This window comes from Mustela erminea, chromosome 8 (genome assembly GCF_009829155.1).
Source record: "Mustela erminea isolate mMusErm1 chromosome 8, mMusErm1.Pri, whole genome shotgun sequence".
NCBI lineage: Eukaryota > Metazoa > Chordata > Mammalia > Carnivora > Mustelidae > Mustela > Mustela erminea.
Genome location: NC_045621.1, coordinates 104,253,904 through 104,830,619, shown reverse-complemented (window position 1 = coordinate 104,830,619; position 576,716 = coordinate 104,253,904). Strand labels below are relative to the sequence as shown.

The 576,716-nt window shown below is 44.2% G+C and overlaps 4 protein-coding genes, 1 long non-coding RNA gene and 2 other non-coding genes across 25 annotated transcripts; 4 read left to right on the top strand and 3 right to left on the bottom strand.

The window, feature by feature from the left end:
• Positions 1–89,695: 89,695 nt before the first annotated feature.
• On the bottom strand, positions 89,696–98,404 carry TSN (translin). Of its 2 annotated transcripts, XM_032353923.1 has the most exons (6): positions 98,165–98,382; positions 96,877–96,970; positions 95,852–95,948; positions 93,540–93,655; positions 92,803–92,882; positions 89,696–91,881 (listed from the first exon to the last, which is right to left on the bottom strand). In XM_032353923.1, the coding sequence occupies exons 1-6, from the start codon at positions 98,228–98,230 to the stop codon at positions 91,648–91,650; spliced, it is 687 nt and encodes a 228-aa protein (XP_032209814.1). In that variant the 5' UTR covers positions 98,231–98,382; the 3' UTR covers positions 89,696–91,647. The 2 variants fall into 2 exon arrangements, with proteins under 2 accessions (XP_032209814.1, XP_032209815.1); XM_032353924.1 differs by lacking the exon at positions 92,803–92,882 and having other exon boundaries at positions 91,808–91,881; positions 98,165–98,404.
• Positions 98,405–107,582: 9,178 nt separating this feature from the next.
• Positions 107,583–118,620, top strand: NIFK (nucleolar protein interacting with the FHA domain of MKI67). Its single transcript, XM_032353922.1, has 7 exons — positions 107,583–107,765; positions 108,867–109,004; positions 113,429–113,537; positions 115,477–115,688; positions 116,576–116,641; positions 116,768–116,851; positions 117,847–118,620. The coding sequence occupies exons 1-7, from the start codon at positions 107,661–107,663 to the stop codon at positions 118,033–118,035; spliced, it is 903 nt and encodes a 300-aa protein (XP_032209813.1). The 5' UTR covers positions 107,583–107,660; the 3' UTR covers positions 118,036–118,620.
• A 42,426-nt stretch (positions 118,621–161,046) lies between these two features.
• On the bottom strand, positions 161,047–161,148 carry LOC116597986. Its single transcript, XR_004288899.1, has one exon. It is a non-coding gene; the product is annotated as a U6 spliceosomal RNA (small nuclear RNA).
• An 18,715-nt stretch (positions 161,149–179,863) lies between these two features.
• CLASP1 (cytoplasmic linker associated protein 1) lies at positions 179,864–448,206 on the top strand. Of its 15 annotated transcripts, XM_032353905.1 has the most exons (43): positions 215,135–215,245; positions 215,714–216,193; positions 273,924–274,002; positions 275,736–275,839; positions 277,025–277,116; positions 279,001–279,076; positions 283,871–283,968; positions 295,646–295,713; positions 326,222–326,374; positions 329,073–329,146; positions 330,271–330,363; positions 331,304–331,449; positions 332,330–332,465; positions 333,477–333,547; positions 337,404–337,463; positions 344,973–345,050; positions 346,040–346,207; positions 346,836–346,885; positions 347,732–347,902; positions 349,710–349,757; positions 362,504–362,608; positions 364,746–364,772; positions 366,559–366,726; positions 372,728–372,835; positions 380,549–380,652; positions 382,556–382,579; positions 383,878–384,122; positions 386,539–386,602; positions 388,139–388,207; positions 388,987–388,989; positions 389,131–389,294; positions 393,673–393,751; positions 394,770–394,913; positions 403,267–403,410; positions 404,217–404,323; positions 408,207–408,323; positions 412,820–412,970; positions 417,047–417,293; positions 419,842–420,032; positions 421,788–421,916; positions 434,905–435,111; positions 436,619–436,735; positions 445,070–448,206. In XM_032353905.1, exons 2-43 carry the CDS (start codon positions 215,999–216,001, stop codon positions 445,154–445,156), a joined length of 4,761 nt encoding a protein of 1,586 aa, XP_032209796.1. In that variant the 5' UTR covers positions 215,135–215,245; positions 215,714–215,998; the 3' UTR covers positions 445,157–448,206. The 15 variants fall into 15 exon arrangements, with proteins under 15 accessions (XP_032209798.1, XP_032209800.1, XP_032209799.1 ...); XM_032353907.1 differs by lacking the exons at positions 215,135–215,245; positions 388,139–388,207 and adding an exon at positions 179,864–179,964; XM_032353909.1 differs by lacking the exons at positions 215,135–215,245; positions 382,556–382,579; positions 388,139–388,207 and adding an exon at positions 179,864–179,964.
• On the top strand, positions 237,893–238,037 carry LOC116596785. The gene is made up of 2 exons (XR_004288311.1): positions 237,893–237,940; positions 237,989–238,037. It is a non-coding gene; the product is annotated as an uncharacterized LOC116596785 (long non-coding RNA).
• On the bottom strand, positions 273,249–273,374 carry LOC116598017. Its single transcript, XR_004288927.1, has one exon. It is a non-coding gene; the product is annotated as a U4atac minor spliceosomal RNA (small nuclear RNA).
• A 46,589-nt stretch (positions 448,207–494,795) lies between the features above and the next one.
• On the top strand, positions 494,796–552,440 carry TFCP2L1 (transcription factor CP2 like 1). 4 transcript variants are annotated; one of them, XM_032353903.1, is made up of 16 exons: positions 494,796–494,980; positions 495,576–495,605; positions 498,718–498,869; positions 529,570–529,646; positions 530,208–530,313; positions 530,977–531,083; positions 532,159–532,311; positions 535,582–535,692; positions 538,408–538,499; positions 540,177–540,225; positions 540,318–540,411; positions 542,353–542,443; positions 543,462–543,565; positions 546,693–546,835; positions 550,993–551,044; positions 551,970–552,440. In XM_032353903.1, exons 1-16 carry the CDS (start codon positions 494,919–494,921, stop codon positions 552,014–552,016), a joined length of 1,470 nt encoding a protein of 489 aa, XP_032209794.1. In that variant the 5' UTR covers positions 494,796–494,918; the 3' UTR covers positions 552,017–552,440. The 4 variants fall into 4 exon arrangements, with proteins under 4 accessions (XP_032209794.1, XP_032209795.1, XP_032209792.1 ...); XM_032353904.1 differs by lacking the exon at positions 495,576–495,605; XM_032353901.1 differs by lacking the exons at positions 542,353–542,443; positions 543,462–543,565; positions 546,693–546,835; positions 550,993–551,044; positions 551,970–552,440 and having other exon boundaries at positions 540,318–542,238.
• Positions 552,441–576,716: the final 24,276 nt, after the last annotated feature.

Genomic DNA, 576,716 nt, shown 5'->3' with positions numbered 1-576,716 from the left:
TTTTAAAAGTCAAATGATTTCAAACTTCCAAAAGGTAGACAATAAGTAAAGTTTTCAAAATTATGAAAGAAAGCTATTACCAACTTAAAGTTCTGTACTCAGCTAAGCTATAATACACATTTGCAAAGTCCCCCCAAAAGCTATCTCCCTTGTATCACTTCTTTGGAAGCCAATGGAGGCTTTGTTCCTCCAAATTATGATAGTATACATAGAGAAAATGTTTGGGACTCAGCACAGGAAAGAGGTAAGGGTCACCCCTTGAATGATAGTACATGATGATGCTGGGCACCAGATGCCTCAAGCAACCAGTGCCCATAGGAGCAGGTGGACAGTCCCCAGGAGATATTCCTTCCAGAAAATGAAACTTACAGGATGGCTAATGTATCTGAACCTCAAGAAAAAATTTAGGTAATTGGCAGAGTTTTGAGACTGAATAAACAGTAAATAGAAACCTGGGCAAGTAAACCAAAAACAAGACCATCCTTAACTCCAAAAGAAAACAAAAGTATTGGGACTCAGGGAAGCCTGGCCCAGTGAGGCATATTGATTATTTTGAATTAAAGTTACTTTTTTAAAAAGTCAGAACAAGAACATTCTGACCCTTCTTTGTCTCCAGATAGAAGGAAATATATCCCCCATATAAAAGGTAACTTCCCGGGGCACCTGGGTGGCTCAGTGGGTTAAGCCGCTGCCTTCAGCTCAGGTCAGGATCTCAGAGTCCTGGGATGGAGCCCCGCATCGGGCTCTCTGCTCAGCAGGGAGCCTGCTTCCTCCTCTCTCTCTGCCTGCCTCTGCCTGCTTGTGATCTCCGTCTGTCAAATAAATAAATAAATAATCTTAAATAAATAAATAAATAAATAAAAATAAAAGGTACCTTCCCTGCACAAGAAGGTAGGGAGACATCCTTATTATCAGACAGGGAATTCAGGGCCTGTATAGGGAAGAAGCCAATACAAACGAATCTTGTTACTTTTATTCATTTACTACTCCAGCCCATAATTCTCTTTAGAATTCCTTATTAACTGATGCTCTGAAACATAAGTTTTCTCATCTTGTCAATTCCTCACAGATTTATGTTTCTTTGTCTAAATGTGTTAAAGCTGTATGCCTTTGTGATTTCTTTGGGTCTCAATTTTATTATCAGACTTCCATGAACACATTATTAAACTTTTTTTTTCTTCTGTTAATCTGCTTCATATCAATTTAATTCTTAGACCAGTCAGAAGAATCTGGAGTGTAGAGGAAATTTTTTCTCCCCAACAAAGGCAACATAGGAAAGTAAATGTAATCTTAGTTGAATGACTTAACCAGCTGTAGATCTCTGTATACATTCATAAGAATGGAAATACTGAATAATGAGGTAAGTAACATTCTAATATAATTATACTGGGAAAATAGAGGACTTGAAAAGGGTCTGTCTATGTGTTTAAGTGGTGGTATTAAAGAGTCAAACACTTATCTTCTGCAAGGAAGAGTCAATAGAAACTCTGAAATTATTTTAAGAAACAGCATATGAAGCATGTTATTTGGTCATATGGAAATAATACAAAAAGAATTAGCTAAAAGAGATTATAGTGCTTACATTATGCAGAGGGTAAAATGGAAGGCACTCAGGGTGTCATAGGAGAGTGCTAATTTCTTTTTTAAGATTTTATTTATTTGAGAGAGAGAGCATGAACGGGGGGAAGGACAGAGGGAGATGGACAGAGAGAACCTCAAGTGGACTCAAGCTATGGGGGCCTCAATCCCAGGACCCCGAGATCATGATCTGAGCTGAAGTCAGATGCTTAACCAACTAAACCACCCAGGCACCCTGAGAGTGCTATTTTTCTAATAGATCTCTTTTTCTCTTTAAGTTATGTGCATGTAAAACTTTGGCAAACATAATTTTTTACGAAGAATACATTTACAGGGCACCTGAATGACTCAGTAGGTTAAGTGTCTGCCTTCAGCTAACGTCATGATCTCAGGGTCCTGGGATCAAACCCCGAATTAGACTCCCTGCTCAGCGGGGAGTCTGCTTCTCCCTCTCCCTCTGCCCCTCCCACTACTCATGCTTTCTAGCTCTCACTCTCTCTCACTCTCAAATAAATAAATAAAATCTTTCTTTAAAAAAAGCATACATTGACAAAGCTGTTATTACAAGTTTTTCATGACAGGCAAAGTAGAATTTCCTTTTCTTGGTTCCAAACATCCATCCACCAAGTTTCCAAGGGCACTCAATCTTAATATCCCAGAGTTATCTCCAAGCCATAGCTGGTCAAGCTGTCATGTTCCAAACAGAGGCAAAGTAACCCATCTCTGAATTTTCACCTTTAATAATACAAGACGCAAGCCCCTCTGGGTGGGAAGAGGCCTGATGTGAGACTCAAAACATCAATATTTTACTTCCCATTCATCAATCATTCACCACCTGCCGGCAAACATCACCTTCCAGGGCGTGTCTCCTGGTCTCTGTCCAGCACCAGTACTATCAATATTTTATGGTTGGGAGATGAAGTTGCTACCCAGGCACATTATCTCTGCCTAAGAAGTACACACAAAAAAGCTCATCCTTCCTCTAGGCAACTACTGAAGCACATGACAGACAACACCTCAAGTGACTCCAGCTCGCCCTGCAAGCCCCAGAACCTGAACACCATGTGGCAGAAGCAGCAACACACTTGCACAGATGTACTTCCACGGAGGGAGACTGGGGCAACGTTTCAAGTGCCCTTAGCACCTTCCCTCAGCTAGCCACACTGCTCTTCAACCATCCTCTCTCTGACCTTGGGCCCCATCCAAGGTGTAAATTGAGATATTGGCTGATGTGAAAATCTCTTCCTTTCATCAAAAAGCATTTACTGAAGGGGCACCTGGGTGGCTCAGTTGCTGGATGTCTGCCTTTGGCTTGGGTCGTGATCTCAGGGTCCTGGGATCAGGCCCCACATCGGGCTCCTTGCTCGGCGGGAGGCCTGCTTCTCCCTCTCCCACTCCCACTGCTTGTGTTCTCTCTCTCACTGTGTCTGTCTCTGTCAAATAAGTAAATAAAATCTTTAATTTAAAAAAAAAAGCATTTACTGGAGAAAAACAATGAGCCAGATCCCCAGAGAAGTTCTGGAATATGTGTAGATATATGACATGTTTGCGGACATCCACACCTAGCTTCACGACAATAGCAGAGAGATGGAGATCTCTCCATCTCTGACCGTTTGTCGTGGACCAGCCACTGTCTAGAGCATTTTATATATGCCTACTTCCGTTTCCCTATCAAGTGAAAAGGCAGTTAAACTAGATTTCAAGGGTAGATAAATAGTCACTCTAAGATACTTCAGTAAGGATTTTACTTATTTTTTCCTTATCAAGTGTACTGAGAAATAATTGCCATGCAGTAAACTGCATCCATCCACAGAGCACAATTCTATGGGTTTTACAGTTGTACTCACCCCTGAAGCCCCCACCACGATCAAGATGCAGGGCATTTCTGCCCCCTCCAGAAGGTTCCTTCTGTATTCCACCCCCCACCCTTCATGTCTAAGCTATCACTGATCTCCTTTTTGTCGCTATAAACTAGGTTGTATTTTATATAAATGGATGCATCCAAAAGAAACTCCTTTGTTTCTGGCATCCTTCATTCAGCATAATGATTCTGAGATGTGTCCATGTTGTTGCGTGTATCACGAGTTCATTCTTATTTACTGCTGAGTGGATTTCCATTATACGGGGAGACCACGGTTTGTATACCCCTTCCTCTACTGATGGACGTTTGGACTGTTTCCAGTCTTTAGCTATTGCAAACCAAACTGCTGTGAACATTCAAGTCCAAGTCTTTATGTGGAAACATGTTTTCATTTCTTTTTGGTAAATATCTAGAAGTAGAATGACTGGATTGTATAGGAGATACATGAAGTCTTTCCTTTTTCATATGATTTGATTATCAGATACACGGCTCTTTTCAATGACACTCCAAGAATAGATGGGCTCCAAAGATGCCCACTTTTATTTGCATTACATGGTCAACAGGAAACTAATAGGCACCAAAAGTAAATAAATGATTATGTGGCTCCGAATGTCATAAAGTTGTTATATCATGTTTACTTGCATCATCAGGGAATAAGGGAATCCATGTAAGTAGATTTTCTAAAAGCTAAAACTTACAGTTTCAATATTCTACCTTTAAATTCTTTTACATATTACCTATTTCTGACTATATCAGAAATCTAGTAGCATTGCTAATCCTCTCTAGAAATCATTTTGAAAGTTTTTTTTTTAATTTGTTTATTTTTTATTTTTTATAAACATATAATATATATTTATCCCCGGGGTACAGGTCTGTGAATCGCCAAGTTTACACACTGCACAGCGCTCACCATAGCACAAACCCTCCCCAATGTCCATAACCCCACCCCCCTTTTCCCAACCCCCCTTCTCCCAGGAACCCTCAGTTTGTTCTGTGATATTAAGAGTCACTTATGGTTTGTCTCCCTCCCAATCCCATCTTGTTTAATTTATTCTTCTCCTATCCCCTTAAACCTCTACAACATATTAAAAGATTAACAGAGAAAATACGTATATAGTTATTAAAAGTCTTAGCAAATGAGGAATAAAAGGAAACCTTCTTAACATGAAGAAGTTAATGTCATTTACAAATAATTTACAGCTAAATCACAGTCCATTATGAATTACAAATTCCTAAAGACATTATCTTGAGACTGGAACAATTTAGAGAATGCTGCCATCACTACTTCCCCGCGCCCCCCAACACTGTACTAGGTTCCTGGGCTGAACATTGACATGATAGCAGGAAATAAAAATTTAAATAATTGGAAAGGAAGAATGAAAACTGTCATTGCTTGTGGATGATGGAAGACTTCGTGGTTGCTCTGAATCTCCCTCTCTGTTTTAAGACTTGACACTGTCACTCCATGTTCCCACATCTACCTGTCCTTTTATAGTTTTATAACTACCTCACTTTGGAAGTGCCCAAACTCTATCCTTTATATTCTTTGTTACATATTTATAAAACCTGCTACTTGACAGTCAGTTATTATTCAGTTATTATTATTTTTTTTAACATATGTTTTTATCCCCAGGGGTACAGGTCTGTGAATCACCAGGTTTACACACTTCACAGCACTCACCAAAGCACATACCCTCCCCAATGTCCATAATCCCACCCCCTTCTCCCAACCCCCCTCCCCCCAGCAACCGTCAGTTTGTTTTGTAAGATTAAGAGTCACTTATGGTTTGTCTCCCTCCCAATCCCATCTTGTTTCATTGATTCTTCTCCTACCCCCTTAAGCCCCTATGTTGCATCACCACTTCCTCATATCAGGGAGATCATATGATAGTTGTCTTTCTCTGCTTGACTTATTTCGCTAAGCATGATACGCTCTAGTTCCATCCATGTTGTCGCAAATGGCAAGATTTCATTTCTTTTGATGGCTGCATAGTATTCCATTGTGTATATATACCACATCTTCTTGATCCATTCATCTGTTGATGGACATCTAGGTTCTTTCCATAGTTTGGCTCATTTTGAAAGTTTAATCGCCTTGTTAAAGTGTGCCTTGTCTCATTGTCCTGTGTCTACTGGCCGTTCAGAAACATCATGCTGGCTGCCCAGCGTGTTCCACTTAGCCTGGCCAGGCTAATGGCTAGTGGGAAGCTGTTCACCCCTACACTGAGGTGCACTGGTGTGGCTCTGTAGGTTCATCTGCTACTTGGAGATGTCCTACTTCTGTCCCTCCAGATCCTTGGTTCTCAGAACCTGCCCAGTCTGCACATACATACACACACACACATGCATTTCTGCTAAGCTCTTCCTAAATCTCCAAGTGAGGTAGGCAAGCAAATGACCAAGCTGTGTAATTCAGTCAAAAGAAACGTCTGCACTTGTGCACCAAGATATTTTTTTAAGGATATTCACGGCAATGGTATTTTTATATCAAGATAGTTTGGGGGTGGAAGGAAACAACCAAAATGTTTATTAATAGAAAAATGGACTCATGTGATCAATACTAAAGGAGGAGTTTTGACTGCAATGCTGAAAGACAATGGATCTCACATATCGAGGTTTCCAGAGGAATCATTAAAGCAGGTATCTGAACACCGATCACAAGACCATTGGATCCCTCCCCAAACCTTGAGAGTGTATAAAGGGGAAATGAATTTTATGAGGAGGACTTTTGCAGTAGACCACTGAAATCATGAGGCTGACCGTACACCGAGGGAGGAGAGTCCCACCTCACAACCCCAGACTTATCCAGACAGAGGAAGTTCAGAATAAATGTACCTGATACATGTCCCCAGAGTTTGAGAAGCACATTCTGATCCAGCCCAAGAAATCAAGGGGGTAAGAGAGGCAGGCTAACCACTTACTTAAGAACTGAGGCTCAAGGGAGGTGGCTGCTTTGAGCTGGCTAGTGCTCCCAGAACGTGGCAGGTAAGAGATACACAAGGGCTTCATGTGGACCAGATGTGGGCCATCTGGGAGACAAAGCCAGCCTGGAGATCACATGAAAGGGTGCGGATGTTCAACAACCAAGGTGGAGGGGTCTGCTGGAAACTGGGGGTCTCAGGGGAGAGCAGCAGCCGGAGCAACACAACACCCTGCCCATCGGGAGTTGTAGTCACACGAGTGAGTTCAGAGCCATCTTGAGACAATACCAGGCAGTGTAGAACTTTCCGCTCTTCCTATCCTCTGTGCAACCCTGGATGAGAGGATTAAAAAGGAAAGAAAAAAGTGGTCACTTCCCCCACACACTCCCTTCTTCACAGGCTGGGGGACCCCTACACCCAATGCCAGAGCCTAGAGGAGTCAGGAGTCAGAAAGCATCAAACGGGTAACACATCAGACCACGCATTCTCATTTCTGCATAGAGACTGCTTTACTGATTCAAGTGACATATAAAGGATCAGACTAGGGTGGCTCAGTGGTTAAGCCTCTGCCTCAGGGTCCTGGGATAGAGTCCCACATCGAGCTCTCTGCCTGGCAGGGAGCCTACTTCCTCCTGTCTCTCTCTCTGCCTACTTGTGATCTCTCTCTGTCAAATAAATAAATAAAATCTTAAAAAAAAGATCAGACTAGTCACAGGATCATCTGAGTTTGTACCTAAGACACAGAGAGAAACTCTCCACTGAGAATGTGGTAAGAGGGACACTGGGTGGCTCAGTTGGGTAAGCGGCTACCTTCGGCTCAGGTCATGATCCCAGTGTCCTGGGTTCAAGTCCCACATCAGGCTCCTTGCTCCACGGGGAGCCTGCTTCTCCTTCTGCCTCTGCCTGCCATTCTGCATGCCTGTGCTCTCTTTCTCTCTCACGCTAACAAATAAATAAATAAAATCTTAAAAGAAAAAAAAAAGAATGTGGTAAGAGACAGTGTAAAATAAAATCTGATTTCATCCCTCTGGTCATACCTGTTCTACACACCACCCCCCATATTATGGATGACTAAACAGTACTTAAAAAGAATAAGTACTAACTGGAAAGATGTCCAACACATATTACTGTACATGGGAAAAGCTAGTTGCAAAATAATTCTTAAAGCATTATTATGTTTATGTTAAAAAAAAAAAAAAACCATACAATGTGTGTGTGCACGTGTTTCCTTGTGTGGTATATGTGTGAGAGGAAACCGGGTCCTCCATTCACTTAGTTCAATCCGTCCTTACTCCAAATGGGAAAGGGGTCCTTTGGTTTAACAACACACCAGAGTTGTGTGTGAAAAGCAATCCGCAAAGTAGGAGAGGTTTGCGGGGCACGTAGGTGCTTGTCCCTGAAGGATGTTGATGAAACCCACTCCATTATCACCCAAGGACAAAGGCAGGAATGGGCTCCCAGTCTTGGTCATAGAGTTGGTAACATATGGAGTGTCCTGACTGAAGAGTAGGAAAGAAAGGAGAGCGAGTGAAGGGACATTCGGACGGTCCTCCTAGCTGGCTGGACTGTGAGTCATCCCAGTGAGAAGGGCAAGGAAATATTTTACATGACCCTCTGGGCCTGGATGTTAGGGTGCAGGTAACATCCCTCCGGGCACTGAGTATACAAAATGAGCTTCAGATGGTGTTCAGGAAGGGGTAAGGCAGGACGGCACTCCCTTGCCAACAGGGAGCACAGTAGGGCCACAAGGTGTGGAATTTAAGAATGAAACCTGTTGTTTTAAGATTTACAGCAAACAAACAAACAACAAAGATTTACAGCAAACAGGAAGTGTCACAATCCCCGATTTCAAGATTGACTACAATGCTGTAATAATCAAAACAGTATGAATCTAACACGAAAACTGACATATAGATCAACGGAACAGAATAGAGAGCCCAGAAATTAATCCATTTTTACACGGCCAACTTATCTTTGACAAAGGAGACAAAAATATGTAATGGGGAAAAGACAGTCCCTTCAACAAATGATGTTGGGAAAGCTGGACAGCCACGTGCAAAAGAGTGCAACTGGACCACTTCTTACACCATACACAAAAATAAACCCAAAATGGATTAAAGGCCCAAAGGTGAAATCTGAAACCATAAGACTCCTAGAAGAAAACAGAGGCAGCAATACCCTTGACATAGCCACAGAAACATTTTTCTTTTTTAAAAAAGATTTTATTTATTTATTTGAGAGAGAGAGAGAGAGGGAAAGCATGAACAGGAGGTTGAGGGGGTGGGGAGAAACAGGCTCCCTGATAAGGACCTCAATCCCAGGACCCTGGGATTATGACCTGAGCCGAAGGCAGACCCTTAACTGACTGAGCCACCCAGGTGCCCTGGAAACATTTGTCTAAATATGTCTCCTCAGGCAAGGGAAGCAAAAGCAAAATTAAACTACTGGGACTACACAAAATAAAAAGCTTCTGCACAGCAAAGGAAACCATCAACCAACAAAAAGTCAAGATACTGAACTGAAGAAGATATTTGTAAATGATATAACCAACAAGGGGTTAATATTCAAAATATATGAAGAACTTACACAACTTACCATCAAAAATCAAATAGTCCAATTTAAAAATGGGCAGAGGATCTGAATAGATATTTTTCCAAAGAAGATATACAGATGGCCAACAGACACATGAATCATATCACTAATCATCAGAGAAATGCAAATTAAAACCATAATGAGATACCACTTTACACCTGTCAGAATGGCCTGAATCTAAAACACGGTAACAAGTGTCGGGATGGGGAGAAAAGGGAACCTTCGTGCACTGCTGGTGGGACTGCAAATTGAGGCAGCCACTGTGGAAAATAGTATGGAGGTTCCTCAAAAAATTAAAAATAGAATCACTGTATGGTCCAGTAGTCCCACTACTAGATATCTACCCAAAGAAAATGAAAACGCTAACTCAAAAAGGTATAGGTACTCCTAAGTGTTTTGCTGTGATATTTAGAATAGCCAAATATAGAAGCAGCCCAGTGTCTATCAAGAGATGAATGGATACAGAAGATGTGGTACATATATATATATGACAGAATATTACTCAGCCCTAAAACATGAAATCTTGCCATTTACAACACTACAGATGGACCCAGAGCAGTCTGGAATAAGGCTAAGTAAAATAAGTCAGACAGAGAAAGACAAATACCTTAGGATTCACTCAAATGGGGAATTTAAGAAACAAAACAAACAGAGGAAAAGAAAGAGAGAGAGACATACCCACAGACTCTTAGTATAGAGAGCAAACTGATGGTTACCAGAGAGAAGGTGGGTGAGGGATGGGAGAAACAGGTGATGGGGATTAAGGGTACACTCACTGGGATGAGCACCAAGGAATTCCTTAGTGGGCTTGAGACATCCAGCTGCTGAATTAATTCCACAGCACAAAGCACCGGCACTGAAAGGCAGGCCATTCAATCTTTGATTAAATTCCATTCAGAAAGTCCTGTATCCCAGAGGGACGATCCAGACTGCTCTACTGGTATATTAATCTTAGAAAATCGTGTGCTTAGGAAAGGGTAGAATTTAAAGACTATTCAAGTCATAAGAGATCATTAGAACAGTGCAGTCCCTTTGGGAAAGAGTCTGACAGTCTCACTGACAGTCAAATGTACTGTTACCACGTGACCTACAACTCCCTACGAGGCTATGGACGTGAAGGAAGTTGAAACATAGATCCACACGAAAATGTATAACTGAGTGCTCACAGCAACATTATTCATGTTAGCCAAAAAGTGAAAACAGCCGAAATGCCCAACAAATGTTGAATGGATAAACACAATGTAGCAGATACACACGTGGAATATTACTCAGCCGTTGAAGGGGCTGGCATCCTGATGCATGCTACACATGGCTAAACCCTGAAAGCATGCTAAGTGAGGGGCACCTGGCTGGTTCAGTCCATGTAGCATACAACGTTTGATCTTAGGGTCGTGAGTTCGAGCCCCACATTGGAGGTAAAGAGTACTTTAAATAGATAAATAAATAGGTAGATAGATAAATAAATGACATTGTGTTGAATGAACAAAGCCATGCACAAAAGGCCATATATCATGATTCCATGTACATGAAGTGCTCATATGGCCAAATTCAAGGGCACAGAAACACTGTGGTTGCCAGGGAGTGCAGAGGGAGGTGGACCGGGAGTGATGGCTGAAGCCTAAGGAGTTTCTTTTTGGGGTGTTCTAAAATTGGGGTGCCTGGTAGCTCAGTCTGTTAAGCATCTGACTCTTGATTTCGGTTCAGGTCATGATCTCAGGGTCATGATGTCAGGCCCCGAGCTCATCGTGGAGTCTGCTCGAGATTCTTTCTCCCTTTTCCTCTACTCTTCCCCATCCCCCCACCTGCTCATTCTCTCTCTCTCTCAAATACATGAAATCTTTAAAAAAAATGTTCTAAAACTGGCTGTAATCATGGTTGCACAACTCTGGAAACATACTAAAAAACTCTGAACTGTACATTTTAAATGGGTGAATGGTATTGTACGTGAATTTTATCTCCAAAAAGAAAAAGAAAAAAAAACTGTCTTTAAAAGAGAGAGGGAGAGAAAGAGCTTTAGGTCAGATCCAGCTCACGGCCCTGCACTCTGGTCTCAGGATAATTTGTCTTGGATATCAGCTGGGATGAAACCCTGGCGTTCTGTCATTCCTTTGTTCATTCAGTAATTCTGCAGGAGGTCCCCACCTACACGACAGGCACTGCTCTGTCCTGAGGACTCGGCAGTGAACGGGACAGACAGAATGACCACCGTGGGGAGCTTCCATCCTGGAAGGGGAAGCAGACGTCATGAACAAGAAAGGTGACTGACAGACGGTGAAAAATCGCATAAAGAAAAAGAAATCAGGCCAAACGAGGAGGGACAAAAGAGGCGTGGCCTTGCTAGTTCTCAGTGGTCAGGGGCTGTTCTCAGACAAGATCGCGGTGGAGCAGAGGCCTGAGGGGAGCACCTGAGCCGGAGGTTAAGGGAAGAGACACAGCCGCAGAGGGAACAGCAAGTGGGAGGGTGCCGCTGTCCTCTTCATGTCCGGGTCGTGGGTGTCCAGACTACGTTAGGAATTCTAGCACGAGCAAACCAACAGATGACTGAAATTGTTTAAAGATCTCCTTGTTTCGCAGAACTGATTTGTGGCAATAGATTGTTTCATAAAAGTTTCCCCTAGAATTTATTTTACCACAAACAAATCAGTTTTCATGAAACTTCTCCAGGGGCAAGTCTGGAAACTTATGAAAAACCGGAGTGTCCCAGGCTGTGAAAAGTTTCATTTCCAAGCCCTGTATGTCGATAAGAGGCAGGCTGGAACTAAATTCCTCTCCAGCTCCAATATTTTCAAGCTGTGAGTCTTCCAGGTCCCAGTTTTCCTCCTCTATAAAGTGAGGAGTCCATTCCCATCCACAGCACTCTTGGGAAGGTGTAGAGGAATAGCTAAGACTTGGGGAAGGGAGTCCCTTTATGGAGAGGCTGCTGTGAGCCGGAAAGCATTTGACCTTGATTGATTCACGCAGTCCCTTCACCAGCCCTCTCAGACACCCCACCTTAATGGTTGGGGACTCCTCTCCTGATGGCTTAGCAGACTCCATATTATGGGGTCCGGAGGAAAGGGATGCGAGCAGCCACGTTTCCATGCTGGTAGTTCCTGGAGAAGCACAGCAGAGCAAGGGTGTCTCCTCCTACCTCTAAAGTTTGTGTACGAAGAAAAGGCAAATCTGTGCAGACAGAATGTAGATTAGTGGTTGCCTGAAGCTGAGAACAAGGATTAACTGTGAACAGGCACAAGGGATCTCATTGGAAGGAATGAAAAAGTTCTGAAACTGGATTATAGTCATGGTTGCACGACTCAGTAGATTTATTTTTTAAAAATGAGTGAGTTTTAAGATATGTAAATTATTTTTCAAAAAGGTTGCATGAGATGAAAAAGCAAGATTAGAGGGGGAAAGGGAGGGAGTTTTGAAACACGGCCGAAAATTCTTTGACACTTCTCCCATGGAGAGGTGAGGCCTATGTCCCTTCCCTCTGAAGATTTTATTGATTGATTTATTTCAGAGAGAGCACCCGAGCAGGGGGAGGAACAGAGGGAGAGGGAGAACCTCAGGCAGACTCCCCACTGAGCACTGAGCCCAACGTAGGGCTCAATCTCAGGACCCTGAGATCATGACCTGAGCTGAAATCAAGAGTTGGACACTTAACTGCCTAAGCCACCCAGGAACCCCTTCCCTTCCCTTTGAATCTGAGCAGGTTTACCACTACATGGACCAGGAAATGATAAGTGGAAGGGACACCACGGTGTGGAGTTTCATGACTTGCTCTTTGTTCACTGGGATGCTCCCCGCCAGGCTGCGAGGGGGTCCCTGAGTGGAGAGTCTGGGAATAATCCCAGCTGAGCCTGCCTTCAGGTCATTCCCCAGCCCCCTTCCACCTGGAAGTGAAGAAGCCTCCAGAAGATTCCAGATGCCAGTCATTTGAGTCTTCCTAGCTGAAGTCCAAAACATCAAGCTGTGGAGACGGTATGTCCTTGGAGTGTCCCCTTGGAATTCCTGACCTGTGGTTTGTAGGCTCTTGTTTGTGGCTTGTGGCTGTTTATAGAGTAGTAACAGCAGGGTGCAGGGAGGGTTGACTGGAGCCCTTGAAGCTGTTGCTGATTCAGGATGTCTGCATCTATCAAGGACAGCCTCAGGCAAAACTGCTCAGCAGCCAGCGCTGCAGGTGCCCCAGCCTCCTCTCCGAGGAGTTCTTTGTGTACCTGCCTCCCGCTCTTTATAAACCCTCGAAGACATCAGCCACCCCTGCAAGCCAATGAACACCTCCACTTCTTTCCCTATGTAGGTCTTCTTTGGCTGCAGCCACAATAGAAGTGTCAACCCCACAATAAGGGACCTCTAGGTCATCCTTGCCTAGCAGCTGCTACTACACACTGGGGGCTGGGACAGACAGATGTGTAAGTGGTGATCCTCACCTTTGGCAAGCTCAGAGTCTACTGGGAAGGATGAACAAATCATCTCATTATTTACCTAATTCTTATCATTATTTTAATGTCCATTCTTCCCAGTCACGTGGGTGGCTCAGTGGGTTGAGCATAAGCCTTCGGCTCGGGTCATTATCCCAGGGTCTTGGGATTGAGTCTCACATTGCGCTCTCTGCTCAGCGGGGCACCTGCTTCTCCCTCTGCCTCTGCCTGACACTCTGCCTGCTTGTGCACTCTCTTTCTGACAAATAAGTAAATTTAAGAAAGAAAAGAAAAGAAATTGGGTCTCCTCTGTTCACTTAGTTATTCCCAGAAGGCACTTGATATAAATGTAATGAGTGATTGAATCGAATTGCCAAGTGATAAACCTCTTCAACACAGGTCCAACCAAGATTCCGAGCAAACTACGGATTATGTCACTGCTAAAAGAGACCTAGGCCAGTGGAAAGGTGCTCAGAGGAGAAATTAAGCATCTAGAATGGGTGATCCCTCCCAGGACCAACGTGTTACTCACCTGCTCGGAGCTCACTGTCACTGACCTGCTGCAAGTTAACCCCTGAGCCCTCTACTTCATCCTCTCCTGGTCTTAGGGACCTGGAGTGATACATCAGACCTACCTGGACGTAGGTAGTACTAAAATGAACTGGTGTTTGCTTACACCAAGTTCGGAGAACAGAGCTACAAAATCATGAATTTATCTCCTATTTATGTTTTTGGATATAACAAATCCATACATGTCTTACCAATTGTGTAAAGAAGTTTTTTCTTAAATATTTATGTATTTATTTTAGAGCAAGAGAAAATGGGTTGGGGGGGTCAGGGGAGAGAGAGTCTTAAGCAGACTTGGTGCTTAGCTCCAAGCCAGACACGGGGCTCGATCTCAAGACCCTGAGATCACAACCTGAGTCACATAACCCACTGCACCTCCTGGCACCCCCCAATTGTATAAAAAAGTTTTTTGCTCCCATTCTAAAATTCCAACAGCTTCAAACTTCAAAGGGATCCACTCTGTATAGTTTTGCCCAGCTCTGGTGAAGACAACTCACATTTCAGAATTTGGGATCCCAGTCCTTTTCCACATCAGCCCCAAACTCCTGAAACCAAAGTGGTTCCCTGCTTGCAGCCCGAACTTAGATCAAAGGCTTTGGGCTCTCTCTTCTCCCCGGGACCATTTTCATTTTTGTGCTGAATGCGATAGGCCTCCGATGAATGCAGAAGCCAGACACGCATTCTAGTCTTGCGAGCCCCACTCAGCCGAGAAATCTCCTGGGGCGGCTGAGGGGAGCCGGGTCCCTGCCACAGAAAGAGACTGGACTCAATCCTAACCAAGTCCTCTGCAGACCCCAGCGCCCACAGTAACGAGGCTGCCACGCTGCCTTTGGTCTCCAAGTCAGTACATCTTCCCGCTATAATTAGATCACTGGAGACTTAGCCCATGAAAAAGAATTATTCTAGCCCGCACTCCCTCCCCAGCTGCACCTCTCCGGCTCTTGTTTGCTTTCCTGATCCCTGAATCAGGCCTCCCCTCTGGGCTCCCAGGGAGAAAGAAAGTCGGGAGTAGGCGGTATGTCCTCCAAGGGAGCATTCGCTTCTACTCCTGGTTCGGAGGGGAAAGGCTTCCTTTTCTATTTTGCTGAAGTTTGGGATTTTTTCCCCCTATTCAAGTAATTCTTTAATGTCTCTCCTTAAAGAATTTTTAAATGGAAAATTGGGGAAGTTCAAGAAAAGTTCAAGGGCTTACGAATTCTATACAGCCACGCCTCAGAGATACTGCAAGTTTGGTTCCAGACCATGGCAGTAAAGCGAGCGTCACAAAATGGCAAGTCAAATGAATTTTTTGGTTTCCCAGTGCGTGTAAATATTATGTTTACGCTATACTGTAGTCTATTAAGTGTGCGCTAGCATTCTAAGAACATGAAGTACATACCTTAATTTAAAAATAGTTTATTACAGGGGTGCCTGGGTGGCTCGGTGGGTTAAGCATCTGCCTTGGGCTCAGGTCATGATCTGAGGATCCTGGGATCGAGCCCCCACATCGGGTTCTCTGCTGGGTGGGGAGCCTGCTTCCCCCTCCCTCTCTGCCTGCTCTGCCTACTTGTGATCTCTCTGTGTGTCAAATGAATAAAATCTTTTAAAAATAAAAAAACTTTATTACCAAAAAATGCTAACCATCATCTGAGCTCTCGTCAAGTCCTAATCACCGATCACAGATCATCACAAATATAATAATGAAAGAGTTTGGAATATTCCTTGAGTTACCAAAATGTGAAACAAAGACACAAAATGAGCAAATACTGTTGGGAAAAATTGTGCTACCAGAACTTGCTCAAAGCAGAGTTGACACAAACCTTTAATTTATTTAAAAAGAAAAAGAAAGAAAGAAAGAAACCCAGAGTATCTACAAAGCACAATAAAGCAAAATGCAAAAAACAGGGTAGGCCTATAATCAGTATTATCAGTATTAGACTTCTTTTTCTCTTCTTTTTCATTTGTAGACAGAGTCGTTGATTGGCTTTGTTCTCCCTGGGAAATGGTATTCACTCTTCCCTCTGACTGACCTTCTCCCCGTCAACCCAAACTGGAGATGGGGCCACCCCCTTGGGGCTGGGGTCTGCGAGGGCCTCAGGACAGGCCTGGATTCACTAGACCAGCCGGCCTGCTCAAACTCTCTGGGCCTCAGTTTCCTCATCAGGAAGTGAGGTAAACCTCACAGGGCTTGGAATGGCGTGAACAAGATAAGTGCCTAACACACGTGCAATTCAAGTTACCTTCCTCACCCTCTCACACCCCTCCACCCCGCCCACACTAGGAAGACCTCAACTATGAAGCTAAAACCACAAAACAGAGGCAGAAGCATTAAGGGTGCAGAAATGTCTATTTGAGCAGGTGACTGTCACCCCAAAGCTGTCTCTGCCCCTGCTACAATCCCCACCCTCCATCCCTGACCCACCCTGCTGCTTGGCTGCAGAGGTCCTGACCCCCAAGAGGCCACACGGAGGACCCCCAGCTGCCATTCATCATGAAAGAGGGGCCGGGACAGGGGAGGCTGGGAGGGAACAGGTGTGTTTGTGCGAAGGATGCCTGGCAGTGAGCGAGTCTTGTAGTGCAAAAGGGGAAACTGTGGGACCTGGGTAAGCTGGAAACATTCTCACACGCTGCGGTGTGTTGTAACAGTGAAGGCTTAAAAGTCACAGCCAAGGGGCGCCTCGGTGGTTCAGTTGAACGTCTGCCTTCGTTTCAGATCATGATCCCAGAGTCCTGGGATTGAGCCCCGCATCAGGCTCATCAGAAGCAGAAGTCTGCTTCCTCCTCTCCTCCTACTTGTGTTCCCTCTGTCTTTCTCTCTCAAATCAATGAATAAAACCTTAAAAAAAAAAAGTCACAGAAGATAAGGCAGCCCAAGGCGCTCAGGGACGCCTTCATGAAGAGGAGGAGCCTGGAGAGGCACTCTCTCCAGATACGATTTCAAAATTCAGCTTTAAAAAAAAAAAAAAGTGAACATAGGAGCTTAATGATACATAATTTATGAAGCGCAATTTTGCAGGATGTAGCAAAATCCTTTAAAATATGTATATACTTTGACCCAGCAATTTCACTTCCAAGAATTTATCCCAAAGATTTAGTGATACTGAATGTGATGTGCAGACCTTGTTTGACTTCTGCTCCAAACAGACTAACTAAAAAGATATTTGTGAGACAATGGAGAGTCTGAATTCTGGCTGGATCTGAGTAGAAATCGTGATTAATTTTTTATTGACAGAAGTCTATGCTTTAGTCAGATTGCCTTTTTTTTTTAGTTATTATTTTTATGGCATTGTTAATTGTGGTAAAATATACACACTATAAAATTTGCTATCTTAACCATTGTTAAGCATGGCGTTCAGGGGCAACAAACAAGTTCACGCTGTGTGCAACCAGAACCACCGTCCTCTTCCAGAACTTTTTCCTTGCAAAACTGAAACTCTGTCCCCATTAAACACTAACTTCCCATTGCCCCAGCCCCTAGCAACCACCCTCCTACTTTCTGTCTCAATAAATTGGACTATTCTAGGTATTATTTTCCTTCCTCTTTAAGACTGGAATATTATTATTCTCTTTAGGGTTCCTGGGCCCAATTCCAGTGTGTGGGAGAAGACACTCCTCCCACGCCAACGAAAGGCAATAACCCAGATGCCAGCTGAGTGTCCTATAGTTCAACTCAATTCACACACCATCAACCAGGCGATAGCACCAGACTCCACAGGCTCCAGGGCTCAGTCCTCCAAGACTGTCCCCGCACCCCACCCACCTCAGATGCCACTCACAAGCCCAGGTTGTCACCTGGGCTTCTGACCAACCGGCTACAAATCACAGGTTTCCATAACCTCCTCCTCCTTTGGATGCTATTAATTTGCTAGAGCAGAAAAAGATATTAAAAGGTATAGCTCAGGAAGAGCAGATGGAAGAGAAGCACAGGACGAGGTGTGGGGAGAAGGTGCGGAGTTTCCAAGCCCACTCCCAGCCCTCCACCCTCCCCACATCTCCACGGATTCACCATCCCGGAAGCTCTCCTACTCTGTCCTTTTGGGGCCTAATGGAGGCTTCATTTCACAGACGTGATTTTTTTTTTTTTTAAAGATTTTATTTATTTGTCAGAGAGAGAGGGAGAGAGAGCGAGCACAGGCAGACAGAATGGCAGGCAGAGGCAGAGGGAGAAGCAGGCTCCCCGCCGAGCAAGGAGCCCGATGTGGGACTCGATCCCAGGACGCTGGGATCATGACCTGAGCCGAAGGCAGCTGCTTAACCAACTGAGCCACCCAGGAGTCCCAACACAGACGTGATTATTAAATCAAACCATTGACCTTTGGTGATAGGTTCAACCTCCAATCCCTCTCCCCTCCCCAGAGGGCGAGCAAGGTAGGGAACTTCCAACAGAGGGGTTCCACCTGACATCCCCTTGCTAGACGTGTCTTGCCTGAGAGCCCCTTAGGTGAGCCAGACTGGAGCAGAGGTCCTGCGCAGAAACCCTCTGAGCTGACCTGAAGTTAACCTTTAGTTCATCATAATACTAAGATCTCCTCCTATGGGCGGAGCTTTCCACCACTTTATGATGTGTGAGCCAGCAAGTTGACATGCTACCCATGTGCAATGGAACCATAAATGCCCAGGCGAACTCCCTGCCCCCACTCCCTAGGACACTGAATAGAAGCTTCTGGTGACACAGGAGACAGTGTTTTGAGAGCTATCTCCATGTCTCCTTAACAAGTAATCAAAAGTTCTTTGCTTTCAACACTTCTTTGGGGTGTGTTCATTTGGCACACCCAAAATCTGGGAACCCCTTGAGTTCAGTTACAAAATAATATGAAAGCTTAGATTTGCATTAAATCCAGCAGGAGTGGGAGAGGGGAGAGCTGAAATGAAATAGAGCATTTTGATAATTATTGAAATTGGCTGATGGGTAAGTGGGAGTTTGCCACCCTACTCTCTATTTTTGTGTTAGCTGGTAATTTTTCATTTTAAAAAAAGTTTAAAAACAAATATGGGAATGGATGTAGAGAGATATGTTCATAGCAAAATAAAACACGAACTAAATGTACGATAATAGAGGTTTGTTAAATAAGTTATGATACATTTATATTACAGAATACACAAAGCAGCCTTTTAAAATAATTTTGTTGAGTATATGTTACTTACAGGGATAGATATTTATAATGTGTTGTAAAATATTAAAAAAGCAAGCCTATTAAAATTATGTACAGTGTGTTTCTATTTTTGTTTAAAAAAAAACAAACATATCTGTACAGAAGGCTGTCGCCAAGAACATTACCAGATTACCTTTACGTAGTGGGATAAAGGGTAATCTTTCCTTGTCTACTGGCACTTCCTAATTGTTCTACCATGAGCATGAATCACTTGTTTGGTGAAAAGTACTGTTGTTTTTCTTGTTGTTGTTGTCATCTAAAGACTTGTTTAAAGATTTATTTATTCATTTTAGAGAGAGAGAGAACAGAGGGAGGGGCAAGAGGAGAGAGACAGAGACAGAGAAGCAGACTCCCCGCTTTGCAGGGAGCCTGACCCCAGGACCCCGAGGTCATGACCTGAGCCGAAATCAAGAGTCGGGCACCCAACCAACGGAGCCACCCAGGTGCCCCTAGTGAAAAATATTTTTACAAGAAGACATTACACCTGCATTCATTGTAACCTTGACAATTTCATCAGCTTCTATGTATGATTGTGTGTGAGTGTGTATGTGTGTATGGTTGTGAGTGTGTCTGAGTGTGTGTGTGTCTTTTCAGACTCCTTAAGTATCTACTAAATAAAATCAATAGATGGTGTTTGGGTGACAAGTACACTGCTAACCTGATGGATTACTCAATTGTTCATAAATAATCTCTTTAGGAACCGTGAACAAATCAAAGCCATATTCCTAAAACTAAGATCAATCCCTGTCTTAGTCAAGGCCCTTTGGTCTGTCCCAAACTCAGAAGAACCTGAGTCTGGCCAAAATGTGTTCCACAGACCACTGAGGGGCTGTGAGGACAAAAACACTCTCATCATAACATTAAAACGCCATTTGCCTTCTCACGCACATTCTGTCAGAGCATACAGTGGAGGTTTCCAGAGGCTGCGGGAACATGACCTCACAACAGGCTGACTGTAGAAGCAGGGGTAAGAATCCCGCTGACCTGTAGGAAGTCTGACATTAGAGATTTGCAAATGGGTTATTGTTGGCATTCTTCAGTGAATTGATACTTTGAACAGCTCAGTTTTAAGTTCTGATTTCAGTTAATATTCACAAATATATCCAGAAACAAAATCTCTTAGGAGTCCTCAACAATTTTTTAAAGTGTAAAGGAGTTCTGAAACCAAAACCTTTTGAGAGCCACTGTCCTTAATGAAGCACACAAGAGGAGTTCTTAATAAGGACACAAGTCTCTGTCACAGGGCACAGTAACAGTGGCCCCTGGAGGCGCGGAACCTGGACTTTGGAACAGAGAAGTGCTGGGGACCTGGCAGTCTGGTCTCGGGTTTCTCCCTCTCAGGGGTCAGAGGCTCTGATCTCTAATTCTCTTTGCAACTTAACCTCCCCTCCTTTCTCCACGCAGCCACTCCATCTCTACTCCTCCTCGCTGTACAAGACAGGAAAAGCTGCCCGGAGAACCATCCCACTGGCCCACCTTGGTTTGGGCCCAGGAGGGTAAAGAAAGTACTTCTCAGAGACGGAGGAGGCCCTGTAATCTGTAGACACCCTGAAACACGCAAAGTATTTTAATTATTCTGCTCTCTGAGACTCACAGGGCCTTCTGCTCCAGCTTCCCCACGGCCCCTCCGGGCCCCACCAGCCTTGGACCACCCCATCTGGCACTGAGCCATGTGAGAGCTAGCAGAGCCACATACTCCCTCATCGAACACCTGAATGGCCACCGCTCAATACCAAAGTCCTAACAGTCAAGACCGACCACAGTCCGACCCCAACAGATACCCCTAATATCAATCCCCTTGTTGCTCTTTCCAGACCCCAAGCTCCAGGCACAGAGAGCGGGTCTGGGGCTATTGCCAGGACACCTGCTCTTCCTTCCTCCCTTACTGGCCACCTCCACCAGGAAGCATTTCCATCCTCCTTCCCCACTAGCCATGAATAGCGTGACCCTCTCCCATGCCCTCTTGGGACACTTATTTCAGCTCTGCCTTATTGTCCTTATTAGGTCACAGCTCCCTTGAAGGCCTGTCGTTTAACAAAAAATGAATACGTGATCTCTGTGCCCACTTCCTGGCACAGAAGCCCCTAAATCCTTTGGGTTTTACTGTCTTTTGTAGGCTCATGAGACGGATCTAGGAGGCTGGTGGGGCTAGACAGCTTCAGGATGGGACCAGTGGCCAGAACAGCCAACCAGTGATTAGAGGGTTGGAACCACCAGCTCCAACCCAATTTCTGGGGAAAAGAAGGGAGCTGGAGATTGAGTTCAGTCACCAACAGCCCATGATTTGCTCAGTCATGCCTGCCTAAGGAAACTTAGATAAATCCCCCAAACAATGGGGTGCAACAGCTTGTAGGTTGGGGAACTCAGGGAAGTGCTGGGCGGGGACATCCTTGGAGAAGGCATGGAAGCTCTGCATAACCACCACTCCTTGCCTTTAGTACCTCTTCCATTTGGTTGTTCCCGGGGTGGTTGCTCTTTTATAATAAACCAGTGTGAAATGAAGTGTTTTCCTAAGTTCTGTGAGTCATTCTAGCAAATCATCAAACCTGGGGGGGCAGGGTGGTAAGAACCCCCAAATTACAGGCAGTCAGAAAGAAAGACAGTGGCCCCTGGGTCTGGCAAATGGCATCTGAAATGGGGACAGTCTTACTGGACTTGAACCCCTACCCAGTGGAGTCTGGGCCAACTCTGGGAGTTGGTGTCAGGATTGAATCGAATTGTTAGACACCCGCTTGGTACTGGAAGAAAACATATCTGGTGTCAGAAGTGCTGTCACCCGATGGCTTGTCCTCAGGAACGATCCCAAGGCCTGGCTTCCAGCAAAGGAAGTCACATGGGAGAGAAGGAGAAGCCATGCCCGGGCACCCAGCCGGGCCTGGCCCTAGTGGCGCTGTAACTCCAGACGAGGATCCTCGCCTCTCTGGGCTTCCCCCGTGCAATGAAGAACTGACACCCATAATCTCCGAGGCCCCTTCGTATCTAAACCAGTTTAGTGCCAGTCTACGATTTGATAAAGCCTCGGAACCCAGGTCATTGTTAATAACACTTGATCAGTTGTTGGCAAAAATCAATTTTGGGGGAAAAAAAAAAAAATGCCAGTAACAGTCTTTAACACCGCACAAACTTTTTAAAGAACTGAATTCAGCAAGGGCACTTTTTTTTTCTTCTAAATAAGCACAGACTCAGTTAAATCCCTACTGGGTTTTCTTTTTTCCAGGGCAAGTTCCCTTCTTTGCTGCCCATCTATAAATTCAGCCTTCTAATTTGGGTATTAATTTGTCATTCCTCCCCACTGTGGTTCCCAAGGCTTCCGAGCCCAGAATCATTTGTGACTTTAACGAAGGAACCGCTGGTCCCTCTCTCCTGGATCATTAATAAAGAGGCTCCAGCAAGCGGGGATCCGCGGCTGCCCCTCCCCCACGTGAAGGATGACTGCTGATCCTCACCCTTTGCGGCCGCCCCCCTAAATTTCTCACCCACGCGAGCATACTCCTACCGGAGCCAGCCAAGCCATCATTTTCAGACAGCTTCGAGGAGAGGCTGGCCTTCCCAGCCGCAGGTTTTCTCCGCATCTGTGCTCAGAGAGCGTCCGTCGTTCACCTCCTCCCACCCCCGCACCCCCGCCCCACATCCCTCTGTTCTTCCCTCTAACTCCTGATGATGTAAATGCAGGTGGTAACTGGCCGGTTTGGAGAAATCCGTGCGCCATTTTGCGCTGATAACCTGTTGTATTCTCTCCCTCCTTCGTCTGTTGGTAAAACCGGCACTCAGGAGCCCCCCCGCCCCGCCCCGGAGGACGAGGTCTCCCAGCCTTTCAAGGTGTCTCCTGCGCCAGCAAGAACCAGAGGCAGCAGCTCCTGGGTCCCCACAGGTGGGGAGAGATACAGGATTAAGTGTGAGGCCCGGCAGGTAATAACCAGCACACGAGACTCAAACCTGTCAGGTTTTCATGCCACAGCTCAAAGAGCAGTACGGGAGAGGTCAGCAGAGGATAACCAGGCTGCGGTGTTCAGAGAGGACTTCTAGGGTCCGCCTGGTTTCCCCCACGGGAGGCGCATGCGCAGATAGTGACCAAGGCACTCACCTGCCCAAAGTGAGCGTCTGCCCACTTGCCAGAAGCCCAAGGTTTGGGGGACTCTTACAACCTAATATTGTCATCCTGAAACTCTAGCATGTTCACCTTCGGTGGCTTCCAACAGGGAGGCAAGTCCCCTGATCTAAGATCTAGCTTTTGGGAGCCACCCCCTGTGTCCCCCAACCGACCTGATCGGGCTCCCTGATGAGCTACAGGCAGAGACTACACCAGATGGAGTTGTCACACAAAGGAAACTTTATTTGAAACATATAAGGAAATGAAGGGGAATAACTTCCAAATCTGTGACAGGGAGCAGCGTCTTTATTTAGGGTTTAGGGTGAATATTCAGAAAGGGGAGCTTTGCCACTCTGCATATAAAGAGGGACAAACAGTTGGGTGGACCGACTTAGACTGCCTTGTTATGTTAACGCCTCTTGTACTTCTCGGAGAAAGGAGACTTTAACACTACAATAAAGCAGAGGTAACTGTCAAGGTAACTGACAAGGGGAAGGGGCTATGGGCTTGCTCCCCCTATAAACTAGATGGGGTCTTGGGCTTGCCAAAACCAATGCAGGGTCTTGTTTACTTTTGAAACAAACACCCAGAGTTTTTACCATTGATTTTTTTTCTCTGATGTGGTTTAGGCTATTTTCCCTGCTGGTAGAGACTGTTAGTTTTTGCACTCCCTATGTTCTCTTAAAATCCTTAACTACTGAGGTTTTTTTTGCATTTCTTTGTAATTCTGACACCTCTTGGGAAGTTCTGCAAGAAGTGTGTGTGTAGGGAAGTAGAACCGTAGGGCACAGATCGTGGAAAACAGCTGTGGCCTGAAGTGACTTCTCTTGTGTCACAAAAGCTATGTCTTGTCTTGTTTTTTCTGGAGGCCCCCTCCCCCACCGCTTCTGCTTAGACCTGCTCACCACCAGCTCCACTGGAGGTACAAATTATAAGGCAATGGCTAGGTATCACGCATGCCCAGCCACACAGCAACTTGGGTTTGCACAGTCCATAATCTCCTGAATCTGAGGGACTAGGGGAGTCTGAGCACAACAGACCTACTCGTTCCAGAGGACAGGAGAGGGAACAACCCTGTGTTCAAGGACTGGACCTTCAGGAACCCAGGTACACACATACTCCTACACACACACACACACACACACACACACACACACACACTGGCTGGATTAGGAGCCTGCGTCAGCACTCCCATGGTATTAATTGTCCGTTTGATGTGGGAAACAGGCAGAAGAAAAATTACTAAATTTCCTTACCTACTGACAAGCCCTTGAAACAGGCAGAGTGACATTCCTCTAGGGACTCAACTACCTCCACCTTAAGGCTTTGCTGGGGGCAAAGGGCAATCCTAGCCTGACTGCCCCCAACCCCCAACCAGCATCCTGTAAATCTACTTAACCTGAAAGTCTCTTACTTCCTTTGGAAACTTCCTTTATCTCTAAACCCCCCAAGATAGTGTTGACTAGCATTCCCAAGCATATGGCCCAAGGATATATAGCTAAAGGGTCTCACCACAAAGGTTTTATTACCAATAATGAATAACCTTTTTCTGACAACAGCTAGCCCTTCATGGTCCTGGAAACCTGGCTTCAAAAATTCCTTAGAGACTCATGCTATCCCTGACCCCCTCCCAACTTACAAGTATAGAATGGACCACTCCTCACAGCCCTGGGTCCTGTCCCCGTGCTTTAATAAACCACCATTCTGCACCAAAGATGTCTCAGGAATTCTTCCTTGGTCATCGGCTCCAGGCTTCACCCCACCGAACCTCACTTGTATTCTAAAACTTAATCATGTTCACTTGTCCAACACCCCTCCTCACCCCCACAGTCCTCACCCCAGCTGCTGTCAGCCGCTGGAGGGCAGAGATGCGTAACATTCACACCTGGATCCCAGCCTTCCACAGCCTGGATCACAGCAGGGTTCCAAAAGGGAGTCCAAAAGCCGCCGGTCTGGAGGCATGGAGTGTGGGGGGCATGGGGGCATGCAGTGCCTCTCAGCCCTGTGAATGTCTTCTCCCCACAGAAACACAACATGTGTGCCCTGGCTGGGCTCCCCGCAGACAGCACAAAGCTGGGCACTCCTTCCTCTGAGGATCCAGCAGCAGGGGCAGAGCGCCGCACTCTGGCAAAGGCAGCACAGGCTCTAAGAACAGACTGCGCTGGTTCATTCCGGAGATGAGCTGCTGACCCTTTGAGCCTCCACTTTCTTAGTGGTGAAGTAGAGGTAATATGATGGCTGCCAGCATTCTTCATGCTTCCACAGGAGGTGAGAACACCAAGCCCGGTGCCTGTCAGGTGGTAAATTGTCAATGAGGGGCATTTGTCTTTGTCACTTTACTTCCAACCTGGAACACACAGCCTGCAAAGTCCTAGTCCATTATCCAACGTACGCTATACAATTCCATCCTCAACCCTCTGACCAGTTACTTGAGGGACAAATTGGACCTTTTCAGATGCTCTGGGGGGACATGAAGCATAGAGTTGCCAGATTCATCAAATAAGAACACAGGATACCCAGTTACCTTTAATGTCAGATAAATGGTGAATACATTTTTAGTATTAGTACATCCCAATGTTGCATGGAACATACTTACGCACAGAAGTTTTTCTTGTTTATCTGATACTCAGAGCTAACTGGGCCCTATATTTTATCTATCAATCCTGGTGAAGCTCTTATTTGAGGGGATAAGATCTTTGTCAGGCCAATTGTACCTTATTTTGAAGGCTCTGACCCATTCTCCATGACAAAGCTACATGGTGAGAGATTACCCACCTTTCTGTAACTGGCACAGGGAGGAATCAAAGTGTATTAGAGAATAAGCAAGGAGCTTTCATTTTCCTGGTACGTGCCACTTGCTGGGCTCACTTACAACCTCACCCACATTCCCACTGGGGAGCAGCTCCCATAATGACATCACAGTTGGACTCCATAATTCTGTGGTCATTTTCAGTTAATTAAAGCAATCTCATTCTGACTGTGAAGGCTCAGTCCTATTCATTTTAGAATTCGAGTCTCATTTTCAATTCAGAACACTCCCACCCCATCAGCACAGGCCAAGTTCATGGGCCTTGCAAATGGGGAGCAGAGGGGCAGGGAGGAGGTGCTGACCTCACCCCCTGCTTTCCGCTGTTTGCCCCTCTGGGTTTGGGATAAGAGGAAAAAGGGAAGCAGGTATTCCCTGCAGGGCTGCCCCGGGAGGCTGCAGTCCTCTCCCAGAGACTATGCTGCTCCAGTTAGAAGGCATGGAGCCCCTTGTGAACTGAACCCCAACTATGGGCTTCCCTTCACATTCCCCACTGACAATGCTTCCAGCTTGTGCTGCAGAGGTCCTGGCCAGCCAAGACCTTTCCATCTGCTCTCTGTGGGACCTGTGGACACAGCTCCTGTTTGTCCCAGGCACTGGAAGGGGGTGATCTTGGCCCCCCACGCCCACAGGCGGCCCTCACCAAGCTCCATCTCAGTATTCTGCAGCATCAGACACTACCGCAAATCAGGTTCCCCAGAAGCAGACTCTGAAATGAGCATTTGTGAATGAGTGAATTATTAAGAAATGCTCCTAGGAGGAACGTGTTACAGAGCAGTGGGGAAGACAGATAGCGAAGTGGAACAGCCAAGAAAGGGTCTGATTTCCTCTTGTAGAAGAAACTCTAGGGCCAGCAAATCATGGCTATGACAGCCAAGGCGGGCCCACCACCCTTATTATGTGGTCTCTGAACTAAGAATTGGTTTTTTTTTTTTATGTAAAATGCAAAAATCTTCAGCCTTAATAGATTTTGTCCCTTGACCTGTAAAGCATAAAATAGCTACTATCTAGCCCTTTATGGAAAAAGTTTGCTGATTCCTGGATAGCGTGCAGTGTTTGATTGGATCCTGGTTTGACAGACTGTCTGTGAAATGCTTTTAGGGGATAATTAGGAAATTTTTATTACAAACTGGTGTTAAGTGATATTAGAAAATTTGTTAGAGATGTATGCTTAATTATTTAGGGTTGAAATATTGTGATGATTGTAATTTGCTTTAAATACTTCAGTAAAGCAAATGAGTCACATATGGTAAAATGTTAATGATTGTTATTAAGTCCAGGTGATGGATGTCATTACTCTGTTCTCATTACTATAGGCTTGAAATTTTTATAATTGAAATTTATGAGGGGGCGCCTGGGTGGCTCAGTGGGTTAAGCCTCCTGCCTTCAGCTCAGGTCATGGTCTCAGGGTCCTAGGATCGAGCCCCATGTCGGGCTCTCTGCTCAGTGGGGAGTCTGCTCCCGCCCCCCGCCCCACCTGCTTGTGATCTCTCTGTTAAATAAAACTTTTAAAAAAAAACTTACAAAATTAATATACACCTTACTCTTTTTCACCTACCATATCTAAGCCATTGACCCAGTCCTGGCTGTTTTACACTTGACATGGCTCCCAAATGTGTCCCTCTCCTTCATCTCAGCTGCCAGACTTGCAGCCTGAGCCTTCATCAAAGACCACACAGTGGAGATGTCTGGCGGATCAGTCGGTTAAGCGTCTGCCTTCGGCTTAGGTCATGATCCCAGGGTGCTGGGATCAAGTCCCACATCAGACTCCTTGCTCAGCAGGGAGCGAGAGAGCCTGCTTTTCCCTCTGCCTGCTGCTCCCCCTGCTTGTACTCACTTGCGCTCTCTCCCTCTCTCTCTCAATCTCTCTCTGACAAATAAATAAATAAAATCTTTAAAAAAAAAAAAAAAAAAAGAGGACCACATAGCAGTGCAGAATCATTGTGTGTGGAAATTGTTAGGTCCCCCAATAATGGGTCCGTGATTGAAGAAGCAAGACTGATACAAAGCGAAGGTCAAGCAAAGCTTTATTTCGCGCCAAGCATCAAGAATCAAACCAAACGTTCAGGGCTGCACCTCTTACAGAGAGGGCGAACTTTCTCTGCTTCACAGACTAGCTTTTAAGGGCAAAGGCCATGTGGTTGGGCCTGGCCACGCACAGGTGGCCAATGAAATTGTAACACACAGAAAAAGCTGCACAGTCATGTTAGGTCACACGTAAGTGACCAATTGAATTATAATTTACCCTAGTAGATATTTGAACCAGCCTATCACCTTGCTCAGAATTGGCGCCCAAAAGGTGCCCCAAGAGGTGGGGCCCATACTCCTTGGTAACTAGGGAGACAGTATGCGCCCCCCTACTGATCGGATGTCTCCACCTGGCCTGACCTACCCTTGTATTTGGGCTTTGTTACCTGGGACTGGTTTCCGGGACTTGTTTTTAAGTCAGTCCCCTGGGGGAAGGGAAGCAGGGACAGTTTAAGGGTTAAACAACAAGGTTATTGTTTAATGGAGGGAAGCGCTCTGGCTAAATAGGTCCTTACAGGAATAAAACAACAAACAGACCCAAACAAAATGCCTTCTTTCAACAAACACAGTTGATCCTTGAACAGTGCAGGGGTTGGGGCACTGACCCCCTGACCCCGTTCAGTCAAAAATCTGTGTATAACTTTTAATTCCCCAAAACCTAAAGACTAGTAAGCTTACTGTTGATGGAACCTTTGGTGATAACAGAAAGAGTCGATTAATAGATATTGCATACGTGTATGTACTCTATCCTATATTCTTACAATAAAGTAAGCTAAAGAAAAGAGAATGTTATTAAGAAAATCATAAGGAAGAGAAAATACATTTACAGCACTGTGCTGTATTTACCAAATAATATCCCCGTATAAGTAGGCCCATACTATTCAAACCATGTTGTTCAAGGGCCAACTGTATTCATTCAGGGCCTGCTACGTGTCAGGCACTGTGCTAGGCCCTGGGGATGCAGCAGTGACTGCCCAAGGCTATGCCCTCCCAGACAGTCTGCAGGCCTCAGAAAACTCCCACTGATCACCACTCACCACACCCCAGGTATTCTTTTTTTTTTTTTTTTAAAGATTTTATTTATTTATTTGACAGAGAGAGATGACAAGTAGACAGAGAGGCAGGCAGAGAGAGAGGCAAGCAGGCTCCCCGCTGAGCAGAGAGCCCGATGCGGGACTCGATCCCAGGACCCCGAGATCACGACCTGGGTGGCTCAGTGGGTTGAGCCGCTGCCTTCGGCTCAGGACACCCCAGGTATTCTTGATGATGTTGCCAAGCCATCAAGAAAGGGTTTAGGAGCATCTGGGCAGCCCAGCTGGGTAAGAGCCCAACTCCTGATTTTGGCTCAGGTCATGATCTCAGGTTGTGGGATCAAGCCCCACCTCAGACTCCACGGTCAGTGAGGGGTCGTGTTGGGATTCTCTCTCTCTCTCTCCCTCATCCTCTGCCCCTACCCCTGCTCATGCTCACTCACTCTCCCCCTCTCTCTCCCTAAATAAATAAATCTTTAAAAAAAAAAAAAGTGGGGGGAGGTTTAGTTATACCTGGAATAAAAAGACAAGAGCTTGTATGACCCACTCCAGAAAGATATCCATGACATAATTTTTCATTTCTTTTTTTTTAACTTCAGCTACTGTGAGTGGGGTCATTCTGCCAGGGCTGAGCCCTCAGGCTTCCCTCCATGTCCTCCCCTCCCCAGCATACCCCATGGTTCTGCCCAGTAGGGTGCTGGAAAAGTTTGAGAAACCAGCTTTCTAGAAAGGAAAGAAAAAGCTCTGATGTGTACATTTGCTGGTCTCCGTGGTGTAAATACTGCCCCCCCTTCCCACCAGGGACCAACGTGAGTCTCCAAACCCAAAACTGGGGGCCAGGTGCAGAGCAGCCCATTAGCCAGAATCTGCCACACATTTACGACAGGTGGAAATCATCTCAACAGCAGACTAATAGCAAAATGTAGTAAAATAATTAGAAAGCGATGAGTTTTAAGTATGTTTTGCCTTTTAAAAATATAGTGTATGTCATTAACGTTTCCGCGATATAATTTTTAACACCAGCTGAATTTAACAACAGCTTGCCTGCCACATTCCTGGAAAGGTAACAATCAGCTCTCAAGGTACAAATCTGCTCCAGCCCCCTCTGCTCCAGCCCAGGGTACAGACTGAACGCTTGGCCGCAGAATTGGCCGGAGCCAAGTTCATTTGAACGAAAAGTCATCCAAATTCAGTACCTTGGCCTTCCCCAGCAGAGCCAGCCTGAGGAGTAGCCCCGGCAGACGCTACCTGCCAGCTGAGCACCTGGGTGACTTCCCTACCGTGTGAAGAAGCAGCCCGAGTTAACACACGGGAGCGAGGCAGAGACCAGCACTCCGGCTATAATGCATTCCTAAAAAATCATGGGTTCTTCAAAACTGCACACTAAAATGTCTTTTTTAAAATGCAGTTTATGAGAAAAATAGGATTCAGAGCAGACAGACCACTCCTAACCTAGGAGTCATTATAATTGGAGCACTAATAAAAACAATAACAGCCTAATAAAAATACCCCCAGAGTTAAATCCCCAGCTGTGGGAGCACCCAGCATCCGTGCTCATGGAACGCCTGAGTCCTGGGGCTTGAGATTTGCCCCTGGAGAAACGGGTCCTTGCCAGCATTGGCTTCCAGTCAAAACTGTCTGCATCAGAATTAAAAGTCTGATCCAGGCTGTAGGGTGTTTTGCCCATCGTTTTATAACATGTGGGAAATGTCTTTCCAGTCTTGCATGGCACTCCCAGCTCCTCGGGCAGCTTCACTTCGTGGACAGGGTAGGTTCTTCAAGCCACCAGACCCGCCGTTCCTTGAACTCAAGGAAGCCTTCCGTGGGATTTTCAGTTTTTCTTCTGAAGGTCTCTCGCCGGGTGGAGGCTCTCTTTCATCGCCAGAAAGCTTGCCCCAGCCACCTCCACGCATCTTCAACCCGCCACGTACCAAAAAAGATCAAGTACGAGCCCACACATTTTACTGACATCATTCCCCTATTTACCAAGATCCTGTGAAAACTAACTCATATCCCAGAAATAGCTGCTGAAGCAGAGCTTGTTTCCCTGATGGCTTAGAAATAATTAGGGCTACCTGGCTGGCTCAGATGGCGAAGCATGTGACTCTTCATCTCAGGGTCATGAGGTCAAGCCCCACACTGGGCATGGAGCCTATTTTAAAAAGAAGGGAGGGAGGAATGGAGAGAAGGAAGGACGGAGGGAAGGAAAGAAGGAAAGGAAGGGAAAGGAATGGAAGAAGAAGAAAACGAGGAAGGAAGGAAGGTAGGGGAGTTCCTCAGAATAAAAACCATTCCCCTCCTCAAAAGCCCATAATGCCTACAGAGCCCCCCAGTAGAGGAGGGCTGGCGCTTCAGAATTGTGGGATCTACCAGCTAGCCTTCTTCACTTAGCAAGATTCACCCCTCATTAAGCAAACCTATATTTAGGATTGCACATTTCTTCAGGGTAAACACTTTCTCTGCACCTGCTTGGCATAAAGAAAGAGGAATGAGTCATTCGTTTCCAAGAGGCCACTCAGCACCATTTACCATTTCAGACCCCCCACACACAGACTTACACAACCCTTCCAAAGCTACCGTTCTTCACCTGACCGAGAAAAGTCATAAAATCAGAACAAAAAGACCCAAACGTCAAATCCTTAAGAAGTAATAAAAATCCTCAATGCTCTTTGGGGTTTTTTCCAGCTGTTGACCATTTCCATTTTGTAAAACCCTCTCTCCTCATTACCAATTCAATTTAACAAATATTGGTTGAATAATTACTGTTTCCAGCCCTGTGCAAGAAGCCAGAAATCCAGGGAAGAGATTCTGTTTAGAGAGATGGGAGTTTGTAAAATTCAATTAAGAAAGATTTTCATTAACTTTGGTTTTTTTGGTTTTTTTTTAACTTTGGCTACTGAATGTGGTGAGCAACCTGGACCATTCTCCCAAGGTCTTGGAACCAAGATTTCCTCTTTTCAAAGACAGGAAGGGAGACAGACACAGAAATGAATCACTGTGCTAATGAAAAGCAGCAACATCCAAAAATATTTGCAAGTAGAGAAATGGGACAGAGAAGGGAGGAATTTACCCTCATGGTCAGGTTCCTGATAGGCCAGGGATGCCTTCCTAGAAAAAGTGATACTTGAGAGGGGTTTTGAAGGATGTGTAGGAGTTTTCCAGTTGAGATTGACAGGCCATTACAAGTAAAGAAAATAACAAGCACTAGAGAGATGACTCAGAAGGCCACTGAAAAAACATTCAACAAGCCTCCACAGAGTAGGGATCCCCAGGTGCTTCAAAGAAGAGACTCTCGACCTTAGCACAGTTAACATTTTAGGCTAGATAAGTCTGGGTTGGGGGGGGTTGCTGTGCATTGCAGGATATTTAGCAGCATCTCTGGACTCTACTCACTAGATGCCAATCACACTGACCCACAAATTATAACCACCACAAATGTCCCCAGACATGGCCAAATGTCCCCTAGAGGACAAAATCATCCCAGATTGAGAATCACTGCTCCAGACATTATTCCTACTGACACTGGATTGAAATTTGGGCAGAGGGGATGCTGTGGAAAAGTAGAACTGATATCCCCTTCAATGACCACCCATCCGGGGCCTTCCCTGCAGGTCCAGCCCAGGTGAGGAGCAGTATCCACCACCCCAGGTGTATTTACCGGGTCAGGGAAATTGACCAAGTTGTACATATCAAGGACAGGCACAAAAGCCAAGACAAGCCAAGGTACAGGACTCCCGGACCACGGCTTCCTCTCTGTCCTCCTCCCACCACATCAACACGCTGAGAACCTGCAAACGGCTCCATTTCAGAAAAAGAGCTGTTCTTGTTTGCAGTGCGGGGACCAGAGCCGAAGTGAAAGGTGCCGTCCAGGTGCCCCCAGCAGCTCTGTGCTCTCTGAGTAACGATGGTGACAGTGCTGGGCAGTGGCACAGCCTTCAGAAACAGCCTCATTCTTTCAGGGCCTCATCTCCATCTCTCCTGGGGCCACTAGGGGTCCTTTGGCATTCTCTAGCAGGGCACAGCTGTCAGCCAAGCACTGGGAAAGAAGTGAGTGGCCCCGTGCTGGCAGTGGGGAGGGGACAGAGCCCTCCCGATGAGCCAGTTAATCTTGATTCTGCAGAGTCCTGAATCAAGCTGCAAGAGTTCCAGGGCCATGAGACCCGACGGATCTGGTGTGAATCCCGGGGCTGCGACTCCAGGGCCCCCGGAGCTCCAGCCCTGCCTGTCCTCTCAACCCGTCACACCCAGACCTCCCCCCAGCTGCAAATACCACAAACAGCTCCCAGAGCGACCCACATTGCCATACCTTTGCCAACACTGTTCCTCCACCTGGCCACCCTTCCCGCTGGCCTCTCTACCTGTCTGGCAAACATTGCATGGCCTGAAGACTCCATCCAGAGGCCCAGCCTCTCTTGGCCCTTCCCCTCAGGTAAAATGTCCCTTCCCACCAGTCCCTGAGAAGTCCCTCTTTGTTTACCATCTTCTCCCACACACACTGCAAGCCCTCTGAGAGTGGGGCCAGGTCTTCCTCCTCCTCCTGAAGGCAGGACCAAGCATTGTGCCGGCTACAGAACAGGTGCTCCCGTGTTTGCTGAATGGCTGAAATCACCTCACCTCACTGTACCTCCCTGACTCCACAAGGAAACAGGATGGGCCAGGCCCATCTCAGCCAGAGCTGGGCCTATGTGTGTGTGTGTCTTCTCCCAGCTTCTCCTGCATCCAGATTTCCTACAGTTTGGGGGTGGTTCCCCTCCAGGGCCAAGGTAAGTGACTCTTTCTGCCTGAGATGTGAATGGCTAACAGCGTACGGGTTCTCACCCCAGAGCGGTGAGAGGCATCCTCCCGAGTCTCCTGAGCACCTTCTCCCAGAGGCCCCAAAGGTGTCCGTGAAACGTGGAGCTCTCTGGACTGAAAGCAAAGGCTGGCTGACTGCCATTTACTATTTCTTGCCCTGTTACAGGGAATGAACAGGCTGCTTCCGGCAGCAGACAGGATCTGGGCATATGCTAATAGCCTTGGGAAGAAAAGCACAGGTGTTTTTTTCTGAGAACTTGGAGTATTTGGGGACTAAGTCAGCAACAGGCAAATGATGAATGTTGCATGCTCCTTCTAGGAGCCTATGGAAGATTCCAGAAAATGTGACAGGTACCCTTGAGTGACAGGTTGAAATGGCAGGACGTGTTTGAAGGATGTTCTGTGAGAAGTGAGTCCAGATGGTGAACAATCTATATAGGTAGTGGTTTATATTTTGTTGTTGTTGTTGTTGTTGTTGTTTTCTAAATAATTGACCCCCCTCTCTCTACTCTCATTACAAGAAATTATGGCTGAGAAGTATAGAGCTTCCTGGTAGGGCTGATATCCCTGGGAAGGAGACAATGGAAATAAGACAAAAGGCCTAGTAACAAGCCCAGGACCTAGTATCAGAGCATAAGTGATGAAAGCTATGGCAGGCATTTCAAGGTGGTGCCGGGACTCAGACTTCTACTGTATATTCCATTGGCTCATACTTCCATGAGGTCAGAGACGCCATTTGTCTTACTCGTCACCAGCATAGTGCCTCCTTATATCTATTAGTTAAGGTAATTCCTCAATGCTATGTGAGTGTCTACTGTTTCATCTGTAACTGAAGCCATCCCGGGCTGTGGGTTATGAGACAAGGGAGGGTGACTGGCACAGTGAGTAACCAGCAAGTGGTGGCCCAACTTATCATGAATTGTCCTTGGCTAGCTAGGCCACACCTAGTGACTACAGATGTGGACCCATCTAAAAGAGTTTGTTAGGGTTGCCTGCCCCATGCCCCACCCCTCAAGGTCAGAACCAAGAACAAATTTCTGAGAGGCAAAGAAAAGGGAAAAGAATATTCCAAACTGAGAAAGTGGACCATATCCATGCTTACATTAGGACTACTCAAAAGCAACAACACCCTTTCTAAAATTTTGATCAAAGAACAGTATTTCCTAGTGTAAAACATGCAAAAAGGCTGAATAAATATAATAAGCAACCTTCTAAACCATGACAAAGCCCCTAAAGAAGGACTGGAACTTCTGAGAGGCCAAAAAAGACTTGAGCTTCTGCTGTGAAACCTGGTCAAGAGGATAGGGCAGGGAGGAGGTGGGGAGGGGGAGAGGACGGGGATTGGGGTCTGGTGTCTGTATGGAGGGGAGATGAGGGAAAAAAAAAAAAAAGAGCAAGAAAGTACAAACTAGAGGGGTGCCTGGGTGGCTCAGTTGGTTGAGCAACTGCCTTCAGCTCAGGTCATGATCCTGGAGGTCCGGGGATCGAGCCCTACATCGGGCTCCCTGCTCAGCAGGGTGTCTGCTTCTCCCTCTGCCCTTCCCCCTCTCATGCTCTCTCTCTTTTTCTCTCATTCTCTTTCTCAAATAAATAAATAAAATCTTGAAAAAAAGAAAATACAAACTAGAAAAAATTTGTCACCTACTACCTTAACAATAGAGAACTTAGCTGAATGGATGGATGAACAGATAGATAAGTAAAATATTTCCCTGGGAATTCATAATCATAAACTAGCTTTCACACAGATGTGAGGCTTAAATTTATACAACCTAAGGTGTCCCAGGAACCCCCAAGGTTAAAAAAAAAAAAAAAACCACAAAGTTGGTTCTAAGCTAATGATATCCTGGGGGACTTGGAAAAGGCAAATGCTCTGGAGTTGGGTCTATTATTGAAAAATCTAGTATTATAAACATATCCATTCTCTCCAAGTGAATTCATAGATACAAGGCAATACTAATCAAAATTCTAGGAAGTGTTTTTGTGAAAATTGGTAAACTGATTCTAAAAGTCACATGGAGATAAACCATGAGAGACTCTTAACTGTAAGAAAAAGAATTTAGGGTTGCTGGAGGGGAGGGGAAGGGGGTATCTGGAGGGGGTGATGAGAATTAAGGAGGGCACGTGATGTGATGAGCACTGGATGCAATATGCAACTAATGAATTACTGAACTCCACATCTGAAACTAAAGATGTACTATATGTTGGCTAATTGAATTTAAATAAATTTTAAAAATTCACATGGAATGCAAAGAATCAAAACACTTTTAAAAAAGAAGAGCAGAGCTGGAGGTCTTACACTATAGCTATCAAGACACTTTATAAAACCACAGCACTTAAGACAGTGCTGTATTGGCACAAGCATGGGTCAATACGGAAGAATAGAAGGCCCAGAAATAGACCTCCACATACACAGTCACACATTTTATGGCAAAGATGGCACAGCAGCACAGAAGTAAAGCTTGACCCCTACCTCACACCATAACAAAAAAGCAATTCAAATGGATTGTAGATCTTCTTTGCAAAAGGTCAAACAACATTTCTAGTTAATACAGGAGAATGGCTTCATGACTTTGGGGTAGGCAAAGACTTTATAATCAGGACACAAAAAGCCGTAACAACCATTAAGGGGGAAATTAATAAATTGGACTGCATTACATTAGGAATTTCTGTTAGAGTATAAGTAAGCCATAGAGTAGAACATATTTGTAATACATTTATCTCTCAAAGTATTCATGTCCAGAATACATAACACGTCAACAACCACTTCTCAAAAGAGGATATTTAAATGCCAATAAACTCATGAAAAACTGCTAAGGTCATCAGTACTGGGGGAAATACAAATCAAAACCACAGTGTGATGCCACTAATCACCCATGAGAATGGCTAGAATGAGAAAGACAATACCACATGTTGGTAGGATGGGGAGCAGATGGAACTCCTATGAGTCATTAGTGGGAGTGTGAAATGGTGCAGCGACTTTGGAAGGTTGACCGTGTCTGCTAAGGTTGAACATATGTACCCCCATCCCCCAGGAATGCCACTCTCAGGTCTATGCCCAGCAGAAGTGCTTCATCTGCGTCACAAGGATACATACAAAACATACACCGCGGTACTACTGTGGCAGCCAAAACCAAAAGCACAAAGCAAAGGGGCACCTTGGTGGCTCAGTTGCTTAAGCCTCTGCCTTCAGCTCAGGTCATGATCCTAGGGTCCTGAGATCGAGCCCCGTATCAGGCTCCCTGCTCAGTGGGGAGTCTGCTCCTCCTTCTCCCTCTGCCCCTCCCCCAGCCCCACTCATGTTCGCTCTTTCTTGCTCTCTCTCTCTGTCTCAAATAAATGAATAAAATCTTTAAAAAAAAAAAAAACCCACAAAGCTTGTCCACAAAACATGTTCATAGAACAGAGAGATCCACTGTGATCTAGTCCTACAATGGAATTCTCCCGAGCAGTGACAATGAGCTCCATCACTACATGAAGCGGCCTAGATGAATCTCACAAGATAACACTGAGTGAAAAAGCCAGGCACCAAGGGTACCCACTGTTTGAGTCTGTGTGTCTGAAGTTCAAAAACAAGCAAAATTAATCTATGCCGTTAGAAGTCAGAATATCGCTCACCTTTGGGAGGTAGTGTCTCCCAGAGGGTATAGAGGGGATTCTGGAAAGCCGATAATGATTTTATTTCTTGATTTATGTGGTGATTACACACAGATCAAGAGTTTATTGGTTGGAAGTTTATTAAGCTGTATACTTACAACATATGTACTTTTTGTTATAATGTTACACTTCCACAAAAAGTTTACTTAACAAAATTGTTTTAATCTTTTCAGAGAGGGGCGCCTTGGTGGCTCAGTGGGTTAAAGCCTCTGCCTTCAGCTCGGGTCATGATCCCAGGGTCCTGGGATCAATCCCCGAATCAAGCTCTCTGCTCAGCGGGGAGCCTGCTTCCCCCTCTCTCTCTCTGCCTGCCTCTCTGCCTACTTGTGATCTCTCTCTCTGTGTCAAATAAATAAATAAAATCTTCAAAAATAAATAAATAAATCTTTTTGGAGAGATTTGCTCTTGACCCATCCCACACTGGATTGCCAAAAACAGAACTCTAGTAAAGACCGTTTGAGAATCCATAGTTCCAAACACACAAGGAAAGGATTTGCCATGAGTAGGTGTCAGAAAACGCCAAAGAAATCCCCCAAGAAAGCAGGATTTGACTTCTAAGATCGTCAGATGACAGATCGAGATTATGAAATGCGAGGCCTGGTTCCTAAACCACGTTCTCAACCCAGCAACGTCAGCATTACCTGAGACCTTGTCAGAGACGTGGTCTTCCATCTGCCTCTCCCACTCTCACAGTGGGTTATCCAGTAGCTTAGCTTGTTTTCCTGCTTTATGAGTGAGTCTCGCCTCCCAAAAAAGCCTGTAAGTTTCTAGGCAGCAAGGTCTGAGTCAGCACTGATAGAGCCGACTGAGCCACCCAGGAGCCCTCCGAAATTTATTTTAAAAGCACCTAGCACAATGCCTGGTCTGTAGCAAACACTCAGTAAATGTTAAAAATTATTAATAGGAGTTATCAGGAGTTCAATACATGTTTGTTACTGTTGCTGCTGCTACTGGATAGGAGCAAATTACAGAATATATCTGAAGAAGCAAACTTCCGCAGGAATCAATAAAGATCACACTTGAAGAAATATTTGAGCAGCTCCAGCACTATACCAAATGGGACTTGATACAAATTAGGAATAAGTGTCCCCCAAGACACGTCATGGCCGTCCGCCAAAAGATTGTTATAGAAACTCCCCAGACCTGCAATTCTTGGATTTCCAACAGCAGATGTCCTTCACTCTGCCCACTGGAGGTGGCCGCTCCAGGGGGGTGACAGGAGACAGAGGTCAGAGTCTCTGGGGGTGGTACTCCACAGAGTGAGAGAGAGAGAGAGAAACCAGGGAGTACCTTAACAGGGACGCCTGGGTATCTCAGTCAGTTAAGCATCTACCTTCCGCTTAGGCTGTGATCCTTGGGTCCTGGGATCGAGTGCCGCATCGGGCTCCCTGCTCAGTAGGGAGTCTGCTTCTCCCTCTCCTCTGCTGCCACTCCCCCTGCGTGTGCTTGCTCACTCTCTCACTCTGACAAATAAATAAATAAAATCTTAGAAAAAATAAAAGAAGAAAAGATAAGAAGGACCTCAACAAAGAATCAATCCGCCTCTCTGTAGAAGATTTCTGCATTGTTCTATTTGAATTACGTAACTTCAAGGGAGGGGGAAAAAAAGGAAACACAGGTGTCACTCTGTGTACACAGCGTTTTCTTACCTGATATTTTATACATTTCAAATCTCCTTAGGCAAGTGGAAGCAGAGAATTTCTGGTTCTGGAAAAATGGTGAAATAAGGGAACACAAAAACCCTTCTGCCACAAATACACAGAGATTCTGGATAAACTAATACTCAAAATACATCTTTAATCAACTCTTTTTTAGTTTTTTTCCTATAAGCCGGATAAAACGGTAATCAGGAAGCGTCATTCCCCATAGCACTGGGGAGGAAATACATGGGTGAGAGAGAAGTAACCACCCCAGAGCACGGGACAGGAAAGCTATGCCCCGAGCTGATGAGCATCATGGGAAAAACATGCAGCACATGGGCAGAGGTAGGTGGCTGGCACCTGTTTCCTTCCTGTCCACTACACCCACATAACGAAGCCTCTTTCTCTTTTCTCCGTGGCCAGGTTATAAACAGAACTCGATGTGGGTGAGCAGGGAGAATGGATCAACACAGGTTATCTGCATAGGTCCAAGCTGGTCCCCCTGTCATTCTGCAACCAACCCACCTCCCCCAGCCATGGAATGGGGCTTTAACAAGCATTATCTCTACCCAGAGCAAAATAGGCAGCCACATACAGAGCGAAGCTTAAAGACCTTCCTGTCCCACCCCCACCCCCCAAAATTGTCTCTACCACTAGCCCAGAACAGCGTGAAATTTCACAGAAAAAGATTCATTGTTTGGAGTTAAGCATTTCAAAGGCAGATGAAGATCAGGAAGCAGGGTGGGGAGGTCCTCACAGCCTCTGGGTCCTATAGGAGGGGCAGAGGGGAGGGTAGCAAGAGGGCCAGACAGGGAGCCACTGGGGGACAATTTTTCAGGCTTGACCGCTTGACTGGGGCCAGCGGCTGCGGACGCACTCTGGAAACCCTTGAGGCTGGGAGCCAGGGAGAGGCGTGTGAAGTCAAAGCCCAGAGTAAATCAGCAAAGAGAAAATTAAGAGAATCAATAAAAGAGTTTAATGAAACATAAACAGGTTCAGGGAGGGCTTAAATAAATTCGCGGTCAATCCATAGCGGGTTGTTACGGAGCATCCCTGCCTCTTGAAGTTTGATGTTGCGGAAAACACCCGCATCCTCCTTGCGGGCTCTCTGGAGCCCTGCCAGGGCCCGAATTCCTGGCCTGAGCTGCAGATACAAGAAGGGGGGGGTGGTTCTCGTTAATTCATAATTGGGGTGAGAGATGTCCCAAAAATTCTTGCAAAGCCAGCAACACTTGCTGTGGCTGGAGGACGCAGGGCGCTGAAATGATGGGAGCAAAGTCAGGACACCTGTCCTCTCACACTTGTGATCTGCAAGGGACCACAGCCCAGGAGGCAGAGGGCAGGCTGCACAGATGGGACAGACTTACTGCCGCTCACCTGTCCCAGGCACTTCCGCTGCTCCCAGCTCAGCTTCCCCACCCAGAGGGATGCAGGAGAGGTCAGCGCTGTGCCACGACCTGGGAATACCAGCTCAGTGCCTCTCCCTACCCCCACACCACTCATCCTCTGATTCAGGCACCCGTATTGGTAGGGGGACAGGGTGCCCCACAAGTAGGTCTATGCTGAGGAGAAGGGTAAAGCCCCCCTGCTTTCGCACTTCCTCAAACTACCAAACCCTTGAGCTCTCCTGTTCTCCAGCATCAATCACCAGGGTCCCCAAGACTCTGTTCAGAGGGGAGAAACCAGGCCCCAATCTGACAGCTTGCCTGTCCGCCTCTGACTCTCCTGACATCGCCACTCTTCTCCCAGGTGAGAGGAAGAGGCTGTCCATGTCTCCCTGCCTGGCCGAAGCCCTTCTAGCAAATCCTCCACCGTCACAGGGCAGTAAGCCTCAGCACAACTGTGCTAGATGGCAAAGACATTCTCTCTTCACCAAAGACAAAACGCTTTGATCTGAGACCACAGCACCGGGCTCTAAATATGAAGCCGTAGAAAAGAAACCACTGGATAAAACCCCGTCACATTTTCCACTGGTAAACTGTGTAGCCCACAAAGGACACTTACATTTTCCTAAATGCCTTTGGCTTCCAAGAAAATGAGAGTGGAGCCTGCCCACCTCTTAACACCAGAGGTTCATTCCCCACAACCTTGGTTTCTGCCCATTGGTTTCGGTCAACACCACCCAGCCCCAACCAGGAAGCTTGGCCACATGGCCAGGCAAAATGTCCCCAGCCCTAGGGAACAGCCCCTGACAGGTCCTGCATCACAAGGCAGGAAGGCAGGTGGAAAGCAGGTGTTTTCCGCTTAAAGGAAGTGGGACCCACCTTCAACCTCCCATTCACTAGAATCATATTCTCGACTGTTCTCGGCTGACCATGTCAGGAGACAGCATGACCCTTCTCCACACCCATTCCACGGGGCCTTGGCTTCCACACTAATATCCTCTTTCCAGCACAATCTGGAGATGCAGCCGTTCCTCCAAACTTGCTCTCTCTGGTTCAGGTCACCATGTATGTAGCCTGGCTTTCCTCTCTTGAGAAGAAATCCCGACCTTACAATACAGCAAGCCTTAATAGGGCCCTTTGATAACTCTGATTGTCCCCACTTCCCTCCCTCTGGTGACTCCCCAGTATCTGCCCCAGCACCTTTTCCCTCCCAGGCCCCTGCTCTGGCGTCACAATGGCCGGAACTTCCAGTTGCCGTCTGGGGCAGCAAGCAGCCCACAGAGTACGTAACAACTTCCCTAGCTTTTAAGGGATTCCTGACAAGACTCCCAAATAAAGTGGAGACATGATGAACGCCTCAGTTCAGCTCTGTGCAATCCTGAAGCTTTTCTGTTTCTACTCTCTGGTACAAATTTTTGCTTTCTAAGGACCCAGCGCCTCCATTGTCATAGAAGGGTTAGCTGTGGGAAGAATACAGAGGAGGGAAGAGAGCTTGGTCTTCCCGAATAGATGTGACTTTGGCCTTTCTCATCATTTCTCAGCCACTTCTGGCTACAGTAGTGCAACCTCAGATAAACCCGATCACAGATCGATACGATTATGCTCAGTGATAATGAGTTCAAAGTCTGCATCTCAGAGCTCAGCCAGAGGGCTACAACCAGGCCCTAGAAGCTCACCCTCAGCGAGGGGCTGCCGTGTGTCTCCTGGGCCTCTGCTAGAATGTGCGCTCCTGCACGTCCTTTGAGCAAGGACTTCTCTCTCCCAGGGCAGCCTACTGGCTCCTCTTTTAACTAACTTCCAGATACTTTCTGGTGGGAGCACAGCACCTCCCAGATCCCTTCATGGTCCTCTCAGAACCAAGAGAGGCTGGCGGAAGGCTGCCCCCACTCCCCCCACCCCCACCCCCCCACCACCAGGAGGGCAAACTCCAGTACAGGTCTCCAAGTCCACACTTCCAGGACTCCTGCAGTTGGCACCAGCTATTTGAAACAGACACCTGGCCCATGACCCCGAGTCACCCTAAAATCTCACAGGTAATTCTACTGAACCTGTCTCTCTACACACACGTGCACACATACACACACAGCATGGCTGGAATTAGAAAAGGGGAGAGATAAACAGTCCTTGCTTACAAGGAACGGAGGAGAAAGGGATGGTCACTGCCACTCTAATTCTTCCCTCCCATGTTCTCCTGGACTCACTGACAGGACCCCCACCTACAAAATCTCAAGGAACTTGGCAACTCCTACAGAAGCGCAGGAACCTGCTGTCCACACCGACTGGGCACCAGGGACACTGGGCCAGGTCTGAGCCTTGGTTTCGTCATCTGTTAAGACAGAGACAACAGGAGAGGATGGTTGTAAGGACAGACGCTATCTGTCCTCAGAGAGAGGCCATCAGAAGCCAAACCATGATGAGGTCACCCACAAAATCCTTGTGGGGGCAGGGCAGCGACTGACGTGGGGTCCACAATAATAATAATAATACATGCCCTTGGCACTCTAAGACCCTATTAAAGTTTCATAAATTGCCTTAATACGGCAAATATTTAGGTTGATTTTATGAGACTTTCAGACATTTAAGTTTGAGAAAGTTAGTGGTTTTCAGAATTTGCACACATGATGACAATCAAAACAGTAAAAGAAAACAAAGAATGAGACTTTCTTAAAGCCCTAATAATACAGTAAGTTGCGTGGGGTCCAGGGACCAGCTGCATCTGCATCTCCCCCCAAGGCTCCAGTCCTGTGGGTGGGCGGGGCCTGCCCCGGGGGCGTGGCCTGGGCGGTGAGCCCTGGTTGGATGGTGCCTGTGGCCGGCCGGTGCTCTCCTGGAGGGAACAACGGGCACTTACAGAGCCATCCCTCCAGGTTTCCACTTGCTTCCCAGGTTTTTCTTCTCATCTCATCTCTCCACCAGCTGGCCTCAGTCTGGGCTTCTCTTCCCGCCTAACTTCAAGAGCTACGTGACCCTCATGGCCACCAAAGCTCTGTTGAGGCTATGACATCTCTCACAGACACCTGACAACCTCTCGCTCCATTTTTTAATTCAAGTTCAAGTTGAGAGAGTGCCCTGGATTGGTCCGGCCCAGCCCGTGGTGTCCCCGGTCACCAGGCCACCACGGCCTTGGCCAGCAAGGTATTCAGCGGAATGTTCCCTGGGTGGTGACAGAGTTGTTCCTAGGTTCAAACGAGATGGGGAAGGTGGGGCTCCTGGCTTCAAACCCAGGGCTCGGCGGGGGCTCCCTGCACCTCTGGCACCTCCACCCTTCCTGGCAGTGGCACAGCCTTACTAGTGGTCCTCATCCTCCCTGAACAGTATCCCTAACGCCCCCACTACTTCCCACCTTCCCCCAGGCCTCCTCACACCTCCACTGCTCAGCAGCACTTGCTACCCCGAGTAGAGCCACTTAGTGGCAAAGCTGGTCAGGTGTGGACAGCCACAGCCTCTCACCAGGGAAGGACGGATGGAGGCTTTTAGAGAAGAACGGAGGCGAACAGAAGGAGGATACAGCTGCCAGACACTACCAGCTTTGCAACTTGCCCAGTGCCGAGCACTGAAAAACCAAGCCTCCCCCAGCTGCAGAGAGGGCGAAGGGGGCTAATGTTGCCTCTTTCTGTTCCCCATCTCTCCCCCAAATCTCTCTCATGCCAGAGAATTTTTTGAGCAAAATGAAATGTTCACCCCGTCTCTGGATGGTGGCCAGGTGGCCAAGGAGGGCCAAATGACAGCAGAAAGATCAGAGGGATACTGAAGGGACCTGGTGGGGACAGGGAGTGGAGGCAGTCCTTACTTACCCCAAATTTAAGAGCTTGGTTTTCCCTAGACCCAGACACCTTGGATTTGGGCTCAAGTAACAAGATACCACCTCACTCATAATGAGAGCAGTACTGTGTCAAGCTTCTGCAACTAAATCCTGGCCTCTATTCAGACCCACATCCCAGTGTGGAATGCTCTGGCAAGTTACACAGCTGTGGAACCTCCATGTCCTCATCTGTAAAATGGGAATAAGTAGAACCTAGCTCATAGAGTTGAGGCAATCTCTAAATGAAGAGCTGCATGTACAAACCTTAGCACAGAAACCGGCATTTACTGGGGCATCTGGGTGGCTCAGTCATTGGGCAGCTGCCTTCAGCTCAGGTCATGATCCTGCTCAGCGGGGAGCCTGCTTCTCCCTCTCCCTCTGCTCCTCTCCCTGCTCATGCTCATGCTCTGTGTGTATATATGTATGTGTGTGTCTCTCTCAAATAGAAATAAAATCTTTTTTAAAAATAAAGGAAAAAAAGAAACTGGCATTTACTAAGTGGACAGTAAGCGACGCCCATCATCCACTTTGTCAGAGAGAGGACAAAAGCTCCATCATGTTCCCTGCCTCTTCACAAACCTCCCCCATGCCTGAACTGCCCTGTGGTGTTACAGGAATGGGGCTGGACAGATGGGAGAGGCTGTGTGGACCGTTTTCTCATCCCTTTGGTTAATATTCCACTCGTCTGCAAGAAGTAAGAAAAGGAAAGCTTTATACCACAGCACTGCCCTTTTCTGCCCCTTCCTTTGCCCCCAGGAAACTTCTGGCCTTTGAAAGCCAGGCTTTGTGTCATTCTCCAATTCATTTCCTTAGTGCTTCGCCCAGTTCTGGGGAGTAGTCTCACCAAGCATCTGAAGATTTCCATTTCCTTTATTGCTTTGCTCCTTCTTCCTCTGTTTTTCATATTCCTCTCCTCTTCTCGTGTCTAGCTAAAGTGAAGATTTGAGTCTTATTAACATTGCTGGCCCTCCACCTCCACAGAGCACCTGGGTGTCAGAATATCATAACCTGGGTGTCACTCAAACCTTCTCCCTACATCAGGTGTCACTCACACAGCTCCACAGCCATAATCACACAGCTCACACAGCTCCTGAGCCATAATCAGTGACAGTGACCGTGAACCAGTGATTTGCAAGGTGAGGAGGGCCGGTCTTAGAGAGGTGGAGAGGGCAACTGCCACCAGCCAGTTCCACCAGCCGCAGCCTTGGTCCAGACCCAGATGTCTCCATAAGCACCCCCTTCCTTGGGGAAGGGAAGCTTTCACTCTCTGTGGAGCTAATGCAATACCTACAAGGAGAGGACAGCGTCTACCATGGGCAGCATTTTCAGACTGAGCCAGTGCCCTCGGTCCTTTCTGTTTAACCAGGAGGCATTCCCTACCACCCACCACCACCCCTCAGGGCTCTGTAAAGGCAGCTGTCAGGCTCACAGGTCCCAAGGAGACCCGTCCAGATGCAGCCCTGCCTAACGCATACACTTAGGAGGAGAAGGAAGATCTGTGTCCAGCAGTGATGGTCTTTCCAGCCTCTGCAAGGCCACGGAGACCCACTCAGGAGAGAGGAAGGGAGGAGTCGGAGGAAAGGAAGCAAAGAGAGAACTGAAGAGAGGCACCTGGCAGCTGAGAGTCAAAATCTGCGGGAATGCATTTCCGGGGGATTCTCTACAAGCCCCAGTGATCAGGTAGGAAGGCAGGTGGCTTACCTTGGCTTCTACTCACACATGCGGCCCTCCAGAGGGCCTTATGCAACCCCCATGCCCCATCAGGAGCCCCATGGGTGTTTGGTCTATTCCACAGACATTTTTGAGGTACCAGCACCGTGACAGTCCCATCCCACCACCCCAGCACCATCCTCTTTGTGCCAGTGGTGGAATTCAGCACACTGGAGGCTTCCCCAGCTCTGCTCCTTGTCAGCCACAACCCAAGAATGGCCAGACAGGTCTAGAGCACAGATGTAGCCAGGTGGATGGAGGCCCTCCAGGAAGACAGCAGAGGACGCGGGGCCTGAGTCTGAGGGCCGCTAACAGCTGGGCACACGGGGATGCGGGGCTGGAATCCGAAGGCCAGGTCCTGGGCAGACCCACAGAAGGTGTGGGGAAGGAGGGTCCCAAGAAAGATGCCTCCAGGGCAGGATGCTGGGCAGTCTTGGTTAGGAGACCCAGAATGAAACTGTGGGCCACCACCACCTCCCCCTCTGCCCACGACCCCTGAAATAAGAACCTTCTGGACTGAGCTGGGGGCAGGGGAGCGAGCTGGTGCCAGCTCATTGGGCAGTGCAGCCAGCCAGCCCTCTGACGTGCTAGCTCAATCATTTTATTTCTTTGCTCAGTGTTATCTCGTTCGTTTGGCTTGCTTTCATTCTGTTTCCTTTCGCGTTTTTGGCTTTCTCATTAACATCATGTTCTACTAAGGATTATGTGCTTCAGAAGCTTAGGGAGAGGCCAGGAAGCTCGCGTAGGAATAGGGGATTTTACCGGGCTCTGAAAGCGCCTTGCCTTTTCAGCTGGGTGGAATCATTTGTGTCTGGCGCCATCTTTCGGCAATTACTTAGAACTGCAACTGACCGTGTATGGGGCCTACCGGCCTTCAAAGCTTGAAAAGCCTATTTCTTTACTGCTAGTTTAGGGAAAAGGCCAGTCTAACTTAGCAAAAAGTCTGAGCTGGAGATAATTTCTTTCTTTCTTTTTTTTTTTTTCTTTCAGTAGGCTTCATGCCCAAAGTGGGGTTGAACTTGCAACCCTGAGATCAAAAGTTGTGTGCTCTACCAACTGAACCAGCCAGGCCACCCTGGAGATGATCTCTGAGTGAAACAATATTTTAAAATTTTCAAGAGGTTAGAGTAACAGTTACTGGGCCAGAGAACGGGGCAAGGACGTGGTCTAGTCTTCTATGAAACCAGAAGTTCTTGACGGATAAGATTCAGCAAGTAGGTCAATTGTCTTTTTTTTTTTTTAAGATTCTATTCATTTTATTTATTTTATTTATTTATTAAGTAGGGAGGAGCAGAGACAGAGGGAGAAGCAGACTCCATGTTGAGCAGGGAGCCTAACAAGGGGCTTGATCCTGGGATTCCAGGATCATGACCTGAACCAAAGGCAGCGGCCTAACTCATTAGGACACCCAGGTGCCCCTCCATCTTCATTTTAGTGAACACCTCGATGAAATCATTTTTACACATGAAGTCAACTCTGGGTTTTGCCCTTAAGGAGAGCACAACGAGTCCACCTTTCCCGGCCAGCACCCTGCACAGCCCTTCACCATCCAGCACTTCCTGCCTTGTACTGTCAGAGCAAAAATCATTTCTCCTCATGGCTGTGCTCTCCTTATGAGTCTAATCCCACTGTGGCAGCAGGCATGCCTGTGTGGCAGTGTTGGTTCTGGACACACAGTGGGTTTCTCCTGTAAAACCTCTACCTTCCTTGGAAATCATGAACTCAGATGGCCAGACCCAACACTTGTCATTTCCAGGAATATACCCTCTAGAGAAACACACAAGTGTGAAACACCTTTGGAATACAGTTAATCATGGTGGTGTTTTTAATAGCAAAACATCGAGAATAACCTAAATGCTTCTCAAAAGAGAATAGAAAATGAACTGTGGTACAGGACCCATGCAGTCTCCCCACCTTCAAGATCCTCAAGTGGGCAAGCCCTTGCTCTTCCAGGCTACGCCCAGGGGTGGGCACGCCTGCTGGAAATCAATGAGAACTTGCTCACCAGGAGCAAGAGAAAGGGGGAAAAGGACAGTTAACTACCTCTCAGAGAAAGCAGAGGGTCTCCGAGATCGCACAACAAAAGCAGAAGGCAGCTAGCTACACATCTGTTAGATCCTTAAGAAGTTATTTTAAACTTCACGTCTCAGCCTGACATAACATGATGTTTCAGAGCCATTCTTCCAAGAATGAAACGCTCACCACTAACCACAGAACATGAGCTGTGGTATAAATACAATGGAATACTAGGTAGCCAGAAAAAAAGAGAATGATGTGGAAAGATCTCCAAGATACAGTGTTACACAAAAAAGATACACATAGTGTGCTAACATAACACCAGCTTCAGCCTGTGTGTGTCTGTATGATACCCAAGAAACGAATCACGTTGGAGCCTTTGGGAGAGGATCTGAGTGGCTGGGCACAGGATGGAGAGGGAAACTTTTGTACCTTTCAACTTAAAACCAATTATTCTTTACTTTTTTAAAGATTTACTTATTTGTTTATTTTATTTGAGAGACAGCGCACAAGCAGGAGGGGCAGAAGGAGAGATGATTTCAAACAGTCTCTGTGCTGAGCACGGAGCCCGGCAGCATAGGGCTCAATCTCGTGACCTGAGATCATGACCACTGGATCAGGACTTGAGCCTAAGTAAGTCAAGAGTCAGATGCTTAAGCAGCTGTGCCACCCAGGTATCCCATAAACCAATTTGTTTAAAATAAGTGTATTTACTTTTTCAAAAGTATTTAAAGAAATGGCCTCTGTCACACGGAGGCTGGCCAGGAGCTGGAAAGGAAGCATGCAGAGGTGAGCTATATGCAAAAAATAAAAATACATTTTGTAGATAGATTAGCAAATTTCATGCATTTCCCTGTACTTGCTTCTTTTGCTATTCTAGGGCACTTGGTAATATACTGTTGGCACATTCCAGACTTGCGTCAGTCATGCTGCAAGATTCTGCTAACAATACCAAAAATGCTAAAGTGTAGTCCTGCCTTCAAAGAGTTCCCAGGTTCCTGAGGCCAAGAAATACATGTAACACCTTGCAATTTATTTATTTATTTTCTTAAGATTTTATTTATTTATTTGACAGAGAGAGAACACAAGTAAGCAGAGCAGCAGGCAGAGAGAAAGAGGAAAGCAGGCTCTCTGCTAAGCAGGGAGCCTGATGTGGGGCTCGATCCCAGCACCCTGGAATCACGACCCGAGCTGAAGGCAGCTGCTTAACCAACTGAGCCACCCAGGCGCCCCAACACCTTGCAATTTAAAAAATTCAGGTTATCAGGGTGTCCGGGTGGCTCAGGTTAAGTGTCTGCCTCTGGCTCAGGTCATGATCCCAGGTGCTAGGCCCTGTGTCAGACTCCCCTGCTCAGCGGGAAGACTGCCCTTCCCTATGCCCCTTTCCTTCCTCGTGCTCTTTCTCTCTCAAATAAATAAAATTTTTTTTAATTCCAATTTATCTCCTGCTATGCAATAAACTACCATCAAACTTAATGGCTCTGAACAATAATTTATTGTTATCCTCTCTGTTCCAAGGGCTACCTGGGATCATCTGGTGGTTGCAGTGTGGGGCGGGCCAGACTGGAGCCATTCAAAGCTTCCCTTGGGCTGGACATTGAAGATGATGTCTTCACCAGCATGTCTGACTCCGCAGCTGGGTGCTGGCCCAACACCTGTCTCCATGTAGCCCCTCTGAAGGGCTAGTTTGGCTTCCTCATAGCACGGCTAGTAAATGGCTTCACCCAGAACCTGCGGGACTTCTTAGAATTCAGAAGTCACGCAGAACTTTCTGCTGCCTTGGTCAAAAGTAAGTCACAGGGCCAGACCAGATTCAAAAGGAGGGGACTATATGAGGCATGAATAAGGGGAGACCTGGTTCCCAAGGGGGTCATCTTTGGAAAATGGCCACCACAAAATGAGATAAAGACAAGTCCAGGGCACAATGGGAGTGCAGAGCTTGACCCTGACTGACTGTCTCAGAACTTACTCCGAACTAAAGCTTTTCACACTTTGAGGAAAAAGGTGCTTTTTGGAGGGTTATTATTCAGGACTTCAAATTTTATGCCTAGAAAAAGAAGGAAACCAATCAGAAAGATTGTAAACCCTGTTTCTCAGTTACCATATTAGAAAGACACCTGGTGGGGTGGGGGGAACACATCTCAGAACCAAATTTATCCAGGTCAAAAGTGAGGAGCTTCTGGAATATTAAAGAGGAATCAGAAAGCCCCTGGACCTATGTTGGAGGGAGCTTCTAGGTAGCAAAGCCGCCCCCTCTTCGCGCCACGAAGCACAGACACACATACATACATCATCCGGAAGAATGGTTTTCTAAGCCTGCTCCCCACCCCAGCTGCCCTAAAACAACACCATCAATTCCCTTGGGGTTCTTGCTCTACCCAGAAATGGAGCCAAATAATCAACAAGGAAGTTGTAAAAAATCTTTAAAATACTAGTGGGCTTCATCCTTGGACTTCATCCAGATATATATGGTATAAAGAGACTAGACTATAAATAGAATAACATCTTAGGGTACTAATTAAAATAACATCTTTCAAACAAGATTTAATGATATGAGTGGGTGATCACAATATGTTCTTAACTGAAGAAAGAAGACACACAAAACTATCCACATTATTTATAAACACAGGTGGAAAAGATTAGTGGAAAAATACCCTGGAAATATGAATGGTGATTCTCTTTAGTGGTAAGATAATAGGAGACTTCATTTTTTTTTTTTAAGATTTTATTTTTAAGTAATCTCTACACCCAACATGGGGCTCAGACTCACAACCCTGAGATCAAGAGTCACGTGTTCTACTGACTGAGCCAGCCAGACACCCCAGGAGACTTTTATTCCTTACATATTTCTGTATTTTGTAAAATGTACAGTCTTTTTATAATTAGGACAAAATTCCACATATGCATCTTATCTACTTTGATCTCTCCTCTCAAAATCCCCTATGTCAATTCTCACATTAGAATTTCCCCACGGACTCTAGTTTGAACTGACACCTTGACCAGGAGCTGCTAAGACAGTGTTCTGAAGGCCTCTCCAGGTTGACAACTGTCTCCTATTTTGGTTTCTGCTCTGGTTCTTTGTATTGGTATAAAGGGGGTTTAAAAATGTGAATTGCTCATGAACCTGTGGGAGCAGCCAGGGTGAAGATGGCATGGTGAGGAGAGCTGTTAAGGTGAAAATTTGAACAAAAGACATTTGCCTGCTAAGAACAAGGCCAAAGGAAAAACAGAAGACAACAACAAAAACAGCAGAAGCATCCTTTAGGAAGCTTTGTGGATCGTTCCACTCCACAGTCTCCCTCTCAAACTTTTTGCACTGCTGACCTCCTGCACTGCACAATGACATATGTTATTGTCATCATCATCATCATCATATCACCATCATCATCACCATCATCACTATCACCACCACCATCATCATCACCATCAACACCAGCACCATCATCATCACCACCATCATCACCACCAGCACCGTCATCATCACCATCATCATCATCACCACCATCACCAGCACCATCATCACCATCATCACCACCAGCACCATCATCACCATCATCACTATCACCACCACCATCATCATCACCACCAGCACCATCATCACTACCACCACATCTAGAATGTCATGCATTATCATTTAATTCCCCTAACAAGCAACTGTATATGAATTATTAGTTCTATTTTAGAGATGAGAAAACTGAGGTTCATGGAAGTAAAGGTCAAATAGCATAGTCATCTAACACACAGTCTCCAGAGCCAGAGAGACAGCTGCCTCTCAAGTCTGCTGCTTTCTGATTGTGTGACCTTGGGCAAAGAACTTAATCTCTCTGTGTTTTAGTCTCTTAATGTGTAAAACAGAGACAATAATAGTACCTACCCATATAAGTTTCCTACTGCTTCTGGTAACAAATTACCAGATGGATTTAAGGCAACCCATTTTTTTCTTTTATAGTCCTGAAGATCAGAAGCCCAAAAGGAATACTATCAGGCTAAGATCAAGGTTTCTACAGGGCTGTTTCCTTCTGGAAGCTCCAGGGGAGAAACTAAGCCTCGCCTCTTTGATCTACTAGAACCTACATCTGGCTCCATCCTCCACCTTCAAAGCCAACTGTGTAGCCTCTTCTCTTCTCCCTGCTCTCCTGCCTCCATCTCATAAAGGACTTTGGTGGTTACTTTGAGCCCACACAGATAACCCAGATAATCTTCCCATAGCAAGGTCCTGAACTTAATCACATCTGTGAATCTTCTCTGCCACGCGAGGTCACACGATCCCAGGTTCCAGAGATTAGTATGTGGACATCTCTGAGTGGCCATCATTCAGCCTAAGAAGGCTGTTGTCATCGTAAGTGAGTTAATACCCAAGGGATGCTAGAGAACACCGTCTGACACCGCTGGTATTAATCAGTCACTGATATTAATCGTAGTCACACTCTAAGCGATGTGCCTGAGACTGGATCCCATGCCAAAGAAAAAGCCTGGGGTGTCATAGGAACCACAAAATCCCAAAGTGGAGTGGAAAAATCTCACATAAGGAAAAGTCTTTTTTGATTCTGTTTAAAGAATCCCCAGCGCCTGCTGGGGTACTTAGTCAGGAAGTGCCTAGAATGTAGAAGTCCATTGGTTTTGGCTTCAACCAAGAAGATAACGCAAGATGCTGAACATATCCTTGTATTACGGAGGAAACTGGGCTCCTCAGCTTTTATCAGGGTCCAGCTATTTCCTCAAGGCATAAAAGAAATTGAACTGTAAACATAAACAGAATCACAAATCATGTCCTCAAGCTTTAATAGCAAATGGGGGAGGTTCTCCCATCTTTGAAAGGGTAAATATGCTCCCATTAATTTCTCTCCATCACTTAGCATTTCTGATGGTCTCAACATTCTAAAAAAAAAAAGAAGAAGAAGAAGAAGAAGAAAGAAAGAAAGAGAGAGAGAGAATTGGTGCTTTAAAATTCATACTATTTGGAAGTCAGCCTAGTGAAATAGGAGAGGAGAATGGGTTGGAAGCCACCAGGCCTGGACTCCTGCCCGTGCTCTGAAGCAATACTTTCCCCAACCAAGAGCGGGTCCCAGGATCTCACCAACAAAATGAGGGACGTGAGGTACCCCCCAAGTTCTGACGTGAGATCTTTGTGGAGTCGTTTCTTCTGAAAGATCTTTCCCTTTCCCTGGCTCCCTCTCTCTTTCTAGCAGAGCATAAACAGTTCATCTTCTTTCCTCCAAGGAAAGGCTCTTTGTTTTGAAAAGACTCATTGTTTCTAATTTCCACAGGGAGTTAGCTGGCTTGAATAGATAGCGAAAGAAACATGGATTCAAGTTCTAGCTCTGTCATTTACTACCTGTGTGATCTTGAGCAAATTACTTAACCTCTCTGTTTCCCCAACTGCAACATATACGTAACTCCGGCTCCTTAGAATGTTATGAGACTTAAATAAAATACATGCAAGGAACTTAGAATAATTCCTCCCACATAGCAAGTGCTTAATAAAAACTGCTATTAACCATTATAATTATTATGATTATAATCTTGTTAACATTCCTTTTCTTTTGGTAGATCTCCTAGATACTATCTTTTGATGACTTTTAGAAGGCATTTTGAAAAGGCCATTATCAGGGGTCCCTGGGTGCCTCGGTCTTTTGAGTGTCCGTCTCTTGAATTTGGCTTATGTCATGATCTTAGAGTCTTGAGATCAGCCCCTCCTCGGGCTCTGCCCTGAGCATGAAGCCTCCTTAAGATTCTCTCTCTTCCTCTCCCCTCTGTGATGCTGCTGTTTCTTTCTAAAAGGAAGGAAGGGAGGGAGGGAGGAAGGTCCATTTCAGAACACAGAGACTCCCAACCTATTGCCCCTCTTCCAGGAGAAACAGAAGGAAAGCAAGAAGGAAGAGAAGGAGGGACAGAGGGAGGAAAAATAATCAAACACTGCCACCAAATAACCCAAGATCAAAGGGATTTAATCACAAGGGAAGAAAAACACCATTAAAAGCTATAATTTTTGGCTTTCAAGAAATTACATCCATTTGAAAAGGAGCATTGAACTTATGTCTGCTTAGAGAAAAATAAACAGTTTTCTGGAGCGTTAGGAGATAATTTTACATGAAAATTGAGTTTGTTAAATGTCAGAAAAAGTAATTAGAATATTTGACTTCATCCTGCAAATATGTCTGCAACAGACCTAGAAGATTTTCACTCAATGTGCTGATGGTGAATTTGGCTTCAATTGAAATGGGCAGAAAAAAGTCCCTAATGACATCCAGCTGGCAGCCAAGGTAGCAGAGTGATGTCACGGAGCTCAGGGTGACCTGTCTCAGCACTCCCGCACACCCAGCACAGCACCCCCACAGCACCCCCATCCGTGCCTTCCCACTCTCCCTCTCCCCACACACAGGGATTCTCATGTGGCACCTCCCTTCCTCACAGAGAAAGCCCACACTGAACATGTTCTCTCTCTGGGCAGATTCGTATTTGATGGGTTTTGTTTCCTTTTAAAGTTAATACATGTTTATTACAATACACGTTTGATAATATGAGACTAAGAAGAGGCCTGTTGCTGACATATTTGCAGGATGAAATTTTATTTGAATCACTTCTCTCCTCCAACCCCATCCCATGAGCAAAGGGAAATGAAGTAAATATTTCAGGACTAGGAAGAGAGTTCTTTAGCATTACAAAGAATAATTATTCCAACCCAGCTGTTCAAAGCATCCATTACAGTGAAATTCTAAAGCAGCACTTACCCAAACAAGGGTGCCCCTAGACCACCAGTGCAGGAGAGGCTCTGTCGAAAGGGAAAAGGGGGGACGCCTGGGTGGCTCAGTCAGTTAAGCATCTGCCTTCGGTTCAGGTCATGATCCCAGAATCCTGGGATCGAGTCCCGCATCAGGCTCCTTGCTCAACGGGATAGCTACTGCTCACCCTGCTTGTGCGCTCTCTCTCTCTGACAAATAAGTAAATAAAACCTTTAAAAGAAAGGAAGGGAGGGAGGAAGGGAGGGAGGAATGAAAAAAGAAAGAGAGAAAGAAAGAGGGAAGGATAGCAAGGGAGTCCTTGGCTGCTACACCCACTTTCTGGAGATGTAGAGTGAGCACTGTCATATCTAAAACCCAGAAGCTATGCAGTTAAAAAACAGAACAATGTTTTTATTTTATTTAACCATACATTACCCAAAACATCTTGGAAACCCAGAATCCTGTGGAACTCATTTTAGGAAACACTACATTCTAGATAAAACAGCAGGCTAAACAAGACTAATTCCTAGTCTTGTTTACTTTTTCCACATTCTTTTTTTTTTTTTTTAATTTGAGAGAGAGATAGTGAGAGAGAGCATGAGCGAGGAGAAGATCAGAGACAGAAGCAGACTCCCCATGAAGCTGGGAGCCCCATGCGGGACTCGATCCCGGGAATCCAGGATCATGACCTGAGCCAAAGGCAGTCGTCCAACCAACTGAGCCACCCAGGCGTCCCTCCACATTCCTTTTTTAGCCGATACTATACCACATGATATAGAAATAAAAACTGGTACTTTTAGAATGATAGAGAGAAAAATCACAGTGTTGGCAGTTGTTTGTCTACAAGATATAAAAGAATAAGCTCTAAAACTATTAGAATTAGTAAGAATTCAGCGAAGTAGCTAAGAATTCAGTAAGTAGCTAAGATTCAAAATAATGGATTTTCCATAGCTCTACAACAACTAATTAGAAAAAGTCAGATATTTAATTACAATAATAACTTTAAAAAATTATCTGGACATACTTTTAATTTAAAAAATTAACATTTCCATTAGGAAGTTGAGGCTGCATTTTATGAGTAATGCTCAAGAAAGGATTGCTTAAATAAAGGAAATAATGTGGGGGCGCCTGGGTGGCTCAGTGGGTTAAGCCTCTGCCTTCAGCTCAGGACATGATCTCAGGGTCTTGGGATCAAGTCCCGCATCAGGCTCTCTGCTTGGTAGGGAGCCTGCTTCCTCCTCTCTCTCTCTCTCTGCCTGCCTCTCTGCCTACTTGTGATCTCTCTCTCTGTCAAATAAATAAGTAAAATCTTAAAAAAAAAAAAAAAAGGAAAACGGAAATAATAATGTGAATTTAAGGCAGGCCCAAAAGAAATTTTGGAGTTAGTTGGCCTTTCCCATGAAAAATATTGTACTATTTCTTGTGGCCTCCAGGATTTATTCTGAGAAACTGTCGGTCATTCTAATCATTTCTTGCCTCACCTCCCTAGTTGCTTTCAGGATTTTCCATTTTTGTCTTTTTCTGAATAGTTTTCCATTATGATGTGTCAGCATAGATTTCCTTAGATTGTGCTATCTGGGCTACATTAGTTTCTAGAATCTGTAGGTTTCTGCCTTTTGCCAAATTTGGCAAGTTTTCAGTCATTATTTTTCCAAATCTCTTTCAGCCCCCCCCCCACTTTCTCCCTCTCCTTATAGGTTCCCCCCATGGTAAAAATATTGGATTTTATGTTATTCTCCCAATGGTCCCTGGGACTCTTTTCTTTTCTTCTCAGTCTGTTTTCTCTCTAGTGTTGAGATCAGGCAATGTCTACTGTTCTGTCATCAAGCTTATTGATTCTTTCCCCTGTCATGTTTGTTCTGCTAGTGAGCACATCCAGTGAGTTTTTTTTAATTCTGATTATTATATTTTTCAGCTTTAATGTTTGTTGATTCTTCCTTGTATCTATTTCCCTTTCTATTTTTTTCATTTGTTTTGAACATGTTTATAATTGCTTGCTGAAGCATTTTAATAGTGCCTGCTTTAAAAATCTAAATTCTCTATCATTTCTGCGATGGTGTCTGTTGATTGCCTTTTCTTATTCAAATGAAATTTTCCTGGTTCTTGATTTGAGGATTCTAATCCTCAATACCTTGGACACTTGGGGTGTTACCTCTGAGACTCTGGATTCTACTTATCCTTCTTTTCGTGGGCAGTCACCCTGTTTAGATGTTGCATACAGGTGCAAGTGTAGGAGAAGTTCCCTGCTGGGCCCCCCTCATACCATCCCAGCAAAAGGACAACACAGACTCACCAGCTCCTCACCACCAGGTCTGGGGGGAAACACACTGTCTCCAGGTAAGCACAGAAGCCCACCAGCACTGCTAGGTAGGGCTGAGGAAATTTGGAGTTCTTCCCTCGGTGTTTGGCTGGAATGAGGTGGACATTATCTGCTGTTCTGCCCTTTTATTGGTCCTTTGACTAGATTGAGCAGACTTTCACTGGGGCTTTTTCTATTCATACCTGTGGATGGCTGTAGGTTACTGACTTCTCCAGCTCCTAAACTGGGGTACTTGAGAAGCAAAATGCAAACCCTAGTATCCACTGCCAAGTTATTCCTCAAGCCCCAAGTTCCCTAACCAGCCCACCTAGCCAGCCCAAGGAAGAAAACACTTATGTTAACAGACAGCAGAGCACTCTGAACACCACAAGAAAGGGAAGCTAGCACCCTGTGGATGAGAGGGGGCCTCCCCCCACACAGTCAGAAGTACAAATTCGAACACTAACATGTCCCAGGTACCCTCAAAGACCTCCCTAAGAAGGGCTGTGGAACCTCAAAGTGAAGTCAATCTTTCCTGAGGAAAGCACAGACTCTTTACTAACACTTTTATCTTTTTTAACAGATTTATTGAAATATCACTCACATGTCATTCAATTTATTCATTTAAAGTGTAAAATTTGGGGCACCTGTGTAGCTCAGTCAGTAAGCGTCTAACTCTTGGTTTCAGCTCAGATCATGATCTCATGGGTTGTGGGATCAAACCCTGTGACAGGCTCCTTGCTCTGCCAGGAGTCTGCTTGAAAGATTATTTCCCTCTGCTCCTCCCCCTGCTCGTGTTTTCTCTCTAAAAATGGATAAATAAATTCTAAATAAATAAATAAATAAATAGCGTAAAATTCAATGGTTTTTCATATATTCATAGAGTTGTGCATCCCATCAATTTTAGAATATTTTTGTTACCCCACAAAGAAATCTCATACTCCTTAGTTATCAACCCCCAACTATTCCCCCCACTCCCAACCCAGGAAACCACTAAGCTACTTTCTGTCTCTATTTTCTGATTTTCTCATTCTGGACACTTCGCATAAATGGAATCCTACAGGGGCGCCTGGGTGGCTCAGTCGGTTGGACGTCTTCCTTCAACTCAGGTCATGATCCCGGGTCCTGGGATTGAGCCCCACATCAGGATCTCCACTCAGTGGTGGGTCTACTTCTCCTTCTCCCTCTGTGATCTCACTCACTGTCGTGCTTTCTCAAAAAAATAAAAGCTTTTAAAATAAATAAACAGGGGCGCCTGGGTGGCTCAGTGGGTTAATCTGCTGCCTTCGGCTCAGGTCATGATCCCAGGGTCCTGGGATCGAGCCCCGCATCGGCCTCTGTGCTCGGCGGGGAGCCTGCTCCCTCCTCTCTCTGCCTGCCTCTCTGCCTACTTGTGATCTCTCTCTGTCAAATAAATAAATAAAATCTTTATAAATAAATAAATAATAAAATAAAAATAAATAAACAAATGGAATCATACAACATACCACCTTTTATGGCTGCTTTCACTTAGTATATAATGTTTTCAAAATCCATCCAGGGGCGCCTGGGTGGCTCAGTGGGTTAAAGCCTCTGCCTTCGGCTCAGGTCATGATCTCAGGGTCCTGGGATCAAGCCCCGCATCGGGCTCTCTGCTCATTGGGGAGCCTGCCTCCTCCTTTCTCTCTGCCTGCCTCTCTGCCTACATGTGATCTCTGTCTGTCAAATAAATAAATAAAATCTTTAAAAAAAAAAATCCATCCATGTTGTACCATGAGTCCATACTTCATTCCTTGTTATGGCAGAACCATATTTCATTGTATGAATATACTACATTGTGTTTATCCATTCATCAACTGATGGATGGATATCCAACTCTACGTTTAATCATGTGAGAAACTGCTAGACTATATTACAAAATAGCTACACTATTTTGCATTCCTGCCAGCAGTGAATGAGGGCTCCAATTTCTCCATGTCCTTGGCAACACTTGTTATCATCTGTCTTTTTTATTATATCCATCCTAGTGGGTATGAAGTGGTATCCCATTGTGGTTCCAATTTGCATTTCCCTGATGGCTAACGATATTGAGCATCTTTTTATGTACTTATTGGCCATTTGTATATCTCCTTTGAAGGAATGTCTATTCAGATATTTTGCCCATTTTTAATTGGATTGTCTTTTTATTACTGAGTGGTAAGAGGCTTTTTTATATATCCTGGATACAAGACCCTTTCAGATATATGATCTACAAATATTTTCTCCCATTCCATGGGTTGTCTTCACTTTCCTTCTTTTTTTTTTTAAAGATTTTATTTTTATTTATTTGACAGACAGAGATCACAAGTAGGCAGAGAGGCAGGCAGACAGAGAGAGAGGAGGAAGCAGGCTCCCCGCTGAACAGAGAGCCTGATATGGGGCTTGATCCCAGGACTCTGGGATCATAACCTGAGCCAAAGGCAGAGGCTTTAACCCACTGAGCCACCCAGGTGCCCTGTGTCTTCACTTTCTTGACGCTGTCCTTTGATGCATAAAACTCTTCCATTTTGGTGGTGTTCAGTTTATTTCTTCTTTTGTTGCTTATGCTTTTGTATCATATCTAAGAAACCACAGCCTTACCCAAAGTCACAGATATTTACTCCTATGTTTTTCTTCTAACAATTTTATAGTTTTAGTTCTTACATTCAGATCTTTGATCCATTTGAGTTGAATTCCCTATATGGTGTGAGGTAAAGATCCAACTTCGTTATTTTGCTTTGTGGCTATCCAGATATCTCAGCACCATTTGTAAAAAAAAACATTATTCTTTCCCCAAATAATTATCTGTGCACACTTGTCAGAAATCCATTGACCATTTACCCACAATGTCAAGTGACTTTTTTCCTAGTTTGAGTGAAAAATCCAAACCAGGAATAGAGAATAGAAAGACTTCCTAGAGAAAAAGATGTTTGACGTGTGTCTTAAAAGATGAACAACAGGGTGGCTCAGTCAGTTAAGCATCTGCCTTCAGCTTGGATCATGATCCTGGGGTCCTGGGATTGAGTTCCACATTGGGATCCCTGGTCCATGGGGAGTCTTCTTCTCCCTCTGCCCCTCCTCCCATTAGTTCTCTTAATCAATCTCTCTCTCTCTCTCAAATAAATAAATAAATAATCTTAAAAAGAAAAAAAAAAAGACAAACAAGAGATTAACTGAAGAGACAGCAGGGAGAGCTCAAATGGGAGCATCAAAAATAGTGAAGTCTCGGGCTGAGATCAAAAGCTGTGCTTTAGTATGTGAAACATCAGAAGGCCCTTGTTCTCCCCAAAGGCTTCACCCCCAGTTTGAAGGCAGCAGAAAAGTGATCCTCACAGAGTATAGAAGAATAGGAGGACAGAGAAGGAAAAGGACAGAGCCCTAGCCATTTTAGAACTCCTGAGGTTATCAGATGAAAGCAAATCATCAGTCTTACCATATCTTCCCTCATCTTCCCTTCTTCTCTTTCAGCAGAAGCATCTTAATCATACTAAACAGAACTATCCCCCTGTGAAGTAAATATCCTCACCTTCTAGACTGGGAACTTCCTTCATCATCTCAACTTAAGAAGGGGTTCTAGCCCTGCAAAAATTAGTTTGCAGACTTGCTACAAGGCCCTTCACATTTGGAGAAGTCCCCTTGGGGGGGTCCAGATCTAGTCTAGTGGCTTGGTCACTTGTCATACAAGCAAATACCCTCTGAGAGGGGCAGAGCCTGCTCACAGGTTTAAGTTGTGTACAACCCAGCAGCCCTGTGGCCAGATTCAAACAACATCACTGTCTGAGAAATACCAGTTTAACTAAATATTTTTTTTTAATGAATAACTTTCCCAAAGATTTTCTTGTGAGGCAGCAATGGGATTTTACAAAGAGGACAAACAACGGACCCTTGTTACAGCCCCATTGGGCACGGCACCCTCTCTCAAGGGCTCTCACCACCACACAACTCCACCTTCCACAGACCCATAACCCTTCATGCAACCTCCTCCTTCCTGAAGTCCATGATCCCAACATATGACCCACCCTGCCACTTGGCAATGGAGCAAGTGTCCATGTTCTTCTTACTATAGGCAGCACCCAGGGTGCTTGTGAGTAAAATCTACCATTTCATTAGATGGACAAATCTCACCATTGTCTCTAAAACCTAAGATCAGCTGGAGCTTGGCATGACTTTCCAACCCACAGAAAAGCAAGCTATGAGAGCTGAAACTGTCTCCGAAGTCCCTTCTCCAAACCTAGAACCATTTCTAATAGGAACCTTACCTCTCATGAAAATAGGCATGTATTATGGGGTTGGTCCAAAAGGCCCTTCAGCCCGAATTTCTCCAGCCTCAGGCTGAAAATTCTTGTCCCTGGAGTCACTAATGGTTGGACACAAAGGCTAAAGACTTGGCTCATGAAAGGCCACTTAAATGCATGAACAATGAAATGCTATATGTTGATTATACCACAATTTTTTTCCAAAAAATTGCATGGCCGGTGGAAAATGATAGTATAATGTAACAAAAGAACAAAAGTCAAATTTACAATAATCCTACATTGTGAATATATTTAATGTCCCTGAACTGTACACTTAAAAATGGTTAAAATGGCCAATTTTAGATTATGTACATTTCACCACAATTTTTTAAAACTCCATAAAGAGGGACGACTGGGTGGCTCAGTTGGTCAAGCATGTGCCTTCAGCTCAGGTCATGATCTCAGAGTCCTAGGATTGAGTCCCAAAATGGGCTCCCTGCTCAGTGGGAAGTCTGCTTCTCCCTCTCCCTCTGTGTGCTCTCTCTCTCTAATAAACAAATAAATAAATCCTTAAAAAAATAATAAAATAAAACTCCATGAAGAGATTACATATAGTTTTGTCCCTTTTCTTTCTTTTTTATGTTTTCTATGGCAACTATATACATATGTCCTCTGTCTGCATCTACATCTATATATCAATATATACACACATATATTCTATATATAATACATAAATATATATAGAATATACATATATATAAGTTATATACATATATTTTAATAAGCACGTATTATTTTACAGGCAGCAACATAGTGTATTCAACACACTATATTACATATTGTGGAATAAGCAGGCCCTTCAGAATCAGACAGACCTGCATTTAAATTCTTGTTTCATCATTTACTATTTTTGTTCCTTTGGGTTCTAAATTTCATCTTCCTCATCTATAAAACTGTTATAATACCTATCTTGCAAATCTCTTGTGAGGACAAACAATAACAAATGCAAAGCACATATCACAGTGTCTAGCACATAGAAGACCAGATATTCTTAGTTTTTATAATGAGAAAAAAATAAGCCTTATTTTCAAATGATGAATAAACAAATGTATGGTAAATGTGTATATGTTACCTGGTAATAGTTCCCATAGTCATTTCCTATTCATTAATTCAGTTAATGTCTATTTATTGAATGTTAACTATATGCCAGGCACTGTGCTTGCCACATTAGCTGAGACCAGTTACTGAATGAATGTTTTGACACTCTTAGATGCTGAAAAGAGAACATTCAATGCCAGCAAGATTCACAGGAGCAGGTGCATTGCAACCACAAGCTCTGGGGAAGGGAGAAAGAAAAGAAAAGTACCTGACCAGGAAGACAGGACATCTGAGTCAGGCACCTAAGATCCTGGAGCCATTCTCAAGTGGATACTTGACACAGAACCTAATTGCAGAACATTCCTTATGGCCTCTTTAGCTGATCCTTGCCCTGCTGAACCCAGATAGCCAGATTAAAAGTCGAGGTCTTTTAGTCAGGGCTGCATTTGGCTGAAAGTCACTGTGTTTGTTTACTAGGGCTGCCATTATATCACAGACAGGGTGGTGTACACAACAATCATATACTTTCCAGGTGCCTGAATGACTCAGTCAGTTGAGCATCCAACCTTTTTTTTTTTTTTAAGATTTTATTTAGTTATTTGACAGAGATAGAGAGATCACAAGTAGCCAGATAGGCAGGCAGAGGGGGAGGGGGAAACAGGGTCCCCATTGAGCAGAGAGCCCAATGCAGGGCTCAATCCCAGGACCCTGAGATCATCACTTGAGCGGAAGGCAGCGGCTCAACCCACTGAGCCACCCAAGCACCCCAGCATCCAACTCTTGATTTCAGCTCAGGGCATGATCTTGGGGTCCTGAGATCGAGCCCCACCTCAGGCTCTGGGCTCAGTGCAGAGTCTCCTAGAGATGCTCTCTCTCCCTCTTCTTCTGCACCCCCATGCTTGTGCTCTATAAATAAATAGTCTTTTTTGTATTTATTTATTTTCCTTAGGGCACCTGGATGGCTCTGTCAGTTAAGCATCTGCCTTCAGGTCAAGTCCTGATCTCACAGTCCAGGGATAGAGCCCCACATCGGGCTCCCTGCTCAGCTTCTCCCCCTCCCTCTCCCTCTGCCTTTCCCCCTGCTTGTGTCTCCCCCTTTCTCATTCACTCTCTCTCAAACAAATAAATGAAATCTTTAAAAATAAATAACAAATAAATTTTTAAAATAAAAATTTATTTTCTCACAGTTCTGTAGGCTGGAAGTCCAATATCAGCGTGTCATCAGGTTTCATTTCTTCTGAGGCCCCTCTCCTTAGCCTATAGACTCCTGTCTTCTCTGTGTGCACTCATATACATATTTCCTATGTGTAACAGCCCCTGGCATCTGTGTGTCCAAAGTTCCCCTTCTTGTAAGAACACTGCCAAAATAGGCTTAGGGCCCCCGTCCGACCTCATTTAACCTTAATTACATCACTAAAGGTCTTATCTCCAAATATAGTCACATTTTGAGATACTGGGGTTTAGAATTTCAACATATGAATTTGAGGGGACAGAGTTCAGCCCTTAACAGCCACCAAAACTCTACCTTAAATAAGGAGTCCTGGGCACCTGGGTGGCTCAGCGGGTTAAGCCGCTGCCTTCGGCTCAGGTCACGATCTCAGGGTCCTGGAATCGAGTCCCGCATCAGGCTCTCTGCTCAGCAGAGAGCCTGCTTCCTCCTCTCTCTCTGCCTACTTGTGATCTCTCTCTGTCAAATAAATAAATAAAATCTTAAAAAAAGAAAAAAAAAAGGAGTCCTGTGTCATATGTAACAAGAAATCTGGAAGTAGTTGTTCAGGGCTACTACTCAAAGATATGATCAGGGACCCTGCTTCTTCTGTTTTCCTGACTTCCATCCCTAATGTGGTTTTCAACCTCAAGGTCACAAGATGGTCACTGCACTTTTACTCCAAGCAGATGGCAAAGGGCCTAAAGTTACACTAATTAGAACGTGTCTCTTCTCATTATTTTCCCAGAAGCACCACAAGGTGACTTCCACTACCACCTTATTGGCCAGAATGTCACACAGCGACCCCTAGCTGCAAAGGAGTCAAGGAAAATGAGCATTGTGCCCTGCAGTCATGCTTTCCCTGACAAGATCAGGTTTTCACTGCCAAAGGACAAAAGGAGAATGGCACTTGTGTTAGAATTAGCAGTGCCTCAGGGCACCTGACTGGCACAGTTGGTTAACCGTCCCACTCTTGGATTGGGCTCAAGTAGTGATCTCGGGATCATGAGATCGCGCCCCATGTCCAGCTCCATGCTCAGCACGAACTCTACTTAGGTTTCTCTCTCTCCCATTCCCTCTACCCCTCCCCACCCCAAGTAAATGAATAAATAAATCTTTATAAAAAGGTAGAATTAGCAGTGCCTTCCCCAGTAAGGTGGTGAAGGTTCTACTGCTCTAATGGTGGGCACAGGAAATCCTGGAGGAAAAGTGCTGTATTGCTGGGGAAATACTGTGATTACCATTCAGGGGGGAAGCCCACTAGCCCTCATAATCAGGAGGAGATACTTGGAGTTTCCCTAGGCTAGAAGAGAGGGAGCAGATGCAGCCAGAAATAGACTTTAGGGAGCAAAAGAGAAGGAGAAGGAAGTTAAGGATAACTGGGGGCAAAGATGGGCAAATGAAATTCTATTTTTTTTTGTTATGTTTAAAGATTTCTTTTTAAAGATTTTATTTATTTATTTGAGAGAGAGCAGAGCAAGAAAGTGCAAGTGAGCGGGAGTAGGGTTAGTGGCAGAAGCAGGCTCCCCACTGAGCAGGGAGACTGAGTCAGGGCTCAATCCCAGGACCCTGGGGTCATGACCTGAGCCAAAGACAGATGCCTAACCTACTGAGCCACCCAAGCATCCCATTATTTTTATTTTTAAGTAACCCCTGCATGCTCCATGAACTGAGCCATCCAAGTGCCCTGGGCTACTGAAAATTTTAAAAGGAAGAGCTTGGGGGCACCTGGATGGCACAGTCAACTGAAAAACTGACTTTTGGTTTGGATTTAAGTCCTGACCTTGGCGTCATGAGAATGAGCCCTGTGTTTGGCTCTGTGCTTCGTACGGAGCCTGCTTAAGATTCTGCCCCCCCCCCACCTCGATCACTCTCCAAAATAAATAAATAAATCTTTTTAAAAATAAAATAAAAAAGGAGAAGCCTGGTGGTGGAATGGCCAAGATGGGATTTGGAGCAAACAAAACATCCAGAGAGTAAGGCAGTACAGTAGAGAGTGCAAAGTAAAGCCCTCCTCCCACTCAGGGAACTTCTGCAAAATCCACATTGTTCATTAATGTTTTATTGGTTGGGGGAGGGGCACTCTGAAGGGACACTGAGTTTCAAGTCAAAATTGGTGGTGGCTACACAGATACTGCTCACAGTCAATCCCGGGAGCTTGGAAAGGGAGCCTCTGAATCCCTAGGAGTCCACAGACATGAGGGACATGTCCTTGGCTTTCACAGACTGAGAGCTGATGAAGGGCTGAGTCAAGGGGTTTGGGGGCCCCCAACAATCATCCAAGCTTCATAAGGGAAGGACAGTGCCTAGAAAAGACGTGATTTCTTTCTGAAATGTCTCTTCCACTGCTACCTGACCTGGGTAAGAGGAAACCACCTTATATTAAAAGATGGCTCCAAATCTGTCCTCTCCAGGTCACCTCTGTTCAATGAGAGAATTTTCCAAGGATCTGCTCTCAGTCAACAGCCAGCTGCACCCTCCCCATATCCCTTCCTTGCTCTATATTTTACATACTACATATCACCATCTGGCATACTATACTTTTGACATATGTATTTGCTTATTGTTTATCTCCCTCAACTCCAATAGAAGCCCCACGAAGGCAGGGATTTTGTTTGTTTTCTTCATGCCGTATTCCCAGCTCCTGGCACACAGTAGATGCTCAGTAAACATGTGTGAATCAGAGACATGATCTCCCAACACAGTATTAGCTGAAAACTGATGAGGTCTGTCTGGGTCATTAAGGTGTTTGCCTTTTAGTATAGAAATCCAGGAGTTTTTGTAACATGAAGACTCTAATTAAGTCTCCAAGTCAATCATGCATTAAGTCTCCAAATCAAGCATCTCAGACCAACTGACAGACTCATGTGGGAGACACTTGAAGGCAGACAAAACTTCCTGACCCACTTCCACTCATCCCTTGGAACCAGCTGTTTGCTTCCGAGGGATAAATCCCACAGGAGAGGTGAGTGGGGTGCTGAGTGAGCAGGGAGAGTGGGGTCAGGACCTGGGTCTAGCCTCCCTGGGCCGCTTTTCCTTCCAGGGCTCTTGCACCAGCCCACTGTCCTGCGTCAGCGCCTCTACCTCATGAGGAACCGCAGTGTCGTTCCGAGGGAGTTTATGGCGTGATTAATATGGAAATATGCAACGGTGCTGCCGCTAGCTGCTCACCCTTTATTAATAACAGTTATTCACAGCCCAGGAGTCAAAGGCATTTCTGCTTGGGTGTTCATTAAACCTGGCCCCATAAAGAGTAGGAGAAAGGCAATAAATCAGCACTGGATCCAACCACGTCCTGTCCCTGGGGGTAGAGGTCTGTACCATCAGAAAGTCCGTGACAACCAGAGAAGCTAAGCTCTGTGAGAGCCTGCTCACCAAGCAGTAAACTGGACAGACGAGCCCACGGTGATCAGCTCTGGGCCGCCCTGATCCCCCACCCGCTCCTGGGGAGGGAGGTCTAGGACCAGGTCCCGTCATATTCAGATACCCTCCAGCAATGGAGAGGTGAGGAAAGAAAGACAGAGGGAAAATGAGGCACTGCAGCAACCCCCTGGACTCCCACAGGTTCCAGTGACCCTGGAATGAGAGGTTCCGGGTTATGACAGGAAAGGGAGGGAGAACACTGATCCAATGCACATATGCTTCCTAAGGAAAACTGGGGGACCAGAGCTGAGGAAATGAATAACGTCCATGTGGGGTTTATAGTTGACAAAACTGTTGTTCTTGTCATTTATTTTTGTAATTTTCACCACATTTCACACTCCACGTGTGTTCAGTCTTAACACAGTGATTTGTTATTTCTCATGATTCTGTGGGTTGCCTAAGCTCAGCTTCCTAATGTGCAACTCGATCTTAAGATGACCCCCACACAGAAGCTACAAGGCCTCCAAACGTCTGGGCCAAGGAGTCACACTATGTTGTTCCTACCACACTCCACTGGTCAAAGTCACAGGGCCAGGCTGGGAGAGGGGCAGAGGGGCAGAGGGAGAGGGGCAGAGGGAGAGGGAGAGGGAGAAGCAGACTCCCTCCTGAGCAGAGAGCCCCACTTGGGGCATGAACCCAGGATCCTGGGATCGTGATCAGAGCCAGAGGCCGACATTTAACCAACTGAGCCAGCCTTCTAAAATTCCCTTCCAACAGGGAATTTTAGAAGGTTCTCCTACCCAGACACTCTTCGGTCAGACCAGACACTGGATCTCCATCTTCCTATGAAGGCCCTTGTAGGCTAGATGGTGAACACATGGTCATCCAGGGAGAAAGTAGGCCTGCTTTGTTGAAATGTATGTGTTGTGGCTGATGGACAGTAAGCTGTACACATGCCACCTCTCCCATCAAGAGGGGCGTTGGCTTCCTCTCCCATTGAACCCAGCCTGGCCCTTTGACTTTGACCAGTGGAGTGTGGTAGGAACGACGTAGTGTGACTCCTTGGCCCTTCCCCATCCCTCCACCCCAGCTTGTGCTCTTTCTCTTTCAAATAAATAAATACATACATAAATAAAATCTTTTTAAAAAATGAAATAAAATAAAATTCCCTTGTGAGTGTGTGCCTTTCTCTACATCACAAAGGCTTTCAATTAAAAATGACTTAATTTGGGACGCCTGGGTGGCTCATTTGGTTAAGTGTCTGCCTTCAGCTCAGGTCATGATCGCAGGGTCTGGGGTTGAGTCCTGCATGGAATGGGGCTCCTTGCTCAGCAGGGAGCCTGCTTCCCCCTCTGCCTGCCACTCCCCCTGCTGGTGCACACTCTCTCTCTCTCTCTCTCTGACTAATAAATAAATAAATAAACAAACAAACAAACAAACAAACAAAATCTTCTTTTTTAAAAGTTCTGAATTTTTTTAAAAAAAACTTTAATTTATTCTTTGAACTTCAAGGCATTAAAAAAAGGTGAAAACCTATCTTCCTTCAGCCATCAAGCCTTAAATCTTAAACTACGTTTACTGATCTTTTACTTCCACCAGTGAGGTCAGAACCAATAGGCTCAGCTGAATTTTTTCCTCAAATTTCTGTTGGCCTGCATTTTTCTATCATAAAGGAGAGAGGACAATTTGGATCCAGGGTCAAAAAGAATATCCTTTCTCAGCGTTTCTGTGGGAGAGCATGAGGGGAAATTGCATCAGACTGTAGGAAAAGAGGTATCAGTACAGGATTTTTGAACCAAACAAACAAGAGTTACGTGAGATGGTAGAGGAATTACTCGCTCAAACAATAATAAGTTTCTTCCTTGAAAAGTGTACAACACAAAAATCTTCCTTTTTAAAAAAAAGAAAAAAATTTAAAGTATCAGAAACATAAGTTCTTTTATACAAAATTCCAAGTATTATTGAATAAATTTCTTCTTGAAACTGATCCAAAGTCCCTGAAAATTCCAAAACTTGCTCACATAGATCACTAGCCTCATGCTTCTCTGTACTATTGCTTGAGGGGTTATTGGTTTGGTTGGTTGGTTTTTGGAGAGTTTTTGCTTTTGCTTTATTTTCACATAAAATGTCATCAAAGCACCACATAAATTTGATTTGCAAGTACAACATCTCTCACACCCTTAAACGCTGCCACCTGCATACCAGCATCTGACCTGCTGCTCTGTGGACATTTCTAGAACACCTGGAAGAACCCTTTGGGCAGGATCCCATGCAGGAAACTAAAGAATGAGTCATGACCAGCCAGACTCTCACTGCAAACTGCATGACTCTGAGCATCTTTTACTGATACTAAATACATAGCAGGATCCTGATAGTAACTTTCAGTCCTCCACATAAGAAACCAGTAAAAACCCCATCCTGTTCTTTTTTTTTTTTTTTAAGATTTATTTATGTATTTGTCAGAGAGAGCACGCACACTCACGCACAAGCAGGGGGAAGGGGCAGCGGGAGAGGGAGAGAGAGAATTTCTTCAGACTCCAAGCTGAGGGGGCAGCCCAACACGGGGCTCCATCTCACCATGCTGAGATAGTGACCCAAACGGAAACCGTGAGTCAGACACTTAACGGACTGAGCCACCCAGGTGCCCTGCCCAACCCTGTTCTTTCCCCACATCTTCTACATGAAGATGCCTCTTCCCTTAAGCCAGGACCCATATTGTTACTTGCAGGAAATCTCTGCCAAAGCTGTAATATAAGAAGTCACCTTACATACCAAGTATTTTATGCACTTATAATAATGTTAAGGGCTGCTTCCCCCAGTGCGACCTGCTATCAGCTTCTATGTTTCCCTGGGAACAATCGCCTTGTGTTCAGCCCACATTCCAGAGAAGGAAGGGAGAGCTTTGTTGTTCTTGCTAGCTTGTCAAAGGTGACCCCCACCTCAGGCTCTCTCTCACCCACTCTCACCGTCTGCTCGGGTCCCTCATTCACACATTCATAGCCACTGTCACATGGGCCACACAAGTCTCAAAGTCCAGATCACAACTGTCCTAGAGCTGCCAGCCACTCGAGATCACCAACTCCATCCCTCTCGTTGTAGAGATGAGGAAACCGAGACCCACAGAAGAGAAGTCATTGACTGGTGTTTGCACAGAGGGAAAAGACTAGAACTTGAGGCTCCTAACTTCTGAACAATTCAAATGGGGCTGACTTTGGCTTCCAGACCGACCACAGAGACTTGGCAGAGAGTGGGGATCTCTCAAGTCTCTGGGTCACCTCCCAAGCCCCTGCTTCCAGCTGCCCCTGCCTTCTAAGTTCCTCTGCCCCCCCCCTTCCCTGGCCATGGCTCACGTGTATCTAATGGAAGTGCCCACAAGCAGGGCCAGCTTCATGGGTGTGGGACCTGTGTGGTCACTTGGGGCGCAGCTGGGTTTAAAGTTCTGCTGCCGCCATCTTGAAATTTTGGGCAGTGTTCGGACGCGCCCCACACACTTCGCACTGGGCCCTGAAAGTGACATAGCCAGTCCCACGCAGAGTACATACCAAAGAAACAGTCAGCCCTGACTACCAGCAGGAGACGCAGAGATCAAAACTCTCCTTCACGCACTGAGTGTGGGCAGAACACGTTACAAAGCCACAGTGACCTCCCCCATATTTCTCTTCCTAGGAGGATGAGCAAGGAGATCAATAAGAATCATCATTAAGAGTCTCCCCTCCCTGTGCTGTGGGCGCAGGGAGGCAACCCCTGCCCTGATCCCCGGGGCAAGTGCAACCTTGGGCCAATTAACAGACCTCTCTGAGGCCTTGTTCTTTCTTCTCTCCAATTATAAAAGCAATAAGCGCTCATTATAGAAAAACTGAAAAGCACAGGAAAACAGAAGGAAAGGCACCTATAACCTCATTATCTAAGTAGCTCCATTGTGAACACTTCGGGCTTTTCTCCAGCCTTCTCTCTGTGTCTGAGTTTCGCATTTTCACATAGGCAAGGAAAGCCCGCCTCCTCCCCCCTCCGGAAAGAGGATTGGTGCTCTCTGGGGGCTTCTGCTGCGGGTGGCCTTGGCAGCCGATGGGTCGAAGGGAGAACTGCTTGCAGACTTCAGGGACGGTGACAGAATGTGGGCCTTGCCCCATTCCTAGGCCTCTCAGACCTGGCCTGAGGCTTTCACGTTCCCAGAAAACAAGAGTCCATGCTCAGTCCCCTTTGCAAACTGGAAGCCCATTAGCTCCTCAGAGGCTATATACCCTGTCTTCATAAAGGCCCAGAGCAGCTGGGGAATTGCTCTTGGGGACAGAGCCCACAGGGAAGCTGGGCGCGGGGCACCGGGTCTCTGTAACGAAGGGGGCATCTGGAAGGACCTGGGCCTGCTGATCTACAGGTTCGGTCTGATGGCGCACACAGGGGCTGTCTGTCACGGGGTTCATTAGCAGAGCATTTTAATCTGAGTTGGGTGCCAATATTTAAAACTTGGCAGCAGCTGCTCTTGGAAATCAGGAGACCTGGCAGCTCTGGGCACACAGGTCCACACAGTGACAGCTATCCAGAGATGGAGACCCTGTGTGGCCGCGGCCTCCAGGCCCCTCCATTTCTCCCCTAACCTGCTCCTCAGCCCCAGGCCTGCTTGCCGTGGGGCGTGCTGGGGTTCAGTGGCATGCAGGCCCAGGGGAGATGTGAAACAAGGTTCCTATCCTCTGTCCTTACACTTTTTATAGTCTACTTTTTTTCACGGCCCATCATCACAGAAGCAATTAGTAATGAAGGGAAAGCAACCAAAAAGCAATCAGCATTATCCCGATGGGGAATTTCACCATGACCATGGGCTGAAATGCTGTGAAGCCAAACTTTGTTCGGTACATCTTCTTTCCTAACAGGAACAAAGAGAGGTTACCATGGCAACAGGGGCTTGGAGCTTGGTTGCTGACGCTGGTGCTGACCACTCGGCAATCAGAAAGCGGGTGGGCAGTGGGGTGGGGGCATGGAGCAAAGCGGAGGAGCAAACACTGGCTGCAAATGTGAAAACCTTTAGTTTGGTTGTTAGCTCTCTTCTGTGTTTGGCTTTATGTCTGGCAAGCGTGGACAGTTGCTTCTACGGGCTGACCTCTGGATTTGGCGGGTAAGAAAGACTCATTGACCCAATTTCTTTCTTTTCCTCCATCGTGTGTGGGAGCAGTGTCCCCTATACTGGTTTTGAGGAGCTCCTGGCATCTGTGTACGATTCATTCCTTCAGTAAGCACTTACCAAGCCCCTACCGTGGGAACAAAACAGACACGGTCCCTTGCAGAGGTAAAATCACAGACAGATGATCAGACTGAAACGGGGTTGGCTCCTCTGCAGGGAAAATGCAGGTAACTATAAAAATTACTAAAGACCTTTTTGTTTTATTGCGTTAACACCTGCTGTTCTGGGGGGGCAGATATCAGGATCAGGGGGCATCTGGGTGGCTCAGTCGGTTAAGCACACGATTCCTGATTTCAGTTCAGGGCATGATCTCAAGGTCTTGAGATGGAGCCCCAAGTCCAGCTCTGCACTCAGCAGGGAGCCTGCTGGAGATTCTCTCTCCTTCCCTCTGCTCCTCCCCCAACTTGTGCATGTGCATGCGCATGCGCTTTTTCTCTCTCTCTCTCTCTCAAATAAATACAGACATCTTAATAAAAAAGATGCTCTCACCCTCTCCCTCTGATCCACCTCCCCTTTTCTAGAAAAAAAAAAAAAAGAGTATAAGGGTAAGCCTAATTTACAATGGAAGGGCCTAGAAGTTCTCAGAAAGGCCATTTCCCTAAAACTAGAGGATGAACATGAAGAAATCAGGCAATGGGTATTCACAGCAGAAGAGCAAACACAGGGGTGCCTGGGTGGCTCAGTGGGTTAAGCCGCTGCCTTCGGCTCAGGTCATGATCTCAGGATCCTGGGATCGAGTCCCGCATCGGGCTCTCTGCTCAGCAGGGAGCCTGCTTCCTCCTCCTCTCTCTCTTCTCTCTCTCTGCCTGCCTCTCTGCCTACTTGTGATCTCTCTCTGTCAAATAAACAAATAAAATCTTTAAAAAAAAAAAAAAAGAAGAGCAAACACAAAGGCTCCAAGGTGTGCAAAACATGAGCACATTCTAGGAACAGAAGAGCTGCTGTGATGCACAGTAAACAAGGGGACAGCAGCCCATGATGAAGCTGGAGAGAGAGGTAGGGGCCAACTTGCAAGTAGCTTTATAGTCTATGGGGATAATTTTTTCCCAAGAGCAGTTGGGCTTTGAAACAAAGTGGCTGTATGGAGAAGAGGTGAGAAAAGAGATTATGACAGGTTGAATTAAGTAGTGGCAGGCAGGGTGAAGAGAAGGGAATGATTTGAGATCACTTTTTAGAAAGAATTGACAAGCCTCTGTGGTGGGGGTAAAAGGGCTAGGGGAAAGTGTATTCAAGGCTGACAATAAAGGAAATTCAAGGCTCACACACAATAAAGGAAATAGAAGTTAAAACCACACAGAGATACCAACTCTCCCCCTATCAAATAAACAAAAACCTAGAAACTTCACAAAACATGGTGACGATAAAGCTATGGAGAAACAGAAATTCTCTTACATTGCTGATAGGAATGCAAAATGGCACAATCCCTGTGAAAGGGAATTTGGCAACGTCTAGCAAAACTAAATCTGCGTTTGCCTTTTGTACCAGATATCCTACTTCTATCCCAAAGAAACACCAACAAAAATAAAGGAAAAAAAGTATCTTGCACAGAACTATTCATCACAACACTATTTATAATAGCAAAAGCCTGAGAAACCCAAATATCCATCAATAATAGAAGATACACGTTCACATCACTCAGCAATTCCATTCCCAGACATTTGCCAACGAGAAATAGAAGTCCATCCCCAAAAAGATCCACATGGGAATGTTTATTGCAGCCCTAATCATACCTTCCAAAAACTGGAAACAACCAAAATATCCCTCCCCTGGTGAAGGGATAAATGACAGTATCCATTGTATGGGTATACAATGGAATCCACTCAGCAATCAAAAAGAACAAGCACACAAAACATAGATCTCAAAGGCATTGTGCTAAGAGTGAGAAGCCAGACACAAAGGCTACCTACTGTAGGCCTCCACTTACATGAAATTCTGGAAAAGGCAAGACTACAGCGACAAAGCAGACCAGTGGCTGCCAGGAGCCGGGGTTGAGGGAGAAGGCCCGACAACAAAGGACACAAAGGAATTTGGGGAGTTGGTAGAAATGGTCTACATCTTATTAGTCGTGGTGGTTACATGATTAAATTCAAAATTCATTGAAATTGTATGCTTAAATTTTGTGACTTTCATTTTACTTAAATTATACCTCAATAAAGGCCAATTTTGGGGACCCGCTGGGTGGCTCAGTTGGTTAAGCATCTGCCTTCAGCTCAGGCCATGATCTCAGCCCCAAGTCAGGCTCCCTGTTCATCGTGGAGTCTGCTTCTCCTTCTCTCTCTGCCCATCCCCCCGATCATGCGCGCTCTCTCTCCCTCGCTCTATCTCAAATAAATAAATAAAATCTTAAAAAAATAATAATAAAGGCCAATTTTATTTCAGAGTAAGGAGAAGGGAGGAAGGGTATTCTAACTGGTGACTTTGTAAGGTTGCTAGGGTACGAGTTCACTATGCTAAAAAATGATAATTAAAGGGAAAGAATCAAGTAGTTCAGTACCTGTACAGACTACATTTCAGGATGCAGCCTCTACCCTGGTCCTTTTAGATTCTGCTAAACAGGGGCGCCTGGGTGGCTCAGTGGGTTAAGCCGCTGCCTTCGGCTCAGGTCATGATCTCAGGGTCCTGGGATCGAGTCCCGCATCGGGCTCTCTGCTCAGCAGGGAGCCTGTTTCCCTCTCTCTCTCTCTCTCTGCCTGCCTCTCCGTCTACTTGTGATTTCTCTCTGTCAAATAAATAAATAAAATCTTAAAAAAAAAAAAAAAAAGATTCTGCTAAACATCAGACTCACGAGCCAACAACAGGCCTCTGGGGGGCCATAGTGCAGGAACACAAATGGCCAGTGGCCGCTTCCAGTCGGCGACGCGAGAAGAATTAGGCACAAACAAGTCAGCTGCGAAAGACTAGAAGCAGGGGACAACAGTGGAAAAGGACTGCTGCCACGAGCAACTCCACAGTCTCCCTTTTATTGGATAGAAAACAATAGCCAACAGAAGGACTGATGAAGGTCAAACGTTAATCCCGTCTTGCAGACAAGCAAGAAGGAGGATCAAGTTTATAGTTAAACAAGCACATTCGAAGGACTCATCTAACTAACAACGGGCGCTTCGGGGAAGAGAAAGGAGCGATAACGGATAAGGGAAGCAGGCGGTTTTCCTTCCACCCTGAGCTGACCGGGCCGTTCCCGGGTGCTTGGCTTCCCTGAAGTAGGCGGCGCTCCGCCCTGGGCAGGCCGGGCATCCGGCTGCACGGCTTCATGGTCGCACATCGTCCTTCTCCCCAAAGACCTGTTGTCAGTATCAGTATTTTTTTTTAAAGATTTTATTTATTTATTTGACAGAGAGAAATCACAAGTAGATGGAGAGGCAGGCAGAGAGAGAGAGAGGGAAGCAGGCTCTCCGCTGAGCAGAGAGCCCGATGCGGGCCTCGATCCCAGGACCCTGAGATCATGACCTGAGCCGAAGGCAGCAGCTTAACCCACTGAGCCACCCAGGCGCCCAGTATCAGTATTTTTTAAGGCCATGTCTAAATGTGCTTGGCAACGAGTAAAATCCTCCAGGGGTTACAGTTTAAGTAACAAATTGTTCCGAGGGGCAGCAGCAGCCAGCAGGGCAGCACCAGGCACCCCTCCTCCACGGACATGTCCTAGTCCATGCAGCAGCCCAAGAGCCACCCCAGGAGCTGTCCTCTCCCCAGGGAACAGCTCAGTGCTGGGGAAGGAGAACTCCCTAGGACCGGTGCAGGAGACATGCTGGGGTAGAAGCCTCATGCCCCTACAGGAAGCAGTATCTCTGCAACGGTCAATAGGCAAGAGCTTCTGCACTCAGGGAATCCATGGTTGATCTTCCAAGGCATTTCCAAAGAGGGATGTGACAGTCTTCTGAGTTGACCTGTCCCTCCTTCCGCACCTCCATGGTTGATTCAGACTAGCGTGGACTCCTGGCCCAAGGCCAGCCATTCTGCCAGCTGACCAGCAACCAGCCCACTCACAATTTAATTAACCTTACTTCACACCATACACATACAAAAATTAATTCTACAAGGACTGAAGACCTATAGTGAAAAGCTTCTAGATATATAAATAATATATATAGATATATAGATATATATAATATATAGATATATATTATAGATATAGATATATAGATATATATAGATATATATCTATTTATCTTCTAGATATATAAATACATAAATAAAGCTTCTAGGAAAAAAAGCATAGGTGAATCTATCATGAATCTCTAAGTGTGTGCAAATACATTTTGAACAGACAACAAAAGGCATTAGCCACAAAAGGAAAGATTAAGAACTCTGATTACAGTATAATTAAGGATTTCTGTTAAGAGTCACCATTAAGGGAGTAAAAATTCAAGTCACAGATTAGAAAAAGATATCTGTGACACATTTATCTCTGAAAGGCTCCTATTGAAAATATACAAAGAACCCTTACAAATTACTAAGAAAAAGACAACCCAATTTTAAAAAGGAAAAACATGGTGACAATTTCACAAAAGAGGATATCCAAATAGCCAATACATGTATGAAAAAGTGCTCAACATTACTACATAGGAATGGATACAAAGTGGGGGGAAACCCCAATAAGATACTGTGACATACCCACCAGGATGGCCACCAGCAACAAGAGATGGTGAGGGCATGGGGCTCCTCGGACTCTAGGTCCTATCAGAGGCATAGTAAAATTATACGACCACTTCATAAAACAATATGGCAGCATCTATTCAAACCAAACAGGCCTTTAGCTGTGACCCAGAAACCCCCCTCATAGGCCCAGAATCCTCAAAAAATATACAAGAATATACACAGTAGCTTTGTTCATTGTAACCAAAACTGGAAACTCAAATGCCCACACAAAGGAAAATGGATTTTTTTTTTAGATTTTATTTACTTATTTGATAGAAAGCAAAGCAAGAGAGAGAGAGAGAAATAGAGAGTGCACACGAACAGGGGTGAAGGGCAGAGAGAGAGGGACAAGCAGACCCCTCGCTGAGTGGGGAGCCTGACATGGGGCTTAATCGCAGGACCACAGGATCGTGACCCAAAGCGGAGGCGGATGCTTAGCTGATTGAGCCACCCAGGAACCCCAAGGAGAATGGATTTTAAATTCAATTTATTCATGCTGTGAACAAGGACAGAGCAAAAAAGAGAGAGAAGACAGAGAGGATTGCTGCCCCACACAAAGTCATGGCTGAATCCTGAAAACATGATGGAAAGAAGCCAGACATATAAGAATATACATTGTTTGTCTGTGGTGATGGAACTCAGAACGCCCGTTGCCTTTAGGGAAAGGGTGTGGAGGGGGATGGGACACAAGAGGTTTCTGGAAAGCTGGAAGCATTCTCTGATATTTCTTAATATCAGCATCATCAGGTGTTGAAATTCATCTGTAACACTCTACTGTGTTAAATTTAATATCTATGTCAAGTCTAATCTAATCTCTGTCAAATACATGTGTATTAAATCTTTTTAAAAAATTAATCATCTAACTAAGAGACCGTGTGTGAATCTGGGACGCATGCAGGGTAAGCTCCAGAGTGAGCCCCTGGCAGCCCCAGGCTACAGAAAGAAGACAAGGGGCTATGGCGGGGAAGCCAGCTCCAGAGCAGAGAATGGGACAGGAGGGATTAGAAGCCTCAGGAAGGTGGTGGGAAGACCCTGAGAGTCAGGGGACAGGGTCGCTACTGAGTCTCTGGCCCCAGCTCTAAGTCCTGACTTCTTTCAGCAAAGCCTCAGCATTCCAACCATAAACCCCGTCATTACTTGAGGTGACCCGTGTGGAACCAAACCTTGTGATTTGCTCTCTAGTCAGTTGTTTCCAAATGTAAAACTCAAAAATGGAGAATCTGGGCAAGCAGCTGATAGGAGTAGAAACTGGTATATTTTCTAGAAGACAGTTTTTGTAATATAAAGCAAAAGACTTAAAAATGAATACACCCTAGGAATCTTTAGGTCAATATTTAGATATTCCAGAGATTTGTTTAAAAAGCAAAAAACAGGGGCACCTGGCTGGTTCAGTTGTAAGAGCATGCAATTCTTGATCTTGGGGCTATAAGTTCGAGCCCCACTTACATAGAGATTGTGTAAATTTTTTTAAAAAGCAAGAAAGGAAAATAACCAATTTGTCTAACAATAGCGTTAAACTCTTCATCCGTCCTATGATTTCTTTTTGATTTTTTTAAGATTTTATTTTTAAATAATCTCTACACCCAACATCGGGCTTGAACTCACAACTCAAGATCAAGATCTGTGTGTTCCACACATAAACCAGTGGAACAGAGTAGAGAGCCCAGATATGGACCCTCAACTCTATGGTCAAATAATCTTCAGCAAAGCAGGAAAAAACATATGGTGGAAAAAAGACAGTCTCTTCAATAATTGGTTCTGGGAAAATTGGACAGCTATATGTAGAAGAATGAAACTTGACCATTCTCTTACACCATACACAAAGATAAACTCGAAACGTGAGGAACGAAAGACCTCAACGTGAGGCAGGAATCCATGAGAATCGTAGAGGAGAACATAGGCAGTAACATCTTCGATATTGGCCACAGCAACTTCTTTCAAGATATGTCTCCAAAGTCAAAGGAAACAAAAGCAAAAATGAATTTTTGGGACTTCATCAAGATCAAAAGCTTCTGCACAGCAAAGGAAACGCTCAACAAAACAAAGAGGCAACCCACAGAATGGGAGAAGATATTTGCAAATGACAGTACAGACAAAAGGCTGATATCCAGGATCTATAAAGAACTCCTCAAACTCAACACACACAAAACAGATAATCATGTCAAAAAATGGGCGAAGACATGAACAGAGACTTCTCCAATGAAGACATACAAATGGCTAACAGACACATGAAAACATGTTCATCATCACTAGCCATCAGGGAGATTCTAATTAAAACCACATTGAGATACCACCTTACACCAGTTAGAATGGCCAAAATCAACAAGACAGTAAACAACATGTGTTGGAGAGGATGTGGAGAAAGGGGAACCCTCTTACACTGTTGGTGGGAATGCAAGTTGGTGCAGCCACTTTGGAGAACAGTATGGAGATTCCTTAAGAAATTAAAAATAGAGCTTCCCTGTGACCCTGCAGTTGCACTCCTGGGTATTTACCCCAAAGATACAGATGTAGTGAAAAGAAGGCCCATCTGTACCCCAATGTTATAGCAGCAATGGCCACAGTCACCAAACTGTGGAAAGAACCAAGATACCCTCCAACAGACAAATGGATAAGGAAGATGTGGTCCATATACGCTACAGAGTATTATGCCTCCATCAGAAAGGATGAATACCCAACTTTTGTAGCCACATGGACGGGACTGGAAGAGATTATGCTGAGTGACATAAGTCAAGCAGAGAGTCAATTATCATATGGTTTCACTTATTTGTGGAGCCTAAGGAATAACATGCGGGACATGGGGAGATAGAGAGAAGGGAGTTGGGAGAAATTGGAGCGGGGGAGAACCATGAGAGACTATGGACACTGAAAAACAACCTGAGGATTTTGAAGGGGTGGGGAGTGGGAGGTTGTGTAAGCCTGGTGGTGGGTATTATGGAGGGCACGTATTGCACGGAGCACTGGGTGTGGTACATAAACAATGAATTCTGACACACTAAAAAGAAATTTTAAAAATTTAATTTAATTTAAAAAAGAGCTGCATGTTCCACCTACTCAGCCACCCAGGAGCCTCTTTTTTTGTTTGTTTTTTTAATATATTATAGGATATCATTAAACCATTCTTTATAACAGAAAAAAAAAAAAACTGGGGCGCCCAGGGGGCTCAGTGTGTTAAGCCTCTGCCTTCAGCTCAGGTCATGATCTCAGGGTCCTGGGATCGAGCCCCGCATCGGGCTCTCTGCTCAGCGGGGAGCCTGCTTCTTCCTCTCTCTCTGCCTGCCTCTCTGCCTACTTATGATCTCTCTCTCTGTGAAATAAATAAATAAAATCTTAAAAAAAAAAAAGAAAAAGAAAAAGAAAAAAAACTTAAGACATCTTAAAGTCTATGAAAGGGATAATGATTAAATTGCATAGCCACACTCTGAATAATTATGCAATTAAAAAACAAAGAAGAAGAAGAAGAAGAAGAAGAAGAAGAAGAAGAGGAAGGATGCCTGGGTGGCTCAGTCAGTTAAGTGGCCAAGTCAGATTTCGGTTCAGGTCATGATCTCAGGGTCCTGGGATCGAGCCCGCATCAGGCTTCCTGTTCAGCGGGGAATCTGCTTGAGGATCCTCCTTCTCTCTCCCTCTGCCACTCTGCCACAGAGCGCACTCACGTGCTCTACTCTAAAATAAATAGACCTTTCTAAAAAAGAAAAAAAAATGAGATAAATCCATATGTCCTGACATGTTGACTGAAAAAGTGTTGATACAAAAAGCAAATTGCAAATAAAACGAATGCTATGAATAGATGTTGTTGATAAATTAACAAATATGATGCTTATATATTTACATTTGCATTTAAAATGTTATTAAAGTTTAATTATTTTTTAATTTTCCTACCCATGAATTTTTTTAGTTTTTATAATGAGTGTACTATTGATGTAATTTTTTGAACTAAGGAAAATTTTTAAATAATAATGTTGATACAAAGAAAATATACTGGCATGCCTGGGTGGCTCAGTTCGTTGGGTATCTGCCTTTGGCTCAGGTCATGATCCCAGAGTCTTGGGATTGAGCCCCACATTGGGCTCCCTGCTGGGTGGGAAGCCTGTTCTCCCTCTCCCACTCCCCCTGCTTATGTTTGCTCTCAAAGAAAATATACTGAAACCAAGATTCATGCTATATTTCTAAATTGAAAAGAAGCAATTTACAAAGAGAATGTAGAATATGAGACTGTTTTCTGTAAACTTTCAAACCACACAAATATTAAAAGTGGATATTTTAGATATTGGTATTAAGGAAAAGATAAAATGGTAACAAGTTAAAGTGGTAAAAGTAGGCAAAATTTTTTAAATATTTATTTATTTATTTATTTGAGCGAGAGAGGGAGAGTGAGCATGAGATAGAGAGAGTGGGCACCAGCAGGAGGAGAGGCAGAGGGAGAGGGAGAAGCCGATTCCTCGCTGAGCAGGGAGCCCGATGCAGGGATTCCAGGACCCTGAGATCATGACCTGAGCTGAAGGCAGATGTTAAGCCAACTGAGCCACGCAGACACCCCTAAGCAAAATTTTTAAACAAAAAATAAGACAACATGGGGAGACAGCCATTTTCACAGTCACTGGGACAGCATACACTGGGACATAGCTGGAAAACAATGTGAAATTATGTTTTTATCAGTCTTAAAACTACTTATAATTTTTGTCCAAAAATATCATCTAGAACTCTATTCTCAAGAAATAATCCCAGAGATGCAGTCAAAGATTGTACACCAAGATATTCCTAACAGTATAATTTGTAACAACAGAAAACTGGAAACTGTGTGGAGTTCCAATATAACTGTTTTCAAAGATGCAGAACAAAATCAGAAAACCATAAACTAAAATTATAACAATGCTTTCTTCATTGGTTGAAATAGATTTTTATTTTATTTATTACTGTCCCATATTTTTTAAACTTACTAGTGCCCCTTTACTGTTTTTTACCGTTGGGAAGAGAAAGGATTTTTCTAAAAACAACAATAAGCCAATAATAATTGTTTTTTCTATGATTTCTCTCATATGAGGGACCTAGAGCAATCAGATCCATAGAGACATAAGTAGAATGGTTTGGGCCAGAAGTGGGGGGAGGGAGAATAGGGGAGTTAATGGATACAGAGTTTCAGCTGGGGAAGACGGCAAAATTCTGGAAATGTATGATGGCTATGGATAACAATATAAATGCATTTAATCCCACAGACCTGTACACTTAAAAATGGTTAAAATGGTAAATTTTGTTATATACCTTTTAACCACAATTTTTTAAAAAGTACAGTCCGTAAGTTTTTGAGTAGTTTCTATGGACTATTCCATTTATAATTCTTCCAAGTAAGGGTTTCTTTTTTTTTTTTAAAGATTTTATTTATTTATTTGACAGAGAGAGATCACAAGTAGGCAGAGAGGCAGGCAGAGAGAGAGAGAGGGAAGCAGGCTCCCCGCTGAGCAGAGAGCCCGACGCAGGACTCGATCCCAGGACCCTGAGATCATGACCTGAGCAGAAGGCAGCGCCTTAACCCACTGAGCCACCCAGGTGTCCCCAAGCAAAGGTTTCTAACTAACCGTAAGGAGTGACAGATCATTAGGAATCCTCAGGAGTGATTAGATAGAGGACAAACCCAGGAAGAAAGCCACCTCAGTGTGCCAAAGGATAGCAATAATCTGCATTACAGAATTTATGTGGATCTTTCCTATCAGTTCCCCAATTGGTGGGAACAAAGACAGCTCCAAGCTGTTCAGTATATATAAAAAGTCCGACATGTATACATATATAAGTAAACATATATAAATACACAAAAGCTGAACATTGATCCTCACCCCAATTCTTGTCTCCAAAACTCTCCCCGGTACGTACAGTACGTCTTTCCCAAAGTCTCCAGTGTGCGGCCATGGTTGACCCCGATGTAGACACTGAAAAGGCCACCTCCCCTGATTTGAACCTGCCACCGCTGTTCCTGAGGGTACTGGATCCTTCAGGCCTTCCTAGGGTCTCCTCTGCAGCCCTTCCTACCCATATCCCTCTGGAGGCAACAGCCCACTATAACTGCAGCATGAAATGTGAGGCTCGGAGAAGAGAGGCGAGATAGCAGACTGCTGTGTACTCTGCGTCCTGTGCGTACAGACAGGCTAACAGAAAGGTGTTGGACATCTGAGGGGTTAGCATTCTGTTTTACCTATTCTCCAAAGGTTAAGAAAAGTCCACAAACGTAACACTTAATCCCTATGTTGAGATACAATTTGAATTATGTCCTTCATCTATTCCCTTCAACCTCACAATACCTGTTGAGCTTTTTTTTTTTTTTTCACATGCCAGACACTAGCGGAAGAGCCTGGGATTCAATGATAAACTAGACGGCAAGCCTGCCACTAAAGAACTCAGACCTAGCGGAGAGTGTGGACGAGCAGACAGGCGAGTATGATGCAACCATAACCCAGTGCACTGCGGGCTATGAGGCAGTGAAGCGCCGGGCCCCACGGCGCTAGGGAAGTGAGCATCACTCACTTGTGGCCTTCCTGTGTTGCACTTCCCAATATGTAAGAATTTTTATTACACATCTTAGCATTTTCATTTATTTTTTACTGCATTTCAAGAGTAAGAATTTCTTGCCTTGGTTCACTAGTTTCTCAACCTTGGCACTACTGACATGTAGGACTTGATCATTCTTTGCTGTGGGCTGTCCTGTGTGTGACGGGATAGGTAGCAGCATCTCTGGTTTCTACCCACTAGATGCCAGCAGTCCTTTCCCCAAGTTGTGTGAATTTAAAAATAAATAAATAAATAAATAATGTGTCCAGACATTGCAGAAGTCCCCTAGGGGACAAAACTGCCCCCAGCTGAAAATCACTGCTCTTCTGTTCCTCACACAGGCTGAGGAAACCTAAACGCCTCTGAATGTTGCCCCTTTGAGTTGTCAAGGTACGCTCCTCTCCTGAGCGGTACAGCCTGTGAATTCCAACCCGCTGTGGCTGTGCTCCCGGAAGCACAGTGAGCAGTGTTCCGTTATGTGCAGGGAGGAGTGGGCGAGCAGGCGGGCAACACCACTGTCAAAAGCCTGGGATGCCTGCCTAAGCAACGTGCCCTCCATCCACCAGGCAGCCATCATTAGAGCTGGCGAGCGATCATACTTGAAGAATCAGACTTCACAATATGGTGGCAGCAGGGCACGGGGAAGACAGGAGACTAATGGGCTCTTGGAAAGGCCTGGCTACGAGTGATGGCATTCTGATCTAGGAACGTGGTGTAAACAGTAGAAAAAGGCACAAGCGGCACAGAAGTCAACTCTCCTCAGGAGCAGGTGGAGAGACAAGGGAGAAGAGCCAAGGCTGGCTCCCACGGCCAGGGCCTCAGCGGCCCAGAGGCGGAACGTACATATGAGAAGGGCTTGGGGTCGGTCCAGCTTGAGCGGGGCGGGAGCCACAGACGGGCTGGAGGACAGCAAGCAGCCCTCCTGTGCTCCAAACCGGTTTCTTCCTCTGTAAGTGGAGACAAATGGCCAACACCCACACTGCTGGGCAGATGAAATGAAATATTTCATGTGAGCCCTGCGCACAACGCCCAGCATTGGTGCTCCCCCGACAGGGCCACTGACTGAAACCACAAGGAGCAATTTGTGAAGATAAATGGCAAGATGAGCATTCTGGCTTTTTATTAAGATATAATTTGCATACTACAAACCTCATCCATTTATGAGTACAGTTCACTGCTGTTTAGTATATTCATGAGGTCATACAACCATCACCTCCAACTGCTTCTAGCACGTATTCACCCCCGCAGAGAGGAACACCATACCCATTAGCAGTCCCTTCCCGCTCTCCCCTCCATCCCACAGCAACCGCTAATCTACTTTCTGTCACCATAGACGTCCCTAGTCTGGACTTTACTTAAGTGGAATCACAGAGCATGTGGTCTTTTATGACTGGCTTCTTTCACTTTACATGTTTTTGCGGTTTATCCCTATGTCACATACATATCTTATTGCCAGTAGCATTCCACTGGGGGGAAACGGCTCATTTTGTCATCCATTCACTAGTTGATAGACAGTTGAATGGTCTCCACTCGTAGGCCATTACGAACAATGCTGCCATGAGTATTAGTGTGCAGGTCTTTGTATAGACTTGTATGCAGAGTTTTCAGCTCTCAAGTACATATCTAGTCATGAAGATGCCCAGTCATAGGTACCTCTGGGTTTAATTTTTTGAGGAACTGCCAGATTGTTTTCCAAAGCAGCACCAAGTGGTGACTGGAATTCAAGGCTAGAGCACAAGCACATCAGCTTGAGTGGCTGGCAGCCCCAAGAAGACAGGCTAAGGAAGAAAAGGAAAACCCTGGGAACACCACCTCCTCCATTTATCCGAGCCCCCTAAGTTGTCAAATACAATGTGTCAGGACAGCTCTGAAAGTCAGAGGTAAAAACACTCTGACAAGGTAGGTGACAAAAATTCTTAGGAAATTGTAAGATCCAATTATAAAATTACAAAATCCAATTATAGTATGTTTGTTCTGATGCCAGCAATGGAAAAGGCACTGCTAAAGGACAGAAACAGCTGGACCGTGGAACCTGAGTCTCCACGGAGCCTGGGGAGAAGATATCCATCGGAACCTCTGTGAAAGGAGCTCAAGACAATGAACAGACATTCACACAGCGGTTAGCTAAGTGACAGTACTTCTGAAAGTTAATGCAGAATCCGCAAATACCTCAAAAAAAAGTTCTGAAAGTCAGTAGTATATTCAGGATAAACTACAATGTAGAAAATACATAGGCACCTTTAAGAGTTTTTTGTCATTTCCCAATTTACTACCATGTTTATTTCTTTCGTAATCACAAAAGTAACGCAAGTCCACAAAGACAAAACTGTACAATATGGGTCATAAAGCAACGGTATGCATGTTTACATATTCCTCAAGGTGTCCCCACCACCATCATACCTTTGACTAAACACTAAGCATCACCTATTCCTTCCCTCCTTCCAATGCGTATAAAATACACGAAGATCAAAGTTCTTCTGCAGTCAGCTCCAATTTCCTTTTGTTCTCCTCACTGAGGGTATTTTGGAAGTATTCCTATTTCCAGGCTGTTTTCAGTTTAAGGAAAGGCTGAGCTGTTTGATGACACAAGGCCAACACAGTCCAACAACCCAGGTGCCCATTGGGCCAGTTTTGTTAGATAAGATGAAGTCATAGGTGTCTGGGTGGTTCAGTCAATATAGGGACTTTTGATTTTGGCTCATGATCTCAGGGCTGTGAGATCAAACCCCACATAGCACTTCACACTGGGCACGGGCCTGCTTAAGATTCTGTCTCCCTCACCCTCTGCCCCTACCCACCCACCCCCAAAACACAAAAACAGAAAAACAAGATGAAGTTCTGCCCCTGACCTGTGACAGGTGGGATAGCAGGTGAAGAATGGAAAGGCTCACTAAACTACCAGACCCGATTGGACTCATGTTGTTCCCTACTAATGCCCACCCCCCAGACTAGCCCCCGAAAGACTGATAGCCAAGTTTTGCTAGCCACAACTACAGAAGAGAACCTAGAGCCATCCTTCTGCTCCTTTGTTCTCCCTCTAGGGGATTTAAAAGTTAACTCCTGGGTGCAAAGAAAATAAGCCTTAAAGTTCACTGATGTTGGTCTTTTTTAACACCAATTATGAGTCCTTGTCTTAGTTGCATCAGTTCTGGGTCTAATGAACTAGAGTCTTATCAAAGTAGAAGGGCCAATCCACGGACTCTGCTCCCCAAACAACCCCTTACTGATTAAAATGATATCGCAATCCTCCCCCAGAAAGCAAAAACAAGCACCCTGCCCTTGTATCTACCAACTGAGAAAAATGCTCTGGCTTCTCTTCAGTTGCCAGGGTGAGCAAAAAGTTCATCCGTGGAAGGCTGGACAACAAGGACATGGCAAAGGAAGTTAAGTCCCCTCCTGACTTCTGAACTGGTCTCACTGGCCGGTCCAGCTGGTGGATCCAGACAGCAAGGCCAGCATTCTGTCACTGAAACACACAGCTGAAGTGGATGAATGCAGAACTCCAGCCAGAGCAGATGGCTGTGGGTAAATGTTAATTAATATTAAATGACACCAGATGATCACAAGTAACTGATTTAAGAAACAGGGTAAATAAGGGGAAAAAAACAAAATCACAAAGTAACAAGCCCAACTTCCTTCTCTGGGGGTTCCACATATTTTCATAGGTTTATTTTCCTTTAGTCAAAAGCCTTTAAGTTTTTATGGTGAGTAAAGGATTTCTGTGGCAATGGGAGAGAGCAGTGTACATATATCACTTTTCAAGATTTTATTTATTTATTTGACAGACAGAGATTACACGTAGGCAGAGAGGCAGGCAGAGAGATAGAGAGAGGAGAGAGGAGGAAGCAGGCTCCCTGCTGAGCAGAGAGCCCGATGTGGGACTCGATCCCAGGACCCTGAGATCATGACCTGAGCCGAAGGCAGCGGCTTAACCCACTGAGCCACCCAGGCGCCCCCATATATCACTTTTCCGTTGGTCCTGGCTCCAGCTCAGGACAGACCTGACCGAGAGAGAATGACAAGAGTCTCTGACTCACTCCTCTTCCATCTTCTCCTTGTTGTCTTCAACTGCCTCCAGGGACTCCCTGACCTGATAATCATCCAGACCTCTCCCTGCCCCCAGAGATTCCTCTGCAACAAGAGCCAGAGATCCACTCCACCCAGTCTCAAGGACTCCCTGAGCTCCACTTAGGGCCCTACATTCTACCCCAAAAAGTACAGCCACCTGTGCAACATCTCCCCATCACAGTGAACCAACACTTGCCAAACTGACCTTCTCATCTTCCCACAGAAACTAGCTCCCACTTTCCTACCGTATTTTTTCGGCTCAGATATCTGATTCTCCTCAAATATTCTTCCCTTGTCTTAGTCCATTCACGCTGCTCTAACAAAACCACCACTGACTGGGTGGCTTCAACAACTGGTCCGTGATCAAGTCAATCAAGGGGTCAGCTGATTCAGTGTCTGGTGAGGGCCCATTTCTTTTTTTTTCCTATTTATTATTATTATAAGCAGGGGGAGTGGGAGAGGGAGAAGCAGGCTTCCTGCCAAGCAGGGAACCTGATGCAGGGTTCAATCCCACCACCTCAGGATTATGACCGGAGCTGAAGGCAGACCCTTAAGGAATGAGCAACCCAGACACCCCAGAGGGCCCACTTCTTGGCTCACAGACCACTTCTCTGGGTTCTGTCCTCCTATGATGGAAGCAGGAAGAATCTCTGAGTCCCTTTCATTCGGGCACTAATCCCATTCATGAGGACTCCACCCTCATGACCTAATTTAACTGCCTTCCCCAGGCCCCACAACCAGTACCATCCAATTAGGGATTAGGCTTCATTGTATGGATGTGAAGGGACTCACACATTCAGTCCACAGCAACCCCCTGCTCCTCCTCCCCTGACCCCAAATTGACTCCTTCTTCCTTTTCAGTGCACTGCACCTGCATCTGATCAGGCCCACCACCAGCCACCCAAGCTGACCTTTACAACCTCAGAGACAGCAAGCACCTCCTCACAGGTCTCCCTGCCTTTGGTCTTTTCTATTAGTCAACATGACAGCCAGGATTCAAAACTGCGGGTGTCCGACTCCAAAGCTGCTCCCTCCCCACTTCAAAAGAAAAAAAAAAGGAAGAAACCATACAGGCCCCCTGTGTCTATCATTCAAAATCCAAATTCCTTAACCTCTCAATTCAGGCTTTTCTAAACCTAACAGTCCGACATTACCAGACTGTCTTCTGCAATCAAGTGTGCAACATCCCCGTCCCTATTCAATTAACACAGGCATACCTCGTCTTAACTGCGCAGATACTGCATTCTTTACAGACTGAAGGTCTGTGGCAACCCTATGTCGAGCCATTCTGTTGACCCATTCTGTCTACCCTATTTTCCCAATAGCATTTACTCACTTCCTCTCTGTCACATTTCAGTAATTCTCACAATATACCAAACTTTTTCATATTTGTTACAGTCATCTGTGATCAAGGATCACAATTCACCAATAGCTCAGATGACAGCATTTTTAGCAAGAGAATATTTTTTACAATTAAGGTATGTATTTTTTTAGACATTATACTATTAACAGACTACAGTACAGCATAAACATAACTTCTATAGGCACTGGGAAAAAATTCGCTTGACTTGCTTTATTGCAATATCCGCTTTATTGCAGTGGTCTGGAACTGAATCCACAATATTTCCAAGGTATGCCTCTACCATTTCTGCTCTGGTTTCAATTCTGTGCCCCTAAGAAATGATTTCCTCCTAGTTTCATGCTTATCTAAATCCTACCTCTTTCATGAACTGGCTCAAATTATACCTAAATTCCTACAGCAACTGTTCACAAATTATTTAGCAATGACATTGTCTATAACACCTTGTCTAGTACTTGTCTTACTCATAGTAAGGAGCCCCTGGACTGCTGAAGGGAAAACAGGTTGAGGGTCTCTTCAAAGGCTAAACATAAAATCATCATTATTACCATAGACTCTTAGGTATCTATACAAAAGAAATGGAAAAGTCCACCCATGCACAAGACTTGCACAGGATGCTCAAAGCAACATGATGAAACTTAAACCTTCCTCATCTGATGACTGGTTAAATGCGGAATACCCATACAAAGAACTACCACTCAGGAAGAAGGAACAAACTACCAATACATGCTGTGGCATGGATAGACTTAAAAACACTGCTAAGTGTTAAGACACAAAAGACCACATATTATATGATTTCATGATAGGACATATCCTCAGGTTTGGAGTCAGGCATGCGATGACACCCCACCTGGCGAGTGCAGTTCAGTCCAGACCAAGAACCAAGAAAGCCGTGATCTTGGAGTACACGATACAAACTGTGCCCGCGGCATCCAGCAGGTCCACCTCATCTCTTCAGCTGTGTATTTAAGTAAAGGACTCAAAACACTGCCAAAGAAGCTTTCGTTCTTTATTAAATTCTCTTAAGCGTTACCAATATTATTATTCAAGTTTAAGACAGGGCAAATCTTATGAAGTATTTATGGGTTCTCTTCTTATAAATAAATTTATAAAGAAAACATCCACTAATTCATCTCTACTCTCTCTAAGCTGCTCAGTTCTCTAAAACTGAAAAGAATAATTCTGGTGTACTAAAAAACCAGAGCTGAGGCTTTTCAATACGTTCAATTACAATACTTTTAATTTAACTCTGAGTGGTTGGTATCTTTTGATAATTTTAACTATTACACAGCAGTATGTGCTTATCACCCCTGGTCTTCTTCAGCCTCAAAACACCTTTAGAATTTATTCTCCACATAGAAGAAAACTATTACCAAACTTACTGCAAATGTTTGACCATGTAGATAAGCCTTTTATGCTCAACCCAGGCAGTGCTACTACTGCACATTTTAGATGACCGCCCTAGGCACTTCAAACATCTGAACACCTTTCTTCTTTCTACAAACTCTCCTACAGAAAGAGCAGTCAAGAAAATTGTTCTAAAACCCAAAAATGCAAAGCAATTTATGCTCCATTTCTACTTCTTTCCTCAGGATGGAAAATTTGGTCAGTTCTTAACTTGGCCTGACCATGGCTCTAAGAGGGAATGCCAAATATTCTACTGCACAAACAGAAAGCTTAACCTGGTATCAGGCTTGAGAGGATACTTCCAAATACTTCCTTTTTTTCTGGAAACACTAGCACCTTCCTTTTGGTGAACTCCAAAAAACTATGGGTTAAGTCACCATTTTAAACCATTTCAATTCAACAGCAAAAATTACATGGCAAGTATTCTTAGCACTACCTGAAAACAAGGAGGGGGAGGTAGGTGCCAACAAGGTTCGTGTGACTTGCCCAAAACTTTAAATCTAAAACCTGACTGTTGGGATAGCTGCCAACAACTTGAAATTGCTTACTCTAAAAAACATTAACAAATCAGCAGATCTTCTTTTTTAATCCAAGTTTTCTCTTTTTTCCAGACAAAGCACAGCAGTTTTGCTCTGAACATACCAGTCGGGGTATTGCTAATTTACTTGACTGGGTGGCTTTATAGTCTCAGACCAGACAGTCTAGCTGGCTGCTAGGAAAAAGGTTTCATAGCTTAAAAATATATTTATATGAAGTGTTACTTCAAGATGTGTGTGAAAACGATTTTTAAGTTGCTGCAAGAGCAGAATGTTAAGGCAACATCAGAAAACAGAGGTGTTGTAAAACACTAAGCCCTACTCTACACCTGGTAAACAGAGCTAAATGAGAAGATGTTACTCAATCCCCTAATACAAAAACATCCCAAAATAATCTGTTGAACTTGACTTTGCAATTTCATCTTTTACATTTTGATGGCAGTGAGAGAGACCCTGGGGCTGTAACTCCCTTGCAAAAAAAAAAAATCCAACATGTGACTTACTTATGAGGCTTAAAATAAGGGAAATATAAAATAAGTTGTCCTTTGCTTGGCAACCATCCTTTTAAATTACCTATGTTTATACTGTATCCAGGCTACACCTGGGAGTGGATGGCTAATTTAGATATAGAAAACACCAAGGATCACTTCTGGAAGGAACACAAGACAATAAACTCCTCAGTCAGTACATCGACAGCATCAGGGTAAGCAAGAAAAGGACTTTACCAAGAGACTGACATTTACACTTTTTGACAGAACTGAAATACACAGAATTACAGAGCATATTCACTGAAACAACAAAGAAAATCTGTCCTTGTAAAGGCTATCTTTTTTACTCCCCAAAATGTGTTTCAATTTTGATACTTACACCACACACTGGTTAAGAAAATTAAGCGCGGTGTTTAGCAACGGGGCAATCCTAACTACCTTGAGAGGCACTGGGCTCACCCTCACTGGCAACCACTGAAGTCAGCAGGGCCAGGCACAAGGAGGGCCTCCTATTTCTCTGCACAAGCCGCCGCTGTCTCCTTATTGAAGCCCCGGATGGAGAGATCATAGACCACCTCCTCTACTTTCTTCACATCATACTTCAAGCCATCATAGCGCTTCCTCAGGGAGTCGTTTTTCAGGTTGAGCAGGCGGAAGCCAGAATCCAGCTCATTGATGAAGGTGGAGATGTGGAGGGGCCGGGAGTAGTCTCCCGCAGTCACACTGTTGACAGACAGCCTGGACTACAGGAGGGAAGGCAAAGAGGGATACATTACAACAGGCCTCTTTTAGCACATCTCCCTCCCAATCACAACTAAAAGACCCTCAAGGACACACAACTTTTCCACAAGGTCTTTTGTAATTACATTTTGACAGTTGTTTAATATTACAGTTACTTCACGACTTAAGAAATCATTCCCCTTCTGTTGGAGTTTCTCTGGTCAAGTTTTCATCATTATGAACAAAGGCTACGGAGGACACCTTCATAACAGCTTTTGTTCTTTAGAATTATTTCCATAGGACAATTTCTCCAGTGACATAAAGGGAATACGGGCAAAAAACATATACTTATACAGTTAAAACTGAAAGGAAGAGGTATTACCATCTTCTAAGAATTCACACATTGGTAAGTATGCACAGCTAGCACACTGTTTGAACTGGCCTTTCTCTGATGACTAGCAAAACATAATACACACAGTGCACAATGACGAACCGGTGGTCAAGAGCAGGCTTAGAAAAGACTCCCTGAATTTTTGTGCCCATTTTAAAAACTGACAGTGAAGTGGGAAGAATCAAAAAAGCAAATGGCAGGGGCACCTGGGTGGCTCAGTGGGTTAAAGCCTCTGCCTTCAGCTTGGGTCATGATCCCAGAGTCCTGGGATCGAGCCCTGCCATTGGGCTCTCTGCTCGGCAGGGAGTCTGCTTCCTCCTCTCTCTCTGCCTGCCTCTCTGCCTACTTGTGATCTCTGTCAAATAAATAAATAAAATCTTTAAAAAAAAAAAAGCAAATGGCAGGGGCACCTGGCTGGCTCAGTTGGTGGAGCATGTGACTCTTGGTCTTGGGATAGTGAGTTCAAGCCCCATGGCAAGCATGGAGCCCACTTAAAAATAAAATAAAATATTAAAAAAAGAAAAAGAAAATGGCAAATCACTAAGCTACTTACCAATTCACTGGCAAGAATTAGAACTCCTGAGAGATAATCTTCTACATCCAGATGAAATCCTTTCTCCCGATCTGGCTCAACTAAAAAATACACCAAAGTAAAAATAAGGTCATGATGTGAACAAAACCTGAACCTAAAAGTATAAATTACTATATATATAAATATATATGCACACATATAATTTGTCTCAACGGAAAGATAAGAAAAATAATCCTTTACAATTGGGTTCATACTGTTGGCAACTAGTCCTCATTGTGGACTTTTGAGCTCTTTAGCCTGCAATTTTCCTTTATGTTACCGAGTCGTATCAGAGAGTACCTTTGTTTTTGGACAATGCATGCCGCAACACTTAAAGCATAAGCTGCGATACTACAAGTGGCTTTCACATGATCCACACATGCACACAAATACACATGCACACAGAGCAAGAGGACTGAAAGACATGGCAAAATAACAGCAAGCAGGAAATCTAAGTGCAGTGCATACAGGTATTCACTATGCTGTTCTTTCAACTTTCTGTGGGCCTGGATTTTTTAAAAACTAAATTTTACAAACTAAACGAAACAGTTGAGTGCAAAAAGCAAGCCACCACACGTTTTTACTTTTTGTTTCCAAATCATGAGTTTTCCATTTAGTTCCCATTTAACAAACAGAAAGTACAAGCAAGAGCTACCCTCCCCACCAAAATTAAGCTAACATGCCTGATCCTGCAGACCAATGCTAATGAAGATACTTACTGCCAAGAATTTCTGTAACTGCTTCTCGAGTCACTAGTGTTTCTGATTCCAAGTACACAACAAATGCCGCCAAGAAGACCAAACGCTGCAACACAAACCTCCAGTGCTCATGAAATCTGCATGGATATAAGCTCATTAGGTTGAGGGATTAACAAAGATAAATTCAGTATAGGGCGCCTGGGTGGCTCAGTGGGTTAAGCCGCTGCCTTCGGCTCAGGTCGTGATCTCAGGGTCCTGGAATCGAGTCCCGCATTGGGTTCTCTGCTCCGCGGGGAGCCTGCTTCCTCCTTTCTCTCTCTCTGCCTGCCTCTCTGCCTACTGGTGATCTCTCTGTGTCAAATGAATAAATAAAATCTTTAAAAAAAAAAAAAAAGATAAATTCAGTACAATCACAGTCAAACATTTTAGAAATAGACTATTTTTTCAAGTCAAATCTATGTGAAGCCCCAATGTATAAAATGTGTGAGAACAATATGACACTTGAATATATCAGATGAAATCAGTAGAAGTTTTACAAGTTCAAATTTGTAACAATTTTTTTTTTTAAGATTTTATTTATTTCTGTGACAGACAGATCACAAGTAAGCAGAGAGGCAGGCAAAGAGAGAGGAGGAAGCAGGCTCCCTACGGAGCATAGAGCCTGATGCAGGGCTTGAACCCAGGACCCTGAGACCATGACCTGAGCCAAAAGCAGAGGCTTTAACCCACTGAGCCACCCAGGTGCCCTGTAACAATTATTATTTATAAAATTTACAATAATTAACATCAAAAGTTTAATAAATGGGAAACATGATCCAACTTCAATGAAAATAATATTTATAATTTAAGATTAGGTATGACAAGAACAACTGTATTTTAGAAGTTTAATCAGTAAGACCAAGGATACTGCTCTGAGAAAAATTAAAATTGGAAACACAGATAGATGAGAACTGCAACTGTATGTACATCAACTTCAACACCTAACTTATTGTCACACTTTGATTTGCATGTAGCATATCAAGAAAATCCTGGCTCACACATATAAGAAATAACTACCACTGCAATCACTAAACCAACAAATTTAAACTTTCAGGATATCGCAGTTAAACTTAGCTAGAAGCCCAAAAAAAGCATACATAATTTTACAACCCCAGATATGAACTTCAGATATTAACACTATGCCTCCTAAATTTCAAAGATGGCAAATTCAAAAAAAATTTCAGTACAATTCAAGTCAAACAAAATCTTCTACGGGCCAAATCACCCAGAGGTCAGCCTCTGTGTGACCTCCAAACTGTATTATCTCTCAAGATCCCATCAATTCTCTTGTTCAACGTCTCTATACAGCCATTATTACCTTACAGCAGGGGTCGCCAAACTTTTTCTGTGAAAGGTCAGATGGTAATATTTTAGGCTTTGTGAACCATATCCAGTCTCCATCACACATTCTTATTTGGGTGTTTTTAGTTTGGGTTTTTGTTGTTGTTGTTGTTGTTGTTTTTAACAACCCTCTAAAATATAAGCAGTTCTTAGCCCCGAGAGGCAGCGGGCCACAGGTAGTTTGCCAACCCCTGTCTTAAATTATCTTGTGAAGTTGTATTATCTACTTCCCATATACACGTGTTTTTTGCCCACATATGTCTTAACAGAACATCTTTTTCACTAGGGAACATGTTTTCCACTAGGAAAACAAGTAAAGACTCTAAGTTCTTATTCATCATATTTCATCAATACCCAGATGCAGCTTTTTCCAGTTTAACATCTGTGAAATTAGGATGCATTTTACAATCTGTAAATTTCACAATTATGATTGGCTACAAATTTTCTTCCCTAGTGGTACATAAAATAATGGTGACTCCTAAAATTAATGGTGTTACAGATTCAACACAGCATAAAATATTAACTAAACATGCTACTCAGCAGTAAAACTCAAACTCTGAGGTAATACTCAGTTCATGTATATACTGCCATCTAATCCCACAACTTTAACAGCATAAACGTGATTCACCCAATTTCACATGTAACTTACATATACTAAAAAAAACTTTAATTGATCTTCATATAATGAATATTTTCTTCATTTTCATTCCCTTTTCATTGCAAAAATTATACATGTTCCTTGGGAAAATTCTCAAAGGGAGGAAAAAAATAAAGTCACCAAATCTGTCACCATTAAAATACCACCACTATTAATAGTTTGACCCTTTTTCATTGCTTCTTTTACATAGAGAAGTCTTCACCTAGTTCTAAGCAAATAACTCAGTACATACAATTTTTCTCCTGCCTTTACTTTTACTTCACATTACAAAATAATTCTATTTTTTCTTACAAACCTGTAATACTGTTCAGCAGGGAACTTGGTCTTCAAAGATGTTAGATGTGTTTTTACTGTACCAAAATGTTCTCGAGCTTTCAAACACCTCTTTGGAACTGATCACAAAAAGATAATCAAGCATAACAATAATGAAAGGTTTACCAAATTTCAAATACAGTTCTTCCTTAATAATCTACACAATCTATTTGGAAATAAATCAACTTAAAAAAAAATAATCTCATGACCCAATGCAGGGTATGCATCTCTACTTTCCAACCTGGCTCTCAAAATCTCACCTTTCATTTTCTGATTGATTTACCAACACTGAAAAATAGACAAAAATTTGCTGAAAGGGAATACCTTAGTAGACAAATCAGTAAGCTGTCCTAAATAATGTCATCCTCAAAGGCCAAGTAGCAGCTGCTATTCCTAGTCAGTCCTTAAAGGACTCCTAAAATTGGACGGCTTATAGCTCCTGTATTTGGTCAAAAAGAAACTTTATCTCCATCTCACTGACCAACTCCATACCACTGAGAAAAATGACTTGCCTCTGACACTCATACATTATAATATAATACCATTCTCTGACTGAAAATATATTCTAGCTCTTTCAGTTATGCTGGCTACATCTTACAATAAAGGTTCCATGTTTAAACTTATCCGATCTCCATTTAAGGGGCTGACTGTAAATACATTAGGAACATTTTACACTGGCCATTTCTTAACTAAAATGCCTATTAAGCCATATTCAATGAATGAAAAACTGGGTTTAAAAGAGAGCTACGAAACTACTACAATTACCACATTGCAATTATATTATCACATCGTAACACACAGAATTCTGTAAACACATAAAATGCTAAACTCACCTACTTACCCAATTTTTACTTGCCATAGAACATGACGGGCATTGTTCTTAATAAAATGACAGACTGGGAATGTTTTCTAAACGAAAATTAACTCTTTAAATTAATTATTCAAATAACTCTTTGAATAACGGACAAATTCGATTTTTAAAAACCCTTCAAAATCAAAAGAACTTACTGTCCTGAAAACCAGCACCCTGATGGACCCCTTGCAGTAGAGTTAAGATCTCTCGAGCTGTTTGTTCTAAACTCTGTACAACTTTTCGGATTTCCTAAAGAAAGCAAAAATCAAAGTAACAGACAAACTCAACATAGTTATTATCAGAACCCCAAACCAAATATACTAGAGAGTATAGACTGAATAACTATGACACCTTCAAACACATTCAAAACACCCGACAATCTTTACAAGGACTGAAGCTGTGCAGAAAATATCCAGGTTTGAATCCTGACTTTGCCACTTCCTTCCTCTTTGAGAGTTTCAGGAGGTTACTAAAAAGCCTGAGATTTCTCATGCAGCCTTCAAAGGATAATCGCGACCTAACAGAAACAACCCACTGGAACACTATAAATGTTAAAAGAGATAAAAGTATCTGAATGCAATTTGTAAAAAGAAGAATGCAATGCAATACAAAGAGTGTGTGTTTTTCAATCACTTTACAAATATTCACTGAGCATACTTATGTGCAAAGCATTGTGTAAATACTGGGTACCCAACTGGACAGTCCTTTCCATCCCGCAGTTTAAAGCATAAAGGGGAAAGACAGGCGTTTAAAAAATACGGATCGCACAATTTTTTTTTTAAATGTAAATGCGCTACTAAAAAACACGGCAAGAAAAGAATCTTTCAGACTCTGAGATCAAGGATATAAATACGTGATAACCAGGACGAGAAAGAAAAGATACGAATGCCAGGGAAAGCAGAGAGTACATGCAGAAGTCCTGAGGCAAGAAACTATCGGCGGAACTAGAGGAATTTAAAGGAAGTAAACTGAACATAACACACACGGAAGATGGCGTAAAATGAGATAGGGTGAGGGGAGGAGACACACCTGTGGGCCACAGTAGGGTCTGGATTACTATTCTATGCGGAATAATAAACTACAGGAGAGCTCTAAAGAGAAGAGGCCCCACGTGCTTTTAAGCCAGCACAATAACCCCGCGAGACGCGTGTGGTCTTGAGTCCCAGGGGCTAACTGAGCCTTGGACAGAAATAAGCGCCGAAAAGGAGGAAGACTGACACTCAAACGAGGTTGGCGATGCTGAGCCGAGACTCGAACACAGAGAATCAGGACCAGGTAGGAGAATCGCGGGAAGGGGAGGAACATTCCCTAAGCTGAAGCAAGTGGGGAAGCAACCCACCCCCGGAGGCTTCCCCACCGCTCGAGACAGGGCAAGAGTAAGGCCGAGCTACACGGCCCAGCAAGCAAGTAAAGGGAAAGGGGAGGGGAAGAGAGGGGCCTCGCCTCTCGGATGTCCTGCTCGGCAGCCAAAAAGCCCTGCAGCTCCACGAAGATCTCGCTCACAGACATGGCGCCAGCTGCACAACAGGAAGCCAGTGCGGCGAGTGTGGCCGCAGAAAAGCGTTTCAGAGACCACCAGCGAAGTCAGTCGCAACGCCCGCCGCCGCCGCCGCGTCCACTGGGCCCTACGCTACGGACGTCGCTGGGGTCCTCCGAGGTCCGCGGCGCGCAGCATGCCGGGCTGTTCGCCGTACTGCCTGATGTGTCGCCCGCCGCATCCGGAGCCGACGCGTGCGCCCAAGGGGCGGGACGGAAAGAAGTGGGCGGGGCTTCCATCTGGGGCTATTTCGGACAGGCCTCGCTGGAAACAGCCGCAGGAGTGGGGAGGAGGGTCCCACGGGGCACGTGGGCCTGAGAAGGCGGGGCCGGCTTGGAGGGGTGAGAGCGAGCGTGGCTCTTAGTTTACGTATTTGATTTGCGCTGAGTAGGGAGCGGGGGAGACGTGTTTCAGTGCTGAAGAGCATGCATAAAAAGCCAGGTGCGGAAAAATGCGGAGAGGTTGTAGTCTTCGTGAGGAAACAGGAAAACAGTGCATTCCTATTTGCAAAAAGTACACGGGAAATTAAAGTGTGTGGGACCGTGAGCGTAGGGGATGGATTGCGGGCGCAATTTCAGCGTTTTCCCTGTAGACTATATAAAACCTGATTTAAATTGCATGACTTTTTAAAGCGTGTGTGGTGGGAAGTTTCTCTTACGCTCAACGAACACCTCCTTATCCCAGTTCCTCTTGAGGCAAGCGCCGTAATGATTTCTTGTCCTTGCAGAGACATTATTGCGTACATCTACCGTACAAATAGAAATGTGTGTGTGCGCGTTGTGTCAGCCTGAAAATAGACACCACGAGAGCCAAATGAGTGAGATCAAAGGATTGCAGTTCGGTGAGAACAGACTTCAGCAATAGACTCCAGAAAAGTGTTCCTACTGCAAAGGCGAAAGGAAGGGATTGTTTTCTGGAGGGGGAAGAACTACATGACTTTGGTTTAAAAAAAAAAAAAAAAAAAAATGTAAATTTAATCTAACAGGCTAAGGGTTAGGCCGCTTTTTTGGTTACACACTGATGTCTATTTCTATTATTCTTGACAAACGATGCTATTCTTGGTTTGCATTATTAACTGTTGTGTCTAAAGAAAATCTACAGCCAAGGGTCTGATGATTGGGAAGCCCATGGTTCCGTTGATTTGGGGAGCAATGGATTGTGAAACGATTTCTTCTGGACCAGTCCGGGTTCTTGGTTTGTTTGTTTGTTTGTTTGTTTTAGATTTGTTTGTTTATTTTAAGGAGACAGAGCAGGAGGGAGAAAGGGGAGGGGGCAAAAGGAGAAGGAAAGAAATCCTCAGGCAGAGTCCCGTATCCGGAAACCATGCCCCCAAGGGAAATCAAGAGTCCGAGGCTCAACCGACTGAGCCACCCATGAGTCCCTGGACTGGTCCTTTTTTTCCAATTCAAGAGTTCATTAGCTATTTTTGTAGAAAAGAAAATGGAGCTTTTCTCGAAATTGAGTCTCTCATGGCTAGAAATTGTATACAATTCCACAGTAGGCTGCATTCTCCAAATGAATTAAAATTATTATTTCAACTAGGTGAAATTTGTTTGCCTTGTTTGAGAGGTTGCTCTAAAACTTTACCTGAAGGACATTGTATCTTCGTTCTACTTCTGTGAAGTGCATATTAATGCTACCTTATAAATAGTTTGCCAAATCACTTTTTCTGAACGTTCTAAATGGTCTTAAGCATTTAAGAGTGTATTTTCTCATTTGTCATATTAGAATTAATAACACCTATCTCTAAAAGTTTGTAGAATTATAAATGTGTGCAAAAGAGTACTTTCTGTCCCTATGAATTTGACTCTTTTAGGTACCTCATAGAAGGGGAATTGTATGGTATTTCTCTATTAGTAACTGGCTTATTGCACTTAACGATAATGATTTCAAAGCTCATCAGTTCTGGAGTGCCTGGGTGTCTCAGTCGGTTAACTGGCTGTCTTCAGCTCATGATTCCCAGCATCCTGGAATTGAGACCTTCACAGGGCTCTTTGCTCAGCAGGAGTCTGCTTCTCCCACTCCCTCTGCTGCTCTCCCTGCTTCTGCTCTTATTCACACACGCTCTCTCTCTCAAATAAATAAATAAAATATTTAAACAACAACAAAAATTTGCTAGTTCATCTATGTTGTACCATGCATGTGTCAGAATTTCATTCCTTCTTAAAGCTGAATAATACTCTGCTTTATGTATATACCACATTTTGTTTATCCATTCATTCTTCAATGGAAATTTGGGTTGTTTCCTCCTTTTGGCTATTATGAATGATGCTGCTATGAACATAGCTGTGCAAATATTTCTTCAGGTTCCTGCTTTCAATGCTTTTAACCTTAAAAATGTTTTTTGATGTTAACCTTAAAAATAAAACTGCCAATTATTTTACCAGCAAAATACGGGTTTGTTCAGGAATGACAGAGAATTGCAATTCAGGGCAAATAAGCTGTGGCAAAACTATAGGCAAGTCTGCAGAACAAAGGGGAGGAATGCTCTTGTAGAGGAAAGTGAGAAGTTGGGATGGGAGGAAAATCTTTCTTCCTCCTGCTCGGGTAGTAAAGTAGTGTCCCCATGCAAGGTCAGTCTCTTCCTGTTGGACTTAAAATTGACTACAGTGATAGGGCAGGAGAGCTCTCCCTGCCAAACCTCCCAACTCCACTTCAGTGAGGATTCCCTTTATGAATTTTCACAATAACCTAAAGTGGGGTAATTTTCTTAAACAGTTTATTTATTTTAGAAAGAGTATGTGTGTGCGCGCAAGTGCGAGTGATGGGAGGGGCAGACGGGGAAGGAAAGGGAGAGAATTCCAAGCAGACTCCACGCTGAGTACAGAGCCTGACTCAGGGCTCAGTCTCACCACCCATGAGATCATGACCTGAACAAAACCAGCAGTCAGATGCTTAACTCACTGAGCCACCCAGGTGCCCCTAAAATGTATAAATTATTCATGGGATTTTATCTGCGGAATGAAGGTGCCATATTCATTAACCCAGTTAGTCTCTTATCAAAGGCTATTTTGTTTGGTTTCAATTCTTTCTGTTATCAATAGCATTGTGATAAACGTCTTTGTAAGCTTCCTGTTCAAGATTTGAAATAATTTCTTTTTTTTTTTTAAAGATTTTATTTATTTATTAGACAGAGAGAGATCACAAGTAGGCAGAGAGGCAGGCAGAGAGAGAGAGAGGAGGAAACAGGCTCCCCGCTGAGCAGAGAGCCTGATGCGGGACTCGATCCCAGGACCCTGAGATCATGACCTGAGCCGAAGGCAGCGGCTTAACCCACTGAGCCACCCAGGCGCCCGATTTGAAATAATTTCTAATAGGTCCTATTTTTAAAGTTCTTGATATATTTTGCCAAATCACTACCCAAAGAGATTAAACTGATTTCCACTCCCCTGCCCACCAGAGCCTGAAGGAGCCGACTTCACTGCGCTCTTCCCAGTGTGAATATTAACACTGCAAACATTCTAGGCTAATCTCAGGGGAAAATTATACCTCCTCTAATAGCATGGAAAATTATGTAAGGAGTGGTGCACTCTGGCAAGGTTTTTTGAAGGGCCAAAAGGGGTGGAAACCAAAGAGTGGTTGGGTGTCCTTGCCACAGTCCAAGAGCAGGGAAAATGGGTTTGAGTAATCAGATAAAGATGGAGAATAGGAGATGGGCCTCAGGCTCTATCTTATTGTACCCACGGGATTTTTTTTTACGATTTTATTTTATTTATTTATTTGACAGATCACAAGGAGGCAGAGAGGCAGGCAGAGAAAGGAGGGAGAGACTCCCTTGCTGAGCAGAGAGCCTGATGCGGGGCTTGATCCCAGGACCCTGGAATCATGACCTGAGCCGAAGGCAGAGGCTTTTAACCCACTGAGCCACCCAGGCGCCCTATACCCATGGGATTTTATAAGAGATGACAGCGATAACATGGAGAGATCAATGTCATTGAAAGAATTTATCACTTAAATTTCCCAAAAGTAAAAGGCACACCATGCCCTGAAGAGGACCACATGGGGAAGCACTAAGTTTAGCCAGGAAGCAGAAGCAGGACTGAGGGAAAGCCTGATCCAGAGCCTTTATTGAGGTTTCTGCAGGAAAGGCAAGGCAGGGCAGGGGAACTAGTTCAGGACTGGCCAGCTTGATTAATTCTAATGGGCTTTATTTAGGCTGGTACCTGGCTGTGGCATGATTTAGGGTCAGGCTAAAATCTTGACTTAACATATGAGGTGAATAAGGGAGCAGTATAAGAAAGACATATTCCAGGCTGAGCTTTCTGCAATCTCTAAGAATTGGCTAGTTCTGGAGACACTGTCTCTCCACAGCCAGCAAGCTTTTTAAAATGTCAAAACAACCAGGGATACCTGGATGGCTTGGTCAGCTAAGCGTCTGTGTTTGAATCAGGTCATGATCCCAGAGTCCTCGGATCAAGTCCTGCATCGGGCTCCTTGCTCAGTGGGGAGCCTCCTTCTCCCTCTCCCTCTGCCCCTCACCTCCTGCTTGCTCGCTTGCTCTTTCTGGCAAATAAATAAAAAATTTCTAAAAAGAGGTCAAAATGCAAAACACAGAAAATACATCACAAAATACAGAATATAAGAAACATGACACATATAAGCTGGAAAGAGGGCGTCAAGATGGGGACTGCAGGCCCTGTAGGACCCAGGACACCATGACTCTTGCCACATACTGAACGGGCAAGAAAGGATCCTGGGATGGAGGAGGGGATTTGTGAGTTGGCTCAGGGACATTCACAGGGAGCCCGGACCTTCTGGCCACACCCACGACCCACTTTTCCCACCCCTAATCCCCAGGTGTGCACCCAGCTTCACTCAGGCCATCGCCACACCCAAGGTCTGAATTTGGAGGTGTGCATGACGTTAAATCTGGCACAGGACAGGATGTGACAGATGTGACAACCACTCACAAGGACAGAGGAAGAACCTTTCCCTCATAGCTTCAGGTCACATGGTCCTGAAGGGCGTGCAGACTGACTTTGTAGTTTGTTGGGTGACATTTCTTGAGGCTGCATTATTGAGGCCAGTGATACAGATAAGAGTTTCTCCCCCTCCTTCCCCTGCGATTGTCCCTTTCGCCCCAATCCCACAGCCCTGTGACGGAGGAAGGGGCAGCTGGGCAGGGCTGTAGAGACTGACTCCAACAGCTGGAAGAAGCCCCCAGGCAGAGTGGTGTGCCGGGAGGAGAACAAAGGGAAGAGGAGGCAGGGCTGAGCAGGCACCTCCTAGTACTCCCTCCCGGCGCGCACCTGTGTCCCTTCTCCTGCAGCCCTCGGCATCTCCCTGCAGACCCTCTCCTCCTCCCTGGACACTCAGCACAGCCTGTCTCGGCCTGCAGCTTGCCCAGCTCTGCCACCTGCCCCACCTCATATCCCAACCTCCAGCCCTCACCATGCTGGGCTCTGGCCCATAGGTGGGGACAGTGGCACCCTGGGAATGACACGCCACCATTCCATCCCAGCGGAAAAGTGGCACGGGAGGTCAGTGGGGGGAAAGGAAGGGACAGACACATAGTGAGCACACTCTCAGTAGTCCACGCAGGGGTGTGTGAAAGTGCCTGGAGACATTTTGGTTGCTACCAAGACTAGGGGTGCCCACTGGCATTGAATGCTGGGGGTCGGGCACCAAGGAAGCATATACAGGACAGCAGAACTCAGGGAAGAACCGCCCCACCCAAAGTGTCAGTAACCTCTGCCCACTCCCACAATCCCCTACCCCCATCTACACACACAAGAAAGAAAGACAGACAGACAGACGTAGGTAGGAAGAAGGGAAGGAAGGCAGGAAATAAAAAAAGCAGGAAGAGGAAAAGGAAGGAAGGACAAGCACGTAGGGCCCCAGCCTGTCACCTGGGCATGAGGCAGGCCAGCTGCTAGTCTGATCATGAGTAGTGTCCTTGGTGCATTAGAAGATACAGACTTCCCCCAGGAGACCTAAACAATCCTGTCACCCAAACTCTTCTTCTGAATGAGAAAGCTGAGAATTTCCCCCCAGACACACCGCTGGTGGGTGAGAAGCTTCCTCCTGGGCTCCCTGAATAGGATGCCACATCAACTCCTGGGCCCAGAGTGACTCTTGGGCCCTGGGGAGTAGAGGCACAGCCGAATGAGATATTACCCAACAGGGCTGGGGGGAGCCTCACCGACAGGCACTGTTAACTGAGAGTGACTGACAAAGCCTTGAGAGGGAAAAAAAGAAAAGCAGGTCTGATCTGGGCTATGGTGAGAATCTGGGGGCTGAGACTCGGTTCCTAGTTGAGAGACCATCTATGGTCTGGGTGGCCTGCTATCTTATGAACCTCCAGGAGCTCCCCCAGCACCTGCCAAGACAGGCCCAGGCCTCGCATTTTCCTCAGAAAACCATTTTGGGCTGTACCCATTGTGTGAACTGTATTCATTTCCTATGGCTGCCATTACACAATGGCTACCAACTAGGGGTCTTAAAACAACAGAAATCTACTCTCTCACAGTTCTAGAGACTTTAGAGATCTAAATTTGAGATGTTGGCAGGACCATTGTCTCTCTGAAGGCTGTGGAAAGAGCCCTTTTCAACCTTTTCTAGTTCCCGGTGGTTGCCAACAATCCTCAGTCTTCCTCAGGTTGCGCCTACATCACTCCAGCCCTCGCTCTGTCGTCAGCAGGCATCCTGTGTTGTGTGTGTCTGTGTGTGTGTGTATGTGTCCAAATTTCTTTCTTTTTTAAAAACACAAGTTACTCGATTAGGGAGCGTCTGACTGGAGCATGACCTCCTCTAGTTAATTACACCTGCAAAGCCTCCGTTTCCATCACATGCACTAGGGGGTAATGACTTAAATTTATCTGGGGCGGGGGCGGGGGGACACAATTCAACCCAGCACAGTGATCAGTCTCCAGTCTTCTACTCCTGTCACGCAAAGTGGGATCTACAGGGCATGTGAATTGCCCCGGGGGTTTTCTTACAAGGCAGATTCTGATTTGTAGATCTGGGATGGGGCCCCAGATTCTGTGTTTCTACCAGATTTACCTTCTACCATTCCCACTTGGGCACCACCCAAACTCAGCCCTCGCTGATCCCAAAATACCCACACCGTGATCTCCCAGACCAGCTCTGTCTGGACTACTGCAATAGTTTCCTGTCCCTGCTTTCTCTGTGTTAAAAAACAAAACAAAATAACAGGGGTGCCTGGTTAGTCCAGTTGGTAAAGCATGCAACTCTTGATCTTGAGGTTATAAGTTCGAGCCCCAAGTTGGGGGTAGGTTACTTAAAAAAAAAAAAAAATCTTTAAAAACAAACCAAATCCAACCAAGTAAGTTTGAAGTTTTACTGGCTTTATTAAATGGTGCGGGAATGTGATGAACATAGTGCTGACTGAGCCTCCTAGGTGCCCCTGAATTTTTCTTTTTAACATCTCCAGTCCACCCTCTACCCTTACTAGAGTAGTATTGTTACCAACAACATGAGCCTACTCCTCAGTGAGCTACAAACAGAAACTGTACCACGTGGTTGCCTCACGAGGTTACTTTATTTGTACAAACAAGGACATTGTGGGGAATGACTCCCCCAAGAAGGAGAAGCGGGACCCTTTTACTAGGCTTTGGCATGCATATTCAGAGGGGACTTGACCATTATAATGAGGCTAAAGCGCTTTCTGAATCATCTGTGCAGGCCTTCATCCTCAAATGTTTCTTTTTCTGTTCCAACAGCTTGTTAGTTTCTCTCTAAAAAGTCTCACAGGCAGAAGCTTCTAGGAGTTTCCTGGTTCAGGAGGTCAGTCCTAAATTCAGAGGGTCAGGCCAGTGACAGTATTTTAAAAGTATAAACAGCTACAACTTTGCTTAAAACCCTCACATCGGGGGCGCCGGGGTGGCTCAGTGGATTAAGCATCTGTCTTCAGCTCAGGTCATAATCCCAGGGTCCTGGGATCAAGTCCCACATTGGGCTCCCCACCCAGCAGGGAGTCTACTACTCCTTCTCCCTCTCCCTCTGCTCCTCCCCCTGCATGTGTGCATGCTTTCTCTCTCTTTCTCTCAGAACTACACACAAACCCTCTCACATCACCTTGTGTTTATAATAAAACCCAAACTTTAAACCTTGACAGGCAGAGACCTGAAGCTCCAGCCTGGCCCTCGCCCCTCACCCCTCATGGCTGAGCTCCAACCACACTGGCTGGTTCTTTCTTTCCAGCTCTAGGGGCAGTGCACCCAGGGTACCCCCACCTGCATGGGAAGCTTCCAGGTCTTCACATGTGGCTCCTCACAGCCTTCAGGTTTCAACTCAAATGCCACCCACTCTGAGGGGCCTCCTTGGTCACCCAGCGTGCCTTTATCCCACGGGGATCTTATGTCTCCCATTGCACCAAGCCCACCCCAAACATTATTTTCCACCTCCACCCCCAATCCTAAGTTCCCTAAGGGCCACGACACGAGGACACAGTAAGGGCTCAAAAAATGAGTGTGTGAAAGAAAGAGAATAAAAAAGAATTAAAGAGTGATTGGCAAAGGGGGATAGGGTGGCTGGGTGATGGACATTGGGGAGGATATGTGTTGTGGTGAGTGTTGCGTGTTGTGTAAGACTGATGAATCACAGACCTGCACCCCTGAACAAATAATAGATTGTAAGTTAATAATAAAATGTTTTCTACAAAAGAATGATTGGCAAAACCTCAAGGGCACGCACGTTGTTTGGGTCTTTATTTTTATTTATTTATTTTTAGAGATTATTTATTTATTTATTTGACAGAGATCACAAGAAGGCAGAGAGGCAGGCAGAGAAAGAGAGAGGGAAGCAGGCTCCCCACCAAGCAGAGAGCCCAATGTGGGGCTTGATCCCAGGATCCTGGGGTGATGACCTGAGCAGAAGGCAGAGGGCTTAACCTACTGAGCCACCCAGGCGCCCCTGGGTCTTTATTTTTAAACCTCTCCTTGAAAGTGGCTGGCCTCAGTGTAGGCATGAGCAAGTTATCATTCGCCAGTTTAAACAGGTGGTGGAGGGCGCCTGGGTGGCTCAGTGGGTTAAGCTGCTGCCTTCGGCTCAGGTCATGATCTCGGGATCCTGGAATCGAGTCCCGCATCGGGCTCTCTGCTCAGCAGGGAGCCTGCTTCTCTCTCTCTCTCTCTCTCTCTGCCTGCCTCTCTGCCTACTTGTGATCTCTCTGTCAAATAAATAAATAAATAAATCTTTTTAAAAAATAATAAAAAAATAAACAGGTGATGGAAATGAGGGCAAGGCCAAGGGGCGCCCAGCCAGCAGGGGGCGCCCGAGCTCTCGCTGGCCCCTCCCGAGCTCCGCCCCGCCCCCGGCGCCCTATGTCCCGCCTCTGCGCGTCACCAAGCATGTCTCCTCCCCCACATCCGCTTTGGTGAGCTGAGCGCTTGGTGCTTCCGGTGGCGCCGCGTGGGGCTCTTTGGCCTGGAAGCCGTCGCCATGGCGGTCTTTGCTGGCCCGGCCAAGCCGTTCCTGTCGCTAAACCCGCAGGAAGAGGCCAAGTTTCAGAAGGAGGTGGCGCAGGCTCGTCGGCGCGCAACCCAGGTTAGCAGCCACCGCGGGTCGGACTGAGAGAGGAGGGGACAGACAGGTCCGCTACCTCCAGCGACTCCCGGGGTGGGCCGCAGACCTCATGAGCTTGAAGGCCAAGATCTCTGAGACCGAGAGGGTTATGCTGATAGGGAGATGGGATTTAGCCGTGTAGGCCTTAGGGTCCTCCTGTGGAAATACGGGGGACGTAATTGGGATAATGCAAGAGGAGGGCCAGCTGTAGGGAATGGACTCTGATCCCGCAAATCCTCCGGTTAGAGATGCCACTGCTCTGCTTTGCACCCGAATTTGGGAGGGTTGTTTGCCTGGTTGGTGATTTTGGGGGTCTTAAAAGACAAACTTTGCAGAGTTCCATTTACTGACTAGGGCCTCTGGCATCAGGTTTTATTCGCCTTGGTTTTTTTTTAAGCAAAAACATGTTTGGGGTAGCCTGGGTGGCTCAGTGGGTTAAGCCTCTGCCTTGGGCTCAGGTCATGATCCCAGGGTCCTGGGATCGAGTCCCGCATCGGGCTCTCTGCTCAGTGGGGAGCCTGCTTCCCTTCCTCTCTCTCTGCCTGCCTCTCTGCCTACTTGTGATCTCTCTCTGTCAAGTAAATAAATAAAATCTTAAAAGAAAAAAAAAAACACATGTTTGGAAAAGTTAAAAGTGCTTGTTATGGAAGTGCATGATGACTGAGGTGCTGACAGGTTGGTGGACACTGAAATTGTCTCGAAATTGTTCGGTTAGGTGGTTGTGACCCGTGGTGATGTGCAGGCAAAGTTGAAGGGTACGTTTATGTGGAGTTTGACCAGAAGATTCGAAATGATGTGTTAAAAGATTTACTTGCCTATCCGTTGGTTCATCATGTAGTTGATTGAGCATTTCCAGGGTTCCGGGTGCTGCAGTACAGGCTAAGACAATCCACCCCTTGACCATTGTCCTCCTGAAAAGGTAGACACCTAATTTTTCAGTTACTATTCTGTAAGTGAAAAAACAGGGAAGGTTTTTGATCTTTTGTCTTGGACTGAGAGAGAGGGTTTTTGCAGGTTGTGTTGCAATGTGATTTTTTTTTTTTTAAATTAACATTCGCATGTACCTGGTCTATATGTCTTCAGCGACAGGAGAAAGAAAAACTGACTCCTGGAGTAATCTACGTGGGCCACTTACCTCCAGCACTCTACGAAACCCAGATCCGGGCATATTTCTCCCAGTTTGGCACTGTTACAAAATTCAGACTGTCCAGAAGTAAACGGGTGAGATTAAATTAGATTGTTTTGCTTCTTACAAGTATATGAGATTTGACAGTTTATAGAGTGATCATATATTGTTTGTCACAGTTCATTTCAGAAAAGGGGGTGGGTAAGATTTCAAACCTGAAACTGAAAAGAGCAAAATCAGTGTTACTGTATATGTTTGTTTTACTATTAAAATTGCCCCAGATCTTCAAATTAAATTGTTAATCCTGGTAAATGAGTCATACTTATTCTGTGGCTACTAAGCCAGGAATAGATGAACTTCTGTTTGAGAAGCCATTACGAACATCTTGTATTAGCCTCTGGCACATGCATCTCTATAATACCAAAGGTTTGTATAGTGCGTAGTTAAGAACAAGGCTATTGAAGCCAGACCATGTAGCTTTGAGCCCTGGCTGTACAGGTAACTAGTTATGTGACCTTAGACAAACTATGTAATTTCTCTATGTTTCAGTTTTCTAGTCTGTAAAATACGAATAAAATACTATCCACCTCGTAGGAGAACATAATCAAAGATTAAACAAGGTAAAAAACGCAGAGTTCTTAGAACAATACCTGATAACAGTAAACCCTTTATAAACGTTACTATTATACTGAACCTACCTCCTAATGAAGAAAACATTTGTATGGTTGGTTTCCGAAGTAGAAGAATGGCCACTTTATTTTCTTCCCTGCATGCATCCAGTTTTGGTTGTGACCATAGACCTCTCACTGTTGGAATCTGTTTTTTCTTGATTCAGTTTTCCCACATTTTATCAAAGTTGAATTTTATATTTGATTTGGTATGTGAGGAGATAGGGTATGCATCCATCATACGCTAGTTATCATAAAATCACAGATATTAATGTTGTCAAAGCAACATGTTAGCATTAAAGAAAATTTTAGATTTAAAATGCCCTAGTATCTCTTCCATCCTAACCAAAATAACATTTTGTCTGTATTCCTTCCCTTATTTTTCCATTTCCCTATTTATAATGGTTGCGTATTATGTGGGTGAGGTATTTTAAACATCCTAAAGTCTGATAGAGCATTTAGTGTTTGTTTGGTAATCTGCCATTCACTTTTATCACATATCAACTTGATCTCACACTTGTTTCAGATATTTGTTCTTTAAGAAATAAATTATAGGTAGACTTGAGGTCCCTTTTTTACCCTTCCCAATCCTCTTCATTTTCTGCCCATGTCCAGGGACTTAGTATTCGTGAATCCAGTGCTCTTCATTACTCTGTGCTTTTAAATTTTTACGATGTGTTCGTGTATGAATGAATATATGTTATGTATTTAAATCAACATTTTATCATTCTTTAACTGAATTTTTTCATTAACAATCTATTTAGAATTTTATCCATGGAACATTTATTGTCGTTGCTGTGTTCCTTTGCTTGATTTATTAAAGCTTATCCATCTTCTTATTGATTATTAGGGTTTTAGTTTTGTTTGGGGGGGAGTTGTTTGTTTACAATTTTTCTGTGTTATCGGTGAATCTACTAGGAACATTCTTTGTGCGGGTATAGGCATACTCTTCTGGAATAGTAAATTCTGGGGGTGCCTGGATGGCTCAGTTGGTTAAGCATCTGCCTTTGGCTCAGGTCATGATCCCAGGGTCATGGGATCAAGCCCCATGCCTGGCTCCTTGCTCAGCAGGAAGCCTGCTTTTCCCTTTCCCCTGTGCTCCTGCTATGTCTCTCTCAAATGAAGTCTTTTTAAAAAATAAATGAATAAAATTCTCTGGACTTTGGACCCACTATAAGAAATAAGTTTTATGACACAAGCCTGCACACACATACATGTATGTAAAGATAATTGAAATAACTCATAAGGCAGTACCTAACCTTTCTATTTAGATTTTTTTAATGCTTTTCTGACCCACTGAATTGATTTTGTTGCCTTCTTAAAGGTCACATTCAGAGTTTGAAAACTACTGCTTTACAGAATATCCTCATCCTCAGAGTCACTGAGTATAGAAGGCTCATGGTTTCTGTATCTGCCTTACTCTGTGACACTTGTAACATTATGTGTGTGTTGGCCATTAGAACTCCCATCTTCTATGAATTGCCTGTTCACATGTTTTCCCTTTCTTATTGTTGTCTTTCTGAAAACTTTTTTTCTGCATTTTCTGGGACGTTATTTTGTAAATGTTTTCCCAGATTACAATATAGCCATTGTTTTCCTCAGTTTTATATTTGGAAAATGTTTCAAGGCTACAGGCAGGTAGAAAGAACATTACGAACATCTCTGCGTCTCGCCTGGATTCACGTGTTACTAACATCCTGACACATTATCTTCATCTCTTTACTTGTCCTCTAAACACTTCATTGTTTTGCTGAGCCTTTTGAAGAAAGTGATAGTCATAATACTTTAAATACTTCATCATAAATTTAAGAATAGAACCTTGTCTACGTAACAACAGTATAGTAGTTTATAATGTACTGTCCCTCTGCATACATCCTCAGTAGTCCCAAAATGTCTTTAGTTATTCTCTACCCATTCTGGAATCCAATCGAGGTTTCATGCATTGTATTTGGTTTTAGCTTTTCAGCCTATCTGTAACAATCTTCTTGCCCATTTTTGCTTAATTGTTTTGCTTTTCTTGACTTTGGCTTTTTTGAAGAGTTCAGGTCAGTTGTCTTATAGAAAGCTTGCTGCTTAAGGAGATGCACTAAAATTTACCACATCCAGCATTGCTGTTGCGTAATAAAGGTGCCATTTCCCCCTCTCACCCCAGTTTTGACGGTTAGCTCAGTACTTTCAGCATTCTGGGATTACTAGGTAAAATAGGTAAACGTGTTTGGAATTTTTTTTTTTTTTTTTTTTTTTTTAATCTCTATACCCAACATGGGGCTTAAATTTAACAAGCTCTGAGATTAAGAGTCACATGCTCTATCAGCTGAGCCAGCCAGGTGCTCCTGGCTTTTGGTTTTGGTTTTGGTTTTTTGTTTGTTTAGTCACTTGACTGTATTTTTAAATCCCTTCTCAGAAGGTTTATATCAGTTAATTATGTGGCACAGTAAGTTTAGTATCATAATGTGTCTCTTCTACTCCACCATCTTTCCCCTCCCTATTAAGAGAGAGGAGTATAAAGAATTTTCGGGCATACAAATTTTTACCAAAATCTTGTTGTAGATAATTAAACAGTGGGCGTGTCCACGTTGCTAGTTAGTGGCACTGTTGGTGCTAGAAATGAGCCTTCTGATCATTGGATGTTTTCTGTTTCCATAATTTTTATTACCAGTTTTGATCCATTTCCAAAGATATGCTTAAATGTAAAATTGTGAAAGTTTCCCATTATTACTAATAATTAGAACCACAGGGTGGAAATATTTGTTTTTCCAACCCTCCTAGGTTTTCTGGCTGGGACCCTGTAAACTTAATGTCCTGCTTTTAGGCAAATAGAGGAGGGCAAAGGACTTTTTGTTGTTTACTACTTCCAGTTGCTTTCAGCTTAAAGTAATCCTTATGCCAACATGGAATATTTGGGGATGGCATATTCTGCCACCCTACAGGAACATTTGTGCTCTTGACAGACTTTTTGTAGAGCATTTATGAATTATTTCTTCATAGCAACCCTATGAGAGTGATTATTTTTTCCCCATTTAATAGAATGAAAAACTGAGGTTTATTGTTACTTACCTAATTGTCACAGCTGCACTCCAAACTTGGGCATTTGGATGCTAGAATCCATACTCTTATTACTAAGGTGATGAGGGCAGGAGTGCTGAGGGCAGGAATCGAGGACATGTATTTCAGAAGATGTTGACAGCGTCCCTTTGCCATCCGTTATGAAGATGATCAGTCATTAGTAAACATGAAAATGAACACGTTATTTTATTGATTAGCTTGGCAACACTGAGGACTTAGTTTCTTTCCAGTTCTTATATACAAAGTGAGAATTAGATGACCTGGATTGTTTGCAAAACATCACACTATCTGCTAGGCATTGTGAATACATGAATAAAATGACTATCAGTGAAATTGGTAATGAGTAAAGGACTGTGGGCCTTACCAGATGTGATAAATTACCTTACCAGATGTGGGCCTTACCTTCATGTGGTAAATTCCAGCTGCATTGGTAATGTATTTATCATGTAATCAAAATTCTAGGAATACCTCAAAATCAAGGCATGTCCTGCCTATTTTGGATCTTTTCTTTCTAATATATTTCATTTTCACATAATCTTTACACCCAGTGTGAGCTCAAACTCAGAATCCCAAGATCAAGAGTTGCATGCTGTACTGACTGAGCCAGCCAGGCGCCCCAGATCTTATCTTTTCCCATAACAGCCCCTGCACGGTGCATTGAAGTTAGAATAATGTTACTCAGTAATGGGCCTAATGTACATTATTTAAATTAACGACATTTTAGGACTTTCCAGACCCATTAGAGTTTAATCATTCTACTTTTTGTGGTGCGTTTTCCATTGCAGACTGGAAATAGTAAAGGCTATGCCTTTGTGGAGTTTGCATCTGAAGATGTTGCCAAGATAGTTGCTGACACGATGAACAACTACCTTTTTGGTGAAAGACTCTTAAAATGTAAGTGCTTTTCTCTTACCTGTGGGATTGTGTGGTTGCCTCCTGCTGGTGCATGGCTCTGCTGAGAAGGACAGATTGCTTAGCTCCTTGGATGTCCCACTTCGTCTCTGGGATGATTCTCCTAAGTATTTAAGTGCAAGGATATGAGCGCATTTTCTAGAATTGTAAAACCTTCCAGAGTGAGAGCCATTTTAACGCTAAGATGGAATTGGGACAAGTTACTACATTGGCAACTGACCTATCTCTAATGGGATATGGAAGGCTTCCCTGAGGAGGTATCATTTCGGTTGAAACCTGAAGATTAGATAGGAGTGAGCCAGGGGAAGGGAATTATCATCTCTGGCTTAATGGGACAGCTAAAAAACCAGAGGTGACTAACCGTACTTAGTTGCCTGTGAAGGAATGTGAGGAGAATAGGAGATAGAGGAGGTCAGGTTACTGAAGGCCTTAAAAATCTGGGAGTTGACAGGGACACCTCGGTGGCTCAGTCATTGAATGTCTGCCTGAGATCGAGCCCCACATCTGTCTCTCTGCTCAGCAGGATGTCTCCTTCTCCCTCTCCCACTCCCCCTGCTTGTGTTCCCTCTCTCACTGTCTTTCTCTTTCAAATAAATAAAGTCTTTAAAAAATCTGGGAGATGAGAATATATCCTGAGGGCAGTGGAAAGTCACCAATAGATTCTAGATAGGATAACATCAAAGGCAAGAAATCACATTTGAGAGTCCATCTAAACAACATTGGCTGCAGCTCTTTCACAGGAGAAACTATGAGGAGTAGAGGGGAGACAACACCAGCTTAGTTTATCCTACAGAAAGTGGAGCTGCCCACTTTGCATTCCCAGAGCTTCCCTGTCTATAGCTCGGTGCCTCTGGAGGCAGAGTTAACTTTTGGCTTCTCTGTGCTGATGGTGGAGTGTGTGACCATACCAGGTGTCCAAACCACAGACATCTGTTCACGTAGCTGATGAGCTGCCCACATAGCATCTCTCTCTCTCTCTCTCTCTCTCTCTGTTCCTGTTGGCCTGACAGAATCCTAGTGGCCTCATGAGGTCATGGGTTCATTTCACACATAGAAAGCGTGGCTCTTGCCAGGAGGAAATGAGCCAAATAGGTGGCCTAAGATGTGTCAGGGGACCACATTGGTAGGATCAGTGCTATGCTATATCTGACTTGGAAAGATCACAAAAAAGGTTCTGAACCCTGGTATGAGTTCAGATGGAAGATTAGCCTCATTGTCTTTTTTTTTTCCCTGAATGGAAGTAGTGTATTTTGGAGGTGAGCCCAGGAGAATACAGGTAGGGAGTAGAGAAGTAAGAGGAGCAGGAAGTTGTTGAGGGTGTGTTAGCGAGCACATTACCTCTCAGGTAGCTGGGCTCCATCCTGCCGGGTAACACAGGGAGACAGAATAATTCTATCTGACAGGCAACGGAACTAGGGTTTTTATCTATCGACTCCCCATCCGCCATTGGTTGAGGGTTGATGCAAGTGTTCTGGCCTGCCTTGCACATGGTCGCAGTATTCTTTCATAGCCTGAAAAGGGCCCTTAAGTAGAGAGCTAGAGATAACCAGTAAGCTAGCTGAGTCCTAGAGAGGTATGCAGAGATGAGGTGGAAAGTGATTCCTTGTGGTACAGCAGGTCACACAGCCTGAGATCCTGCTAGCTAGCTTCTCAGTGTCTTGACACCAACAAGACATTCCTTTATACAACTCCTCTTGTGCATTTACATGTTTCTAGCTCCTGGAACAGTTCTTGGCATTTTTTAAGTAGATACTTAATAATAATTGTTGGCTGAATGCCTTTCTTTTAGGTCCCTAATTTATTGTTTCAGTCTTCTCCATGTAAACGAGAGACATCATCTTGATGATTTGATACTGGTGAAAACTTCAAAATCTTCTCTTTGCCACTTGGTTGAAAACTTCTTTCTTTCTTTTAAATGTAGGTCATTTTATACCACCTGAAAAAGTACACGAAGAACTTTTTAGAGAGTGGCATGTTCCATTTAAAAAGCCATCATATCCAGCAGTGAAACGGTATAATCAGAATCGGACCCTTCTTCAAAAGCTACAGATGGAGGAGCGATTTAAAAAGAAGGAAAAATTACTCAGGAAGAAATTAGCTAAAAAAGGAATTGATTATGATTTTCCTTCACTGGTAAATACTGCTTCCCAAAATGTTTTTTGTGTTTTTTTTCTTGGGGTGGGCTTTGTACCTCATTAGCTATAAAACATATTTACGGTTTTATACATAATAAAGTGTCTAGCCCAGTATTCATCATGTGCTAGGCCTTGCCTAAATTTTTGAAACACTGCATTGTAGGTTCTTTTTTCCCCCACTAAAGATTTTACTTACTTATTTTAGAGAGAGTGCACACAAGTTGCGGGGTGGAGGGGGTGAGAAGCAGATGCCCTGCTGAGTAGGGAGCTCAGTTTCAGGACCCCAAGATCGTGACCTGAGCTGAAGGCAAATGCTTATTAACCAGCTGCGTTCCCATTATGCACCTGCACTGTAGGCCCTTTCTAAAAGTTAGAGCAGATCCTATGATCTCCATTATACAGAAGAGGAAGCTCTTGAAAGGAATTAGCTTAGAGTGCCTGGGTGGCTCAGTTGGTTATCCACCAACAACCCATGGGAACCATTTGGGAGCTGGGATGATAAAGCTGGAAAACAGGCATTCGAGAAAGCTTCTCAGTAGCCCATTTGCTGCTTTGTGTGAAAGCCCTGCTTCATGATCTAATCCTGAACTTGCCCAGATTGGGGCCTGCCTTTTCACATTCTTCTGGTACACATTTCTGATTCAGCTTTCTGTGTGGCCAGCTCCAGGTTTTGGACCCACTTCAACCTCTGCAGCCTGTGCCCATTCCTTAGTTAGGCCCCCCTTCCAGTTTTGCCCTTAAGATCATGCGTTCTGCTTTTTAAATTGAAATGCTATGTCATTTGAGGATAATTTACTGATAATATATGTGAGGCTCTAATGGTAAGTTAAAAATGTAAATTTTTTTTTGTTCATTTGTTCAAAACTTTTTTTATGTTCTTTTAAGATTTTACATAAAAAGGAGAAAAGAAATGCTTCAAACACTGGTCTTCAGAAATCTACAAATAGCCAGGTAAAATTTTGTTTATTTGTCGTATTACATGCCAGATATTAGGAAAAGACAAATGGGGAAATATATTCAGGACTACTATTGCTGATAAACATGCAGGTTGATGAAGTCCCTTAAAATTTATTTAAGGTCTTATCAAAGAAGAAGAAGAAGAAAAAGGTTTCAAAGGTTTCACATACTCCTACCACTCCTGAGAAGACTGTGGATAGCCAGGTAAAATTGTTCTCAGTATTCTGGAAATGAGATGTTCTAAAAGTGATTTGAAAGAGGAAAAGCAGGGGCACCTAGCTGGCTTGGTCAGTGGATTTTGCAACTCTTAATCTCACGACTGTGAGTATACCACATAGGGTGTAGAGATTACTTTTAAAATAAATGATTTTTTTAAAAAAAGATTTATTTGAGAGAATACAAGTTGTGGTAGGGGCAGAGCGAGAGGGAAAGCAAACACACACACACACACACACACACACACACACACACACACACCACACACACACGCACACACACACACACACACACACCCCACACACAAACAACCATGTTGGACTCAGTCGAGAACCCTGGGGCAAAGGCAGACGCGTAACTGACTAAGCCACCCAGGCGACCCAGTAGATACTTTTTTTTTTTTTTTAAGATTTTATTTATTTTTTTGACAGACAGAGATCACAAGTAGGCAGAGAGAGAGAGGAAGGGAGGCAGGCTCCCCGCTGAGCAGAGAGCCCGATGCGGGGCTCAATCCCAGGATCCTGAGACCATGACCTGAGCCGAAGGCAGAGGCTTAACCACTGAGCCACCCAGGCGCCCCGACCCAGTAGATACTTTTTTTTAAAAAAAAAAAAAAAAAAAAGGAGAACCAGTTTGTGCTCCTGGCACTTTAGTAAAATTGCAGATTTTACCTTGTGATTGCTTTGGTAAATAATTGGTGATTTAGCAGATATAGTGAAGTTAGCAAACACTATCGTGAGTTTACTGCATTGTTTGCCTTTCAGCAAAGTGACTGAGTCAGTAGGGAGAACTGAGGCTGCTATCTATAAATGTAGCAAGTCTAGTTTTCTATCTAATAGCCTATAATGGAGTATATTGTGTGCAGCTGTATCACCAAAAGGGGTAAACAAGCCTAAAATAACAGGGCAGTTGGGGTGGGGGTAAACTCATTCCTAATACCTTTCTATATTCCTGTATTACAACCTTTTACTTGTTGAATCCAGGGCCCCACGCCAGTTTGTACGCCAACATTTTTGGAGAAACGAAAATCTGAAGTGGCTAAGATGAACGTTGATGATAAAGATAATGAAATAGTTTTCAAACAGCCCATACGCAGTGTAAAAGAAGAAACACAAGAGACTCAGACACCTACACGTTCAAGAAAAAAAAGACGAAGGAAAAGCAGTCAGTGATTCTGAATGTATTCTATTTCTTCTGAAAAATGTGGTTTTAGTGTGAGGGCTAATTCTGTGTATTTAACTAGATGCAGTGGAGTGCAACCATTGACAAGATTCTTAAGAGGGAAAACTGTCAGTTCAAGGCCGTACGGAAAGCAGTCAGTAGCTGCTTACCTGCCCTTGCTGAGATGCGCGGGTGTCTAGCTTGCCAGAGCTGGGCTCGTGCTGCCTCTTTGTCTAGTTTTCTTTGCAGATTTCATAGCTGTCTTTAATTACTCTGCCTGGATAGAAAAGTCACCATTTACTGCAGCTTTCCTTGTTACCATCAAATAAAAAAAATAAAATCTTGACCATCTACATGGTTCTCTGTTGGGCGTGCACGTTTAACCCATAAGGGCATTTCAACGTGTGCTTCAAATTGAAAGTTAAATTACATGGAGAGAGAAGTACATGTGTGTGATTATTTTTACCATGTTAAGTTAGTTTTTGATGGGTTAGCAAGATTTAATAACCCATCATTTTGTCTGTATCATGGATGTGGGATTGTATTTCAACAATCAGTGATCAGCAAATAAACTTTCTACAATTCATTTGTATGCAGATGGGGCTTCGATTTTTTTTTTTTTTAATTTCTAGTGTGATTAACATACAGTGTTACGTTAGTTTCAAGTGTACAATACAGCGATTCAGCACTTCATACATCACCCAGTGCTTCTCACGGCAAGTGCCCTCTTTAATCCCCATCACCTGGTATTCTTCCCATCTGCTCACCTCCTTCCCTCTGGTAACCTCTGGTTTGTTCTCTATTGTTGAGAGTCTCTTTCGTGGTTTGCCTCTTTTTTTTCCTCTCTCTTTGCTTATTTGTATTGTGTCTTAAATTCCACATATGAGTGAAATCATGTGGAATTTGTCTTTCTCTTGACTGACCTTTCTTTTAGCATAATACTCTTCTCTTCACCCATGCTGCAGGTGGCCAGATTTTGTTCTTTTTTTATGGCTCAGTAATATTCTGTTGTAAAGCCTTGGGTGTCTTGAAGTAAAATAGTAGGTTTTTGCCTCCTCAACTATTTTAACGTTTCTTTTTTCTTTTTTTTTTTTAAAGATTTATTTATTTATTTGACAGAGATCACAATAGGCAGAGAGGCAGGCAGAGAGAGGAAGGGAAGCAGGCTCCCCGCTGAGCAGAGAGCCTGATGTGGGGCTCGATCCTAGGACCCTGAGATGATGACCTGAGCCAAAGGCAGAGGCTTAACCCACTGAGCCACCCAGGTGCCCCTATTTTAAAACTTCTGATACTCTTGAAATGTTTTCTTTTAGCTAATCTAGACTTACTAAAAATGCACATTGCTATCGAACATTTTCTCCTCCAGTGTTTGTTAAATCTTTTAATGTACTGGACTGGGTGTCCCGATACAAAATGTAAACGAGAATTTGTTTCAAGTGTACAAAGAGCAGATTTTACCTCTAGAATAGTACCTGACATAGACTATGTTCAGTATGGGGATACCTGGGTGGCTCAGTCAGTTAAATGTCTGCCTTCAGCTCAGGTCCTGATCCCAGGGTTCTGGGATCGAGTCACGTGTCGGGCTCCCTGCTCAGCGGGAAGTCTGCTTCTGCCTCTGCTCCTCTCCCTTGCTTGTGCACACGCACACTCTCTCTGGCAAATAAATAAAGTCTTTAAAAAAAAAAAAAAAAGTATGTCCAGTATGTACTTGTTGAATAAGTAACAACTTTCCCTTTTTGAACCATTTCTAAACTTTGCGGATCTGGGTGTCCCTCTGGTTTCCCCTTCTGGAAAAGCACCAGGGAAGCGTGTCAGTGCAGCCTCACATTTATCTCTCTGCAAAAAGCATATGCACTCAAACTCTCATGTATATGTAGCAAGGTAAGTTGAATATTTCCCTCTTCCCAGCCTGCAACTCATCCATCCACCCCATATAGGCATGGTACCATTCATCATCGCTTAATGTGTAAATTATTTTTTAAATGTGCCCTGGAGGGACACCTGGGTGGCTCAGTTGGTGAAGCGACTGCCTTTGGCTCAGGTTGTGATCCCAAGGTCCTGGGATCAAGTCCCACATCAGGCTCCTTGCTCAGTAGGGAGCCTGCTTCTCCCTCTGCCTCTGCCTGCTGCTCTCCCTGCTTGTGTGCGCTCTCTTGCTCTCTCTCTCTCTCTCTCTGACAAATAAATAAATAAAATATATATTTTTTAAATGTGCCCTGGAGCTGGGGAGTGGGTGTGATTCCATCTTTAACATGTCATGACCGTGGATATTTTTTATAAGAAATAGAGCTGAAATTCTGTGGTTATAAAGAATATTTTCAAGAAAATTCGTCAGTGTGATGTGATTTTGATTTTTCAGGTTTTGTAGTGAGAAAATCAGACTGGAATTGAGTGGAAGGTAAGTTTCTGCTAGTTTTTTTTTTTTTTTAAGATTTTACTTATTTATTTGACAGAGATCACAAGTAGGCAGAGAGGAGGAAGCAGGCTCCCCACTGAGCAGAGAGCCCGATGTAGGGCTCCATCCCAGGACCCTGAGATCATGACCCGAGCCGAAGGCAGAGGCTTAACCCACTGAGCCACCCAGGCGCCCCAAGTTTCTGCTAGTTAAATATAAAATTTTGTAGTGATAATGGCCCAAATAAGGTAAAAAGAGGGTACATTTAAAACTGCAATCAGTATGACTATGACTGTAAAAAACTTTTTTTTTTAAATGGGAAGTGTTTACACTTGAGTATGTGGAAGCAAATGTGTGCGTTGCTGTTATATATAATCAGCAAAGAGCTAAAGGAAAAAAGGAATGACTACACAGACAAGGTTAATTAGTCCGATGTTTAGACTGTATTTACCATAGATAAGGTGGCAAGTGAGCAGACCAGTGAGGAGTGAGGTTTTCTATTGCCAGCAGTACTTGGAATACAGTGTGACCGTGTCCAAGCCAACTTGTCACTGTGACTGGAAACGAGCCCTGGCTGATAAGTGGCATGAGCTGGGAATCCAGATCATCTGTAGGAATTCTGAAGTCTCACTGTCCTGCCACAGAGGCCATCTCTTGTTCCAGAACTGACCCAGAGCAGTCATCCCCGTGCAGTGACTGATGCAGGAGGCTGCTATCCTTTCACCTCGGGGGGCGGGGGGAGGTGTGTGTGTGTGTGTAGTTTTGTACATAGATTTTTTTTCCCCACTCCATAAGCAGAAATGATTGCATGGCCCAAACTGAATTATGTCATGGGGCATCCTTTGGACCGTCTGGTGGCTTATTGTCCCGTGGGCCAAGTCTGCTCTCCCTTTTGTGATTTTACATTTTTAAACGCTTGGAAAATCAAAATTCATAGCGAAAAAAGATTAAATGCAAGACTTAGTGTTCCTAAATACAGGTTTATTGGAACACAGTCCAATTCATTTAAGGTTGTATATAGCTGCCTCTGTGCTGCGCGAGTTTAGCACAATAGAGGCCATCTGCGGTCCTCTGCTCAGCACAGCCCTCGGATGTGCCACAAACTCAGTGATGCACTCTGAGCTCGACCTACAAGGAATCCTTGGTAGATGCACTGGACTGCCTCTACAGAAGGAGACACAAAAGGGGACAGTCCGAAGAAATTCAAAAAAGAACCTGCTGTGCAAATTCCAGAGGGCCATGCTCGTGCATCTCTTGTGACAGAATGGCCGAGAGGAATCCAAAACCCGAAGTTAGGAAGGCTCAACGAGAAACAGCCATCTGGGCTGCCAGGGATGCAAAAGAGGCCAACAAGCATCTAACGAGACAGCAGTGGCTGCTGCTGGGGCTCCCACGAAGGTGGCACCTAAGCAAAAGATGGTGAAGCCTATGAAGGTTTCTGTTCCTGGAGTAAGTGGCAAACGCTGAGTTGGCAGATCCGGTTTTTAAATAAATGTCTATTAAAAGAATACAATATGTGTTGACATTACCAGACTAAGCACTATTACAGTATCCCCAGCCCACAGGAAAGCAACAGGCAGAGAGAATATTTTGGATGGAGTATCTCAGGATGTAATTTCTCATCCAAAAAATAAGCATGAGGTAGTAACTGAAGTCCCAAGATAGCTTATTTCTTAGCCCAGCAAGGAAAGCCGTTTACCAGTGAGGAGGTCATTAGATTGTGTTTGCAGCAGCTGGAGAAATGTGTCCAGATAAAATAAGCTTTTTATTTATTTATTAATAGAGAGTGGGGGGTGGGGAGGACAGAGGGAGAGAGAATCTTTTGTTATTAACATACAATGTATTATTTGCCCCGGGGTACTGGTCTGGGAATCATCAGGCTTACAGATTTCACAGCATTCACCATAGCACATACCCTCCCCAATGTCCATCACCCAGCCACCCCATCCCCCCACTTAAGTGGGCTCCATACTCAGTGTGGAGCCCAATAGGCTCGATCTTACAACCCTGATATCATGATATGAGCTGACATCAAGAGTCGGACACTTAACCGACTGAACCACCCAGGCACCCCTAAAATAAGCTTTTTTTTTTTTTTTAAGATTTTATTTATTTATTTGACCGAGATCACAAGTAAGCGGAGAGGCAGGCAGAGAGAGAGGAAGGGAAACAGGCTCCCTGCCGAGCAGAGAGCCCGATGCGGGACTCGATCCCAGGACCCTGAGATCATGACCCGAGCCGAAGGCAGCGGCTTAACCCACTGAGCCACCCAGGTGCCCCTAAAATAAGCTTTTCAAAACTATTGGCCTTTTGGGACACCTGGGGGACTCAGTCCATAGAGCATGTGACTCTTGATCTTGGGCTTGTGAAGTCGAGCCCCACATTGGATGTAGAGTTTAGTTAAATACATAAATACAAGCATACATACTATTGGCCTTTCAGTGAGAACAGTTGCTTGAAGAATTAGGCATGAATTCTTAGGCATGAAGAATAAGGCAAATGATGTTGAATGTTTGTCCTTAGCTCTTGATGACTTAACAGATGTTACTGATAACTGCGTGGTTGATTATTCAGGAAGTCAATGCCAAGTTTGAAATGCTAGAGTGACCACCAGCTCATCCCCGTTTGCCCAGAACATTTCTGGTTTTAACACTGGAAACTTCCTGGTTCCAGGCTAAGTGGGATGGTTCGTCACCCTAGAAACGACTGAAGAATTCGATACTACGAGTAGTCGGTGTGGAGCAGCTACAAACAAAAATATTTTGAAAGTTGAGAAAAAAAACTTAATACAATCTGAAGTGGAATCTTCCAAGATGTGCCACAACCAATGGTGGTAAAACTATGTGTGGGACAGAAAAGACTTCACTGGACAAACACACAGTTTGCGAAACTATAAGGTGTTCAAAGCCTATTCACTGCAATGTCCATCAGCAGTTAGTTATCAGAAAATATGTGAACCTATCATGTGTTATTGAACCAACAGTGTCCCTGACATACTTCATTTATTCTTGTGGATTTAACCATCACCAGTGCCATGTGTTTTTGACAGAAATAGAAGCTAAATATCCTGACTTGCACTATCACACAGCAGTTGGACAGCTTAGCAGTGATAAAGTTTTATTGAAACTTTCTGGGTTCAGGGCCAAGGTTGCAAATTTCTGAATGAAAAGAACCTCCCTCAGCCACTACTGAGCAATGAATAGCTTTGGAAATTAGGTTTGGCTGCAAACTTGATGCATTTGCGTCAATGAATTAAACTTATAATTACAAGTCAAAGCACCACCTGCATTTGAAACTTACATGGCACTTATGTCATTTTGATGATTAACATTTGAATGCAAGAAACGTCCCACTGCTTGAGAGACTTGCTGTGCTGTCAAAAGTTGACACAAGAAATACTATCTCCATTCCCACACAAATTTGCAGGTCTACTTTCCAACCACACACAAAAGTTCCAGCAGTAGTTTTCAGACCTCCATACAAGTGCAAAGGAGATGTCCACGTTTCAAAATCCATTTAACTGTGGGATCACAAAGCTTCCACCTGTCTCAAGTGCAGGTGATTAACTACAGGGTAATGACTGACATGCTAAAAGGCAAATATGAGAAGCTAATGGAATTCTACAAATGCCTTCCCAATGAGGAATATACTCAAAATCGTATTTGGGGATTGATATCAGCATTTGATAGTGCCTATTTCTGTGCAAAAACATTTCAAAAAATGAAATACAGGGACTGGCTGGCTGTCTCAGTCAGTGGAACATGCGACTCTTGATCTCGGGGTCATGACTGCAAGCCCCATCCTGGGTATAGAGAGTACTTAAAAATGAACTTTTTTGAAAAATGAAATAGATAAAATCTCATTCCAGATCAATGTTAACATAGTAACATATTCCAAATAAATGACTTTGATGATAAGAAACACTAATTTCACACCTTCTGCAAAAATTCAAAATGGATAATGAACCTAAATGTACAACATAAAACTAAACAATTTTGAAGAAACATAGGACAAAAGCTTTATGACCTGGTGTTAGGCACAGGGTCCTTAAACATGACCCCAGGAGTACGATCCATGAAAGAAAAAAATTGATAAATTGGACTTGATCAAAATTTGGAATTTGCTCTTTAGTTAAATTACTGTTAAGAGAATGATAGGGTATCTGGGTGGCTCAGTCGTTTAAGCGTCTGCCTTTGGCTCAGGTCATGATCCTCGGTTCCTGGGATCATGCCCCCATGTCTGGCTCTCTGTTCAGTGGGGAGCCTGCTTCTCCCTCCCCTTTTGCCTCTGAAATAAATAAATAAACTCTTAAAAAAAAGAGAGAAAGAGAATGAGAAGACAAGGTATAGATAGGGTGAAAATATTTTCGAAAAGCTTTTTATCCAGACTAGACCTGTCAAAACAATCAGCTCAAGTTGTTCTAGACAACCCAACTTCTGCCTTCTGACCATAAAAGGGAAATTATAATATAGACTCTCTTCAACATAATGTGAGGTATGTGGTAATAATTAACATTTACTCAGTATTTCCATGTGTCACATATTGTGGTATGCCTTTTACATATATTAACCTATTTAATCAGAAAAAACCTACGAAGTAGGTATTTCTTTTCAGTCCAAAAGAGGGGGAAACTGGGACACCTGGGTTACTCAGTCGGTTAAGCCACTGCCTTCGCTCAGGCCATGATCCCGGGGTCCTGGGACTGAGTCCCGCATTGGGCTCCTTGCTCCTCGGGGAGCCTGCTTCCCTCTCCGCCTCCTTTCCTCTTCCTGCCTCTCTGCCTGCTTGTGTGTGCTCTCTCTCTCTCTCTCTCTTTCTGATAAATAAATAAATAAAATATTTTTAAAAAATAAATAAATAAAAAATAAAAGAGGGGGAAACTAAAGCCCAGACAGCTTACATAACTTGTCCAAAGACTGTATATGGTGAGCGGATTAATAATGCTGACTCAGAGCCCTTCAAGTTCCCCTCCCACATGCTGAGTTGTTAGTGGCAGTGGAAAAAGGGAGAGGTACAAAAGTCCTGCAGTGACGAGGCCTGCTGACTATGAAAAGGAGGCAGAAATGGGGCACTGGGGCAGGCAGGGGAGGAGACCAATGGTGGCGGGGGTGGGGATGGGGGGGTTTGTTCTTGCATTGCCAGCTTCAAAGTGAAAGCACCTGAACGCTAGGTGGCGTTAGATCTCAGACACTTAAAATCTACAGTTAACTTTCACTGAAGTGAGACAAGAATGCAAGATTATTAAAGCGATGTATTTTTTGTAAATGAGATTTTATTTATTTATTTGAGAAAGAGAGCAGAGTGAGAGAGAAAGCATGAGCGGGGACAAGGGATGGGGGGGCAGAGGAAGAAGGAGAAGCAGACATCCCACTAGGCAGGGAGCCCAATGCAGGACTGGATCCCAGGACCCCAGGATCATGACCTAAGCCAAAGGCATTTGCTTAACAGACTGAGCCACCCTGGAACCCCAGGATTTTATTTTTTAAACACCTCCTTGAGAAGCATCCTTTCACAGATATACACCCATACACACACACATACACCCCACCACCACCACCACCACCAATTTCTAGACAATTAGAGAACACAAACTGCCACTATCAAATAATCCTTAAGCAACTGGGGGGGGGGGTTTAATAACGTCCCTTGGGAATCTTTAAAAAGGGGGGGGGCGCCTGGGTGGCTCAGTGGGTTAAAGCCTCTGCCTTCTGCTCAGGTCATGATTCCAGGGTCCTGGGATCGAGCCCCTCATCGGGCTCTCTATTCCATAGAGAGCCTGCCTCCTTCCCTCTCTGCCCACCTCTCTGCCTACTTGTAATCTCTGTCTGTCAAATAAATAAATAAAATTTTAAAAAAAAATAATGTGCCTTGGGCAATTAGTTAGTGTTGAAAAATATATTTGCCAGAGGATTTCACATCACAACATGCTGATGCGTGATCCATGAGTTTTTAGCTTATGGAATTGCATGAAGTTATGAACAAGCATAGCTTAGGGTAGTTTGTGGGCAAATAATATTACAATTTGTTGTGCTGCAGCATATATGAGAATCAGATGGCTCTATTTAAAAAGGAAATTTCGGGGCGCCTGGGTGGCTCAGTGGGTTAAGCCGCTGCCTTCGGCTCAGGTCATGATCCCAGAGTCCTGGGATCGAGTCCCGCATCGGGCTCTCTGCTCAGCAGGGAGCCTGCTTCCCTCTCTCTCTCTCTCTCTGCCTGCCTCTCTGTCTACTTGTAATCTCTGTCTGTCAAATAAAAAAAAAAAAAAAATTAAAAAAAAAATAATAAAAATAAAAAGGAAATTTCATGCAAGAGAGCTTTGCTTTACTCTTAAACACAATCTTCTGCCCCTGACATGTGGACTATTTCCTATTTTCTACTCTCCGTGCTCATTTAGATTTTTATTTATTTATTTGAGAGAGAGAATCTCAAGCAGACTCCACGCTGAGTGGGAGCCTGACATGGGGCTTGATTTCACAACCCTGAGATCATGACCTGAGCTGAAATCAAGAGTCGGACACTTAACTGACTGAGCCACCCAGACACCCCTTTTTAGGTTTTATTTTTTGTTCATGAGGCCTGAATTATAAGCATGAAATAAACACTGGACTTAGAATATGGGGTATTTCCTATTTCTTTATTTTTAAAGATTTTATTTATTTATTTATTTGAGAGAGAGAGCATGAGGCGGAGGGAGGGGGAGAGGGAGAGGGAGAAGCAGGCTCCCTGCTGAGCAAGGAGCTTGATCCCAGAACCCCCGGATCATGACCTGAGCTGAAAGCAGACACTGAACTGACTGAACCACCCAGGTGCTCCTCATTTTCCTATTTCAGTTAGTAAATCTCAGCATTGGGGAATATTTTTCAAATTATACCTAGGTGATATATTTCTGGCCTTTTTCCCTCTTAAAAACAAACAAAACCAAAACCCCAAAACTGTCTGGGGAGTCGACGTTACCGTTGGATCAGGAAGTCCCACTGATCCAATCAGAGAATGTCTCACATACCTATCTACTAATTCCACCTGTCCCCATAGCCAGTCTGTTCTATAATTAAATTACTTACCAAGCACGGCTGCGGCCCGCTCCGCTTCTGCTTGCGTTTACAGGAAGAAGGACTTGAATTTGCAGCAGTACTATAGACGTTACTTTTCTGTGTTGGTTAGTGGCCAATTTTAGAATCTCCCCTGTTATAAATCAACCCTGTCAACTCCACGACGCCCAGGAAAAGAAATTCAGACATCTGATGCTTGCCGAACATAGTTTCCATAGCAAATGGGCTGTGATGCATGCTGCTGTTCAGCAGATTCATTCGCAGGTTCTCTTTTGATTTGAGTATTTCCAAGGGAAGTGCTGTAAGGTGGGTTCCACGGGAAGTAGGACCTTTGCAAGAAGAACCTACGAAACACCCTCATGGTCTGTCTAAAGGAGAAACTCTTCAGGATGTCTTTGGCACCGATACAGGATGATCACTGGCAATTTTTTTCTTCTGCAGGAATGTGTCAATTTCTTCTATTTCTGCTTTAACACTTAGCTAGATGATAAGTACTGCAGCAGTTTTTTTTCTAATTAGCTTTTTAAAAGTATATATCACTGCCAATGTATGCCTGGTATAATTAAAAAAAATGCAAACAAGTAGTTTAGTTTAGTAAATGCAAATTGTGTATCTGTTTCTTACCTTGCAAGTTTGTTCTTAGCCCGTTATCTGATTTGATGTTAAGGGAGAAGCAGTCATATAAAGGCATAAATTGCTCACCTGGCTCATTGTTTGTGAGCTGGTTGACTTTTTCCTTGTTTTTTTTTTTTTTTTTCAATGTAATTAATTACCTGAAGAGGTAGTATATTAAAAAGCTATAAGAACTCAAAAGATCCCCAAAATCAGTCTCTCCCCTTGCCTGTTAAGCACTTACGGGTCTCCAGCCCACCAGCTGTGTGCTCAGCTCGAGAGGTTCTCCCCCACCCCAGCCCTGCAGCTGCTGACCTCCCCAGCTTCTCAGTCCCGGGAGGGCCATCTCATCACTTGAATCAAGAGGACCTATTTGGTTTTTTGCATCATCTGTTTCAACTCTTTTTCTCACTTTGTTTTTGTTTATTTGTTTGTTTTTAAATAATCTCTTGAGTGGGGCTTGAACTCACAACATCGAGATCCAGAGTACTTCTTTTCTAATTTATTGTGTCTCCCCACTCTACCCCCAAGTACCTAGATTTCTAAGGGGAGGAGCTTTGTCTTGTTTGTAGTTATATCCCCAGAGACTGAGACAATGCTGATACACCCTATTTGTTTCATTAATTCGTCCATTCAAAACATGTACGTTAGCACCTGCTGTGTGTCAGGCACTGGGGATTAGCAGTGAACAAAAATCCCTGCCCTCACGCAGCTTACATTCTAGTATTGCAAGATAAGCAATTCTCAAAGAAGGAAAAGAAATACATACCATGACGGAAAATGCTAAGTGCTATAGAGAAAAATCAAACATCAAATAAGAAAAAGGGACAGAGACTTCTAAGGGTGGAAGAGGGGCTGCCATTTCAAGTGGGTGGTCCAGAAGGGCTCGCTTTGAACGTGGCATCTGAGCAGAGACCACTTAAGGAGGGGAGGGAGTGAGCCCTGCAGATCTTGAAGGGAAAGCTTTTCAAGCAGAGGAAACAGCAAGTGCAAAGGCCAAGAGGTGGGAGCAAGCATGTTTATTCCAGAATCCATAAGATCAATGTAGCTGGAGTGGAGTTGGCAGAGGGAAGTGGTAGGAGATGGAGTCTTCAGCAAAGAAGGAAAGTGAAGAGATGCCAGAGCGGGCAGGATCAGGGAGACCATTGGAAACCATTGTCTGACTGTGAGTGAGATAGAGAGCACTGGTAGGCTTACATATAAGAGGATTGCTGGGCAGCTGTACTGAGAACAAACTGTGAAAACACACAGGAGGAAGTTGATGCTATTGCAGTAATCCCGGGGGGCATCCGTGCTGGTTAGACCCGGGTGGGAGCAGCGAAGAAGTGCCCCTGTTCTGCATAAGTTCTCAAGGTGGCCAGTGAGATCCGCTGATCACTTTGATATGGGTGCAAGAGAAATAGGAGTCAGGTTTGGCAACGGGCAGAATAGAGAGACGTTAACCGAGATGAAGACGGTGGGAAGATGTTTGAGGGAAGGGTGGGATTCCGGAGGTACTTCTGAGACATGATGAGTTAGAGGTGCCTATGAAACATCCAGACGCAGCTCTAAGTCTGAAGTCCAGCGGGAAGTTCTGAGCTGGAGAGAGAAATGCAGGCTACAGCCTGAGATTAAATGGGCTTTCACAGGAGCAAGTGCCCTGGAACATTCCAGGGTTTAGTAATCAGGGCAGTAAGCAGCAACCAGCAAAAGAAGGAGAAATGGAGAAGTGGAAGGAAATCAGGGTGAAGGGGTTCCCAATGTCAGGAGAAAAGAGTGTTATCAGGGAGAGAGTGTGACTGTTTAGGTCCCATGCTGCCGGATGGGTGCCCTGAGAGGCAACCTGGGATGCACCATTCAGCAGTGTGGCAGTGACCTTGCAAAAGGATATCGAAGCTCATTTCCAGCCCTGAGATTCTATAATTATCCTGTTAGTTTATGCAAGTTATTATATTTGGGATTAAACAAATAATGAAGGAAGAGCCCAAGCAGGCTAAAGCAGTCTCCTCATCAGAGGTAACCCAACACTTGCCACATGCTGGAGCCAAGCGGAGGAAGTGGGAAGCCTCCGGCTGTTCATGTTTATTTGTCCTGGCGCAGTAACTCTGCTTACTGTTACGCTGAAAAAAAAATAAATTAATTTTAAAAAATTATTAACATTAAAAAAAAGAGTCTAGCTTTCAGATTGGAGTCAAGATTCAAACCCAGATTAGCCTAGTTCTGTCTTTCTCTTCATTACACTTTTGTTTCTTTTTAGAGCAATGTTTCCAGCACTAAAACTTCTGGAAATTAAAAATCTGTTCCCTCTTCGTCTTTTTTTTTTTTCCTAATTATATGGAAGCTTCTCCATTTGTATTTGTTTTTATTTTATTTTATTTTTTCTGTGTTCCAAGACTCATTGTTTATGTTCTGCTTTAAAAAACTGTGACACTATCCTATAACATGTTCTTTTTATTTTCCTCCTCATACTTTTTGTGCTGCTAACTGGTCTAAAGGCATCATTCCTCTAATCAATAACTTCTATATTTGGGACATTCATGGAAAATGTTAAGAAAGGGGATCTGAATGGAGAGAACAAGGCAACAAAGACCCGGCTCACAGAAGACCATAAATCTGTTTTGAATTTAAGCCTGTCTCATACTTCTGTGATGCTTAGCATCCAAAAACAAATCTGATTCCTTCTATTTGAGTCCTTGGCCTGCCCTTAACCATGGCCCTTCTCCATGCATCCTTGATCCATCCTTGGCCCTATTCTTTTTTTTTTTTTTTAAGATTTTATTTGTTCATTTGGCAGAGAAAGAGATCACAAGTAGGCAGAGAGGCAGGCGGAGAGAGAGGAGGAAGCAGGCTCCCTGCTGAGCAGAGAGCCCGATGCGGGACTCGATCCCAGGACCCTGAGATCATGACCTGAGCCGAAGGCAGTGGCTTAACCCGCTGAGCCACTCAGGCGCCCCAATCCTTGGCCCTATTCTTATTCTTCCTTGGGAAGTTCTACCTACATGCCATGAATTTGACCACAGACATTATCAAGGATACATCAGAGTTTAATCAGACTGTTCTCTTTCTTTTTTTCTTAGGATTGTATTTTTTTGTGACAGAGAGAGAGAAAGGTGAGCATGAGCCGGGGGTGGAAGGTGTTGGTGACAGAGGGAGAAGCAGACTCCCCGCTCAGAAGGGAGCCTGATGTGCGGCTTGATTCCAGGACCCTGGGATCAGGACCAGAGCCAAAGGCAGACGCTTAACCAACTGAGCCACCCACGGTACCCACAGAATGTTCTCTTTCTTAACAGTACATAAAATGGTGGAATGCCTTACAATCCACAGGAGTCTCGGGTTCAATGATAGATGATACCAGCCACAAGCAAACCATCCCTGCCAGGCCCCTATGCTACAGTGGGTCCCTTCCGAGTGCCCACGACTCTCTGCTTTGCTCTATCTCCTGTATTTGCCCTCAGCATGCCATTTTTTCCAAACTATATTAGCTACTTACTATGTTCTTAGTTCCTGAGTTTGTACAAGGGAAATATTTCTTAGTAGCTCATCTTTCTTATTTGGAAATCATACTCTGTAAACTAAAGGCATTGACTTTTATTTCTTTTCTCACCTGATTAATTTGTTTCCTTCCCAGGAAATACAGTTGACAGGCAGGACATAAAGCCAGTGCCCCAGCGGTGGTGGGGACAGGAGACCCAGAGAGGAGGAAGTCAGAGATTGGGTCCTCCTCTGGCCATGCAGGAACTCGCTGGTAACCGTGGTCCAGTCCCTTCCTCCTCTCTGAGCCTGGATATTTGGATCAGGGAAAGAAGAAGTGGAGTTAGCCAATCTCTGAGCTTCTTCTTCTTCTTCTTTTTCTTCTTCTTCTTCCTTCTTGCTTCTTCAAGATTTTATTTATTTATTTGAGAGAGAGAAAGCATGAGCAGGGAGCAGGGCCGGGGGAGAGGGAGAATCAGGCTTCCCGCTGAGCAGGGAGCCCGGTGCGGGGACCATGGGATCATGACCTGAGCCCAAGGCAGATGCTGAACTGACTGAGCCACCCACGTGGCCCTCTGAGGTCCCTCTTGCCCTAACTTCTGGAGTTCTTCATTTGAGCCTACCAGAAAAGCACAGTGGAAAAGAAGTGAAAACTTCTGCCCTGCTGAGGGAGGGCCCTGACACCGCTCAGGCCTGAGCAACCTGAGCCTCAGAGCCTTGCCTCCCGTGACCACACCCTCTCTCCCCAGTCACATGTGTCTAACAAGTGGGGAGCTACTGGGAGGTCCAAATACCGGGAGTACGAACTGCAAGAAGCTGAGGACCACACTGTGAGGACAGTGCCTTGTCTGTCGTGCCGGGACTTGGTCAGCCTCATGCCTACCCTCACTCCTCTTCCACAGTCAGCGCTCACCAGCGCACTACAGGGATCCAGGAAGAGCCCGGTGACTGAATAGTCCATATGTGGGTGACTAACACTGGGGTAAGGGCAAGAAATGCCCAGTCAGCTCACTGGGAAGGAGAGCCAAGGAGGGGGTTAGCTGATGCTGCTGTGGACAGTGGGGAAGATGTAAGATTGGGAGCACCAGAGGCCAAAGTGGTGAGAAGTTATTAAGATACAGATGCCAAGGATCAAAGTTTCCCCAATTTTCCTTGAGTTAACCATCTTTCCCACTGTCAACCCATGTGATTTGAATGGAGGGTCTCCAGCCTGCGGTCTTGAGGGGATGCAGGAGCCGGGCCCCAGGGGCAGGCGTGCTGTCCCTAAAACACTTGCTGGAGCGATGGAGAAGAGGCACTTTTTCCACAGGGCCTCTGATTTCCCAGCATACCATCCTAGAGCTGCTGGTGGCCCCTTTATCACCAAAGGGAGCTCCAGCCTGAGAATACAGCCAATCCAAAAGAAAGCGGACCCAAGAGATGGAAGGACACTTATCTGAATCCCTTTATCCAGCCAAGCTCCTGGACTTTTCAGTAACCTGGGCCAATAACTGCCTTTCCCCCACCAATTGCGCAAGTAGAAGCAACAGATTTTTTTCTTTTAAGATTTCATTTATTGATTTGACCCAGAGAGAGAGCACGAGAAGGAGGAGCTGCAGAGAGATAGGAAGGGAGAAGCAGGCTCCCTGCACAGTAGGGATTCGATCCCAGGACCCTGAGATCATGGCCGGAGCCAAAGGCAGACACCCAACTGACTGAGCTACCCAGGTGCCCCCAGATTTTTTTTTTTTAACTTGCAGATTTGAAGCAGTTACAGGCTTAAGAAAGTGAAGTCTTTTGCAGAGACAAGCCTGCAAGCAGTGCTGAGACAGAGCACGCTTCCGAAGCCACCCCTGGTCTTGCCTGACTGACGTGTGCCGGGCCGCAGTGGGCTGAAGAACATTCCTCTCATCCCTGTGACCTAGGAAATAGCAACCTCACTGTGTGTGACCTCCTGCCAGCAGGTGTTGCTGCCTTCAAACAGCACTCCCCAAAGTCTGAACAAGCAGGCAGGCTTTCCAAAGTTGAGGTGGGGGCGGGGGCTGACACCTGTTTCGCTAGTAAGACGCAATGAAGCCCATGCAGACTCTTGCCACCCCCAGCATGGCCAGGGCAGGTGGGTGGGTGGGAGCGCCCCCCCATTTACATTGTAAACATGTCTTGCATAATTGAGCTCCTCTTTTTCTGGTTGAACATTACCCACAGCTGCCTGCTGGATGGAAAATATGGCCAACAAATCACAGAGCAGGTATGTGTCAGTGAAGAATTTCCCACTAAACAGCAGGGATGCTGACCCTTCGTTTTCACAGCCTGGGGGTGGGAGGCCATAAAAGTCACTTGTGCAGGGTGTGTGGGGCTGCAATGAGTTGTTCTTCCCAGATACTGCGTGTGTCAGGAAGCGAGGGTTTTCTCAGATGTCATCATGAGCTCCCATTCATTCAGCAGGGGGACGCTCTGTGTTTTTTTCCTTCCAAAAGTCATGTTTTGGGACCCCTGAGTGGCTCAGTCGTTAAGCGCTTGCCTTTGGCTCTGGTCATGATCCTAGGGTCGTGGGATCGAGTCCTGCATCAGGCTCCCTGCTCAGCGGGAGCCTGGTTATTCCTCTGCCAGCTGCTCCCCCTGCTTGCACGCTCTCTCTCTCCCTGTCAAATAAATAAATAAAATTAAAACACAACCAAAAACCTCTCCAAATTAAACAACAACAACAACAAAACAGCCATGTTTTCAGCAAGGATTAAAATGTGTTTTCTGCTTTCCAGGGCATTGAAGCTTCCCACGTGTTCCTTAGAGACAAAACAGACTTTCACGTCACTTATTTACAGCAACTGTTGCTGGGTTGATGCTAATTAAACTACATTCTAGGTGCTAGGAGAAGCTTTCAACCTACTTACCTCATGTATGGATCCCTAACACATCTGTGTGTGAAAATGAGTTTCATTTTATTTTTCTTTTTTTCTTTTTTTTTTTTTAAATTTTATTTATTTATTTGACAGAAAGAGATCACAAGTAGGCGGGGGGTAGGGGGGAAGCAGGTTCTCTGCTGAGCAGAGAGCCCGATGCGGGGCTCGATCCCAGGACCCTGAGATCACGACCCGAGCCCAAGGCAGAGGCTTAACCCACTAAGCCACTCAGGTGCCCCTCATTTTATTTTTCTAATGTAAAAGTATCAGACGCACAGGCAAACTTCATCTCAGGCAGGCTACGAAACTGGATTAAGGTCACCAAGCTTGTATAAAGGTGTGACAGCGCTTCCTGGGTCGGCTGGACTCCAGATCTTAGGTTCTGTCCACTTGCTGCTGCCACCAATCATACACATGAAAGAATGGCAAATTTTGAAGTAAGGAACAAAACTTTAAACCGATTTGTTCCTTCTCGGTATTCTAAAAACACTTACTGTTCTTTTTTTTTTTTTTTGAATTTTATTTATTTATTTGACAGAGAATGAGAGAGAGCACAAGCAGGCAGAGCAGCAGGCAGAGGGAGAGGGAGAAGCAGGGACCTTGCCAAGCAAGGAGCCCGACATGGGGTTTGATCCTAGGACCCTGGGATCATGACCTGAGCCGAAGGCAGTTGCCTAACCAACTGAGCCACCCAGGCACCCCTATTGTTCTTTTTTTTTTTAAAGATTTTATTTATTTGTCAGAGAGAGAGAGGGAGAGAGAGCGAGCACAGGCAGATAGAATGGCAGGCAGAGGCAGAGGGAGAAGCAGGCTCCCCGCCGAGCAAGGAGCCCGATGCGGGACTGGATCCCAGGACGCAGAGAGAGATAGCAAGAGAGGGAACACAAGCAGGGGGAGTGGGAGAGGGACAAGCATGCTTCCCACGGAGCAGGGAGCCCAATGCGGGGCTTGATGCCAGGACCCTGGGCTCATGACCTGAGCCGAAGGCAGACACTTAACAACTGAGCCACCCAGACGCCCAATCTGCCCCTTGTTTTCACAGAGAGCCAGAGGCTGGAGGGCCACGGCTTAGGGCACTGCACTCACAGGCTGACCTGACCTCCAGCCACTCCTGTGGACCCATATCAAAACACGTGGACAAAAGCCCACACTTTGAAGAACAAACCCCACACCTGGATTTGTCCCCAAAGTTAGTTTATTAAGGAAACCAATTACCCACTTGTCCGTTACCAAGACGACTAGTCTAAACGTGCAGCTTATGGTTTGGAAAGGACAGGGCTGACTTAGCTCTACTTACTGGGCCACAGTCTTGGCATCAGCCTTCCTGAACCCTCTGGGCATTTCCTCAGGACGCTGGTCAAAGAGTGGATATATGAACACCAAGAACGTGTTCAGCACATTCCTAGTGCTGGTGATTGGGTCTCAGCCATCACAGAGCTTCCTGTGCGGCAGCGAAGACTGATACCAAACAAGCAATTACAAAAGTAATATGTGTGCTGAAAGCCAAGTACAGTGTGGGCACGTAACAGGTGGACTTAAGCCCGTGCTGGGGAGCAGGAAGGCACTTGGGCATTCCGGGAGGGGGCAGAACGCCTGCTATAAGCTCTGAGGAGGCACGAGCTGGTGAGTCTGATGGAACAAATAAGCCTAATAAGGAATGCAGCTCACTGCAGGCGGCTAGGGCTGGCCCGGTGAATTTTTGCCACATTGCTCAGGCTGTTCTGATGCCTACCAGAGTATAAGAACCGTGATCTTGGAAGAACACACAGGGCCCTCCTCTCCCAAAGCATGGCCAACACAGCCCCACGCCCACGGAACTCAACTCCCAGTGCATCTTGTCTTGGTCTCCACATTGTGTGACCCTCTAGCGTTCTTTCATCATTGTGCAGACTGGGGTGTTGTTTTTATTATTACATGACTTTATTTTTTTTTAAAGATTTTATTTATTTATTTATTTGACAGAGAGAGAGGGAGAGAGAGAAAGAGAGAGCGTACAGGCAGGGGGAGCAGCAGGCACAGAGAGAGGGAGAATCAGGCTACCTGCTGAGCAGGAACCCCAGGACCCTGAGATCATGACCTGAGCTGAAGGCAGACACTTAGCCAACTGAGCCACCCAGACGTCCCTACATGCCTTTATTTTTAAAATCAGATTTATTTGGATAAAATTTACCTACAGCCAAGTTTACTGACTTTAAATTAAAAAAAAAATCAATGAATTTTGACAAATGTATACAGTTGTAAAATCATCATCACCCAAAAAGCTCTTTTGTGCCCTTTGTTGTCAATCCCCCTCCCCCCACCCGAACAACCACTTACCGGCTTCCTGAAACAATAGTTTCGATGAAGTTCTTGAACCTAGGTGAGGTTCAATGGGGTGAGGTTTGGAGCCAACGGCTAAGAAAGAATTCTTAAGACGTCTTTGGTGCAAAAAGGTGGTTTATTAGAGCACGGGGACAGGACCCGTGGGCAGAATGAGATGCTGCTGCGCCGGGCATGTTAGGAGTGGCTGGTTATATACCTAGGAGTTGGGTAGGTGAGGACAAAAGTGTGTTCAGAAGGGCTATCGGGGTAAAGAAGACTGTCAGGATATTGAAGGTGTGGTTACTATCAAGCCAAGGCCACTTTCCCTCGAATGAGGCACTAACATAATGACAATTGGGAGTCTCCTGGTGGAATGTCACATTCCTGCTATCAAGAGTCCTTGTTAGTGAGATTTGGGTTTAGAAGAAATTTAACTTTACTTATTTTTCCTTCTACCTCAGCCTCCTTCAGTTTTTATGGAGGGGAGGGTGACATTAGGGTTTGAGGAATTGAGTTATGTGCTTTTGGAAATTGGGCTATTGATAAGGTAACTTCTTTGTTGTAAATCTCAAGGACATTTGTAAACCAAGGGAGACTCCTGCCTAGCAGGATTGTGATCTCTGCAAGTTAACTATTTGTTTTCCTTCTAGGGTAGTCAGGGGTGCCTGAGGAATGTGACACATATTACGGAGGGGGGAGGGGGTGCAAGGTGCCAGGTTTTGCTTTGTCCTTAGCCAGCCTCCTGCTCCCTCATCAGTTTCACCTTTTTTAACAGTTTCATATAAATGGAATCCTACAGATGTAGTCCTCTGTAGCTAGCTTCTATCATTTGTATCATGCTTCTGAGACTCATCTGTTTTGATGTGTCTAGAAGTAATTCATGCTGTTTAATTGCTAATGAGTATTCCATTGTGCATGCATTACTACAGTTTGCTCGCTAGTTGATGGACGTTTGGGCCGTTTCCAGTGCTTGTGTGTTACGGATAAAACTTTTAGGAAAAACAAGTACAAGTCTTTGTGTGAACATGTTTCCATTTGTCCTCGGTAAGCATCCAGGCGTGGGACTGCGGGGTCAAGTGGAAAGTGCATGTTTATAAGAAGCTGTCAAGGGGCGCCTGGCTGGCTCACTTGGTAGAGCATGTGACTCTTGATCTTAGGGTCCTGAGTTTGAGTTTGAGCCCCATGTTGGGTGCAGAGATTACTTAAAACAAGAAAGAAGGAAATTGCCAAACTCTTTTCCAGAGCGGCCATTTTGTATTCGCTGCCAAATTGTATGAGGGTTCCAGTCTCTCCACAGCCATGTCAACACTTGGTGCTTCAGTCTTTTTTAATTTTAGCCACTTTAAATTGTATTTTTATTTTATTTTATTATCATTATTTTTTTAAGATTCTATTTATTTATTTGACAGGGAGAGAGAGAGCAACAGAGGGAATACAAGCAGGGGGAGAGGACATGGGAGAACCAGGCTTCCCACCGAGCAGGGAACTCAATGTGGATCTTGATCCTAGGACCTGGGGATCATGGCCTGAGCCGAAGGCAGATGCCCAACGACGGAGCCACCCAGGCAGCCCAGATTGCGTGGTTTTGTTGCTGTTATTGTTGTTTTAAATCACTCTTGTGGCGCCTGGCTGGCTCACTCGGTCAAGCATCTGCCTTTGGCTCAGGTCACTATCTCAGAGTCCTGGGATCGAACCCCACATTGGGCTCCCCTCTTCTCCCTCTGCCTGCCGCTCCTCCTACTTGTACTCTCTCTTTCTGTCAAATAAATAAATAAAATCTTAAAAAAACAAAATCACTCTTTCTACAGCAAGGAAAAGGAGTTGAAAGAGACAAAAACCCAGTTGGGGTGGCTTTTGCAGTAGTCCAGGTGGGAGGCTTTGAGAGCGTTAGCAAACAGCTGGCCTCCTTTCCCATCAGGAGACAGAGGGGCTGCAGGAAGGGGTAGTAAGGAAGAATTTATCCTAGAATGGCTTGAGCACATAGTGCACAGAGGAAACAGGGACTTGCTCTGGGTTGAACCGTGAGGGAGCTGCAGAGTCAGAAGGAAACACGCATCCTGCCAAAGATGGGCTCCTGACCCTGCTTTGAGGGCTGGGGACCCCACCTGTAAAGGGGGTCGTGGGCAAGGCAAAGATATCATTCTTGTGTCCTTGGCTGATAGGACGAAGCAAATTTTCACATGGAGGGAGTTCTAAGTAGTAGCTAGTTATCTTCTGAAATGATTCTGTGTTACAGTATCACTCAACTAATTCAGAATTAACTCACAGATTGTCTGATCTGCTGTCATCTGGGTGCACAGAGCCTCCCCTCTGGCTGCTCAGAGTTTAGTGAGTGAAGGGAGCCGACATTTGAACACTGTTTTCACAGGAGACATAGGAGACTGTTTCTTTGACACTATTTATCTATTTATCTGACCAATCTATTTATCTTTAGCCCCCTCCTGAGGGGTCCCACGATCACGAAAGGGTAGCCACACAGCCAACGTCAAGGCAACTCTGTCGAAAAGGTGAGCTCTTGGCCCACCTTTGCAAGGGCTAATGGATGTCGGTTCCATCTTCCCAGACTCCAGCAGGATCACTGCTAGGCCCTCGGGCCCTGAGTAGCTCTGGGGGTCTCCCAGGAGCCACGCAGGCCCGTGTGTTCACCCCCACTTCTGGGGGGTGCCAGCCTGAGATGAGGGCGGCCGCAAAGAGCACCCTGGAAAGATCGAGTGGTCATAAAAGTGCGCCAATCAGCTGTGCACCTCCTAGCTCACCAGATGAGTCAGGAGGCCAATTAGCTCCAAGTGTTCCCAAAGACAAAAATGGTCATTTACTGGGAGAGCACTAAGCGGAGCTTTGGCTAAAACCACTTTGCCTTCAACAGCAACTTTTTAATCCCTTTGTCTGGTGCATGAAATTGGTTCCCAGAATACAGGGGTTATTAATAACTGGGACCTTTTCCCAGTCTCCAGATCAATTGGCAGGAGCCTCTGACTACTTCCTTCTGGATGCTTCTATTATTTAGAGGTGGGAAGTGGCCTCTCCTTGAAACTGGTACAGTTTTTTTTTTTTTTTTTTTTTTAAACCTGGCTTGTGAGTTATACGGTAGCCCCCCAGCCCCACCCAGCAAACCGAACCCCCAGGGGGCTTGTCCCTCTCTCACCTTCCTCAGAGAGCACAGGGTGGCTTGCTTCTTCGCTTCCGGGGAGCTCTCCTGCTGTCTCAGGGAACTGCAGTGTGTCCCTCTCCTCCAGGCCGGCTCGTCACTGCTGTCAGCGATCCACGGAGCCGGCCTGATTTAGAATGAGGTCACTTTGAGGTGCTTCCTCTCCTTGTGGTTGGTGAAGGCCCCAAAGTCAGCTGCTGGGCAGGGGCTAAACAAGGCCCAGGTCTTAATTTGGGGCTACGTGGTTGGGTGGGAGAGGGGGTGGGTGGTTGGGTGGGACACGTATTTCTGTAGCTCCTGTGGCTGGGGCAGTGTCATAAATGCAGGATTTCCTCCAGAGCTCGCCTTCTGCTCTCCTTCACCCTTCCCTGGAGCTTCACCTGCCTGTGGCTCTACCAGGATCTCCCCTCAGGAAACAGCCCTTCTCTGATTCTCCTCCAAGTTCCACCCAGCCTGCCAGCCTGCTGCTTGTGTCTCCAGAGACCGTGCACTGGCTTCCTAAACCCAGCATGGTGCCGTGGGTTGGACAGGCCTGGGGTCCCCCTGCCCCATGCCCAGAGCTCACCTTTGAATAAATGAAAACAAACACACCTGCCTTGTGAGGATCAGAGATGGTGGGATCAAAGCACCTCCCAGACACAGTGCACAGAGGACACACCACATGTGGCTACCAAGAGCTGACTTCATCCCCCCGCCCCAGCAAAGGCGCTCACACCCCTCCCTTGCCTGTCTCTGGGAATGGCCTCAGTGCTCTTAGTCACTCAGACCAAATGACAAAGCAGTATTCGTGTGCGTCTTTCACCGGCCTGTTGAAATACGGTGGTAAAATAGACGTCACAGAACATTGATCATCTTCACCCGCCATCTTTAAGTGTAAAGTTCAGTGGCATTAAGTGCATGCACATGGTTGGGAAGCCATCTCCAAAACTCTTCCGTCCTCCCCAAATTAAAACCCTGTCTGCATTAAACAACACCTCCCCATTTCTCCCTCCCCTCAGTCCCTGGAAACAGCCTTCTTCTGAATCTTTGAAGCTGACTGTTCTAGGTGCTTTTTAGAAGTGGAATCAGATGGTATCTGTCCTCTTGGGTCTGTCATAATGTCCTCAAGCCTCACTCATGTTGTAACATATGTCAGAATTTCCTTCTGGATAATATTTAAGGTTGGCTAATACTCCACTGTAGGTATAGACCACATTTAAACAATCCACTCATTGGGCTATTTTCCAGAAAAGTTTTTGAAGGGGAAATTAATGCATAAACATACATCACAGAAGAGTGTTGAGTGAAATCATGTCGCATCCTGTCCTCTCAGTCCCCAGCCCTCCGTTTTTCCCTCAGCAGTGACCTTCCACTTCACCTTCCTGTCTGTGCCCATTGCCCAGACTCCGCTTCCTGGAAGCTGTCCTGCACACTCTGCCAGAGGGGATGTCCAAAGTCGAGCTCTCGCTGTCACTGCATGTGGCCTTCCAGGATGCCCACCAGCTGGTCCCAGCTGACCAATACAGTGTTCCCGACACCACGGCTGCTTTCTCTCCAAGATGCCTGAAGAGACCTTCTTCACCTCACCAGAGTTGGTACCAGTGCCTCCTTCCCTAGAAAGGTGTCTGGACGATTCCCACCATCCCAACAGGAATCCTCTCTTCCTCCTTGTGCTGCATCTCCACACAGGCCTGGGCACCAAGACTGGCCTGTGGTGTGTCCCTCAGCTTCTCACAGCGTCCGTCTCCTCAGAGCCTCAGGGAGAACGGTTCTTCCTCGCAGGCTTGCTGAGGTGACTCAATCAGTGTAAGGTAAACCCAGTTGGTGTTTAATAAATGTGGGTCCCTCCATGGGACCAAGACTGGCTGTTAGGTACCTGGGTTTGTGACGCTCAACCACCAGCACAACTAGACCCTGGTGTCCTTAATGCTCAAGGGTCTCTTTTTCAACACAACTGAAGGAAGGGAGGAGGGTGGCTTTGGGTGAGGAGGGCCAGTTCTTGCAGCAGGGAAGGGCAGGGAGGCATGAGGGCCTCAGTGGTGTCCCATCCTGGGTACTCCCCCAGGAGCTTCCAGAGAGGCGAAGGGTCCCTGGAACCGGGTCGAGGGGCAAGGTCACATGCTGAGGTCTGCCCAGAAGCTGCAGCCCACCAAGGCCCACTTTTGCTTCCACCCTCCTCTCTCCCAACTATCTCCTCCAACTCTTCCGGTGGGACCATGGGAAGCAATGCCAGAGGATGGGGTGTGAGCGCTCGTGAGTACACGTGACTGCAGTCCCTGATCCCCAGGGCCCCAGTGCAGAATGTTCAGATCCTCATGGCCTCCCTTCTACGTGGATGAGTTATTCTGGTGTTTACACTTAACAGCGCAACTAGAGAAGCCTCAGCACATAAAGGAAATCTGCTCCTTTACCATTCACCCATTCAGTAACAATGTTGTGGAACACCAAGTGTCAGGCACGGTCCCATGGGGCATCGCCTGCTGTGGGGCAGACCTACAACCCCTCCCGTTGCCATCCTCCCCTTTGCCTGGTGTCTCCTGTTTCTGAGTCTGGCCGCTCAGACTCCTTCAGCCACCAGCCCCCTCCCCCGGGGTCCAGATTCCAGCTTTCTCTACCTAATGATGCTAGTTCGCTTTTGTCTCTTGCTTTTTGCCTCCTACATTTTGTGGACATCTCTGATCATTCGCCACTTTCTTTTTTCTTTTTCTTTTTTTAAAGATTTTATTTATTTATTTGACAGAGAGAGATCACAAGTAGGCAGAGAGGCAGGCAGAGAGAGAGAGGAGGAAGCAGACTCCCTGCTGAGCAGAGAGCCCGATGTGGGACTCGATCCCCGGACCCTGAGATCATGACCTGAGCCGAAGGCAGCGGCTTAACCTACTGAGCCACCCAGGCGCCCCATTCGCCACTTTCTTTCCCGTTTCTTTGTCTTCTGGATTTATGCCTATTTCGATCCTGTCATTACCTCTTCGTGATGTTTCTGACAGGAAGCAGAGATAAATTCTGGTGTTGCAGCTGCCATAGCTGATTACAACTGCCTTCCAATTTAATCTTCACTTGGAATGTCTTCACAATGATTTACGGAGTTTGGATAATGTTCAGTTGTAAATTAGTATTTGTTTTCAGAAACTTGGACAATATAAAAGTATTCAGAACATAAAGATCAGTCATAATCCCAGAAATGCAGAAATAGCCACCCTTAACATTTTGCTGTATGTATGTGTATTCTTTAAAGCAAAAAATGTTACCTCTTTTCTGCTTTCTTGAATTTGATGCTGATACTTGGGGCCTGCTGGATCCCCGGAAGAAGGCTTTTATCACTGGAAGGCCCTTGGCAAGCCTTGCTTGGACATCCCAAAGGTTCAGTGTTACATTGGTGCCTCTCGCTGCCCTCCTCTCCCCAGTTCCCTTGGTCTGCAGTGCCCACTTCCACCCTCGATTCAAACCTTCAGTGCCCAGAGGCGGGGGATAAGGGAACATGGAGGGCCCTTCCCAGCCCTGTCATCCCCCGGGAATGTTCTGCCAGGAGAGAGCACTGGGAGAAAAGCACCTGACTGCATTCCACAGTCACCTGCCAGCTGCCCCTGGCTGTTGTCTGGCCGTTGGTGATCCCTCATGGGGGATTTTGGGATCCCTGGAGAGTCAGTGGTTGGGGGGAAGGTGCGTAGGGCTGTAAATGAGCAGCTCTTTAAGCCACCAAACCAAAATGACCCATGACCTGAGTCTTAGCATCTTAAGTTCTGGCTTCAGAGCTTAATGCCAAATATGGAAAATGTTTACACCGAAGGTCAAAGAAACACAAATGAGAACAACAATGAGATGCATCCTTCCACAAGCTCTCAATAAATGGCAGGTATTTCCAAAAAGAAAATGACCAGTGAGACAGGGAGTCATATACTGCTCTTGGGTGTGTACACTGGCAAAATGCTTTTGGAAAGTAATTTTCTAATAGTATTAAGAAGTTGAAAATGGTTATACTTTTTGATCTAGTACTTTTACTTATGGGACTTTAATGTAAAGAAAGAATTCTAAATGTAATAAAGTGTTCTGCACCAAAATATCGGTTGCAGCATTATTAGTGATTCAAAAATGGTAAGAATATAATCTAAATGCCCAACAGTATGGGAATACTTTCATGAATACTATTTGTGAAAAGGTTATTACAATATGACCGGGTGACTGTTATTGAAATAAATGAAAACAGATAAACCCAATACTTAAAAAATAGTTTGCCGATGGATATCAAGACAAAAGTAATATAATACTGAGATGGGGGAAAATACACTAACATTTTAATACCATACTATTTAATATTATCTTTTTAAAAAATATTATATTTTTTAAAAGTTTGTCTAATTTTTTTTAGTAATCTCTACACTCAGTGTGAGACTTGAACTTATGACCCCGAGATGGAGAGTCATCTGCTCTATCAACTGAGGCAGCCAGGTGTCCCAATACTAGTTATTTTTGAATGAAAGGGGACAGCAAGATTATGTTTTTTTCCTTTCTGTTTTTCTGTATTTTACAAATTATCTGTCATCCACTATTACTTTATAATTGGCAAAACAGCAGTAAACCTACCTTTTAAGGAAAAAATAAGCCAGCTGTACTTTACTTAAGTGCTACTGTATAATCAGATCAGAGATTTTATTTTATCTTATTTTTTTTAAAAGATGGTATTTATTTGAGACAGAGAGAGTGACAAAAGAGAGAGCATGAAGGGGACGGAGGTGTGGCAGGGAGAGAGGGAGAAGCAGACTCCCCACTGAGCAGGGAGCCCGACATGCGACTCGATCCCAGGACCCTCAGATCTTGACCTGAGTCAAAGGCAGATGCTTAACAGACTGATCCACCCAGGTGCCCCTAGATTTCTTTTAGAAATGGAATTAAACTGAGCTCATCTTGTGCAATTCTTTATTATTTTACTGATGAAGAAACGGAATTTAAAGAGGGCAATGGCTTTGCCCCAACCTTGCCTTCTGGGCCCTTGTTTATCCCCATCTCCATACTGCCTCAGAGAATGAGGGATGGGCTCACCAATGACTTCATAAGAGCTTGGTGAGCTGAAGAGGTGGCTGTCCCTGGGGAGTGATGGGCAGTGCACATCCTTGTGGATGGAGGTGGGGAGGTGGACTTCAGAAAATGCTGGTCATCTTCTCAACTAGGAGGCCCCTGAAGCCAGTCCCTCCCCACACACAGCTCAGGCCATCCGCTCTCCAGTAAGTGCACGTGCAATGGCCCTCTTTCTTCTTGCCGGTCTTCCTTCTGCTTCTGTCCCATCTCAGGGCAATTGATGAACTGGACTTCCTACTTGGAATGCTGTTCCCTGTTTTCCTCTACCTTCAAGATTCTGGCTGGTCTGTGAATTAAACTGCTATAAGACAGGTTGTTAACAGGAGAAAATAGAATTTAATTATATAGGTATAGGTAGTCTACATAAACAGAGATTCCAAAGACAAATGTCCAGCTTGACCATCTTTATGGGGTGAAGGTAGGAAATGGCAATCTGTTAGATTTTCCTGGTTTGTAGTCTGAATGTCTCTGATGACTTTTCTGAGTGGCCACACAGCAACTGGCATGAAGATTATCCATACATGAGCTGTCGTGGTGAGGTGACCCACAAGAGACCGCAAAATACAAAGCCCTCACAAGATCCAGGAAGTTCACTTCCAAAGTTAGCCTAAGAAAGATCTACCCACAATGGGGGTGCATCCCACATTCTGACCTGCCAAATTAGGGACCTCATTCAATTTTTCTACTATGCACATTAACAGCTTTAGCCAACTCTTGGGTCTCTCAGAGCCAAACTAATACCTAAAAGGAATGTGCTGTGTGGTTGGGTATCATGTGAGTTTTTTTTTTTTTTTTTAAAGATTTTATTTATTTATTTGACAGAGAGAGAGCATGAGGACAAGTAGGGGGAGGAACAGGCAGAGGGAGAGGGAGAAGCAGGCTTCCTGCTGAGTAGGGAGCCCAGTGTCAGACTCTATCCCAAGATGCTGGGATCATGGCCTGAGTCAAAGGCAGATGCTTAACAACTGAGCCACCCCGGCTGGTGTGATGTGTTTTTTTTTTTTTTTTAAATATTTATTTATTTATTTACAGAGTATCTGTTGCAAAGAAATTTTCTTGAGTTGGTGGGTTACTTAGTGTTAATCTAACCTATTCTGTGACCCACTTATCCTAACATGGGAGACTTGGGTTGAACGGTGAACACCCTTCCGTGGCTGACCCAAGTTCACCAATTCTGTGGCTTTGGCTTGCAAGATGTCCCTTCATAACAGCCTTTACCTCATGTGTACATTAACCCACAGCATAGTTTGACTAACCATACCTGGTCTGGTCAGAACTGTGAACTCACAGGTCTGTCTTGCCAGCTCGAAAACCAGGCTAATCGGACCTCTGGCTGCATTCTGCTCTATCATCTTGCTCTTTATGGCAAACAACACAACAGATAGAGACAAAGAAAAACAGTGACTATCTTTGGAAGGATAAGGAGCCATAAAGTGCAAAAAAATGCAGCCTTCACAGGATCCAGAAAGTCCACTCCCAAATTTAGCCTAAGAAACTTTAGCCGCAAGTGGGGTGTGAAACACATTTCTGTCCAGCCATATCTAGCCACAAATGGGGTGCAACCCAAATTTACAATGAAGGTTGAGATGATAATGGCCCCTTATGGACAAGGACCCCTATGACAAATTCCCGAGAGCTGGTACAGTTGTACAAAGAGAGTGAAGTGTGTTAAATAGATGACTACTGGATCCACAGCCTCTTCGGCTGTCTGCCTGATGCATGCCAGTACATGCATCCTCTGGTTGGCAGAGTCCAGAGAGAATATTCTCACTGGTCATAAAAAGTCACACTCTTAAGACACAGAACAAGGTGAAAGGAAAACCTAATCAGACCTATTGTTCTCCATCCTTTACGACAAATGACACAAAAGACAGAGACAAAAGAAAACAATGACCCTATTGGGAGGAAAAGGATCAATATGAAACAAGAAAACTCAAAGCAAATTTTTACCAAAATTGCTATACCCAAGGAACTAGTTTACAAATATCCCCCCCCCAATTCTATATTTAGAAAGAGAGAGGAAAAAGGGCTCTCATCATTTTCATTTTCATCAGACCCCACAGAAAGTGATCAAGGAGGCTGATGTGGTAAGAAATCTTATCTGCCAGCTTTTATCAGCTGTCTCAGTATCTCTAAGCTGCAGCCAAAGTGAACCTCAGAGTGAACAGTGCAGCACCTCAAAGTGAACAGTGTCCAGCCAGAGAAGTTCATCCTGCAGACTACGCCAACTGTTGGGGAGGAAAAACTTTTCTTTACCCTTCAAGATTCTTGCCAGTCTAAGAATTAAATTGACATGAGACAGATTAACAGAAGAAAATAAAATTTAATCATGTATGTACAGGGAATCCACATATTCCAAAGACAGTCAGGCAAAATGAAGTACATAGGTCATTTTGAATTAAGGAGATGGAGTAGGGGCCGGGGCCTCAAAGAGAAAGGAGGTAGTTTACCTATGGGAGAATGAAAAACTTAAGTGTAAACAAATATTTGCTGGGCCATCCAGAAACAATGGCACAAAAAGAAGACTCTGATCAGACAGGCATTGCTGTTTCCTCCCTGTCCACCACCATTAGTTCATATTATGTAGTTATCTATAGTGATAGCTCTTTTCCTGAGCAAGTCCTCGATCTAAGTCCTCCTGAGCAAGTCCTCGATCTTTTAGGCATTTAAGAGGAAGGTTAAATGTTCTTCCTGGGCCTTCTGTGTTTTTGTTTGTTTTTTGAAGACATATTTATTTGAGAGACAGAGAGCACTAATGAGAAGGGCAGAGGGAGAGGGAGAGAAAATCTGAAGTAGACTCCATGCTGAGCACTGAGCCCGACTGGGGGGCTCAATTTCATAACCCTGAGATCACGATCTGAGCTGAAACCAAAAGTTGGATGCTTATTGAAATGAATTACCCAGGTGCCCCCCCCAGACCTGTGTTTCTTGTTTTTGTTTTGTTTTGTTTTAAAATAATTAGCCTCAAATAGTCCACACGCCCAAGACACATTTTGGGGTGAAAAATTTTGCTCCCCTACATCTTTTGGTCTACACGCCTATTTCTGTTAACTCAGGCTCAGCCTTCAGATCTCAGTTCTAGCTCCCTTCTTCTAGGAAGTCTTCCCTGACCACCAGACCAGATTATGCTCTCTTTGTTCTTTTCCTCCATGGAGAGATCACCACTGTAATTAAATAACCATCCACCTATTGTGTGTTAATGTCTATCTCCTCCTCCAGACCACAGAACCCCATGGGATTATTTAGTCAACATCTCTGGCAACAAACTGTGCTGGCAGTACTCAGTTTGAGTACTCAATGTACATTAGATGAATAAATGAAAGTAATTGATTCTGCCAGCTCGACCCGAGGGCAGGGACTGTGGGCTCCTTTCCCTCTCTGCTCCCTGGGACTGCTAAAAACCATCTGCTCTCATGGCACTGGGGAAATAGCATAGCCTAATGCATTTATGTTAGCATTTGCTCAATAAGGATTTATTGAGAGGCTGCTACATGCCAGTATTCTAGGCTTTTGGAATTTACACAGGCAGTGAAACACACCATCAAAATCCCTGCCTTCATGAGATTACACTCTATACTAAGGGAGACATACTGAGCAAATAAACAGGAGACTATGTTTTAAGCTGGTGGTAGAGCCAAAAGGGATTTGGGGAGAAGTGGAGGTGAGCTGCGCTTTGAAGTGAAATGGTTGGGAAAGGCCTTCATGAGAAGGTGACTTGTTGAGCAAAGACGTGCATGTGGTAATAGAGCAAGCTATGTGGCAATCTGGTGCAGGAGCACACCAGACTAAATACAGGCTGCCAAGGCCAATGTGAATCACTCTTTGTGTCAATATGCCCCAAATGTTGTATGGGACACATGTTAAAAATTATTCATTATCTGAAATTCCAATATTTATATTGAATTATTTCATTTGTTAAAGTAAGAGTATATTATTGCAATTTGAGAAGCATTGCATACTTTTTTAAAGGTTTTATTTATTTGAGAGGAAGAGAGAGTGTGCACAAGTGGTGGGGAGGGGCAGAGGGAGAGGGAGAAACAGAGTCCCCACTAAGCAGGGAGCCTGATGGTGGTGCTCGATCCCAGGACCCTGAGATTATGATGTGAGCAGAAGGCAGACGCTTAACCGACTGAGCTGCCCATGGAGTGCTCCCCCACCCTTTTTTTAAGATTTTGGAGCACATAAAATTTTAAGATAAATAAATATGAGGCATTCTTCAAGGAATCTTTATGCCCAAATACAAAGGTAAAGCTAATAATCTACACCCAACCTAATGCCCTCTGAGGTAACCATTACTAATTTCCTGACCACACAGCCCTCTTCCTCATCATCTTTTGCATGTATACACATTTGTTTTAGCTTCCTAGCACTGTTGTCAAAAACCTTCCACAGACTGGGCAGCTTAAACAACAGAACTTTCTTCCCTCACAGCTCTGCAGCCTGGAGGTCCCAGATCAAGGGGTCAGCAGGACCATGCTCTCTCTCTGAAGACTCTTGGGGAGGTCCTTTCTTGGCCTCTTGTAGCCTCTGAGAGCCCCAGGCATTTTTTGGTTTATGGCAGCATAACTTCTATCTGATTCCATCTTCAGGTCTTATTCTTGCTTTTCCAAATTTCCCTCTTCTTAAAAGGGCACTGGTCATTGGATTGGGGCCCATCCTAATTCAGGATGACTTCATCTTAATTACATCTGAAAAAACCCTATCTCCAAATAAGGTCACACTCACAAGTACTAGGAACAAGGACTTCAACATATCTTTTGGGGGACACAATTCACACAGAACACTTAGCTTCAAGGACTCCAAACCATCCCTGGTTGTTGACTTTTCTGGTGGTGGTGGTTTATAAGGCCCCAAGTTGTAGGGTCCCCACTTACCTCTATGACCCCATTCCTGCAATCTTTTTCTCTACTTTGCTCCTCTCCAGCCACACAGACTCTGTGGTTATATCTCGTTCCTCATTCTTATTGTCACTTAGTTTTACATGTGCTCTTGATATAACTTTGGAATGTTAGTGAGGTCTGGAGCTGACGGCCAAGAAAAAATTCTTGAGATGTCTTTGGTGTGAAGAGGTGATTTTATTAAAGTATAGGGACAGGACCCGTGAGCAGAAAGAGCTGCTGCTCCAAGACTGGGAGGAGCAACTGATATACTCCATATACCTTGGGGTTGGGAGAAATAAAGATAGTGAAGTTCCAAAAGGACTTTTGTATGCTAAAGAACACTCAGGATCCTGGAGGAATGTTATAATCTGCCTATATCAAGTATTTGTCGATGGGCTGCAGGTTATAAGGACATATAATTTTGTGTACATTTCCTTCTGCCATTGTTTCCCATATCACTCTTTTTTTCCTTAATTGGGCTCAAAAAAAGTTAACCTATTTTATTGGTCTTTTCAAAGTTTTCGTTTGGATTTATTGATCACTGCTTTCTTCCTTCTCCTCCCCTCCTCTTCCTCCTCTGGCTTGTTTTCTATTCTATTAGTCTCAACCTATTATTTATTAATCCTTTCTTCCTTCTTTCATTCTTTTTTAAAAAAATTTATTTAAAAAAAGATTTTATTTATTTGATGGACAGAGAGGGAACACAAACAGGTGGAGTGGGAGAGGGAGAAGCAGGCTTCCCATGGAGCAGGGAGCCTGATGTGGGGCTCGATCTCAGGACCCTGGGATCATGACCTGAGCCAAAGGCAGATGCTTAATGACTGAGCCACCAAGGCACCCCCCTTTTTAAGTTTCTTAGTATGATAGTTATTTTTTTTTTTAAGATTTCATTTATTTGAGAGAGAGAATGACAGAGAGAGCATGAGAGGGGGGAGGATCAGAGGGAGAAGCAGGCTCCCCTCTGAGCAGGGAGCCTGATGTGGGACTTGATCCTGGGACCCATGACCTGAGCTGAAGGCAGACTCAACCAACTGAGCCACCCAGGCGCACTTAATATGACAGTTATCGTCTATGTGGTCTTTCTTCTTTGTTGTTTTCTTTAGCAATGAAATAACTTAAACTTGTTTATTTTGGTCACCTCTCCTTTTGATGCATCCTACAGAGTTTGGTATAAGGTATTCTCCTTTCATATTACTTACAAGATAATTTATAATTCCAGAGCGGTATTGCAGAGAAGAGAAAAAACTCCTCTTAGGTTCAGTAGGTGGGGCCAATAAATCAAAATGATAAAGGACAGAGTAACAGGAGAAAAAAAAAAAAACCCAGATTTAATTATATATCTACACACAGAAGTCCACAAGGAAATGTGACTCAAGAAAGCAGTTATAACTGGGGCTTACATACCATCTTTACAAAGGGTGATAAAGTGTTAAGGAGAGTCTAAACAAACAAAAAGGGGTTTGGGGCTTCTGAGGATAAGTGCTTATGGGGAAGTCCTTAGGCAGTGTGTGGTAGATAAGGGCTGTTCACTAAGGTTTGTTATGCAGATAAGAGTAATTTCAGATGATAAGACTTGCCTCTTATCTCAGGAGTAGTTCTCTTCCTGCTATAGGACAGGAACACCTTTACAAATGGAAATTTATACCCTGCTGTCACACAGAAAAATGAAGGGCAGGGAACAATTTGTCTTCAGCTCAGAACAATCCTTATGCCAAAGTGGCATATTTTGGAGTGACAACTCGGATCCCTTTCATCTCCTCTGAGCTCATAATTATTGGGGAGTGTATTTTTTTATTTTATTTTATTTTATTATTTTATTTTTTTTTTTTTTTCATGACAGAGAGAGAGAGAGATATGGGGGAGAGGGAGAGAGAGAGAATCACCAGCAGACTCCCCACTGAGCGTGAAGCCCAATGCAGGGCTCCATCCCATAACCCTGAGATCATGACCAGAGGTGAAATCAAGAGATGGCTGCCCAACCGACTGAGCCACCTAGACACCCCTGGGGAATATATTTCTTAATTTCCAACTAGTCAAAATTTTGTTTGTTTGTTGTTGATTTATAGCACACGTGGTTGGGGAGGGAGGAGCAAAGGGAGAGGAAGAGAGAATCTCAAGCAGACTACAGGCTACGCATGGAGCCCCACATGGGGCCTGATCCCACGACCATGAGATCATGACTTGAGCTAAGCTGAGAGTCGGATGGCCAACTGACTGAGACACCCACGTACCCCCTGCTTACTTTCTATTATTTTTACCATGTTGGAGTATGATCAGAAAAATAAGGCTGCTACTTTTTTGAATTTCTTCTTAATTCACTTTTTTTTTTTTTGCCAAAGACATGATCAATTTTTCTAAGTGCTCCGTGAACATAAAAAATTTTCTATTTAAGGGATGTTTATCTATCTATTAAATTGTATACAAATTATATTATCTACTTTCTTTTTTAAATTTGAAAGAGAGAGATTTTATTTTATTTTATTTTATTTGAAAGAGAGAGAGAGATCACAAGTAGGCAGAGAGAGAGGGGGAAGCAGGCTCCCTGCTGAGCAGAGAGCCCAATGCGGGGCTGGATCCCAGGACCCTGAGACCATGACCTGAGCAGAAGGCAGAGGCTTAACCCACTGAGCCACCCAGGTGCCCCAATCATCTACTTTCTTTACATGATTCATTAATTTTTATCTTTTAGGCATATTTTCAGCTCTTAAGTTGCTTAGTGCATACAAGTTTATAACTATTGTATCATCTTCATTAATTGTGCCTTTTATCATTACAGAATATCCTCTATCTAGGTTGATAGACCTTATCTTAATTTTTTACCTTTTTGCTAATTTTGCTTTGTTTGCTTGTAACTGCTGTTTGCTTAATTTCAACCTTTATCTATCACTGTTTCATCAGCATATCATCAGCATATAGCTAGTTTTTTTCCTTAGATTTTTCAAGATTATTTATTTATTTGACAGAGAGAAACAGAGAGAGAGAACAAGTAGGGGGAGCAGGAGAGGGAGAAGCAGGCTCTCTGCTGAGCAGGGAGCCTGATGTGGGTTGTGATCCCAGGACCCTGGGACCATAACCCAAGCGGAAGGTAGATGCTTAACCAATTGAGCCATTCAGGCACCCCTAACTCTGTCTTTATTTGGGAGAATTAGTCTGCTTCTTTTTTATGCTCCAGATTTTATTAAAGTGCTATTTATTATTCCTTTTTAAAAATTTATTTATTTTCAAGATTTTTATTTATTTATTTGAGAAAGTGAGTGAGAGGGAGCACAAGTGGGGAACAGCAGGGAGAAGCAGAGGGAAAGGGAGAAACAGACACCCTGCTTAGCAGTGAGCAGGGAACTAGATATGGGGCTTGATCTTGTGCCTCCTGGATCATGACCTGAGCTGAAGGCAGACGCTGAACTGACTGAGCGACCCAGGCACCCCTATTGTTCCATCCGCAACCCACCCCCCTGCCTTTTAATTGGTGAGTTCTGTGTACTTTTTAAAGTTCTACGTCTACTGGGACACCTGGTGGCTCAGGTGGTTAAGTATCTGCCTTTGGCTCAGGTCATGATCCCAGGTACCTGGGATCCAGCCCCACATCGGGCTCCCTGCTCAGTGTGAAGTCTGCTTCTCCATCTGTCTGCTGCTCCCCCTGCTTGTGCTCACTCTCTCTCTGACATATAAATAAAATCTTAAAAAAAAAAAATGAAGTTCTACTGCTGATTAGCATTCACATTTCTGAAAACTATATTCACCTCTGAAATTTACCTTCTTTATAGCTCTACTCTCTCCCAAAAGAACTTGTGTAATGTTTTTCAAACACCGTATTTCAACCCACTTACGGGTTGTAAAAGTAGTAAAAGTAAAAGTAGTGATTGAGATAGGGAAACTGGGGTGCCTGGCTGGCTCTGTTGGTGGAATTTGTAACTCTCAATTTCAGAGCCGTGAGTTTGAGCCCCACATTGGGTATAGAGATTACTTAAAAATAAAATCTTAAAAAAAAAAAAAGAGAGAATCTGAAGGGACCCCATGAAGAGCTGCCTTTTCTCTCCCTTTCCTACTTCTAAATTTTTTTAAAAAAGATTTTATTTATTTACTTGAGAGAGAGAGAGTGAGAGAGAACATGAGAGGAGAGAGAGTCAGAGGGAGAAGCAGACTCTCTGCTAAGCAGGGAGCCTGATGAGGGGCTCTATCCCGGGACCGCAGAACCATGACCTGACCTGAGGGAAGACGCTTAATTGACTGAGCCACTCAGGTGCCCCCTCTATTTCTATTCTTGCTAGGACTCCTACCCTATATACACACCTTACAGTATGTCCTCCTTGTAAAGGTCAAGAAATCAATGCTTTTTTTCTTAATGTAGGCTCCATGCCCAGCATGGAGCCCAACACGGGTCTTGAACTCAAGATCCTGAGATCAGGACCTGAGCTGAGGTCAAGAGTCAGACACTTAGTCGACTGAGCCACCCAGGCACCCCAGGGTTAACAGTTTCTTTGGAGTCTTCTGGTCCAACAGATAATATCTAAGGAATGACTAGGTGGGGTTGTCCTGAACATTTTCCAGGACCACTGACTCACTGAGACCCCTGGCTCCAGGACCAGTGACACAGAGGACACCTAAATACATCTTTGTTCCTGGTTGCCTGAGAAGACACATCCATCACATGAATAGGACCACAATCCTCAATAAAAACCCCAGGAGCTAGGCAAAGACAAGACTCACTTCTTTCCTTCCCGAGTCTCCTGGACACTCTGTCTATATTTACACACTCTCTCTATATCTTCAATAAAGTCTATTCTCCCTTCTTTCTGGCTTGAGCTTGATTTCTATCCTGCTAGACAGTCTGAGTCATGATCACTTTTAAAGGAAAAAAAACCACTATAATAGAAAAATATCAGAGAGCATTAACCACAGTAAGAAACCTTAAAAAAAAAAAACTGTGCCTTTGATTACATGTGTGGTGTGTGTGTGCGTGCACTTGATCAGGATATAAAGTGCATTTGTTCAGTGAGTCCCAGTCAAAATAAGTTTGAAATCTACTAATGTAATTTATAAAAAAAATTCAAATAATTTTTATTTTAAAATTTTTATTTTATTTTATTATTTATTTATTTTTAAATTTTATTTAAATCTACTGATGTAATTTTTAAAATTTTTTATTTATTTGTCAAAGAGAAAGAGTGAGTGCAAGCAGGGGGAGCGACAGCCAAGGGGAGAAGGTGGTTCCCTGATGAGCAAGGAGCCCAACGAGGGACTCGATCTCAGAATCCAAGCATTATGACCTGAGCAGAAGGCAGATGCTTAACCAATTGAGCCACCCAGACGTCCCAAAATCACCCATTTATTTATTTTTTATTTTAAAAGATTTTATTTATTTGACAGAGAGAGATAGTGAGAGTAGGAACACAGGTAAGTGGAGTGTGAGAGGGAGAAGCAGGCTTCTTGCTGAGCAGGGAGCCTGATGTGGGACTCGATCGCAGGAGCCTGAGATCATGACCTGAGCCAAAGCCAGATGGCCTAATGACTGAGCCACCCAGGCCCCCCCCAAAATCTACTCGTTTAAATGTACTTGTGTTACTCATAAGGTGAGAAAAGATAAAGTGAGGCCTAGTCTGTTTAATGAAACTCATGAACATGGAATTATTTTTTCTTCTCTTAAAACTAATTTTCACTTAAAAAAAGAAAAAAGAGAGAGAGCTGAACTTTGAGAGAAATTTAGAGCAGTGATTCCCAGACTTCGGTATGCATCAGAATTATCTGGAGAGCTTTTTAAAATCACAGATTCCTGGGCCCCACCCAGAGATTCTGATTAGGAGTTCAGGCTGGAGGCTCATGAATCTGCATTTCCAGCAAGCTCCCTGGTGATGCTGCTGGTGGCATGAGGGCCGTAATTAGTAGCACTGATCTAGAACAGTGATTCTCAGACTTGAGCATGCATCAAAATCACCTGGAGGGTTTGATAAAACAGTGCCTGGCCTATCTCCAGTTTCTGCTTTAGTAGGTCTGGAGTGGAGGCTCGGTGCTCGCTTCGGCAGCACATATACTAAAATTGGAGTGGAGGCTCGGAGTTTGCAATATTAAAGGCTACAAAATGAAAACAAAACAAAACAAAACAAAACTAAAAAAACCCCTTTCTCTTCATCCTCAACCCTCAGCAAACTTCCCTGTGGAAAACACAAGTTTCTCATGTATGGCTTTATAAATAGCCTTATCGTTTTTACAGATGGGATCATAGTATTGAAATTATTCTAAACATTTTTTTTTTTTAAAGGTTTATTTACTTGAGAGATAGAGGGAGCATGAACAGGGCAGAGGGAGAGGGAGAAGCAGACACCCCATTGAGCAGGGAGCCTGACATGGGGCTCAATCCAAGGCCCTGGGGATCACAACCTGAGCCAAAGGCAGGCGCCCAACTGACTGAGTTACCCAGATGCCCCCTAAACATTGCTTTTTTTTTTTTAAGTGTAGTGAGGAGATCTTCTGATAGAAGCACATGTAACCAACTTTGATCTTTCATAGCTGTATAGTATTCCACTAGAATACTATGTACAGTATGGACACAGAATAATTAACCCATCTCTATATTGTAGACATTCAGGTTCCATTCTTTTATTTTTACTTTTTTAAAGATTTTATTTATTTACTTATTTGACAGAGAGAGATCACAAGTAGGCAGAGAGGCAGGCAGAGAGAGAAGGAAGCAGGCTCCCCGCTGAGCAGAGAGCTGGATTCAGGGCTTGATCCCATGATCCTGGGATCATGACCTGAGCCGAAGGCAGAGGCTTTAACACACTGAACCACCCAGGCACTCCTCCCTTCTTTTTTTTAACTGTAAGAAACAAAGCTTATTAAAAACTGATGAGCAAAATCTCAATACAAAAATGAGTAAACAGCACAGACAAGGAAAGACAGCCCTAAATGTAGAAAAAGATTTATTATTATTATTTATTGTTATATTTATTATTTATTATTATATTTATAATTATATAGTAATTGTAATAATTATATTTATTTATTACATTTATTAATACAATATAAATGAAAACTACAATAAGATGCCAATATCACTTTTCACTTATCAGATGGACAAAAATACAAATGTCTTTGTTATTAAGACTGTGAAGAAATAGGCACTCTTATATTGTTAATGTAAGGGGTACAAAACACTGCAACAATTTGGAGTCAATCTGGCTGACAACATTTCATATGCCTTTACTTCTTGATTTAGCAATACCATTTCCAGGCACTTACCCTGAAGGCTTACCCCCACAAATAGATAGCAACCTGTGCACAGAATTATTCATATGGCACAACTGAATAGCAAAAGATCAGTTCAAATTCCATTAGGGGACAGATTGAGTAAAATGTGGTACATCCAACCTGCTGCAATAATTTGTTAATTTTGTTGATACTTCTATGTTGGTCATATTGTTTTTCACAAAATGATAGCTTGTCTCTTTATTTCCAATCCTTATATTGCTTATTTCTTTTCATCTTCTTATACCATTGTCCAGCACCTCTAGTATTTTATTTTACTATTACTAAAGATTTATTTGAGCGAGCAAGAGAGAAAATGCAGGGGGAAGGGGCAAAGGGAGACAGAGAATCTTAACAAGACTCCCTGCTGAGTGCCGAGCCTAATGTGGGGCTTGATCCCATGACTCCAAGATGATGACCTGAGCCAAAATCATTTTTATTTCCTTTTAAAATATATATAAATAGATTTATGTATTTGACAGAGAGAGAGGGAACACAAGCAGGGGGAGTGGAAGAGGGAGAAGCAAGCTTCCCACTGAGCAGGGAGCTTGGTGTGGGTCTCGATCCCAGGACTCTGTGAGCATGACCTGAGCTGAAGGCAGAACTTGATTGAGCCACCCAGGTGCCCCTGGTTTTGTTTTTTGTTTTTAAATTATAGACATTTTAGTGTGTGTGGTATCTATCTATCTATCTATCTATCTATCTATCTACCTATTTTAAAAATTAATTTGGCAGAAAGAGAGAGAGAGCCCAAGTAGGAGGAGTGGCACGCAGAGAGAGAGGGAGAGCTTTGGAAGGGAGCCTGATGTGGGGCTCCACCCTAGGGTCCTGGGGTCATGAACTGAGCCAAGGGCAGACACTTAACGGACTGAACCACCCAAGGTGCCCCTCTCAATGTGGTTTTGATTTCCATTTCCCCAGTAACTACTGATATTAAGTATCTTTTCATGGGCTCACTGGCTATCTGCATATTTTTTTGGAGAAATGTCTCTTCAGATCCTTTGCCCATTTTTAAATTAGGTTACTTGTTTTTTTTATTATTGAGTCCTAAGAGTTCTTTAAATATTCTGGAGACTAGACATTTATCAGATGTAGGATTTACAAATATTTTCTTCCATTTCTTAGGTTATTTTTTCCTTTTTTTAAAAAAAGATTTACTTATTTGAGAGAGAGAAAGAGTATGAGAGGAGGGTCAGAGGGAGAAGCAGACTCTCTGCTGAGCAGGGAGCCTGATGTGGGACTCAATCCTGAGACTCTAGGATTATGACCTAAGCAGAAGGCAGTTGCTTAACCAACTGAGCCACCCAGTTGCTCTTTTTCCCTTTCTTACTAGTGTCCTATGAAGCACAAAAATTTTAACATTTTAATTAAATTCAATTTATCCTTTTTTTTTTTCTTTAGTTGCCTGTTTTTGGTGTCATATCTAAGAAACCAATGCCTAATCTAAGGATAAGGACATTTAAGGTTTCTTTTGTCTTTTTTTTTTTTTTTAAAGATTTTATTTATTTGACAGAGAGAGATAGTGAGAGAGGGAACACAAGCAGGAAGAATGGGAGAGGGAGAAGCAGGCTTCCTGCCAAGTTGATAGCCTAATGTGGGGCTCAATCCCAGGACTCTGGGATCATGACCTGAGCTGAGGGCAGAACTTAAGGACTGAGCCACCCAGGCACCCCATCTTATGTTTTCTTTTCCTTTTTTTTTTTTTTTTAAAGATTTTATTTATTTATTTGACAGAGAGAGAGAGATCACAAGTAGGCAGAGAAGCAGGCAAAGAGGGAGAGAGGAGGAAGCAGGCTCCCTGCTGAGCAGAGAGCCCGATGTGGGGCTCGATCCCAGAACCCTGAGATCATGACCTGAGCTGAAGGCAGAGGCTTAACCCACTGAGCCACCCAGGCACCCCCCATCTTGTTTTCTTTGTAGAGTTTTACAGTTGAGATCTTACATGTAGGTCTTTGATCTATTTAGAGTCCTTTTTTTTTTTCCTTACGAGCAGTTTTAGATTCACATCATTTTTTATATACAGAGTGGAGAAAGGGTCCAACTTCATTCTTTTATACATAGCTGTCCAATTGTTCCACTACCATTTGTTTAAAAGACTAATTATTCCTTCCTCATTGAATTATTGTGGCTCCTTGTTGAAAATCAATTGATTTTCAACAGGGGGTTTATTTCTTGATTCTTTTTTTTAAAATTTTATTTATTTTATTAATTTGAGAAATCACAAGTAGACGGAGAGGCAGGCAAAGAGAGAGAGGAGGAAGCAGGCTCCTCCCTGAGCAAAGGCCAATGTGGGGCTCGATCCCAAGACCCTGGGAACATGACCTGAGCTGAAGGCAGAGGCTTTTAACCCACTGGGCCATCCAGGTGCCCCTATTTCTTGATTCTTAATTGTATTCCACTGGTCTCTCCTTAGCCAGTACCACACTATTTTTTTTTTTTTTTTTTTTTTTAAGATTTTATTTGTTTGACAGAGAGAGAGAAACAGCAAGAGAGGGAATACAAGCAGGGGAATGGGAGAGGGATAAGCAGGCTTCCAGCCGAGCAGGGAGCTCAATGCGGGGCTTGATTCCAGGACCCTGGGATCATGACCCAAGCTGAAGGTAGACACTTAACAACTGAGCCACCGAAGTGCCCCAGTACCACACTATTTTGATTATTGTAGCTTTGTAGTGAGTTTCAAAAATCAGAAACTGTCAGTCCTTCAACTTTGTTCTTTTTTTCCAAGATTGTTTTGGCTTCTCTTGGTCCTGTTTTGACTTCTCTTGGTCCTTTGCACTCCCAGAGGAATTGTAGGATCACTGTGTTTGTTTCTACAAAGGTGGCAGTTGAGGTTTTGATAGGGACTGCACTGAATCTGTAGATCATTTTGGAGAGGTTTTTTTTTTTTTAATTTTATTTTTTCAGTGTTCCAAGATTCACTGTTTATGCATCACACCCAGTGCTCCATACAATACATGCCCTCCATAATACCCACCAGCAGGCTCACCCAACCCCCCACCCCTCTCCCCTCTGAAACCCTCAGTTTGTTTCTCAGTCTACAGTCCCTCATGGTTTGTCTCCCCCTCCAGCTTCCCCCAATTCACTTTTCCTTTCCTTGGAGAGCTTTCTCCCCAAGATTTATTTATTTACTTGAGAGAGAGAGAGAGTGTGTGTGAGTAGGGGGAGGGGGAGAGGGAGAGAGAATCCTTCAAGCAGACTCCCCCCTGAGTGTGGAGCCCAAAACAGGGCTTGATCCCTGGCCCCGAGATCATAACCTGAGCTGAAACCAAGAGCCATCTCTTACTCAACTGACTAAGCCACCCAGGTGCCCCGAAGAGTATGTTAACAATATTAAAACTTCTGGTCCACTTATTTAGGTTTTCCTTAATTTCTTTCTACAATGTTTGGTATTAGTCTTCTATTTCTTTGGTTAAATCTATTCCTAAATATTTTACTTTTTTTTTCCAATATTTTATTGTGGTGCCTGGGTGGCTCAGTGGGTTAAGCCTCTGCCTTTGGCTCAGGTCATGATCTCAGGGTTCTGGGATCAAGCCCTGCACTGGGCTCTCTGCTCCCCGTACCGCCCCCCCCCCCCTCTGCCTACTTGTGATCTCTCTGTCAAATAAATAAATAAAATCTTTTAAAAAGTACATGTATTTTATTTATCTGAGAGAGAGAGAGGGAGAAAGAGAGCGAGCGCGAGCACGCGCAAGCAGCCGGAGCGGTAGAAAGAGGGAGAAGCAGCCTGCTTGCTCCGTAGGGAGCCCGATGTGGGACTCGATCATAGGACTCTGGGATCATGACCTGAGCCAAAGGCAGATGCTTAAACCACTGAACCACCCATGTGCCCCTTTAAGTATTTTATTCTTGATGCTATTAGAAGTTGAATTGTTTTAACTTCATTTTCAGAATAAATGTCTTTTTACTGCATTGGGAGCAACTGGAATTCTCTGTGGTAGCTGTTGTTTTACTTCGTAACACTGTGCCCACAGTGCTTTGTGTGGGCAGGTGTCCAAAGTCTGGACCTCTCATGGGACACATGTGTGAACTCTTTTTTTGAGTGTCACCCTTGTGTAGGAGCCATGCTAATCTTCTGTTTTGTTCCAAGTTTAGTATCTGTGTTGCCAAAGCAAGCACCGTGTGAGCTCTCAGGAGGCCCCCACAGATCTGCACAGACCACAGTTCCCCTTGGTACAGGATATCAATCTCCAGTTCCAGGATTCCAGCTTTGCCACTGACTGCCCACTGGCACATTTGCTAGCCTCCTTCTGGATTTTCTTTCTTGCAGTATGCATCCTCTTTTTCGGGGGGAGGGGGAGGGGTTGTTCAAGAGAGATAGCTCAAATATAGCTAGCTCCCACTGTGTTTACTTGACAGGCAGGGGCTTACTTTCCAGACTTTTTAAAAAAGATTTTCTTTATTTGTTAGAGCGAGAGACCACAAGCAGGGTGAGTGGCAGGCAGAGGGAAAAGCAGGCTCCCTGCTGAGCAAGGAGCCTCATGTGGAACTCCAACCCAGGAGCCTGGGATCAGGACCCAAGACAAAGGCAGATGCTTAACCGACGGAGCCAGCCAGGCGTTCCTCCTTTCCAGATACTGTGACTTACTATCAAGATATAGCGATTAAGATGTGCATTAAGGGGGCGCCTGGGTGGCTCAGTGGGTTAGAGCCTCTGCCTTCGGCTCGGGTCGTGGTCTCAGGGTCCTGGGATCGAGTCCCGCATCGGGCTCTCTGCTCTGCGGGGAGCCTGCTTCCTCCTCTCTCTCTCTCTCTGCCTGCCTCTCTGTCTACTGGTGATCTCTGTCTGTCAAATAGATAAATAAAAAAATAAAATCTTAAAAAAAAAAAAAAGATGTGCATTAAGGCACAGGGATGAAAAAATAACCTGACAGAACCAAAAGAGAATCTAAAATATATGTCAAAAGTGCCATTACCCACCTTTGGGAAAAGGATGGCATTTTCAGTAACAGGTTTTAAAACAACTGGTTGTCAGTTTGGAAAAAATTCACTACCTACCTCACACCACAACCAAAAAGTAAATTCTCTATGTATAGAAGCCCTAAAGGTTGTAAAAAACCTATACCTAAAAAAACCTAGACGGGGACGCCTGGGTGGCTCAGTTGGTTAAGCAGCTGCCTTCCGCTCAGGTCATGATCCCAGGGTCCTGGGATCGAGTCCCACATCGGGCTCCTTGCTCGGCAGGGAGCCTGCTTCTCCCTCTGCCTCTGCCTGCCTCTCTGTCTGCCTGTGCTCGCTCACTCTCTCTCCCTCTGTCTCTGACAAATAAATAAATAAAATTAAAAAAAAAAACCCCAAAACCTAGATGAACTACAAGAGAATATCCTTATTACCTTGGAGTGGGGACATATTTTCTTTTTTAGGAAGAAATAATAAGCATTCATCAATGAAAAAAAGATTGATAAACCTGATCATAAAAAGACATCATAACATGGGTTGCCTGGGTGGCTCTGTCAGTTAAGCATCTCCCTTCAGCTCAGGTCATGATCCTAGGGTCCTGGGATAGAGCCCTGCATCAGGCTCCTTGCTCAATGGGGGAGTCTGCTTTTCCCTCTGTCTGCTGCTCCCCCTTATTGTGTTCTTTCTCTCTCTCTGACAAATAAATAAGATCTTAAAAAAAAAAAAAAAAAAAAAGACACCGTAACAGAAAGGTAAAAAATCAAATTCCAAATGGGGAGAAGATATTGGTTGCATATAGCTATGAAAGATTTATATCCTGACTATAGAAGAATTTCCTAAAAATCAATAATAAAAAAATAAAGCGTTTATCTGAAATGTGACCCAGGGAGAAAAGGAGATCCAAATTGCCAGTGAAAACATGGAAAGACACCCAGTCGCATGAGGAATCAGGAAAACAAATTAAGACCATAAGGAAATATCACTTTAGACTCTTAAAAATTAGTAAAAAATTAAAACTCTGAAAATATATAGTGCTAGTACTAGACACTCTCATATTCTAATAGTTATTTCTGAGATCTTTTTGTCAAGCTGAAGGTATGCATGTGCCAAGACCTCATAAATGTCACTAAGAAACTTACACATACAAGAATCAATAGTTTTATAAAAATGTTTATACAGCGGGGCACCTGGGTGGTTCAGTTGGTTAATCGTCTGCCTTTGGCTTGGGTCATGATCCAAGGGTCCTCGGATTGAGCCCTGCATCGAGCTCCCTGCCCAGCGGGGAGCCTACTTCTCCCTCTCCATCTGCTTGTTTTGCCACTGTGCTCTCTCTCTCTCTCTGTCAAATAAATAAATAAAATCTTTTTTATTTTTTTTATTTTTATTTTTTTAAAAGATTTTATTTATTTATTTCACAGACAGAGATCACAAGTAGACAGAGGCAGGCAGAGAGAGAGGAGGAAGCAGGCTCCCCGGCTGAGCAGAGAGCCTGATGCGGGGCTCGATCCCAGGACCCTGGGATCATGACCTAAGCCGAAGGCAGAGGCTTTAACCCACTGAGCCACTCAGGCGCCCCAATAAATAAAATCTTTTTTTTTTTTTTTAAAGATTTTATTTATTTATTTGACAGAGAGAGATCACGAGTAGGCAGAGAGGCAGGCAGAGAGAGAGATAGGAGGAAGCAGGCTCCTGCTGAGCAGAGAGCCTGATGCGGGGCTCGATCCCAGGACCCCGAGATCATGACCTGAGCCGAAGGCAGCGGCTTAACCCACTGAGCCACCCAGGCGCCCCCAATAAATAAAATCTTTAAAAAATGTTTATATAGATCAAAAAAATCCCAGCAAACAAATCAAAACCCTGGAAACTCACTAGATGTCCATTAATAGGAGATTAGATAAATGTCAAAACATTTATATAGTGGAATACCACAGAGTAGTTAAAAATAAGTTAACACTCCAGCTATCTTCTTTCCATAGGACGTATCCCGAAAGCATAGTATTGAGATAGAAAGGGGGAGGGTGTGAGTTGTAGAAAGATATATACAGTATGATAGCACTTACACTACTAAATATCACTTACGTATACATTTATGTATAGGAAAAACAAAACAGGTATGAAAATATAAGTCCAAATTCAGAAGGGAGAGGTGGAAATGGGGTCAGGTGGGGCAACACAAGAAATTCATCACAGTTTCTATTCTTTTTTTTTTCTTTTTAAGATTTTATTTATTCATTTGGCAGAGAGAGAGAGTGAAAGAGCGAGAGAGGGCACAAGCATGGGGAGCAGCAGGCAGAGGGAGAAGCAGGCTCCATGCTGAGCAAGGAGCCAGTTGTGGGGCTGGACTCCAGAACTCTGACTGAGATCATGACCTTAGCTGAAGGCAGAGATGGTTAACTGACTGAGCCACCCTGGTGTCCCTGTGTTCTTTTTTGTATGCCTGATACTTTGTTAAATGCAAACAAAAAAATACAAAATAGCTCATACTGTTGTGAGATAGCTCTCAAAAGTTTCTGTTAACTCTTTCCTTCCATTCTAATTTCATCATACTGCTTCTAAAATATGTTGTTTGCTCTCAGGCTGGTGACACAATCAGTTTTTAACTTTAAACTCATGACTAAGACTCTCCTTAGTCTTGGGAAAGCCAAAGATTTACTTCCAGTTAGCAAGTCTGAACAGAAATGTCTTTCCACTTTATAATCAGTGTTTTCAAAATATTCCAACCTGTTTGCCTAATTTTCAGAGAAGGGGGAGTTCAGGAGCTGGATATAGGATACCTTCTGTTAGAGAGTTCAAATTTCCTTGCCAGCTGGCTTTCAGACTACTAAAATGGGGCAGGATTATCCAGGTCTAGTTCTGAATTTGTCACTAACCAGGAGTGCCAGACTTTACGTGAATCTCTTCACTACCGTGGACTTCAGTTTTCTCACAAACAAGTGTGATGGAAGAAATGATCTCTAAGGTACTTTCTCGATCCAACTTTCCAAGATCCTAAGGCAGATTTTGAGGCTTTGTCAAGACATCCCTTGCTGTAATTCTTCTCCTCGACCATTTCCACCAAGCAGGAGGGATAAATCCTGGTGATCTCAAATCCCTGGACAACTTTTAGGAAAGCTATATTTTTCATATGTTCAAGTTGAAAATACAAAGTCAAATTTCCCACTTGCCACTAGGCAAATGTCCTGGCTTCTCATGTAGGTATAGATTAGCATTGTCTTTGTAATCTATACCAGCAGTTGTCTGGTAAATCCCTTGAAGTGGTTGGTAGTCTCTTTGTCATAAAATTTTCTGACTTTCCCCTTGGTTGGCACTAAGAGGAATCTAATTTATTTTCTGAGGTAAGGTACAAATACTTTTTGTTGAAAGTAAGATACTGTGTTATCAATGAACAAAAAGTCCTGACTGATAAGAAAGGTATGATTTTACCTTCTGAATTCATATAAATGTAAAATATATAGTTCTGTGGGAGTAAGAACTGTCAACTTCTAGTCAAACCTGTTAGCTTCAAGAGTCGGCAAATACCTGTTACAATCAGGAATTACAGGTTGAAAGCAACTATAGTCAGTTTAATTCACGTGGTATTTGAACTCAAAAGAAGACTGGTAAGTGGAATTTAAATATTACACAGTTAATAGCAGGGAGGGTGCCTGATCCCAGATGACTCAGAATGCCAGTGCAGTGCGGTAGGTGACGCAGGGAAACGCAGTGTAGCCAAATGCACGAGAGAGAGACATTCATAGGGGAGTTACACAGCTAACTCATGCAAGAGCAAAGGCAAATTTTGGGAATTAAGAAAATCCAAATACGTTTGGGCATCTTAGTTTAGTGATTGTAAACAACTAATATTGTGGATGCTATGATTGGTTTAGAAATTAGCTGAAGCAATAAAGAAAACTGGCAAATAGGGCATGAATATAAGGAGACAATCAGAAAGGAGAAATAGGACTTGAGCTATTGTAAACAGCAGAAGGCAAGAGAATTTCACCCAGGAACAGGAAACTCTAAATAAATAACACCAGCTAGGAAATATGGCAAACACAAATCTTATAAATAATTTAAAAATTTGCTGATTTCTTAATGCACCATTTAAATTTTAAACTGCAAGCTGGCAGAGTGACAGACTCCACCTTTATTTCAAGGCCTACATGATATAATTAATGTGGCAAAAACAAAAATAGAAGAAACACAATTGTGCAATTCTGGAGGAGCACAGATTCCCATGCATGACAGGCATACTCTGCAATTTACAATGCATAGCTGGAATTATTTTATCCTTAATACAAGTGAACAAATACAGGCAGGGATTTGTTATTTTGTTAAAGCAGACATAGTGGGGCAGTTTCATTTACATATTCTGGCCCAGCTAATGAGCTCTGTTCTCACTCTGCTGCATGACTGTGAAGTATGCGTATGTATGTGATGGCCCACATATCAGAATATGCCCATTTTGGGAAATATTATCTATGAAACTCTAAATGACCTTGCTAAGATGGAAAGATTTAGAGTTGCTTGAAATTATTAGGAAAAAAAAAACCCCAAAAACCAAAAAACACTACCCAAATGGGAACTAGTCTAAATCATCATTCTGGTTCTGAAACTGAATGTCATAAGGGTAAGTTTCAATGTTTTGTTTGGTTTAGCTCAAGAGCATTCCCTTCATTCCTCCTCAGCTTTCCTTGACCTACCCATACCTGCTAAGTAACCCCTTTCGTGTTTTGTGTTCCACCACTGTTGTAACTATATAGTAATTTGTTTTCCTTACTAAACTGACTTCCTTGAGTGTAAAAACTGTATCTTTCTAGCTATGTCTACCCAGGGGCAGGTCAAGTTCTGGCAAAGGAGAGGCTATTAGATAATGTAAAAATAGAGAAGTACTTCACTTGGTTTCGAAGGTCTCTGCATTTGGATGGGTTGATCAGGCCATTGGTGAGTCCATCTGTGAATTGGCATGGACCAGTTGCTTCAGACTCCTCACTGATGGGAGCTGACATCCCCGAACAGTTAGGTTACTGACAAATATGTCAGGTTATTTCCTTTTCGGCTTTTACCCTTTGTTCTTACTAAGGGTAAGGAATGGTCTTCAATAAGCCTCAACAGATCTGGATTACAACATATTGGGCAACATGTAATGTTTAAAGGGCTATTTAATCATTTGTTCTGCATCAGAGCTATTCACAGAACCCCAGATTTGTCATGCTTCTGATGGTAAAACAGTCACTCTCATACAGCCTTTGTTACAAGAAATCCATTTTTTCTAATGTCAATTTCACCAGTTGTGATAATATTGCAAACTGGAACTATCCTTTTCATTAAAGATGAAGTGACCTTGCTGCTTGTGACTAGGTTAAGTGACTTGTCTAGGTCACACAGTGAGTGCATGGCTATAAGGGCACATTCTCCAGTAACTGTCACTAAGGTGTTTAAAGATGGGCATATGAGGGCGCCTGGGTGGCTCAGTCGGCTAAGCCACTGCCTTTGGCTCAGGTCATGATCCTGGAGTCCCGGGATCGAGTCCCACGTCGGGCTCCCAGCTCTATGGGTAGTCTGCTTCTCCCTCTGACCTTCTCCCCTCTTCACGCTCTCACTCCCTCTCTCACTCTCAAATAAATAAATACAATCTTTAAAAAAAAAAAAAAAAAAAAAAAAGATGGGCATATGGGCGGCATAAAACCTTGCCAGGTGAGGAAACCCTTGAGAGGTAAGTCAGACACCTGTCCTGTTTCTTTCAGTGGGTGATACTTACTAGGTAAGTCAAGTACTGAGAGAGGGAGTGGTTATGAACACAATTTAGCAAACTAGTTTCTGATCTTCTGTTTTCATCACATAAAAAAGACACACCCTGACTCTGCCCAAATATTTCTGTAACATACCACTTCTCTAACAAAGTTTCCCAAGTAGTACAAATTCAGATTCCATATGAGCTATGAAGGATGATAACAATATGCATCGCTGCTATTCTTCATGAATTTTAATTTCTGTAATCACAAGATATTTTTTCACTGAGATTACTGAACATTAAGTAAAGCCATCTAATTAAATTTAACTCCCTAATACTAAAGCATTTAGACTAACTTAGAGTGGGAGATATTGCCTAATGAAACCATAGGAAGAGAAAGAAATCTTCTTACCTAGAGTTTGGTGATTTGGTCATTAGGACAGGTTATCAAAAATACGTTATTAAATGTTTTAAGAATGACTCTTAAAAAATTACAAAAACATTATGTTGAGAAAATAAAATGAATACAGACATAAGTTTTAAAAATGACCAACAATTTTACCACCCACAGATACTCACTTGCTAATATTTTGATGTATTTACTTTGAGAAAGTTTTCTATGCCAAAGATGCATCTCATACATGAACTGATAATCTAGGGCAGGTACACGTCAATCAGTTGCTGAGTAGAATATGATCAGAAAACAGGTAAAAACAGGGGCTGAAAATATTAATAAAAATATCATCCTCGGGGCGCCTGGGTGGCTCAGTGGGTTAGGCCGCTGCCTTCGGCTCAGGTCATGATCTCAGGGTCCTGGGATCGAGTCCCGCATCGGGCTCTCTGCTCAGCAGAGAGCCTGCTTCCTCCTCTCTCTCTGCCTGCCTCTCTGCCTACTTGTGATCTCTCTCTGTCAAATAAATAAATAAAATCTTTAAAAAAAAAATATCATCCTCAAAAACACGGGGAAAAATCACCAAAAGACATAGAATCATAAAGCCAATAGGCCTTTAGAGAACACTAATATAATGTTTTATTTTGTGAATAAAGAGAGAGAATGTGACCAGCTGAGAATAGGTACAGCCAGAACTAGAATCCAGGAACCAAGACTTCTGCCATAATCTCCCTGCTTTTACAATGATTTTAACTGACTTTGTTACATACACGATTGGATTTAATAATTGACAAACTCTGGTTTTGAAATGAACCCAAGTAGTCTGAGATGGGAAGAATAAATACAATGTTAATGGATCCTTTTTATTTATTATTATTATTTTTTCAATACTTATTTGATAGAGTGAGAGAGAGCTAGGAGGTGCGGGGGTGGGGGGAGGCAGGTGAGAGTGAGAGCGAGAGCGAGAGAGTATCTCTAGCAGACTCCCCACTTGAGCATGTTGCCTGACACAGGGCTTGATCCCACAACCCTGATACCATGAGCTGAGCTGAAATCAAGAGCTGGACGCTTAACCGAATGTGCCACCGAGGTGCCCATGATGGATCCTTTTAATGCACCCATATTATATCTGCTAGAGATTAAGTTCACTACTTCAGTGTTTAAAGTTTATTAGAGTATATTAGAATAGCAAGAGTAGCTATACTACTCTAATAGTAGAGTATATTAGAATAGCAAGAGGATATTAGAACAGAGTATATTAGAATGGCAAGTGGGACGCCTGGGTGGCTCAGTTGGTTGGACGACTGCCTTCGGCTCAGGTCATGATCCTGGAGTCCCGGGATCGAGTCCCGCATCGGACTCCCAGCTCCATGGGGAGTCTGCTTCTCTCTCTGACCTTCTCTTCGCTCATGCTCTCTCTCCCTGTCTCTCTCTCAAGTAAATAAATAAAATCTTTAAAAAAAAAAAAAAAAAAAAAAAAAAAAGAATGGCAAGAAACCTTAGAGGTCCTTTATGCCCCCATTCTGTAGATAAGAACATTGAGGCCCAAAGAGGAAGATAACTTGGTTAAGATGTTTAGCTAGGGTCCCACATGCTCTGGATTGATGGGTACTCCCACTTACTCTGCTTTATTTACTTTGCCTTCAATTAAACTATTCCACTATAACAACAAACTTAGGCAATGGTCACTAATTATTGCTAACTTCACAAACAGAAAATTAGAAGTTATGTGTCTCCTGATGGATGTATTAAGTAGTTCTGCTAAAAAACCCAAACCTGAATCAGAATACACCATACAGTATTATCAGGCATGTAGGGGGTAGAAGAATATATTAGAGACTCCCAGGAATACAATCAGAAACATCTAGAATGTGGGAAATATAGAGAATAAATAATTAGATATCTGCAATTAATAAATATCAAGGAAAAATGAGATGGGGGGAATCTAAAGAGACCTAAGAGACAAATAACTAACTAAAATGCAATGAATTGGCATTTGGATCCTGATTTGCATAAACTGTAATAAAAAAGTCAAATGACAGGGGCACCTGGGTGGCTCAGTGGGTTAAAGCCTCTGCCTTCAACTCAGGTCATGATCCCAGGATCCTTAGGATAGAGCCCCGCATCGAGCTCTCTGATCAGCAGGAAGCCTGCTCCCTCCACCCCCCCGCTTGCATCTCTGCCTACTTGTGATCTCTGTCTGTCAAATAAATAAATAAAATCTTAAAAAAAAAAAAGTCAAATGACAGGTACATTAATACCAAGCTTACAGAAATAAAAAGGATCAAAAAAGAATAGTATGAACAATTGAATGCCCACAAAGTAGATAATAGATGAAATGGATACATTTCTAGAAAGCACAAAGTACTGAAACTGATTCAAGAAAAAACAGGAAATCTGGACAGATCTATAACAAGATATTGGCAATAAAAGAACAAAAAAAGCAAAATAAAACAAAACTACTCACGAAGAGGGACGCCTGGGTGGCTCAGTTGGTTAAGCAGCTGCCTTCGGCTCAGGTCATGATCCCAGTGTCCTGGGATCGAGTCCCACGTCTGGCTCCTTGCTTGGCAGGGAGCCTGCTTCTCCCTCTGCCTCTGCTACCACTCTGCCTGCCTGTGCTCTCTCTTTCTTTCTCTGACAAATAAATAAATAAAATCTTTAAAAACAAAAAAACAAAAAAACTACTCACGAAGAAAAGCCAGGGCCCTGATGGCTTCACTGGTGAATTTTTTTTTTTTTAAGTTTTATTTATTTATTTGTCAGAGAGGGAGAGAGAGAAAGAGAGAGAGAGAGAGAGAGAGCACAGGCAGGGACAGTTGTAGGCAGAGCAGGCAGAGGGAGAAGCAGACTCCCTGCCAAGCAAGGAGCCCTATGCGGGAGATGATCCCAGGACCCTGGGATCATGACCTGAGCCGAAGGCAGTCAGCCGATTGAGCTACTTAGGCATCCCTCACTGGTGAATTATATAAAACATTTAAAAAAACAATAAATGTCAATACTTCATAAACTCTTCCAAAAAACCACACAAAAAACAAGAACAAAAGCAGAAGAGGAGGGCATTTTCCGAACTCATTCTGTGTGGCCCTATTACTCTGATACCAAAAACAAAGCTATCACTAGAAAATTAGAGACTAATATCCCTTATGAATATAGATGTAAAAGCCTTCCAACAATACAGAAACAAATAAAAATTCAGCAACACATAAAAAGGACTATAACACCACTAACAAGTGGGATTTATCCCAGAAACAGAAAGTTGGTTTGATATCTGAAAACCAATTAATGTGTAACACACATTAATAAAGGACATCAAAACGGACAAAGAAAACAGATTTGGCAAAATCCAAAGCCTTTAATGATGAGAAAATAGTCAACAAACTAGGACCAAAGGAAAATATTCTCAATCTGATAAAGGCCATATATAAAAACTCCACAGCCATTTAATGGCAAATGACTGAATGCTTAAGGAACAAGACAAGCATATCCACTCTCACCATTTCAATTCAACATTGTACTAGAGGTTCTAGCTGGAAAAAAATCAGCCGAGAAAATCTAACGAGAGAGATACAGACTGGAAAGGAAGAGGCAAAAACAATCTCTTTGTAAATGACACGATTTTGTATCTAGAAAATGCTCAGGAATCCACTAAAAAAATAATGAGTGTGGCAAGGTTGCAGGATACAAGGTCAATATGCAAAAATTGTTTTTCTATACACTTGTAATGAGTAATCTGAAAATGAAATAAAGAAAAACCATTCCATTTACAATAGCATCAGAAGGAAAATATTTAAGAATAGATTTAATGTATGAAGTGCAGAACTTACACTAGGAAAACTACAAAGCATTGTAAGCAGCTAACATGATTTAAATGAATGGAAAGACATTCCATGACCATGAATCAAAAGACTTATTATTATTAAAACAGCAATAGTCGGGTAGTTCCTGGGTGGGTCAGACATTAGGCTTCTGCCTCTGGCTCGGGTCATGATCCTAGGATCCTGGGATCCAGCCCCACATCTGGCTCCCTGCCTCAGCAGGAAGCCTGCTTCTCCCTTTCCCACTCCCCCTGCTTGTGTTCTTGTTTACACCCTCTCTCTCTCTCTGTCAAAAAAATAAATAAAATCTTAAAAAAAACCCCAAAACCAAAAATCCCCCAAAATGGCAAAAGTCTTCAAATTTATTTTCAGATTCAGTAAATTCCCATCAAAATCACAACTGCATTTTTTCCCCCAATAATGGACTAACTGACTGGAAAATTTATATGGAAATTCAAGGAATCCCAAATAGCCAAAACAACTGGAAAAGAAAAAGTTGAAGGACTCACATTGCCCAATTTCACAAACTACAAAGTTACAGTAATTGAAACAGTGTGCACTGGCATAAAAAGACACACATACATTGATAGAATAGATTTAGAGTCCAAAAATAAACCCATACATTATTATAGTCAACTGGTTTTGGACAAGGGTGCCAGGACAATGCAATGGAGAAAGAATGGGCTTTCCAACAAACCGTGGTGAGATAATTAGAAAGCTGCCTGTAAAAGAATGAAGTTGGGCCCCTACCTCAGACCATATATAAAAATTAACTTAAAACGGACCAAAGACCTAAATGTAGGAACCAAAAGTATAAGACTCTACAAATACACAGGATTACACAAAGGTTTCTCAGATAAGATACCGAACACATAGAAACAAATGAAAAAGAAGGTAAATTGGTCACTAAAATGGCAAACTTTTGTGCTTTGGAGAGTATCGTCAAGAAAGTGGAAAAACAACTCATGGGATATGAGATAATATTTGCAAATCATCTATCTGCTGAGGGACTTAAATCTAGAATATATAAAGAACCTTTACAGCTCAATAATAAAAAGAACAATACAATTTAAAAAGTGGGCAAAGCACTGGAATAGACATTTCTCAGATGAGATATACGAGATGGCCAATATGCACCAAAAAGATGCTTCTTGACGTCATTAGTCACCAGGGAAGTGCAAATCAAAGCCACAATGAAGTATCACTATATACCCAATAGGACTGGTATAATAAAAAAGACATAATAACAAGTGTTGGTGAGGATATCTCCACTAGAACCGTCATAATCTGTTGGTAGGAATGTAAAATGGAATCTTCACAATGGAAGAGTCTGGCCATTCCTAAAAAGGTTAAACATACAGTTATTATATGACCCAGCAACTCCAAACCTAATTATATACTCAAGAAAACCAAAAACATGTCCACATGAAGTTTTGTAACAGATGTCCATTGTAGCATTATCCATAACAGCCAGGAAGTAGTTTGGAACAACCCAATGTCCATCAACTAGGATAAACAAAGTGTGGTATATTTACATATAAATGAGATTTTTTTTTTTTTAAATTTGAGAGAGAGACAGAGATACCAAGAGATAGCATGAATAGAGAGGAGAGGGAGAAGCAGGCTCAACTGATTGCAGGGCTCAATCCCAGAACCTTGGGATCATGACCTGAGCTGAAGGCACTTAACCAAATGAGCCAACCAGGTACCCCATCCCAGGATCCCAGGACTGTGACCTGAGCTGAAGGCACTTAACTGACTGAGCCCAACCAGGTGCCTCCATTTAGTTTTATTTGGCAATAAAACAGAATGAAGTACTGTCACATGCTACAATATAGAAGAACCTTGAAAACATGCTAAGTGAAGGAAGCTGGTCATATATTGTAGGATTCTATGTATATGAAATGTCTGGGACAGGAAAATCCACAGCGACAAAAAAATTAGTGGTTGCCTTGGGCTGGTGGACTGAGGAAAAATGGGTAGTGACTACTAATAAGTACAGGGTTTCTTTTTTGGGCTAATGAAGCTTTTCCAAATGGTTTGTAGGGGCGCCTGTGTGGCACAGTCTGTTAAGCATCCAACTCTTGGTTTTGGCGCAGGTCCTCATCTCAGGGTTGTGAGATCGAGCGCTGTGTCCACTCCCTACTCAGAGTGGAGTTGGCTTCAGATTCTCTCCCTCTGCCCTTCCTGCTGATGCTGTGTCTCTTTAAAATAATCTTTAAAACAAAATGGATTGTAGTGATGATTGTACAGCTCTTTGAATATACTAGACTGTTGAATTATATACTTTAAATGGATGAATGGTATAGTATATGAATTATCTCTCTGTAAACCTGGTAGCCAAAAAATTATGAGACGATCAGGGAAAATTGAAGATTGACTGGGTTAGACCATGATACTAGGTATTAATTTCTTAGGTATGATGGTGGTATTGAGGTATATTCATTTAAGGGAGAATCTTATCTTTTTTTTTTTTTTTTTTAAAGATTTTATTTACTTATTTGACAGAGACAGACACAGTGAGAGAGGGAACACAAGCAGTGGGGGTGGGAGAGAGAGAAGCAGGCTTCTCGCTAAGCAGGGAGCCCAATGCAGGGCTTGATCCCAGGACCCTAGGATCATGACCCGAGCCAAAGGCAGACACTTAATGCCTGAGCCACCCAGGCGCCCCGACAATCTTATCTTTCAGAAATACTAAAATATTTGTGGATGAAATAATTTTAAAAATTATTCTCTTGACCCTACCTATCCCTTGAAATACCATTCTGTTCCTACCACTCTCTTTTGGACCCATTCCAATCAGGCTTCCATCCTTACCCCTCCACTGCTATGGCCAACAGTTAATTATAGCCCATTAGCAATTGATTTGGTTGCTCTTCCTTGTTTCCTTTCCTGATTTCCTTTTTTTCAGTGGCTGACCTTTCTGTCTCCTTTGCTGGCTTCATTACCACCCCAGTCATTAAATGCTAGATTACTCCAGGCCTCAGTCTTTAGATAATTTTCTCAAATTTTTGTCTACACTTAATATCTAGATCATGTCACGGCTTTTAATACTAGGTGCTTGTGTCTCCCACATTAACATATTCAGCCTAGACCTTTCTTCCGAACTCCAGATTCAATATCTAACAGCCTTGATATTCCCATGTGCTAATTTAATAGGTATTTTATTGTTTGTTTGTTTGAAGTAGGCTCCATACCCAGTGTGGAGTCCAATATGGGGCTTAAACTCATGGCCCTGACATCAAGACCTGAGCTGAGCTCAAGAGTTGGACACTTAACCAACTAAGCCACCCAGGTGCCTCTTAAAAGACATTTTAAACTCAACATCTCCCAAACTGAATTTCTTATTGCTTCCCATTCCCATCCTGCTCCTCCCAGTTTTTGCCATTTCAGTAAACGGCAGCTCCATTCTTTAAACTGCTCAGTCCACAAATACTGGGGAGTCCCCTTAACTCCCCTTTTGCTTACACCCTGTATCAACCAATTTATCAAATCCTATGTGCCATCTTGGCTGAATACATCCAGACACCTTACCACTCCACTGCTTGCACTTTCCCCAAGCCCCCACTGTCTCACTTGCAGAACTGCAATAGCCTCCTAATCCGTCCCTCTTGCTCCCTCACAATCTATTCTCAAAACTCCCTTACTCTCAAAACAGAAGCTATAGTGATTCTTTAAAAATAGAAGTAAAATCATTTTACCTCTCTGCTCAAAACCTTCCAATGGCTTCCCCTCTCAGTAAAAGCCAAAATTCTTACAATGCCCTGTAAATCCCCACACAATTTGGCATCCTGTTACCTTTGACCTCATTTCCTACTTTTGCCTGCCACACACTGCTTCTGTTGCTCTGGCCTCCTTCCTGTGCTTAGAATGTAGTAGACATCTTCTTCCCTCACAATGACTTCTGCACTTGCCATTCTTTCTACGTGGAATGTTCTTCTCTCAAGATGGGCATTTCTTGCTCCCTCACCTCCATCAGATCTGTACTCAAAGTATGTTTCTCAGTGGGCCCCCACCCTCACCTGTCCTATTTAAAAAGAAACCTCTTTCCCTATCCTCAGCACTCCTTTTTTCTCCCTTACCGCTTCATTTTCCCCCCTTAACACTTATCCTACCTGACACAGCTTATCCTTCTTCATTTACTATTTTATTTTCTATCTCCTACGAGAACATGGATTCCTCCCCCCACCCCCACTTTGCTAAGTGTTTGGCCCATAATTGGTGCACAGTATTTCTAAGCATGTGAACACTACTTAAAATGCACTTATAATCTCTGCTTCACTGTTTGGTGCTAGCTTCATAAGCATTTGAGCATGTATCCCTGAGGAAGATGAGGCTGACTGAATAGAAACACTGTCCACTCAATCAAGACTATGATATCCATCTTTGTAAAGGAGACCAATGCAGAGACGAGGAATTCTAGAGGGTTAGATTTCAACTGCTGCCTTGGTACGAATAAGCCATGTGACACTGGGCAAATAAGTTTTCCTTTCTGGCCATTTATTTCCTCCCCTGCCAAACGGATCATTGCTTTGACTGATCCCATAGGTTTCTGAGAATGTAAAATGAAAGATGAAATGTTGAGTAGGAAATGATGTGTCTTATTAATTTCTCTAGTACGTACAAAGATATACTTACCTGGCATTTTAAGATTTTAAGATAAAATCTTAAGATTTTAAAACTTTTAAGATTTTATATATTTGAGAGAGAAAAAGAGAGAGAGAGAGAGAGAGAGCATCAGCTGGGGAAGGGCAGAGGGAGATACAGATGCCCTGCTGAGCAGGGAGCCTGACTTGGGGCTCAAGCCCAGGAACCTGGAATGGTGACCTGAGCCAATGGCACACACTTAACCAACTGAGCCATCCAGGTACCCCTGACATTTTGTATTTTTTAAGGGCAACAAACATACCTGCAATCAAACCTCAGAGTTTCTTTTAGGGACCTTAGACCATATAGTGTAGTTTTGCTGTGTTAAGCCCTTATAATACTAGTAATTTGTGAAAGTTCTTGATGTCAGCATATTCCTTCTCCTGTCAAGGCTCATTTTTTTTTTTTTAAAAAAGATTTAATTTGGGGCGCCTGGGTGGCTCAGTGGGTTAAAGCCTCTGCCTTCAGCTCAGGTCATGATCCCAGGGTCCTGGGATCGAGCCCCGCATCGGGCTCTCTGCTCGGCAGGGAGCCTGCTCCCCGCCCCCCGCCGCCTGCCTCTCTGCCTACTTGTAATCTCTGTCAAATACATAAATGAAATCTTTAAAAAAAAAAAGATTTAATTTATTTATTTGAGAGAGAGTGCACAAGCAAGAGAAAGGGAGAGAGAGCACAAACAGGGGAGGCAGAGGGGCAGGAGAAGGAGAAGCAGACACCTACTGGGCAGGGAGCCGGACATGGGGGCTTGATTCCAGCACCCTGGGATCATGACCTGAGCTGAAGACAGATGCTTAACTCACTGAACCACCCAGGCGCCCCTGAAGACTCACTCTTAACATCTAAATTGTTTTCTTTCAATATCCTTGTCCAAATCAGTGAGTAGTCAATACCCGTGGATGTCCAGCTCCCATGGGAGTTTTGTTTCCTAATCATTTGTGTGTGTGTGTGTATGGTTGGTGAGTCTCCCTGCAGCCCATCTGTAAACCAGAATCTTGATTTTCTCACTGGTAAATGTGATGAATAACAATTGGTCATATTTATTTTGCTGGATTCAATGATACATCAATAATCTACATAAAACAATTGTACAATGCCAGCGATATCTTAAAGCCTCCAATGGAGTATGTATTGAACTTCTATGTATGTATTGAACTGCCAGGGTCGTGTCCCAAAACAGTGCTTTTACCATATTACTATCCCCAGTCCAGGACCTGAAACAACTGGGCTTTCTTTTGGTCTCTAAGTCTTCCCCATCCTATTGAAAGCAGTCTCACAGGTACGTTCTTACCTTTGTTCACAGCAGCATTATTCACCACAATCAAAAGACGTAATTAACCCAAGTATCAACCCTGGTATATAAACACAATAGAATAGAATTCAGCCTTAAAAACGAAGGAAATTCTGACACATGCTACAACACTGAAGAACCTCCAGGATCTTATGCTGAGTGAGATAAGCCAGCCACAGAAAGACAAATACTATATGATTCCACTTATATCTGAGTTGACAAATTTAGAGACTTAAGTAGAATGGTGGTTGCCAGGACTCGGTGGAGTGTGGAATGAGGAGTTGTTTAATAGGTACAGAACTGCAGTTTTAGAAGATGAAAAGAGGGGATACCTGGGTGACTCGGTTAAGTGGCTGCCTTCCACTAGGGTTGTGGTCCCAAGGTCCTGGGATTGAGCCCCACACTGGATTCCCTGCCCAGAGGGAAGCCTGCTTCTGCCTGCTGCTCCCCCTGCTTGTGCTCGCCTCTCTCTTTCTCTGACAAATGAATGAATAAAATCTTAAAAAAAAAAAAAGTGAAAAAGTTCTGGGGATGGGGATTCACAGCAATGTGAATGTACTTAACTTTACTGGCCTATGTAGTTAAGACTGGTTAAACGGTAGATTTTGTGTTATGGGTATGCCACCATAACTTAAAGTTTTAAAAAAAATTCAACATCTTATTTTTTCAAACCTTATTTTCCACTCTTCCTCTGTATTCTCCCCCCTCCCCCACGCTTTTTAATTTACTGCTCTCTACATTGTACTCCCAGCGAAACACTTTATAGCCTTTGCCCCAAGGAGCTTCTTCCCTGGAATGCTTTCATCACCACCCAACCATTTTAAAAAGGTTGTCTGTGCTTTCGCCCCGAAGACAGGTTACTTTTCCTAGATCGAACTAGAAGTCACACCCTCCATGACATGCCTGCACCTCCAGACCAGAGTCCTTTCCCTTTCCTGCCCGGCAGAGAGGAGCGAACACATGGCTTTACTGTTTACGTGCGTCTCTCCGGCCGTAACATCTAAACTGAGTAACAGGGACGTTTAACTCCCCACCCTCCCGCACCCTTCTCACACAAACACACTCCACCACCGCGGACCTCGGCATTCAAGAGCTCCCAGGGAAGTCAACGCGTTGGGCATCGAGATGGAGGGAAGGCAACTCACACTCCCAAGGAGTGATTTCGTCGACGCAGCGTATAATTTCACACAAAAGCTCTCAGTGTCAAATTACCTGCGAACACAGGGGTTTGACGCGGCAAAACTGCGGGTCCCTGGGGATCCTTAAAAGCAGCCCGATAATTTGCACAGCTTTCTACCCTCCGAAACACGTTCTCACGCGTCATCCGAAAGTAATGCGAGAGGGAAGACCAAAGCAGCGTTATTTGTGGAGGCGCTCAAGAAAGGGGTTGTGGCTGGCCGTCTCAAGAGTCTCCGAGGCCACCACGGGCCGACCGCCCTCCGAGAAGAGCAAAGAACCGTTAAAAAGGTTGTGCTTCCGGCTCAAGTGTCGCGCCTAATTGAGAAGGGAAGAGAGAACGGAGCAAGCCCCGGTACGGAAAGTCGCAGGGCACAATTTCCTTCATCCTAGTCACACGATGGTGGGGCGGGATGTGCGTAACCCAGAAGTAAAAGTGCGTTTCCCTCAGATATTAGACCTCGACCACAGGAAGTCCCGGTCGGATGACTTTTATCCAGGCTTTCCTGACTCCCCCTCAGCTCTATTCACTTCACTCCCAGCATCGTGGTGCTCTGTCGCCGCGACCCCTTTCATCCGAAACTCGTGACCTGGCCTGAGTTTTGCCGCAACTTCCCAGGGACCCCCGACAGCACCTGGGCCACCCTTCCCTTAAAGAACTGTTACCCTACGGGTCCCCATCGGGGTCAATTAACGTTCTTGGAAGGGGGAAAAGCTCTTGGGATTTGCAGCTCCCGAAGCCCGGCACAGCCAGGCCGGCGCCTGCGCAGGGCGTTACCATAGAGAGCAGCCGCCTCTCTGGTCTCTGTTCGCACTCTCTATGGTCGAGCCTGGTCCGTGGCGGTAAAAGGGAGACCGCACTGCGCAGGCGCCCTCGGCTTCTTTTTTTTTTTTTTTTTTTTTTTTTTTTTAATCCCCGCACCAAGCGCTTAACCTCATTGGGGTGGAGGAGAAGGCGGCGGCTCTCCCGTCCGCAGCGGCAAGAGTAGCGAATAATATGACTGTAAGTACCCGATTAGGGCGAGGAGATTCAGACCCAGCCCTCCGAGGCCTTTGCCCCCTCGCCTGCCGTGGCGGACGCTGAGTCTGGGTGGGGGCGATGTCCAGCGCTGTCATCGGCTCTTGGGTGCACTTTGGGGGGAGGGGGCGGCCCTTAGGTGGGAGCGGGGCGGGGAGCGGGATGGGATGGTTGTTCATCCTACCGGTAGGTCCCTAATCCCAGGCTGCTTTGCAGAGGGAGGAGGGGGCGGCTGTGGGGTCAGCTCGGCTTTGTGTGCCCCTCTCTCTTTTCCTCTCCCAGACCCCACCCCAGGCCCCCTTCCTGACCCGAGTCTTCCCGGCCGGGTGGGAGAAGCCAGTGAACAGCCCAGTCGCGTTTGAAAAGAGCCCGGGATTGCGAGGGGAGGGGGCGAGGGAGAGAAACCCACAACAACTAGTCATCGGCGAGTGATGGGTGTGGAGAAAGATCCAGAGGGAAGGGGTGCCGGGGAGGCGGGCGGCCGGGGCTCCCAGCCGGTCCAGACAAAAGCTGAGCGAGCGGCGCCTAGCCGAGCTCGGGGCCGGGCGGGTTGCAGAGGGTTCCTTGGTCCCTAAGGCCCGCAGAGAGCTGCTTTCCGAAGCCAGGAAAGCGGACAAGTGCTGAGTTACGCCTTGTGCAACCTCCTCAACTTGCCTTTGTTGTTCTTTGGTATTGGCAGAGCCGCTCTGACGAAGATGAGTGTGTGATCTTGCACGTTAGCCTGGTTGGGTACAATGGAGCTAATCGAATTTTGCTTTCCATTTTTCGAGCCGCTCGGATGAGTATGGGGGGTTTCCAGAGTCTAACTTATTACATAATGTTATATATAAAATAGTTGTGTTTATTTCTCAGATTTAAAAAAAAAGACTAGGTGAAGTCCTTTGAAGCATGTTTTGTTGCATACGGATGAATTTTTTTTGTTTTAGTGTTTGTTCACTCAATACTGACTGTTTGTAGAACCTGTGAGTTCTTTAATCATGATACTTTAATTTGTAGATGTGGCAATGAGAAGAGCTTTGGATTCTGTAGTCCTTTGGGAGGCAGTGATGCAGAAGAGTCAGAAGGGAGAAATAGTTTCATGCTGCCATGTGCCTTGCACCCTATTCTGGTGCCACAGTATAAATTCTAGCTTTAAAGATTGTTGCTTTTATTACTATTATTATTTGTGACATTTACTGAGCTCTGGGTCTGAGGGATCCTGGACAGTGGGCTCCTTTTGCTCATAAAGGGAGTGGGAGAATAGTAACATTGATGCAGAGACCTTATAGATAAAAACAAAACCACAATGTCCCAGAGTTAGTGAATATTATTTATCTTCTCCATTTGCTAAGAAAGATTTAAATTTTTGTGAGCTGTTTGCTTATTCGTTTTGGTAAAATCGTGTAACTGCACCATTCTTACCCATTGTTACTCAGATCTGTTTCTGTAATTCATAGTTTGTAAGCTAACATGGAGCAGCACTATTTCTGATTTTTTAAAGTTTTTTTTTTTTTTTTAACTGAGTTTTCAGCCCTAGCTTTGTATTCTCCCAGCTAAAGTTAACCAAAGTTAGAAATCCTTTGAAGTGACCGTTGGTGGTGGGGGTGTCAAATATTGTATCTCCATGTTACAGTCTAAGCTGAGTGGTAAATACAGGAAAGGCCTTTGCTAACCTTACATCTTAAATTAGTGTTGGAACTGAAAACCCAGATCTCAGGATTTGGGCCACAGACTCAACTTCTATCTAAAAGAGGTAAGCATTTTTTTGCACTAAAAGAAGGAAAAAACTGAAGGTTGGTGTTTATGCTTCAGTAACCACTGCGATAGAATCTCTTAAGTGTAGTTTGGATGATGGGAACTTACTTTTTATAGAGCAAGATTTCAGATCCTTAAAATAGTTTGACAGGGACACTGAGAAATGATTGGCCAAAGAACATTAAGTTTATTGTTCATATGTATTACGTTTTGTTCATTGGTTTTGGGTTTAGATTTTTTTTTTTTTTGCTTTAGTAGTTAATTCTATTTTCTTGGGTGGCTCAGTCTCACAATTTATAAGTTGAGTGAGATATAGTTTCTTGGATCTGAGACTTAAATTTGTTTCTGAGAGTCCGTTTCTTAACAATCTTCTATTTATAAAATCGTTCTTAGATTATACTATTTTTAATTTAGTACTATTGATAAATGATATAAGCACTTAAGGGATTATAATGTTAGGCTAAGAGCTGAATTATTAAAACTGCCAGTTTTGAAAACTGCAAGCAAAACAGAATCATCGAAAAGGTTTCTTTGAAAATAAGAGAAGGATTTATTAGTCTTAAAAAAAAAAAAAAAAGAAAAAGAACTAAGCAAGGGAGAAGTCATTGATGATAGAGTTTTTGGTGTGTAAAATGTAATTTGAGAAAGTAAACAAACCTTTCTACCCAGTGCAAGTAGGACAATGTCCATAACGTGTGAATATGTTTGCCTGAATGACCTCCAAAGGCCTTCTTTTTTAAAAGCCGTAGAGTTTAGTGGTTATTTCTGCTGGGTCTTCAGCGCTCCAGGGCTTGCCTGCCTCCTTTATGCTCAGACCGGTACTGCTATACTGCAGGCTTTTCTTCTCCAGATTGTTACGGCAGCGCCAGTCCATCTTCCCCCACGGATCCCTAAAGATGTGGCTCACATGTGCTCAAATGACGGACTTTCTTTCGGAATGCCTGTGTTGACTTCCCTCTTGTTTCCTGCCTGGAAATCTCATTCCTTGCTGATTCCTTTTGTATCCATCACCTTCCTCCCTGGGAGACGGATGCCCGTGCTTGTATTCTTTACATCCTTGAGGGCACTGGGAGTTTGTACGACACCGTGATATCCTCTGTACTTACTACCAGGACTTGTGTAACTAGGGACTTGTGTAACTAGTCACTTTAAATGTATGAACTGTGAAAGGATGAATAAATGTATTGTAACTTAGAATACTTTGAGCTTTGGAAAAACTCTTAGAGGCGCCATAGACCAATCACTGTCCTGCCTTTTGTCTACTCTGTTCTGATCATCAACCTTACATTGCAGATGTGCTTCTCTGTTACTGGACATGTCTTGGTTGCTAGAAAGCTAGTTTAGAGTGTACCAAAATCTGCCACTCTCCTGTTGGGTGTTCTTGGTTGTACCCCCTGAAGCAACATGAAGTCTGTTTCTTCTCTACATAATAGCCTTTCATTTCCTAGGACAGTCATCAAGCTGTCTATAGATTTATTGATGAATTAATTTATTAAACTCTTTCTTTAGTTAGCTACCAGTTATCATGGGGGTACAGCTGAAAAGACTATATGGTCCAGGGCTCACAGACTAATAGAGGAACAGAATATTACAAAGTGATGCCAGTTACGCTGGAAGTATGTAAACAGCCCTAGATCCTTTGTACCCTGGTGGTTTTTATAACATTTTTTAAAAAGATTTTATTTTCTTTTTTTAGAGAGTGAGCGGCTCCTAAGCTCAGACTTGCAGGGGAGAGGGGCATCGGGAGAGGGAGGGAGACTCTAAAGCAAGGTCGGTGCTGAGTGCAGAGTCTGTGGGGCTCGATCTCACAACCCTGAGATCAAGGCCTAAGCTGAAACCAGGAGTCAATGTTTAACTGACTGCGCCACCTAGTCGCCCCAAGATTTTAATTTTTTAAAGTAATCCTTATACCCAACATGGGGCTCAAATTTACAACCCCTAGGTGAAGAGTCCCATGCTCTACAGACTAAGCCAGCCAGGTGTACCTTCCCCTCATGGGGAAATCAGATTTTACCGCGCTGCTTTCTTTAGGCAAATGCAGTGTCTGAAAAGAAACAGAATTTGCGGTGACCTGACCAGAGTATACAGCTGTTGTCTTAGGTTAAGAAACTGTATCAACGGTTTTCAAACTTTGTTGTACATTCTAGCTCTGCCACTTACTAGCCCTATGACTTTGGACCATGGGCCTATTAAATAATCTCTTTGTATTTTAATAATTTCATCTGTAAAACAAGGGTGAGGGGAGGGCAGGGTTGTAAGGATTAAGTGAGATAATATATGTCAAGTGCTCAGAGTAGTGACTGGCATATAGTAAGTGGATATGCATGGTATTCCTCTATGTCTTTGTGTAGGAGTTAGTATTAGAAAATTAGAGTATAAGAATATTATTGTATTAGAGAATTAATAAGAGAATTAATGATAACATAGCATAAGAAGCAATAATCAAGTCATAGAATCACTTGAATTTGTTAAAATACAACTGGTCTGAACTTATTTATTCCTGTCCATTCAGAGATTTTGGTCAATTAAGTCTGTGAGACCTGGACAGCCACAGTTGAACAACCCCCAGGTGGTTCTTAAAAAAACCCTCAAAACCCAAAATTAACACTGTGTTAATTTTGTTAGTGATTGCATTTGCTTTTACAAATTAAAAATTTACCAAGTAACATAAATAGATTCTCCTGAAAGACTGAAACAATGCAGGGGAGCCTGGGTGGCTCAGAAGATTAAGCATCTGCCTTCAGCTCAGGTCATGATCCTAGGGCCCTGGGCTGGAGCCCCACATCAGGCTCCCCGCTCAGCGGGGAGGCTGCTTCTCCCTCTCCCTCTGCTATTCTCCCCAGCTTGTGCTCTCTGGCTCTATCTCTTGATCAAATAAATAAATAAAATCTTAAAAGAAAAAAAAAGATTGAAACAATGCAGATAAAGGTAAGGGTTTGGCCCCAGATCTCAGGCCCCCTGGGAGGCATATCCACTTACCAGTTTGAAATGTATCCTTCTAAACAACTGTTCCTCTTTTTGGTAGCTACACATATGTGAGTATCTTCTTAGTAATAAATAATAGCCAGATTTAAGGGAAAAAATACTCAATTTTCAAAGCACTTTTACATTCCTAATCATCTTTGCTCCTCTCTTAAAAGTCCTTTGAGGTAGATGGGGAAGATAACATCACGATCCTACCAATTTACAAATGAGAAACTAAGATCTGCAGGTTGACGCTCAGTCTGAGATAGCGCTGGGAGAGCCAGGCCTTCAATTTCTCAACTTAAATGTTCTTTTCCTGTCAAGTTACATAATTTTGTTGGATTATTAAAGTTATGGTTCATGAAATCTTCTGATCTTTTTGCCATGTGAATAGCTGCCAAACTAGATTTCCTCTTGTCTTTTAGTGTGTTTCTACTTGCTTTTAAAATTCAAATTTAATATTACATGTATCTTAGAAGATTGAAAAAAAATAAAAAAAGTCTGTGGGACTGTCTGTTACCATGGCACATTTGGGTGAGTTTATGTTTGTTCAGGATAGCTGAATCCACTCTCCACCTGTCTCTATAAGTGTTTTCCAGTTACCTTTCCAAGCAGAATCAGTTAAATTTATTTATAGTCTTATTATAATAACATAGTAGAAACTTGAGAGACCAGAGGACCAGAGGGAGAAAAGTCACATCAAACCCTCCTAACACAAGCTATTATTTCTTAATGTATCACCTTTGAAGCTATCCATATATTTGTACTTTGTAGTAATTCATATTAGGTCTTTTTAAAAAAAGGTATTTATTTATTTGACAGAGATCACAAGTAGGCTGGCAGGGGGGTGGGGAAGCAGGCTCCCTACTGAGCAGAGAGCCGGATGAGGGGCTTGATCCCAGGACCCTGAGATCTGAGACCTGAGCCAAAGTCAGAGGCTCAACCTACTGAGCCACCCAGGCGCCCGTAATATTAGGTCTTGCATGTTTTGGGACTACTTTCCACGTAATGACATATCACTCATCATTTAAGTTTTTTAATAGCTTTGTCATATTTGAGATGATATGACAGATTTTGGGATACTGGGGTCCTTGACGTAAATATCTTTTTTTTTTTTTTTTTTTTAAGTTTACTTACTTATTTAAGTAATCTCTACACCTGATGGGGGCTCGAACTCATGACCACAAGATTAAGTCTTATGCTCTTCCAACAGCCACCAGGTGCCACTTTTGGTCCACTTTTTTTTTTTTTAATTACATAGACTACAACAGTGACTATCTTTTTGCATAGAGTTGGCTTCTTTTGTGTTGTTTCTTTAGGGTACATTCAGAGAAATGAGTATTGGGTGACCTTTGATACACATTGCCTGATTGCTGACCAAAAAGTTGTATCAGTTAATAATTTTCCCAGCCCCCTAAGAATGTATCAATTCCACAAAAATTTTACCAACTTCTGATAATATATTTTAAGTGTATTTTTTGTTACTGTGAGAGATGTGGAATGGCACATTATTTTTATTTTTCATTTATTTTAAAAAATAATAAGCAGTGCACCTGGGTGGCTCAGTCGTTAAGCATCTGCCCTCGGCTCGGGTCATGAACCTAGGGTCCTGGGATCCAGCCTCACATTGAGCTCCCTGCTCAGCAGGAGGCCTTCTTCTCTCTCTCCCACTCCTCCTGCTTGTGTTCCCTCTCTCACTGTGTCTCTCTCTGTCAAAAAAAAAAAAAAGAAAGAAAGAAAGAAAGAAAGAAAGAAAGAAAGAGGCAGTAATGTTGAATTTCTGTATGAACTGACTGTATGCAATTTGTATTGGGCATTACACACAGGTGATCCTCCTTGGTTTTCACTCTTGCCCTGCATTGGTAAAGCTGTTGTATTTCCAGGTAGATGTGGAGAAAAATGCAGCCTTTGCTTTGTGGGACAGAATAGTCTATTTGTCAGCATCAGAATGTAATCTTATTACATTTGCATCTCCTACATTCCAAGAGTTTTTTTGTGCTCAAGGGCCCTGCTTGAAATAATTCAGTAATCAGAATGTCTGGTAGTGGGGGTGAGGGATCTGCTTTTTATACAGATTTCCCAAGTGATTCTGAAGCCACAGAGTTTGAGAGCTGCCTCGGGACTACCTTCTAGCTCATTTTCTGCTCAGTTTCTTCCCAGAGTGTGTCTTTCCTGTGGGTAGAGGCCGACTCAGTTAGGAAGGGTTGCTCAGACATGCTAACAGAGGCCTCTTGTATAGAGGGAATGAATTGTGTAGCGGTGCCCTTACTGATACAGAGTAGCCTGGTTCATTCTAGGAACAATAAGCCAGTCTTTCCAAGAGTAGTTGAACTTCATAAAAACAGCTCCTTCTCTGAAGTCTTCTCGTGCTGTTGGCTGTGTTTTATTTCAGTTCTGAGAAGTCATAGAGCTCCCAGACACAAACCATGTCCTGCTCAGCCTTTGGTTGGCCGTGGTAGGTAGACCCAGTGTCACAATGGCAACGGTCACCATGGATTGAACACCCAACTTTTTATAGGTATGCTGTTGCCAACCCTTAGAGCAACAGGCAGATGCAATTTTCATTTTAGAATGAGAGGAAGCTGAGGTTTAAAAGTTGAATAATTTGTCCACAGTCATACAGCTTGCAGAGTTTGGCTTTCAGATTCTTCAGCTTCCTTTCCATTTGTTTCAGTTTTTCCAGCACAGGTTATTCCTTGTTCGTGAAAGGTCAGTGGGCTGTCTTGGGAGAAAGTCTGTTCCCAGCTTCTGGTGGCATCTAGAAATACCTCCTTACAGGTCAGGAGGGATGTAGAGCAGCAAGCTTCCCACTAGGGTTTCAATGAAGGTTAGATCATCCCTGATTTGAAATCTACCCTTGGACAGTCCAGGTTACTGAAGACATGATATAAATCTTTTTTTTTCTTTTAAATTTTTTTATTGTGAGATATATATATATATATATATATATATATATATATATATATATATCATAAAAATAACGTATATAATAATATAATATAACATATAACATAAAATAGGCTATTTTAACCGTTTTTTTTTTTTGAAAGATTTTATTTATTTATTTCACAGAGAGAGAGATCACAAGTAGGCAGAGAGGCAGAGAGAGGAGGAAGCAGGCAGACAGAGGGGGAAGCAGGCTCCCTGCTGAGCAGAGAGCCAGACGTGGGGCTCAATCCCAGGACCCTGAGATCATGACCTGAGCTGAAGGCAGAGGCTTAAACCACTGAGCCACCCAGGCGCCCCATATTTTAACCGTTTTTTAAGAATATCAGTTAGGGCATTACTTAAATTCACAGTTGTACAACCATCATCAGAGTCAGCTTCCAAATCTTTTCCATACAGAAGCCCTGTAACCATTAAGCCATAAGTCCCCTTCCTCTCTCTCCCTCAGTTCCTGGTAATTTATAATCTACTTTCAGTTGCTACAAATTTGCCTATTCTAGATATTTCACTAAGTGGAATCATATAATATCTGTCCTTCTATGATTTATTCACTTAGCATAATGTGTTCAGGATTCATTCATGTTGTAGAATGTATCAGAATGTTACTTTTTTAGTTGGTGAGTAATATTTCATTGTATGTTTATACTACATTTTGTTTATCCTCTCATCTGTTGATAGAACTTGGGTGGTTTCCACTTTTTGACTGTCGTGAATAATGCTGCAGTATATATTGGTTTACAAATTTCTGTTTGAGTCTCTGTTCTCAGTTCTTTGGGGTGTATACCTAGGACTAGAATTACTGGGTCGTGTGGTAATTGTTTAACTTTTTGAGGACTCATTGAACTTCCCCAGGGTGGCTGTACCATTTGCACTCCTAGTGGGAGTGTACAACGGTTTCAGTTTCTCCATATCTTTGCAAACACTTGCTGTTTTCTGTTATTTTATTTTATTTTTAAAGATTTTATTTATTATTTGATAGGCGGAGATCACAAGTAGGCAGAGAGGCAGGTAGAGAGGGGATGGGAAGCAGGCTCCCTGCTGAGCAGAGAGCCGGATGCAGAGCTCGATCCCAGAACCCTGGGATCATGACCTGAGCTGAAGGCAGCGGCTTAACCCACTGAGCCACCCAGGCGCCCCCTCACTGTGGTTTTGATTTGTTTTTCTGTGATGACTAAGGTGTTACTTTTTTTGGGTAAATATCTATTCAAGTCCTTTGCATATTATTAGATTGCATTGTCTTTTTGTTGTTGAGTTAGTTTTAGGAGTTCTTGTATGTTCTGGATATTAAACTCTTACCAGATATGTGATGTGTAGGTATTTTCTCCCATTCATTCTGTGGATTGTCTTCACGTTTTCTTGACCATGTTCTTTGATGCACAGCAGTTTTTAATTTTGATGAAGTCCAGTTAATCTGTTTGTTTCTTTTGCTGCTTATGCTTTTGGTTTTATAGCTAAGAATCCATTACCAATCCAAGGTCATGAAGATTTACTCCTATGTTTAGGTTGTTGATTCATTTGAATTAAATTTTTTTTACATGATGTGAGGTAGGGAATCCAACTTCATTGTTTGCATGTAGATATCCAGGTGTTCCATTTGTTTGGAGACCATTTGTTGAAGACTGATATAAACATTTTAATTACATTTATATTTTGGTTTAGGTATTTTTCACTGCCTTACCCTCCTTCATCCTTAACCCTCCTCCCCACCTCCCCGCCCAGTTTTCTTTCTTTGAAACAGGATATGTGGATATTTTGTATTGTGTTACAGTTTTGCTGCTTGACATATGAGAGACATTTAATAAATGTGAGTTCCCTTTCTTCCTTTTAATTTTGTATAATTACTTTTAAGTAGTATCTGTTTTCTTTCTTTCTTTGACAGAGGGAAAGAGAGATCACAAGTAGGCAGAGAGGCAGGCAGGGAGAGAGAGGGGGAAGCAGGCTCCCTGCTGAGCAGAGAGCCTGATGTGGGGCTCGATCCCAGGACCCTGAGATCATGACCTGAGCCAAAGGCAGAGGCTTAACCCATTCCGCCACCCAGGCGCCCAAGTGGTATCTGTTTTCAAAATAGATTTTGATGACCTTCAGGGTCGGATATATGTTCTATTTCTTTGTTTCCCCATTTCTAAACCTCTCTTGTCTCCCTGCATCCCCATCACTCTAGTCCCCAGTGTAGTACTATGCAAGTGATGGCCTTACCTTTTATTGATTGAATTATAAAGCTGAGTATAGATGTTTGTGGTTATGTTTGGATAATTGCAGAAGATTCTTAAAAAATCAATAATCAGTATATTGTAAAGTTAAAGGTTTTAAATGCAACGTAACTGAAGTTTACCCAAATATCTTATGTCACACACACACAAAATTCCAAAGGCATTTGAAAGACAGATGCTGTATCAATCCTCACATTTGGGAAAAGAACTTAAAAGGACATGCATTTAAAATATCCATGTATCCTGTTTCAAGGGAAGAAAACAGGGAGGGCAGGTGATAAGGATGAAGGAGGGTAGGCAAGGTTTGTTTCATGGATAAATGGAAAATTTTTAGCTTGTTAAATTTAAGATTACAGTAAGCTTTATATTGGGATTTATATTCATTTTAGGGGTAATTTTTATGTATTTAGTTTTATAGATTTAGCTTTTATATTTAGATTGTTGATCCATTTTGATTTGCATTTTTCACAAATGCTGTTAGTTTAAAAAGTTATTTGAAGTTTGTGGAATAGTGTATATTACTTTTCTAGCAAAAATACTAACTATCATTTAAAATAATTTTGCCTAGAAATTCCAAAAGTTAACTAGTGAAGAGGTATCTGAACTTTCTCTTTGGTTCTATATTATTAGATTCCCTCCCAACACTCTCTTTAGTGTTCACTGGGGTCTACTATTATTTGTCCTGAGTGCTCAGACCTCCCTCAGGAGTCCATTTTGTAATGTACCATCCAGATGTCATTGAAGGGGGAGACCTGGTTTGAAGATTGGCCTTTGATGTTTTGTTTTCCACTGGGTTTTGATTCTGAAATAGGCATTTCTTAGTGTGTTGTTACATAAACACTTTAATCATATAAGGTACTGGTTATTCTTCCACTGTTTATTTTGGTAGTTCCTTATTTTTAATAGTGAAAACAAAAAAAGGAATTATTTTATTCATTTATTTTCTAGTTACAGGCAACATAACATCAGAGAGGTTAGATCAAATCCAGTAATCGACATGCTTTCAGGAAAATTGTCAGCCAATGAAGAGATTCAACAGCTTGAACTCCCTTAGTCGGAATAACGGTTTATTCCAGGGAGAGAAGGAATAAACAATGCAGCCTGTTTTCTTTCACTACCTCTGGCCTTATTTACAGAGAAGTTGGCCTGGTATGAATGTGAATCTGTAGCCATGTATCTGTGTACACAAAGATGGACCCAACTTCTCTGTAAATAAGACCAGAGGTAGTATATAGCTGTATCTGTGCACACAAAATTTGATTCAGGAAGTGTTTTTGTCATTTAATATACCAATTATCCACCCTTCAGACATGGGATCCCATGCTGGGGGGCGGGAAGGTGGTTCTTTTTTTTTTTTTTTTTTTAAAGATTTTATTTATTTATTTGACAGAGAGAAATCACAAGTAGATGGAGAGGCAGGCAGAGAGAGAGAGAGGGAAGCAGGCTCTCCGCTGAGCAGGGAGCCCGACGTGGGACTCGATCCCAGGACCCCGAGATCATGACCCGAGCCGAAGGCAGCGGCTTAACCCACTGAGCCACCCAGGCGCCCCATGTGGTTCTTTAAAAAGAAATACTCTGGGCGCCTGGGTGGCTCAGTCGTTAAATGGCTGCCTTTGGCTCAGGTCATGATCCCAGAGTCCTGCTCCATGGGGAGTCTGCTTCTCCCTCTCCCTCTCCTGCTGCTTGTGTTCTTTCTCTCACTGTCTCTCTCTCTGTCAAATAAATAAAATAAAATCTTTAAAAAAAAAAAAAAAGATTCTCAGTGTCGCGTTGCCCTCTGTGCAAGCTGAGTTGGGCTCATGGGTATGGATTTTCGCCTGATTCTGATTGTGTTTGCCTGTTGGTAGAGAATGGCATGCCAAGGAGATTTCCTATGGCCTGTGACTGCATTTTTAAAGTGAACATGATGGGAAAAGCTTTCCATTCTGTCATGCCTTTTTAGAACTTGGAGGAGGTTTCTGAAATTGCCAAAGAACATTTGTTTGAACAAAATAATAATATTTAGCCTAATTGTATAGTAATGATTTTACAGAATCCTATATGACAGGATGACAGCTGGGGAAGATAAAGAACATCTTATCATTATGTGATTTGTAGACCTCCTTTGGGGTGGGGTGGGGTAGGGTGAATGGAGGGAACAATATAGGTAGGTGTTCATGAGAGATGGACCTGAAAACCAGAGCCTTTGTGAAAACTGCTGCCATTTAATTAAGAGAGTTATTCTAGGGTATATCCTGGGTAATTAGTAAAGAATGCAGAAACTGTATGCCTCGATCAGAATCTTCACTCAAACGCATTTAACTGTTCTGCCACAGAACAGAGAGAGAGGCTCTCAGCCCTGTTCCAAAGAGCTCTACCACTTAAGAGGGAAGTCAGACAAGCAAGGAGACAGTTATGATTCCTGAGTTAAGTGTGCTCCTGTGGGAAGATTGGAGAGGGAAGGGCCCCTATTCTGGGGATAGGAAAAGAGAGATGTCTTAACCCTGTTTTGACCTGAAGTGTGTAAGGCCCTGAACCAGATACGCATGCCTGGTTGGGTACTCTGTGGCCTGTTTGTTGTTTTCCATTTATGGGAGAGCTGTGTTTACTGGGGACCTAGGTTGTGACTGTGGGGCGAAGAGCCTGCCTCTTCGCCATATTAATACCATGGTCTAATGTTGTGAAGTGTCCACAGACAAGGGCCCAGAAAGCCCCCTTGCTGAGAGAAGGCTGTCTGAAACTAGCATCTTTCACAGAACCCTAGGTCTTGATAGAACCAGGACTATTTTCCAATCTTTACTTGAATCACCAGTGATTCAATTTTGGAATTTTGGGGTAGGGATTAGACATTGTGCTTTTGGGAAACTGCTATTGATATTGCTTCTGGAGAGTGATGGCATTATTAAAAATATGTTTTTATTGTAATTACAAGCTTATTGTGTTCTTTATTGGTTGTCAAACTTTTTTTTTTTTTAATGTCTAGGGGATAGTCTGTGTCCCTTTTTTTCTTTTTTAACAATTTTATTTTTAAGTAATCTCTATACTCAGTATGGGACTTGAGCTCACAACCCTGAGATCAAGGATCACACTCTTTTTTTTTTTTTTTTAAAGATTTTTATTTATTTATTTGTCAGAGAGTGAGCGAGCGAGAGCGAGCACAGGCAGACAGAGTGGAAGGCAGAGTCAGAGGGAGAAGCAGGCTCCCTGCGGAGCAAGGAGCCCGATGTGGGACTCGATCCCAGGACGCTGGGATCATGACCTGAGCCGAAGGCAGCTGCTTAACCAACTGAGCCACCCAGGCGTCCCAAGGATCACACTCTTAGCAACTGAGCCAGCCAGTCGCTCCAGTATCCCTTTTAATTATGAGTGAGTGTAAATCTGTTATAGCTGAGTATGAAGATTCTTTTCATTTTGTTTAAATTACCTAGAAAGGAGAAATAGAACTGCTAGTTAAATGCATTAATTTTTTAAATAAAATATTTATTTTTTGAACAGGCATTACATAGACATGATTTGAAATTTAAGTTTTCCTCCTCTCCTGTCTTCCATCCACCCAGTTCCCTTTCCTGGAAACACCAGTGTTATTAATTATATATGTGAAAAAAAGGCATATATGTATATCTATCTATCTATCTATCTATCTATCTCCCTTTCCTCCTTTTTTGTACAGACTACTGCAGACTACCCTGTGTTTTCCTCCCTCCCTTTTCCCCTCCCTCCTTTCTTCCTCCTTTCTTTTTTTCTCTTGCAAATCATTCTATGTGAATATGTTAAAGACTTACTTATGGGGCACCTGGGTAGCTCTACTGGGTAAGCATCTCCTTTGGGCCAAGGTCTTGATCCCAGTGTCATGTGATTGAGTCCTGCATCAGTCTTTGTGCTCAGTGGGGAGTCTGCTTCTTCCTTTCCCTCTGCCCTGCCCCCCCAATTCATTCTCTCAAATAAATAAATAAAATCCTTTTTTTTTTTTTTTTAAAGATTTTATTTGTTTATTTGACACAGAGAGAGAGTACCAGGAGGGGGTGTGGTGGGGAAAGGGAGAAGCAGGTTCCCGCTGGGCAGATATGTGGGGTTTGATCCCAGGACCCTGGGATCATGACCTCAACCAACTGAGCCACCCAGCTACCCCATAAAAAAAAAAAAATCTTTAAAAAAAAAGATTTCCTCATTGTTGTGGGTTTTCTTCTTCTTTTTTTGAGTAGGCTCCATGCCCAGTGTGGAGCCCCATGTGGGGCTCAAACGCTGAGATCAAGAGTCAGATGCTCAAGTGACTAAGCCACAAAGGCACCCCTCCTTACTGGTTTTTTTTTTTTTTTAAATGAAGGCATATCATAATTTACCTAGCCCTTTATTCAGGAGCATTTAGTTTTTTCTAGTCTTTTGCTTTTATAAATAATGCTAGAAAGAATAATCCTATAATAATTTATTTTGCACATATATGAATAAAGTCCTATAAGTTGACATTTTGGGTTGAAAGTTATGTATCTTTAAAATTTCGAGGGATACTGCCAAATCATCCACTTAGAGGTTGTTTTTTTCTTTTTTTTTTAAAGATTTTATTTATTTGAGAGAGAGTGAGCAGGGGGAGGAGCAGAGGGAGAGGGATAAGCAGACTATGCTAAGTGTGGGACCCAGTGTGAGGCTTGATCCCAGGACACTAAGATCATAACCTGAGCTAAAATCAAGAGTCAGAGGCTTAACTGGGCCACTCCGGCACCCCCATCTTAGAGGTTTTAACAAAACCCAGCCTGTAAAATGAGAATCCTGTAGTTAATACATTAAAAAATATAATTTTGGGGACACCTGAATGGCTCAGTAGATTAAGCCTTTGAGTTTGGCTCAAGTCATGATTTCAGGGTTCTGGGATTGAGCCCCACATCAGGCTCTCTGCTCAGTAGGGAGCCTTCTCTCCCCCACCCCCCGCCCCCTACCTGCCTCTCTGTGTTCTCTCTCTGTCAGATAAATAAAATCTTAAAAAAACAAAACAAAACAAACTATATGGGGTGCCTGGGTGGCACAATGGGTTGGGTCTTTGCCTCCAGCTCAGGTCGTGATCTCAGGGTCCTGGGATAAAGCCCCACACTGGGCGCTCTGCTCGGCGAGGAGCCTGCTTCCCCCCATCTCTCTTCCTGCCTCTCTGCCTACTTGTGATCGCTCTCTCTTTGTCAAATAAATAAAATCTGAAAAAAAAAACCTATAAAGATAAAATTTTGTAAAAGTGTATGAACACTGTTATATGTCATTTTTCAGTTAAAATGTAGCTATGCTTCAGTGATTAAAAAACCAATGGAGCACTTGCCTTCTCATTACTTGTTTGTTTTTCTTTCTCATTACTTTGATTTTGCAATGATTTCATGGCTGGTTATGAGGTTCGGAAATAAGCTTTGCTTCCTTATATGTTACCAAGGCTGCCTTCTAGAGAGGAGTACCAGAGATGGACAATTTGCTGAATAACTGGCTCTTTTTATAGTTTTCAATTTTTTTAAAGCTCTGTGCAGGGCTGAAGTCATGACCCCGAGATCAAGAGTCACATGCTCTACCCACTGAGTCAGCCAGGCCACCCCATAATTTTTAATTCTTATAGTAACTGATGATGCCTATGGTTTCATGATTACAATTAAATTTGACTTTACAAACAACTTTCTGGTATTTATTGCATATGATATGGTTTAACTAGAAAGAATATTATACATTCCTAATGTTTTGAAATTTGTATTTCCTTTGACCAGATAATACGTATATGGTCAAAAAACTTAAAAGGTACACAAGGCTAGAGAATGACAAGTCAGTCTTCCTCCACCTTTCCTTTGTATTCTTCCACATCCGTTCCCAGAGGCAGCTACTGTTTCTGATTTCTTAGGTGGTTTCGTAGATAGTCTTTACATATATGAGTCTTTATATGTATGTATAGTTTGCAGCATTGTTTTGTTACTATCAGTTTTTTTTTAAGTACACTGTTATTTTTAACATGTATTTTTAAAATTATGTAAGTAGTGCATTTTCATTTTAGAGATTATAGTGTTAATGTCTTGGTATGATGTTTCCATCCATACTTTTTCTGTGCATGCAGGTATAAGTGACTATTTTGTATTTTATAAATGAATATGATGTCATAAACATGCTATTTTCTAGCTTGCTTTAAATTTTTTTTCTTTTTTAAAGTAAACTCTGCCCAACATGGGACTTGAAGTTATGACCCTGAGATCAAGAGTTGCATGCTCCACTAACCAAACCAACCAAGCGCCCCTTTTTTACTAAGTTGCTTTTTTTCACTTAAGTTGACCATAATTATTTTTCCAGGCTGTCAAGAACATATTTTTATTGTAGAGTGACTGCATGGTATGTTGTTGTTTGAATGTATGGTAATTTCTTTCTCATTTCTTTGTTCTTTTACGTTTAGGGCTATTTTCATTTAATAAGTTTTCCTTGGGGCACCTGGCTGGCTCAGTTGGTGGAGCATGCAATCTTTTTTTTTTTTTTTAGATTTTTTCTTTATTTATCTGACAGAGATCACAAGTAGGCAGAGAAGCAGGCAGAGAGAGAGGAGGAAGCAGGCTCCCTGCAGCGCAGAGAGCCCGATGTGGGGCTCGATCCCAGGACCCTGGGATCATGACCTGAGCCGAAGGCAGAGGCTTAACCCACTGAGCCACCCAGGTGCCCCTGGAGCATGCAATCTTGATCTTGGTGTTGTGAGTTCGGCCTCACGCTGGGTGTAGAGATTACTTAAAGATAAAATCTTAAAAAAAAAATAAATTTTTTTTTAATGAGCAGCCACAATAGACGACTTTATGTATACAGTTCACCTTGTTTGACAAATTACTTCCTTACATGAATTCTTAGATTTGTACTTGTGGGATCAAAATATATGTTTAAAGATGTTTCTACATTGATAGATGTTTCTACATTGATAGATGTTTCTACATTGATAGATGTTTCTACATTGCCCTAGGTAGTTATGAATTTTATTCTTATCTGCATATTAAAACATGTCCGATTATATCCAGTTAGATTCTCAACTGATCTTTTTGTTTAAATGGAGGAGTAGAGTGAGGGTTAGGTCTTGATATTTTAAAGAAATTTGTGTTAGTGATGGGTAGGAATAGTCATGTTGGAAAAATACAGAGACAGTAACAACTCCGTTTGGAAACTGAGCATGTGTGGGTACAATTCAGTATATACTAACATAGTTAAGGCACAGATCTCTTTTTGTGTTTTTCTTGTGGAATCTTTTTCTGAATCCGTAAAATACGAATATAGGCATGTCATTTTAGTAATATCAGCGTTCTGTTTTAATTGATCTGAGAAATAGAATTTTCCCTAGCTTTATGTGTAAGCTTAGTAAAGTGGAGACTTAACGTCTGTATGCTTGAAATATGGTTTCAGTGGGGCGGGTAGGAAGCCGTATGGAAAACTTTTCAGCAATCTTTGTCATTGCTTGGCTGATGTTCCAAATTCTCTTTCTCTTCCACTTCACTTTATTGCATTAGAAAGATTTGAGGCCAAACTTAATACCATCTGATTTGCCAATGAATGAATCTCTAAAGCCCTCTAATCAGTTCTCTATCTTCAGTGAGCACAGGACTCCTTATTATTGAAGGCTCTGTGACTATGTGGGATTTCCCAGTTGGTCAGAGTCTGTGTCTTCAGTATGAATCTTGCTGGAGCCAGGAATGGAAGCGACGGAAACGATTGGGAGGGTAAGAGTAAGCAAAGCATGTGTTTTCATGCCAGTGCACAAGTAAGACAGAGTTTTGCCCAGGGGTGCCCTTATATTTGTTTCACTGGTACAGTCTTTCCTTTTCCCCTATTTATTAGGGAGTCATCAGAAAAGGAGATAGTCTTACAAGAAAACACCTCGATATACTGTCAGGATAGATCACTCACTTGTCTTTCTTTCCCCAGTGAACCTGGAGCTTGTTGAAGGCAGTGCCCGGGAGATTGGCTGGCACAGTAGGTAGTGAACTTAGGAACTGAGTACCAAGAGCCTGTGCACACCATGTGTATCTTTTCATTTTTTTCCTTCTTTACATTTTGGAATAGTTCTAGATTCACAGAAGTTGGAAAAATAGTACAGAGTTTCTGTTTATCCTTTACCTAGTGTCTCCCAGTGGTTATGCATTCCCTTTTTTCTTTGTCTCGTTTTCCTTTTTATGATCATGCTTTCAGCTTGCCGTCAGCATCTGTGAGAAACACTAAACCCTCTGACCTAAAGACTGCTGATTACTCTCCTAGAGTTACTTCTGGGAATGCATATGGTTCTTCCTATTCATTTGTCCTTTTTTTTTTTTTGAAGAATTTATTTATTTATTTGACGGAGAGATAGAGAGCACAAGTAGGCAGAGTGGCAAGCAGAGGGAGAGGGAGAAGCAGGATCCCCACGGAGCAGAGAGCTGGATGCAGAGCTTGATTCCAGGGCCCTGGGATCATGACCTGAGCCGAAGGCAGACGTTTAACGGACTGAGTCCCCCAGGTGCCAGTCTTCATTTGTTCTTGATGAAGCACTTGCTTAGTATGTGGTGCTGTGCCAGGTTCTAGTTGCATCTCTTGATTCAATCTCTTATTTTGGTAACATGGTAAGTATGCTGGATATATCCTTCCTTTGTGGATTGTCTTCTAAATTATATACACATGTCTAAAGTACTGAGAGACCCAAGTGTGTTGATGAGAAGTAGTAGCTGTGACTTGGTGGAAACAGCCCTGGATTTGAAGTTACACGCTCAGGTTCAAATCCTGATTCTCTTTCATACTTGCTGGTTGATGCTGGAATTTACTTTGCTTCTGAATCTGTGAACTTTTCTGTGAAAGAGTATGAGAGTAACAGTCATAGAGAGGTTTTGTGGGTGGATAAAGAAAAGTAGTGTTTGTATAATTACTTAGTGAATTGGAAAGTGCTGTTTCAAATGTGAAGTTGCCTTACTTATTCTAAATTGCTGAAATGAGAGCTGAATTTTAAATTACTGCTGCTGTTACTTCTTTATAGCTTGACTTTGTGCAGTAACAGGAAAAACTCTTCCTGCTGCTTCTTTCCCCCTGGCCTTTTTACACCTTCTGTCTTCACTCTGACTAACCAGTACTTAATAGGGTTTTCTTTTTTCAACTGGGTGTAACCCGGCTCCCTTGAGAAATTCGGGATGGCCATGTCAGCTGTTATGCTATCAAATGACATATTGAATGGTTGCCTCTCTTCTTATTCACCTAAGTCTGGGGATTTCATGTTTCAGAAACCTCTAAAAAAATCTCTCATGCAAGTATCTTTTTGGCTTACCTTTTTCACAGGTTTTGCTCTTAGAAACCAACTCTTAATATGGTACCAGAACTGAGATTTTCATTTTTAAAGGGGAGACTTGATTTTTTAAATATGTAAATATGGGATATGTAAGCAGTCTAAAAAGTAGGGGATACCATGAAAAATTTAAGATTTAGATAATGGAGAATTTTTTACTTAAACGTGGTCTAGGTGCAGACAGATTCTTAAATTATTAAGGGACAGACATATATAGAATAATGCACCCAGTAGCAGTAAAATATACATTATTCTCAAGTGCATGTGGAACATTCTCCAGGATAGATCATATGTTAGGCCATAAAACAAGACTCAATAAATTTAAAAGGATGAAATCCATACAAAGTGTATTTTTCTGATCACAATAGAGTGAAGTTAGATATCAGTAATAGAGAGAAATTGGGGAATTCACAAATATGTGGAAATTAAACAACACACTCCTAAATCATCAGTGAGTAAAAGAGGAGATTACAGGGAGAATTTTAAAATATCCTTAGATGGTTGAAATGAAAACACACCATCTCATGGTGGCAATGGTTGCACAACAGTGAAGGTACTTAATACCAATCTGTTGTACATTTAAAATGGTAAAAATGGTAAATCTTATGTATGACTTACCACAATTAAAAAAAAAAACCCATTCATTGTTCAGTAATGTTTATTGAACACTTAATACTTCATGTCCAAAAATAAAACAACAGGGGCACCTGGGTGGCTCAGTGGGTTAGAGCCTCTGCCTTCAGCTCGGGTCGTGATCCCAGGATCCTGGGATCGAGCCAGGGCTGAGCCCCTGGGCTTTCTGCTCAGCGGGGAGCCTGCTTCCGACTCTCTCTCTGCTGCCTCTCTGCCCACTTGTGATCTCTGTCTGTCAAATAAATAAATAAATAATCTTTAAAAAAAATAAATAAAACAACATGCCATAACTTAGGGAGTGCAGTAAAGCACTGAGAAGGAAATTTATATTTTTAAATACTTTGATTAAAGAAGGATCTTAAGTTAATACCCTAAATGTCCATCTTTTTTTTTTTTTAAAGATTTTATTTATTTATTTGACAGAGAGAGATTACAAGTAGGCAGAGAGGCAGGCAGAGAGGGAAGCAGGCTCCCTGCTGAGCAGAGCCCGATTCGGGACTTGATCCCAGGACCCTGAGATCATGACCTGAGCCGAAGGCAGCGGCTTAACCCACTGAGCCATCCAGGCGCCCCCCTAAATGTCCATCTTAAGAAACTAGTAAGAGAACATAGTAAACCAAAAGCAAGTAGAAGAAAAAAAAAATAAAGACTAGATTAGAAATAAATGATAAGAAAAATAGCAGTGAAAATCAACAGACCAAAAATTGAAAAGGTACTGACCAAGAGAAACAGAGACAAGACTCAGATTAATAAAATCAGAAATCTAAGAGAGGGCATCACTGCTGTCCTTACAGAAATAAAAAATATGATAAGGGATACTAGGAATAATTATATGCTAACAAATTTAATAACTTAGATGAAATTATGCATTTCTAGAAAGGCTCTACTGTGATTGTCTCAAGAAAAAAAATAGACAATCTGACAATCTGAATATATCAATAATAAGTGAAGAGATTGAGTTAACAATCAAAAAACATCCCACAACAAAGAGCCCAGGCTTAGATGACTTCACATTTGGTGATTCTACCGTATCAATCAAATATAAGTTCTTTGGAGACTTTTTGAAAATAAAAGAGGAGGATGGAATGCTTTGAGCGTGTTGTTACTGTGTTACAAAAGCCATATGAAGATATCTCAAGAAAATTATAGACCAGTGTCTTTTAGGAATATAGACGTAAAAAATCAACAAAATGCTAGCAAACTGAATCCAGCACTATAGCAGAAGGATTATATGCTATGACCAGGTAGGATTTATATCAGGAATACAAGGTTGGTTTTATATCTGAAAAATCAACGTAATACACCATATTAATAGAATAAAGGATTAAAGGCACATTATCATCTCAAAAGGTGAAGGAGAAGCGTTTGACGAAATCCAACATCTTTTTTTTTTAAATTAACATATAATGTATTCTTTGTTTCAGGGGTACAGGTCTGTGATTCATCAGTCTTACACAATTCACAGCACTCCCTGTAGCACGTCCCACCCAATCCGCATGTCCCAGCCAATCCCACTCCTCTCCCCATTCCAGCAGCCCTCAATTTGTTTGCTGAGATTAAGAGCCTATTACGGTTAGTCTCCCTCTCTGGTTTCATCTTGTTTCATTTTTCCCCCCTTTTCCCTGTGATCCTCTGTCTTATTTGTCACATTCCTCATGTCAGTGAGCTCATATGATAATTGTCTTTCTCTGATTGACTTGTTTTGTTTAGCGAAATACCCTCTTCCATCCACGACACTACAAATAGCAAGATTCCATGTTTTTGATGGTTGCATGATATTTATATATATATATATGTATATATATATATACCACATCTTCTTTATCCATTCATCTTCCAACACCTTTTTTTTTTTTTTAAGATTTTATTTATTTATTTGACAGAGAGAGATCACACGTAGGCAGAGGCAGGCAGAGAGAGAGAGAGAGGAGGAAGCAGGCTCCCCGCTGAGCAGAGAGCCCGATGCGGGGCTCGATCCCAGGACTCTGAGATCATGACCTGAGCTGAAGGCGGAGGCTTTAACCCACTGAGCCACCCAGGTGCCCTTCCAGACTAACTTTTATAGAGGCTTAACCCGCTGAGTCACCCAGGTGCCCCCAATACCTTTTTGATAAAAACTCTCAACAAACTAGAAATACAGGGGAATTTAACGTGAAAAATGCCAAGTACCCACAGCTGATATCATAGTTAATGATAAAAGATTGAATGCATTCTCCCCAAGATCAGGAACAACAGAAGGATGTCCTTTCATGCCCCTTCTATTCAGCATTGCACTGGAGGTTCTACCAGAACAGGAAAAGGAAATAAAATGCGTCCAGATTGGAAAAGAAGTACAACCATATTTGCAGATGACATGATCTTGTATACAGAACATCCTGTTAGAACTGATAAAGGAGTTGAGCAGGTTTGAAGGATGTAAAATCAATAAACAAAAATCAGTTATATTCCTAGGTACTTGGAATGAATAGTTCAAAAATGAAACTAAGAAAACAGTCTCATTCACAATAGCTATAAAAAGAATAAAAATACTTAGGATAAAGTTAACTAAAAAAGTATAAGTCTTATACTCTGAAAACTGTAAAACATCATTGAAAGAAATTAAAGATCTAAGTAAATGGAAAGACATTCTCCATTCATAGATCCGATTACCTAATATTGTTAAAGATGGCAGTACTTCCAAAGTTGATCTACAGATTTGGTATACTCACTGTTATAATCCTACCTGCCTGTCTTGTAGGAATTGACAGTCTGCTCTTAAAATTCATACAGAAATACAAGGGACCCAGAATAGCCAAGACAATCTTGAAAAAGAACAAGGGTGGAGGACTTTCCTAACTTGCTATAATGCTGTAGTAATCACAACAGTCTTTCAGTGGGGGAAGAATGGTCTTTCTTTCTTTCTTTTTTTAAAGATTTATTTATGAGTTAGTGCACACACAGTGGAAGGGCAGAGAGGGAAAATCCTTAAGCAGATTCCCTGCTAAGTGTGGAGCCCCATGTAGGACTCAAGTCTCACCACCCATGAGATCATAACCTGAGCCAAAACCAAGAGTCCATTGCTCAACTGACTCAGCCACCCAGGCACCCCTGAAAGAATGGTCCTTTCAACACATGGTGCTGGGGCAGGTGGATATCCACATGGAAAAGAATGAATTTGGAACCTTTTCTCATTTGTATATACAAATGAATTCAGAATTAATTATAGACCTAAATGTAAGATCTGAAACGATAAAACTCTTAGTAGAAAACGGGTGTAAATCTTTATGACCTTGGATTAGACAGTATTTTCTTCCTTTTTCATTGAGGTAAAATAAACAATGATTTCTTTGGTATGATATCTAAAACACAAACAAAAGAGAAAAACATAAAATGGACTTCATCAAAATTGAGAACTTTATGTTTCAAATGACACCATCAAGAAAATGAAAGCATACTCCACAGAATGAGAGAAGATACTGGAAATCATATATCTAATAATGGACTTTTACCCAGAACATATAAAAAGTCTTACAGTCAACAGTAAAAGGATAAATAACCCAATTAAAAAATTAACAAAGGATTTGATTAAACATTTCTCCAAAGAAGATGTTCAAATGGCCACACCCATGATGAGAAGCTCAATATCCTTAGTCATTAGGGAAATGCATATCAAAACCACAGTGGGATGCCATTCCACACCCACTAAAATGGCTGTAATAAAACAGTAAGTCTTGCTGAAGATGTAGGGAAATTGGAACCCTCATGTATTCCTTGTGGGAATGTATAATGGTATAGCCATTTTGGAAAATAGGTTGGCAGTTCTTCCAAGAGCTAAACATAGTTACTGTATCCATATTCTAGTTAACACCTGTTGTGTATTGAATAAAATTAAAATTGTGTCCGTATAAAACTTGTTCAGGAGTGTTCATAGTAGCATTATTTATTATAGCCAGAAAGTAGAAACGATCCAAATATCCATCAACAGGTAAGTTTATGAACAAATACATAGTACATCTGTACGATGGAGTATTATTCAGCCATAAAAAGGAATGAAGTACTGAAAGATGCTATAACACGGATAAGCCTTGAAAATAGTATGCTGAGTGAAAGAAACCAGACACAAAAGGCCACATATTTTATGACTCCACTTAAATGAAATGTCCAGTGTAGGCAAATCCATTTGGTCAGAAAGTAGATTATTGGTTTTCATGGGCTTAGGGGAGGAATCTGGGGAGTGACTGCTAAAGGATATGAGGTTTTATTTTGAGATAATAAAAGTGTTCTTAAATAGTGGTGATGGTTGCACAATCTTGGGAATATAATAAAAACTGTTGAATTACAGTCAGTTTAAGAGGGTGAACTTAATGGCATATGAATTATATCTCTGTAAAGCTGTTACTGAAAAACTCACGTAAGGAGTTTAGGTTTAGTGATCTGTTTTTCATTAGTATAGTAAACAAGTAAAAAAGATACTGTTTGACTAGGACTATGAAAGGATAAGAAAGCTCTGAAAAATACTATAGAAGTCAAGTGTTGCTAGATTGAGTAGAAACTTACATCCCCTCTTTCTAGATGAGCCAATTTTTCAGCCACATACGGTCTCCAGTGAGGCTCCTCTCCCCAGTAAGCTGGGTTCTCTACTGCAGTTTCTTATTTCCATTTAAGATCCTTCCTTGGGAAGCTGCTATCTGTATCATGATTCTTTCCTCCCCCGGGGTAACTGTGTTGATGAGGTAACACTTTGGTATGCGAATGCTGACAGCAGTCTTGTGTATATGTTAAATATTTTGCATTGGGAGAAAAAGAGTCCGCAGTGAATAGTGAGGTATTTCCAGTTAGTTTTGGTCTTATAGACTGCATGAATAAAATTGGATAATTTTGGGTAACTGGTCTTTTGTTTTGAAACTTTTAAAAGCTTTATCTCTTTTCAAGAATACAGAAAGTAGAAGAAATTTTAAAGGAGTAGGACAGAAACCCTCATAAACCTATTACTCTTTATTTTTTTATATTTTATTTTTTAAGTTTTTATTTATTAGAGAGAGGAAGACTGAGAGAGAGCAAGCAGGAGGAGCAGCAGGCAGAGGGAGAAGCAGGCTCCTCCCCAGTGAGCAAGGAGCCCGCTCTGGAGCTTGATTCCAGGACCCTGGGATCATGACTCAAACCAAAGGCAGTGGCTCAACGGACTGAGCCACCCAGGCACCCCCAGAGGCCACAATTTAATACTTTACATACTCTATTTTTTTTCTATGATTCTTTCCACATATAGGCTGTATTATACTATACATAAGTATAATTTAATATCATTTCACATCCTCATTTGTTTAGTTAATGAACAGTTTTACTACAAGCGTTTCGTGTTTTTTTTTCTACCATGTGGATTTAAGCTTTATAATACTTAAAAGAAAAATTAGGGATAGGGGTGTCTGGCTCTGACTCTTGGTTTTGGCTCAGGTGGTGATCTCAGGGTCATGAGATAAGCCCACTTCAGGCTCAGCACAGAGTCTACTTCTCTTGTCCCTCTCCCTCCTTCTCTGCCAGCCGCCCCCCCCAACCTCCCCCTGTCTCTCTAAAGTAAATAAATTAATCTTTTAAAAAAAAAATACAGACAGGGCACCTGAGTGGCTCAGTCAGTTAAATGTCTGACTTTGGCTAGGGTCATGATCTTGGGGTTCTGGGATCGAGTCCCAAATTGGGCTCCCCGCTCAGTGGGGAGTTTGCTTGCCCTTCCTTCCCTGTTCTTCTCCCTACTTGTGTTCTGTTTTTCTCTCAAATAAATAAATAAACTCTTAAAAAAGATTATGGGCAATTTTAAACATACAGAAGTAAAGACAAGAGTATAACAACTCCTAGGCGCTTATCACCTAATTTTGGCAATTCTCGGTGCATATCCATCTTCTTGCATCTTTGAGGAAGTCTTTTTTTTTTTTTCATGATTTTGTTTATCTGACATAGAGGGAACACAAGCAGGGGGAGTGGGAGAGGGAGAAGCCGGCCCCCTGCTGAGCAGGGAGCCCAGTGGAGGGGCTTGATCCCAGAGCTCCAGGATCGTAACCTGAGCCGAAGGCAGAAGCTTAACGACTGAGCCACCCAGGCACTCCATGAGGAGCAGCATAAAAGTGGAAGCAATTTTTATTATTTTAAACCTGCCCCAGGAGAAGCAAAAACAAAATTAAGGTTATCTCCTGCTTTTACCGTTCACAGAGAAAGCAGTATTTTATTTTAAATATTTTTGATATTTTATTTTATTTTGATTATTTTAAAATTTATTTATTTGACAGAGGGAGATCACAAGTAGGCAGAGAGAGAGGAGGAAGCAGGCTCCCCACTGAGCAGAGAGCCCAGTGCGGGACTGGATCCCATGACTCTGAGATCATGACCTGAGCCGAAGGCAGAGGCTTTAACCCACTGAGCCACCTAGGTGCCCCATTTTTGATATTTTAATACTCAAATATTTTAATCTGAAAGATTAAAAAATTACTTCATTAAAATACTGGTGAAGGCAAGTAGTAACTGAAGAAGTTATCTGGCGCTGGGGTAGTACCTTCTGTTATTTTCTTATAGTATATGTACAGTGAGGTGGAGTTGCTGGGTGGTTGTTTTTGTTTCGGCATTTATTTTTCTTCACCAGCATGTTGTTTTTCACCACCACATATTTTGTGGAAATTTTTGGAGCACTGCTTTCATTTTCTTATGAATTTCAGACTTTCTTCTTGTTTTACACTTCATTGACAGTTGTACATTGTATTCCATAATACTGAAAGGGAGATTTTCCTTCATTATGAGATGGCATTGCCTAATTTTTGAATGGTATTTTACTACTTGTAATTATGAAGGGAGCATATATTCATTAGAAAATATTTAGAAAACACAGAAAGTACAATGAAGAATCTATAACCCACTACCAGAAATTAAGCAGTGTTAATGATTTTTTTCCTATTCATATGGCCTGCCCTTGCAATGGAATATGGTGAATCTTCCCCTCTTATTCCATTTTGGGCATTTGCATTATACATTATGGCTGTTTTTTTGTCCTAACTTCACTGTAGTTAATTATTATTCATGCTGGGGTGAGTGATTGAGATAGAGAGATTAACTCTGATTTTTTTCTGCCCTCCCACAGAATCTTATGGTCTTGTGATCACTTGAATAATTCCAGATTTTAATGATCTTTCCCAGGAAAATAATTTCCTGCCCACCCAAGTCTCCTGATTCTGCTGTTCATTTGTTTAGAGCTTTCTGAATGAAGGCCTCCTGCCTTTGGGGCTAGAAAATGATTGTTGGGCATTGTCTGTGTCCAGTCTTTGTGCTCCAATTAGGTTATTTCCAGACTTTTGAGACTAAGAACTCTTTTTAGTGTCCAGTGTCACAGAGCTCTACAGAAGTGGAATTTCTCGTATTAGTTGAGAAAAATGATCAAACTAAAAGAATTTAGAATTACTTTTTGTATTACCTTTGCCTTTAAAAATTCATAACTGCTTGTACCTGAGTTTGAAAAATTGTGGATATGAAGACAACTCAGTTCATGGGTAATGTTTGCTGTGCATATGGAGAAAAGCTCAGACATTCTTGTAATAACTATGTGCTCTCATCTCAGAGGTGGGGTTAGTGCTTACAGGTTGGGAGCTAGTGCTCTGGCCTTCCCAAATTGCTGGTTTTCCTCTGACAGTCTCTTCTGTTTGTGCTTTGTCCGTATCTATTTGCACATTCCTTTTACCTGGAATGTTTTTTAACATTTTTCCTACCCTCCAGTTACTCCTACTCCCCAAGAAGAAAATGACCTCAATTAATGATTGCAGTGATTTTGATTTTCAGCTCAAACTTCATTATTTTAACAAATATTTCTCAAGTGCTTGAGCATAACGGGTATAGTTATAGGCATTAGGTGAATGTAATAAACAGGGTCCCCGTCTTTATAATACTGACAGTCCTGTAGGGAAACAGACAGCAAATATGTAAACAAACGTGATAGAATGTTTGTCGTAAGTGTTTCAAAGGAATGGAACAGGGTGCAGTGACGGGGCCCTCCTTTGAGTGGTCTTTGAAGGACTTGTTGAGGAGGTGACCTTTAAGCTGAAGCCCTGAGGCCTACAGCCAAGCTACTGTAGGCACATGGACAGTGTTTAAGGCTGAAAGAAGAGCTAGAGTGAGGCCAGTGGGGGCCATGAGTTCAGAGATACCCCAGAGGTAACAATTTGGAAGTCATCAGTTTAAAGGCAGTTTGTAAATTTCCTGGCGATGGATTCTGAGTGTTTTGGAGTGAGCAAGATGAGAAGATGAGAGGCATTGGTCTGGGCCCCTCAGCCACTCTGAAAGCAGAGCAGAGATGGTTAGAGAAATGCTCAAGTAGGTGCAGCCAGAAAAGTTGCAGGAAGGCATATCATTTGTTTTCATGAAAGTGGGAAGTTTTTCAAGAAGGATGGCGCGGCCAGCCTTAGAATGCTGCGGAATTTTGGAGTTAGCCAAGTAGAGCAAAGTATTGCTTGGATTTGCCAGCATGGAAGTCATCTGTGATCCGGATGAGCAGCTTCCCGGGAGCAGTGGCCAGTGATGCCCAATCGGAGGGGCTGCGGGGCGAACAGGAAGTATGTCAGTGCACCTGGTGTCCTGAGAGGTGGGGGGAGAAGGGTGCAGGCTGCAGGCAGAGTACTTCTCCCCTGGGGAGAAGACGGGAAAGACATTTTGAGGAGGAGGGCAGAGCTAACTCACTAGAGAACAGGAGTTGGGATGCTAGCTTGGGATACTTTGTGAAGTTTGAGATTCTCAGTGTAAAATGAAACCGGTTGGACACATGAGCGTATGTGTTCCTTCAGCATGATGGACAGGCCGGATCTGAAGGCACCTGATTACCTGATTGTGTGTCAGGTTCTTCCAAGGTTCAGACTTGCTCGGCAGCTCTCACATCGGGAGAGAAAGTTGAGGGTAGTTTCAAGCTCTTAACACCCCTGTGGAATTGAGTCCAGAATAAAAGGAAGGTCAAATTGGGAAGGTGTTTTATGGACTTGAGGAGCCTGGCACCACGTGCTTGAGCATGAGCTGGAAGGATGGGCTGTTGTGGTTGAGAAGCCGGATTGCAGAACCTTTCAGGGAGCTGAGAGACGAGGAGGGGTTGCTGATACCTGAGAGCGGACACCCAGAAGGTTAGAGGTCTGAGGTGGCTGAAAAGACGGGAAACTGAGGGATGCTGAGGCAGGGAAGGAGGGAGACAGGGAGGCTGGAGCCCCAGTCCACCCGGAGCTGACCAGTGACTGTAGGCTGACAAATGAAAGCAGGGGCTGGCTGGGAGCGTGAGTGCTGTGTCTGCACGGCGTGAGCTGCCCTGTCCCAGCCCTGGGATTTCCACTTGGATTTCCTCGGGCAACGTTTTCTCTCCTTTCTGTGCCACCTGCAGCACCTTCTACAAACATCCTGCTTAGGACTCCTCCTAATACTGTTGCAGCTGTTTGCATTTCTATCTCTTCCTTCTTCCGGGCGATGGGCTCCTCCTGGAGGGCCTGGACCAAGCCTCACATTCTGTGATTTCTGGTCATTAACACAGTACACACTGCTCACATGACCGGCCCAGCGTAAATGTTCACTGAGTGAATGCGTGAGCTCAGAAGTGGGTGGGCTCAGAAGGGAAGAGAAGGCAAGAACAGAAGGCACAGGTAGAGTGAGAATGGAGATTTATTGCTGGCAGGGCAAGGCAGAGTGTCTTTGTAAAATTTCAGACCATATTATAGAATCATTAGAATGCAAAAGAGTTTGCCTTATTGTTAGAAACACACGCTTTTGACTTCATGTGAATAAATTCTGCTAATTTCTGGCTTCCAGAGTTGGCTTTAAAATTATTATTACCACTTTCTGCATATTTTCCAGGGACATTTTTGATGTGGTTATTCACTTTGTTGTGCTGCTAGTTTAAGTTGTCCTTCTTGGCACTATAATATGGAATATTATTTTGGTTAATCTTCCTAGGTACTTGTGATTTGGTTTCTTGTTTCCTAATCCTCTACTTCTTATGCCCCACACGCTATAGCTTTTTACCATTTTCGTGTTTCAGCTGTTAAGTGCCTGTACTTTGGGTTTTCGATGTGGCAGTGTTGGAGTTGTGGAGTGTTGTAGTATAGTGTTAAGAATATGAACCACAGGGCTAGACAGCTCTGGTTTTCAGTTACTGCCTGACATTATTAACTTTAAAACTCTGGGCAGTTTTTGGTTGGTTGGGGCCTCTCTGAGTTTCATCTCTTTATCTTTGAAAAGGGAATAATGATGCCCACCTGTCATTGCACGGTCTCCCCTTAGCATGCTTCTTCCCTCAACGGTTTGCAAGTGTCTTCCTCCCTCATTTTTTCCCCGCATTTAGTTTGATCATTTCCCCTGTTATCTGATGGGCGTACATACATAGTTTTGTCTCGGTCATTCCAGGCCTTCTCGATCCGTTTCTTCTCTGAATTGCCACAGTACTTACACATTCCCCTAACTGGCGGGTACAGCATTCTACCTGTGAAATCTAATGCGTACCTGTGTTTGTGGTCAATTATTACATGGACAAGCTTTTTGTGCATTTTGTTGCCTCCAAGTAAGTTGGAAGCATTTTCAAGTCAAGCCATAGATTATAATTAGGTCTATCGTATTTTCTGTAGCGAGATGGGATATGTGATGAGTCCGTAAAAGTCATTGAGATTAGCCTGGTAATGGGTAACCAGAATACAGATGTATTCAGCCCAGCTATTTATCCGTGTATTCACAAATATCCATTGAAGTGTATGTGTTAGATTGAAACACACGGCCACAATGTTCTGCAGCTCCTATTAATTGGTAGAATCCATCTCTTCACACTTAATCTGGGCTGGCCTTGTGACTTGCTTTGACCCCAGAATGTAGCAGAAGTGATTTGCAGGTTCTGGATTCCAGGCCTTGAGCAGCCTGGCACCTTGCCCCTTTGCTACCATGGAGTGCTGTCACCACTGTACAGTGAGCTGCAGGCTAGGCTACTGAGTGGTCAGAGATCCCATGTGGCGAGAGGTCCAGCCAGCAGCCGGCATCAGTGTGTCAGACATGGGAGTGATGCCACTGTGTTCTCTTGAGCCCAAGTGAAGCTGGCAGATGACAACAGTGGCATGAATGATCCCAGGTGAGATTTGTAGAGGAACCTTCTCTCTGGGCCCAGCCAACTCACAGATTTATGAGAAAGATTAACTTGTTTTGAACTACTAGGTAAAAATGATTCTACTTGTAGCTTCTCTTACTGAGAAGTCTATAGAGCAGAGTTTATAGTTGGTTCTGTTCTCTCCCACCCTCCCCCATCCTCCATTGTTAACCCCACCCTCCCTCCATCCTCCGTTGTTAATATGCCTCTATAGTTGGGTACCTAAGTACCACACAGTAATTATGGCAATTAAGGGGATAGAGATAGGAGCTAATTTTTTTTTAAGATTTTATATAGTTATTTGAGAGAGAGCACGAGTAGAGGTGGAGGGTGACTGGGGGGAAGGCCAGAGGGAGAGGGAGAAACAGGCTCCCCACTGAGCAGGGAGCCAGAGGTGGTGCTCTGTTCTGGGACCCCGGGATCATGACCTGAGCCAAAGGTAGATGCTTAACCGACTGAGCCACCCAGGTGCCCCAGAAGCTAATTTTTAAAAATGTCCTGTGCAAACCCTTTCCATTCGTCATCTTATTTAATGAATGTAGAGCCAGTATTCTCCCCAGTGCCACTCAGGAAGTGGCAGAGTCAAGACTGGAGGCTGGAATTCTTAACTGTGTTGTTCTTTTGATTACCTCAGGCTCTCTAATTGTGTGTTTCTTCATTCTTGTTGAAGCTGGTATTTTTTAACTTCTTCCTGTTGGTCCCTAGCAGGAGCTGGGCTATTGTTCTGGTAAATGTTGCTCTGTTAATATCTACTTTCCTGGGTACTGTAAAGGAGAATGACTCTAGGACCATTGTCTTGACCTCTTATTGTTTTTTCTCCATAGGTATAGACCAAGATGATGTGGCAGGAAAAGGTTGGGGGCCTTGGACCCCAACTACTCTCCTGGGGGCAAACAACGGTGGTGATGTTGGGGAATAGAAAGGCCCTTTGCAGGTGGGGAGGAGTTCTAGAGGAGTTGGGGCATTTTTTTCAGAAATACCTGGAATGTATCCCTTTTCCAGGGTCTGATACAATAACATCTAGTGGGCTCCATGGCTTTTATGGTGAGATCTTGCTGAAGGAGAACACTTAGCCTGATAAGAAGAGGAAAGGTACTTGGCTATTCTAAGGTACCTGCCTTTCCTTTTATATCACTTTTACATTTATTTTGGAAAATGTGTACAAGTAGAACTTTTTAAAAAAACTTGGAAATAGTGTTACATTTTGAGTCATTCCGTCGCTACATACAGTGCTATTGCTGTTATTCCCTGTGCTGTAGCTTTCATCCCCACGATTTACGCAGTCCAACATTCTGAGCAATTTCTTATTTTTTTTCTTTAGAGAGTGAGGGCAGGGGAGGCTCAGAGGGACAGGGAGAGAGAGAATCCCAAGCCTGAGTCCCCGCTGAGCATGGATCCTGACATGGGGCTTGGTCTCGGCACCCTGAGATCATGACCTGAGCCGAAATCGAGAGTCAGATGCTGAACCTTCTGAGCCACCCAGGTGCTCCCTTAGTACTCTCTAATGTTAGTACTACTGTCAGGTAATCACCTATATGATGCTCCTCTCCTGAATGGTGATTTCAGAACTAATGTAAAGAGGTGCTTTGCTTGTTTCTTAAGCTCTCTCTGGGCAAGGGCTGAGTCCTGTTTACTCTTGTATCTCAGTGCCTTCCAGTAATGCCTTACACATAACAGACCTGCTTTTTATTTGGCCCAGCCACAGGTAACATCTGGGACCTTGGGTTCTAGGTTCACTTTAGACCTGTTTCCTTGTTGCGCTCTCCCTGGAAGAGAGCCTGGACAGGACGTGGGTGGAAGCAAGAGATTTTTTACCTCCTCCTCCTGTTTGTTTATATTCCGTTTTCTGCATTTTTAAAATATAATTTTTTTTAATATAATGTTTTTATAATTCTGTTGCTATATGAAGTTTTGCTTATATTTTTGTTGATTTAGAAAATTCCTGGGAGGTACAGGGAAAAGGACACTTATTTATTTACTTGGATCGCTAAAAATATCTCTGAAAGGATACACCAGAAACTAGGGACATTACTTGCTTTTAGGCAGAGAAACTGGGCAGCTAGAGGGCAGGAGTGGGAGGGAGATTTTTGTACTTTTGTACCTTGTGAGTTGGGACCCACGTGATTGATACTCCCAGAATGCCTTTGGAAGTATAAATGGAGAAAATGTTCAAGAGCACAGGAAAAAGCTCCCCCCAAATCCAGTTTAGTAAAAATAAATATAAGAGAGGATTATCAGTCACTTTTTTTTTTTTTTTTAAATTTAAGGAGAAAAGAGAGAACCCAGTCTGCTTAATGCCTAGGGGCTTCTGATATCTTTCATTCTGTGGGTTTGTATATAGGAATTTGTCGTGTTAAGCCTTCATTGCATAGTAACCTTCAAGAAGCATATACTTTTATTTGTTAGAAATCATGGACAATTCTTATTGAAGGGGAGCTTTTTATATAATACATATTTTTAAAATTACAGCAGAGATTGGAATGAATGGGATCATTCCTCTCCTAGCAATGGAGAGTTTGTTCTCTTGCTTGTTGCTTCCTACCTGAGCATGAAGTCTGACCTCCCTTCCCTGAGTGAGAGGAGAAGTAGGCCAGACTTATAATCATAAGGGTTTGAAGGTGGGAAAGGAAACTTAATTGGCTGTGTGGTCTTGGAAAATTACCTCAGTTTCTTTATCCATAAAATGGGATTTCAGTACCTACTTTACACACTTGGTTGGAGAATTAAAGATAATGGATATAAATGATCTAGCATGGAACTTGACACCTCAAGTAGGTGCTTAAAAACCATGTGGTTATCCTCATTATTGGTTAACATCTGTTGATTTTAGGACCCTGGAGGAGTAAAGGATAGCAGAGTCTTTTCACTGAGAATGAAAGGTAGATGTTTAGGGGAAGGCGGAGTATATCTGTTATCTGTCGGTGTATAACAATCCACCACAAGCTTAGTGGCTTAAAACAACAATGAAATATTCTCTCTCATAGTTCTGTGTTTCATCTGGGTAGTTTTTTTTTGCTTGTCTCCTTAGACTTATTTGCGTAGCTGCAGAATGAAAGAGCTAAGTGGTCCCCGATGGACGCACTCCCAAGTCCTGCAGTGCTTCTGGCTGCTGGTTGGGGCGTGTTGGTTCTCTTTCACACGGCCTCTCTGGTTCCAGGAGCTTCCTCACTGCATGGCAGGCCTAGGGCGGCATTCTAAGAGGGCAAGCTGCAGTGCTTGCCTGTCACATCTCAGCTTCCTTTTGCAGTAGCTGGTTTGCTACTGGCCAAAGCAGGTCACAGGGCTAACCTCAGGTCACTGTGGAGGGGACTAAGTTCCCACCTTGGTGGGGGGAAAAAAGAAACAAAGAATTAGTGGCCATTTTTAATCCACCACAAGCCTACCCTTATTTGATTTGCTTCTTGGGTTAATATTGGGCCGAGAGAGAAAAGGTTCTGTTAGTTTCTCCAGTTTTCCTGTATCACTGATACCTTCATTAGGCTAACGTAGGAGCTGATTAATGAACTGGGGATATTTTGTTCAGACTAAAAATTGGAATGAAGGATAATAGCTGCTTTTATGTATTTGAAGAACCTTCTTATGAAGAAGAGACCAGTTCCACAGTATGGAAGTGACTGGAAAGCACTCTTCTGCCATGTGAGACAGTGAGTTTTCTCGAATGTTGTCCTGCCCCCAGCCCCATGCAAGTAGAAGATGGGTAATCATGTGTCAGGGGCGTTAAAGGAGGGTCTTCCTCATTGAATGACTCGACTTAAATGATTCCGATTGGTGTCAGAAGTCTGTGCTTTTGGAACTCGGAAAGTGCACTGTGCTCTTCATTCTGAGAGTAGGGATGGATAAGGGGATGTTAGCAAGAGGAGGAATTCTTGTGCATGGACTTGTGATTTTACTTGATGGATAAGTTCATAGTTACCTGCTGGGACCCCGAGAGGAGGGGATTGACTGTTGCTGTGAGGAGCGGTTCCATTTAGTACAGAGGCAGGGAGGTGCTGCGTCTTGAAGACAGGTTTTTTGTGAGTCATCTTTGGTTAGAATGAAGAGTCAAGACAAGAAATTGAAGTAAGAAATGGATGTGTACGGTTCCTCCAGCAGCCACAGATTAAGTGTTCATCTTCCCGAGTTTATCTAATGAAAACAGTTTGGTACAACTTTCCTATAACATGATTTTGAGATCTCCCGATTTTCTGTATAACAGACCACCAGGTCCAAATGGTGCTGTTGTCAGCCGAGAATACTGTCCATAAGTGATCAGCATGTGGGCCTGTTCCCATTTCTCCCTCCCATCGCTCCCTTTTCTTTGTTGGAGGGAGAAGGCGGTGGCAGGGACGACTGTTCACTCTGGTGTCAAGCTCCTGAAGAAGCTTGATGGACGTGCTGTCTCTGGTTCATGTTATCAGCCCGGCCACTTCGGTCAGTGGTGTTTCTATGGAGCCTGCCCCATTTTCAGCGCTTTTTTTTTTTTTTTTTTTTTTTTAAGAAAACTCTGAGTATGGCAATAAGCGACAGTACCTCCAGTGATTCACACGCAGAGGGTGTTAGGTTTTTGGTGGGAAGCAAAATTTAAGTGACAAATAAATATGCTAGCTGAAGCAGAAGATTGCTTTCCTGACTGGCTCATTTACAAGCTGGAAAGTTGTGAAAAACATCAACCTACCAACTGTGTAGCTCATTGGCTCTTTGCTTTGGGCTTCCATGTTCCTCCTGGTACAAATACTAATTATGTTATTCTGGTATGGTTGCCGAGCATTCATGCTTCTCACTCCACTTGTGATTATAAATGATTCTGCAGCGCGAATTGCTTTGTCTTTGATTTAATGTTTCATAACATTTGGATGTTTTGTTCTCTGTGCTGATTTGTCGTTCTCTTTCCCTTTTCAGAATGGACTGCTGAATTATGAAGAATTTCAGACCCAATAGCAGAACCTCACTCGGCCACTCACTCCTTTATCTCCTACTAGTTATTTAAATTGGACTTTTAATATCCTACCAGCTGCTCTTCAGACACACATGGTGCATTGTTGCCATTCCCCGGATTGCATCTTTGAAACACAGACTCTTAGTAACTTTCATAGAACAAAGAGGCAACCTCCCGGGTATATTTCCTGGGAGGGTGTCACCCTGACTGCCCTCTAGCTTCTGCTGGATCTGGATTTGAATTCCACCATGGAGCCTCGCATGGAGTCCTGCCTGGCACAGGTGTTGCAGAAGGATGTGGGGAAACGACTACAGGTTGGCCAAGAACTTATAGACTATTTCTCAGACAAACAGAAGTCCGCTGACCTTGAACATGACCAGACCATGTTAGATAAACTTGTGGATGGGCTTGCTACCTCTTGGGTGAACTCTAGCAATTACAAGGTAAGCTGTGCTTCAGAAGGCACTCATGTAGGTGGCTGGGCTGCCTTGGCGGGTCAGAACTGGTCCTTGGAAGAAGACTCCTTTGGAAGCCATTTGTAGGTGGCTTCCAGTAAGACACTCAGGCTGTGGCTTTTGGATGTTTCATTCTGGAGCAAGTAGGGTCTTCTTTAATTCTTGTTGGAGATCAAAGAATCCTTATGCTTTCGCACTTTGAAAGAAGGTCAAGTGAACAGATAAAGAGAGGCTTTTATGTTGGGAAGTTTACAACCATTTGCAGCCCTGAAGTTGAAGTGAATGTTCTATCTTACATTGAAAGGGTCATGAGATGTTGGTGAGTGGCGCTTCATAAGTAGCAAACATCTTCACTGATTACCTATTGGGGATGGAATTGGCGGTAGTGTGTGGCGCATTTTACCTTCAGATCTCTGTTTTGAAGTCGGCCTAGGTACCTGGCCAGAAATAGTATGGGTTGCCGAGGGCTCTTCTGTGACTTGTATGTAATGGCCTGGAGGATATCCTTCTGGTTCTAAAGATCGAAGTGGGCGGGTGCCTTTGGTGGGTAGGGGATGCAGGCGGGGTCCCAAGACCCAAATGAGTTGTCACGATTGACCATTTTACCATTCAAGGATTGAGCTTTTGTGACTAAAAATTGGACTGGACTTGTGCTGCAGAGGTGTCATTCTCTCTACCTCCCCTCCCCTTTCTTAGTTTGCCAACAGGTGGCCCCTTTGGGTCAAGATTGAGATAGAACAGTAGGGTGTTGGCATGACTTCTAATAGGTGCTGTAAACATTGGGATTGGGAAAGGGGCTCACAGGAAACAGAATCTCTTGTGCTTTTTCATTGACTCAGTTTTCTGAGGTTGGTTTGGATTTGGAAACTGGTGCTTAAACAGGATATCTTTGTTTGCTCTAGTGTGGACTCTTGTTTTCCAAATGCATTATAAACCTTGCTCTCATTTAAGAGTCGGCAGCCTTCATACTCATTAAGGGTATTACCTGGGACCCTGATATTTTACTTACAATTACATATAAAATTTATCCTGTCTTTGAAAGCGGAGTTTAATTTCTCTATCATTCATCTATTTATTCATTTAGCTGCAGGTGGCAAGTGCTGCTTATGTGCTTGGCCGGCCTTTGTGCTGGGTGATAGGAGTGTTACAAACAGGGGAGGGTGGTGGAGGGCCGTTGTCGAGGGCTGTAAAATCACCTTGTCTGGGTTGGATTCCCAGTTCCACCACTCCGTGTGCACATTGCTATGCTTTTGGCTGAGAGTAACTGAAGGCTCACTCATTGGCTTCAAACTGCTACCAGGAAATTGAGTAATTTTCTTTAAGAGTTCAAGAAGTCTGCGGTAGCTAAGGCAATGTCCAGAGAAGAAGAGTGTCTGCTTTCGTCTTTTACTTGGAGGGAAGCCTTTCCCAGAAGCTCCCTAGCAGAACCTTTTACATCAGATTGGCCAGAATGGCTTTGCCTGCCCATCCCAGCATCATTGGAAAATGGATGGGTATCCCTAATTGTTTTCCACCATCATGCTTGACCTCCTGATCTCAAGAAGAGTCCAGTCTCCTTTGAGTGAAGCATATGGCCATGTGAAGGAGGGGATGGTATTTGAATACTGTCAGACTCCTGCTCAACAAATACTGGTTTCATGAGGGAATAAGCACTCTCTAAGCGTCAGTCCAATAAGGGCAGATAATGAAAGAAAGAGCTCTGCTCTGACTATAATGGACAGCATCAGATCTCTGAGCAATAGTGGACCTTTGTTCATACATAGAACTCAAGCTTTATATATTATGGGTTGAAGGAGGAAGTTCGGAATGGGACTGAGGTAATAGGGATGTTAAATAGGTAACCCAGAGAGTCTGTTATACCGTGCGAGCTCTCTTAACTTTTCCCGGCTTTGGCTTTGGGGTTTGGTTCCCTTTTGTACAGTGTTGGGATAACTGAGTTGTTACCAGCACTAAGTGAGACATTGTATGCTGGTAGGATTGCAAGCTGGTGCAGCCACTCTGGAACACAGCATGGAGGTTCCTCAAGAAGTTGAAAATAGAGCTACCCTATGACCCAGCAATTGCGCTACTAGATATTCACCCCAAAATACAAATGGCACCTACACCCCAATGTTTATAGCAGCAATGTCCACAATAGCTAAACTATGGAAAGAGCCCTGCTGTCCGTTGACACATGAACGGAGAAAGAAGATGGATACACACACACACACACACACACACACACACACACACAGTGGAATACTACTCAGCCATCAGAAATTGAAATCTTGGGGGCACCTGGATGGCTCAGTGTAGGTTAAGGCCTCTGCCTTCGGCTAAGGTCATGATTCCAGGGTCCTGGGATTGAGCTCTGTGTTGGGCTCTTTGCTCAGTGGAGAGCCTGCTTCCTCCCCTCTCTCTCTGCCTATCTGCCTACTTGTGATCTCTGTCAAATAAATAAAGAAAATCTTAAAAAAAAAAAAAAAGAAATTGAAGTCTTGCCATTTGCAATGACATGGATGGAACTAGAGGGTGTTATTAAGTGAAATAAGTCATCAGAGAAAGACAGTTGTCATATGATTTCACTCATATGTGGAATTTAAGAAACAAAACAGAGGAGCATAGGGGAAGAGAGAGAAAAATAAGACAAAAATCAGAGAGGGAAACAAGCCATAAGATACTTTTAATCATAGGAAACAAACAGAGGCTTGTTGGAGGGGAGGTGGTGGGGGGATGGGTAAGTGGGTGATGGACATTATGGAAGGCACGTGATGGAGCACTGAGTGTTACTCAAGATTGAGGAATCACTGACCTCTACCTCTGAAACCAGTAACACACTATATGCTAATTAATTAAATTCAAATTAAATATCAATAAAAGTGCTTTTCTAAACAACAACAATAACAAATAAATGAGACACTGTATCAAGTTGTCCCATGCCTGCCCTATAACAAGCACTGAGGTTGTCATAATCAAGACTGGTTCCTGGGCGCCTGGGTGGCTCAGTGGGTTAAGCCGCTGCCTTCGGCTCAGGTCATGATCTCAGGGTCCTGGGATCGAGTCCCGCATCGGGCTCTCTGCTCAGCAGGGAGCCTGCTTCCTCCTCTCTCTCTCTCTGCCTGCCTCTCTGCCTGCTTGTGATGTCTCTCTGTCAAATAAATAAATAATCTTAAAAAAAAAAAAAAAAGACTGGTTCCTGTCTTCAAGGGGACTGGAAGTCCCTTTCCCTGGACTGGGTGAGCAGGGAGGGAGAACACGAATCAGCAAGCCAAGGGTTACAGTATAGAACGGTGGGAGCAGTAGCAGAGACCTGCAAAATTCAGTGGGAGGGCAGAAGAACATGAGAACACTTTCCTGGAGGAATCCAAGGTTTGAAGATGGGGTGGTGTCTTTCAGAATAGCGTTTTCAGCATCACAAAGTGTGAAAGATTCGACTTGACCCTTCGTGAAGTAATTTCTAAGGAAGATAGCCTGGTGTGAAGGAGAAGTCAGGAAGATGCTGTATGTTACCGAATTGGAGGTGATCACGGACAAGTTGCTTTACCTGTCTGTGCAGTGCCAGTGTTTGACCGAATAATCTCTTGGGAGCTGCTGGGCTCTAGTATCTTATACAGCTTCACACTGACGGCTTTACGGTCGGGACCCTGTTCTGAGGGACCCTGTTCTGAGCACCTCCTTCCTTCCTCCCTCTTTTTCTTTGTTCTTTTTTTTTTTTTTTTTTAAAATATTATTTGTTTATTTGACAGAGACACAAGAGAGGGAACACAACAAGCAGGAGGAGTGGGAAGGGGAGAAGCAGGCTCCCCGCTGAGCAGGGAGACCACTGCAGGGCTCAATCCCCGGATCCTGGGATCATGACCAGAGCTGAAGGCAGACACTTAAAAACTGAGCCACCCAGGTGCACCATGAGCACCCTCTTTCTTTATAAGCTCTCTTGGTGTGGGGACACCAAACCCTCTGCACACCTGGAGCCTGGAGCCTGAATATAGAAGGGGCTCAGCGAATATTGGTTCTATGAGTGAACTCAGGAGCTTAGACTATTGGGCAAGTAGTCCTGGTAGCTTTACCAAAATCTGGAAACTTAGCTTTTAGCCACACCCACATTTTTTAGTCAAAGATCAAGATTTCTCATTAGAGCCTGAGGTACATTTTAGGTTTTCTCTGACATGTAATATGTATCATTATGGGTTGAAAGGATTCATTTCATATTAAAACTTTGCAGCTTGGCTTCTTGATTATTTTTAAAAATTGAGGACTAAAGAAGAAAAGGGAAACAATTTTAGGCTTTTAAAACAGTAGTACTTGGATATTGTTATTCCTTAACAGAGAATGTCACCGCAGTGCTTTATTTAAAAAAATAGTGTCCTGGAGCTTGAATCGTTTTACATTTGATTATTTCTTAACTTGGTAAACAGGTTTGTATTTGGCGTTAATTGTAGTTTAACAGCGACCCTTTATTGCTTAGTTACCTTGTATTTGGGAACCTCATTTAATTTTTACAACGCCCCTGCAGGGTAGGTGGTGCTACCCTGATTTTATACATGAGGTAAGTGAGATCATCCAGAATTATGAGAACAGAACAGAGTCTGCAAACTTTCTTAAAGGCTATGTAGTAAATATTTAAGGTTCCGTGGGCCATATGGATTTCTTCCAAGTATTTAACTAATTTGGGCCATTCTCGTGCAAAAGCAGCCACAAGGAACACACGAATGAATGGGTATGACTGTGTTCCAAAATAGCTTAATTTATAGAAACATGGAGGACCAGTTTGGCTCATGGACTGTAGTTTTCCAGCCCCCAAACAGGAACATTGAGGACCTACTATGTGCAAATTCTTTTCTTCCCTCCTTCCCTTCCTTCCTTCCTTCTTTCCTTATTTGACAGAGAGAGAGTACAACCAGGGGGAGCAGCAGGGAGAGGGAGGAGAAGGCTCCCATTGAGCAGAGAGCCTGATATGGGGCCTTGGGATCATGACCTGAGCCAAAGGCTGACACTCCACTGACTGAGCCACCCAGGCGCCCCCTCTTCCTTTATTAATACTTGAACAATAAGAAAGATGGTGGAGTAGATTTTTGTATATACTTCCAACCATGGTTGTGTTCCCCTCTTCTCTTTCTAGATGAGATAGGGATGAAAGATGGTAGATGAGAAGGGATGAAAGAAGAATGGTCTGACCCAGAGAGGCTGCCTGGACTCCCACAGCTGGAGGGAGTTGAGGGACACTGATGCTGTGCAGCTTTCCCAGTGAATGATCCCTTCTGTTCAGCAGGCGGCGCAGTGCCATCCAGCCCCAACACCCTCATGGTACGGGCACCTGCACATTTAGCGGGCTTTGTGTGGACCAGGTGTTTTTTGCGAATATAGTCCCAGAATCTTTTCTCCTCAGTTCCAAAATCCCTGAAGCCCCCAAACCTCGTGTTTTTCATTTGTTGTTTGACCCACAGTGAGCCGACATGAAACTGCTTGCAGTCTTTACTTACCTGCTCAGGGCATGTTTCACTGCAAAAAGTATTCATGTTTGATTGTAGGTTGCTGCGCCAGATTTTGTTCAGTACGTATATGTTCTCCACTCCCCTCTGTCTGTAGGTTCTAGTCTCTCCATGTTTCCTATCCTATGCATGTAACTGCGCACTGCTTGACTTTTTGTAAAACCTGAAAAATTTTGTATTCCAGAACACATCTGGCTGCCAGAGTTTTGGATAAGTGATTGTGGACCTGTATTTAATATGATAAAATAATACTGAAAACCCATGGTTTTGGGACATTTACTATGTACCAGAAATTGTGCTAATATGAGTTTATTTTTACTGTCTAATTACCGTAGGGGGTAGGTAGCATTCTTTCATTCTACAGATGAGGAGACTGATGCCCAAGTAAGTCAAGTAACTTGTTCAAGGTGACAGAGCTAGGAACTAAGGTTTTCTGGACTTGATCCCAGGTGTTTATGCAACAGTGGAAGTTAATTAAGCACTTATGATGTGCCAGATACCGCACTGGGGGCTGGGCATCCAGTGAGGACCATCGGGCCTGGCCCCCGCCCTGACCGCGACCATGAGTACCCAGGCAGTCTCGCTCTGTCTAAATCTGGCACTTGTGTACATCATCCCGGTCCACGCTTGTCTCAAGGCCCATGCCATGCTGCTTTGTGTTTGAAATTTGTAGGTTCTCTGTTAACCTGGAGCTTCCTTTGTCTCTGCCCTAATGGTCTAATGGGATGGGGGTGGGGGAGGGCAGGTAAGGCAAATGATGGGATAGTGCGCAGTGTAGGATAGGATATCATTAACCGTTAGACTGCATCATAGGAGTGTCTATAAAGGTTGTATTGTGGAGAAGAAAAAAATGTTAGGGTTTGTTAGAGAGCTGAGTTGGAGAGGTAGAATTACATAGGGCCGTGAAGAATCAAAAGGAATGAGTTCATAAAGGTTCTGAGAAGCCTGACTTCCTTTCTTGTTTCTCCCTCTCTGGGCAGTGCCACTTCTTGTAGACCGTAGAAGATTTAGTCTTTCCTTAAGCCTCTTTACAGAACACAGTGTTTACGTCTGCCCTGCATCAGGTGCCCTTTATGGGCGGGAGGGAAGGTGTGACTGATAAGGGAGGTTGCTCTCATTCCCCTGGCCTCTATCTCCACAACCTTGGCTTTCATTGAGGTTTTTATTCCTCCCTCTGTGTCCTTGAGAGGAGAGCCAGAAAAGATTATTGGATTCAGATGAAGTGACTTCTGTTTCTTTTTCTGGCAGTCTGCTAGGTATTGCCATCAAGCCTCGCCTCCTTTCAGAGGCTGTTCATTTTTCCCAGATTTTTTTTCCTGCAGTGTTGTCCAGTGGATGCAAGAGCCGCACTTCTCTGGGTGTATTTTATTGGTTGATTGAATGATTGCAGCATTTACATTTTATGAAACATTTATTTATTTTAAAAAGGTTTTTTGACTGTAGGTGGCACATAATGCTACATTCATTTCAGGTGCACAACAGTGGTGATTTAACTTGTCTATACATTATGCTATGCTCCCCACAAGTGTAGCTAACATCTGTCCCCATGCAACAGTATTACAGAATCATAGACTGTATTCCCCACAAATGCCTTTTATGCCAATGATTTCTTCTTTCCATAACTAGAAGCCTGTACCTCCCACTCCTCCTCACCCATTTTGTCCATCCCTGCACTGCACCATGCTTCTGGCAATCATCCATCCATCCATCCATCCATCCATTCATTCCTTTATTATTTTATTTTATTTTAATTCTCATGTAGTTAACGTAGTGTTACATTAGTTTCAGGTGTGCAGTGTAGTGGTTCAGCAGTTCCATGTATTACTCAGTGCTTAATAATATAAGTATACTTTTAATCCTCTTTGGGTAGGTGTATTTTAAAAAGATAGATGTCTCTGTTTTAAGTTGAAAAGCTATAGTTAGTGGTACTAAGCAAGAGCAAAAACACCACAGGAGAAGTTATTATGAGAAAATTCTGGGGCTCCTGGGTGGTGCATTTAAGCATCTGACTCTTGATTTTGGCTCAGGTCATGATCTCAGGATACTGGAATCAAGTCTCGCATCGGACTCCATGCTCAGTGGGGAGTCTGCTTGAAATTCTCTTTTTCCCTCTCCTTCTGCCCCTCTCCCTCACCTGAACTCTCACTTTCTCTCTCACATAAATAAATAAATAAAATCTTAGGGTCCTTGGATGGCTCAGTTGGTTAAGCATCTGCCCTCAGCTCATGTCATGATCCCTGGGTCCTGGGATCGAGCCCCACATTGGTCTCTCTGCTCAGTGGTGAGTCTGCTTCTCTCTCTCCCTCTGTGATCTCTCTTGCTCTTGCTCTCTCTCAAATAAAATGTTAAAAAAAAGGGGGGGGGGAATTTCTGTGGATTGTTGATGGATGTAATTAATGGCATTTCTTCCTAAATATGTGTTAACAAATATGCAAAAGCTTCAAAGTATATTGAAAATCATTCAGATTTGAGTATGAACAGTCTGAATTCCTGTCCTGGCTCTGTCCTTTGACTTTTGAGCTGGGAACTCTCCTTATCTGTAAAATGGGTGTCTGGTGATACCTACTACACAGCATTCTTATACAGATTCAGTGAACCAGTGTACATAAGGTGCTGTCGTGCTTAGTGTTTTAGCATGTGGTCAGTGAAAGGAAGATGATGGACATAGTATGGAGTTACTGGTAGTAAGAAGAAAACTTACTTTTTCCAGGGGCTGAGGTTGCATCCTTGCCTGTAGTCCTTGTTGGCCTGGGCCTGGAACAGAGGGCACAGATCTATTTTAGTAAGATAGAAATCCTTGAGCTGTTGCACTGCTGATAACAACGAGCAGAGCTGGCCAAAAATTCTAAGGGTGAATTTAAAACCTACCCATAAAACCAATCTATTGGTTGAGAACCCCTGTTCTAGGACGACTACACATTCTCTTTTTATTTTTAATACTTTGATTTGCTTTAGAAAGCTAAAATTTAAATAAGAGTACATATAATAGAAGAAATCCTAAATTGAGTGTCAAAATAGAAAGAAAAAGAAACAGTTGGGGTGAGAAGATGGAGCCAACAGGCAGTAAACCACAGCTAATGTTGACTAATACTAATATCTAACAGTTATTAAGTGCCCATTATGTGCCAGAAACTGTTACATGCTTTGCATTCATTGCCTCATTAAATTATGATGTAGGAGCTCTGTGATGAGCCTATGTTTATTCCTACTCTACAGTTGGGGAAACTGCCTAAAAGAAGTGAAGAGGCTTGCCTCAGTTCACTTAACTAGGGGGTGTAAGACACCAGATTTTTATCTGAATAGTCTGACTTTAGAGCCCACATCTGAATCAATATGCAATGCTATTTTCTTACAGTGTTGCAGCAATGATAATTTCTTTATCAGAGCATGAAGAAAAGAGTGTAAGATTCGCTCCCGAGTTAACGGTGATTGCTTTAGGAGATGATCCTGACTGAGAGATAACTCATTTTCTATTTTAATCAAAACCCCAAATTTAAGATCAATAAAACAGTTTTTTGGTCCTGCTAGACTCATGAGTATATATACTTAAAAAAACACAAAGATTTCTTTATTTATTTTAGAGATAGAGGGAGAGAGAGAGCAGGGGGAGAGGCAGAGGGAGAGAGAATCTTAGGCGGGCTCCTTGTTGAGAGAGGAGCCCGACGTGGAGCTTGCTGAGATCATGACCTGAGCAGAAGCTAAGAGTTGGGTGGTTAACTGACTGCTCCCCTGCCAGGTGTCCCCATATATACTTTTAAAACTTTTTATTTTGGAAGATATTCAGACCTGTTGGAAAGTTTCAAAAGACAGTGCAAAGAATTTTCATGTATGTTTCACCCAGATCCTGGTGTTAACATTTCACCACATTTGTTTTGTCCTCCTTTCTGTATGCATGTTATCCTGAGTTGTGAACTTTTGGAGAGTAAGTTGTAGACACAGTGCTCTCTTGCTCTTAAATACTTGGGTGTTTTCTCTTGTGTATGTCATCTTAGCACAGTTCTCTAAGTCAGTATGAGAGTCAGTAGAATATAGACACATCTAATCTATAAGCCTTATTGACATGTCACCTCTTGTCCTCATATGTCCTTTACAGCAAGAGCAAAAACAGTCTTCTAGTCCACAATCCAATCCAGAATCACAGTTGCATTTGGTTCTCATCTGTAGAGTCTCTTTAAATCTGGGGCAGCTGATCTTCAGTCTTTCCTTGTCTCTCTCAGTACTTTTGAAGAGCATAGGACATTTATTTAGTAAAGCTCTTCAATTTGAGCTTGCTTAACTGTCCAGATTAGATTGAGGTGGCGCATTTTGGGCAGGAATACCATGCAGGTGTACTCTGTACATCCTATCCGGAGATGTGTGGTGTCGTTCTCTTACCTGGTAAAAGAGGTCTTTGCCAGATAGCTTCAGAAAGTTGCTGGGTTTTTTTTTTTTTTATAATGAATAGGTATCCTGTGGGGGGATACTTTGAGACCATGTAACTTTTACCTACCAATTTTCACATCCAATGATGAAGTTTGTCTAAAATAATTATTTCTATGTTGGCTGCCAAAGGGTGGTTTTCTGATTCCATCTTTCCTTCTTCATTTATTAGGTGATGCCAAATAGTTTAAAAATGTTTATCCTATGTCTGTTTATCAGCATTTTCTTTTTTTTTTTTAAAGATTTTATTTATTGATTTGACAGAGAGAAATCACAAGTAGTCGGAGAGGCAGGCAGAGAGAGAGAGAGAGGGAAGCAGGCTCCCCGCTGAGCAGAGAGCCCGATGCGGGACTCGATCCCAGGACCCTGAGATCATGACCTGAGCCGAAGGCAGCGGCTTAACCCACTGAGCCACCCAGGCGCCCCTATCAGCATTTTCAAAAAAAGATTTTATTTATTTATTTGACAGAAACAGAGAGAGCGAGCAAGCAAAAGCAGGGGGAGCAACAGAGGGAGAGGGAGAAGCAGATGCCTTGCTGAACAGGGAGCCCAATGTGGGGCTTGGTTCCACCACTCCAGGATCATGACCTGAGCTGAAAGCAGATAGATGCTTAACTGACTGAGCCACCCAGGCACCCCAGAATTAGTATGTATTTTGATAGTCATCTCCAAAAGGAACTACTATGAAGAAAGAAAAAAAATGTTTCAAGTTAGTCTTATTTAAGTCCATTTACAGTCATAAAAAATTTAAGGGAAATTTTAATAATTGGTGAGCATAGAACACGCACAACGTGATGAAGTTTGGTTTGGGCTAGCAGCAGTGGAGGGGTGAAGAAATGGAAAGATGGTAAGCTATAAGTTTTTATAACGATTTTTCAAGAAATACTGAAAGGCAGATAATAACAAGATGCCTTCCTGGATTTAGTAGGATAATAGAGGGCACTTTGCAGGAGGGGAAAAAAGGAGAGCATAGAAAACAGATGAAGCAAGACAGTAGTGAGTGATATCTAGGTTAACCTGCTGCACTGTCCTGGTGGACAGAATTCACCAGCTTGAGCTTTGGACTCAGGAGAAAAATGGCATAGATGGGATTATAGATGGGGAAGAAGTGCTTTGTGGCAGGTTCTGTGGCTGATAGGAATCTCTCTCTAAAGACTTTTGTCGGGGGAAATACACATACACACACACGTATGCATATATATGTATATATATTATATATGTTAATACCCATACACATATGTGTATACACACACACACACACCATACAATACATATATATCACATACAAAGTATATTTTTCTGTGTATTGATCCCTGAGGTCAAGAGTCGGATGTTCTACTGGCTGAGCCAGCCAGGTGTCCTTTTGGACTCTTGTATGAGAGAAGAGAGATGGTTCCCCGGGCTCAGCAAAGAAGCTTGTTGCAGGTGACCTTGATGGAGGTCATGTTCTGAGATAAGCTGGTCTATACTAGTAAGACTGAGCAATATCCCAGGTACAGGGGCCTGGTGGGGTGGTGGGACTGACTTTAGGGGCAGTGGGAGCTACTGAAGGACTTTTGGGTGCTAAAGATTGCTTTAGGAGTTAGGGTTCTGTCTAATGAAGGTGGCGTGAACTGATACAGGGAAGTAGGGAGAAGCAAATTGGAGTAAGCCGTTAGGGAGGAGGACAGGATGGGGGTTTCTGCCGTTAGTTTGGATGTAGGGAGGACTGGGATGAATTTGAGCAGTCTTCAAGATTTCAGGCTTCAGGATACAGTTTATTGACTGTGAATAACCTTGTGGAAAACGATAAGTTCTTTTCCTGCATGATGCATGTATGTTTTTATTTTTATTTTTTTAAAAAGATTTACTTATTTATTTATTTGACAGAGACCACAAGTAGGCAGAGAGGCAGGTAGAGAGAGGGAGGAAGAAGCAGGCTCCCTGTTGAGCAGAAAGCCTGATTTGGGGCTCAATCCCAGGACCCTGAGATCATGACCCGTGCCGAAGGCAGAGGCCTTAACCCACTGAGCCACCCAGGCACCCCGCATGTCTGTTTTTAAATTGGAGAAGTCGTTTTTAAGGAAAAAAAAAATTTGGAAGAACATTTAGGAGAATTTCTGTCTTTGACTTCTTTCACAGAGGGTCTTAAGTCTTTATATGCTTTGTGATTTACATACATAACTTGGGAACATCCTTTTTCAAGCATTTCTCTTGAGCTTGCCTAATTGAAGCATTTTTGCAAATGCTTATTTTGAAAAATAATTTTGTTTTTCCTATAATAAAAGTGATATGTGCTTATTGTACAAACAAGAACAAACTAATGAAACTTCTGAATATAAAGTTATAATGAAAAAATTGAAAATCGCTCCTGGTCTTTTGCCATCACTATTTTATTGTTTATATTGGTAAAAAAAATGGAAAGACTTATTTATGTAAGTCAGGTCATACTACACAAGTTCTATGTGTGTGTGTTTTATGTCTAGTTTCTTTTATTTAGTCTACAGATGCTGTTTTGTGAAGTTTTTTTCATTAAATGTATGTCATGATCATTTTTTCAAGTCAATAAATTAGATCACTTATGAGTTAATACAATGTCTGTGTATTATTCTTTTCTATGAATGGTTAGCCATCATTTCTTTATCCATAGTTGGTTGCTACCACCTATGCAGTTTCTAGGTTTTTTTTGTTGTAAGCATCATGACAGCGAGGATCCTTGGACATATGTATGTTCATGCTGGTGTGTGTGTGTGTGTGTGTGTGTGTGTGCGCGCGCGTGTGTGTGTGTGTGTGTGTTTGTAGGAAGTTCTGAAAACCTTTCTGCATGAATTGCTGGGCTGGAGTGGGCCCAGTTCTGCGCCCGTCAGTGGCGCATGAATGTGTTTCTGCCACCCCTGGGTGTTACTGTTCTTTGGACAGTCTTCCTTTTGCATGGGAAAAGGATATCGCTGTGTAGCTAGGGCAGCACCGGAGAGTCTCTCTCCTGTTTCTAACCTTTCAGGTAAGGGCAAATCTTAGGATGTGGAGTAAATAATTTTATTCTTGTTAATCTCATTTCCCCTTCAAAAGGTTGATGAGAAAAGGTTCTGTCTGGGCGTATTAATAAACACGTGCAGAGAAGATGGCTATAGTTCAGAGGACGAAATCCTGACACCTCGACAAAGTCCACTTTGATTAAAGAAATTGGTCTCCCTATCTGTTGTTTTTTTCCTGTTTGCTTTCTTTTTTTTTTCTACCCAGAATGAGAATAATATTGATTTATCTCCCCAGAGAGCTTTCAGAGAAAAAAACCCATCATAATCCATTTATTTAGAATGTTCCTTTGCTTTTCCCAAGTGCTTTCACACCTCTGGTAACTGAGCTCACCTTCACTGGGCTAATAAGCCGGAAAACGCTAAGTAACACCAAGCAGGTAGTAATTTTGTTTTTGTTGGGCAGTGAGGGATAGATGTGTGATCTTGTTTGATTCTGCCTATGATTCTAAGGATTTTTTTTTTTTTAAACAGCTCTGTGAAGAAAAGAACTGTTACTAGCCTTTCTGACCATGGGAAGGGAGTCAGATGGACTTTCTATTGAACGGGAATTGAGTTCAAACCAGTTTAAGCTGAAGAAGGGCAGTACTCAGGCGGATCACTGACCAGGGTGGGGGCTGAGATTACCATGTGGACAGTGTTGGGGACTCAGGTTGGGGAGGTCTCTGCTTCTCTCTGGCCAGTGGCTTCTCTTCTGTGTTGCACTCATGTCTGCTGTGGGCCTGGCTCACATCTTGCAGCTTCACCACTAGAGGAAGGAGCCTCTCTTTCCCTAGCTTGGACTACAACCACAAAGCCCAGCACAGCCCCAAACCCTTGACCTGCTCCTTGTGGCCGGGGAGTTGTGGCAGTGTAAGAAAATGATGGCCTCCTACTCGGCAAACTTCATGTCAAGGGATGGAGTAAGGAGGATGGGTTGCCCTAAAGGAAAGAAGCTTGGCTGGGGGCAAGTGGCCTTGATGTGCAACCACTGGGGGTAGTATTAATTTTTTCAGAAGTTTGTTTATTAGATTGCCTGGGAGGCTGCCGGGCTCTGTGGGGGGCTCAGACATTGGGATCAGAGGCGCCTGTTTTGTATTGTTTTTATCTTGAGAGAGAGTTGGAGCTTGAAAGCCTGATTGGGATAGGGGAGGAGCAGAGGGAAAGGGAGAGAGAGAATCATGAGCAGACTCTGTGTGGGGCTTGATCTCGTGACCCTGAGATTGTGACTTGAGCCGAGATCGAATGCTTAACCAACTGAGCCACCCAGGTACCCCTCAGAGGCCCCGGATTGTCTCACAATTCTTTTTACCATTAAAAAAATATATTTATTAGAGAGAGAGAGAGAGAGTACGAGTGGGATGAGAGGCAGAAGGAGAAGCAGACTCCCCACTGAGCAGGGAGCCCGATGTGGGACTCAATCCTAGGACTCTGGGTTCATGACCTGAACTGAGAGCAGATGCTTAACTGGCTGAGCCACCCAAGGCACCCGTCTCTTTGCCATTTGTTTGAATTTAGGCACACTGTTGAGCCTTCTGCTTCCTATGGTTAGGCATGAGCGCCCTGAGCAGCCTGAATGTGCCCTGTTCTACAGCACTTGGCATAGTTCTGTGTGTGGACCCCACTTGGCTTCTTTTCTCTCTGATGACTCTGTGTTATTCGGACTGTTAGCTGTGTCTTCAAGTGAGAGCTTTTCCATCTGTCCCATCCCCTTTAAACTGAGCACTTACCCTTTGTGGTTGTCACTATGGTTTTTGGAATCACAGCACCAAAATTCCAGGGTCATTATGGGTCTTACGCCGTTCTTCCTATATTTTAAAAATCTGAAATCTGAATCATTTATGTCTGATGTACGTAGTTATATGCTGCTTTACATTTTACATGTGCACTTACCATCTGTCTGTACTGTTTAAGACCCTCCCTGGGGTATCTCGTAGTGACTAAGGAAATGGGACTTAAAGCGAGTGAAGTTGAGCCTCTTCTGTTAATTCATCACTTACATTTTCCTGAGAACAAGTTTGGGACATTTACTTCTGTTAGAGCTCCGAAGTCATTTTCAATTTAAGATGGAAGGGAAGTCATGGTAGATATTAAGAGGGGAATATGGTAAGGGGATTAGGAAATAGGATGAGAAAGCTCTAGGCCTGATTTCCAGCCCTCTGCTGGATCCGGGCCACTTTCTTGGTCTCAGGGGCTAGATCCCCTGTTCCCCTCTTTTCCCTTCAGGTCCAGATCTGTTCTCTTAGGACCAGACCTTTCCTCCTCCAAGATAACTTATTTTAGCTAGAATTAGCCTTCTTGCCCAGTGATGCCGCTTTGGGAGAAGTACATTCAGAGCAGGTGCATGAAAGCCAGTGCTCTTCACAGTAAGGACTGCCTGGGGACTAGCTGTGCTGTGTGCTCCCAGCCCAGCCCTAAGGGGCCATCCATGACTGACTGTGTTTGCACCTCTGTTGCTTCACTCTGCAGCTCTTCATGTAAAATGAATGAGGAGGATTCAAACTCACAGGGCCCCAAAGCACAGGTGGATATGGGCACAGTGGAAACATGGGCACGCACTGAGGACAGCTGACAAGAGATGTGCTTTTTCCCCCCCAATGCTTATTAAGCCTGCTTTAGTTCAAAACAGCCTTATTCATGTGCATCATTTATGTATTGATGTACATAGAGAATTATATGCTGCTTTAACATTTACACTCTCTCTATGGACTTTAATACATAAATAATTCAGACTTCACATTTTTAAAATACAGAAAGGATGGTATTACACCATAAAAACAGGGGCATTTTGGTGTTAGACTTCCAGGAAAAAATCTGGTATGACATGTGCCAGACTACTAATAGAGTATTTTTAAGGGGAAGGGGAAACATTATAAGGGAATGTGTACTTGCTGCTTATGTAAATATATGTAATACAATGGACGTTATTATTTTTTTCTTTTTTAAGAATACCGTAGTGCGCTTGAAAGGGCTCGTTCTTTTTTTTTTTTTTTTTTAAAGATTTTATTTATTTATTTGAGAGAGAAACAGTGAGAGAGAGCATGAGCGAGGAGAAGGTCAGAGAGCGAAGCAGACTCCCCATGGAGCTGGGAGCCTGATGCGGGACTCGATCCCGGGACCCCGGGATCATGACCTGAGCCGAAGGCAGTCGTCCAACCAACTGAGCCACCCAGGCGTCCCAAAAGGGCTCGTTCTTTACACAGGTCAGCTTTATTTGTGTTGACTGCACATCTGTGTACTTCCTGCCCAAGACTGTTATCCTTGATATAGGAGGAAGTGGAGTGATCAGGTTGAAGGTGGTGGAAACAGAAAGCCATCTTGAACTTGTCATTTGTTTCTGTGCTCTGCAGAGAAGCTTCCAGTGCCTTGGTGGAAGGATTTATTTTTATAGAATGAGATCTTGATTCCTTTCTTTGAGGAAAATTGATCTGTTTCTTTTGCCATCTCCAAAACTAGGTACATCCTGTTAGGGCGGGGGATGCCGTTCTGGAAATGGGAACACTGACAAAGGAGAGCTAATGTGCTTAGTCTCTGTGGAGCTGTGTTCTAGAATCTTACTTTGCCACTTGCTTTCATATCCGCTGACATCATGGCCTACCTCTGGCTATTCTAACTTGCTGGCAAATGCTCCCAAGCTGGGAGATGTTTAGGAAGTCCTTGGTAATGTTGGGGCTTCTGCTTATCAGTTCCTAGGGATACTCTTCTTTACCCCATTTTCTTCAGGGGAGTGGCTCCAGCTGTGTAAAATAATAGATAATTTATATGGAAAAGTTGAGAGCCTGGAATCTGGGGACAGACTGCTTGGGTTAGAATTCCTCTCATTAGCTGAATGATGATGAGGGAGTTACTTAACCTCCGTTGGTCTCAGTTTCTCATCTATAAAGTGGGGACAATATTGTTCTCATGGGGTTCTCATGTGGGTTTATACACAGTCAGTGCTTGACACATAGTACTATAGACTTGGTAGCTTTATGATTACTGTATAGCATCCCGTGTGCTATTCTTTCTTCATTTCTTTGTGATGGATCCAGCGCTGTCACTGCCTGCCTTTGGTTACCTGTCATGAATTTAACTTGTCCCAGAACAACCAGACAGTGGCAAAAAGAGAGGCCACAGAGGAATCAATGGGATTGCAGAGCAGCTTCATTCCAGAAGACTGTAGTTGAGGGAGCATTGGCTGCGTGTCTTTGCAGGGTAGTGGGTAAAAGTTCATTGGCCCAGGTCTGTCCTTGCATTCAAATGTGTATTAAAATGGATTATGGGCTATGCACCCTATTTTTTCCTTCCTTCCTTCTTTCTTTCCCTCCCTCCCTCCCTCTTTCTTTATCTCCCTTCCTTCTTTTCTTTTCTTTCTTTCTCACGCTCTTTCTTTCTTTCAGATTTTATTTATTTATTTGACAGAGAGAGACACAGCAGGAAGGAGAACACAAGCAGGTGGAGTGGGAGAGGGAGAAGCAGGCCTCCTGCTGAGCAAGGAGCCTGATATGGTGTGGGACTCGATCCCAGAACCCTGGGATCATGACCTGAGCCGAAGGCAGACACTTAACCACTGAGCCATCCAGGTGCCCTCTTTCTTTGTTTTTAAAAACTATTTTGGAAGTAAGCAGTCGTTTCTAGTGGGGCATATCTAATTCACTTTGGGGGCATTTATCCACCTCCCTCCCAGCAAAACCACAGGTTAGAGTGTGTGTCTTCAGGTGGTTGGTTCTCTACCAGGCCGTGGTGAGGGAGAAGTTTCGAGTCATTGTGCATGCAGTTTGACTAGCTGTGTCAGTGAGTCATGGAATGCCGTAAAGAGTTTCTGGTCTTGGGAGAAACTGCCCTCAAACAAGCATGAAACTGATCTAACCAATCACAGTGCGGAACAGAAGAGTGTACACACCAGCAGGAACAGGAAAGGGTTTGGGTGGGATGATACTAGCCCCGTGGACTCTTGGGGGTCACTGAGAAAAGAGGAAGGTGATTTTGCGTGAGTGAAGTCCAAAGTGAATTAGAAGTGTTTGCTTTGCATATTTTGCCAAAAGGAATAAATGCTGGTGGAGATTGTGGAAAAGGATCCATCTGAGTGTCATAAAGATTGCCACCTGATATTTTTATCCTGGTGTGTGATAGAAGGAATGGTAAGTTTTTATATGCATTATTCTTAAATCTTACCCCACTTCCCAGAGGTTAGTTAGCTCTGAGACTCCTCCAGGTGAAGTAATATCCACTAGGCATGTACATGGTCAGCTTTTGACTGGAGTTTGAGTGGAAGTCTGCAGAACATCAAGGCTTTTAAATAGCCATTCAGCCTTATGGCTGATTTGTTTAATTAACTTTGCTCTGTATTCACATTGTTTATGGGGTATGGTAGGAAAAATAAAACAAGTCTTGGATTTCCTGCTGAGCTAATAGTAGTGGGTGCTGAGTTTAAATTTTCAGTGGAAGGAATTAAAAAAGGTTAGCGGATGCTTGGAAGAATAACCTCTCATCGTAGTGGATGGGAACTGGCTTGGTGTCCAGGTGAATAAAAAGAACACAAAATAAAGATTTTAAGTAGACTAGCAATCTGTTCCAATAGCCAGAACAATTTTGATTACCCACAACCCAGAAAGAAAACCTTATTTCTTACCAAGAACAAAAAGGTCTCTTGGGAGGGAGAGAAGCGTTTCTGGGCACTATTTAATAGTACGAGAGAGCAGAAGGAACTAGCTGGGTAGAGTGGAACAGCAGATAAGGTAAAGTCAGTAAACAGTCTTATGTTTTAAATGAGGGGTATTCAGGATCAAATTCATATTCCTTTTTGGCTGCTTTTGTTTTAATATTTGTTTTGGACTCTCTGAAAGTTTTCGGCAGAGCTTATTTTATGTCAGTTTTAAAAAGTAATAATCGTTTGGACTGAGACAAAGAATTGGAGTTTCTGCTTATATTTATTGGCTGGGTAAGTAATGGGCCCTGGAAATCTTTGGTTCTACTTTACAGCCCGACCTGCTGTCCTAAAGGCTTGGCTGGGGCTGGCCTGGAGCTACAGCAGCCTTCTTCTGGAGTGGATCCTTTGCTTTGAGGTCACCTTTATGAGATGCTGGTCTGCCCGAGAAGAGAGTCTAAAGTGGAAAGTCAAGGTCAGCTGTGTAAGATAGGCATTGCCAAAGTGACATCCAGGCCAACAAAATGAATCTTCCTTTCTCACATTCTTGGTATTAAAGGTCAGGAGAGGGGTCTGATTGCAAGTTTAGAGTAGGAGAGAATGCTTTTTGACTGATTGAGGGCATGGCCTTTCATTTCTAAATGGTTTAAAGAGTTTATGCCCCATTGTTTGTTCATTCCAGAGTCCTAATGATATGGATGATATTTTTTTCTCAGACAGGAATGGGGCTTTTGGCAGTGACTCTGTATCATAATTGCTTGAAAATAACCAAGCCGAAATGTGTGGCCTCTGTGCATGTGATGTGTGTCCATGAAAGAAATGTATGTCTGTTGATTAAAAGAATATCGCTTGAAACTAGAAATAGTGGCTTCCAAACTGGGAAAATCTCAGATGCCCAGTATTAAGAGAATTTAATACACGTGTGTAAATAGTTCCTCACATTTATCCAGAATTTGGTGTACGTTGCAGCAAGCATAGTTATAAAGAGTTTTGGTGACATGGGGAAATCCTGATGGAAAAATGTAAAATGAAAAGGCAAGATCTCAGCTATGTACAAATGTATAGAAAAAATGATCTGGAAAGAGCTATGAAAATGTTAACATTTAAAAAGAAATAAATATTCATCTTTATGATGAAATTAGAGATGATAGGTTTTCTTTCTACGTTCTTGTATTTTCTAAATTTCCCATAGTAGGCATATCCTGTTTTTATAAGCAGGAATTTAAAACTTTACTAACACAGCTGCTTTTGAGAAGGTACTGGTCAGGATATTATAGGGATGAGATTATCTATATTGTCACATGAAAAAATAAACAGATTAGATTTGCTGCAGAAAGCAATGTCTTTGTAACTTACAGTGATTCCTTCACTTTTCTCTTGGGTAAGGTAGGAACAAAAGTAACTGACACCACAGGGGCTGAGTGGCTCTTTTGGTTGGGCGACTGGCTCTTGATCTCAGCTCAGGGGAGTTGTGAGTTCAAGCCCTGCACTGTGTTCCACGCTGGGCATGGTGTCTACAAAAAAACAAAAATTAAAAATGTTATACCCCAGCAATACTGCAGTTGGGATTGAGAATCCGCTAAACATGTTCAACTGCTGCAGCCCCACTTTACCCCATAAATGTGCTATGGTTGTTCTAAAAAGATATGAAAATCTGTTGCTGCATTTAATACATGAACTGTTTTGAGAAGTTTTTGCCAGCTAAATGAGCAAACATCGGTATAAATTTAGCTTATCTTAATGACTTACTGCTTATTTTTTTTTACATTTAGTTTATCTTTTTGTGGTAATTGCTAGATGGTTTTTTTTTTTTTTTGTTTTGTTTTTTGCTTCAATTTTGAGAAAGGAGATTGTGAAATATGGCGCGGCCAAATGTTCAGACTTGATTAGCAATGCAGTTGGAGTAAGCCAGTTCTGGCTGTTTGATTTGATTTCTGCTTCATAATAGAAGGAGGACTGATTCAAGAAGAAAATGCTTATTTACCTTCTCTGGTGCATAATGATGGTGTGTGTGGAGTTGAAGCATGTTCTTAATAAATTGCAAACTGCATAGAATGATTTATGAAGGAATGTATTGCATCTTCCTATTATTTTCACTAAGAAAACAGCCTTAGTAAGAATTATAATTGCATTAGTGGCTGTCAGGGATGGAGCAGAGAGGAGGGGGGGCTTGGAGAGAGACTGCTAATGGGTAATGAGATTCTTTGTGGGGTGATGAAGATGTTCTGGAATTAGGTAGCAGTGATAGATGCACAGTTTTGCATATACTGGAAAATACTGAATTGGACACTTCAGTTTAAAGGTACAATTTCCACGGTGTGTGTATGGTATCCTAATTTTTAAAAAAGGAAAAGAGGAGAATGGATTCCACACACATCACCCCACCAGCCTCTTCAGTCCTCTTAATAGTAAATTACAGAGATGCCTAATCCTGGGTGAATGTTGAATTTTCACAGGCATTTGTCATGAGAAAAAAAAACACCCTGTGATTAAAGTGATGGGTCACATCTAAAATGTTATTATGAAAAAACAGTCTAAGGACATGAATAATAGTGTACTTAACAAAAGATTTGTTTGGAAAGGAACACTATGGGGGTGTAGTAGCGTAGACTGAATTCTGTTTTAAACTTCAAAATGAAGCAAACATGTTAGATGTCAACAAATAACAACAAGGGGGAAGAGAAGGAAAGTACATGGGTTTTTATAAAAGCTCACAAGATAAGGGATTTTTGCTTGTTTCAAGAAGCAATTGCTTTCTTAAGAGTTTTTAAAAAAGATTTTTAATTAATTAACTAATTAAAAATTTTTAAAAGGATTTTATTTATTTGAGACAGAGAAGGTGAGAGAGAGCATGACCATGGGGGAGGAGTAGAGTGAGAGGGAGATAACAGACCCCCACTGAGCAGGGAAGACCAATGCAGAACTCGATCCCAGGACTCTGGGATCACAACCTGAGCTGAAGGCAGATGCTGAACTGACTGAGCCACCCAGGTGCCCTAATTAATTAATTAATTAATTGGAGAAAGAGAGAGAGAGAGAGAGCGCGCACTCATTTGTGTTGCAAGAACTCAAGTGGGGGGGGGCGGACAGAGGGAGAGAAGAGAGAAAGAGAGGGAGAGAGAGAGAGAATCCTAAGCAGATTCTGCACGGAGATTGGAGCCTGATGTGGGGCTTGATCCCATGACTTGGGCTGAAATCAGGAGTTGGATGCTTAACTGACTGAACCACCGAGGTTCCACACACATCACCCCACCAGCCTCTTCAGTCCTGAACCACCGAGGTTCAGTCAGTCACTTATGAGTTTTAAAATTAAAAAAAAAAAAAAAGAAGAAGAAGAGCTCTAGCATATTTTGCACGTCTGGTTGTATGCTTGATTTTTTGATAATTGCTTTAAACATTATATGCCATTTGATTACCATAAGAACCATATTTTCAATCCCATTTTAAATTTGTCAAACTGAAAGCAAACATTGATCACTCCCTCCCTCTTGAGAAATTGAAATTATATGAGTGAATGCCTTCATAAGAAGTTCCCAAAGAACAGTAAGGAAAATAGCTTGCCTGATATATTACCAGCTGGAGATGCCCACACCTGGTCAGCACCCTTCCAGGCAGTTCCGTGTGCATATATCTCGTTACACTTCCAGTGCACCTGCAGTTCTACAGCCTGTTGGTTGTTACTTTGTTTTACTCAAAGTTAAAAAAAAAAAAATTAGTCCTATTGTCTGGGCACTGGGGTGCAAGAGCACCTGTGTCTGGGGATCCCAAACAGACCAGGTTTGGTCACTCACCGCAAGCAAAATCTAAAGGCCGAGGGACAAGTGTTGGTGAAACAAGAAAGGGATTGATTTCAGAGAGGCCAACACAGGAAGACCAGTGGACCAATGTCATCTCAAAGATTGTCTCCAAAGTGCTTAAGATACTTCTAGGTTTATAGAAGGAAACTGAGGCAAAGGCCTGTGAGTACCTGCCTGTGGGCAGTACAGGTCAGGTCTCACGGTCTTGGGGTCAGTCATGGGGGTCTTGCTGGCTCAGGGCGGTCCCTATGGCTTGAGGGTGTGGTTTAGGTTCCTGTAGGGGAATGGTTGCCTGAAAGCAGGGTTTTTTCCTGAGTTCAGACATAAGCTGGAAAGAACTTAATTTGAAAGGTTGAGGTTAAAATGGAAGTACTTGAAATCCTCTCTCAGTAGAATATTTGTTGTTAAAATATGGTCATTTCTATGACATTATGATACTCCTTTTTAATGTGTGTTGTGATTTACCTAATTTGTTCTCAATTGAGATTTAGGCTGTTTGCAAAAAAAATTTTTAAGTTTTTAAAAAATTCTTGTTAGTGGGGCGCCTGGGTGGCTCAGTCAGTTGAGCATCTGCTTTGAGCTCAGTCGTGATCCCGGGTGCGGGGATCCAGTCCCTATTGGGCTCCCTGCTTGGCGGGGAGCCTGTGTCTCCCTCTCCATGAAATAAATAAATAAAGAAGTGAGTGAATAAATGAATAAATAAAATCTTTTTTAAAAAGTTCCAGTTAATGGGACCCCTGAGTGGCTCAGTGGGTTGAGCCACTGCCTTTGGCTCTGGTCATGATCCTGTGGTCCTGAGATCGAGTCCCGCATCGGGCTCCTTGCTCAGTGGGGAACCTGTTTCTCTCTCTGCCTCTGCCTGCCACTCTGCCTGCTTGTGCATGCTCTCACTCTCTGACAAATAAATAAATAAATAAAATATTTTTAAAAGTTCCAGCTAATATGTGGTGTAATACTAGTTTCAGGTGTACAGTATAGTTATTGTTTGCAAATTTTTTGCCACTTAGTAGTGTGATGATTATCCATATATAAGTTTTGTATTTAAATTTCTACCCTTTTACATGGAAGTTTTTCAAATATACGTAAAACTAAAGAGAATGAAACAGTGAGTTCCCTTGTACCCATCATCCAGTTTCAGTAAGTAGTAGCATTCTACCAGTCTTATTCATCTGTTCTCTCTCCACTCTTTTCCCCACTCCTGGAGCATTTGAAAGCATGCTTCACATGTCATATCGTTTTACCTGTAAAGATTTCAGTATGTATCTCGGATAAATAAGGACTTAAAAAAATACCTACAATACCGTTATCCCACCCAACAAAGTTACCCCAAATGCCTTAATATCATCTAATAACTACCATATGTTCAGTTATCCTCAGTTATTTCAAAAATACCTTTTTACAGATGATTTGTTTAAAGCTGTATTCAAATGCTGTCAGCGTGTTGCGTTTAAGTTTCTTTTAAAATTGACAACGGTTTCTACCCAACCAACTTTTTTCCCATGTAGTTTATTTGATGAAGGAATGGTATTATTTGTCCTGTAGACTCTCCCTTATTCTGAATTTAAATGATTGCATTTCTTATGTCATTATCTAGCATGTTCTTTTTCCTGAAAGCTGGTAGTTCAGTCTGACCTAGAGGCTCTGTTAGCTTCAGTTTTTCTTTTTGTAACTCCTACTTCTTAGGTGGTATGTTCATCCATCCTCATCACATTAGTAAAATCGTCTGTTTGTCCCACTTTGTGGTGATGCTCAGGTAGATGGCAGTGGGTTCAGGTGTCCTCACTGATCCTTCTGTTATGAGATGTTTCATTTAAAGGTTTTAGTAGCAATTGATGATTACTGCCTAGATTATTTTATTAGCTAGCAATAGGACAGTTTTCTAATTCTCCCTTAATTCTATTATTTATTAGGTGTAATTCTTTTTTTTAAAGGAATTTATTTCTTTATCAGAGAGAGAGAGAGAGAGAGAGCTTGGGAGAGAGTGAGAGCACAAGCAGGGAGAAAGGCTGGGAGAAGCAGGATTCCCGCTGAGCAAGGATCCCGATTCCGGACTTGATCCCAGGACCTTGGGATCCTGACTTGAGCCGAAGGCAGACGTTTAATCAACTGAGCCACCTAGGTGTCCCGGCTGTAGTTCTATAAAGAAGAGCTTTGACTAATCAACTAGTTGCTTACTCTGAACTATAATCCATGTAGGAAAGGCAGTTTGAGTGCTTTATTCTTTCCTTCGATTTATCAATTTTCAGAACAGGAGTTGGTGCCTACCAGCCTCTAAAGGTGACCAAAGAGGGTCCTTTTAGTATTAGCATAACTAATGAATTTAAACATGTTTGTTTATTTTGTTTGCACATCTTCTTGATGTTCCCTACTTGGCCCGTAGGAGGCCTTTCGGTGTCAAGAGGGCACAGAGCCCATTGTAAAGGGGAGGTTTCCAGTAAAGTGAATTGGAGTACTTTAGAGAAAATGGTTAATTCCGTGTCTAGGCAGGAATTGTCCAGACTTCAAAACATCTTGTCAGACTTCAAAACAAGAAAGTGTTTTATCTGGTTTCACGCTCTATTGAAAGTTACCTGTTCTCACGTGGCCTCCCCACTAGACTATGAGCGTCTGGAGGGCAGGGACTGTGTTTTGTTTGGGGTCAAATACCTTATTAGCTCTGTCCCTGCTAGAGGTTCTGCATCCTGCCCCCCCATCCCCTCACCCCCGTCCCCAATAAAACAAAAGAACTCAGTTGAGAAGTACTCTCTGGAACTATAGGAAAGCCCCATTTTCTCTGTCTTAACAACTATTAGTGTTTCCCCAGTGGTTTTCTAAGAGTTGCTGTCACTTTCTGTGAGTTGACTTTTTGATGCGTTATGGAGTCCCATCTTCCTATGGCTTTCCTCTCTGTTGCCTTGAGCAATACAAGTCAAAGTAATGGTGGGTATTGGACCATGCTTAGACTAATAGATTTTGTAGATGAGGCAAAGTATACTTGGGTCATGCATTTTGATAAAGAAGAGTGGGTTTAGTATGTGGCCCAGCGCTGTTGCACTGTTTCTTTTTTGTCATCTCTCTTCTGCTCTTGCACGATAGTCAAAGTTTTATTTGTGTTTTAGAGCTAATTTTCTGTATTTTACAGCTCTTTTTTTCCATTTCAGAATTGAAGTTCTGCTTACTTACATTATTATGTTCCACAGTTTTGGTCTCATCGAATCTTCTTGACCTGCAGACTAGAACAGATCTTGGTTTTATATGCCTTCAGAGCTTTCCCTTGTAGCATTTACCATGGCTTAATTTAATTGTGATGATGTGATTAACGTCTGCCTGCATGGTTTGTTTTTGTTTGTTTTTTTGTGTGTTTTTTTGTATGTGTGATTTTTCTTGTGACATCTCGGCACATACTTTTTGTTCAATAAAATTTGTCTAATGAGTGAAAAAAAACTCTTAACTTTTCCTCTCCATGGTGTTACATGATTTTTTTCAGTAGTCAATGAGGATAAGGGAAGTGAAAGCTAGATTGCGTAATACCTTGCCATTGTAGAGACCTGTCTGTCAGGGCCTCTGGCATTCCTTGGCTTGTGTTATGTTCTCTAGTAGTATGGGTTGTTTTCTGTTGTATGGAGTTTGCACCTTCTGGTGTTGGGCAGGGTTTTAACTGTGTCTTCTCCATAGCTCAGGACATGAAGCTGCTCAGTAGGTCATGAACCTTGATGTACTCATCTTGATACTGCTGAGATAACAGTGTGAATAACACCAGTTTGGGTGCGTTTAACCTTCTGCTTTCCTTTTTCTTTCCTCCCTTCTTCTCCTTCTCCTATGGAAGTGGGAAGACTTTTTCCTTTGGCATTTTTATGCTGAGTTGTGAACATGTGATTTTGCTCAGCTACTCTGATGTGCAGACTGGAGCAGATGGCTTGACCTCTGAGCCTTGTCTTCCCTGTTTGTGCAATGGAGAGCAGTAAGGGTACGTCAGTAAAGGCACCTACTGTATGTAGGTGCTGTTATTGGCTCTTTTCCTCTTATTTTCTTCCTTTTAATTTGTGGTCACTTGAGATTTAGAATCTGAGTATTTCTGTGTTTTTGCTTATAAGCACTTAGCTCTAGAACTTCTGGTTTTTGTTGTCAGACTATGGTGTGGCGGAATAAGTAGGGTTTCACAGGATAGTGTTGCCCCTTCTTTTGGTTTTTGTCTTTGTTTTCCTTAAAAGGATTCCTGTTTTAAAAATTGAGATAATTGTAGATTCATGTAAGAAAGAGTATAGAGATCCCTTGTACAAATGTGCAGTTTCCCAAAAATGGTTCCATTTTGCTAAACCGTGCTGCAGTGTAACCAAGATACTGCGTCAGCCCAACAACCGACTCAGGTTTATCTAGTTTTTTTTTTTTTTTTAAAGGTTTTTTTTTTTTTTTATTATTTTTTTGACAGACAGAGATCACAAGCAGGCAGAGAGGCAGGCAGAGAAAGAGAGGAGGAAGCAGGCTTCCCGCCGAGCAGAGAGCCTGATGGGGGCTCGATCCCAGGACTCTGGGATCATGACCTGAACCGAAGGCAGAGGCTTTAAACCACTGAGCCATCCAGGCGCCCCAGGTTTATCTAGTTTTATTTGTACTCATTTATGTGTATCCTTTGCTTAGAAACTGAAAAGTTTTTTCATCTAGCATTTCAGATTTGTGATGACAGGGTAGTAGGGATAAACATTACCCTTAATATGAGAGAATTAATTCATAGGTTAAGAAGAAATACGAATGTATGAACAAGGAATCTTTCCTTTTGATTCTCGTGAATGTAGTAATATGGACCATGATAATTTTGTACTACATAGTACAATAATATTATCTTAATAGATACTTTAAAGAGTGGACGACTCATTTATTGCATATGCATTCTTGCATTTCAAGCACAGTTTAAAAATGACTTAATTAACACATACTTGAAAACTGTTTGATAACCAATATCCCATTTTCACTTTATTTACACTGTCCTTTGTGTACATTGGTTCTGTGCTTAGAAAAGCATGTTTTCTTGAGCACTGTATGGTACTTTATTTAATATCTTTAGCATTCCTTTTTCCTCTTATAATTAATTGGAAGAAGATGGTGGAGAGACCTTACAGGGCGGCTTCCTTTCTTCCTCTGCTCCTGTTCAGGTTGGAGGTGTGACCAGACACCACCAGTGGAGATCTGGGGCTAACTCTTTTTTTTTTCTTTTTTTAAAATTTTATTTATTTGAGAGAGAGAGAGAGAGCATGAGCATTATGTGCATGGGGTTGGGGGGGGAGTTGTGGAGGTGGCAGGGAGGAGCAGAGAGAGAGAGAGAGAGAGAGGGAGACTCTCGCTGAAAAGGAAGCCCAATGTGGGGCTCTATCCCAGGACCCTGAGATCATGACCTGAACAGAAGGCATATGCCTAACTGACTGAGGTACCCTGGTCTGGGGCTAATTCTTAACTCCTTATGTCTCAAATGCCTTACGTGCCCCCCACCCCCCAACACATGCAATCCAGTTGTCAATACATTTTAGTATACAAAAATTCTTTTTGTATTTTCCCTCCATGTTTAAGAATATGAGCTTGCTTGAAAGTAGCAGAAAAGCGCAAAGAAAACGTCAGCAGTTATTTTACCTGAAGTGGCTTCATTTCCTTTTGCTTTCTTTTTTGTTGTATCAGACAGGTATCAGACACCACTTTTCCCTTCCTTAGCCTGTGGAAGGAGCTTTCGGAATAGTCTCCCTCTCTGGGCCAAGCAAGCTTTCTAAAACACACAGCTGTTAGGTCCCTACTTGCTCAGAAGCCTTGAGTTCTCTGCTGCCTGCAGAAGAAGGCTTGGATACCAGGGCATAATGTTCAAAGCCTGATAATATTTTTGTCCCTAACATGCTGTTCTTTGCTTTTCTTCCACCATAGTCCCCTCCAAACTGGGCCATGCTGTCTTGGTATCTCTCCCGCCTCCATTCCATTTGCTTTACGTGGCTGGCCCCTCTTGGCCTTGTCAAATTCTTTTACGCGGTTGAAGTTTCAGCCGAAGTGCTGTGACTGCTGCAAAGCCTGGGCTGATTTTCCCCAATTGAAAATACTTGTGTGAAGGCTGGTGCTTCAGTAGCAGTTGGAACACACCATCACTTTTGCCAGACCATGTTTTTTGCCTTATACTGTGTCCATTTGTCTACTTGTTTCAACTGTATTGTCAATAATTTTGTAGGTCAGGGCCACATTTTATCTGTCCAGGGGTGTGTCTTATTCCCTTGCTTGCACAGTAGAACCCAGTATATAATAATGGCTTATTACATTTAATTATATTCAACTGTGTAATAAGTAGCTCCTGCTTGCCTGTATTTGAGATGGCTTTTTCTTTGTATTTTCTGTTTAATCTGCCTTGTCATTTAATACATACCACTGCTACAACTTTTTCTCTTAGAATTGTGTCCTAATATAGTGTAGTTCTTTGAAGGGGGACTAGCTTTGGGATGAACTTGTAGAAATGCTCCCTTTAAGGCAGGAGGATTCTGATGTGCCTGCCAAGTCCCATGGGTATGGGTGGTTTTCATCTCTCATGAGAATAAAGTGAGGTGGGGTGTCGGCAGTGGGAGCACCTGGGGATCAGCCAGGAATATTTCTTGTTTCCTTCCTATCCAGTAAGTTCGGAAAATGAGTTAGTTGGACGAGTGCCTTGGCATCCATCCTAACCTTTGTTAGTAATGTAAGGGCTTGATTTTAAATTGTGATTTGTCCCTAGAAAATTCCAGGTAGGAAAATCACGAATGTCCGGTCATGTAAAATCCCAGTGAAGGAAATCTAGAAATATAAAGTGTAGTTTTGATGTTGTGAAAGAAATTGAAATATTCACCCCACCCCCTACTTGGAAGAGGGAAGCTGGGCTTTCTGATTATACACAAAACTACGTTATGTTCTGTGACAGAGGATGCCTGGCAGGCTGGAGGCCTCTTGGATCATTAGGAGTTCATTAGATTCTGTCTGCAGCTGTTAGAAGATGAACAATCAGGCATGTGGGACTCTGTCATGGTGCTCAAATGTTCAGCATGAATAACTGTAGCCACAGAGCTATTTTTCATGGAGAAAAGGAAAACCTCTTCTAGCAAAGAGAAGATTATCTTTATCTTTTAGAAGCAATGTCCTGCTGTGTGGTATGTTAAACTCAAGTTTACATTTTGGGCATACTCCTTCCCTCACCCTTAGTAGCAGCTTCCAAAAAGGAAAAGGAAGGACACTTTTTACTTTGTGAACAAAGCTGTACCAACTGTCCATTTCCTCTTTCAGAGAGAGACAGAGTGTGTAAAGATGGATATGCTAGAGGCCGCTTGGGCCTAAGTGCTTGTATTATTATGACTTTAGACACTTGATACCTTTTTGTTTTGTTCTGCCTTTGCCCTTAAAACTGCAAAACAATAATTATGAGATATTCATGTGTATCTCCATTTTGCATAAAAGGAAATTGAGGCATGTAGAGGACATAATTTGCCCAAAGTTGCACAGTTAATAAGTGTCAGAGTCTGGGTCCAGAATATTGTTGTATCAACATGGTTTAAAAACAAGATTGGCCATGGTGGGCCTCCAGTGCTTACAGTATGTGAGTGGTCTCTTAAAATCATAATTCCGATTCTGTCATTTCTCAGCCCATCTCCTGTGCTTTCCCATTATTCTTAGAATAAAACTGCAACTTGACCTCATACTGTAAATGATCTTGGGCCCATGGCCTGGCCCTCTCTGTCTCCGACCTTCTTCCCCCTCCTGCTGCCTTATACTGTGCTGCTTCAGCCACCCTGGCCTTTCTGCCTTTAGAACATGCTCTTACGGCCTTTCTGATCGCAGGTCAGCTTCCTCAGATCTTTGTGTTGTCACCTGTAAATTGTCATTCAGCCTTCTCTGGGTTTCCCTAAGTAGTTTCCATCCTCAGCTATTACTTTAACCCTAACTGAAATCCCCCACTTGAATGTGTGTTTCCTGATGGCAGCCCAAACCTGTCTTAACTGCAGAATCTCTATTTCCTAGAACATAGGGGCCACTCAAATATTTATTGAGTAAATGAACATAATGAGAGGTTGGACAGTTATGTCTCTGGAGCACCCATGACTTTTCTGAAATCCACCCTCCGGCTGACAGGATATGTGACACCATCTCAGGACAGCTAGAGACTGCTTTGTCAACTCTGTCTCTCCAAATTCTGATGATGCCTGAAAGAAAACTTGTGGAGAAAGGTTTTCTGCCTGTGTCTCAGCAGCAAGTGAAGGTAGGAGGAGACAGCTAAGGGCCTGCATGTTATAGAAGGCTTCCTCTGATTTGTTGCTGGGCCTTGTAGGACCCTGGAAAGAACTCTTGGACTGCGCAGCAGCTGTGTAATTGTGACCCTGGGACATCATGAAAGGCTAAATTCCAGAATATTCTCTGAAACATACATGTCTAATACATTTTGTGGGCTTTCCATGAACTAGGTGGGAAGAAATTCAGATCCTTGGAATCAGTCTCAGCTATCTAGAAAAACCTCTCTCCAGGTACACTCACCCTTTCATTCTGCTGTGGGCCAGTTACTTGCTTAGTGCTGGGGAGCCTTCCCTAAAGCTCTGTTAAGATTCTTAGATGGATGTTTCTTTCATGTGTTCTCCCACCTGTCCAGAATACAGCATGTTCCTTATCTGGAATCAAAGTCGCTTGGAGTTTTATACGGGTCATTTGGCATCTGATTGCACTATCCCAGAGTTGAGGGCCCAGAGGCCCTGAAAGCCACTACAGCCCTACTCTGGCTCACTGGCCACAGTTGCCCCCAGGGTCCCATGAGGGAGGAAAGGTGGGACTCCATGAGCCTGCTGGGCAGGGACTGTCCTAGAATAGATTCAGGCTGGGGCTCGGGAGCCACCCCTCTCGTGTTGCCAGTTGGCCGGGAGCCTGAGAGCATGTCCCATTATCAGTCTCAAGTCCTCTGGACAGGTGTATAAATCCTTCTGTTCTTTACCAGCCTTTCTCCCTCTCGGCTTTCAGCGAGCATTTACTACTAAGAAAAGGAAGGCCCTGTCTTTCTCTGTTTTTTGTTTCCCAGTGTAAAAGCAGGCAAGTCTTAGAAGTTCAGCAGTCCACAGAAACTTTTCCAGCTTACCAAACCCATCTAAGAAAACAAAGGTAGTCACATAAAGGAGGAGACATTGGTAACTCCTAGACATGATCCTTGAACTCTGGGTGTTGTGGGCCTCAAAAAGTATTTCTTTTTTTCCCTAATACCTTTTTACTGTCCACATTTCTCTTTGGGTTCCCTGACTTAATCACAGATGACCATAGGATAATCAAATTAGAGATTTCTTCATTCATTTCCCAATTATTTTGGAGAAGAAGTGCCTGTTGGAGGAGAGAGAAAGGATATTTCCGCCTAAACCGAAATAATGACTGTGTAAATGGTTTTCATTCAAGGACTTCGTGTTCTATGTTATAACCCACCTGTTGCAAACAGTGCTCAACTCTAGGTTTCATTTCTATGGGAGGAGACAGACAAAAGCGTCCCAGAAGTGGGGGCCTGAGAGCTGGATCTTAAAAGATGGGCAGGGTTTTGGCGCAGAGAGAAGTGCACATTGAAGAGGGAAGGAGTGAGCAAAGCGGTGGTGGCTGAAGGGCAAGGGAGATCCCACTTCGAGGAAGATCCTACTAGGACTCAGACTTGGTGGGTCTTGGGAAGGTGTGGGCCCTGCCCTGCCCTATCCATGCACGCAGAAGCTCTGAGAGGGCAGGATTGTGTTTGGTTCACTCTGTAAAGCCTGGCGCTTAGCACAGGGCCTGGCCCCCAGGAGTCCAGTATTTATTCAGTGGATGAGGAAGACTGGGAATAATGAGACCTTATGTTCGTTGAACAGCTCTGTGTGTCAGGCACGTGCTGAGCTCTTTAAGCAAATCAGCACGTAATCCTCATGACCACCTGTATTAATTTCCCCTTTAGTAAGTGAAGATAAATGTCAGGACTGAGTCTGAAACTGGGCCATCTGTGTTTGGAACCCAAACCCTTCACCTGAATTGTGCTTTCTAGAAAGATAGGCTGGGGCCAGACTTGGTGAGGGTGGATGCCATGTCAGGGCAGTGAAGCTGGTTTTTGAACAATCTATGAAGAAGCACTGAAGTTTTTTTTTTTTTTTTAAGGTTTTATTTATTTGAGAGAGAGAGAGCGAGCATGTGCATGAGGAGAGGGGAGGGGCAGAAGGAGAGGGAGAAGCAGTTTTTGCTGAGCAGGGTGCCCTGTGATACAGAACTTGACCCAGGACCCCAGGATCACGACCCCAGCAGACTGAGCCACACAGACGCCTCAAAGCACTGGAGATTTTTGACCAGACTTCTAGAGTGTTCTTAGGAAAGTTAGAAAATTGTGGTGGTATCTGAACTGACTTGGTGTGATGAATAGGAGGTTCCCAGAAGATTGTCCAGTGCCTGAGAGGCGCTGAGGTTGGGAGTTGACTGTTGCAGTGTTGGGGGGAAGTTGAGGAATGATGTGAGCCATTAACTGTGGTTTCTGAGAGGAATCTAAGGCTGTGTAAATCCTCAATAAGATAAACTGATTTCATTTCCCCTACAATGTCTGCCCTTTGGGCACTTCGCATCTCCCTGACCTCAGGAAAGTCCTGTGTGCAGGCATCAGAGGCATTATGCTTCTAAGGGATACCTCTTTTAGCTGTTATAGTCTTACTTGAAAATGGAGCCTTTCAGGAAAAGACGCCCAAGTCATTTCTGGGAAATGTTTACATTTATGATCCTAGTTTTTTTAAACACAAAATTTAGCGGAACCTAGAACAGGTTACACTGCAGTGTAATTGGGTGGTTCATTAAATCATTTTGGGATTTAAAAAAAGGAGAAATCATATTATACCTTTAGCATGTGATCTGATAATAATGCGACCCAAGAAGTGCAAGGCCCTTTGAGACCAGGCAGGAGGTTCCACTGGCTCCCCCTCCCTTTCTCTTCTTGAACCCCTGGCCATGCCTTCCAGACTCCCCCGTGGCGTGGTGGGAGTACCTTGAAACAATTGCTTCAGAGGCACCTGAATAGCTTTTGGGCAGCTCAGTTATTTGGTGGCTTGGATTAAACCAAACCAGTGAAACCTGAGAGGAATGCTAAGAGCCATTAATAGGAGTCGCAGCTGCCAATCTCCAAGGGAAGGGAGAGCCTGGAGCCCCAGGCCTACTCTTGCCTACTCTTCCCGCAAGCTTGTTTCTGGCCTTTCCTGAAACCTCCCGGCAGGAAATCTTCACTTGTCTTTCTTAGGGTTTTCTCCTCAGAAAAGAAACAGATTATAGGGCTCTTGTTTAACCTTTCCTGTGGGCAGATGACTTACGGCAACCTGATCCAAAAAGGGCAAGAAGGGACTTAGGACACATTTCAGAATCTTCCTCTGTTTGTGTGTGTGTTGTGACTCCGGGTGCTCCGTACACACCCCGACCAGAGCGTGCAGATCTGCCAGGCACGACCGATGACCTTTGTTGGGAGTTACTCAGCCAGACAGACCAAAGGCCGAGCAGGCCTGCTGAAAAAAGGCTCTGGGCCTTGGGTATGGGGCGTCAGCTGTCGAGGCAGCTCCCAGGACTCTGACAGCCTTTCCCAGCCTGGGACGGAGTGGACATGGGAGGTCACAGTGAGTTCAGTGGGCAAGTGGCATTAGGGCAGGGTTGTGGTTTGGCTGTGGATTGCAAAGGTCATTTCATCAGTTTTGTTGCCTTTTTAATTAATTTAATTAATTTAATTTAATTAATTTAATTAATTTAATTTAATTTTTAATTAAAAAGTAAGTGAAGGAGTGCCTGTCTAAGTGGCTCAGTCAGTTAAGCATCTGCCTTCGGCTCAGGTCATGATCCCAGGGTCCTGGGATCAAGTCCTACAGCAGGCTCCATGGTCAGTGGGGAGTCTGCTTCTCCCTCTCCCTCTGCCCCTCCCCATGTTTGTGTTCTCTCTCTCACATAAATAAAATCTTTAAAAAAATAAAGCGAATTAAGTAAGTCAGGCAGAGAAGGGCAAATACCATTATTATTTCACTTATATGTGGAATCTACAAAATAAAACAAACGGAAAAATCGACTCTGAAGTATAGAGAACAAACTGGTGGCTGCCAGAGGGGAGGTGAGTGGGAGGTTGGGTGAAATAGGTGAAGGGGATTAAGAGGTACAAACCTCTAGTTATAAAATAAGCCACAGAGAAGAATAGGACACCATGGGCAATAGAGTCAGTAATACTGTAATTAGGTTTGGTGACAGATGAGCACTGAGTAATGGATAGAATTGTCAAGTCACTGTGTTGTCCACCGAAACTAACGCTGCCTTGTGTGTGGACTGTACTTCAATAATGAAAACAGTGTGTCTCTCTTTTTAGAGGAGCACACCTGCTGTGCAGGACTTGGATGTGGCCTCCTCCGCGAGTTTGTGACAAGGAGGCCCTGGTAGCAAGAACACGCAAGTTGCTTTTGGCAGATTTAGAATCGTAGAAAGTAGTCAGATCAGCTGTGCAGCCCTCATTTACTGAGAGCCAATCTGGTCTTGTGAATACAGAGCAGAATGAGACAAGGTTCCCAACCCTGAAGGACTCATGCCTACAGAGACCGTGCGTCCTTTTTGCCTGGGATGTCGTGATCGATGCTTGTTGTCCTGGTATAATTACTGGCAGCACTCCCTTTGAATCTCAAAATTTCTCAGTGAGGATGCTGAATTACTTAGTGACCTTACCTTACCAGGCAAACATGTAAGCACTTACCAGGGAGTTATCACGGAATTGAGCCTAATGTGCAAAGGCAGCCCAGCCTGACCTGTTCCTAGCTGCTCCTTCTTCCCATCTGACCCCTCTACACAGCTTCCCTATTCTTCCCCGGGCAGGACCTCCACCTGTGTTGCCCTGCGGATCCCAGCATCCTAGTCCCTTCATGCCTCACAGCTGCCTGCAGGAGCCCTGAGGCTACTTAGGAACCAGTGGGTGAGCTTTCCTCCCTGCTGCGGCCCCTGGGAGCATATTCTGGGATGTGGCCTCCCCTCTTCTAGGACCCTGTCTGGGGAAAAATATCATTTACATGGCCAGTTGAATTTTCCGTCCACCTGCAGTTGTCCGGATTATTTTAGAAAGAACCTGCCTGTTGTGTTTTTGAGCTGGTGTTTGATCTCTGTGTTTCTATACCATCATTTTGATGAGGCAACCAGGAGGAAAGGTTGGCAAAATGTTTGTATTGTTCCTGCCTTCACCTGGTGTGCGTTTGGACTCTGATTCCTACCTCTTTCCATGCCCGAGAAGAAAACCATGCTATTGAAAGGGCTGGCCTTTGGAGCCCCTCAGCCTTGGGTGTGAGTCTAAGTGACAGTGCTGTTGCTAAGACATAGGATCATGTCTGGGGACTTTTCTGTCCAAAACCTTTGGTACTTCCTCTTCAGTGGTGAGAGGACGGAAGCCCTAATTACAGAAGCCACACCACTTTCAGGAGATCATCCAGTAGTAGGCTAGGGAGGCAAAGTGACAGGGTGTCAGGTAGAGAGCAAAGTGGGGGTCCTAATAGAGCATGTCTAGAGAAAAGGATAAATGTTAGCTTTTCTCTTTCTTTTGCTTGCCAGCATTGCCCTTGCCTGGCCAGGGAATTCCTCATTGGAAATAACTCCATTGTGAACTTGTTTTCATCCCTCACTCTTCCTTTTTTATTTCCCTCAAATGTGGTCTTGTGTACTTTTGAGGTTCGAAATCAGAATTAGATTGAGTAGGAAGTAGTACAGAAAACGCTGGGTTCCCCAGAGCTAAGCATTTATTCCCAGTTCTCAAGGCCTTTTTGTTTTCCAAAGGGCTGGCAGTTAGAAGAGATCAGAACAGCAAATTTATTTAGATTTCTCTACCCTGCCTTTAAGCTTTTGCACTGGAACAAGTTATTATTTTTCATAAGTGATTTTATTAAGTGTGTAGGCATGTATAATGTTTTTAATTTTTGGCAAGGCCACCGTGCATTGTGTGTTTGGAAGCATGAATGAACTTCTGGATCGGAAGAGGAGGGGCTCAACCTACAAGAGAGCTTTCTGCCCACTCTGCCCCCCTCCTCTTCAGACTGTTATTGGCTCTCTTTGATAAAATCACGTTGCTTTTACCTGCCTCTTTTTTTTTTTGCAGTGTGATGTGGGCACTTTCCGCAAACTATCACGCAGTCTGGATGAAGGCATGGGGACCAGAAGGGTCTGGTGACTCCCTTTCCAGATCCAAGGGAACAAAGTCAGACAAAGGCAGGGAGATCTGTATCCAGCTGCATCATTGAAAGATAGCGCTTAAAAAACTTGAGCAGCCACAAAAGCCCAGAGGACAAAAGCCCAGCTTAAACAGAACCTGCCTGTTGTGTTTTTGAGCTGGTGTTTGATCTCCTCGTAAATAATTGAAGAGTTTGGGATAGCTCTACAGCTGATAAGTTTCCAAATGGTTTTTATTTGAAAGTGTTTGGAAGAGTTGTTCCGTATTGTACCCTGTTGTTTTTTTGTGGAGGGTAAAAAGGACTCCCTTAGTGTTGGGGCCCCTCGGTTGTCTTCTGCTGGGCTGATGTGGCTTTGGAGTTATTTATTGTTTGCTGGATGACTAGAGAAGTCAGGGAAAGGCAGAAGGCAGGACGCAGGAGGAGAACCAGATATATTGAGTGCTTTCTCTGAGCTTTGTGGTGGGCGCTTGCCACGAGTCAGCTCCCCCTCCCCGGTCCTGGGAAGAATGCGCTGTCAGCAAAGGTGTATTCAGCAAATGCGCAGGCCAGCTGGACTGTCTGCTGGGTTGCTGTGCTTTGTCCATCTCTGGGCTTTGCTCTAAGAAGATAAAAGGTGATTGGTTTGTCAGGCTCTTTTGCTAGGGTCCATAGTAAAGAAATCTATTTTATGTTGCAACCCATAGGAACGCGTTATTGCTGCAGTCAGAGGAAAAAGTTTTGTTCCTAGAGAAACCTCAGAACACATCCTGACATTAAGCCCTTGCATAAATGAAACCTTGAGACCCTGCTTGTGAGTTGCTGATTCTAGCATCCTCTGATTCTAACATCTTGATGCTCGTTGACCCATTACGACTCTTGTAGGTATGCTGGTCATGGGAAGAAACTGGTGGCTTTCCACAAGAGAGAATAGTGAACAGTCATTGTAACTGGTTTTTAAAAATCATTTAAATACCTGCCTTATCCTTTATTTAGGAAGTCCAGTATTTCAGAAGGCGGGACTCACCTGCCCTCCTCTCAAGTCCAAATACTTGTCTTACTGTTTTATTTTATCGGAGTTTTCCTTAGGAAGTTGTTATATGAGGTCACAGCACTGCAAGATACTGTTTTAAGGCACTGCAGCATTTAGGGTAAGGGACAGAAGGACCTTAGGGTACAGTTGTACAGTGAGTGCTTTTTTCTTCCCGGAACATTGGTCACGAGTCTTAATCCTGATACCTAACTAATGAAGGAGAGCTGGACTCTAAAGATCGAAGATCTAGGCATCTGTATTGTTTTTCTTTCACTTTGTATTTTGAAAAATTTCAAAGTGGAGTAATGAAGCCACATGCTCCCTTCTTGTAGCTCCAGTGGTCAGTCGCTGGCTGTTCTTAGAATATCTGTTACTAGAGTCCTACTCTCCTGCCAGAGGTGAACTAATCTTGGGGTGTAGGGGTGTTCTCAGATGTGGATTCCTTCTCCACTGTGAAGACTGGACTGAAAGCCGTCTTCCATTCCTTCCTGGCAGGCAGCCTGTCAGGGAATTTAAAATGATTTGTTTAAAACTCAAAATATTGAACAGGTTTTTTATTGTGACTTTCTTACACTATGAAATTATATGTGCTTTTTATGAAAAAAAAAGACAGACATGTGTGAGGCACAGGGGTAAGAGGCCTGTTCCCTGTAATGCAAACTTAGCTGTGTGCACAAACACTGCAGGTAAGTTTTAAAGAAACCCAAAAACCAGATAAAGTCACATCATGCATATTGTGCTGCAGCTGGCTTTTGTCTGTCTTTCTTTTTTAAACTCCATAGCCTGGCTTGTCAATTTGCTGCAGAAGAAGGCAGCTGGAATTTGATAGCAAATGCACTGAACTTGTAGATGGGTTTGGGGAATATTGCCACCTTAGCAGTATTGTCTTCTGTTCCATGAACAAAGGATAGCTTTCCATTTATTTAGGTCTTCTTGAATTTCTTTCAACAGTATTTGGTAGTATTCAGTGTGCAACTCTTGCACTTTTTTCTTGTTATACTTACTCCTAAGCATTGTCTTCTTTTTGGTGCTGTTGTAAATGGAGTTGTTTTCTAATTTCATTTTTGGATTGTTCATTGCGACTCTATTTGTTATTAATTTTTAATTATTCAGATAGCCTACAGGGACCTATAATGAATTTTCCCAGTTAACTATTAATGGGTATTATTATTATTATTATTATTATTACTTTTAAGTGAGCTTTGTGACCAATGTGGAGTTTGAACTCATGACCCTGAGATCAAGAGTCACATGCTCCAGTGACTGAGCCGGGGCGGGGGGAGGCCCAGAATTATTTCTAGTGTTTTTCTTTTACAAAATAATGCTCTTGTGATCATGGTTGTATGTACACTGTTCTGTTTTGCATACTTATGTTAATGTTTCTGAAATCGATTCCTAGATGAACTTGCTGGGTTGGAATTTCTACATATTAAAAATTTGATAGCTGTCAGTTATGTGCCCAAATCCTGTATCAGTTACACTTCTCAGGGTTGCAAGCAGCTTATGCTCGTGTCTGTTTTCCTGAACCCTCCAGACACATGGGCCATTACTAATCTTTTAAAATGTACCTCAGTCTGGGCTGCCTGGGAGGCCTAGTCGGTTAAGCCTCTGCCTTTGGTTCAGGTCATGATCCCAGGATCCTGGGATCGAGCCCCACATCAGGTTCTCCACTCATCAGGGAGCCTGCTTCCCTTCCTCTCTCTCTCTCTCTCTCTGCCTGCCTCTCTGCCTACTTGTGATCTCTGTCAAATAAATAAAATCTTAAAAAAAAAAAAGGTAACCAGTTGTCTGGTTAAATTATAAAATGTACCTCAGTCTGATGGGTTATAAGTGGTGTATCATTGATGTGCTTTGGAATTCTTTGGATATAAATGAGACTGAGCAACTTTGTATGTTTATTGATGTTTTCCAGAATGAATTGTGCATTTAAATAATAAATATTTATTTTTAAAAATTATTGTAGGGTTTTTATTTTTTTAAATCATGGACATGATCCTTCACTACATATTTTACAGATATTTTTCTGGCCAGTTTGTTGTTTCTCTTTTACTTGTGTTTATTCTTATTTTTACTTTACGAATATGACATTTCTCTTTATTTATTTGTGCTTTCTTTATGCCCACTGGTAAAATTTTTATAGTTTCTTCACATAGGTCTTACAGTTGAGTCCTAATTACTTTGTTTTTTGTTAGAGTTGCAAATTTGATTTTTATCCCCTTAAACTTTCTTCCTGGTTCTGATATATATAATGAAAATATTATATATATATATATATATATATATATATATATATATATATATACAGATTTTAATATGTGTGTGTGAAATTTGGCCAACTTCTTCTCTTGTCACTTCTGATTTTCAGTTGATTGTTTTGTATTTTCTTAGTAGACAATTATTATTTGCAAATAATGGTGATAATGTCCTGTATTTTTTACTTCTCTTATCTCTTTATTCTTTCTCTTTTCTTACTATATTGCTAAGGCTTGTCAGAACACTTATCAGAATATTCTGTTCTGATTATGATATTCTATTCATAAGCAGAATATATGTTCTGGTGTTTCTAGTCTGCCTTACTGCTCTTGGTTTCTAATAGGATGCTTTTGATCAGTTGCCGCATGTCCTCACGGCGGAATCTCATTCATACATACAGTTCTTAGACTGGTATCTGTGTCTCAGACTTCCTCCTCTCCTAGGCTTCAGCTAGTAGACATCTGCCTACAGGATATTTCTTTTTCTTTTTTTCAAAGAAGATTTTGTTTATTTATTTATTTATTTGAGAGAGAGAGAGAGAGAGTGTGCGTGCACATGCACAAGCCAGGGGAAGGAGCAGAGAGAGAGGGATAAGCAGACTCTATCCTGAGCACAGAGCCTAACATGGGGTTTGATCTCAACAACCCTGAGATCATGACCTGAGCTTAATAAGGTAGATGTTCCATGGACTGAGCCATCCAGACACCCCCAGAATATTTCTTATTTTGATATCTCACAAAGCCCCAAAGATTAACGTGTTGGGGCTCTGTTCACTGTGTGTGGCTCACTGTGCCTGATAATTTAAATAGATTGTTTCAATAATCCTCCCAGTCACCTGCAGAAGGGAATATTAGATATCCCATTTTGCAGATACATACACGGACGTCGACATGTTTACTTGATTAGGGTCCCATAGCTAGTAAGCTAGACCATAGTGGCACCATGGTCTAAACTCCAGTTGTTTTTTTTTTTTTTTTTACGATTTTATTTATTTTTTGACAGTGAGAAAGCAAGCACAAGCTGGGGGAGCAGCAGGAAGAAAGAATGGGAGAGGGAGAAGAAGGGTCCTTGCTGAGCAGAGAGCCTGATGTTCGGCTTGATCCCAGTACGCTGGGATCATGACCCGAGGCAAAGGCAGATGCTTAATCACTGAGCCACCCAGGTACTCTGAACCCCAGTTTTGTCTGACTCCAAAGACTCTTCTCTGTCTGCTGCATAGACCCTCTCTCCCCGCCGGGGCCCTGAGGACTGGGTTTCTGAAGATTGAGCATTCTGCCAGTTTGTCATGAGCCGTCCGATTCACACATCTCACCAGCAGCGGTCCATACCTTGCCTCCTGCCTCCATCACCGTGACCTTGAGTAAGGCTTTCTCCTTGAGTTCAGACAAAGGATGGCTGTCTGTACCCTGCAGTAGTTTTGCTGATTGCTGCAGTTCAGTGGATTGATTTTTCATAAACTGCTCTCAAGGGATCCAAGCCATGTTGAAAGCTTTGGTTTGCAAGATTGTTCTTGTGAAATCTCTGAGCAGAGTGTGCTAGAATTTGGCTAGCTCTGAAATCCGTCATAATTTGAACTCTGCAGGACTTGGGAGTATATTTTTTCAAAAGTCACTTTTCCCCTGATCAGCGGTGAGATGCTTCCTAGGAGGCGGGACCTTGTAGGATTTCTTTCTGTTGTGGTGCTCTCTTCCCAGTCAGGATGAGATACGACTTCACAGTGGATGCTGCTTCACCTTTTCGATAAACGGGCTTCTCGGTGGGGCCCGAGCAGGCCATCAGGCCGCAGTAAGAACACGTTAGAGCCCCTGTTAAATTGATTTTCAATTCTGTTTCTTAAAAGTATTGTGTTTTTTCATGTATTTTATAATTTTACTCTACGTCTGCATGACAGTGACTTGTATGATTATAAATAAATCTGCATATGAAGTATTCTAATAAGGATGTACAGTTAAAAAAAGTTTAGAGGTTACTGCTTTAAGGTCTCAACGGAGACAGGCACCAGCAGAATTTATCCCCTGCGCTGATAAGCGGGAGGGAGGGAGTTCTACCACCTGCTCTTGAGGAACCTGGGGGAAGGCCCAGCATTCCCAGAAATTGACAGCATTCCCAGTGAGTACCACTGCAGATGGGGGAAAGAAACAACAGAATTCAGACCACGGAGTTTGCAGGCCTTGGAGACCACTGATTCTAGTTGTATAGCTAGGGGCCCAGAGAGAAGTGATGCCCTTGCAGTCATTTGGTGGCTCAGCTTGGACCCGGGTCTCATGACGTAGCGTGGGACTTCTTACATGGGATCACCACTTTCCTGATGCCTCAGTTGTACCAGTTTCTACTTAGATATATTTTGGCCTCACTTTTTAGTATAAAGAAGTATGAAAGAAGCTAGTTATGTCAAATTATTTGTTCATTGTCAACATAATTTTGAATTTAGGGGAAAGACACTTTTCCAAGTGAGCATTGAGGCCTATCAAGTTCGTGCATTTATTCAACAAAGAAGGTTCTGGACTACAGCCATGAATACTTAGATGAAAATGCCTTTCTTCATAGAGCTTGTGTTCTACTTGCTGGAAAGAACCCATAAGCAAGCTAACTGAGTGAATTTTATGGAATACTGGAAAGTGCCAAGTGTTTCGGAGAAAAATAAAGCAGAGTGAGTGGAGGGGCGTGTGTAGTATGTGCCCACAGTATTCAGTAGGCTGATTGCAGCAGACCTGACCAAGAAGACCTGGTTCAACAAAGATTGAAGTGAGATGCTGGGACAGGCAAGGTGGGTATCCTGGGGAAAGCAGTCTAGGGAGAGAACCTCAGGTCCAAGGAGGGGATGTTTGAGGAGCAGCCAGGAGGCCCTGAAGGGAGAGGGGCAGCTGTGAGCTCAGAGAGGGAATGGCAGGTCAGGCTGTGAGGGCTTATAGGCCATCATGCAGACATGCTCTTAGCCAGTGTGGGGAACCTTTGGAGGCATTGGAACATAGGACTGAGAGGATATGAGTTACCTCTTAAAAGGACCTTCTGGATGGTGCGCTTGGGTGGCTCAGGTAGTTAAGTGTCCGACTCTTGCTTTCAGCTGAGGTCATGATCTCAGGGTTGTGGGATTGAGTCCCACTCAGGCTCCATGGTCAGCACGGAGTCAGCTTGAGATTATTTCCCTTTCTTTCCTCCTCTGCTCTCTCTCTCTCTCTCTCTCTCGCTCTTAAATAAATAAAAGGAATAAAATCTTTAAAAGGACCTTCTGTTTGTGTGGTGAGACTAGCTGGAATAGGAGAAAGTGAGAGAGTCTTAATGGCAGTCATTGTATTTGGGCTTGTTAGTTGGGATGCTTCGTTCAAACCTGAACCAAAGAACAATTGACACTGTTATTACTGTCCCGTCCAGCCACTTTCCATCCACCCCAGTCACCCAGATTTGCTAGCATTATGGTTGATGCTGATGACACAGATGGAGAAGATGCAGAACCTGCCTTACAGAAGCTTCAAGTCTAGACTCTCGGCATTAGGCATATAGATGTTTCAAACACCAGAGGTCCCCTGAGTCTGCCACTGCCAGAAGAACTGTTTGGTGGGGGTCCTAGGATACAGCTTTCTGTCTCAGGCCGGTGGGCATGAATGGGAGGACACTGGAATTCGTGGTGCTTGAAGAGAGCCTCGAAAGAGAAGAGCATCTGGAAGAGGGAAAGCAGAATGGTTCAGGCAGGGGAACATGTAAGGAAGAGCATAGCACATTCAGGAAAACTGTGGGTGGTCAGTGGACCACATAGCAGAACTGTTGAGGTGTGTGTACACCATGGGCTCTTCAGAGAGTTCTCAGGAGAACCAGGGGGACCTGCTCCCGACCTGTGGCCTCGCTTTCTTGCTACAACAGGCAGTATTTCTGGATAGGTGGATAGCCAACACTTGCTTTTGGCAGACGTCCTCAGTTCTTTATGATCTAGTCTCTAGAAAGACCAGAGTTCTTTTAAGCCCTGTAACTCATTTTAAAAAAAAAAGATTTATTTATTTATTTTACAGAGAGAGCCGGGGTTGGGGGAGGGGCAGAGGGAGAGAGAAAAAACTCAAGCCGACTTCATGCTGAGTTCAGAGCCTGATGCAGGGCTTGATCCCATGATCATGAGGTCAGGATCTTTGCTGAAACCAAGAATTGGAGGCTTACCCCACTGTGCCACCCAGGTGTTCCAAACTGATTTTTTAAAGCAGCATTATGGAAGTATAGTTTATGTACCATAAAATTTATCTGTTTTGTGTATTGAATGCAATTATTTTTAGTAAATTTACAAAGTTGTACATTTTCCCATCACTCTCTAAAGATCCCTTGTCCCCATTTGCAGTCAGGCCCATTCCCGCCTCCAGCTGTAGGCAATCAGTTTTCTGGACATTTCGTATAACCAGAACCATACAGTATGTCGTCTTTTGTGTCTGATTTCTTTTACGTAGCCTCCTGTTTTCATTGAGCATCTGTCTTGTAGCACGTATCGATACTTTGTTCCTTTTTCTGTTGTTGAATGGGATTTAGTTGTATGGATGTACCACGTTTTATCTGTTTACCCGTTGCTGGGTTTGGACTGTTACCAGTTCTTAGCTGTTAGTAATAATGGCCACTTTTTGCCAGAAGTGCTGCCAGTGGGCAGATGGTTCTCTGGGATGAGCAAACTCTCAGGAGTTGCTGACTTTGTCATTACAATCTTAGTGTTCTTGGTCTGCCTTTTTGTAAGACTGATTGATTAATGTATATTATTTGAGCCACTTACTAGCTGAGTGACTGCCCAGTTGCCTGCTTCCTTATCTGTAAAGTAGGGATATTTATAGGTGTGGTATTTGGCTCAAGATATTGTTGTGCGGATGAAATAATACAATAAAGAGAATATAGGAGGGTAACAGTTGATTTGCCTTGTGCCTTCCCAGCCTTTTTCCCCCCAGCCCCTTGTTACCTCTGGGGAAGTGGATGGGAATGAGAAAGGCTGTATGAGGAACCACCCTGCTTTGAGTAGGGAGTGTTATGCCCCAATAATGGGTCCATGATTAAAGGAGTGAGACTGATACAAAGCGAAGGTCAAGGAAAGCTTTATTTTGCGCCAAGCATCAAGAATCTAACCAAACGTTCAGGGCCGCACCTCTTACAAGAGAGGGCGACCCTTCTCTTTCACAGACTAGCTTTTAAGATGCAAAGGCCACACACAGGTGGCCAATGAGATTTTAACACACACAGGAAACTCCACAGTGATGCTAGGTGACCAATTGAGTTACAATTTACCCTAGTAGACGTTTGAACCAGCCTATTACACCTTGATTGGGATTGGCGCCCAAAGGGCGGGGCCCATACTCCTTGGTAACCAGGGAGACAGTATGTATCTCTCCCCCCACCCCCCCATCGGATGCCTTCACCTGGCCTGACCCACCTTTGTGTCTGGGCTTTGTTACCTGAAGCTGGTTTCCCCGGACTTGTCTCCAAGTAAATCCCCTGGGGGAAGGGGAGCAGGGACAGTTTCTAAATAGGTCCTTAGGAGGAGTAGTGGTTTGGGAGAGACGCATATAAAGGAACTGGAGAGAGGGACAGGTCTTGGCCTGGATGGGTTCAGGAGACTGGAAGACCTCCTAGACGGGGCTAGCGGCAAGTTCTGTTGGAAGTATCAGGACCTGGGGCTTGGGGGAGGAGCATGGGGAGACTTGTAGGAGAGTCTGGAGGAGAGGACAGAATTCTGAGCCTTGCTGGCTGGCTGGGGTTTTGCAGCCCAGGCAGGCAAGTGGGATCTTTGCTTAAAATGCCTTAGACAACTGTGAATGCTTTGGTGCCTGATCTCATATTTATAAGGTGTATCTGGAAGAGAGAAGATGCAGATTTCGGGGTCCTTGGCTGGATTGGACCCACAGCATGTTTTCTTTGGGTTCCCCAGTCCCTTAAAATTCATTTAGTAAATTATCAGTGTTTAAAATCTGGAGATCTAGCCACAGTGACCTTCCTTCTTACATGGTGTCAAGTGAACAGAGCGTGAAGAGGTGGTCCCTTGCCCTTCCCACACGCTCACCTGAGTTTTTACCTGCTGGGATTTGCAACCATCGGAGTAGAGCTGTGCTGTCCAACAGGATGGCCATACGCCTCCTGGGGCTATTCAAAGTTAAGTAATTTTGTGTCTCTAGTAAAATTTAGAGTTCTGTTTCTCATTCACACTCGTATTTTAGTTGCTCAGTAGCCACACGTGGCAAGCAGCTGCTGTGTTGGACAGTGCAGGCAGAACGTTTCTATCCCTGCTGAAAGTTGTACTCGATCTGATCTGCAGTGGTTACTCACTGCCTTCCTGTGTATTCATACCTCGCCCCCTCTCCTCGCTTGGCCTGTTGCTGCATGTGTGTAGAACAAAGTGACATGGTGCTCTGGAGTTCCTTTACCACAGGGAAAGTCCTTATATACGGGCAACGTTAGGTAACAAGCCAGTAACTTGGATAGTCCCATTAATCTGCTGTTAATTACTGATATTTTAACAGACTTAACGGCTCATAAATTGCCTCTGGAGGTCATTCCAGAGGAATGCTCACTGGCCTTATCACTGGGTTGAGTGTCGCAGGGACTCCATCGGTGACTACTTTGAAAGACGACTGGTTTGGGTGAATAATTCTCCCATCTGACGTGTGAATACACAAAATCACTGACTTTATCACACCTTCTTCTTCTTCTTCTTCTTCTTTGTATTTGTGTTGTGCTCTTATTCTTGGAATTAAAAGTGAGTGCAGCATTGAGTGCTAATTAATTTCCTCATTTAAGAAGGTTGCAATGTAGAGTCTTTTAAAATAACCAACAAATTTGTAGAAGTCAGCAGCCTATAGCCCCACAGGGCACCTAGTGCATTATGCTAAAAATAGAGCTAGCTCATCAAGGGGACTGTGTGTTCTCTTTGACCTAGCAGTTGTCCTTTTCAGAATTTGTCCTAAGGAGATAACTGTACATGTGTGGAGTGAGTACCCATCACAGTCTTGTTTCCACTAGCAAAAAATTCTAACCAAACCTGAATTCCAGCATGGGTTGGGGAGACTGGATAGTATCTATGATACTGAGATACAGTAGGGTATCAGACAGCCACTGAAAATGGGGGTATAGATCCTTATCTGTTAATTGGGGAAGACTCCATGGTATACTCTCTGTACCTGTCTGTACCTCTCTGTACCTGTCTACCTCTCTCTCACTTGTTCATGGAAAATTCACATGCAAGTGTGCATATGCTGAGATATCTTGTAGGACAGTCATCAGATGTTAACAGTTATTGCTGAGTGATGGGATTTGGGGCAACCTTACTTTCTTCTTCGGACTATGTTCCTCTCCCATAAGACCAGACTTGCTTTTTTTTTTTTTTTTTTTAAAGTTTTTAAGTTTTTTGAAGTGGTGCGCTCATCAAAAAGGGAACGGGCACTTACTGAGTGCCTACTGTATTCCAGGTGCTGTATTAAAACTCTTAACCCTCATGTGTATTCTGTAAGGTATTTTTGTTGTGATTGTACTGAGGAAGCATGTGAAGGCTGGTGGTGGAGCCGCCCAGCCCAGCTGGCCAGTAGGGGTGGTAGATAGAGCTGGTATTCAATTCCAGATCTGTGTGACAGAGCTCTGCACTTTCTCCTATTCTGGGCACTATCAGGGCATCAGAGAAGTTTAGAGCTGAGGCCGACCTGAGAGGTTATCTGGTATTAGTGGCAGAGAAGTAATGTGTCTTGTTCGAGGTCATATGTAAGCTAGCTAGAGAGAGATGAGAAAGACGATAGACACGGGGTGCGGGATACTGTGATTTTGCTGTACTGAAAATGGCCTTGATAAAGTCAGGAGGCTTGGGTTTATTTTCAGTTTGGTCAGTATCCCAGCTTCATGGCTTCGGGTAATCTTTTGACCTCTCTGATCTTTATTTTCCTCTTTTGCAAATTCAGGATAGTATGGTCTGCATCTCAGGTTCGTGTGAGATGGTTCAGGTTCACCCAAAAGTGCCTTAAAAACAATAAGGTACAATATGAGTGCAAAATATTAAATTACCCAAACCAGTCCATTCTTCTGAAGCTTAAGAAATGCAGTTGTCTGCCTACCTAGATTGTCTCTTATGGATGCTTTTTGGGGAAAGGATTTAATATTTCTTTCTTTGTTTCAATGAGCAGATGTCATGCTCTAGAAGGAGGACTGTGGTAACCAGAACTCTCTTCTGGGGCTTTTGTTGGTGGTTTGGAAAAGTAAGGGAAGCAGAGACAAAGTCTAGCCACTTGCATGGACTTACAGGTCAAGGGGTTCAGAAATACTCCCACTTTCCTAGTTTTTAAACTTAAAAAAAAAATCGTTAACTGTATTCAAAAAGTGCATGAAACACAAAGACACAACTTTCTGAGTTTTGTTAAAGCTAGCAGCTGTTTAATTGGTACTCTGGAAAAGAAGTAGAACATCGCTACCATTCCCCTAAGTAACCACTCCTGGCTTTTATCACTTTCTTGCTTTTCTTTATCATTTTATTACCTAAATATTCACCTTAAAATGACAATTTATGTTTGCTTGTTTTCGAACTTCATACAAGTGTGCAGTTACTTTGTATCTGACCTTTTCATTCATCATGAATTTTATGTGTATTGTTGAGCATTGTTGTGATTCATTTATTATTACTATTTATTGTATTCTTTGGTAGGAAAACCAAAGGTCGTACATTCAACAGTAGATGGACACATGGGGTTCTAGTTTTAGGCTATTATAAATAGCTGTGCTCTGAGGAACTTTGTACATTTCACCTGTTGTATATGTGCATGTCTGTCTATTGGGCCTATTCCTAGTGGTGGACTTGCTGCAAATTTGGTAGATAATACCAACATGTTTTCTTTTTTTCCTCTTTTTTAAAATTTTTTATTTTTTATAAACATATATTTTTATCCCCAGGAGTACTAGTCTGTGACTTGCCAGGTTTACACACTTCACAGCACTCACCATAGCACATACCCTCCCCAATGTCCATAACCCCACCCCCCTTCTCCCAAACCCCCTTCCCCCAGCAACCCTCAGTTTGTTTTGTGAGATTAAGAGTCACTTATGGTTTGTCTCCCTCCCAATCCCTTCTTGTTTCATTTATTCTTCTCCTACCCCCTTAACCCCCCACATTGCATCTCCACTTCCTCATATCAGGGAGATCATATGATAGTTGTCTTTCTCCGACTGACTTATTTCGCTAAGCATGATACCCTCTAGTTCTATCCACGTCGTTGCAAATGGCAAGATTTCACTTCTTTTGATGGCTGCATAGTATTCCACTGTGTATATATACACCACATCTCCTTTATCCATTCATCTGTTGATGGACATCTGGGTTCTTTCCATAGTTTGGTTATTGTGGATATTGCTGCTATAAACATTCAGGTGCACGTGCCCCTTTGGATCACTACATTTGTATCTTTAGGGTAAATACCCAGTAGTGCAATTGCTGGGTAGTAGGGTAGTTCTATTTTCAACATTTTGAGGAACCTCCATGCTGTTTTCCAGAGTGGTTGCACCAGCTTGCATTCCCACCAGCAGTGTAGGAGGGTTCCCCTTTCTCCACATCCTCGCCAGCATGTGTCATTTCCTGACTTGTTAATTTTAGCCATTCTGACTGGTGTGAGGTGATATCTCATTGTGATTTTGATTTGTATTTCCCTGATGCCGAGTGATGTGGAGCATTTTTTCATGTGTCTGTTGGCCATCTGGATGTCTTCTTTGCAGAAATGTCTGTTCATGTCTTCTGCCCATTTCTTGATTGGATTATTTGTTCTTTGGGTGTTGAGTTTGCTAAGTTCTTTATGGATTTTGGACACTAGCCCTTTATGTGGTATGTCGTTTGCAAATATCTTCTCCCATTCTGTCATTTGTCTTTTGGTTTGGTTAACTGTTTCCTTTGCTGTGCAAAAACTTTTGATCTTGATGAAATCCCAATAGTTCATTTTTGCCCTTGCTTCCCTTGCCTTTGGTGATGTTCCTAGGAAGATGTTGCTGTGGCTGAGGTCAAAGAGGTTGCTGCCTGTGTTCTCCTCAAGGATTTTGATGGATTCCTTTCGCACATTGAGGTCCTTCATCCATTTTGAGTCTATTTTTGTGTGTGGTGTAAGGAAATGGTCCAATTTCATTTTTCTGCATGTGGCTGTCCAATTTTCCCAACACCATTTATTGAAGAGGCTGTCTTCTTTCCATTGGACATTCTTTCCTGCTTTGTCAAAGATTATTTGACCATAGAGCTGAGGGTCTATTTCTGGGCTCTTTATTCTGTTCCATTGATCTGTGTGTCTGTTTTTGTGCCAGTACCATGCTGTCTTGATGATGACAGCTTTGTAATAGAGCTTGAAGTCTGGAATTGTGATGCCACCAACTTTGGCTTTCTTTTTCAATATTCCTTTGGCTATTTGAGGTCTTTTCTGGTTCCATATAAATTTGAGGAAGACACAAAGAAATGGAAAAATGTTCCATGCTCCTAGATTGGAAGAACAAATATTGTGAAAATGTCTCTGCTACCTAAAGCAATTTACACATTTAATGTAATTCCTATCAAAATACCATCCATTTTTTTTTCCCAAAGAAATGGAACAAATAAACCAACATGTTTTCTAAAGTGTTGGTTTACATTTACATTTCTACCAGCATGTATGAGAGTTTCCATTTCCTCATCAACACTTGGTCTTATCAGTCTTTAATTTTAGCCATTCTGAGGAGTATGTTATAGTGTCTCTTTGTATTCTTAATTTGCATTTCTCTGTTGAGTAATGGAGGCTGATCCACTTTTTGTATAATTCTGACCATTGCTGTCTTTTATGAAGTGTCTATTCAAATATTTTGTCCATTTTTGTTTTGGGTTGCCTATTGATTGGTGTGTAGACAATCTACATATGTTTATATTCTAGAATCAGGCCTGTTGTTGCTTGTTTCATAAATATCTTCTTTCTATATATAACTTGCCTCTCACTTTTTTACAATGTTTGTTTTGCTAAGGTTCTTAATTTTAGTTTTATCTATTTCATTCGTCTTTTCCTTTAGCGTTTGTATTTATTATGCCCTATTTTCTTAGGTAATTTTCTAAAAGCTTTTTTGTTTCACTTTCCTACACTTATCTCTATTACCAGGAATTCATTTATGTGTATGGTGTAAGATAGGAGTCAAGTTTTTTTAAAACTTTTTTATTCCATATATTCAGTTGCCCAGGGACATTTATTTAAAAGAGCAGCTCTGTTCTTTCTGCTCTGTAGTGCCCACTTTGTCATAAATTAAGTGCCCATATATGCCAGAATCTCTTTTCTTCATTCTGTTCTGTTGATATATCTGTCTTTCCTTGACCGGATAGCACATTGCCTGAATTACTGCCATTTTATAATCTTGAAATCCAGTGGGTGCAAGTTTTATCACTTCATCTTGCCATTGCCATTTCCACATAGATTTTCGAATCAACTTGTGAAGTTCTTTTCTTTTCTTTTTTTAAGATTTTATTTATTTATTTATTTGAGAGAGGGAGAGAGAGAGAGTATAAGCACGTGGAGGGGCACAGGGAGAAGGAGAAGCAGACTCCCTGCTGAGCAGGGAGCTCAACGTGGGGCTCCATCCCGGGATAACGGGATCATGACCTGAGCTGAAGGCAGATGCTTAACCGATTGTGCCATGCAGACGCCCAACTTGTGGTGTTCTTTAAAAAAAAAACATAGTTGGGATTTTGAGTGAAATTTTACTGTAGATCAGTTGGGGAGAAATGAAAATTTCACAGTACTGAGTATTCCAACCTGTAGTTTATCTTTCCATTTATTTTAGTCCTCTTTATTTGTTTCTATTGTTACATTGGCTTTTTGAGTAGATACTTATTTGCTTAGATTTTTTCCTGGGTGTTTATTTTTATTGAATTAAATATGGAAACAAAAAAAACTTCCCTTTTGGCTTATTGATACAGATATGTAATTGATTCTCTTGTGTATTGACTTTGGGTTATTTGGTCTTGCTTAATTAGCTCAGTTTTAAATTTTAAATACACCTGTAGATCTTCTAGATTTTCTACTTATATTTTCCATTAATAATGGTAGTTTGCTTCTTTTTGAGTTTTATACTTCTACCCCCCCCCCCCCCCCCCCCCCCGTATTTCATCATTAAGTATGATGCTTGACTTGACACTTGGTTCAAAATTTGGCTCTTTCCACTGGCTATTTTGAATTATGTTGCTAGGAACATAGATATATAAATATCTGTTGGAATCCTGCTTTCACTCCTTTTGGGTATGTACCCAGAAACGGAATTGCTGGATCATATGGTAATTTTGTGTTTCATTCTTGGAGGACGCACCATATTATTTTCCATTTATATTCCATTTATATTTCCATTTTATATTCCTACCAGTGGTATACCAAGAATTCTAATTCCCCATGTCCTCTCCAACACTTGTTATTTTTTTCTTCCTTCCCTCCCTCCCACCCTCCTTTCTTTTTTTGTTAAAATAGTGATCCAAATTTGTGTCAGCTATTGCTTTTTACCTGATGTTGCTTACTCTCCTTTTTGAATTCCATTTAAACTTGTTAGTTCTTTTCTGTCTGTTTTTTGTCTCTTACCTGCTCTTTTGAATTTTTCATTTTTTGCCTCTTTTATTTCATTTTGTTTTTGTTTCTCCTGCAGACTTAGTGTCCAGTGTGTTTTTAGGCCCATCCATGGAGTACTGATTTTTGGTATTGTATTGTATTATTTGGTGCTTTTAAAAAATCGATGTCACTTTTTTTTTTTTTTTTAAGATTTCATTTATTTATTTGACAGACAGAGATCACAGGTAGGCAGAAAGGCAGGCAGAGAGAGAGTAGGGGAAGCAGGCTCCCCGTGGAGCAGAGAGCCCGATATCGATACCAGACTTGATCCCAGAACCTGGGGATCATGACCTGAGCCAAAGGCAGAGACTTTAACCCACTGAGCCACCCAGGCGCCCCTTTTTTTTAAAGTTGTAATTTCTTTCTCCCAATTTTAATCACATATTTTATGTTCTTACACATTGTAAGAATTATTATTATTAAGTAAGCTCTGTGTCCAAAGTAGGGCTTAAACTACTTTGGACAGGTAGGTTGAAGCCCTACAACCCCCAAAGTAGGGCTTGAACTCAGGAGACATGCTCTACTGACTAAAGCAGCCAGGAATCCCAGAATTACCATTTTCATATCCATTTCTAATTATTTTCATGTACTTAATTCATGTGTGTCTGTGTTTCTCCTACTTTTAGCTATAGTTTTTTGGTGTGCCAGGTTATCTCTGGTTGTGTTTTGGACATTGCATTTGGAAAGTGTTCAGAGAGGTAAATTGAGGACCAGAGAGCATGATATTCTCTCTATCTGGAAGTGATGCGGGTTTCCATCTGCCAAGGTTTTTAAGGCACCACCTAAGCTAAGATCATTTCCATCTGATGCTAGGGGTTGATATTTATTTGGCCATCAGGATTCTTGGAAGCTGGTCTGTGGTCCATCTGAAGACTATTTTACTTTAAATTCACTCTCCTAAGGTATAGCCATTTGGATTTCTAACCGAGGTTGTAGGAGTCTGTCCAGGCTATCAGCCTTTGAGGGCTTTGAAATCTAACCTCTGTTCTCCTAGACCCATGTGGTCACTGAAAGCAATTCTCACTGGCTTGGTTGTCCCTTCCCAGTGTTTAAATGGCCCAAGGGCAAAAGTTAACTATTGGCTGCATGCTTATCCCTCTGGTTTTTAGTTTACTTGTGTTTCAGGACCTGCTCACTTTCCTTCGCCTTCCTTGTTCTCCGATGTTTCCAAGCAGATGTTCTTTTTAATTTAGCATTTTTAGTTGTTTTCAGCATGAGGGTTAGTTTGAGGTACTTGGTGATTACTCACTTAGTTTGAAAGCATGTTTTTAAAATTGTAGGATAAAGGCATTGTGTTGTACCTTGAGAACTCATCTGTTTCAAATGAATTCATTACTAATCAGTAAACTAGCTTGTTTTTGTTTTGTATACAAGGGGTTTACTGACTGTTTACCACGAATCCACTGTTGTGCTATATTTATTAGGGGAATTTTGAGGAAACACAAAGCACAGTATTCCTACGTTCAAGGAGTTTTGCTGTGGAATCAAGCATAAACTCAGAAAATGAAATGGAATATTGAAGGAGGTGCTTGAAGGTAATGCAGAGTTAATGGCTTGGTGGAAACTAAAGGCAGTAACTGTTGGGTGTGAGCCCCACTCCCCCAGTGCCTCTGCCCTCTCTCCCAGGCTGGCTTCCTCATGCTGGTCGCTGTGCCCTGTCGAAATCTCCAGCTCCCTGTCACTCCCTGTTTACCAATCCAGCCCTTCAATGGCTGCCCTGTCATCCTGCAGACATGTCTGAGGCCTTTCGGCAGCCACGTCCCCTGCGGCTTCCCAGCCTTGCCTTCGGCTCCACCTGTCCCCCCATCGTGGCAGCAGTCTCACACCTTGCCTGCGCACTTCTCTCTGCCTTGAGGTCGTGTCTTCCTTTGGTGCAAGGCTGGTTTTTCAAAACTTAGCCTCACGTAGTGTGACTCTTTCTGGGAAGCCTTCGAATCGTAGGCCTCGCGGGAGCACTGATTGTACCCGTTGTCCATGGTACTGGCAGTGACAGTGAGCTGGTGGTAACAGCCAGCAGAGGTGGAGGCTAGCTAGCCCTTACCACGCACCAAGCATTATATCCTGCACTTCCCATACACACAGCAACCTGTGAGTCTGCTGCTGCTGCTGTCCGTGTTTTATAGGTAGGAAATTGAGGCACACAGAGTCTTCACAGCCAATAATTGGGGTCTTCTGGGCAATGAGTTATTCATGTAGCCCCGTATTCAGTAGGGAAATGGAAACATAGGAGCAGGGCCTAAGCTGTGAAGATAAACATTTGTGGGTGATGATTCCGTTCCTTGTCCACTGGGGCTGTGACTCAGGGTGAACTAGACAGCTATAAATGAGCCCCTCTGCTTCCTTCCAGAGTAGTTTATTCTGCGGTGAAGGTGCACGGTGCTGTGTTATGTCCTCTCCTGTCCTATTTCACTGGGCTTTGGCAGCATCTGCCAACCTAGGCTTCTTGCGGGGGAGTCTCTGGACTCCCCAGTCTGTCTGAGCAAGATGTTTTGGAATTTACTTTTTAGGATTGAGCTAGGCCTGAACTGATCAAAACTACCAAGTAAACTTCCATTCTGGAAAAGATGAAAGACAGTGTTCTCTCAAATTCCCACATATAGCTTCACCAGCAAGGGCTATGATATCTGACAGAATTTTGAATTCATTCAAAATGAATGTGTAATTGCCCTCCTTCAAGCACCTCCTTCAATATTCCATTTCATTTTCTGAGTTTATGCTTGATTCCACAGCAAAACTCCTTGAACGTAGGAATACTGTGCTTTGTGTTTCCTCAAAATTCCCCTAATAAATATAGCACAACAGTGGATTCGTGGTAAACAGTCAGTAAACCCCTTGTATACAAAACAAAAACAAGCTAGTTTACTGATTAGTAATGAATTCATTTGAAACAGATGAGTTCTCAAGGTACAACACAATGCCTTTATCCTACAATTTTACACCTCTTACACCTTAGTCTTGAATGAGTTCTGAAGGGATGTGGTGAGCACTTGAAGGCAGCATTCTCACTATTACTGTAACGAACTCCAACCTCCAACCAGCAATGTAGCCACACTCATGCTTAGGATTTCATCAGGAAACAGCCAGTTCCAATTAAGTGATGGGCTTCTCTTTTTAAAATACAAGATTTAATGTTTAGGACAGTTTTGGATCTACAGAAAAATGAGGGTGGTGTAGAGAGTGTCCATGTACACCACACCCAGTCTCTATAGTAACATCTAACATTAGTATGTTATAGTTACAATTATAAACCAATACTGATGCATCATTATTAACTCAAGTCCTAACAAAGTTCATTCAGTTCCTCACTTTTTTCCTACTGGCTTTTATCTGTTCCAAGATCCCACCCGGAACACCACATCACATTTAGTCATCATGTGTCTCCAGACACCTCTAAGTTATGCATAGTTTCTTGGACTTCCATGTTTTAGATGACCTTGGCAGTGCTGGTCGGGTTATTTTGTAGGATGTCCATCTATGGGAGTTTGATGTTTTACTCATTATTAAATTGGGCTTAAGGGTTTGGAGGAGAACATCACAGATGTCATTTTAATCACACAACAGCAAGTGCTGTTCAACATGAATTGCGACTGTTGATATTGACCCCGATTGTCTGGTTGAGGTGGTGTTTTTCAGGTTTCTCCACTGTTAAAATATTCCCCTTTACTTCTGTACTGTACTCTTCGGAGGAAATCAGTGTATGATACCTAAATCCTCTTTAGCTGATAAGTAAAGCCACTATTTTTAAATGTTTTATACCACTACATATTAAAAAAAAAAAAAAACTACCAACTAATGTTCTCTTTATAAAGAATTGTAAGAATTACTTCCTTTGATATCTTCAAGGAGCCAGTCCTTGCAAGGACAGTTTAGGTTGTGATCTGGCAGTTTCGAGGTAGTGGATTCCAAGCTGAATAGAAAAAAAGCCTGCAGTCTTTGCATTTACAAGCTGCAGTGGCAGACAGATGAAAGGAAATAATGACAGCGCTTGATGTTAGGGTTATCATTGCTTCAGTCTAGTTCATTTATTGGTTCTGTAAGTTACTGGGCTACTTCATTTAGTTTTGAACCATGTTCTAAGGATAGTAGCACAAAGCAAAACGGCTTCCTACTGAGAAAGGGTTTGTAGGGAGGGTTGTCATTTTTAAGGTGGCGTCATACTTTTTTAAACATAATCTCAGTACGTCTGCTAATCGCGTAGTGAAGTGCAAAAGCTGTTTTATGAAGCAAGCTTCCTTTTCTCCACTTATTTTTTGGGAGTTCTTAGAATTCGTTAAGTAGATGAGTCAACTTTCCTGGATAAATAGGGATGAAGGAGAAATATAACTTGTATTGAAATTAACTCTTAATAGAAGTAGTTAAGTAGATGAGTCTCCTTTCCTGGATAAACAGGGATAAAGGAGAAATATAACTGTTGTATTGAAATTAACTCTTAATATCGTTAAGTAGATGAGTCAACTTTCCTGGATAAATAGGGATGAAGGAGAAATATAACTTGTATTGAAATTAACTCTTAATAGAAGTAGTTAAGTAGATGAGTCTCCTTTCCTGGATAAACAGGGATAAAGGAGAAATATAACTGTTGTATTGAAATTAACTCTTAATAGAAGTAATTACCGCGTGGAAGTTTTGAGAAGAGATACGTTGATTAGTGAATAGTGATATTGAGTAGAGCGCTCTCTAGCGTTACAGCACAACAATACACCCGCTCTATATAAACAATAAGCTCTCCTTAGTACTTTAGGGTTTTCGTTTTTCCAAAAATTGCACCAAGGTAAAGCAAAGCTCTAGTTGATGCGGGTGTGTTGTTTAGGCGTTAGCAGTACTGCCCTCACTAGACGTTCATTGGACAGTAACGCAACCCCAAGAAAAGGATGGTTGGTGAGGCTTGGGCGTGCGCTGCAAGGAGGAAGCGCCAATACCGGGTAGCGTTGGGGTGACTAATCCGAAACGCCCGGCCTAGCCGCCTGGTAGCTAGTGTACCTGTGTTAAGTACAGCTGCCGAAGCAAATCAGCAGCTTCTTGTTTTCTGAGGCTCTGAAGGTCGCGAACAGGCTGCTTGGTTTTACCCAGAAGGCTACGCACCAGCTGCGAGTAATTTGCATACGCAGTACTCGCCGGGGCGGGGCCGGTAGGGGGCGGGACCGCGGCTCAGGCTTCCACGCTGGTCCGCTGGCGTCTTGGGTGTATCCCCGCTCTGGCTGCTTTTTATTTCCTTTCATACCACCTTACGTTTTGTGTTCAAGCTGTGAACAGCGCTTTGTGTATCAGAGCGGTCCTCTTGACAACCCGTTTATTCTGCTAGTCGGCGTGCGCTCTCCGGGCTATCGGACTGCACCAGGAATGGGGGAGCGTCCTGGGAGCTGGTGGGCCAGATCGTGGGCTCCGAGGCCAGCGGCTAATGGGTTCCCGGTGTTTCCCCTTGCAGGTGGTTCTTCTCGGCATGGACATCCTGTCCGCACTGGTCACCCGGCTGCAGGACCGGTTCAAGGCACAGATTGGCACAGGTGAGCTGTGGGTAGGTGTGGAGCGGGGCCCCACATTCTACACCGTCCAGCCCCCAGCCTTCGCTCTGTGTCCCCAGATCCTCCACGTAGCCGTACCCAGCCCCCACCCCCCACCGCACCCACCCTTCCGCTTTAGTCCTCCCACCCTCCCAGCCAGCCCTTGAGGCCTCCTTCAGTCTCTTGCTTGCTGGGGTGCACCACTGCTCGGAGGACTGACCCTCCTGGGGTCACCCCACATCCAGCCACCTCACCACATCTGCTGGCATCTTCATGCTTTTTGTTTTTACCATACCTTTCTGCTGGATTCTTCCAGCTTTTGTGTTCTTATGCAGGGCATTACTGCTAATTCTTTTATTTTTACACAGATTCTTTGTACAGATCAACTATCACATTTTAGTGCAGACAGAATTGTATTTGCCCCGGTTGAGAAGCATTGCTTTCCCATCTTGAGAAGGTCTGCAAATCGGATGTGGCTGTGTTTTTTCCATATCATATCCTAGGTGTTAACTGTTTCCATTTAGATCATAAATGTTGTTACAAATGCACCTTAAATGATCGCTCTTTATTTATGTCAGCAAAATGAAATAAAAAATAAGCACGTTTCATCATTTAAGAGATGATTTAGTCATTTCTAAATTCTTGACCTCTGGAATTTCATAATGACAATATAAGCACCAAGCAGCTCTGTTCGTACAAGGATTTCCTTACAGAACTTCTCAGTTTTGGTTGCTATGTGTGTATTTGTTATTTTCTGTTAACTTCCTGGTCAATATGCCTTTTCAGATAAGGTTAAGAACTCTTTTCCTATTCTGGCATTAAGTGTCATTAACATTAAATGTCATTAACTGGCATTAAACCTCCCTTACTTTGAGATATTTGATATTTTAATAACATTTCGTTTTCCTCATAAGTTAACTGAGTTGTTCAGGGATATCTCTTGTAAAAGAAAGGTTTATAGACTCTTAGAAGCAGCTAAGTAAACTGACTTCTGGTAGGTAAATGCCCTTGGAGCACTAGCTGATAGCCACAGCTGGAGTGTAATATGCATGCGTGTATATATACTCAGTGAAAGGACAGACGCACAGTGTAGACGAGAGGCTGAGTTGTAAGTGCCTGCTCCTTCTATCCCCAGTGAATGTGCTGGAGCCCTCTCTTACCTAAACTTCCTTATGTGTTGACTCCATCCTGCCAGGGTCTTCCACTGACATCCTTCTTAATATTTCACCAGCTTTAAACGTGCGAGGAGCTAGCTGGAGGAAGGTCGGTTAAGGAAGAAAAGTGCTGTGTCCATGCAAAGGGTTTTGCACATTCTTCTTCTTCTTCTTCTTTTTTTTTAATCTTTTTTTCTTTTAGAGATTTTATTTATTTATTTGACACACACACACACACACACACACATCACAAGTAGGCAGAGAGGCGGGGGTGGGTAGCAGGCTCCCCACTGAGCAGAGAGCCTAATGCGGGGCTCGATCCCAGGACCCTGAGATCATGACCTGAGCCAAAGCCAGAGGCTTAATCCACTGAGCCACCCAGGCGCCTGGTTTTGCACATTCTTATAGTAGCTTGAAAAGGTTTTAGTGGGAAGAGTAGAATTGTGAGGATTGGTGGTTCTAGGATAGTGTACCACATTTAGGCCAGCGTTTTGTCTTCCCAGTAATTGAAATACCCACTTGGTAACTGCAGACTCTCCAAAATTGGCCTTGGTTTGATTAATTTGCGTTTCGATTTTTCAGTGCTGCCAAGTTTAATAGACAGACTGGGAGACGCTAAAGACTCCGTGCGAGAGCAAGACCAGACTCTGCTGCTGAAGATCATGGATCAAGCTGCTAATCCCCAGGTAGCCGGGGGATGTGCTCTGCTCGGTGGGGGGTCTTCTTGAGATTCTCTTTCTCCCTCTCTGTTTGCAAACCCCTCTCCTAGCACATGCATGCTCTTTCTCTGGCAGGGAGAGATTTAATTAAATCTTAAAAATAGATTTAATTTCTTTTATTTTTTATTTACTTTTTAAATTTACTTACCTCTTTATTTATATAATTTTTATTTTAGAGAGAGAGAGAATGTGCGTGTGGGAGGGGCAGAGGGACACACAGAGAGAGAGAATCTTAAGCAGCTCTATGCCCAGCATGGAGCCCATCTTGGGGCTTGATCTCATGACCTAGATCAAAATCAAGAGTAGGATGCTTTCACTGACTGAGCCACTCAGATGTCCCAAGGTTTAATTTCTTTTAAGCTGATGTGTTTCACATGAAAATTTTCATAACATTTTATCTGTCACTGTCCAGCCCCCCCCCCCACCCCCATAGAGGATGTTTTAAAAAGTAATAAATAGCAAAGGGTATACGTTGACTAAAATAGTGGGCTTATCATGGGTATCGAGTGCTTGGTTGAATCCATTAGACTCTTGAGCTCATTTGTGTAACTGTCTCAGTTTTTCTGAGAAGAGGTGGTTGTGGTATCTGGGGAGTCAGGAGGCTGGCTAGAGTCCTCACTCCTATCTGCTAGTGAGCTGGGGCTGCTGGCGGATAGATGGACAGAGGGACACAGCCCTGCCTTCCAGGCTCTCGCTCTTTCACGTATAGGTGGGTAGGATGGCAGAGGGATTAGGAAAAGCCATCCAGGGAAGGTAAAACCCAGAACGTCTTCAAAGATGAGCACATGTGTGACTTGTGGCTAAGGCGGGGACAGCTGTCCAGACCAGAAGAGCAGTAGCACTGTGTGCTCTCTGGCAGATGACCCAAGCCTTGCTTTTTCTTACTTTCCTCATCCATGAAATGGGAATGGTTACACCTTTCTTTTGGAACTGTTGACATTACTAAATGCAATTATATAAAGGAATGTGTTTGGAAAAACTCTAACTTGATACAGAAATACAAGTTACCATTTTTCAGTATGCCCTTGAGGGGATGAAATGGATTGGTTGTGGCTGGGGCTGACCTGGCACCTGTTGAGAGGTCCCTCTTCAGTCATCCCTGTGTTAAGTGAAAGGCTCCTCCTCTTCTCACCTGTCCTTTGTCCCCTACAGTATGTGTGGGACCGAATGCTGGGAGGCTTCAAGCACAAGAATTTCCGGACTCGGGAAGGCACGTGCCTCTGCCTTGTTGCCACACTCAATGCGTAAGTCCAGACGGGGCGGGGGGATTTCCTTGGCCGAGCGTTTTTATTTGTGACTTTGTGTTTCAAAGTGACAATGGATTTCTGGAAACTGCAGAGAAATGTCCGGGGAAGTGCCTTGCACCCTTCCCCCATGGTCCTTTATTCTTTCCATTTTACATGTGTACCATGCACTGATAGCGCCAGGAGAGCAATACTGAGGCAATGCCCATGGCTGACACGGTTTCCTCTGGTGACACACATGCATTGGGTGTGCAGTTCTGTCCTATCCTGTCCTGTGTGTCACTCCAGGGACCCCCCCTCCCAACACACACCGTGAGGTACAGACCTATGCAGCATACCAGCGTCCCTCATGCCGCACCCTGCCCCGCGGCCACTGATCTGCTCTGTGGTTTTATTTTAAGAATGTTATGTAAATGGAATCAAACAGAATGTGAGCTTCTGAGATTAACTTCTTTCATTCAGCGTAATTTCTTTGGGGTTGTACATGTGGGCATTGCCTGAACGGTATTTGATGTCTTCTTACGGCCGAGGAGAATTCCGTGGTACAGACATCTCTTTGAGTCTCCATTCACCTGTTGCAGGATGTTCAAATAGTTTCTTGTTTCTGGCTGCTGCAAGCAGAGCTGCTGCGAACGCATACCTATGTGTTCCTGCAGCAGCATAAGCTTGCATTTCTCTTGGGTTGGTGCTCAAGAGTACCGCTGTGGGGTCCTCTGGTAGCTTTAATTTTAACGAAACTACCGAACTGTTTTCCAGAGTTGTCTGTACTGTTTTACATTCCCACCAGCAGTATATGAATAATTCCGTTTTTTCAGATTCTTGTTAGCACTGAGTGTTCTTTTCTTTTTTTCCTTTTAGTCATTTTGATGGGTATGTAGTGGTATCTCTTTGTGGTCTACATTTGATCATGACCCAAGCCGAAGGCAGAGGCTTAACCCACCAAGCCACCCAGGCCCCCGAGAGAGGAGTTTTTAAAATAGAAAAATTACAAGTCACTTTTTCTGATTATAAAAGTGATACTGTATATGTCAGAAAATTTACATCTGGAAGAAATAATGATCCGGTATATTTCTACCACCGTCACACAATCATGGTTAACTTGTTGTGTGTTTTTAGTTCAGCCTGTAAAGTTATATTACTTCAGAGACAGAACTAGGATAATAAGATTTATGTCACCTTATAAATTGTTTCGCTCGGTATGTTAGCCTTTTTAGTACCATTAAATTTCCCCAGGTTTGTATCTTAAAAATGTTCTAGTTTTGATCACAGTGGTTTCACTTCTGAGAATGTATCCTAAGAAGTCATCAGATTAACAGAGAGAATGGCATTCACAAGGGCTATTTGTGCTGGCATTTATGATGGTGAAAGGTGGTCGGTGACTTCCTGCTGTCCCGCAGGGCAAGGTTTTGCTGGAACCCTCTGTGGCCGCTGTCAGGGTCTTCCCACTGAGCCTCATCTATGCTCAGGTGGAGAGTTAAGTGAGGAGGACCCTCAGGGGACTTGCCGTTTAGTTGATAACACTGAGCTGGGCAAAATAGGAACTGCTGCGTGACAGAATAATGATGCAGGGGCAGCCGTGTGTGAGACAGGCAGGGCTGCAGGAAAGGCTGGGGCCCTGGCTTGGCATCGCAGGTTGGGAGCCAGAATGGAGAGAGCCCCGAGTGCCAGGGAGAAAGCATGGTCAGCGAGCAGCATGAAAGATTTTGAACTCTGTGCCAATGGGTGGGGCCTTTGTGGCATGCTTATTTGGGAACTCGGTGGGCAGAAGATGGGAAGGAAGGGGAGCGGAGGTGTGAGGGGGCGAGAAGGCCCTGGAGGTGTGTGTGGGGGGGCATTTCTTTTCCTTTGTTCTCACCAACAGTAAATCACTCCTTTTGTTTTCAGCTCTGGAGCACATACTTTAACACTAAGCAAGATTGTGCCACATATATGTAATTTACTTGGAGATCCAAACAGCCAGGTGAGTATATTTTAGTGAGAAAGAAGAATATTGGTTATAGACCCTTAAGATGCATTCTGGTGTTCTGTGTGTATCTAATAGGTGGGTGGGACTCTATTCCTGTTTATAGTGCTCAGATAATTGTTCCAAGTAATGAGCACTAATGCCCTTTAGCACTGGTGAATATGGTGGTCACGCCACCCTGTTCTCTATATGGCTGAGGCCTTGTTATCCTTTAAAGTGATATCACCCAGACCAGCCTCTGAGATACCGTCCCTCTAGTCACTCACTCTCCAGCCAAATGGGGTAGCTGGGGAAAAGTAATCAATGCCGATTACAGTCAGTCAGGCTTTGCCTCTTGGGGTCGGGGGATTGATTGGAAGGGGCCTAAGGGACCTGTTCTGAGGGGATGGAGACTTCCCCTATTTTGTTCGGGTGCTGTATAATACGACGGTGTATGAAATTCCTTCAATCCTATTGAGGCACGGATGGTATTTTATGTAGATCTTAGGTAGATCCAGAGACCAAACACCGAAGCACCACTCCCTTAATGTAAGCGTAGAAGAGTCGGTAATTCGTGGGCAGTCACCAGGCAGGTCACAGAACTTTCCAAGCTTGGGCCTTAGAAGTGCCGGTTCTCCCACGGGTTCAGTTCTGTTTTTCACTGAGGGCCATTTTTATTATGATAATTAGCTCATATGAGCTCATAAGAAAAATACCTCATTAGATAAAGGGGCCAAAAATTGGAACAGTAACTTACCAAAGAAACACACGTGGTATGCAGGCATCTCATTTTAAACCCTGACTGATCATGGCTGACATGTCCCCACAGAGGTTGTGCTAGCTTGCTTCCACCTTCTCCGGCTCCCTGGCTCCCGGGTCCCTGTGGCTCTGGGCCCCTCTGGCTCTTGTCCTTCCTTCTTCCTCGGCTTTGCCCTTTCTTATCCCTGCTGCTGCTTTTCCCGTCCCCAGCCCCTCTGTGCACTGTCTGTGGGTTCTCTGGGTCTCTTTTGATCTCATTTGCTTTCCTCTTGCCATCCACTCCTTTACCCAGCCTTCACTGAAAGTATAGGACACTGGAAGTGGAATTTTGAGATGTTTCAATTTACTGAATCACGCTTTTATGTTTCAATGTTAATTTAAAAAGAAACAATTTAAAAAAAAATTCTGAGTTACCAAGTGGGTTGTTTTGCTTTTCTCCCTTTTTGGTCTTGTTTCCATTTTTGTTTTCTGTGGAAGAAAAAAAATCCCTTATTGAGGTTACACATTAGGTGATTGCTGCTATCACATGGTATCCTTAAGTCCAACGGGAAAGCCAGCCTGGCTAGCTGAAGTTCTTGTTCCTAACTCAGGTGCTGTCACGGGCCACTTGGGTGACGTGACTCCACGCGGTGGGCCCCTGGGACCCTGAGCATTGGCATGCAGTGAGGTGGGTGCTCGGTGGGCACCCTTGGGCAGTCTGTCGCGGACAGAGCCGGAGTACCCCAGACTGTGCACTCAGATAGTCATCCGTCGAACCCCACCTGCCTTAGGAAGGTTTATTTGCACCCGTATACATGCACAAACGGACACACGCAGTCCATGTCTCCCAGAGCCCTCCAGCCAGGAAAGTACCACCTGCTTCTCTGCTGCTAATGCACGGAATCATTCCTCCTCTTGGGCTGTGTGTATATGTTGCACGTGCCTGTGCTCTTGCCTTTCCTTTAAACTTTTCATCAGTCTTTCCTGCTGTGCGCCCCAGCAGGTGGCTAGCCTCCTCTATATCCTAGTCAACAGCTGTCCTGCGCGGAGGCCACAGATCTGAAGAGCTCACATTCTGTAGAGCATTCAACTTGGGCCCGCCAGGTAGCGTTTAATGTACTGGGGCTCTTGTGTACTCCCAGTGGCCTGAAATGTTGGGGTACCTTTTTAATGCTGAGCCGTGGGTGGGCGGAAGCAGTGTGGGGCCCGCGTGGCTGTGTTAGTGAGCGCCGCCGTGCTGCCTTCAGCCTGAGTGAGCTGCTTTTACAGAATGTCCCTTGGCAGTTGGAGTGTAGTACTTTGTAGACCGAAGAAAATGAAGAAAATGTGTTCTGCCCTATTTCCTGAATCGAGGGTGCTCTAGACCCTCAAATGCTGTCTGACCCGATAGCTTTGGAGCCTGAGGAATGATGATTTTGAAGGCTAAGGAGATTGGTTCAGAAGATGTAGATATACTCCTTCCACTAGTCGCATGCGGAGTGTTTTATACATGCAATACATAGGTTCCACACTGCTGGCCTGAAACCCGATCGCAGCCTCATGTGTGGGCGCATGCGTCTGCACAGCGTTTTAACTTTATGTTTAGGAGTTTTGGTGTTCTTATATTTGAAAGATTCGTATTCCTGATTTCTCTTGAAAGATTACATATGGCCAAACCATACCTACATTGCTCCCAGGCTGGGTGATGGTGTCCTGTTTGCCCGACCCCCTCCATTTTCCCTCTTCTCTCTGCCAGCAGGGTCCTCTGCCAGAGTCATTTGTCACTGTATACCAGTTACCAGGTTCCCGCCTGGGCCATTGAGGCACTTTAGTTTGGCATCTACTAGTCGCTTAGATACTTGTGGAATGAATTTGTTGTTTTTTTCTAGCCCTCCAAGCAGCCCTCAGCTCACAGAGGAGAAAGTGGAGACTAAAATAGTTTATATATTGGATCTGGGATTACACAGTTTCTAAAGGGCCAAGGAGGTACTCAGCTGTGCTTTGATTCTAAGGCTGGTCATTTTCCCACTAAATCTCTTAAACTGATGATGGTCCAGACTTTCTGAGTAGGACAGGATGTTGCTTGCTCATTCAGGTGATGGGCTCTGAGCAGGTATCATTCATTAGAAAGCAGGCTGAGTCATTTTCAGGAGACAGTGGCACTAACAGCTTGTATAGTAAATCCATGTTTCTGTATCAAAATGTTGCCTAAATTCAGAAGGTCTTTCTTTTCCCAAGTAAACTGATAATCTATTAGTTGGCTTGGGCCACCATAGCAAAATTCTATAGACCAGTGGCTTGAACAGAAATACATTTCTCACAGTTCTGAAGCCTGGTAGTTTGGGATCAGGGTGCCAGCATTGTCTGGTTCTGGACGTGGGGGGAAGGGTCTCTTCCTGGTCTGCAGACTGCTCCCTCCCTGTGTGCTCGCATAACTTCTCTGTGCCCATATGGAGAATGGAGCCAGCTTGTGGGTGTCTTTTCTTGAAGGACACCAAACCTGTTGGGTCAGGGCCCTATTCTTATGACTTTGTTTAACCTCAGTTATGTGCTTATAGGTCCTATCTCTAAGTACAGTTGTGCTGGGGAATGAGGACTTCAATATATTGGGGGTGGGAATGCAAACAGTCTGTACCATAACATTTGCCCTTTTCCACCATCGGGGAAAAATGGTCTGTGAAGTTAACTGTCGTATAACCTGTAATACTATTAAATCAGGAGTAGCCGGCGGTATTGAGAATTGTAAATTGTGTCCCTACTTCCTTCCTCTGCCTTTTATTCTCTGTTATTTTGATGTCATTGCTTGAGACCAAACACAAGCGCATGTTGCTCCCCTCTCTGCCTACTGAAGTAAGTACCCTTCCCCTCCTCCCCAACCTTCACAGGCTGGCCTTGGTTCCAGGGTATACTGGAAAGTTGTCCCCCTCACCCCACTGTGTGTTTATTGGCAAACTTTTAAACCTGTGGAAAAATACTAGGACTAATAGTAATACCTGTATTTACCAGTTAACATTTTTGTTACATTTGTTTTCTTTCTCCCTGTATGTATACACATACCCACACATAGAAACGCACTTTTTTTTTCCCTGAACCATGATATTTTTGCTCTGACCTGATGTTTTTGCTCTGAGATACATCCATTTATATCTCTCAATAACAAGGATATTTTCTTATAGAATTACATGTTATTTTCATATCTAAGAAATTCAGTATTGCTAAAAATGGTAACATTTGATGTACAGTCCGTATTCAGATTTCCCTGTTTTTGTTTTAAATCTGTTCTGTTTCTTAAGCCTTTTTTTTTGCTGCTTTCTTATCTTAGTTCGTATTTGTGTTTTTCCAACTACTTACTCGCTCTTCCTGAAGCACATGCCATGTGTCTCTGCTTTCATGCCTTTGCGCACAGGCTGTACCTTGTTTGGAACCTGTCTCATTCCATCTTTATTTGGTAAAATGCTGTCCCTTAAGCACATTTTAAGTGGTTCCTTCCTCTTTCAGAGAATGTTTCTTGCTATCATCTAGTATATTTGCTCCCTTCTCTAAACTGTGTGAGTTTTTCGCACTTCTGTATGATCTATATTACATCCTGCTCTGTATTAAATGAAGAATTTATGGACTACACTCCCCTCCCTCCCCTCCACCAAGCCCCTTTTAGGACCATTAGCTTCTTGAATACAGGGCTCTATGTATAATGGCTTTTACTACCTATTTTTTTGCTCTCTAAGTATTTTATTGAGTTCAATCTAGAAGGCTTTTTACATGGAGTTTTGTTTTTAGTATATAATTCATTTATTTGTAGTATTTTCTGTTTTGGGAAAGTGATCTGAAAATTCTGGATTCCTGACATCCTCTGAAAAAATTGAAAGCACTAAGGGATGTGGACTTTAACACATGTACAGGGAGGGGCTTGAATTTCCCCTTTGGAATTGTACCAGCATCATGGCTTTGTCTAGTCAAACATCTATAAGGGATTGTATCACAGTTGCACTGGCAGATTGGTGATAAACTTGGGGTGGCGTACAGCCTGTTGTGCCCCAGCAGGAAGCGCTGTGGACTGACACAGAGCAGCTGTAAGATCTCTTCTTTTACGTCTAGGTTCGAGACGCAGCAATAAACAGCTTAGTGGAGATTTACAGACACGTGGGAGAACGTGTGAGGGCAGACCTCAGTAAGAAAGGATTGCCGCAGTCCCGGTGAGTTCAGACTGTCTTCCTTCCTTCTGCTCTTCTCATCTTCTTTCTTCCGTTAACCGCCTGGTTTGCATTACTTAATTTACAGTGGTGATTATATTCAAAGAATCTGTGGTCAGAGGATTGGTGGTTGGAGGCCTTATTCAGATCGTATTTTGGGGCCCCTCCCATTCCACTTACTCAAAAGGAGGACTGTCACCCAGACATCTAGCCACATCTCATGCCATGTATTGATTCTAGAAGCGTGTTTAAAATTGAAAGGTATTGAACAATTTGAGCATTTTTTGGCTTGTGTAGTTATATCTTGTTTGCAGCAAGGACCTAGTGCAGTAGGTGCTTTAAACATATTTGTTTGAATTAATGAAGCCTTTCCAGAATGAGCCTGGGTAGAAATAAAGAAGTAATAATTCTGGAAAGCATCTTTGAAAAAGTAATTTTCTGCCAGTCTCAATTCATAGAGGCCAGTGCAAGGGCATCCGCATCTCATCAGATCCAAGACCAACTGAGTCCACGGATGTCTCTGTTGTAGTCAGCGTTTTAAAAAAATAATGAACAACTGGATATCTATAATTTTAACTATGGTGGGGGAATCTTAGACCCTTTGTGCTCCGCCCCATTCCTTTAAGGGAGAGAGTAATATGCTAGTCCTGGGGAGCTACACGTGGCCTGGGCTTCTGGAGCAGCTTGTCTGAGCCCGTCACTGTGTCCGGGAGGTAGAAGGACCCATGAAGTGACTTGGGAGAGCACACAGTAAGAGTCAGAGCTCAGAGGGTAGCCCTGTTCTTTTGACTCCCCTTTTAATTTTCTCTACCCCATTTCACAAGAGTTTACAGAATATTGGGAGTCTAAATATGGGTTGGGATTTTGAAATATACTGGAGTCCTCTATCTTGATGTTTCTTAATTACCTATGATGGAAGCAGGCCCTTTACCCTAAAGTAAGGGTTCTGTGAGCAGGCAGCTGGGGCTTTACTCACTGTTTTTGAGAGTCCTGTCTCCCGGGTTGCTCTCACGATGGCCCCTGAGCTATGTGCAAGATTATTAGGTGGGGATAAAACTGTTTTCATGTTTTTTATAACAGGTAATCTGTGAGAATAGACTTATTTTGTTCCTGTGTTTTATGAACCTCAGGTTTCTTGTCTTTGAGTATATGGGGGAACGCATAGGAGAAAGACAAACTTAAAGACAAAAACCCTACATAGTGTCCTAGGGAAAATTGGAGGGCCCAGGTGAGCAGGGATGGCAGGACTGGCGGGAGAGGGCTGTTTACTCATGATGTCAGTGTCATCATTGGGAAGACAGGCTATGAGCAGTGAAGCCCTTTCCTGCTGGGGGTGGGGGCTTCACCAGGCTGGGTAGCTCCCAGTGGCTCTAGGCTATGAGCACCATCTCACCTAGTGGGACATCTGTGTTCTGTCTGAAGGCTTCTATAGCAAGCCCATACTCCTGGGAGGTGACATGGTGACACGGAGGTCTGGAGAGATGAGTGCTCAGAGGAAACTGCTATCCTTAGGGGAGGCCGACTTGCAATGCTGCCCCTGGGCTGGCGGCTGAAAGCTTTGATCTGGGGGGACTTCCCATTCCCAAAGAGTGGGCAAGAGTGGCTCACGGTGCCCTGGCAGTGTGTGTTACACTGATCATCTGCTTTCCTTTGGGTAGTCTGGCATGTTGCTAAGTGCTACTTCAGGGAGTGTCTGCATGACCAGCCCCAGCAGAGCCCTGGAAGATAGCACGGCACACAGTTGTCGTTGTCATAGCCTGTTGCTGGGGATAAGCATGTCTTCTGTGATGCCACTCCACCAGGACGGGCTCTGGGAAGCTTGTGCCTGGTTTCCTGCAAACCTTTCCCCATGTACCTTCTCCCTTTGCTGGTTTCTCGGGAGTGTCCTAAGTATGATAGTGATGGCCATGAGTGTGAATGTGCACCGAGTCCTGAGTCCTCTCAGCCAGTCATTAAACCTGCATGTGGACTTGGGGACCCCAACACACAGGGCAGTTGAGGTCAGGTCCCAGGGGGCAGTTCATGCCAACCCAACCGGGGGCTAGAACCTTCTCATTCAGACTCCCAGTGATTGGTTTTTATACCACCACCCTCCCTTCTTTTTTTTTTTTTTTTTTTTAAATGAACAGCTGCAGAAGAGTTAGTTTGGTCCTCTGTGAATGGGAATGAGGCTCCTGATCCCTGATGTGACTTAAAATCCTTCCTAAAATTTTTAGACCACATGCAGAGGGTGGTCCTAAGGAAATGGGCCCACATCCTTCTCGGTTGTGGCTGTAAAACTCTGGTAGACATGGTGCCTGGAGAGGGAGGCTGTTGGTGCTTCAGAGGCATTACTCTGGCGAAAGAGGCCAAAACTTCGTGTTTCTTCGTATTTATTACAAGACACTTAACTAGCACTGTGAGGGTTGGAGCCCCTGGCCGCCACCTTTAGTTTGATTTTGCCAGGGACACATACGAATGGAATGAGACCTTGGAAGAATTCTGCCGTTGTTTAGAAGATTCATTGTCTGCTGTCTGTGGCTCCAAGTGGCTGATGGGAATACTTGAACATTCTAGACTTTTGTTAGTCATTTATATATATCTGTTTTGCTGTTATGTGAGCATCACAGATTTTCGGCTTAGCAAGATATGCCATAGGACTAATAACATAGTGTGGGATATGCGTGGTGCTTTCTGAAACATGCATTTCATCCTGAAATGAAAATGCTGCCCTCTTAAAAGTTTGTCCACTGAGTGAGTGCTGTGTTTGAGAAGATTAATTCTATCTCTAGGAAATGTGTGATGAATAAAATGCCTTGATAATATCAGCTCAGTGACGTAAGCATTAAGATAAAAAATGTGCCTTGAGGTGCAGCTCCTTTTTCCCTTTCACAGTTGGGGGGAGACCTGTCCTTTCATCTGCTCCACTTGGGAGGAGCTGGAATTTCACTTCTGGGCCATGCATTTGGTTGTTGTTTGAGTATTGTCTCTCTGGTAGCTAAAGTAATTTTTTTTTTTTTTTAAGATCTCATTTATTGAGAGAGAAAACAAACAGGGGGAGGGGCAGAGGGACAAGTAGACAAGTAGACAGGGGAGCCTAACATGGGGCTTGCTCCCAGGATCCTGAGATTATGCCCTGAGCTAAAATCAGATGCTTATTAACTGATTGAGCCACTCAGGCTCCTGTCATTCAGAATGTTAAAGCCAGTGCCTCATTGAGTCATTCCAGCTTTCAGTGTTTCCATGGAGAATTCTAAAGCCATTCTGTTTCTTCATCCTATGTAGATAACTTTGATTTTCTTGGTCTGAAACTTAATGATGATGGGTCTTGTCTGAGAGAACATTTTTCTCTATTTGCATGGTACACTTGGAGGGCTTTTCCTTCTGGAACCTCATGTCTTCTGAGTAAGGTACTTAGGAATATGGCTACTGTATTTATAAATATAGGTAGATGTAAATATAAAACTTACATTTACAAGTATGATAGTTATACTATGACCACTTGAATATTGGGTATTTGATTTAAAAATTTGCCTTTCTTGTTCCAGTTGTATGGTGCCTTTTTATAGTATTCCACTTCTGTTTTTTAAATAAGAGCCTTCTTGAAATATTTCTATACCATAATTTTCATATTTTTATAATTTACCGTATCTCCTTGAAAATGAACAGTTCAGTTGTTTCTAGTATATTCAGAAAGTTGTGTGTCAGTCATTGCTATCAGTAGAACATTTGAAAAGAATCCCTGTATCCATCAGCAGTCACTCTCTATTCCTTCTCCCTAGTTCCTGACAACCACTAGTCTACTTTTTATTTCTATGGATTTGCCTGTTTTGGGACATTTCATGGAAATCACACAAACTGTAACTTTTTCTTGACTGCCTTCTTTCACTCACCACAATATCTTCAAAGTTCAACCATATTTTTTTTTTTTTTAAAGATTTTATTTATTTATTTGACAGACAGAGATCACAAGTAGGCAGAGAGGCAGGCAGAGAGTGAGAGAGGGAAGCAGGCTCCCTGCTGAGCAGAGAGCCCGATGCGGGACTCGATCCCAGGACCCCGAGATCATGACCCGAGCCGAAGGCAGCGGCTTAACCCACTGAGCCACCCAGGCGCCCCCAAAGTTCAACCATATTATACCATGAGTCATTCCTTTGTATTGCTGAATAAAATTCCACTGTGTGTAGATTTCACATTTTGTTTCTCCATTCCTCTGTGGATTGACACTTGCTTCTACTTTTTGGCTATTGTGAATAATGCTGCTGTGAAAGTGGTTGTACAGATCTTTCTTACATTACTTGCATTCAGCTCTTGTGGTTAGATTTCAGAAGTGGAGCTGCTGGATCAAATACACTACTATGTTTAGTATTTTGAGGAACCACCATTATGTTTTCCACAGCTGTTGCACCGTTTTGCATTCCCACCAGCAGTGCCAACAGTTGTTATTTTGGGTTTTGGATTGTTTTGTTTTATTTTCTTAGTGTTTGGGGATTTCAGTTGCCATCATAATTTGTGGAAGCCTAGTTAGAATTATTATCCTTAATTAATTTCAGTATTAAAAACTTTATTCTTACATAGTTCTGTTTTCTCCCCTTGTTTCTTTTTCTGCTATGTTTATCTATACATCTTTGTATATTAAGCCCACTAACACATACAGTTTTGTACTTTTATTTCCTAAAGATTTTATTTATTTATTTGACAGAGAGAGATCACAAGTAGGCAGAGGCAGGCAGAGAGAGAAAGGGGGAAGCAGGCTCCCTGCTGAGCAGAGAGCCTGATGTGAGGCTCAATCCCAGGACCCTGGGGCCATGACCTTAGCCTAAGGCAGAGGCTTAACCCACTGAGCCACCTAGGCACCCCAGTTTTACACTTCTTGCTTTATGTAGTTTACTTTTAAGTCATGTAAGATATGAAAAAAGTTAAAAACAAAACATACATTTATATTATTGTATTTACCTAGATTTTATCTTTACCTTTGTAGTTACTTTTACTGGTGTTTTTATAGTCATGTGGTTTTGGGCTAAGGTATTGGCTTCTTTCATTTCAAACTGAAGGGCTTGTCTAATTTTTTATTTATCTAAAAATGTCTTAAATTCTCCTTCATTTTTCCCTCACTCAGAGTCTGCAATTCATTATATTTGGTGGTATGATTTCATGTAAAGACTGAAATATCTTTGGTCCAGAGGAGATTCTCTGCTTCATTTTTTTTTTATTTTTAAGATTTTATTTATTTGACAGAGAACACAAGTAGGCAGAGAGGCAGGCAGAGAGAGAGAGAGAGAGAGAGAAGCAGGCTCCGCACTGAGCAGAGAGCCCGATGTGGGGCTCGATCCCAGGACCCTGGGATCATGACCTGGACCGAAGGCAGAGGCTTTAAACCCGCTGAGCCACCCAGACGCTCCTCTCTGCTTCATTTTTGAAGGATAATTTTGTTGGATGTAGAATTCTTGGTTGAGCTTTTTAGGTTTTATTTTATGTGTGTATGTATTTGCTTGCTTATTTTCAAATTATTGAAGTATACTTGGTTGAGATTTCAAATTTCAAGTCCAAATATGTTATCCCAGTGCCACCTGGTCTCCACTGTTTCTTTTCTTTTCTTTTTTTTTAAGTGAGAAATTAATTATCTCATTGAGAATTTTTTGTATGCAATGAGTGGATTCTCTCTTGTTGCTTTCTCTTTTTTTAAATTTAAATTCAATTAGCCAACATAGAGTACATCATTAGTTTCAGATGTAGTGTTCAGTAATTCATCAGTTGGATATAAGACCCAGTGCTCATTACATTATGTGCCCTCCTTAATGCCCATCGCCCACTTACCCTGTTCTCCCACCCACCTTCCCTCCAGCATCCCTCAGTTTCTTTCCCATAGTTAAGAGTCTCTCATGGTTTGTCTCCCTCTCTGATTTCTTCCCGTTTTCCCTCCCTTCTTCTATGATCCTCTGCACTGTTTCTTATATTCCACACATGAGTGAGATCATATGATAATTGTCCTTCTCTGATTGACTTACTTTGCTCAGTATAATACCTTTCAGTTCCATCCATGTTGATGTATGGTAAGATTTCATTCTTTCTGATGGCTGAGTAATATACCGTGCGTGCGTGTGTGTGTGTGTGTGTGTGTGTGTATGCACATACCACATCTTTATCCATTCATCTGTCAGTGGACATCTGGGCTGTTACCATAGTTTGGCTATTGTGGACATTGCTGCTATAAACATTGGGGTGCAGGTACCCCTTTGGATCACCACATTTGTCTTTTTGGGGTAAATACCCAGTAGTGCGATTGCTGGGTCATAGGGTAGCTCTGTTTTCAACTTTCTGAGGAACCTCCATACTGTTTTTTAAAGTGGTTGCCTCAGCTTGCATTCCCACCAACAGTGTAGGAGGGTTCCCCTTTCTCTGCCTCCCCACCAACATTTGTTGCTTCCTGACTTGTTTATTGTTGCGTTCAAGATTTTCTCTTTGTCTTTTCTTCCAACAGTTTGTTTCTATTTTGTCTAGGTTAGGATTTCTTTAAGTTTATCCCATTTGACGTTTCTTGAACATGTAGATTAAAATTTTATATAAAATGTGTGAAGTTTTTGGCCATTATTTCACCATGTATTCTGCCTTTTTTCTCTCTTCTGGTAATTCCCATTATATGTATGTTGGTACATTAGTATTATAAGAACATGAACTCTTAGGCTCTGTCCTTTTTTTGTTTCTCAGGGTCTTGCCAATTGATTCATCTTCAAGTTTGCAGCTTTTTTCTTCCCCCAGCAAAAATTTGTTGTTGAGCCGTCTTGTGAAATTTTTTAAAAGGTTTTATTTCTTTAGGTAATCTCTATACCAACATGGGGCTTGAACCCACAACCCAGAGATCAAAAGTTGCTTGCTCTACTGACCAAGCCAGCCAGATGCCCTATTTAGTGAATTTCTTTCTTTCTTTCTTCTTTTCTTTTTAAAGATTTTATTTATTTATTTTTGACAGAGAGACATCACAAGTAGGCAGGCAGGCAGAGAGAGAGAGAGAGAGAGAGAGAGAGAAGCAGTCTCCCCACTGAGCAAAGAGCCGGATGCGGGCCTTGATCCCAGGACCCTGAGATCATGACCTGAGCCGAAGGCAGTGGCTTAATCCGCTGAGCCACACAGGCACCCCTCTAGTGAATTTCTTATTTCAGTTTTTGTACTTTTCATTTTTAGAATTCCTCTATGATTCTTATTTTTTTCTGTTTCTTCATTGATATTCTCTATTTGGTGATACATTGTTCTTATATTTTCCTTTAATTCTTTAGAAGTAATTTTCTTTAGTTCTTTCAACACATTTATAATAGTTGATTTCAAGTATTCATCTATTCAGTTCAGTGTCTGAGCTTCCTTTAAGGATAGTTTCCATTGACTAATTTTTTTTTTCTCCCTGTATGGGCCATATTTTCTTGTTTTTCACATGTGTAATTTTTTTATACTTGACTAGCTGAAACTGGTCATTTACAATAATCTGTTGTGACAACTTTGGAAATCCTTTTTACACTCTCTTCACATTTGTTGTTGTTGGTGTTTGTTGTTTTTGTTGTTCCTTGTTTAAGTGATTTTCCTGAACTAATTGCATACAGTCTGTATTTTTATTTTTATTCTTTTATGTGTGTGGCTGCTGAAGTCTCTGTTTGGTTAACTTAGTGTTCAGCTAATGATTAGACAGAGATTTCCTTGAATGCCTGTAACCAGTAAATCTCGTAGCCTTTGGTGAAGGGCTGTCTGTGTATGTTGAGGAATGTTTTCAGTGTTCTGGCAGGCAGTTTTTACATCGCTGCCTTCCCCTTTTTTGGCTGCTTGTGCAGAGCCTCAAGGTCAGCCTGGCATGAGACCTTAGTGATTTCTTAGGTGTTTCCTCAAACTTTCTTGCACACATATGTAGCCTTGCAGATTCCCAGGAATATGTCAGATTTTTTCAAAGTTTCCTGCGAAGATATCTTTGTCCATTTTTCTTTGTAAGTTTTTTGGTCAGTGTCTTTGCTCCAGTTTTATCATCTCAGGCAGCTGCCACGTTAAACAGTTGCTGTGGATTCTTTTTGATCATGGCTTCAGGGAAAAGAGTCTCAACCATTAAGCATGCTGTGAATCAGGTCAAGTAAAACACTGTGAATGGGGATTCTGGAATATGCCAGAGAGGTGAAATAATTAGAGTTCTCTTAGAATGGGGATTTTTATGCTGCTCCCCACTTGTTCAGCTCCTCCCAGTGGCTTTAAGGCTGCTGGTTTTCAAACTGCCGTGATTTGGGCTGTTGATTATTTAGCTAGTGAGTTGGAGATGGAAATAAGATACAGCAAAAAAGTGAAAAGCTTGTTGTCCTTACCAAGATTAGCCATTTTTCTTGAAGAATGCTCCTTGGATTGTTGCAAGTCTTTGTTTTCAGAGCCTGAAAAACTTGATTTTAACGGATTTTTGTCAATGTTTTATTTGCTTCTTTGGAGGAACAGATTTTCAGGGGTCCTTACTCTGTCATTTTGAAGGGCTCCTTCCATGTTAGTTTTTATAATTGCAGTATTTTCTTGATCTGTTTGGAAGTATTAATGATATATTTTAAAAACTTCTCATTACCTCTTCTTTCCTCTGTATTGTGATTTTGGAGTATGTATTTATTCATGTTGGTCTCTTTCACTTTAAAAACTTTGCTCGTGTGTCTTTGAATGCTTGGTTATCTGCTCATATTTAAGAATAGTGGACTAAAAAGTCAATGAAAAGTTCTGAGCGTATGGATGGGTCTTGTTGATTGTGAACAGACTAGTATTTGCTTTTATGAAATTATTTTAATTTTTAAAATTAATTAGTATTTGAGAGTCATGGGATTAGGAGGGAGAGGGAGAGAGAGAATCTTGAGCAGGCTCCACACCCAGCACAGAGCCAGACATGGGGCTCAATCTCATGACCCCGAGATCATGACCTGAGCTGAAATCGAGAGTCAGATGCCCGGCCAAATGAGCCACTCAGGCGCCCCTAAATTTATAAGATATTCTAGGAAGGAATAATTAGATCTAGATCTTATAGTAAAAAAAGTGCCAGTTCGATTGAAGGGTTGAATATAAATTTTGAATTCAGAAAAACCAGGGGAAAATGGTATTGGTTACTTGTCAAAATTTAAATTTGAGATCCAGAGATTTAAAATGAAAAATGAAAAAAAAAAAAGGTTGGTGCCTTTTGAGAGTAATCCTTAGTTATATATGCAGTGTCTTTGAATGTATAAAACTCACCCTTTAAGGTATGTGCAAATTCGTTGGTCCCAGAGAGGCATTTCATATTGCTGTGTTCGGAGGTAGAGGCAAAGAAGCCACTCCTCAGGAATTCTTTGTTAGTGTTAGACTGTCCTGAAGCCAGCTAACTGGCCTCCTGAGGTGGTAAGCTTCTTAGGGATCCCCTGTATAGACATCACTGAGCAGAGAATGAGGCAGCTAGTGAGACAGAAGTATGAGTAGAGGGCGAGGCACACCTGCCTGAGGAAATTCTGAATTCAAGTGCAGTACCAAAAGTACTAATCTTTTGTGCATTCTCCTACCTAGTTGTTTGGGCCAGCTTGTGGGTAGCTTGTGGGTAGCTTGTTGTAGGTGTGGGTAATGTGGCCCCAGTGAGGAGACCTTGCCACAGCGAGAGCATCTGCAGACTCTCCCACAGTGGCCACTGAGAATGGTGACTACTCTAACCAACAGTGGGTGAAATTCTTGCCTCTTGCAGGAATTTTAGGAACAACCAAGGCGGGAGGGCTGCCTTGTTCCTAACTTGCAAACTTGCAGGCCTGCTCACATCAGAGGGTGTAGTTGTGACACAATAAAGTGGGAAATTGGTCAGGGCATATGCCCTGGCAACCTGTGTAGTGACATTATTCACACGCTTTGTAAGCCACTGGAGATCTTTGGTGCTTTTAAGAGGGAAGGTGATGGAAACATCATAAGAAATTGATTCTGGGGCATTTTTTCCAGATTTTTTAGTAACCTCTGGATTTGAAAGTGAGTTTTACTCCTATCTGGTCCTGAGATGACAAAGAAGATTTTTGTAATTCAGTGCCAACTTTGATTCATTGGTAGTGGCTGCCTGGAGTGGCTTTGAGAAGGATTTTGAGGCTCCATCTGGGCTTTAGATGGAAAAATGGGCAAAAAAGATTGATATCTGCCATGGAATGGGAATGGGGGGAAGGCAGTATTTCAGGCTCCTTTATCCCCCTCACTTTATGTCCCCTTGCTGATGTGTAATTTTGGCTCCCCTCTTACTTAGAATGTGACATTCTAAGAAGAAAAGAATGAAGTAGAAGCTTTAGAAGTTAAGAACGTTACACACTTATCCTCTGGCCAGCTCGGTGCTGGACTCAGTGAATGAACTATGGATGAATGGAGGCCAGGATGTACCTAGTTTCCATAGTGAGGACAGGAACAGGATTCACGCAGGGATGTAATGCTCCTGCATGACATGGTATTTGATGAACACCAGAAGTATATAGTTCCCATCCCTATCCCGAAGGAGAGTCTGTTGTAGTTGTGAAGAAAAGACAAACATGTTTGAACTAATTACAGCTTGTCTGACAGGACAGTTTGTAAGCAAGTGCTAAAATTTTTAGTCTGGTCCTGGAAATGGGTGGTGTGGGTCTGAACGCAGAAGTACATTGCTTTGGACTCTCATCCTTCACTCTTACTCCAGCGTGTCTGTGTTTTGCTTCAGAAAGCCTCGTTTTTTTCTTGACTTCTACCAGGCAAGATTAGCACCGCTGCACCTCATCCTACTCCCAGTTTTTCTCTCATTACTGGTGTCACTAGGATGGAATGTTTTGACTGGTTAAGGAGTTTTGTTTCAATTTCAGTGTCAAGGTGACATTGATCCATTAACAGAAAATAAATGTAGATTTTTTTCAGCTAAAGAATCTAGTCACAGTGCTTGTTTCTGGAGAAATTATTTAGAGCATTTTTTTAATTAAGCATAAGTCACAGGAAAGCCTTTATTTTGTAATGTCAGTGGATTCTGAAGATCTTTATCCTAAGTGATCACCAGTCTGTGCTTAGACAGAAATAGGAGAAACATACGCTTTTCATAATGTATACATTTTGTGTAGAGCGGTCAGTCCATTTAATACAGTGCCTGAGATCATGAGCTCTGGATTCTTACTCTCAGGGCTGCCTTCTCCACCTGAACTCACCATGTTAGCCAGAGTAAGTTTTCTGGTTTCCTCATCTGTGAAATGGAGATGATAATAATCTCGCATATGGCTATTGTAAGGATTGAGATTTTTCAGAGAGAGTCCTAAGCCAGTGCTTAGTCTATAATAAGTGCTTGATTATTGTTGGATGTTATTAATGTTATTAATGTAGTTACTGTTTTTGTTATTAGGTGGGTTTGTATCCTTGATTTTTTTTTTTTTAAAGATTTTATTTATTTATTTGACAGAGAGAGATCACAAGTAGACAGAGAGGCAAGCAGAGAGAGAGAGAGAGAGAGAGAGAGAGGGAAGCAGGCTCCCTGTTGAGCAGAGAGTCTGATGCGGAACTTGATCCCAGGACCCTGAGATCATGACCTGAGCCAAAGGCAGTGGCTTAACCCCCTGAGCCACCCAGGCGCCCCTGTATCCTTGATTTTTTGTGGGGGGTGTGACTCAACTTCATATTAGTGTTTTAACGTAATTGACTGTAAATGGTGACAGTTAATAGTTTCTATATATACAAGTATATATTTTTTTCCCTACAGGTTGAATGTAATTTTTACAAAATTTGATGAAGTCCAAAAATCGGGAAACATGATACAGTCAGCAAACGGTAAGTAGAAAAAGCAGTCTTTCTATTTTTGCCTTTTCAGTTTTAGGTCAGTAATATGCTAGGTCTGAACAGCTGAATTTGATATCTTGAGGACAGTGTCTAGGTCTGAAGTCTTACCTCCATGTACCCACTTTCCCAGGCTAGAAACTGTGGTGGTGTTGCCAGTCTTCTTTTGGAGCGCACACTGAACTCAGGAGCTTGGAGTCCTGGGTGATTCTGACTATAGCTGCCGCTCTGCTCCTAGTGCAAGTCCTTGTAGTCTTTTACCTGTGCTCTCACCTGAGCTTGGAGTCCTGGGTGATTCTGACTATAGCTGCCGCTCTGCTCCTAGTGCAAGTCCTTGTAGTCTTTTACCTGTGCTCTCCTTCTGACCAGCGTCCTTGCTGTTATTCTTCCCAAGCACCTACAGGCTGTTTTTCATACAACAATCAGAATAGTCCTTCCTTTTTTATTACTCTTAAGTAAAAAAAATTTTTAAGTAGGTTCCACACCCAATGTGGAACTTGAACTCACGACCCTGGGATTGAGTCTCATGTTCTGTCCACTGCAGCAGCCAGGCACCCCTCAAGTAGTCTTTTCGGATGTAACTGCTATGATGTTAATCCCTGGTTCAGAATCCTCCCGGGGTTTTCATCACATGGAGACTGCGGCTCAATGGCTCACCCTGGCCCACCAGGCCCTGCACATGCTCTGATGCTGACCACCATTCTCATGTCATCTGGTGTTCTTCCCCAGAGTTCTCTTGGCTCCCGTCCTGTGGACCTCCTTGCTAATTTTGAACATTCCAAGCTTCTGCTTCAGGGCCTCAGCACTTACGATTCTTTTCTGCTTGAAACATTTGTCCTTGAGGGTCTCTGTGGCCCTCCTCCTCCTCCTCATTCCACCGAGACCTCAGCTGCACACACCGTATTACCAAGGCCAGCCAGGATAGCATGTCCGATGTTCTGAGGGAACTCTGTGCCTGCATTCTGTTTAATGTTCTTCTTACTGCGTATCACTGCAGAATAGTTTGTTTGTTCATGGGGGTGAGGACATTGTATTATTCCCTTCTTTATCCTGAGCGCCTCAAGAGTCCCTGGCATGTGGTATAGGTATGCAGTAAATATTGTCAAATAAATAAACAGAATAGTGGCTAAGACTTGAATTGTGACTTAATGTTTCTGGTACTTATATTTCTTTTACTGTACTTTGTGATGATGGTTGAGGACAAATGGTTATTTCTTGTGATTCCAGAAGGTGAAGAAAAGGCAAGTGAATTTGATGCATAAGTGTGAATGAATGTATGAGTAAAGTCCTCACAAAGCAGTTGCCACCAAGAACTTTATCTAACTTTGTTTTTTTGTTTTTGTTTTTCTTTAAGATTTTATTTATTTGACAGAGATCACAAGGAGGCAGAGAGGCAGGCAGAGAGAGAGGAGGAAGCATGGCTTCCTGCTGAGACCCCCCCCCACCCGCTCCCCTAATGCAGGGCTCGATCCCAGGTTTCTGAGATCATGAGCTGGGCCGAGTCAGAGGCTTAACCCACTGAGCCACCCAGGCACCCCTTTTTCTAACTTTTGGATACCTCATTGCATCATAGCAATTTCTGAATTGCTAGGGATCTTAGATCACAGCATAGCTGTCAAATTTTGAAAACTTGAAGTCATAATAAAAGATTGTCACTTGGGGGAATGTCGCTGCTACTACATAGGGACCGAGCAGGGAACAGGATGTAGATCCTTAAGTCCTCCTCTGCTGTGTACTGTCATTGCCACTAAGGAATTTGTCTGTATATATGTTTCTTAGAGACTGATTAAAGAGTTCTACACATGCTTTCACTAATTCCCCCCTTTATTTCTCTTTCCATATGTTATAAAAATAATACTAAAAGTATTAAGAAAAAGAGTATTTAGAGTAATTCTGCTATCACCAGTAAATCAGTGTTCATTTTTTCATACTTCACTTTAAAAACCATTGGTCTGTCACTGTATAATTTGTATATAATTTTATCATGGCATAACTTCTGTACATTGCCTCCTACTTTTTTTTAAAGGATTTTTTTTTTTTAAAAGATTGTTCATTTATTTATTTATCTGACAGACAGAGATCACAAGTAGGCAGAGAGGCAGGCAGAGAGAGAGAGAGCAGAGAGCCCGATGTGGGGCTCGATCCCAGGACCCTGGGATCATGACCTGAGCTGAAGGCAGAGGCTTTACCACTGAGCGACCCAGGCGCCCCTAAGATTTTATTTTTAAGTCATGTCTGTATCCAACATGAACATGGAATTCGATTCTTAAAGCTTGAGATCGAGTAACCACACTCTAGTGCCTGAGCCAGCCAGGTGCCCCTACTTGTATACATGCTTTTGTATGTGCTTTCCAGTGCATTCCTGGTAGAAGTTAGAACCAGAATCCTGGCCATGGGGGACTTAGGCTCCTGTGGTGAGCAGTGTCGATAGGCGTACATGGGCAGGGCTGCCCAGCGAGTTGCCAGACATGAGCTTTTAATTCTGTGTGTGTGTGTGTGAATTTGTGTAATTGGTGTGGTTTCCCAGTTTAAACCTTGGTACTTGTTGGTACCATGATAAAAAGTACTAGGTAAAGAGGTAGTGGTGGTGGCTGAAAAGTGAGTTTGTGCTTTAATAGCCTGTGTTATAAATCATAACTGTGAAACAGAATCTCATTATAATACTGGCACTAGGGAGGAGAAACACACCCATGCTGGAGGCCTTACCTAGTAGAGCCTTTGTATACTCTATGAGTTTTAATGAACACGACACACATGATTCACTCAAGAGCACTAAAATCCTGTGGCTTTGGGTGTGTCACAACAACATTTCATTCTAAATTTTCCATGTGTTGTAAATATTGTCCCTGCATATCCATATATATATGTGTATGTGGTAAAGGGGTAGGATTGAGAATGAAGACAGTTCTTTCAGGCATCTGTGTTAAAAATAGCAGATGGCAAGGAAATCTTGAATTAAGACTTACTGGAGGCCTTTAAAATTTCAGCTTTTTGCTGTCCATATGTAGTATTACTTTTAATTGTTGGAAACCCAAACAGAATCACGTAAAAGAGTATGTATTAAGATTTTAGAGTTTCTTTAAACGCTGAGGCCACCAGGCACCCCAAGATTTTAGAATTCTTATCCAGATAAAGTTTGGTCTCTCTAGGCTACTTTGAGAGACTGCTAAGATGTCCAGCAGCTGTTAAAAAGAAACCACCTAATCTGCTTTGCTCAATCAGTGAACAGTTTAGATAGCATAGAGAAAACCGCATTTGGAAAATAATAAAACCCTCCTCTAATTTTGTGTTTTTTGGTTCACTGACTCCCAGTATAACCAGTTTTTTGAACCCTGCACGTAACACCACTGACTGCTCTAACTTCTCAGCTCGTCCATGCTCTGCCATCTTCAGTTTGCTGCTTATATAGGTACACTGTCATCTTTCTGAAATTTCCCGTTAGTTCCTGGAGTTGTCGTAGGTTTCTTGGCATTTTCTGCATAGACAAATCATCTGCAACTAGGAGTAGTTTTATCTCTCTCAGATTTATGTATTACTTACTTTTTAAAAAGATTTTATTTACTTATTTGTTATGGAGAGAGATCCCAAGTAGGCAGAGAGGCAGGCAGAGAGAGGAGGAAGCAGGCTCCCTGCTGAGCAGAGAGCCCGATGCGGGGCTTGATCCCAGGACCCTGAGATCATGACCTGAGCCGAAGGCAGCGGCTTAACCCACTGGCCACCCAGGCGCGCCCTACTTCTTTTCTTGCCTTATTGCACTGGCTAGAATTTCCCATAATTAGAGGTGGTGGGAGTAACCCTCTGGTTCCCAGTCTTAGGTCTTTCACAACTAAGTGTGATGTTAATTGTACGTTTTTTGTAGATCATCTTTAGCAAAATGTGAGGTAGTTCTCATCTATTCCTTTTTATCTAAATTTTTATTAGAAGTCAGTGTTGGATTATTTTTTGGGGGGAAATTATCAGTGTATTTTAAATATTGAGATAAGTCTATACCAAAAATTTACTTTTTTTAAAGTGTATAATTTTTGTGTGTGTGTATTCATAGAATTGTGCAATTATTTAATTCCAGAATATTTTTATCACCCCTAAAGAATACCTGTGATCATTAGCACTCCCAATTTCCTTCTCCTCCCAGTCCGTGGCAACTTACTTTCTGTTTTAAGGGATTTGCCTATTCAGGACATTTTATATAAATGGAATCACACAACATATGGCTTTTTCTGTATGGCTTCTTTCACTTAGCGTAATGTTTTCAGGATTCACCCATGGGATAGCATGTATTAGAACTTCATTCCTTTTTATAGCTGAATAATATTTCACCGTTGTATGGATATACCACCTTATGTTTACCCACTCATCAGTTCATAGACATTTGAGTTTCTGCTTTTTAAATCTTGTGAACAGTGGTACCATGAATATTTGAAAGTTTTTATGTGGAGATGTTTTCATTTCTCCCATGTATATACCTTGCAATAGAATGTTGGCTCCTGTGGTAACTCTGTATTTAACCTTTGCCTAGCTGGCACCTTGTTTTCCAAGTGGCTGCACCATTTTACATTCTCAACGACAATGTATGAAAGTTGTAATTTGTTCATATTTACGTCAATACTTGTTATTGTCTGTTTCTTTGATTATAGTCATCCTGGTGGGTGTGAAGTGTTGTCTTTACGGTTTTGATTTGCATTTCCCTGATGAGATGTTGAGCATTTTTTCATGTGCCTGTTGGCCATTTGTAAATCCTCTTTGAAAAATGTCTGTTGAGTTCCTTTGTCCTTTTTTTTTTTTTTTAAAAGGTTGTTTGTGTTATTTATTTATTTATAAATTGAAGTATGGTTGGCACACAGTGTTAGATTAATTTCAGGTCCACAGCATAGTGATTCCACAACTCTGATGTTGTAGAGTGCCACCACCATCTGTCACCATACAGCACTCTTACAGTACCATTGACTGTATTCCTTAGCTGCAACCTTTCATCCCCATGATTTATTCATTCCGTAACTGGGAGCCCGAACCTTCCATTCCCCTTCACCCATTGGCCATTTTCCTACTCCCTGCTCCTCTGGCAACCATCAGTTTGTTCCCTGTATGAGTCTGTTTCCTCTCTTTGTTTCTGTGTTCATTCATTCATTTGTTTTGTTTTTAAAATTACACATGTAAGTAAAATCATATGGTATTTGTCTTTCTGATTTGTTTCACTTAACATAATACCCTTTAAGTCCATTCACGTTGTTACAAATGATAAGATCTCATTTTTTGTTAAGATTTTACTTATTTGAGAGAGAGAAAGAGAGGGAGCATGAGTGGGGGGAGGGGCGGAGGCAGAGTGAGGAAACAGACCCCACACTGAGCAGGGAGCCTGACATGGGGCTCCATCCCAAGGCCCTGGGATCTTGACCTGAGCTGAAGGCAGACACTTAACTGACTGAGCCACCCAGGTGCCCAGCTCTCATTCTTTTTTATGGCAGAGTAGACACCCCCACACACCCACCCCCATATACCCTCCCCACATGCACACCCACACATACCCACCATCTTCTTTATCCATTCAACACTTGGGTTGCTTTCATATCTTGGCTATTGTAAGTAATGCTACAGTAAACATAGGGGTGCATATATCTTTTTTTTTTTTTTTTAGATTATTTATTTATTTATTTATTTATTTGACAGAGAGAGTTCACAAGCAGGCAGAGAGGCAGGCAGAGAGAGAGGAGGAAGCAGGCTCCCTGCTGAGCAGAGAGCCCGATGCGGGGCTCGATCCCAGGACCCTGGGATCATGACCTGAGCCGAAGGCAGCGGCTTAACCCACTGAGCCACCCAGGTGCCCCTGCATATATCTTTTTGAATTAGTGTTTTTGTTTTGTCTTGGTAAATACCCAGGAATGGAATTACTAGGGTAATATGGTTATTTTTAATTTTTTTGAGGAACCTCCAAATTATTTTCCACAGTGGCTGCACAAATTTACATTCCCATGAACAGTGCACAAGGGTTCCTTCTCTACATATTTGCCAGCACTTGTTATTTCTTATTCTTTTGATTCTATCCATATGACAGGTGTAAGGTGATATCTAATTATGGTTTTGATTTGAGTTTCCCTGATGATCAGTGATGTTGAGTATCTTCTCATGTGTCTCTTGGCATCTATATGTCTTTGGTAAAAATGTCTATTCAGATTCCTGCCCATGTTTTAACTGGATTGTTTGGTGTTTTGGTGTTTAATTGTAAAAGTTATCTATGTATGTTGGATTATAATTTTTGTATTGGATAAAAGCATTTGTAGATATCCTCTCCCATTCAGTAGGACTGCCTTTTTGTTTTGTTGATGGTTTCCTTTGCTCTACAAAAGTTTTCTATTTTTGATGTAGTACTGATAGTTTATTTTTGCTTTTGTTCCTCTTGTAATCTGTGAAAATGTTGCTAAGGTTGATGTCCAGGAAATTACTACCTGTGTTTTCTTTTAAGAGTTTTATAGTTTCAGGTCTCACATTTAGGTCCTTAATTCATTTTGAGTTTATTTTTGTGTATAGTGTAAAAAAGTGGTTCAGTTTAATTCTTTTGCATGTAGCTCTCCAGTTTTCCCAACAAAATTTATTTTGTAGTTTGAAATTTTGTTGTTGTTGTTTTTAAAGATTTTATTTATTTGACAAAGAGAGTCAGAGAGCACAGATGACGGGAGGAGAAGCCAGGGCCCTGAGATCATGACCTGAGCCAAAGGCAGACGGACTGAACCACTTAGGCATCCCCTGTAGTTTCAAGTTTTTATTTAAGTTATAGTTAGTTAACATACAGTGTAATACTAGTTTCAGAACCAACATTGTTTATTGAAAAGACAGTCTTTTCCCCATTATATAGTCTTGCTTCCTTTGTCATAGATTAATTAACTATATAAACATTGGCTTATTTCTAGGCTCTCTGTTTGTTCCATTGATCTATATGTCAGTTTTTGTGTTGGTACCATACTGTTTTGACTTGCATATCTTTATATTATATCTTGAAATCTGGAATTGTGATACCTCTGGCTTTGTTCTGCTTTTTTTCCTGGTTAGTTCCGCAGTTTACAGTCTTTTGTTGCTCCATACAAATTTTAGGGTTCTTACAGTTTTGTGAAAAAGTCTACTGGTATTTTGACAGGAGTTGCATTGAATTTATAGATGGCTTTGGGTAATATGGACATTTTAACAATATTAATTCTTCCAGTCCATGAATGAGCATGATATATCTTTTCATTTGATTATATCATCTTCAGTTTCTCTTATCAGTGTTTTAGTTTTCAGAGTACAGGTCCTCGTCTCTATAAGCTAATTATTTTTAGGGTTGTTTTTTTTTTTTTTTTTCATTTTGGTACAATTGTAAATGGAATTGTTTTCTTAATTTCATTTCTATTACTTTGTTTTTGGTGTATAGAAGTGCAATAGATTACTGTATTCTGATTTTGTATCCTGCAACCTTACTGGATTCATTTATAAGTTCTAATAACTTTTTTAGGGGGGAGGAGAGTCTTCAGAGTTTTCTATGTTTAGTATCACATCATCTGCAGTTAGTGACAGTTTTACTTCTTCCTTAGCAATTTGGATGCCTTTTACTTTTTTTCCCTGTTGATTGCTGTTCTTTGTCCATTTTTAAATTGGTGTTTGTCTTTTTGTTGTTGGACTGTAAGAATTCTTTATATCTTCTGGACATCAGACTCTTAATGGATATATGATTTGCAAATATTTTTCTCTGTTCTATGGGTTATCTTTTTTTTACTTGGTTGGTATTTAAAAGTTTTTAGTTTTTATGAAATTTGTTACTTTTTTTGTTGTTACTTATGAATGGTAACCTTCATTTGAGTAAGAAAAGCTCTGGGTTTAAGCTAAGTTGAAAGAAGCTATTAATGTAATAGCAATACTTGTAGGGAAGAGATGAGTTTCATCGCAGGGTCTGTTTCTTGACATATTCAAAATTAGGTTGTTCTAAGATGTGTAATTGACTATGTTTATGTAACTCATGGGCTTAATATTTTTTAAGTGCACAATTGTGACTAAAAAACAGTAATGGAAAAGCAGCTGAGTAGCAATTGGAAAGGAGTGTCCTATCTGTAACAGAGCACTTCATCTTTGTAGGATTTTTTTTTGTTGTTGTTGCTAGGTTACCCAAAGGCCTTTCAGCTTTGAATGGCAAGAATATGGGAGTTAAAAATATGTTGTTTTATAGATTTTTTTTTCTTTTTTTCCATCTGCATATAATTAGCAAACCCCTTGAAGCAAAAATTACAGTTTTGCCTTCCATGGGTTTCAAAAAGCAAATTATTTTCTATGTAAGTCTTTCTCTTAATCACGCAGATGTGCTTATGCTCCCAGGAGAATTGGATTTTCAGCATGAAAGAGCCAGTAATTACAGACTAGTCAGTGTCCTTTATCTGCGGCCACTTAATGATCTTTAATTAGATTTGATTGAAGTGAAGCCCATGGACATTAATTTGGTTAAAAATGTGCATGCTTTCGAGTTTCTTGAGCAAAGCTAACATGTTTATGAAGAAAGAATGAAAGTTTCATCCTGGTTAAATCTGTGAAAATTCCATAAAAATCCTGTAGCTAAAGAAAAAGAAAATACTGATTGCTGACAAAACTATAAACTAAATAACATAATTATAAAATTATCAACTATAACATGCCTTTATCTAGAGCATGATTTTCCTGCCAAATTGCATTCTGCCTTATTTTTTCTACTAAAAAAAATTGTGTAATTTGAAAATGTTAGATGTCATTTCTGAGTTATTAGAAATGAGAAATACTGTGCAAATCTGAAAGTGACTAGACCAGTGTTATTAGGTAAGGTTTTGAATTACTGCCCAGTGTAGCTGGACAAGCATTCATTTAAAGGTAAATTGAGTGTCGTCTTTGTTAAGAGTCAAGTCATTATTATCTATGTAGCCTAAAAACAGTGATTGTGAATAAGTAGATCAGGTGCTGGTCATGGGCTCCCATCCCCTTGCCTGCTTGTTTATTAGACTGTGTATATTACAAGGTCTGCAGTTCTGGTTTGGTATCTTAGGAAAGTGTTTCCATAGTCACAGGTCCAGGGATAATTATGTTAGAATATTTGCTGTCCTAAGGACAAGACCACCTGAAGTAGCCTGGGAGAGACTGCTTCTGACACCAGTTTTAAGTAGGTCAAGCTGCAGCGGACAGCTTCATCCTCTGTGTGGAACTGAGCTTGCTTTTTTGACATTTTTCAAGGGGAAAAATCAGTCAGTTAAAACTGTTTTTAATACCAGTATTAAAGAAGGCTCTCTTCCATGAGTAAAGTCAGATGGAGAAGATTCACGTCCCACTCAATCCCCTTTTTAAAATAATTACTTATATATAGTCCAGGCTTTTATTTTGGAAGAGGGAGGCAGTTGCCATTGGTGCAGATCACACTGAAGAAGGCGTGTGGGTGGGGAGTTGGCTGATGCTTAAGTTGCTGTGAGTAGGTGCAGCTTTCAGAGCAGTGTTTGTATTGTACCAAAATCGCGGACAGTCATGACTACTGGGAAAGGTAGGCTATTCTAATTTATTTTGAAATGCATTTGTAATTATTGCTGGTTTGCTAGGAAATAAGTAACATATTTAAGATATTTTATCGTTGCTTTGATAACTAAAAATTGTGAATGAAACTTAGGAAAAGAATTGCTAGGAGTATTTCCATGGGGGCTGGGAAAAAACTGTGAGATGTATAGATGCATTAACATTAATGCTGACCTTCAACAACTAAGGAGAAAGAGGAGATAGGCACAAGAAGTGACATTAGCTGTGTTTCATCTTGTTTCTTGTGCTTTAAATTTTTCCCTGCAGCTCTTGTATTGACAGTATGTGGGGTTATGAAAATAAATTATTTTGCAATTACAAGACATTTGTTACTGAGTATAAGCTGTCTCCAAAGGAATCTGCTGGCCAGAAATTTCCAAGATTTTTCAGCAGTGGATAGAAAATGCATGTAACTCATAGCAGTATAGGGATGCTGCTTCTGTCTGGAAAATCACTGTGTAAGATTTTTCCTTCCCTGTGGACTGGCATTTTAAAAACGAAGAAATGGAACTGAAAAATTACAAAAGAATTGTTTTGCCAAAGTCTTACCGATTAGCCTTCGATCTTTGCATGGAGCTTTGACCCGGGTTTTGGTAGTACTGAAATGATCTTGAAAGAACCCCTCCCCGCTGTGAACAGGTTTGTATTTGAAGAAAGTGCAATAGATGTGATACAGACAACCTGTGTGGCTTCTTCCCCTTCCTGTGGGGTGGTCTTCCTGGCAGGCTTTTAATTTGTTGTCTCTGAAGGATCATTTCCCAACCCTTCAACTGAAACAGGTATTACACAGAGTAACATTGTGCAGGATAACAAGTGTTCCTCTGCCTCCCACTGGGGGAAGCTGGCAAACATCCAGCTCATTTGTTCGGGTTTATTTTGTAGCGGATTTGTCTGGTCTGTCTATCTTAAGATAAGTTGGGTTAAGTTTGCTGCAAATGGTCATGTTGGAAGAAGCCGCATTTCTGCTTGTGGTATTTTAAAATTGAGAATTGGAGGTATATAGCGCTGGTGCTCTTTTTTATTTCATCTCTCATTACAGTACTCTGTATTCAGGTTAAGCCATCGTGGGAAATCAATACCTGGGGAGGAGAGCTAAATAATTCATGTTCTGAAGTGACCTTTTTCAGATCCCTTCATTTGAGGATTTAAAAGTGTGTTTCTTACAAGTGGCATTTGTCTTACATTGTTATATTTTGACTTTTTTTTTTTTTTTTTTTAAATAGGGCAAAGTAATTGTGGGAGTTTACTGTGTCCATGTCAAAGCCTGTGGATCAGGGTTTAAAGTAGACTGTGCTTTTGCTCGGGAATTTCCTTTCAAGTTGCCTACCTTGTTAGCCACTGTTACCTGAAATGCAGACTCCTAAGCATTGGTACCTTTTATCCTAAGGAACTGCAAATACAGTAGGGAAACAAGGATTACAAGCTGCTTCTTGGAGCAATGGCTTGTTTGAATCTTCCTCTGTTGGTCCACAATGAATAAAGGGCCCATGAGCAACCTGCAAAATAGAAAACCAGCCATTTTACCACAGTGGTATATCGAGTATTTTAATATTTCCAGAGCACTTTCCTGAAGGTTTTTTGTTATTTTTATGACTTTTCACAGCAGTTCCTTAAGGAGTGTTAGGCATAGTAGTTTTCTGACATGGACATAGGGGGTTTCATGTTTGCTGTAATTGGCTTGATGGCTGGACTGAGCACAGAGCCCAGATTTTGCCTTCTTAGACCAGCCCTCCTCCTGGCAAGCTCAGTGCTAGGATAAGCCGTTGGGTCTGGGGTTTTTTTTTTTTTTTTTTTTTTTTTTGATTCTCAAATTGGGCTATTTTTAGTAGTTGTCTTTGGGAGTGATTTAAAAATGAAAGCATTCAAGGAGACATTAAAACAGGCCCTACAAGTTTTAGATGCCCTCGAAATAGGATATTCCCAGTCAGTTGTTTGCCCAGCGAGGGGCTGAAGGAGGTAATTCCAAGAGTTGGAATTATACTATGAACATGATGAGTTTATTTTTCAAAGCACTTTAGTATTGCCTGTGGATGTGTGTGTGGGGGTGGGAGGAGTGCAGGAAAGGATGGACAAGTGCCTCATATGGAGAGCTGAGAAACCCAAGATCTTGACTGTAGGCCTCTGACTACTTAGAGTTAAATTTTTAAAATTGGGTTGCAGGGAGAAAGACTAATACAAGGTGGCCAATTTTAACCTTTCCAAATATAACAAGATTTAAACCAACCCCTTTTATCTCTTGGCATTTAATAAAACCAGGACTTTAGCACCAGTAAAGAAAAATAAGATGTAATTTAGGGTAAAGGATAGTCCTGTAAGTGAAAAAAATATAGATCTGTGAGAAATTGACAAGTTCTCCCTTGTAGTTCTTTGATGCAGACTAGTGTGAATCATCAAAAAGTGTCCCCAGTCCTAAGTGGTTTTGAGGACTGCTGGCCTAGGTGACTGGATTGGAAATGCACAAATGACTTTGAGGCAGGCATGAGTCAGTTTGTGGACATGGGAACCCTTCAGACTGACTGTCGGTGCTGTGCCCAAAGGAGCACTGCTACCCAGGGCAGGCTCCCTGTTGGTCAGCCTCGATTTCCTCCTGTGTGAGTGGGGATGACAGTTCCTGCACCACTGGGAGGAGAAAGTGAGACAATGTATGTAGATAATTCGGCACAGGACCTTGTCCATAGATACTAATTTGTGTGATAGAGGGACACAGTTCACTGTGGTAGCATCTGCTGATATGATGGGAGGTAGGAGTTGGACTTAGGTTTAAAGTGATATGATTGGGGGCACCTGGGTGGCTCAGTGGGTTAAGCCTCTGCCTTGGGCTCACGTCATGATCTCAGGGTCCTGGGATCCAGCCCCGCATTGGGCTCTCTGTTCAGCAGGGAGCCTGCTTCTCCTTCTCCCTCTGCCTGCCTCTCTGCCTACTTGTGATCTCTGTCAAATAAGTAAATAAAATCTTTTTAAAAAATGATATGATTGATCTTTTTGCACAGATATGGAAACTCTCTTAAGAAAAACAGGATGCAGAATCAGATAGAGAATAATATCCCTTAAAAAGAAACTGCTAGGGCGCCTGGGTGGCTCGATTTAAGCTGCTGCATTTGGCTCAGGTCATGATCTCAGGGTCCTGGGATCTAGTCCCGCATCGGGCTCTCTGCTCAGCAGGGAGCATGCTTCCTCCTCTCTCTCTCTCTGCCTGCCTCTCTGCCTACTTGTGATCTCTCTCTGTCAAATAAATAAATAAAATCTTAAAAACAAAAACAAAAACAAACTGCTACCCATGGGGCGCCTGGGTGGCTCAGACAGTTAAGCTTCTGCCTTTGGCTCAGGTCCTGGTTTTGGGGTCCTGGGATTGAGTCCTGCATCGATCTCTCTCCTCAGTGGGGAGCCTGCTTCTCCCTCTCTCTTCCTCTGCCTACCACTCTCTCTGCCTGCCTGTGCGCTCTCTCTCTGTCAAATAAAGAAAGAAAATCTTAAAAACAAAAAGAAACCAAACAAAAAAAGGCAAAGCAACTGCTACCCAGTGCCCAGATCTTGGTTTCCACGAGCACTAGGGCTCTCTGGGCAAATGGCCAATTCCAGGGCCGGAGCAGAGACGAGATGGTGCAGGATAGGCCTCTGTTGCATGTTGGAGCGCCAGAAAGTAAGAAAGTACTCCAAAGGTAAAGGAAAATGATGACGGGCTTATGACAGAATGACCCAGGAGTCAACTGAGCAATTTCCATTGGCCACAGCTGGAACATCAAGCAATGAAATAAGGTGGTATTGGATTGTAACCCACAGTATAAAATAAATATTGATGAGTCCATACTGATAACGATGAATGATTGAATAAATATGTAAATGGAGGAGGAGAGAGAAATCACTGCAGAATTGCTCCAGATCATTCATGTAACTACTCTACCCCAGAGGCAACCTAATGTCCCACTCTGTGTGTGTTGTGCACAGTGACTTCCTTCCAGAGAGTACAGCATGGATGGGGGTGGGGGGGTGGGGCCGGGGAGAGGAACTTTACAGTGGAGAAACCTGGCCAGCACTGCCTCGGCCTGGTGATCAGGGTCAACATCAACAGTCTTGTTGAGAGAATGGCATTTTACCTCTGTGGTCTTCCTCCCTAAAACCCATAAGCTAAGCTGTCTAAATACGAGCAAAGCCTCAGTTTATCCCAATTTGAAGGATATGCTATAAACTGCAGAATTAGTACTGCTCAAAATTGTTATGTTCGTGACACCTGGGTGGCTCAATCAGTTAATCATCTGATTTTGGCTCAGGTCATGATTTCAGGGTCCTGGGATGGAGCCCCACATCGGGCTTCCTGCTTAGTGCGAGTCTACTTCTCCCTCCCTCTCTGACCCTGCCCCCTGCTTGTACTTGTACACTCTTGGGTCGTCCCCCCCCCCCCCCCCCCAGTGTGCTCTCTCTCAAGTAAAATGAAATCTAGAAAACAGAAACCTGTCAAGGTCATGTAAAATAAGGAAGGTCATGGAAACTGTGATAACCTAGAGGCACTTAGGGACAAATGATGACTAAGGTAGGTAGGATTGTGGTACAGATAAAGGACAGTAGGAAAACAGTAAGGAACTTGGAATAAATTATGGGTTTGGGTTAATAATAGTATATCAGTATTGATTCACTAGTTATAATAAATACACTAATGTTAGGTGTTAATAATAGGAAGATTGAAGGTAGGGTATTGCGACCTCTCTTTTCTTCAACTCTGACATAGTCCCAATTATAAACAAAAAAACCAGAAATGAGTAAAGGGGTTGAAAAAGGAAGCTTTTTGTTCTTATTTTGCTTTCTCCTGGTGATATTTGAGTTATTTAACCATGCTTATGCATGTGTTAATTTTGTTCTCTGAAAAGATTACATAATTTATCTGGGCAGTAGAATTAATTGCTTTTATTATGTTTTTAATGTTCTGTGTATTCAAAATACTTAATGCCATTTATTAAAAGATAAAATTGGAGGCAAAGAGAACCAGTTATAGAGGACTATTTTGGTAACAGCAATCTGCCTAAGAGGTGAGGAAGACTTGAATTGGGACAGCCTCAGTGGGACCAGAGAGGGAGTACGATGAGAGACAGTTGGAGGCAGCCCTGGCCGCACTTGGTGATTATTTGGGCGGTGGGTGGGGAGGACACTGCAGGAGATGGTGAGGGCGTAGGAAAAGCTGAGAAGAATTCCGTATTTTGGCTTGACTCACTGGGTGGGTGGTGATAGGACTAGCAGAAGGAGGAGACTTGGAGGCTGGCAGGTTTTGAGGGTAGGGAGATGATTATAGTTTTGGACATTTCAACTTAGAATTTTGATTTGTATGTGGGTTTGGTTCAAGTGGGTTTGTATCTTGGAGTAGACATGGGGTTGGTATTGAGAATAAGATTAGAATGTGAGTATTTATTCTCAACTGTCTTATTTCTCTGCCTTCTTGTGCAGAAGTATAATCATACTTTTGCCTCTCTCCTTTGGATTCTTGAGAATTAAGTCATTACAGCAGGGGATGGTTGATTTGAAGGATTATTGCACAAGAGGCAGGTAGCTCTTAGGGCAGTCACATTGTTATGAGAAACTTTTCCAAATTTGGCTGTGAATTTTTCCAGCTGACTCACTTTTGTGCCTTCGTGTGGTCATAAAGAATTGGGTCACGATTGGCACAGCAATCATTAAAATGACATTTCCGTTTAGAGTGCAAGGTGTAGAATCTGGTATCTGACATTTATTACATTTATTGCCCTTTTAGGGCAAGTTCACAAGTGAAGTAAGTAACTGGTTGAGAGGAGAAAAGAATGTTTAATCAGTGAAAAGATTACACTGTGATTTTTGTTACTGTGACACTCAGAAATTAAAGTGTTGAAATACTAGTTGTTGATGCATAGAAGTTCCCTTTCAGCATTCATCACCAACATACAGACTGTTCACAGCCCTTAGAGTTGCTTAGAACTTTCCTAAGCTATAGTAAAAATTTAAGTCTAGGATATTCACTTAAACATCTGCGCTGTACCTTTTGAGTAACTTTTATGGGAAATAAGTAACAATTTATTTATTTTAAAGATCTTTATTTGTGAGTGAGCACAGCAAGGAGGGGCAGAGAGAGGCGGAGAGGGGGAGAGAGCCTCAAGCGGATTGCAGGCTGAGTGTGGAGCCTGGCTTAGGGCTTGATGCCATGACCCTGACATCATGACCTGAGCTGAAACCAAGAGTCAGATGCTCATCTGACTGCACGATCCAGGCATTCCAGAAATAATTTAAATGCCCTACTTTTCTCCAACTTACTACTGCATAGAAGTTTAGGGTTATTATTACAGTTACATTAACGATGACCAGTTCCTGGTAGGCACGGTGGGGTACCAACACGCATAGGGGCACCAGTCTAAGTTAAGTGCCGGCCTTTTTGGTTCATGGTCTTCAGATACGTTGTTCCTTCCCATGGGAATACACTTGACTCATCAGACCTCACTTACCCTCTCAGTTTGCCAGCATCATTTTTCAGGATGCACAGCTTTCCCCCAGGAATGCCTTCTCTGGACCTGTGGAGCTTCTAGGAGTTCGCTGTCCAGAGGTTCTCCATGCAGCCTGGCTGGCCGCTCTGAGAGGAGGGATGAGACTGTCTTGTTCTCTGAGTTGTCAGCACCCAAGCTCAGGGCCTGGCACAGAATGAGCATTTCAAAAACATCTTCTGAACACACAAATAAAAGTTGTATGAATAATCTTCATGGTACAGATGAGAAACAGGCTCAGAGAAGTTCAGTAACTTGTCTAAACTAAGAAACGTTGCCAGGATTTTTGAAGCCTGGAGAGTTTCACTGCTCACCATGCTGCCTCCCACGGTTAGAGTCCCATGTGGGAGACTGAGCACCAATTATTGTTTCATTTCCTTCAGGAAACTGTACACTATCTAATTGATTTACCCCCAGTGCTAGAACTGCCAGACCCTTTCTTCAGCATGAGTGAATGTGGCTCTGAGATGAGGAGGCTTTCACTGGTCCGCCCCCCATGATGTGCATGCGCACAGAAGCTGCTCCCAGCTTCCCCCTCCCTGCCATAACCTGACCATGCTGCATGCGACTACTTATGTATGATGTCCCATCTGGCCCGATGCCCACTCATTGAGTACGTATCTACCCAGTGACCTTCGGAATGAGCAGGATTGGTAAACCAGGCAGATGCAAAGTTATTGTAACTTTGTTAGAATGGGTTTTGTGGAGTCTTTATAACCAGGTTCAGGGTTGAATAGGTGTATACATTTGATTTTTTTAAAAAATGAAATTGGGAAAAAAACCGCAATCGAAAGTCCCTCTTCTTAAATCTTAAAATTAATTTTTAGCGTCTTTAGTTTACTTGGATTTCTTTGTACAGAGATGAAAACTGTGCTTTATACTGTAGTCACTTACCTGCAGTTCAGGCCACAATAAGCATAGGCCTGTGGCCTTGAGGCTGGGCCCAAGCATCAGAAATTCATGGCATGTTTTCAGAGAGGAAGAGTAACCTCCTGGTAGCGCTCCTTTTCCTGCTAAAAGAGTGACCTCTACCCTGGTGCTTAATCAAAGGCATTCCTTTGCTTCATTGTTCATGGTAAATCGGACCCTTCCTCCTCCATTTTCTCCCCTCCTACTCTTGAATTCCTCGTCCATGACAGAGATGCCTGAGTAATGCTCCTCACCCTTGTAAATGAGCCATATGCCTTTGGTGAAAGCCTTACAGAATGATTTTGGCCTTCCCTGAATCACCCTGTCCACACTGTCGCTCACCACCCCCTGTGAAATTTTACTTTCTTCTGTCCCAGGACGCTGTTCTTTTCCCGCATCCCCCTCTTCGCAGATTTGTGTTAACTCTTTGTACTGGAAGTTCCCTGTGGGCAGTTAGCATGCGTGTGTTGTTCTTACTGTATTCCCTGGGCCTAGCAAAATGCCTGAAAGCCAGTAGATCCTCATGTGTTTATTAAATGAATAGACAAAGGAAGGAGATATTTATCCAAGACAGGTAGCAACTAGCCTGCTGCTCCTTCTATAAATTACCTTGGCTGTTCTTCCTGCAAGCAAGTTAATGGTTTGCTCCTGAAGTTAGAGCTACTGAAAGGGAATCTCTTGGCTCCTTTCCATTCCATTTTCATTCCGTACCTTTCTGCCCCTTGTCTTCCCCCCTCCCCAACATCTCCTCATGTAACTTTCCCTTTTCTCTTCCACCTACGTTAAGGAGCCCATTACCTACTGGAAGAGAATCCCAGCTTCTTAGGTCAGAGCATGGTTTTGAGCTGGACTGAGGGTGTCTGATGGTATCCAGGACCTTAGCCCCATCTGGTATGCTCAGAAGTGCCCTGCAAGGTCATGTTTGTATGCAACAAGGCTGATTTTGACAGGCAGATGGGGGAGGATAGGATGGGAGTGCTTATAAATTGGGTGGGAAATACTGGTCCTCTTCGGCATATATTGGGCAATATGATTATTATACAGGGAGTGCTGTGGGAAGCCATTACAGAGGTTATAGTGAGTGGGTCTCAGTGGTTGGCCGAGAAAATGGGCATGTGGAGTGTGGTGCACTCACTTGACCTTATGCTTAGGGCTAGAAAATAAGCAATTGATCAGTGTGAAAGGATAGCTATCGAACAAATAAGGTCAGTTATTTTGTGCCTGTAATTTACAAAAAACTCTAAGGATATCCTGTACCTCATGACCTATAAAACTATTTACCTGCATTTTCTCCCCTTAAAAAGACCCTTGCTCAGTGGGGTAAAGCCTCTGCCTTTGGCTCAGGTCACGATCTCAGGATCCAGGGATCAAGGCTCTCTGCTCGTCAGGGAGCCTGCCCCTCCCACCCCCGCCCCTCCGGCCTCCCTCTCTGCCTACTTGTGATCTCTGTCAAGTAAATAAATAAAATCTTTAAAAAAAGAAAAAAAGACACTTGCTCACCACCTCCTGATACTGATACCTCCCCTAAGCTTTCCTTTGCTTGCTTCCTGTTTGTAGTCTGCAGCTGTGTGGCCTCTACACATGGCCCTGCATCAGCATGTCTTAGAACCTCTCTGCTGCCAAGATACTCAATCTGGATTCTCTAGACGAATAACAGCAACAGACCTGAGTGTCATTTGCAATTAATGGTAACCCGAATGTAATTAAAAGAATTTTAGAAAGCTAACTACTTTGAAATTTTGAAACGAGTTATTCTTGACTTATATTACTTTTTGCTTTGTAATTATATAAATAATTACAGCAGTATGAATGCCAGGTAGCTGTTAGAGCGGGCTCAGTAAAAGACACTACTGCCTCCGCAGTAGGTTTGTTGGAAGCTCATGTGTGTTAAAGTTATCCAAAGCCCTGTTTTTTATGGACACAGAAAACCACTGTAATAAGACTTCTAACTTTTCATATTGCAAGATTGAAATTATTCAGATTTGAATCAACATTGGATTGAAGAAAGAAACCGTAATAGTTGGAGAAGATACAACAGACCCAAACTCTTGATGCATTTACTTAGAGTTATTTAATAGGAAAGAGCTCTTTTTCTTAAAACAAGACTATAATGATTGGGCTCTCTTTTTGAGCTCTCCTGAGCTTGACTGATCTGTTCTGTAGGATTCAGTGTAACTTTTGATAATCTTGTTTCCAAGGTGAAAAGCCTGAGAAGTTGCTAATGACTCCGAGAATTTGAGTCAGTAGTGACTTGATTAAATTCACTTTCTATCAGGCTCTGGGCAGGGGTTTAAAGCAGGATCCGGGAAGGCCTGAGGGCTTTCATCTCCGAATACCTTTAACATCTAGAGTAAAGTTATACATGTGACCACTTAAGCCTCCTCTCCCCTCCTTCTCTTCTCCAGCTACTAAAGTTTGGCTTAGGTGACTAATAGAGGGGCAAGAGGCTGGTCCCAGCTCTGTGACCTGGCAGGCAGAGAAACAGGAGAAGTTCTTTTGGGGAAGGTTTCTCTCTGCTTTTGTCTATCCTGGATCTTTTCAGAGTTTAAGGCACTAACATACAGATGTCTGGGAATGATGGTTCTCTATAGCATGTAAAACCAGGTTTTCAGTCTGCCCGAGAATCCTGGCTCACCCGAAGATATTAATATGGAGTCAGGTCAAGTGTTCACAGAGCTCAGTGGCTTGCTGTTCCAGCAGTAAGGGTAGCTTATTCCCATCTTCCCTAATTTCCCCTCTGGGGATGTCTTTGATGCTCAGGATATTAGCAGTCTCTTTGTGTTCCCTTCCTTTTGGTTTGGTTCCTGGGGTGAGTTTATAGTCTTTGTGAGGTGTGTTGGGAGATACTCTTCTTCAAGATTGATCTGTACCTGATTATTGCTGTGTTGCCATAGGTTCTTTTATCTCGGGAAGGTATAGTATTAACAGGGTTTTCATTTAAATTGGGCTTTCAGATTGGTCAAGAGATACTGAGTTCAGTAACCCTAACTGTGGGGCACGACTGGGGTCATTTGCCTTCACTCCTCTGCTCCTTGTTGTTCAAGATAGGGCCAGTCTCAGAGTAGTGGGGCTTCTGAACCCTGGAGTATGCAGAAAACAACTGGCTCGTTAGTTCATTATTCCTGTTGGAAATTCCTTGCCTGTCCTTCATTTGCCCAGGAGTCATCTTTGGAATTTGTTCTCACTGTATATTCACTGAGCATGGTAATCCGAGGGGTTCCTGAATGATGTCAGGTTTGTGCACATTGAAAACATCTCCCATCCTCGGTCATTGTTGAGTACCTCGAGACTGGACACGAGTAATAGAATGACTCATGTCATGGGGTTCGTAGGCGGGCACAGTGGATCCTTTCTGAGTTTATTCGGCCCTGTTCTGTGTTCTCTTGTTCTGTATTCGTTTGGAGATCTTGTGTACTTCTTTAGCAAAACATCACACGGACTCATAACAGCCTCTGGTTGTGTGTCTGTTTCCTGAGCTGGACTGTGAGCTCTCGAGTGAGAACCACGACTTTCCTGTCTGCATTTCAGTTCCCAGCAGAGCGCCTGGCACACTGTCATGCTTGGTAAGTAAGTGCTGAAGAGCTGAAGGAAGGAGGGTGCACGTGCTGTGTTCTCTGTATTCAGAAGAGGTATCCCCTCCAGGGGCCTCCAGTGAGAGGAAGTTGATGCTTCTGGGCATCCATCCAGTTTCATTCTAGAAGTGACAGAGGGATTACTTCGAGACCAAACCACCTCTCAGCTGACCCTGTGCCCTGGACTTGAACTCCTAAATTACAAAGAGGCAATTTTAAAAAATTGATACCACTTAGCAGAGGCATAGCCCTAATTTACCTTTATTTTCTCTTCCTTATAAACGCCTAATTTCTTTCCTGTGACCCTGACAAGACTGCTGTTGAGACTGTCCCCAAGGCATCTTGACAGGCGGGCAGCTGGATCTCTTGCTTTTGGAGCCAGCTCTAGGGAAGGTGGTTTGACCGGGCCTTCCCTTTCTCAGAAATGCCCATGTAGTTTTTCTCTGTTGTATAACCTCCATTGCTGTATGCCTCTTAAGAGCATTTTTTTAAAAAAATCTTCTCCTGGGGGCACTTGGGTGGCTTAGTTAGTTAGGTGTCTGACTCTTGGTTTCGGTTGTGATCTCGTGGGTTGGGAGGTGAAGCCGATGTCAAGCTTCCTACGCAGTTAGGGACTCTGCTTGAGAGTCTCTCTCCATTTACTTCTGCCTGCCGCCCCCCGCTGCCTGCCCCTCTCCGCCTGCCCCCCCCCCCCCCAGTCTCTCTCTCAAATAAATAAATCTTTTTAAAATGTCTATTCCTGGGGCATCCGGCTGGCTAAGTTGGAAGAGCAACTCTTGATCTTGGGGATTGTGGTTCAAGACCCACATGGGGTGTAGAGATTACTTAAGTAAATATGTAACTTAAAAAAAAAAAAAAAAACAACCAATCTGGGGCGCCTGGGTGGCTCAGTGGGTTAAAGCCTCTGCCTTCCGCTCAGGTCATGATCCCAGGGTCCTGGGATCGAGCCCCGCATCAGGCTCTCTGCTCAGCGGGGAGCCTGCTTTTCTCGACCCCCGCCTCCCCGCCTGCCTCTCTGCCCACTTGTGATCTCTGTCAAATAAATAAATAAAATCTTTTAAAAAAACAAAACAAAACACCAATCTGTTCCCAGTTCTTCGGCCCCGTCCACATGTGTTTGAAGGGCCGGCTCCTTGTACTCCTGGCACAACACAAAAGTGTGTACATACTTGCCATTTGCTGCGGGCCCATGGCTTTTCTGTCTTTACATATATCGTGTCATCGGCAGGAGATCTTTAATCTAGCAAAGGGATACTCTGGGTTGCAAGTGCAAGAGAAACAAACCCCACTGTGAATGGGGAAGGGAAGTCACCAGCCCCTGGGACTGGGTGAGGTTTCACAGTGAGAGGTTTCACTGTGGCCTCTGGGGCGCTGGCATGGTGTTGCCCTTCCTGCTCTCTCTCCATCTCTTGCTCTGCTTCCTTCTGGTTTGCTTCCCTCCACGTGGTTGGCTCCAGCACTTCTGGGCTTGTAGCTACAGGGCCCCAGTTCAGAAGAGATTGGCTTCAGAATTAATTACTGCTATGGTCCGAGCGGAGTCCTGAAGCTTTGGCCACGCCTGGGTTCGCCCATTCCCCGAGGCAGCGCTGAGGTCACTCCCAGAGGGAGTGGGAGACGGCTGGTCACCCAAGACTGGCTCTTTACTCTCCGTGCAAGACAGGGTTGGGTTGAGCAGGAAACACTTTGGATGCTCGCTGTAGGTAGGCCCTGTTACCCCTTTTCTTCCACAGGTAGGAAAACAGAAGTGTATTTCCATTTTCTTTCTAAACCTTGAGATTAGTCTTAATGAAAAAGTACAGGCCTGTGACTGACTGCTGGCCCCGCCTTTGGGCAGGCTCACTGCCAGCCCTGCCTTTCCTCTCCCACAAAATCATCCTTGGGCCTCTTGGTTGTTCATATCTGTACTTCTCTTCTGAGCCGGCTCATTGTTACCTGCTCATAAACCAGAGAGCGGTGGTCAAAACCCTTTCTGTCTGAAAGAAGGAATGAGCATTGATCTGCACCTGCAGAAGGCGCTTGTCACTTCTTCCCCAATGTGCACGTTTCGCTCCCCCCGGGGCCTCTAAGAAACAGGTACCAGTGGAGGTTTGCCTCATGGCCTCCTTACCCGTGGTTTCCCTCTCCAGTTTCTGATAGTGCTGTCCTTGCCTGTCTTCTCCCCAGCTTTTTCCCCTTTTAGTTCCCTTTGGAAAGGAGGAGTTAAACTAAAAGAATGTTTGCCTCTTTGTCCTGTCTCTTCTAGCTTTATCTGCACTAAGGATGTCATGGCTGAGATAATCTTAAATGCCAGCAGAGCTTTCTGGCAGCAAGTTCTTGGCTGAAGGAGTAGAAAGGGATCCCTCACTGTAACGCTTGATGGGGTTTCAGGTTTGCCTTTCCTGTGGTGGCGAGGGGATTACTGGTGCCGAAGGGGCAGGAGTAGCACTTGGTGTGGCCCCTCCATAGCTTCCATTGTGCATTTCCATTTTATACTATGAAATAGGCCAACGTTTCCAGCCAGGCTAAAGCTTGTTATATCCCTTGCACTCTGACAAAAGCATTTCTTAATTTTATTAATGGTGGAGGAGAATGGGACTTTCGGTTCAGGATATGGATATTGAAGGGTATTCTCACAGAGCGTCATTAAAGGACTGATCCTGCTTGATGCTGGTTCATACTTGCTGAACTTGTGAGGGGATACACCTATGCCACTCTGCATATTTTGAAGGAGGAATATGGAAACTAAGAAGGGAAGCAGTCGTTTGCCCTGCTACCCCATTCAGACAGTGTGGCTTGCACTTCCATGCCTCTCTAGGCACCATCCAACTTTGCTTAAAATTAAAAGCCAGTGAGGACAAATGGGCAAGAACTGTAGTTTGGCTAGTGAGAAAAGTAACTTTTTATACATCTCCAGATCCATGAACATGGGATGTCTTTTCATTTATTAGGTCTTTAATTTTTCTTAACAATGTTATGTAGTTTTCAGCCTACACCTCTTAATGCTGCTGTCGATTGAATTGTTTTCTTAACTTCATTTTTGTATCATTCATTTGTGATGTATAGAAATACAATTGATTTTTCTGTATTGGTCTTATATCTTGTTACCATGCTGAGCTTATTTATTAGTTCTAATAGTTTTAAATAAATTCTTTACAACTTTCTACATATAAGATTATGCCATCTGTGAACAGAGACAGTTTCAGTTCTTCCTATCTAATCTTGATTTTTTTTCCTTCTTTACTAATTGCCTTGGCTTGAACCTCTAGTATAGCATTGAGTAAGAGTGGCAAGAGCAAGCATCTTGTCTTGTTCTGATCTTAGGGATAAAGCATCAATTCTGTTGCCATTAGATATGATGTTAATAGTATGTTCTTTTTTTTTTTTTTAAAGATTTTATTTATTTATTTGACAGAAAGATCACAAGTAGGCAGAGAGGCAGGCAGAGAGAGAGGGAAGCAGACTCCCTGCTGGGCAGAGAGCCCGATGTGGGGCTCGATCCCAGGACCCTGAGATCATGACCGGAGTGGAAGGCAGAGGCTTTAACCCACTGAGCCACCCAGGCGCCCCAATATTATGTTCTTTATGAGTTCCCTTCTAATATCTGTTGTGTTTTTAGCACGATTTTGTTTTGATTATTGGCCAGTACTTTGCTGCATCTGTTGAGCATGTTGTTGTCTTTTATTCCATTAATAGAATATATTAAATTAATTTTTATAATTAAAGCAGCATTACATTCCTGGGATAAGTCCCACTTGGCCATGATGATAATTCTTTGTATTGTTGCTGGATTTGGTTTGCCTCATATTTTGTTGAGGATTTTTATGTGTATGTTTGTAAGAGATATTTAGTAATGATTCTGTGTTTAAGAAATTATCTTGAGTAGTTTTCTTAAATAAGCAAACATCTGTTATAAGAAATAAATAATGCACAGAAAGCACTTAACTTAGCACAGTGCTTAGCCCATAGAAGTGGCCAGTTTATGCAGATTGCCTTTTTAAAATTATTATTATTATCGTGACTCAGATTAGAGGATCTTAAGTCAGGCAGACATGGACTTGAATCTTGGCTTCTTCACCTTTTAGTTAGCCTCATGATTTCAGGCCCTGGGTATTATACCTAGGCGTGTTAAGTATTTTCCACCTTTAAGAGTGGAGTTTTCAGGAGGATTTGATGAGAATATGCAGAGCACCAAACACAGGTTCTGGCACATAGTTACAGGGTGGGATGAGGTGAAAGACACACTTCTGGCCATGTAGCACGGAGAGGGGCACAGTCAGCTCTTTCTGGATGGAGCTGGGCAAGAATTCAGAGGGGCAGCCAGCAGTAGACTAATGTTTTCAGGAGTAAACAGGAATATGTTGGGCATATCAGGCAAGACTGCAGAAAGTAAAGCCTTGGATCTGTGAACAATTAAAAGGAAGAAATTTGGGGATATTTACGAAAGCTGCCATGTCTCTGTGCAGCCTCTTTGGGAATGCTAATTATATTCTGGTTACTAAGCTGCCACATTACTAACTCCCTTGGAGGAGAATTTCGGTAACAGGGGAGTGGGTGAATCTGCAAGCCTGTTGGGAATATCTGCTTCCACAAAGTGACCCTAATGCAGTGAAACAGAGAGTTAGTTGTCTTTGCTTTAGAAAATGAGACATTTCCTCCCCATTGCCACTAGTCAGAGCCTGCCTTAGGAGAAAAGAGAGGAAAAGCTTTGTGGTTTAGGTTCTTGCCCTCCTGGCTGATGGACGATGGAACAGACGTTTCTTAGTTTCTGTGACATTTTGTTTGTCCTCATGAATGAGTGTATACGTTTTCTAAATGGACAGTGTAATCCAAGTCTTGTAATACCAGGTTCTAGACACCAAACTTGAAGACTTGGGTTTTTTTTTTTTAAGATATTTTTCATTTATTTGCAAGAGAGCAAGAGCACAAGTGAGCAAGAGTACAGTCAGAGGAAGCAATAGGCAGAGGGAGAAGCAGGCTCCCTACTGAGCAATGAGCCCACTGTGTTGCAGGACTCAGTCCCAGGACCCTGGGATCATTGCCTGAACCAAAGGCAGACATTAACCTACTGAGCGACCCAGGTGTCCTGAAGTCTTGTCTGTAGACCGATCTGTTTTCTCTACGATCCCTGGACCCAAAGCTGTAGTGATGATGGTATATATAATGGTCTTTCTGATCTTTTTGGTGGGAAAGATTATTTATTTATTTGAGAGAAAGAGAATGTGTATGTGAGTTGGGGGAGGGGCAAAGGGAGAGAATCTTCAAGCAGATCCCCCAATCATTTCGATCTCAGGATCTCACAGCCCATGAGATCACTGCCTAAGGCAAATCTGAGAGTTAGACATATAACCAACTGAGCCACCCAGTCACCCCTCTAATCATATTTGACCCATAGAATATGTCTGTGGCTTGCTGCTTTATATCCTTCCCTGTTTGGCTTGGTTAAAATTCAGTTCCGAGGCTGCTGGGGCCCTGCGAGGACTTGCTCAGGGAATTCAGGGCCTGAGTCAGTTGAGGCTGATGGACTGCTTCTGCCCTCCGGGCTGGCCATGGTCACTCTCTAGCCTCCACTCAGCACCTTTTCCACAGTTCAAGACTTGTGCAAGACACGTTCACAGGCCTGCTTAGAATTCTGCTGGTTTGCTTTTGGGTCCACGGATGACTCTGTTTGTTCTCTGGCCTTTGGTTTCTTCAAAGGGTCCTATCTCTTCTGTGTTTTAAAATGTATTTTATATCTGTAGTCCTTTTCAGCGTGCTGTTTTGCTGTTTTCATGCCACTGTGCCTACTAACTGGGTTGCTAGGAATGAATTGATGGAGAGTTGGATAAAGATCACAGTGTCACTCACTCTGGTCATTTAAAGATGTCTTGTCCCAGTGCTGTAAAAGTGGGAAGGGAGCCCAGGTGATTTAAAGGATTAAAAGACTGGGACCTGAAGGCCCAGGTTTCTACTCTAGACTGTCAGATGAGAGTAGTGACTCTTAGATGACAGTCTTTGCAGTGGTGGCTAGAGATAGAATCAGTTACTCCTTTGGGCTCAGGGAAAACTTACCCTTCTGTACAACAGAAAAAAAGACAAGCCTTCAAGTTCAGTGTCTAGAACTTGGAATTACAAGACTTGGATTACATGTCCATTTCCTGTGTAACAGATATCCTACAGTGTGAAAAATTTTAAACTGATGTTAATGGCACAAGTAAGCATAGTTAAAAATGCTGGTTTTCACACATTTTTTTGGTCTTAAAGGTCTAGAAAAAGAGGCTATAACCTAACATTTGTTTGCTTAGCTGAAAACTGTAAAGAAAATAGGATTTCAGTGATGAGTAGAGTTAAGTATGGGTTGCTTAGTTGAGAAACAGAGAAATCTGTTGGAACCTGGGACTTCGGGGCTGCATCCAGAGTGGATCCCCTCCAACCACAGCCAGGTGCAGACACAGATTCTCTCCCCAGTGGAAGAATAGCATGTTCTATGTAAGGGAGTTTCCTAGTTGGTTGAAATTGGGTACTTTTCAGAGGGAATAACCTTTTTAATTTGATTCTAATTTTTCTGGGTCTTCAGAAAGCTGGTAAACATGAAACAAACTTACTTTGTGTTAGCTTTCAAGTAATAGGCTCAATTGGCTTTTACCCCTCCAAGTGCCTTTTCAGGTGAAGTGTCTTAATGTAGAGCAGTGTGGGAAAAAAAGAATTAAATAAAAGCAGTGTGTCCAACTGCTAATCTGAAAAACAAGTAACATTCTTTTCCCTTTCTGCAATTTTTTTCCCTTTCCACAATTTTGGAATTTCTAATTCCATTAGGACATATAAATCCCCCCCCCCTTACACACACACAAGATTTTATTTATTTGACAGACAGGGACACAGCAAGAGAGGGAACACAAGCAAGGGGAGTGGGAGAGGGAGAAGCAGGCATCCTGCTAAGCAGGGAGCCAGATGCGGGCTGGATCCCAGGACCCTGGGATCATAACTTGAGCCGAAGGCAGATGCTTAATGACTAAGCCACCCAGGTGCCCCATGAATTTCTTTCTCTCTCTCTCTTTTTTAAAAGCTTTATTTATTTATTTTAGAGAGCGAGCAAGTGTGTGGATGAGCCAGGGTGGGGTGAAGGGGGCAGAAGGAGAGGGAGAGAGAGAATCCCAAATAGACTCTGCATTGAGTGAAGAGCCCGATGCAGGACTCAATCCCATGACCCTGAGATGACATGAGCCGAACCGAAAGTTGGATGCTTAGTCGACTGAGCCACCCCGGTGCCCCGAGTTAACTTTCTTTGTTAGTATAGAGGTCGCATGAAAATAATTGAATCTTTTATTAGAAAAAGATTTTACTTATTTGAGAGAGGGAGAAAGATAGAGAGAAAAAGCATGAGCAGGAGATGGGGAGAGGTAGAGGATTGGGAGAGGGAGAAGCAGGTTCCCCTGCCCAGCAGGGAGCCCAATGTTCCTTAAAAAAATGTTATGCTTTACTTTGGCAGAGCCTTAATTTACTAGCATGTCTGTCTAACCCCTGGAGGCCTCTTTTGAACTTCTGATAGGTCCGGTGTAGTGTAGCTGAAAATAGTTCAGCTCTTCTACCAAGGCCTGCCCTCTCAGGGTCTCAGTGAATACCTTGGGCGAGTCTCCAAGATCATTCTGCTCTGGTGCTCAAACACCTTCCTACTTTGTGCAGACACTGGAACTTGTTCAGTTTGTAGCTTCCTGGTCATTTTTCAACTGCCTTGTGTGTGGAATTTCACTCCTGCATGCATGGCCTACGAGTCAGTGCATTTCTAGAGCTCTCTGTGTAGCTTCCTCTTTCCTAGCACTCTGCCTCTACCCTCCAGCCCCCTCTGCCTCCTTGAAGTCTGATGATCTTCATTTTCTCAACTTAGCAGGGCTTCTAGGTTCAGTTTGGGGTCTCCTTCCCAGTACTTGGTGGCCTGGAAATTGTGTCCGGGCAGGAAGTTGGGTGACTGTGTAGCTCACCTGTTTCTCTCTCTCGGGGCTCACCGTTCTGCACTGCCTCTTGCCCCGTCTGAAATAGTTGTTTTATGGACTCTGGTTTCTGGCTGTTTGCTGAAAGTGGTTGAGTCTGGCTGGTCCTTCATAGGCAGTCATTGCTCTGGTAGAAACTCCAGGAATTCCAGTGACATCGGCCCATTGAAAATAATTCTCACCAAGTGAATGCAGTTCTCCAAGGCGTGCCTACCCATGTTCGAAAAACTAAACAGACTTGACCTGAATTTCCCTGTGAAGCATGATAGTGCTTCCCCTGTTGGTTCTGCCCCTTTCCCACAGACTGAAACTGTTACTGTTCCTGTTCTGGCAAGAATAATGATTAGAGCTCCCCTGAGGGCAGATGGGCTGAGAGCAGTCCTTGTCATCGTCACACGTAGTTTTCCTCTTGGGAATGGCCTCGTTAATGTGCTTGCAGTTCAGGTATCACCTTTTGATTCCATGTGGGAAGTCTGTGCTGAGAGACCACCGAACTTCTGAATCAGTAGGGGATGTGTGGCTTTCAAGGGCCACCTGTGAAAGAGGATTGCTTGATCTGGGAAATCTGGGAACTGTAAAGGCATGCTTGAAGGAGGCTAATTTGCACGAGGATATGCATGTAGAAGGATGGGTCATACCTCCCACCAGTGTGGAATGAAAGAAGCCGTATATTTGGAAGTGGATTGTTGATAGTTGTGAGGAACAGTAGACTCCTAAGTAGACACAAGACTCGGCTGTTGATAACTGAGCCAAGAAGCGACCAGATCAAGGAAACAGGTTGCTGTTTGTTTTTTCTGGTCAGCAGTTATTTACTTCAGATGTACTGGTAAAGATCTGGTGCCCTTATTCAGAAATTATGAATATTACCAGCTACAGATGTTTGTTTTCTTTTAGTTGTTGTTTTTAATTACTCTTTGGTTCTTAGTTTAGAGTGACTAAGACTCACAGATGCTGAATGACTCACAGATGCTGTGGAAACCCATGGTATTCTGTGTAGTGCGCCATGATAGCTTTAAGTTTGTGTCATCCAAATCTTGTTTCTAAATATGTTGATTTTTAAAAGCCCAAAGTTGTTTTTAATTTTCTTTTTCTTTCTAATTTTAAATGCAACCTGAGAAATATTCCTTGGATCCACTGATGCTTAGAAATTTTAGAAGTTAATGAGCTGAAGAAACAGTGCTCAACCCCACTTAAAGAGAAATGAAACATTGAGGAGGAGGTGTTTTTCTCATCTGTCAAATTGATTGACATTTAAAAATGATTGTACTATAAGTTGGCTAGCTATTAAAAAATAAATAAAAATAAAAATGATAGTATTTAGTGTTGGCAAGGGTGTGACAACATAGGCACTAATTTGACCTTCCAGTAAAAAAACACATCACCTTTCTGAAAATAAGTTTGGCAGTGTATACTAAAAACTTTAATACTCTTAGACCCTGCAGGTATTGCTTCTAGGGTATTTTTTTCCCCCTTTCTTAAAAGTGTTAAAAAGTTAAACAAAAATGCAAGTAGCAAGGTGTTTGTTGCAACTTTATTTCTAATGGTGACATATTAGAATGCCAAACAACAAGAGTGTTTCAGTTGTGCCATTTTTTCATTACAGAGTACCCTGCAACCATTAAAACAGTGTTTATGAAGCATATTTCATCACATGGAAAAATGCACATATTTGAAAATAAACAAAATACCAAATGATAAGTAGCCTTGTGTCAGGTGTTCCTAAAAAAATGTGTGCAAGAATTGTCAGAAATATGCCAAAATGTTAAAGTAACTGTTTTTAGGTGGTGGTTTTTTAAGAGATTGTTTTCCTCTTTATGTTTTCTCTGTTTTCCGAAATTGGAGCAGGAGAGCATTCTAGATACGTGAAAGTGAGCGTGATACTTATATCTGCATTCGGGACTTAGCTAAGACCCTGCACTGGCACCTCAGATCCCAAGAGTTAGGCACACCTTTCATCTCTCTAAGGCTAGTTTGTTTTACATTTGGGTGAAAAAGTACTTTTTTTTTTTTTTAAACAGTGATTTCTCTGCTTACTCTTCAGATAAAAATTTTGATGATGAAGATTCTGTGGATGGTAATAGACCTTCTTCTGCTAGTTCTACATCATCCAAAGCTCCGCCCAGCTCACGGAGAAATGTTGGAATGGGGACCACCCGCCGGCTTGGGTCATCCACTCTGGGATCCAAGTCTTCAGGTAAAACCAGCCCCCTGGGGATGCTGTGGGGGGGGGGGGGTTGGCTCTGTCTGCATTTAAAACCAGATGAACATGGTGCTTGCCTTCTGTGTCCTTCAGGAGTTAAGTAATTCTGTTGGTAATAAATTTCTGCTTGCTTAGTGTTGCAGTGTTTTGTATGGGGGAGCCTGTGGGAGAATATTACCAAAATTTTAGAATATTACCAATTTTATTTTAGAATATCACTAAAAAATTTTTTCCATTTTGTTTAACAACATAGAGCTCGGAGACAGAGCAGGAGTGTGCCGTTATGGCTTTATTCAGATATGGGGCTCCAGCAGTGCCAGAAATTACCATGGGGCCTTCTTTTTTTTTTTTTTTCCCAACTTTGCTACACTGAGACTGTCCAGAAGTCAGATGGTGTGCCTTCTGTCCTTAAAATGTATTTTGTCTCTATAAGTACTGCTGATCTTTATGAGACCAGTATAGATGTTGACCACAATAAATGGTAGAGATGAGCTCCCCAATCTTTGAACATTGATTTACAAAGATGTCCTCTTCTAAATCCTTCTTCTGCCACCCCCCAATTTAGATAGTTTGAGTTCTTGTTATATACCACTTGCATTTTGCTGTCACATTTTTAAGTTGACATGCAAATTTCTTTTTACTTCAAATTGTATAGCCATTGTTTTTAGACCTGTTCTGCTTGTTAACATTGGGCTCTTGAACTTGGCTGAATGTGCTAAATTAGAACTGGGATAAGGATTGACCCTAGAATGCTGTCTCCTTCTGGTGGTCTTCCTGGCCTTCTGCACTGGCCCAAGACTGTTGGGGTCTTCCTCACTCCAGCTCAGTGTCCCTGCAGTGCCTCTGCCACTAGCTTCTTCATAAGTGTTAAAGAGCTGTGCTGATGGTTGACAGGGATGTTCACACCGCGGAAACGGCAGAAGGAAAACCTTTGCATTTATTGGTATTCTATCTTTTTAATTTGTTTGATGCCTTAAAAAAATATTTTTGGGCCGCCTGGTAGTTCATTTGGTTAAGCAACTGCCTTTGGCTCAGGTCATGATCCTGGAGTCCCAGGATCGAGTCCCACATCGGGCTCTCAGCTCCATGGGGAGTCTGCTTCTCCCTCTGACCTTCTCCCCTCTCATTCTCTCACTCTCTCTCTCTCAAATAAATAAATAAAATCTTTTAAAAAATATTTTAAAATTGAGTTTAAATCCATAGAACACCAAGTTAATCATTTTAAACGTAACAGCCCAGTTGCATTTAGTATATTCACAGTGTTGTGCAGCCACCACCTCTGGCTCGTTCCAGAAGGGCTTCTCCACTACCAAAAGGAATCCCTGGACCCTTTACAGTTGCTCCCCATCTCTTCCTTCCCCCAGCCCCTGGCCATCAGCAGTTTGCATTTTTGCCTCTCTGCATTTGCCCGTTCTAGATATTACATACATAGAAATGGAGGCGTGTAACACGTAATCTTTCATCTCTGGCTTCTTTCACTTAGCCTAGTGTTTTGGCGGTTCATCTGTGTTGAAGTGTGTATTAGTCCTTTACTCCTCTTTATCACTGAAAAACCTTTCTAATCTTTTATTAAAAAAAAATTTATTCTTGAGAGGCATTAGTTCCAAGGATTAGAAAATTTCTGTATCATCAGACCACTTTTTTTCCCCCTCCTGCCCTTTACCCATCTCCCTTCCAGAAGTCCCAACTCTAGTTTATGTAGAGAGTTCAGCCCCGTTCTCATCCTTTTTTTCCATTTTGTTTAACAACATAGTCATGAATTTGCTTACATCTGATTCCAGGGCTCACGGACCATGGTTGTCTCTCAGTCCCCTTCCATATGTGGGTATGTGGTGCGGCACATAACCGGAGCAGTGCTCGGGACTGTTCTGCTCAGGGAATCCGTTCTTTTCACCAAAATAGGCACTGAGCACCACATCACAGTGTGACATTACTGTCATCTGTCCACAGTGAGCTTGTGAACTCAGTGTGAGGAATCTTCACCAAAAGTGAGGACACACATTTTTTGCTCCCAGAATCGTCTTTAAAGCCCTGTGTTGTCCATGGGGACCCCAGAAATCAAATAACTTATCTGTGAGGAAACTCTGGAAAAGCAGTCAGACTTATCAATGTAAAAATTATTAATAAGAGCAATCAACTTTCAAGTATACAGAGCATCTTATAACACCTTTATGAGCAAAAGTTGCTATTGATGTGCAAGTGAAAAATTGAGTTATGCATTCAAGGAAATTAATATGTTTTGAGACTAATAAAAAATTGAAGTGAGACTGTTAAATTCTTTAGTACTTATTTGAATGTTTCACAGATTTGGTATGCTAGATGCCTAACCAATAACAAAACCAAATTCATTCCCCGAAAAATTAAATTCTTTGTTATATATCTGTTTATTAGCAACCTTTCAAAAGATTCAGGCATGACAACAGTATAAACCATCTATATCCTTTAAAGGCTAAATGTCCTCCTTAACAAGTAGTCTCTCTAAGTGACTCTAAACTAACGTATATAGTATTGTAGAATTATTGCATTTCATCTTGATATTAAAAGTAATATTTGTTAGTTCCACAGGACTCTTAATTTTTATTAAGCCTTTAGAAAGATAGTCACAAATCTCCCAATAGGTAATGGTGATTGTGTATATTCAGACCAGCCTTCTGCACATTGTTCATGTTTTAAAAATGAATCTCTTTCATAGCTGCAAAAGAAGGAGCTGGTGCTGTTGATGAAGAGGACTTTATTAAAGCATTTGATGATGTACCTGTTGTGCAGGTACGTGAGGATAGTATTTGAGTTTGATTAAAAACAGGTAAGACTGACTCTTTGAATTCCATTTTTAAGTAGGTGATATGTGAAATCCCTTCCTATGTGAGTAGTTTTACCTCTCAGGACTACAGGAGATCTGCTGTTGCACAGTAGAAAAATTGGTGCCTTTTATAGCTGAAATGAAGAGCAAAAGGCAAGACTCAGTGTGATCTTTCAGTAAGAGCTGGAGAGAGGTTGCTTGCTTGCTCTAGTAATAATTTTGTGGATTAGGTTACATAAATGTGGGGAAAAAACCAAACAAACCAACAATGATTAGATTAGGTGTGAGAACAGAGAAGCATGTTTATTTAGGGCCTTTATTTTTTTAAGACAAGTTGTAAATTTCAAGGAACTGGGTGTCTAAAAAGCTATAAAGAATGGATTAAGAAAAGCTCAAGTTTATGCCATCCTGATGCTTCACTTAAGTACCTAACAGACAAAGCAGAGTTTGCTTGTAAGGTTGGGGTTCACACATTTTAACTGCTGTGTGCCTCAGTGTCATCTGTTGTTGACTGGGGGCTAATAACACTTTCCCTAGGCCTACATGGAATGTGGTGCTCTGGATTCCTGTAGCACTAAGGTCCGTGTGATCACTTGGTACCTGCTCCCGGGTTGCCATGTGTGTGTAAATCAGGTAACTGGCATTGTAGGCTCAGGTTCATCCTTAAGTCCTTGGCCTCCCCAGCTTGCATCCTTCTTGGCTGATTATTCCCCTACCTATCTTATTAGTAAGATGGGAGTGTAAATGAGAGAGTAGACTTGAAGAGATTTATAAATAATGCTAAGAGTAAGATCATTCCCCAGCTGGCTTCTTTCTCTTCTGTACATGAAGTTGTCTGTTGAGTTTGTAGTAGAACTGTGTTTGAAGCTTGGTTATCCACCCTTGGCATCAATCTAGTGGGTATATATTCACAATGGGAAAGACACTCATTCTAAGACAAATCTGGCTAGATGTTATAGGACCTTCTGAAAAAATGACATTTTTTTAAAAACTTTACTTGCTAAAGCTCTTGACTTTGTGTAATTAAAAACTAATCTTTGTTTATTCTGTAATTTTTCTTACATTGGTTGTAAATTAATTTTGCTTACAGATTTATTCCAGCCGAGACCTTGAGGAATCCATAAACAAGATTAGGGAAATATTATCTGATGACAAGCATGATTGGGAGCAAAGAGTAAATGCTGTAAGCCGTTGACTTCATGTGATTACATTTTCATTGGATTTATTTAAATGTTCTAAATAATTATGCAGTTGGGGTATATAGCTCTGATGAATTTTAAATATAAAGTACCGTGTTTACACTTAACCCTTTTAGTAGAGTACCTCACTTCTATTTCTGTTTCAAAAGCATGCCAACCTATGCCGTTATGTATGTCCTGTACTTTTAGCAAAGACCTAATGCGGAGCCTGTGGAGACAGCCTCCACTCTTGTCTTAGTCAACATTTAATTGTAATTGTTAGCCAGTAAATTGACTTTTCTTAGTAGCATTTTCAGTGTGTGTCCCTTTCATCCTTCCTTTCTTCATATCACTTGCTGGAAAGTTCTGTCCCTTCTATTTAAAAAAGTAGATTAATGAAAAGTGGGGTGAACATTAAAATGAGGGTGTGTCTTATCTGAGGAAAGCTGTTTTCCAGTGGTCGGCTGGCAGGAAGTGAGGCAATAAAATGACAGCCGTATTCCACTCAAACTCAGATTAGCCTTTCAGGAATGCCGCAGTGGAGGACACTGTACAAATGATGACAGGATGGCTTCCTCCTTTGACTCCTTAAACAAATGTCAGAGTCAGTTGTTGGGGAAGATAAGATTTAGGGGAGGAGTTAAAATGAAGGCTTTTGTTGTTTTATCATTAGCACGGAACCTATAAAGACACAAATTTGTTTTCAGTTAAAAAATACATTTTGCAGAATTTTAAGGTACTGCATATAAAAATAATCCGTTCTTTTTGTGATACGTAGATTTATGCAGTATGGTAGCTGATATTGAATTGGCTCAGTTCTTCTGGAGAGCTTCTGATATCAATGAACTTTCATGTTGATTGCTCATATTTGATGGCTTCTGTTGTTTTGTATATACTGTTTGAAGAATTGCTTTGTGTGTCTCTGAATTTTCTCTGTCCCATCAGCTAAAAAAGATAAGATCTTTACTTTTGGCTGGTGCTGCTGAGTATGATAACTTCTTTCAACATTTGCGTCTTTTGGATGGAGCCTTTAAACTCTCTGCTAAGGACCTGCGGTCTCAGGTAGTGCGGGAGGCTTGTATCACCTTGGGGTAAGGACTACCATGCTTGATTCTCACACATCCTAAATTAGCCTTGTTGCAGCGCTTCTGGGATGGTCTGTGGCAAATGCCTAGCAGGTCTCTCTAATGTGCCTTCTGACCTGTCCCATTTATGCTGCTGTTGGTACTTTTATACTGTTACAGTGCTTCCTGCCTAATGACAGAAAGTGTGACGAGAGTTTCAGTGGTACTCCGTGACTTAGCTCTGAAGCCTCCATTTTAAACTTGGAGCAGTTATTACTAATAATACAGAAAAAAGAAATTTTACAAACTTCTCTTTCTCAGCTTTTCCTTGATTCTGCTGTCTGGATATAGCAGGATTATCAGAATTTTTCTTTGTTTCTAGAAGAGCACTGTAGCTATGAAGTTAAAGCCAAGGCATATGCTCCAGTAGAATTTTACCCTAGCGAAACCTGTTATCAGCATTTGAAGCTGGAGCTTCTGTGTTAGAAAGTGTGTCCGAACAGCAAAGCAGCAACAGGAAGCAGATGCTGCCGCTGTTAAGTATCAGATGTGGAAGCATGTATATCATGTACTAAAGGCTTCTAATGGGGCAAAAGGAAGAAAAGGGTGGGGGGGGTCTTTCATATTTATATTTTATTAGTATATGATCAATTTGTCTTTTGCTATTTTAAGATTAATGTGTTGGAAATGATTTATTTAAAAAATAAAAACCACAAACTCTTGGGGCGGTGGCTCTTTGCCAAGTCCACTGTGTGCACATTGGAAATATTTTGAAAGTATCTGACTCAGACCTTTGCTTTTTGTCTCTCAGTAACTTTAAATGAAAGCCCTGCGATGTTAAGAGGCTTATATGCTTCAGTGTTTGCAAGAAATACAACTACAGTGCAGTTTTCATTTCTCATTGTAGGCATCTGTCATCAGTTCTGGGAAATAAGTTTGACCATGGAGCTGAAGCCATTATGCCAACTATCTTTAATTTAATTCCAAATAGTGCCAAAATTATGGCCACTTCTGGTGTTGTAGCTGTTAGGTTAATCATTCGGGTAAGTATATTTGGGGGCCATACATAGAGTAAGCAAGTAGTAAACATGGGTGGTTGATAAGCCTTATTAGAGGCACTTTTCATTAGTATGATTATAAGTAGTTGGAATCATGTTGCAGATACAAATCAGCCTCTCCCTCTCCTTAATTAGATCCTATATGAGCCTTTTACATTTCATAATGTGAATTATGGATATGGTGTATGCTTACTGATATGTTGATCATTTACTCGTCATTGACTTTAAACATTTGAACATCTGTATCTGCTTCGGTTTGTACCCAGTTCTTTAGGTCTCCAGATTGTACTCCTTAATTTCCAGTCATTCCATTTTAGGTATTTGTGCTTGTGGCTTTGTTATTCACCTAAAGTTTTTATTTAATTGTGTTTAAGCTGATGAACAAAAGATTCCTTTCAGTGTTCTAAACACTCATTTATTTAAGTTTAAATAATTATCCAAGTAATTTATGTACAAGTTTTCAGTAAAACTTAATAGTTCACAAGAGCTTAAAATGAATAGACGCCACATGACCTCCTCTCCACCTTGAAGTCTCTTTTGCCCAGAGGCAGCCCTTGAAACTGGGACTTGATGATGCTAAAATCTTTCTGGAATATTTCTGGTTATTGTGGGTCACTTACTTGTGTTATTTTTAGTCCCTATTATTTGCACTGCCTACTTGAAATATTAAATCCAAAGCCATTGTTGGACATTCCCATTGAAACTGTATCAAAACACATCGGTCTGCAGATTCCTTTTGAACTCCCTTAGATCTCTACTGCCAGATAATTTAGACTTCCCACCAATGGTTTGTTCTGTTGTTAGAGCTATTTATATGTCATTGGGTGGTCTGTTGAGGTTCTGTAATGTTGTTATCGCCTTTGGCAATATCCAGTGAAATTCTAATCTAAATACATGTGCTTTAGGTAGTTTAATAAGGAAGTGTGGTGGTTGTCTTAGTTTTATTTTATTTTTGTATTTCCAAGTGTTCACCTCTGTTTTTGTTCTTTTCTGCAGCACACACACATCCCTAGGCTAATACCTGTCATAACAAGCAACTGTACCTCTAAGTCTGTCGCAGTTAGAAGGTAAATTTTTAAACAGCGTCCTCATTATTTTTGAATGGTTTAAAAACCAAAACAAATTCCAAATTTGCCTCCATGGAAACATTCATGTTTGAAATGTTCAATTTTATTTCAGATCATTGTAATAAATAGTTTGGATTGAGGGATCATGATCTGAATAGTCTGAAAGATAAATTTGGACAGCCTCTATTATTCGTGTGTATATGTGTGTGTTGTGTGTGTGAGAGAGAGAGAGAGCGCGCGTGTGTGCAAGAGAAGGGCGGGAGACAAAGAATGTGTGTCTGTGTGTATGTGAGTTAATGGAAGGGGGTGGTGTACATTTTTTCTCAGTCTCTCTAAATCATTGGTGTACCCTTCTCTGAATGAAAGCAGTAACTGCATGCAAGAAAAAGAACATTATAAAAATTAATGGCATCTATTTAATATTACTGTCGGTAGTAGGTGATGTTTGTTATTTCCAGCTTCCAACAGTGATTTCTGGGGTTCTGAATCCTGACCCAACACCATGTACCAGGAGATACCACCTGGTTAACTAGCTAGGTCTTTGTTCCCTGGTCCAGATGAGCATCCCTAGATCACAGGCGAGGAATAAGACCTCTGCTCACTGGAATCTGTAGTTCTTGAGAGTCTGTTACAAAGTCTGTGCCCTCTCTTCCTAAGAAAAGTTAGAATAGTTTAGTGTAGATTTTAAGGGGATTGGTGAACACTGTTGAAGCTGCTTGGTGGACCATATCAGGTAATATAGGGTAAGTTAATGGCTGGCTTGGACAGCAGCCTCCTGCTCACATTCCTGGAGTTTGTTATCTGATCCCAGCCCAGTGAAAGAGCCCTTCACTCTAAGCTTGGAGCACAGCGTACAGTCGCTGCCCACCGTTGCCCTCCTTTCCTGGCATGTCCCCTAGGTCCCGCCATGTTTCCACAGGTAGGGATGCCTGTTACTCCTGAGGCAGCCTCCATCCATCTTACTCACAGCTCTGTGGAAGTCACGAAGGAGAAAGGGGAGTCTCCACCTTTATAAAACTAGGAAGGAAGGAATTGGCACCTTTCACTGGAAAAAAAAGCTTAATATCTAACGGCTTGCTTGTATGTCTCTGAGGAATGTGGTCTGCCTTTACCTCCAGTTTCGCTGCTGCTTCCTGAGATGAGTGTGTGAGCTCAGCAGGGGAGAGGGACGGTAGTGAACTTCAGAACCTGGCAGACTGCAGCCGAAGCATTAACTCTTCCCACTGGCTAATCTGACCTGCTTGGAATGAGAGTACTTCCACAGAGGCAGAGCTGTTCCGTGGGCCCAGTCATTGGATAGTGGGGTTTGACACTTTGTGCGACCTTAATAAGTGACACTCATTATTAGATTTTGCTGCTGCCGCCGCTATTGTCACTATCGTTTTAGGTTTTCCAAGAGAAATTAAGAGTGTATTAGGCCGAGTTCCTCTGTTCTACATCCTGTAGAATGTTACAGGATGTTTAGTGTATTAGTCAGCTCTGGCTGCCATAACAAAATACCACACACTGGGTGGCTTAAACAACAGAAATGGATTTTCTCACAGTTCTGGGGCTGGAAGTCTGAGATGAGGGTACCAGTGTGGTTGAGTTCAGCATGGTTGAATTCTATTGAGGGTCATCTGCAGGTGGCTGCCTTCTCACTGTGTCTTCACAGGGCAGAGATAGAGACACAAAGAGCATGCTCTCAGGGGTTTCTTCTTAGAGGGGCACCAGCCCCATCATTACAGCCCCATTTTCATGACCTCATGTGAATCTAATTACCTACTGAAGGCCCCATCTCCAAATACCCTCCTATTGGGCAGTTGGGCTTCAACATACAAATTTTGGGGCAACACCATTCAGTCCCCAGAATTTAACAGTTCTGGCTTCTGGTGCTAAATGACTGGTAACTTGCATTCACTATGGCAAGAGAAATGTCACCCCTTTCACCCCTTTCTGAGTCCCTTTCAGATTGCTCTTCTTATATTAGTCAGGGTCTGCCTCGGTCAGAACCATGCATCTTGATGCTGGAAGAAGTACCTTCAGAGAGGTAAAGAGAACCAAAGAGGGCAGTGGCACCCAGGCAGTGCTCTGGCTCTGATGTACTCAGCCAGTACCTACCTCTGCTTTGTAGAATTTGTAAGAACTGGACTGCACAGTCTCTCTGTCTTTGAGAAGTTGATCGTTTAGATGGGGAGATTAAAAAACAATCATGCAAAGCAACGTAAGAGTGAATTATAATACCTGTATTGGGAATTTAGAAATTCAGAGAGCAGTGATTAAAACCAGCTAATATATTCCTACGATGCTTCATAGACAAGTTGAAAACTGAGTTGCATTTTGAATGATGAGTAGGAGTAGGTAAAGAGACAAGTTCTAACCTGATGTGTTTAAATATTGATGTGTTAAACAATGCCAGTATTGATACTGCTTCTTTGTATGTTCGTCTAAAAAGTAGAAAATAAAACCTAACTTACAGGGCATATTTTTGAACAAGCACCGAATTAGCACCAGAATTAGCACCGAAGATGGCTTTATTCACTAAGAGATAGATAAACAAACAAAGCGCACATATTTCTAAAAAAAGAAAAAAAGACAAAAATCAGCCCAGGAAATGACATGAGGAAGAAGGTAGAATAAACACGGCCTCGGTTGAGGCTGGGTGGGGAGAATGACAGAGGAGAGAGTGTGGGTGTGGGTCAGTGTCTCTCCTTGGAGAAAGTCTGTTTCACAGCCAACACTCAACGCACGGGCACACGTGCACACTGTTGCCAGTCCTAGGACTGGGTTGGATAGCTCTCCTGTGTGTTTCTAAGAAGAGCCCCCTTGTATTTCTGGCACATGGGAACTGTTCCTTGTGTGTCTTGCTTGATGGTGTATGTCTTGGTTCCCATTGTTATCCGTACCATCTAGGGTAGGGTTAGGGTTTATTAAAGATTTATTGAGTAATTAATTATATGGATTATGAGGTTTTGAATTGGGAGGACCATGGGAATGCAAGTCTGGTCATTAGAGAAAAATTACCCTCTGGTTTGTTTCCTTGAGTAAGTTTCTAAGACTATGAAGATTTACTGCCACAAGGATAAACAGCCTGGACTTCTGGAAAGTTATAAAGAGGTAGAACTCGAAGTGGTGATGTAATCCAAAGGAGATGAGACCAGAATTGTTTCACCGCACAAATCAGGCCAAGAAAGATTACAAAAGTGAAACGGCTTGACAAGAAAGGAGGTTGAAAGATTGAAGAGGGAATTAGAGGAGTAGTTAGAGAAAAATCTGTTTTAAGCACTACCTAGGATCTTCTTGGGAAAATTTGGAAAGCACTTTGTTTTTCAGGACTTTTTTCCCCCTTTTTTGCACAAGGCATTCTGTGAAATTAGTGCAAAGACCAATTCCCTGGTTCTGTAATAATATGCGCTGATCTTTTTTGCTCATGTATGTCCTATTTTAACATATTATTTGAGGTAGTATAAAAACAAAGGACAGCAATAGGCCCTTTCAGTAATGTTGCCACGAAGCTCCAGTTTCTGATTTGAGGGGAAATTTTATATCCTCTTATATCTATATAATTACATATATAATACATATAAAATTGTGTGTGTGTGTGTATATATATATATATATTTTATATATATATATATATATATATATAAAATAATCTATATAATTTTTCTTTTCTGATCACCATAGTTGCTAAATTACTTTTACTTGCTTGGGTTTTTAGTCAATGCTGATTCCAACTGTATATTCCATTTTTTGAATCCTAATAATTAGAAGAAATTTACCAGGTCTAAAAAGTAGTGTGGGAATTAAAAAAAAGCTTTTGTTTTCACTAACATAAAAATGACTGAGTTACCTATGTTTCCTTTACACTTTTTAGGCGCTGTTTTGAATTTTTAGATTTACTTTTACAAGAGTGGCAGACACATTCACTGGAACGGTAAGCATTTGATTTGCAGGTTTATTTCCTCTCTGAAATGAATTTTGAGATTTAATGCCTTGACAAATGGCCCAACCTGCTTTTTATAAGAATGGAAGGAGTCTAAGCATTTGTTTGCACGACTACATCTGTTACTTCGTGAGGCTCATAATATTGGCAGAAATGTTTAGTGAATTTCATTGATTGCAGTTTTAGTGTGCCTAGAGATGTGGACAGATGTACACCATGTCAGCTAAAAGCTGCGATTAACCTTTTCTTTAAATTAGTTTTTAACTCCAATATAGATAACCTGCCATGTTATTTTAGGTGTAAAGCATAGTGATTTAGTAAGTCTGTACATTAGTCAGTGCTCATCTGACTAATTCACTCAGTAAGTGAATTCTTAATCCCTTTCACCTGTTTTACCCATCCCCACCCATGCCCCTTCCCTTTAGTAACCATCAGTTTGTTCTCTGTAGTTAAGAGTCTGTTTTTTAGTTGACCATTTTCTTTGTATCTTAAAGTCCATGTATGAGTAAAATCATACGGTATTTATCTTTCTGTGACTGACATTTCACTTAGCATAATACGCTCTAGCTCCATCCCTGTTGTTGCAAATGGGAAGATTTCATTTGTTTTTATGGCTGAGTAATACTCCATTGTGTATCTATTCGACATCTTCTTTATCCATTCATCGCTTCCATAATTTGACTATTCTAAATAATGCAGCAATAAATATAGGGGTGTATGCATCTATTTGAATTAGTGTTTGTATAGCTTTTGGGTAAATATCCAGTAGTGGAATTACTAGATTGTATGGTATTTTTGTTTTTTAATGTTTTGAGGAACCTTCATATTGTTTTCTGCAGTGGCTGCACAGTTTGCATTCCCACCAACGGTGCATGAGCATTCCTATTTCTTCACATCCTTGCTAACACCTGTTGTTTCTTGTGTTTTTGATTTTAGCCATTCTGACAGGTGTAAAGTGGTATCTCATTGTGGTTTTGATTTTCATTTCCTTGTTGATGAGTGATGTTGAGCTTCTTTTTATGTGTCTTTTGGCCATCTGAATGTCTGTTTTGGAGAAATGTCTGTTCACATCTTCTCTCCATTTTTTAATTGGATTATTCTTTTTTGGGAGGGTATTTGAGCTGTAGCAGTTCTTTATATATTTTGAATACTAAGCTTTTATTGAATATGTCACTTGTAAATATCATCTCCCATTTGGTAGATTGTCTTTCGATTTTGTTGACAGTTTCCTTTGTATGCAGAAGCTTTTTATTTTGATATTACCCAAGAGTTGATTTTTGCTTTTGTTTACCTTGCTTCAAGAGACATCTAGAAATATGTTGTTACAGCCAATGCCAACAGTTATTGCCTGTGTTCTCTTCTAGAATTTTTATGGTTCCAGGTCTCCTATTTAGGTCCTTAATCCATTTTTTGGATGTTTTTCTTTTTTTCAAGAGGGAGAGAGAGAGAGAGACATGCACACACACAGGGGAGAGGGAGAGGTGAAGAGGAATAGGGAGAGAGAGAGAATGAGAAAGAAAATCTTAAGCAGGCTCCATGCTTAGTGTGAAGTCTGACATGGGGCTCTGTCTCACAACCCTGAGATCATGACCTGAGCTTAACTGACTAAGTCACCCGGATTCCCTAGTCCTTAATCCGTTTTGGGTTTATTTTTGTGTATGCTGTGAGGAATTGGTCCAGTTTCATTCTTTTGCATGTAGCTGACCAGTTTTCCCAGCACCATTTGTTGAAGAGACTGTCTCTTCCTGTTGTGTATTCTTGCCTCCTTTGTCGAAGATTAATTGACCACATGATCATGGAATTTTTTCTGGGCTCTCTATTGTGCATTGATCTATGTGATAATTTTTGTGCCAGTACCACACTGTTTTGAGTAATACAGCTTTATGTAGTATCTCGAAATCTGGAATTGTGATACCTCTAGTTTAGTTGTTCTTTTTCAAGATTACTCTGCTTATTCGGGGATTTTGTGGTTCCGTACAAATTTTAAGATTATTTGTTCTAGTTCTGTGAAAAATGCTGTGTTGATATTTTGATAGGGATTGCATTAAACATCGAGATTGCTTTGGGTAGTGTGGACATTTTAACAATATTTGTTCTTGGGGCGCCTGGGTGGCTCAGTTGGTTAAGCATCTGCCTTCGGCTGAGGTTGTGATCTCAGAGTCCTGGGTCCTGCTTCAGTGGGGAGTCTCTTTCTCCCTCTGCCTATTTTTTCTTGCTTCTTGAGGTAGACCTATATTCTTTTTTTTTTTTTTTTTTTTAAAGATTTTATTTATTTATTTGACAGAGAACACAAGTAGGCAGAGAGGCAGGCAGAGAGAGAGGAGGAAGCAGGCTCCCTGCTGAGCAGAGAGCCCGATGCGGGACTCAATCCCAGGACCCTGAGATCATGACCTGAGCCGAAGGCAGCGGCTTAACCCACTGAGCCACCCAGGCGCCCATGTTCTAAAAACTTCTTTCCTAGACCAGCTTTTACTGCAGCCCAAAGATTCTGGACTGTTGTATTTTCATTTTCATTTGTCTCCATGTATTTTTTTTATTTCCTCTTTGATTTTGTGTTTGACCCACTCATTGTTTAGGAGCATGTTATATAACTTCCATTTATTTGCAGTCTTTCCCAATTTTTATTGTGGTTGATTTCTGATTTCATAATGTTATGGTTGGAAAAGATGCCTAGTCATAGTAGGAGTTTGATCTTTTTCAATTCATTGAGACTTGTTTTGTGGCCTAATATGTGGTATATTCTGGAGAATGTTGTGTATGCACTTGGAAAAAAATGTGTATTTTGTTATGTTAGAATGCAATGTTCTGAATATATCTGTTAGAGCCTTCTGGTTCAATATGATATTAAAAGTCACTGTTGCCTTGTTGGTTTTCTCTTTGGATGATCTATCCATTGATGTAAATGGGTTGTTAAAGTCCCTTGTTATTATATTACTATCGATTACTTGTCTTTGTTTCTTATTAGCTGTTTTATATATTGGGATGCTCCCATTGGGTCCATGAACATTTACAGTTGTTACATCTTCTTGTTGGATTAGTCCCCTTATGATTGTATACTGCCTTTTGTTTTGTTTTGTTTTGAAAGATTATTTATTTAGAAAGAGAGTGCGAGTGGGGGTAGTACAGGGAGAGAGGGAGAGAGAATCGCAAGCAGGTTTCATGCTCAGCACAGTGTCTGATGTGAGGCTCAATCCCACAACCCTGAGATCATGACCTGACCAAAACCCAAGAGTCAGATGCTTAACTGACTGAGCCGCCCACGTGCCCCAGATTGTATACTGTTTGAAAGTCCTATTTTCTCTTTTATAAGTGTTGCTGTTCCGGCTTTCTTCTCACTTCCATTTGCATGGTAGATGCTCTTCTGCCCCTTCACTATCAATATGTATGTTGTGTCTTTAGCTCTGAGTCTCCTGTAGGCAGCATATAAATGGGTCTTGGTTTTTATCCATTCTGTTATCCTGTGTCGTTGGATTGGAGGGCTCAGTCCATTTACATTCAGAGTAGTTACTGATAGGTAGGTACTTACTGCCATCTTGTTATTTGTTTTACAGTTGTTTATGTGGTTCTTCTCTGTTCCTTTCCGTTCTAGCTCTCTTCTCTCATGGTTTGCTGACTTTCTTTAGTGGTATACTTGGTTTTCTTTCTCTCTCTCTCTCTCTCTCTCTTTTTTGTATATGTATTACTGGTTTTTAATTTACATCTGCCATTTTATGCATATGGCATCTAAAGTTGATGGTTGCTTAAGTTTGAACCCATTATTTATTCATCTCTTTCCACAGTTTAGGTATATGGTGTCATACTTTATATCCTTTTAACTTGTGAATCCTTTGACTGATTTTTATAGCTATACTTAATTTTACTGCTTTTATGCTTCCTCCTTTTCTTACTCCTGCTTATGGCCTTTCCTTTCCACTTAGTGAGCCCACTTTAACATATAGGGCTGGTTTTGGGGTTATGAATTTCTTTAACTTTGATTTGTCTGGAAAACTCTTTATCCATCAAGGCTATCTTTCAGAAGAGGAAAGAGAATATTCTTGGCTAAAGGGTTCCCTCCCACCCCCAGCACTTTGAATACATCATGCTACTCCCCTCTGGCCATAAAGTTTCTGAAAAATCAGCTGATAGCCTTAAGGAGTTTCCTTTCTATGTAACTATTTTCTTTTACTGCTTTTAAAATTCTCTCTTTATCACTATGTTTTGCTATTTTAATTACTGTGTCTTGGTGTGGACCTCCTTGTGTTGTTTTTGTTGGGAGCTCTCAGTGTCTCCTGGATCTGGATTTCTGTTTTCTTCCCCAGATTTGGGAAGTTTTCAGCTATTCTTCAAGTAAATTTTCTGCCCCCCTTTCTCTCCTTTCTCCCCTGGGATAACGTATAACATATAGCAAGTGTTACTGTGCTTGATGGTGTTGCTGAATTCCCTAAGTCTGTTTTCATTTTTTGTTATTTTTTTTCCTTTCTCCTCTTCAGTTTGATTGCTTCCCATTATTCTGTCCTCCAGTTGCTGATCCATTCTATTCTCTAGTCTATTGTTTATTCCATCTATGGTATTTTTAATTTAGTTACGGAGTTCTTCATCTCTGATTGGCTTTTTTAAATGTTTTCTGTCTCTTTATTAAGGTTCTTACTGGGGTCCTCCACAATTTTTTTAAAGTCCAGTGAGTATCTTTATGATCATTCCTTCGAATTCTCAATCAAGCATATTGTTTATCTCCATTTTGCTTGGGTCTCTTGCTCTGATTTTTTCCTTTTCTTACACTGGGGAAATATTCCTCTTTCTTCTCACTTTGTCTAACTCTGTGTCTGTTTCTGTGTGTTAGGAAAGTCTGCTCTGCCTCCTGCCTTATGAAGAAGAGGTCCGTAGTGCCCTGCAGGGCGGTGTCCCCTGTTCACCCAAACTGGCACTTGCAGGGGGGGTCTCCATGTGAGTTGCATGTGCCCTGCTGTTGTGGCTGAACCACTTTTTCGTTCAGTCCAGTCATCCGCAGTGGCTCTGCCTGTTGTGGGCAGCATTGGGTACCCGTGTTGTTAGGGGGCCAGTCTGGGCCGTCCTGGGCTTGAGTCACATTCACATCAGGCATTTGCCAGAGATGCAGTAGCACCAGACTGCTGGGACTTTCTTTCTGCTATGCCCTGAGAAGGTTTCGTTGGTAGGTGGTGCCTACAGTTAGAGCTGCTGTCTGGATCTGGCTGGGGTGGGTGGTTATCTCCCCCAACCCCCAAGTCAGGGGTCACTTTGCAGAGGGGCCAGTCCATCCCAGCTAGGGCTGCTCATTCCTTGCCAAGCCTGTGGCACTGGTTTGGATGTGCTTCGGCCAAGGATCTGTTAGAGAGGAGAGGGACCCACAGTGCAGGCAGTGTTAGCAAGTTTTGCGTGGGTCTGCTCTGGTGGAAACCTGGATCCAAGGCCTGGCCTGAGGGGTTATGTCCGCAGGAGAAGGCAGGCATACTGTTACCAAGCGAGGTGGAAAGTGTTGGCATGGAGCTTGTTCCTACAGGTGTTCATGTGTCTGGGCAGAGGGTGGAGCAGGGAAATGGTGTCCACCAGCTCCTTTGTCCCTGGTGAAGTTTCCCCAGAATCCCCACCCCTCTGGCTCATGCTCTGATGTGAGTAAAGAAAGCTCCCTTGTGTATACCGCAGGTGTTTTTCCAAGTGCTGCTTCTATTACAGTATCTCCAAAGGGTTGTTTGTTGTGTTCTTTAAGCATGGGGACTCAGTTTCCTATTTCCCTCCTACAGATTTTAAAGTTTTAAAGTGTTAAGCCCTGCTGATTGTAAGACCTCACAAAATTATGCCCTTCTGGTATTCATGTGGGTTCCCCATGCCTGGGGTGCTTGGTGTGAGGGTTTGATCCTCTCCCCTCTGTGTGTCCCCAGTATTTCTCTCTCCTATAGAAAGTTTGTGGGCTTGTTTAGCTCCCAACCCCATCTGTGTGCTCCCTGCCTTCTTCAGTGTGGCCTTTTCTACATTTAGGTGTGCAGAGTCTGGTCTGCTAATCTTCAGATATTTCTGGGTCATTTACACTGATGCAGGTGATACCTAGTTGTATCTGTGGGAGGAGATGAGTTTAGGGGCCTCCTACTCTGCCATCTTCACCCGAAGTCATCCACAATTAATTCTCGACTCTTATCCTGGCGCCCGACATTCGTCCATTCCAACCAGGAAGATGTTCCAAGCTGCTCTTGGCAGGCCAGCTATAACTCTTAGATCCTTAAAGGAGTTTCACTCATCTCACAGTTCTTTTTGATCTCCCGGTATCAGAAAGTCAGCAGTTTTCTCTTTATTTAGGTCGGTGTTGGTACGTTTCACATCATCATGGTGAAAGGTAGGATTGTGGCAGAATTCTTGAAGGATGTCTCTTAATTTAAAGATTCATTCTTTGCCGTTTTTAGTTCTTTTGAATTAGAGGTGCCTATTACTCCTGGTGAGTTAAAATTGGAGAGCTAGATGATGGTGGTGTGCCACCCAGTTTTGAATGTTACATATTCTGAGAAGCTGTACAGCATACTAATCATTTTATTAGTGACATTTTAACGAAGTACTTTTGGGAGTCCCATTCCATACTGCAGGGGGCAGAGAGTACACAAAGCCATTCCTCCTGGAGGTAAAATTTTCATCTGCAAATACCTCGAATCTACAAGATAGTCATGCATTCTTTTATCTCTTGGTTATTGTATCCTCTTTATTTGGTGATAATTTTGGAATTTAGAGGTGGAAAATGGAAGGGGGGTTTAATGTGAGGACACGAGTAGAACAGTCATGTGTTAAGAACTCACACATAGCCTTGTGTATTTATCCATTCCCCTCCTCACTCAACATCTGCCTCTTAGCGGGTACACGCTAAACTGTTACTGAATGACGGAATGAGGCAAAGACTGAGCGGGCCATAAGATGGTAACTTACTCTTTGTTCTGTGAGACTAACTCATTGCAGCCTTCTCTCTTTTCTTAAAAATCTGTTAAACATTCAAAGAGACACTTTAATAACTTGCTCTCAACCAGGGCAGAACATAAACTAAAGAGAACAGCTATTTATAAAATTGTGACATGATTTTATAAATTTGTTCATGTTGCATAGCAGAACTTAAAAAAAACCATTATGTTTAGTTACAGAAATGTGATGCAGGTAGCCTCTGCAGCATTCTGATGATTATTACCTCATAACTTCCTTAGAAACTACTCCCCGCCATGGAAAGGTAGAGCCTTGTAGCCTTGTTCCTTGGGTTGCTAAAAAGTTGAGCTAAATAAGTATGAAGTAAGAAGACTCAGCCATTATCTTAAAAACTTGGGGTACTTAGGTGGGGGCAGCTGGTGGAGGGCAGGGGGACCCTGGGACAGAGGTAGAAGTTAGGAGAGTGGCGGGGAAGGGAGCTCAGATTTCTCAGCTGCGTGTTGGTTGACTCACTGGGCACAAGTGCCAGTCTGAAGTTCTCACACTTGTTTTCATCCACATAAGACTACATGTTAATGATTGTTACTGCTTTCTCTTCTGAATGTCTAGACATATATCAGTATTAGCCGAAACAATAAAGAAGGGAATACATGATGCGGATTCTGAAGCAAGGATAGAAGCCAGAAAGTAAGTGTTAACTGTACACCACTTGTGTTTAAATTCACTCTTTTTAAGTTTAAGGTGTTATTTAGATTGTGTTATTAAAAACTCATTAAATTGCATGAATATGTTTCATTGATGGTGACTTTGAAATATGACCTCAAAAGGCCATGCCATGCTATTTCTCTGCATTTTTGTTTAGAAGGTTCAGGTGCCCAGGCCTGAAAGACTGACCGATAGTATGTGAATATAAACAGGACCGAGGGATGCAACAGCATGCTCATTTTTAAATTTATGACAAATGATTATGTGAATCAGAAAAGCATTTGTGTGCACACTCAGCATATTTTCTTCCTCATGAGGCTCTGTTAGGAGCCAGGTCATAATCCAAAGGGACCTTTTGCTTTCCTGGGAAAAATCGCAGTCCCAGAGACCCTTCCCCTGTGACGGTCTCTTTGCAGGTTTCAGGTGGCTGCCAGGGAAGGTGTGCAGGTGGTGAGGGGCAGGCGGGTTGAGATGCTGGGGATTCCTGCAGAGCGCATTCCTGCAGCGCTGACTTGCAGTTGCCAGGCCACTTGCAAAGCACTTCTGTCATCAGGCGGGTCACACTTCGGTCACAAGGCAGTGACCATGCATTCCATGCCTCCCGGGAATAATTTTGTCACTGTGACTATAAACGCCAGGAGTCAGATGCTGAGACTTAGGCCGTCTTGGGCCGTGTGTGGAGGAGTGCTGTGAGTGATCTGTGCTTTTATAACGACCGGCTCTTTAGTTTCCATTTTATAGGGGAGAATGAGATGCAGAGAAGCCCAGGAACTTGCCCCGTGTCAGAAGAGCCAGTACAGTGTGGTCAGGGTCCATCCCAGGCTGCCTTTGTCCACCCTCCCTCACCTGGTGCTGCTTCTAGGGGCGCTGAACCACAGAGCGCAGTCCTTGACCACCTTGCATGGGGGGCCACGGAGTTCGGTGGGAGCCCTGTGCAATCCTGACTGTAGCACACTGCGTGTCTCCCCTAGGTGCTACTGGGGTTTTCACAGTCACTTCAGCAGAGAAGCAGAGCACCTGTACCACACCCTCGAGTCCTCCTACCAGAAGGCCCTGCAGTCCCACCTGAAGAACTCCGACAGCATCGTGTCTCTGCCGCAGTCCGACCGCTCATCCTCGAGCTCTCAGGAGAGTCTGAAGTAAGCACTTTAGCCGTCCTTTTCATTCGTGGGAGAGTTTGTGTGGAAGGATTTGCTACATGACACAAATTCCAGCTGTGTTTTTTTTGTTTTTGTTTTTTAATGTGTACGTGCCTGCTCTAGTCCCCCCCTTTGTTCAGATGGGCTCTGCTCCTAGATAAGATGCTGTGGAGAATGGTAGGGAAAAGGCGGCCTCGGTCTCAGCAGTTTAAGTAGTGTTGAGCCAAATTCATAAGGCAGCCCTAGAAGACAGGCTTGGAGTGAAATAAGTGAATTATTCACAGGGTCTTCTAGGAGAATATGAGTGTTCACTTGGAGACGAGTCTGGAAAGGGGGAGGGTGTTAGAAATCTGTGAGTAAATGTATTATCGTTCTCACTCTGGATTTCTAACTTCTGTCTTGAGTTAGGACTTCTCTCTAGATGTTTGGAAGATAGTCTGAAATAGAATGTTAAAGCTTTGTCTGACGTCAGGGGTTTATAAGATTGTGGTCCCAATTACCCTAGAAATGCAGAAGACTCTGAAATAATTCCTTCGTTACGGTAGTTTCCTGCTGTTGACTATACTTGTGTGAACACGGCGGAGCGCACATTTGATAATAACTAACATGCATGTACGTTTATTTTCAGCCGACCGCTGTCTGCCAAAAGAAGTCCTACTGGAAGCACCACCTCTAGAGGTAAGTCTGAGTGCCATGGTGATGGCCATCTTGGGGCAGCCTCTGTTTCTGTGCAGCGGAGGCTGCTCCACCACTGGCAGCCAGTCCCCTGCTTTCAGGGGCCCTTCAGGTTTGCAGAGCCTTCTGCTGTTGGTGCTCTGGTTGTGCCCAGCACAGCTCTGCTGCCCTAGCGGCCCAGAGCGGTGAGGAACATGTGTAGAAATGCAGCCCTGGGACCTTTCCACTTGTTCCGGTCACTGGACAGGAGAGTGAGGACAGCTGGTGACGCCTCGAGCAGCAGCAGCAGCAGTGTGATGGCTGTTAGAGGTGGGAGAGTAGAATGTTCCCCGAGAGCAGGAGGATAATTGGAGTCAGGGTGCCTAAGCAGGCACAGGGTGAGAGACTGGCCAGATGTGCGTGCTTTTTCATTACCTCACTCCTCACATTAACCAAAAAGAGGGGACGTTGCTTTGGGGTTTATAGTCTTTGGTTACAAGAAAACAAATGGAATGGGTATGTTGGTTGTGGTCACTGAATTTCCTTCAGCGCTGGCTGAACTGTCTTCAGTGACCAGGAGAAACAGCATGTCATTGCTTATGCACCCCAGCCTTTGTTAAAACTTGCTAAAGAAGCTTAACTTCTTTACTCTGACTCAGTTAAGTATCCCAGCTCTTGATTTCAACTCAGGTCTTGATCTTAGGGATGTGAATTCAAGCCCCACGTTGGGCTCCATGCTGGGCAGGGAGCTTACTTTTAAAAAAAAGAAAAAAGAAGAAGAAAACTTAAGAAGAACAAAACAAATTTTAACAATGCATGTTTACAATTCTAGTGTAGTCCCTACTGATGTTTCCTTCCTTACCACTCAAGCTTCTACAGTTAGTACCAAATCCGTGTCAACGACTGGGTCCCTCCAGCGGTCTCGAAGTGATATTGACGTGAATGCAGCAGCCAGTGCCAAGTCTAAGGTGTCCTCGGCCTCGGGCGCTACGCCTTTCAGCTCTGCAGCGGCCTTGCCTCCCGGGTCATATGCATCCTTAGGTAAGCAGACTCCCACCTCCTTCCTCCTGCAGCTCTGCTGTTAGAGATTACAGTTAGCCCTGCTCAGATTTATTTAAAAAATTATAAAACACAATCACCGAGGAGATTTTACTGTTCCAGGGCTGATATTTAAGTATAAGTAGCTCTGTGTGTTTACTGCTGATTCCCAGCCACCCTTTGTTGAGTGTTCCCTTTCTCTGGAGCATCGTCCCTTTTAGTGACGAGTAAGTACCTGTGGGCTCACACAGTGTGTCACATCCTTCAGCTTCACTTCTCCCTTCATGGCAGCCCAGCCAGCACCTGCACCACCTCCCATATTGCCAAACTGGCTTTTACCCCCTCGTGCCATTGGTGGGGCAGAGTCAGAGGGATTAGTGAGGGAGTCACCAAAGACTGTTGTAGTTAGGTGTATCCCAAATTAAGAATATGACTGGGGTGGCACAGGTGTGGGGTGCAGGGACCCCAGCAGGGGGCATCTCTAGAGAAATGTGGTGGATTCCGTAGAACACGGTTGGTCTTGCATGTGTCACCTTGGGAGGACAGTGTACTTTAACAATGGCCAAAGGATTTTTAAAAAACTATTTTTTTAAAACAGTTCATATCTGACAGAATGGAATGTCAGTTTTTCCACAGACAACTGAACACCCGTATGTGAGGCTGATCACTGGTTATATTTTATTTTTGTTAGAGCAAAATCATTCAAGCCAAAATCTGGGGACTTTGCTGGATGGGTTTTATTTTGCATTTTATGGAAATTGAATACATACAGCTTAAGCTTCATGGAACATTGAGACTGAATCACTTATGTGGTTTACAAACCAGTTCGAAGTCATCTCTGAAACTAATGTTCTGAGCATGGAAGCCGAGTGAGAGAGCACCGAGAGGTGATTACGGGCCTGCCACTGATTAGCTTGGTGGCCTTGAATGGGCCTTGCAGTCTCTGAAGCTGGTTTCTCCACCTAATTAGTTGTGGTAATAGTCACCCAGCTCAAACACATGTGAGGGATCAATGAATGGATATAAAAGTCCTTTGTAAACTATTATCCTGTAAGGTGAAAGAAAACCAGATTGTGCTAGGACCATTACAGTGAGAAAGGCCTGTGTTCTGGAACATCAAGTCAGTTAAGTCATTCTTATTTTCTCTAGGGAGATACCTCAGACACAGGTACCTTTTGATTAAAAAACCCACTGAGTGTTCTTGCTTTCTAGCATTTTAGTACTGTGGCATCACCCCGGAGTGTTAGGACGTTAGATTGGTAGGTAGTCGTGGAGTAAGGGGGAAGTCAGAATGACTCTCTCCTGGGTAGAGTAGCTCTGTTTGCTTTCGGTCAGTTCTGAGTATGTACCCCATGTTTCAATACATGTGATCTGCCTTGAGTGTTTGTCATCAGTATTTGTTTCATCGCTTGAAAATTTGAGTAAAACCCATCTTTTAGAGTACTCAGTAGTCTTTGTTTCTCTGTGCGTATTTGGGATATTTTAATAGGAACCATGTAGACTTCCCCCCGGTACGTGTAACAGCACTCAGGTCTTTTGGCCTGATGATACAGAATTGACCTCTTAAAACCCTGAGGATAAATTTTCAGCCCCGCCTTAGCTCTTCATATCACAAGACTGGAATAGTCCATTCTCTCCCAAGAGAGTGACTCCCCCTGCTTGCCTCATGTTTTGAACCACAAAACAACAAAACCCCCAGAAATTTAACATAATCCTACTGAGGAATTGTTACGATTACTACTTGGGGTGGCATGTTACATCTGTACAGAAGTGTAGCATCGAAGCTGACAATCCTTTTCCGAACTTCTAGAGTCCAGACACGTGAGGGAAGATACGGAGTCCGTAGGCCTTGACGCAGGTACCCCGCTGTACAGCTTCTGCTGCTCTGTGTAGTTGGGATAGGCGTCATTGCTAGAGCCAGCTTCTGTCAGCTTCCTACTTGCCTCTGTTCTTTGGGTGACTCTTCAGTACTTTAGTGTTTGGTTTCTCCCCCTCACACTGCTGGTACTTGGTTCTACGAGAAAGAAACTCTGAAGAGGATGAGGGTTGGCTAAAACAGAAGATCAACACCTTACCAACCAAGGGGCTACCCTGGGTTGCCATGTTTCGTTTTGCTTTCCAAAAGCCAAAAGCCACATTATACTAAAGCTGATTTTAATACAAGGCACACTTATTCGCTTCAGAATCTGCTTTGCTGTTGAACTTGTTTCTTTTTTAGTTTTATTTTAAATTGTACTTTTGCTTTTTTAGTAGCTAATAACATTCTGCTTTTTAATTTTTTTACTGTTACTAACTGTTCCCTGTTATCCCTTCCCTTGTTTTTTAATTTGCTTAAAGACGGTACTTCCACTAAAGCGGAGGGTAAGCGGTTTGTTTCTGTGATTGAGGTGTGTCTCGCCTTTACCTGTCCTCTGTGCTCACTGAGTGTTGCCTGGTGCCCACTCGTCCTCACCGAGGTCCCTGCATGACACGTTGCACGTTCCTCCCACTCTTCTTCGTTCTGTTTCCCCGGCTCTTTGCCTTTCCTTGACCTGAGTTCTCCTTTCCTCCCTTGTTCTGTCATGGTTCTGGTGATTTTGTCACTCAACGTGTGCTATATGTGGTTTCCGGCGCCCAGCCCACCCCGGCCAGGAGCATCACCAAGACTTTGTGTGCTGCCGTCCCGTGGGCTGCTCGTCTCAGATTTTGTTACTCCCCAAGCATTCCCTTTGTAACTCTTTTTCTTTCTCTTTACTTTTGTACTTCTGTGGGCCTCTCAGGATTTGCCTTTCCTGTTTTGAAAATAAATTCAGTGTCATTATTTAGGTGAAAGGCTGGTGACAGTTTCAGGTAATTTACAGAAATTTTAAACAATGCTTTTCTCTTCCCTAAAGATGCTACTGAATTATACGATGTCATTTTTATTTGTGTCCCTGACACGTACCCCATTCATCCATCGACCCTTGTTCTTCTGCTTGCCAGCTGTGTATTAAATGCATTCCATGTGCTGTGTTCGGCGCTATACACAGGATCTAGCATGGAGAAAGAAAAACACGCCTCCAGATCCACTGTGGTTTCTTTTTATGCCATTCTCCAGAAATTCTTCCTGATTTTACATTCTCTTTTGACTTTCAGACCTAATCATATCAGTTTGTACAGGTCTTTCATTAGCACATGCTAGACGAGACGAGACTATCCCTTTGCACAGTCTGGCTGGAAAGCAGGATAATGCCTCAAGTAACTGAAATTTAGAGGAACCTCATCTGCCTCAGTGGCTTAGACCCACAAACCCTCACTGTAATGATTTAACAATTAGAAGCTGCTTGTTAACTTGCATACATTATTTAGCTGTTCTAAAAAGGTAGCCTGCAAAGTGGACTGGTGCTATCTTTATACGTGCAGTTCATGGTACTTTTAATCGATACACTACTTCCTCAGGGTACCTCCTTAAGGAAAAGTTAGGAATGGAGTTCTTTTAAAGGATGAGCATAACCTCAAGGTCTGTGTTCTTCGAATTGAACCTCATCACAAGAATTACTTGTAGCTTGCTAAAGGAACAGAGTCCTGGGTCCTTCCTCCTGAAATCCTGATTAAGTTTGGAAGGAACAGTAGAATCTGAATTTTCAGTAAGCCCTGCAGGGTGATTCTTCGGGGTGGACAAATGTGAGAAGTGAAAAGTTCCCCAAATGAAAAATGGACAAGAAGCCTGTCACAATGAGGATCTCCTTCATGAGAGTAGCAGACTCTTGGGGCTGGGTGTGACTTCCTGCATTTTTTAGCCCATAACGAGTAATTGTTCATTTCTCCTTCCCAAAGAAATGATCCTACATTATTTCTTCAACCTAGATGAAAGAGGAGTGGAGTGTGGAATTCTGGAATGTAGATGGAATGGGAGGACGGTCCGAGGGAGATTGTTTTTTTTTTTCCAGATGCTTGAATTTCATACGCTTATGTGACAGAGTTGAAATCAGCCTGCTGTTTTCCCCAGTGCTGGGAATTTTTCACCTTTCTTTCTTTTTATCAGTTTTTTTCTTACCAGTGCAGAGCAAGGTCAGAAGATTGCCTACCCAATTACTGTGCCAGAGACCAGGGATGAGGCATCTCTTTCTAGTTTTTGCCATAGGGAAGGTGGGAAAATGAGATGGGGCCCTTTCGTTGTATCAGGTTCAGAATCCCATGGAAGACAGGAAGACAGCCTTAGTGAGGGGAGCCGGTGAGCCTTGTTCCCTGCGTCCAGGGGCACACAGGCTGTCAGGGGCGGGACATCAGGCCTTCCGCCCTCGGTGCCCACGAGAGGGAAGGGACAGAGTGTGGGGGACTGCCTGCTCCAGCACACCTAGCACACTCTGGCTGTGAGGCGGTGAAACCTAGCCCTGCTTGGAAAAGCCACACACGGTTCTTAGAAAAAGGCATGAAACATCATGACTCTTAGGAAAGAGTAAATACCATGTGGTCCTGAGTTTCCTGTCTGAAGTTTTGGAATCCTTATGGGCCTTTTTAAAATTTGTTAATAGTAATAAGCTTGGGAAGCATTTTCCTGTCTACTTCCTGAGACCAGAAGAGACAGGTGCTTTCATCAGTAGGAGACAGAGATATGACTGGGAATCAGTTGTTGGATGCTCTAAATTCAAAATTCACATTTGAATTCTGGCCACTTCATTAGTGGAGGTATGGAGCAAATACATCTCCTGTGGGAGTTTCTTTATCATACCCAACAAATAGCCTTGTTTACATTTACAACTAGTCAGAAAATACTTTTTTGTGAAGAACCCATAGAAACTCATCTTGTGGACGAAAGTTTATTTCCAGGTTATCTTTGTGTAATTTGGGGGGATTTAGAAGGACACATTTATGTTGTTGGTTCTGCTGCTCGTGGAAAGTCTGTGATGGGATGCTTCGGCTTTGAGTCCCATCTAATACTCAGGATTTTTAGTTAGTATGGTTTAGGAAATGCCCTATTCATATTTTTTTCCTGGAACACAAAATTTTTAAATGAAGGGTTACTGGGCTTGAGTGACCCATGGGAGCTGATGACCTACTGATCACATCAGAGCATAGATGATCATACATTATTAAGTCAAAGATGGTTTTGAGATTACAAAATCAAGATAACCATATAGCCTTGTCTGCTCTTCAGGGGAAGGAACTTAGATTTTAATTCACTTCTACTGGTACATAAAACATTTGGTATTGCTACATATTTATCCAAGAGCTCAGAATTTTAAATGACTGACTTTTCACAGTGAAAAAAAAATAGGTGTCTGTCAGAGTAAAAGAGTATTAAGGTTCTTTTAGTTTTATCTTTAGAAAACATGAGGAAAATTTCCTTTGGGGGAATGATACTTGTAGGTAACAGAATTTATAAGGGTTCGACTGCTTAGATTTTGGTTTTATCAAAATTGCCATCTATGAGTAGAGGTTGGTTTATTTGTGCCCTGAAGCCATGAATTTGTAAAGCAGATGCGTATGCCAAAAGGCTCCAGTGTGATGAATGGAGATTTACATACAAGACCATTTAATCTTTATAACCTCTAAATTGAGAATTGCCTGAAATTCCGAAACATAAGGGGACAGAAACCCTAGTGACATGAGGCTGTCTGATAAGTGATTTTTTTAAAAAATTGCCTTAGATTGAATGTAGGAAAACCAGACCTACAGGTTAAACTGGGTACATAGGTTTCATTTCCTATTTTGAGGGCTCTTCTAGAAGAATGGTGGTGTGGTTGAGAGAAATTCTTCAGGAGCTCTTTTAAAAAGCTACTCAATATGGATGTTCTGTCTTCATTCTGTGAAAGTCAAAGGCTGTTCTCTTTCGGCTCTTTGTTTTCTTCTGGGTCTGCTTTTCTTTGGATGGGTATGTTTGTTGCTTTTCCATCTCCAGAATTTTTTTTTTTCCTGTTGGTTAGTTCTCTAATACCTCATATTTCTATTTCTCTTATATACCTTTTTTTTTTTGTCATGTCTACTTTCTATCTCTGTCGTAACACAGTATGAGTGAATATGAATGTTAGTAACAGGTCATAATATAGAACTGAAGTATATTTTTACTCTGTTGCATTTGTTGAGTAGATTTTGTTTTTCTTAAAGACCATGGAGTATTTTATATCATTTCTTTAAAACATATAATGGCGGGGCGCCTGGGTGGCTCAGTGGGTTAAAGCCTCAGCCTTCAGATCGGGTCATGATCTCAGAGTCCTGGGATCAAGCCCCGCATGGTGCTCTCTGCTCAGCGGGAAGCCTGCTTCCCTTCCTCTCTCTCTGTCTGCCTCTGTCTGCTTGTGATCTCTTGTCTGTCAAATAAATAAATTTTGAAAAAAAAAAAAAAAACATAATGGCACTTACAGTAGTTCACCAAATTAATAAACCCTCTCCTTACAAAAGAAAGCTATATCTGACTACAACACAACAGAGACCCTTTTAACTCCCCAAAATTGATTTTAAGGGTGCCCTGAGGTCTTAGTGACTCATGTGAGTCCCTGTGGCAGAGAAGAAAGAAGCCGTTGTGTTCCCCCCAGGTCAGAGGTAAGGTTGGCATTGAGCTGGCATTGTCTAACTGCTATAGATCCATGAAAGGGTAGACTAGGAACAAAAGCTCTTTATCTTCAGGTTGACATGGTATCTCTTAACTTTGTCCTAGCCAGAGGGAAAAAACCAATCTCGCCTCATTTGTAACTGAGCTCTCTTCTCACTGAACTGTGGTTTTAGTTCTCGTTATCTGTGGTGTCTGGGAAACCCCAGCCTGGTGAATTAAAGTGGTCTGGGCTTATAGCCCCCAAGCGTGCTAGACAGGAGCAGTGAACTTATATAAAGGAAGGCACTCAAATCTGGTTCCTCAGGATTCCCACAGATTAAAACACGTCAAATGTGAGCTCATAATTGGTGATTACATCTATAATGAGTGAAAACAGCAGAGGAAAAGAATACAAATGCATTTAATCCTTCAAGACTTCAGCATCTTTTATGTAATATGAAATTATTACAGTTAAATGCTTAAAAGAAATAAGCTTGCGTTTTTAGCAATATGTAGAATTCAGTAGTCTGACTGACCACCCTCCTCATTGAGAACACATCACTGATCTGGGATAAAAGCCATGAACCTACACATCTCCCGACCTAAGCAGAAACAGGAACCCTAGCAAGAGGGGGGAAATGTGGTTTGCAGCCTGAGATTTTTGTCTGAATGTCTGAGATGATGTTGGGCATTTCCTTTGATGGGTATGCAGGTTATGAAGGACAAGAGGTAAAGTGGAGCCTACCCAAGACCTGATCATGACTGAGGAACAGAAAGTTAAGTCCACTAAACTAGGAGGGAATTTTTGCCCATTTCTCAACCTTGATACTGGGTAGAGGGGGGCAATAATCTTCCCTCAGAATTTGCAACCATAAATTGCACTTTTATGTAGTTTTTGGATCAGAATTTACACTTTGTGGTCTGAAAACCCAAATAGATAAATCATATTAAAGTGGTTGTGGATTGCTTATGTCCACAAGATGCTAGCAGAAGCCAACATAAATCCTCGTTGGAAGAATACAACTTCAGTTTGGATCTTAAAGAATTTCTATAAAGTTCCAAGAAAAGGAATCATTTCATTGTCTTAATATTTAAAGAAATAAAAAGAAATTTTGGGAAGACCAGCAAAGGAATAAGAGACTATAAAGAATGACCAGGTAGATTTTGAAGAATAAATGGATCTTCTAGAAATGAAAATACAGCAAACTATTAAAATGAACTCAGTGGGTAAATTGAGCAGCAGTATCATTGTAGCATAAGAGAATTCATGAATTCAAGACAGGAAAGTACTGTCCAGAGTACAGTGCGAAGGGTAGAGTTGAAATATGACAGATACAAAGTTATGTGGAAGGTGGTGCAGACATTTAACAAAGATAGAATGGGGCAGACAGTATTTGAAGAGGTGATGGCTGGGAATTCTCCAGAATTAATCGAAGACTCGAACCCACAAACTCCAATAACCCAGCAAATCCCAAGCAAGACAGACAAATGGTGAAATGGCAGAATACCACAGACTGAAAAAGAACGTATTAAAGCAGCCAGAAAGACAAAGCGACTACCCACAAAGGAAAGCTAGAGTTTACGTACAAATAAAACTGGGGAAATCTCTCTGGGTAAGATAGATGGAGCATATCACCATCCATGTCCTGCTGCTCATTTTGCACTGCAGTTTTTAAAGATGCTATCATACAGGGAATCTGGGTAAAGAGTGCACAGGCTCCCTCTTAGCAGCCTCTTCCATCTTATAGATGCATCAGAATCTATAGTTATCTCAAAATGAAAAGTTCAGTTTAAAAAGAGAGGGGTATTAAAGAGGGCACATGGGAAGAGTGCTGAATGTTCTCTGCAAATAATAAATTGGAACACTACATCAAAAACTAATGAAGTACTGTATGGTGACTAACATAACATAATAAAAAAAATAAAGTTCAAACACATACAAAAAATAAGAGGTTTTCAAACTCCCGTTTCCCCAAAAGTATGATTTCACCGAAGCTGTGTTTTTAATAATGTTATTTTAATTTATGAGACCTTAAAAGATAGTAAAGCATAACCTTGAAAAAGTAAGACAAAAGAAGGAAACAGAAGAGGCTAAAAGGAAAATGAAAAGACAAGTGTGATATAAGATGGTAAAAATAAGCTCACATGAGCTAAACTTTGCAGTTAAAATAGATTGTTAGACTTGATTATTTTTAAAGATCCAGCTATGTGAAATTTAAAGGGACAAGCCTTTTAAAAGATAAGGCTGCAGATAGAATAAAAGACAAAGGATAAGAGCTGCAAAGTAAAAGGAAGCTGTTGAAAATCTGTTACTGGGGCTCCTGGGTGGCTCAGTTGGTTAGGTGACTGTCTTTGGCTCAGGTCATGATCCTGGAGTCCCAGGATTGAGTCCTACATCAGGCTCCTTGCTCAGCAGGGAGTCTGCTTCTCCCTCTGACCCCCCTCTCATGATCTCTCATTCTCTCTCTCTCTCTAAATAAATTTTTAAAAATCTAAAAAAATCTAGTAATAACAAAAAATAAGGAAAAACCTTTACTTCGAGACAAAGAGTATTGCTATATAATAAAAATGAGTAGATCACAAAGATGTAATTATACTGAATTTTAATGATTTTGATAAAAATAGCGTCTGGGGCGCCTGGGTTAAAGCCTCTGATCCCAGAGGTCCTGGGATCGAGACCTCACATCGGGCTCTTTGCTCCGCAGGGAACCTGCTTCCTCCTCTCTCCCTGCCAGCCTCTCTGCCTACTTGTGATCTCTGTCAAATGGGTAAATAAAATCTTTAAAAAAAAGAAAAATAGCCTCAAAGTACACTGAAAAGCATTTGCAAATTCACCTTTGTAGTGAGTGATCTACAAAAATATAAACTTCTAGCTCTTTTCCTCCCTGGCTGTTTGAGGCTCAGTCACCGTCATGAATGACATAGTAACTGTCCAGACCAGGAAGTTCCATGACCGACCAACTATTTCAGTGGAACAGAAGGTCACTGATGTTCTTCATCCCAGAAAGGCAATGGTACCTAAGACAGAAATTTGGGGAAAACTAGTCAAAAATGTGTCAGACCACATCAGATGTCATCTTTGTATTTGGAATCAGAACCCATTTTGGTTGTGGCAAGACAGTGGGCTTTCACATGATTTATGATTCCTTGGAATATGCAAAGAAAAATGAAGCCAGACACAGATTTGCAAGATGTGTCCTATATGAGAAGAAAAAAGTCATCAAAAAAACAATGAAAGGAATGCAAGAACAGAATGAAGAAAGTCAGGGATTCTAAAAACCATTGTTGGTGCTGGCAAAAAGAAGTGAGCTGGAGATGGGACAACAGAAGGAGTAAAGATTTTGTGGTGACTGTGGGGATTGTGCAGATTTTTTATGAGAGGATTAATAAACTAAGAACTTTCATGTGTCTGAAAAATATACATATGTATATATAAATTTCTGAGTATGTAAAGCATTCATGTAGTTCAAAGCTCAAAGATAGTAGGAGGTACACAATCTTATCTCTTCATTTGCGTAGTTACCACTTCTTTTCCTTCCATACCAGTCTAACAACTTTTAGTTTCTTTTCTATCAAGAGTTTCTTGGCATATAAAAGCAATATAAAAATCACATTTTCTCCCATTCTTAAAACCTAAAAGCATATTTATACATACCATTCTGCATTTTGGTGATTTTTACTTAACATATCGTAAGATACTTCCATATTAGGTTAGAGAGGGCATCCTCATTCTTGATTATCACTGTATGGCATTCCACTATGTGGAATAGACACTGGGATTATTTGCAGAGTTTTGTTATTATAAACAATGCTGCCATGAATATAACCTCTTATATACTATCATTTTGTATGGGTGCAAGTATATCGGTTGCATAAACTAAAGTGGAATTGCTGGATTAAAAAGTGCATGCATTTTTAATTGTGGTAGATATTGCCAAATAACTTTTTATAGAGGCTGTACTAATTTCCACTCCCAGCACCAATGACAGTGCCTCTTTTCCTACACACTAGACTATCAGCATATTCTTGGATTTTTGCCACTCTGATATGTGATCGATAAATGGCATTCTTAATATCATTTTAATTTTCTTACTGAGTGAGGCCGAACAATATCTCATATGCTCAAGAGCTATTTCTATTGTCTGTTAACTGTCTTTTCCTAGCTTTTGTCCATTCTTTATTGGTTTGCAGCAGTGGTGTGCTGGAGCTGTCTTGAGCTTTTTCATGACAGCCATTTGTTAAATTTTTGGACATTTGGAATCTGGTTGATTTCATGTTAGTAGCCTGAAACTGGCCATGGTGGGGAATATTTACACCAGAGAAACTGGAAAACACTGATTGGTAGGAACCCTCCCCCACTGCCAGTTGTTAAACATTTATCAGCACAGGCTGGTTGGTGGACTTCTTATTGATTCCTAGAAAACTTTTATATGTTAAGGAAATTAGCCCTTTGTGATTTGAATTGCAAATAATTTTTCCTAATTTGTCCTTTTCCTTAACTTGTTCATAGTTTTATTCTTGTCATACTGAGGTTTTGCAAAAAATTAAGGAGACTTCTTAATTTTCTGATGGCTTTAATTTTGTCATAGCTAGAATGGACTTTTCCATTGTAAGTTACAAAGGATTTCTCCTATGTTTTCTTTTAGAACTTTTATGGTTTTGTGTTTTACATTTTAATCTTAGGTTCATTTGCTGTTTTTCTTGTTGTAAAGTACGAAATACAGATCCAGCTTATTTTTCCAAAGCAAAACACAAACAAACGAGACCTAGAAATACGTATTTTTTTAAAGCAACACATTATGTTGAACTACATATCAGTCCTCATGGAATGAAGCAAAAGCAGTTCTTAGAGGGAAATTCATAGCCTTGAGTTTATATTAGAAGAGAAATAGGAGGTTGTTTGCAATTTGTTAGAAAAATAACAGAATAAACCCAAAGGAGAGTAGGAAAGAAATAATAAAGATAGGAGTACAAGTTAGTGAAATAGGAATTAAACATTCACTAGACAGGATTAAGAAATACAGTCTTATGAGGAATTGGATAATCCCAGTCTTCCATCAACTCCAAGAAGATAAAGTGGGAATATTTTCCTCATTAATGGAGCTGGCATAGCCTTAAAACTAAACCAGAGGAAGTACGGTTGAGACATTGTGAGTGTGCATATTATGAGCATAGGAGTTTATTTCAGGTTTTTTGTTTTTGCTTTTAAAGATTTTATTAAATTTTTTTTTTTTTTTTTTTTGGACAGAGAGAATGAGCATACAGGCAGGGGGAGTGGCAGGGAGAGGGAGAAGCAGACTCAGTGGAGGGAGAAGAGTATGGAGCCCCATGCAGGTCTCAATCCTAGGACCCTGGGATCATGACCCAAGCCAAATGCAGGTGCTTAAGTGACTGAGCCACCCGGGTGCCCCTTATCTCAGGTTTAATAGCTTAGAAACTTCCAGATGGAGCTCAGCGCATCTAAGAGAAGAATCCTCTTATCTCAGAAGATGCAGAGAAAGCATCAAAAAATTCAACATTTTGGCAAATTATTAGCAATTAGGAATAATAAAGGAGTTCTCTTAGTCTGTTGAAATATCCTAGTTTTTGTGAAATTCCAGAATTTTTTGCTTAATGTGACTCAGAGTAGCAAATCCTACCTGTATAGGTGTGGACTACATGTCTGAGACAGTGGGATAAAGGCAGAGAAATGAAAGGGTGGAGTTCAAAGGGAAAAAACTGAAGTCTTGTTTGTAGATGGTATTCTATTTACATAACTGCAGATAATCTACATACAAGTTAGTAAAATTAACAAAAGTGTAGCAAGGTTCCCAGAATTAAGATCAAAATATAAAGATTAATTACACTCACGTTTCTCAAGAAGTTAGAAAATATAGTGCGTCATAAAAATAAGGCACCTTTGAATAAATCTGTAAGAATTGAGTAAGGCTTTTAGGAAAGATAAAGCTTTATTGTAAGACATTAAAGAAAGTGAGATAAATGAAGGAAAAAACATGGAAAGATCAATATCATAAAGCTGTCTTATTCCCCCCGCCATCCTTCAGGTTAACCTGCAGTCCATATAATGCCAGTTAAGATTTCAACAGGTCTTTTTAAACTGAATCTTTAGATGCATGTGGAAAAGAGCAAAGGCTTTAAGAAAAAGTGGGTTGATTTCCAGTTAGCAAGATTTTTTCTTTTTAAGCTTATCACAACATTTTGATGTTGTACCAGTGTGGACACGTGGACCAATAGGATAGACTAGACAATTGAGAAGCCTATATATGTATTTAAGTACTTGGTAAATGACAAAAGATGGCTTTGTAGATCAGTAAGAAAGGGATTAAGAGAATGTATTTGGACATTGGTAGTCTTATGGAAAAAATGAAACAGATCTCTCCTTTACCTCCTGCAGAAAAATAATTTCCGTAAGCTCACAAAAAAAAAATGTTGAGCATAACAGTAAGTTTTGGAAAAATATATACCCTATGGTATAACTAAAAGCACTTAAAATATATAAAATAAGGCCATCTGTTTCATGGTTATACAACGATATTAAAAGTTTAAAGAAATGCAAGGGGATAATGAACACTGGGTTTAGGATCAGGTTACTAAATGTTGGGAGAAAGTAGGAGGTACAGGGACATTAGCAAAGATTTTTATTTTTTAAGCTGAATGGGTATGGATGTTCATTTAAAATTCCTTTTTGTGACCGAAATGTTTTGCAGTAAATTTAAAATAGGGAGTGAGATTCAGTTGGCTTTTCATGTTCACTTTGCCTTGGTGACTGCCTTAATTTAACTTGGTGACTTCCTTAAGAATATAAAATGGCCAGGCAGGCAGGCACAGGTAGCTAAACCAGTGATGTGGCCTTGGACAAATTAATGAATCCCCCCTCCCATTTCTCCTCTTCTCATCTGTAATATGAGAATAATTATATGTTCTTAGGAGGATTCCAAGTTCACACATATACAGCTCTTAGTATAGTACCATACATGTAGCTCTTCGTATAGATTCTAGAATTTGTGAGTCTTTACTTCAGCTGTGATTAAAAGTTATTGATTCTTTCTAGCTTTAATTTTTTTTTCTTAATGCAATACTTTCATTGCTCCTTACCTCCCTTTCTTGAACCTTTTTCAAGCTTTAGGATTTGTTTAACTGTATTCTTTTTCTGTAAGCTCTCTTAAATGATGAGGTAGAAGTGGTTTTGAGCAATGTTAAGTTGCCAGTGTGAGTTCCGTTGGTTTGTGTTTTCCCTATCAGATTGTTCTGACTGAAGTATAGCAGGAGAGACATTTTGTGCCCACCCAAAACCAAAGAAGCCCCGAATTTTAAAAAGTTTAATCTCTAACTATACTAGTCTGGTTATCAATGATTTTGCATTTCTGAGTTCACTTTTGTTTTGTGGTTTCATGGCTTAATAATGGGAGTTAACAGATTGCTTTACTTACAATGGCAAATTCTTTAAACGCCTGTGACATTGCATTATTTTTAGGTTGCTGTTTCTCTTGCTACTCTTATAATACTGATTCTGTCTTCATCTTTTGCAGCTTAGGAACTTGTTGGCATACATGCTTTAAAATAGAAGTTTAGTGCTGCATATCAAAACACATTTATTTTCCAGGGTGCTCTAGCTTTTGTTGATTGCTGATTTAAGGGTTTGGTTTTTTGGTTTTTTGTTTTGTTTTGTTTTATTTTATTTTATTTTGCTTTGTTTTGTATTTACTCTTTTTTTCTGTAGTATTTTTCATAAGGTGATAGCTAATATTTTCTGCCTTTGGAAATTTGACAGATTTATAGGTAATAAAAAAAAGAGAGTTTAATGTGAAAAAAAATCCTCTAATAGATATCACCTCCTCATCAGAAAATATAATATGCTAGAACCTTTGTAACAGAAGCACCTTCCAGGTTCATGACTCTCAGAAGTTGCTAACCTAGCTGTAGAACTTGGGTGCGTGGACAAGATGCACATGCGTATGCACACAGGGAAATGGGTCAGGACGGCCCACGAGGAAGACCCACGCCCCAGCGGGTGACCCATTCAATGCCGCTTGTTCATGGTGTGGGTGGTTCTCTGGAGTCGGTCACACCTACTAAAAACATGATGGAAACCCCGTTTTTGCTGCATCTTCCAGGTCGGATCCGCACGAGACGGCAGAGCTCCGGGAGCGCCACCAATGTCGCCACCACACCTGACAATCGAGGCCGCAGTCGCGCCAAAGTGGTTTCACAGTCCCAGCGTAAGAAGTGTATTTTATACTGTCTGTTATCTCAGTTTTGTTCAGCAGCCCACTCTACGGTTGACGAATTGGTAGTATTTTCAGTACTTCAGGGGAGAAGCACTTGTGTAGCTCTAAGCTGCCGTGAATAGTCTTGATGTTTGTGGGTAAGCTTACAGCATGGACTGTTCCAGGGTGCTTTTGTCTCCTGGCCAGGATTTAAATTTTGTATTATTAAGCATTAAATATTAAAATGTGGCTTCTCTCCCTTTCCTCAAGCATCTCAAATTGAGACCTACCTGGGCTGTGACCCATTTTACTGTTGATAAGGACTCCCTCTGCTGTAATTTAAGAGCAGTACCTGGGGATTATTTTAATGTGGAGTTCTCTTTCAGTGGTAATAAGCAAATCCATTAAAAGCTCTCCCCATTAACCCTGTGTTCTAACATTTGCAGCCTGCTCTCTTCTTCCTGCCAGTGTGGGCTCCTGCTTTGCCCCACTGCTCTCGCTTCCATTACTGCTTGTCTGTACATGTCGAGTCACTTGGCTTGTTAGCATCGGCCATGAAAGCAGCCACAGATGGAAGGGGTGTGTTCACATCGCTCTTAGGAGCACCCTGGTGTCTCACCTCCCAGCCACACGTGCCTTTGAGTCCCCCACTCCCTCTGTGTGCATAGAGCTGGGTGTCCATGTGCATATGGTTGGGGAAGGCTCCCCTTCCCTGAGAGCTGCACAGGGTCGCTCTCCAGCCCCTGTGTGTCCACCTCCTTTGTGGCTCCGGGAGCTGTCTGGCTCACGTAGAGAGTCTGTGGCCAAACCTTAGGTTTGCCTTAGTTTTTAGATTGCCTTTCTCAGCTCCTTGTGAATTCAGATACTCTCCCCTGTCCCTCTGGTAACTCTAGACCACACGTTAAACAAGTGTAATGCCTTTCTGAAAAGAAGGTGTGACGCCGGTGAATTTGCTTTGGCTTTGGTTATTCTATTGAACCCTAGTGATGCCTGGAGTCACAGATGGAGAGAACGTTCTGTCATGACCTCATATATTTGAGTCAGGTCTTCTTGCACAGAAAGTCTTGACAAAAATGTTCAAAACTCAAAATATGGGTTAGTATGTTAAAATTAGGTTTAATTTAAAAATGTCTAGATTTTAGCTGTACCATGTTAGTTCCTTTCTTGGAGAGGGAGGATTGAACAGTACTTTACATTTTTTTCTGTCTGCTATTCACTGGCATTGGCCTCTGCAGGCATTCTTGCCACTAGTCTGGCTCCTCTGCGTCTGAGGTGGTGAAGACTACTGGCTTCTGTAGTGGGGGTGAGGGCAAGGAGCATTATCCCTTCAGGCCTGTAGAAATCCTGCACCCAGGCTTGGGGCTCCACTTTAAAAGTCTTCAGTTTCACTTTACTCGCTAAATTCCACTCATAGGAAGGTCTGAGACAGCACCAGCAAACAATCAAGACTGGACCTCAAACTTAGGCATATAAATTAAGTGTTAAAAAAATGATTTTAATAGGAAGTAAAAATGAGCATATTTTTATGTTTTACAAATGTAGATAGATACACTAGCATTTGTAGTCCTGGTATAATATTAAGTAGATTTCATTAACATTGGATTTAGGGCCCTTAACAGCATATTTTAAATGTTTGAGGATTCAAATATGTGGAGATTAATATATTTAAATGTTTGAGGATTTTGCATACGACATTCAGGTGAAACTACTTAGTAGCAGTTTCTTTAAATTCATGATGTTTATCGCGCTTGCTCTGTGCAAAGTTCTAGTTAAGGTGGTAGAGGTGCATGAATGAGTAGGATGCAGTCACTTCTCTCCGCTTGCTCAGAACTAGAGAAGAGATGAGCGCTGGAGGCCAAAACACTTGTCCTCTCTGCATCTCCTCCACCTGGCCCCAGGCCTGGCACATTGCAGGTTCCTAAGCGTTTCGTGAACAGACCTGAAATAAAGGCTGATAGAGTATGATATGACTCTGATAAGCATAAGTACAAAAGTAGACTAGGAGGAAAAAGACCTAGAAGAAAAAGCTATTTTGCTAATGTGTTTGTGAACAAAGACATTTGTGTTGTGTTGCATGCTGACCTTCTGTATTGTGCTATTGTCTTTTAATCCACTTTTTGCCTGTCTTTGGTCTGCTCTCATAATCAAGGATCCAGATCTGCTAATCCTGCTGGTGGTAAGCCATTTCTTTTCTTGCCTTTTTTTTTTTTTTTTTTTTTTGCGTTCTCCCCCACCATGTCCCATGTTCCTTGCACAATATTAATTTCTGTGTTTATTTTGAGCTTAGTTAATCTTTCTGCATTTTTTCTGTATGTCCAAATTCTAGAGTTTGGAATGGATTTCTTTTCTCCTTTTACACAGCTTAATAGTTCATTTGGGTGCCCAAAGTTTATGGGCAAGATTAATAAATCCTGAGACCGGTTCTTTTTCATGGTGATGTGTACCACTGATTTTTATAATGAATTTCATTTTGAATTGTAGCTGTCATTATAAAGTCCTAATTCTTGTGAGTGGTTACCTTAATGATTCATTTGAATGACGAAGGTGTGTGTGTATTTCCAGGTTAAGTGTTATTTTAAGGGTTTGTATCCCTTATTCATTCTATTTTGGTACATAATAACATGCATTTTATGTTTGAGAATTTTGTTGCCTTCTCTACTTCAGGAGAGTGGTCTAAGTAGATGACTGCCATTTTGGTGTATTGATGTGATCTTTAAAATTTTGCTGTTTTCTTTAAGAAAAAATGTCTCATGAGTAATGGTTATATAGCTATCCAGCCACTTAGTCAATTATAAAAATTACTGACTATATGATTTGTTTTTAATTTCTAATTCTCTTGTATACATCTCAGGGCATGTGGCCTATATAATTTTATACTTTTGTAGATTTCTGAGATTTCCTTTGAAGATTAGTACACAGTTGGTTTTTGTAATATATGTGGAAAAGTGAAAAGAATTTCTTCTGTTGTACATGTGTGTATGTGGGATGTGTGTTTATACATATCTGTATAATTTTGACTGCTTTGTCAATTTCAGAGAGGTATGTTAGTTATTTGTTTCATTAGTTGTTATTTTTCTTAGAAGTGTCTTAATAATTATGGCCTTCTGAATATCTCCCTATATTTTTATCAATTTTATGTTTTATATTTCAAGGCTCTGTTACTTGGAACGTAAAGGTTCATGGTTGTTATTATGTCTTCATTGACAGTGATTCTTTTATTAATAAGAGATATCCTTTGTCCTTTGTTTAGTGCTGTTTCATTCTGTTTTATTGTTTTCTATTAGGTATGTTGTTTATTTCTTATAAACAACATTCAGTTGAATTTCATTTTTTTAAAAGCCAATCCAAGAATCTTGTAATAGATGAATTTAATCCAGCCACATTTATTATGGTTATGTTTGAGTTTATTCCTACTATTTTATTTTGTTTGAGTTTATTCCTACCATTTTATTTTGTGATTTTTATTTACCATGTTTCTAGTTATCTTCTTGCCTCCTTTTCTTCCATTTGTTAAATTAATGGGATGTTTTTAGATCTGTTTTCTTCCACTAATGTTTAAGAAACTTCCGTTAGAATTCTCTTTTTCCAGTGGTTACACTTAAAATATTTCACATATCAACTCTTAAAGAATAAAAATATAAAACAATAAACACCTTTGTGATTATTTGTAGAAATTTGCTGTGGAACAGGGAGCTGTTTGTACTCAGCCTGCTCTTTGAATCAGAAATTTTACTCTCATTTTTGTAGAATTCTACCTGTAATAATTCTTTGTTTGAACATTCTTTTATATTTGATGTTTTCTTATGCTCTATTTTAAAGAAAACAGTACTACTATCAACAATAAAGCCATTTTAATGTAAAAGTATTTCAGCCAAATGAATGTGCTTACTGACTTCTGAAATTCTTATAGTTTATTCCCTGATATACAGCCATTCTTCAGTTTTGTTTTATTTCATTTTTAGCTGGCAGCCGGTCAAGTTCCCCAGGGAAATTGTTGGGAAGTGGTTATGGTGGCCTTGCTGGGGGTTCCTCAAGAGGCCCACCTGTGACCCCCTCTTCAGAAAAACGAAGCAAGATTCCCAGGAGTCAGGGATGTAGCCGAGAAACAAGTCCAAACCGAATAGGATTAGGTAAGGATTCTCGAAGACCTCAAAACATCATTCCCAACTTGGTCATAATTTTTATTGTAATGACTTTGTCTAATGTTGGAAATAGAGATCTGTTTTTGAACTGAGGATGTCACTTTGCCTTTGTTAAAAAGACACTCTGATTTGTGTTTTTTACAGATTATGGCATGTTCAGGTTTGAATTACCACTGAAAAATACATGGGCCTCACCATTCAGACTGATGGAAAAGAATTATGTCACCATGGCTTTTGTGTTTTAGAGCCACTTAAAATGTTAGAACTGGGGGAATGGGCGGGATTGTCTTCTTCACAATTAGGAGCAGTGTTGCCTTTCCTCTTTCATGCACTAGCACTAAGTAGCCATTAATCTGTATATGCTTGCAAAAGCAATTTGTAGGGTCCACGTATATTTTGATTTGGAACTTCTCTAACCTAATTGGTGGAACTTAACGGTCAAAGAATGTGTATAGATACTTCAAACATGAAAACTAGAAACAAATGAAAACCAAATATATAATATTTTTGTGTTATAGTGTTTAGTTTCGTTGTGACAGCATGTAGGATTACCTGAATTACTCTCAGCAGCTTACTCTCTTCAAATCTAATTTATATATAATCTTTTTAATATAAAAGGTATCTTTTGTAATATAAGAAATCTATGTTCGTACTCTTTCTTATACCTTTACTGTTTCCTAAGGGTAAAAATCTATTAATGTGAAATCAGAGTACAACTATATAAGTCTTGTTGGCTTTTCTTTCTCATTTATCTCATCAACAGCTTTACTGTTGTTTCCTGTGATGCACAGGCACTTTATTAAGCCTTAGGATCAGAAGACAAAACAGTTAATAGCTTCTGATTTTCAAAGAGCTTGCGGTCTAAGGGATGGAAATGTAAGATAGTATGACAGATACTGTTACACAGTGCTCTGGGACCATAGGAAAGGAGTGTCTTGGGGCCCTGGCCTACACCATACATTCTTCCCAAGAGAGAAATCTGGAAGGACTGGGAGAGGAGAGCCTTGCCAGAAGAGGTCCATTTTTGATGATGTGTAAGGCAGGATTAGGCAAGGCAGGGAGAAAAGGAGAAAGGTGTTCCAGGGCACAGAGGAATGTGCTCAGAAACAGTGGAGGGAGCATAATGGGCTCTGGGAACCACAGTAATTCATTTAGCTACAGCAAAGGAAGTTTGTCAGGGTTAGGTGGGAGTTTGTCAGGGCAGTGGGACTGGGAGGGCACTGCTTATAAAAGTCCTTGAAGGCCACCTGAGCTCTGAGAAGTCGGGGAGGGGGGACATATTTAAGAAGTAGAGTGGATAGGAGTTGGTTTGACTAACATTTCCAAAGCAAGTGAGAAATTTCTACATGATCCCAGCTTTCTGTTGGCATTACATAGCATGGTCCCTGAGCTGACAAGTTACTTGGATCCAGCAATAACAAGTTATGTGGATATACCAGGGAAAGTGGCATGACTAGAATATCTAAATTTCAGATTTGAGGATGTAACATATGTATGTTTGGATCTAGTTTCGTCTGGAAAATGCATTTGATTTCATATTTAGTTGTGAGGTTTTGGCTGTCCCTTTTTGGTAGTTAGCTATGTGTATAAGATATATTTTAGCAATCCAGATTAGTATCATACTTTTAAAAATACTTTATTTTGAGGGATTTGACTTTTTATATTATTAAAGTTGCCTTTTTTACCTTTTTCTTGACATTGGGAGTGGAACTGCCCTAGGTTGCCTAACATAATTCTAGGACCTGGTATTCCATGGTTTTAGCTAGGAAGTTTGTGTTGTGGATGGTTGAAAAGATAGCATGTACTAAGCCTTTACAAGGTCCTGTGAAACACCATCCATCAGTAAGAACTAAATAGGAACCTATTCTCTTCTAGAGAATTCTTATTTGAGACAGTATTTTAGATAAAGTTATTTCTTTGGTGCTTATTAAGAGGGGATTAGTTATGTGTAAAGCTTTGAGGTCATATATACAATTCTGTTTAAAGAAGATATTTTATTTAAATTTCTGCACAGTGAGAATACACGCAGCTACAAAGGTAGATAAATGAATCCAGTGCATCTTTCTGCTTTTTCCTACAGTACTGCTAAGAGATTCCATTTTATGGGGTGACTGGTGCACAGTGTCTCCAGCAGTAGATTGCCCCTTGTTGTGATCATTTAGTAGATACTGGTATATGCCTGCGTGTCTATGAACATTTGGTTCAGTATATAGCGACTTTAAATATAAATATTCGGAAAAGGGTAAAGTGTCTTTTTTTTTTTTTTGGGTAAAGTGTCTTTTAAGAATATTTTCTTTTGTCCCAAACCAATTAATAGTTTTAATCGTTGCTAAGCTAGGCTTGGAATTTGCACTGAGAATTAATTCCGCAAATTATATTTGGTTCAGCTATGCCTCATCTGTGATAAAAATGACACCAGAGCTCCTCTTCTTTAACATTTAAGGTTTCTTAAGCAAAACAGGATAGAATTCCTGCTGAATAACCAAGAAACAAAATAGAACCCTGCTACTCTCTTTTTTTCTTGGCAGTTTATTCCTTCATAAACCGTTCAACCACACAGAATAGATTGTGAATTGTGTCATTTGAGGGTTTTATTCTGTTTTTGGTGAATACTAAAGTCCTGTGAATAGCTACTGTCTATAGCAGTTACATTTTGGAAGGTTGCCTTTAGTTTCGTTCTTCCACTCATCTCTTAGAAAGGGTTTAAAAATATTTTTATTTTGGGCAGCTTACATCCTGTGGATATGCATTTAAGATGTTTTCAGATTTTCTGGTTAAAATATTTTGAAAGAAGCAAAAATTAAGGGTAATCCGTGTCTCCTGTTAAATTAGACTACTGTGTGCCAGACCACAACATGGAGATGTCCAGACTTTAGACACGTTTCATGGTGGTGCTCCTTATTCCTCTTGTACTTTTGCTTTTGATGTGAGTTCTGGTTTAGGATCCATCCTTTCTAAAAAGGCAAACGTCGGGTTTACCCCCAAAACACTGTAAAAGTAGAGTGTCTCTCAAGAAGTGAAAGCCAATCAGATGGGTTTTGAAGGCTTCGCAGCCTTTCCTGTAAGCACACGACTTCAGAATCCCTGAAGAATACGGTTTTCAGAAAGTTCAAACAGCAAGCACGTCTTCATCATCTCTTCCTCCTCTGTTACGCCTTCACATTATATATTCTCATTGAGAACAGTCAGTTTTGAAAATACATAAAGAGTCTGATTTGATATATTTTTTTTTTAGCTTTGACCATCTAATTCATTAGTCTTTATAAAAATCATAGATTGATGTACTTAAGATCCCCCTTGAGGAGTGGTCTTTGGAAGTGCTATTAGAAGTGGCCATTACCCTTCTCATGTTTTAAATTACCCAGCATTTGAACAGTTGCTGTCACCACTAGAGGTCCCTTAACGTGGTGTGGGGCAACCGTGGGCAGATGTTTACAAATCCGTAAACAGAATTCTATGTATGTTCCTCCTAGCCTTTGTTAAGGAAGCTAGTTGGCATGAAGGGGAGAATACACTTTCTCTGGCTGAAATACTGAGGAGGGTAAATCTTGTGAAGAATTATGCATGTTGTTGTTTCAGATCATGTCCGTTTATCCCTTTTCATGCTCTTGTCTTCACAAAGCAGGCTCAGTGAGAGAGAGCAGAGATTCCCCACTGCTGTAGCATGTGTATTATTTAAGGAAGGGAGTAGAAGCAGGGTAACAGTTGGAAGGGATCAGGCAAGAACTTTAGGAAATGCTCAACTTACGCACGTGCATGTGTGAAACACTTACCAGGACTGTCTTTATTTCCCATTGTTTTTTTTCCGGAGCGGGTAGTGAAATTAGGTAAGATTTTCATGTCTGCCTTTCAGCAAGGAACTCAGAGGTACTCACATGTGTACCTCGTCTTGCAGTACCCTTCTCATTTAAATGATGGGACTCTTCCTTGGAACCTTCCTAAGGGGAGGCTAAGACAGGAGAGGCAGCATGGCTGGACCAGTGAGTTAGTGTGGTCATTTCACAAATTAGCTGTAGTATTGATCCTCTAGGGATAGGCCACATTACTTGGTAGGTTCTAGGTACGTTCTTATATATCGGTGTCAGTGGATGCTCCCTAGTTTTTAAAGGGTTTTTTAACTTAGCCCCTGTGCATTTGCCCACATCATAGGAGCTGTTCAGAATTATTATCAAGAATTGCTGATTATAATATCATGGCTAGTTGGGAGCAGAAACCCATTGCCTCCATGTCACATGGCAAGTGAAGGCAAATTTAGGAATTACTCTGACAATCCCAAGCAAAGCCTCGTTTTGACAGATTGCTCACATTGCATTCCTCCACTTGATTTTTTCCTTGCTTGTTAGTGCAGACCTAAGCATTTGGACATCTCTTATGTAACTGTGGGGTCTGACGTAACCCTAGCACTGAGCAGAGACCACAGGAGGAAGTTGGTTTGGATTTTCACTTCCATATTCTTCTCCATCAAGGAGTTCCGTGATGCTGGTTTGGAAGCCATTCTTTGTTACAGTTTGGTCATGCTGTAAATCCACGTTGGCTCTGAAGTGATAGGCTCCGCTCACTGTATTATAGTAAACATGGCTGGTTTTACATCAGTGACTCTAGTGTATTTTTTCCAGGATGTTCAGGGAAGACATTTCTATGTGGTCCAGAATGAGTAGGTCCACGCAAGATGGACATATTTATTGTCCCACCAGCTGTTATGGAGGTGGCTATGCCTAGTCAGTATGCAGAGTCTTTTCTGAGTATTTTGCCAGTACTATGTCTTTGTTCCTTCAGATTAAAGTAGAAAACAAAAGAATCATGGTCTTCCCTGAGCTTTATGGCCAAGTTATGTTAGACCTTAAACTATTCATGTGACTCTGTCTTCTCAGTGTTTTTTAACACTAGCATAACAAAATTACCCATGGATAATTCAACGGTAATTGGCCATCCTTAGGTCAGCAGAGGGCTCTTTTTTTTTTTTTTTTAACTAGGTTTTTTTTTTATATTTTTATTTATTTGACAGACAGAGATCACAAGTAGGCAGAGAGGCAGACACAGAGAGAGAGAGGAGGAAGCAGGCTCCCCGCATAGCAGAGAGCCCGATGTGGGCCTCGATCCCAGGACCCTGGGATCATGACCTGAGCCGAAGGCAGAGACTTTAACCCACTGAGCCACCCAGGTGCCCCAGCAGAGGGCTCTTTTAACATGAATTTTGGGAATTGTCAGTCCACATACCATGGATAGACTCATGGTTAAGGCTGTGTAAGTGAAGATGCTCGAGTAGGGACCATGGGCAGATCTGTTTGGATTCCCACAGAAAAAGCAGGAATGAAATGTTGGAACCAGTAAATAAAGAGGTAGTGGTCCCAGCTCTCTATTCTCTATTGTTTTAGATAGTTAAGTATGTTTGAGGCATCTAGATGCTTGCTTGAAGTAGGCAGGTTTTCTAGCTGTGTCAGTCCTTAGAACTTCTCTTTTAAAGAAGCCCAGGCTGAGAGAAGTGAACCCTCTTTTTTTTAACTAGGTAAGTTCATGGAGTTCAGGGACTAGGGCCTTTATTCTGTTTTAACCCAAAATAAATTATCTAACACAGTGTGTATGAAAATGGCTTTAGTCTTTTATCATCTTGTCGAGCCAGTTTGCTAAAGCCATAAAAACTGATCATTTTCTTTAAAAAGTTGGATCTTGGATTTCCTGGTGCCAGTTTGCTCTTTGGAAAGCTTTCTTTTCATTTCTTACATTTAGGTGTTATTTCACCTCCATACAAAAATGCACAGCTTTCTGAGACCTTGAGCATAATCGAATTTTTATGCAGGCCCTTTACAGTTGTCAGCAAGCCGATCAGTGAGTCCTCGGCAGGGAGAGCCATCATGATGACCACCCCGCCCCCAACCCCAGCGCGGACAATGTCATGATTACGTTAACAGAATGTGACTGACGTTTTGTGAGTTTCTCTGTCTTCATTAAACTTCTTCACCTTCTCTGAAACCCTCATGCTGCACACTAGCACGGAGCAGCCGTATCCCTCGACCCAGCATGAGTCAGGGGTGCAGCCGTAATACCAGCTGTGAGAGCAGCCGCGATACGAGCCCCGCTCGGGGCTTTCCTCCACTCGGTGAGTACCCGAAGGCGCTGGCTCTCGGAGCAGAGTTCCCTGCCCTGCTCCAAATGCTTTCCCACACACTGCCAGGTGGAATGACCTGCTCTCCCTCCTCTACTGTCCTCGTGATCCTTTCTTCTCTCTTTCCTCTTCCTTAGTTACCCTTTGTTGTCCCCTTCCCCTTCTGCATGCTTCAAGTTTGGCCATTTCCAGTTTTTATATATTGGAGGAAAAAAACACCACTTCACTCTGCTGTTGCCATTTGTGACCACTTGGCTGGCTGGCAAGCCCATCTGCGTGGTCACTTCTAATAGAAGCAGATGCTCAGTGAAAGTGAATTGCTTCTTAAAAGTAGAACGAATCCAAAGTGTGTCTTTTGCCATTGAATTTCGGCAATTTGTTTTTAATTGTACCTGAGGTCAGGCCCTACATGATTCAGTTCAAAGGTGGAGAAAAATAAAATTGCAGTAATGTCTACGAAATGAAATATGCTCAGTTGAGGGGTGATAACATTAAAAAGCTGCATGGATGAAGGTATTGGCTATGCTTTTTTTGTTAAGTGGGTCATTTCAGTGCTTCCTCCTAATGCAAGCCCAAAGTAGCTTTTTTGAAAAACTGCTTATGTGTGCAGCACAATGCACGACTTTACCACGCTTACTGTTAACTGATCAGATATTATCATTCTTCCTGGGCTCACTAAGCTATTGCGAGGCTGTGACCTGATGCCCTCCCAGGACAGAAATTTACAGTATTTGGTTGCCATAAAGTGGTGTTAGTACCGTGTCTCAGGTCACTAGCTAGGTGCCCTTTGGGGCTGCTCATCCACCAACCTTAGTCTGTATAAACAGTGAGAATTTGTATTTTCAGTTTTTAGGATTTGAGAAAAACCGACTGGGAAACCTGTTTCTTTTATGGAATATCATGTTTGCCTTTTCTTCTTAGTTTGAATAGTCTAAAATGGACATATGCCTCTTAGAGTAAATTATTAATTCCTAGAGATCTCTAGGAAAAACACACACTTTCACAAAAAAATACTGTGTATTCTCCAGTAATTGTGTTTCAGTTTTTTGCCATATTAATTGCTGTAAAACTGTGTATTTTGATAAGCATGGCAGGTGGAAATCATTTTAGAATGTTAGGCCTAGGCCTGAAGCTGTTCTGTGGAATTATGCTCTGCAGCAGTCTGTTACTTCTACTTCAGTTATGTAACTGGTCTTTCAGATATGAAAATGGCACTGTGGATGATAGATCAGAAACACACAGTTTTAATAGTTGCCTCTCTCTGCTGCTAATGTCGTATACTTCTTTCTAATATCCCTTTATCCCATCAGTGTCAATAATCAAAATCTAGATAGACATCAATAATCAAAATCTAGATAGACATCCTTATGACCTGTTATCCTGTATGCAGTGAAAACCATGCCAGGTGGGTCCCTTGACATAGTGAGAATAGTCTACCTGATGATCATGAGATCCTGAGTGGGGCACCTCAGCTCGTACACATCAGCTATTCCACAGTGATCTGAAGCATCAGAAAAGAATTCTCAAGTCAGGGGCGGCCATGATGTTTTTTTCCCCACCAAAGGAACTGGTGATTTTTCCTTTTAAGTTAAGGTTCTATATCTCTGCATCCTTGCTGACTATTTGACCTTCTAAACAACCTGTTCTATAAGTGAACGATTCAGTCTATTTATTGGTTATCTGGTCTCTTAGGCAATTCCGGGTTTTTATTTCATATATGTAGTGGTATTTTCGTTATTGTCCATGGAATTGTCCATGGAAGCAGCCTTTGTAATCCAGCATGCGGTCAGTGGACCAGCATACGGTCAGTGGACCAGGCAAGGTGTGCTGAATTCTTGAGCTCCTCACAGAACCCTGAGTATTTGAGTGATCTAGTCTGATTTTCACTTTCTTTGGCGAAATGGATCTGCGTACGGATCTTTCCTGATGACACCCAGAATGATGAAATGTACAGTCGTTCCTACCAGGGCAGAAGATGTGGATGCAGATGTCTCCTCTTCCTAACAAACTACCATTGGCACATGTCTTCTGCTGCGGTCAGGGTCATGGTTAACGACTTCCCAGCTGAATTTTTATGCCATGCCCCCTTTGCCTCCTTGGGTTCAGTCTGTCCATAAAACTTGTATCCAGTGAGAACAAGAGCAGTGCTTTTCTGCATACCGGCACCACTGTGAGCAGGCGCAGCCCCTGTGGCTCCTGTTCACCCTCTGGGACAGGTATTACTGTCACCCTTGTTTATGGATGACAGAACAGAGTCTTACGGAGAATAAGCCACTTTCTCAAGGTCACGCAGCTAGATGGCAGAGCTAGGTTTGAATCCAGTTTGACTTCAAAGCTTGGCTGCTCCCCTGCCTCATTTGAAAGTTTTGATGATTTAGTGTCTTTCATTTGTTCCTCTGAAATGTATTAAATGCTCTCTCTCCAGGCTTAAGCACAAACAAAGTGTCCAGCAGTGTTTCTAAATTGTGATTTCCAGGTTTGGAGTTAAGACCTAGGAATTCATAGATGAGTCCCCGAAGGCAGTCCCCAAGGGAACTCACTGTGCCCTTCAGACAATGTGAAGTTTCCTCATTCTTCCCATTCACTTTAGTAATTGTTTCCCACCTCTTCTATAAATTAGTGAGATTTTGTGTTAGTGTCCCTTTGGATCAATTTATATAGCTAGCCTTCAGTTTGAAATGGGGGGTGTGTGAAAATAATTATGTTTTGGTGATTATATATTGGTATTAGGTTTGCATTTTTATTACAGAGTTATTTTGGACCATTTTCATGGTATGAATATGTGTATGGTTACAGTGACAGCTTTCAAGTGAAAGGAGGGGCTCTGCTGTAAATCAGGCTTTGACATAAATGGGTCCACCTTGGATTCCACTGATGGGTGTTCACTTGAGAACATGACAGAGGACTCATTACATGACGGTTTACTGTAGAATAGTCTGTTGAAACAGAACCAGAGGACAACTTTATAAGGAACCATCAATATTGCTTAAAAGCTATTTTCAGTTTAAACTACTATGGTATTGATAATATTGTACCGTAAATGGTATGCTTCAGTCTTAAAACGTGTTTTGCCAACTTCCTTATGTCAGGAAACTGATTATTTTATATCCGTTTTAGAGATTGCCAGTTATTTTTGTGCATCTTGAGGAGTTAGAAATTTTCCTTTTGCATGCTGGTAAAAATTTGTCCTTGTCCACCAGATTACCTTTGCTGTTTAATGTCACTGATAACCACAGATATGTGCATATTCATAAAGTGGCCTGAGCTTAAAAAAATAAAATTATAGGGGTGCCTGGCTGGTGGTAGAACATGTGACTCTTGATCTCAGGGTCATGAGTTTGAGCCCCATGTTGGATATAGAGATTACCTTATAAAAATCTTTAAAAAAAATTTATATTGAAGAGTTTGAGGTTCAGGTATTTTATGACAAAATGAAAGTATTTACGTGTACAGGATACTGCGCTCTAGTAGCATGTGTGAAAAGTAGCACTGCTGGGTATTGCTTTATGAAACCTTGTGGGTTTTCTATGGTACAGCCACCCTGTTCTTTCCAGAGTCATGAATATAAGCACAACAGTCTTTTGGGTTTTTTTCTGGAGGTAAGGAAAAACCATACTTTGCATGGCACCCTGCTCAATAAATTCATATTTTGAGCCAAGCTATATTTTACAGTTCTTCTGAAAGTAGTTCTATATGCGGACGGAGTTTAGCATAGAATTCCTCAGGTTGCTGAATTAATGGGCTTATGATGAATATTTGCTAATAAAGTAATATTTAACATAGACATATAAATGGGAGTTTACTGGTACCGATCCCTGCCACTGCCAGCACCAGCAGCACCACCACTGTTGCTCCCATCATTTGTTCAGTGCCCGGCACTGCTTTAGGTGCTCTTTGTCTGATCTCTTGCAACTCTCTCCGCTCCCAAGAGGTACCTACCATTTTCAGCACCATTTCCAGTTGAGGAAGCTGAGACACAGAGACTTAGGACTTGGCCGCAGGTCCTCCAGCTGGTTGCATTCAAACCGGGATTTGCCCCCAGCTGCATTACACGGCGGTTGCTCATAACTAGAGTGCTGTGACTGCCTCGCCATGGAAACTCCTTAAACCTGTTACAACCAAATTTCTAGCAGTTAAACAATAAGTTCATTGACATTTGGGATATTCATGGAACAGTAGAGCAAAAATTGGGGGGAACAGAGAATTTCATCTGTTGAGCCCCTTTCTCGTGATTTCATTCTATTTCTGTTCAGATAACATGATGACCTTCTCTGCTTTTGTTTTTGGTGCATGGTTGCATATGCATCACGTACTGATGAGGCGTCCTGTGAGCTGAGTAAACCGTCCATTCTACTGCTGTGCCGCTCGGTATATAGACGGTGCTTTGTGACTCCTGATGTCCTTCATGTTGCATATTTCCATAACGGCTCATTGAGGCTTCGTGGCGTGAATATAAACCTGGAGTCTGAGCCCAGGTGATATCTAAGGAGCACTGCAGAGAGTGCTCCTGTCATGCCTGTGTGTGTGCTAGCCCCTCGAGAGCCAGCAGGCTGCCGTAGAGTTCGGGGATTGGCACTTGCTCTCCATTCATCTCCAGCATCATTTCCTTTCATGAGAAAACATGGCCTCATTGGGAGCAGTCCGTGCATCCCCTTTGGACTATGGCATTTTCTGTCTTGGGTACTTGTGTGTTAATCCTGTGGGTGTTGCCGTTCCTTTTACCTGCAGCCTCTCGACGTCATTCCAGGTCCACTAGTGCCCTCTCCACTGCTGAATCTGTTGGGCAGTCAGGTGAACAAGTGCTAACTGCATGCCTTGGCTTCTTCATATGTTTCAGTTTCACACCCATTTTAGCATTTGTTTCCATCAGTGTCAGCTAGCACTTGGCATGTACACACTTCATGTTTGTTTTCCCCAGCGTGCTTTGATTTTTTTAAGTTGTTGAATGTTTGTGCTTCTGTTAATAGGCCGTAGATGCTTTATAGCCTGTTTGACAACATCATTTCTCCAGTGTTCATGTTTATGTGAAAACGAAACAAAAACATGGGGAGGGGCTTCTTCGCCTCTTTTGACTCTGCCCCTCAGGAGAAGAGCCACCTGAAATAGGTGCCCTGGAAAGTCCCTATGGGGAGAGAGGGGATGGAGGTCACCCGACGGAGTCTTTCATTTCCCAAGGCTTTGCTCCCCAAAAGTGTTGATTTGTGGTGTTAATTATTAGTGTTAGGTTCTAATTACTTGGAGGAACTGTTTAGTTACTAAATGCTCCAACTCCTAGTGTGCATAATCCCATATGTATAAATGTGTATGCTAAAACTTTTATGGAAAAACAAGGTCACGATTCAGATGATCAGGTCAGGCGGCAGGCAGCCTTCGCAACCCATGGTCCCTAAATGTTCCATCCCAGCCTGCTTTAACGATACCAAAAATCCCCTGCTTAGCCATTGGGGCAAAAAGTAAGCATACAGAAATGTTCAGTTTGCTAGATTTAACTGACATCGTTTTTATATGGTAACTACAGTTTTCTTACCTGAGTAAGGCAGACTGTCAATGAGGACAGCTGTCACCAATTCATGGAGTTATTTTCTCCGTCCTTCCTCTAAGCGAAGCGAGCTATGCTTTTCATTACGTACACTCTGATGAGTACAGTCCCCTGAAAATTAGGGGTCAGGCTGAAGGCACAGTCACACATACCCATCTCTTGGGAAATGGAGCTTCATCATAACATCAGAGCAGCAAGTGTAGAACAGACTTTGGTCTGGTGAAAACAAAGCTTGTAACTTTGCTCAGATCCAGACAAACATTTCCCCTTCAGATTTGAAATTCAAATGATCTATGGTACATATCCAGTGATCGGCAGTCACTGTGTATGGCAGAGCTGTATGCTTCGGGGAAGCACAGAATAATTGCATTGTTCTTACAGTTTTAATTTTCTGTCAGAAAAAATCCGTATTATCCCTGGAGCAAGAATTGCTGGCATGAGATATACTTTTTTTTTTAAATTTTTTAAGATTCCTTTTTATTTAAGTTTATGCTGGTAATTTCTAAATGGCTTACAACTGAATTTTCATTTTGTTACTCATAAATCCCTTACTATCTACCCTTTTTTAATGGTAAAAAGACTTGAGCAAAGATCATGTATAAAAGCATATGCACAGCAAATCTCAAATTTACACTTGTTTTGTGTGTCAACTGGTAATATAGATATATATATATAATACATAGGGAGAGATCTAGATATAATTGCTTTGTGGTCTCAGTTTATCTGGCACATTTAATCATCTTTTAAACATAAAGGCTAAGACAGCATACAGTACGACTAACAAGTGCATTAAAAAAGGGGATAGTATCACATATAATTTTTGTTTCTTTATAAAAATTTGTGACTGTATAATGTTTGGTTAGCAGTGTTTAAATTTTTTCCCCTTTTGGTGGTGCTGGGAAGTGTAATTTTTGAAACTGGCATTTTAAAAAAGCTAAGTAACACCTCACTTTTATAGTCCTTGTTTTCTGAAGAACTCTTGCTACATATCTGAGTTTTAAATATATCAGTTTGTAAGAAAGATCAATTCACATAAAACAGATTTAGCTTTCTTTTTATTTTAAATGCGTCATTATGAGAATATGGCTAGTAGAGTTTTTTGGCTTTTGGGTTTTGTTTTATTTATTTATTTATTTATTTATGGTCCAAACAGTGTCTTATTTGTTCACAAAAAGAAAACATTTTTTAATCTTAAAATTTTTCTTCAAAGGTTTTTAAAAATATATTAGCATTTTAAATAAATGTTTGCCAGTAAATACTGTGATACACTTAGGAAGTATAATTTATATGAACTTTCTCCTGTTATAGCTTTAACCTCAGCTCTTCTTAAGGAAGGCTGCTCTCCTGATGATATGGAACTTTTAAAAAGCTAGTCTTCATTGTCCTTGATCCTTAATAGGCTTAAAATAATTGAATTGCTGAAATTTATTTTAGATTCTTTGGATCATGTCCATTTTGTTTACATTTTTAGGCTATCATTTGAAAGTCCTTTGAGGGACTCAGGAAAAATGTATACTGATGTTACCTGAATGGTTAGTGTATTGCAGTGAAGATGCTAGCTTTTTGTGATGCTCATTGAAGAATTTTAATAAACTGATTTTTAAATAACCTTTGGTGACACAGGCATCATAAACAAGTACCAAAAATTGAGCTCAGCTAATGACAGTTAAACAGTCTTGACACGAATGAAAACTTGCAGAGATCAGTCAAATACATTTGTTTCAAATTTTAACTTTTTATTACACATTGCATTAGAACTCTGTTGTCAAACCATGAAGCTTTCTAATTAGTTTGACCAAACATCAGGGCCGCTTGCCTCCAGAGGGAGCACTAACTAGATTAAAAGACTCAGCCCCCAGCCCAGCTCACTTCCATAATAAGTTCCCCTCACTCTCCCATGTCGCAACACTTCAAAAATACAACATCATTAAAGAGCCATTTTAATTATTCAGATGCTTTGTGGCACGAGAGTATTAAATGTGGAACAGGCTAACCTCTGCTGCTGGTAACCAAGTCCAGTTAGAACTGCAAGTGAAGGGTCCTTCAGATTGGCTAGAAACTTTCCAGTGCCTCTGTCCAATAGATGGGAAGAGGCAGGAGCCCTTGCAAAGAACTGAGGAAATTTGAATTAAAGTGACATATCTTTCGGTTTTGTTTTTCTTAAATAGACCGGTTTGGGCTTGGCCAGGCAGGAAGAGGACCTGGCTCTGTGAATGCCATGCGAGTTCTGAGCACGAGTACAGACCTTGAGGCTGCTGTTGCTGATGCTTTGGTAAGAGTCGCAATGTGTATACAATCTCTTGGACTGTTTTCTCTGTCCTAACAGAAAATCGCCTCCCAAATCAGTGTACTCAGTCATCTTGGGCACTCCATAAAATTGTGGAAATACTGGGTAAATTGATATTGTTGGCACTTTGTCTTTAAACTTCTATCCCTGTACATAAGTGAAAATTGGCCCTACAAAAAATACTGACGTCAAGTGTTTTCTTCTGTGCTCCTCAGTATCAAGGAAGTTTTGATGACATTGGACTTATCTGATGTCATTGGGCTCCGTTTTTTATTTTTTTTTCTTTTTCTCCGTGTTTTTTCTTCAGCATTTGCTTTTTTCATCCTCCCGCTTCTCTTGCTTTACAGGCTCTGATGGCATAGCCTAAACATAACATTATAATAGTAGGTAACAGAGTTTGTGGTTGGAAAATCTCACATTGGTTCCATGACCACACTAGCTGTTCCATACGATTTTACCTTCATTTGTTTGTCTTTAAAAATGAGTCATTAAGTCATTATTTAAGGAAACTTTCCTAAATTTTAATGCCGATGAACTCTTAGGATATAAAGCATTGGTGGAATGTGTTTTTGCATCATTATAATGGAGTATCTAAAAAAAACCCCAACAGCAACATAAAGTGATTAGAGGTCCTTAAATTTGTGCTTATAGCAGAACATCCCCTGGTAGAATCAGCTTGTGGTCACATTGCTTTTAAAAGATGCATTTCAGCTGGTAGTGACACTGCCTCTAGCATAATCTGGTTGATGTGCTCAGCATTTAAAATAGATTCTCTTTAGAGCTGTCTGATCCCTGGCCTTGCTGTTTTAAGATATATTGTCTCTCTAAGGAAAACGTATTATAACATCCTGCTTTCAGACCCAGAAGTTTTAAACCCAGCCCCGTTTTTCATCTGATCAAAATGTTACAGTCTGTGGCTAACAGGGATTCTCACTTTCATCCCGTCCTGTGTCGCCCTCATTTATTCTTGCTCAGTCAGATTTCTTTGACAAGCGGCTATGAGCAAGCAGTTTGCCGATGCTCTTCCTGTAAGCAAGGGCCGCCTGGCCAGCTCTATTCAGCAGCCTTCTGTGTAGAAGGGCTTTTTTCCTGGCAGGTACTGGAGTTCAGGATAATTGCACTAACCATGGCTTTGACTTCAGAGTCATGAGCTGGAACAGAACTCTGGGAGGCTATTTTTCCTTCCAAGCTGCAGCACTGAGAATCTGTCTCTTATTTATTCAGAGACCCTATTAGGAGGTCAGAGGGGTGGGAAATGATGGATGTACAAAACCCTTAGTTAAATGGGACTTCCCGTTAAGGCGGGGGGAGTTCCCTCGTTCTTCAAAGAACCACCCAAGGGACTGTGCACAAAGTTCCAGGGGGCAGAGTTGGACTTGAGAACTTGAGCTTGGGCTTTCCTTGACTCGGGCTTTTCTCTGAGCTCTAGCCTTCAGTCCACTCAGGCTGCCCTTCTTACTTTTCATCCAAACTGCTTAGCCTCCCCGAGTGACCTGCTGCAGAGGAGAGAGCACAGGAATGGTACACAGTGTTTGCCTCCCAGGCTAGAAACCCCAGGGGCAGACAGAATCTAGCATAGGAACAGACAGGAGAACTTATGATGACTTTCGGGATATACCTTGGTGGCGTGGGAAGAGTTTTAGCATAGCAGAAAGTGTAGTGAGAACTGGAGCGTGTTGCTCGGCGGCGTAGGAAGGGCTAGGAAATGCCATTGTGGAAGTGTTCTTTGTTATTATTCGCTTGATATGAATTCGCTTGCTAACCTATATTTTTGGTTTGCTAAGATATGTTTTGCTGTACACTTTTGTTGCAAGAACAATCCCTACATATGCTTCTGACATAATTCTCTATGCTTTTTCCCCATCCTTCAATATTTTCCTGCCTACAGCTGTTAGGAGACTCCAGGAGCAAGGTACCAGTGCTTTAACTTTTGTTTTACAACTTCCATTTTTTTCTGTTGCGAGTATATTTCCTTCAGGAGCTAGTGAAAGCAAAAAAGCATGTAGTGCAATGTAGAAATTTTAGCCTGAATTATGATTTTGTCAAGTCTAGTGAAGCTTTTTTTAGCCATGGAATCAGTCCCCTCTCTCATCTGTTTTAGTCTTTGTTTCTTTAATGTCAAGCTCTGCTCCTTTTCCTGTCAGTGTTTTATTTTATTAATCCAGTTTGTGTCTACTCTTAATGTCATTACTATTTCATGAATGGATATATTCAACATCTTTCTTATTTTACAAATCTAGTTTGTGTATATATATCAGACGATCCTATGATTTATAGTTCTAAGAAGGATACTTCTGAGAGTGAAAGGGGGTGCTACCTAACTCATAACTGCCGGGACAAGAGGCATCAGGCAGAACTGTCCCGAGCAAGTTATGGTGGACGGACAAGCCATACATTATTAGAAGATTACATTTGTGAAGGAAAAAAAAAAGACAGAAGAAAATTGTATTTGTATGGTTTTAGCCAATTAACTTTTTTTTTTTTCTTTTAGGGAAAATTGTATTTTTTCAGTTTAATAGCTGTTGCTCTATTATTTATGGATTTAACTTACAGTTTTATATTCAGGGTAAGAGAAAATGAAGGGGGTCTGCAGGAAGCTTATTTGTGTTCGGACCATTTAAACATCCTTTTACTTGCACTGCTATGTCCCTGACATTTCAGTTCCAGACTTTCTTAAGGAAGCATGGATATTCCAACAAATTTTCCCACAGACCCTGCTCAAGATAGAATGCTTTCGATTGCGAAGGGGGCCGACGGGTGGACATGCCTGCAGGGTGGCAGGGGCTGGGCCAGGTTAGTTCACATGTGGCCCCAGCAGGCGTGTGACAGGTAGCCTTGTTGTCATTTCAAAGATGAGGAGAGCAAAGCAGGAAGGTGAGGAGCTTTCTGAAGTTCCTCAGCCAGTCAGCGGCGGCAGGACTGCCACCCGAGTCGGCCTCACTGCGAAGTCCATACACCGTCCTACAGATCACACTCTTCCCTCTCTGCTGTGGACTGCTCTGCCTGTCACTTACTATCCTGACTGGGTGTCTGCTTTTCCGTTTTTATTTCCCTCATCTGTGAGCACAGGAAAGCGCGGTGCGTGCGTGTGTGCGTGCGTGCGTATCTTTTTACCTTTGACTCTGTTGTCGATTCCGTGTGCTGTGACTCACAGTCATCTCACCTTCCCGTGTCTTCCTCCGTCACCCCCACCTTCGTTGCACCTGACAGAAGAAGCCTGTGAGGAGGAGGTACGAGCCGTATGGGATGTACTCTGATGACGACGCCAACAGCGATGCCTCAAGTGTTTGCTCTGAGCGCTCGTACGGCTCCAGGAACGGTGGCATTCCCCATTATCTGCGGCAGACTGAGGACGTGGCGGAAGTTCTCAACCACTGTGCCAGTTCCAACTGGTCAGAAAGGAAAGAAGGGCTCCTAGGCCTGCAGAACTTACTGAAGAGCCAAAGAACACTGAGGTGAGGATGAGAGGCCAAGGCTGTGAGCCAAGTTTTAAGTCCTATATTACACTCAGCTGTGGTTGATGCAGAGTCCCTGTCATTCCTGGAGCCCTCACAGTTCCAGGCACAGGGGCAGGCACTGTGGGTGCTAAGATGACTAAGATGTGGTCTTGGCGTTCCAGAGACTTGGAAATAGTTGGCAAATGCTCTATTAGGTTTATAAAAACATTTGGTTATCCGCAGTTCACATTTATCTGGTAGGTGGTGTTTGAGAAGTCTTGATACAGTGTGCAAGTTAGGGAGAAAATAAAACAACTTGCAGGTTGGTATCGCTCATTATATTTTGGAGTTGTGGGTAAAATCTTAGCAGTCTCAGCCTAAAATTTTATAATATGCACACATACGGCTTATAAATGTGTATAGTAACGAGCTACTAAAATGGAGTACTTTTTTTTTTTTTAAGACTTTATTTATTTATTTGACAGGTAGAGATCACAAGTAGGCAGAGAGGCAGGCAGAGGGAGGGTGAGGAGGAAGCAGGCTCCCTGCTGAGCAGAGAGCCTGATGTGGGGCTTGATCCCAGGACCCTGGGAACGTGACCTGAGCCGAAGGCAGAGGCTTTAACCCACTGAGCCACCCAGTTGCCCCTAAAATGGAGTACTTTTAAGTAGTACCAGTGTTATTACTAGAGTTGATTAGTTTGCTTTTTTCTTTGGTTCTATATTTCACAAATTTTCTAAAATGAGCCTGTATCACACATACTAAAAAAGTATATGTTTATATCATATTTCATCAAATCTGAGGGACCGTTGACACACTGCTATTTTATGTCCCTCTAAGAAGAAATGCTACTTATTAAACCATGGTAGTACTAACATGTCTTTGATTATAAGATGAATCTCAAAATTACAGAGATGTGAAAATGTGAAAAATCCAGTATGTTAGAATCCCTGAAATAATGGATATTATAGTCTTTGGAGAATTTTTCTTAGATAACTTGTGAGAGTGGATCAGTTTATGGTCACAGATAGGCTCTGCACAGCCAAGTGAACCTTGACTAGTGGATCCCTGTGTCGTAAGTGTGCCTGCCCAGTCCTTCCCACTCCATCATGCCCTGTTCGTACCTGTTGAACGCCGATCCCCCCCGAGAAGTCTTGAGAAGTTTTGTTGTGTGCCTTCTGAAATGCACATAGCTTCTGACACTCTAGTGAGCTGTTAGAAACAAAATGAGGATTAAAAAAAAAAAAGACGATGGTTTGTTGAGATGATTATTCCTTAAGACTCTGCTTTATTCTGGTGATCCCAGTTTCTTGATTTTTCTTAGTGTTCACTGAGTATCCATTGAATAGTCTCTAGAAATCTGTTGATTGGCACTGGTCTAACTAGATCTCATAATTAATAATATTAAAGGATCGGGATGCCTTGGTGGCTCGGTTGGTTAATAATCTGCCTTTAGCTCAGGTCATGATCTCAGGGTCCTGGGATCGAGGGCTGCATCAGGCTCCCTGCTCAGTGGGAAGCTTGCTGCTCCCTCTGCTTGTGCACGTGCGCTCTGTCAAATAAATAAAATCTTAAAATAATGTTAAAGAGGGGCACCTGGGTGGCTCAATGGGTTAAAGCCTCTGCCATCAGCTCAGGTCATGATCCCAGGGCCCTGGGCTCGAGCCCCGCATCGGGCTTTCTCCTCTGCAGGGAGACCCCTTCCTCCTCTCTCTCCGCCTGCCTCTCTGCCTGCTTGTGATCTCTGTCAGATAAATAAACAAAATCTTTTAAAAAATAAAATTAAAATAATGTTAAAGGATCATTGAACCAACTGTCTCGTCTGATTACTCAGGGTTGATTTGGGGAAGAGGTGATGACACTTAATCAAGCCTTAAAGGAAAAATGGAATGCAATAGTATAGCCTAGTAAGGGTCAGAATGGCAAAAGGGCACTAAGAGGAAATGAATGTTTGCTGGGTCTTAGCAGTTGTAGGAATGCAGCATTCCCTCCTTTAATCCTCCCTGTGGCCATTTGTTTGATATGCATCTAAATACAACTGAGTAGTTTGTAGCAAAACATATTAAAATCAAGGTCTCTGCTGACTCCAAAGCAGATGCTTTTCCTACACTTTATCCCATTACCGTTCACCTGTGGCAGGTGGAAAACAGACCTCAAATGAGATGAGTGGTATTTAGCTCCAGGCTTTGCCACTTCCGTGTGTGAACTCTGGTAGTCACTCTCTGAGATTCTGTTGCCTCATTTTAAGTTGAGAGTCAAACTGTCATGGTTTTATATTTGTACTTAATTTCATTGTGAATTAAATAAAATGATTCATTTGTGAAAAAAGATTCGCTACATAAGAATTAGTTCTAAAAAAGCTCTTGCTAATCTCAGTGCTGACTCATCATTAAATTCTAAGTTCATTCATTAATTTCCATTTTATTTCTTCTAGTCGAGTAGAATTGAAAAGACTGTGTGAGATCTTCACCCGAATGTTTGCTGACCCTCACAGCAAGGTGAGTCTGGGACTCGTGCCTGCCCACCCCTCCCCCTGCATGCCCACATGAGCCGTATAATATACTACTTAAGAATGAGAGATAATTCCCCACAGCACAGTGTAGACCTTACAGATTTAACACCAGTTTCTGCAGTAGTTTACATTGTATCTTTTAAGAATGACTTTGTGGGAACTTCAGATGTCCTTAAAACATGGAGCAAATAAGCTAAATAAAGTTTGTTTTAAGACATAATGGGGGGAAAAAAGAGTTAATGGAAAGAATCAGATGTAGTCATATTCAGATGCTTTTGGGTAGAATAAAACAACATATTCTAATGCAGTGCCTTTTTTTTTTAACTTAATAGAAGTGAAGAAGATAGTCAAGTATATAATTTTTTTTGTATCCTATGTAGAATTTGTCTATATAGGACAAGATAGAAAAATAGAAGCATTTATGTAATAGATTTATTGAAAAACCAGGTTAAGCTACTTCTCCAAATAGAATTTTGCTATCCTCAAGAACTTGCTGGATGGTGGCCACCTGGCTGACGTCCACATGCCTGGGGTGCAAAGAGAGCACCCAGGAGGGTCCCTGCTGGGAGGAAAACACCCCTGACTATGACCCAGACCCTTTCTAGAAGTGGTGCCGAGAGGGACCCTTTACAGAAGCTTGCTTGCAGTCTGAATTTGAAACAAATACAGTTAGTTTTGGAGGAATCCTAGTTGGATGTTTTTAGAGAAAGAAAATGGGAGGAATTAGTTTATTGGGCAAGTTTAAAGGATGGATAAAGGACAGAAACAGAAGTACAAAAATTGGGAGAACTTTTAAGTCAGTATAAACAAATCTCATGTGTTTGACAGTGCAGGATTTCACGATCTCAGACCACAGTTTTCCTAATAAAAATGGTCTCTTGTAAGTCTTATGGGGAGAAGGAGACCTGTCATGGCCAGCCAGTTATTGTGACCTCTGTTCCTTTCCTGCCCTGTCTTTCTTATTAGAGTCATCAGACATGTTCCATCCAGTCATTCAGCACTCACTGAGTACTTGCTCTGGGCTAGGGACACAGCAAATAACACGTTACCCCTGTTCTTTGAGATGCACATAGAAGCCTGGGAGAATGAGTTGGGGGGGTCCTTTTTTTCTGTGGGGCGGGGGTTGGTGAGAGACTACAGTTCTAGATACTGGTCTTGAAGCATGTCTTAAAATTCCTGTGATGAACCTCACAGCAAGGTTAACATTAACACCATAAGTAGAATCCAAGAAAGGTTGAGTTCTAGGGCCACACAGATACAAAGATACAATTACCATGATTTTTCTCTTAAGATAGTGTTTAAAAGCAGGAAGACTGGGGCGCCCCGGTGCCTCAGTCAGTTGAATGTCTGACTCTTGATCTTGGATTAAGTCTTGAGCACAGGGTCGTGGGTTTGGGCCCTATATTGGGTCCCCCCCCCCACCCCAAAGGGAAGATTTTAAGCATAAGATTCATAAGAGTTAGAGCATAAGGGATGTTAGGTATGGGGCATTGATGAAATTTCTGTTACCTGTTACCTCTAGATTGCTGATTCAGAACCAGAATGTGAGGATAAAGAAGGAAATTTGTTTCCATCAGAAGGCTCTTGTACAGTGAGTTTGGAGGTCTCAGTTTAGTTAATATTTGCTAGCTGCCTTGGAGCTAAGCCAGGAATCCCATAGCAGGGGCTCATGAGTTTTTTTCTGAGCTGTCTCACGGGAGACCCCTGGTGGTTAACAGTTGCTGTGCTACAACTGAGTAGGTGTATAATGGCTCCGTTGTCCCAGTAGAGCATGACTCATTAGCCAAGTAGGGGACACAGTGCTGCTAACCTCTCTGAAATTGGCTCGAGGATAGTCCCCTGTGGACTCTTTTCTCACCTTATTCAGCATTAATGATCGCACAGCAACGTGAGAATTATGTGGACTGTATCTTTTTTATTCTAAGCCATAATTTTTAATAAAGACTATAATGACTTTAATAATATCTTTTTATATTGTATTACTTTATGGTATCTGAATTGGACTACCTCAAAATCTACAATGCACAAAGTTTTTTCCCTCCCTCATCTTGTAGCATTACTTGTTGAATGCTAGATAGTGGACAGTAATAGTACAGAATTATGGTTAAAACGACTTTTTAAATTTTTTTAAGATGAAGGACGGATGGAAGGAAGAGAGGCCTCCAGGATTAAACAAATAACTTTCAGCAAAGTTAATTTCTCTCAGTTCTGAATTTTGAAGGCATATTGAGGGATGGAAGAGTATCAGTATCAGTGTGTAGTCTTTTCTAGGTCTTTTAAGAAACTGCATGAAATGGCTATTAATGCACTGTGGACTAACATGGAGTTTGTTTTGTTGCATGGCCTGGTTTGCTGTGGAATTCACAACAGAGAGTAAGTTCCGATCCTTTTTCCTTTATTTATTTTTTTTTAAATATATTTGTCTTCTCTATATGACCAGTCCATTTTTAATAAAGACTTTGGAGGAAATTATGAATTACACATATGAAACATTTGGTTTTCATTTGTGCCTAGGTTTTCAGTATGTTTTTGGAGACTCTTGTGGATTTTATAATAATTCATAAGGATGACTTGCAAGACTGGCTTTTTGTTCTTCTCACACAATTACTTAAGAAAATGGGAGCAGACTTACTTGGATCTGTGCAGGCAAAGGTTCAGAAGGCTCTAGATGTAACCAGGTAAGATTTTAGGGGCTAGACCGTTTTTTTCCTTTTGAAATATAACTCAAATATTGTCATGTATATTATATTATGTATATTATATAGTATTATATCATGAGATATAACTCAAATATTGAGTATAACTCATATAATGTTGTGTAAGTTTGAAGTATGTAAACCTGACGATTTGAAAACGTGTGTATATTGCTAAATGATTATAACATTACTTAACACTTTCTTCATCTCACATAATTGCCGTTTTTTTGTTGTAGTAGTGGTAAGAACTTTCAGATCTATTCTCTTAGCAACTTTCAAGTATATGATACAGTATTGTTAACTGAAATCACCATTCTGTACTTTAGATCCCCAGAGCTTATTCATGTTGAAACTGGAAGCTTGTATCCCTTAACCAACATCTCTCCATTTTCCCCACCCCATATGCCCTGGCAATCACCATTCTACTCTGCCTCTGTGGATTTTGCTTTTGTGGGGTAGGTGGGTAGCCCAGGATTCCATGTATAAGTCAGATCATGCATTATTTGCTTTTCTCTGTCTGGCTTATTTCACTTAGCATAATGCCCTTAGGGGCCATCCATGTTGTTATGAATGGCAGCAGTTTTCTTTTTTATGACCAAATAATATTTCTTGTGTTTTTTGTGTTGTTTTTTTTTTAAATCCATTCTTCCGTTGACAGACACTTAGGTTGTTTTATATCTTGGCTTTTGTAAATAATGCTACAGTGACCATGAGGTCAGTTATCTCTTCGAGATAGTGGTTTCATTCCCTTTGGATATACACCCAAAAGTGCAGTTACTGGACCATATGATGTTTCTATTTTTAATTTTTGAGGAATCTGAACTATTTTCTGTAGAGGCTGCACCAATTGACATTCTCACCCACAGTGCAGAAGGGTTCTCTTTTTTCCACGCCCTCGCCAACACTTGTTCTTCTTCTCTTTTTGACAGTTGCTAAGGAGGTATGAGGTGATACCTCCTTGTGGTTCTGCTTGGCATTCCCTCATAGTGATGTTGAGCAGTTCATGTATTTGTTGGCCATTTGGACATCCACTTCTGGAAAATGTCTCTCCACATGGGCCAGACCATGCTGATGTTACAAGACTCTCATAGGTGTTACCCATGGTTTTGTCATCTGCTTAAATAAGCACTCTCTGACACAATTTCCACATTCACTTGTTAACATATTTGTTGAAATGTTCCTGCATTACATGAGATGAAATACCCATATCTTCGTTGAGCTGGTATCGTTTTTGTGAACACTCAAGACAAATTAAAAACAAATATTATCAAGACTTGCAAACGGATTCCCTTCTCTTTGAAAGACATTTGAGTATTTATTTACATCCTTCTGAAGACTCTAGCCTTTTTAATACTTCAACTTCTTACAAGTCACACTAGAAATTTTCTAGCACAGGTGAGGTCCCTTTTGTCCGGGTATACTCTCTCTTAGCGTTCAGTGGCTTGGAGATTGCTAACACAGCAGTTGTAACTCTCTGGCTGTTATGAAGAAAGAGAGAAGGTCTGCAGAGACTCAGAGACGTGCGAAAAACTGCGCTGTCATTGTTGAGCGACCTCCAATCTGTTATCTCCACAGTTGCAGGTCCTCAACATACAAGTATTAGAGCTTAAATGACCTCAGAAGATACTTGGCTGTAAGCTCTTCATTGTGATTTGGTAGGAGATGGAAGGTCATGTATCAGATCAGTGAATGTTTAAATGAGTAAACAAATGACTCCAGAGCAGGTAATTACCATCAGTACGGGAGCCTTTGTACAACCCAGTTACTACCTATGGGGCGATGACTGCATATCATGGAATTTCCAAAATGGAAGGACCCTTCCTCATCTTATTAATGAGGGAACGGACTTGACCTGACTTGCCTGGGCCACACTTCGTGTTAGTGGCAGGCTGGGGGCCAGAATCCAGGACTGCTGGTTGTGGCTCCGTTGTCCATTCCTCTGACTGCAGGCTGGTTTGTGGGCAGGCGTCTTCCTCTTCTGTAGGATGGTGTGGATAGTCTTTGTGCTTTTCCTTTCCTCTCTGGCTCCCTCCGCTGCAGGAGCACACACTCACCTGCTGTCATCCCCATGCATGCATCTATTAGAGGTCTGTGACTGCAAACTTGGATTTGTTCTTCTGCACTCTGACGTGAGCTGTTTTCTTTTGGTGCCTGACCCCGTAGATCTGTATCATCTGTGCTGCTACAGAATTTTATTATCCAAATAGCTCTCTTTTGATTTTTTACTGAGCTCATTTTAATATACTGTATTTACAGTAAGCCTTTCAAATGCCATCCCTCCCTTGGTTGAGTAAGTTTAGTGGAATCAGGGAACTTACCTGCATACCAGCATATCAGTGGGTTTGTAAAGGTTCAGCCAGGGCGAGGCTGATCAGCTGATAATAACTGGGTGAAGTAGACAGGAGGGATGGTGATGCGTGGGCCCAGTGGTATCAGATTTCTCAAGAAAGGTCAGAAATATGGATTAATGGGGCACCTGGGTGGCTCAGTTGGTTAAGTGACTGCCTTCAGGTCAAGTTCCAGGATCAAGTCCCCACATCAGGCTCCCAGCTCCATGGGGAGTCTGCGTCTCCCTCTGACCTTCTCCCCTCTCATGCTTTCTCTCTCTCTCAAATAAATAAAATCTTTAAAAAAAAAATGTGCATTAAGGCAACACATTTGAGGTTTTTTGTTTGTTTTTTGTTTTGTTTTTTAATGACACTCTGAAAGCCATATAAAACATTTGTGAGCAAGACTTGGCCTAAAGGTTGCTTCCTTAATGTAGATGAATTTATGAATGGCAAAAGCATTCAGAGTTTTAGGGATGGCAGGAATGTTAAGATTTTACTCCTAAACTTTGCTGATTAAGGAAAAATCTCTTGTTATTTTCCTGGATGCCTCTTCCCTTTAAGAATCCTCTTCTGGAGGGCGCCTGGGTGGCTCAGTGGGTTAAAGCCTCTGCCTTCCTCTTGGGTCATGATCCCAGGGTCCTGGGATCGAGCCCTGCATCCGGCTCCCTACTGGGCAGGGAACCTGCTTCCTCCTCTCTCTCTGCCTGCTTCTCTGCCTACTTGTGATCTATGTCTGTCAAATAAATAAATAAAATCTTAAAAAAAAAAAAAAAAAAAAAAAGAATCCTCTTCCGGGTAGATTCTGTCTAAGTCTCTAGAACACCTTCATCATTCCCATTTCCCCAGCAGCTGAGATGCCTAGCTGTTTAAGCATATTTAGGATCAGTCCTTGAGTACCGGGGTGGGTGGGGGCGGGGGAGTGTGTGTGGGTGGGGTAGGGGTCTCCATGCTGGCTCTGATGGGTTCCTGAGGTAATAGGCTTGACTGGGATCTGCCAGTTCCCTTTCCTTTGGCCGTGCCTAACCATGGGCACATTTCCTGATGAAACACACTAGTTTATACTTCAGTGGATTCTCCATTCTCCCCTTGCTGCAGAAGAAAAGAGAGGCGTTTTGTGTGTGCTTTGTCAGCCTTGTTTCCCTAATTTGTAGGCAATATGAGTCAGAGAGTCCAAAGAAAGCAGTGCATTCACTCAGCCCCCATTGTAATAGAAGTTTGCTTTATATAGTCTTTCTTGTTAGTGTGGAAGATGTGTCTGCATTTTCCCACATATACACCATTTATGCACTTTTAAACTAATACTAAGAATTGCAGTACTTGAAGGGAGAAAGCACAGACTTTCATGAGCTAGGAGCCCTCAGGGTTCTCAGTTGTGTTGAAGATGTGAAGAGGCTACAGGAAGTGAGCTTAGGAACAGGCCAGAAGTGGAGCAGGAGAAGGGCTTCTGCAGGCCCTGGCTTCCGCGTACATATTGTAGCTGGATGGGGAGTTCATTCCCTTGGTGCGTCTCCCACAGGCACTCCGCTGTGGGGACCCCACAGAATAGAGACCATAAGCAGTTGCCCAGTGGGACCAAGGAGGACAGTGTGATGAGCAGTGGTAAGCAGCTCACTCAGGATGCAGATCCAGATTTGGGGATTGGAAGTGGTTATCATGAAGCAATATTCAGAAAGGTGGCCAGAGAGAAGATGAGCAGATCCCTTAGAGGGCAGGTAGGAATCTCTTCCTTAGTTTATTGCTTGACCTTAATTTTCAAAGTAGCATAACTCAAGGTGAGCATAACACTATGTGTCTGAGGACTTTCAGCAAGAGTTTCCTTTTTTTGAATTTTCCATATAATGTGTATTACTGTAGTATATCTATAAAATGAAAAGTATAGTTAGTAAACTTAGTCAACTAAGGTCAAGCTTGCCTTTATAAATTAGACTCATCTCTAATGGTATATTTTCATTACTGATGCGGTTTTGCATTACTTTTTGTAATAGATCTTTCTTTAAAACTGAGCACTTTTTTTCTTCTCTTAAACCTAGGGACTCCTTTCCGTTTGATCAACAGTTTAACATTTTGATGAGATTTATTGTGGATCAAACTCAAACTCCTAACCTCAAGGTTTGTAACTATTTGTGATTACAGTTCAACCTCTAGAAGTCAAATTTTCTTAAAATGTACTTTTTTGTTTTTGACTCCTATTTGGCTGTTAAGAATAAATTTGTCGTGAGCATCCTTGTACAACTATTTGGGAATGTGTTTCCATTTCTCTTGGTTGAATACCTAGGAATAAAGTTGTTGGGTTATTGGGTAGGGACATGTTTAACTTTATTTTAAACTGTGAAAATGGTTGTACCATATTATATTCCTACCAGCAGTATAATCGGAGCACCAGCTATTCCACATCCTACCAACATTTGGGCATTATTACTGTTTTTCACAGTATTCAAACTAGAAAGCTCTGATGTGTTGAAATAAGGTATCTTACTAGAATGTTTTCAATATTAACTTTCTAACACATGAAAATTAATTGTTACATATATTGGAAAATCATCACTGTAACGAGACAGAATTTGAGGGAGGGTTTGTTTTGGTTTGAATGAGGTCACGTAAGTCATCTGTTCTTTAATCATTAACTTTTGTGGGGGTTTTAGGATAGGCCCAGTGAATGATAACCCTCTTCTCCAAAGGTACAAACCCATTGAAGCCTCGGTGGAGAAATTAGGGCAGAATATCAGCTTGATCGCTGAAAATGCTCCCTTGTAAGGCATGGCCAAGGATGTGTAAAACACAAAGCTAAATACTTCCCAGTCCTTGGCAGAGCTGGAAATCCCGCAACCTGCCCACGGGGGCTCATGCCTTACAGGTGTTTTGCCATATAGGGGAGGAGCAGAGCATGCCTTCAGTCTAAAACTAAAGAGGATTAACCTGTACAGCACTTGCCCTGTTCACAAACTTACCTGTCAATCATTTCATGCTTTCATCCCTGGTGGACACCGCTCCCTGGGGGAACATAAATCCAGGAGAAAGGAGGTGTCCCCTCAAGAGTATTTATTTTTCTTTGATCAAAATTCAGTTCAGAATTCTATTCAAAGGTTCATAAAGTGTGCTTGATGTTTGTAATTATTGGATCTTTCAGGTCAAAGTTGCAATCCTGAAGTACATTGAGTCCCTCGCTCGGCAGATGGATCCAACAGATTTTGTAAACTCTAGTGAGACGAGGCTTGCTGTTTCTAGAATTATAACCTGGACGACAGAACCAAAGAGTTCAGACGTGAGAAAGGTATGTCCAAGAGAGCTCAAAGTGCACCTTTAAATACAGACTGTTCTTAGGCATGTGTTAGGAAAAGAAGTGTACCTAGAAACTTGCAAACCACCCCCACATACTTACACAGGAATCCTTTCTCACTTCTTTTCTGTGAAAACCAGACTTTGCTCTTGCTCTTATCTCCTCTCTCCAGTTCCACTTCCTCCCAGGCTTCTGACATCAAAATGAAAATCAGAAATCCTGTATGATGGGTTCATGCTTTCCGTAGACATCAGTTTTGTCCTTTTCATATGTGAAAGCACTAGTAGTTCAGTGTCTCGTAAGGCCATTGGTTTTCCATACGTCAGTTTCAAGATGTGGACTTTGAGGACAGACTTGAAAAATCTAAGGCTGCCTGGTCTCACAGCAAAATGTGGCTAAAAGTTCGCTAGGATATGAATTCCTGAGTTTAAGGAGAACAAACAACTTGGGATTATATACCACATTTGGAACACCCTGTCTTTGACATGGGAGGGGCTGAATGAATGGGGAGGTAGAATTCAGATTTTGGAGCCCCCCAGGCACCAAGGTGTTGTTTTGTTTGATTTGTTTTATCAGGAGAAGAGAAGTATTGGCTACTTTCTTCAGAAGTGACACATTGAAGGGTGTACAGTGAAGTAATGTCATAGTACACAGGGACATATAATAGTACACAGAGTACCATTTCTCTTACTAGGTAGTACTCACCTCAGAACCCTTACAGAGATTAATTATTACATGTGAAACATTTTGTCAATTCCTGACAAGTTGTAAGCACACAGCAAGTGTAAGTTCTTGTATCTGTTTCTCTTCCTCTCTGCCTGTCCATGTCCTTCTGTGCTTGAGTTTCACATGCAGCCATCATTCTTTTATTTGGAAACTTGAGTAGCCTTTGTAAAGTACTCTTTAAAAACCAGCTTCCTCAGTTCTGCTTTCATACTGAAAGTACTTGACTTTGGTTCTATGTGTATAATCATGAGCCTTGCTTTGTTTCTTCTGTGCCATACTCCTTCCATATTTAGCCTGACCAGTGGAGTCCTTTGGCCTTCAGCAGAGTTAATTATGTGGACCACGTGGGTCCAGGCAGGGAAGAAGGAAAGGAGGATTCCATGCAACAGCTAGCAGGAGTGGTGTTCTTCCAAATGCAGGAGAACACTTTTCTCCTCCTTTAATGGAGTCCAAAGACAACAGAAGAGTTCTCTGAAAGGTTTCTTTGGAAGGGTCACAGGTCATGTAAGTCCTCTGTCCACCGTATATTAATAAACTAAGCTGTCCAAGTTCAAAGGAACAAGGGCAAATCTTATTCAAGCACTCATTCAGAATTGTCCTCAAAAGAGCATTTCACTGGCAACCTTTAATTTTGCCATTAAGCCAGTGTTGGATTAGGGAGGAACAGTAGGAGATGGTTGAATGATTTGGTTGGTTTATAAGTCAAAAACAGATACTTCTGTGGTAATTTTCACAATCGCAAGATAGGCCAATAAATACAAAAGCCTTCAGGACAGCTTTCTATCTTTAGTCATAACACGTAAGTGTATGTATGCGTGTGTCTATGTGTGTTCCTTTTGTAACTGAATGTTACTTAAATATTCCTCCTGCAGTGCTGAAACATACTCTAGACTTACACTTTACCATGATTAGGGCCTTTGTGGGAGCAGCTCACTTGCTTCATAATGTCCATTTTCTCAGGACATGCACATTAGAAATTTGAACTAGAATTTATTTTCCTAACTTTTCTAAACAGGCTGATACAGGAACTTTTTTCCTTGAGTTACTTAGCCTTGGACTCCAATACACTCAACTCATCTTAATACTAGCTTAAGTCAGATATGGTTAAGATACTAAATTTATTGCCAGAAATCACATGGTTCATTTATTGTTTGATCTTCAACACTTCAGTCATTTTGGATCATATAGTGCTACTTCATAAAGCCTGGTCTCCATTGGTATTCCACGTCTGTTGCCTGCTCTCACTTCCCTTTTCCCAGCTTGAGGACTGCTTAACACCTCACCTTCAGACTGAGTTCAAACCCAGGTTCTGGGACAGTAATCGTCTTCAGAATATTTGGACAGATTTATTATATCAGTAGTTCTCAGGCCTGGCCACAGTTGAAATCAACCTCAATTCCTGGGCTCTCCCTCAGGTAATTTGACTTAATTGATATAAAATATGGACGGTGTTTTGGGTCTCACCCAAAACACTTGGCTAATTTTTAAGGCACAGAGTTGAGAATCCATTGTTTGAAACCACTGCCCTGGGGTTGAACCTCAAGACATACAGACTGTCAGTGTCGTGTGACCTGGTTGCCACTAATTCTCTTGGTTCCAGCCTACATGTTTAGGATCTTCAGGCCTAGGGCTGGACCTGCTGCTCCCAGTGCCTCCTCCACCTTCGTGTTTTCACTCACCCTCTACACTCACTCAGCACTGAGCATAATACCGTTGGGACAGAGTAGACATTTAATAAATATTTTCACTGAATTAATGAATGATAAATGTCCAGAGAGAAATTATCTCATTTTAAGTAGCACATTGAAGCCATCATTTTCAAAACCACAGTGTTGGAGGCCCCCTGTTTTGACCTCTGGTATTAGTCTTCTTTCGGAAACCAAATCAACACAGACAGAGTAGCTTGAAACTGCACACATTTATTATGTTGTAATTTCTGTGATTCGGGAATCTGGTACATGGTCTCTGGGTCCTCTGCTTAAGGTCTCAACACATGGAAATCAAGGTGTTGCCTGGGTTTTGGGTCTCACATGAGACCTGGTCTCTTCTGGCTGACTGCTGCTCGGCCGAGTTCTGATCCTTACAGGAGTGGGGCCCAGGTGCCTGTTTTCTTGCAAACTGCCAGCAGGGGTGCTCTCAGCTCACAGAGGTTACCCGGCACCCACTGCCTGCCACGTGGTCCTCTCCCCAGTGTGGCAGTTTGCTTTTTCAAAGCCAGCAGGAAAATATTTGGGAAAAAATTTCCCCCAAACTTCCAAGATTTGATGAAAAAAACCTTAATCTACACATCTGAGAATATTAATTTTCTGCCAACAATACTTGGAGAGTTTGCAGACAGTGTAATTCATTCTATACAGTCTTATTTGGGAAAGCACTTTAAACTGATAGAACTCTTGATTTATTATTAACATTTTTAACATTTGTTTCCCTTTTCATCTCAGCATTTTGGGGTGTTTGATGTTGGAGAGAGTTGGGTGTTTAAATATTTAAGATGTTTTGAAGAGGAGGGAAGAGGCACAGCCAAAATCAGAATACAAGCCAGTCAGCAGTGGAGTATGCCTAGGCCCAAACTAATGGTTTTTTTTTCCGGTTTCCTAGCAGGAAAAGTGCCCCCCCCCCCAAACTGGCTGCTTTATTCCCAAAGTAACGTTGTTTGTGTTACGGTATGGTAGCCTGAAAGTTGTGTTAGCCATGCCATACCTTTCTGAAGGCACTGTGTTGATGTTAAGTTAATAGAACGTGGGGCTTCTGGGTGGCTCAGTTAAGTGTCCGACTCTTGATTTAGGTTCAGGTTGTGATTTCAGTATGAGATTGAGCCCCACTTTGAGCTCCCTGCCAAGTGCAGAATCTGCTTGATGTTCTCTCCCTCTCCCTCTCTCAGATAAACAATAAATCTTTAAAAAAAAAAAAAAAAGATAACGTATTGACAGTAGGAAGTAGATTCTAGAGTTTGACCTTTGTTTGACTTTTGCCTCTGCCAGTCATTGGTGTGAGCCTGCATGGTAACCTCTTAATTCTCATTTGTTCTCAAAAAATGGGAATGCGAATCCCCGTCTCAGACTTCCTTGGGAGGACTAATTGCAGTAGAGAAAAGCATAAACATTACTTCGTTTACTTTGTGGCCCCTGCTCTGTTTGTTCAAAGTTGGTTTCAGTTTTGCTGCTGCTATTTGTGGAACAAATGGAGAACCCAGTTTTTTTCAGCATTAGAAAGATTCTTTTTCCCCCATCAACCAAAGGGAATGTGATAATGCAGTAGAATTTTTAATGATATATTTATATTTCAAGATTCAGAATCCTTGTGGGTTTGCTTATCATATATGATTCTCTGGCATTTAGCACCTACTTTGTCAGAGAAGATAGTAGATACAGCTCTCAAATGTCGTTTTGAGAAACATGGTGATTGAAAGCATGGCAAAAAAAACCCTAGAAAGTATAAAGATGCTGTTGCGTAGAGCAGGAAGATGATAGAAGCCTTTTAAAGTTGAAATTTTGAACTGAAAAAATTTTATTTTATTTTTAAGAGAGAGGTGTGGGGGGGGAGGGCAGAGAGAATATCTTATGGCCCTGAGGTCATGACCTGAGCCAAAAACGGGTCGGACGATGCTTAACCTACTCTGCCACCCAGTCGCCCCTCTAACTGAAAAATGTTCAAGTCTGATTGTAGGTAGGCAGTGTGGCCTAGCCACAAAGCTCAGGGTTTTCCCATCAAACAGGATTTGAGTCTCCACTTAACTGTGACTGGCTCTTTCAAGAAACAAGCTGACCTTTCGGATCTCATTTGGACCCTCCGGTTGCAGAAGGCAAGAGTGCTGCTAATGCTGGCAAGGATTGTGGTTATTACGCATCTAGGAAATGACAGAGGTTCAAAACTGGTGAATTACTGTTGTTATTCTGCTTGTTCTTAGCTGTTAGATCATAGAGACCTCAGCGATTCTGTAAAAGATGCCAAATAACGTTCACAGCTTACAGATAACCCTGGTTTAAGCCCTTGCTTCTTCTCTCACTAAATCCTGCCGCCATTCCTGTCTGTCAGTCCCCGCTCCAGCGTAGTCGTGTAGGTGAGGATTTCCCCACTAGGTCAGCTGCTGCCTGCTCTGGGCCTGGAGAAGGAAACTTGGAAGAAAATTGTAAACAGGTAGATTTTAAACTATGTACTAATTTGAAAAAAGACACTTCACTGTTTGCATTTCAGTTGATTAATACAGATAACTTGTCAAGACACTGAAAGGATTTTGAAGAAACCTAAAGTTCATATAATACTATGTGAGCATGTGTGTATGTGCATGTAAATGTGTTTTAACATGTTTTGTGATTAACCGCCTGCCCAAAGAAATGGCCTCATGGAGTGTACACATCTACCCTATTTTAGCAGAATGGTGAAGGAGAGATACTCAGTAAGAAATGTCTGAAGGTTTTGAAGTACCCTTTGTTTGATGATTTTCTAAAGCAGTTCTGATGACAGTCTGGAGGAGCAGTAATTGTTTCATAAATTAGAAAGCTGCTTCTCCTCCCCAAGTTTAAGTTTTCCCCAATTAATACCAGTGCAGAAGCATTTGTCAAAGGTTTATTGATCTCCTGTCTCAACAGAATTCTTTCCTGCTTTCAAGGCAGTTGATTGCCCTGGGAATTCTTCCACACAGTGGAAGATTCAAAGGACCTTTTGCCCTCACCTGCCAAATTCTCCTGTAGGGCCATGAGTAGGGATCATGTCTTTATAAGTTGCTATTTGATCTTGGAAGCCAGTGACCCTTGAGTTGTCCATTAGAAAGTCAGCAGCGACCCTGAGTGTTTTCTCTGGCCACTTACCGGCCCCACCTCTTGTGAAAGGCAGGAGTTTAGTGATGGGACAAGAACAGTGGCGTACTCTACTCTTTGATTCGTTATTGTCCATGAGCTATGCACCAAGCTTTTTTAAACTAATATCTCCAACTCGGCCCTGTATTTGGAATTATTACCTTACAAAAGGGTGTGTTGATGGTAATGATAACCCAGTTCTCTTCCTTGCTTGGATTCTAGTAGTCCGACTTCTCACTAACACAGAGGGTCATAGATAAAAATATTTCAGGACTGTAACAGTCTCGTTCCTTTTAAAACTGTGATATAAAGTATATTTTTTAAAGATTTTACATATTTGACAGAGAGAGAGAGATCACAAGTAGGCAGAGAGGCATGCAGATGGGGAGGGGGAAAGCAGGCCCCCTGCTGAGCAGAGAGCCTGATGTGGGGCTTGATCCCAGGACCCTGAGATCATGACCTGAGCCAAAGGCAGAGGCTTAACCCACTGAGCCACCCAGGCGCCCTGACATGAAATATTTTTAAAAGAACATATTTCAGTCATACTCTGTTTCTGGAGTTTGGATGTCATTAGAAAAGGTTTTACATTGAAAACAGTGTTAAACCAAAGGGTGACTTCTGAAGACTGTATAAAAATCTTTTGTATTTTGGAAAATGTAAAAATAAATTATATTCATTTATATGTTTAAGTCACAGCAAATGTGCCATCTTTCCAATTAGCTATATTTTCAAAATTCCCTGTCTTTATGTTCGATTTTTTTAATCAAAATTCAACATTAAGATCATTGAAAGAGAAGTTTCTTTAGTGGGCCGGAAGTTAAAGTTCGCTGTACTTCTTTTCCCGCGTGACTAAGAGTCATTAATAGCACATAGCCATGAATTAGCACAATTTCTAGGCAGCCCTCTTGTTCCTAAAAGATCCCACTAATTTTATAATTTGCTTCATGAAAAACCTCAAGTTAATTTGTGGTTTTAGATAGCCTGTCATTCTGGGAAGAAATGTAGTTTTCTAAGTAAAGACAGTGGCACATTTCACATAAAAATATACTATTCAAAAATATACTGAAACATTATATAATTTTCAAATGTCATCGTCAATCATTTAAAAAGAAGTCCCTAAACTTTCTTACTAAATTGGGAACATTTTTTTCTCCCTGCTAAAACTCAAGTCTGTTTCTTTCTGTCTCTTTGAAGTGCAGTTTTTTCTGTGTGCATTTTTTTCCCTAACATCTAATAAAATGCTTTTTTAAATGCACAGATTATCTTGCATGCATTTTGGAATTTGCTTCTCTACAAATATACAGATCATGTTAATATATATTACATTGGTGGTGAAGCAAATTCCTTCAGATAACTTAAGAATGTTTCAATCATGAAATGTAAAAATATATATTTTAACACCATCAGAAACAATGTGTTTTGCCTCTGTCATGAAAGCACACAGGCCCCTTGGGATTTAAATTGGTTGGAAAGACTACTTATGACTATATTTGGAGATCAAGGGGAAAAAGGAAGCTACTTTTGCCCAATACTATGCTTAATAAATGTTTTTGATATGTCTAAAAAGTAGTTTTTGATGCCGTAAAAAATATTCTTCTGATATTTTAAAGTTCATGATCAATTTTTATTTTTGGTTAAATACATTTGAGTCTCTGGATTTTCTTTTTTTTTCCTTCTCCAGACAAAAATAATAGTTTTGCCTTACCTGGATCCAGAATTAATTTTAACATTGTGAAAGCATTGAAATATTTTGTGGTGTTTGTTTCCAGAGCATTTCTAAGTGAATATATCTTTTGTAATACCTTATATCATGGGGAAAAAATACTCAGAATAATTACTGCAATCCTTAAATAAGAGTGTTGTGGACAGATAAATGTATCCTTTCAGTCAGGAGATGTTCATAATGTGTTTTTCTTTCTTCTGACTCTCAGAAATTTGTAAGAAATGCCATTATTTACTGAAGTTTTCTCTGGCATGGTTTTTCTAAATCAAAACCCTTGGAACTGAGTCCTCAGGCATTTTTTTAAATCTCAGAGTGCCTGCTGCTGTTTAGTACCATAGAAAGCCCATAACTGGCTAGAGAAACCTGAGTCTCATTGGGCTACCGTCGCTTCAGCTAACTGCTTTCCCTTCTCACTGCCTCAGGGACCATCAACAGTCCTGCAATATATTGTCTGAATTAATAAAGAGACGTAGAGCATTTCCCAAAACACAGAAGAGTACTTTTTCATTTGTAAGGTAGAAGTCTGGTTTGCTTCCCATGGACTGTCTCCTCACTTCATAGGTCTAAAAGTGGGAGTTTTTTGGGTGTATTATTTAAACTATTTTTCTAAAATGTCTCAGTCCCTCGGAGCAGGCTTGAGGAAAAGTGGCTGCTCAGATAACCCCTTGGCAGCTCTTATAGAGCCTTGTTCTCCCAGGATGCACTTGGAGCCCCATCTGTCTGGTTCTGACTTAGAGTGAACCATCATCAGCCTTTTCACGCTCTTGAATTGTTTCATTTATGGGTTTACCAGCTTTGTGCCTAGTGCTGGACGACACAGGAAGAGTCATTTATTACGGGCATGCTGTGAAAACCCAGGGCCAGGGTGTGAAGATGAAACCGGGGCCTATTTTCCAGATTGAAATCAGGCTATTTATAATTGATGATCTTATTTTCTCCAGATGCCTTTTGTTTGTGTTTTTATGACAAAGGTGTCCTCTTTGTTTTGTTTTTTCATTTATTTTACTCCTACAAAACATTTTTGTAAAACAAATTTAATGAAAGTTTTGACCAAAATATGCAATTGTCTGTTACATAAATTAATCAAGCGTTCTTTTTCCAGGCAGCACAAATTGTGCTGATCTCTCTGTTTGAATTGAACACTCCTGAATTTACCATGTTACTTGGTGCCTTGCCAAAAACATTCCAGGATGGTGCCACCAAACTCCTGCATAACCACCTCAAGAATGCTAGTAACACCAGTGTGGTGAGTGCTCGGTCACAATTGGTACCTACCTCTGTACCGATCATGACCTCTGCTAATCCCTGGTCTGGACATGCCCTGAGAAAAGGGCCAGCTTTCTTGTTCTCTTTTAGTAGACTGTGGGCATCTGGAGGGTGGGGGCCATGTCTGATACTGCAGTGTTCCCAGGGAATGAATGAACTTAGTATTTAAATATGGCTTTTTTCTTACATGAGGTTCTTTAATCAGTTAATTTTTACTTGTTCACTGACTCCTTTATTCATTAGTTACTTTCTTTGTATGTAAATTACATATAATTACTTACTTTCTTTGTATGTAAAGGTGGAAGTGCTCAGTTTGTGTCTGTCACTCTAGCACAGCTGACATCAGTCATTCAGCTTCAGAAACCCCTATGTGACAGCCATTTTGGAAGTATTTGCACTTAAAGTTGGCCTTAATGATTCCTTTAAAAAAAAAAAAAAAAGTTACCCCAATTGTGCCACCTTTGCTCTTTTATTTACATGTGGGTTAAAAAGCTAAGGGGGGTACACCCGAGTGGCACAGTCGGTTGAGCATCTGACTGGGTTTCATTCAGGTCGTGATGTAATGGTCATGAGTCCGCTTGGGAGTCTCTCTTTTCCTCTCCCTCTGCCCCTCCTGCTCATGTTCTTGCTCTCGCTCTCTAAAATCAATCAATCAATCAATCAATCAGTCTTTAAAAAAAACAAAAAAACAAAAAACGGAAGAAGAAAAGTAAACCTAAGGGAAAGGGGGCGCTGTAATCTGTGTTTAGCATTCAAATAAATGATGCTTATTCTTTTTCACACTAGGGCTCTCCGAGCAATACAATTGGCCGAACTCCCTCCCGACACACCAGCAGCAGGACCAGCCCCCTGACCTCACCCACCAACTGTTCCCATGGGGGCCTATCTCCCAGGTAATGCCATTTCAACAAACGTGAAGAAACCAAAGCACCCAAGTGTCTGTCCAGCCTATTTCTAGGATTTTAGACCAAGCTTAATACCAAAAAATGGGTGGGTATTAGGAGACGATGGGTTTCTAGTCCTCACCCAGATCTTAACTGTGTATGGCAAAATGGCCAGTTTGTGCTGAATGTTCTCAGAGATTCTTCCAGCTCTGAGCACTCCCTAGTATCTTAAAATTTTAAAGCTATATTTACGTTTATTACTGTTGCATATACAAACCATTTAGAAATTCATCACCTAGTCTGTAAGTGCTAGGAACACCTGAAGGTATTTGTCGTCTAAATAAAATAGTCCACACATAGCCTGCGGTAGTTCTCCAACCACGCAGCTGTTCCAGGCGTAGTTGCTGTCATCATGGGCTCACGTCTGAAGCAGACTGCTGCTCTGGAGAGGTATTAAGAACCTGAGAGCTAAAATTGGATGAGCACTTTCAGACTTCCATGGGGTCCACGCAAACATTGGTTCATAGAGTCTGAGACTCTGACTTAAAATAACAAAAATGCTTTGTCTCGGAATCTTTAGACTTCCCCATCTACCCACAGCCCTTGGAAGTCTCTGCAGGTGACCCCCTGGCATGTTTTGGAGCGGCCTCACATAGAGTAGTGGCCCTAAAGGCCAGACTTCTTAGTCCCCGGACCTGTGAGGGTCATACATGCTATGTTTGTTTACCAGAAGTCCAGAGCTTTGCGATTCCTGGCTACAGGGATCAAGCGGCTGTGTCTTAAGGGTTGTTGACACCAAGATGATAAGAAAATATAAATGCCTTTAAATTTATTTTAGATTTTTAAATGATCAAGGGTTTCCCAAAATCATCCATTCTTACCAATAAAGTTCTTTTCAGTTCTTCAATTTGTCATATAAATATTTGGAACATGTCTAAAGTGTTTTTCTATTGGTAAAACAAAATATATTGTATACTTACAGTATGCTACTGCTTATATTGCCTTATTTCTAGTCCTCCTAAATCCCATTGGTACTATATATTTGGATAGAATGATGTCACGTCTCCAAGTTTGGTCTGTGTTATGAGGCTGTTAGCAGGCTATTATAATTAGATAGTTGAGATCAGAAGCGAATGAAAAATAAGTGTGACTGAGGCTCAACGAACTACTGTTTTTTGTGTTAATAACTGTATCTAAAGTATATACTTTATAGGGTCCAATGTTAACAGTAAAATCAGAGTTCTCTTTCTTGGGGTGGAAGGCAGGGGAAGGATTTTGTGGAAAACTTGAATGCTCTGTAAATAGTTGATTTTGTCTAGAAGTAATACTTCTGCACCATTAATTGAGAAATCTACTCTTCCATAATATACAGTTTGTATTTCTTATCTTTTGGTTATTTCATTATTAGTGTGGCACATTCTTTAAGTAATAAGCAAAAGGTAAAACTCAAGACTTTGATTACTCTCTGTGCTGCTAGTCTAAGGAAAAGACTGGTGGAGACCACTAGCATAATCCATCAGTGCTAAGAATTAGCTCAGTATTGATTTTCACTTGATCCCCAGATTATTAAAAAGTTTATTTTTCCAATCACCATTTATTTTTAGTTGGCCTGGTCTTAACTTTTACTGTCAGGGTTACTGGTCAGTGGAAGAAAAAAAGAGGTTTATTTTTAATATTAATACCATTTTCAAGAATAAGGCCAAGTGTGACCTGTTTTCTTGCCAACAAATTTGGCTTTAGGGAATTATTTAATTTTATGGTCTCTTTTTATTTTTTAAACGAATGTGCCCTCAGTCAAGGCATATCTACCCAAATGGCCTTAGTCAACAACTTAATTAAACTCAGGAGAAGTGATTTTTCTCACAACTAAAACCGTCCAGAAGTAGGAAGAATTGCCTCCTGTCATTATATCAGTAGGAGTATTCAAGTAGGCCACATACTTTCACCAGGAAAGTTAGAAAAGCTGTGAACTCTTGTACTAGATAGGAGAATGGAGTATGTTACTACCCCATTCCTGAGGAGATGATAGACAAGTGCCACCACGTATAATCTCAGAGGTTTTTCTCAGCAGTGTTCTTGAAGCATTTACATTCTGTGAGCTGTCATTCTTTCAAATCATCTTAAACATATGTTAATTTTTTATTCTTAACGGGAAAAGTTGTTACCAGTTGTTTCTTTTCAATCTAATTTTTTGGCATCAAAACGAACTAGTGTTTTTGTAGTCCAGAAACTCTACACTCAAATTGTGGTGTGTTAATAAGGAAATATTCTAAAATGATAAGCAAATCTAATTTGATAGTAAAAATGAACCCTAGGGAGGAAGTTGTTTTTATCAATCCAATAATCTTAGAGAAAATCATAGCATGTTAAACCTTTGTAGAACATCCCATTAATTGCTTTGTGTGTGTGTGAGGGAAGAATTACTCCTTATTCCCAGGTAGTAAACAAATACTGCTGGGTATTTAGAGAGGAGATTTCTCATCATTAAACACATGTGTATTTTTTAGCTCATTTTACCCAGTGTGATTTGTGTTAAATGAAACACAGAGTTGCAAGGGGCTTCAGAAATCGCATGATATCCATTCCTTTTGAGATCAGAAAGTAGACAGTTCTCGCCCCCATCTGCTATGCATTCTTGGCAAATGTGTTGTAGAGCAGAATGACACTAAATAGATCACCTGTTCCCCCCATTAATTAAGGGTGATTTTAGGTGGATTTTACAATCCATTGCATTGGAGGGTCAAGATTTTCCATAGAAGCGAAGTGGGGATTAACTGGGAGACCAGCCTCCCATCAGCAGTGGGAGATGGTGGTACATCTGTTTATGCTACCTGTCAGCAGAGCTCCAGCCTAGATGGCTGCCCGATTTCCTCCTGTTACCTCACCCCAACTCAGTGTGGGACTCAGAGAAGGTCTGTGGGCCCTCGGATGCCGTGGTGACCTCTCATCTCCACACTTACTGACCTCACAAGAAGAGACCACAGCTGTCTTTGGCAGAGACAAGCTCATGGGACCAGGATGATGGCTGGCCTCAGGCAGTGCTGCTCTCTGAGAATGTGGTCTCTGATGCCACAACTCCACCCCGGGCCTCAGGTCACATTTCCTGCCCGGTTGGCTCACGCTTCTCGCAGTGGCTGTGGCTCTTCTGAATTATAGCAGCTGTTAGAAGTGTCTGCCCAGATCTCTGTAGGCCCAGGCTTCTGAGTGACATTTATGGAGTGAGGAAGGATGCTGGTGTTCTCAGATGAGTTTTATTTCTCGTACTAGGTGATGTGAGCAGGGAATTGGGGCTTTTCGGAGACCTGGCGCTCTAGCCCTCTGGTGGTGCTGTTACTTTTTCATAAGGAAATTGCCCGTGGCAGCCTCTGATCGAGTCCTGGCCTCAGGGAGCACATCATCTCCTGCTTCAGGGCTCTGGTCAGAAAGGCATGTTCTCTGAGTCTTCCTGCTGTCGTCCCTTGGATCCCGTTGGAATTCAGGCCTGACGTTCCTCCTTTGGCTCTTTGTAAAACAATTGATTGCATTATCTGAGTCAGAAGAGTCATGCATATTTGTATGGAAGTACTCGTGGTATCCTTCCCAGTGTGGACACACACAAATACACACTCACACACTCTTACACTTGGAATCTCATGATTTAAAAATGTAACACATGATTGAGATGGGAAGGAATAATGCAGCTTTATTGAGGGCCAAACTGTAAAACAAACTTTGTGCATTTTCTCTGTATGGTGAAGTATAAATTTTGCTCCAGTCAGCTTTGACAGAGCTTGGTCAAGGAAAGAGGAGATTGGAAGACACATTGGACGTTGCGTCTCCCAGTCCCCTCCTATCTCCCCTCCCCGTTGCCTTGTTTTGTCTCTCTCTGACTCTCCTCTTCTGATCACTGCAGTCGGTTGTGGGGTTGGAGTGCTGATGGCCTATCGAAGCACCCACCTCCCTTTTCTCAGCCCAACTCCATTCCCACCGCTCCCTCCCACAAGACTCTCAGGCGCTCTTACTCTCCCAGGTAACAAGCTACCTGTTTACCTTGTCTGAGGTGTCACAATATTATTGCATTTCCAGGGTCGTCTCAGGTCTTCCGAAAGCCTTTGGCTTAGATGAGCAGGAGTAGAGCCTTGGTGAGAAGTGTGAGCAGGTGCATGAGCTCTGTCGACCTGCATGAGTACGGCTCCTACTGTGTCACAGGGACAGATGACCATTTCGCCAGCAGCCCAAATCCAGCGGCACCTACTGTAGCAGGCCCAGGCAGAGCTGAGCCCCCATAAAGGCGCTGGGGCAATGCCCTGAAGTCAAGGCAGGCCACAGGGGACGATTTCCTTCGTGTTCTTCTCAGGAGGACAAGGCATACCCACTGAGAAGCAAATGAGACCTGCTCTTTCCCAGACCATCTGTGTTGCATTCAGTCCTGCCATTGATGATAGGGACTGATTTCTTGCATGAGGTACTGCCATGTGGCAAGAGTCAGAGGACACAGATCCTGAAGGGAGGCCCAAGAAGTGCATTCACTGCTGCGTCTCATTGGTGTGCCCTGCCTCTAGGCAGGAGAGCAGTCGGTATTCTCACAAGCCCCTGGTTGTAGGTGATGAGGTTAATGACTCTAGAAGGGGTGGGAGTTCCTTCAGATTTAAAACAGATGGCAAATTGGTGGGACAAAGTAGGGGCCACGGATTTCTACAGATGTCTGTTTGAGGGTCCCTTAGGCCTTATTATGAAGGTCTAAAGGTCCAAGGCCCCCTTCCCTAGAAGGCTGCCATCGCATGAGCAGAGCATGGGGCAGGCCAGCTGTCTTTGTGCTGTGTAAGAGGAGTTTGTACCTGCTGATAGGTTAGAGTAAAAACAGAACTGAAAAAGGTCCGTTAATTCTGAATGCCTCATAGATAGCTTTTGCACAGATTTACATTCCTAATTTTGTGTCCTCAACTCAGGGAAGCTGTGCATTATTAACAAAGTCAACCACATGTTTTAACAACATCTTTCTTTCGAAACTCTTAGAGCTTTAAAAGTAGCTTCTCAAGTGTACAGAGAATCCTGTAATGACTGTTTCTAGATACACAAGGTTAGGGCAAGGACACAGCAACAATGTGACAGCTGCTGTCGTCAATGTTAATAAAGCAAACTTTTTTTTTTTAAGGTTAGCCATGCTTCAAAGTAGAAGTCCCATTTATTGACTGTGTTCCAGTACACTGACCTGTCTGCATGCCCTAACGGGCACCAAGCCTCACCGCCAGCCACTCTTTCCCATCCAGCCATCAAGATCCCCTTCTGGTGGGCACCTCATTTCCAGAATCATCTTTCACACATGCACTGTAACACTGCTAATGCTAATAAGTACCTATAACTTCTGTTGACCATTGCAGGGAAAGAACATTAACAAGAGACTTTTACATTTAGAAAAACCCATCAGTTACCTAAAATAAGAGGAAATCTTTGTCTCTTTTGCTTTCTGCCAAAACCGTATTGATTGCCTAACAAGGAATGAATATATCCTAATTCCGTTTCTGGTATCTTTTCCCTATGAAATGACAAAGTGGAAAATCTTAGAAGGCAAACTTCCTGTCTCAGCTGTCTCCATTCTTGGAGAGCTGACCTCATGCACCTCCCCATCCACGATATGGACCCATTACAACAGGGCAAGTCCAGAGCTCTCTTCTGCCTCAGTATTGAGTAACGTGGCCTGACCTTGGGTCGGTGACTATTGCCTGCTTGAGCAACTCTTCCTAAATTCTAAGGAAACCTTTCTGGGATCTAATTGCAGTGTTTATAGAAGGCCAGGAGCTGGCCTTTAACCTAAAGGTTTATGTCTCTGAGCTAAAGCAAGACAGTATGGGGGCAAGTGACAGACCGGGGTGTCCCTAAGCAAGCCTCTTCCGACAGGTAAAGTCGCCGCGTCCCTCTCGCTGTGCTCCTTTACGTTCCGCTGCCTGGGAGCATGGCATCGGTGATCCCCAGTGACTGCTTTCATAGGAATTTCCTTTTTCCCCCTAAAAAATGAGGGATCATGAACACTGATTTGGGAAAAAAAGCAAATGCCAGGACATTAAACTAGCAAAGAACGTAGCATTACCTGTTTCCTATTAGAAAAAAACGACGCTATCTCTCACCTGGAGCTCACGGTTTTAGCTTCGTACCAAGGAGATACTTCAGACCTCAAGCTAGTGAGTCCAAAGGAAGTGTCACCACCGGTTACACTGGGTCATGCACGTGTATTCCTCATTGTTAATTGAAAGTAAGAAGGAGGAACATTAACTGGACATTAATTAGGATCCTTTTATTATTTTGAAAAGGGCTACTGTAATGCTAAAGTTGTGTGAACCAAAGTGACATATTTTAAGACCACTCAGGTTACGAAAAATGAGATGAATTATGTGAAAGCTAACGTTAACTGAAGCGACATATGGAAAATAATATTGTGACATCCCTTAAAAAGCTGAACGTTCTGCCAGACTTCCTCTTGTCCATCTGTCATTCTTTCCGGGTTTTTTTGTTTTTTTTTTTTCCTTTCCTTTTGCATGGGCTATGCTGTTATTTTTGGTTGTTGTGATTAAAAGTATTTTAAGGCATCTTTTTCCATCTCGTATGCATATTTTTTTTCGAATCATATTCTGTTTTTATATATAAAAAATAGTGTACTGGCCAGATGTATAAATGCCTTTGTTCCCACATAAGCTGGTATTGTGTTGTTCTAGAAAGGCGGGTCCGGGAGCTGCAGTGCTTTTCATGCTTTCTTCACATTAAAGGGATGTTGCCTTTATGGACAGATAACCTTATGAACTTAGCAGGGGTTGAAATCTCTTGAATTCTGTTCAAGTGTTTTATTCCACCTCCTGTCAGTATACACATGGAATTTTAGCTGTGAACATGTTCATTCACATTTCTTTTGTGTTTGCTGCCAGAGCCAGTCTTTGAGTTGGCGTGTATTTTTGTGAACTCTCCAAGTACAGTTGGAGCATGGATTTTCTTTCATTCATCACAGAAGAAGAATGGGTGCTATCTGGGCGAGTGTTGAAATTGTAGGTAAATAGCTTCCATCTCTGAAGGGCGAGTTCAGATGCTGTGCCCCCGCAGAACCTGGTCAGCCTTGGAAAACACTTGGATCATTACAGCCTCAGCCAGTAGAGGTCTGGCTACACCCAAGGGAGAACTGTGCAAATCTTGTCTTGCTCATGTACCCAAACCTTTTAAAAAAGAGAAGAAAAGGTGGGGTGCGGGCTTAGTAAGTATTACTTGTTTTTAAGTTACAGGAGACTTAACCTCTTTTGAGAACGTACAGGATTGGCTGTTGCCCAGAGGAGAGGTTCCTGCCTGCAGGTGTCTGGGTTCAGTTCCTTCTCTTGAAGATGGCAAGAGTGCTTTTCTTTAGTCTTTATAGTGTTGTTAAATGCTTGCTTATGTACAGCCAAGGACTTTGAGTGTCCCCGAGCCATCCTCAGGATAGCTTAAGACTTCCTGTAAGTTCCATCAGACTGACTCACCTGATCTTCTTTTGACATTTTCTTAAAACAAGTGATACTTAAACTAACACAGGTTTTTTTTTTAACTTGTCCTTGGTCAACTGTTGCTTCTTGTCTTGCTTTATACTATGCTTTGTCCTCTACTTGTCTGTGATATTCTCAGTGAGGGACCATGGTGGATTTTGTTCTCAGGACCTGTTCAGCATACTTTTCAGATCTCTAAAGCCTACTTGTCGACACACTGCTTTACACCCAAAGGCTCTTGGGGACTTTTTCTCTGTTTCGTGTTTTGCTCTGTGTAGCCACTGAAGGAACAAGAGTTAACATCACTTTTCTGTAAGGGACAAATATTTCTTGCTTTTTGAAATACTTGCAGACATCCATCTAGGAATGTGACTCTTCTATAAAAGGTGTTTTTATTCTAAAACACATAAACATAAGCATGTTGGAAGAGTTGTTATTCACAGCTAGCGCCTGGGTTAGATGGCAGGAGAGGTGGTCGGGAGCCCTCCGGTAGGGTGGATCTGATTTGGAATTGTTTTGGAATGTAGAGTTTTATTTCACAAGTTTCTAATACCAAGCATAACCCCGTCTTTATGAGGTCATTTGCTTTGCTCCTCTGAAACTGGCTTGTAATACTAGCTTTAGTTTGAAATGCCTGTTCCTCATAATCTGTTTGTACATTTGAGACCAGTAACAACCAGACTCCTTGTTTCCATCTTCAAGATATGAAAGTTATTTTTCCACTTTCATTACCTCGTGCATTGTCACCAGTTGTCACCCTTTGAGTTGTTGCATTCTCGTGGTTATTGCTGTTCCCCACTGGTTCTTACCGAGTGCCGATGTAGTGCATTTGGGGCCTGGGTTGACAAAGAACAATTGTCCAGTGGTGGTGCCCTTACAGAAGGTGTCTCCTTTTCATTCCAAGTCACCTAAAGATACAAAACAATAATCACATCTTACTCCATAAACCATTGGAAGTAATTTATGCCCATAGCTCATATTTGTTCATATGCTTCAATTTAAGAAATACACTGTTTTTGATCTTTAGCATGCTGGAGTATGATACAGAGAACCTGAACTCTGAAGAAATTTATAGTTCTCTGCGTGGAGTTACAGAAGCCATTGAAAAATTTAGTTTTCGAAGCCAAGAGGATCTGAATGAGCCAATTAAACGAGATGGCAAGAAGGACTGTGATATTGTAAGTATCCCCAGGCCAGCAGAGAACGACACTTCAATTAAGTGATAATTCTGAAGATTGACCACTGTGAATACTGAACTGTATCTTGTAGTTAGAATAATACTATTTTAAGAGGCCCAAGGCAACTTTATAAAAATTTGAGTAACCCTCAGCTGTCTGTGAAAAATGTAAACTATCTTTTTCTCCCCAGTTTGATTTTGTTTATCCTGGACATATTTTTGTTCTTGTGACATGATCAAATAATGGGTCAGAATCGGACACCAGCATGGCTTTCTGGGAGCTCTAGTCTCACGCAGAGGCAGGCAGATCAGTGGGAAATTGTGGTGTGGCGGGAAGTAGTCAGGGCTCAGCACTGGAGAGATACACTGGGGCAGTCTTGGTGCTCAGGAAAGGTCAGTGGGATCCTCGGAGCTGCGTGAAGCAAAGGGTCAGAGGGAGTTTGGATGGATAGGAGGGGGCCCTTGTGTTTGGCATGATTTCCCTTTGCAGGTGGCGGAAGTAGAGAGAGCGGGCGTGTCTTGTTGGTGGCAAGGTTTGGGGAAGAGGCTGAAGAGGCTGCGGCGGTTGGCTCAGGAAGGGCACTGACACCCAGGGGACTTTTCTGCCAGTGTCTTAACTTTACTCTGAGGTCACTGGAGAGTCTTTATAGGGTTTTTAACCAGGGAAATGGCATGGTCACACTTATATTTTAGAAAGAATGCTGTCACTTTGAGACGGAGGATGACTCTGGAAGACGTAGGGTTGGGTAGGGCAGCGCTGAAATACTAGAGTCCGAAGTCTCTGCCTAGGACTCTAAAGTGCTGGGGCAGTTGAGGGAGTTAATATTCTAGAAAGAGAGGAAAAACATTTGTCAGTCCCTTTAGAACATAATGAATTCAGTTTTGAATACATGTAACTTGAGGGACCTGTGAAATATCTAAGCATGCATATCCCGTAGGCCTTTGCAGAAAGCAGTCTGGAGTTTCGGTTGGCTGTTCAGGCTGGGGATAGAGATTTGAGAGGCATTGACTAGTTGCTTGATGATAACTAAAAAGTGAGTGAAAGCGACCCATTAAAGGGTAAGGACAGAATCCTAAGGTGCAGCAACACTAAGGGAAAGACGAAAGAAAAGGAGTTGGAAGAAAAGCTATAGGTTATTGTGTGGGAGGCCGGGATAGTGTGGTATCTGAGAATTTAAGGGAAACTTTTGGGAAGGACATTCTAGCCAAAGAGAGGGGCCAGTCAGATGTGGAGTGAAAGGGCTCCACTGGATTTTTTTTTCTATCTGCATTAAATATGATAAAGTGGAAATTGAATTATTGAGCAGGTTCAAAATTCAGCATCTTAGCTGCTTGATGACCAGAGTGTTAGCGAAGAAGCTGGAGGGGATATAAAAATGCATTAAGCGTGAAAGATTTGGGAACCGGTATGTCTTTTTGGCCTGATAAGTGCCTCAGTCTAATAAGATAGACATCCATAAGGATGAAAGTCAGATCCACTGGGAAAATGGTTCCCAAAAGCAGAGATGAAAACATTCAACATGTGGGAGAAAGTCCATCCTTAGGAGTGATTACAGAATTACAATAAACCCTTTGAGGTTCCATTTTATGTCTAAATTGTTCCACTTCATTTCAAAGAGAAATTAAAATATTTAATGCTAGAAAGGATATAGGGAACTAGTATAATATTGGTGGCATGGGAACTTGATACAGTTGCTTTGGAGCTTAGTAAGTTACATTTAGCCTAAGTGATATTGATATACATATATATATACACACATACATACGTATCTTAAAGAGAGACAGAGCGTGTGAGTGGTGGGGGGAGGGGTGTTAGGGGGTGAAGGCACAGGGATAGAGAATCTTAAGCATTCTCCACACTTAGCTTGGAGCCCAGCATGAGGCTTGATCTCATGACCCTAACTAAGATAATGACCTGAGCCAAAACCAAGAGTCAGACACTTAACCAACGGAACCACCCAGGCACCCCTCAGCTTAAGTGATTTTAAGTTTCTTATCCTTTACCCAGAAATCTAACTTCTGGCAATCTAAGCTAGATGAGAAACTCAGCAAAAGGAAAGGAAGTTATTATATACAGTGCAATTTGTCTCCACATTATCTGTAACAAAAGCCAGAAATATTAAAAAACAGAAGGGAAATAGTTGAGTAAATCTTACTAGAACACAAATGGAAATAGTGGTATGAGTAAACATTGTGGTTACAAACACTGTTTATGTGAGACATTCTTACAGTGCGAGGAAAGCAAAATGTATGGTTGTGTGTACTCTGTGATTCCCGTCTGGTACAGTCTGCGGGAAGACAAGGACAGGGATAATACCCAAGTTTAACAAGTAAGATCTTTCGTTTTACTTTTTGTTAAAAGTGATTAGAATTAGGATGGTTTAGCTTTTATTTTGAAAATGTCTGAAGTTTTGTGAACCCTTTCTGTTTCTAAGTTCTTTCGTTATAATAATAATATGTGTTTTACTTTGAGAAGAGAGTTACAAGGAGAAAAAAAATCATCCATGAATCATTTCCCTATCATGAAGAAAGCCCAAAGTCTTATTTTGTTCAGGTCTACCCATATGTTGTATAACCTTTTTACATCTTAACAGTTAGTAGGACATCTTTTTTGATGGTGTTAAAAACCAGATGCATCCCAGCAGTTCCACTAGGTGTATGTTCAAAAGAAAACAAGGGACTGGAACAGATACTTGTACCACAGTGTCCATAATAGTATCATTCACAGTAACCAGATGATGGAGAAGCAGCCAAATATCCAACAGATAAATGGATAAGCAGAATGTGATAGATGCGTCCCGTGGAGTATTATTCAGCCATAAAAAGGAAAGTGATATTGACATGTTACAACACGAATGGACCTTGATTAGGCGAAGTGACGTAGTGACATACGCTGATACTGTATGAGTCCACTTCCATGAGGTACCTCGAGTAGTCAGATTCAGAGACAGAAAGTAGAATAGAGGTGACCCGGGCCAGGGAGGGCAGGGAGTTATTGTTTAATAGGTGCAGAATTTTGGTTTGGGAAGACCAGAAGGTTTGCCTAACAGATAATGTAGTCGTCATGGTTATACAGCATTGTGACTGTCTTTAATGTCATTGCATTGTACACCTATGATATAAATGATTAAAATGATCTATGTATGTTTTGCCACAATTTTAAACTGGCTTTTTTGCCACAGTTTTTTAAAAATGCTTAAGCATAAGGTGCTTTATCTTGTCAGAAGCAAAAGTCAGACATGTGCCACAGGAGTCCCCAGTGTGTCCTGCCTCCTGGAGACAGCTCCAGCATCGTCACACAGTCCGATGGCAGGGGTGAGGAGAGTGAGGTTTTGTTCCTGGTGGTCTGTCCATGCTAGTTGTGTTACAGTGACGCCCTGCAAAGGAAACCAGACAGGCCGGGGCTCCTCGGAGAAAGGACCCCCTGGAGAGAGGGGGTCATCAGGAACAAGGGCCAAAGGACTCAGGGGTTTGATTTGTTAAGGACAAGTCTCAGTATACGTTAGGAAGAAAAAGTTTCAGGAAATAGCCACAAAGCCTTTTCTTTGACCCAGCATAAAGCCCAGCTGAGAGTCACAGGTGTCCAGGGGGTGACGTGCCTCCCAGCTAAAAAGTTCTCCAGTGCTAAAGATTAGTAAGTGTTGTTTGGCTTTGGGGGGGATACACGCAAGGATATCCTGGAGGGTTGGGCTGCTTTAGATCTGTGGTGGTAATCAGGGAAGCACTAGCTTGGTGGTGTGTCAGGGCATTGCTGAGGAATCCCTGCTGTTCATGAAGAAATGGTGGGCAGTAGTGCCGGCACACGGGATTCCTGGAGAAATGTTCGAGTAAAACTCATCACCAAGTACAAAGTAAAACACACTTTACGTGTAAATGAGTGAATGAAGGGGTTTCATTGTTGGGTTCCTGTTAAGGTAGTTTATGAATTAGATGTTTGCAGATTAAGATCCTAGTAACTATCCTTTGGTTGGTGGCCAGAATTCACGTGCGAAATCTGACTCTCCTAATATTCTGAAAAGTGGAAGGAAGAGTTTGTTGAAAGTCCTCAACAGGAAATGACCATGTGCTGTGCTGCAGGTGTCCCGTGATGGTGGAGTTGCCTCACCTGCCACTGAAGGCCGGGGCGGCAGCGATGTGGTGGAGGGAGGCAGAACAGCTCTGGATAACAAGACGTCCCTCCTCAACACCCAGCCTCCCCGTGCCTTCCCAGGGCCCCGGGTGCGAGACTACAATCCGTACCCCTACTCCGACACCATCAACACCTATGACAAGACAGCCCTGAAGGAGGCCGTGTTTGATGATGACATGGAGCAGCTTCGAGATGGTTCGTCTTTCTTTGTGTGATTCCCACCCCCCCTTGGACCCCAATCCAAAAGTGCTCTCTGTGGGGCTCTCTCCTCTTGTCAGAGCAGCTCCAGGCCTACAGGACCTACGGGGTCTGTTCTGGTTAGTTGCTCACTCAGCAGCTCCTCACTGAGCTCCTACCTTGTGCTTAGCCATGGAAGGCACAGCCATGAGCAGAAGTAGGCATGGGGTCTGCCCTCCGGAAACTTACAGCCTTCTCACAGAGGCAGTTGTGAAGTAGGAGTCACACAGCTGACCTAAACTTGGAGCTGTCCCACTGTGGTGAAGGCAGGTCAGCTGTGCCCATGAGGGAGGGCTCCGCGGTGGAGCCGGGGCTTGAGTGGAGATTAGAAGCACGAGGGCAGTAGCAGTTAGCTACTACTATTGGGGGGCAGAGGGCCCTGCTGTGCACTCTCCCAGCCCTGAGCTATGGAAGTAGGATCCTGTATGGAAGTACGACCACTGAGAGGCTCCCTTCTTCTGTCACCAGCGTTTTAACCAGGTCTACCTGAAGCTGCTTTGGGTTGACTTCTGTCCTCTGGTTTGGAGCAAAGCAAGCTAGCATATACTGAGCTCCTGTACCACGTGCTTGCTGCTGAACTCAGTGTTTTACCTATATGACTAATGAGATAGAGGGCTTATTCCCATTTCACAGATCAGGAAACTAAGGGTTTGGAAAGGTTAAATTACTTGTTCCAACTATACTTGGTAAAGAACAGAACTAGTCTGCTGTCTTGTTTTGCTGTCTCACATTTGTATTAAGACCAGTGTCCATGATTGAGTAATAAGTGAGTGAAGTATGCATTGGTATGATGGTGTTTTTATCAGGAGCTTAATTATTTCCTTTTCACCTGATTGTCACGTTCACTTCATAGTCATTTTTTTGAGATTATATGTATCCGCTCTGTTCTTAAGACGTTTGTTTTGTATTTTTATTTTGAATGGAGAATTAAATCAGAACCCTAAATTAGAAGTCTAAACAGTTAGCATTCACTGTGTGTCATGAAGTTTGTAGCTTGCTGGGGACAAGGCAGATGAGAGACAGTCCCTGGCCTCAGAGAGTTCAAGATCTGTCAGGGGAAACAGACTTATCACAATGCCCCTGGAAAGGGGGGGGTGCCACACTAGTGCAGATGCTGGTTTCAATGGGGACACATAAGAAGGAGGCCTGGGGGGCACCTGGCTGACTCCCTGGCTCAGTCAGCTTAGTGGGCAGCTCTTAATCTCAGGGTCGTGAGTTCAAGCCCCATGGTGGGTGTAGAGCTTGCTTAGAAGAAGAAGAAAAAAAAGGAGGAGGAGGAAAACTGTGCTCTTGCAGTGGCTTAGTGATGGGACCAGAAGATAGCAATGAAGTCCTTCAGTCATTTGAAGGCACATCCCCTGGCTGTTATCTGCTGATCACCAGTGGGTAGCCCCTCCGGAGATTCCCAAGGAATCGCAGTGGTGTTTCCTGGGCCATAGGCCAGTGGTATGATGGTTAGTATGAATCATGCTTTCATGGAGTAGGGTGCTGTTTCCTTTCACTGCTCGTAGAATTGATAGCTCATTTAACTTAATCCATTTGTAGGTCTCATTTAAAATAGAACAGAGATTGGGGTGGATGTTGGTTGTTATCTATTTACCAACTGTATACTGAAAGGCTCAAAGAGAAAGGTGAGAATGCAGTGGGGGAAAGATTGAGTTCTTTAACATTTCAAACTTCCTGTGTGTGTGTGTGTGTGTGTGTGTGTTCCCTTACCTTAGATGCCTTAAAAGATATATATATGCAAAATCAAATTTAAGTAGTTTCTAATGATTTGTCTTTGCATTTTCATCCTTTCTATTGAAAGGGAATGTTCAGAGTTGAGGTCTTGAAAGAACATGGGAAGAGGAAGGATGTCTTTTTTGGTTAAAGTCCTGCAAGTAATTTTGCTAAGTGATCTTGGCGATCTGTGACTAGACAGTCCATGAATAGTCTAAACATCTTGACTAGTATCTGTTTGCTGTGCTGGTTACTAAGCTCTGGACATTTGGGCAGGGAAGAGATGTGAGAGGACCAGATGTGATGTGAGGAGGGCCCTGAGGTAATCAGATGTGATGCTGAGAGAATCAGATGTGCATGCTCTGGTGTCTGTGGCAGCGGGGGGGGGGGGGGGGGGGGGGGGACTATCGGGCAGCGGCCTGACTTAGGGCTCCTGCAGAGGGGGTAGACTTGGGGGAAAGAAGACCATTGAGGAGAGATTATTAGATGGCTCCCTCTGTTTGTCTGAAATAGGAGAGGGCAAAAGATGGTAAGGAAGGGTAAAGACACTGCTGTCAGTACTTGCCGCCTGTTCACACATCTCTGTCTTCATAGCTGGGGAGGTGGCCTGCAGAAAGCGTAGAGTGAGGTGGTTCAGGGTGGAAGGCATGGCAGCAGGGACGAGGAGCTGCCTCTGGGAGAGCGGGAAGCCGGCGGAGGGGATCTGAGCAACCCCAGGGGCACGTCCACCACCGGGGTTTCCCTTGGGATGAGACTTGGGATGTGACTTGTTTCGGTGTCTCCCCAGTGCCCATTGACCATTCGGACTTGGTGGCTGACCTTCTGAAAGAGCTGTCCAACCACAACGAGCGAGTGGAGGAGCGGAAAGGCGCCCTGCTGGAGCTGCTCAAGATCACGCGCGAGGACAGCCTGGGCGTGTGGGAGGAGCACTTCAAGACCATCCTGCTCTTGCTGCTGGAGACGCTTGGGGACAAAGACGTGAGGCACCTTCCTCATCTTATGCTTCCCCCCTTCCCAGGGGACAGGCTATGGCGTCCTGTTCTCCTTGAGTGTGGCGTCAGCTTTACTTTCTGTGTTGTACCTACTGTTTACATCAAAACATTGTTCAGATATCTTCTGAGCAGCAGTTCATGAGGTCATGTTTTGGTCAGAGGCCCCGTTCCTAGATTATTAGATGCAGGTTTTTATTGTAATCAGGATTATAGGACCTGAGGGAAATGTGTTCCTGCTTCAGGTTACTTTGTCTTCTATAGAATTTCTTACGACTTTGTTAGCATGGAATTTTTTTTACAGTGAGCTTTCTTCTGTATGAATGTTGAGTTTCATATGTTAATTGATAAGGAGACAAGTTCATTTTTTAAAAGACCCTGCTAGATGCTGCCTTCCATGAAGTTCTGTGTAGGTTCAGCCCTGCGTATGTGAGCAATTCCAGTGGTCTTCATTGGTCAAGCAGCTAGTTCTGAAAGTGTGGATTAGTTTCTATTATCTTCTTTATTATTTTTAAAACAAAAAACCCTCTTCACCCTGTGACATTTAAACGTGGCCCACAAGGCATTTGTACCGTGCCAGGTCTGTAACCCGCCCATGGCACCACGTAAATGACTGCCAGGAGGGAGCTGCCTAGTCGGGGCCCTGCCCTCTCCCATCTGTGTGCTGGTCCCTTACATGGAGACAGCAGTAAACATTGGGAATTGTCTGAATTACACTCTAGAAGTGAAAGTCCATCTCTGTACTGGGCTTTGTGTAGGCTGGCGGAAACAGCAATGCAGTAGGTGTGGTGAAGAGCTCAGGGCCAGGACTGGGTGGATTCGGTGGAGGCTCAACACGGCCCATGGTATAGTCACGCTCAGGGCCATGTTGGTGGTGACTTTGTTGGGAGATGGGTGCACATGGGCTGCGGAGTGTCGTGGTGACTGATTTCTTTCTGATGCTTGGTGTTAATGGGTTGGTATGCTGGTAGAAGGACAGTGACGAAAGGGCTGAATTAACTTCCCTGCAGCCGAGTATTGGCTGCTGAGGCCCGTCTGCTTAGTCGGGCTTTTTTGGGAGCTAAAGTGATGTCGCAGAGAGGGCAGGTGGATGGTGTGTCCGTGTGTGAACTGATGTGGTGTGTGAACTGTACAGATGAGCGGTGGAGGATCAGGATGTACTTTTTGGCTCTGTTTGATGTAAACCCCATTTTCTTTTACTGAGATTAGGAGTCTGTTTGAAATGGCTTTCCTCCAAGTGGTGAGACTCAGGCCGCAGACAGCTCGAGGCATATGCACATTCCCTTTCCCCGTGATCTCATCACACAGAAGGTCGGGAGTAACCACAGGGCTGCGACTCTCTCAGTCCATAGTCTTACAGGTTGTGTTGACGAAATGGTTAGATGCTTTTCACCTGCTCTTGTATACATTTTACAGAAGGGTCATTTGCCTTTTGTATATCTGAGCCTCAGGAAATCTGGAAATCCCCCCACAAGAGATGGATAATGAACTTAGATGTATCGTCCTCATTTGGTCTCATTCCAGAAACCTTCATCAGATCCCTCTAAGTGCTGGGCCTGCGCCTGCTTCATGGAGCCGGCCCCTCAGCCTGGGCCACGTAAGCGGTGTGACCTGTCAGGGTGCCAGCGAGGTGTCAGGGAAGCCCAGGGCTGGGTGCCTGGCCCTGCCTGGCGCTGCTGGCTGGCAGGCTCATTGAAGTGCTGGGTAGCATTTGCTAATGTCTTCCTTTCCTCTTGTACTCCAGCATTCCATCCGAGCACTAGCACTGAGGGTTTTACGAGAAATTCTGAGGAACCAGCCAGCAAGATTTAAAAACTACGCCGAGCTGACCATTATGAAGACTCTGGAAGCCCATAAAGATTCCCATAAGGAGGTGAGCCAAGCCTCTGGCCTCAGAGTGCTGAACAGATGGGTCTGGGGGTACAGTGAGGATGTGGAGAGGAGTGTGGCTCACTGTGCAGCCTAAGACAGGCATAGGACAGGGAGGTGCTCCCATTGAGCTTGTCCCTGGGCCATGACACAGGGTGAAAATCCCCTGCTGGTGTGACGGCTGAGCCTGGGGGCAGCCGAGGGCCTGGTGCCACTTGGTAGGTTCCGGACTCCTTTTCCACCTGTGCAGAAACTGACCTGTTCCACTGACCTTTCCCTGAGGGATTTCTCAAGTCACTGGTTCCCATTGCTGTGGTCAAAAGAAGGGGTGTAAAGCTCTGCCATTTCCTGGTGGCAGTCAGTACCTACCAGACTAGTGTTGGGAGATCAGGGTTGGCTTCGGAGACGCAGATGGGCGAGTGCTAGAAGCAGCTCTTCCTTACTCCACAACTTCAGACAGGTTCTTTCGGCTTCCAAGCCTCAGTGCCCTTGTGTGTCAGATAGAGGTGGATACGGTCACAATTTCTTATGAGAATTAAATGAGACACAGTCAGTGAGGGTTCCTGGTCCCTGGCATGTGGACACAGGTGCTACACCACATTGGTCTTCCTCCCTCTCCTGTCCTCTCATTGTGTCACTCTCTGCAAGATCTCAGTGAATGGAGGCAGTCATGTCATGCCTCTCCTACTAGCTCCTGAACAATTAAATGCTAGCAAACTGTCCCAGCACCTCAGATGCCTGCCGGGTAGCTGGAAGGACATGTTTCTGTGTCCTACACACTTAACAACCAGCCTTGATTGGACGTTCAGTAGATCCTTATCTACTTGCTTCCTGAATTGTCCAGCCCCCGTGGCTCACCAGTCCTTTGAGTGTCTAGAGACCTGCAAAGAAGATGGAGGGAGCTTTTCTGAATACCAGTGATCTCAGCAGCACTCTTCTGATCAACGGCACTGTGGGAAATAGGGCTATGTACTTAGAACTTCAGAAAACTTGAGTGGGTTTGACCCCAGAGTGAGACATAATCACTTGCTCAGTTCAGTGTCTCGGCTCGCATGTGACTCTCATGAGCACACTCATGGCTGAAGGGAATTGCAGTGAGAGCACTTCTTACATGTCTACAAAAAGAATCCGGACCCTAAATCGTGGTTTTCCTGTTTAGCAGTTACGTGACTGTCAAACAGTGACAGGTCTATCCTCCTGAAATCCACCCCAAAATAGCAGACTCAGCAAGGGTTGGGATCTCGTGCTCTGTCTGGGCATCTCCACGTGATGGTCGTAGCGCAACACAGGGTTGGGAGTGATAGATACTGTGTACGTCTGAAATCTGGCTTGGTTGTGGATTGTGAAAATCACTCACATTTGAACAAAACAGTTTCCATTTGCAATAACTCATTTAAAAAATGTGAGGACCAGATGAGTTAATAGAGTCAATACGATTACTTCTGAGCGAGGAAAGAGGGTCCAAAAAATGCTCTAATTTGTCAGGTAATACATGGCAGTTATTGGCAGAACGAGGAAAGAGGGTCCAAAAAATGCTCTAATTTGTCAGGTAATACATGGCAGTTATTGGCAGAACCAAGAAGCAGATCATGTGTCTCTTTTAAGGGGCAACTGGCCTGGCCCATATTGACTGGGCTTTTTTTTTTTTTTTTTTTTTTTTTTTTTAATTTAACCATAATAGCTTCTCCTTAATGAGAATATACATGATCAAAAAATGAAGTAAGGGGTGGCTGAGTGGCACAGTTGGTTAAGTGTCCAACTGTTGGTTTCAGCTCAGGTCATGATCCCAGGGTCATGAGATGAAGCCCTGCATCAGGCTCCATGCTCAGCAGGGAATCTGCTTGAGTCTCTTCCCCTCTCTCTCTGCTCCTCTCTCTCAAATAAATAAATATATCTTTAAAGGTAAAATTGGTGTTTTTTTCGCAAATATCTGATATCAGTTGTTTCCTCAGGAGAGGGCATACTTAGAATGTGGCATCAAGGTGAAACTAAGCCATCCATAGTGTGTGGCACTTACCAGCTGTCCCCTCAGAAGATGTCTGTGTTTAAAGTTGGCATCCTGATCTTGAACTTAGAAACTTTGACAGAAATTCCTAAGAAGTACAAGTGAACAAAATGAAATAATCTGTTTACTATTAGCTACTTTCTTGAGGGATCTTGTTTTGAATTGTGTTTTTTTTTTTCCTCTCGCAAAATGAGAAATTTAGGAGAGAAAGTTCTTAGGTGCGACGTCCTTTCCCAAGGGACAAAAGCAGAAAATATCCGTTGCTTAAAGTCAACTTTGTACCGCTCAGTTGGTGTGGAATTCGAATAACCCAGGGTCTCCACGCTGCTGTCACTGATTGTCTGATAAAGCAGGTGGGGAAAACACTGTGTTCCAAATAAAGGAGTGCCTGTATTGGCAGGTCGCCCCTGCTTTGCATACTTTCATACTCACCTTGACTCGGTGCCCTTGTAGTTTCCTTGTGAAACTTCACTCTGTCACTTTGCCAGAAGCTCCTCACTGGGGCATATGTGTATGTAGGTTTTAGGTATATATTTTTTTCTTTTTCCTTTCCTTTGAAATTCTTCTAGTCTTTCTTCTGTTTTAACTGATCTGTCTCCATTCCCTGTTTTTGTGTTTTCGGACAGAATACTTGGGTGCGTATCAAGTTTGTGTTGTAGCCATCTTGTTGGCATAGAACATCACACACGGTATTTCCCTAGTTGTTACATCTTCTCGGCACTACGTTTAGACGTTATTCAGACATTGGGAAGGATCCCAAGAGCTTCTAGACCCAGTGACTAATACTGGTCCTACAGAGAGAGGCAGAGTCTGTTCTCCTAGCTAATTAGTACCTCCAAAGTGTGGTCTTTCCTTTGAGCTCCCTGGAACTTCCATCTCGTAGGAAACTGGTTAGTTTTGTATTCACAGATAGAACCCAGGCTTTAGCAGGACGTAAAGGACATGAGACCCGGCAGCTGACATAGGATGCTCTGAGACCTTAGTCCCAGATGTCCTCCCATGCCCCCTGTGGTGGTGGCCATGCCACAAGGCGTGTCGAGATGACACCGCGATGAGATCAGTGAAAAAAGCTTTTAGGGCAGAGGAGTAGGGCAGGGTTAATGACAAGATGGCTTATTTTCCCATCCTTTAAGTCAAGGTCTTTTAATAGGAACCATGTATGCAAAACACTTTTGTTACACGTTGAAAGTGTCCTAAGTGCTAGATCTTGCTCCGGCATCACCCATCCTCAGCCAGCACAGACACAGTAAGCACCCTGGAGGATTTGGGTACCAGTTTGGAGTTTCTATTTGAGAAGTTGGTGTGAATCAGCTTAGAGAGGTTTTCCTATTCCTTATTTGAATAAGTACATCTTCTTCATTATCTAACTCCTTGTTTCTATCTTTTTAGTAAATGAACTTTGCCACTGAGTTTTAATGTCTTGTTAATGAAGTCACTGTGGTTTTCAGTAGGTTTAGCTTGTAGCAAACGCCTTAAAGGGCCCAGCCTTGGTAGTGACCTTCAGAAATCTGAAGCCCATTTTCTGTTTTAAAGGAAAACTCCATCAATTTTAACTCTTCACATCTTAGAATTTGCACTCTGTTTGGACTGCTGCTGAATCCCTCCTTCACTGATGAAGAGGGGATTTGATAAGAGAATTGATGGTACAAATGGATTCTGGGGTCATTGTGGGGGATGACTCTGGAGGCCGGAAACCCAGTTTTCAGTTCAAGAGTGTGTCCTGTCCAGCTGTGTTGCTGGGTCTCATCACCGCTGTGTGACCCTGGCACATGGCACTGTGGAAAGTGTCATGCTATATGAGGATTGCCACATGAAACTGGTTTTAGACATCCTTATCTGTTTTAGAAGTACTTCTTTCTTGGTCAACGATTGATACGCTAATTATGGATCATTTTAGACACATTTGATGTAAGAGCAGCTGTTGCTCCCAGGACTTTTGTCTTACATATAATCCCCCAAATGTAAAAATGTTTGGTAAATGTTTATTCAAACTTGAAAGAAACACCAACTCTATGTGTTTTTGTTTGCTTGTTTGTTTAAAGATTTTATTTATTTTTTGACAGAGAGAGATCACAAGTAGAGAGGCAGGCAGAGAGAAAGAGAGAGGGAAGCAGGCTCCCTGTTGAGCAGAGAGCCCGATGCGGGACTCGATCCCAGGACCCTGAGATCATGACCTGAGCCGAAGGCAGCGGCTTAACCCACTGAGCCACCCAGGCGCCCCCAACTCTATGTCTTAAGGATGTTCTATAATTGAAACTTTTGGATCGTTTCCTGAACTTGTCCACATTAGTGAATATTCGGTTTTATTTGTCTACTAAAGAATAAAACATTAGCATCCTTTTATGTCCTGTACTGGGTCACCAAACATCTTGTTCTTGCCCTGCACAAAAGTCTGGGGATTCCAGCCATCACCGTCCAGCTTTGGGTGGTTTGATACGCTTGGGGAAGTTGGATTCTGAGGTAAATAGAAAACAGTTTTTTGTCTTTAGGGTTTTTGTTTTTAAATCATTTCTGGTTAATTTTATATTTTATGATTTCAAGGAATTAGAAGTAAAGCCAGACCAAGATTATTTCAGACATAAGAAAACATTTCGGGAACCAGTCTTCCTGCTTCTGTTTTACCCTGCTGGCCTGGCATGTCTCATGCAGTCCTTTTGACAAACATGGCCGGAGAAAAGCAGCAGTGTGTCAGAGAGAAGACATTCTGTTTTAGTGAGCTGATAATTCTCTTTCAAATACCGATTAAAATCACCATCTGACCACAACTTAGCCAGATCCTCTGCACTCTGAAATGGTCCTTGGAGGCCTCCTGGGGCAACAGCCATGTGTCAGTTGCTCTGGAGAACAATGCGTTTTGTGAACCTGGAGAAATCACTTCGCCTCTCCGGACCTTGGTTTTTCTTATCTGTTAGTGCAGGGAGTGGACTAGATGATTATCTGTATCTCATTCAGCCTCATGGTACTAGAAGTTGATATTGTATAACGAACCTTAACCTTTGTAGGTTCTAAATATGTACTTTTTCCTTGACTCAGTCTTGGGATGTGGCTGGAAACCCAATTTCCTTTGGAAGTTTTTACTGCTTAAGACAAAGGCAAAACCAGAAATCTATACAATCATTTAAAGGTTAATAGTTGCCAAGCCAACAGTCTGACACTAATAGCCTAAACTCTGGCTAATGTTTTATTATTGGAGGCAGGAGGTGGGGGCATGGGGCAGGGCTCCAGTCTTCAGGGAGCCCGTGGTTTTGTGGAGGTTAAAGCAAACATGTGGTTCAAAGTAAGATGCCCGAGGAGTTTCGAGGGGCTGGAAGAGGCAAGGAAGACTGCCTGAGGTAGTTAGAACCTGAGATTGGCTGTGAGGAGTAGTTAGGGAGAGGATTCTAATGGTGTGCCAGGGCAGCACGGCCAGGAGAAGGGAGCATGGGCCTAGAAGGCTCCATAGAACCCAGACTGCCGTGGTGTTCTGTACATCAAGTGGAGCTGGTCCCAACCCACAGGGCTGTTGTAAAGTGCCAGGCACAGTGTCTGCTTCAGAGTGGCCGTGCCGACTGCCCTTCCAGCATTACTTGAGGCGGGGAGTAGCTCCTTGGCTCTGGTGGACTGGCCCTCCTTGGATCCGGACGTGACTCATGGGCATTAGCTCCTGTAGCTTCAGGAAAGGCATCTTACTCCAAAACAGGCAAGAGGGCCATTGTTTAATGTCAGAGCCTTTGAGTGCGAAGTCCTGAGTTCTCATCCTATTTGCCTTTCACTGGCTGTGTGACTGGGCAAGTGACAGGCACTTTCTGGGTCTCTAGAATGCCCGTGCACGGGAGCAGGGATACGTCATGCCCTGCAGGGCTCTGTTGAACATGGAAGGTACCATTTCTTCTCTCCTTGTCCACTGAAGAAAGTAGACAGATTGACAGAACTGTTGACAGGCTTTTTACATCTTAAACAAAGCAGATATAACTGCACTTTTCTAAATACATCTAAGAAGCTATTTAAATTGGTTGAGCAAGCTTTAAAACACCAGTAGAAAACACAGCTTTTGTCTTGGGGCTTGTGCATGGAGTTGCTGTCACATTGTTACCTCCAGAGTGGAGGTAACAAAACACCATGAGATTTGAGAGGTGGACACTGGGGCTGCATGGAGGAGGCTTCTGTGTGCTGCCCAGCTTCCCGTCTGAGATTTAGGTCATCTCTTCCACCCTTCCTGAGAGGCCGGCCAGCCCAGTGTCTGCGGTGCCCTCCTGGGCTCTCTGCTGAGAGAGCCCCTCCTGACTGCTCTGCACTTTTTCTTCAGGGCCCTAATTCTGCCCCTGGGAGTAGGACAGACTAAGTCTTCCCCTTAACTGTCTTAATACATCTGCAAGAGAAAGTATTGCCCTTAATCTGCTTTTCCAGGCAAGGATGTGATGGCTCTCGTGTTAGACATCTTTTCATTCAGACTCAGCCTGAATTTTTCCCATGAAAAAGAATTTTTTTTTTTCCCAAGAAAAAGAGCTCATCAAAGAGCGGTAGAAGATAATGTGGAAATTCTTGTTTTATAGTCTCCCGCTCAATTTTCTGATGAGGGAAGCTGAGGCCTGGAAAGTGAAAGAAATTTCTCCCCAGGCCGCCTCACCAGTTGATGACAGAACCAAAACTCAGGCCTGTGAATGTTCTACTTGGAGCTTTTTTTTCTTCCCCGCCTTGCTCCCTCTGGTATGGTACTGAGCCTGGCTAAGTGAGGACTCACGAGCAGGTCCAGGCCCGTGCTGGCACTCCCCCTTAAATCCCGGCATTTATTAAGTGCCAGTCTCTCACCAATGACCAAATCTCTCCGGGATCCTTGTGGATACCAAAACTCAGCGTGGATCCCATTTGTATAAGGTCTTTCTGGCCTTTCCCCAGAAGGTGGCGCCATGCTTTTCCTTAGCTTCCACATTTTTGAGGCGCTAAAGGTAGGTATGCCCAACTGGGAAGACTTCTTCGATTCCACTCATTGTTTAGGAACATTTGCGTTTTTGTGTGTGTGTGTGTGTGCACTTAAAAAACTTTTTTTTTATTCAACCAATTTTTCTGGTGTGTCTGTGACAGAGCCAAATCAAACTTTGCAAACGTAAAAGACTATCCAAATTTTGACAAGCTCTTTGCTCTAGAAGAAACCTTATCTTTAAGCAAACATTCATTAATATTCCAAGTAATGATCTCATTTTTTAAAAAAGTTAGATGAGGAAATTATGCTCTTCCTAGCTAGCTAAAATTATTTTACTAACTGTGAAAAGAAAAAAAAATCCTTGTGTTTCTGACTAGACTATAGCAGAATCAGAGTTGGAACAGTTAGGATCACTTTAAGATGGGTTATAACCTGCTTGATGCTGCCTTTCCTTAAATATGCCCCATCCCCCTTTTTAAAATCCTTGCCATCTCTGGCTACCTTGTCTCCTAAACAGTATTGTTCTCCTTTCTTTCTGGTGCCCATGTTTACTTTTGCACTCTGTTTGCTTACATTTATAATCTTTGCTTCTTATGTTACATAGAACACAGGAGAAAAACCTAAAGTTCACCCTGAGTCAGGCAGCTCGCCAGAAACTGGGGGCTTGGCATCTAGAGGGAAGTCAGGAACACCTACCTGCCTTGCCAAAGATGATGTCTGTCTTGGGAAACTTTCTGTAACCTCAGTAGGCGAGAGGGCCTCAAACTTACCATTTCTAAGTGCACCTTCTGGCTTTTTATTTTCCCACATTTTCCAAAGACCTTTTTATGTTAGGTACATTTGAGTAAATGCTTCATGCAGGTGACGTGGAGAATTCCTGGAGTTCTAAGAGAGGAAGTTCTCCTTGGGTTTGGGTTTCAGCTCAGCAGATATGAAAGTCTGTGGCCCCAGCAGCTGACCATAGGGTAGCTCTCTTTCACCGGAATGACAGGAGAGCATGGAGAGGTGGGAGGGGAGGAAGACCCCCTTGTGATGGGATGGAGTTCTCACCATGAGCCTGCCAGGAACCTGCCTTGTCCCGTTAATGCTGGCTCATGCCTAGGGTCATGGAGGGGTTGTTTGCTTCTCTCAGGACGTTAAGTGGCGCAGCTGATGCTTGGATCCCAGGCTGTTTCCATGCCTGTCTTTCCACCCACTGAGCTGCTGCCCAGCTCCCAGCGGAATCTTTTTTTTTTTTTCTTTAAAGATTTTATTTATTTATTTGACAGACAGAGATCACAAGCAGGCAGAGAGGCAGGCAGAGAGAGAGGAGGAAGCAGGCTCCCCGCTGAGCAGAGAGCCCGATGCGGGACTCGATCCCAGGACCCTGAGATCATGACCTGAGCCGAAGGCAGCGGCTTAACCCACTGAGCCACCCAGGCACCCTTTTTTTTTTTTTTTTAATATTTTATTTATTCATTTGACAGAGAGAGATCACAAGTAGGCAGAGAGGCAGGCAGAGAGAGAGGGGGAAGCAGGCTCCCCGCTGAGCAGAGAGCCCGATGTGGGGCTCGATCCCAGGACCCTGGGATTATGACCTGAGCCGAAGGCAGAGGCTTTAACCCACTGAGCCACCCAGGTGCCCCTCCCAGAGGAATCTTAAACGTGGATTCCTGTCCATTAGTGTTTTCTACCTTGGCTATATCTATGAAGTTATCCAGTATTTTCTGCCCCTGCTGTTTTTTCCCTCATATTTAAAAACTAAGATACATGGTTTCTTCTGTCAGTACCAAGCTTTCTGAGCAGTATGTTAGGATACTTGCAAACCGTGATTTCATACCACAGAAAGGCATGGCTCAGAGCATCTTCTCCCTGTGGGACCACCTTAGAAGAGAGATAGACCCCCCTCTTCCACTTTCCACCGTCTGCTTAGTGGTACGTGCCCACTGTTGGGCTTTCCCAAGTGCACCGTGGACTTAGAGCAACCCCTGGGACATACAGGAACTGAGAAGGAAGAAAGACACTTGACCTTAGGGTAATTCATCACATGATGGAAGTCTTCTAAGAAGTACACTGCCTCTCTTCAAATAGCTGATTACTAGAAAAAAACCAACCTGAACTAAAGTCTCTTTTGTAAAAAGGACAGAGCTGTTGCCTTTCAGCCATGTCACCTGGAACGGGACCCTCTGGGCCTCCTGTGGTTGATTTTGCCCAAGGCTCAAGTTGGTCATTTATAGATAACTTGCTTCCTCCTCATTTTCTGGGCTAACTCCTCGGTTAGAACATGTAAATGCAAATCAGTGAGGCATGCCCCAGAGGTGACTTTGCCAGTCATGAGCATTTTTAAAAATACATACACTGTGGGGGAATTTGACAGACTCACTGAGCACCTCGTCACCTTGTGTATGTTGGGCATTATCCTGGGTCCGACGGAAAGATGGCAGAGAGGGGAGCTCACCTTCAAGGGACTTCTAGACTAGTGCGAGAGAGCACTTCAGCAAGGTGTTAGAGTGCAGTGATGAAGGTGTGCACACGAGGCTTCCCAGAAGCTGTACTACAGTGAGTGAGCCCTGAAGGATGACCAGGCCCAGCCAGGTGAAGCGCACAAGGGAGCGACAGTGAGGAAGGACAGAGGAGTTAGTCCAGGTCTCTGATAAGTGGCCGGAGGGGCACATGCAGGGCGTGCCATCAGCTTGGTGTCACTAGGGCACAGGGGGTCAGGGGCCATAAACACCGCTAGACGGGCAGGCAGGAGCCAAGCCTTGCTGGCCTTCCATAATGTCTCGACGAATGTGGGCCTGGTTCTGGGTTAACTTCTCATAGATTCTTGGCAAGGGCATACCCACTTGATGTGAGTGCCAGGCTGCGTTGGAGGGAGTCCTCTGGCCAGAGCTCTGCTCTCTGGTGGCCCCAGAGCTCCCCCGCAGTGTCCTCTTAGCTGCAAGCGTTTGTAGGTTATCTCTCACTCCAGTATCTATCACAGTTGATACCTTTTAAATCCTCATTTTAGAATTTTTTTAAAAATTGAGGCCCAATTATCAAACCAATTAAGTGTCTTGCCAGAGGAATAAACGCAGATGTGCCTGCCACGCTGCTCTCAGAGGTTGGGAATGTGCCTCCGCAACTCTGGAGCTGCCCTTCTTGAGGTGAAAGGTTAAAGGTCACATGCGCCCAGGGCCACACAGCAGTGTGCTTTCAGGGGACCTGGGTGGAGAACACTGCACCTTGGCAGGAGATTGAGTTGACAAGAAGAAAATCATGGTAGGCTTTCCTTAAATTGTCTCGTGTGTCTGTGAAGTGGAGGGCGATGTCATCAGTGTGACTGAGTTCATGCTTGCTGACAGGGCAGTCTGCCCGCTTGTCCTGAGGTGTCCGGGAAGGCCGAGCTGGCTGCCTGACTCACCCAAAACCCTTGCAAATGGTAGAGGAGGCCGGGGCGGGGGGAGGGGACAGTGCTGGCTCAGCATGACCAAGGGCCCTTGAACTGGTGGCATCCCCACAGAGCACCTGGGATGTGTTCCGCAGACGTTCGCTCTGTGTCCCCTCCTCACCAGCTTCCTGTCGTCTAAACCTGGCCAACGGTAGGATGCTCTGCAGGCAGCAGCCCTCCACCACCCGGCCCCTGCCTGCTTCTGTGGCCTGGTCCCCACCACTTTGCCTCCTCATGCTGCTCGTGCACAGACCACACCCCCACCCCAAGCCAGCACTGTTGAGGGCTAGACCCAGGGCCCAGCTGTTGTCTTCACGCCTGCAGCCTGAGCTCTGAGCTCAGGCCCTGACACATAGGAGTAGATGTAGGCACACACACAGCACAAAACAGAAGGCACAGGGAATGGTGATATGAAAGAAACTTTGCTCTTATGGGCTTATTGAGAATAAGATTCTTTTGAAGTAAAATGACCTCTCTCCAGTGGTTTGCACCCAAGCCTGACCTTTCACCTAAATAATAATGAACACATATGAATTGTGGATGTTCTTGATACCTGTTTTCTCACATGTACACGGATTTCATCCTTGAAGCATGCTGATTAGGGTCCCCAGTTTGGCTCCTGAAAGGATGAATGCACAATCCCAGTCTGTGCCGCCACAGTGAATGCATTGTGTCCACAAGCATGCTGGCCAGGTGACAGGGGCGTGAGCAGAGCAGACACACGGACTGCTGAGGCACACTCCAGGAAGTGAGCCCTGTTCACGTGGTATGGTAACCCTGGCTGAACACAAAGCTGGGCTGTGTCTTTTTGCGAGGCCATGACCGCAGTGCCCTGAGATCTGACCCTGCCCCTCCTAGAGAGAGGAGCTGGAGCTCTAGGGGGGCAGTGTCTCAGTCAGGGCCCTGCAGTGACCTCATGTGGTCCATGTGTCCTATCCTCCTGGCTTGTAAGCCCTGATGTCTTAGCCCACTCTTGCCCAGGTCTAGAAGATGCCTTCTAGATGGTCTGTCTCCCATTTTTGTTGGTCAGTGTTTGCTTCAATCACGAGAACACTGGGGTGATTGAAGGCTTGAGCTGATAACCTTGGTACTGTTGCTGAATAAAGACAGAGCTGACTTGTTTCAAATAGCAGAACACAAAGCAAAGAAGCTGGGTGGAATGCCTAGCCCAGGGTGGGTAGTAGGAGAAAAGTAGTAGATTTCCATTACATTTCATAAGAAAATGCATCCATGTTTACAGCCTGGTGCTTTGTTGATTGTTTATATATGCAGCCTTGTGCTGTTAGTAGGAGTGACTTCCATTTACTGTATAGTATATTTTGGTACCACTTACCAAATGATATTTGTGAGGTCTCCCTATCTTACAGATGAGGAGATGGGGGCTTAACACTTGTGAATGGTGTCGCTGGGGTATGCCACCTATGTCCAGAGCCCACACTCTTTGTTCCTTGCTGGGTTTTGCATTTAACTTCTACTTTATTACACACCCTTCTGGTGGCCTCTAGTACAAGTACCGTGTGTTCTCGCACATCACGACCTCTTCAGAGGTCAGAGGCTGCTTCTTTGGCCCTGAGGTAGCCATTTCATGCGCTTCCTTCAGAGTGCAGGGTGAGGGGATACCAGCACAGATTGTTGGAAAAGCAGCTTTCCCTAAGAAACCCAGGGAAACCCAGAGAGTTCTTTCCGAGCCTTTCCAACTGCTTTACAGCTAGGTGTTTCCATGGAATCCTAAGTATTGAAGCCATTTTTTATCTAGGCTTCTCTCTAGCTGTTTTGATTACAGATGTCCCACAGGCTGTTGGAAAGCATTTATATTTATTTTTAGGTCCTAATCTTCTAGGTCAGAGACTCTCAAATTTTCCTGTATGGGAGACTTTCCCAAGTACTCATTAAAACAGCTTGCTGGGGGCACACCTGGGTGGCTCAGTCAGTTGAAGCATCCAACTCTTGGTTTTGGCTCAGCTCATGATCTCAGGGTGGTAAGATTGAGCCCTGCATCAGGCTTCACACTCAGCAGGGAGTCTGCTTTGAGATTCTCTCTCTCCCTCTGCCCCTCCTCACCTACTGGCACATGTGCTTGCTCTCTGTCTCAAATAAATTTTTAAAGATTTTTCTTTAACTAATTTATTTGGCAGAGAGAGAGCATAAGAGGTAGTAGGGTCGGAGGGAGAAGCAGACTCCCCGCTGAGCAGGGAGCCAGACATGGGGATCCATCCCAGGACCCTGGGATCATGACCTGAACCAATACCAAGAGTAGGATACTAAACTGAGCCACCAGGTGCCCTGTCAAATTAAAACAAAACATTAAAATGAAACAAAACAACAATAACAAAAAACCCAAAACAGCTTGCTAGGCTCCGTTACCCACCTACGCCCTCCCCCTGTCTCTGATTCAGCCAGTCTGGGTTGGGGCCAGAGAAGCTGGATTTCTAGCATGTTCTCAGGAATGCTGCTGCTGTAGGGGGGAGGCACTTCTCCAGGGCTTCTGGCGGGATCCATGTGCCTACCTTCCCATGCCCCCATCCCCTGTAAAATCACCCTCCAAATCACCCTGCTTTTACTTCTTTGTACAAAATTAGCCAGAGGCATCAGGTGAAGTCTGTGTCTGGCTTCCAGAGTTAGGCATCGGTGTGACTTGGTCTTCGGGAGCTCACTCGTGTGGGGACCTGGTGTTGCAGGTAGTGAGAGCAGCCGAGGAGGCGGCATCCACGCTGGCCAGCTCCATCCACCCAGAGCAGTGCATCAAAGTCCTTTGTCCCATCATCCAAACAGCCGACTACCCTATCAACCTCGCCGCCATCAAGATGCAGACCAAAGTCGTCGAGAGGATCGCCAAGGAGTCCTTGCTGCAGCTCCTCGCTGACATCATCCCAGGCTTGCTACAGGTGGGCCCTCCTGGCGGCTGGCCGGCACCTGTCTGCCCGGGGCTATGAGGCCGGGAGCAGGCACTGCCCCACCTGGAGACATGGGGCTTTGCTCTCCCCATTCACTCAAGGGTTGGGGAGGAAAAGGCAGGTGCCGACCAGTGCTTTTAGGAGCCTGTGCAGCTGTATGGCTTGGACACCCTACGCCTTCTGTTTTCTAATGCACCCACCCCTGAAGGTAGCAGGAAGATCTTCCTGGAAGATTAGAACTGTGGCTCCAGGAATGAGCTTTTTGTTTACTGTAAATATATTTTGGTCATTTTTGTTGTTGTTCATTCCTTCAACAAAGCCCTATGGCACATCTGTGGGCCTCAGCCCTGGGCAAGGTGGGCCAGGGATCAGCTCCAGGTCCTTGCTCTGCTCTCCAGCAGTCACTTACTGAAAGCCTTCTAAGCATGAGGCATAACGTGGGGCTTCATACAACAGTGCGGGCGGCTCCAGATGCGGGCACCACGCGCCATTATTGTAGGTACGAGTGGAGCTTGCTGAGATCAGAGGCTGAGGGCTGATTTTGGGGCTGGGGCTGGGGCAGTGGAGAGAGGAGGGCTCACAGAAGAGCCAGTTTATAGTCGCACCGTGGAAGGGAGAGAGTGATTTCAGCAGGGAGGGTAGAGAGAAATGAGCTCCACAGTTTAATAAATACTGCTGCTCGCTGAGCACTCGGCTTGGGGCGTTAAATGCAGACTGAAAAATCCCCAGGGCTGCTGGGACAGCAGTGAGTAGTCCCATTTGAGTGGGGCAAGGGCCAGGCCAATAGGTAGGTCAGGGCCCATTTGTAGAGGATGCATGTATCGGGCTGTGGGCCTGGATGCCCCCACAAAAGTTCTGCCCACACGAGTGCAGGATGCAGTTCTCGTTTCTTAAAAGCCATTTTCACACAAGGCTTGCTTTCCCCGGGGGCGCCCAGGTGACTCAGTCAGTTAAGCATCTGCCTTTGGCTCAGGTCATGATCCCAGGATCCTGGGCTCAAGTCCTTTGGTCAGGGCTCAGCGGGCAGCCTACTTCTCCCTCTCCCTCTGCTCCCCCCCACCACCTACTCATGCTTGCACTTGTACTTTTTTCAAGTAAGATAAAATTAAAAATAGATATATTTGCTTTACCATTGGGAGAAATGTGAAAGAAGCAATTTATTCCCCCCCACCCCCAAATTTTTGTCCCAGTCTCTCTGGCACACGTGTATGTCGGAGGGCACTGCCACGACAGCTCTGGTGAAGCAGCCCCCCTGTGCACAGGTGGGCCACTGTGCTGCCTGCCAGCCTCCCGCCTCCGACCCTGGGAACCAGCTCATTTTCCACACTGTGAAGCTGTGACCTCTGTGGGTTCAGTGGCAGATCTCAGGTGTGCTGTGGTCATTGGCAGCAAGTTCACGGATGAACTATGAGGGCATTTGTGGAAATGTGGGTGAGACGTTGACTGTGAAGCAGTTCTTTGATCTCATTTCCTTTTTGTGTCCCCTCTGACTTTGTAGGGCTATGACAACACTGAAAGCAGTGTACGTAAGGCCAGCGTGTTTTGCTTAGTGGCAATTTATTCCGTAATTGGAGAAGAGCTGAAACCTCACCTCGCGCAGCTCACGGGGAGCAAGGTATGTATAGTGTTACATGAGCCGGTCGCACACCTGGGCTCCGCCAGCCATCGTGGATCTGCTTGGCTGCAGATCTTCTTTGTGCTTGCCTCCACACAGCCGGAGTCCCCCATGTGTGTCAGCAGTCATGATAGCAGGCGCTCGACAGGTGCTTGCCAAGGCCCAGGTCCTGGACGCTGTTGTCTGCGCTTGGCGTGTGTTGATGCATTCGCTCGTGGCCAACATCCCTGTGGGACAGGGGCAGTTATCCCGCATTTAACTGCCCAAGGACACATACAGCTCAGCTTTCCCTCACTATGCTGCCTCTCGTGTTCCTTTCAGAGTTTTCTAGAATCGGAGGCCAAGTGTGGACTAAAAGCCCGATTAGCTCATTGCAGCCAAGGATGGCTAACATGCTTATTGGTTTCAAAATCTGAAGAGCCTGCCAGTTGAGAGCAGGCAGATGCCCCAAGCTCTGGCAGGAGTGGCAGCTTGAACTCCTGGGCCATGCAGGCCTCTGGCCTGGTGACAAGGCTACTCCAGGGACTGCCCATGGGGGAAGTACGTCAACATGGAGTTAGAACACCCTGGCAGTGTTCTGGATAAAAAACCGTGAAGCTAGAGGGGCCTGATGCACTCCTTATGAAGGGTAGAATCAACAAGTAAGGCCCCGTGTCTTTCCACATGGAGCTGTTCCCGACACAGCTGGTGAGCCTCACAGCCAGGGCCTTGCTTCCCCAGAGTTGTGGCAAGGCCAGCTTGCCTGCCTCTGCCCAAGCAGGATTTGCCCCTCAGCACCACTGACACTTGAGGCCACCTTGTTGTCAGGACTTCTCCTGGGCATTGTAGGAAGATCAGCAGCACTCCCACTGCCCTCTGTATCTTCCGATAGCACCCCCATCATCGGTAATCGGGCTGGTAATCCCCGTGGAGTCTGCACATGGCCACATCACCCGTGGAGGGCAGAATCTCCCCTGCTCGAGCACCACCGATCCTGGGGGAGACACTTGACTCTTCTCGCAGGCAGAAATAAGCAGCGGGGTCGGAGGGTGTGAGTGAGGCAGCTGTGGATAAGTGATTTCGGGGGTTCTTTGCCTGATTCCATTTTCACTTCCTCCTTTCCTTTTCTCCTACAAAAAGACTCTTCACTGATTCCTACCCTAGCCACGATCTGAGGAATATTGAGACAAAGGTCACCGGCAGTGAGAACTAAAAGACAGCTTTCACAGAGGAAATTCAGCTTTTAAAAATCATCCCCAAGTAATACTAGACCCAGATTTTGTCCAGCAATTTTCATTTTCCTCAGTAAGGCAACTGCCCCATCATCTCGTTTGACCTTTCCAATATATATGGATTGAGAAGATGCAGGTGTTTTCTCGTCCCTGTCCGGCAGCCGGCCGGCTGCTGCTCCTTTCCACGGTGGCCTCGGGCCAGAGCTGGTTACAGCTTGAGTCTGCTCAGAGGGCTTAGGGCTTGTGCCGCTCTACTTCGGTGGCCCAGTTCATCCTATTACGGTCGTTCGATGGGATAACTCTTTTTGTAGACTCATGTGTATGTCTCCACCACCGAAAATCAGTAGCTGACAGACATGGTGCTAAGTCTGTTTGACTAGAAACAAAAGAATTCCTGTGTCTCTGTAGAGAAGGGCCCAATGCAAGGACACAGAAGGCATGCATATGGGGCATTTTAAAGTGTCCTGTCGCTGTGGCAGCAACAGCATCTTTGAGGTCAGACAACCTGCCTGTGGTCTCTGCTCCCCACTTCCTAGCTAGCTCTATGACCTTGAATAAGCTTTCATTTCTCTTTCTGGTTTTTTTTTTTTTTTTAATTATGGCAGAATATACATAACGTACAATTTGCTATCTTTACCATTTTTTATAGTTTACTGGTAATAAGTACATTCACAGTGCTATGTGACCATCACCTCCGGAATGTTTTTCATCTTGTAAAACCAAAACTCTGTACCCATTAATAGTAATTCCTCGTTATTACCTCCTCGCACCCCCTGGCCACCACAGTTCTATTTAGTCTCTCTGAATTGGACTACTCAGGTGCTTCATGAAAGTGGAATCATTTGTCTTTCTGTGACTGGCATATTTCACTTAGAATAATGTCCTTGAGGTTCATCCTTTGTGGTAGCATTTGCCAGAATGTCCTTCCCTTTTGAGGCTGAATAATATTCAATTATGTGTACATACAACAGCCTGCTTTTCCATTTTTTGGTAATGGACACTTGTTCTTTCCACTTGTGGCCCTTGGGAGTCATGCTGCTATGAATGTATGTATAAAAATCAGTCTTTGAGACCTGACTTTCAGTTCTTTCGGGTTATCCATGCAGGACTGGAATTGCCAAATCCTAGAATAACTTTTCATGGTGGTTGTGCCCTTTCACGGTCCCAAGAATAGCACCGACAGGCTACAGTTTCTCCACATGCTAACCAGCATTTGTTTTTTTCTTTTTTGATGGTGGCCATCCCAGTGGCTGGTGGTCCTGTGTTGGCTGCTTGGTGTATCTTCTTTGAAGAAATATCTACTCAAGTCCTTTGTCCATTTTGATTTTTTTTTTTTTAAGTTCTTGGGTTTTAGCAGTTCTCTGTATATTTTAGATATTAATCCTTATCTTTTGATGCGTAAATTTTTTTTTTTTTTTAAAGATTTTATTTATTTATTTGACAGAGAGAAATCACAAGTAGTCAGAGAGGCAGGCAGAGAGAGAGAGAGGGAAGCAGGCTCCCCGCTGAGCAGAGAGCCCGATGCGGGACTTGATCCCAGGACCCTGAGATCATGACCTGAGCCGAAGGCAGCGGCCCAACCCACTGAACCACCCAGGCGCCCAATGCGTAAATTTTTTTAATGTGAAGCTTTTGCCCTGTGTTTTCTTCTAAGAGTTTTATAATTTAACTCACACATGCAGGTTCTCTGGCCCATTTTGAATTAATTTTTATGTGATATTAGGTAATGCTCCAATTTCATTCCTTTGCATGTGGATATCCAGTTTTCCATGGCACCATTTGTTGGAAAGACAACCCTTTCTCCATTAACTGGTGATTTTATATCTTATGACTTTGCTAAATGTATTAGTCTTAGCAGGGTTTTTTGGGAGAATCGTTAAGGTTTTTTACATATAAGATCTTCATCATCTATGAGTAGAAACTATTTTACTTCTTTCCAGTTTGGAGGCCTTTTATTTTTTCTTGTCTTGTTTCTCTGGCTGGAACTTCTAGTACCAAATTGAATAGAAGTGGGGAGTATCAGCATCCTTGCTTTGTTCCTGATCTTCGAAGAAACACTTAGTCTTTTACCATTGAACATAATGTTCATCGTGGGCTTTTGATGTAATTTTTGATATGTTGAGTTAGTTTCCTTCTGTTCCTAGTTTATTGAGTAATTTTATTATCAAAGGATGTTGAATTTAGTTATCCTCAATTGAAATGATTGTGTGGTTTTTTTTCCCCTTCATTCTGTTAATTATATTGATTAGATTTTCATATGTTTAGCTATCAATGAATTTCAGGAACAAATCCCACTTCACCATAGTGTATACTCTTTTTGATATGCTCTTGAATTCAGTTTTCTAGATTCTTCTCAATGATTTTTACATCAGTGTTCATAAGAGGTACTGACTCGTAGTTTTCTGTTCTTATCTTCATCTGGCTTTGGCATCAGGACAATGCTGAACTGACAGCATGAGTTTGAAAGTGCTCCTTAATCTTTGATTTCATGGAAGAATTTGAAAAGGGTTGGAGTTAGTTTGCTAAATGTTTGGTAGAATTTACTAGTGAAGCTATCTGGTCTAGGGCTTTTCTTTGTAAGAAGTTTTTTGTTGTTATGTTTTTGTTTTTGTTTTACTGCCCCAGTCAATGAAAGTGAGACTTTATGGAAGCCCCAGGGCCTTGGGATTCTGGCAAGGAATGGGTCTGCAGGCAAAAAAAGAGCTGGTGGAGGGGCAGTATTTGATTTTCTCAGGGCACAGGTTGTTGCCGTGGTACATTTGCTGTGGCAGATGACTGCAGGGGTGCAGGCGAGCAGAACCCTAGGAGCAGATCATCTTGTCGCAGTTGGATTTCTGGGCCAGTGGCGGAGGAAGGGCTCGATGATGCCACCTTACAGGTGAATCTCCAAGTACAGGATGGCCTCTTTCTGGGTAGTGCAGTCTGAGACAGTGCAGCCGCCCTTAAGCTGTTTGCCCACAAAAATCAGATGCTGCTGGTCAGGCAAGATGTCCTCCTTGTTGTGGATTTTACTTTTAATGTTCTCAGGGGTGTCACTAGGCTCGACCTCAAGAATGACTGCCTTACCATCAGGATCTTTACAGAGAGCTGCATCTCCACATCTGCCGCAGGGCCGATGCCACCTAGGAGATTTTTTATTACTGATTCGATCTCCTCACTAATTACAGATCTGTTTGCATTTTCTTTTTCTTCATGATTCAGTCTTGTTAGGCTTGATGTTTCGAGGAATGTGTCCATATCATCTGGGTTGTCTGATTTGTTGGTCTACGTTTATTTGTAGCATTCTTTTACAATCTTCTTCTTTCTTTTTTTAAGATTTTACGTATTTAGGGCACCTGGGTGACTCAGTGGGTTAAGCCTCTGCCTTCAGCTCAGGTCATGATCCCAGGGTCCTGGGATTGAGCCCCACATTGGGCTCTCTGCTCAGCGGGGAGCCTGCTTCTCTCTCTCTCTCTCTCTCTCTGCCTACTTGTGATTTCTCTCTCTCTCTGTCAAATGAGTAAATAAAATTTTTTCTAAAAAAAGATTTTATGTATTTATTTGAGAGAAAGAAAAAGAGAGAACAAGTGGAGGGAGAGGCAGAGGGAGAAGCAGGCTCCCTGCTGAGCAAGGAGCCCAACGCAGGACTCAATCCTCAGGACTCTGAGATCATGACCTGAGCCGAAGGCAGACATCTAACTGACTGAGCCACCCAGGCACCCCTGATCTTTTTTTATTTCTATAGAGTTAGTTGTAATGTCCCACATTTTGTTTGTGACGTTAGTAATTTGAGTCTCCTTTTTTTTAGGTAACTGACCTAAAGTAAAGATGTGTTAATTTTGTTTATCTTTTCTAAAAACTAACTTTTGGTTTCATTGATTTTTTTTTCAGTTTTTCTATTTTCTTTATCCCTGTCCTAATCTTTATCATTTTCTTCTTTCTCGGCTTAATTTATTCTTCTCTTTTTACTTCCTTAGGATGTAAAGTTAGGTCATTGCCGTGGGGTCTTCCTTCTGTTTTAATCTAAGCATTTGCAGCTATACCTCTCCTTCTTTGTGCGGCATGTGCTGCGTCCTTTTAGTTTGGGTATGTTGTGTTTTCGTTTTCATTTGTCTCAAGATCTCTTCTAATTTTCCTTGTGATTTCTTTGTTGACCCTTTGGCTGTTTACCAGTGTGTGTTGTTTGGTTTCCCCAAATTCGTGAATTTTTCTGTTTTCTTTCCATTGGCTGACTTTTCACTTCATCCAGTTGTGGTCCGAGAAGACACTCTGTATGGGATCTGTCTTTGTAAATCTATTGAGACCTAATTTGTGGCCTGACAAACAACCCATTCTGGAGCACGGACAGTGTGCACTTGAGAAGGATGTGTATTCTGTTGTTGTGTAGCATATTCTAGATGTGTCTGTTAGATCCAGTTGGTTCGTCCTAGTGTGCAAGTCTTTGGTTTCCTTGTCTTCCTTCTGGTTGCTCTCCCCATTACTAAGAATGGAATCTTGAAGTTTCCCACTGTTACTGTAAAACTCTTTCTCCCTTCAATTCTGTCAGTGTTTTCTTCTGACGTTCTGCTGGTGTGTTACTATACACTGAAATGTCTGCACTTGGTATATCTTCTTGGTGTATTGACCTTTTATGAATATAAGGACTTTCTTGGTCCCTTGTAAACTTTTTTGATTTAAAGTCTATTTTGCCCAATATGATTAGCACAGCCATCCCTGCATGCTTGATTATGGTTCACATGGGATGGCTTTTTCCAGCCTTTCACGTTCAGCCTCATTTATCTTCCCTAAAGTGAGTCTCTTATAGACAGCATAGAGTAGGACTATGTTTTTCTCACTCATCCTGCTAGTCTCTCTTTTCACGGGAGAGTCTCACCATCTCCACTGGAAGCAACTCCTGGGGAGGGGAGACTTCTGTCATCTGGGCATATGTTTTCTTTATGCTATAGAGCTGTTTCTGTCCCTTGCCTTTCTGCATTACTGTCTTCTTTTGTGTTTGCTTTGTGTACTGAAACGTTTCTGTTCTCGATTCTGTCCGTGTATATTCTGCAGCTGTTTTCTTAGCAGTTGCTGTGGGGATCACATCTGACACCCTCAGGTTATAGCAGTCTACAGTTGGAACTTGTACCAGCTCATGGAGCAAGTGAACCCCAGCCTTTTCATTTGAACCCCTGTGCTGCCCCCTTCGAAGGATCTTTATGAACTCCTTCCTCATTTTGCAGGAGGGGAAGTTGATGTTCAGAAAATGTTTTGCCTGAAGTCACACAACTAGTTAATGGTGGAGTTGGTTCTAGAACTGTGCTGAATCTGTTGAGCCTCAGGATGCCGCTTTGTTTGATGACTAGGGTTTCCCTTGAACCTGGTCAGCCATGACTGTATCACTTAGAACCTTAGAACATTAGAATCCCTGTATAAAACGATGGTACTGCTTCATGGGGCGCCTGGATGGCTCAGTTGGTTGGGTGTCTGGCTGTTGGTTTCTGCTTGGGTCACAATCTCAGGTTCTCAGAGTCAAGCCCCTAGTCAGCTCCGCACTCAGCAGGGAGTCTGCTTGAGATTCTCTCCCCCGCCCCCACAACTCGTGCACATTCTCTGTCTCTCTCTCCCAAATAAATAAAATCTTTCAATAAAATAAAATGTTTAAGATTTTAAGGGGTGCGGAAAGAAAAGCAAACTGTGCCGTACTTGGCTCAGTTACAAAGGCTAAGGCAGTGCTGCAGGTGCTGGTGTGCGGAGAGCCCGGGGCTGGACTGTGGAGTAAAATAGCGGGCCTCAGACACACTGCTGACTCCCTTTGAGTGATATGTTGGGAGACTTAGCCTCCCCTAGGAGCTCCACACAGTTGCTGTCCCGGTGCCCGCATGTCACTGGGGGCCCACTTTCTTGTGTGCAGTACACACTGAGCCTCTCCTCCTGGGTCTCCTGAAGACCAGCATCATGGCCTGTTCAGAGCAAGACAGGTAAAGAGCTGTGGATAGGAAATATCTCATAATTCCCTCCGTCTTACAAGTTGTGTGTTACGTGCATTTTTTCTGGGTATTCCATTTCCATAAATACTTGTTTCTTTTTGTTCTTCATATGATCACAGAGATGGTCCATATAACATACTAACTTAATGGGCTTCAAGAAGCATTTAAGAACCTACCATGTTTTACACTGTTTTACATATTTGTAGGGTCCTAGTGGGCGTACGTTAAGAGCAGATGAGATCCGGTTATGGAAGCGCCTTGCGTTGGGAAGCCGCATGCACAGTCGAGGTGCTGTGGTTTAATACACAGCATTGGCGTCAGGGAGGTCTCGTCTTGCTGGAAGCAGCAAGTGAGGGCTTTGCTGACTGCAGCTCGGGGTGGCATGGGCTGAGGCAGAGTGCAGTGCCCATGCCACAGGACTTGGAAAAAAGGGATGGGAGCATCCCAATGAGCAGATAGGGTAGGCTTGGCGGATACAGCCTTTGGGGTTGGTCTCAGATGACACAGCACCACAGTGGGCTTGAGGAAGCCGAGATGGGGGTGGAGAGAGGAGGTGTGCGTGCAAAAGGAGCAGCTTCAGCAAAGGTGCGAAGGTCAGAAGACTTGACCCATAGCCTTGTTTAGCCTGCCCTGTCCCCAGGGTACATAGACCTGTGCCCTGCTTTCCCTGACAGCTGCGTGCAGCCCTTGGCCGCAGTCACCCCGGAACGTGTACCTCTGCCCTTCACATAGCTGTCTCCCTGGAGCCCTGTGACCCACCTGGTTAGCACCTTTCATTCTGTTCCTGAGAACCCATTGCCACTCGTTCTTCTCTAGATCCTGACCTCCATGGCTGGGCCCTCACCCCCAGCGGATGTGTGCTGCAGCAGTCATAGGCCCTAAGTAAATGGAACATGCTGTTTTCGGGTTTTTTTTTTTTTTTTTAAGATATTTATTTATTTATGAGAGAGAGCACGAGCATGAGCAGGGGAAGAGGCAGAGAGAGAAGCAGAGTACCACCCCCCCCACCCCCCAAGCAGGGGATCCAGGACCTGGGATCTATGATCCAGGCCAAAGGCAGACAACCAGCTGAACCATGCAGGTGCCCATAACACTGTTTTCTTATCGTCACCTGGGTTTGTTTCGTTGTCTGCTCTCTGCTTTCCTCCTGCTAATGCGTTTGTGTGTTCTTTTTGCAGATGAAACTACTAAACTTATATATAAAGAGGGCCCAAACCACGAACAGCAACAGCAGCTCCTCCTCCGATGTGTCCACACACAGCTAATGCAGCTAATGGCAGCACCAGAGTCTCTTCGTGTAGCCCTAGAAGCAATCGGTGGTGCCTCTCAGAGACCCTCCCCGACCCTCCCCCTCATCGGCTGCCCAGTCAGTACAAGGAGGCCCGCAAATATTTATTACAATCAGTATTTTGGTCCCTTTCAGCTTTTGTGTAGAATCTTACTGGTATTGAATGTAAAGGAAGCAAGGCCTGTATTACAATCTTCATACAAAGCAAATGGAATAAGAAAAGAGCCGTACGTAAACACATCTTGTACAGTCTGCTGAGATCACAAAACCATGTGTGTGGGGCGCAGTTTCAAAAAAATCAGAGCCCTCTAGCCAATACTTGGTAGAAAGTAGCATTTTCTCTTAGTTAATAACATCAGAGGAGGGTATGTTAATTTGTGCTTCTCTCTCATCCTCGCTTGCTTCCTTCTGGATACGGCCTGTGACGCCAGGACAGGGTCGAACGTCTTTCAGTTGTACTGTGAGACCTACTAAGAATGTGAGTCTAGTCTTGGCAAGAAAGAGAGAAAAGCCTGAAGACAGTCTTTTAACAACCACGTGGGATTTTGCTTGTACACGATCTAGACTGGAGGCCCAGGGCCCCCTCCACAGGCTCTTTCCAGGACGGGCTCCCCACCCCTCCGAACACCCCACTCTCACTATCCCCACCCGGAGCCTCCAGTTGAAATCTTTCTTCTGTTTCAATCCAAACTCAAAAATCAAGGTAAATCTGTAACAGCCATCATGGGTGCCTAATGTTGCATTTCATGAAGCGTGGAAGGTACAAGAGAAGGTGTGTGTGTGCGTGTGTGTGTGTGTGTGTGTATGTATATTCTGCTCCTCAGCTCTTGGGGAGACACTATGTTAACAGGCCTCCGCCTTGACCCTGGTGCTTGGTGGTTTGGATTTTCGGATTTAGCGCCATATCCTTTCCTCCCCTGCAGCCTCTGCCTAGGCTGCTCAGTTCTGAAGCATTCTCCGTCCGTCTGGTAAAAGGCGACGCTGTCATCCCAGTTTTGCCTTCTCGGTTTAATATAAGAGTAAAAGCAAAGCAAAGTCCAGAGAAGCCAGGTATCAGAATCTTTTTTTTTTTTAATTTTATGAATATAAGTACTTCCTTGCTCATCTGTTGAAATAATCCTTGTTTAAGGATAAAGTAGTTTAGCGGCTAGCAAATTGCAGAAAAAGAGAATTTGAAACCCAGTTTTAAAGTCTGTTTCCTTTTCTCCAGTGAGAAATTATCAGAGAAACTACCCTTCTGGAAATACTTTCTTAAGGGTGTGATTGCTCCAGTAAAAGGAGCTCTAGACTTGGAATCTGGTTAAATCCATTTTGAGTAAAATTCTCAAAGCCAAATGGAAATCCTTGATGCCATCACAAAGACTTCTGTCCTCTGTCCAAATGGAACTGTTTTTTTTTCTCCGAAAAATGCCTACTCTGGTATTTTTTTCATGAGGTGTTCACTATTCCAATGCTGAATCCCCTGCGAGCAGCACCACTGAGACACATGTAGGGTCACCACGGACATCTCTAGACGCTCCCCTGCTCTGGCCCTGTGGCCTTGTGTTGGAAGTTGTGATACTATAGCACACATAAACTCAGTTTCATTCAGAATTTATTTTAGATACTTGATTTGGAGCTAGGCACTGAAAATGAAGGTCCAGGAACAGTGAAGCCAGGGTGCCTTCATAGAGAGCGTGTGTGTGTGTGTGTGTGTGTGTTTATAGGGGTCTCTCGCACATGGAGGGAAGTACCCCCCACCGCTGCTGTTGAAGGAACTTCAGGCGTGCATTTTAAGTGGTTGAATATTGACTTATTTTTGGCTCAGAACATAGCAGGACCAGGCCTTACTTTCATTGATAAATACCGTTTGTTAATATTTCACTAATGGGATTTCCTTTTTACAATCGACAAGTGAGTCAGGGCACCTTTTGATCACTCCTCTGTCTTAGAAATGTGCGTTCTGGTGAGGTTATTTATGAGTTCTTTCACACCTGATGCATTTGAAAAGGCCTTCCTCCTTCAAATCTCTGACTCCCTGGTCTCCCGGGCCCCGCCGCCTGCAGTTGGGAAGAACCTTGAACATTGCCGAATGTCCTCCTAGTACTCACAAAGGGCTAGCCTTGAATGTCACTTCCCCGATTCAGTCTCCCCACCTAGAGATGCAATCATGGACAGGTCTCTTGGCCTCAGTCAAAACTGCTGCCCTGGCCAGGGAGACTTGCATGCCGCTGCCACCACCTCACAGGGAGGGAGCCGCACCGACTCCGCCCTCCGAAGCCCGGACAGCAGCCGCTGCCTCGCCTGCCCTCCCTGCAGGCCTCCTTTTGGGCTGAAACACCACACAGAGCAAAGCACCCAAAACTGCAAAACTCTGTTTGCTGCCCCTGTTTACTGGACCGTCCAGGACCCCGAAGAGCCCACCCGAGCCTCCCTCCCACTGGGGCCGGCTTCCTTCCTGGCTCCTGCTTCTTCCCACGGTGCGGCCCGCAGGCTGAGGCTGCGGGTGGGCACCAGCTTCCTCCGAGTACACTGTGTGTGCTTCGCTGGACCGGCGCACGGACGGCCCGGGACTGCCTCTCTGTGGCCCCCCACCGGCTTCTCCCCTGTGCAGGTGATGCAACCGATTCTGGTCTCATCAGTCTTTTTCTTTCCCTGCCGCCCTTTATTTATCAAGCATACTACTACACGTTAACAGCAAATAAGAACTTTGTAGAATCCCACCAGGACTTTGCTAACAATGATGTTTGGAAATGAAAACAACGCTCGGAAAACTCTCAGCCACCACAATAGTTTTGTTGGCGCTGTGTTCACACGCATGGTCCCCACACCCCCAGGTTGGGTTTTTTGGGTTTTGTTTTTGTTTTTTGGGGGCTTTTCATGTTACATCCATATCTGTATTTATATCTTATTTGTTTCACTTTCAAGTGTATCATGGCAAATGTACAGATTTTTTTGTTAATAATGTGCTAGGATTTGCTAAAAAAGAAAACAAACAAAAAAAAAACCCTTTTGAGTTTGCCCTAGAATAAATGAAACTTAATTCAGTTTCTTGCACTGAAGCTTTTTCCTCCCCTGATGCTATAGATAGGTTATCCTGTCTCCCCAACCCCAGAAGGGGACACATTTATAAAGAATCTGAGGTGGCTTCTTCAAGGGAGTCTTCTCGATGTCAAGTCTATCTCTAGGGGGAGTGTCCCACCTGCTATCGGGAGCTGCCACCTTGCAGCGTGGAGTGAAGGGTTGGGCATAAAGACCCAGGTGGGCTGCCTGAGCAGAGAAAAGGTTAGCTTCCAGGAACTCAGCTCAGGGGCTGCTGCTGGAAGCAGGCTGGACCTTGGGGAAGGGGTTGGAGGGAGGGCGACGCCTGGCAGCTGACCAGAGCATGGACTTAGGAGGAACATGTGCAGGACACCGAGGGCACCAATCCACTTGAAGCCTTTTACTAAAACAAGACGGTGAGTTTTCCATTGTTTAGCATCACCACCACATGACTCTGAGTCCCCTTCTCCTTCCCCTGTTTGACCTGTGACAGCAGGGCCCAAATCCCAGCTCCCAAACCCCAGCTCCCACCCTCCCTAGGCAAGTCACCACTCTTCCCAGCCCAGTGGTTCCATTTTTAAGGCAGAGCAAAAACTACATCCCGGCGGGGTGGTGAGAGTTCGCGGAGATGCTGCAGGTGAAGCTGCTGGTACGGAGGGAATGCTGGGTCGCCCCTGCCCTGCCTCCTGCAGGCAGAGGGAAATCGGCCAGGTGAAGTATGCTCCATTATTCATTAGCAAATGTGGAAAACCCCTGGGGGGGACGGGCCACGGCCCTTTGGGTTGTTAACCCCTGGTGCCATTGTGCTGCCTTTTTCAGGACTGCCATCTTTACAGTCAAAGGCCACAGGTGCGGGAGGGGGATTCAGGGGCCCACTGCAGTCCATAGCTGTTAGCTTCAGGGGATCCAAATGGCCTCTCCAGACTGTGCACCTTGCCACTCAGTTTTGTACTCAATCATAGAAGGTTCCAGGACCCCCTGAACCTGTTCCCGGTTCCCAAGGTGAAAAGCTCTGACCTAAAGGCCATGTATGTTCTTGGCCTTCTTGGGTCATTCAAGACGGGGTGGGGACATGCAGCTGACAAGCAGCATTAATAAACTTGTCTGGCGCTTAGACTTGGGAGAATTGTCTGTAGCATTGTACTGATTTTTTTTTTTTTTTTTTTAAAGATTTTATTTATTTATTTGACAGAGAGAAATCACAAGTAGATGGAGAGGCAGGCAGAGAGAGAGAGAGGGAAGCAGGCTCCCTGCCGAGCAGAGAGCCCGATGCGGGACCCGATCCCAGGACCCTGAGATCATGACCTGAGCCGAAGGCAGCGGCTTAAACCACTGAGCCACCCAGGCGCCCCTGTACTGATTTTTCTACTAGCTCTATGATGCAGGCAAGGGACGTACTGTCCTGTCCAATTGACAGATGAGGAAACTGAGTCATGAGGCACGAGGAAAAGCCCCAGCTAGATGGTGACAAATGTTGGGACAGGACCCCAGGCTCTGCCCCTAACAGGTGTCTTCCTAGCCTCCTCTGCCTCCCTGCCTTAGCACATTCTTCCTGGAACAAGGGATGGGCACGTGGGAGTTCTCTCCCCCAGGGGTGGCTTATGAAGCAGCCTGCTGGGTGCGGACCCATGAGCAGCTGGAGGGCCATGGGGGTCCTGGGAAGGTACATTTCAGACAAGTTCCCAGGTGAGGCCAATGCTGCCAGTCTGGGGTCACAGCCTGAGAACCACTGCCACTTGCTTTGCTTGAAACAGGACAGGTGGCTTGGGCCCAAGGCTTTGGACGATTCTGAGAAGCTATTGCAGGAAACAGCACTGGGCTGCAGCTTTGTCGCCGGGCCACGGCGAACATTATGGGTAATGACCGTGACTGTCTAACTTAGTGTCCTGACTAGGACTCTCAGAGGGGAATTGGGCTGTTAGCAGAGGGAAGCCAGGAGTGTCTGGGGCAGATGGGACGCTCACCATCCCCACTATGGAGCATAAAGCTCCCTGCTCGGAGGGAAGCTCTTCCGGAAGAGCCTTTGCCCAAACCGCCCCCTCTCAGCTTCTTCCCGTATTTATTAACTCCTGCTGCAGTGCTCTAGGCAAGAACGGACAAAGGTCATGTGAATGGGCATCTAATCCCGGATTATGTATTTAAAAAACATTAAAATGCTTCCACACCAGTGCCCTCCTCAGACAGCCGGCCTGCTGCCAGCGCCTCCACCCTGGAGGCTGGCTGTGAGGCCCCGGGCACGTTCCCAGCAGTGGTGGGGTGCCCCTGCCTCCCCAAGCCCTGCCCACGCCCCCTCGCAGCTGCTGCCCCCCACACACCGCAGCTGCGGTTCAGGTGCTGTCCCTCTGCGGCCTTGGGGGGCACCCCAGGTGTCCCCAGCTCCGGCACCCATCAGCGCCTCTCTGGTCTCCAGCTTCCCCCTCTATGGGCCTGCCGTGGCCTCAACCCAGGCTCTTTGATGCCACACTCATTGCCTACAGTGGGGGGTGGGGGGGAGTGCTGCTGCTCCCCACGGAGCCTGGCTGGGGGCTCAGGGGCCCACCGGTGTGCAGGAAGTCTGGAAGTCTGGATCTTGAGCCCAACTCGAGTGTTTTGGGGATCTCTGACTTCACCCAGATGCCTCCAGCCTAGGATGAGCTCAATTTCTGACTCCATCAAAGGAGTGGAGGAGTGAGGAGTTGGTTGGGGTGAGGGCTGGTGGGCCCCGATGCTCCTTGGCCCTCACAGCACCTCCTGTCTCCGGGCTTCTCAGGCACCCTCTCCGCAGGGCACTACTCCTCCACTCACTCCTTTCCACGCCTGCTGTGTCCTGACGGCCAGGACTTGTGTCCTCTGAGCTCCAGCTTCACACACCCGACTGCCTTCGTGAGGTCTCCACACGGACGTCACAGGGGCTGCTCAGGCCGAGTGCACCCACAGCTGGGCTTTCCAGCTGGTCTCCCAAACCTGCTACCGTCCCTTTCGGTAGCTCCCACGCTCACAGAGGCCAAGGCCAGACCCTTCCCTCATCCCGTCCCCACACCCCCTCAACACACACACCTTCAGCTCCCAAGTACAAGGAGGCTTCCCCGCAGTGGATCTTGAAGGGTCCCCTGCTCTTTCCTGAGGACAAAATTTGAAACTCTCGAATGCCTTCTGCAAGGCCCAGCACCCACCCGTCTCTGCGCTCCTCTTCCCCTGCTTCTCCTGTCACTGTTCCCTTGTCTCCCAGCCTTCGCATTTTTGTTCGTTCTGTCCAGCCCACTCCCCTGCCCCTCTGTGCACCCCCATGGGTGCACACGCCTAGACACACACTTCCCTAGGCTAACTTTTACGGATACTTTATGTCTCGGCTTAAACGCCAGGTCATTATTTCTTTGGAGAAGAAACTGAATTAGGCTTTACTTTTACCTACCATGTTCCTATCTGTTTGTGTGACCGTTTGTCTGTTTCACCCACACCTGCGGGTGGCAGCTGGGCCTGTCTCATCGACATCTGTATTTCCAAATACAGCCCAGGTGCTGGATTGTGGTAGGTGCTGGCTGGCTGGCGGGTTGGATGGACAGACGGACGAACGAATGACCAGTTTGCAGTTCCTCCAGTAGCCTGTGATCTCAAGCGCATGGCCCATGACCTAGAGTTTTGTTTCTTCAGGGGCCCTGCCATGATACCTAAGAACACAGCTGCCACGGTTCCACTGCCTGGGTTCCAATCCTAGCTCTGGGTGCCCTTGGGCAAGTTTGTAACCATTTCCTCTCTGTTCCTTCCTCTGAATGGGCAGAGTGCCAACGGTGCCTGCCTCGTAGGCTTTCTGTAAGTCACTTAAAAATAAAAAGTGCACTGGCCCCTGCCTGGCGTGTTGTGTTAGCCACGACTTTCGATTCAGTGGTTAATTAGACCAATTTAAGTGAGGGAGTGACCTTGGCCTTGGGAGTCGGACCTGGGTCCCAGTGCTGGCTTCCTTCCATTTCTCATCTGTGCGAACTCAGGTGAGTCTTTTGGCTTCCAGTAGCCCAAAGATGATAAGAAGCAGTATGGCCACCGTGGAAAAGTTTTTTTTTTTTTTTAAAGATTTATTTATTTGACAGACAGAGATCACAAGTAGGCAGAGAGGCAGGCAGAGAGAGAGAGGAAAGCAAAGCTCCCTGCTGAGCAGAGAGCCCGATGTGGGGTTTGATCCCAGGACCCTGGGATCATGACCTGAGCTGAAGGCAGAGGCTTTAACCCACTGAGCCACCCAGGTGCCCCCGTGGAAAAGTTTTTAACACTCTCCTGTAAAGTTGAAGATTCATGTACCTTCCAATCCATCCATTCCACTCCTGAGGCCTGCCCTAGACAAACCTAGACACGAGTGTTTTACAAGACACACGCACACGTTGGAGGCAGCATAATTCCTAACAGCGAGGCAAGACGTGGCCCCAGGCGACCCCACGGGAGGGAGGACAGAGGCTTTGTGGACCATTCACACGATGTGGTCCAATACAGAACTGCAAATGAAGGCACGACAGGGGCCATTTATCTACACGGATAAATCTTAGGAACACCGTTTTAAGGTAAAAGAAAGTTCCAGAAGAATGTGTAGGTATCTTACCATTTTTTTGAAGTTTTTCAAGGTGAATGACCCAAACTAAATAACCACAGAGGTTGTGATAAAACTTTACAAAGTAAGTAGATCTAAAACCAGTTTAGGAGAGTGGTTGGTTGTTTTGGGATGGGGGATGGAAGGGTGGCTGGTGCCAACAATCCAGAAGAGCAACAGTTAAAAGCAGCTCAGTAAAACAGTATTTAGTGAGTTTAGCAAAGTGAAAATGCGGAACTTGATGATGATTGGTGGTGGTCACAATGGGGGTTTTTAGATGGCAAGGGGGTGGGTTCAAGGTGATTATTTCATACCATTTTAGGAAATGGGCTTAAATGTCTTTGATGATTATCAGAGACATTTACAAGAATAATATGTTTTTACACTTATGTTCATGAAATGAGCTGGATCTAGTTTTGCTTATGTGGCTTGCACAGTTTGTCTGCTTGGGGCATTTTCAAGTTTGGTCTCCATTGTATATTTTGCTTCAACGTAGGAGAACAAGACAAGGAGGAGCAGGTGGCCAAGTTCAATGATACTGAGGATGTTCTGGCTCGTAATTTGGATGGTAGGTTCACAGGTGTTTGTTTTATTTTTATAGCTCATTACTAACATGTATGTTGTATGAACATATCTATTTGTATTATCAAATATTTCATAATTTAGAAACAGAATAATGTGTGAGAATATTAAGCTATAGGGTGATTTATATTTTTTAAAGATTTTATTTATTTATTCATGAGAGGGCAAGAGAGAGGCAGAGGCAGAGGGAGAAGCAGGCTCTGCACAGAGCAGGGAGCCCAATGTAGGATGAGATCTCAGGACTCTGGGATCACGACCTGACTGGAAGGCAGACGTTTAAACGACTGAGTCACCCAGGCATTCCTATAGGGTGATTTAGATGTCTCCTATTTCTTTTGATTATAGGCCTAGAAACTCTCAAATTTTTACTTCTTATAGAAAAGTTGCCGACCCCTGAGAATATATCTGTAGACCACCGTTCAAGGAATGCCACGAGACCATCTGGTGTCCTAACAGCCTGTGTCTAAGGGGACACCCACATATGGGACAACATTAGCCTTTCTAGGACACCCTTTTTGCACATGGCAATGGAGGAAGTGGGAAATAGAATATCTCCTTCTTCCCAGAATCAGTTTCCCATAATCCCTTGGGCCCCTACACGTTGGAGGCTTTCTCTCTTTTGGTTCTTCTTCCTGCTCAGGTGACTCCCCCCTCCCCCAACCACTGGTTTTGCTTCCCAATAAAGGCCTAAAGGGGAAATGGTTCCTATGGCATCCACATTGTTATTGAGTACAGAGGGTCCTGCTTTTTCAACCAAGTCTGCGGTCCCTTATACTCTGTGTGAGACATCCTCCAAAGAATGGGAAAGAGAACCCCAGAAAGACACACCCAGAGAGGGGAGCGCTCAGGAAGATAGCTGCTCTCAGAAGCTCAGGTTGCAAAGCAAGTCTGAGGAATGGATTGCTTCACAGCTTTCCCAGCCTTTCTAACATGCTTTTCTCTCCTGCTGAGCCCTTCTCCCCTGCTACTGGGTTCCACGTGTGACTAGGTTCTGCCAAGAAGTGTGCCTCACATGATGGAAAGAGCTGTGTGTCGCGAATGGACACAATGGTGGTGACATGCGGTACTCGGGGGACAGCTCAGGTGCAGATTCTAGCTTATCTGCAGTGTCACATCCGAGCTACCAAACAATACGTGGACCGTGAAGGTTTCTCTCACTATCTGGGAAGGAATCTCTGTCTGCTGTTTCTCCTGGCTGAGTGGCATCCAACCTCTGGTTCTCCCAAAGACAATGTCCGCTACTGAACTCTCTGTAAGAAGTCCCTTCCATGGGCACCTGAGTGGCTTGATCAGTTAAGCATCTGCCTTTGGCTCAGGTCATGATCTCAGGGTCCTGGAATTGAGCCCTGCGTAGGGCTCTCTGCTCAGTGGGGAGCCTACTTCTCCCTCTCCCTCTGCCGCTTCTCCTGCATATGCTCTTTCTGTCTCTCAAATAAATAAGTAAAATCTTAAAAATTAGGATTTGAAAAGTCAGGGATGCATTTTGAAATTCTAGAGAAAACCTAAAAATGAAATTAAAACAAGGTGAGGTGTAACTTCCAAAGTCATTGAAAAGGGTAAAACTGTATAATTAAAAAATAATGATTTCGAAGAAGGCAAAAAGGAAAGAAAAGGAAATATTGCTGATGGAACAAATAGAAGGCACATAGTGACATGATAGATTTAAGCCAACATCTTACCCACTACATTAGATACAAATGGACGAATACACTAATAAAATGGGGGAGAAATTTTAGAATGGGTTAAAAAAAAACAGCTATATACTGTTTCCAAGAGGCACATCTAAGCAAGGAGACAGGTAAGTTGAGAACAGATTGGAAAAAGATATAGTGTGCAAATATTGAATTTAAAAATATACCTCCAGATAAGCCAATGGACAAGGAAGATACTACAATGGGAACTGGAAAATATTTTTAATTGGATTATAATGAAAATAATGTGGAATGCAGCTAAAGCCAAGCTTAGAGGAAAATTTTAGTCTTAGATGCATACATTAGTTAAAAGTTAAAGCTGAGGGCATCTGGGTGGCTCAGTTGGTTGGGCGACTGCCTTCGGCTCAGGTCATAATTCTGGAGTCACAGGACTGAATCCCCCATCGGGCTCACTGCCCAGCAGGGAGTCTGCTTCTCTTGCTGACCTCTCTCCTCTCATGCTCTCTGTCTCCCTAATCAATAAATAAGAAAAATATTTTTTAAAAGTTAAAACAATGCTTATAATGAATCATTTATCTCAAGAATAGCTCAAAACAGCAAGATAAACACAAAGCAGATGAAGGTAAATAATATAATGCATTAAGTAAAAAAATACAATTAAATAAAAAACATGTAATAGGGAAGGTCAATAAAGCAAAAAGCTAATTATTTAGAAAGACTAATACAATTAACAACATCCCCAAATCAATAAACACTTCATAAGACTAACTGAGATTTTAAAAAGTCACAAATTAACAATATTAGGAATGAAAAAAGAAATATCTTCAGAGATCCTGTTAAAAAGATAATCAGGAATAATTGGAAAACATGCAAAAGAAAATAATAAATTTAGATGCCTACCTCATACCATATACAAAAATTAATTAAAAATAAAATAAAGATCTAAGGTAAGCTAAAACTATAAAACTCCTAGACGAAAACGTGTGTCAAATCTTTTCCACCTTGTATTAGGCAATAGACACCAAAAGCCCAAGAAACAAAAGAAAAAGGCAAATTGGACTTTACCAAAATGAAAAACTTGAAAATATTTTTATACTTCAAAAACCATCATCAAAGGGGCACTTGAGTGGCTCAGTTGGTGAAGCGTCCAACTCTTGATCTCAGCTCAGGTCTTGATCTCAGCAATGTGAGTTCAAGCCCTGTACTGGACTCCATGCTGGGTGTGGAACCTACTTAAAAAAAGAAAACGAGGACCCCTAAGTGGTGCAGTCAGTTGAGTGTCTGACTCTTGTTCTTGGTTCAGGACATGATCTTAGGGTCGTGAGATCAAGCCCTGAGCCCATCTCGGAGCTCAGCGAGGAGTTACTAAGTTTCTCTCTCCTTCTTCCTCTGCCCCTCCCTGTGCTTGCACTCTATCTCTTTCTCTCTCTCTCTAAAATAAATAAATAAATCTGCAAAAACAAAGCAAAACATCATCAACATTAAGAAAGGGGAAAAAAGCACCCGTAGAACAAAAACAAAAAATTTCACGACATCTGTATCTTTGGGGTAAATACCCAGTAGTGCAATTGCAGGGTCATAGGGAAGTTCTATTTTTAGTTTCTTGAATCTGCACACTGTTCTCCAAAGAGGCTGCACCAACTTGCATTCCCACCAACAGTGGAAGAGGGTTCCCTTTTCTCTGCATCCTCTCCAACACATGTTGATTCCTGTCTTGTTAATTTTGGCCATTCTAACTGGTGTAAGGTGGTATCTCGATGTGGTTTTAATTTGAAGGGCCATCTGTACCCCAATGTTTATAGCAGCAATGGCCACGGTCGCCAAACTAAGGAAAGAACCAAGATGCCCTTCAACGGACGAATGGATAAGGAAGATGTGGTCCATATACACTATGGAGTATTATGCCTCCATCAGAAAGGATGAATACCCAACTTCTGTAGCAACATGGACGGGACTGGAAGAGATTATGCTGAGTGAAATAAGTCAAGCAGAGAGAGTCAATTATCATATGGTTTGACTTATTTGTGGAGCATAACAAATATCATGGAGGACAAGGGGTGTTAGAGAGGAGAAGGGAGTTGGGGTAAATTGGAAGGGGAGGTGAATCATGAGAGACTATGGACTCTGTAAAACAATCTGAGGGGTTTGAAGTGGCGGGGGGGGTGGGAGGTTGGGGTACCAGGTGGTGGGTAATATAGAGGGCACGGATTGCATGGAGCACTGGGTGTGGTGAAAAAATAATGAATACTGTTTTTCTGAAAATAAATAAATTAAACAAACAAACAAACAAAAATTTGCAAATCATGTATCTGATAAGGAACTTATATCCAGAATATATAAAGAACCCTTTAAAGTTAACAATAAAAGACAACACAATTTTCAAATAAGCAAAGGATCTAATAGACTTTTAAGAAAAAATATGAAAATATGAAATATGATCAATCATTAGTCACTAAAGAAACGCAAATCAAAACTACAATGAGATCACTTCTCATTCACTGGAAAGGCTAGAGTCAAGAAGCAGATTATTATACATTTAGCAAGGATGTGGAGAAACTGGAACCTTCATATACTGTTGGTGGGAATGTAAAATGATACAGTCATGTTGGAAAATGGTTGGGCAGTGCCTCAAAGTTGGACATAGAGTCACCATGTGACCTAGTAAGTTCAAACCTAGATATTTATCCAAGAGAATATATGTCCACACAATAACTTATAAAAGAATATTTAGAACAATATTATTTGTAACAGTCCAAAAGTGGAAACACAGGTGTCCATCAGCTGATGGACAACACAGTGTAGTATGTCCATACAACGAGCCATCATTTGGCAATAAAAATGAATGATGTACTCTTACATGCTACACCATGGACAGAACTTGAAAATATTATGCTAAGTGAAAGAAGGCAGCCGCAAAGGCAACATACTCTATGATTCCATTTATACGAAATGTCCAAAGAGGCGGAAAATAGACTAAGTGGCTGCCAAGGCCTGGAGGAAGGACGAAATGAGCATGACTGCTAATGGTTAGAGAGTTTCTTTTTGGGATAATTAAAACATTCTGGAATCAAATATTGGTGAAGGTGTACAACTATGTCGATACACTAGAAACTACAGTCCTGAACTCCTAAAAAACAAAAATAAAGAAGCAAGATGCATATATACAATGCAACAATAACAATATTCTGCTAAACTGTAGATAAAATGGACAAATTGTAGAAAAATACAATCCAAAACTGCCACAACAAAAAAGGACTTAATAGTCTTATAGCTATTAAAGAAATCGAATACATAATTTTAAGACTTCACATAAAGAAAACTCCAAGGCCCGAGGGCTGCTTTGCTGCATTTTACCAAACGCATAAGAAAAAAGTGCCAATCCCACACAGACTCTTCCGGAAAACAGAACAAGAGGGAACACTGCTTGATAGGTCAGCATAACCTTGATACCAAGCTCGATAAGACATTATGAGAAAGGAAAATTACAGGCCAGTCTCACTTATTAACATAGACACAACACTCCCAAACAAAATATTAGTGAACTGAATCTTGCAACGTATAATGATCAAGGAGTGTTTACTCCAAGGTTGGTTTAACATTAGAAAATCAATTAATGAAATTCATCACAGGAATAGAGTATGAGGAAAACTCATGATTATTTTAATTGATATAGAAGCAGCATTTGATAAAACTCAATGTCCATTCATGATGTTAAACATACTTTTAGAAAGCTCAGAATAGAAGGAAACTTAATCTGATCAAGGTCGCCTGTAAAAACTTAGGGCAAATATCATATTAATGATGAGATGTTGACAGCTTTCCCTTTGAGATCTGGTACAAAGCAAGGATGCAAATTATTTCTACCTCTGTTGACTCTTGTACTGTAGGCCCTAAAAAGATCTAAATCTAGAAAGCCAAGAAAAAAATGACTAAAGTCAAAAGATTGGAAAGGAAGAAATGAAAGTATCACAGTTTGTGGATGAAATAACCATATAAATGGGAAATTCAAAGAATTTACAGATAAATTATTTGAATTAATTAGTTCGGCAAAGTTGCTGGACAACATTCAGTAGAAATGAGTCACATCTATATGTCAACAACAAACAGAAAATGAAAAATTTAAATATGTACTGTTTACAACAGAGTAAAAATTCTTAGGACCTAGAAGCAAATATAACCAAAAAAATGGACAAGACTTTTCTGAAGAAAATAAGAATAGTCTTGGGGGAAATGAAAATTTAACTAAATGGAGAGAGATGTTCATTGGAAAACATAGTATTATAAAGTTGTCTGTTCTCCCCCAAATAAGCTGCGTATTTAATGAAATTCTAATAAAATTTCCAAGTGTTTTTATGTATCTTGAGAAGCTGATTTCAAACTGTGTGTGGAAATGCAAAAGAACAAAAATGGCCGAGAGACTTAAGTAGAGAAAAGGGGGGGGACACCTGGATGGCTCAGTCAGTTAAGCATTTGTCTTTGGCTTAGGTCATGATCTTGGGTTCCTGGAATGGAGCTTCTCCCTCTCTGTCTGCCCACCTTACGACTCGTGTTATTTGTCTCTTTCTAAAGAAAAAAAGAAAGAAGAAGAAGAGAAAAAGATGGGAAAATTTGTCCTACCAGAAATCAAGAACTTTTAGAAAGATCACAATAATTAAGGTAGTATGGCATTCTGCAGTAATAGACAAACAAGAAAGGAACAAATGAAGAGCCCAGAAATAGACCCATGCATTAAATTTATGGCAAAGGTGGTATTGCAAAGAAGTGGGAAAAGGCAAGTATTTTCAATAGATGGACAGGGTCTATTTACATGTAGAGAAAAAGAAGAGAAAATTGATCCCTACCTCACACCTTGCACAAAAATGAATTCTAAAGGGAGTTAGGCCTAAACATGAAAGGCAACACAATATATCTTTGAGAAGATAACTGGGAATATCTTCATGACCTGAAGGTAGGAAAGATTTCTTAAATAAGACACAAAGAGAAGTTGTTATAAAGAAATGGACTGATAAATTGATTCAAATATAGTAATTTCTACTCATCTAAAGAACCATTACAACAGTGAAACATTGGAGTGCCTGGCTGACTTAGCAGGTAGAGCCTGCGACTCTTGCTCTCAGGGCTGTGGGTTTGAGCCCCACATCGGGTGTGGAGGTTACTTAAAAATAAAATCTTAAATAAAAAGAACAGTGAAAAAGTTAAAGGTGGGAAAATATAGTCACAGTATATTTAACCACCAATGGACTTAATATCAAACTATACAGAAGAAAAAACTCTTGTAAATCAATAAGAAAAAAGTGGAATACAAGTAGGAGTGGTTTACAAAATTAGATATCCAAATGAGAGTTAAGAAAAGGTGCTCAGCCTCATTAATAATCAGGGAAATGCAAATTAAAACTGCAGGGAGATGCTTGAACACACATCCACTGGACATTTTCCTTGTTATCATCACACCACAGCTTTATCAAGGGAATGCAGCCCTGAGTTAATTCCCAAGAAGGACCAAAAGGGACAAAAGTGTAAATCCTGCCTTCACAGAGTTTATAGTTTTACTGAGGAGAGAAAAGGACATTTGATGAATAATTGCCACGTTCCCACAAAGCATAAATGGCAGTCTAGTTCCTAAAGGAAAGCCTTTCTTTTTGAAGGGGTTGACCTCATTGCAGAATCTAGACATACCCCACTGTACACACAAACACGAACACACACGAGACACAAACATGAGACAAAAACACACACAATAGTCACTTAAAAAAACAACGACAGGGCGCCTGGGTGGCTCAGTGGGTTAAGCTGCTGCCTTCGGCTCAGGTCATGATCTCAGGGTCCTGGGATCAAGCCCCACATCAGGCTCTCTGCTCAGGAGGGAGCCTGCTTCCTCCTCTCTCTCTCTCTGCCTGCCTCTCTGCCTACTTGTGATCTCTCTCTGTCAAATAAATAATAAAATCTTTTAAAACAACAACAACAACAACAACCACCCAACTATCAAAATGGTAACCAGTGGGAAGGGGTGTGAGTGAGTGAGTGAGTGTGTAAGGGGTCACACTGACACCCTGCTTCTGGGCGTGTAAACTCGCACAGCCCTTCTGAGGGACAATTCGGCCTGATGAATGAGAAATCAGGAAGTACAAATCTTTTGACTTAAGAATTCTACTTCCAAGAGCACCTGGGTGGCCCATTCGGTTAAGCGTCTGCCTTCTTCTTAGGTCATGATCCCAGGGTCCTTGGATCCAGCCCCACCGCCCCAGATCAGGCTCCCTGCTTAGTCTGGGGGGGCGGTGGACTCTGTTTCTTCCTCTCCCTTTGTTCCTTCCTCTCCCCCTGCTTGTACTCTCTCTCTCTCTCTCAAATAGATAAATAAAATCTTAAAAAAAAAAAAAAAAAGGAATTCTACTTCCAGGACTGTCCCCCAGCAAAATCACCAGACAAGTGTCTACAGATGCATGTACAAGAATGGAATTTAGACTGGGGTCTAAACTATGATATACCCATACTCTATGTGGTTATTGGAGTTCAGCTGTAGGTAAATATTTAATGATATGGGAAAATGCTTATGACATATTAAATGACAAAAGCCATTTGCAAAAGAGTAGACATTATATGAACCCAAGTTGATCTTGTGTATGTTCACAGTGACCTCCTCCTCATTTTCTCTTGGGTCGCTCGTTCTGAGGGAGCCAGCTGCCGTCTTGAGAAGACCTCTGGGAAGCCTGTGGAGAGGAGTGTGTGATGAGCACCTGTGGTCTCAACCAGCAGCCCCCCAGCAAGTCAATAGGGAAACAGCATGTCCAGCCCCAGTCAAGCCTTCCTGTGACCCGAGCAGCACCAACAAGCTGACTTCCAGCATCCTGAGAGACCCTGAGCCCCAACCACCAGATGGCCATGGGCAATTTTAAAATGTTATTGTAATCTGGTGAACTTTGGGGCGATCTGTTGTGAAGCAGTGGGTAATTTATACGCCCTATGACCCCAGCGGCAATGTGGATCTCTTCCCCTAAGTATTTTCTGGTTCTTAGGTCATGGAGGTAGGCCTGGTGGCTGAGAACACAGGCTTTAGAGATGCACCGGGCTCATCACACATGCCCTGAGGCCACCGAGTTGTCGTGTCGTCCCTCCTCCGGCAAGGGCTCGAATTCTCAGAGCTTCCGTCTTCTTTGCAAAATGGAAATGTGACTCATTCCGCCGAGTATGTGGCTCCGAGCGGGGAATCCAGTGATGGAATCGTATGGTTACATTATTTCACTGTCATCTCTGCCTCCCTACCTCCGAGAGCAGAGAGACTGGTTTCCCTCCCCACTCATTGCTGTTCGGATCCAACCCCCCAGGCTCTGGGCCTCCAAATCCGGGTCACAGCTCTCCCTCTGCTCTTTGGACAGCGCGTTTGCTCTGTGAGGCAGTTGGCCAGCACGAACACCCCTGTAGCCAGGTCCGCCTCTCTGGTCAGGGGCTGGAGTCTTCGGGCTGCAGCTCCGGGAGACCCTCAGCAGCCTCCCCTGGGACTGCCACCCTCTTTAGCGAAGCAGTCTCTGTGGGCAGAGCCCACCCCACCCCTGCCCCCCTAGGCGCCATCTTCAGTTGCCTCTTGAGCACCTGAGCCATGCAGATTACTGGGCAGGTCGAAAGCTCCTATCCTCTGAGAGGAGAAAAGCAAGGGCGTGTCCATGGAGATAGGGGTACAGGGCCAGAGGAGCCCAAGGGCTGTGGGAACCCAGAGGAGGGAGCTCCAAACAGCCTGAGGTGAGGAGCGGAGGGGAGGCAAGGGCAGTGTGTGTGGAACGTGGGAGGGGTGCAGGGAAGAGTGATGAGCTTCTCTCCTTCCCTCCTGTCTGACCGCAAAGCAGACACTCTGCCACATACCCAAGTTCTTACTCTTATTCTTACCCCTGGAGCTTCTTTACCTAATGAGGTGACCCAAAACTATTCCTGAGGGATCTGAGCTCTTAGGGATGTTGCTTATGTTGGATTTCTTTCATCTTCCATTTACTTTACCATTAGACATAGCCATGCCAGGAAGAGCCCCTGAGGACTTCCAGCCCCTCATGGTGTGGCTTTAACAACATCTCCTTTTGGAAGTTAGGGTCGGTCATGCTATTTAAAATTCTTATTTGTTCAGTGGAGCCCCAAAGGAGGCAAGGAAGGGTCTCAAATTCTACTTTTTTAAAGAGATTTTATTTATTTATTTATTTGAAACAGAGATAGAGAGAGGAGAAGGGGCAATGGGAGAGGGAGAAGCAGGCTCCCCACTGAGCAGGGAGTGGGGCTTGATGCCAGAACCCTGAGATCATGCCCTGAGCCAAAGGCAGAGGCTTAACAGACTGAGCCACCCAGGTGCCCCTCAAATTCTAATTTAATTTAAATTAACTAAATTCTTTCAGAGAAGAATTACCTTGAGTAACCCAGACTACTTAAATAACAGAGTCCCAAATTGTGGGGGTATACAGGCAAATGTCTTGGGGGCACCTAGGTTGTTCAGACAGTTGAGTGTCTGACTCTTAATTTTGGCTCAGGTTGTGATCTTGGGGTTGTGAGATCGAGCCCCGCATGGGGCTCCGTACTCAATGGGGAGTCTACTTGGGGGATTTTCTCTCTCCTTCTCTCTCTGCCCCTCCCCCCTACATGATCTCTCCCTAACATAATAAATAAATCTTTGAAAAAATGTCTTGGGAGTTGGTCATTAGTTCTATAGTGAGGGAGTGATTTCCCTTCAACCCCCAAACCCCAGTATTCTGCCTAAGAGGGAAAAACAGCGTCATGTATTGATTTGGGACATACACAATTCTACAATACACTGTTTTGTGTAGAACAGAAATCCAGTTTTGTAGATATTGTCTCGTATCTGGTGGGGTTATAGTCTTTGTCCGGCTATTCCATTGTCCTAAAAGACCAGCTACTTTGGAGTGATCAGGAACATGGTAAAACGCATGAGTCCCATGGCTATTATTAGCCCATTGTATTACTTTTCTTTATGCTGTGACATAAGTTCCTTTTTCTTTTTGAAATACATTTCTTGGTCTGTAACAATGTTGAGGGAAAGTCTATAGATCGTGCTCCCAACAAAGACATGGCAGCTAGGGAAGGAAAATTCATTTGCAGATTAATGTCTACCCAATAAGGAAAAATAACTGCCACACCCATGGTGAAGGAGGGCCAATGCAGTCAACCTCCACCAGGGGGCAGATTGGTTCTCCCATGTTATAGTGCCATATTGAGGGCACTTGGTAGTGATGCGTAGCAGGATCAGTTTTGGAGCGGTCAATTCCATGCTTCCAGCGGTCAATGTTCCATTTTGTCAATGAGTAAGTACTTGTTGGGGAGATTGATTATTGAAAACTTCCTCTGCAAAGCATGGCCTTGTGGGGACTATTCCCATGAAACACAAATATCTCAGCATTCAGGGCCCATTCTTTTTTTTTTTTTTAATTAACATATAATATATTATTTATTTCAGGGGTACAGATCCGTGATTCAACAGTCTTACACAAGTCACAGAGCTCACCATAGCACATACCCTCCACAATGTCCATAACCCAGCCACCCTATCCCTTCCCCCTACCCCCCAACAACCCTCAGTTTGTTTCCTGAGATTAAGACTCTCTTATGGTTTGTCTCCCTCTCTGATTTCGTTTTGTTTCATTTTTCCCTCCCTTCCTCTATGATCCTCTGTCTTGTTTCTCAGATTCCACATATCAGTGAAATCATATGGTAACTGTCTTTCTCTGATTGACTTATTTCACTTAGCATAATACCTTCTAGTTCCATCCACATTGGTGCAAATGGCAAGATTTCATTTTTGATGGCTGTGTAATATTCCAGTGTGCTTGTTTTTGTGTGTGTGTGTGTGTGTGTGTATACACCACATCTTCTTTATCCATCTGTTGATGGACATCTAGGCTCTTTCCATTGTTTGGCTATTGTGGACATTTCTGCTATAAACATTGGGGTGCGTGTGCCTCTTCAGATCACTACATTTGTATCTTTGGGGTAAATGCCCGGTAGTGTGATTGTTGGGTCTTAGGGTAGCTCTATTTTCAACTTTTTGAGAAAGCGCCATACTGTTTTCCAGAGTGGCTGCACCAGCTTGCATTCCCACCAACAGTGTAGGAGGGTTCCCCTTTCTCTGCATCCTTGCCAACCTCTGTTGTTTCCTGACTTATTAGTTTTAGCCATTCTGACTGGTGTGAGGGGATATCTCATTGAGGTTTTGATTTGTATTTCCCTGATGCCAAGGGATGTTGAGCACTTTTTCACATGTCTGTTGGCCATTTGGATTTCTTCTTTAAAGAAATGTCTGTTCATTTCTTCTGCCCATTTCTTGATTGGATTATTTGTTCTTTAAGTGTTAAGTTTTATAAGTTCTTTATAGATTTTGGATACTAGCCCTTTATCTGATATGTTATTTGCAAATATTTTCTCCCATTCTCTTGGTTTCTTTTGGTTTTGTTGACTGTTTCCTTTGCTGTGCAAAAGGTTTTGATCTTGATGAAATCCCAATAGTTCATTTTTGCCCTTGCTTCCCTTACCTTTGGCGATGTTTCTAGGAAGAAGTTGCTGCGTCTGAGGTTGAAGAGGTTGCTGCCTGTGTTCTCCTCAAGGATTTTGATGGATTCCTGTCTCACACTGAGGTCTTTCATCCATTTTGAGTCTATTTTCGTGTGTGGTGTAAGGTTTCATTCTTCAAGAGAAAAAAATTTACTGAAGAGACTGTCTTTTTTCTTTTTTCTTTTTTTTTTTAAAGATTTTATTTATTTATTTGTCAGAGAGAGAGAGAGCAAGAGCGAGCACAGGCAGAGTGGCAGGCAGAGTCAGAGGGAAAAGCAGGCTCCCTGCGGAGCAAGGAGCCCGATGTGGGACTCGATCCCAGGACGCTGGGATCATGACCTGAGCCGAAGGCAGCTGCTTAACCAACTGAGCCACCCAGGCGTCCCAGAGACTGTCTTTTTTCCATTGGACATTCTTTCCTGGTTTGTCAAAGATTAGTTGACCATGGAGTTGAGGTCCATTTCTGGCTCTCTATTCTGTTCCATTGATCTATGTGTCTGTTTTTGTGCCAGTACCATACTGTCTTGATGATGACAGCTTTGTAATAGAGCCTAAAGTCTGGAATTGTGATGCCACCAGCTTTGCTTTTCTTTTTCAACACTCCTCTCGCTATTCGGGGTCTTTTTTGGTTCCATATAAATTTTAGGGTTATTTGTTCCATTTCTTTGAAAAAAGTTGTTGATATTTTGATAGGGATTGTATTAAATGTGTTAGATTGAGCTAGGTAGCATAGACATTTTCACAATATTTATTTTTCCAACCCATGAGCATGGAGCGTTTTTCCATTTCTTTGTGTCTTCCTCAATTTCTTTCAAGAGTACTCTATAGTTTTCTGAGTACAGATTCCTTGCCTCTTTGGTTAGATTTATTCCTAGGTATCTCATGGTTTTGGGTGCCATCGTAAATGGGATTTACATTCTTTTCTTAATTTCTTAAAATCTTAATTTCTCTTTCTTCTGTCTTGCTGTTGGTGTATAGAAATGCAACTGATTTCTGTGCATTGATGTTATATCCTGACACTTAACTGAATTTCTTTATGATTTCTAGCATTTTGGAGTAGAGTCTTTTTTGGGTTTTCCACATAAAGTATCATATCATTTGCAAAGAGTGAGAGTTTGACTTCTTCTTTGCCAATTCGGATGCCTTTTATTTCTTTTTGTTGCCTGATTGCCGTGGCTAGGATTCAGGGCCCATTCTACCTCTTTACCTAACCTCCTTGTTATCGCTTTTTAAATCTTATCACTTCCAAATTCCTGACCACTGACTTTAGCGATCACCCATAAATCAGGAGAGAGTCTTGTCTCACATGATCTTTCCTTTGGGCAAAGAGGACCCCGCAATGATGTGCTGCCTGGATTTCTGTGCTTTGGGAGGACTTCACCCTTCCACTGTCCTTCAGGGCACCACTGAATAGGGCTATACCCATATAGTTGGTGGGAGCTTGTCATTCAGAGGCATCTGAGCACCAGACTTCAAACAATGCTTTCCTCCTTAGTCTTCAGGTCATAGGGCAGTTGAAGGGGGAAGTATGCTAAGAGCAAGCACACTGGGTCGGGGAGCCACCTGCTCAGGAAGATTATTTGTGTCTCCAAGACTTGCATGAGCCTGATCCCATCTATTTGGCACTGGAATGGTCAGAAATCCTCCCCTTTGTAGTCTCATACCCCATAGATGTTCAAGCAGAGCCAAAGCTGTTTCTCAAGAAAATACTTGCCTCCAGAATAGGGTATAGCATTGCTCTAAATTTGCCACAGACACACTGAGTACCACCGACTCCACGGGATCATAAGGGCCAAGGGTTCCAGGGGATGTTGAGATGGTCCGGACTCTGGTTCTAAATCATGGCCCAGAACAGGAGAGTTGACATAGTTTTGAGGCATGGTGCTAAAGATATGTTCAGGTCCTTGTTACAAGTAAGCTCTGTCTGGATCTTTCTAGGGTCATGAAAATGTTCTGGAATTAGAAAAATGAACTGTGGGATGCTTGGGTGGCTCAGGTGTTAAGCGTCTGCCTTTGCCTTGGGTCATGATCTCAGGGTTCTCGGATTGAGCCCCTCAATGGGCTCCCTGCTTGGCCTGTTTCTCCCTCTCCCACTCCCCCTGCTTGTGTTACCTCTCTTGCCCTGTCTCTCTGTCAAATAAATAAATAAATAATGTTTTTTGAAAAATAGAAAAACGAACTGCACAATTTTGGGAATATACTAAAAAATACTGAATTTCATGCTCTAAATGTGTGGACTTTATGATATGCAAGTCATACATTGATTTAAAGGAAAACTTCTGGCATTCACCATTTCTTTGCCATATTAATAACTGAATACAAAGCACTAGGGTTTATGATAATCTGTATCAGTAAAGAAAGGATACATGGACGATCCGTAGTCAACAAAACACCTTGTTTTGTTTTGTTTTGTTTTTGTAAGATTTTAAAAAATTTTTTGAAGGGCGCCTGGGTGGCTCAGTCAGTTAAGCATCTACCTTCAGCTCAGATCATGATCACAGGGTCCTGGAATTGAGCCCCAGAATGAGCCCTGCATCAGGATCCCTGCTCAGCGGGGAGCCTGCTTCTCCCTTTCCATCTCCCCACTCTCACGCTCCCTCTCACTCACTCTTTCTCTCAAATAAATAAATAAATAATCTTTAAAAATTTTTTTAAAAAATAATCCCTACACCCAACATGGGGGCTGAAACTTACTACCCCGAGATCAAGAGTTATATGCTCTTCCACTAGACCATTTAGATGGTTTAAATTCACATGTTCTTAAACTTCCCAATCCTTACAAATCAGTTGTCTTGTCTACAGGCTAAAAACGTGAAATATATGAAGCTATGACAGGCTTTGATTACATCTCTGATGTCTTTGATGGTGATATTAATCTTTGAGTTTCAACAGGAATGCAGGATAGCTTTTAAAAAAACTTATAGTCACAATTATGCATATTATATCTACAGGATTTATTTATCTTATAACCAGAAGTTTATACCGTTTTCATTTGTAGATTTCACATTTAAGTGGGATCACCCAGTGTCTTTCTCTGTCTGATTTATTTTATTTAGTGTAATGCCCTCAGGTTCCATTCTTATTGTTACAAATGTCAGGATTTCTTTTTGATGACTGAATAACATTCCATTCTGTCTATCTATCACAGTTCCTTTATCCATTCATCCACCAACAGACACTCAGGTTGTTTCCAAGTCGTAGCTATTATAAATAATGCTCCAGTGAACAAGGGGGTGAAGGTACCTTTTTTATTATTGCAATGTTCAGTTAGCCACCATGTAGTACAGTACATCATTCGTTTTTGATGTGGTGGTCAACGATTCACTAGTTGTGTATAACCCCCAGTGCTCATCAAAACATGCGCCCTCCTTAATACGCATCTGAAGGTAGCTTTTTTCCCCACACCTTTATTTATTTACTTTTCTTTAAGTTTAAATCCGTGAGGGGTACAGCATCATACAGTTTCTATGGCCAATGGCTTTAGGAGGAAGGTTGCTTTGGAATTTGGCATGAACCATGCCATGGTGTCCATGAGGATGAATTGCTTTTCCCCAGATTACTCTGGTTTTGTTTGGTTTGCCACCAGGAGTCACTGTGTTGTTCTTTGCTTTGTACACAAAAGCACAACTCTTGCCTAGATGGAATTCATTTTCATCTTGAGCATAAACACCTTCAATTTCAAGAAGAACTGTGTACTCCCTGGCGCCAGAGACCCCGCTTCTAGCCAGCAAAAATGGTCTTGGACCCCAGCCTTCCAGACATGATTTGGTGCATTAGGAGTCCTGCTTCCAGCAGGTGGGCAAAGTACATCTATGACTCCGAGAAGGCCCAGGAAGCAACACCAATTACAGAAGCGCCCATTCTCCAGGCGTCTGGGGACCAGCACTATCAGTTCCATGTCTCCTCAATCTTGTCCTCTCTGTTGCTGGAATCCATAGAAATCACTGGCTGGCTTAGCCTCCGAGCCACACCGGTGGCCCTCCAAGGCATATGGTTGAGCTCACCACACTTAATTGCTGAAGGTATCACTACTAAGATAGTGATTTCATTTCCTTCAGGTAAATGACCAGAAGTGGAATTACTGGATAATATAGTAATTCCACGTTAAAAATTTTTTTTGAGGAAACTCTATGCTGTTCTTCATAGTGACTGCTCCAATTTTCATTCCCACTAACAGAGCATGAAGGTTCCCGTTTCTCCGCAGCCTTGCCAACACATGTTATTTCTTATTTTTTTGTTTTGAACAACAGGCATGGATGATCTCTCATTGTGGTTTTGAGTTTCATTTCTCTGGGTGTTAGTAATATTGAGCTCTTCCTTATAGATCTTTTGCCTATCTTTTTTATGAAAAAGACCTATTCAGACAATGCTTGGTATGATTTAAAATTTTAAAATTTATTTTTAAAATTTATTAAAATTTATTAAAACTTGTTTTGTGCTCTGATATATTGTTCCTACTGGATAATATTCTGTGTGCACTTAAGAAAATAGTGTATTGTGCGGTTGGGTGGATGTTCTGCACATGTCTTCTAGGTTCAGTCAGTCCAAGGTATTATCTAAGTCCTTTATTTACTTGTTTATCTTCTATCTGGCTGTTCTATCCATTATTGAAAATGAAATTTTGGTTTTCTTTATTTTGAAGCTATTTCTACCTTCAATGTTCCCTTCATATGAATGTTCCCTTCACATGTTTAGGAGCGCTAATCCTTGGTACTTATATATTCATAATTGTTATATCTTGTTTTGTACTTTATTAATATATAATGTCCTTCTTTGTCTTCTGTAAACTTTTTTGATTTAAAGTTTATTTGTCTGACAGTAATATAGACACTCTGCTCTGTTTGGGCCACTACTGGCAAAGAATATCTTTTTCTGTCTTTTCTCGTCCCTTTTAATTTGTTTTTAGCAATCTCTGCACTCAGCGTGGGGCTCAAACTTACAACGGCCCTGAGAGCAAGAGTCACATGCTCTCCCAACCCAGCCAGCCAGGCACTCCCAGCTTTTCATTTTCAACCTATATATGTCTTTAAATTTAGGGTTTCTTGTAGACAGCTTATGATTAGATCCTGCTTGCTTTTCCAGCTTTTCTAAAGAATAATGGACAAACGGAATTGTAAGGTATTTAAAAGGTGGATTGTGAGGATCTGCTGTACATACACACTATGAAGATTCCTCCCATCTAGATAATTAACATATCCATATCCATTGCCTCACATATTTATGAGTTTGTGTGTGTGTGTGTGTGCATGAACATTTAAGCTCTACTCTCTTTGCAAATTTACATTATGAAGCACAGTGTTATCAACCTTAGTCCCCATGTTATTCTTTAGATCCTCGACCTTATTCATCCTACTGCTGAAACTTTTTTTTTAAACCATTTTGGAAGTCCATGTCTTTTGATTGGCAAGTTGAATCCATTTACATTTAGAGCAATTAATTATACGAAAGAACTTACTATTGCTATTTTGTGATAGGTTTTCTGTATGCCTTATAGTTTTTTGTCCATTATTTCCCCCATGACTACCTTCCTTTTCATTCTTGTAGTGATATATTTGATTCCCTTCTCCTTTATTTTCGTGTATACTCTGTAACTGTTTTCTTCGTGGTTAATGTGGGGATTGGATATAACATCCTAAAGTTGTAACAATTTTTTTAAAAGATGTTATTTACTTAGAGAGAGAGAAAGGGTGCCCAAGTACGGACAGGGCAGAGGGAGAGGGAGAATCTCAAGCAGACGTCACACTGAGCACAGAGCCCAATGAGATTGAGCCCAATCTCATGACCCTGAGATTATGACCTGAGCTGAAATCAAGAGTCAGATGCCCAACTCTCTGAGACACCCAGGCACCCCTAAAGCTATAGCAATTTACTTTAAACTCATATAACTTCAGAGCACCTATGTGGCTCAGTTGGTTAAGCATCTGCCTTTGTTTCAGGTCATGATCCCAGGGTGCTGAGATCAACTGTGGCTTTAGGCTCCCGGCGCAGTAGGGAGTCTACTTCTCCCTCTACCTCACCCTCCTGCTTGTGCACGTGCTCTCTCTCTCTCTCTCTTTCTCTTGCTCTTTCTCTCAAATAACTAAATAAAGTTTTTTTAAAAAATAAATAAACAATAATAATAAATTTAAATAAATAAACTCATACAACTTTGCTTCGGTTGAATACAAAACCTTTTCTTCTCTGCAGGTCAACTCCCTTCTACTTTATGTCACAAATCACATCTTTGTTTTTTTTTTAAATCCTTTTAAATTATTTTTTAAAGATTTTATTTATTTATTTCACAGAGATTGCAAGTAGGCAGAGAGGCAGGCAGAGAGAGAGAGAGGAAGCAGGCTCCCCGCTGAGCGGAGAGCCCGATGCGGGACTTGATCCCAGGTCTCTGAGATCATGACCTGAGCTGAAGGCAGAGGTTTAACCCACTGAGCCACCCAGGCCCCCCACAAATCACATCTTTAAATATTGTGTATCCATTAACAGAGATTTATGATTATTTTAATGCTTTTGTCACCAAAATTATAGTATTACTGTTTTTTATATGTATCCATTTATTTACCTTTACTGGAGAACTTTATATTTTCATATAGCTTTGAGCTCCTGTCTGGCATCCTTTCAATTCATTTTGAAGGATTCCCTTTAACACTTCTGTGAAGCATGGCTAGTATCCACAAACTTCCTCAGCTTCTGTTTATCTGAAGTGTCTTAATTTCTCTCTCTCTCTCTCTCTCTCTCTCTCTCTCTTTTTTTTTTAGGACAGCTTTGCTGAATATAGAATTCTTCACTGATAGGGTTATTTTTTTTTTTTTTTGTCTTGTCTTGTCTTCTAACAGTTTAAATATACCACTCTACTTCTTTTTGGCCAGCAAAGTTTCTGCTGAAAAATCCATTGATCATCTTGAGGTTCCTTTGACATAATGAGTTGATTTATTCTTGCTTGTTTAAAGAATCCTTCTGTCTTTGACAGTCTGGTTTTGATGTGTCTCAGCGTGGGTTTCTTTAGGTTCCTCTCAGATGGAGCTTTTGAGCTTGAATTAGTAAATATATGTCTTTCTTCAAATTTGGGAAGTTTGGGGCTATTATTCCTTCAAATGATACTTGTGCCCCCTTTTCTTTCTCTTCTTCTAGGGCTCCCATAATGTGGATACTAATCTTCCAGATGTCTACATAAGTCTTTTAGACTCTGTTCACTTTTTTTCTTTTCTGCTCCTCACACTTGACAGTTTCAAATGGTTTGTTTTCTAATCTGCTGATTCTTCCTTCCACCTATTAAAGTCTGTTATTGAACCTCTTCCACTGATGCCAACTTGTTTTGGGCTCCCAGACCCAATTCCAATGTCGGGGAGGGTTCCCTTCCCCACTACCAACACCAAACAATTCTGGGACATGAGCAATTCTTGGACATGAGGTATCTTTTAATTTGTTAGTGTGGCTCATAGAACTCAGGGAAAGACTGACTTACAAATACTAGTTTATTAAGGGATATGATAAAGGATATGAAACAACAGCCAGAGGAAGAGATGAGGGTGAGGTATGGGCAAAGGGCATGGAGTTTCTGTGCTTTCTCCAGGCACCCCATTCTCCCAAATACCCATGTGTTCACCATGCTGGAACTCTCTGAGCCCAGGCCTCTTGGGTTTTTATTGAGGCATTAGAGAGTCATGACTGAGTGTCATTGGCCATTGACTGATTCAATCTCCAGCCCTTCTCCCCTCCCCACAGGTCAGGGGGTGGGAGTGAAAGTTCCAACTTCCTAATCACATGGTTAGTCCTCCTGGCAACCAGCTCCTGCCCCTGGGTGGGGTCCAAAAGTCACCTTCATTAGTAACAAGACATTCATGTCACCTTTATGACTTTGCAACATTTTCAGGAACTCGGGAAGACCAGATATAAAGTTTACTATATTGTAGCCCTCCAGTGAATTTTTAAATTCAGTTATATGTTTAGCCTTAGAATTTTTTTTAAGATTTATTTATTTGACAGAGAGAGAGAGCAGGAGCACACAAGCAGGGGGAACAGCAGAGGGAGTGAGAGAAGCAGGCTTCCCGCTGAGCAGAGAGCCCAATACCGGGCTCATCTCAGGACCCTGGGATTATGACCTGACCCAAAGGCAGCCACTTAACTGACTGAGCACCCAGGTGCCCCAAATTTGTTTTTTTGTGTCTATCTTCTTGCCAGGGTTTTCATTTTGTTCCTAAGTAATTTTCCTCCTTTCCTTTAGTTCTTTCTTTTTTTTTTTTTTTTAAGATTTTATCCATTCATTTTGACAGAGAGTGATCACAAATAGAGAGGCAGGTGGTGGGGGAGGCAGGCCGCCCACTGAGCAGAGAGCCCTATGTGGGACTCGATCCCAGGACCCTGAGATCCTGACCTGAGCTGAAGGCAGAGGCGTAACCCAAATGAGCCACCCAGGGGCCCCTTTCCTTCAGTTTTTTATCTATGTTTTCCTTCTGCGCTGAGCATATTTAAGACAACGGGTTTTATTTTAATTTAATTTTATTTTTTTAAGTTTTTTTAAATTTGGGGATGGCAGGCAGAGAGAGAACTCCCCACCAAGCAAGGAGTCTGATGCAGGACCTGATCCCAGGACTTAGGGATCATGACCTGAGTGGAAGGGAGGCACTTAACCCACTAAGCCACACAGGCATCAGTTAAAGTCAATTAATTAACATATAGCATATTACTGGTTTCAGAGGTAGAGTTCAGTGATTCTTCAGTCTTATATAACACCCAGTGCTCATTATATCACTTACCCTCATTAATGTCCATTACCCAATTACCCCATCCTCCAGCCCATTCCCCTCCAGTAACCCTCAGTTTGTTTCCTATGATTAAGAGTCCCTCACGGTTGTCTTTCTCTCTGATTTCGTCTTGTTTTATTTTTCCCTCCCATCCCCTATGCTCACTCTTCTGTTTTGTTTTTTAAAATCCACATATCAGTGAAATCCTAGGATAATTGTCTTTCTCTGATTAACTTATTTTGTTTAGCATAATACCCTCTAGTTCTATCCATGTTGCTGCAAATGGCAAGATCTTAGTTGGGTTTTTTTTTGTTGTTGTTGTTTTTTTGATGACTGAGTGGGTATTCCATTGTATATCTACACACCACATCTTCTTTATCCATTCATCTGTTGATGGACATCTAGGTTCTTTCCATAGTTTGGCTATTGTGGACATCACTGCTATAGACATTGGGGTGCACGGGCCCCTTCAGATCACTACTTTTGTGTCATTGGGGTAAATACTCAGTAGTGTGATTGCTGGGTCATGGGGCAGCTCTATCTTCAACTTTTTGAGGAACAAGGACAATTGTTTTTAAGTCTTTGTGTAGCAAATCCACACAGCCTTGGTTTTTCACCGACAGTCTCTGGAGATTTGTTTTATTGCTTTGAACGGGCCATATTTTCCGGTTCCTTTGTATGTCTTGTGATCCTTTGTTGAAAATTGAGCATTTGAAAAAAACAGTCTTCCTTATCTTCTTTATCTTCCTTTATCTTCTCTCAGTCTTTGCAGACGGATTCTGAGTGAGGAAAGGTCTTCACTAATCAACCTGGTATGAAGGCTTAAGGCCTTTTCTGGGTGTGTATTTTCCTTGGCCTGTGTATGTGCTTTTTCCCCCATCCCTCCATATCCATGACTGCCTCTTTTTTTTTTTTTTTAAGATTTATTTATTTATTTTAAAGGGAGAGAGGGAGCTCGAGCAGGGGGCAGGGCATAGGCAGAGGGGGAGAGAGACTCTTAAGCAACTCCCACTGAGTGTGGAGCCCAATGCGGGCCTTGATCCCAGGGCCTGGAGCTGAAATCAAGAGTCAGCTGCTTGGGATGTCAGGGTGGTTCACTCGGTTAAGCTAAGCGTCTGCCGTCAGCTCAGGTCTTGATCCCAGAGTCCTGGGATTGAGCCCCACACTGGGCTCCTCTCAGCAGGGAGCCTGCTTCTCCCCTCATACCCACCTCTCACATAGCTCCTGCTCTCACTCTCTCAAATAAACAAAATCTTAAAAAAAAAAGAAAAAAGGAGTCAGCCACTTAACCAACTGAGCTACACAAGCACCCTTCCATGACTGCTTTTAAATGTCTTAATTTCCCCAAGAATCACACTCAGTTTCCTTTCAGGGCCTAGCTGTTTTATTTTAATTCCTCCATCAGGAATCTCTTATTTCAGGGGTGTGCAGCTCTGTAGACCCCTTCCAGTTTTCTTGACCTCTTCCAGCTGCTTTCTATGGCTTCCTCCAGCCTGAGATCTAAGCCGTGCTGCTCTTGGCCATCTGAGCACTGAGACAAATCCCTTGGGCAGCTCCAGGACAGGTTAGAACATGGCAAACTTTGATGGTTTTGTTCTCTCTGGCTTACAGAAGGAACTGGGGACCAGGCTACCACTTCTCCCAAAGTATACCATGCCAGGGAGTGGTTGAAAGAAGGACGAGTAAAAACACTGTAAAATTTCCTACTGTGTTTTTGCTTGTTTTCTTTTTTTTTTTTTTTTAATTTTAACTAGGCCTTGTGCTCAATGTGAGGCTTGAACTCATGACCCTGAGATTAAGAGTTGCACGCTCCAACCCCTGAGCCAGCCAGGCACCCCTCCTACTGCTTTGACCATGCCTTTTTCTTGGTTGGGCATTCACTTGTTTGCTGTACATCTTGACTTATTTCCAGAGCGCCTATAAAGTTGTTTTACCCAGCCGCTAGTTGCTTATTTAATATTCCTTTTTTTAAATAAATCTTTATTTTATTTTTATTTTATTTTATTTATTGAACACAGAAAGACACAGCGAGAGAGGGAACACAAGCTGGGGGAGTGAGAGAGGAAGAAGCAGGCTTCCTGCTGAGCAGGGAGCCCCCCAGCGGGCTCCCAGGATCTAGGATCATGACCTGAGCCAAAGGCAGACACTTAATGACTAAGCCACCCAGGTACCCCGCTTATTTAATATTTCAGTGGAGAACAAGGCTCTGGAGACTCCTATTCCACCACCTTGCTAGTCTCTGGCCAACATCCATAAGTCTTGATTTGTTGTATTTTCATTTTCATACATTTCAATGTGCTTTCTTATTTCCCTTGTGACTTCTTCTTTGACCCTTTCTTCATTTGGCCCACAAAGTCATATGTTGTTTAATCCTTACATTTAGTGTATTTCCCAAATTTTCTGCTTTTAACTTAACTCCAGGCTTGTTCAATGGCCCAGCATGTGGTCTATCCTGGAGAATGTTCCATGTGTGCTTGAGAAAACATGTATTCTGCTGTTGGGTGGAGTGTTTGGTAGATGTCTTTGGGTCTAGTTGGTTTACGGTGCTGTTCCTGTCATCCATCTGCCTAGTTTTATCTATTATTGAAAGTGGGGTTTCAATGGGAAAGTCTCCATTTATCATTATGGAATTATCTATTTATTCACTCCTTGATTCATTTTGTGATTCTTCAACTTTTTAATCTTTTCTTGCTGCCATCATTAGCACATGGCTTCTATATTAGTTAGATTGGGCTGTCATTAACAGCATTCCCTAGACTGAGAGGTTTAAACAACAGAAATTTATTTTCTCACAGTTCTGGAGACTGAAAAGTCTAAGACCAAGTTTCTAGCAGAATTCAGGTTTTTTAAAAAAAGATTTTATTTATTGATTTGAGAGACAGAGATAGTGAGAGATAGAGCATGATCAGGGGAGAGAGCATGATCCGGCCATCCCTGAATTTAGTTTCTAGGGAGAGGTCTAGTCCTGGTTTTCAGATGACATGACTTTTTAAAATAAGTCTCTTTATGGGGCACTTGGGTGGCTCAGTTGGTTAAGCATCTGCCTTTGGCTTGGGTGAGGATCCCAAGGTCCTGGGATTGAGCCCCACATTGGGCTCCCTGCTCAGTGGGGAGCCTTCTTACTCCTCTCACTTCTGTTCATGCTCTATCCCTCACTATCTCTTGCTCTCTCTCAAATAAATAAAATCTTTTTAAAAAGATGACTTCACAATTATTATTTATTTATTTATTTTTTAAGGAACTCTCTGGTGTCTCTTCTTACAAGACACTAATTCTATCTGATCAGGGCCCCACTATTGATACCTCATTTAACCTTAGTTACTTCCTTACTCTAAAAACAGCCATACTGGAAGTTAGAGCTTCCAAATATAAATCTTGAGAGAACACAGACATGTGGTATAAAACAGCTTCTATCCTCAAGAATGCCACATGGCCACAAAACAGCTGCTGCTGTTCCATCATTCACTTCTGTGATCCAGGCCCAGAAAGCAGGCAAGGTCAAGGGCAGGATGGCACTTGATATCTGAGTAAGATTTCTTTTTGAGAAACTTTCCCTAAAGTGCCACTCAAATCCACTTAAGTTCATGGGCTAGCACTTTATCATGTGGTTATCCCATTTATTAGGAAGGCTGCTGAGTGTAGTTTTTGTTGTTGTTGTAGCAAAGTGCAATGTTCTCCCAGCAATATTAGGATTTCATTAATAAGGAAGACAGGGAATGTTTATATGGGTGGTCAAGTAGCCGTCTCCACCCCAATCTCCTCCTTGGGTAACCTACCACCCCTCACACACTCTTCTTCTCCATAGAACACATCTATCCTGCTCTATGTCATATGCACTAATTGTATCCAGCTCAAGGTCTAGGCCCCCTGTATGGTGTCTTCTTCTTCAGGGTCAGATGGAGCTTCTCAGGGACCTAGAAACTGAAAGACAAATGATCTGTCTCAAACATGCAGAGAAAGAGTGGGATGTCCACAACAAAAACTCATTCAGAAAAGAGAGAGTGAGGAGCACAGGGCAATCACAGACCCAGAACATGGTCAGATCCCAAAGACTCGCGGCCGGGGCAATGGAGTGAATGCCTTGGTTAGCCCACCAGACAATCTTGGTTCTGACCTCTGAGAGGATCTTCAGGGTCCATTCTCCTCCATTCTCACAGCTGGTGTCACACTGGGGAGATGTCCCTCTCAGAAACCGTAACTAGGGCTCTAGTAGCCTGCTTGCTGTTGACATGAGCTCAGGGCCAGAGCCTGTGGCAAGACTTTCATTTTCTAATTTTTGGTAATATAGTAACTGACTCTACTTGGAAGCTATTATTCCTCTGGTCAAATTTTGGACACCTGGGTGGCTCAGATCGGCTTAGCCTGCCTCAGCTCAGGTCATGATCCCAGGGTCTTGGGATCCAGTCCCATATCCGGCTCACTGCTCAACAGAGAGCCTGCTTCTCCCTCTCCCTCTGCCTGCTGCTCCCCCTGCTTGCACTGTCTCTGTCTCTGTCTCTCTCTCTCTGTCAAATAAATAAATAAATAAAATATATGTGATTATATTATATATATAATAAATGTATGTATAATTATATAATATACAAATATATTATATATATTATATTATGTATATTATACATATAATATTTTATATACATATATATTCATGTATGAGTAACTCTAATCCAGCAACTCAGCAACTTGCCTCCCCACAGCCTTTTGTTTTGTTTTTATTGTGAAATATGTCATACATAAGAAAGTACATTTATTACCACAGACATTTAAAAACTAAAATTATCATGGTTAAGCGTCTGCCTCTTGGTTTCCGTTCAGATCGTGATCTCAGGGTCATGTGATTGATCACCATGTTGGGCTCCACGCTCAGTGTGGAGTCTGCCTGAGATTCTCTCCCTCTCCCTCTGCTCCTCCTGCCCTCCTTGTGCTCTTTCTCTAAAATAAAATAATAAAATTTGTTTTTATTTATTTTTATTTTTTAAACAATTTTATTTATTTATTTGAGAGAGAGAGACAGTGAGAGAAAGCATGAGAGAGGACCAGGTCAGAGGGAGAAGCAGACTCCCTGTGGAGTCGGGAGCCTGATATGGGACCCAATCCCGGAACTCCAGGATCATGACCTGAGCCAAAGGCAGTTGCTTAACCCACTGAGACACCCAGGTGCCCTAACATATTTTTTTAAAAAAGGAAAAACCAAGGGTGCCTGGGTGGCTCAGTGGGTTAAAGCCTCTGCCTTTGGCTCTGGTCATGATCCCAGGGTCGTGAGATTGAGCCGCACATCGGGCTCTCTGCTCAGCAGGGAGCCTGCTTCCTCCTCTCTCTCTGCCTGCCTCTCTGCCTACTTGTGATCTCTCACTGTCGAATAAATAAATAAAATCTTTAAAAAAAAAAAAAAGGAAAAACCAAAACCTCCATTTCCCCTCAGTGGCATTTGCAATCCTGGTTTTGTACATATTTATGTGTCCCTTTACAACATATTGTTTAGTATTACACATTTTATAAGCAATTTAATAGAATTTGTAAATTTTTAAAATTCTTCTGCAACTAGCATTTTTCCTTTTAATAGTGTGTTTCTAAGATTGAACCGTGTTGACACATATGGCTGTTTTTATTTCATCTTTACCACTCTGCGAATTGCTGTATAAGAAATTTGTTAATCCAAAATGTGTTAATCCATCCTCCCGCTGAAGATGGCTACCGCTCCTCTTTTTATGAACACCTCTGCTCTCAAGTTGTTTTGCAACCGTCCCTGGTACAGAAGCTCAAAAATTGGGGGTGCCTGGGTGGCTTAGTTGATTAAGTATCTGACTCTTGGTTTCGTCTCAGGTTGTGATCTCAGGGTCGTAGGATGGAGCCCCATGTCGGGCTCCATGGTCAGTGGGGAGTCTGCTTGAGATTCTCTCTCTCTCTCCTGCTGCCCGTCCCTGCCCCCTGCTAGTGTGTGCTCTGTCTCTCACTCAAATAAATCAGTCTTTAAAAAAAAAGGTCTCCACGGCAAAGACTTAGTGGTGCAGCTGGGGAGTGGGATGTGTACGCATTTAACTGTTTCCTGCCAGACGTTCATTAGTTCTTCTCACCCTCAGCCCTATTCCCCATCCTGCCCAACGTTTGGTGTTTCTGACTTTGAAATTTTTTCCAGGCTGTGAAATTTTCTTACAGTCTAAACTGTTATTTTCCTGATTACTAGTTAGGTTGAACAATGCTTTGCATTTTTATGGGCCTTTGTGTTTCTTCTCCTGGGTGATGCCTCTTCAATTCTTTTGCATATTACTCAATGGCATGGTTTTTCCTATTCTCTATGATTTTTTAAAAAAGATCTTATTTATTTAACTGACAGAGAGAGAGAGATAAAACATGAGCATGAGCAGAGGGGAGAAGACAGAGGGAGAAGCAGACTCCCCAGCAAGCAGGGAGCCCAGTTTAAGACTTGATCCCACGACCCTGGGACCATGACCCAAGCTGAAGGCAGATGCCCAACCGACTGAGCCACTTGGGTGCCCTTATTCTCAATTATTTATGGGAATTCTGGACACTAATTCCCACAATTATACTTACAGCGATGACCTTTTTTTTAAAAATCTGAAAAATTCGGGCCCTGTCACTGCTAACCTCGCTGGCTCAGCCCTTCCCCTTTGGCCCCTCCTCCTTGGGCCAGGCCCCTCTGGCCAGGCCTTGAGGTCATTTGAAACAATAAATTTAGGTGGAAAGGCCCACTCTTAATCTGATTTTCCTGGTGGATTTTTCCCTTATCCTCTGGTGGAAAACTACCTTGTCTTCATTGGAAGGAAACTGAAAAAGCCTGAAGGTGAATTTTCTTGTCCTCTGCTAACATCCTTTCACATTCATTTCACAGTGTGTGGAAGAGGAGAAACTGAATTCAACTCTACCAGGTTCCAAATTATAGGATCCTCGATTGATTTAGAATTCAGGCTGGAGATAGAGTGCATTTTCTTCATCTCTGACCAGCCGGCTCTTACCTAACTTTTCTTCATCTTGGAGGACTTGGTTCAAAGCAGCCAGAATGAGCTGAGCAGCCTATGCAGGCCCTCTCTGCTCCCATAGGCCCTGACCTACTGCCTTGGTTGGCACAGAGTTCCATTTCCAAAGCATCACGGGCAACAATTTGACCAAATATTTCACTGACCTTTAACTAAAGGTAACAACAATCTAGCCTTCCAGGCTCTCACATCTGTATGTTTACAGTCCCAAACTTGACCCTCTCCAGGCAGCCAATTCCAAAACTTTAGATTCTGTAACTTGCAGGCCCCACTCTATAGTATCAAATTAGGGTCAATTAATGAAGATTTGATGAGCAACTCAGGGCTGAAATGGTGTCCTCATGAGATTTTTAGGGATAGAGTCTCCTTTTGCATTTCTGCTAAGATAATGTTAAAATCGGCATGTAGCCTTCACAAGATGGCTGCTTGAGCTCTAGCCTCAGATCTGCATTCAAGGCAACAGGGAGGAGGAACAGGCAAGGGCAAAAGATGGGTTCACTAACTTAGCTCTCCCTCCTCTCATTCTTTGCTCTGAAATATATTTATATGAGCATCAAGTCTCTCAGGTGGAAAAGATGGTGGTCAGATTTCACTACTGGGTTCAACAGAATATAATGTGGAAAAATGCTATATCCAGTGTGGAATAGGGGTGACACATTGAAACAAATATGAAAGAACACTTAATCTGCAAAGAAACTTACAGTAATAATTTGAAAATTCATCGCAGGATTCCAATTTAAAACACTAAGAAATAGGACCATCAGGAAAACAAAATCAACTTCTGAAGGTACCAAAGGGATGTAGAGCAAACTAGATGGAAACTTAGTATTTGTTGACTTATAAATAGGGGTTTTTCCATAAGGCAGACGTTAATTTCCCCCTCAGCATTGAGGAGTAATTAACAAATATAATTGTATGTATTTGAAGAGTACAAAGTGATAATTTGATAGATACGTGCACCATGGAATGATTACCCAAATCAAGATAATTATCACATCCATCACCTCACTTACTTAAGGACGTTAATTATTATTCAATGACAAACTCTGCAGATACAAAATAAAACTCAAATCTGTGGCCAGATAATTAATCTACCTGGAAAAAAGGCAAGGCAATAAACTCAGAGTCTAGCCTGTCACGTATTTCCTGCACTAACGTTATCTACAGAAGCAGTTGGCCGATTTGCTCTGGGTGATTCCTTCTGCAGCTGACTGTGGTTCATGCGTAAAGACGCTAAGTCCAAACCTGTGTATGGAGCTGAAAGAGCATTCTCCACCAGCTATGGGGTAATCAACAGATAGCAGGAGACCCGAGGTCCCATGTCTTTGTCATCTTTTAATTCCAAATATGAGTTTCGAAGTGTGATTTTGTTTTGAAGACACTCCTCTTGAATAGTTGCCCTCTGGTCACAATTAGCGACAATAAATAGAACTCTAGCTTTGAAGAATTGACCCATGCCACCGCACGGGAGAGACACGATCTTGTGGGACACACTAAGGTCAGCTCACCTTCCAAGGAATTTCTCCCAAAACCCCAACCATTAACTTCACCTTACATCTCATTGGCCAGAACTTAGTCATGTGGTTAGCCCTCTCGGGAAGGAGCCTGGGAAATGTTATTAGCTGGCACAAATTGCTAAGATCCAACAAAATCAGGGTTTTGTTAACAAAAACAGAAAGTCAAGATATTTCAGGTGGGTGATTGTAACTAGTTGGACAAAAAGGAATCTATTTCCTGCAGAATTATTAGAAGGGATGAAGAAACAAGTCCAGTCAATGCTCTCATAAACAATGCTGCCTAATTGTCTTGATTAATCTCAGAAAATTAACTTTGTTGTTGCTGCCTCCCATTTCAGCAAAATGGATGACCTCTGCCCAGCCTGTCGCTTCGAATCCAACCTTCCTGTTATTTCCAAATCAGAACCTTTGAAGGGTATATCTTATTGGTGGGAACTAGGGCACAGGTTTGCAAGGGAGGCTGGGAAATGTAGTTTTCTTTTTTAAATCCAACCTTAACAAGGTAGGGTTCACAGTTGTGTGGAGCCAGTGTATTTCATTGATTCTTTTTTTTTTTTTAAAGATTTATTTATTTATTTGACATAGAGGGAGAGAGAGAGGGGTCACATGTAGGCAGAGTGGCAGGCAGAGGGAGAGGAAGAAGCAGGCTCCCTGCTGAGCAGAGAGCTATGTGGGGGTCAATCCCAGGACACTGGGATCATGACCTGAGCCACCCAGGTGCCCTTATTTCATTGATTTTAGGACACATATTTTTTCATATTTTCTTTTTTTAAAGATTTTATTTATTTATTTGACAAAAGAGAGAGATCACAAGTAGGCAGAGAGGCAGGCAGAGAGAGAGGAGGAAGCAGGCTCCCTGCTGAGCAGAGAGCCGGATGCGGGACTCGATCCCAGGACCCTGAGATCATGACCTGAGCCGAAGGCAGAGGCTTAGCCCTCTGAGCCACCAAAGCGCCCCTTTTTTCATATTTTCATGTCTCTAAAGTTAGGATGCTTCTGGCAACCAGTAATGGCTCTTGGCCACTTGGCAATTTTGCAATGGTAGTTGGCATTGCTGTACAATCAGGAGACTTCCTTACAAAGGCGAGAAAGCATCTCTATCAGAAGGGTCAGATGGCCTCATCCATCTGCTTTCCAGATCCCAAATCTTTGGGGTTGCCATCTCTTCTCACTCTATTTGCCTTTATGCACTTATGACCTAAAAGAAGAGCTTCCACTGTGAAGGGTTTCCTGAAGACGCAGTGAGGTCCCATGTCTTTGTCATGTCAAGGATGGTAGGTCCATCCTTGTTCTGGGCAGAGTTGGGATGAATGAGTAGGAGGGAGAGAGCCTCTGAGGAAGGGCACTCCTGGGTGTAAAGGGATGGAGGCAGTGGGGACAGCAGGAGGATAGGTTCTCCGAGTCCCTCTTCTTTCTTCCAGGAGCTAAGGCTCTCATCATGAAGCTTGATGCTGTCTACCTCCCTAGGATACTGAGAGAGTTAAATGGGATAATGGGTGGGAGCTTAAGCACCTGGGTTGTGCCGATGGGGAGGGCCTCTCTGCAGTCCCACTCCTTGATTTCCCCATTTGTCTGGACTAGCCGTCCCCTGGAGAAGAGGCACTAAATCTGGCCTCCCTGCAGAGGCTGGCACTTGTGACTGGGGAAGTTTGCTGGAGGAGGTATAAAGCAGGTAACAGGGCTTTTGTTTGGCCCCTGGAGAGAAGGCACTGTGCCAAAGATCATGAGGCTGATTTCTGCCCAGGGCAATTCTAGGAGTGGGAAGTAGGGCAGTTCTCATCAGAATGAAGATACTTGACTGCCCAAAAGACTGATGGGAGAACCTAAACAGAGAGGGGAGAGTTCGTAGAAGGCAGTACAGGGTGTTGGGTGTGGGAGGGACTAGTGCTCAGATCCCAGCTCTTAATGGACACAGCAGCTGTCTCATAGGGCAATTTGTGAGAACCAGGCTAGCTCGTAAACATGGTGTTCCCATACGACTTTTGGAACATGCCGAGAGCTGGATGTATACAAGTTATTTGTCAGAATGTCTCTGCCCTATCTGGGGTGTTTGGTGAATGATAAATTTGAGTGGTGGAGCTGACCTTTGCTTTAAGGAAACCAAGCTACTCGGGGCACCTAGATGGCTCAGTCATTAAGCATCTGCCTTTGGCTCAGGTTATGATCCCAGGGTCCTATGACTGAGCGCTGCATTGAGCCCTCTGCTCCATGGAGAGCCTGCCCCTCCCTCTCCCACTCCCTGCTTGTGTTCCCTCTCTCGGTTTGTCTCTCTGTCAAATAAATAAAAATCTTAAAAAAAAAAAAAAAAAAGAAAAGAAAACCAAACCACTCATGCTGAAATGTATCAACTTGACTATCTGAATTCCAAAGGAAGATTTTTTTTTTAAGGATCTTTTTAATTTGCAATAACTTCAGACTTACAGAAAAGTTGCCAATAAAATACAGAGAATTCCCATATATGGTTCACCCCGCTTCCACCATTGTTACCATCCTAGGTTCTGGGTACATTTGTCAGAGCTAAGAACAGATCGGTACAGTGCTGTTAAGTCAGTTACAGGCTTTATCTGAATTCGAAGGAGTCTCACTGTGAGAGAGTGAGTGAGGCTCTTGACGGAGAAATCGCCACCATGGGGATGGGAGGACAACATGCCCAACCGGCCAATGGGATTCAAAGGACAACAGTGTGATTTCGCCAAGTTTGCAGGGTAGCAGGGAGTGAGGACGAGACCGCCAGGATTCCGGAGCCCTCAGTTCATGCTTGAGTCTGCCATTTAATCTGGACCGGTCCCCTTAACCAGGTGCCAGGTTTCTTTTTCTTTTCTGTAAAATGGGAATAACATTTCTTGTCTGGTGGTCCTGGCAAGGTACAGCAGATACTGTCTCCTCCTTGGACCTTTTCCTGTCTTTCTCAGTAAGAAACTCCGGATTTTTCAGCCAGGCACATGCCACTCCACTAAGGACTACATTTCCCAGTTTCCCATGCAGCACCATGAGGCCAGGTGACTAGGCTCCAATCAATGGGGAGTAAGCAGAAGTGGTGTGCACATATTCTTTGAGGAAAGAAAATGTGCCTTTATTCTGCTCTTCCTCTTTGTGGCTGATAGAATGCTGTCATCATGGCTGGAGCTCCAGCAGCCATTTTAGAGTGTGCCATAATGTTGCCAATGGAAGACACGCAAGGCAAAGAAGGTGTAAGAAGGGCGGGTTCCTTATTGGGAACTGTTAGAATGCCAGAGACTAATGGCGTGGACCTCTAGACCGGGGTTTCCCAACCTGAGCCTTATTGATATCTCGTGCTGGATAATTCTTAGATAATTCTTAGATTATCTTAGATAATTCTTAGATAATTCGAGCTTCACCTCTCAGCCTGCGACTCACCATCTTACCCCATGACTCAGTGTCTGTCTCCCAAGAGGAGCCCAGTGTGAAGCCCCACGCTCAGCAGGGAGTTTGCTGATCCCTCTCCCTGCCAAACCCCACCAACTGCGCACTCTCCCAAATAAATGAAATATTAAAAAAACAAACAAACACTGTTCTAGAGTGGTTCTGTCCAATAGGAATATAATGCAAGCCACATATTTAAATTTATGTCAGGATACCTGGGTGACTCAGTTGGTTAAGCTGCTGCCTTTGGCTCAGGTCATGATCTCATGGTCCTGGGATGATGGATTCCCACATCGGGCTCCTTGCTCAGGGGGGAGCCTGCTTCTCTCTCTGCCTCTGCCTTCCACTTTGCCTGCTTGTAATCTCTCTCTCTCTCTGATATATATAAATAAACAAACAAACAAATAAATAAAGAATAAATAAATAAATCTTTACAAAATAAAAAAATAAATTTAAATTGTCTAGTAGTCACATCAAAAAAAAGGAAAACAAACAGGTGAAATTAATTTAAATAATGTAGTGCATTTGACTCCATGTATTACAAATACTGTCACTTAGCACAGGATTTGTATAAAAATTATCGACAGAGCTATATTACATTCCTTTTTCATATAAAATCTTTATTATTCATTTATTTATCTAAAGATCTTATTTACTTATTTGAGAGGCAGAGAGAGTACAAGTAGGGCAGGGAGGAGCAGAGGGAGAGGGAGAAGCAGGCTCCCTGCTAAGCAGGGAGCTAAGCAGGGTGCCTGACCTCAGAATTGAACCCAGGGCTCTTGGGATCACGATCTGAGCTGAAGGCTAACGCCTAAATGACTGAGCCACCCAGGTGTCCCTCATATAAAATCTTTAAAACTGGTGTGTATAGTATTCCCCCTTTATCCATGGGGGATATGTTTCATGTCTTCCAGGGGATTCCTAAAGCTGCACGTAATACCGCACCCTATTTATGACACAACTTTTTTTCCCATGCACACATACCTATGATGAAATTTAACTTATAGATGAGGCACAGTCAGAGATTCACAATAACTCGTAATAAAATAGAACTATAATACACTGTAATAAAAGTTACGTGAATGTGGTCTCTCTGTCTCTCCCACAGTATCTTTTTTTTTAAATTCAATTTTATTTTTTCAGTGTTCCAAGATTCATTGTTTATGCACCACACCCATCTCCCACAGTATCTTAGCCATCCTGCACTCACTCTCCTTCGTGTGATGCTGCGGGATGCTAAAATGCCTACGTGGAGAGGGGGTGTGAGGGGAATGACGTCAGCGCAGTGACGTAGCGGTAGGCCGCTCTTGACCTTCTGATGATGTATCAGAAGGATGATCATCTCCCTGCCGCCCAGGCCACGGTTGACTGCAGGGACCTGGAAATGCAGAAAGCAAATCTGTGAATTTGGGAGAATCGATGTCCTTTCTACTTACAACACATCTTGACAAAGACTGGCCATATTTCAAGTGCTCCGTGGCCACACGGGGCTTGTGGGTACCGTACTGAATGGTGTTAACGCTAGACTTCTGGAATTTCAGGGAGAAAGAAGTGTCTATCTCATTTAAGCCTTCTTTATTTGGGGGCTTTTGTTGCTTGCAGCAGAGTGAAACTCTAACCAGCACCTGGGTTTTTGATCCCTCACACACTTTTGAACATTCGAGAATTGAAAACCAGATTGGTGAGGTGCGGCTGGAAAGTAGAAAGTATTTTGGAGAAGGAAGGGGGAGGGCACTCTGCATGCCCCAGGGATTGTCTCCCATAGTCGCCCTGACAGCTGCAAGGGGCAGGTGTCATTGTCTTCATTTCATGAATGAGACTCAGCCCAGAGAGCCTGGTGGGTGCTGTGTCTAGTCAAGGTCCCCTCCGCACTGAGGCCCTCAGGCACCTGTGGCCATTCATACCACTGACTGGGGCCCTCTCGAGGACTTGCCTCCAGCTGAGTCACTTTGCTCAAGGTCATCACTGGTCCCTAGGGGCAACCTGCATCTGACTGTCATTGGTGAGTGTGGGTGCATCCCTTGCTCAAATTCGGGGCAATCCTGAGGACCATCTCAGCCCCAGAGTTCCCATAAGATCTGCTAAGTCTTCACAGCTTAATTTGATCCTCTGCCCACTCCTACCTTCACTCACCCCCACCCAGGGTAGCTGCTGATCCCAAAAGCTCTCCTCAGCAAACAGCCATCATGCACCCAGCAACAGAGAGGTTAAGTGACTTGCCTAAGGTGACATGACCAGTCCACCCCCCAGAAGTCAGAGGTCACTGAGGCTTACTGTGACTTGGCCCCTTCTTACTCCAGGGGGATGCCCCGTGCTCCCCTCACCCCTGCCCATTATCATATCCCTAGAGAAGCACACTCTTTCTTCCCTTTGCACTTTGCAAGCGTTGTTCCTCAAGCCTGGAGGATCCCTTCTGTTATTTCACCGCAGAAATCCTACCTCCCTCATGGACCCTGCTTAAATTACCCCTCTTCTCCCCCCACTCCGGGAAGCCTGTCTGGGTTACCTCGCTCTGAAATCTATAGATAGCTCTAAATCCCTAGTGTGCCTCCCATACATGTTTGGGAAGAGCTCACGGACACTGCTAACCCTCAAAATTTGGATGGGGGGGGGGAGAAGTGGAAGGGGCAGGGAGGCTATTTTCCTTTGAATCTTGTGTGCATTTCTATGTTACTCCTAGATGGTTAGTTAATTACATAATAGACCATACTAGTGAGTTTCCTATTTGAAGCATCCAGCAGGATGTCTCATGGCAGTTTAGGTCAATCAGATTAACCCAAGAGCTCCTAAGTAGCGCCCCCCCCAACCCCCACCCCATTGACGACCCTGTGTCAGGCACAGGCCATGCGAATTGGAGGAGGACATGGCCCCTGCCTGGGAGATTCCTGAGCTTGATGGGGGCACAGATTCAAGGGAGATCATTGCCTTCCCAGTAGGACTGTGAGCTCCCAAGGGGCTCAGACATCCTAGCCCTCCCTGTTGGGTGCAGGTTGGGTATGACCCGGGTTGGGCTAGACCCCTGTGCACAGCTGCCTCTCCCATACCCTGGCCTCGACTGAGGGTTCTGGGGTTATGCCAAACAGGGGACCGAGTCCAGAGGTCCAGAGTCACCTTGCCTAAGGCAAGTCACTGCAGCCTTTGGAGTCTGTTTCCCTCTCCTTGCAGAGGTGTAGCGGGACAGAATGAATTAAATTAACAGCTATGCTGAGCCCATGCTCAGCAGGTGGGAGCTTCCTCCCTGTCCCCCACCTCCTCGCTGCTCCTCAGTGGGAGTCAGGATCTGAGGTGCTGTAAGGAGGGCCAGGCAGGCCAGAAACCAGGGCTAGGTGGACTCCCTCCTGCCAGCCCCGGTCCATCCCATTTTTCTGTCCAAGCTGTGTGCACCGCAGGGACATCGGGGCATGGGGCACAGCCTGTCCCAGGAAAGGTCACAGGGTCTGGGTCCAGGCAGATGGTGAGCTGCTTGTTACCTGCAAATACCTGGGGACATTCAGCTCTGCCTTTTCCAGGTGTTTTAGGAGGAGCACTGTCCTCTTTAGGCAAAGCATGTGAAACCTGAATTCTGGCACAGGGCAAACATGATTCTTTTCTTCCTTCCTTTCTTTTCTTCTTTTTTCTCTTTTTTTTTTCTCTTTTTTTAAATTTATTTTTTATTTTCAGCATAACAGTATTCATTATTTTTGCACCACACCCAGTGCTCCATGCAATCCGTGCCCTCTATATTACCCACCACCTGGTACCCCGACCTCCCACCCCCCCGCCCCTTCAAAACCCTCAGATTGTTTTTTTTTTTAAATTAAGTTAATTTATTTATTTTCAGAAAAACAGTATTCATTATTTTTTCACCACACCCAGTGCTCCATGCAATCCGTGCCCTCCATAATACCCACCACCTGGTACCTCAACCTCCCACCTCCCCCCCCCCCACTTCAAACCCCTCAGATTGTTTTTCAGAGTCCATAGTCTCTCATGATTCACCTCCCCTTCCAATTTACCCCAACTCCCTTCTCCCCTCTAACACCCCTTGTCCTCCATGATATTTGTTATGCTCCACAAATAAGTGAAACCATATGATAATTGACTCTCTCTGCTTGACTTATTTCACTCAGCATAATCTCTTCCAGTCCCGTCCATGTTGCTACAGAAGTTGGGTATTCATCCTTTCTGATGGAGGCATAATACTCCATAGTGTATATGGACCACATCTTCCATATCCATTCGTCCGTTGAAGGGCATCTTGGTTCTTTCCTTAGTTTGGCAACCGTGGCCATTGCTGCTATAAACATTGGGGTACTGATGGCCCTTCTTTTCACTACATCTGTATCTTTGGGGTAAATACCCAGGAGTGCAATTGCAGGGTCATAGGGAAGTTCTATTTTTAATTTCTTGAGGAATCTCCACACTGTTCTCCAAATAGGCTGCACCAACTTGCATTCCCACCAACAGTGTAAGAGGGTTCCCCTTTCTCCACATCCTCTCCAACACATATTGTTTCCTGTTTTGTTAATTTTGGCCATTCTAACTGGTGTAAGGTGATATCTCAATGTGGTTTTAATTTGAATCTCCTTGAGGGCTAGTGATGATGAACATTTTTTCATGTGTCTGATAGCCATTTGTATGTCTTGATTGGAGAAGTGTCTGTTCATATCTTCTGCCCATTTTTTGATATGTTTGCCTGTTTCGTGTGTGTTGAGTTTGAGGAGTTCATTATAGATCCTGGATATCAACCTTTTGTCTGTACTGTCATTTGCAAATATCTTCTCCCATTCCGTGGGTTGTCTCTTTGTTTTTTTGACTGTTTCCTTTGCTGTGCAGAAGCTTTTGATTTTGATGAAGTCCCAAAAGTTTATTTTCACTTTTGTTTCCTTTGCCTTTGGAGACATATCTTGAAAGAAGTTGCTGTGGCTGATATCGAAGAGATTACTGCCTCTGTTCTCCTCTAGGAGTCTGATGGATTCCTGTCTCACGTTGAGGTCTTTTATCCATTTTGAGTTTATCTTTGTGTACAGTGTAAGAGAATGGTCGAGTTTCATTCTTCTACATATAGCTGTCCAGTTTTCCCAGCACCATTTATTGAAGAGACTGTCTTTTTTCCACTGTATATTTTTTTATATTTTACTTATTCATTTGTCAGAGGGAGAGAGAGAGAGTGCACGAGCAAGGAGAGTGGCAGGCAGAGAGAGAAGCAGGCTCCCTGCTGAGCAAAGAGCCCTATATGTGGCTTGATCCAAGACCTGAGCTGAAGGCAGACACTTAACCAACTGAGCCTCCCAGGTGTCCCTCACTCATAGATTTATTTTTGAGTACATGCAAAGGCCAGGAGCATCGGTAGCCCAGGGTGGCAGAGGAGAGAAAAGAAAAGGATCATGTGGGGCTCAGTCAGTTAAGTGTCTACCTTCAGCTCAGGTCATGATCCCGGGGTCCTGGGATGGAGCCCCGCATTGGGTGCCCGCTCAGCAGGAAGTTGGCTTCTGGCTCTGCCCCTCACCCTGCTCATGCTCTCTCCCTCTCAAGTAAATAAATAGAATCTTTTTTAAAAAAACAAATCTATTAATGAAATATTTCAGATTGCCAGAATATATAAAGGATGTTCTAATGGCCACTCATGGTAATTGCCTACAGCTGAAGGCCCCTGTGTGAGCCCCTACACGAGCCCTCCTCTCCTGAGGTGAGCTGTGCTCTGCGAGCTGGTTGTGTTTATTACTTCCTAGGCACAGAGGTAAAGACTCATGGACAACAGCTAGTGTTATTCTGCATGTTGCTAACCCTGAAAAAGCGTATTATACAATATTTAATCTACATCTGGTCTCTCTCTGCCTTACCTTACACTTGTGAATGTCATCCACGGAGCTCTAATTCATTTTCAAGCTGGTAGAGGATCCCATCATGTGAACAGGCTGTTGATGATGATGAATCTAGCCTCCTGCTGATGGGACATTTTGCTTGTCTCCAATTTTTACTATTATAAACAATACCAGGATAAACATAATTCTACAGACTTTGCCCTCTGGCTAGGATACCCCCCGCCCCCGCCTACTTTGGGCATCCTTAAACTCCGCTTCATTCGTGGAAACGATCCCGCCCAGGGCATCAGGCCCCAGATTCTTCAGGGCGACCTCCTCTAAGAGCAGCTGGAATCCCTTGTGGAGTGGCCAAGAGGGCGTTGTCCTGTGAGGACTCTGTGGGGCCCAGGGCTACTACTCGGGATCAGACACACATCTGGATCCCAGCACATCTGCCCAACTTTGTTCTGAGAGGAATGCAGGGCCTTAGGCTAGGAATTGATGGTGGCCAAGAGCACGGGCTCTCAAGTCTGCATTTGGGGCAGGGCCTGGTGGCTGGGCTCAGGCTCTGTCTGTGTGGTGCCCGCTGGAGCAGGTCCACTGTCAAATCAGAGAGGACCTCTGGTGGGGGCCGGGATGGTTGGGGGCTGGCTGGGCTTTGATCCACGCTCTACAGGGTGGTCTAGAACTCCAGGAAAACAGAGGCGACAAGCTGCCTGGCCTCCTAGGGGCCAGCCTGGAATAAGGCCAATATCATTTCCACCACATTCTACGGTCAAGAGTTGCAGGGCCCTCCTGATGAGAGAAGCAGCACAGCAGTCAGTTTATGCCACCCAGGGTCACAGATCCTCACAAGAGTTAGGTGGAAAACCCAGGTCTGAGTCACTGTCACATGTTTCCCACTACTGGAGCCCTTCCATTGGGCTTGTGCACATGCTGTGTGCTGGAGACCCTGCTCTGAACCCTGCCTCACAGACTGGCCTAACTTCCACTTACCCATCCATCAGGAGGCATCACTCCCTGGGGGCTTTCCAGAGTTCCACAACCCTCCTTCTTACTCCTAGAGCAGCCTCTGCTGTTGCTTTCCCACCGGCCTCTTCAGCTAGAGCTCCAGCCCGCACCCCACGCCATGCTTGGCATATGGCAGGTGCTCTGGGGCTACTTATCTGGTGAAGGGATCCATTAAGGGTGTGCTCTTTGCACACTACCCCACAAATCCTCCCACTTAGATGCTGTGTGCTTGTCATGGACCCTGAGACAGAGCTTAACGTTCAGGATGTTTATTAGGAAGTTTCCTTGAGATTAACACCTGTGCAAAGGATGGGAAGGAAGCGGGAGTGGACTGAGGGAGGTCCCATGGGAGGTCCCCATGACACATTTGACTGGCCCCTGGGGGAGTCCTGAGGCTAAAAGAGCCAATCAGCAGAGATGGCCAGACTTTCATTTTCCTGTCTCAGCAGGCAGTGGGATGTGGACACCCCTCCCTGGGTGTGACCTTGAGTGAGCAGGCTCTCTGTAGCAAAGGCTGTCCCTAAAGGGGCTGATGGCTGAGGACTCCGCTTACGGCACTCCTCGTGCTCGCACAGTCAGTCCTTCCTTGCAGGAGGATTGAGATGTCCCATTTCTGTTTTCCTCATGGGGTAGGAGAGTGGGGGGGGGGGAGGTAGTAGTCCCTGAGAGCGGCTACGAGGACATGCCTTGCCAGCTGTGACCTATGCGGGAGGAAGAGTTGCTGCGAGAGCAGAGTGAGGGAGGGTTCTACCCACATCCGTGCTTGGAGGAGCTGGAATTTCAGGCCTGGGGCTTCAGGGGACTTCATTCCATTGCATCAATACTCAGAGACAGAATGTCCAGCTCTTCTATGCCAGGTGCTGTGCCATGTAGTGGGGAATATCACCTGCGGGTAAGTCATGGCTCTATGACCTCCACTCCCTCCTTACTGATACCCCCCCTTCCATGATCCACTGTCCACACTTGTCCAGACTGCTCGTTCCAAAAGGCAAATAACATATTCAACTTCTCTTCTGAAAAAACACTTAGACATCCTAGCTCCATTCCTTCTGTGATGTGCCCTGTCCACCTCTCATTTTGCTTCCTTATCCCCTTGGTCAACCAGCCCCAGCCATGCTAAAGCTGTTCTGCCTTGGCAATTACTAGGGACTGGACCCACTTTCCCTCCAGATGTTCAGAGAGATGCTTCCTCCAAGTCTGTAAGGCCTTGGCTCCATGTCACCTCCTTCAGGAAGCCTTCTCTGATTATTCAATGAATGCATTCCTTTTTTCATATTTATTCAACAAATATTTATGGAGCACTTACTATGTCCCAAGCATATTCCTAGGCAGTGGGAAATTCCGATGAATTGGAGTCCAAGCCTTGCCTTCTTGCAGCTTACATTCTTGTGGAAAAGGCAATCAATGAACAAAAATAAAAAGTACCGCGATTTCAGAGAATGCAAAGTGAAATGAGAAAACGAGAGCCTGGGAAGGGGGCGGAGAGTGCCTGATCCGGGGTCCCTAACGTTCAAGCGCAGGGCAGCCACTCCCCAGCCGCGCGGCCACGGTGGGGACCCAATTGGACGGAGTCAAGGACGCCTCGCGGCGGAAACGCGGGAGGTCGTCCGGCCCCGGTGAGGGTCACCTGGGCCCCACCCTTGGGGGCGAGAGAAGAGGCGGGGCCCCAGTCCTAGTCCGCGCCGCCCTCTCCCGTCCCACAGCGGAGAGGCACGCTCGCTCCCGGGAAGGGCGCGCGGGAGCGGGTCGGCCAGGTGCGCCGCCTCAGGAGGCCCCCGCCCCGCCGCGCGGCCCGAGGGGGTGGGGCCGGCCTTGGCCCCGCCCCCAGGCCGTCCATAAATGCGCGGGGCCGGTGCGGCTTCCGAGCGCGGCTTCCGAGCGCGGCTTCCAGGAGACTGGGCGAGGCCGGCGGGGCCCGCGGCTGTTTCGCTGTCACGCGTGGGGCGCGGCGGACGCGGAGCTGCAACCATGCTGTTCTGGCACACGCAGCCCGAGCACTACAACCAGCACAACTCGGGCAGCTACCTGCGGTAAGGGCCGCGCAGCCGGGACTGGACGGGGCGCGGTCGGACGTCCCGGGGCGGGGCGGGAGCCGCAGGGTCCCGGGTCCCGAGCGCCCTCTCTGCGTTCCGCGCCGGCCCCCTCCGCCCCCCGGCTATCAGCCTTTGGGGTACTAGAAGGGACATCCCCCAGGGACCCGCCTAGGGAGGGACCCCGGGGGCACCCGTCCTCTCCTGACCACCCTGTCGGGCGCGGAGCACACACCTGCTTTTCGCAGCTTCCCGTCCGGTCCGCCAACCCCCGTCTCTCTTCTCCCGGCTCGCATCGGAGGAGAGGAAACTTTTGCCATCAGTCCAGGGCCCGTCGCGGGGAGGTCTAGCTCCTGCTCTTTGCCCCTCTCGGCCCCGGTCCCTCTCCGAGCCGCACGCCCTCTCCGGTGTCCTTGGGCGGGCCGAGGGGGGCGAGCGAGTGGCGAGGGCCGACCTTGCGCTTCAGCTCCGCGGGCCGGCGGGCGGGGGCTCGGAAGGACAGCGTGCCCCCTCCCTCCAGGTGGTCTTGGATACTTGTATGGGCCTGGGGCCCGCCCCTTTATTGCCCTTGATGGAAATCTTTCTTCTTCTGCAGGGACTTGACTAGTGCTCTTCAAAGGGAAAAGTAAGTCCTGCTTGTTTTTCAAAGTTCTGTCGTCTCCCCTTTAAGGAAGTCGGAGCCCCGTTAGCTTCAGTTCCTGGAGGATTGTTTTTCCTTGTTCTGCAGCTGGCTGGGCACTAATGGGCAGTCATTTCATTTACTGAACTCGCCTGAACCAGCTTTAGCCTGTCTTTATTTCCATCCTAGTCACAGTTTACGAAATGTGCCCAATTTAACCCAAAGGGCATTTGGTATGGACTCAGAAAGTAAATCGTGAGGTGGAAGGAATCACTGGTGCGAAAGCCCCGAAGTGAGAGCCGTTCTGAGTGCCCCCACCATCTTTTTTTCCTTCCTGAGAGGTTCCCACTCAGATTTAGCAGTACACGTTATTTGGAAATCCTGGCTTCTGATAAGTAATGTCCCCTAGTCCACTCTGAAGACTTCCTCCTTCCAGAAGCAGAGAAATGATTGGATTTAATTGATGTGTCCTCTCCTTTTTATTCATGGGCCTGAGTAATAAGAGGTGGCATAAGTCTCAGTCGTAATTAAGGAATGATGGCCTTCCCTGCAGACCATGGAAATGTCAACCAGAGGGAAGCTACCCCTGGGGGATGTCAGAACTTCAAGGGGCAGAAGTTAGTCTCTGCAGAAAATTGTGTCCGTTCACCTGCATGAAATGCTACAGTGGGGTCCGTTTTTATTGTACTGTGTGAAGGTTTGTGGTTGTGGTTTTGCCTAAATTTTAGGTTGTGGCCATTAAATATGTTGCCATATATTAAAAAATGATTTTGAAGGTGACCTTGAGTGGAATGTGAGTGTATTTAAAACTTCCTGGATACTTAAAATGTCATCCCATTAGGGAATAGTTCTCCCCTTGTATGGGAGGTGCTTCTGCTTCTGAAATGGAAATTGGTCTCTGGAATTCCTTAGATACCTTTTTAGGATTCTGGTATTGTTTCAGGGTTTGGGTGGTGGGTGGCAATTGGGGTGAAAGGTGCCAGAAAGCCATACACATTTAGGGACCATGGATAAGGAAACATTTGATCCATGCTATTTAAAAAAAGAAAAAAAAATTCATGTCTTGGAAACTGGGGCTTTCATCCTTTTAGAGGCTGACCTTAGTGAAGGCCAAAGTGAGGGTCAGTTAATACGCCGTGGTTCCCCCAACTCTAGAGTGAGAGCTGTTGTCCTTTTCCTTGGTTTATGTATTTTATTTTCGGTGATCTCCTTACCCTGAAATCTCTGCAAGTTGTCTCCCGTTAACCACATAGTGGCCTTCACTCCTTTCTTCCTTTTTCTGTTTGATGTTCTTGCGACTTTTACTCCTTGGCAAATAAGGATGCCAGGCTTGAAAGAAATTACTGTTAAGTGATGGTTGTTACCACCCCTACTTTTCTTTCTCTCTCTTTCCTTTTTTCTTTCTTTGTTCCTTTCTTTCTTTCTTTTTTAATTTAAAGGCAGCAGTCCATGGCATATTAACTTAACACGGTCTGGGCAAACATGAAATTATGCAACCCCCAGGTGAGTAGGCCTGCCTGCCTCTCCCGTGTTCCTAGATAACCACTTGGGCTGGGAGTGTGCACCAGTGTGGCAAAAGGAAGGGGCAGTGTGAGGGGAGCCGAGATGGCACTGCTCCTGCCTTTGGGCCAGGGATGGTAGGCAGGGGCAGGCCCCCACACAGAGTTTCCAGGTGTGCTCCAAGCCGGAGTTGCACTTCTGAGAATTGTTTGGGATTGCTGGGGTGTGTGCTGGGTTTGTGTTTTAGAGACTACTGGTTAATTGTGTTGTAAGAGGAACAGACTGTACCAGTGACTCCTGTTTATATAGTGCAGTGGGGTCGGTGAATCTGATTCATAACTGGGGACACTGAGAGGGAGGAGGGTTATCAAGATAAGGGGACCAGGACGTTCGGGGCATCTGTTTCTACACTGCTTGTAATACAGAGGTCTTAAACAAAAGCCTTTTCTGCTCACAAGTCATTCCTGTTCTCAGGAATTTACTTAAATTTTTTTTTTTTTATTTTTTAAAGGTTTTTTTTTTTTTTTTTTTAATTTATTTACTTGACAGACAGATCACAAGTAGGTAGAGAGGTAGGCAGAGAGGGAGGAGGAAGCAGCCTCCCTGCTGAGCAAAGCCAGGTGCGGGCTTGATCCCAGGACCCTGAGATCATGACCTGAGCTGAAGGTAGAGGCTTTAACCCACTGAGCCACCCAGGCGCCCCAGGAATTTCTTCTAACCTTGCAAGGGCTTTTAAAAAAAGTTCATCTAGAAACAACTCCTAGGTTGGTGTGAGGTTTTTTTTTTTTTTTTTGGGCTATGGTGGGGAGTATTCAGAGGTGGAGGAAAAGTATCTCTGAGCATCTTGATACTTTGCATGTGAATAAGAAAACAATTAAATCCAAGGGCTTTACACCTTGTTTTGCATTTAGGAGATACTAATATGACCATTAAAATTAGGATTATGGGCTAACTCTACCCCCACCTTTTTTTTTTTTTGAAGATTGTAGGTGGTGGGCTGTCACAGCCCGGGGAGCGAAATATATTTTCATAGTTTACAGAGTTCCCTAAGGACAGGATTGAATTGGTCTGAGAAGCCGCCAAGGAGTAGAAGAGTTTACTTAAAAAAAAATGAAAACTTCTGTTCAGATTTTTAAGCTGAGAGCAGGACTACATAATGAGCAGTCTCTTGTGGATGGAAACCACGGTGGCATTTCAGGTTCACTCCATTGCTGCCAGGCCCTTTGTCACAGAGACTTCTTTAATTTGTAGATACCAGATAACTTTGCATTTTTGCCTCCTTGATTTGATTCAGTAAATCTCTGGAGGGCCCTTGAGTGAAAAACAGAATCTTCACGGGATGGATAGACGTGGTTTGAAAGGAGCATCCTGGCTCTGGGGGCACTGGTGTTGCATGAGGTCTGGGGGCACTGGTGTTGCATGAGGTCTGGGACGGCCCTGCGCCCCCCCCTCCTCCACAAGCACGCTGCCATGGGTTTCGGTGTGTTGCCCTCAACGCCCCAGGTCAGGACCTGCTTCTCTGACTTGGCTGTCTGTCTCTGCGCCTGGGCTCTGTGGGGCTCTGCTCCTGGGGCTCCATGGGGCTCTTCCCCTGACTGCTCCCTCCTGTGTGTTGCAGCGATGTGCTCGCTTTGCCCATCTTCAAGCAAGAGGAGCCCCAGCTGTCCCCCGAGAACGACGCCCGCCTGCCGCCTCTGCAGTACGTGTTGTGCGCGGCCACGTCCCCTGCCGTGAAGCTGCACGAGGAGACTCTGACCTATCTCAACCAAGGTAGTGGCCGCCGTGCTGGGGCCACCTGCCAGCAGGAGTGGGGAGTTGACCTGGATGATGCGTGGGGGGCTTCCTTACCTGATCATGGTGGGGTTAGCTGGGAAGGAGACTGCGTGTCAGAGAGATTCTGTGTCCCAGTGGGGACACTTCCCTGAGCCTCTGCGTCCTTGTCTGAAAAGTGGACGTCTCAGCTGTAGAGGCCCTCAGGCCAGCCATGTGTAATGGAGATAATAGTTCTTGCATGGGCCCTCCACGGGGCAGAGGCTCGGTGACCAGCAGCAGTTGTTAGAATTGCTGTTGACTGTGACCATGACCGGTGTCCTTTCCTGGATGTGGATGGAGCACCCTAGGTACAGGAGGTCTGTTATGTCTCCCAGAGCTGCAGCGGGCAGCGGTGGGAAGGTCGGCCCATCCTCAGACACCTTGGGGGCTGAGTTCCATGTGCACCCACGCAGAAGCCCCATGGGGCGGTGGATATAGGACCACCCACCGTGTCCTCACACAAGAGGCACTGGCTTTGCTTTTTGAATCTCCATCCTAGCACTGCCTCACACCAGGACTTGGAGCTGCCTTTCTTTTTACTCTGTACCGAGGTGTTTGTGTAAACTGAGAAACGTGATTTTGTGACATTTGAAAGAATGCAGCTGTTCCAAGTGCCTGCTATGAGAATGGCTGTTCAGTTGGTGATTCCCTTTATCAGGACACGCGGATCAGTGTCCTAACAGATGGCGTTTTTGTGGTTTCTGTGTGATCGTGTGGATGTGTTTATGCACTTCCTTCCCAGGTCACCTCGTAGACGGTCTGGCATCAAGTGGCTTAATTGCCCCCATGTTTTTAAACAGAGCAAAGGGGCAGGGGGACTGTGGTCCGTTTTGTAGGGTCGTGCTGAGTTGTAGGGAAGTTGCCGCGTGGGAGCAGTTCAGCTGGCGCCTTTCTGTAGGACATGGAGGCCCTCCTTCAGAGAGCACGCCGGGGCTGGAAATCCAGCTGGATCATCAGGCTTGTCCTCTGTGGGCTGGCGGCCTTCTAAGCAGGGAACCAGCTCTGAGGTAGCAGGTGGCTCTGCGTCCTCCTGGGGATGAATCAGCCCCCTCCCATGGTTGGCATGGCCCAGCGGAAGGGCAGGTGGCTCTGTGGCCACAGCTACTGGCCAAGCCCACACTTGGTTAGCAGTGGGGCCCCTGACTCGGGCCCTGTGGCTCTGTGCCTCTGTGCCTCTGTGCCTCTGTGTGTGTCTATGGAGCAGCGTCCAGTGGGGGCCCCTGACTCGGGCCCTGTGGAGGAGTGCCTCTGTGGCTCTGTGCCACTGTGCCTCTGTGCCTCTGTGCGTGTCTATGGAGCAGCGTCGGCTGTTGTCTTTCTGGGTCACAGGAGGTCACATGTACCAAGTTATGGAGCTTTGCTTACCTCTCTGGGCCTGTGCTTTTTTGCCTAAAGGTACCTTGAAGAGATGGGCTGATGCTCACAGATCACTGAGCTCCGAGGTCTTGTTCCTGGCCCGGTCCTGCGGTGCTGAGGAGTGAGTGAGTGGTCTGGGGCTCCGTGGCTTGCGGGGGGCACTGAGTGTGCACCCACCTCCACCTCCTGTTTCCTCTGCAAGGCCTTTGCCTGCCTGGCCTGCCTTCCCTGCCTGCCTTCCACCTCTCCTCCCTGTAATCAGCCAACCTTGGACCATGTGTGGCAGTCCTCACGCTAAACCTTTTAAGAGTTTCTCCTTTGCTCAGTATAGAAAAGTTGCAACAGAGGAAAAGAGTTGCCTTATGGTCTTAACCACCCTTTGTCAGTTTGGTGTATTTACTTTAGATATTTTTTAAGTTGCATTTTCCTGATCATTGAAGTAACATGCTCATTATGGTTGATTTAGACATGTGTAAGAAAGAAGATGAGAAGGGAAAAAAATTGAAATCTCTTCTGATTTCACCTGAGGACCACTGCTAACCTGATTTCCACATTTATTTGCATGTACGTCTTTTTGAACTGATCTTGCTCCAGACGTATGTTGTCTTTTCATTTATTAGATTTGTGAGCTTTTCTCATTTCACTCAAAATGCCTTGAGAACTTAAATTTTTTTAATGGGTGCACAGTATCCCATGGTATAGGTCTCTGTGGCTTTCTCCAGCATCATGGGAAGGACACTTAGCTTTGAGTTGTTGTCTTTGTGTAAAATATTTTTTAAAAAATAATAATAAATTACCTTCGAAGTGGGATTACTGGACTGAAGGCTTTGGACGCATTTTTACCAAAATGCCTTCTCAGCAGAATGCCCCGGCTCATGTGCTGTGGTTTTCAAAAACTCGCATGTATCAACCAATGTGGTCAAATATTCTAAAATAGGTTTCTTGATCTTCTAAATTTCTCTGTCAAATAATGTTCATGTTCTTTGCCCATTTTTCTGTTGAGATGTTTGTATCTTGTTGATTGTAAGAGCACACCATATATGAAGAGTTATCAACCTTTTAGTTGCTGTGTGTTGCAGACATTTTTCTTTGTTGGTTGCTGGTCATTTAACTATATTTTTTTGTGTGATAACTGTATTCATACTGTAGGATCTATGTCATGACTTTTTTCTGTGTAAAAGTTTGAAATGTCTTATAAAATCTTTTTTTTTTTTTTTAAAGATTTTATTTATTTGACAGACAGTGAAAGCAGGAACACAAGGGGGAGTGGGAGAGGAAGAAGCAGGCTTCCTGCCGAACAGGGAGCCTAGTGCGGGGCTTGATCCCAGGACCCTAGGATCATGACCTGAGCAGAAGGCAGATGCTTAGGGAGCAACTGAGCCACCTAGTGCCCCTAAAATCTTTCCGTCTTTTAAAAATAGTTTTTCTTCTATTCTAAGAATATGTGCCCACCGTAGAATTGCTTAGTAGTTTCCTAAATTTCATTTCATGGTTTCTAAATTTTAACATTGAAGTGCGTTTGGGATGTTTTTGTGAAACTTAGTAATTAGGTACTTAGTGATACTTTGAATTATTATTACATAATATATATGTATTTATATACATAACAGTATAAAAATATAAATATTTCAGCTTTACCAGTGAGATTTATCCTGTCATGTTGCATTTGGAATTTACGATGTGATATAAAGGTTTAACTTTATTTTTCTAAATAGTTAATCCACTAGTTATTGCCTAGTTTATCCTTTTCTCACTGGCTTAAAATGCTACTTTGGAACATGGAAAAAAGCTGTATTCTCAAGTATTAGTCCAGAAATGTGTAGAGTTATTTTGTCCTGTAACCCTGATACTCATTGGTTCTTGCTCCATTTCACATTGAACTGTTCATGAGAGTTGGAAATTGTTTCCCTTTTCAAGTGTAGGAGTTCCTTTCATCATTTTTCTTAGCTAATCTCAATCATACATTCTTTAAAAATGGATTTTATAATCATTCAGTCTCCTTTATATACCTTTTTTTACATTGGTGAGATCATATGCTTCATGAAATTGTTTCTTGATTTCATTAAATACTAGTCTTCTAATAACATTTTCTTTTTTTTTTTGGTTTCAGATTTTTTAAAAGTTTTTTTTTAAGATTTTATTTATTTGAGAGAGAGGAAGGGAGAGAGAGAAGGTATGAGCAGGGGAAAAAGGAAGAGGGAGGGGGTAGAAGGAGATGGGGAAACAGGGAGCCAGCCTTGGGGCTCCATCCCAGGAGCCTGGGATCATGGGATCAGGACTTGATCTGAAGGCAGCCACTTAACCAACTGAGCAGCCCAGCTGCCTCATTTTCCGTTATTTATTTATTTATTTATTTATTTATTTATTTATTTATTTATTTTTAAAGATTTTACTTACTTATTTGAGAGAGAGAATGAGAGAGGGGGAGAGCATGGGAAAGGGGAGGGTCAGTGGGAGAAGCAGGCTCACGAGGGACTCGATCCCTCGACTTGAGGATCATGACCCGGGCTGAAGGCAGTCGCCCAACCAACTGAGTCATCCAGCTGCCCCTTTTCTGTCATTATTAAAACTGCTTTACTGTCATTTTAAAATGTCTGCATATTATTTTGCTATTTCTTTTTGTTATTTAGGAGAGCGTAGTGGCAGTAACTGCTTGGAAGAAAATACCCAATGTAATTATTTTAATGTCTGTCTCTCATAATAATAGAATGGAAACTCTATGAGCCCAGAGCCCTGTCAGTCTTTTTTTAAACATTGTATCCCCAGGATTAAGCTTGGTGCTTTGACACTGAAGTAGGTGCTCTATAGATAATTCAGAAAATTAAACGGTAGGCGTGACTTATTTTATTTCCATTTTATTTTTTTCCTCTCCTTCCTTTTTGTTATTACTTATAATGCTGAACTGAATATCTTTTTCAGCTTATCTTATTTAAGGTACCTGTACTTCTATGTCATACGACAAATGGTCATTGATGCAGTTGAAAACAATAGTTTTATCACATCAATCAAAACCTTTTTGGTAAATTGAAGAGTTAGCTGTTAATAGTATTTGGTTTTTTATTGCGTTGGCTCTATGATGTCTATTATACTATTTCTATGAGGCCCTGCCATATCTTCTTCCTTGTAATGGTGTTCTAAAAGTTCTGTGAAAGCATGAGGGTGTGTTCTGTAAGACCCTTGAAACCATGGGATGTTCACTTCTCAGTGCAGAGTCAGGCCAGTGCGTTATCTCAAGCCCAGTGGTTAACTTTATACGCGGTGAAAACCGTGTGTAAAACAAAGTATGCCCTCTTCTTTGCCCATAGAGTCCTAAGGAATGGGTGGCCGGCCCACTGTTGCATGGAGGTCTGCAACGTCCCAGAGCAACCTTTTTGTCATTGGCCAGATCTTTCCTGAAAGCTGGAGCCCGCAGGAAGGGCTGGAAGTTTGCGGTGGGGGAGGAGTCAGGGAGAAGAGAGAAAAGAGAACCCCAGGCAATCTGTGTGGGGAATTCTGGCTGGAGATAAGGAATAGCTTCCTAAGAAGGGCTTTTTACGCAGGAAGCTTTTGGTATCTCCTTCCAGAGAATTCTGGGATCTTAAATGTAGTCATGGATTCTTACAGAAATCTTACTTTCATTCATTCATGGAATGAAACTTCTGTCCTTTGGAAGGAGAGGATGGTTCAGTGAGAAGAAAAGCCACAAGCGAAAGCAAGAATGCAGTCTGCGTGCAGAGAGTGGGGTGGGGTGGTGGGAAATGGGGGTGCAGTTAAGCATCCTCTGTCCAGAGAACCCTAAGTGGTTTAGGATGGCTGAGGTTCAGGGAATGCAAAAAGTGTGAATGGTGTGGCTGGAGTGGTAGACCAGATGGTTAAGGGCCCCAGCTGCCTTGCTGAGGCTGAGCTGTTGGGCAGCCACCTAGGCAAGTCACTTAGCCTCTCAGTGTCTTCCATTTGTCGTTTGTAAGATGGAGGAAATAAGATCTCTACAGAGTAAATGCTGCTATGGAGTAAAATGGGTTAATGCCTGGAGAACACCAAAAATGGTGTCCAGCACATAGGAAGAAGTCACAAATTGGCCATTATTAATAATAAAGTAGACCCTTTTTGTCTTGTCTTGTTTACTTTAATGCCCTATATATGTATGTATGTGTGTGTGTGTGTGTGCATATATATGTTTTGTTTATATATATATATGGCATATTTGGAAGTGAACAAGGATATTTTGGAAATCAACATTTTGGAAGTTAAGGTTATCAAATTGGGACTTTGAAATTTTTTACTGTTTTTACCCTTTTCAAAGATTAACAAGACAGGGTTGGTTCTAGAACTAAGAATACCTTTTGGAACTGCAAGGTGGTAGCTCGGGGACAGATTAAAGCCAGGAAGGCCTTCTGAACCTCCCTATTCTTCATTCACTCTACAAGATAATGGACAGAACTGGGAGAAGACGTTTACTACACAGGCTGTTAAAATACTGTCTTTAACTTTGTGGACCTTTCTCTGTTGATGGGAGCTGTTTCATTGGGATTGCTTTGCTTGGATCCTCAGCCAAGTAAAGCTTTGTGCAAGGACCTCAGCTTTTCGTGTGATCCTTTGTTTGGCCCTGTAGAATATACGCTTTCTGATACTCTCTCTTGAATAATTCTCTCAAAAGGCATTATTCCCATTTTACAGATAGGCTGAGAGAGGTGAAATCTGCTTTTCTCTTCTCTGTCTTGCAATTAGGCGAGCCTAGGGAGTGGTTGAATAGTGTGATGTGATAACAAATGGAGTTCTGGAAGGGGAGATACTTTTCCCCCCTGCTGGGCATTTCTGGGAGCCGTGCCTGTTCCCTGCTACTTCTCACGCAGTTCTGAGGGTGGATGAGGAAGATAACTGAAGGACTGGAGCGGGTAGAAAATGCCTCCTTAAACAGAAAACTTTTAATCAGTTGCCTTACCCCCTCCCTCCCCGCACGCCCTCCACCCACAGTGACCTGAGGGAATGGCCAGAGAGATAAGAACTCAGGGCAGGGACATCCTGTCTCCCTGCTCCCAGGCCAGGACAGACGGCCGCTGCCTAATACCAGCTCCTATTCCCTGGAAGTCACTTAATCTCTAGAAGCCTCAGATTCCTCATGTAGGGAATTGGGATGTTTCCTTTGTGTGTTGCCTGGAGAATCAAGTGAGTAACAAGTGTCCGGCAGGGAGTAAGCCCAGTTAGGTTGCCTCCTCTCCCCAGTTATATCCATGACTTTGAATTTAAGGGCTGAGGCAAAGGGTTACTTGTTACACTCTCTCTATAGCTGACGTTTTCTTTCCAGATTAATTTTTAGCCTGAAGTTTGGGAATATAAACCGAGTAAGCCTAGTGATCCTTAAATACATTATTATTTTTTTAAATGCCTTTTCCCCCTTCTTTTCCTGAGTAAAAAAGTGGCACATTCTTGAATTCCAAAGGAATTTGTACTCTAGAAAGTTTTACATAATCTCACTTCCCAGATTTTTCTTAGTTCTATATTAACCCACATATGTTTAATTGTATACAGGCATACGTACTTAATAGAAATGTGTGTGCTCCCCCCCCAACCTTTTTCTTTTTAGTGAGATTGCGTGTGTCCACAGGGAAGGGGCGGAAGAAGAGGGAGAAACCCAAGCAGGCTCCATGTTCAGCATGGAGCCCTGCCTCAGGTCTCAATCTCGCAACCCCGAGATCATGACCTCAGCTGAAATCAAGAATCAGGTGCTTCCCCCTGAGCCACCCAGGTGGTCCATGCCCCTTTCTTTTGTTTTTTTTTTTAAACTTGTTTTAATTTTTTAAAAATTTTATTTTTATTTCTGGAGTTTTTCTTTTTAAAATTTAAATTCAGTTTATTAACATATAATGTATTACTGGTTTCAGAGGTAGAGTTCAGTGATTCATCAGTCTTCTAGAATACCCAGTGCTCATTATATCATGTGCCCTCTTTAATGTCCATCACCCAGTTACCCATCCCCCCTCTACCCCCCTCTCCTCCAGCAATCCCTCAGTTTGTTTCCTATGATTAAGAGTCACTTGTGGGGCTCCTGGGTGGCTCAGTGGGTTGGAGCCTCTGCCTTCAGCTCAGGTCATGATCCTACGGTCCTGGGATCAAGTACCACATGGGGCTCTCTACTCAGCGGGGAGCCTGCTTCCCCCTCTCTCTCTGCCTGCCTCTCTGCCTACTTGTGATCTCGTCTGTCAAATAAATAAATAAAATCTTTTAAAAACAAATTAAAAAAAAGTCACTTGTGGTTTGTCTCTCCTGATTTCATCTTGTTTGATTTTTCCTCTCGTACGCTATGATCCTGTTTTGTTTCTTAAATTCCACATATGAGTGAGAACATAACAATTGTCTCTCTCTGATTGACTTGTTTCACTCAGCATAATAACCTCTGGTTCCATCCACGTTGTTGGCAGATGGCAAGATTTCCATATTTGATGGCTGCATAGTATTCCATTATCTTTATATCTATCTATCTATATAGATTCACATCTTTATCCATTCATCTGTTGATGGACATCTAGGTTCTTTACATAGTTTGGCTATTGTGGACATTACTGCTATAAACATTTGGGTGCACATGCCCCTTCAGATGACTAAATTTGTATCTTTGGGGTAAATACCCAGTAGTGCAATTGCTGGGTCATAGGGTAGCTCTATTTTCAACTTTTTGAGGAACCTCCATGCTGTTTTCCAGAGTGGCTGCACCAGCTTGCATTCCCACCAACAGTGTAGGAGGGCTCCCCTTTCTTCGAATCCTCTTCAACACCTTTGTTTCCTGACCTAAGAAATGGGGTCATACTATGTATTTTCAGCAACTTACATACTCTCTTCCTTACAAAACTGAAAAGCAAAAGTTGATCTTTACTAGTTACATTATGGTCCATTGTGTGAGTGTCCTGTACTTTGTTCTGTTGAGGAACATTAGGCTTGTTTCCATTTTTTTTTTCTTCCAGAATTAACCCAGCACTCCAGTGAACTTGCATGTCCACATATATTGTGCTTAAGCAAGGGCGAGAATATCTGCAGGATAAGTATCTAGAAATGTAATTGCCAGTACAACATTTTGATAGATCCTACCATATTGCCCTGCAATGAAGGTATACTTACTAGTACTTTTACAAACAGTAAGTATTAAGTAATTAATTATTTCCTCCTGCCTTATCATGTAGTCCTCCTTTCTTCCACACCTGAAATACGCAGTCCTTGAAGGCAGAGACCTTGTTCACTGCCATTCCTAGCTCAGTGCCCAGCGAATGTGACTTGTGTGAATGAATGAGGAAATGTCTTTACCTTTGCCAAAACCTTCTAAGAGAGAGAAAACCTTAAAGTGCTGGGGAAAGTTCAAGGTATTCCTGTTGTAGTTTCATTTCCTTGGTGATATTGAATATATAGGTATATATTTTTTAAAGATTTTGTTTTTTATTCCCAATTTAAAGATTTTGTTTGTCAGAGAGAGCTAGCACAAGCAGGCAGAGAGGCAGGCGTAGAGGCAGAGACAGAAGCCTCCCCGCTGAGCAGGGAGCCCGATGCGGGACTGGATCCCAGGACTCTGGGATCATGACCTGAGCTGAAGACAGTGGCTTAACTGACTGAGCCACCCAGGTGCCCTTGAATATAAATAATTTTTATGTTATTTGGTTATTACTGTTCTGTTTGCTTTTCATGTGATACATCTATTTTTCAGGTGAGATTTTTATCCTTGTTTATTTGTATAGGCTCTTTTCATATTTGAGATGATGTGTTAGAAATGTTTTCCCGGCACCTGAATGTCTCAGGACATTGAATGGCTGGCTGACTCTTGGTTTTGGCTGAGGGCATGATCTTGGCGTCCTGGGATCTAGCCTCCCTGCAGGGCTCAACCCTCAGCAGGGAGTCCGCTGGAGATTCCCTTTCTCCCCTTCCCTCTTCCCCTCGCCCTGCATGCACACACAAACACTCTCAAATCTTTTTTTTTAAGATTTTATTCATTTATTTGAGAGGGGGAGAGAGGGAGAAAGGGCATGAGCAGGGGAAGAGAGAGGAGAGGCAGAAGGAGAAACAGATTCTGCTCTGCATGGGGATTCTCACACTGGGCTCATCCAGGGACCTTGAGATCATGACCTGACCTGAGCAGAGGCAGATGCTTAACGGACTGAGCCACCCAGGTGGCCCTCAAATAAACAAATCTTTCAAAAAACTTTTCCCTGTGTTTTCATTTACTTCTTTCATTTGCTTGTTCTTTTATACAGTGTAGGTTTTAATAATTTTTATGGGATCAGGTTATTGGATTTTGCCTTGATTTCTTTTTGTGTTTTCTCATGTCCCATATGGATGGGAAAGGCCTTCTCTACTTTAGGATTTTAATTTATTCACCTGTTTTTTTAAAAAAATGTTTTGCCCAAGTGTTTGGCACTTTGGCCTTCATGTTGGATGTAAGGAATGAAGGGGGAATCCCCCCTCTCTTCATCACATTGTCCCACCTTAACTGATTGAATGTGGAACCTTCCTATAGTAGAACACTAGGCAGCTGGGAAAAGCACAGGGCAGATCCTTGTGTCCGTCAAAGATACCTAGCATGTGTTGTTAAATTTAAAAAAGTCCGTCTCCTTCTTGGTAACATCAGTTTGGATGGCACTATTATTGATCCTTTCTTTGAAACTCGGTGGCAGATAAAAAATCGGGAATTTTCGATTCCGATGTGCCCCGGTTCTGGTTCTGGCTCTGTAGGCTGCTTTCCCAGCTCACTGAACCTGTTGTCAGCCCGTGTTTTCTATGGAAGGCCTAACACCCGCTTTGGGGGGTGTTTTGGGAATTAAATGAAATACTTGCTGCTATTTTTTGTTTTTGCTACACAAGGTCACTTTATTTTGGGTACATAAAATTTAGAAATGTTTAATCAGCAAAGAATTTTATAAATGGCATGGTCACACAGGTTAAAAAAAAAACAACAACAAAAAACAAAATAAGGAACAAATACTTTCCCAAATATTAGTTCTTCATGATTCATCTGTGAATGACTAAACTAATAAAAATACTAATAAGTGAGCCAGCCAGGAGTGTGGTTGCTGATTGGATTTTTTTTGTTGTTTGTTTGTTTGATTTTCCAACCAACGAACATTTATTGAACTGAATATGAGGTTAGTTGTACAGATTGCTTTATCTCAGCTCACAGCATAGAGAAAGGATTTTTGGTGTTTCAGAGGTCCCCTGGTTATATCAGACTTGAATGGACCATTAATTAACATGTAACATTTACACAGTCTGATTCCAGAGCGTCCAATGAACTGGGAATGATACATTCACAAGAATTATGTTAGGGGTACCTGGGTAGTTTCAGTTAGCTCAGTGCCTGCCTTCAGCTCAGGTCAGGATCCCAGGGTCCTGGGATCGGGCCCTGTGTTGGGTTCCCTCTGCCTCTCCACAGCCTCCCCCACCTGTGCACTGTCTCTGAAATAATTCTTTAAACAAAACAAGAATGATGTTAATACCGTCCGTATTCTGGAAGCACCGTATCAGAAATAAGAACAGTGCAGCCTCATGTTGGGGACACACTTAAAGGACTTAGGGCTCAGTCAGAGCGAATTGAGAGTGGGAAGATGGCTCAGATGCCATGCTTGCAGGGGCTCAGAGGATGGCCCTGCGGGTCCATTCTGCCCAGCACCCTGGGTCCCACCTTCCTCGCTGACCCCACCAGCTCCGGAGGGGGACGATGCTGGGGGATGGCCAAATCGATTTACAATGCAGGTTTTCTTGTTTTTCAGGCACTGTGAGGCCAACAGATAAGGAGACAATTGCCATTGAAAGATAGCGTGTTTGTCCCTGCCCTCCGGAGGAGGGGGCACTCCCCATGCAGGGCTCCACAGGGAAGCACCAGGGTGGGTTGAGAGGTAGAGAGATTGAGGGGGAAACTTGGACTAGAGCCTCTATTGTGCCCAGGGGAAGGAGAGAGGGTGAGGCTGAGCAAAGAGGCCTAGGAATGGCTCTGGGGCCTAGGGCTTGTCCCATTGGTCCCTGGCCCTGCAGTTGTTCAGGGGGGACGGGGTAGGCTAAAGCCCTTGGAGGAGGCGGTGTGGTGAGGTGTCTTGTGGTGTCTTGTCTGACTGGTTGATTTGCATATGAAAGGCACACTTGCTCTGTCCTCTGGGGTCAGCGAGGAGGCCCCAGAGGACAGAGCAAGGTCCATTTAATAGGTGACCTTGGGCGCCGCCCTGGGCTGCCTGTGGAAGAGCGGTTGCCAAGGAGCTGCTTGGAAAAAGCTACCTCTTGGACTTGAATTCAACCATTCATTTTCTTCCAGGAGGGAGCTTTCTCTGTCTGCACAACCGCCAGCCCATTTGCTGAGCTGTTGGCGCATGTGAGCTGATCCACCGTGGATTTCTCCAGGTCTCTGACTGTCTTCCTACAGGAGCCTGACCCTTCTTGTGCACCTAGGGAAGCTGGCCTGGTTCTCAGCAGCACGTGCCCCTCCCCGTGGTTCTCTGCAGAGTGCATGTGAGGGTGTTGGGGCAGCTGGAGCTCTGCCAGGTCCTGTGGTGTGTTGTCGTGCCTCCCCCCACCCCATTTCCACACTGCAGGCAGATGCTTTGCACTGCACACGCTAGGTGCGCGGTTTTCATCATGTCCCTCATGAAGTACTCGGGGTTTTCTCTCTCTAGACCGTTTAGGGAAACGTTGTTAATAGCGTCGTTGAGTTTCTTCAAAATGACCTCTGATCATCTTGGTATCTGTTTTCTGACTTTCTGCCGGATGCCGCATTGCTGTCATTCCTGTAATCTTTTCTCTAAGGGGGCGGGGGGAAATCATCTCAGAGATTGTAGCTGGCTCCCTTTATCATCCCTCTTCTGTTCTCTGTGTGTGTGGGTTTGTGGTCACTTTTTTCTTTTATTTAGTTTTTATTTTTTTAAAGATTTTATTTGTAGAGAGAGAGTGCGGGAGTGCATGAGGCTGTGCGGGGGTTGGGGGGGGGCGGTGAGGGCCAGAGGGAGATGGAGAAGCAGGGGAAGGAAGACACAGGGCTCCATCCCAGGACTCCAGGATCCTGACCTAAGTGGAAGGCAGATGCTTAGCTGATTGAGCCACCCAGGTGCCCCTCCCTTTTTTTTTTTAAAGGTTTATTTTATTTGAGAGAAAGAGCTCTCAAGTGCATGGGGGTTGGGGTGTAGGGGAAGGGGAGGGGCAGAGGGAGAGAGAATCTCAGTCAGACTCCCTCCCTGAGCAAGAAGCCCCATGTGGGGCTGGATCCCTCAACCCTGAGATCATGGCCTGAGCCAAAACCAAGAGTCAGATGCTGAACCCACTGAGCCACCCAGGCTTTATTCTTTCTGCTGCCCTCTTTTCTCTTCTTTAGCATCTCTGTGGGCAAGGATGCTTTTGGCTTTCCTGAAGCTGACCAGTTTCATCAGAACCATTCATTCTTTCCATCGATGTTCAGCGTTCTTTGGAGATGTCTTTAAGGACATGGGACTGGAAGGGTATTGATGTTTCTGTGAGTGACCATCTCTGTCCTTCCAGGAGAGCCGTCATCACTCCATGGGATGAAGTTCTGGGGGACTCGCTTTTCTGCTCGCAGGGAGGTCTGCCCTGTTCCCCAGTGAAGATGTGCACCTGTTAGTATCTTTGGCATGTGCTGCCAGGCAGGAAGACTTGTCCCACCCACTGCAGGGAGGGTCCGACAGGCTTCCATAATAAAGTTCATCTGCTCACTGACTTGACAAATTCTTTCACTTGTGCAGAAAATCTTTGGGCTAGCTTGTTTCCTGCAGTGTACCTTGCTTGGCTTTTGAGTGTAAAATCAAAGTAGCACATAATCAGAATTTCCAGGGGGACCCAAACAGACTTGATCCTTGTGCCCATAATTCAGACCAGCTCATCAGAGCACTGCCCAGCTGCCACGTGTCCAGCAGCAGTGACACTTCTGTGGACACAGGCGGACTCTCCCTGGCCCCAGAGGGCACTGCGGTCTGCCTCTGGGCTACAGCTGCCAGCCAGGGCCCTGAGTGTCCTACCCCTAAAGCAAACAAGTGTTTGGCGGTGGGAACAGACCATCAGTAAGGCTGAGGGATGGGTACCAGGGTTAACGGACTTTGCTCTGGCCAAAGCACAGGTGGAAAAGGTTAGAGTTTGTATGGTACACCGTAGGAAGGTGATCATATTGAAATGCCAGGCAGATCCCTGGGTCTCAATAAATGTTAGTACCCGCCACTGCTAAGTTTGGCTGTTCCCTCCCATGGCTGTTCAGAGGGGAGGAGAGCAGGTAGGTAGGCCAGGTAGGAAGAACCACTTTGTTCTTTGGAAAATGGCCCCTGAGTCAGGTTTTGGGGGCCACTGAACTATGGTTAGAATTACGACTTAGAAGAATGTGTGCAGATTCTCTGCTCTGAATGAAGGTGTTTTGCATTTGTCTGGTTTTAAAGGAGCCCCCCCTACCCAAGTAGCTGCTATGGTTGTTCCAACCCCTTTATTTCACAAGAGAAGGAAGGAGGCCCAAGTAAAGATGAAATGTTTCATCCTGCTAGGACAGGGCCAGGTGTGAGCCCAGAACTCTCAGCTGCCAAACCCTGGGCTTGACAGTTTTAGAGTCTGTAGAGGTCACTGGGAGATGAAAAAATGTTCCTGGTATTACTTAGAAACTGGTGTTCCTACCTCATATTTCTCAGGGCTCTGTGTTCCTCCAGCAGGTCCCTGTGGGATACTCTTCTTGTTAAGCTCTCTAGCAAAGAGATGCATTGCTTGGGTGGGTTGGTGTTATCTTGGTTGGAGGCCAGAGATGGCCAGCTGGCATTTCTTCCTACCTTCTGCTTTCACCCATGGGTACCTTGAGGGGAATCTTATCCAACCCCCTCTTATTGATGGGGGAAACTGAGGTCTGGAGGGAGGGATCAACTTGTCAGCATGTATAGTGTGCCCTTGACATTATCTTCAAGTGCAATCCTGTCTTCTCTCAGGAGTAGCTGAAAGGTGGTATTTGGTCCTTGGGCCATCAACGTCAGAGGCTCTTGGAGTTCATGGTTCCTACTGTGACAATGGCTTTTCACTAAGGAATGGTGAATGGCTTTTCACTAAGTACCCCAAAGATTGATGTTTAGGTGTGCAAGGGTTTGTTTGCCACTGTGTTGAGGGCATTGCTATTCTCCACCTCCTTCTTTCCGGAAACAGGGGATTGGATCTTGCAAGGCAAATGTGGGTCCTGCCTGACTCTTGGCTTATAGCTCGAGAACCTCACCTGTGCCCAGCTGGGTGCTCTCTGCTCAAGCCGACTTGGGAGGTTGTTAATCTTTTCTGCCACTCTAGCCAGTGTTCATTCCGCAGAAGCTTCCATGTGGCTGGTTAGAAGACCCTTTGAGTCTTAAATGGGAAGGACTGCACATGCTCTCGGAATTCACAGAGGTGGGCAAAGAGTTGATTTCTAAAGGAATTAGGGTTGAGAGGTTAAAGATCTCATCTCTGCCTTGCAACCAGCATCATCTGAAAAGCCTGTTACAAATAAGAATCTTGGCACGCCTGGGTGGCTCAGTTGGTTAAGTGTCTGCCTTGGGCTCAGGTCATGATCCCAGGGACCTGGGATTGAGTCTCACATCAGGCTCCTTGCTCAGTGGTGAGCATGCTTCTCCTTCTGCCTGCTGCTCCCCCTGCTTGTGCGCCCTCTCTCTCATAAAAGTCTTAAAAAAAAAAAAAGAAAGAATGAATCTTGGGTCTACTGCAGGACAACTGAATTAGAACCTGTATATTAATAAGTTAATGGATGATTTAGGACACATTAAAGTTTGAAAAGTGCTGATCTAGCCTAATCTCCCCCCTGTGTTACAGGTGAGTAAACTGAGGCCCAGAGAGGATGTGTGACTTGCCCCAGGTCACAGAGTGCTACTTCAATCTGGTCTCTGTTTTTACAGTTTTATTGGGATGCAATTCACATACCATATAATCCACCCATTTAAAGTACATAATCCTTGGCTTTAAATATATTCAACTACACATATGACACCACCACCACCACTAATTTAAGAACACTTTGTCCCTCTTAAAAGAAGCTCTGTACCTATTAGCAAGCAGTTGGTCTTCCTTATCTCCCTCCTCCCCTCCCCCAGCCAGAGGCAGCCACTCTCTGCTTTCTAAAAAGTTGCCTGTTGGGAATACTTCATATAAATGGCATTGTACAAATGGCGGTCTTTTGTGACCGACTGCCTTCACTTAGCATAACTTTTTTTTTTTTTTTTAAGGATTTGATATTTAAGCCATTTCTACATAGACCCAGTGTGGGGCTGAAACTCAACGACCCTGAGATTAAGAGTTGCACACTGCAGCACCTGAGCCAGCCTGATACCCCTAGCATAATGTTTTTAAGGGCCGTCCATGCTGTAGCTTGATTCAGAACTGCATTCTTTTTCATGGCTGAATAATACTCCACGGTATGGGCACACCTGATATTAATCATCCATTCTTTGGTGAGTGGGTGTTTGGGTTGTTTCTGCCTCTTGGCCTGTTATGAACAGGCTGCTGTCAATATTGACGTGCAAGTGTTTGCGTGGATCTGTATTTCCATTTCCCTTGTGAATCTATCTAGGAGCGGAATTTCTGGGTCCTACAGGGATTCCGCTTAACTTTTGGAGGAATGGCCAGACCCATTTTCCAGAGCAGTTGCCCCCTGTTGTGTTGCTAGGAGCATGTAGGTTTGGTTTCCCCCCATCCGGCACTTGTTATTGGCCATCTCTTGGATGGTATAAGGTCTCTTCTGGTGGCCACTGTTGGCTGTGCAGCCGGCATCACACAGAGCAGGGACCCTCAAGGTATGGCTAGAGCTGGGCCACAGGAGCAGACTAAAGCCAGAGGCTTGAATACCATGAGAATTCTCTGACTCTCTTTGGCTGTTGTTCTCTGGGGATTTGCCTTATTTCTCTGTGCCTCCCAGCTTCCTTGCTTCCATAGCCAGAGGGCAGACAGTAAGACCACCAAGAGCTTCTGAGAATATAAATCCTCAGCTTAGCCACCCAGAGGGGTCGGTGCTGTCATTTCCCTGGCTCTAGTTTGGCATTCCCAGGGAAGGAACTGTTGGCCTGGCCAGGTCTTATGCTCACTTGGCTGGGATGTGGCCCGAGAGCTGGCCTCTCGGTAGGCATGGCTGCTCCCACCCTCTCCCTTTCTCCACCCTGTAAGCAGAGGCTGAAGTGGAATAGTTTGTTCCTGGAGCTCAGTCCTAGATGCAGGCTCTTCAGGAAGGCCTGGGTGGGTCAGGGGAGAGGAGAGGCCCAGGTTGTCTTGGGGCTGCATGAACAAGGACTGCAAAGTCCTTCATCTCACCAGAGGCTGAGACACAAAATGGGGCTGCTCAGGGCCAGGTGTCAGGGGTTCGGAATATGAATGACCAGGAAGTCTGGCTCCTACCTCCAAAATCTTGGCCAATAAAGGGCACGTGAACACCTCAGCCCAGGATGTGGTGCAGGGCAGGGCTCAGAGGGAGGTGCCCGAGTGAGTCACAGTTCTGACCTTATCTTAGAGATTGGGATTTCTACTCTTTACTGTCCTTTGTTCTAGTAATTTACGTTCGTATCCTTAGCACCTGAGCAGGAGGAGGGTGCCTGTTTCTCTACATCCATGTCTGGACTCTGGGTTTGACAGATCAAACCATTCTACTGTGCACATAGGAAGTAAGCTCGTTTATTTTTTATTTTTACGTTTTTTTAGGTAGGCTCCATGGGCATGGAGCCCAACACAGAGTTTGAACTTGGGACCCTGAGGTGAAGACCTGAGCTGAGATCAAGAGTTGGATGCTTAACCAGCTGAGCCAACTAGGCACCCCAAGCTCCTTATTTTAATTTGCATTTACTTAATTTCTAAGTATTATGGGTGTGACTGAACAGCTTTTTACATGTTTAGAAGCCTTTACATTTCTTTTGCAAAAAACTGGCCATTTATATCCATTGCTCATTTTTCTGTTGTTCTTTTGCTTATTAATCTGCAAGAACCATTATATTACATTGAACTGTATGCAGTTACCATTTAATTTACCTTACCGTCAAATTTACTAGTTAACTCAAACTGGGTTGACAGTCTGCATTTAAATATTGCTCATTATAATAGATTCAGGATTCAGTTCAGCAGTGTAGCTGGATACAAGCTCAACATACAAATTAATGAATTTCCTGTGAACCAGCAATAACCAAATAGGAAACAAAATAGGAAAAAGAGATACTATGCCCAATACTGAGAGCGTATCAGGCAGTTTTTAGAAATTGCTTAGCAAATGTCCCAGGGCCCAGAGGCCCCTGGTTTAGAATCAGCCAGCAGTGCTTACGTGCAAGACCATCCCTGGGTCGCACGTAAGTCTGCTCTCCACAGTTCGGGGGAACTGGGGCATCCAGAGCATTTTGGGGAGGGAGAAGAGAATAATTTTATACTTAAAGTGTCAACGGGGATTAAGAGGTACAAAGTGTCAAACAGTACCAGGATTCTTAGGTACCCTTTGCCCAGCTTCTCATAATAATATCATATACAAACATGGTCGTGGTTGAAACCAAGTACTTACTTTGGTGGAATACGGTCTTGCACTTTACCAGTGTCTCGAGTGCTGTCCCTTTTCTGTTCAGGATCCAAGTCAGGATCTCACATGGCATTTAAAAAAATACTTATTTATTTGAGAGAAAGTGGGGGGTGATGAGGGAGAGGGAGAGAAGCAGACGCTCTGCTGAGCACGAGCCCCAGTGTTGCTGCCTTGATCTCATGACCCTGAGATCACCACCTGAGCTGAATGAAGAGTCGGACACTTAAATGACTAAGCCCCCCGGGCACCCCTCGTGTGGCATTTTCTTGTGTCCCTTTAGTCCCCTGTAATCAGTGACAATCCCTTAGTCTTCCCTTGTCTTCTGTGACCTTCATGCTTAAAGAGTGCTTACTGGTGCTTTTACTGCTTAGTTACTTGCTAGAATGCCTTCAATTTTGGTTTGTCTGATGTTTTTAAATAGTGAGATTGAGGTTTGCCTTTTTGGGAAGGATGCTGCAGAACTGGCGTTGTGCCCCAGCTGGTGCATCATTTACAGGGGCTCGTGATGCTGATCTGTCTCCTGGCTGGTGGTGCTAACCTTGATGACTTAAGGGGGGCTGCCAGGTTTCTTCGCTGCAAAGTTGGTATTTTCCCCTTTGTAATCAATAAATACCTTGGGGTGGGGGGAATAATTGGAGACTATGCTGATGTCTTGATTATCCTCAAACCTGTGCCCACTATTGTGGCACCCAGTAATTGGTCGTTTTTTGCATCAGTTTTTAGTGTAGCATTTGCTTAGTGGTCATTCTCTGTTTATGTGCCTTTTTCTGCATCCCTTTCCTACCATATAGAATGCTCCTATAAGAAGGAGCTTTTTCTTCTTTACCATTAATTTATGCATTCACTTATTTATTACATCAGTATGGACTTGGGAATATTTACTTTATTCCCTGTGTTGAAACTCAGCATCACTGTTTCTCTGTTCTTGCCCAGTTTGTTCCAGCAGTGGCCACTGGGAGCTCCTTCAGATTGGCCTCTGTGTTGCCTTGACGTGCCTCTGTCCTTTTCCTGAGGCTGTCCTCGATTTCGGCACTTGTATGATGCCGTCGAGCGTCTTGATTTTCCCTGTTCCAGCCCTGGGAGCGGCCCCTTCTCTGGAGAGTTCCTGAGACACGGAGACCTTTTCTTCTGTATATACACACACACATACTTACTGTCCGTATGGAAGGGAGCCATTGTGTGCTGGGCAGGGTGCCTGGTCCCTGACTGCAGTGGCTATGAGGTTAAGTGTCCTGCCCAAGGTCACACAGGCAACAGGCCATCACGATCAAGACCTGAATATGTGGATGGCAAAGCCTTTTCACGGAAGCCTGCGGGTGTTGAGTGCTCCGTGCTGACACATGCGCACAATAGCACACCCAGGCGCGGATGGATCAAGTGCCCTGTGCTGGGCCCCATGTAAGCGGACTTGGGCTCCCTGCACCTGACGGGACTACAGCGTTGGTGGTGGCCAGCGCTCCCACCTCTGAGGCAGTGATGGCCTCCATCATGTTTTATGTAGCATTAATTATCCAAAGCAGTAACTGTTGGAAAGTAAACAAGCCTTAAATCTTGGCTGGCCCCGGGCAATTGCCTCTTGTTCTTGGGAACACCGCGATCCGGGCAGGAGGCCCTGCGCAGGGTTCCGCTCGCTGGGCAGAGCTGCTCAGCCGAGCTGCTCAGCCAGGGCACCCCACTGCTCAACCACGGCACCAGCAGGCAGGGCCCCGGGGGAGGCAGGCAGGGTGGGGCCTGCTCTGGGCAGCTGGCCCTTCCCGCTCCTCCCCCAGACAGCCGGGAAGAGACTGGTGGCCCTGATGGAGTCATCCCAGGTCGGGTCCCAGTTGGGTTGCCTCCTGACTGTGTGACCTTGGGTAGCCTTGGGTGGCCGGGTCCCTGCGTGTGTGGAGCTGTCCTGAGGGCTGGAGGGGCCCATCTGTGTTACAGCTGAGTACGGTGGGAAGTGCAGGGATGGGGCTGAGAGCCTGAGAGCCTGTCTCGTGCTCCTTAGCAAGTGCTGGTGGTGGCCAGTGCTGGTGGAGCTCGTGGAGCACGTGGAGCGCGCTCGCTGTGTGCCGGGCCGGAGGCATGCTCTCTCGCTTAATCGCACAACCATTCGCAGATGAGGGGAAGATGCAGGGAGGTTCGAGAACTTGCCAGGACGTGGGAGGGTCTAAGCTCAACTCCAGGGCATCTGACCTGACCCCAGCTGCCCTCCCGTCTCTTGTCCTGGGCCAGGTCACAGGCTGCTGAGTTTTTGCCATTAACTTGCGGCGTCACCTGGGGCACATCATTACCTCTCTAGACCTTGGTATCCTCACCTCTAAAATGGGCACAGTCGTATTGTCCTGTGGGTTTTCAGGGTGGTCTCCCTCCTGGAAGGAACCTCCCTGTATCTGCCCTCACCTGCACGTGTTTGGTGTTCTGCTTGGTGGATAGACTGTTTTCCCCAAATGCCCGTCTCTCTGGTTGGGTATTGGGTACTGGCCTGACAGACGAAGAAAAAATACCAATCACTGTGACTGTGGATATATCTGTTACATGTCTGGAACAGTACGAGGCACTCTCTACTCTTTGTCTTGTATGTTTTTCAAATTCACGTGTCATATATTCCGTCTTCCACAAAGTTAATGCTTAAGATGTACAGAATTTAAGAGGGAAAGGGGGTGCATGGGTGACTCAGTCGTTAAGCATCTGTCTTTTGCTCAGGGCATGATCCTAGGGTCCTGGGTTCGAGACCCACATCAGGTTCCCTGCTTAGTGGGGAGACTGCTTCTCTCTCCCTCACTCCCCCTGGTTGTGTTCCCTCTCTGATTGTGTCTCTGTCAAATAAATAAATAAAATCTTAAAAAAAAAAAAAAGAATTTAAGAAGGAGGGGTCCTTTCCTATCTTTCTTTCTTCTTTTTTTAAAGATTTTATTTATTTATTTGACAGAGATCACAAGTAGGCAGAGAAGCAGGCAGAGAGAGAGGAGGAAGCAGGCTCCCTGGAGATCAGAGAGCCTGATGTGGGGCTCGATCCCAGGACCCTGGGATCATGACCTGAGCCAGAGGTAGAGGCTTTAACCCATTGAGCCACCCAGGTGCCCTGGGAAGGGTCCTTTTCTATCTATTGTGAGATGCGTTATCTTAGGCTCAGATAATAAGGAGATGTGTAGAACATTTATCACGTGTGAGTATGATTCAGCAAGTTTTTAATGGGGCATTTCTATCATAGACTGTGTGTATCTTCAGTATTGATAGGTATGTCAAAATGTCCAGGAGGCTCCCACCTCCAGCACGTGTGTGGGCTGCCCTGTATTTTGTCGTTTGGCGATGCTAGCAGTCACAGTTTTGGCAGTCTGATATATGAAACCGGCTTGGCATTACTGGCACTTGGCATTTCTTTGACCATTTAGGGAGGCCGACATGTCTTCACGCTCTTCTTGTTTTGGCTGACTAGTTCTAGCTCTGTTACCTGCTTTAGGGAGTTCAGTATCACATTCTGCCACCACTAATTACAAGCCTGTCCCGTGCCAGTGCTGTGGTGGTGGTGCGATGGTGGTGGTGTGTGTGTGTGTGTGTGCGTGCACACACCCAGTTCAGGTAAATGAGTAGCTGTTCTCTCCTTCAGAGCTTCCAGTCCAGTCGAGGAGCTCTGACTTAGGCATTGTGCAAGAAAGCCAAGGGGCAAAGCTGCAAAAGCCTCAGAAGAAGTTGGGAGGAAGAGGTCAGCAGAAAAAGTGAACGTTATATAAGAATTCAGATTTCAATGTCTATAAGTAAAGTTTTATTGGAACACAGCCCACACCCCTTCATTCCCACGTTTATGGCTGCTTCCGTGTTACAGTGGCAGAGTCGAGGAGTTGTGGCAGATTATCCTGTGGCCCACGAGGCGGAACCTAGTTACTGTCTGGCCCTTGGGGGTGGAAGTTGGCTGATGTCTGAGCTAGAAGATATTAGAAATTACGGCTTGTGAGGGAAGAGAGAGAGAACGAAGGTCTGTTGAACACCTGTCCGGACTGGGCGCAGTGTGAAGTGGCCACATCTCTTCTGGGGGAGCAGGTTTCTGTCCATGCCATGCCATCCTTGCCCTCCTCCTTCCATTCTGCTGTTTCCCGTGTGAGGCGGAGGTGAGGAAGGGTAAGGGGCCGAGGCTGGCCATAGTCGTAAGGTTGCAGTAGAGGGAAGATTCTGCACCCTTGGGAATGGCATCAGGGCCCGTTGGCAGGGTCCAAACCATTTTTGGGGGTGTGGCCCAGCACCCTACTGAGTCTCAGGCCAGCTGAGGGGCCCCTCACTGCTCCCTGAGGACTAAAGCTGGAGTGCCAAGGTGGAAGGCTCACTGGGGCTCTGCGGGTCAGAGTGGGGAGGGGATTGTGGAGCCTCTGACCTCGCCTCCTTCAGCTCCTGGCGCCTCAGCTTCTCTGGGCTGGGCTGGGCTGGCCTGGGGGCTGCCTGCTGAGGCCTAGTGTGCATCTTCAGGTGCTGACCCTGGGGCTCCTTCCCGCTGGCTTTTAAAAGGCCTTGAACAGGGGCGCCTGGATGGCTCAGTGGGTTAAGCCGCTGCCTTCGGCTCAGGTCATGATCTCAGGGTCCTGGGATCGAGCCCCACATCGGGCTCTCTGCTCAGCAGGTAGCCTGCTTCCCTTCCTCTCTCTCTGCCCGCCTCTCTGCCTACTTGTGATCTCTCACTGTCAAATAAATAAATAAAACATTAATAAATAAATAAATAAATAAATAAAAGGCCTTGAACAGCTCCAACATAGAATGTGGGGCCGGGGCAGAGGGAATTGCCCTGATGGCTTTGGGGGAGGCTGAAGAAGGACCACCACCAGCTGGCAGGCCTTGCGGCAGAGTGCTGTCTGCCAGCATTCTCACCGCTGGGAGGTCCGAGACCCAGCCCTAGACCTGTGCACCACTCACTGCCAGGTGAGGGCCTCCCAACAGCCCTCTGCCTTAAGCACCATGTTGTCCACATCGTGGAGATGGGGAAACTGAGGCTCACAAGTGGAGCGATTCAGTGGTGGGTCTAGCTATGAGCCCAGGCTCCAAACCTGGGTGGTGCTGACTGGCTTCCCTAGGAATTTGGGGAGTATGCAGAAGAACCATGGGAGATGCATCTCTCTCTCTCATTTTTCAGTTGCTATTTATTTATGGTAAGTGCTGATGATTTTCTGTGCGCAGCTATGGTACACAGTTTTAAAAACTAAAAAGTGGGTTGATTAAGTAAATAGGCTCATCACTTACAGGCAGTTTATTTGAGTGCCAGAATTGGGGAGTGGTGTGTAAATAAATGAGTGCGGTCAAGGCTCTGCCTGCCAGCGTCTCTGAACGTCCTCTGTGCAGCACGTCACTGGCACTGCACGGGTGGGGGCTGGGGCAGGCGCCGTGACTGCCCTGTGTTGGGGTCCAAGGGACGCAGCGCAGATGACAGCCACCCGAGGTGTCCTCCTGCCACTCAGTTGTGTGTGTGTGTGTGTGTGTGTGTGGATTTCATATCAGTTGAATACTACACAGAACAAGGGAACAAATACTGATGTGCCCAACGTAGTTTTCATTCAGCCTTGTGCCAGATTTGCTTCTGACCTCACCTGTTTCTGAAGCCTTTCCTCCCTCCTTGGAAGCAAAAACCCCCTGTGAAGTTGGTGTTGGTTTGAAATGTTGGCGTGGGTTGGAATCTCCATGCAGATTCTTAAATGTTTCACTTCCTTGTGTAGTTCGCCATAAAAACTAACAGCATCATTTTTTTTTTCTTCAGAGTTTACATAAGTAGTTTCTTACGTGTCCCCATAAACCTTTTTAAAAAAATAATTTATTTTTAAATAATCTCTACACCCATTGTGGGTCTTGAGCCTAACAGCCTTAAGATCAAGAGTCGCATGCTATACTGACTGAACCAGCCAGGTGTCTTTACTATGTACCTACTTTTTTTGCTTAATATGACTTTTGAGATTCTCCGTGTTGGTATGTCTCTCTACTTATCTACATGGAGTGCTCATTTTAAATGCTATGTGCAGTTAGAAAGAAACTCATTCTAAATCAAATAAAAGAATTACCTTATCTTCTTTCCTCGTAGTGGATATATAGATTGTTGACAGTTTTTCTCCATGATAAGTGAGGCTGCGGGGAGCAATTTTTATGTCTCCTAACACACATCAGGTGCTTTGTTAGGCTGTGCCCCTGGAATAGGATTTGCCTGACTGAAGGGTTTGTATATCCTTAATGAAACTCTTTCTTGCCAGACTTCTCCAAAATGGTTATATCAGTATAATACTCTCTGTCAACAGTGCCTGAGCATACCATTCTCTGCATTGTAATCAATGCTTTATACGGTCAGAATGTAATTTTTACCCCTCCGTGGATGTAAGACAGTATCTTACCTTACTTTGCTTACCGTGCATGCTTGTAGAGACCAGCATCTCTTTGTGTGTGTCTTGATCATTTTCTCTTTCCATAAGGTGGTTATTATGGCTCAGTTTTCCAGGTCGTTCCACTTAAAGAGACTATGTAGTTGTTGAAAGCGCCCCTGGCGTTTACTTTTCCTTCCTCCTTCCTTCTTCCCCTCTCCCTCCCTCCTTCCCCTCTCCTCCCCTTCTCTCTCCTCTGCCTTTTCCCTTTCCATTTCCCTTTCCTTTTCCTTCTTTTTAAGATTGATCTGAGGGAGGGGGGGGAGAGAGAGCATGAGTGTGTGGGGGAGGAGCAGAGGAGAGGGACAAGCAAACTCCATACGGAGCATGAGCATGGTGTGGGGCTCCATTCCACAAGCCTGGGCTCATGACCTGAGCTGAAACCAAGAGTCAGATGCTCAACCAACTGAGCAACCCAGGCACCCCGCCCCCTGGCATTTTCACAAGTGTCTCAGTATTAATTTTAGCATTGTTTTCTATATAATAAAATGGACATAATTTTTCCTTTTGTGTATCTGTGTCTACTTCAAAAAATCTTTTCCTACCCCGCGGTCATGAAAGAATCTCATATTTTCTAAGGTTTTGCTTTTATTTTATGGTTTTCATTCACCTAGAATTTTAATTTATTTATTATTTATTTGACAGATTACAAATAGGCAGAGAGGCAGGCAGAGAGAGGAGGAAGCAGGCTCCCCGTTGAGCAGAGAGCCTGATGTGGGACTCAATCCCAGGACCCTGAGATCATGACCTGAGCCAAAGGCAGAGGCTTAACCCACTGAGCCACCCATGCGCCCCTAGAATTAATTTATTATACATGGTGTGTGGTAGGGATTTTTTTCCCCCAAATGGATATCCCACACTTGTTAAAAAGTCTGTGTTTTGGAGTACCTGGGTGGCTCAGGTGTTAAGTGTCTGTCTTTGGCTCAGGTCATGATCCCTGCATTGGGGGCTCCCTGCTAGGCGGGAACCCTACTTCTCTCTCTCTCACTCCCCCGGCTCCCTCTCTCTCTGTCAAATAAATACATAAATAAAAATCTTGTAAAGAAAAGTCTGTGTTGTTTTTCTCACTGTCATAGATCAAGTTTCCAAGTATCTAAAAGTCTGTTTCTGGGTTTATTCTTTTCTTTTGGTCTGTTTGTTTCCATGCCAAAAATGACATGGTTTTAGGTTCTGTAAGCTTACCTCTTTGGAGTATTTTAAATGGAATAGGAATAAGTGTTTCAGGGAGACTAGTTGATCATGAGGAAACAAGTACCAGACCTTACGCCACAGTGTGGTTCTGTGTCCACCAGACTTCGAAGGTGCATCTTACTTCCGGGAACTGAGGTCAGAGGGAATTTGGGATTTGAGCTGTAAGGGAAGGGGAGGCTTTAAGTGTGTGGGAGAGGGAGGGTCATAAAAAAAAAGATGAGGGGCGCCTGGGTGGCTCAGTGGATTAAGCCGCTGCCTTCGGCTCAGGTCATGATCTCAGTGTCCTGGGATCGAGCCCCGCATCGGGCTCTTTGCTCAGCGGGAGCCTGCTTCTCTCTCTCCCTCTCTCTCTCTCTGCCTGACTCTCCGCCTACTTGTGATCTCTCTCTCTGCCAAATAAATAAATAAAATCTTTTAAAAAAAAAGATGAATATGAAGAAATTCAGAAGGAAGCGTAATAGACAGACTCCTTGAATGTTAGAATCAGAAGGGACCTGTGAAGCTGCTGGAGATCGGATGCAGTAGTTCGGCTAAGTGGTCAGTCTTTGGAGTCTGACAGACCCAGCTTGGATCTTCACCAAGATTCTTAACTTCTCCAGACCTTAATTTTAATTTCCTCATCTGTAACATGGGGGCAGGAATGGGTTTTCCTCCTAGGACTCTCGAGAGAACTAAATCAAGTAGTGCACATAATGGGCCATGCTTGGCTGTGTTCTGACATGTAACTGCACAGAAACTAAATGACAGTTACTACCCTATTTCCTTGATTTTAGGACCAACTTCTTTTTCTTTTGCCACATTTTACAATTCGGAAAATTAGAACAGGCTTTTCCTCTCATTTCCTGTAGTGCTTGTTTTTCTTCCCAGATTGTTAATTTAGAATGTGGGAAACAGACTATTTTTTATAGGATTTTTAAAAAGATTTTATTTATTTGTTTGAGAGAGAGAGAGAACATGAGAGGATGGGTAGAGGGGGAGAGAGAAGCAGACTCCCTGCTGAGCGGGGAACCTGACACGGGGCTCAGTCCCAGGACCCCCAGGATCATGACCTGAACCGATGGCAGATACTTAACCGACTGAGCCAGTCAGGCACCCTGGGAAACAGAATCTTTTATAGACTAGGAAATGGAGCCAACATGCTATATCCAGGATCACCCAGCAGGTTGACTTGGTCATCCCAGGAATCCTCTTTATTGCTAATCCTAGAGAGAAGAAGGAAGGATGGAAAAAAACCTGTCTTGTCCTGGGATGGGGAAGGTTTCTATGCCATGAAATGCTATAGGCAAACTTCGGTCAGGATGCAGGAGGGAACCTGATACCATCCAGAAGAGAGAAGTTGAGAGAGAATCATGTAGAACTGCAGATGGCCTCTGCCCAGCAAATGATCCCCACCAGGGAGGATGTGGTAGGTTCTGGAAACAAGACTGCTTCTGCTCCTGGCTCTGCCACTTCATAGTTGTGCAAGCTTGCCCAAGTCAGGTAATCTCTCTGACCCTCTGCCACCTCCCCTCAGTGGGGCTCACGATCCTAAGCTGCCCTGGTCTCAAGCTATTGACTTATGCTTAGGTTTGGATGAGTTAATCCCAAGCAGGACTTTGCCATTATGTAAGCCAGTGAATGGAAGCTGCTACTTCTTGCTCCCCAGAGGCACACCTTTCCCCTCCCACCACCTTGCCTCAGCTTTGCTTGGGATTACTTGCTCATTCATTCATCCCCTCCACAACAGAAGTCCTGCGCACTCTTCAAAGTCCATCTCCAGTGTTATCTCCCGATTCAAACCTTTGTCACCCTTCCTCCCTCAGCATTCTCTGTGAGTGTTGCCCAACTTTGGATCTTTGTTGTCTCTTAGATTTTCCAAATTCTGCCCTATATAAGTGCTTTTCCTGTGTGGTATGATAACACTCCAGAAGACTGTTGCCTTTGAAGGCGAGACTGGGTCTTAGTTTTGCAAACCCTATGGTCATAGCACAGAGCAACATGGTAAAGAATATGAAATCATATTTGCGCACTTGTTGATCCCTGCTGTGTGTCAGACAGTGCAGTGGTGAGCAGAACAGACATACTCTGCCTTCCCAGAGCCCACTCTCGTAGCTCCCATCCATGTCCCACAATGATGCTGGCCGAGCAGAGAGGTACCCCTGTGCCCCGGGGTCAGTTCTGCTTTTGTGACCTTGTTCATCAGTGTGTGTGAGCAGGGACCACGGCCTTCTGATGGCACCACCCTGTGTGAGAGCTGGGCTTGGGGGAGGTGGGCCTGGCCCCAGCAGTGTTGGCTTCGAGGCAGGCAGGGAGGGAGGGGCTCCAGAAAGTGTGCACGCAGGAAGAAGGGACAAGGATGGGTGGTGGCAGAGGCATTGAGGAAGTGCATGGGTCAGGTCTCCACAGCAGGTAGAGGCCTAGCCCCTGGCCTAGGACCCCACTTAACTAGCACTGATTCCAGACTCTGTACTCAGGCTCAAGAAAGTGCCCTGGACGGGGCAGGAGGAGCCTTCGTTTGCATGAGCTGGGGTTGCCCTGCAGAGCTGCAGATCACTATTAATTGGGCTCTGGGGCACCCATAAACCCAGGGTGGTGAGCACTTGGGCCTTGGGCCTCATGCTGGAGCTGGCTACATTTTTCCTTGGAAGGAAAGGAAGAAGGCGGAGGACACTGGAAAAACCAGTTAGGGTGTGTGAAGCTCCATTTTACGTCGCTGTTAAGGGTATGTTGGCTCAGGAGTCAGGAAATGTATGGTAAAAATCTGGCTTTTTTCAAAAGCTAGAAGTGTGTTGGTTAGGTCAGCAGGACCCTTCTGTGAGTTTCAACTTCTGAGCTGGCACGTGGGCAGGCTAAAAGTTTGGGGTTTGTGCTCCTCCCTCTGACAGGAAGTGTGCCCAGCACATCGTTCTGAGGGGGATGGGGACTCGGTCCGTCCTTGTGTCTACTGGTCCTGTCATGGGCTGGTAGCAGCTGGGAAGGGCACTGGTTGAGTGGGTATTTCTGCACATGGCCAGCCTCCTTTCCAGGCCAGGCGAGAGCCATGGGAACAAGCTCTGTGACACACAGCCCTGTGTCCGTTGGGCTCATCTCCGAGTCCCTAGAATTCATGTGGCGTTTCATAGTGGTTGTTGTCAGCCAATATTTGGAATAAATGATAGAATTGCAGGTTCCTCACCCATTCTGTTATTCGTTGCAGGGAGGAGTATATCAGCTTTCTGTGGCTGCTTTAACGAATTACTGTAAACATGTTGGCTTAACACAGAACACCCGAAGTTTATTCTCTTAAGAGTTCTGGAGGCTAGAAGTCGGCAGTCCCATAGGGGGCCGTGTTGCTTGGCAGGGCTTTAGGGGAGACGCCATTCTCTGCAGCTTCCAGCTTCTGGGGGCTTCAGGTGGGTCCCTTGGCTTGTGTTGCTCCAGTCTCTGCTGGTCACGTTGCCTCCTCTCTGTCTCCCTGTGTGTCTTACAAGGACACTTGTCAAAGGATTTAGGGACCTCGGGATAATCCAGGAATATCTTCATCTCAATATCCTTAATTTAATTGCATCTGTAGAGACTCTTACCAAATACAAGACAACATTCATAGGTCTTAGAGATGAGGATATGTAGGAGGGATTTTTTTTGTGGGGGGGGCAGCATTCTACCCACCGCAGGCAGTAGTAGCATGGTGTTTTTACTAATCATAGCTGTTTTAGCTGTTTTAAAACTGCTATCCACTGGGTTTGTGCAGTTCTAATTTGTTTGCATTTAAGTTTAATTCGTGTGTGTGTGTGTGTGTGTGTGTGTGTGTGTGTGTGTAGAGAGAATTTAATATAGGTAGATTTCCCTTTCCTCCAGTTTTTGTTTCAGAAAGTCCTTCCCTGTTGAGTGTCTGGTAAGTATGATTCATGTTCACATGAGACCTTAAGAAGGTTGACTTCATTCCTCTGGTGACTTGTCTCGATGTATTTGCTGTGAGTTGAGTCCCTGCAAAGGCCCAGGGAGCTCTGTGTCAGGCCTGTAGCTGAGTGGGAACTGCCGTGTGCGGTGGTCAGCCTCCCGGTTTCCATGGTTTCTTCCTGATTTCCTGGTTTCCTGGTTTCCACTGGTGTCCCGTACTTACCTCGGCTCCCACCGCTGGGAACACTGGGGGACAGGTATTCAAGACCTTTCTGTACTATTTTTGTTACTTCTTGTGAGTCTATCCGTATCTCAGAGTTAAAAAGAAAAAAAAATTTAGCCAACCAGTCAGATTTACCATCGTTAATTCATTCTCTCAGTTTGTCAAACATTTTTATTAAGTTGTGAAATATGTGCGGGTGTCTTAGAGTCGTAGCACTCCCTTAATTTGGGAAGAACTGACATCATTTGAGAACTGGCCTTCCCGTCTAGGAACGTGATGTGTCCTATTTCTTCAGACTGTGTTTCACTTCCAGATAACGCGTGTTGCTTGCTTCAGGCTGTTCATAGATGCGAGCTGTGTCTGTCAGGTGGATGCTGCCTTTTCCCCGTGCGCATTCCTGAACCAGCCTGCGCTGGTGCAGTGTCACCAAATAGAATCCCACACCCTTTAAATACATGGAATTCTTTTAACTTGGGAAAATGCTTTTCATTCTGCAGTTAGGGACAATGTTTAACAGGCTTTTACTCGTTCCTCTAACTGCTCTGGGGAAGGGTATGGTCATTTATTTACTGTCACGTGGATTTGAGTGGGTGCCTGAGTTCTCCATCTAAATGAATGGGGGCGTCCTTTTTAAAGAACTGTGACGTTCCATTCGTAATTTTTTTCTTTTGGAGATTTATTTATTTACTTACTTGGCAGAGATCACAAGTAGGCAGAGAGGCAGGCAGAGAGAGCGGGGGAGGCAGGCTCCCCGCCCAGCAGAGAGCCCGATGTGGAGCTTGATCCTAGGACTCTGAGATCATGACCTGAGCTAAAGGCAGAGGCTTAACACCCTGAGCCACCCAGGCACCCCATTCATTCATAAATTTAATGTTAACTACATTTTGTTGAATCCCTCGAAAATTGTGGAGGTGCTATTTCTGGGACATGTGATTTGCTCCCTGGGGTGTCTTAGGTGCAACCAGGCAGGGACAGACTGGGCTGGGGGGTGTTTGGCCCAGAGAGCCAGCCGTCTGAGTTGGCCATCCATTGGCTCCTCGCTCTGTCCCCTGGGGCCAAGAGGCCTGGGTGGGCCACCGAGGAGGTCAAGAAGGCCACTGTCTGGGTGAACCCCAGGTCTGAAACCCCTCAGAAATGGAGAATGTCCTGTTCACCCTCCTCTAGGTCAGTCTTACGAAATCCGACTGCTGGAGAATCGGAAGCTGGGAGACTTCCAAGATCTGAACACAAAATACGTCAAGGCAAGGCTGTGGGGACACCCTCCCTCCTTAGGAGTTGTTGGGGGTCTGGGAACCTGGGCCTGGTAGGGGTGGGGGTCAGGAAACCTGGGCTTGCTGGAGGTTGGCGTCAGGAGTGCCTGGGAGGTTTGGGGAGAGCTCCAGACTGGGAAAGGGATTCCTTTTCCCTGGGGCATGTTGTCTAAGTAGCCAGGGTCAGGCAGGCGGTTCTGAGAGCTAAAGGGGCATGGGCTGACTGAACAGGCTCTGGGTTGGACAGATTGAGATGTGAGCCTAGCTTTGCCCCTTACTGAGCAGTTGTCTCATCTGCATGAAAATGAGTATAGATTAGCCCTGTATGTAAAGCACTTAGTAATTCTGGAAAAGGGGATAGTCCTCATTCTCACTGTCTATGATTGGGGTTCTGAGTGGGGAGAGGCACACAGAGCCAGAGAGCTGTGAAGGAAGGCTCTGGCAGGAGGGGTCTTAGTCTTAAAAGGTGGGACATTTGCCTTCGTGGGAGGTTCCTCTTGGGTCCTTCTTGTCTCCATACTTAGCTGTCTGTACCTGGCCTGTCCTCCCTAGAGCATCATCCGTGTGGTTTTCCATGACCGCCGGCTACAGTACACAGAGCACCAGCAGCTGGAGGGATGGCGCTGGAGCCGGCCCGGGGACCGGATCCTGGACATCGGTGAGTCTCTTGGCCACGAGGGGCCCCAGGCACTCTGAGCACATTGGGGTTCTTCCTGGATGCCTTGGGACGCATGCCTCCCTCAGTAGGGCTCTTAGTGCATTCCTGCCCTGGGTGAGCTGCTGTGGGAGCTGGCAGACCCGCCCATTCCCCCAGACCTGCCCTTGGGGACCTCTCATTCAAAGGCTTGCAGTCAGGGATCACAGGGAAGGCTTTGCAGAGGGTCCCGCCTTAAAGGAGTTTGCTCTGTGACAGAGGGCAGAATGGGCATTGCAGAGTTGGGCAACAGAAACTGAGTTTGGGGTCTTGGACACTGTTCCGTCATCTTTCATCTAGAACCCTGGAAGCCAGTTGGGTTTTGGAATTCAGGGGTCAGAATTCTTAAAACAGGGCACGGAGGCCCCTAGCGACAGGTGATGCCTCCCAGTAGGCAATCAGGTGCACTGATATTTCTGCAGCAGGAGAAAACATTCACCCAGAATGGGACAAAGACTCTAAATGGCTTCATGGTGGTTCACGTCAGGCTTGCTGCCAAATGAGCTGGCTGAAACGCAGTTTTCAGAACTTTGGGCATTTCAAATTATGGTGAAGGAATCTGGACCTTCCCTAAATCTTTGGGAGTGGCTGACGATTGCACTTCTGTGTGTGTGTGTGTGTGTGCAGATATTCCACTGTCTGTTGGTATCTTGGACCCCAGGGCCAGCCCGACCCAACTGAACGCAGTGGAATTTTTATGGGACCCTTCGAAGAGAGCCTCTGCGTTCATTCAGGTAAGCGAGTGTCCTTGGGGGAGGCCAAAGTTTTGGGGCTCGTGTGTTGTTCCTCAAAACAGTCCACCTGTGGGGCCCACATGGGCCCTGTTCTGTTGCGGGGATGCACATTTAGGGAACGGGGTACAGGAGTGTAGTTTAGTCCCAGAGCTGCTTGGTCCCCAGAGCTAGAAAAGGACTTGGCCTGTTGGAGAATTCTGTGTGGGTTTTGCTTAAACATATGTAAGCTTGTTATAGAATAAGTATATCCTTGCAGAGATAATATGTAATAAAATTTTTCTAGGAGAATTTCTGTGATTAAATTAATCAGTGATTCAAGCACATGGTGTGGATCCAGGGGCATGGCGGGGCCTCTGTGCTGCTGGGCTGACTTAGATTCCCTTGTTCAGTCTATGTCCCTTTCCGAGCCTCTTAGTTTTTCCACCTGTCTTATAAATCAGATAATGAACCTAAAGTCATTATTGCAGTGCCTGGTCCATAGCAATTGCTCAGTGAAAGTTAGTGATTTATTTTTTTACATAATTACAATATTCTTATTATATTTTAAAGTTACGACTATGATGTTATTGTATTATCACAGTAATGTATATTATTGCAGTAGTACAGTATTATTATAAGAAATATGTTATCCAGTGCCGTTTTCTGTAGCAGGTATTTACTTAGCAGTAACGTGCAGCCTCTGGTCCTGTTTCTGGCTTGGCCCAATAACCTGGACGCCAGGGCTGTTGGGGACTGAGCTGTGGTCCTTGCTGTGCAGTCTGGGGGATCTTCCAAGGGAGAGGAGGGAGTAGAGGGTGAGGCGGCTGGGGTCTGTGGGCCTGAGCAGTGGTGAGGAGGTAGCTGGTCAGGCAGGGCCTGTAAGATCAGGGGACAGAGGTGGGAGGGCATGTCCTTTATAAAGGGGGGGTGGGGAGGCCATGGCCCTGATGGGAGCATAGGTGGGGAGCAGGGAAGCTGAGGCAGGTGTGCACCTGAAGAGGCAGAATGGAAACCTCCATTTGGCGAGGGGCCCTGGAGGAGTCCAGGGCCTGGCCTCAGCCCTCTCCTTGTTCCTCGCCCTCATTTCCCCTTCCAGGTGCACTGTATCAGCACCGAGTTCACTCCCAGGAAGCACGGGGGTGAGAAGGGCGTGCCTTTCCGGGTGCAGATCGATACATTTAAGCAGAACGAGAATGGGGAGTACACAGAGCACTTGCACTCGGCCAGCTGCCAGATCAAGGTGTTCAAGGTAGGACAGCGTTGCCCCTGGGGTCCCTGCCTGTGCTGGACAGTGATGGCAGTGCACTGACCGTTGGGATTCCCCCTGGAGGTCCAGCAGGGAGCCCTGTGTCCCATGGGCCTGGGGCTTCCCAAGCCCCCCAGGAGCACGAGCCGGCATATCCTGTACTGACAGGCCTGCTCCCCGTGGGTGTCCTCTTGCACAGGGCACCTTCTGTCATCCGGCATCACTGGTGGCTATGCCCAGCTCTGCTTTGTAAGACTGTCTGGAATTGAACTCTTTTGGGTTTTTGTTTTCTTCCCGAGCACTTTGTAGTTGACCACGGATTCTGTAGTTGCCCATTAGAGTCGCCTTAAAAATCATGTCAGGAGGCAGCGTGCGGGCGTCCCGGCCCCAGATGTTTTTATGGAGGGCCGGAAGCCATATCTCCCTCTGCAGCGGCCTCCTGTTGGAGCAGGAAACATGTTTGCGGGGACCTCCTTTCTTTTCCTTCCCGGCCCACTCCCTGCACTTGCCTGTTAATTAAATACTCTTCATCTCATCTGTCTGGACCGTCACTGCCTAAAGATGGGCAGTGGCGGGGGGTGGGTGGGTGGGTGGGAATGGAGGGTCACAGCGGAGCCTGTGGCTTCTGCAGGGGTGAGGGAGGGGCGGGCTCCGGCTCAGTTAATGATTCCACCCCAGGTGGGAAGGCGCTGGTCATGGTGGGAGCGTCTTTTGGGCCATCGCGGTAGCCCCCTCAGAAACCGGCTTCGGGATGGTGACTCCTTGCAAGGTCACCATAGTTGTTTTCCTGTTGTTGCTGGAACAAATGATGACAGGTTTCGTGGCTTCATGGCACACACGTATATTACTCCTCAGGGCTGGAGGTCCACAGCCTCACAAGGTCTCACTAGGCTGAAGTCAGGGTGTGAGGAGGGTTGCATTCCATTCTGGAGGCTCCCTCTCTTTCCCTTTGCCAGCTTCTAGAGGCTTCTGTGTTCTCGGCCTGTGGCCCATCCACCTTTCCTCAGAGCTGGCAGAAGCGCTGGGCTCTTGTGGTCACGCCACTCCAGCCTCCTCTCCCCCGTCCCTTGCCCACTTCCACGGGCCCTGTGATGACGTAGGACCCCTTGGGATGCTGAAGGATCATTTTCCTGTCCCGTCTCCCCCTGCTCTCCATCCTGATTCCACCTGCAGCCTTGTGAGGTGACAGCCTCAGGGTCCTGGGGGTGAGGACCTGGCCATCTTTGGGGAGCACTTCTCGACTAAGCCTGTCCATTGGTGTAGTGGGCGCCCTAGTCTCTGGTCTTTTTATGGCCCGCTCTGGACTCTCGCGGTTCTGACTTGCTGTGGACGGCTCCATAGCTGCGCTGCCGGATGTCCTTGCCTGTCCCAGTCATATCTCTGTCCCTGCCTTGTACAGACCACATGTGTAGTCCTGCTCGTCGTCCTTGTCCTCTGGTCCAGTGGCATCCAGTGGGATTCCTGGGGCTCAGAGGCTGCACTGGGCAGGAGAGATGGACCATGTCTGCCCCCCGCGTCCACGCCCCCAGAGTGCCTAGTCCTTCCCATGGCCCCCTACCAGCTTTCTTTTCTGTACCTCGAGGCAGAAGCTCAGGGGTGAGGGCTCTGCCCACCAGGCTCCTGGGCCACACACCACCTGTCCCTGAGGAATGGATCTGAAGCTGCCTTGTTTGAGTGGCCCAGGGAAGGCCTTGGCATCTCCTGCAGGGGCAAGGGGGCCCCTGTCACTTGAAGCTGGCTTCTCAGAACGCCTGGGGAGGTATGGCTGCCCCACGCACCCAGCCCCATCACAGAAGCAATGCCAGCAGGTGTGTGCAAGCGCCAGGTGGTCTCACCAGCTTGGCTGTCATTTCTCCACTGTCACCCCTGTCACCTGTCACTGGGATGCCTCCTGCTTTTTGGAGCCAGGTGCTGAGGCTCGGGGTAGGGGAGGAGTGTCAGGGCCTCTGACAGGACAGGCAGCCCCTTCCTGACCAGCCAGCTCTCCACAGGCCTTGCTGGGCCAAGTGCTGACCCCACACGTGGGCTTGCCGCCTGGTTTCTGGACAGGGAGGACGAGCCTCCTGTTAGGGACAGGGGCCAGGCCGGGGGTTGGTAGGGCAGGTGACCGGGGTATAGGGGTTGCGGGCCTGGTCTTTCTCAGAACACTTAATCTGTCATTGCTGTCCCCAGAGGCCCCCCTGCAAACCCAGCTTTGTCTAAAGTGGGTCTCACATCACCCTCAGGGCTATGTCCTGAAATGCCCTTGAGCTGGAAACGAAAAGCTATGTGGCATGAGGAAGTTGCATTCTAGGATGAAAATCCCTGAAGGGGGCATTGAGGAGATGGTTTTCACTGAGTGTGCCCTGTGCATGGTCTGTGGCATCCGCAGGCAGACGGTGCAGTTCTGGGCTCTGGGGCTGCTGGGAGTCAGTGTTGGGAGCCACCAAGCAGGCTGTGAGTGTCCCGGGAGTGGGGCTGCTAGGTCCATGCTGGTGGTATATACCGGGACATGCTCTCTTGAATTTTCACCTGGTCAGCACTTGCTTCTGCTTCACGTTTTTGGTTTTCTTTCTTTCTTTCTTTCTTTTTTTTTTTGGTTTTTGAAGACTCTGACAAGCCAGGGCAGTAGGTTCCTCTCCATTCTTAACAAGTCACTTGAGCCTCAGTTTCCTTACCTGTAAATGATGGAAATCGTAGTGCCTCTGTAAGTTGCTCACGTTTGCTGGGCGCCTAAAACAGGCTCTTTGAAGCTGGAGGGGGTATCCCGTGTGAGGTGTGCCAGCAGCGACCTGCACGCTAGTGCTGGGAGTTGGAGGGGTCAGGAGACCTTGACCATGCGTCCAGGATTTCCCAGCACACAGGTGCAGACCAGACTCCCACCAGCAGCCCTGACTTCTTCCATTTCCTTCACCCTCCACCAGTAACCCAAGGAATGCATTGCAGTTGGCTGTGTTCCCAAGGGTTTTGTCCATGGGCCAGTGGCCTCTGGTAGAGATTATTTGCAAGCATTTCCCCCTGAGCAGCTGAGTGGCAGGACCCAGTGGCAGGCCATGAGTGCCCTGGGGTGAGGAAGGGGAAGGGCTCCAGGAAGATGACTGAGTGCTTAATGCCTCAGAGGTATGGGAGGTGCTGTCCGATCCGGAGATCCTGCCTGGACTCCTGGCCCCTGGGCCCTGGGGAGAGGCAGGGAGCATGCAGGCCTTGGGGACTGTCATCAAGCCTTGGGTCTTTCTCTGAGAGCTGCCTCTGCCCACTCTGGACTGATGGGACCCCTGTGCTCTGCACTTGTAGCCAAAGGGAGCTGACAGGAAACAGAAGACTGACCGGGAAAAGATGGAGAAAAGAACGGCCCAGGAGAAGGAGAAGTACCAGCCGTCCTATGAGACCACCATTCTCACAGAGGTGAGCTGGCCTGGTGTCGCGGTGCATGCGATCCCCCTGCCACCCTGGGCCTTTGGCCTTTTGGTTTAGATTCTTGAAACTTGCCCACTGGGGAGTGAATGCCTCTTTAGACAGTGCCCATGAAATTGTGTTAGGTTCCCGGGTTCAGAACTGTGTTCACATGATAACCCCCGGGGGCAGGGGGGGCGGCGGGGCCGGGACAGTGTTTCCGAAGTAACTTCCTGTTCTGTGCTCTTGGCAATTTCCGGAGTCAGGTGATTGTTGCTTTAATAGGTGAAGGCCCAAAATCCAACAGAAGAGAGTGTGTATGCATCAGAAAATACCTCTATCCAAACTGTCCTAGCCTCGAGCTTTCCCTCCCCAGGACAGCTGTCATCCCTGGGTCTTCACATACGTGGCCCAGCTTCCTCTGCTGGTGAAGCCAGTGCACCCACGCCCGCTGTTTTTACACTGACAGTGTACATAGACACGCTGTTCTGTAACTTGCTTTATTTAATAGCCTTGCTTGGAGTCTGTTCCCCATCTGTTCGTACAGAGCTTTCTGGTTCTTTATCCAGAGGCGTGGCTCCGTTGTGTGCATGATGGCCTGTTGGTGCACATTTGGTGCTTCCTGGGCTCCTGGTCGATAGGGTGCTGCGAGTGACCGTGGCAGTGTGAAGGTCCGCATATGGTAGAAGTCTCTGCAGGCTTCCGTTCTCAGCAGGCTCACTGGGTCAGGGGGCGCAAACTACAAGCTGCTCTGTAGTTGGGATGGATACTGGAATGCCTTTCCCTCAACTCAGACTCTCAGGCATCTTTCCCTCCCCAGGACAGCTGTACTTCTGAGAAGAACTGTACTTCTGTCCAGTGTACTTCTGAGATGAACACTGTCACAGGCACTGCTTCCTCTTGTGACTTGTTACCGCTGGAGCCTCCTTTTCCTGGGCTCTGTTTTTTATTTAAAAAAGCAAAAAATCCAACTATTCCCCACTGCATTCTACAGTCAGCCCAACTCGGGAGCGTTGGTTCATTGCCTAGTGCGACTGGCCCAGAAGGCCCCCACAGATGCATAAGGCCCAGAACTGGCCATGGTGGGGGTTACAGCTGTGGTTAAAGTGAGGCCCTGGGCACAGAGCAGCTAAGAGAACAGTGGCTGGTCCTGGGAGGGGTGTGTGTGTGTGAGCATGTGTAATAAGCCGTATGCAGAAGGGTGTTTGCAGCAAGGCAGAGTACGGAAGCTAACTCTGCAGCACAGACAGACCTGTAGTGGCGTTTCAGCAGGCTCAGAGTGACAGTGGCCAGAGAGCTATGGTGCAGGGAGAGCCTGGCTTACTCACTCAGCAGCAGAAGAGTGCCAGGCCCCCCAGGGTGCCCTCCACATTCCCACCACCCTCTGCCTCCAGACACCTTTCCCTTCCAGGCTGAGCCTGAACCTCTCTGCTCCTGACTCTCCTTGGACATCCGCTCACTGGAGGAGAGCGCTGGGGGTGCTTCAGACCATGTCTGTCCAAGCCCTTGTCAGCATGCGGTGCTGCTGGTGACAACCCTGGCCTGGCCCTGTCCGTGACAGGTTGTCGACCTCTCCGCTCCCGGGGTTAGCGCCACGGCATTCCAGTCCACACGCACAACAGAGTTAAATATTGACCAGCCTGTGGCTCGATGGGTGATAGTGAATCTTCAGGAATGCTTCAGATTGGCCCTTTCTGAGGAGGTGTCATCACAGGGAAGGGAAAAAAGTGAATACTTGGCCCGCTGGCTTCCCCGACAGGCAAAACCTGTATGTCTCTGCTGTCTCTGTCTGGGTGATTCTCACGTATGTTCATTTTTGGCTTCTGGACAAAACTACCTTGAGGTCAGGGATCACATCTGTCGTGTCTTCTGTGTCTCCCTTAGCTCCTAGCAGGATGCCTGACGTGTAACAGATACAGAATGAAGTCCAGAGGGGTTGGCTTGCTCTTGGAGGCGCTTACCTACCCTCTGCTCTCGAGGGCCTGTCGGCTGATTCTGTTTTCAAATAGTGCAGGTTTTAGTACTGAACTCCTATATTTTTTAAAAAAAGATTTATTTGTTTATTTACTTATTTATTTTGTCGGGGGCGGGGGTTGGTGTGGGGAGAAAGAGAATAGTGGGAGGAGCAGAGGGAGAGGGACAAGCAGACTCCCTGCTGAGCACAGAGCCTGACTCACAGCCCTGAGATGGTGACCTGAGCGGAAACCAAGAGTGTGGACACTTGACCGACTGAACCCCCCCGGAGCCCCAGTACTGATCCTCATTGATGACGTTTGTTTGGAAGTTATCTGTGTCCATTGCTCCCTCTTCTGTGCATGGACACACATTTGTCTTTATCTGGAAAACCTGCCTCTGGGCAGCTGGCCTGTGTCGTCAGCTCTCTTTTCTTTTGGACCCAGGGGACGGGACGGATGATGTTTCCCTTGATGATTCAACTGCTAGAAAGCTCACAGAGACACATGCCTTGCTTTGCTTGCTCTGGGAATGACTGAATTTTAGGTCTCTTCTCTGCCGGGCTTGATTGCTTGGGCATGGCCCTAGGAAACTCACACTCTGCTGCCTCATGTGGGGCCTGGGAGGTTGTGGGAGAATGTTGAGGGATCCGTGGTGTCCTGTGCTGGCCTCGATGGATGCTGGTTTGGGAGAGAGGAGCTGGGATAGTACATCTGTAGCTGAGTTCCTCCTGTCACGGCCCTTGAGTCATGCTGCCCTGTGCTCTTTCTGCAGTGTTCCCCGTGGCCGGACATGGCCTACCAGGTGAACAGTGCTCCCTCTCCAAGCTACAACGGCTCTCCAAACAGCTTCGGCCTTGGCGAAGGGTATGTCCGCCCTCTCTTCCTTTGGGGCTCCTAGAGTGATGATGGATCTAGGCTCCTTTCTTGATCTTTCCTCTGTATCCTCTGCCCCCCACCCCCCCGCCTTGGTATGCTGGCATCAGCATGTGCTTCAGGGCGGGACTTTGAATATTTGCACGGGTTTCTGTGCTTGGACACGCTTCTGTAAGCACTGTCTGCTGGGGTAGCAGCCCAGGACCCAGTGTCCCACCCCTTCCCCCTCACCGTGGAAGCAGGTTGGCCTGTGGGTGCCCTCCAGGGCAGAATGCCTTCTCAACAGATGGAGCCTTAGGAGGCAGCCATTCTGGTAGCCCTTGACGGCTGCGAGGGGCCATCCTCATTCTTTCTGCGGTCCTTGTACGCATTCTCCTGGCAGCACGGGTCAGCTCAGGATGTTCACTGGTCCGGGCTTCAGGGCTCGTCCCACAGGAGTGGCCTCACTCCCGCTTACCCGGCTCTGGAAGTGTACAGGCCACACTGCCTCTGAGGTGACAGTCGTGCAGGGGCTGGCGGACCTGTCCCAGGCTGTGGGGCGCTGGGAGGGGCTCAGGGCACCACTCTGATGGCTCTGGACATCCTGATCCTGTTTCTGGGGGGACAGCAGGAGCAGGGAGACCCATGGCAGGTTTAGGAGGTAGGTGTGGAACCTGTGGGCGCTTCAGAGCCCTGTGCTTGGCGTCCAGAGACCTTGACTAACGGGAGAATGGGTGTGTCCGTGAATTTGATTTCACAAGGTCACAAGGGGCTTCCTTGAGAAGGGCAGGGACACAAAGCCTAGGTGTCATGTTCAGATTCAGGTGGACCCAGTGTTAAATCCCCAACTCTGGAGTGAGTGGTGAGTTCTTAACCTTCCGCAGCCTCATGTTCTCCACTAGCAGGGGGTGAGGATTGGTGCAGGGTTGGGGGACGGTGCGCCTCATGGACACTGCACAGAGGGCAGCTCTTGTCACCAGCGACCCGTCTGCGGGTCATCCCAACGAGGGCCTTTTCTTTAGTGTCACTGTGTGGTAAGGTACACACAGAGTAACCCCAGCTTGTCAGTTTAAATCAGTGAGACACCTGCGTCCCTCGTGCCTTCTCCAGTCTCTGTCTGGGAGGGTCATTTATATTTAAAACTGTATCTTCCTCTTAACTTAAAAATGCAGGTGTTCAGGTGTGCCTTCCCCATGAGTGAGCCCTGGCAGGAGGGCAGGCGCCTCCAGCCATGACCATATTCTCCTCGTCAGTGGGTGCCAGACTGCGGCTCCCTGTTCAGGGCAGGTCCCTCCCTGGAGCCCGAAGCCCTCTCTGCCTCTGCAGACAGGGGTTGGGCTGCTGCTGTCTGGGCACCCAAACGGTGCTTGGGGATCCTTGGGTAGCCTGCTCTCCCCTGGGGCTGAGGCTGGCGGGGATGTGGGGTGGGAGACTCTGTAGACCCTGAGCTCAGGCTAGAGGGGTGCTCATTAGCTGTGCTGTGTTGCCAGCCAGAACGTCGTGTCCGCCCTGGAGGGTTGGTCAGGGATTTTGAGGGATTGCGTGGGCAGTTCTGCCAACATGTCTCTGACCTGGGGAATTCTTGAGGCCCTGCTACATTTGCAGTGAGGGCCATTCCATGAGGGGAGGAGGAGCGCCACATTGGGAGAGGGGGCTGTGCCTGTGACTGATCTCTGGTTCTTTTTGCAGGAATAGTTCTCCGACGCACCCGGTGGAGACCGTGCCGCTGGGCAGTGATGTAAGTGTGTGCCGCTGGGCTCTCCAGCTTGTGTGTCCCTGGGGTGACCCGGCATGCTCATGTCAAGGCCCCTCCTGTCTCTCTGCCTGCAGCACCTGCTTCCGTCAGCCTCGATCCAGGACGCCCAGCAGTGGCTCCACCGAAACAGGTTCTCACAGTTCTGCCGGCTCTTCGCCAGCTTCTCGGGTGCGCATCTCTGTGTTGTTGGTAGAACCCATGGGGATCCCAGAAACACATCACAAAGCCAGGTGGCTTCCTGGACTTGGCCGCACTGCCTGCGGGGCTGGGACCCGGTATGGCATGGGTCACTCACTCACTTGCTGACCCTGAGCCAAGTGCTAAAGGAGGAGGTCCTGTCTGTTGGGAGTTTCGAGTCGAGTGTGGCTTTCAGGGCGGACCATCTGGGTCCTCTAGGGTGGGTCCCAGTCTGCCCCGGAAGGGCCCCCTGCACCAGGTGGGCTGGGGCACACTCGGCAAGCCTTCTGGCTCTTCCCACCACCCTGCCACCCGTGTGTCACACTTTCTCTGGAGCCCTGACCTGGGAGATGACAGTGAAGCCACAGGGAGGAGAGGAAGCTGTGGCTTCCTTCAAGCCCTCACCGGTGGGGCTGTCTGACAGAGACCTAGGGCCGAGGCTGTGGGTCATAGCGGTAAGCAGAGCGGTGAACCCTGCCACCAAGTCGAGGCAGTCCAGAACGACGGGAGTAAAGTATTGACCAGAACTAGGACAGTGGCTCCCATGCACGTCAGTGACAGTGGAAGGAAAACTGCTCACGGTCATCTTTGAGCTCAACTTTGGCGGGGCTTCCTTTGAGCTCTGAGGGAGCTTGTAGCTTTGAGTCTGCACAGGTGTGCGGACCCCATGTTTCAGTGCTGCGTGACCCTGTGGTGGTGGGCAGTCTCAGAGGAGGGGCCTGGCTCGTTTTGGGGAGGAGCAGGGAGGGATGCTGCCATTTTTGGGGTGCCAAAGAGAGACAGTGCTCTTGGGCAGAGGCTAGGTCCAGGGGAGCAAGGGAGCTAAGTGGGTACGGGGGACAGTGAAATGTCCAAGGAGGCAGAAAGTGCAAAGGCCACAAGAGCCTGGCACCCAGTGGTGAGGCCACAGAGCCTGGCACCCAGGTGAGTGGGGCCAAGTGGACTGGGGAAGGTGAGGTCAGAAGGGACCGAGAGGCCTAGTAGAACAGTGGAGGGATTTTGGCTTCTACTTGTCATGTAGAGGGAGCCTTTGTGCTTACAGAATTATGCCTGAAACTGTCTCTGAACTGTGGCAGGAAAAAGGGGTTGGATGTTACTGCTCCTGGCCACGTGACTGCTGGCTGGTTTTCAGTGGAAGGTGATAGCATACTTGTCCCTTGGAGAGTCCTAGGGCACAAGGCTCTAGGGGACTTGTTGGGCTTTGAGGACGGGACTGCATCCACGGTAAGGATGTTCATAGACCTTTATTCATCATCGCTCCCAGCTAGGAGCAACCCTGGTGCCCATCGGCAGAGAATGGACATGGGACTAAGGTTATATTCGTGCGATGAAGAATATGTAATCATGGGCATGAATGAGCCCTTAACCAGAACTGGGAGGGAGGGAGCTGGACATAGGAGAAGTGCATCCTTGTCCGTTCCCCTTACATAAATTTCAAAGTTTCAGGCAAAGTTTAAGGAGATGAGGAGTCAGGACGGTGGTTCCCCAGAGGTGGGGGCGAGACTGGCGGAGGTGCCAGTGGGAGGTGGGAACGTCTGCCTCTCGTTCGTGTCCCGGAGTGCGGCTGCACTGAGGAGGCCAAAGGCAGGGAGCTGTGCACTTCTGCACTTCGACGAGCATGGGTCCTCAGTGTCCTGTGCTGGGTTACGTGTGCTTGTGTTAGTGCGCTAAACGGTATGGAGGGAGGGACGGGCAGGCACAGCTGGTGAGGACCTTTCGGCTTTTGTAAATGCGCGTCTGTTCTGCTGAGCTGGAGAACACCACTCAGCTCTTGGGCTGTGATTTCCTTTGTTTAGCTTTTTGTTGTTTCTCTGTGGCAGACGTTCCACTGTCCCCCACTCTTCCCTGTCCGCAGTGCAGTGTCTGCAGGTGCCTGAGGACGGAAGCTTTCCTGTGTCTCCCACTAACGGGTGGCCCCATTTTCCTGCCTAGGTGCTGACTTGCTAAAGATGTCTCGGGAGGATTTGGTCCAGATCTGTGGGCCTGCAGATGGGATCAGACTCTTCAATGCCATCAAAGGCCGGTGGGTATCAGTTTCCAGCTGGATGCAGGGTATGGCAGGGAGCCCCATCTCAGCAACTTGGATGCTGCCATGTGGGCCCTCTGGTGGGGACAGGGCTCTTCTGGAGCAGGTGCAGGGAGGAGGTCCCGTGAGAGGGGATCAGGGCCATGGAGGGGGTGGGGGGTGCTGAGCCTGCTGCAGCTCACCCCTCCCTGCAGGTTCCTCCTGCTTCTCGGTTTGGCTGGAACCTTGGTGTCTGGATCTGAGCCCCTCAGCCTTCCCCTCAGGTGCCCAGCTGGTTGCATCATCCAGCCGCCTCCTTCAGAAGGAGGGGTGGGACTCTGGTGCAGCTCTCTGTTCTCTGAGCAGACCTGAGAGCAGGGCTGGGTCAGCTGCGGTGGAAATGTTGGGTGCCACGCTGTTGAGTCCAGCAGCCCTGGCCACACGTGGCTGAGGGGTGCTTTGTCTCAGGCTAGTGTGATGGACCGAGTGAATTTTAAATCTCATTTCCCTGTCACACATGGATAGCACAGTTTTAGAGTGAGGGCGAGGGCCTGGGTGTGCATCTCAGATCTGCCTCTTCTGAGTTTTACGCTAGACCAAAGCCCTGACCCCTGTGAGCCTCAGTTTCCTCCTCCATAAGATGAGGGCTGTGGTTCCAGTGCCCTACATTTGTGAGATGGAATGAGGGAGGCACGTGAAGTTCTGGAAATGGTTCCTGGGGCAGGGTAAGCCAGAGAAAGTGTTTGCTCTTGTTACCGCCCTGAAAAACACTGTGTCTTGAGACGGGTGTCTGGACCGAGAGCCCTCATGGCAGCTTACAGGATCTGGAAGGGTTGGCCATCCTGCTGCCTCTAGGCAAGCCTGCCTGAAGCCGTGGAGGCCCATACAAAGGCCTTCTGCATCTGGCGGTCTCCTTTCTTCTCCCTGAATCCTTCTGTCTGCTAATTCCACCCTGTGTTCTGGAACATTTCTGGAATGTTCTCCCCGCTAGCCCCCTCCCCCGGTACCTGCTGTTTATTTCCCCTCCTCCTGCCAGGAATGTGAGGCCAAAGATGACCATTTACGTCTGTCAGGAGCTGGAGCAGAACCGAGCGCCGCTGCAGCAGAAGCGGGACGGTGGTGGGGACAGCAGTCTTTGTGGTGAGTTGGGAGGGGCCTGCCTCCGCCCTGCCAGCCTGGGGCTGGTTTCTGGGTGGCCAGGTCACAGGAAGACTCAGCAGCAGTGTGAGTCCTCTTGCCGAGAATGTGTCCACTGAGCCACCTCACTCAGCTTTCTCGCAGCATGAGTGTTTGTTAAACTCCCTCCTGGGATTAAAATGTTGAAGGTGGAAGTCCTCTCTCAGAACGGCTAGTCTAGCTTACTTAATTGCTGCCTGGAGAGCAGGCTCAGAGAGGGGATGCGTCCTCCTCCCCCCATAGGCACTTACTTGGCCACTCATGGGAGAGTTGGGAATCAGGCCTTTGGGCTCCCAGGCTGGTGATGAGTGACCGCTCGATGGCTGGATTCCCATAGTACTTCCTCCTGTGGTGTCCCCCACAGCCGGACCAGTCTTTCCCGTTTGGTTTGGTGGCTTAGTTCAGGGTGCCTCAGGGGCATGTGACTTTGTAGGGTTGGCAGTTTGGTGAGAGGACAGAGGCTTTGAGGTCAGCTGAGTGTGGGCACCAGGGCTGGCCATGCTGCGTATTGGCTGTGTGGCTTTGGGCAAGGTACCAGGGCCCGTGCACCCGCTTCTGCATGTACAGAATACAGATAGTGACGCTACCCCCCGAGATGGGGCGGTTTCGGTGAGACAAGGCATGTATAGCAAAGCACCTTACTTTGCCTTCTGAGCGTCTGTGCATTCTGCGGTTCTGGCCAGCGGCCGGTCTCAAGCTGTAGAGTCCATGTTCCTCTGTGCATGTCTGCAGAGAATGGGGGAGCACTGGTGGAGTAGGAAGACTCCCTAAGTCCGTCTACAGAGCTTCCTTCCCGTGTTCTCACTTACTTGCGTTTCCTTGTAGGTACTGTTGGGAATATTTCCCTGGGTGGGGGGACACTGAGGCACAGGGTGGGTCACTGTACCCCAGGTGACAGCGTTGTGTGTAGCAGAGCCAGGACCCAAACATTGGGACCCTGAGAACTGGCTTTTGAGCCCTCCGTCTGGCCCCTGGACATTTATGAACGATGACTAGGTCCTCCCACAGCTTCTCAGCTGTTTGCCCGTGAGGGTCAGATCCTGAGCCTTGGGGGCAGAAGGGGCAGCCTGGTGCTCCAGCATAGCTTGTGATTCATGCTCATAGAGGCCCTGAGTGCTGGTGCTGCCCGGGCACAGACCCTGGGGCCCCAGGACGTGCGGATTATTCCAGGGCTGGCTTCTCCTGTGGCTGAGTTGGTGTGATCCTGGGATGGCCTAGTTTAGAGCCTCGTATCCCAGACTGCTGCTGGCATGGCCCCGGAGGAGAGGTGGCTCGGGAGGAGTCCAGAGGAGTGTCCCATGGACCCTTCGGCTGCCCCAAGCCCTTCTGACAGTGCAGCAGAAGCCCGCTGGAGTCTGTCACAGAAGAGTGTCCTAGAGAGGGGGCCCTGGCCTCCTTACCTGCTGTCCACACTGGGGGCTGGGGGGTGGCCACACACTCTGCACAGGACCTGACGGCCGCTCAGCCCGTCTGAAAGCCTGGGACGGCCAGTCTGATGTGTGGCTGGAATGCCGTGGCCTCGGAGCATGTGTGCATGCATGTGTGTGTGTGTGTGCGCGCGCACACATGCATGCATGCGTTTGAAACACAGGGCCTTCTGAAGCCAGTCGTTCCTCAGATGAGGTAGGAGTTAGGGAACCTCTAGTTCTGTCCAGTTATGCTTTGCCTTTGAGGACCTTGAGGCCACCGAGTGTGGAGGCTCCTGCCCCGAGGCCCCTGCAGAGCTGCCTCCTCCCTGGCCGGTTTGGGTTTCCCGTAAGGAAGCATTTCCAGCCTCCAGGTTGGTGTTAGCTTCCAGCAGGGAGGTGATGCTCCCAGGGCCTCTCTTCCCCTTGTGGCCACAATGCTGGGGTGGAGTGGCATTTGTGCTGTGGAGAAGGGCAAGGATGAGACCCGTTGTGATGTCAGGTTGCAGTTACCCCTTGTGGGTACCTCTTAACGCTGCTCATGGGAATGCACGCTGGTGCAGCCACTCTGGAAAACAGTATGGAGTTCCTCAAAAAGTTAAAAAATAGAGCTACCCTATGACTTGGCAATTGCCCTACGAGGTACTTACCCAAGGATGTAAAACTACAGATCTGAAGGGATATGTGCACCCCAGTGTTCAGAGCAGCAATGTCCACAGTAGCCCAACTGTGGAAAGAGCCCAGCTGTCCATTGGCAGATGAATGGATAAAGTTGTGGTTACACACAAACACACACACACAGGAATATTACTCAGTCATCAAAAAAAAATGAAATCTTCATTTACAGTGACACGGATGGAACTAGAAGATACTATACTAAGCGAAATAAATCAGAGAAAGACAGTTACATGATTTTATTGGTGAATTGAAGAAACAAAACAGAGGAGCATAGAGGAAGGGATGGAAAATGAAAACAAGGTGAAAGCAGAGAGGGCGACAAACCATAAGAGGCTCTTAACTCTAGGATACAAACTGACCGTTACAGAAGGGGGTGAGGTGGTGGGGTAGCTGCATAATGAGCATTAAGGAGAGCATGTGATGTAATGAGCGCTGGTATTATATTAAGACCGATAAATCATTAAACTCTACCTCTGAAGCTGATAATACACTATATGTTAATTGATTTTAAATAAAAATATTTTAAAAGGAGCAGTTATTCTTAAATCCCACTCTTTGTCTCCTGGAGCCATCCAGTGACCCCTCTAAGCCATGGGAAGAAAGGAAAGAGGATGCATGATTTCTTCTCATTCCTGCAAGGGTGTGCATCTGGTCACAAGTCAGAATCACTAGCAGCTTGTTAGAAATACAGAGTTCTGCCAGCCGATCTCCCTCCAGCCTCTGCCCCGCCGTGGGCATCATTGGGTATGGGGTGGATGCAGGAATTCTCCGTTTTATGTAAGATCCCCTCAAAGGGACTAGTACAGGAATGCAGAACCATAGCCTGGCTGCCTTCCCCCTGCCGGTGGGCGGTCGAGAGGCTTGGTGCCTATTAAAGCCAGGTCCCACGGAATGGGTCTGGGCACAAGCATACTTAAAACTGAATGACTGTCTTGGGGGCTGGGGGTAGGCAAGCTCCTTAGAAAGCAGGGTGTGTTCTATAGAAGGCCGTGTCCCTTGCCCTCTAGTGTACCATGCCATCTTCTTGGAAGAGCTGACTACCTTGGAGCTGGTTGAGAAGATCGCCAACCTGTACAGCATCTCCCCCCAGCATATCCACCGAGTCTACCGGCAGGGCCCCACAGGCATCCACGTGGTGGTGAGCAATGAGGTGAGCGCTGCCCACACCTCCACTCATGGCTTTGGGGCTACAGGGAGGCATGGCAGACAGGCACCAGGAATGCTCCCTCTGGGGTTGGGGAATGACTTCTGCCTGTTTTATCTGCATGCCACATGCCCTTGGCTGCCTCTGGAGTGCAGGGGTAAGAGTTCTGAGGCTCTGAATAAGCTATCTGGTATCCACTCTGCCTCCCATCCTCAGCCGTGTGCCTTGCAGGAACGGTGGCACAAACCTGCCTTCAGAATGCTTACAGTCAGGACTCCAAGAAGTCAGGGCGGCTGGAGGAGGGGGAGGTCCCAGGGATGGGGGGAATGGACTGCAGGCTGGATGATGGAGAGGAGGCAGGTCACATGGGAGCACAGAGCCTTCCTCTGCTGACCGGCAAAGATGCCATGGCCTTCCTGGGTCTCCCTGGGCTGCGTAGACATGTGTGGGCCACAAGAAGCTGCTGGCAGAGGGCACAGAGTGATCTGATCCCACTCATGGCTGAGGAGGATTTGCATCTACATTTAGGCATTCCTGATGCCTTGCTTAAGCTTGTTCTATCCTGGACCCTTCCTCTTGATGATAATAGTCAGGAGTGCCTGCATTTATCTGCTGCTTACTGTCCTAAGTGCATGTGTAGCCACTCATTGAATTCTGGCAGCCTCCCTATGAATGGGGTGAAATCCCATTTCACAGAGAGGAGACTGAGGCACAGAGAGGCTGAGAGAGGCTGAGTAAATCGCCCCAGGTCACATAGCTGATAAAGGGTGGAGCTAGGGTGGGGATCCTGGTGTCCAGCTGCAGAGCCCAGCCTTGTAGTCAGATGGCTAGGTTGGCCCACCTTCCCGGAAATGAAGCCTTTAGAGAAACAGAGTGGGGCTGATGGGAATGCTGGTTGGGCACCCTGAGTCTCCAGAAGACCCCAGCAAGCTAATACTGGGAGCTCTGAGAGCATCTGTATAGAGGACTATAGAGGAAATGGTACATGAATGTAGTCTGGGGGAGTGGAATGTGGGCTCTGGAATCACACGTGTCCCCACTCGGACCTTGCTGCTAGGAGCGGAGTAACCCTGGGCAGGTTTACTTAGCCCCTTTAAGCCTCCATTTCCACATCTGTAAAGCGGGGATAATTATACCCACTGAGCAGGTTGTGGTAAGGATAACATGAGAAAACCGTGTCAGGCACTGGGAGACACCGGTTAAGCTTGTGGTGGTGGTAATTGACGATGCTGGGCACTTTGAACTTTCGGGAGCAAGTGATGGAGAAATCCTTAAACGTGACAGTATATAAACTGTAAGGCTTGTGTAGTTGATATATTGACATTATTGGTGATAATCCTGTTGCCACTTTACATTACAGTTACCTGAGCCCCTTAAATAGGAGTGCCCCCCATTTCATGGGAGTTGAGTCCTGGAGGCTGGCAAACCGGTGGTGGTTTCCTTCCTCTTGAATTAAAAAGCAATTCATGGGTCACCTGGCTGGCTCATTTGGGGGAGCATGAGACTCTTGATCTCAGGGTTGTGAGTTTGAGCCCCATGTTGGGTGCAGAGATTACTTAAAAATAAATCTGTAAAAAAAAAAGTGATTCACAGTTTAGTGTCAAGAAATCTAAAATAGCGGAGGGCAAACGCAAAAGGCACCTCTTTTCCCTACTCTTTCCCTAGAGGAGTTTGTACTGGCTTGCTTGGATGTGAACCTGCTGGATAATGTTTTGAGAAGGCATCTCTCTTGGGCCTGAGCATTGTTTAGGCGTGGGTTCCTAAGCCAGCTGTACATTTATTTATCTGGCACTTGCTCCTTTGGTTCCTGGGTCAGAATTCTTCCCTAGCATTCCATTTAAATTTCAGGCAGCTGTTTCCCTACCCTCACTTCACAGACAGAATGAAGCTCAGAGTTCCTGACCTGAGCACTTCCTTGAGAACAACCCCGGGAGGTTCAGACACCTGAGCAGTGGGCTGCCGTGGGGGCACAGGAATGAGTTTCTTTGGTGAAGACAAAAGCCAAGAATGTGCGAACCCTTGCCATGTCACGGGTGCCTGCGGGAAGTCCCTTCCTCGGCTCGCCCCTGCCCTCCCGAGTGGGCAGTGAAGCAAGTGAAGCAGAGAACAGAACCACAGTGCTAACCTCCACTAAGTAGGCAATTCTTATTCCCCGAAGTCTCCTTGCCTCTTAACCCTGAATCAATTGGAAACCTTTGGTTCTTAATTGCCCAGAGTGCTGGAGGCAGTCCGGCCAAACATGGAGCAGGCCCCCGAGGTGCAAGGGCACTTAATTAAACAAGGGAGTTACTGATTAAGCCCGTGTGGGATGTGTGTAGGGCCTTGCATGCCCAAGTAGCTGGGCTGCCAAGAGCCCCAGAGGGAGCAGGCCAGCAGTATAGAATAAATGTACTTCATGCATCATTAGGCCCTGCAGGGAGGGGCAGGGGTCCACAGGTGGATGGATTTGCAGGATTTGGGGGCAGTAATCCAGAGGAGGCAATGACATATGGGTGGCATTTTTTAATTTGAAAAGGAGTTTTGCTGCGTGTTAGATAGTGTGTGTTGCGGGTATGTTTAAGGTTTTTTTTGTTGTTTATTTTTTAAGTATTCTTTCTGTTTGTATTGTGAAGTACAGCATATGTGTGCAAGGAATATATGGAACTTATTTTTACGGTTTAAGGAAGAAGTGCCCAATCCTGACACTCGGGTTGATTCAGGATTCTGTTAGAAGCCTCTTTGTGGGCTGATTTCCTCTTCCACACTACCTCTCCACCTGCTGGTCTGAATTCTGTAGTAATCATCCCCAGTTCCTCAGTGTATTGCTTAATTTTGCCCATTTTAAAACTTCATGTAGGTGAATAATAGCATGTTTTTCTGTGACTTTCTTCCATTTCACTTAATATCTTTGAGATTGATGTGTTTAGGTGCTGCTAGAGGCCCCTGGCCCACTGGATGGCATAGCGTGATGAGGTCACAAAAATAACTTGATTGACATGGGGGCGGTTTCCAGTTACCGCTTTTTTTATTTTTTTTTAAGTTTTTATGTTCATAATCTCTGCACCTCACTTGGGTCTCCAACTCAACCCCAAGATAAGAGTTGCATGCTCTTGGGGCTGAGCCAGCGGGGTGGCCCTCCAGTTAACATTCTTTTTTTTTTTTTAAAGATTTTATTTATTTATTTGACAGGCAGAGATCACAAGTAGGTGGAGAGGCAGGCAGAGAGAGAGGAGGAAGCAGGCTCCCTGTGGAGCAGAGAGCCCGATGCAGGGCTCGATCCCAGGACCCTCAGATCATGACCCGAGCCGAAGGCAGCGGCTTTAACCCCCTAAGCCACCCAGGCACCCCTCCAGTTTCCATTCTTAACAGCCAGTGCTGCTGTCAACATTCTTAGGTGGTTCTAGAGAAACCCCTGGAGAAACCATATGCAGGGGTTTCTTTGGAACTCTGGCCGGAAGGAGTAGCATACCAATCATGTGGACAGCTTTGTAAAGTGGTTGTAGAGACATTCCACCAGCAGTGGGAGCCAGTTCTAATTTCTATATCCTGGTTCTCTTCTTTTGCATGGGAGCAACCCCATTTTACAGATGGGCTTAGAGACCTGAAGGGGAAAGATTGACTTGTTCAAGGTCACCTGGTAGGTAATCAAAATGAGAACTGTAGGGGCGGCTGAATAATCGTTCCTTTCCTGCCACTTTGTAGACACAAGGAGTGGTTATGTTTGTATTGGTCCTCATAGGACTCTGCTACGCAGAAATACTAATTACCAAGTTGTGTGTGTGTGTGTTTAAGCACTTTAGTTTTCTCTTTGTTGCTGTTAACACACATACATGCTCCTATAATGTGTCCATATAGGGATTGGAGGTCTCAGTAAGTACGAGAAAGGGAAACGAAAGCGCACAAACATGCAGTCTTGTACTACCATGTTAATGTTTTGGTTCCTTGCCTGGCTCCTTTCTGTCCTTTATGTTCAGTTTCTGTTATTTACGATGGCGATCATTTTGTACATTTATCTTGTTTCGTGTTTCCTTAGTGAATGTTAAGTGGAACCATTTCCCTGCATTTGTGCAAATATGGTGACTTATTTCTGCCTGCTGTGGTGGCTGGGCTCTTGTGTCGCCGTGTGGCTTTTCACATTATGAACTCATGGTTGAAGGAACATGGTCTTTCTTTTTGCCTTTCAGATGGTGCAGAATTTCCAAGATGAGTCTTGTTTTATTCTCAGTACCTTAAAAGGTAAAGCCCCCCACCCCACCCCTTTTTCTTGTCTACGTAAGTGGGGCCTGCCTGCACAGTGGGTCCCTCGAGAGACATCTGGCAACATCCTCTGGGGGAAAGGAACACATACTTGCTCTGAAAGCCTGCCCTAGCGATGTGAGAACTTCTGAGATTGGTTCCAAAGTCAGTTCTGAAAGGGAAATCTGGCCAGGCAGCGTGTGCTCTATAAACTCAGTGCCTGAGTAGAAGTAAGGTGCGGTTGACTTTTTCCACAGTGGGGGTCTCCAGGAGGTGCAAGTGTGGAATACAGCAGCTGAGCCTACAGGCCTAGTGGGTCAGGGATCTGGGGCAGTGGAAGAGCATGAAGGTTCCCCTGAGGAAGGGGTCTGAGAAGGAGCTCTTGGTGCCAGGAGGAAGGGGGAACTAGCTGTGATCTAGTCTAGGTCTGGGTGAGGGTATATCACCATATATGGTGATGATAGGGTTGGGTGGGGCAGGTAAATGTAGGGAGTATATTAGAATGAAAGCCCTCCAACAAGGTCATAGACCCTGAATGGTGAAAGGGCCAGCCCTCTCTTCCTTGTTCTGTTGGATCTAGCCAGCAGCCGCCTTCAGATTGCTGGGGGTCAGAATACTCTGAGAACCACAGTTTGTCCAAAGCCGCCTTGAATACGGAGCCTTCTTGAATATGGAGTTCTTGGGCCTAGAGCGATGGTAGAAAGGCCCATTGGCAGAAAGAAACTCAATAAGGCAGAAGGCATGTGAAGGCATGTGTTAAAAATACCTGTTTTTGTTAGCACACTTCACTCCATGCAATTACATTTGGAGGCAATATCCATGGCAGGGCTTCTGCCTGGTACCCCAGTACCATGCCCTGTCTGATTCCCCAAGGTCATGGCATCATGCCTTTCACCTGAAAAATGCCCCATGTTTCTCTTCACAGCCGAGAGCAATGATGGCTACCACATCATCCTGAAATGTGGCCTCTAAGCAGAAGTATCGGGTGTAAAGGAGAGCCTCCCACCCCAGCCCGTGGATTCCCTCGGATGTAGAGATTGCACCACTGTAAGCTGCGGCCTCTCCCTGGCAAGCTGTGACCAGGAGGGACTTGGCCCAGTCTGTGAAAACCACGGACCAGTAACCAGCAGAAACCCGGGGGTGCAGTCTCTGGCATGCAGAAAGCCAGTGGCTCCTCTCTCCCTTCCTCTTGGCCTCCAGCTTTTGAATGGTTCCTTGTTCTTTGCCTGCTGTTCTAAAGAGGCACGTAGCGGGGACATCTTCTCTGAAACCCTGCTAGTTCTTGGGTATCTTGGTGCCCCTGTATCCTTCTACCACTCCCCTGCCTCCAGGGAAGGCCCTGGCTCACCCCCAGCCTTCCCGTTGACAAGGACTGCTGGATGGATGTAGGTGGTTTGCCTCCTCAGAGACCCTGGTGAGCATCATCTTTCTGATTCTTGGTTGGATTGATGGGAATGGGATTTATTCTGTGCCTTCTGCTTCTCTCACCTTGACTCTTGTTTCTAAGGACCTGCCGCCCCAGTGCCCAGAGATGGGTTTTCCAGTCTCTGCATTTGCCATGTATATAGCACAGCCCATGTGTAGGACCTGCCACCAGACCTGGGTCTACGCCATTAGGAGGGAGGGAGAGAGAGAAAAAACTGTTCCCAGGTACATCATCACAAGTATAAAAGGGATGAGACAAGAGGATTTTTTTTCTTTTTTTCTTTTTTATGTTGCCCTTGAGCTTCTTTTATATAATTTTTTTTCTCAGCAATCTTGGGTAAAAGGAGGACTAGGAAATGAGCGTCCCACCATGTGATCAGATGACCTTGACAGTCAATGATAGCAGGTCCTTGCGAGGACTTAACCAGGTCCCATTTAGAGAAGACCTTGGTTAACTACTGCCAAATTTGCCAAGTTTCCCAGGGACTTTGTCTCTTGTCTGGGGTCCCCCATTTAAATGTTCATCCTTGTAGAGGATTGTTCAGGCATTCTGCATGCATGGGGATGGTTGGATCACCTCCCTTAGTGGCTTAATTTTGGGGAAATTTAAGTAACTCAGTTACTAATTGAGTGAACTCATGAATTGGTTTTCGTCTTGCCTCTGTTTCTGGGACCCAGTCATCTCTACCTTTTGCTAACTTAAGTTTATCTTCCAAAGCACTGGGAAGCCCTATGACCAGCCACGCAGGATTGTACAACTTATAAAGTGGAGCTTTTGGGGAATACTGTGTCACGATCAAGGATGATCAGAACCGCGTAGACCTTGTTTTACAGATGAGGAAAGTGAAGCCTAGAGGGGCGAAGCCACCTGACTGATACCACGTAGTGATAGGGCAGTGGTAGAAATTTATCATATAAACCAAGACACTTGAGATGGGGGAAGGGGCTCTCTGGTCATGGTTATGTTAGGACAACGGGTGAGTTCCTCCAGAGTACAGCAGGCTCCTGGTTCCTCTTCTGTTTAGGGGGAGGATGGGGCAGCAGGTAACAGATTTATTGGGATACAGTTCATAGACCATACAGTGTTCTCGTGTATAGTACCCAGCTCAGTGGTTTTTAGTGAATCCACAGATCAGCACATTCAATTTGACATGATTTTCCTTGCCCTCCAAAGAAACCGTATTACCTTTAGCGATCACCCTCCCTCTCCAGCGCCTCCCCCTCAACTTCCTGGATCTAGGCAGCCGCGAATCTCCTTTCACGGATTTACCTATTCTGGGCCTATCATGTATATGGAATCACGGTGGCCTTTTGTGGCTGGCTTTTTTTTTTTTTTTTTTTTTTAAGTAGCTTAATGTTTTCTAGGGTTTTCCATGTTGAGCATGTGTCCATACTTCAGTCCTTTCTAGAGCTGTAATGTTCCGTTCTAAGGCTGTACCTACCACATTTTGTGTATCCTCTCACCAGTTGATCGATCTGTGAGTTGTTCTACTCTCTGGCTGTTATGAATAGTGCTGCTGTGAACATAGTTGTACAAGTTTTTACATACACATGGGTTTTCATTTCTCTGGAGTATATACCTAGGAGAGGAATTGCTGAGCTGTGTAGAACTCTGTGTTTAACTTTTGGGAAACAACCAGGCTGTTTCCACATTCCCAGCAGCAGCTCAGGAGGGCTCCAGTGTCCCCACATCCTTGCTGGTGGTTGCTAATTACCTGCCTTCTTGATGAGAGGATTCTAGTGGGTGTGAAGTAGGGTCTCTCTGTGGTTTTTGATCTGCATTTCTCCCTGATGGCTAATGATGTTGAGCCTCTCTTCATGTGCTTACTGGCCATTCGCATGTCTTCTTTGATACCTGTTTAGATCCATTGTGGGTCATTTGTCCTTTTTTTTTATTACTGAGTTGCATGAGTTCTTTGTATATTTAGATGGAGGTACTTTATCAGATACACGAACTGTGAAACTTCTCTCCCATTCTGGAGATTGTCTTCACTTTCTTAAGATGTTTTTTGGAACACAAATTTTTTAATTTGGATGATGCCTAAGATGTGTGTTTTTTGTTGCTTGAGTCTTTCATGTCATATCTGAAAAACCACTGTGTAACCCAAGGTCAAGATTTATGCTTATGTTTCCTTTGAAGATTTTTTACAGTTTCAGCTCTCAGTGGTCTTTAATTCATTTTAGATTACCTTTTGTATATGGTATGAGGTAGAGGTCCAGCACCGTTCTCTTGCGTGTGGATGCCCAATTCCCTCATCAGTTGCTGACCCTTGCTAAAGGCCCTTGATTGTTAACTGGGTCTTTTCTTCTGGGACACGGCGCTGTCACCGGGAACTGTGTGTTTTTGTTTTTGTTCCCCTCCCTTTTTTAAAATTCTCCTATGCCCCCCATTTTTATGATTGTCTCTCTGTTTTTCTCCTACTGTGTCCCCCTTAAGCTTCTCAGCAGTACTGGGTTGTATCACACTCTACTGTTCTGCAGGATTTCTTGGTACATGTTCTGACTCTACACAGTTATCCTAGTCAGGACCAGTCATTTCCTTTCAGGTGGAAACTCAGTCACAAGGAAATGGAATCCTTTGCCCAAGGTGACACAGAATCGGGGCTGACCTTTGGTGTCCACTGCCAGTCTTCCAGGGCGTCTGTGAGTCACTAGACCTAAGTCATGCCACTCCCAGACCAAGTGATGACAGCCTGAATTTTTAATTGTAAAAATGTGATAGGGTAATAGTTTTATTTCTAAACTCCAGATGAGGGTATAATTAAGATCTGTTATCTTAAATTTTCTATTAGTGGAGTCTTCCATTTTCTGGAAGAAAATGGTATCTGTTTTTCTATCTGTGTGTTTTAATCTTCTTTTTTTTTTAAATATTTTTAAGTAATCTCTACACCCAACATGGGGCTTGAACTCAAACCCTAATACCAAGAGTTGCAAACTCTACTGACTGAGCCAGCCAAACGTCCCTTTTGCATTTCTCTAATGGTTCTAGATAAAATTTTGCAGCTTACAGAGAAGTAGAACATAAATACACATCATAATTTGGTACAGAAATGTTTTAGTTGCTTCATTTCAGCAGCTTGTCCTCCTTCTACAGGAATCAGATGAGCTAGAGTTTATTTTTTCCATTTAGAAGTACAGAAAAGCCAGAGCACTTCCCCACTCCTGTCCACTGCCTTTCCTGTGAGTTCTGAGGCCAGAGTCAGGGGTTGTAGGGATGGGGCAGCCTGCCCAGAATTGTAGCCTCCATCCCATGGGTTCTAGGCTGTGGCTTCTGCTGTGGCTCCTTTTCCAGCAGCCGTTTTTAAAGGTGTGATCTTAGAGAACGATCTCCCCATGAGCTCAGGCCACCATCTTGTGAACTAGAAGCCTCAAGCTGAATTCCTTGTTCTCAGGCCCCATTTCTTTTTCTGTTTGAAAGGTTGCGATAAACCTTACTGTGTCTGCCAGGTTGCACCTTTACAATGAAGACGCAGAGGCTTTTGAATGGAGGGACAATAGGGTTTGCTGGGGGAAGGGATGGATGGAAAGAACGGGGTGGAGTAGGGAGTTTCAAGTCAGGGCTTAGGGTCGGAAGCAAAGGTTAGCCGGCTGCCCCTCTGACCTCTTGCCCAGGCAGCCTCGGGCCCCTTGGGAAGAGCTATTAACCTAGAGGGCACTTTCCTGGGAGCAGACTGGAGCTGGCTGAGCTGTGGGTCACAAGTTTCCGAGTCCAGAGTGGCTTTGGGGCCTGGCCTGAGTAACTTAAGCTCGAAAATCATTAACGAGCTGATGAGAAACATGGAAAACCTCTCTTGCTGTTGCTGGTGGAGTGAGCCAGCCTGCAGGCTCTCCAGGGGGAGGAGCCAAGGATGAGGAGTGGGGGCGATGGCCGTGGCCATGCCCAAGGGTGCAGGAGCCAGGGCCCCCAGACCCTTGCTTGGCCGGAGCGTCTGCCTCTGTCGAGTCGTGGCTGGCTCGGTCAGGAGGTGAGCTTGAGGGGTGGTGGAGCTTTCCCACTTTTCCCTCCGTGAAGTCCTAGGGTAGGCATGTGTCGCATTGGTGCGTGTGTCCCTGTTGTCCATAGCTGTGCTGATATCCCCGCTTGGGTTGCTGTGTGCCTGAGGTCTAGTGGCTGGGCTGGATCTTCCAGAAGCCTGTCTTGCTCACAGCTGGGTGGCTGCCCTATCAGCGCCCTGAGAAGGGCCGCCAGCTGTTCCTTGGTGACTGAGCCCAGATTCTGTGCTGGCCAGGTCCGCGTATGCATTACCGATGCATGCGTGTGCACACGCACCCCTGTCCTCGCTCCTGTATCTGGCCGGCCTGAGCACAGCCCTAAAAAGTCTCAGCTCACTGGATGTGGTGACCTGTGCTCTGAGATGTCGTGTGACACTCATTCAGGCTCTGTGGATGAAACTAACTGGTCAGGGGCAAAGTTGCCCTGGTTAGCGGGGTGGGGGAGCTGCACACCCTAGGCCCACCTCTTCTGGGGAGGGGAGCAGTGCTGGTAGCTGACATCTGACAAGGACCCCAGAACCAGGGCTCGTGGAGTTGGTCTTCATGCCCCTGCCTCATGTGCTGTTTCTCCCCTCGATTTCCTTGCTCTGTGTTTAATACCATCAGTCAGGGAGCTAGCAGGGAGCCAAAAGCCTTTTAACCATGAGAAGTTTTCAAACCGTCATCAGGGAGAGAACAATATAATTAACCCCAGTATCCCATCACCCGGCTCCCACCATGACCAACATAACATCTGTTCGCGTAGGGGTCAGTGGACTGCGGGCCATATCTTGCTCACTGCCAGCTTGAGTGACATCTGATGACAGAGCACAGTCTCTGAACCCAAGTGAACTGTACCCGGCATCCCCTGTCCCAATTCCATTCTTCTCATTAGTAGACCTGTATTACAAAGGAAAGTATTCAGTTACTATATCTTGAATTCCATCAACAAAAAGTCGTGGAAATTCCGTTTTCTCTTCTGACATAATACTGACTTGCCTCTTGGTCCTCAGTGCTGAAAACAGATACTAGCCAGGCCTTTCCAGAAAATCTTGGCCAACCACTGAGGTCAAGTGAGGGGTCACCTTCCTGCTGGGGCAGTCTGGTCCTTATGGGTCCCCCGCATCTCCACTCCAGGTGACGGAGTGCTGCATCCGGCCTTCGGTTGGTAACAACACCAATGCTAATAGCCGTGGCGGATGCTGGCTGGCCTCCCCTGGGTCAGGCTTGGAGCTCAGCGCTTCTGCCATTGTCCTTTTCCATCCTCCCACTGTGCTGAGGCTACCGTGGCCCAGTGTTCCACGTGAGGAAGTCAAGACAGATCAGATGCCAGCCAGGGGTCCTCCAACCATTAGTGCATCAAGCCAGGGTGAGAATTGGGGTATCTGGGTCTGGGTTCCCCATTGACAGGGTGCACTCTTGCATGCCACATTTGGGGAGCAAGCTCCTTACACACTGCTGCCTTTCATCCTGTGATGTTATCCCTGAGCCTGGTGGCGCCATAGTCGGGAAACAGAAGGGGAGGCACCTGGTGGCTCAGTCGGTTAAGCGTCTGACTCTTGATTTCAGCTCATGTTACGATCTCAGGGTGTTGAGGGGCCCCTTGCGTCAGGCTCTGTGCTCCCTGGGGAATCTGCTTGTCCAGCTCCCTTTGGCCCCTCCCCCTGCTCACGTGCTTCAACTAAATAAATATTGGGGGGAAAGAAAAGGTGGGGGGATTGTTTGAGTGCCTCTACCCTCAGCCCTCTCCTTGCTGGCTAAAATGTTGGTCACTGTGTCCTCCAATGTTCATGTATGTAATGTGATTCTTTCCTAATATGTAACTTCCCGAGCTTTCTCCAGATTGGGTGACTCTTTTGTGAAGGTGGTGGGAGTCTGCTGGGTGTTGTGGGCCTTGGGCAGGTCAAGAGGTTGTGCTGGGTCATGGGAGGTGGGCGTTGGGACAGAAGTCATACTGCCGCATTGTTTTTGTACCTGAAATACAGCATATTTTGCACTTGTTACTGTACCATTGTGCAGATGAGAAATCTGTATGTGGGATCGGGGCTTGGGTCAGAATGCAAATAAAACTCATTTGTAAGAAACCTCTGTGGCTCAGGCCTCCAGTCTGTCTTTCTTTAAAAATTGTGGAAAAATACACAACACTGTGGAATTCGCTATCTTAACCATTTAGAGGCGTGCGATTCAGTGACATCAAGTACATTACATACTGTGCAACCAGCCCCATTATCTCCCAGGGACTTTTTCATCTTCTCAACAGAAACTCTACAGGTTCTTCCCCACTCCCGGCCCGTGTGCAGTCCCCTCTAACCACGGTTCTGCTCTGTCTCTACTGTGACAGTTCTAGAGCGGAGTTCTGCAGTATTTGTCCCCTTGTTACTGGCTCATTTCACTCCACAGAAGGTCAAGGCTCATAATGTGTTGCCGCGTGTGACAGGCTGCTCTTCTTTCTAAGGCTGGATAGGAGCCCACTGTGTGTATACACCATGCTCTGTGTACCCATTCATCCGTCTTGGGCTGTTTCCACCTTTTGGCTTTTGTGAATAATGTCATCATCAACATGGCTGTGCAGATGTCCGTCCGAGTCTCTGCTTTGGCTTCTGGATATAGAGCAGGGGTGGAGCTGCTGGGTCATGGGTTTAACATTCCCACCTGCAGCGAATGAGGATTCTGATTCCCCCCACCCCCTCCAACCTCCAGTAGCCACCCCAGCAGGAGGCCTTGGGTCTCTGAAGCTTGATCAGGGGGTGTGCTGGGCTGCATGCTGTGGAGGTCACATTTGCAGTTTATCCATTCCAAAGCCTTGTCACCATCAAGGGCCCGGTGTGCAATCTCTGGAGTCACCCACTGCCTCTGTTCTCTCTTCTAGCCCCTCCCCTGCTTAGACACCTTCCTTCCCTGACTGCACCTCTTTCAAGCAAGCCTGCCTCTGGTGTTCCATTGCAGTTGACTATACGGTCTGCCACTCCCTGGTGCCACCCGCCCGGGCTCTCCCTGTCCTCCCAAGCACAGGACTCAACAGCTCCCCTCCCCACCACACTCCAGTAAAGTTCCCTTCCTTCCCCAGCTAGCCTGAGTGCAGGGTGTGCGTGGTGGGTATGGGAATCCTGGAACCACCTCGTGTGGAGAGCGAGATTCTGGATCTCCCTAAACAGCCTGCTCATCTATGAACTGGGAATGACATCGGCAGTGAACAGGAGGAGGTTCCTGGGGGGTGGGGTGGGGACGGGGAGCTTGGAGATGGGAAGTGGCTCCGTGTGTTCCAGGATCCAAAGGAGAGGGACACTGGGGGGGTTTGGAGTAGACAGGGACTTGGGAGGTAAAGTGCTGAGGCCCGCGCACCGCCTGGCTGCCTTCCCAGGCTCTCTAGCAGAACCACACTGGGAGCCAGTCTCCTGGTCTCCTTCCCGCACACATTCCGCTGGCCCTGCCATGACCATGAAGCTTCCAGGATGTTTCCCCCCTTGGTGGCCCCTTTGCAGGCAGCAGGGTGGGGTGCTATGCTCCTCACATGGTGTCAGAATCACACAGCTTGTTGAATGGACTGCTGGGTCCCTTGGCCACTTCCAACTAAGGTTTGAGTGGGGGCCTGAGAATGTGTATTTCTAACCGATTCCCTGTGGGTGCTCTTTGCTGGTGGGAGAGCCTGGTTTGGAGAACCACTGGCCTGAAAGAGGCTACTTGCTTAAAGAAGCATCCAGGAAGGGAAATGAATCACTCAAGATGCAGACCTGGGTGTGAGCTAAGGGTGGGTGGTGTTGGGAGACCGACTGCGAGGACCAAACTTTCAGGAGCCTGAAGGCAGCCAGTAAAGCAGAATCCCTGGAGAGAGAGGGGGGGGGTGGTGGTGGTGGTGGTGGTGGTGGTGGGGTGTGTGTGTGTGTGTGTGTGTGTGTGTGTGTGTGTGTGTGGTGTGTGTGGTGTGTGTGACGCACGCTCATGTTCTCCCAGCTGAGCACGGACGGCAGCGGAGCGGAATCGGCTTGCCCTCTGCTCCTTTCCTGGTGAGTTCAGCATACACTTCCCAAAGCACCCCGTCCTCTGTCCTCACCTGGGCCAGGTACCGGGACACCCATGCTCTTGGAGGACTCTTGGACCTGCCAGTGAGACTCAGACCATCTGGGCAGAGCCAGGACTAGACAGCCCCAGAGCAAGTCCATGAGGAACCTGCTTTCCAGGGAAGGCTGTGCTGCCTCTGGAGGCCTCTCCCTCAGCCCCTTATCCCTTTACTTCCGGGAAGGCAGCCCAGTGCCTAGGAGGCTTCCAGAGCTCAGCTGGGTTGAATATTAACCTGCCTTGATTGGGTGGATCAATATTTAAACTCCATTACCTGGGAAAGGGGTTATCTGGAGGGAGCTTATCAGGCAGGAGGCAGCTATTGGAATATCTGATAATCAGAGGGTGACCTGGAGTAGGGACAGGGGCGGGGCTGCAGACTTGTCCAGTGGCGAAAGGTGACGGAGGGAAACCAGCCAACTGCCTCCCTGCCTGTCCTCGCTTCTCTTCCTTTCCACCCCTTCCTCCTTCCATTTTTCCTGCTTCCCTCCTTTCTCCTCCTCTTTGTCCCTCTCTCCTGCCTCCCTCTCTTCCTTCCCTCCTCTCCCCTCTTCCCCGTTCCTTTTGTGGACTCCGCACGTTCCTGGCCTTGAGTCACAGAGCTCCCATGGGCTCTGGTGCAGACGCTGATCTGTCAGCTTGTCTCTGGGCCTCTCTCGCTGAGCAGAACTCCTAGAGGACAGGGGTTGGTCTGCCTGACCACTGCCACTCCGGAAGTCCTGCCCAGGCCTGGTGGGGAGAATCCTCTCCACCAGTGTTTGTTGAGTGGGTAAATGATAGTAATATGGTGATTGGCAAGTGAGGGAGTGGGACCTGAGGCCCTCATGAGAGAGTGCCTATACCAGGCAGGGAGCCAGCTGGTGTGCCTTCCTAACAGGACTTCGGATTAGTTTATTAGCTAAGTGCACTGAGAACTGGGCTATGGTGGCAGGGGGTGGGACAGGGGAATTCAGATGGGAGAGTAGGCAACTGGCAATGTACCAAGTGTGGGGCTGAGGGACCCTGGGTGTGTTGGCCTGGACAGGGCCTGGAGCTCTGCCAGGGGTTCTGAAGGCCTCATCTGGACCTTTTGGCCTTTGACCAAATTGTCCATTTGGAAGCTTGCTGCTCCCCATACCCTAATGTCCCCCATGCCCTTATAAGTAGCCTCTAGGGCCCGGCACAGAAACGTGTGTTAAAGTTTTGAGTGCCCTTTTTTTTTTTTTTTGCCTGCTAGTGACTAAAGAGTTTGAAAGATGGGTTGGTCTGTAGACTAATTGACTAATTAAATTGTCTGTAAAGTCTTCACAAGATAACATTAAAAAGACCATAAGAGTATAAAACATCGGAACGCCTCGATGGCTCAGTGGGTATTAAGCCCCTGCCTTCAGCTCAGGTCATGATCCCAGGATCCTGGTATCGAGCCCCGTATCGGGCTCTCTGCTCAGCGGGGAGCCTGCTTCCCCCTCTCTCTCTGCCTGCCTCTCTGCCTACTTGTGATCTCTGTCAAATAAATGAATAAAATCTTAAAAAAAAAAAGAATATAAAACAGCACCACCGTGGTAATAATTATTAGAAACAAGTTGGAAATATCCTGAGAAGACTTAATTAAAATAGCCTCACATTATGGCCATATTATTAGGTAAGTAACAGGGGCTAGGAAAACAACCCGTAAACCTGAGTGGCTTGCCATGAGAAAGGCACGTTTCTCCCTCGTGTGTTAGGTCCATCTGGCTCGTCAGGCTGCGTTCTACATGGTCACTTGGGGACCCGCGTGCCTTCCTTCTGATGGTCTTGCCGTTCTCTAGAGCCTCAGAGGCCTCCCCTTGACCCTTTGCTCCAGGCAGAGGAAGGGGTGAGAGCCTGCAGAGTGGAGGGAGAGGGGTCAGGGAGCAGGCCAGCAAGTGGCGCCCAGCAGCTTCCCCTCGCCTGACAGCGGGCAGAACATGGTCCTGGGGCCCCAGCCAGCCTCGTCACCGTGTGGTGGGGACGTGGGGTCCAGCTGTGGGTCCCACATCCTCCACCACCAGAGTATGTGATAGAGAAGGAAATTAACCCACCGAAACCAATGGGGAAAATAAATCGCCAGCACGTATAGGGTGGGCCCTTTGCCAGGCTCTGCTTGGGGTCCGGAGATACGATTGTGCCCCTCAGCCCTGCTCTGGGGCCCCGCATTGCCCCTCTTGAAGGAAGGAAGAAACTGAGGCCGGGGGAGGTTTGGTGACCTGCCCAAGAAACACTTTGAACCCAGGGATTTTGACTCAAGTCTATGCTCAATCATTACTTGGTTCTGCTTTGGTAGACACACAGGCTCCAAAAAAAGGGTCAAGGTGGGCTGCATCAATGTTCTTTCTTTCTTTCATTTGTTTCTCTCTTTTTCTAAAACCTTTAAAAATTATTTATTTATTTGAGAGAGAGATCGAGAGAACGAGGGGAGGGAGGGACAGAGGGAGACAGAGAAGCAGACGCCCCGCTGAGCAGGGAGGCCCACAGGAGGCTTAATCCCAAGACCCCGGGATCATGATCTGAGCCTGATGCAGACGCTTAACTGATTGAGCCACCCAGATGCCCCTCATTTTTTTTTCCTTATCCAACAGTCTTTCCGAGCCCATGGTGCCATGTGCCAGGCCCTCTGTTGGATGGGTGGTACAGGGGCATACCCCCCACCCTCGCCATCCTGAGGAGGCAGTTGGGGATATGCCATCGCTGGGAGGAGCCCCATCTCCTCCAGACCCTTCTATGGCCTCTACTTGCTTCCCCACCCCGAGAGGGTGCTGCCAGACCTTTAAGGGAAAAAAAAAAGGCCATTGTTGTTGGAAAGATGAAATCAGCCCGCAGGTTTCCAATGTCCTATCCTGGGTGTTTGTGTACAAAACAGAGGCTGGGCCTGGGGGTGGTGGGGCTGGGCAGTGGCACACAGGGCTTACTGTGAGGCTCCCAGCTTGCTTCTGTCCCCACTGTCTCTGGCACAGAAGACATGGTGGGGAGGACATGGCTCCTGCCTGATGTCTTCAGCGCCGTGTGGCCCAATTCCAGGCAGATTCTGGGTGACAGGGTCCTAGGGGCAATGCTGTGAACAGCCGTAGACATGGCCCCAGCTGGTGATCTTCCAACATGTCCCCTGATGCCTTCATTAAAGGAATAGTATGTGGTAGGGCCTTCCAAACTCAGAGGGGTTCTGTGGGGCCCGATGGGAACTATGACAGGGGTTCTGAGGTGCCCAGGTAGTAAGGGGCAAGGTGTGCAAAACTCTGAACTTGTCTAGGCTCTGTTGCTGCTGCTGGGGAACTTGAGGCCCATAGAAAGGGGGCCCCTTTCTATGTCGAGGTCCCCTGGTACCTGGTGGCCCACCCAGGCTGAGAAGGAACCCAGGTGCCCCTATCCCTGGGCCAGGGCTCTGTCCACAAACTCAGGCCCTAACCCCAGCAGAGAGGTCAGGAACATGCCCGGGAGTGCTTGGTTCCCACGACGGAGCGGCCACTGAGGGTGCTGCGCTGGTACAAAGCGGTGGCACTGGATCTGGAGAGCCGGGAGAGCTAGCCTTCCAGAGACAGGGATGAGGAGGAAGCTGGAGGGGAGTGAAGATGGCGGATGCTGGCAGTTGGCCAGCACGGGGAGCCCCTAGGTGACGGGTGAACCTGCGCCAAGGATGGCGGCTGAGGCAAGTGGGTAGACATTGCCCGTCTGGCTTGGAGGGGCCGGGAGCCCAACCTCCCTCTGCCAGGAGGAGGGGCACATTGGTGTTGGGAGGCAGATATTTGTCACTTACTGAATGCCTGCCATGGTTCTGGTACCTCATCAAGCTCGTGATGGATACCAGCTGTTTAACGCTTGTGACACCCGTGAGTTAGGGCTGCTGTCCTTGTTCTCCAGGGACAAACCTCAGGCTTAACATGCTGACACGCTGTGGTGAGATGCTGGGCCAGAAAATATGGGCCAGTGCTCTGAACGTGGGGCTTCTGATGCAAGCCAGGGCTCCCGCTGCTTCATGCCATCTCGTGCACTGGGAATACCACCTGCTCTGGAGACCGGCAACCTGACTGACTAGCTGCGTGGTGACCATTGAGTGATTTGAGCAGAGAGTGCTCGATCGAGGTTTGTTTTCACTGTCTCGGGCCCATGTTATGGGTCTCCAGTTAAAGGAAAGTGACCCAAGCCTGCCCTCTACGGCCTGTCCTCTTCGGGGGTCCAGCGGGGACACAGGACCAAGAGGGACATTTGGGGATCTGAGTGTACATTTTATTTCTCTAAGTCAGTGCGACATCTTGATCCGAGGGTGAATGGACTCAACAATACAGTTATGGAAGATTCGCGTGTAAGGGGGAATATTAAATTTATTTTATTTATGTATTTATTGTTTATACATTCTTGCTACTGTTTTAGAAAAAATTTTTTAATTTTTAAAAGATTTAATTAATTAATTTATTTGACAGAGATCACAAGTAGGCAGAGAGGCAGGCTGAGGGGAGGGGGAAGCAGATTCCCCACTGAGCAGAGAGCCCGTTGCGGGACTCGATCCCAGGACCCTGAGACCATGACCTGAGCCAAAGGCAGAGAATTAACCCACTGAGCCACCCAGATGCCCCTGTTCTCTGTATTTTTTTTTAAAGATTTTATTTATTTATTATTCGAGAGAGAGAGAATGAAAGAGAGAGAGAGGGCATGAGAGAGGGGGAGGGTCAGAGGGAGAAGCAGACTCCTCGCACAGCAGGGAGCCTGATACGGGACTTGATCCTGGGACCACGATCCTGACCCAAGCTGAAGGCAGTCACTCAACCAACTGAGCCACCCAGGTGCCCCTTTCTCTGTATTTTAAAAAGATTTTTTTTAGGGGCACCAGGGTGGCTCAGTCAGTTAAGTGTTTGCCTTCAGCTCAGGTCATGATCCCAGGGTCCTGGGACCAAGCCCCACACTGGGCTCCCTGCTCAGTAGGAAGCCTGCTTTTCCCTCTCCTGCTCCTCCTGCCTGTGCTCACTCTCTCTCTGTCAAATAAATAAATAAAATCTTAAAAAAAAAAATACATCACACATACACACACAGACACACACAGACACACACACACAGATACACACGCGCGCGCGCTCGGCCTTGGTCTTGGCTTTGCAGTCTAGAAGGGAAAGGAGGTCCCCTGGGGGAAGCCCGAGACTCAGGGTTCCCATCCTACATGCCACCAGCCACCTGCAGCCCAGAGTTCTTACTGTGCCAGCTGTGTCAGAGATGTTGCCTTCTGTCGTCTTTCTAACCCTGGTGCATGTCTGTACAGGGAAATGCTCTTTCTGATCCTGCTGGGTTGGTCTGAAATGGCAAAGCTTGTGGAGCACAAAGCGTTCTGCAACATTTTTTTGGACACCCTTGTGCTCTGAGATAGGGGAGCCTATAGGACACAGGCAGAATCCAGTGGTCTCCAGGAGGCTTCTACTGGCCAACTGCTGGGGTCCAGGGCTCCCCCTAGAGTGGCAGACCTTTCCCTCCCATTTCCTTCATGCCCAGGGCATGGGTCAGGGGCTGAGAAGCAAGTTTCCGAGGGTGTCCCCTGAGCTAAGTGCCGAGGTGGCGTTTTGCAGAGATCATCACACTGTTGAACATAAAAGAGAAAAGGGTCCCTCTTACAAGAGGTTGCTTTAGAAGTAACGTGTTAAACATAACAGCCAGTTGGGGATGTTCATAGCTTATTGGAAGTGATGTCGACCGCGTTTACCCAAACATCCGTAATTCTGAAAACCATCCAGCGAGGTGAATACTATTATCACTCTTCTCACATAGGGGGAAATGAGTCTCTGAAAATGAGTGCCTTTTTCAAAACCACAGAAACTGTGGAGCCTGGATTCAGACTCCATTCTGGAAATCTTCAGGTGGGTGTCGGTGTCTTGGGGCCAGGCCAATACATGGGACATCCTCAAGTGTGTTCAGAACGTTCAGAAAGGATGCCCAGGAGTGGGACACTAGGTGGCTTGCAGTGGGGACATGGTGGGGCTGGGACCAGAAGCCAGCCAGTGGCTCCAGAACATGATCTGTGCTTACTCAGTTCTCCCCATGTAAATGTCAGCAAATGGCTCTCATGACCACACGGATGCCGGCCTTTCACAGGCATCCCTAAGCAGTGTTTGGGACGGGTAGGTGGCAATGATACCTCTTACACAGAGAGGAAGGCAAGGAGGTGATGGCCCTGGGCTCAGGCTAATGGTTAGTTTCAGGGGGCAGAGGAGGGCAGTGGGAGAGGATTCAAGGTTGGGGCTGGCTCTGAGAGACTGCCATGCTCCATTCCCACCCCAGGCGGTGACTTCATGAGTAGTGTGCGCTTTGTGGTAAGTCCCTGAGCTGTGCGCCTGTCTGCTCTGTGCCCTCTTCTGTGTGCCTGTTACATTTCACAAGAAAAGAGCTTTAAAAGAAAGTGGGGACGAATCTTGTCATTCTGCAAAAGAAGGACGCGCCCCAGCCGAGGTGGGCGGTGTCCGTGGCCCTGGAGAAACTTCTGTGTCTGTTTTTTCTGTACCTGCTCTTCTTCCAGTCTCTTCCATGAACTGGTGTTGGCAGTGCTGGGTCTTTGGTCCTCGTTCACAGTGCTTGCTTGAACCGGAGATGGGGCCCTCTCCCCCATGCAGGGGCCTCGTCCGGGGGCAAGCCCCTCACCACCCCACACCCTGGCAAGGAGGCCAGGCAAGGGCCTGCTGTTCTTCACCATCGAAGCCCCGGCCACTCCCTGCCACCAGGGCTCTGCGTGGGGCCCGAGTCAGGATACCATTGTGTAAGAGGTATCATTGCCACCTACCTGTCCCAAACACTGCTTCCTTGCCTCAGGAGCAAGGAAGGCATGTCAGCCCACATTGGGCCAGCGGCTGCCTGGAGGGACTCAGGCAGACCTGGCCCTGACTTTTCCTCTGGGCCTTGGCTTCCGAGTCCATAGAATAAAGGTAATCACACCCACTTCCCACCATCGGTTGCCTGGTTTCGTTTTGAGGCTGACGGAAAAGGGTCAGGCAGCAGGCTTTCATGGAGGGGCCCCCGCTGCGTGGCTTCCTTGCTCAAGACAGCCTCTCCTTTCCGCAGGCCTAGAAGGTGGCCGAAGCCCCACCCAACTGTGCCACTCTCTGGCCTAACATTTTTAGTCCCCTTGCTGGCTTCAGGGAGGCCTCCCGAGCTCCTCCAAACCCAAGTGGGGTCAGACGCCCCCTCTTCTGGCTCCCAGGGCACCTGGCTTGCCTCGGCAATCTTGCTCAATCCTGCCCTGTCCTCCCACTGTGCCCAGGGCCTCTGCAGCCCAGGGACCTGACTTACTCAGCTCCACGTTCGGGGCCTGGACACAGCAGGAGAATGACCCGTGGGTCTCTCTCGACAGAGAAGCCCCGAGACCCAGAAGCCCCAGCGAGTGAGGGCGGTGGACCAGCTATCTACAGCAATGTCCCCCGCTGGGTTCCATGCCTCTGGTTTAGCAGATGAGTCTAGATACCACTCACTTCCGACGGTAGGTAGCCCTATTGCTGGGCTCCAGTCGAATCACCTCCAAAAGAAAAAAAAAAATTATTTTTCCCTTACCTGAATTCAGATTTTGGGATTTTGAAGGGTCTGGGTTCCCTGGGAGGCAGATTCTGGAGCTGTGATTCCTATGTAGGACATTTCCTAGGAATGTTCTGAGGTCAACCGTGGAGAGGAGGGGAGGGGAGAGGCCGGGCTGCTCAGTGGTCTCAGTGACGGGCCCCACAGGCAGCTCGAGGCTGGCCCACATTTCAGATTTGTCTCCACAGGGGTGGTGGGAGGAGGCAGCCAGACCTTAATTATCCCCTGCCTGTGAGTCACCTGAAGGAGGGGTGGGATGGGCAGAAGGAGGCCATCCTCCTAGAAACAGCCGAAGGCGTGCCCCACCCCCACCCAGCATCCTGAGGAGAAAGTCTTCATCCCTGAAGGGGAATCTGGGTGAATACCCTGTCACAGGAAGCTTTCACAAGGAAAAACCAGGAAACTGCTGTTTCTTGAGGGCATTCTATGTGCTAGGCCCTGTGCTTCATTTTCCCAGAAAACTCTCACCAGGGCTTTGGAAAGTGGATGTTATTATTATACCCATTTTCCAGATGTGAAAATAGAGGAGAAAGAGGTATGTTATCAGGAGAGGATCAGAACTTTGCTCCACCCTCCTGCTGCCCTGCTCCTGCTCCTGCACTCTCCCTTCTGTCTCTGTGACTTCTATAGGCCTGCAGCTCGCCCAGGCTTCACTGTGCACCTGCCTCCCCGCCTAGCCTGCTAGCACTCAAGTGTGCTCCCGGTGACCAGAATAAGACCTTACCAGGCTGACCACTGGGGCCAGGGCCCAGCAAGAGGTCCAGGGCAGAGCCAAGGAAAGGCTACTACAGCCTGGGGGCAGATGGACTGAGCTAGGCTCCCCCGGGAACTGCCCCAGGCAAGAGCCAGTGTGCAAACCTGGAGGTGGAGGACAGGGCTCTGAGGAAAGCCATGCAATGGCCATTGGTCACTTACATCCAGAGCACGCTCTGCACTGGGGGCCCTGGGCAAAGCGATGCAGCATCCCTGGCTCATTAGGCTCCTGGACTAGTGGGGAGACAATGATGGAAAACAGCCAACCAGAGCAACCCCAAATGTGGCAACACATCCCCTGGGAATGAAAATGGCTCATGTCTGTCCAGAGGCTGGTGAGGCACCTGGCGTCCTTACGGCACATGCCCATTACTGACCCTGCACAGTGGATATCCCAAGGCCCACGTTTACAGAGGAGGTGACAAAGTTCTTTTTTATTTCTTAGATTTTATTTATTTATTTGAGAGAGAGAGAGAGAGAGAACACAAGCAGGTAGAGGTGCAAAGGGAGAGGTGCATGCTGAGCAAGGAGCCTGATGCAGGATTCAGTCCCAGAACCCTGGGATCGTGACCTAAGCTGAAGGCCGACACTTAACCCACTGAGCCACCCAGGCGCCCCAGGAGGTGACTAAGTTCTAAGGGTCATTTGAGGCCACCAAATGTGGAAGGTCAGAATTGGAGCACGGGTCTCTCTTAACTTTCCTTTATCCCGGCTTGAATCCTAATCCCTGCGTGATGATCCTCTGAAGGGGCTTATGCCAAGTCCGGGTAGAATGGGAGGCCTCAAGTCCACTAAGGAAGCGCCATGCCTATAGCTGACCTTGGCTATGACTTTGGGAAGACCAGAGATCTGGTGTTTGGTGATGGGCCAAGAAAAGGGGCGGTGACCGGAGGAAGAAGACGGTCCTGGCAGGGTGCGGGGTGGTAATGGGGCTGTGCAGCTGACATCCCCTTTGGCCTTTAATCAAGGCCACTTCTCCTTCATGGGAGCTGGGATGTCACATCACACGAGGAGCCGAAGGCCTGCGCATCTTCCCTCCAGACGAGGGTGCGGGCACCTCTAAAAGGAGGCAGGGCGCTGGGGTGCATGGGTCGCTCAGTTAAGCGTCTGACTCTTGATCTCAGCTTAGGTCTTGATCTCAGGGTGGTGCATCGAGCCCCGTGTTGGGCTGCATGCTGGGTGGGAGCCTACTTAATTAAAATAAAATTAAAATAAGTAATATAAAAGGAGGCAAGGAGGCTCCCTGGTGGCAGCTTGAGGAGAAAGTCCTGGCTGGTGTCCCTGCTGGAGGCTGCTACCCACCACCTGCTCAGCACCTTCCACAGCCCACCGATCTCTCATTTTCCCTCTGCCACGGCGGGATGCTGAGTCTTTCCCCAGGGCCATCCTTTGTTGGACTATTCTTCTTTAACACACTGTCCATATCTTTCTTCTCCTTCAAGGGCCACCACGAGACTCTCTCTTTCATGATGTGGTCTTGGACAACTCTGGTCTGGCTTCCCCCTCTCTGAACTTCACGCCCTGTCTTAGGATTTGCAAAGTCCTTCGATGGCAAGGAATAGAGAAGCACTTGGTAGGTTCAGAAATGAGGGCAAAGGTGACCCTAGGCCATATGATAGGATCGCACGATGGGCCTCTGAAGAGGGATGGGACCTTGGTGCCAGGTGCTGTCCTCGGCCCAGGAAACACACCTGCCCCTGTCATCACGTGGTGGCATTCCAGAAGAACTTGGAGCTAGGGTGAGGAAAAGTATCAGAAAGGGGTCTGCTTGGTGTTCCCATGTCTTCTGTACACTCCAAATCTGACCGTGAAAATGTTTTAATTTTAATTTCTCCTGAAATCATCAGGAAAAAAATGAATATACTAATAATGAATGTGCAACATATATTCATCTTTATATCAAGTAGTCAGAAAATATGATTAAATATTTTTGCAATGGAGGAAGGGGCCCATTATAGTCATGATGTGGCACTGACCAATGGCATCCTCTCTTCCTGAGAGGCCGCAGTCACCTCCCGACAGGTCTCCCGGCCCTGGCCCCCTACTATGATCTGTCCACGAAGTAGCCAGAATAATCCTAAAACTGTAAGTCTCATCACTCAAGAGGCTCATGGTGTCTAATGTCAGCATTGCCCCCTGTTACCTGCTCCAGCGTCACTGGCCTTCTAGGGCTGTTTCTGGAATGCTCTTTGGCCTCAGGGCCTTTGCACTTGTTCCTAGCTGGGAAGCTCTTCCTCCCAGTTACCTGCACAGCCACACCCTATTATTGCCTTCAGGCCTCACAGGGGGACCCATAGAAATGGTGCCCCCTGCAGGCTGCCCAGCGAGGGGGCTTCCTTATCTCTTCATGCAGGAACAGCCCCCTACCCCACGGCATCCCTCACTCTCTCTGTTCCCTGCTTCATCATACCAAAAAGGGGTGGATACAAATAGACCCCTGCAGTTGGGTGGGGTTGACTGTCCCCGCAGTAGGACGTCGGAACGGGGAGGATCCTGAGCTTTTTTTCACTCACCTCTGTATGGCCTGTTCATGGAGTAGAGTCCAGACGGGAAGGTGCTCCAGGAAGAGCAAGGACTGAGTGACAAGCCTGGGCCTCTCCAAGTGTCCCTGCCACTCTGCCTCTCCACCGGTCAGCCTCCTGCCTCGAGTACCTGTGACATCATCCTACAGCGCCCCGATGGCCCTGCCTCACCTCCCACCTCCAGTTCCCGGCTCTCAGGTGCCTGGCCTTTCCTCTTGCTTGTTCCCCTTCAGCTTCCTTGGAGGGACACTGGGCTCTCGGAGAGCCTGGGTTAGGCTCGTGGGAGTCAGCTACCAGTGGGTCAAGTGGCAGGGGAGGGGTGGCCTGGTGGCTCAGGACGGTGGCCAGAGCCGGGGGCGGGGGAACAGGAGTGTGGCTCATGCTCTCCTCTCCTCACCCTGCACAAGCGGGAGCCCTGAAGATGGGCACGTCCCGTCCTGCTCCAGTATTTTCAGGGCACTAAGCTTAGTACCGGGGGAAACACAGATGTGAGCGAGTCCACACCCCATCCGGTGTCCCCCAGGCACTCGCTGTCTGAGGTGGGAAACAGGCCATCCCAGTGAAGTGTGACGGGGAACAGGAAGAGACAGTGGAGGGACTGGGGCTGAGCTGTGAAGGGGCCCCACACCCAGCCTCTACAGCTGGGGCTGTTCTCTGGAGGTGAGGCTTAAGGTTAGTGCGTTTTTAACTTATTTTCTGCATTTTTATTTTATTTTCTTTCAAAGATTTTATGTATTTATTTGACAGACAGAGATCACAAGTAGGCAGAGAGGCAGGCAGAGAGAGAGAGGAGGAAGCAGGCTCCCCGCTGAGCAGAGAGCCAGATGCGGGGCTCGATCCCAGGACCCTGAGATCATGACCTGAGCCGAAGGCAGAGGCTTTAACCCACTGAGCCACCCAGGTGCCCCATTTTCTGCATTTTTAAAGAAACAATTTAAGCTTACAGAAAAGATGCAAAATTGGTACAAGGAATTTTCAGTAGCCTTCACTCAGTTTCCTTAAAATGTGAAATTTTACCACATTTGCTTCTCTTCCCTCTTCCTTCCCCAGAGGGCTGGCCCTGGGAGTAAGTTGAGGGCAGGTGGAACTTGACCCAGAAACCCCTGGGGAGCCTGGCAGATTGGGGCTCTGGGCGCACTTTAGCCTATCCCTCTCCTGCAGGCGGCTGAGGGGCCTGGAGCAGAGGATCCCGGTCGCTCGAGGCTCTCGGTCCACGGGCAGGGATTGGTTTGCCCTATTAGTAAGAGGTTCGGTAAGAACAGAACGTACTCCAGCAGCTCAAGGATCAGGGAGTGGAAGGGCAGGGAAGGAAAGGGGGAAAGTGAGTGAGAGTGTGTGTCTGGTACAAACGGGCCTTTTGAAAGCGCGACGTCTCCCGGTGACTCATCACTGCTCACATGGCCTTCCTTCCCTGTCGCCTCTCCTCCGCCTTCCGTTTGGCCGCCAGCACCGCGTCCCCTGGCCATGTTCCCAGGCTGGGCCCACAGACTGGGAGTCGTTCGGAAGCGGGTTCGGATCCCAGCCGTGGCTGGTGTGGTAGCCGGGGCCAGTTGCTCGACCTCTCTGGGCCTCAGTTTTAAGTCTTGAACGTGGGAATGGCAGTGCCCCTTATAGGGTGTGGTGGCAGGGGTGACTGTTCTGCACCAAGCAGGCTCCCGGGCAGGCCCGGTTCAGTCCCCGCTCAGTCCCGGGTGGTGGCCAGGCGGGTCTGTTTGCCGACGACAGGCTCTTCTTCCCTAGCTGTGAGGCAGGCTCCCGCTAGCCAGGGGGGAGCCCTGAGGGCAGGCCTGGAGCACATTCACCTGGGCCCTCTTACCAGGGCACACAGCACAGAGCAGGGTTGGAGCAGCTACTTGGGAGGGAGTGCCCCCGGGAGTTCCGGTGGCCTTACGGGGCACCTTCACACCATCCACACTGATGTCCTGTAACATCTGCTCAGGGGCAGGTAGCCCAGTCTGGGAGGCCGCAGTGTTGCCTTGGATGGGCACCCACGGTAGGCCAGGCCGCCGTGAGCCTCCCCTCCCCAGGGTGCACTCCCACGGTGGTGAGAAGAGCACCCCCCACCCCCCACCATGGGGCTAATGCAGAGGCAGGAGCTGTGACCAGGGAACCAAGGTGAGGTAATGCAGGAGCTCGTGGACAGGATGTCAGAGGCCCTGGGCACCTGGACCATGGGGGTCCCAGGCCGTGCCCCGCATGTGCACGTGGAGGGAATGTGGGTGTGCTGGCAGGAGGGGCCCGAGGGGTCAGTCGCAGCCCTCACTCCTGTTCTGCCCTTCCTCTGCCACCTGAGGTAAGCTGACACCGGCCATCCTCCTGCAGACTTGCACATCACCTGCCTCTCTTGGCTGCTCTAGGAGGTTTGAAGGTGTTGCAAATTGCTCTGCGATGTTCTGGAGCCAAACCATGTCCCTGGCCTGCAGCCCATCCTCCAGGGCTTGGCATCAGGCACACTGTCCCTGGAAGACAAGCTGCCTTTGAGGGTTTGGTGCTTTGAGGACTTTGGTTGGGAGGGCTGGGTCAGTGGTGTCTCCAACGGGCTGGGAGGGGGGACGTGCCTGCCTGGGGAATCCAGCAGAATCGAGGTGGTTGGAGGACACAGCTCTGGCTTCAGCCACTCAAAGTTGCTTCCAGGATGAGCGGCATTGAGGTGAAGGCTTGTGCTCTGGAGCCAGACAGCTTGGGGCCGCTTGCTAGCCATGTGACCTTGGACAACTAACTTGGACTCTTGGTGTCTCAGTTTTCTCTTCTGCAAAATGGGGGCAGTAAGAGTCCTTGCTCTGAGCAGTGTTGTGAAGGCTTCATGACCTAATACAGGTGAACTGTTACGAGCAGCCTGAACAGCTGTGTAACTGTGACGTTGGTGAGGGTGTAGAAACACCCATGGTCCTTTCGTAGGGGTGGGGTGAGGCCAGCCTTCCCTTGCCTGACCCTCGCGCTGTCGGTGACTCGGCCCCAATCTGCAATCCAGCTTCCTCTCTAACCTCTCCCCTCACTCCGTGGAAGCCACAGTGAGTCACTTGGGCTTCCCTGAGTCTGGGGTGGGGGGAGCTCTGGTCACTGCAGGGAAGCTCCTCTGCCAGGCCACCCCCTACCCTCCACCTCCTTCAGGGCTCAGCCCCAGCGTCCCCTCCCTCAGCCCCTACGGATCCCCAGAGTGCTCCCTAATAAGTATCCTGCTTGCTGATCTCTGACCCAGAGTCTCCTTCCTGGAGCCCAGCCCTTAGCAGATTCTTGTGACAAGCCCACAAATCCTGGTTGAGGGATTAGGGGGTCCCCCAGAGCATAGAGGGACAAGCTTGGGGGCTACAGAGCAGGAAATACCATCAGGCTAGCCAGGATGCTATGGGCAAATACTCCCTCACCCCTGTGGCTGGGACCCAGGCCAGACACCAGATCTCTGCCACGCTGTCCCCAAACCAGTGGGGTGCATTCAGCACCTGCCGGAGGGGCTCAAGGAGGCTGCAAAGGGCAGATTGACTCGGGACTGGAAAGAGGAGCGTGCAGGGGTGGCTTGGATTCAGGAAGAAGACTTGAAGCCTCCTTTGCAAAAACGTCATGCCTCCTACACCTCACAGCAGGAAGAGTCTCTTAGATCAGCTAACCATGGAACTCCTGAGGGCTGCCGTCCTGGCTCATTCATTTCTGCTCCAGGGTTTGGCACTGGACTGAGGACTGAGGGGTACTCAGTGGGCATCCAGTGGGTGAATGAATGAAGTGCAGTTAGGTCTGTTTCCATTGGAATGTAAACCCCATGAGGGCAGGCCTATGCCTGTGTGTTTGCTGACCCAACCCAGTGCCCAGCAGGGGACAGACACACTAGTTGGACAGGTGAGTGAATGAAGGAGTTCTCCAAACTGTAGTCTACAGATGGCTTTAGCATTCCACAGTCAGTGTTTAAATGAGTGTGGGAAATGCTGCATGTGGGATCTTAATAGCACGTTAAGGCACTGAGAAGGTCTGCAGTGAAGAAACTCTTTCACTTTGTGTTATCCAATATATGCCAAATTTATTCTCCCCCTATCGACAACTCACTGACTATAGTGGGCCACAGAGAATGTTTTGGGAATTGCTGCTTTGATTGGAGAATCTGAACTAGAGGCCATAGGGACTGTGCCCTTCTCTCCGACCTCTGCTGTCAACCTCACACTGAAGAGCTCACAAGCTGGTCTGCTCCCGTGTTTTTAAGGCTTCGTTGGGGGCACAGCTCTCCTACCAGGGGAGAGGGGAGGAGAGTCAGACCTCTGTTTGGGGAGAGGGGAGGGGAATCAGCTCCAGCACAGAGGTGCAGGGAGAGGCCATTGTGTAAGGAACTGGACTGCCCTTTGGGACAAGAATGCCAGTCTGTGGGCAGAGGGTGACCACTGAGAGCTTCTGTAGGGCGCTTTGAGGGCCGAATGGCAATGTGCTGTGAGAGGGGCCTGGGGCAGGTTTTACTGGGCCCCCTTGACCACAGCAAGATACCCCTCTGCGTTCTCTGAGCTCCAGCTCCCCAGGCTACCCGCCTTGCTGGCTGCTTCACAGCATCGTCTGGGGGGACCCCTCCTCCCCCCACCCCAGCACTTCTGCACTGCGCCTACTATGCCCGGGTGTGAGTCAGTAGTGTTTGTCACCGCTGGAAGGAGGACGGGAGGAGGGAAGGAGAGGGGACAAGCGCACGCCTGGCCTTGGGCAGCTCTCTCGCTCTCTTGAGATTGGCGGCAAGGGTCAGTTGTGAGCGCGCAGACTGAGGAGTGGCTGGACCTGCTCACATTCTACCTAGTGCGGCCTATGAACCTGAGACTCAGGGCAGGGGTCACACCTGTCGTCTGTGTCTTGAGGAGGGGCAGAGCTGTGAGGGGACCGAGGAGGAGCTGGGGGGAAGGAGTGGAGCGATCCGGAAGGTTTCACAGAGGAGGTCGTCCTGGGTGAGTACAGAAGGCTGAGAGGACGGACGTGCCCGGGCGGGGCGGGAGCGGGGCCTTTGCAGATGGGGAGACCAAATGTTAGAACGGGGAGCACCGTTTCTGGAGAGCCCCAGGACCAGCTCTGAGGAAGGGAGACTGCCTCGGCATGGATCCCCAGAGCTGAGCAGAGCCCTTGCATGGAGGAGGGGTCTCAAGTATCTGGGATCCCTAATGAGGTGCCCCCAACGGAGCCTTAAAAACGCGGGAGCAGACCAGCTTGTGAGCTCTTCAATGTGAGGTTGACAGCAGAGGTGGGAGAGAAGGGCACAGTCCTTGCAAGAGGACATGCATGTCCCAGACCAGCCAGCTGTGCTGCACCCGGACCCGAAGTTATAGCCCATCTGTGACAGACACTGTTGGTTGTTTGCCCAGCTCCATGCTCCTCCACTTCTCCTTGCTTCCCTTTATGAAAACAGAATCACTCACTCGTCCCATCTCCCCTGCTGCTCAGAGTGTACGTGTGAC

Coding starts and splice junctions, on each gene's coding strand:
- CLASP1 (XM_032353905.1), top strand. CDS start 215,999: ATGGAGCCTCGCATGGAGTCCTGCCTGGCACAGGTGTTGCAGAAGGAT. Junction 330,364..331,303: donor GGGAGCAAAGAGTAAATGCT/GTAAGCCGTTGA, acceptor CTGTCCCATCAG/CTAAAAAAGATAAGATCTTT. Junction 349,758..362,503: donor GTCCGTAGGCCTTGACGCAG/GTACCCCGCTGT, acceptor TGCATCTTCCAG/GTCGGATCCGCACGAGACGG.
- TSN (XM_032353923.1), bottom strand. CDS start 98,230: ATGTCTGTGAGCGAGATCTTCGTGGAGCTGCAGGGCTTTTTGGCTGCC. Junction 96,971..98,164: donor CCGAGCAGGACATCCGAGAG/GCGAGGCCCCTC, acceptor TGCTTTCTTTAG/GAAATCCGAAAAGTTGTACA. Junction 91,882..92,802: donor TAATTCTTGCCAGTGAATTG/GTAAGTAGCTTA, acceptor TCCCTCCTGTAG/TCCAGGCTGTCTGTCAACAG.
- NIFK (XM_032353922.1), top strand. CDS start 107,661: ATGGCGGTCTTTGCTGGCCCGGCCAAGCCGTTCCTGTCGCTAAACCCG. Junction 113,538..115,476: donor TGGTGAAAGACTCTTAAAAT/GTAAGTGCTTTT, acceptor TTTTAAATGTAG/GTCATTTTATACCACCTGAA. Junction 116,642..116,767: donor AGAAATCTACAAATAGCCAG/GTAAAATTTTGT, acceptor AATTTATTTAAG/GTCTTATCAAAGAAGAAGAA.
- TFCP2L1 (XM_032353901.1), top strand. CDS start 494,919: ATGCTGTTCTGGCACACGCAGCCCGAGCACTACAACCAGCACAACTCG. Junction 494,981..495,575: donor AACTCGGGCAGCTACCTGCG/GTAAGGGCCGCG, acceptor CTTCTTCTGCAG/GGACTTGACTAGTGCTCTTC. Junction 538,500..540,176: donor AGCTTCGGCCTTGGCGAAGG/GTATGTCCGCCC, acceptor TTCTTTTTGCAG/GAATAGTTCTCCGACGCACC.